The sequence below is a fragment of the Mustela erminea genome, chromosome 1 (assembly GCF_009829155.1).
Source record: "Mustela erminea isolate mMusErm1 chromosome 1, mMusErm1.Pri, whole genome shotgun sequence".
NCBI classification, from domain to species: domain Eukaryota; kingdom Metazoa; phylum Chordata; class Mammalia; order Carnivora; family Mustelidae; genus Mustela; species Mustela erminea.
In genome coordinates, this window is record NC_045614.1 from 41,525,096 (window position 1) to 42,101,811 (window position 576,716).

Below are 576,716 nucleotides of genomic sequence, written 5' to 3' on the forward strand. Positions count from 1 at the left end.
TGGAGGGGTGGGGGGGTGAGAGGGAGAGGGTGGCTGGGTGATGGACATTGGGGAGGGTATGTGCTATGGTGAGTGCTGTGAATTGTGTAAGACTGATGACTCACAGACCTTACTACTGAAACAAATAATACATTATGTTAATTTAAAAAAAAAAGAAAAAGTGAGTCAGAGAGAATACCAGTCACATAAACACTAATCCCCGGGCTAGGCTAGTTTAATGCTATTTTAAAACTCCATAATATCCTCCAAAATACAGATTCTGGATTTCTGTCACAAAAGTTCTTTTTATTATTATTATTAACATATGATTTATTATTAGCCCCAGGGGTACAGGTCTGTGAATCGCCAGATTTACACACTTCACAGCACTCACCATAGCACATACCCTCCCCAGTGTCCATAGCCCCACCACTCTCTCCCTACCCTGCCCCCCGGCAACCCTCAGTTTGTTTTGTGACATTAAGAGTCTCTTATGGTTTGTCTCTCTCCTGATCCCATCTTGTTTAATTTATTCTTTTCCTACCCCTCCAAACCCCCCATGTTGCTTCTTGACTTCCTCATATCGGGGAGATCACATGATAGTTGTCTTTCTCCGATTGACTTATTTCGCTAAACATAATACCCTCTAGTTCCATCCACGTCACCGCAAATGGCAGGATTTCATTTCTTTTGATGGCTGCATAGTATTTCATTGTGTGTGTGTGTGTGTGTGTGTGTGTGTGTATACCACATCTTCTTGATCCATTCATCTGTTGATGAACATCTAGGTTCTTTCCATAGTTTGGCTATTGTGGACATTGCTGCTATAAACATTCAGGTGCATGTGCCCCTTTGGATCACTACGTTTGTATCTTTATGGTAAATACCCAGTAGTGCAATTGCTGGGTCATAGGGTAGCTCTATTTTCAACTTTTTGAGGATCCTCCATGCTTGTCAAAGAAGTTCTTATTCTTACCTTTCAACAAAAATCAATTACTGAAACATTCATTGAATACAAAGTAATATGAACTGCTCTGTAATGTGACTGAGGTATAGCTGTGGCACTGAAGATGATTTTGAAAGATGGCAGCAGCAGGAAGTAGCCTCCAACATGGGTGACATTTATGCCACACGATATCATTATGCGCACATGGAGATGCCATGATAAGCAAGGCAGGCTGGACTGAGTTCTTTCCAATTGAGAGCAGATTTACGGGTAAGGAAGAATTTTTAAAAATCTCTTGAAGGAAGCAAAGATTTTAAGAATCATTATTGATGACATGGAAAAGCAAGGCAATGCAACAACAACTCTGCATTTGAAAGAAAAGAGGGAAAAAAATATAGAAAATATTTGGGAAAGAAACACATGTAATGGGTTTTATACAAAGGTCTGTTATATGTTTATTCCACTAAAAAATTCTGTTAATTATGCCCCCAAACTTTGTCTCTTTTCTGTCTCCTCCTCCAACCACAGGGCCAGCACCTCATGCTAAGCATCCACGACTTTGTCATTTTCTACCCAGAAATCATCATGGCCTCCTGTTGGATCCCACTCTGACCTTGTGATCCATTCTCCACATGGTGACCAGACTTCTTCCAAAATGCAAACTCTCTTTGCATTTTTTCTTTCCAGCTTCAAACCCTTCAATGGCTTCCTAACACGAATAGGAGAAAATCTCAGGTTTTTCAAACTGTGAGGCTTCCAAGACCTGACCCTGTCCAAACTCCAGTCAAATTCATCCCCACCTTGTGTCTGCTCAGCAGGCTCCCACCACACTGCATCCTTTTCCCTTCCTGCCTCAGAACTCCTGAGCATTCAGTTCCTGCCTCTAGACACTAATTTATTGAGCAAATTACCACTCATCCTGTAGGTTGCATTTTAGATGTCACTTCCTCACAAAACTCTTCCCTTCAGTCTCAGCTGGGTTTCTTTGTTAAAATGCCTCACTCTTGCCTTATCCTTTTGTAGGATGTGTCCCAGTTTGTAGCATGTGTGATCACTGTCTAATGTTTGTCTCCATCATGACTGTTAAATTCCCTGAGAGTGGAAACCATGCTGATCTTTCAAATCCCTTGTCCTCAGTGACAGACACTCAAAAGGTAGTCACTGAATAAATGTACTAATGCAGGCATGACTGAGCAAATAATCAAGGACTTTCATCAAAAATGCAGCAAACATTTTTAAAGCCTCCTGATGTTTTATCTTCACTATGTGTTAAGACCCAGTGAAACAACCACAGATGATAATAATAGATCATAAAGTGCATACTTTAAGCTCTGTCTAAACAAATTATACATTATCTAATTTATGTCCCATATAATGGTGACTCTTACTATCCTACTTGATAGGGAAAGCAAGGTACAGAGCTTTGACATGACTTCCTCTAGAGTGCCCAATCTGTAGGATTGGGTGCACAGCCCTTAGGAGTGACACATGTTCATACTGTCTCTCATTAGTTTGTCCATAAATGTAATGGATGGAATTATAAATATGTTAACTTGATAGCAGTTTCTCTGAAATTTTAGGTTTTTACTCTCTCACGTTTCCTTTACTATAGTTAAAATATGATCTAATTAATAGTAAGAAACAAAACTACAGACTTTAAATATAATGAGATAAGGCCCACAAAGTATAGTTTACATGTAAAAATGTAAATCTGTTATGTTAATTATTTGAGACCATGGAGCATTCAGTCATTTTGTTTTGCTGTTTTAAAGCCTGCTTGGTAAATTTCTATTTTTGAAAGTACTAATGTTTCTTATAAAATGATATCATTTCTTACCCTGCACAGCAGAATTTGGGGCCCAAAATTATGGCATCACTTTAGAGGGAAAAATGTCTGTTGGTAGATTAGTAATTATATCTGATGGATCTTGGTATAAAATAGAACTACTTGAAATAGTAAAGACTATTACGGTAGGACATACTGTTATCTTTAATGCAGTACCTTGGAATAGCTTTTATTCTCTAAACCATGTTTTTTTTTCCCCAATATACATGAACCTAAAATTTTATGAGGTAGAATTAGTCTCTGCTACATCTTATTCTTACATTTATTTGTAGCAATACTTCTCATGTTACTAAACAATGAAGGCAAACAAGTTTTTAGATCCAGTTTGTGTTAAAATAATCCTAATCAATACCTCCTAGGTTTCCATATGATAGTTAATTTTCAATAAATGCATCAACTTGTTTCTTCTGAATGACATAACTTATATACCATTTTAAGTGACCTAAATGCAAAAAAAAATTTTTTTAACTTTCTCTTTTAACTATTTACACTTCTTCATAGATGCTAAGAAATGTGTTCTTAAGTTTAGTCTGCACATGTAATACACATAGACATATACACCCTCCATGTGTAATACATATGTGTATATAGCCTCATAGTTAAGACCATGAGCTTTAAATAAAGATTATCTGAATGTTAGTCCTTACTCCACCGTCTATTAACTTTGTGACTCCAGGGTTGAGTAAATTCATTTATAACATGGGGATAATAAAATTATATATCTGACAGAGATTTTGCAGGATTAAATGTGATAAGACAAATTCGCTTTTAACAGAGGGCCTTGCCTAGGTACGTGGTAAATAAATGTTACCCATTGTGATATAATTATAGAATATTTGGGCCTGTTATCACAGAACTTAACAATCATTTGGATGAAAAGTAAAATATTTTCAAGCCTTTTATTCTATACTATTTGAAAAAATGTTGATGTATTCATAAAGAGAATTTCTGATTTGTGCTGAGAGGTTCATTTAAGGAACACTATTTCCCTTGTTCTACTGTATCTCTCATTTTGCTTCATTTTTACCTTGTGATATTGAAGGAAAACAGTGGTAAATAACATTTCAACACTCAGTGAATCTGCCTAACTATCTAATCTCAATCCATCACTTTCCACTCTTAGTGAGAAATCAAAAGCATTCTAACAAAACAATACTGACGATGAAGAGTGATACTTTCCCCTCTCAAGTAGGAAAGATTTAAGCAAGCAAGAATATAAATCAGTATGCAGGGCAGGGTCTGAGGTTGGGTTTTACCAATTGGCACTCTTGAGCTGAGATTTTGGCATATGGAATTTTCATTTGAGCAACAAAATGCATCTAATTGTGTAATTTGCATTCCTTAAATAATGCATATGAAAAGCAAGAGTAAATAGAGTACATTTTAATTTTTGAAGCGAAAAATATGATTGGCTCTTGTCAGGTACTTATCTTCCAAGAATCTTCTTGGCTTAACTTCTAGATACAGAGAGCAGATCGGTTGTTGCCAGGAGGAGGAGGGTTAGGGGTATAAGCACAGTGGGTGAAGGAGGTCAAGAGGTATAAACTTTCAGTTATAAAATAAACAAGTCATGGGGATGTAATGTATAGCCTGGTGAGCACAGCTGATAATACTGTACTGCATAATTGAAAGTTGCTAAGAGTAAATCTTAAAAGATGTCATTACAAGGAAAAATGATTTTGTAACTTTGTAAGGTGATGGATGATAACTAGATTTACAGTGGTGATCATTTCAGTGTCTACAAATGTCAAACCATTATGTTGTACCCCTGAAACTAATTTAATATTAAATCTCAATTATACCACAATAAAACAACAACAACAAAAGGAGAATCTTCTTGGCCAAGAGTATATTAATGAAATTGTTAGGTATAATAAGATACTGGGATGTTAGCAATAGATCATATAAGACAAGAGCTCTGAGATATTTATGCCTTCGGTGAATATTTATATATGTGTTTCATACAATAATGATGATGATTTTCAATTCTTAAATCTACTTCCCCTAAATTATCTTTTACTACCAAGTTTAATTCTTTAATATTGAGTGAATTAAAAATGGGCTAATAGAGTGATGCTAGGAGGTTTAATTTTTGCCACTCGTCTAAATCAGGCAAATGCAATATTTAACATTTGAAGAATTTATATAAAGAGTGTAAGAATCCTGTTATTTTTACTGTGGCACTTAAGGCAAATTGGAAAGTATGTCTCAAAGCAACTTTTGGATATTTTCATTTCAAAAATTTCATACAGATATATTCAGTCATTCCTTTTGTTGCATGAATATTTATTGAAATATTTACTGCATACCAAGCATTTGCACACATATATTTAAGATATTGATATCTCCTCCCTTACTTTTTATGATGCACAATAATGTAGAACAAGTTGCTAACTTCACAATAACCATTTTATCCTTCTTCCTTGACTGAAACAATGTGCCCATCTTAAAAACTTCTCTTCCTTGGTTCCATTGCACAGAGGGGTGCCCGAGCAAATAAACTCCAGCCCTTGAGATGTAAGTGGAAGTAAATAAATGAAGTTTCCAGAAAAGCTCTTTGTAAAGAAAGTTCAATAAGCAAGAATATTTGCCCTTGACCCTGTCTTCTACCTACTACCTACATTGTGTGTGTGTGTGTGTGTGTGTGTGTGTGTGTGTGTGTGTAATGAAGAGAGCTCTATCCCAAAGATACAGAACAGCAAGTATCCCAATGTTTTTGTGGAACTACTTTATCAGAATTTCACTTCTGGACTCACCACATAAGAGAAAATTTGACTTGACTATTCTTTAAGCCATTCTTATTTGTGTTTTATGTTATAAAAATCTATTTTTGAGGGGTGCCTGGGTGGCTTAATCATTAAGCATCTGCCTTTGGCTCAGGTCATGATCCCTGGGTGCAATTCCCGCGTCTTCTCCCTCTCCCACTCCCTCTGCTTCTATTCTCTCTCTTGCTGTGTCTCTCTCTGTCAAATAAATAAAATCTTTTTAAAAAATCTATTTTTTAAAAAAAATTTACAAGATTTTATTTACTTATTTGTCACATAGAGGAAAAAAAGAGAACAAACAAGGGGAGTGGCAGGCAGAGGGAGAAGCAGGATCTCTGCTGAGCAAGGAGCCAGATGCGGGACTCTGCTCCAGAACCTGAGCCAACCTGGGCCAAAGGCAAATGCTTAACTGACTGAGCCACCCAGGCATATACATCTAAAGACATTCTAGAAATAACATTTAAGAATGCACATTCTGAAGTTCATTTTAATAATGAATTATACAAGTTATTTAAGTTCTATAAATTTGGTAGGGAGTATAAGATCTTAAAAACATACTGCACATGAGAGAAAACTCATAGATAGTATCATACTCACTAGTGAAAGACTAAAAGCTTTTTTTACTAAAATTAGGAACAAGACAAGGACGCTTACTTTCATCATTTTTATCAGCAGAGTATTGAAAATTTTAGTCAGAACATTTAGCAAGAGAAAGTAATAGAAGAAATCCAAATTGAAAAGGAAGAAATAAAATTATCTCTGTTCACAGATGCCTTGATCTTACCTGTAGAAACCCTAGAGATTACACACACACATACATACACACAAACACACCCCAACTATAAGAGCTCATAAACAAAGTAGTATGTTAGAAAATCAACACAAAAACCAGCTGCAGCTTTATACACACTGGTGAAAAAAAGACAATTAAGAAAAAAATTGAATTTATAGTAGCATAAAAAAGAATAAAATAATTAAGAATAAATTTAGAAAGGCAAAAGGCTTGAATATTAGAAACTACAAAACATTACTGAAAGAAGTTAAAGACCTAAGTAAATGAAAAGGTATTAATATTCATTAAAGATGATAATACAACCCAAATAATCTATAGATTCAATACAATCTCTGTCATAATTCCAATGCTTTTTATTTTCTTTTTTGCAGAAATAGAAAAACCCATGCATCATTCCATGTGGAATCTCAAGGGGTCCCAAGTAACAAAGCAATCTTGAAAAAGAACAAATTTGGAGGACTCACACTTCCTAATCTTAAAACTTTATATAGTTACAGCAATCAGAACGGTATGGTACTAATATAGGACATAGAAACCAAGAAAATAAAAAAGATCACAGAAATATATGTTCAGGTGAATGTTTAATTGATTTGTTATATCAGTACCAAGACCACTCAATGGGGATAGACATTCTTTTTAACAAGGAAAAGTGAATATTCACATGCAAATGAATGAAGTTGAATCCTTAACTTATGCCACATACAAAAATTAATTCAAAATGGATCAAAGACCTAAACTTAGAGGTAAAACTATTGAAGTTTTTGGGAGATTATATAGGAAAAATCTTCGTAAGATTGAACTGGATAATGATTTCTTGGATTTGACACCAGAAACACAGGCATCAAAAGACAAAACTGATAATTTGGACTTTATCAAAATTTAAAATCCTTTGTGCATCAAAGGAAACTATCAAGAGAGTCAAAGTCAACCCACAGAATGGGAGAAAATATATGCAAATTGTATATCTGATAAGGGATTATTATCCAGATATATTTTTAAAAACTCTTAACAGCAACAAAAAACAAATAACCTAATTCAAAAACAGCCAAAGGACTTGAATAGACCTTTTCCAAAGAAGATACACAAATGACCCACAAACACATGAAAGATGCTAAATATCACTGGTCATTAAAGAAATGCAAATCGACTCCACAATGAGATACCACTTCACATCTATTAGGATTGCCTAATATTATTTTAAAAAGAACATAACAACATTGTTGGTGATATGGAGAAACTGGAACCCTTGTAACTCTCCGGTGGGAATGTAAAATGGTGTGGCTACTAAGGAAAACAGTTTGGTGGTTCTTCAGTTCAATGCAACTACCATATGACCAGCAATTCCACTTCTAGATATATGTCCCAAGAAATTGAAAGCAGGGATTTAAACAGATACTTGCATACCAATGTCCATAGCAGTCCTGCTCAAATAACCAAAAGGTGGAAGTAACCCAAATGTCTATCAACAAAGGAATGGATAAACAAAATGCGAAATGTATACTTGTACAAATAGTACACACAATGGAATAATATCAAGCCTTAAAAGGGAGGAAAATTCAAACACATGCTACGACATGGATGAACCTTGAAAATATGTTAAGTGAAATGAGCCAGACACAAAATGAGTGTTGCGTGATTCCACTTATAAGGTATATCTAGAATTGGGACGCCTGGGTGGCTCAGTTGGTTAAGCAGCTGCCTTGGGCTCAGGTCATGATCCCAGCGTCCTGGGATCGAGTCCCACATCAGGCTCCTTGCTCCGCAGGGAGCCTGCTTCTCCTTCTGCCTCTGCCTTCCTCTCTGTCTGCCTGTGCTCGCTCTCACTCTCTCTCTCTCTCTAACAAATAAATAAATAAAATCTTTTAAAAAAAGATATATTTAGAATAGACAAATACATAGAGAAGGGTAGAATAGAGATTAACAGGAGCTGGATGGGAGTGCGGGGCAGGTAGAGAATGTGGAGTTGATGTGGGATGCACAGGCGGAAGAAAAATCATTAAATTTCCTTACCCACTGACAAGTCCTTAAAAGAGGCAGAGTACACTCCTGTAGGGACTCAACTACCCCCACCTTAAGGCTTTGCTAAGAGCAAATTGCAATCCTAGCCTGACCAACCCCTACCCCAACCAGGATCCTGTAAGTCTACTTTAATAATTTCTTTGGAAACTTTCTCTCTAAACTCAAGCATATGGCCCACTGATATGCATCTAAAGGTTCTCAAGACAAAGGTTTCATTACCGGTAATGAATAACCTTTTTCCCAACAGTAGCTAGCCCCTCAAGGTTCTGGAAACCTTGCTTCCAAAATTCCTTTGAGATTTAGGCCATCCCTATCCCCCTCCCAACTTGCAAGCATAGAATAGACCACTCCTTACATCCCTGGGGCAGTAGTTCTTTCTGCCCATGGGTCCTGTCCCCATGCTTTAATAAACCACCATCTTACCCCAAAGACGTTATCAATAATTCTTTCTTGTCCATTAGCTCTGAACTCTACATCATTGAACCTTATCTATATTCTAAGTCTCCATCAGAGTGACTGACTGTTTAATAAATAAAGTTTTTGTTTGGTATGATGAAAACATTCTGGAAGTGGACAACACTGTGAATATACTTAAGGCCACTAAATTATACACTTAAAAACTGTTAAAATGGTAAGGTTTATCTTATGTATATTTTATCACAATTTTTTACAATGTATGGCAAGGATTCCATTTTACTTTTCATTATATAATTCATTTTAAATAAGTCTAAAATATTTTTATTTTTAAATTTACACCATTTATTAAATCGGTCTGGGAAAGCAATCTAAATTACCATAAAGAATAACTTGTTACCTAGAATTTTTTAAAAGGTCATTATGAAACAGTATCATTTAAATCATATTACCATGATATTAATCCTTGTACATTTTTATATGAAATAAAGATCCAAAGCTACAGAGATTCTATAGTTAAAACTTACTTGGGTGAACCTAATACTAGCATATGGGGAATTTCAATCTAAAATAAATCAGTTTCTTTAACACGCCTTGTCATCTATCACAGTTTTGAGTATGTAAAGTTTAAGATGAAAATCTTAGGTAAGTCCACATACCAATTACGATATCTAGCCTTAGAATTGTGATCTATTGTAAATAGATCTATTGTAAATAATTAGGAGCACCTGGGTGGCTCAGTCCTTAATCGTCTGCCTTTGACTCAGGTCATGATCCTGGGGTCCTAGGACCCAAAGTGCTTGGGCTTCCTACTCAGCAGGAAGCCTGCTTCTCCCTCTCCCACTCCCCCTGCTTGTGTTCCCTCTCTTGCTGTCTCTCTCTCTGTCAAATAAATACATAAAATCTTTAAAATAAATAAATTAAATTAAATAATTGGTTCTTCTCTAATTTTCAAAGATTTTTATGCTTTTAAGGTAAAATGAATTTTACCTTAAAAGAGAGAGAAAAAAAAAAGCAAAGTGGCTTAATGCTTAAAACACAACCTTTAGCCACATTATAAGGAATTCTAGAGAGCATTCTACTTAATTTGCTTTTTCTCATACATATAAGAAGAAAATCAGTGATAGCATTTCCAGAATCAAGGAACTAAAAAATGGAGAGTGTGACCAATTCTGGGATGTGCATTCAAAAGAATTCTTTTAAGACCAGGAATGTGGTCACTGTGCTCTGGTGACTTGGAAAGTTAAGCTTCTTTTCTTAGTGGAAATCTTGCAGTTGATCTTTGAATATCAAAGCACACCTTGCTTTGGGAGAAAATGGATAGAAAATTTTCTTCACAGTAAAAGTAGGATAGGACAGATATTCAGTCACAAAATGCAGAGAAAATAAAAATAAGAATACCCCCAAATATTACTTCCTCACTAGTCTAACTCCTTTTTATAATCTGTATCACTTCTGCCAATCGTTAACACAAAGTTTCCAAATACTAAAACCAGAGTTCCTGGAAGGCGCACACAAGCTCCTTCCCACACCGCCTCCTAATTGCAGTGCTGGGCCTCCAGCTGTTTCATAAGCAGCATCACTTTAAGCTCTCAGAAGACACGTTAAAAGTGAAAGTGAAACTTTTTACCATTTTGTGAACATGGAAACATGCCTGTTTTTTGAATGAGAGAAAAATAGGAACCATGTATTTTTTAAAGAGTGCTGGACCACTGGCTTTGGGTACAATCGATATTTATCAGGGATTGTTTAGAATGCTCCAGTAAAAACACATTTCATTCAGTGTAGCTCTTACTTTCAGAGACAAGGCAATTACAAAAAGAAAAGACTGGCAAAGAAATATTGCAACATTTTGCCAAGGCTTATCTTCTTTTAGGGAATGGATAGTCTTGGAATACACAATAGCAGATTTTAAACTTCCAAACTATGACTATATCAAGTACATGCATTAAAAAGCTGCAAATGAATTCCCAGCAATAAGCCAATTGTGTTAGTCCCATATACTTGCACTTAGATATGACAGGTCAGAACAAATTTATCAGGGAAGCAATTTGTTAGATGATAACTGAGCGTCTGATATTGAAAACTTGTCTAATTGTCTCATTCATAAACACTACCTTTAGAATCATATCACTTATATTTGAGTTGAACCATAGCCTGATGGTTTGAGTATTATCCTATTAGACACAATAAACTCCCTGCCTGGCAACAAATGTTTCAATATTTTGGCCTGAAATATTTAGCTTATTTATATGAAAAACGGTTAGCAACTGGAGATCGTGGGCTGACAATTCACTCATTTACCATTTCAACCCCCCCCCCGAGGGTTCCACTTGGGAACATTGTAGATGACTAATTACCTAGAGTTAATGAAGCCCTAATCGTTATGGCATAAGCTGGTCCACTTGACTTTCCAACTTCAGAACAATTAGACATCATTAGTATTACCCACTGACTGAACTATAAAATAAGATTTACCATTTCATTCTCAACAACCTTTAGTGGTGCAAGAAGAAAATAGGCCATGACTTGTAACAACAAGGTCTTCTAGAAAAATTAAATTAATGAATAAGTCAGTAAATAAGAATTCAGAAGACTTTTCAACTAAATAAAGCAATATTCTAAAGGTAAATTCTAAATAAATTGATATGAACATTCAATATTCAAGCATCAATTTACAAATGAAGACTTAATTTCTGTCAAAATTAAGACTTTTTTTACTAAAATTAAGTACCAGAATTAATAAGTTAAACTATGGATTAGTGACTTCTACTCAAAAGTGAGATGGGATCACGGGCAGAATACCAGAGCACCAAACCCGAACAAGTGGAATCAGTAATGTCGTAGAAGATCTGAACGGCATTTTTAACCTAATTCGAGATTCATAGAACACTGTACCCAGACTCCCTTTGGGAGTCCACAGAGAACATTTGTCAAAATAAAGTATATGACAAATCATCAAATAAAACTAAAGAAATTGCATGGAATTTAATTCATTCAAAGTATGTTTTTTGGAACATAGGCCAATTAGTTAACTAACTAGTCCAACAAAAAGATAACTAGAATATCCCTCAGCTTCTTGGAAATTAAGCAATACATTTTCAAATAAAATGTGGGTCAAGAAATAAATCACAGAAAACAACCAGGAAATCTTCAGAATGAAATGATAATAAATACCCCCCAAAATTTCTAAGATACATGTGATATGGTGTTTAGTGGCATATCTATGCTTTAAATTTCACAGATTAGGAAGAAACGAAGATTGATAACCAATGAATTAAGTTTTTACCTTAAGAAACTAGAAAAAAGAAATTGCTCCCAAGAAAGTAAAGGAAGACAACAATAAAGACCAAAAGATAAATTTGACAATTTAGATAAAAAGTACATACTTCTAAAAATCAGTGATTACCAGGACTGGCTGGGAGGCTCAGTGGGTTAAGCATCTGACTCGTGATTTTAGTTCAGGTCATGATCTCAGGGTTTCAAGAGCAAGCCCTGCCTCAGGCTCAGTGCTCAGCAGGGAGTCTGCTTGAGATTCTCTCCCTCCCTTTCCTTCTGCTCCTATCCTGCTCATGAGGGCACACACCTGCTTTTTCTCTATCTCTCAAATAAATAAATAAATAAATAAATAAATAAATCTATCTTTTAAAAATCAAGAATTACCAGACCCAATACAAGAAACCTTAGGTTCAGATGGCTTAAGTGGTGAGTCTTTCAAACATTTAAGGAAAAAAGTGTGAATTTCAGGAAAAGGACAATCCTCCCTTGTTTAATGAGACCAACATACTTTTGACAAAAATCCTGATAAGGCCATTATAAGAAAGAAAAATTACAGGCAAATATTTTGCAACAACAGAGATGTAAAATTCTCACAAAATATCGTATGAAATCCAGAATTTGCAAAAAAGATTGTATACCACAATTAAGTGAGGTTTATTCTGTGAACACAAAGTTGACTAACATTTGGGGAAAAAAATGTAATTTGACACATTAACCACAAAAAGAGGCAAATCATATGGATTCAGAAAACACGAGTAGTTTCTGCTTGAAACAAAGAATGTTCTAGTCAACATTGTATGGGAACTCCAGTGTCATGAAGAAAGGCAGTGAAAGATAAGAGTTGGAAAGGAAGAATTCATCTTTATTCACCAACAACAGGAGAGTACCTGTACAAAACCAGAAAGAATCAATAGGTGAAGTTCAAAAGTAAGTAAAACTCCTGTATGGTGAAAAAAAAGTCAGAGTAATGATTTTTCCTGTGTGATGGGAAGTAATTCCTGGAAGGAACATATGATAATAGCCAGTTTCTTGATCTCAGTGCTATCTACACTGATGTGTTTACTTTTTGAAAATTTACTGACCTATCAAGTTAGGTTTTGTGCAGTTTTTTTTATGTGTGCTAAACTACAAAAAAAAAATGTACATTGCATGCAATAGGTGAGATTTATCGAGTTTCTGAGATAATTGTGTGTCAAGAATTATGCCGTTTAATATTGAAAAAATTTCAGGAGGCAAGTCCTGTTTGTAGACTCATTTTACAAATAAATAAGTTCTTGAAAGTGGATTAATGTCAAGTATACACAACATACAGAATCCAGAAGTTTACACACATATTCCTCTAATGTTAAACTCATCTTTATCACTAAATTTAACATTTTCAATGCTTCTTACTCAATGTCTTTTCAAATTCTCTTGACAGTTCTTTCTGTTCAAGATTTTGAGCAACAAGCACCAGTTAAATTCTAATTCAAAATGATAGTGAATTCACGACAGCCATGACCTCAAATGATTACATGGCTGAAAACCCCATGCTTGAGGAGGTGATACTGAGCACACACTGCATTTTACTTATGTTCACGCAAGATTGACTCGATCTGTCAAATGTTTAAAAATCAAAGCCAGGACTTACGGCCCCAACATATATTAAATCATGCGCACAAATGATTCATAACAAAAGCCAATCCACCCCCAGTATGCTGGCAACCATGAACAAATGACAGTTATGCCTAAATCTGGAGAACTACTCTTCTCATATATTGTTAATGATGAGATTACAAAGGCAGCAAAGCACAGGAGATGAATGGGTGTCCATAAAATATAAGACATATGCTCCAGTAAGACCCAAAGTAATTGAAAGAAATTAGATCATGGTGGCCCTTCTTTCTCCTCCATCTAGTTGGTTGTTTTTTGTTTTTTTTTTTTTTTTCTTTCAATCTCCCACCAGAAGTTGATGTAAGAAGAGAAAATATTTGCTGGTCGATACAACAGGCAGTGAAATCTTCCCACTTTTGTGCAGATGGAAGCTAACTTAATCTGGTTCATATGTTCTAAGAACATCTTAAAATAAAAACTGGAGGCAGATTTGCACCTAGAAAAACTGTGCATAATGCTAAAGGAGGCAAGCAATTTAAATTTCCAATATGTCACAGCAATTTTTAAAATTTTTTTTTATTTTTCATTTTTTAAAAAAGATTTTATTTATTTATTTGACAGAGAGAGAGATCACAAGTAAGCAGAGAGGCAGGCAGAGACAGAGGGAGGAAGCAGGGTCCCCACTGAGCAGAGAGCCCGATGCGGGGCTCCATCCCAGGACCCTGAGATCATGACCTGAGCTGAGGGCAGTGGCTTAATCCACTGAGCCATCCAGGTGCACCAGAATTCATAGCAGTTGAGTTTCTAGTTATAATACATATATGATATCTGTTATTTTCTCTTGCAAGTGGAGTCTTTGGAGTACTTTGGCAAATTTGGTTATAAAAATACACAGTAACCATTTAGCGTCTTCCTACATAAGAGGACAATGCCTATCTAATTATTGCCATTATACCTTCACAGAGTTTTAAATTCATATGCTACACTTATCTATATAATTAATCCCCCACCTCCCGGGGAAGACAGAAAAGCCAAACACTAAATTTTGGTGAAGTGTTCCATTAAGGGGATGGGTCCTCTATTTACTATCCTGTAACTAATTAGCATGTTGTCCACCTTAGCAGAAAAAAAGGGGTGGAAGAAGGACATGCTAAAAATAAATTTGTCATCTATTACTTCAAACCCCTGCATCTTGAATCAAAGCTCCGCGAAAGCAGGTGCCATGTAGGTCTTATTTGCAAATTTATTCCCAGATTTTAGCCCAATGACTGTTGCATAGTAGGAGGCCAGTAAATTTCCACTTAAAGGGTCAATGAATTTGCCATACAAGATCACTTTTGAAAGCTAAGAACAAAGAAATAGAAGATGGTACTTCAGTTAAGGATCCCCAAGACCAAACCCACGTTTGGTGATTCACCGGGAGGACTCCCAGGACTCAGCACACAGAGGTTCTCAAGTCATGATTTTATGACAGTCAGAAAAGGGAAATGACTCATGGAGTGAAGATCTTGGGAAAGTGGACACAAGCTTCCAAGAGTCCTCTTTCAGTGGAGTCACATGGGTCTTGCTTAGGCAAGTCTTTCACTGAAGAAACGTTGGTGCGCAGTGCAAATCATATTGTTTGCATAAACAGCTTAGGCACAGTGAGACATGCTTATCAGTTCTAGACATGGTGGGAAGCCTTTCAAAACCTCAGTTCTCAGATGCCAGCCAAGGGCCAACACTGTCAGCAGTCCTTTCTAGGATAGTGGTCTCAGGACTGCTACTATTTTCTACAGAGGGCTCATTTCCACTCATCATGCAAATACAATGTTTGTCAACTTTTCTATTTAATTCCTAGCTTCCTTTTTAACAGAGCCCTGGGGGAAATCCCATATATATATCTGATGTCATTGATTATTAACAAACATTTTAACACTAAGTAACATATCTAATAATATACACTGAGCTTTGGTTGAAGCTGTGATGAGAATTATAGTAAATGGCACAAAACAAGTTTAAAAGTTCCTTTCCTTGTTGGTTTTCTGTACTGTTATGAATTATTTCAACAGTGTTTCCAGGAGGGGTCATTTTTCCAATTTTGATTCGTCTAAAAATGCAGAGACATTGTCTTATTAACATTTTGTCCCTTAAAGGATTTGGGCTTTCTCTAAATTATTAGTGCCACAAATATTTGTTGAGTGAATAAATTTATGAATATTTACATATGCTCTTTGAAAGATAAATTTTGCTATTGGCTGAAATTTTAAGACTAATATTTCTTTAAGAGTACTGCTTTGCTGCCTCCTAGGTAACTTGTTCTGGTTAAGGACATAGGTTTTTCTTTTCTTAATATTAATCAAGAAATAGTCTGCTTCAAATGGAAAATGTAGGTGTTTAAGAAAGAACTGTGAATTGGGAAGTTAGTATCTTCTGATCAGAAGATAGGATGATTATAGTAAACTCCTTTAATAGATCCTTCCAAGGCAAAAACAGAAAATCCAAGCACTAAATTTTTATAGGACCTGCCTTTGCCATAGAATCATGCAGGCCTTCCCAATGAAAGGATGAGTGTATTGCTTTACCCTTTGAACCTGGATTTGATCATGGGACTTCCTCTGACAAACAGGATGTCATCAGTCATGATGCAAACAGAGCTTGAAAATTATTTGCAAGATTGAGTTTATGCTCTTGTGTCTCTGTCATTGCCAAGAGAAGAATGTTCCTGGGCTGGCTCATTGCTCCCTAGGGCAGAATGAGGGAAGTGTGGAACGGAGCTGAATAACCTCTTCCAAGCCCAGTCTGGAACAGCTGACTCCCTGCCAGCTGCCAGATGTCTAAGGGAGCCAAACCAACATTACCAGATCCACCAGCTGAGCCGGACCTGGATCAGCTGAAATGCACTGACACATGAGACATAAATGTTTATTTTTGTATGCCACCTGATAGTCAATAAAAGTCATGTAAAAGTTGTAGAGGTAAATTATAGGATACGTTTTGTCAAGCCACAATGAGGAAAGTTTTTAACAACACTAACCACTTATAGCTGACTGGAGGAAAGTACCTAGAAATGGTACTTTTATTTTTAAGAGACTTATTTTGGATCAGCTAAAAGCAAAACATAAATATTTTGCAAGGGCTATTTTAAGAGAAGGCTTGAGTCATTCTGAACCAGTCATTAAAAGTTAATTTGATGTCATTTTATATTCATAGTCTACAGAAACCTTGACTCTTAGATTACGCTATTTTACTTAAATTTTTTATTACATCTTGAACCAGTTTCTCAGTGTACAGTATGCCAGCATGGCAGAGTGAGCAGAGACAGAAAGTGTAGTAGACAGTTTCATGATGGTGTGATGAAGGATTCTCAACCTGGCCTTGAGTTTCATCAACTGGACAGTGAGTGGTAGGAATGGAAACAAAAGTGAGACACCAGAGTCTGTACTTTTCATTTCACAATTCCTGAATCAAGGGAAAAATAAAGGCAAAGAATAGGAAAAAGAAAGTAAGAGCTGTTCAATTATGGCCATAAGTTCTCAAAATTCTAAAGGGCTTGATCGGCTCAGACACATCTATCAGCTAACAGCAATAAGGCAACCTACTATAATATGCATTTTCTTATAGACTCTGAAGTCACTTAGGGCAAAGTTCTATCTGATTGTCTTGAGAGAAGCACTGTTGACTACATAACAAATGAGTTCTACAATTTCATGGCTCACAACAGTAAATGTTTTGTCTACATAAGAGTCCAATATTGGAAAGCTTTTGTCCTTGTCATTCTTCAAGGACCCAGGCCTTGTCCATCTTGGGATTTCCCTGCTTCTGGGGGCCTGAGATTCCTCTACAAGCCTCCAGTGAACAGGAAAGCAGCACTGAAGGAAGGACACTTGCTTCTTTAGAGGACTAGACCATAAGTCACACCTTCTCTAATATTCCACTGGCAAGAATTACTTGCATAGACACACATAGGGGCAAAGGAGGCTGGAAACGTGTAATTTCCTGCTGAACAGCAGCCTGCTAGCAACAACGTCACAGAAGGGAAGTTAGGTGGTTAACTAACCATTCCTGCCATGCTGATACAATGTACTTTGCCAGAGGAGACCAGCACAGGCTTTCAATGTAGCAAGAGCTCAGTGCATATTAACTGAATTCATGAACTATCTAGACTCAGTCAGTCATCTTTGCCCTGTAAGGTGCATCTAGCTATTAATAGTGTGTTTATTGGCTCTCATTGAGAAATTACTTCATGCCAGCGCCTGAGCTCACTAACTAGCTCTGTGAGGAAGGTACTATCAGTAACCTCATTGTAGCAGATGAGGAAACTAAGGTTTATAAATGGTCAAGTGACTAGCCCAAGGTCACAGAGCTATTAGGTGTTAGAATTAGGACTCACGCCCAAGTCTGTCTAACTCCACAACTAAGATGAGATGTTTAAAGGCCCTTAGTGGTTCCTTTACAGCTTTAGGTCAATCCTAAAATGATTGATAATGTAACATTTTCCATGTGTGGGCATATCTTTTGCAGTTACTACAAGTGCCTGGAGGAGATAATCTAAGCCTTTAATGATTCTCCCCCACCCCGACCCTGACCCTGCCTTGGGCCAACTCCCTCCCCCACAGCTAGGATATAATTAATCTTATAATAATCTATACTGAAATGTAGAAAAGAATACTAAGTTATTTTTGTTGAATTAAAAAGTATTTATTTCAAGCAACTAAAGGTTTTTTACATTGACGGTAGTAATGGAATTTTCCCATCTTTTGCCAAAAGCTGGATAAAATGTGAAAGCCTTTAATTGTGGCTGGAGAAATTCAGAGAACTAAACATTCATAAAAATGCAATATTAACTTCTTTGTTAGATCAGGTTTGAGAAGATGGATTACTTTATTTATAACAATTTAAACCAACTATTTCCAGGTTCTTGGGCTGGCAATTTACTAACATTCAGTTTTATGATTTTATTTTTAGGATAAGAAGGTAGTTGACCTTCATACAAAAATTGAATAATATAGAATCCATGATTTATGTTCACTGTATCAGTAGTTAATTAATATTAGCTACCACATTAAACTCAAAAAAGGTAGGGGCTTCTAGATCCCTTTCTCCATGACAATATCTAATGAAGTTTGGTCGACACTCTTCCCTTGCAGCTAGGCTATCTGCAGCTTCTAAGGCTACAAGACAGGGTAAGGCCGGCAGTAGGCACATTCTCTTAGCTGCCCTGGCTCCCCACTGACACAAATCTCTCCTGGCCTTAGTCCATTGGCCAATACTCGTCATGTGACCCCAACGTACTACAAAAAAGGCTGCGACATGTAAGAAAGCAGAGGTGATGAGCACTGTTTCTGCTATATTTACAGCAAAAAAAGGCACCCAGTTTTCTTGAGAGCTGGTTTAGAATTTTTCCCATGCAAAGCCTATTTACTGAGTTCAAAAAAATTTTATCTGTGGCTTGTTGGAGCTGTGTGTATCAAAGCTATCATTTAAATAAAAAGACAATTCTGATAGAATCATGGTGGCAGATGTTATCCTCACATTCTCAATCTTGTGACTCTGAGTTTGAATTTCTTCTTGTTGACCATGGAATTTATTTTCTAAGCTTCAAGTGATTCACAGCTGAAACTTGGTGACCGCAAGCCCAGTGATTTAGTAGGAATGTATAGTAGTTGAAGTAGTCATGTTTAGTAGTAGAAGCATGTATGATTTAAGCAGGACTTTTCCTCATAAAGAATATTTTTTTCTCTTTGAGTATGGATTCTGTTTCTCCGTTTCTACAATACAACCAAAGTAGTTTGCACCAAAAGCTTATGGATGCACTGCAGATTTGTTTTTTTAAACACTTACTGAAAACTCAACATAGAATAAAACTAGTAACCTAGCCACCTGTTTTTCTTTTCTTTGATAATATGGATCATGCAGAATGCATTACAATGCCAGAGGGAATTTTTTCTGGCACTGAAAGCTTTTAAAATTAATGTCATGCAAGGTAGAATGGTATTTTCTAGTCCTGTTCCTAAGAAAATTGTGACAGCATCATAATTCATAATAATTTGGATTTGTCATTCATCATGGATATCTCAAGTGCTTTATAAACAAATTGCTATTTTTGGAAAGCAAACAGATTTCCTCAAACTTTGCTCACATTGATTAGTAAAGATGTACCTAAGGGAGTTTTGGAAATGCTTCCAAATCCTCTCATATGTTAACCACCTTATAGCCTATTATTTATAAATTACTAGTGGATAAGAGAGGTTATTTTAACCCAGTTCTCCAGCATGGGCTCTGGGGAAAATATTGTAATCATTCACCTACACCAAATTATTGCAAGCATTCCTTACAATGAAATGATTTTATCAGGAGGGTTTTATTAGAATATTACACTTGCCTTCACTAATGCTTGTTTTCCTGACTTTCAAATACTACATCACATTCTGTATAATCATATAATGACCTCAGAAATATTTCCATTTATCTATTATTTGAAGCCTGTGTTCCCTAGACACTGAGGAGAGTTTCCAGAAATTTTGATATCTTGTGTATAATTTATACCTAAAAGAGAACTCTGCCTGCCTGGTTTGAGAAAGCTAGAAAGTAAGAATCTCACAGAAGAGAAAAGGTCATTTGAAACAGTCCAGGACAGGTGGCACTCAGCATGAGAAACCCTCTCTTACTGAAGTCCTAAATATTAGCTGGTGAACTTTTAGCATGTATTGGCTACAAAAACGTACAATGGCAAAATTTTCAAGTATGCAAAATGATAAGAGAGTTACTAGTGAAGTTCAATCATATACACAGTTTTCTTTGACATATTGAAGAATTACAAGTATGGAAAAGTAAAAGAGAAACATAATTGTTAGACCTGACAATTCTTATCACTCTAATCACTTAGCAAATCATTGTGGAATGATCACGGGATTGAAGAAATGAAGAAACTCCACCCTTGGTGTCTGTTCCCAGGGGCCTCCCCTACAGTGTGCATTTTGTCGCCCTGTGATTCTCATGTTGGTTAAGAACGTACATAGGACATGTCTCCCAAACATCCACTGACACCTTCATGTTTTCCTCAACCAACAAGGAAGAACTGGAAGAAAAACTCCCCACGCTGGGCTTACTAAGAGGTAATATGCCTACACAGTGCATGGAAATTGACTGAATTTTCAAGGATAGTTTAAAATGCCAAATTTTCACTTTACTAATTTCAGAATTTGAGCATCTGACAAGTTTTAATTGATACCATGTAATTATCACACTAAGATCCATATCCACATCATTATTTTCTCTTGGTGGGCCAAAAGATTTGTGGACACTTTGCAGGGTTTCTGAGGGTTTCTCCAGAAGATAACAACCAACACCATGAGAACTGAATCCAGAGGCTAAAATGCTGAAAAAAAAAAAAAAAAAATCAACTGACTGTGCTTGTTTAAAACACAGAATGCTCAAGATTCAACCATCTTCGTAGCTAAGCTGGTCAGTAACATACTCACAGGACACATTCACCTCTATATGGACGAGGGTTCATAAATCAAAGTGAACATTATACTTTGATTCAGTCAATGTCAACAAACAGCATATGGATTGCTCACTACTATCATGCAAGCTTTGGAGGAAGAGGCATCATATGCATGCTATCTGAGAGAGGTGGTGAACTTTTTCTATAAAAGGACAAAAAACCCATAGCCTTGGCTTTGTGGGGCAGATGGTTTCTGTTGCAATACTTTTGTTGTGGCACAAAAGCAGCCATAGACAATACATAGAGGATGGCCACGGCCGTGTTCTAATAAAGTTCTCTGGAAAAATAGGCAACAGGCCAGACTTTGCCTGAGGGCTGTAGTGTACCAATCCTGGGTACAGACAGGCTCTGGGAGTCACCTTCCACATCCCTGGACCACAATACAAAACCTTAGCAGCAGCTCTTACTTCCAGGGAAAACCAATGGGATGGGTGAAGGGCAGGAGACAGAAATTCACTTTCCATCCCATACCTTTTATAATCTTGAATTCTGTATAAGACATCACATTTAAACAAAAAAATGAATTCATCTTCAGAAGTTAATATTCCCATGGGACCATCAGCTGTCTAAGACATCCATTCTATCTTCCGTGGAACAAGGGTGTAACATCTCTTCTCTTGCTTCCACTGGGCGATAATGGAAATAGCATCAAACTCTGAATGCAAATATGCATTATATCAAGCTAAAGTGCCACCTAAATATCCAGTGTACTTTCATTATTTTATAACTGTTGCTATGGGGAGACAGAGCAGTTCAGCAACTAGAAGCCCAAGTATCAGAGCCAGACTGTTAAACACCAACCAGAGCATTTTCAAACCCCTTGCTTTCTTATCACCTGCATATTCAAATAGAAGCCAGTTTCACATCAATACCAGGCACAAAGAAATTCAGACAGCATATCTAGAATCTTGAAAACTGGTACATAGAAATAAAACTTCTAACTGAAACCTATACTTTTAACAAAAATTTTATATATTTTTTTATTTTTTTATAAACATAGATTATTAGCCCCAGGGGTACAGGTCTGTGAATCACCAGGTTTACACACTTCACAACACTCACCACAGCACACACCCTCCCCAATGTCCATAACCCCACCACCCTCTCCTTACCTCCCTCCCCCCAGCAACCCTCAGTTTGTTTTGTGAGATTAAGGGTCTCTTATGGAAACCTACATTTTTAATAAGAATTCATAGTACTGTCTTCTTAAATCTATATAATTTACTAGAAAAAAAACTGAGATAAGAGACATGTTTTCATTTCATTTCATGTAATTTTTTAACTTTCCCTACTCAGCTGTAGAGCCAACAAACCTTCAACCCTGTCCCACTGACATTTACAGTTTCTGAAAATGTTGTAGAGTTGGAAATTATCAAGATCAGAATAAAGACCTTAGGCACATGGAAATCCTCAAGCACTAAGTAATATTTAGTTAAATCATGTCAAATATATTATGACAAAGGATGAAAATGAAAAGAAATATTTTAAAATCATTTTCAACAGTAAATCTTATAACTAAAAGAAATTTCAGGTTAAATGACATTAAACAATTTATTTTCACTAAATGTGGATTTACTGAGATTTATTTCAGAGGAAACTTTAAAAGATTTTTGGATTACACCCTTTCTAGCTATTGTTTATAGTCCCTGGAATAGATAAGTTAAGAGACAGAGACATTTTGAGAAAATAGAAGAAAGACAAGTGAATCAACCTAGTGGAATTAAGCACTCACTGTTTAAACAGGAGAAGAGGACTGCTCTTTGGCAGTGTGAAATGCAAACAAACGTGGATTAGTAACTGGTAAAATATATACTATATAATTGGATTTGAACCACCCAGAAAGTTGGAAAAAAATCCTCACTTTGTTAAGGATACAGAATCCACAAAGTAATGAAAACTGGTTATGAAAAGGAGTCTTGGGGTATTTTTTCCAACAATGAATCCAATATGAAAGTAGAAGATGTCTTTTATGTCACGGAGTCTTAGACCCTGAGGTAAGGCAACTATGAACAGAACTATAGGTATGCATGATTCTGAGCTTGAGAAGTAATAGACTGGAAGGAGAAATGGATTTTGAGTAGCCAATTCTTTAGGCAGCCAAAGATAAAAGACTTTCCTGTTTGCAAATACAGGCACCATAGCAAAGAACTACTTCATCAATGCAAGAGCTAATTAAATCTTTGGGAAATTGTTCCCAGGCATGGAAGATAGAGAACAAATATCAAGGGTAATGGTTTAAGAGGAATGCCCTAAGGATGAAGGAAATAAACCAAAATGAAAACTTCTTGGGGCTAATAAATAAATAAATAAATAAATAAAACAAAGGAAAACAAATAGTCATTAATGTGACTCACATTGTTGCTGAAGTAGGTGGTGGTAGAAATTGAGAATAACACTGGGCATTTCTCCTAATTAATTACCAACATAATAACTGAGCCATTTATATTCCAGAAACAAAATTCCTGAAACCGAATAGAACTTATCTCATGAGGGACAGAGTCTGCTGAAGTGGCCTCACTAGTGCCAGTTGTGGGAAATGCTATAGCTGGTGCCTGAAGGTAGAACTGCAGAGCTTAAAGCACATACACTTTGGGGTTTCTGGCTAAGGAAAAGAAAAAAAAGAAAGAAAGAAAGAAAATTAAAAAAATTGAAATGATACAAAACTAGGTACAACAGGGATTCTTACTTGGAATGAGAAAAAAAAATCACAACCAGTTAATTAGGAATGCTAAGAACATGACAAACACAGAAAATCCGGGCGGGGGGGGGGGACACCTGAAAATATTCAGTTAATATTTGACTTCAATCTGACCCTGTACTTTTTGGTGAAGATGTCTTGACATCAGAAGTAGGAGTACCTAGGAGTTTTCCTAAGCCAGAATAGCTAGCCACAATTTCATAATATAGGTGCGTGGAACTGACAGTAAGCCACACACACCCAAGCCAAGTATATATTCCCACTTCATCTCCTTTAGCAGATCCCACATTCCCACATATAATGATGGCCAATGGCACTCCACAAAAGGGGAAATGTGACAGATAGCAAATCAGGGGTAGACAACAGTGGTCTTCAACAGTTGAAGTCAAAATTTTTTTTTTTTTTTTTTTTGCTAATTCTACAAAAACACATAATAAAACACATTGTAAACAACTTACAGTTCTCCCAGAATCTTGTGAGGGCCCCATGCAAGCCAGGGGTCCTGCAGCTTCAACCCTCACAGGAGGTTTGCCCCTGTACATCTACTCGTGCTTCTCAGCTGGACATAGGCCACTACCTATAGGAGTCAAAACCAGTGTGGACCAGTGTAGTGTAAGAACCTGATGTTAAGTGTTTAATATAATTGAAATGCTTGACAGTAAGCTTTTGATTACTAAGGCATTTATTTCAAAGACACCTATTCTGAATAAATACTGCTAGGTGTGTAAGACAGCTCCTGGCAAAACAACTAGGTAAGAAACCAGGCTGGCCCACCCATGCAGTTTCCTTGTTAGAAAGCTCTGGACACCTAGATCACTAATGACTTGAGTGACCCCACTTCTCCCTTCTCATGTCCTCAATCTCTCTGTTATGTTTTAAATTCACTAAAAAAGATTAAACCTATGAAACTCTAGGTACTCCCCATCCTTGGACCCAAAAAAGGCAGAGCTGTGGTCTTGTCCCAGGTGTCTCCTTCTCTACTCATAACCGGCTGTGTGGCCCCTGGGTATGTGGTATCTCTTGAAGGACCTGTGAGTCATAAATCTCATTCCTCAAAGCTCCTGACGGTTGCTGCTGAGGTGCATCTTACCATCATAATGAGAACCATAAGGACCAGTCCAGCTGCAACACTGGTTCTGAGGAGTTGGGTCAATGTCAATGTCTGTAAGCTCTTACCAGAAGTAGTGAGGGCCCAGGTGAGTGCCTCAGGCATTCTTCGTAGGTAGCACCACGCTCATAGACAGGCAGAGGCTGACAGGAATCAGCCAGATGCTAGATTGTCATAAAATGCGGAGGCACTTGCAATGCAATTTACTTCCAATCATTCTGCTTCTTCTTTAACGTGTAAAACTTAGAAAAATGAGAGCACTAACCAATACATAAAATTATTCAAGGGACATTTTTTCTTGTTTATTTCTCTGAAGACCCCAGATTCTTCCACAGAAAGATCAATGAGACTTCATTCCAAGAGATTTAGAATTTCTAGGCCACATGGTATGATCTGAAGAATGGTGTTAGATGGTTCTCTGCTCAAGAAAAATCTACCCAGGAAAGGCATTAAACTTCTCTCAGGCATTCCTCATTTAGAATAAAAGAGAATGATTCAAGACCACTCCCCTCACTAAAATTTAAATCCCTCTCTAGCAGAGACTAAGCAAGTTGGCTACATTATTATCAATTAGAAAACCCATCAGGAATCAGTATATTAGACAAGAGAGTTACCAACCATATATCTGAGAGAATATTACCCAGAAAAGTTATGTTCTGAAGTTTTGAGGCAGAACAAGGTAATGAATATAGATGAAAGAAATCCTCTCTTCCAAAAAGGGTTTCTGCTTCTAGAGGACAAACCATAATTGGGCTTTCAGGGAAGGGTGGGCAAGTGAAGCATAGGGGCAGCTGGAATTCCTGAAGAAGGAAGACAAATGGAGAGGGAAGAGGTTGGATGATGCTGAAGTTAGTTTTTTTATTGTGTACTTTTGCCAAGCGCCTGATTGCCCTTAGCTCCTGACCATGGGCAGGTGTGCATATACGATCTCATGTGTAACTGAGGAGGTCAACAGTAAATTCTAGAGAGTGACAAAAGGCTCCTTTCATGCCAGGCACTTCAGTAAGGGGAAGTTTGATGAAAGACTTTTTCAGCTGACCATCTTAGGCCAGCAGTTCCCAAAAGGAAGTACATGTACTACTCCTGACACAGGGGATGATGGAGGGTTTTTGGTCATTTCCTTTGAACACTTCTACTTTGTGTTATATTCATCTTAACGTAGTAAAGGAAAAATTTTATCTACCCAGTAAATTTACAGAAATGATAAAGTTCTCCTTTTAAATTAATTATGCAAAAGAAAAAGTGGGTCAATTAAGGAAACAATAAATAAATAACAATATTCTGAATAGAGGATCCTGAGAGGCAACAAGAACTACTGAGGTGGACTGAGAATAATGCATCCTGGCAGAAAGTAATACATAATTCTGTCCTTTCCCAGGAACCTGGAGAAGAGGAGATTTTGCAAAGACTATATAAATAGAACAGATTTTGTATTAAAGGAGTCCCATACCTCAAGTTCATAAAATTTTTATTAAATAAAAATAGACAGTAATTCCAAAATATGGTTACATTCTTTACCTTTTAAATTTGAGCAGGGATCATACACCCCATTTTTACCTGAGGAGGTTGAAGTGTGGAATAAGTAGGTTAATTCCAAATGTGTAAAGGGCCATGTTAAGGTTTGAACATAGGTCCACTCCTTCCAAATTCCATAATAGCAATTATTCTAGCTCTAGTTCAAGATGACATCTTGGTAAAAATGGTTAAGGCAAAGAATTAGTATGGGCAGCAAAATAGTAAAATTCTCAAGCACAATGGGCATATTTACGTCTTTAGCTATTCCTGGTTAAAATTTTACCGATTCCCGGAGAAGAGTTGTTAACATCAGATTCACACAGTTGTCTTAATGTTCAACCAGAAAAAGATGGTGAGAACGTTGTACACAAAAAATGATATATGTATGTATATATTTACATATACATACATACACACACGTTCATTCTAAGCATGTGTGACATGGGACTTTGTTGATAAAAATCAGCCTTACACTAAATGTTCTAACATTTAATGAGAGCTCCAAAGCCTTATTTTCTGGATTCAAATCCCACACCATAGATATAACTTTAGGTGAGATTTTCAACTTCTGTGAACTTCAGTTTCATTAAAACAGTAGTAAGAGTATGCTACCTAAAACAATCTATACATTTAACACAATCCCTATCAAAATGCCATCAATTTTTTTCAAAGAAATGGAACAAATAATCCAAAATTTATATGGAACCAGAAAAGACCCCGAATAGCCAGAGGAATGTTGAAAAAGAACACCAAAGTTGGTGGTATCACAATCCCAGACTTCAAGCCTATTACAAAGCTGTAATCACCAAGACAGTATGGTACTGGCACAAAAACAAGCACATAGATCAGTGAAACAGAATATAGAGCCCAGAAATAGACCCTCAACTCTATGGTCAACTAATCTTTGACCAAGCAGGAAAGAATGTCTGATGGAAAAAAGACGGTCTCTGGGTGCCTGGGTGGCTATGTGGGTTAAGCCCCTGCCTTTGGCTCAGGTCATGATCTCAGGGTCCTGGGATTGAGCCCTGCATCGGGTTCTCTGATCAGCAGGGAGCCTGCTTCCCCCACCCCCTCTGCCTGCCTCTCTGCCTACTTGTGGTCTCTGTCTTTCTGTCAAATAAATAAAATCTCAAAAAATAAATAAATAAAACCTAAAAAAAAAAAAAGAATGAAAGAAAGAAAAAAGACAGTCTTTTCAATAAATGGTGTTAGGAAAATTGAACAGCCACATCCAGAAGAATGAAACTGGACCATTTTCTTACACCACACGTAAAAATAGACTCAAAATGGATGAAAGACCCTAATGTGAGACAGGAATCCATCAAAATCCTTTAGAAGAACACAGGCAGCAACCTCTTCGACCTCAGCCACAACAACTTCTTCCTAGGAACTTCCTAGGAACATCGCCAAAAGCAAGGGAAGCAAGGGCAAATGAACTACTAGGACTTCATCAAGATCAAAAGCTTTTGCACAGCAAGGCAACAGTCAACAAAACCAAAAGACAACTGACAGAATGGGTTGACAAATGACCTATCAGATAAAAGGCTGTTATCCAAAATCTATAAAGAACTTATCAAACTCGACATACAAAGAACAAAGAATCCAATCAAGAAATGGGAAGAAGACATAAACAGACATTTCTGCAAAGAAGACATCCAGATGGCCAAAAGACACATGAAAAAGTGCTCCACATCACTTGGCATCAGGGAAATACAAATCAAAACCACAGTGAGATACCACCTCACACCAGTCAGAATAGCTAAAATGAACAAGTCAGGAAATGACAGGTGTTGGCGAGGATGCAGAGAAAGGAGAACCCTCCTACACTCTTGGGAATGCAAGCTGGTGCAACCACTCTGGAAAACAATATGGAGTTTCCTCAAAAAGTTGAAAATAGAGCTACCCTATAACCCAGCAATCACACTACTGGGTATTTACCCTAAAGATACAAATGTAGTGATCTGAAGGGGCATGTGCACCCGAATGTTTATAGCAGCAATGTCCTCAATAGCCAAACTATGGAAAGAACCTAGAAGTCCATCACCAGATGAATGGATAAAGAAGAGGTAGTATATATATACAATGGAATACTACGCAGCCATCAAAAGAAATGAAATCTTGCCATTTGCAATGATGTGGATGGAGCTAGAGGGTATTATGCTGAGCAAGATAAGTCAATCAGAGAATGAAAATTATCATATGATCTCTCTGATATGAGAAATTTGAGAGGCACATTACGTTGCTTAGTAAAACATAGGGCAGGGGCTTGTGGGGGGTAGGGAAGGAAAAAGTGAAACAAGATAGGATCAGGAGGGAGACAAACCATAAGAGACTTTTTTTTTTTAAGATTTTATTTATTTATTTGACAGACAGAGATCACAAGCAGGCAGAGAGGCAGGCAGAGAGAGAGAGGAGAAAGTAGGCTCCCTGCTGACCAGAGAGCCTGATGTGGGGCTCGATCCCAGGGCCCTGGGATCATGACCTGAGCTGAAGGCAGAGGCCTTAACCCACTGAGCCACCCAGGTGCCCCAAACCATAAGAGCCTCTTAATCTCACAAAACAAACTGAGGGTTGCTGGGAGGTGATGGGGTAGGAATAAGGTAGCTGGATTATGGACATTGGGGAGGTTATGTGTTAGTGTGAGTGTTGTGAAATGTGTAAGCCTAATGATTCATAGACCTGTACCTCTGGGGTAAATAATACATTATATGTTATTTTAAAAAATAAAATATTAAATTAAATTAAATGGATGCATGCAAAAAAAAAGTAGTAAGAATAGTAACTACATTGTAGAGTCGCTGTAAGGCTGAAATAAGGTTAATATACAAAATGTGTGGAAACTGAGGCTGGGAGATTATAAATGATAAATAACTATGGTATTATTATTCTCCATTTCATGATACAATTTAAAATACACACAAATGCACAGAGGTCTTGCTCTCATTTAACACAACAGTTAATCTGTTTCGATCACAGATTTATGTATTAAGTAAAACACTAAAATCATTTTCACACCAGCAGTTGACAATTGTAAGTATAAGATGTTTGAGATAGTTTTAATAGTATGGGCACTGACTATTTAAAGGAGACCCTTGCCTGTAAATTTGCCATAGCTACCGTCGCTAAGCAAGTAAATGCTCTATTATGCCTGAGATCTTTCTGATACTTGTCCAGTAGATTCTCCAGTTTATTAACGTGGACTAGAATGTCAGTGCTCCACACAGGTGAAGAGGGGCATGGGAAACACATGGAATGGCTGGCTAACTGAGTCTTGGATGTAAGTGAGTTCAAATCCTAAAGCATGCTGAAGAATCTGCCAGCTGAAACGGCAGAGAGCGAGGCAGAGTTTGTCCTGGCCGTACCCACATGTTCAAATGCCCGGACATGAGAAAACACTGCTTACTCATGGAACTGCATGTTTTCTAGTGCTGTGTGAGCTTAAATTATAAGATGCGGGAGCTTGAAGGACTGAGCCCACTCAGGTTATAATAAGACCTGTGTGTCTTACTAAGGATTGCAGAGTTTGTTCTGAGAAAATTTGGGAGCAAATGGAGGACTTTAAACTACGGACTTACACAATCATCGCTACTAAGAGGCCCCCGGCATCTATGTGATAAGAATTCTGAAACCAGAGTCCATGAACACTGCCGGAAATTCAGTGGGTCTGTGAACTGTGATGGCCAAAGGGAAAAAAAGAACATATTTATTTTTACTAAGCAATGTAATTTGGTCATAAAAGGCACATTACAAAGTTGTTTAAAATATATGAAACCTTTAATAAAAATAATAAAAATGGTTTTCTCTTTAATCCTATGTGTTTTATTTCATGCTTTTAAAAACATTTTTATTCCAAGAAGGGGTCCATGGGCTTCATCAGATTGCCAAAATGGTCTATGGCACAGAACTCCCGTGGAAGGATTACTTATCCACATGCATACAGAGACTCTGCTAGGTCTTTATGGCACAGGCAGGGAAAGGCCAAGAGTTCAAGCACAAACCACAAATCCCAACAAGGTAATAGTTTGACTGGCTTAATTAGAAATTCCAAACACTAACAACTCTAGTACTTTCCTGTGTGTACTAGCAAGAAAGCTCAAAATATTAGGGTGTCTCAATATCAGTTTTCTGGCAAACTTATAGATACTACCCCCGCTTATGACTTCTGGTTGCTTCTGTACATACATGATGGCACAGTGGATGTTTACTGAGGATGTCTCCCCAGATCCACCCCCCTCCTTCCAGCAATAGCAACCAATTAATGGACACACTTCTCATGTTCTTTCCGTGAGTCAGATCTTGGGAGTTTTCACGCCACCAAGGTATATACCAAGGCTAAACCAATGACCATACTACATTGTCTCAACCACATGACCTAAGTTAGACCAACCCTAGTAACCCTCAAGATTTTGCAGGAACCAGCTAGGATTCTAGTTGTTTGTGTGGGACATGAACCTGAAGGGTTGTGAAAATGGAGTTTTCCATCACGGCAGAAAGGCTGGCATCAGAGTACAAAGTCAGCAACCAGGCAGACACCAGAGGCAAGAAATGGGGAGAAACAGTTCTGCTGATACCATGTGATCCCTAAAGACAGGGCTAACTCTGGACTTTTAAAATTCACAAGCCAAGTAGTTTTTCATTTTTTATTAATAAAATTAGAGTGATTTTAAGTTTTTATTACTAGATAGAAATTATCCTAACAAAATTCTATGTAGTTCAAGACTATAATGTGGATTCATTTATCAATGAAATGGTGAGTGCTTCAAGTTACAGTTGTCATAATCATGTCTTTGGTGGCCATATTGTGTTGATGGCATTCCTTAAACAGAAGTTTGTCAAGTGTCCTCCATGAACAGCGCTGCAGCACGACAGTGCAAGATACAGGCTAACAGCAGGCATCCCTGCACTCAAGATGTCATGGCTGACACCTGAAAATCTGCATTTCCCTCAGACAACTCGTGATACTCACACACAGAAAGATCTGAGAACCCTCTTCCTTTATGGTTACTAAGGCTACCGATAATAAGGAGAATTACGCTGTCAGAGTTTCTGATATGGTACTGAGCAAAATCTTCACTAGATGTTTTGTATTTTTCACTTTAGAGTTTCATATTATTGAATGAATGTTTTGCACTGTGATTTGTGGTACCCAAATGGTCGCATGTGCTATAATTTCTGAAGACTTTGGTACAAAGTTAGATTCCCAGGACTTATTCTGGATTCAGTTAAGAGTAAGTAAGAGGGAGCTCTGAAAAATCTGCCTTTTTTAAAAGAAAATTTCCCAGGTAATTCTGAAGCATTCTGAAATTTAAGCTCCATCAAACTAGAGAGATCAAGAGAAAAAAACCTGAATTCCAAGCAGAAGACAAAGAATGTTAAATTTGAAATCTGAACTCCCTTTTTACTTGATCAACCCAAAAGACATCTTCACTTTTCTCTATTTGCTATAAGGTTTTCCTTTTTTCATTATACCTCATCTTCACCTCTACAGAGGTTGAGAATTCATGGTGCTCTCTGTCTAGAACAACTCAAGCTACTTACAAGCAACAACCAGTTTTTAATTAGGAATATCCCTAAGGAAAAGACTCAGGCACTCTTATGGGAACTGCTGTGCTTGTATCTTGTCACTGCCCAGCAGGGCTTAATGTTTAATGAATTTTAGGATATTTTTAAAGTAGGAAATTGAGCATACAATTGAAAAAGTGAAAACACTGCTGTATTCATCAAGTAAACTCACTGTGAGCTCTGAATTCCATTTCTGTCCCTCAGTCAAAATTGAATTTGAGTTATGCATATATTTTCAGAATAAGAAAGCTATTATTTATTTCTTTTCAGATATGGGTTTTGGCATCTTCTTCGAACCAGCTGTAGAAAATGAGCTGAGTATAAGCGAGGAGAAATGTTGCAGTGTTTTATGAGAGTATTTTTTTTTTTTTTTACAATTGCCTTAGGTAGAAATGAGAATTTTTCTTACCTTGTCAACTCTCCACTATTCGGAAGAGGAGAGGATACTGTATTTATAAAGTGTTTTCATTCTACAAAATGGACTGAGTTGCCTTAATGTGTTAATTCACAGGATATTTCCCCTTCTGTGTATGTGCAAATGATACAGATGGAGAGCGGAGGTAGGGGAGAGAAAAATCTTCTTCAAACACCTCTCTGTATTAAGAAGCTATGAAGAACAATTCTCATTATATGGTATAACTATCTATTATGCCTTTGAATTTAATCTGAAGAAGGAAAATCATTTATATAACATTTTTATTTCCTTTCAGGGAAGTTTTAAAAAGATATCTGTATTAAAGAGAAATGTTTCTCGTGGGTAACAACAGTAAGACAAAAGGATCCAATCACTTCCTTTTTCCAAAATAAAAGCATTTTATCTGAACATGGCACAGGGCACATAGATTATCTTTTAAATGAATGTCCAAATCAACCCTTGGAAATAAAGCTGCACGGAGCACTTCATTTCCACTTAATCTAACAAACAAGCAATCTGAACACATGAAGTGCAGCGTTGCTATCTCCTATCGCTATAACACATTAGTATCTATATAAAGATTTGACTCAGCATTTGACTAAGCAAGAGCTTCGGTAGGCCCCTGTGTTCTCTTAATGGTTTATTTGTTATATAAAACCACTAGGCATTTTGTCATCAGGGACTATTACACTTGATTGTAGCCAAAAGGCTAACAAGTGATCATGATCAGGAACTATTAGCAATAGAGAATACTGTACAGTTTGTTGAGCCTAGAATGTCGATTCCTATCCCAGGCCTGATGGTCAGCAAGGGTATCAGTGAGAGTTTAATCAGAGGACGACCACTATGAGTGATTTATGAGGATAAGAACTTATGCGAATGTGGGCGCTGGGAGGCAGGTCCATGCAAGTCTCTAGTTTCTGCATCTGATCATGGGCCTCAGTTGCTATAGTTGAGACAGGCTATCATCTAGCAGGGGAATCTGATATGAAGTGGGGAACCAAGAATAAGGTGCCACATGAAAGGATGAACTATAACCCACCAAGGCAAATGAGTCTGTTAATTTCTTCAGGAATACTTGCTACATGATGTGTGTAGCAAAATACAGGTCCTCTGCTAATGGTAAACAATGCTTATCATGGTATTTTTTTTCTCCCAGTAATCAGAGACTCTGCTTCTGAACCCTTCCAAACACAGATGTACAGTTAGTCCATCTGTATGTTTCTAGTTAAGGCAACTGATCAAAAAAGAAGAAACCTATTTGCTACTTCTAGTGTCAACGTAGCTTTCAAGTAAGGGGTGCTTTCTTATGGGCCTCCCTTACTCTCTTGATCTCAATCTTCATTGATTTTATGATTTAAAGAGCCTATGTAGATAATTAATCATGATTTAAGATACTGCTTTTTGAGCAAAAAATGAATTTCAAGGTTCACTAACGGTGTTATGAATTCATGCTTGGTAGATTCCCAAGAGAAAGTATTTTATTAATAGTAGGAATAATAAAACTACTCTTTTGAAGATTATCTACATTTATTTTTATTTTCCCTAAATTTACATTCTTCAAGTCTATGTAAACTTGTCCAAAATACTATGAGGTCTTGAGAAGAGGATAAAAGTTAACAAGTGCCAAGCTGGGAGAGACCTGGACACTTCCAGGCTCTACATAAACTCTTCTGTAAGTACTGATTTCATATATTTTGCAAGTGCATGGATATTATTTTCTTTCTGCTCTTCCTATTCATATTCAGCTTAAATCTGACCCTCTCTAACTTCACTCATGTGATCTGACTTTTTTCCAATTCCTCTCCTCCGTGCAAACCTTCAGCTCTTACTATTCCTTCAAATCTTCTCTGCATCAGAGATATGAGTGTCTTTAAGAAGTCCTCTTTTACCACATAGCATTACTTTTCACACATTCACACACTGTTCCCGATTGTTCTTCTCCAGAAGCATTTTGGTTTATTCACACTTCTTCCAGAGTTGGGAGACTCATACTACATTTAGCACAGCATTGAGTGAGAGTATCATAATACTCATTCTGAAATATATGTTTCTATGAATTCTATGAGGCTTACAATTAAAAACAAATTGCTTCTCTTTCTCTCTCTTATTTTTTCCATATCATATCATTTCCTCATATTGATCTTGTGGTCAATTAGACTCTTTAAGGCTTCCCACACAAGGTGTTTGAAGTCATGGTACCATTCCTGTAACTGCAAGCTGGAATATTTAGACTCAAGAGAGAGCCCTTATAGTTTCCATTTTTATAGTTTACTAGCCTCAAAAATTTCAATGAGAAAGGGTTGAGTGCACTGTGAATTTTTTTTTATTGGATTTAAGCAATCACTACTACTTTTCCTAAGTACTTACAAGTCACCGTTACACATTATTTTGGATTTTACCTGGCCTAGTGGCAAGTTTACCTGGATACCCAGTATTGTATGTCCTTATGGTTAAGAGCTCCACAAAAGTAGGAATTTTCTAGCTGCTTTGTTTACTGATGTATGTCTAGCAGTAGGTCCACATTTGAATCTGCAGAATAAATGAATGATGTGACAGACATTTTCTATGCACTAAATTATTTAGTCTCCATAATGGCTCTACAAGGTAAGTAATATTTCTATTTCATTTTACAGATGAGGAAGTGATGCACTCACTTTCAAATTTCAAAATGGATATTGACTGGTTACTGGAAATGAACTCCAACATGTGTATGGAAAACAAGAAACTCTAACCCAAGAATGAGATAGCCAAATTACCTAAAACTGATTAGATTTGCTTTATATACAAGGTATAGCTATTCATTCACTCAGATACATTTTGAACTGTTTTTGTGTACCAAGCTAGGAGGAATTAAGCAACAAATAGTATCAAACAGCTGTTGATCATTTCAAAGAAACGGAAAATGATACTAATGAGAAAGAATATGGAAATGAAGGACTACACATATGCTTATTTAAGTGTTTGAGTGGGCATGATTCAAAATGACACAGGCAATTATTTATTTTAAAAGTCAGCAAAAGCTCAAGTGGAGGTCACAATTATGAAATCAGATTACAAAATGAAATGTGATAGGAAGCCCTCTGAACCACATAAAAATTGAGAGGATGGGTGCCATTATGAGATCCACATGAAGATTTATAAAAAAAAAATTTCATATTGATTAAAAAAATTGATGTTTATTGTCTTATAAATGAGAGTGACTGATCATATATGTGAAGATATTCCTCACTTATGAAGATGGTATTAATTAACCAAAGTCAAGTAAGGTTTTTAATTGGTCTAGCTTGACTAGTTAGAATTTATATCTATTCTTCATTGTTGATCTCAGAAAAATTCTTTTGTTGCAGGACTTCCTAGATTACAAAGAACTTTTCTGGATTTTTTTTTTCTTTAGCATCTAAGCTATTGATTTTCTTTTGCCACTCATACAGCAATGTATTCTAACAAATCATTAGTCAAAATTTGGAGGTTGACAGTTTAAAGTTTAAAATTTCAGAGTTGTACTACTTTACAAAGCCTATATCAATGCTAATACACATCTATTCCAACAGTTGGCATCCATCATTATACACTTGTAAACTATTGATTCGATTTGACTTGTTCTAGTAAGAGTAAGCCCAATATGAGAGATTAGACTTAATTTCAGTCCAAAGAGATACTGAGAAAATGATTCATGAAATTATAAAACCAGAAATAAATTATTCTTTTAGATGATTCTATTATTCAAATGGCACATTAATCCCACCCCCATCACTATTTGCAGTTTCATTCAGCAAAGTCATGGTATAAGCCAATTCTGTATTCTGAATTTCAGCCAAAGATTTGACTGTGACCTTTTTATTTCCATAGTTTCTAATGAAGGGAGAAGCAGTTTTGGCTTCCTCAGTTTCTGATGAAAACTCCACTATTAAACTTATTGAGAATCCCTTGTACTTTATGAGTCACTTCTTGTTGTTTTAGAAAAGTGTGTGTGTGTGTGTGTGTGTGTGTGTGTGTGTGTGTGTACTGTGCTTTAAGATTTTATTTTTTAGAGTAGTTTTAGGTTCACAGCAAAATTAAGACAGAGGTACAGAGATTCATCATTCACTTGTACACATGCATTGGCTCCCTCATTATCAACATAACTCACCACAGTGATATATTTGTTATCTTGATGAACCTACATTGATATATCATAATTACTCCAAGCCCATAGTTTACCTTGGCATTTATGTTTTGTGTTGTATAGTCTATGGCATCAGATGAATATTTAATGATATGTATCCATCATGATAATACCATACAGAATAGTTTCACCCCCCTAAAAATCTTCTGTGCTCTATTCATCCCTCCTCCCACCCTTCATCCCTGACAACCAGTGATCTTTTTACTATAACCATAGTTTTGTCATTTCCAGAATATCATGTAGTTGGAATAATACAGTATATAGGCATTTTAGATTCTTTTACTTAGTGCATTTAAGTTTCCTTTATGTTTTTGTTCTTGTTTAGTGGCCTGAAAGCTCATCTATTTTTAGCCCTGTATAATACCCCATTATCTAAATGTACCCCTATTCATTCACTTACTGAAAGACAATTTGGTTGCTTTCAAGTTTTTGTAATTATGAATAAGGCTTCTATAAACATCTATCTGCCAAGTCTTTCATACACTTTCTTTGCTTTTGACTTTTGGTATTTTGACTATAATGTGTCTAAGTGTGGATCTCTATGATTTTACTCTACCTGGAATTTGTGAAGCTTCCTGTATAAGTAGATTAATGTTTTTCTTTAAATTTAGGATATTTTTGGCCAGTATTTCTTTAAACATTTTTCTCTTTCTCCTCTATTTCTGGAATTCCAATTATGCTTATGTTGGACAACTTAATGGTGTCCTACAGTTCACTGAGACTGTTCAATTTTCTTCATTTCTGTTTCTTTTTTCTCAGACTAGATAACATTCACTGGTTTCTCAACAGACTTATCTTCAAGTTTGCTGAATCAGACCTGAATTTTTGTTTCAGTTGTAATTTTCAGTCCCAGATTTCCTTTTTGATTCTTTTAAAAATCATTTTAATGTCTTATCTGCTGAGACATTTACTTTTATTCTTTTAACATATTACACGTATTTTGAACAAATCACAATAGCTAATTAATATCTTTGACTAGTAGATCCAATGTCTGAGCTTCTTCTGGGATATTTTCTATTGATTGTTGTGGGTTTTTTTCTTTTTCCTATTTATGGGGTATACTTCAGTGCTTCTTTGTGTGTATTGTAATGGGTGATTTAAATAATTAAATGAGACAAATCGGGAATTATATCCAACTTTCCCCACCTCCACCACACCCCCAGCTTGTTATTATTGTTGTAGAAGTCTTTTTGCTTAGTGATTTTTTTTGCACCACTTGGGTGAGGTCTGCATTCTTTATCTTATTCCCCTGGAATCTCATGTCAATTACCTTTGTGGTCAGCTAATCACTAGACAGAGATTTTCTTAACTGTCTTAGATGAATAAGCCTCTTATCCTTTGCCAAAGGACTTTGTATGTTCTGGAGGAAACTTTCAAAGTTTGGCAATGTACAACTTCACCTTAGCAACCACTACCTCCTTGTGCACAGCTTCAGTGTTGGATATAGGTGAGAGATAAGTGCCTGTGTGGGTCTTTCCTGAGCATGTGCAGAGCCCTCCATATATACGTTACCTCCAAGGTCATCCAGAATATGTCAGAGCTTTTCAAAGCCTGCTCTGATACAGTGTTCCTCACTTTTTCTTTTTATGCTTTCTTGGCAACCTGCTTACTTTTCCTAACTGGTATCACAGCCTTAGGCAGCTTTAAAGTTAAACAATCGTTCCTGATTACATTTAACCAGCACTCTGAGCATAAATCTTTTCCCACTGAGTAAGTTCTGAGTTGGTCAAGTAAAGACAAACACTGGAAGTGGAGCTTTTCTGGGGAGCTGTCAGATCAAATACTGACAGTGATTTTGTGATTTTGTGATTTTGAGGGGAGCTTCAAACCCATTCTGCACCTCCAGTTATTGCTACACCACTACTTTCCACATATGCTTTGTTTGCAAGGCTGTTGAGTTTCAAGGCTACCAAACACCTAAGGAGAGAGAGTTATAAATACAAGTCAAAAAACTTGTTGTTCTTACCAAATTTAGCTATCTTTCTTGACTAAATATTCTCCCTATAATTCATTGCAAGTTTTGATTTCCTGAGTTTTGAAAAAGTTGGTTTTTACTATTTTTGCAAGTATTTTTTTCTTTTTAAGAGCTCAACATGCAACCTGAACTCATAACCCTAAGATCAAGACCTGAGCTGAGATCAAGAGTCAGTTGTTCAACTCCCCTAGCCACACCGGTCCCCCTATTTTTGCAAGTATTCTTATTGTTCTTATGGAAAAGCAGATTTTTTGATGCTCTTACTGTGCCATTAGAGTGTTTCTTCTGGTTTGCTTTTCCATTTCTGTAATAGATTAATTTTTTTCATTGCTCTCAGCATATGGTTTTCTTAAGTATCTTACTTAACTAATACTTTCACCATCATTTTATATAGAGGTTAATGAATGAATTCAATGTATTAAAGATTGCTATGAATATAAATATGATATGATTTTATATGATTCTGATAGAATTTATAATAAATAGATTTTTTTACAATTACAATGCTAAATATCAAAAAGAGAACTTTATAATAGAACAATGATAGATAGCAGGGTAAAGAATTTTAAAACTTGCAAAATAAAGGATTGAACATTCTGATCTACTTAAAAGAGTCATATTTCATTTTAACAGAAACATTGGCATACATAGAAAAAAATTTTAAAAAAGGTAAAATAACCACAATGATTCATCTTTTTTTCTTGGGGAAATACAGTCAAATGTCATGTTAGTCAAATACAATTAATTATGTCAAAAAGAGAGAAAAAAATAGTGCAGACAATTCTGCTCACCATACATGAGTTGAGAATGTTAATATGAGTTGGTTCAGTCGTACAGTCACTAATGAGTTAAGTGTCTCATTATGCTGCATCTGATTTTATTCTTTAAAGATACAGTGCTGGAAAACTCCATTTTGACAGGTCATTATCTTCTGGGTACATGCAAACAATCCTGTTAACATACAGAATTATGTATATGATACCAGGTGTAATAGCTTGTACAGGGTTTCCAAAAAGTCATGCCCATCAGGAACCTTAGAATGTGAACTTACTTGGGGGTACCTGTGTGGCTCAGTTGGTTAAGTGTTCGATTCTTGGTTTCAGCTCATGATCTCAGGGTCATGGGATCGAGCTCCACAATGGGTTCTGCACCAAGGGCAAAGTCTGCTTGAGATCCTCTCCCTCCACCTTTGCCCCTCCCCATGCTCAAACACATCTCCCCCACCCCCAAATAAAATAAATAAAATTTCAAAAAAGTATGAACTTATTTGGAAATAGTGTCTTTGCAGATATAATTAGTTAAGTTAAAATGAGATCATATTAGATTAGGGTAGGCCCTAAATCTAAAGACTGGCATCCTTATAAGAAGAGGAAAGGACTCACAGAGATACGCACAGAGAGGAAGGATATATGAGGGGGGAGGCAGGGTTAGGAGTGATGCAGCTACAAATTAAGAGACACCATGGATTGTTAGGAACAAATAGAAGCAAGGGAAAGGCAAGGCAAGGAAAGACTCTTCTCTAGAAACTTTAGAGGGACCACTGTCCAGCAATATCTTGAGTTTAGTCTTCAAGCATCTAAAAGTGTGAGGGAATAAATTTGTATTGTTATAAGCCAGTCAATTTGTGGTGTTTTGTAGGAGCAGCCTTAGGAAACTATTATAGCAAGGGTTCTTTTTTATTTAAAAAAAATTTTTTTTGATGGAGGCATAATACTCCATAGTGTATATGAACCACATTTTCCTTATCCATTCATCCGTTGAAGGACATCTTGGTTCTTTCCATAGTTTGGCGACCGTGGCCATTGCTGCTATAAACATTGGGGTACAGATGGCCCTTCTTTTCACGACATCTGTATCTTTGGGGTAAATACCCAGGAGTGCAATGGCAGAGTCATAGGGAAGTTCTATTTTTAATTTCTTGAGGAATCTCCACACTGCTCTCCAAAGAGGCTGCACCAACTTGCATTCCCACCAACAGTGTAAGAGGGTTCCCCTTTCTCCACATCCCCTCCAACACATGTTGTTTCCTGTCTTGTTAATTTTGGCCATTCTAACTGGTGTAAGGTGATATCTCAATGTGGTTTTAATTTGAATCTCCCTGAGGGCTAGTGATGATGAACATTTTTTCATGTGTCTGATAGCCATTTGTATGCCTTCATTGGAGAAGTGTCTGTTCATATCTTCTGCCCATTTTTTGATATGATTGTCTGTTTTCTGTGTGTTGAGTTTGAGGAGTTCATTATAGATCCTGGATATCAACGTTTTGTCTGTACTGTCATTTGCAAATATCTTCTTCCATTCCGTGGATTGCCTCTTTGTTTTCTTGACTGTTTCCTTTGCTGTGCAGAAGTTTTTGATTTTGATGAAGTCCCAAAAGTTTATTTTTGTTTTTGTTTCCTTTGCCTTTGGAGACATATCTTGAAAGAAGTTGCTGTGGCTGATATCGAAGAGATTACTGCCTATGTTCTCCTCTAGGATTCTGATGGATTCCTGTCTCACGTTGAGGTCTTTTATCTATTTTGAGTTTATCTTTGTGTATGGTGTAAGAGAATGGTCGAGTTTCATTCTTCTACATATAGCTGCCCAGTTTTCCCAGCACCATTTATTGAAGAGACTTTCATTTTTCCCCTGTATATTTTTTCCTGTTTTGTCGAAGATTATTTGACCATAGAGTTGAGGGTCCATATCTGGGCTCTCTACTCTGTTCCACTGGTCTATGTGTCTGTTTTTGTGCCAGTACCATGCTGTCTTGGTGATCACAGCTTTCTAGTAAAGCTTGAAATCAGGTAACGTGATGCCCCCAGTTTTATTTTTGCTTTTCAACATTTCCTTAGCGATTCGGGGTCTCTTCTGATTCCATACAAATTTTTGGATTATTTGCTCCAGCTCTTTGAAGAATACTGGTAGAATTTTGATTGGAATGGCATTAAAAGTATAGATTGCTCTAGGCAGTATAGACATTTTAACAATGTTTATTCTTCCGATCCAAGAGCATGGAATGGTCTTCCATCTTTTTGTGTCTTCTTCAATTTCTTTCATGAGTGTTCTGTAGTTCCTCAAGTACAGATCCTTTACCTCTTTGGTTAGGTTTATTCCCAGGTATCTTATGGTTCTTGGTGCTATAGTAAATGGAATCTATTCTCTAATTTCCCTTTCTGCATTTTCATTGTTAGTGTATAAGAAAGCCACTGATTTCTGCAAATTGACTTTGTATCCTGCCATGTTGCTAAATTGCTGTATGAGTTCTAGTAGTTTGGGGGTGGAGTCTTTTGGGTTTTCCATATAAAGAATCATGTCATGTGTGAATAGAGAGAGTTTGACTTCTTCATTGCCAATTTGGACACCTTTTATTTCTCTTTGTTGTCTGATTGCTGTTGCTAGGACTTTTAATACTATGTTGAACAAGAGTGGTGAAAGTGGGCATCCTTGTCTTGTTCCTGATCTCAACGGGAAGGCTGCAAGCTTTTTCCCATTGAGGATGATATTTGCTGTGGGTCTTTCATAGATAGATTTGATGAGGTTCAGGAATGTTTCCTCTATCCCTAGACTTTGAAGCATTTTAATCAGGAACGGATGTTGGATTTTGTCAAATGCTTTTTCTGCATCAATTGAGAGGACCATGTGGTTCTTCTCTCTTCTCATATTAATTTGTTGTATCACATTGATTGATTTGCGAATGTTGAACCATCCTTGTAGCCCAGGGATGAATTCCACCTGGTCATGGTGGATAGAGTGAAATAAGTCAAGCAGAGAGAGTCAATTATCATATGGTTTCACGTATTTGTGGAGCATAACAAATAACATGGAGGACAAGGGGTGTTAGAGAGGAGAAGAAAGTTGGGGTAAATTGGAAGGGGAGGTGAATCATGAGAGACTATGGACTCTGAAAAACAATCTGAGGGGTTTGAAGTGGCGGGGGTGGGGGTGGGAGGTTGGGGTACCAGGTGGTGGGTATTATAGAGGGCACAGATTGCATGGAGCACTGGGTGTGGTGATAAAATAATGAATACTGTTATGCTGAAAATAAATAAATTAATAAAAAAAGTTTTTAAGATTTTATTTATTTATTGGACAGACAGAGATCACAAGTAAGCAAAGAGGCAGGCAGAGAGAGAGAGAGAGAGAGGAGGAGGAGGAAGCAGGCTCCCCACTGAGCAGAGAACTTGATGTGGGGCTTGATTCCAGGACCCTAAGATCATGACCTGAGCCAAAGGCAGAGGCCTTAACCCACTGAGCCACCCAGGCACCCCAATTATAGCAGGAATTCTATAACTTTCACCATAGTAGGACTACAGTTCAAATCCTCAGACCCCTCCTCTGATAAAAAATTGCTATTCTTATTAGAAGAAGTCCCAACAAGTTTTACATAATTGTCATGAGTCTTAAGATAGTAAGATTTCGAGGCTGATATCTTTGGTTTGAATTTTGTCTCTATTTCATACAAATTTTGTGACTTTAGCAATTAACATAATCTTTCTAGAACCCAGTTTCCTTACCTGTGGAATGGATTTAATAATCAGACTCTTAACATCATAGAATGAAGAGGATTAAATGGGTTAAAACATGCATGAAGGTATATAATAAGCACATCAAGATAGTTATTGGCTATTATGGTTAAAATGAAATATTGTACTTTTGCAAATAGCTGCTATGTAATGAACTTTGTGGTTCAGTTCTGCATATGTTTGCATTATTGCTTGATGTAGCCCAGGGTTTCTCAATCTAGGCACTATTAACATTTTAGGCAGATAACTTTTGATTGTTGGGGGCTCCACTCTGTATTATAGACTGTTTAGTAGTTTCCCAGCACACTATATGCCAATAACACACATCCTTTTCCACCATGTGACAATCAAAATTTTTCTAGACACAGCCAAATACCATTGAGGGAATATCACTTCTTATTAAGAACTACTATTCTAGTCTTAAGTTCTTCAAGGCCTGGGAGTTGGTCTTATGTCACTTTGTTGACTCTCAATTATCAGACCTCATGCTCTTGTATAAACATTGAACATTGTATTTTATAATTTGTTATATTATACAATAGTTGATGGGAAGCCTATTCAGAATTAAAATATTAAAGTATATAATAAAGGGGGTTATTCCTCCACCATTACTCCCATCAGGACCAATATCTAGTAGCTAGCCTGGTGCTTGGCTTATGAGAGGTATTTTATAAATGATTCTTAAATGAATGAGAAATTGGAGGAATTGTTTCTTTATTAAAAGGGGTGAAATGCCCCCTTATGCACTGAATCTTGATCTTGTAAAGTCACTGTACTAAATGCCTTATATGTGTTATAGCAATTAACTCTGAATTACCATGTAGTGGCAGAATCCCATTTTGTAAGTAAGAAAACCTATTTTTGTTTAAAGTCATAAAACTAGTAAGAGACAGAAGCAAGGTTTTGGTGCATATCTTCCTAAATCCTCATCTATACTTTGCATTCTTCTGATACCATGGAGTTAAAATTAATAGCCCTAGAATGAATAGAATTATCTATAATAGTATCAACCTTTTTCAATTTGTTTCCTAAAATTACACAACCAGTAGAAAGTTTTAGATCCAAATAAATGCAATAAAAACTAATGAAAGCATCTGATGGCTTTGAAAGACAATTTTAAATTGTAGGATTGAGGAAAAGCAAGCAGGTTACTTCCCCAAAGCAATTATTCATCAGTCACGAGCTTAGACCAACTTATCTTATTTGACATACATCTCATCACCTCTACTCAGGCTTGTAGCTCTCATTTCAGGATGGTATGTTCACAGTGGAAAATAAATCTCAAAAAGATTTATTATGTCATTAATCAATACTCAGTGCCACAGAGCAAATAAACCACAAACACGCTGAATCCGCTAGTTCAGATGTCTTTAGTCCTGTCAAGCCAGAGTAACTGAGATCTGAGCCTGCTCATCATAGGGCTGAGTGTGTATACAAATGCACTTATATGGTGTCCTATCTAGAAAAGTTAAAGACTATTTAATAATGACTTACCACTCTCCTCAGACATCTTGGATCATACCATAACTATAAATTATAGTGAGAGCTGCTATTTTGTATAGGGCAAAAAAAAAAAAAAATCAAATGTAGATTATCAGAGGGGGTCCAAGAGATGGTGTGGTAAGATCCTAAACTCACTTCCTGCCTTGGACATACCAAACTATAGCTATATAGTTCCCTCTAAGAAAGATTTGAGAACTAGATAGACGTCTCTCCACAACAAAGGATAAAAGACCACATGGAGAAGGTAGAAGAGGCAGATACATGACCTTGTAAATTACCTAATTCCTGGCACTGCAACACACAATAGGAAGGAATCTCTAGACAAATAGGTATTTCTCCCAGAGCAGCAAGGTGGTGGTGCCAAAACTGGGTACTCCAGCTTCTAAGATTTATACCAGAAAAATGAGCCCCCCAGAATGTCTGGCATAGAAAATTAATAGAGCTAGCATCTGGGGGTGCCACTGTGCTAGAAGAAATTGGGATTTCCCTCTTTGAAGGCATGTATGTGGCCTCGCTTGCCCCAGACCCAGCAAAAAAACAACCACTTTGAAAGGCACCTCGATTATCTGTGAGAGAGACTCATTTGCTGATCTGGACGCATTGCTAGAGGGATAGGGGAAAACTGGGATATTTTCTAGAGACAGAGGTGGGGGCAGATGTCTTCAAAAAGCCCTCCACATAGCCCAACAGCACAGGAGGGTAAGATCAGATGGGGCACCCTCCTGTCACCTTGGTGGGATGGGTTGAGGGTGAGCAACTGGGCACTTGCTGAGGCTGAAGAGCATGAGCAATTGTAGCACTCACCCCCTTGCTTTCTCACTGGGGTGGGGGACTGCAAATGGTTAAGGAGTTCTGCATCCTAGCTAAATTCTGCAAGCTAGGGTAGTTGTGACACTCCCCAGGCCTCTAGTGAGTATAAGCAGTGGTGGCATTCTCCCATTCTCTGCTTAAAGTCAGCACATGTACAGGGAAAGCACTTTCCTGGTGTTGCTGAAGCCCTTGGGCACACACATTCAAGGTATTTTCCCACTGCTTTCTTGAAACTAGCAAGTGTGTCTCACTCCCAACACTCTCCAAATGAAACAAGAATTCAGCATTGCTGAAACAAGCAAGTGTGTACAGTCTGTATAGGGAACACCCCCCTGATCACCTGGCCCTGGCGGCAAAGAAGGCTGGCGTTCCCGAGTTCCGCAGACTGTAATAATCGAAAAGACACTACATTGAAATCCACCACTCCTAGGACACTGCACAGATAGCAGACCAAGATAAAAACCCAATTTTCCTGTGAAAAGGGCCTATTTACTTATCCTGGAACTTCAGCTTGAGAGATAGGTTCCAGGTGTGCCACACATCTAGAAGCTATGGAGGTACTCCCAGGAAACATGAATAGGAAGACACCATCTTTGTGCACCTCACAGGGCTTGCTACAGCTCAACAAGGCCTTCCAGAAAGAAACTTGTACAGTCAAGTCGAGTCCCAATTCTTGCAACTATCTCCCAGGGACACCTCCAGATTTCCTGGTCTGGAAGCCAGCAAGGATTATAACTGTGGCCCCACAGGGCTATGTGTATTTGTACACGTTGAAAGGTGCTGTCCAAGAGTCTGGTCTCTAAACACCAAGAAATTAAATGTTAAAATTGGGACTCCTCCTCTTGTCACTAATGGATATTGGCACACCCTCAATAATGGGGGCATATTAAGAATAAATCAGGTGGTTTAGACAATAACAAAGGTTTAAGAGTCAACCAAAAGCTAAGGCATAATTAAACAAGAACTATCACCTACACAGCTCCAATCTCTCAAGACAGAGAGGTAGCTTTTTCACCCAATATCTCAAGACACAGAGTCAAGCAAAATGAAGAAACAGAAAAATATGTTCCAAATGAAACAAAAAGATAAAACCTCACATAAAGACTTCTTTTGATATGGAACTAAGTAATCTACCAAATAAAGAATCAAAGTCACACATATGCTTAGCAAAGCTGAAAGAAGAATGGATAAACACAGTGAGACTTTCAGCAGAGAGACAGAAAACAAAAGAAATACAAAACAGTAGTCATAGAACTGACAAATACATAATTGAAATGAAAACTACAGAGGTTCAATGGCAGACTGTATAAAGGAGAAAAGAGCAGCAACCTGGAAGACAAAGCATTGAAATTCACACAGATAGAGCAGCAAAAAGAAAAAATTACAATGAAGATAGATTATGAGACCTCTGAAACAACATCAAGTGGAATAACATTTATGTTACAGAGGTCCCAAAAGGAGAAGAAAGGACCAGAACACATATTTGAAGAAATAATGGCTGAAAACTTCCCTAACTTAGGGAAGGTTGTAGATATCAGAAATCCAAGTCCAGGAAGCCCAAAAGGTTCCAAATAAGATGAACCAAAAGATAGCCACACTGATACACATTATAATTAAAATGTCAAAAGTTAAATATAACAAATCTTTAAAGCAGTAAGAAAAAAATAAGTTGTTTCATACAAGGAAAATCTCATAAGGCTATAAGCAGATTTCTTGACAAAAACTTTGCAAGCAAGAAGAAAGTGGCAGTACATATTCAAAGTGCAAAAAGGAAAAACTTCCAAACAAGAATGCTCTGCCTGGAAAGGTTATCATTCAGATTTGAGAGATAAAGAGTCTTCCAGACAAGAAGATGTTAAAGGAGTTCATTACTACTAATTTTGTCCTACAAGAAATAATAAAGACACTTCTTTAAGATGTACATAATTGGCACTAATCAATGACAAGAAATCATAGGAAAGTAAATCTGGTTGGAAAATGTAAATACATAATAAAGGCAGTAGATTAATTATTATAATGCTTATAAGAAGCTTAAAAGACAGAAGTAGTAAAATTAAAACTATAATAATTAGCTGAGGAATACATAAACTAAAAAGATGTAAAAAGTGACATCAAAACATGGGAGGGTAGTAAAATAAAATAGTAAAATAATAGTAAAATAAAATAAAAACATGGGAGGGTAGTAAAAATGTAGCGTTTGGGAATGTATTCCAGTTTAAGTTATTATCAACTTAAAATACACTGTTATATACATAAGATGAACCTCAAGGTAACCACAAAGCCAAATTTACAGGAAACACACAAAAGAAAATGAGAAATGAGTGTAAGCATTACATTAAAGTAAGTCCCCAAATCATAAGGCAGGAGAAAAAGAGAAGAAAAGAGAAGAGAAAAAAAAAAAAAACAGAAGAAATACAAAAATATCCAGAAAACAACAGAATGATAATAAATACAGACCAATCAATACTTTATATGTAAATGGACTAAATTCTCCAATCAAAAGACATAGAGTGGCTGACTGGATTAAAAAAATAATAAGATCCATCCTTTCGCTACCTACAAGAGACTCCATTCAGTAGTGACACACAGACTGAAAGTGTAAGAAGGAGGAAAGATATTTCATGCAAATGGAAGTAAAAAGAAACCTGGAAGACAAAATAACCTTAAAAACAAAGACTGTAATAAAAGACAAAGAGGGGTACTATATAATGATAAGATAAAGAGGTCAATCCAGCAAGAAGATATAAGATTTATAGATATATGTACACTCAAGATAGGAGCACCAAAATATATAAGGCAAATATTAACAGAGGTCAAGGGAGAAAATGACAGCAATACTATATACCCCACTTAAATCAGTGATCAAGATCAAGATCATCCAGACAGAAAATTAGTAAGGAAATATTGGCCTTAAATAACACATTAGACCAAATATATTTAATAGATATATATAGAACATTCCATTCAAAACCAGCAGAATATGCATTATTCTCAAATGTAAATCAAACACTCTTCAATACAAGTCACATTTTAGACCAGAAAAAAAAAGGCCCCTAAATTCAAGAAGATTGAAATCTTATCAAACATCTTTCCCAACCATGATATATGAAGCCAGAAATCAATTTCAAGAAGAAAACTAGAAAAACTACAAATAAGTGAGAATCAAACAACTTATCACTGAACAATTACTGGATCATAGAAGAAATCAAAGGAGAAATAAATACCTAGAGATAAATGAAAACAGTAATAAGACATTACAAAATACGGGATGCATCAAAGGTAGTCTTAAGAGGGAATTTTTTTTTTTTTAATAAACATATATTTTTATCCCCAGGGGTACAGGTCTGTGAATCACCAGGTTTACACACTTCAGCACTCACCAAAGCACATACCCTCCCCAATGTCCATAATCCCACCCCCGTCTCCCAAACCCCCTCCCCCCAGCAACCCTCAGTTTGTTTTGTGAGATTAAGAGTCACTTATGGTTTGTCTCCCTCCCAATCCCATCTTGTTTCATTTATTCTTCTCCTACCCACTTAAGCCCCCATGTTGCATCACCACTTCCTCATATCAGGGAGATCATATGATAGTTGTCTTTCTCTGCTTGACTTATTTCACTAAGCATGATACGCTCTAGTTCCATCCATGTTGTCGCAAATGGCAAGATTTCATTTCTTTTGATGGCTGCATAGTATTTATAACGATACATGCCTATCTCACTAAGCAGAAGAAATGTCAAATGAAATAATTAACTTCACACCTAAAGGAACTAGAAAAAGAACAAATGAAGCACAAAGTTAGTAGGAGGAAAGAAATCATAAATATCAGAGGAGAAATAAATGAAATAGAGACTAAAAAGGTAATAGAAAAGATCAATGCCATTAAGAGCTGGTACTTTGAAGAGAAAAACAAAACTGACAAACCTTTAGCTAGATTCACCAAATAAATAAACAAATAAATAAAAATAAAAAAAGAGAGAGAGAGGGTTCAAATAAAACAAGAAATAAAACTTTTTTGAAAAAAGTTACAATTGGTACCACAAAAATACAAAGAATCATAAAAGACTAATATGAATAATTATATACCAACAAACTGGACCACCTAGAAAAAAAAGTTCTTGCAAAAACACAATTTCAAAGATGGAATCAAGAAGTAGAAAAATCTATAAAGATGTAGAGTCAGTAATTTAAAACCTCCTAGCAAACAAAGTTCAGTACCAGACAGCTTCACTGGTAAATTCTATTAAACATTCAAAGAAGATTAAATACTTACAATTCTCACACTCTTACCAAAGACTGGATAGGAGGAAAAGCTTCCAAACTCCTTTTACAAGGCCAGCAATGCCCCGATATAAAAGCCAGACAAGAATAGAATAGACAAAAAATAAAATTACAAGTCAATATTTCTTTTTTGTTTGTTTGTTTGTTTGTTTTTTAAATTTTTGGGCATGTGCATTTTATTTTAATTTTTTTCTTGGTTTTTTTTAGATTTTTTATTTTTTATAAACATATATTTTTATACAAGTCAATATTTCTGATGAACATAGATACAAAGATCTTCAAAAATGTTTGAACAATCTCCTCCAGTTCCATCCATTTTGATTATAGTAAGTGAAACAAGTCAAGCAGAGAAAGTCAATTATCATATAGTTTCACTTATTTGTGGAACATAAGGAATAGCATGGGACATTAAGAGAAGGAAGGGGAGGGACGCCTGGGTGGCTCAGTTGGTTAAGCAGCTGCCTTCGGCTCAGGTCATGATCCCAGCGTTCTGGGATCGAGTCCCACATCGGGCTCCTTGCTCAGCGGGGAGCCTGCTTCTCCCTCTGCCTCTGCCTGCCATTCTGTCTGCCTGTGCTCTCTCTCTGATAAATAAATAAAATCTTTAAAAAAAAAAAAAAAAGAGAAGGAAGGGGAAAATGAAGAGGGGGAAATCAGAGGAGGAGATGAACCATGAGAGACTGTGGACTCTAGGAAACAAGCTGAGGATTTTAGATGGAGGGGGGTGAGGGGATGGGTTAGCCCACTGATGGGTATCAAGGAGGGCATGTATTGTATAGAGCACTGGGTGTTACACACAAATAATGAATCATGGAACACTGCATCAAAAACGAATGTTGTACTGTATGGTGACTAACATAACATTTTTAAAAAAGCATGAGCAAAACAAATTTATCAATACAGGAAAGGGATCACACAACACGATCAGGTGGGATTTATCCCAGGGGTACAAGGATGGCTCAACATCCACAAATCAATCAACATGATATGTCATGTTAATAAAATGAAAAATAAAAATACTATAATTATCTCAACAAAGCAGAAAAAGCACTTGGCAAAATTCAACATCCATTTATGATAGAATAGCTCAACAAAGTGGAGATAGAGAGAACATACTTCAACATAATAAAGGCTATATAAACAAACCGACACCTAATATCATATTTAATTGTGAAAAGTGAACATTTTTCCTCTAAGATCAGGAACAAGATGAGGACGTTCACTATCCACTTTTATTCAATATAGTACTGGAAGTCTTGACACATAGCAATTATGTAAGAAAAGGAAATAGAAGTCATACAAATTGAGAAGTAAGGAGTAAAACTATCACTATTTATAGGTGACATGATTCTATATATACAGGGCTCTAAATACTTGTTCCCCCGAAACCCATTAGAACTAAGAAAAGAATTCAGTAAACATGCAAGATACAAAATTAATACACAAAAATCTTGCAGTTTCATACACTAATAACAATCATAAAAAGAAACCAAGAAAACAATCCCATTTACAATCTCATAAAAAAGAATAAGATACATAGGAATAAATTAAGAATGTAAAAGACCTGTGGGATGATAACTATAAAACACTGGTGAAAAAAAGACACAAATAAATCAAAATTCTAATGATAATTTTATACAGAATTAGAATGAATCATAAAATATGTATGGAAGTAGAAATCACTACAAATAGCCAAAATAATTTTGGTACTGGCAGAAAACTGGATACACAGATCAGTGGAGGAGAGTAGAAAGCTAAAAAATAGGGATCAATTAAGAATCTGACTCCTGAATTCGGCTCAGGTCATAATCTCAGTGTTGTGAGATCCAGTCCCATATTGAGCTCGGTACTCAGTGGGGGTCTGCTTGAGTTTCTCTCTCAGGCTCTCCTTCTACCTCTCCATGCTGTGTGTACACTCTCTTCCTCTCTCTCAAATAAATAAATAAATAAATAAATAAATAAATAATTTTTTAAAGGAAAGCTCAGAAATAAATCCACTAATATCTTGTCCGTTCATTTACATCAAGCAAGAATATATAATGGAGAAACGACAGTCTCTTCAATAAATGGTGTGTTGAGAAAACTAGATAGTCACATGCAAAAGCATGGAAATAGACCATCATCATGTACAATAAACAAAAGTTAACTCAAAATGGATTAAAGATTTGCATGTAAGACCTAAAACCATGAAATCCCTAGAAGAGAATATGGGCAGCATGTACCTTTTCTTAGAAAATTTTTTTGGGGGGGTGGGATCTGATTCCAAAAGCAAGGGAAACAAAGGCAAAAGTGAACTAAAAACCAACCAAACAAGACAAAAACTTCCACTCAGTGGAGCAGTGAAGGAACTTATCAACAAATGAAACACCCAACCTACAGAATCTGAAAAGATATTTGTGAATCATATATCTGTTATGTAGTTAATATCCAAAATATTTAAAGAACTCCTACAATTCAATAATGAAACAATCTGATTTTTAAAAATTTTTAGAGGGTCTGAATCAACATTTTTTTCCAAAAAAGACATAGATGACCATCATGCACATGAAAAGGTGCTCAACTTCAGTAATTGCCAGGGAAATGCAAATTAAAACCAAAAAGGATATCATTTTATCTATAGCCAGAATGGCTATTATCAAAAAGATAAGAAATAACAAGTGTTGGCAAGGACATGAAGAGTAGGGTGCCCCATGTGCTGTTGGTGGGAATGTAATTTGGTGAAGCCACTATGGAAAACAGTATGGAGATTCCTCAAAAAATTAAAAATAGAAATACCAATACCATATGATCTAGCCATTCTGCTGCCTATCTATCCAAAGAAAACAAAAAATTCAAAATTAATCTGCACTGCTGTGTTCACTGCAGCATTATTTACAATAGTAAAGATATGGAAACAACCTAAATGCCCATTGATAAATGAATGATTAAGATGTGGACGGGACTGGAAGAGATTATGCTGAGTGAAATAAGTCAAGCAGAGAGAGTCAGTTATATGGTTTCACTTATTTGTGGAGCATAACAAATAGCATGGAGGACATAGGGAGATGGAGAGGAGAAGGTAGTTGAGGGAAATTGGAAGGGGAGGTGAACCGTGAGAGATTATGGACTCTGAAAAATAACCTGAGGGTCTTGAAGGGGTGGGGGATGGGAGGTTGGGGGAACAAGGTGGTGGGTATTAGGAAGGGCATGTATTGCATGGAGCACTGGGTGTGGTGCAAAAACAATGAATACTGTTAAGCTGAAAAGAAAAAAAATAAAGATGTTGTATGCACAATGGAACACTACTGAGCCATAAAAAGGAATGGAATCCTGCCACTTGTGACCATGTGGATAGACCTGGAGGTTATTATGTTAGGTGAAGTAAGCCAAACAGAGAAAGATAAATACAACATAACTTCACTTATATGTGGAATCTACAAGTCAGAACAAACAAAACAAAACACAGACACACAGATACAGAGAATAGATTGGAAGTTGTCCAAGGCAAGGTTGGGGTTCGGTAACATGGGTGAAGGTGATCTACAGGTATAAACTTCCAGGCATAAAAATAGAAAATCATGGAAATGTAATGTATAAGCATAGGCAAGATGGTCAATGATATTTTAATAACTTCGTATGGGAATAGATGGCAACTACAGTTGGTGGTGAAAATTCTATAATGTATACCAATATCAATCACTATGTTAAACACATGAAACTAACATAATATTGTATGTCAAGTGTTCCTCAATTAAAAAAAAAAATCAAATGTAACCTTGTCTTGTTTCAGGAATATGGAAACTGATAAACACCTCTTAGTGTGTGGTACTACCTTCAAACATGTGAGCTCTTCACTTGAAATGAAACAAATTAGGTGTCTGGTATTTCCGCTTAATGACTTCTGCTCATTACATAGGTTTTGTTATTTGGTGGCAAGAAGGGGGATTTTGTTCACTTTTGTCATAGTCAATACACTAACAATTACACACATTTAAACTTTATCAGTGATAAGTTGATCTTCAACTGTACCATGAACAGGGTACTGCCAAAGGTACAGTTACTAAAATATCAATTTTTTTTTCTTTTCTCCCCCTTTGAAAGGAAGGGGCTTCAATTTTTTCTGCATGGCTAAAACCACACTAAACAATGTATCAGTAATTTGTAACCTAAGTATTGCAATATGCTAGTAACACTCTTGCGGCCTTGTTTTACAAAGTTTATTTTACATTGATCAGTTCAGTACATTACACTGACCCTTTTAGTTATTTTCATTATATGAAATCTACCATGTCAGAGATGATTTAATCTATTTAAGTGTTGAACTGCTAGTACAACTTGTACATTTTACAGTAATTCAGAATTTGTAAGGAAAATAGTTCACCAATGTTTAGCTTATATGAAGGTGCTTAGGTAGGAATAAAGTGGTATAAAATGCAAAAACAAACAAAAACACTAATGTATTCAAATTTATTCTCCAAAGTCCATTTAAGATTTTTTTCTATCACATACAGTCAACAAGAATTTGCTCATAAATAAATTAGACCCTAGATATCCATCTTCAAGGGAGTTATTTCTTTGTTAGAACATGTTTCTGTCAAGAGGACCTCAATAAAAAAAAATCAAATGAAACCCCATCTTGTTTTAGGAATGTGGAAACTGATAAATGCCTCCTATGGCATAGTGCTACCTTCAAACATGTGAGCTCTTCAACAACAAAAAATATTTAAGATTTGCTTTCTTATTCAGAGAGAGTGTGAGCTAGGGGAGGGACAGAGGGAGAGAATTTCAACCAGACTCTGCAGTCACTGCAGAGACAATGCAGGGTTCGATTTCATGACCCTGAGATCATGACCTGAGGAAAAATCAAGAGTTGGTCACCCAGGCACCCCCATTTCTCACTTTAGTATAATATGTCATTTCTACAATCTACAGAATTCTATTTAATTCTTAATGTATTTGAAATATATAGCATTATTCCAACCCTAATCAACCACTACATATATCATTTTTGTTGAAAAAAATATATTTTTTAAAGATTTTATTTACTTATTTGACAGAGAAAGACACAGTGAGAGAGGGAACACAAGCAGGGGGAGTGGATGAGGGAGAGGCAGGCTTCCTACTGAGGAGGGAGCCCAGTGCAGGGTTCAATCCCAGGACCCTGAGATCATGACCAGAGCTGAAGGCAGATGCTTAACCACTCAGGCACCCCTTGGAAACCATATTTTAAATTATGGAAAAAGACTTCAGTTCCTTAATGGTGATGATGTAATGACATTATTAGGGTCAAGAATTCCACCACTAACAATGCAGAGAAAGATGATGCTACTAGATATTGAAAAGTTCTTTTATCTTTTAAATTCAGTTCAAACTTTTTCAGTTATTCTATTTCAACACATGGATTTTTCTCTCTGGATGTTCACAGCTTCAAACAGGAAGCAAATCCAACTATAAATAACTGCAATATAGTCAGATAAGAATAATAACAGACTGACTATATGTTAGAGACTATGTAGGGAAGAGAAGGACAAACAGGATGGTGGCTTGGGATTTAAAAGGGTCTTACTGAGGAGGGGAGAATAAGTTTAGGAGATCTGACCTAGAAAAAAAAAATGTTGTGATTTTACTCACTTGTGAAATTTTATCAACTCACCTGTAATTGTAGCATTACTCAAAGAATCTGGTAATTAGCTATCATACTATACTTATGAGTTATAATATTATAACTAAATTCCTTCCTTTGTTTGTTCTACTTTGTTTGAGTCCTGAAGTTCTGGGAAATAACATTTTGGAAGTCACATTTATAAGAAGAATAATGGCCATCACTGGAATACTTACTCCCATACAGGAATTACTCCAAGCACTTTATATGCATCGTGTCATTTAATCCTGGCAACCTGCTATCGACTTCATTTTGTAAATAAGGAAATTGGGGCACGGAGAGATCAGTAACTTTCCTGAAGTCACAGAGCCAAGATCTGAATCCAGTGACTGTAATTCTAGATCCAGATTTCACCACCATCTTCTACTGTTCCCAAATAATTAAAATAAAAACTAACAACTAGGGGTACCTGGGTGGCTCAGTGGGTTAAAGCCTCTGCCTTCAGCTCAGGTCATGATCTCAGGGTCCTGGGATAAAGCCCCGCATTGGGCTCTCTGCTCAGCGAGGAGCCTGCTTCCTCCTCTCTGCCTACTTGTCATCTCTCTCTCTCTCTCAAATAAATAAATAAAATCTTAAAAAACAAAACAAAACTAACATCTAGTTTGATGTTTTCCCCCATTGTCATTTTGTTTTGAGTTCACATATTTCAGTGGCATTAAAGGAACTTAGCCCAGAGACTTCTTTTTTTTTTTTTTTTTAATTTTTTTACTTATTTATTTGACACAGAGAGAGAGATCACAAGTAGGCAGAGAGGCAGGCAGAGAGAGAGGGGGAAGCAAGCTCCCCGCTGAGCAGAGAGCCCGATGCGGGGCCCGATCCCAGGACCCTGAGATCATGACCTGAGCTGAAGGCAGAGGCTTAACCCATTGAGCCACCCAGGCGCCCCAGCCCAGAGACTTCTGCTTAAATTACTTCTGCCTTTGTATGTACTACACAGCCCATCTACTACACAGCCCAGCAATTCCATTCTTGGTACATTTAACAAAGACATAGGCTCAAAGGTCCACAGCATCATTTGTAATATCCCTATCCTGGAAAATAGCAAAACACCTTTCAATGCTACAATGAATATATAATCTGTAGGACACACACGTAATGGAATGCTATACAGCAAGGAGAATAAATGGTCTACAGCTACAGGCAATATGGATGGCTCTCCTAAACAGTGGTTGGCAAAATAAATCAGACAAATGAGTATGGACTGTACAAATCCATTTGTCATATAGGAAAGGAGACAAACCAAACCAATCTATTCAAAGTCAGAATCATGGTTATCCTTAATGTATGGGGGGACTGGGATGCAGAATGAGTAGACTTTCAGGGACCCTGAGAACATTACTTTTTTTTTTAATGGGTGCTAGTTACATGGGTGCATTTAAGAAATCATTGTGTTCTTCATTTATAAGGTGTACACTTCTAAACGTATGTTATACAACAATAATTTTTAGTCAGATGAAATAATGCATTGACCACTCAACAGAGCAGCTAGCTATACAAACAACATACTGAATGGAACAAATACTAACAACTAAATGTTATTTTATCAAAACAGTGCTTTGGATATCTAACTTCATATGTTTAGCCCTTAAATCCTAACAGGATGAAAGCAAACTTTTTATAATCTTTAAATGAGATAATCTAAGAATTTCATTTTTCTAGTTTGGATCTGGGCAGAGGGTAGAAAGTACAGAGGAACAAAACAGTCTTAGTAAAACAGGGCAAATGCTTTTGAGATAGGAACACAGAGTTGAGCAGGAAACAGGAGTAGCAAGTGAAAGCCTCTGAGAAAATTCGATAACCCACTGACTAATTGGGTGGTGTGACCAGAGTATCCAAGGAAAAAGTGAAAGATCTTCTGGCCAGGCGTGAGTCTATAAAGGAGAAAAGGCTTTCTTTGACTATGAGTGCAGGGTTAAATTCAAGTGTGAAGGCCAGCAGTAAAAAGTGATAGTTGGTTCCAGGCACAAATCCATGGTAACCATCTTAAATTGTGTTCTGTTCCCCTGCTGGTCTTTCTAACTGCACAAACTATAATCGCCTTTAAAACTATTGTGAAATCTCCAAATATTAAAAACCATATATATGACTATGTCTTGAGCCAAGCAGTTATATGGGCATTTACTTTGTTATTCCTCCTCACTAAAGCCTCCCAGCAAAGGGAGAAAGCAAATTAGTCCTTAGAATATTAATGTAAAATATTTAGAGGGTTCAAATGTTTGCAGCCCTTAAGTACGGAAAATATGAGTACTTGTCGTGAAGCACATAAAACACCATCACAAACCAGAAAATATTAATTACTGCTTAGTTAAGTTGTGTTGCCCATGGCTCCCCTAGACGCTGAAAGTCAAGTAACTCTTTTTAAATGTACATTGGAATCGTCACTCATCAGCTGACTGGTAGAAGGTAAATAAGCCCCACACTAATCTTTGTATTAGTGCCTTCTTATCTCCTTGTTAATCTGTAATTAACTTAAGAAGCAGCACATACGATTTGGGACTGGAATCAGTTTTGTCTCCAACATTAGAATAGTAAATCCCTTCATTAACAGAAACAGTACATGGAATGGTTATTAAACTTATTCTTTTTATGTTATACTGGATATTTGTTTCAGATTGCAGTTATGCATGAATGGATATTATATGATGCTTTGATGACCTTTCGAAATTCATCTGATTAAACACTGTTGTACTTCATTATGACATTTCTCTCCTTGTACTACCAGATTTGATGTGTATGGCTTAATAATGCAAGGAGACACGCATGCTAATAACTTCACAATTCATTGCTATTTTGTAATGCACATGAAATTTAGTACAAGTTTCACTGGCTGGAGGCTTACATGAATCATATAAATTAGAGGGTAACAAAAGAACATATTAGCATTTGTTAGCCTAGATGCACGAATTTTGTACTAACCATTTTAATATGTACTACAACTTTTCCACCCTCAAGTTAAAAAGCCTTTCAATTTTTCAACCAACATCATAATTGAATTGGTTCTCTTTCTGCCTAAGGATAACAATTTTACACTGATGGAATCTTTATTAGATTCTAAGGATTATACTGATGGTTCTGGTTTGTAAAGTCAAACAACTCCACCCAGGGAAAGGGTTATTTCAACAAATCATGAGCAAAAAAACCAAAAAAGTTAAATTTATCTGATAAGAGGAAACGCTTGTTTAATTATTATTGCAAAATAAGCTGAACAGGCCTCTGATAATTGATTCTCAGGAGAAATGGCCACACACTAAGAAAGCTATATAACCTAAAATTTCATAGAACAAAATTGGCCCCAAATCATGGCTATTTTTCACTCTATGTAGTGTTTTGTTGATTTCCCAACCAATGTATTTTTAAGTTGGTGAAATAGAATTTTAGAAGTCATAAGATAGGACTTTTCTTTTTTAGAGCTGAGTAATTTTGTGTGTGACTGTAATCATTCTTTTTTAAATGGGATTTAAATCAACTTCATATCAGGTTATAAACATGTTGCACTTGGTTTTCAAAGTCTGACTAATATCCTGACATCCTGAAACAAAATCTTCAGATGTTCCAAAATTAAGAACTCTCAAATTATACAAAGGACCTTAGAGATAAGCGACATAGGCCCTTGTATTTTTGAACAATGAATCTGATATCTGGGGGGGAGGGGGGGAGCAATTATGTAGTACAACCAAGTAATTTTGACTTTTTTATATATGTTATTCAATCTTTCTGCTGCCTGTGGTTGCTGGCTGAAATCTAGAAGGCTTAAAACAAATATTGCTGACCATAAAGGAAGAACTGAGGAATGACCAGGATAGCAGGAGGGAAAGCAGATGAATGTAACTTTCTTGATTGCAAGACACAGAAAGAAACTGTAACAGATAAGCAAATGCATACACTCATGGGCATACACACATACTCATATACCCAGTCAATTGGAAGGAAATAGGACAATTCATAAAATCCAAAGAAGAGTTATTTCCTCTCTAACATGATATGAATCAGAGCAATTCTTGGTTTCCAGGTAGCTTTTCCATTCCAGCATTAATACAAATTTTTTCTGATAAGTGTACCTAGAGTTTTCTCTCAGTAACAAATTCTCTTCTCACTTAGCTCAGTAGTGGATCATGTGTCCCAGGCCTAATCCAATTAGGTAATACATTTATGTAAATTTATGGATGGAAGGATGGATGGATGGGTGGATGGATTATGTATGTATTTAAGCCCTGGCAATTGCCTAGATATGCACATGAATCCAATAAATAAAATCTTTCTGGAACTTCTCAGAAATAGTTTTATTCTACAACCCCAGATGTGAACTTCAGAGGTTGCCTTTTCAGGGCTTTTATAATAATTTATTATCACTGAAAGTTAGCAAAAATTCGGGGGGAAAGATTCACATATGGACAACAAAACCATTATGTGATAAAGTAACTAATGTAGCAAAACCAAGCCAGACACTTGCACATAAGCCTCAACACTAATATAGTTTTAATAGAGTGAATGCTCAGTAAATGATGCCTGAGACTGTTCAGAGATTAAATGCACAAAAGGTCTTCACTTAAGACCCTACTCAGCTAACCAAAGGCCCCCACTTCCATTAATGTCTTGGAGTCTCTGTAGAGAGACTTTATTCAGCCACTTAATTCTTTATCTCCATCAAAATCATTATGTTTAATTAAATGTAGGAATGATGAAGTTAAACCAGAATTCAAGTAATCAGTTGACTATCAAAGCACAGGAGTTATTAAAATTCCTGATCCCTAACTAAAGAAAATGTGTTTTAATAAGCTATCCAGGAGTACTTTCTTCTAAAAGACTTTTTCAGGTAGGCACTATTATGCCTACCTGAAAAAGTCAAGAGGCAGAGGTATAGTGTTAACTTGTTGAACATGGATCCAAATCTGAGTCTATCTGAAGTAAATCGGCATCCTTTTATATTGCTTACCCTTGTCCAATCTAGAGACTCTTTTGATTATGCCTCTATTATTACAATTTTAAAAATGAGATTTTTAATACCTGTAAACTCAAACTGAATCACCTTCACATATCTAGAATTCAAGTTATTGCTGGCTTATATATCAGGTCCCCTCTGCAACAAACCTGAAGAGTGTTGTTGGGTTATGAATCGGTACAACTTTTCCAAAGTATTTGGCAGCATGCTGAAAAGGTTTAAAAGTTCTTGTACTGGGTGCCTGGGTGGCTCAGTGGGTTAAGCCGCTGCCTTCGGCTCAGGTCATGATCTCAAGGTCCTGGGATCGAGTCCCACATCGGGCTCTCTGCTCGGCAGGGAGCCTGCTTCCTCCTCTCTCTCTCTGCCTGCCTCTCTGCCTACTTGTGATCTCTCTCTGTCAAATAAATAAATAAAATCTTCAATAAATAAATAAATAAATAAATAAATAAATACATAAATACATAAATAAATAAATAAAAGTTCTTGTACTAATTTTAGGATTGTTTGTTCCAACACTTTGAAAAATGCTAGTGGAATTTTGATTGAGATGGCCTTGACAGTACAGGTTGCTCTAGGCAGTATAGACATTTTAACAATGTTTATTCTTCCAATCCATGAGCATGGAATGCTTTTCCACCTTTCTGTATCTTCTTCCATTTCTTTCATGAGTGTTCTGTAGTTTCTTGAGTACAGATCCTTTACCTCTTTGGTTAGATTTATTCCCAGGTATCTTATGGTTCTTGGTGCTATAGTAAATGGAATCGATTTTCTCATTTCCCTTTCTATATTTTCATTGTTAGTGTATAAAAAAGTAATTAATTTCTGTACATTGATTTTGTATCCTGCCACATTACTGAATTGTATGAGTTCTAGTAGATTGGGCGTGGAGTCTTTTGAGTTTTCCATATAAACTATCATGTCATCTGTGAAGAGAGAGAGTTTGACTTCTTCTTTGCCATTTTGAATGCCTTTTATTTCTTTTTGTTGTCTGATTGCTGTAGCTAGGAGTATGGAACCAGAAGAGACCCCGAATTGCTAAGGAAATGATGAAAAAGAAAAACAAAAAACAAAACTAGGGGCATCGTGTTGCCTGATTTCAAGCTTTACTACAAAGCTGTGATCACCAAGACAACATGATACTGGCACAAAAACAGACACATAGACCAATGGAACAGAGCAGAGGGCCCAGATATGGACCCTCAACTAATCTTTGACAAAGCAGGAAGAAGTATACAGTGGAAAAAAGATAGTTTCTTCAATAAATGGTGCTGGGAAAATTGGACAGCTACATATAGAAGAATGAAACTCAATCATTCTCTTACACCATACACAAAGATAAACCTGAAATGGATAAAAGACCTCAACATGAAACAGGAATCTATCAAAATCCAAGAGGAGAACATAGGCAGTAACCTCTTCAACATTGGCCACAGCAACTTCATTCAAAACGTGTCTCCAAAGGCAAAGGAAACAAAAGTGAAAATGAACTTTTGGGACTTCATCAAGATCAAAAGCTTCTGCACAGCAAAGGAAACAGTCAAAAAAATGAAGAGGCAACCCACAAAATGGGAGAAGATATTTGCAAATGACACTACAGACAAAGGGCTGATATCCAAGATCTATAAAGAACTCCTCAAACTCAGCACACTCAAAACAGATAATCACATCAGAAAATGGGCAGAAGACATGAACAGATACTTCTCCAAAGAAGACATACAAATGACTAACAGACACATGAAAAAATGTTCATCATCATTAGCCATCAGGGAGATTCAAATCAAAACCACTTTGAGATACCACCTTGCACCAATTAGAATGGCCAAAATTAACAAGACAGTAAACAACAATTATTGGAGAGGATGTGGAGAAAGGAGAACCCTCTTCCACTGTTGGTGGGAATGCTAGTTGGTGCAGCCACTTTGGAAAACAGTGTGGAGATTCCTTAAGAAATTAAAGGGACGCCTGGTTGGCTCAGTTGGTTAAGCAGCTGCCTTCGGCTCAGGTCATGATCCCAGCGTCCTGGGATGGAGTCCCACGTTGGGCTCCTTGCTCGGTGGGGAGTCTGCTTCTCCCTCTGCCTCTGCCTGCCATTCTGTCTGCCTGTGCTGGCTCTCTCTCCCTCTCTCTCTCTGATAAATATATAAAATCTTAAAAAAAAAAAAGAAATTAAAAATAGAGCTTCCCTATGACCCTGCAATTGCACTACTGGGTATTTACCCCAAGGATACAGACATAGTGAACAGAAGGGCCATCTGTACCCCAATGTTCATAGCAGCAATGGTCACAGTCACCAAACTGTGGGAAAAAAAAAAAAAAAGACACCCTTCAACAGATGAATGGATAAAGAAGATATGGTCTGTATATACAATGGAGTATTATGTCTCCATCAGAAAGATGAATACCCAACTTTTGTATCAACAGGGATGGGACTGGAAGAGATTATGCTGAGTGAAATAAGTCAAGCAGAGAGAGTCAGTTATCATATGGTTTCACTTGTGGAGCATAAGGAATAACATGGAGGACATTGGGAGATGGAGAGGAGAAGTGAGTTGGGGAAAATCAGAGGGAGAGACAAACCATGAGAGACTGTGGACTCTGAAAAGCAAACTGAGGGTTTTGGAGGGGAGTGGGGTGGGAGGTTGGGAGGGCCTGGTGGTGGGTATTAAGGAGGGCACATATTCGATGGAGCACTAGGTGTGGTGCATAAACAATGAACCTTGGAACATTGAAAAAATAAAATAAAATTTAAAAAATAAAAAATAAAATAAAAAATGGAAGTTCTTGTACTTCCATCAGCAAAGTTAATGTTAGGAATATTTCCTAAATGGTTACATGTAATCATATTGTTACATTTCAAAGTAATTCAGGACACAAAAAAATTATAGTGCAACTAAATGTCCAAGGAGAACTGAGTAAAGCAATTATTGCTTAATTACACAATGGAATACTTTGAAGCCATTAAGAATGTTTTCATAGAATAATATACAATAACATGGAAATGTTCACAATAAGCATATAAAGTAGGTTACTTAACACAATGTATAATATGACTCTATAATCCTACTTTAACACCCACACAGAGAAATTTTTGACTATCACTAAATAAAGGAATTCTGAGAATTTCTTTGCAAAAGCTGTTGTAATTGCAAAGAATATAAACCTACTAGAACTAGCTGATGCATAAAAGTTGACTATACCATAAACTCTGAGGTATTTAAATGAAGACAAAAGAAAAAGTACAGTTGGGCCTCAGGAGAGTTGGGAACTGGGCACTGGAGAGCTGTTGAGAAACAAAGCTCTTATATTCTTGAAATTACTTTCCTCAAGGTTTTTGTTCCTTTGAACACCTGTTTTTATTCTCCTCAATAGTTTGACTTTCTTTGCTTCGCTGTCTACATGGTGTAAGTTGAACACCCGACTATATCCCAGTTCACATATTCTCATTTCAATCAATTAGGGAAGGCTGGCTAGTATCTCTAAATTCAAAAACTATGATATCTCATCAGTCTAACGTAGGCACATATGGACCCTGATTCAATAAATGATGACAAAGGGGACCAGGACACAGATTAAGTATCTGAGTTTCAGGGCCAATCTAGGAGTTGGGAGTGGGAGGTCAAGGGCCTGGGACATTACCTTATAATTTTTCTGAAAGAGGAAAAAATATTTCCTCATTTTTGCATTTTTATGCTTTTCTGAAATTTTCAATGTAAATGCATCTTTCTTTTGCACTAATGAAAAATAATTACCAAAAATTAAAAAAAAAAAAAGATGTCTACTAGGTTGGGAGAGGCCATAAACATACCAAGTAGTCTCTCACTGTAGACACCAGAGCCATGAATTAGACTTTCTAAAATTCTCATAAGAGGTAGAGAATACTGAACCTGATATAAATATTTTTTCATCTCTATTCTCTTTGAACCTACTTGTTTCATTGACGATCCTAAAGGTCCCAGTAAAATATCTAATGGAAGAGGAAAAACTCCGATGTGACTCTAAGGAGCCAAACGCATCAAAGGTTTCATCTTTGTTTGACTCCTAAGAGAAACCAGGTAAGGAGAACAGAAGCAGCATGATATGATACAACATTCACTCCACTCTAGGAGAGAGGTATGTCAGGGCTTATAGCCCACCTTTAGGAAGTTACTCTGGCTGATTTTTAATTTTATAAAAGGAATGAGCTTGAACCAAGTAATATATAGCTCTGAAAGTATATACTTCTAAATATCTGTTAAGAGTAATTCATAAAATAATGAGTTTTAGATATTAACTTGGTTTTTTATGACAGCTAAAGTATATCTTCAAGCTATTTTGGTCTGTGTACCAGAAAGGAACTTTCAATATTTGGGGTCTTAGTCATTTATTACAGAATAGACCCTGTCATTTAAGAATAATCAGGTATGCAATGCACTGCTATCTTAATGGGTTTTTAAACCCTCCTTCATGGTTCATTAACATGGATGGACATAACTTCAGAGGTCATAAAGCACAATAGCTTTCCTACACTTAGTTGATAAATAGGTCAATCAACTTACTTCATAGAGTCAACAACATTCTAGATAAGCAAAATTGAAATGCATACACAACTAATTGTATATGGAATGACCAAAATGTCAACTCAAAATTAATACTCATGCATTAAACTATTATCAGCTATATGAGATGGCCTTTCCTTTTTGGTTTACTCTGTCTCTATGCCACAATACTCTAATTAAGAGTGCTTCAATATTTTTTTTCTTTTTGAGAGACAGAGTAAGAAAACACAGTTTTGTATATATAAGTTAAATCTTCGTCCAAAAATTTATTTTTATTATGGGAGCTAATTCTCAATACTTTATACTCATTATTCTGTACTGTTTTCCTAATGTGCTTACTGCACATTACTTTAGTTTCAAATCAATCTGATTCTTTTTTTTTTTAAGATGTGCTACACACCATAAATGTACTTGAATCCCTTCCCTGATAATCAAAAGTCTGTCAAGAGATTTGCTAGCATCCAACTCTGATATTATACTGTTTGACATCATTCAATAATGTGTTATACACTGAGCAAACAAGTGTTACTCTTTAGTCTCCAACATATGTCAAAATAAATGGCTATTTCAGTTCTAGTTTTCACTGAGTGACATTTCTATGTGGTGTCATGTTTTACTTATCGACCTTAGTTTCCTGGAGTGATGAGTCTCAGGACCAAATATTACCTCTATTGTTCCCCAGCCTATTTTTAACAAGTTGTCAAATCCAAAGATCCATTCCAAACAATTTCATGAACCAGTCTATCATGCCTCATCTACTAAATTGCTTTATTATCTTTGCACAGTTGGTACCAAGACTAGATGCTGGCTACCAGTTTCTGATTTTGTGAACTTCCGTTCATATTCCTACGTAACTTTTTCACCATAGCTACAGGTTTTTGGATTGTTAATGTACAATAACAAGATTATGTATAGGGATAATCTTAAATAAGTGAGAGTATTTAAAAGTTATCTTTGTAAGTTGCTTTATAGACATCATTGCGCAGGCTTACATAGGAAGAGATTCAAAAACTTAATTAGATGGATCTATGCCAGACACTCAACTTCAATGTCAAAGTCTTAGAGTGGATAATTCAAAATTGCTTCACCAATTTAGTCTGAGTTTCTGTGTTCACTTTTTCCCTCTTCCAGTGCATTTTCTGATGGTTAATATGACAGATACTCAGTTACATCAATTGTTCCTCTTTTTCCTTAAAAATTCTATAATCTCCCTTTGAATGTGGAGTCTTGAAAATTTCAAGTGAAGTCTATGCTTTCTCCATCTTTCTTACATATTAATTTTGCAAGTGGTTCATCGTGGTATGAAGAGAAAATGTGCATATTTGAAATTTAGGAAACACTCTTGAACTAAAAAGTAATGTCAAAAGAATTCATGTTGTGAAGAAATCAAAACACTAAACATGAAACAGACGTGTCTAGCTTTACTATTCCCCACCCTGTCCCCTAATTACACAGACTCAACTACTTTCAAAATTTTTGATCTTAGATCTATTATTAGTTCAAAATCCTAAATAATTCACTTACACTGCTAGTTCTAGATTTATCAATAAAAGACGCTATTATATACCTATTTAGGTATTTATGAGGGTCTGGGTAATTTATTCTGCCTTTGCTCTCTGTACCAACATGTAATCAACAATTAATGAGCATTCCAAACTCATCTTCACCATCTGTGTCCCCCAAAATTCATTGATTTATTCACCTGATGAACAAGTATTGAATGATAAGTACATACCAAGCCTTTTCTAGGTGCTGGGAATATAGCAGCATGCATTACACAACCACGTCTGCCCTCATAGAACTTCCATTCTAAACAGAAAATAGACAATAGACAGAATTATGTCAGATGCTGATAATACATAAGAACAAACAATGAATGCAGGGTAAGGAGCTCAGCAGGACTATAGCATCATGTGAGAAGGGCTTTTTGACATGGTAACATTTAAGCAAACAGTGGAAGATAATGAAGGAATAAGCCATGCCAGTATCAGGAGGAATATGAAGGAAATTAGCGAAGCATAACTGGCCTGAAAAGGAGAAACAAGAAAAGTCAGTAGTGTAGGTGATGTACAGCATCACCTACAGCACCTCACAGTATGAGGAGAGCAGAGAAGATGAGAGAGTTGGGGCAGAAGGCAAGGAAGGGGGTGTTTTGCAAATCTTGGAGAACTTTGTCAGCCATAAGGAAATGCATGGTAAAATGAATGAAATGGGGTCCCAGCAGCTTCATGCATCAGAATGGAGATATACAATGTCTTCACCCACCATGTCTCAGACCTGGGCCTCACCATCATAGCCTTTGTACCACATAAACACCACCAGATTCTTCTAATAATATTATCTTTGGCAGTGTTATAGAAAGCCCACTGGAGTAGACAGAAAGCAATGGCAGACAATGAACTTGCATAAATCTATGCATGGTGGGAAAAAACAAACAAGCAAACGAAACCTTGAACCAAGACAGTGACACTAGGTACAGAGAACAGTGGACAGACTTGAAAGAAATTTCCTAAAAAGAAATCTGTGGCTATTTGTGGCTTTTTAAAGGAGGGGCAGGGCAAGGACAGATTCCCAGGTGTCTGTCTTAGGAAACGAAGAGATGCAGTTGAGAATTCAAGAGAAAAGACAGGTTTGCTGAGGTTTAAAATAAAAAGTTTATTACAAGATAATTTAGGTTCTAAGTACCTGTTTAGGTGTTTGTCTTCATCAGTACAATGTGAAAGTTAGCATTTCCAGGAGAGGTTTTGAAAATTCTTCCTTAGAATTTAGTGTGTACTGTTACTTGTTGGATTAATAACTCTTACCAGTTTTCTTCAATTACGATTGAGTTGCGCACTTGGAAAAGGTGATAAGCTTAAAGCCAAAGGTTACATATCAGCAAGTTGACAGAAACTGGCACAACTAATTTGGTCATTTAAAAGTCCCTAAATAAATAAATAAGTCCCTAACTACTAGATAACCAACTTTAACAGTCCATATTTTGTTGCTGCATTTGATTTCATTCAAAAAACATTTGAGGGCTTATAATTTTCCAGAAGCTACATCAGGTACTAGCATAAAAGAGAATAAGATATGGTCTCTATCTTATTCTTTTTTTTTTTTCTCTACCTTATTCTTATAGGGCAACATATTCTATTAATAAGTTATGGGAGGGTCAATCATAACTATATTGGCTGCTGAATAAGTACTGTTTAAGGAGCCTGAAGAAGGGAAATTTTATAATCATCTCATTGAGTGTACTTTTCTAAAATTTTTAAATAATCCCTCAATGGAAAACTTTAAAAAATTCTTCTTCTTTTTTTCTTAATTCTTTTTTATAAATGATCTTTATAAATTTTTGGCAAATGTGCAGTGTCTTCCCTTTCCTTCCTGTGGCAGAAATCACTAATCTGTCATAGGCTTCTTTCCAAATGAACCTTTGTATAATCTCAGAAATATTTTCTATAATAGAGCACAAGATAGCAGCAAACAATATTTTATTTGTGCATATGTGATGGAAACTGATAATCATTCCAGGCTGAAAAGGCACTTCACAAAAGAAGATAGGAAAAGAGCCTATGTACCTTTATAAAAAGGATCAACATTATTAGTCATCAGGAAAATGCAAATTAAAACAGCAATGAGAGAGTGATATCTAAAATGAAAAACACTGACCAAGTATCAGCAAGGATACAGATCAAGTGGATGTTCCACAGTAAACTATTTAGATGATAAATTGGTTCAACCTGTTTGACAATACTTAAAAGAGCTGAGTATGTACATTCCCTTCTACCCAGCAATCCATGCCCAAGGTCATACCTATGCAAAATATAGCCACATGTTTACCAAAAGATATGTATGAGAGCATTCAGAGTAGGAGTATTCAAAATAGCCAGAAAAACTGGAAACAAACAAACAAACAAACACACAAATGTCTCATCATTAAATGGTTAAATAACATATTTACAATATTATTACATATTACAGTATATAATACTAAACAGTAATGAGAACAAACTACATGACCTGCACCATGGATGAAACTCATCAACACAATAGTGTACAAAAGAAACCAGGAAGGAATATATGATATAAAATTTTGTTTAAGTAAAATTCAAAACACAAAATTAGTCCAAGATGTTGCAGGTTACCATTGGAAAGGGTATCAAGGTTGCTGGGAGCTGATAGTATTCTAGGTGCTTATGTGGGTGGGAAAATAAATTAAGCTGTAGTCGGATAATATGCCTATGCATGTTATGATAAAATAATTATATGCATATTATAGTAAATTAAAAATTTACTTTAAAAAACTAAAAACTTCTGGTAATCCTTGAAATCCTACCAATTTGGGGATTTTTCAATATTTTCAATTTGAAAATCCACTCATTCTAGAATTTGTCTCCCGCACAAACATCTATGCTTTCATGATGAGATATCACTTTAATTAATTGTAAGAAAGTTAAAAAAAATTTTCAACTTCTAAAAATAACCCAGGTTTCTGATAAAATTAATTTCCTACTTCTTCTAAATGAGCTCTGTTCATACTTCATTTGATTTTATCTTTATTTCAAAATTTGGCTGCAAAATTTTTTTCAAAATAGGCTAAATAAAACTTGTGAATAAAATACTTTTAAAAAGAATAATGTATTAAATTATTAACACAATGACTTGGAGCATTTATCAAAGCTCTTTCCTTCATCAGCTGGGAGAAGATCAAATTGAAATAAAAAAAAGAGTAAGATTCAGGTATATTTTTCTATTACATTTTTTATTATTAATTTCTTTTCAGCATAAAAGAATTCATTGTCTATGCACCACACCCAGTGCTCCATGCAATCCGTGCCCTCCATGATACACACCACCTAGCTCCTCCAACCTCCCACCCCCCAACCCCTTCAAACCCCTCAGATTGTTTTTCAGAGTCCATAGTCTCTCATGCTTCATCTCTCCTTCCAATTTCCCCCAACTCCCTTCTCCTCTCCATCTCCCTATGTCCTCCATGCTATTTGTTATGCTCCACAAATAAGTGAAACCATATGATAATTGACTCTTTCTACTTGACTTATTTCACTCAGCATAATCTCTTCCAGTCCCGTCCATGTTGCTACAAAAGTTGGGTATTCATCCTTTCTGATGGAGGTATAATACTCAATAGTGTATATGGACCACATCTTCCTTATCCATTTGTCCGTTGAAGGGCATCTTGGTTCCTTCCACAGTTTGGCGACCGTGGCCATTGCTGCTATAAACATTGGGGTACAGATGGCCTTTCTTTTCACTATATCAGTATCTTTGAGGTAAATACCCAGTAATACAATTGCAGGGTCATAGGGAGGCTCTATTTTTAATTTCTTAAAGAATCTCAACACTTTTCCCCAAAGTGGCTGCACCAACTTGCGTTCCCACAAAAGAGATAGAAGATCTGTACTAGAGGAACTACAGAACACTCATGAATGAAACTGAAGAAGACACAAAAAGATGTAAGACCATTCCATGCTCTTGGATCGGTAGAATAAACATTGTTAAAATGTCTATACTGCCGAGAGCAATCTATACTTTTAATGCCATTCCGATCAAAATTCCACTGGTATTTTTCAAAGACCTGGAGCAAATAATCCTAAAATTTGTTTGGAATCAGAAGAGACCCTGAATTGCTATGGAAATGTTGAAAAAGAAAAACAAAACTGGGGGCATCATGTTACCTGATTTCAAGCTTTACTACAAAGCTGTGATCACCAAGACAGCATGGTACTGGCATAAAAACAGACACATAGACCAGTGGAACAGAGCAGAGAGCCCAGATATGGACCCTCAACTGTATGGTCAAATAATCTTCGACAAAATATACAGTGGAAAAATGACAGTCTCTTCAATAAATGGTGCTGGGAAAATTGGACAGCTATATGAAGAAGAATGAAACTCAACCACTCTCTTACACCATACACAAAAATAAACTTGAAATGGATAACAGACCTCAACGTGAGACAGGAATCCATCAAAATCCTAGAGGAGAACATAGGCAGTAACCTCTTCGACATTGGCCACAGCAACTTCATTCAAAACGTGTCTCCAAAGGCAAAGGAAACAAAAGCGAAAATGAACTTTTGGAACTTCATCAAGATCAAAAGCTTCTGCACAGCAAAGGAGACAGTCAACAAAACAAAGAGGCAGCCCACAGAATGGGAGAAGATATTTGTAAATGACATTATAGACAAAAGGCTGATATCCAGGATCTATAAAGAACTCAAACTCAACACACACAGAACAGATAATCACGTCAAAAAATGGGCAGAAGACATGAACAGACACTTCTTCAATGAAGACATACAAATGGCTATCAGACACATGAAATAATGTTCATCATCACTAGCCAACAGGGAGATTCAAATTAAAACCACATTGAGATACCACCTTACACCAGTTAGAATGGCCAAAATTAGCAAGACAGGAGACAACGTGTGTTGGAGAAGATGTGAAGAAAGGGGAACCCTTTTTTCTGTTACTTTTTATTCTTTTTACTCACATAACTTGTTTCTTATGTTTTTCCTGTGAGTGTAAGATACTTCCTCTTTTCTGTTGATCATTATTTCTTTGGATGATAAATCTAAACTGTGCCTTGCAGAATTTATTTGGGGGAGTTCTCAAATACTTCTCCTTATATAATTTTTTGGTAAGTCAACCTTCCAATTCAACTCACTGGGGTTATAACCACAAAGTTAGAAGCTTTTAAAAAAGAGAGAATACTTAAGATGATCTGCTTAATTCAATTTTAGAAACTTATTTTTCTTTTCTAATCATTGACACAGAGGGTAGCTTGTGACCCCATTCCTGATTGAGATAACCTGAGAGGAGGGGCTGCTGGGGCTGGTAGCAAGGTGCTTTTCTGCCAAGTAAGAGACGCTGGAAAGGGTGCAGTTTTCTGCCTCTTCCATACAGTCTAGGCAGCAGTAGTAAACATGGAATCAATGAAAGCCAAACCTCACAAGCTTAATCAACCTGACTATGATAAATAAACTTGTGGCTATTCCTGTTTTTATAATTGAGTTAATCTTATTGCAGAGCAGAATTTATAGAATTGGAATCATGAGCCATCAGGAAAGAAAAGAAAGGTGGAAAGACTGGGTCCTTGATGACATTATTGAACTACCAAAATTGCCTCACTGGAGCTGACATATCACTGGACTTTGACAGGTAGGTGCGATAATAAATGTACTTATTTTAAACTAGTTTTTCATTAGAATAATGTAAGGAAAAGTAAAAACATCTTAACTATTTGAGATACACAGGTCAATTGTGTTTCAAACTTCCTCAAATTCTCAGTACAGTGTCTCAGACTTGATAGGCACCTGACAAACATTTGCTGAATTTGCAATTTGTGCTTTCCGCTCTTGGAAACTAGAGTGAGAGGCTTGTCTCCAGAGCTCTTCTCACTACCATGCCCCAACCCCCAACCTCAAGAGAAGAGTTATATTACATTAAACTTATTTAAAATTGATCACTATATTGGTTGATAACTAATTTAAACTTAAATTTCATTTCTCTCTAAGGAGAGACTGCTTTTTTGAGCACAGTATCTCCCTCCTCAGAGTAACATTATTCACAATGGACAAGACATGGAAGCAACCTAAGTGTCTACTGACAAACTAATGGTTAAAGAAAATGTGATGTGATATATATATATATATATATATATATATATATATATGCAATAGAATATGATCCAGCCATTAAAAAGAAGGAAATCCTGCCATTTGCAGTATGTAAGAATCTTGAGGGCATCATGCTAAGTGGAATAAATCAGAAAAAGAATGCTAAATACTGTATGATTCATGTAGGTATGAATCTTAAAAGGCTGACCTCATAGAAACAGAGAATAATGGAGGCTCTCAGGGGTCGGAGGGTGGAGGAAATAGAGAAATGTGGTCAAAGAGTTCAAACTTCTGGTTATAAGAAGAATAAGAAGATTTCTTGGGATCTAGGGATCTGGGGATCTAACATAGAGCATGGTGACGATAGCTAACAAGAATGTATTATAGACTTGGAAATTGCTAAGAGAGTAAACCTTAAATATTATCACCACACACACACACACAGTAACTATGTGAGATGATGGAGGTATTAACTAAGGTTACTGTGGTAATCATTTTGCAAGAATATGTAAATGTACTAAATCACCACCTTAAAATGACACAATGTTATATGTCAACTGTATCCCAACTAAGCTAGGAAAAAAGGAAATAAAAATGTGTGCTAGAGGATATTTATTACCCAGCACCATGTGTGTGACAGGTGGGGCAGGGGGAGTTCATGGGGTGAAATACCTCATTTAGTAACATATTGAGACAAAAAAGGACAATGACTATGGCTCATCCTTTTATGCAATGTTCTGCAATACACAGTAAATAGAATTACACAAATATAAATATGTACGAGTTTATTTATCATAATCAAATAAATATTATGCTTAGATTACAAGGTGTTTTAAAAAATATTTTATTCATGTGTTTGAAAGAACACACATTTGTAACATTTCTTCCTTGGATAGAGTCATATTTTCTGAAACCTGGGTAGGCACACTTTTATAAGATGCCTTGTGCAATACATCAACAACTAATGAAGAAGAAATAATGATGACGGTGCACTGTAAAATGTATTAGAACACTAATTAGACAATCACAGAAATGCTTACTGATGGCTTTTAAACACCTGCTTGGTAATTTCTAAGCCTGGGTGTTACTTCATTTAACAATACACGCTTAATTAGGAGACAGAGTTAAGATTAAATAATAAACCCAGGACCACCCAGCATGCTCTATGCCTTTAACTTTCTACCTCATCCACAAAATTTAAGGAATGATAATTTCATTTACAGGGGAAGCAATAGAATAGATTTATCTGTTCCCTCATGGCAGATTCTAATCGCTGTTATGAACCTCATTTCATAGAATGGCAAAGAAGATTTAGGAAGGGGGGGTGTGTGTACCAGGGTACTGGAAAGATGTAGGAGCCAAGAGCGGAAAGCTGATCATTTCCAGGTGCAATTTCTCCAGATACCAGGTAGCTCATTTCTCTGTGCTCAACAGAAACCAGATTCTGTTAGGATTTCCATATTTGTGTCCTGTGATATGTACCTATTGTTTTATATACTTGCCACCCGATGTGCACACACGTTTACTTTCCTCCTATTTTTGGACACACAAACACAGTGGAAGCACCCCCAATAATAAACATGACAACATCCAGCTGGCCACAGGTTGTGAGCAGTCTCTTACTGTTCAGAGTGTTGTGTGGACCAGCAGTACTTCCCTCTTCTGGGAGTTTCATTAGAAGTTCACCATTTAGAGGAGGGAGCCAAGATAGCAGAGGAGTAGAACCCTATTTCATCCGGTCCCCTGAATTGTGCTGGATATCTACCAGACCACTCTGAAATCAGCCTGAGATGTAAGAAGATATATCATGATCTATGCCAACAGAATATCTCTGGCAGCTGTTTTCTAGGTATGAAGCAGGGGGCATCGTTCTGTGGGCAGATATCAGAAGATAAATGGAAGGGGGAAGGAGCTGCCATAAGCGCTGGCACTGGAAAGGTGAAATAACACAGGAGTGCAAAAGCCTCCCATGCTGGGGAACTGGCACAGACTCACAGACCAGTAACAGCAGGGAAAGGACTTTAGGGCAGCCCCCCAGACTGAAACCTGGAGCTGTGGGGTCATGCGTTTGAACTGGGGGAAGCTTGTAGTTTAAGAAGCACAAAGGGCAGAGATGTGCCCAGACCTGGAAGTGAGGGCTGGGAGTGCTGCTGTGGGGTGCACAACCCAGGATGTTGTTGTTTTTAATAGCACAGATGGAAATGGAGTCAGTGTGACCTGGAGGGCTTTTTAGAGAATGAACTGATACCTCTCCGTTCTGAGACAGAGGATTGGATATGGTCACTTCTGCTGACTCTCAGAGAAGATGGCAGAAAGCTGCCTGGGAAAGCCACTAGAGAACAAAATCTCCCCAAAACTAGTTTTCAATGAGCTCATCCTTGCCCACTGGTGGCAGGACAACTCTCAAAGAGTGTTGTCTGAGTAATAGTGCAGCAGGAAGACCGGCTGAAAGACTAAGAGGCCAATAACCCTAAGGTCCCTATAAAACTGGTACATCTTGCTTGCATTGTGGTCAATAGTTTGGACTCTGTACATTCCCTCAACCAGCCCTCACCAGAATGACTAGGAGGATGAACTCCCAACACAGGAAAAATTCAGAGACTATGACCTCTGCCATTGAACTAATGGATATGAATATAAACAAGATGTTAGAAATAGACTTCAGGGTAACATTTATGTAAACAATAACTAGGATGGAGAAAAACATTAATGGCACATAGATTCTCTAAGAGCAGAAGTGAGAGCTGATCTGGCAGAACTTAAAAAATGCTATCAGTGAGAGCCAATCTAATCTAGATATTCTAGCAGCTAGGGTAAATATGGGAGTAGAACAAATTAGTGACCTAGAAGACAAACTGATAGAAAAGGAGCAGGAGGAGGCCTGAAACAAACAGCTTAGAATCCATGAAGACAGAATTAGAGAAATAAATAACACCATGAATAGAAAAATAAATAACACCATTCCAATGTCAGAATTATTGGGGTCTCTGAGGGGGTGGAGAGAAGAGAGAGAGGACTAGAAGATATATTTGAGGAAATCCTACATGAGTACTTCCCTAATCTAGAGAATGAAACAAATATTCATTTTCCGGGGCAGAGAGAAAACCCCCAATCTCAAGGAGAGCAGACCAACCCCCATGCATGTAATAGTGACATTTGTGAATCTTAAAATCAGGGAAAGCATCTTAAAGGAAGCTAGGGGGAAGAGATTCCTTATATATAGAGGGAGGAATATCAATATAATGTCAGACCTGTCTACAGAAACCTGGCAAGCCAGAAAGGGCTTGCAAGACATATTCAGTGTACTAAATGAGAAGAACATGCAGCCAAGAATACTTTATCCAGCAAGGCTGTCATTTAGAATGGATGGAGAGATAAAGAGCTTCCAAGACTGGCAAAAACTGAAGGAATATATTGTGACCTCTAGGCCAGCCCTGCAAGAACTATTAAGGGTGTTTCTATAAAAGGAGGAAGACCCCAAGACTGATATAGAACAGAAATAGAAAATATATAGAAACAAGGACCTCACAGGCAACATGATGACAATAAAATAATATATTTCAATAATCACTCTCAAAAATGAATGGCCTAAATGCTCCCAAAAAATGGCAAAGGGTTGCAGACTGGATAAAAAGACAGGACCCATCCATATGCTGTGCACAAGAGACTCATTTTGAACCCAAAGATACATCCAGACTGAAAGTGAAAGGATAGAGAGCCATCTTTCATGCCAACGGACCACAAAAGAAAACTGGGGTAGAAATTCTTATATCAGACAAATTAGATTTTAATCTAAAGACTATAGTCAGAGATACAAAAGGACACTATATCATTCTTAAAGGGTTTAGACAACAAGAAGATCTAACAATTTTAAATATCTATGCCCCCAACATGGAAGCAGCTAACTAAATAAGCCAACTGTTAGTCAAAATAAATAGACATACTGATAAGAATATGTTAATTATTGGGGACCGTAACACTCCACTCTCAGCAATATATAGATCATCTAAGCAGAAAATCAACAAAGAAGCAAGGTCTTTGAATGACACACTGGAGCAGATGGACCTCATAGACATATACAGAACATTCCACCCTAAAACAACAGAATACTCACTCTTCTTGAGCACACATGGAACTTTCTCCAAAAACAGGTCTCAACCAATACCAAATGATTGAGATTATTACCTGCATATTCTCAGACCACAATGCTTTGAAACTGGAACTCAATCATAAGAAAAAGTTTGAAAGAAATTCAAACACTTGGAAGCTAAAGACCATCCTGATCAAGAATGGGTCAACCAGGAAATCAAAGAACTTAAACAATTCATGGAAACACATCCGTTCAAAACCTATGGGATACAGCAAAGGTGGTCCTAAGGGGGAAATACATAGCTATCCAAACCTCACGAAAAAAAAAAAAAAATCCCGGATACATGGACTCTCTTTACACCTTAAAGAACTGGGGAATCAACAACAAATTAAGCCTAACCCATGCATGAGAAGGGAAATAAATAAGATTAGAGCAGAAATCAATGAATTAGAAACCAGAAATACAGTAGAACTCATCAATGAAACTAGAAGCTGTTTTTTTGAAAGAATTAATGAGATCAACAAACCACTGATCAGACTTATCCAAAAGAAAAGATAAAGAACCCAAATTAATAAAATTATGTATGAAAGGGGGGAGATAACAACTAACACCAAGGAAAAGAAACAATCATCAGAAAGTATTATCAACAGCTATATGCCAATAAGTTAAGCAACCTCAAAGAAATGAATGCATTCCTGGAAACCTATAAACTTCTAAGACTGAAACAGGAAGAAATTGACAACCTGAATAGACTAATAACTAGTAATGAGACTGAAGCAGTGATAAAAAACCTCCCAAAAAACAAGAGTCCAGGACCTGATGGACTCCCTGAGGAATTCTACCAAACATTCAAAGAAGAAATAATACCTATTCTTCTGAAGCTGTTTCCAAAAAATAGAAGCAGAAAGAAAACTTCCAGACTAGTTCTAAGAAGCCAGCATTAACCTTGATCCCCAAACCAGGCAAAGACCTCATCAAAAAGGAGAATCTCAGACTAATATCCCTGATGAATATGGATGCCAAGATTCTCAACAAGATGCTAGCCAATAGGATCCAATACATTAAAAAGATTATCCACCACGACCATGTGGGATTTATCCATGGGATGCAAGGGTGGTTCAATATTCACAAATCGGGGCACCTGGGTGGCTCAGTGGGTTAAATCCTCTGCCTTCGGCTCAGGTCATGATCCCAGGGCCTGGGATTGAGCCCCGCATCGGGCTCCCTGCTGAGCAGAGAGCCTGCTTCCCTTCCTCTCTCTCTGCCTGCCTCTCTGCCTACTTGTGATCTCTGTCTGTCAAATAAATAAATAAAATCTTTAAAAAAATTCACAAATCAATGTGATAGAACAAATTAATAAGAGAAGAGAGAAGAACTACATGGTCCTCTTAATTGATGCAGAAAAAGCATTTGACAAAATACAGCATCTGTTCCTGAATAAAACTCTTCAGAGTATAGGGATAAAGGGAATATTCCTCAATGTCATAAAATCCATCTATGAAAAACCCACAGTGAATATCATTCTCCATGGGGAAGCTAAGAGCCTTTCCCTTAAGATCGGGAACACAACAAAGATGCCCACTCTTGCCACTATTTTTCAACATAGTACTAGAGGTCCTAGGAACAGCAATCAGTTGACAACAACAACAAAAATAAAATAAAATGCATTCAAATTGGCAAAGAAGAAGTCAAACTCTCTCTCTTTGCAGATGACATGATACTTTTTGTGGAAAACCCAAAAGACTCCACCCCCAATCTACTAGAACTTATACAGCAATTCAGTAATGTGGCAGGATACAAAATCAATGCACAGAAATCTGTGGCTTTCTTATACACTAACAATGAAACTGTAGAAAGAGAAAGTAGAAAATCAATTCCATTTATATAGCACTAAAAGCCATAAGATATCTTGGAACAAACCTAACCAAAGAGTTAAAGATTTATACTTAGGAACGACAGAACATTCATGAAAGAAATTTAAAAAGACACATACACACAAAATGGAAAAATAGTCCATGCTCATGAATTGGAAGAATAAATGTTAAAATGTCTGTGGTGCCCAGAACAATCTATACTTTAAATGCCATCCTGATTAAAATACCATCAGCTTTTTCCAAAGTGCTGGAAAGAACAATCCCAAATTTTGTACAGAACAAGAAAAGACCCCAAATAGCCAAGGAAATGTTGAAAAAAAAAAAAAACATATCTGAGGACATCACTTTGCCTTATTTCAAGTTATATTACAAAGCTGTGATCACTAAGACAGCATGATACTGGAATAAAAACTGACACATAGACCAATAGAACAGAGCAGAGAGCCCAGATATGGACCCTCAACTCTATGGTCAAATAATCTTTGACAAAGCAGGAAAGAGTATACAGTGGAAAAAAGACAGTCTCTTCAATAAATGGTGCTGGGAAAACTGGACAGCTACATACAGAAGAATGAAACTCAACCGTTCTTATACCATGCACAAAGATAAACTCAAAATGGATGAAAGACCTCAATGTGAGACAGGAATCCACCAGAGTCCTAGAAGAGCACATAGGTAATAACCTCTTTGACATGGACCACAACATTTCTTTCAAAACACGTCTCCAAAGGCAAAGGAAACAAAAGCTAAAATGAACTTTTAGGACTTAATCAAGATCAAAAGCTTCTGCACAATGAAGGAACCAGTCAACAAAATAAAGAGGCAACCCATGGAATGGGAGAAGATATTTGCAAATGACACTACAAAGGGCTGATATCCAAGGTCTATAAAGAACTTCTCAAACTCAACACCCAAAAAATAAATAATCAAGTCAAAAAATGGGCAAAAAATATGAACAGACACTTCTCCAATGAAGACATACAAATGGCTAAAGGGCACATGAAAAAATATCATTCGCCATCAGGGAGATTCAAATCAAAACCACATTGAGATACCACCTTATGCCAGTTAGAAAGGCAAAAATTAACAAGGCAAGAAACAACAAATGTTGGAGATGGTGTGGAGAAAGGGGAATCTTCTTACACTGTTGGTGGGAATGCAAGTTGGTGCAGCCACTTTGGAAAACAGTGTGGAGATTCCTCAAAAAATTAAAAATAGAGCTACCCTATGACCCAGCAATTACACTACTGGATATTTACCCCAAAAGATACAGATGTAGTGAAAGAAGGGCCACCTGTACCCCAATGTTCATAGCGGCAATGTCCACAATAACTAAACTGTGAAAGAGCAGAGACACCCTTCAACAGACGAATGGATAAAGAAGATGTGGTCTATACACACAATGAAATATTACCCAGCCATCAGAAAGGATGAATACCCAGCTTTTGCATCAACATGGGTGGGACTAGAGGAGATTATCCTGAGTGAAAAAAGTCAGCAGAGAAAGTCAATTATCATTCGGTTTCACTTATTTGTGGAACATAAGGAATAGCATAGAGGACATTAGAAGGAAGGGAAAAATGAAAGGGGGGAAAACAGAGGGGGAAACAAACCATGGGAGTCTGTGGACTTTGAGAAACAAACTGATGGTTTTAGAGGGAAGTATGATGGGGGGATGGGTTGGCCTGGAGATGGGTATTAGGGAGGGCACGTATTGCATGGAGCACTGGGTATTATATGCAAACAATGAATCTTGGAATACTACATCAAAAATTAATGATGTACTATATGGTGAATCACATAACATAATAAAAAAATGAAAATAAAAATAAAAGATTAAAAAAGAAGTGCACCATCTCTGGCCCCACCTACTAAATAAGAATCTGAATTTTCTAGAAGTTTTACTTCTGCTTCAATTTTTTGAAACAGCTTCAGGAGAATAGGTGTTATTTCTTCTTTGAAAGTTTGGTAGAATTCCCCAGGGAATCCGTCAGGTCCTGGGCTCTTGTTTTTTGGGAGGTTTTTGATCACTGCTTCAATCTCGTTACTAGATATCGGTCTATTCAGGTTGTCGATTTCTTCCTGGTTCAATTTTGGGAATTCATAGTTTTCCAGGAATGCATCCATTTCATCTAGGTTGCTAAGCTTATTGGCATATAACTGTTGATAATAACTTCTGATGATTGTTTCTACTTCCTTGGTGTTCATTGTGATCTCCCCCTTTTCATTCATAATTTTATTAATTTGGGCTTTCTCTCTTTTCTTTTGGATTAGTGTGGCCAATGGTTTATCGATCTTATTGATTCTTTCAAAAAGCCAGCTTCTAGTTTCATTGATACGTTCTACTGTGTCTCTGGTTTCTACCTTATTGATCTCAGCTCTAATCTTGATTATTTCCCTTCTTATGTGTGGAGTTGGTCTGATTTGTTTTTGTTGTTCTTTAAGGTGTAGAGACATCTGGTGTGTTCTGGATATTTCAATTTTTTTGAGGGAGGCTTGGATGGCTATGTATTTCCCCCTTAGGAACACCTTTGCTGTATCCCATAGGTTTTGGATCGAAGTGTCTTCATTCTCATTGGTTTCCATGAATTGTTTCAGTTCTTCTTTGACCTCCTGGTTGATCCAAGCATTCTTAAGCAAGGAGGTCTTTAGCTTCCAGGTGTTTGAGTTCGTTCTGAACTTTTCCTGGTGACTGAGCTCCAGTTTCAAAGCATTGTAATCTGAGAATATGTGGAAAGAACCAAGATGCCCTTCAACGGATGAATGGATAAGGAAGATGTGGTCCATGTACACTACGGAATATTATGCCTCCATCAGAAAGGATGAATACCCAACTTTTGTAGCAACATGGACAGGACTGGAAGAGATTATGCTGAGTGAAATAAGTCAAGAAGGGAGAGTCAGTTATCATATGGCTTCACTTATCTGTGGAGCATACCAAATAGCATGGAGGACAAAGGGAGTTAGAGAGGAGAAGGGAGTTGGGGGAAATTGGAAGGGGAGGTGAACCATGAGAGAGACTATGGACTCTGAAAAACAATCTGAGGGGTTTGAAGCAATGAGGGGTGGGAGGTTGGGGGAACCAGGTGGTGGGTGTTAGAGAGGGCACGGATTGCATGGAGCACTGGGTATGGTGCATAAACAATGAATACTGTTATGCTGAAAATAAATAAATAAATGAATTTTTTTAAAAAAGAATCTGAATTTTCATAAACTCATCAGCCGACATACATGACCCTTAATTTATGATGTTCTACCCTAGAGTACTTTATTATGGATGTCCCACTCAGTCACAGCTTTGGATTCCCTGCAATACCTAGGGTCATTGTAACAAATATCCCTTTGTCCTTTAGCTAACCACAATGGGCTTCTACTACCCACTACTAGAAGACTCCAAAGAGCCCCCCTTTCCCTCTTCAATCAATTTAATTTCCTAAAACAAATGAAACTTTACATTCAATTTCCAGAACAATTTCCTTTCCCCAAGCAACCTTAAAATAAAGATGGAAGGGGATTAATATTGGGAGGACCTGAAATTAAGAGTTATTTGTTGTGGTTTAAAGGGTGATTCATGAGACTTTGAACATAGAATAACTATCCATTTTCAACAGCTGAATTTATTTGCAAGAAAGCCTGCCACCATACATAAAAAATGTTTTTTAACCATAATACTGTGCTGATAAATTGTAAGGAATAAAGAAGGATGGAATGAGAACATACAGATTAAGAGAGAGTTGAAAGATACACCAAGTTAAAATACAGGAGCAAGAATAAACTCATCTGTCTGAAGATGCATACTTGGTGAATAACAATATTAAAAATAATTACTAGAAAGTCAGGATAATGGCTACTTATGGAAGTGGGGAGATGTGATTGACAGAGAGAACGTGGAAGAGATGTTCAGGTAGGTAGCCAAGTTCTATTTCTTAACTGATGATACTTATAAAATGAGTCCTCTGAAATAATTTTTAAAACATACATTTGTATGGGATTTTTGCAAGTGTATTTTATTATAAAAATACATAAACAACAGCATAGAAAAGTATGGTAGGAGAGGTTAGGTCTGTCTAAGAGCTGAAATCCTTTTCTACATATCAGTCTCTTTGTAATTATGTCTAAGGCACTTGCTTTAGTAAAACAATATTAAAGTCACTTAAAAAAAAAAAAAAGAAATACACTTCCTAAAAAACAGAACAAAACAAAACAAAGCAAAAATAAATATTTGGTATATCTTTAGGACTTATCATTCTGGACCTGTTACTGACTCATTTTTTTTTTTAAGATTTTTATTTATTTGACAGACAGATCACAAGTAGGCAGAGAGGCAGGCAGAGAGAGAGAGAGAGAGAGGAGGAGGAGGAGAAGGCAGGCTCCCTGCCAAGCAGAGAGCCCCATGTGAGGCTTGATCCCAGGACCCTGGGATCATGACCTGAGCCAAAGGCAGAGGCTTTAACCACTGAGCCACCCAGGCACCCCTGACTCATTTTTTTTTAAAGGTTTTGTTTTGGAGCTCCTGAGTGGCTCAGTCAGTTAAATTAGCTGCCTTCAGCTCAGGTCATGATCCCAGAGTCCTGGGATGGAGCCCTGCATCAGGCTCTCTGCTCAGTGAGGGGTCTGCTTCTCCCTCTCCCTCTATCTGCTGCTCCACCTGCTTATATTTTCTCTCTCTCTCTCTCCCTCTCCCTCTCTCTCTCTGTGTCAAATAAATAAATAAAATCTTTATTTAAAAAAGGTTCTGTTTTCTTTTAGCAGAGTAGGAATTGGCTTGTGCTTCATCATAGAAGCTCTAGATCCCAGATGTTAACAGGAAATCGATGTATTGATATGGGACCCTTTACTCATCCTTATTTTGGAGAGAGGGGTCACCATAGTATCAACCTCCTGTATTTATAAGGGTGAGAGAATATGTACTAAATCACTAAGTATTATGTCCCATTTATTTATGAGGCTAAGAGCTGATAATTTCTAGTAGAAGTTGTGAAAAGAGCAGGACTTTTGGGGTCTAATGATTTGGACTAAGTCCCAAAACTCATATAAACAGGGTAGCTATTTTCTGCCTAATTTCATAAATCATTTAAGTGTTCATTTGGGAAAAGTTCATTTGTAAAGCATTTTTTTCTATTGTTCTTAACATCTGGAAAATAACTCATCATTCAAATCCTAGACTATTGTCTTAGAATAATATCTAAGAAGTTGAAGTGGAGGATCAGATCATTCGCACATTATGTCTTTTGAAATGTACCATATACTTGCATTGTATCCGAGATCAGGTCATAAAGACAAAGAAATTTTTTTCAATAACTATTGTTTTCAAATCTTGATAAATGTTGAATCTAGTTCATGGGCACATGGAGGTTCACTATATTATCCTCTTTATTTTTTATGCTTGGAAACTTTCATTAAAAACATCTTCAAACCCAAAAAGATACATACATTAAAAATGCACAGCTTTTGTATGTCAATCATAGCTCAAATAAAGGAGTTTAAAAATATACAGATTGAAGAAAAGAATAAAATCTTTTTAAAAAAAAAATAAAGCAACCCTTAAAAATCTCCTGTGGAAGGAACCATGTTGAGGATAGTCTAACATGTCCTCTTTATAGAACTCTAACACAGTTAGTATTTCCTACTGGGTTGAAATAAATCATCTTTTTCTTTGGTTAAATACCAAATTTAAAAAAAAGACTTGCCAATTTGATCGTGAAAAAATTGCATTTTCTCTTTTAATTTGTATTGCTCTGAATACTAGTGAAGTTGACCTTGTTACATTTTTTAAATTTTTTAGTCCAATAAATGTCTTCTATTCATATCTTTGGCTCATTTTACAATAGATCACTCATCCTTTTATCATTATTCTCTAAGAATTCCTTATACATTACAGATATTAATTTCATTATATAATACATATGCCAACATTTCTCTGGGTTTTTTTTCTCATTTTTTACCATATATAGAAGATGTTATACTTTATTTCCTTTATGCTTCTTTCTTTTGCCTTTCTACTTAGAAAAATTCTCCCTTTCCATTTATTTGTTACCTATTTACATATATTTTTCTTCCTATTCTTTTAGGATTCAATAAATTGTATAATATTTAATATTGTATATATTTTATGATTTAGTATTATAGTCAACTCTTGAACATGGGTTTGAGCTGCATTGGTCCACTTATAAAAAGATTTTTTTTGTTGTTCAATACCATACAGTAAGTATATGTTCACTTATAATTTTCTTAATAACGTTTTCCTTTTTTTAACTTGATTGTAAGAATATAATATCTAATACATATAACATATAAAATATGTATTAATTGACTATGTTATTAGTAAAACTTCAGGTCAAGTGTAGACTATTAGTTTTGTTTTGGGGGAGTCAAAGTTATATGTGGATTTTTGACCATGTAGTTAGGTGCCCCTAAAATCCATGTTATTCAAGGATCAAATGAATTCCCTTTGACACTTATTTAGATATGTTTTGTGACATACAGATCTAGCTTGGGTTTTTCCCTTTAAGTAGACAGTTATTATTTATTCTGAAAATAAATCTATTGGTCCTTATGTACTTGAATTTTCTTCTTCTTCATATTCTAAAAATTATGGAAACAGGATGATTTGTGTATATAGAATCTCTTTGTTACAGGTGACCATTCAAAAGTTGACAAGAGGCAGCTTTAGTCCTTATAGTTGAATAATAGTATCTATTATTCATTTTTCAGAAGCAGATGTACTTTGAGAAAATAAAGACACTTTAAGGTCCCCATTTGTCTTCACAGAAAGAGTAGAAAGAGATAGAATCTCAACTGTTTTGTAGGTAGTTCTGTTACCCTTCTCTTGTATTCAAAATATAAATTTATGACACTACTATAAAGTCAAAAATCATGGTACACGTAACCTTGAAATAATCTTGAAATTCCCATGGAAGGCACAAAACTTCATTTTTACTTTGAAGATAAGGTTTAAGAATGTAAATAGCCTTAGAAGAGTTTACATTTTGACCTCAAAGAACTTCAAATATGCTACTTATAAGAGCCAGCCCTAGGAGCGGGTATCAATGATAATGGATCTTGAGACTGATAGGGCATATTGGGGATGAAGAGAAGTTAAAAACACAGGATGAAAAATAGATACTTTCTATCACTAGTCTTGCTGTAACCTCCATTTTTAGAAAGACGATCATATCCTAAATACAATCTAGCAATCCTTCTCTGGAAGATGGAAAAATGAGTCCATCTGTAAAAAACTAGGAAATTCCCTAGGTTGCACATTTCCTTTGACCCTTGTGATGAAAATCCTAAATCATAGGTTGATGAGAAAGATGAGATAAACAAGAAGAGTTATAAACTCAAGATACTACAGTCTATTACAAATACACATAAGTTACATCTGTGCTATATGAGGAGCAACAGAAATTCCAAAGAGAGAAAAACAAATTATATTTGAAAAAATAAATTTTTTTCAATAATGAAATATATTTGAAAAAATATATTTTTTTCAATAATGAAATATATTTGAAAAAATATATTTTTTCAAATATATTTTATTATTAAAAAATATATATTTTATCTAGAATCTCAGTGGACAATGCTAATAACTTCAGGGAAGAGAGAAATAAGATTTAAATAACTTAGGTGGTTAAGTTTTCCTGACCCCAAGGGATGCAATATTTCCACAGGAAGAAAACATCATAATTTTGCTGTTTATCTAGGAGCAAGAGATAAACCTTCCCAGGGACACACTGACCTGGACTGATATAAGCTGAATTTATCACTAGTTCACCATACAACAGAGAGGTTAAAAGACCTTCAATGCAACAAATACAGTATTTTACTGAAAGAAATAATTAATGGTATATTTATTCTTAAGCGACAGGATGGTCAAGGGAAGATACTTTATTCGACAAAGAGACCAAAAAAAAAAAATTGCTTTTGTTTTCAATTCAATTTTTGGCCTCTTAAATCAATGAACTCCAAGCATTCTCCAATGCAAAATATTCTCTTTTATGAGAAAGGAAAATGCAGTCAGTTGAGAATATTACTCCTTGCCTACACCTTATTCTACCTCTCTACCTCTTCCAAATAAGACAGATGTTTTCTCATTTATATTCTCCTTCTCTGGAAATTGATTATTGTTAAGAATATAGTAATATCAAATCAAATTTTCACATAGTTGAAAGGCAAATACAGAAGCCTCTTTCTAGTCTTATCCTAAGCATAATATAGATGAAGTATTAGCGTGTATTTCTTATGAAATAACATTCTCCATTATTATTAAATAATGAATCATTTTGCTTTTTATGTGGAGGTGAAATTGGACTGTACATATGTTTCCCTGTCAGTAATTTCATCTTTTTTTTGTTTTTGTTTTCTTTGTTTTTGTTTTTGTTCATCTTTTTCTTTGTTTTTGTTTTTGTGGTAGTGGTCATTGTACTGTGTCCATTGATTTAATGACCATTATTATTTGAATGATATCCAAATCAACACTTCTGTTAATTTTAACACATACCTCTAACTGCCTGCTGGATACTTCAACTACTTCTAATGTTTACCTAAAACCTAGATACCACCTTACACCAGTTGGCCAAAATTAACAAGACAGTAAATAACATATATCAGAGAGGATGTGGAGAAAGGGGAACAAACCCTCTTACAGTGTTTATGGGAATGCGAGTTGGTACAGCCACTTTGGAAAATGGTGTGGAGATTCCTTAAGAAATTAAAAATAGAGCTTCCCTATGACCCTGCAATTGCACTACTGGCACTACTGAGTATTTACCCCAAAGATACAGAGGTAATGTAAAGAAAGGCCATCTGTACCCCAATATTCATAGCAGCAATGGACATAGTCGCCAAACTGTGGAAAGAACCAAGATGACCTTCAATGGACGAATGGATAAGGAAGATGTGGTCCATATATACTACATAGTATTATGCCTTCATCAGAAAAGATGAATACCCAACATTTATATCAACATGGATAGGATGGAAGAGATTATGCTGAGTGAAATAAGTCAAGCAGAAAGAGTCAATTGTCATATGGTTTCACTTATTTATGGAGCATAAGAAATAACATGGAAGACATGGGGAGGTGGAGAAGAGAAGGGATTTGGGAAAAATTGGAGGGGGAGATGAACCATGAGAGACTGTGGACTCTGAGGAACTAAAGGAGGGTTTTGGAGGGGTGGGGGATGGGAGGTTGGGTATTATGGAGGGCACGTATTGCATGGAACACTGGGTGTGGTGCATAAACAATGGATTCTGGTACACTGAAAAGAAATTTAATAAATAAATAAATAAACCTAGCATGCTGAATGCTGGTCTCACAATCTATACTGCAACCCACAGAGAAATTGCTACATTTGCTGATTTACTTTTTGGTCTATGATAGACAGCAATGACTAGGGGTAGAGTCAGAATCCAACATTAATAGAATCAATATCTTCTGGTGAAAGATGAGGTTTGAAACCCTCCATAATCCTTATTTCCTTTCCTATCTTTCCTTCCCTCATATCTAATTATTCACTTGTTAATTTCCATTCCACAACTTCTTCCTTCATGGATAAAAGCAAGGATAACAGACCATGAGAACTAGGACTAAACCCCTCTTCATGTTCAGGATGTAGAGGTGTTTCACCTCTACCAGAGTGTGAGGAAAGTTCACCTTCACTCCTTGGACTCCTAACTCACAGCACAGTTAATGACACATTTCTATATAGCTTGTATATACCCTCTTTTTTTTCAGGAGATCATCTATATCTAAGTCAACAATTATTTTTGGATCTTATAATACATGCCTGGTGCTGTCACAGAAAGGGTGCCTACCTCCAACAGAAGCACGGGGAAGATCCTTTGTTTCCAAAAGAAAGAGATGTTAGCACTTATGCTAGATACCGCAGCACAATAGGTTTGTGGTTATTCTTACAACACGTTAGGGCTAGAGATGAAATAAGGTAAAAAAACTAATTTAGAAGCCTCATTAAAGTCTTGTGTGTTAGAGTACAGCTTTCAGGACACAAGAAAGAGGTAAGAGAAGCTATAAGAAGACAATGGTTAGTGCAGAATTCAGCTCCCTATTAAAATTCCACGTGTGATTCTTCAGGCCTGACCACAGGCTTTGGCTACAGAGGATTTACCTAGCAGGTCTCATGGGAAAGCTGCCTTCCCCACAGCAGACCTGGGACCCTGCCAATGAATGGCAGTCTCTGACGGGGAGTGCAGTCAAGGACAGAAACCCACTGGCTGGTTATTCCATTCATATATTTACATCCCTGGCCCAGAACCTTCATTCCCAGGTCTCTATTCAAGGCTTCAGGCCGAGTTGTTCTTCTGGCACCTCTGCTGAAGCCTTTTATGCAAGTAGGGGGTGGGGTTGAATAGGGAAAACCTGGAGAAACTTTTCTCCTCTCAGACTTGGTACTTAGTATTTTTCCACACTTAGGCCTCCCTCTTCCCCTCTGCTTATCTTCAGGGTCCATTAAAACTACCAGAGCTTTTGTTCAAGGCTCTCGCTCAGAAGTGAGACAACCTCTTTCTGGCCCATCAGGTATGTGCAGTCCCATAGAAAGCAGTGGAACAGGGGGAGTCTGCAGCTTCTCTTGCTATTATCTTCCCAGAAAGGGATTAAGGGCTTAACCATTTCATTTTTGGCTTCTTCGTTTTATTAGGAGTGAGAACCTACCAAATCCTTTGTGTAAATAAGGAGGTTTTCACTATGAGGTAGATAATTGTAATGAAGCACCTTCTCTGAGCAGATGCATTCAAAATGTTCTTCTTCCTCCAGGACCATGGGGCCAAGCTTGGAATTGGATCTCAGGTCATATTTAACCCCTGTCCAACCTGCACAACCAGAAGGGTAGATCAACTCTAGATTGACAGTACTAGCAAAACACAGAGGGCAGAAGGGGTAATTTCCTACAGATAGTAAGGCTACAGGAAGACAACAGAGCCCACCTCACATGTCATAAGCAGAAAATAGCAGTGGCTGCAGGCAGAAGTGGAATGGGCCTTTAGTTATAAGCAAGACTGACAGCAAGACAGAAGGCAAGGTGTGGATGCAGGCATGGAGACAGAAATTCACCCAACCATAACACAGTGGAGGTGAATATATTTATAATTTAAAAGAAACAATCATGTAAAGAAACAAAGACTCTTTAATCAAACACTCAAGAGATCTCACACACATTGTATAATTGGAACTGATTAATATCTTTTTAAAAATATTTTTATTTATTTAGCAAAGCCAAATGAATCCTGACCCCAGACAGCAGAGAGAAGCAAGATGGCAGAGTAGTAGGAGACCAAAATATCATCAGGTCCCAGGAATTCAGCTAGATAGCTATCAAACCATTCTGAACACCTACAAACTCAACAGGAGATTGAAGAGAAGAAGAGCAACAATTCTAGGAACAGTAAATCTACCACTTCTGGAAGGTAGGATGTTCAGAGAAGTGAATCTGAAGCAATGGGAAGACAGACCACACCACGGGAGGAGGGGCCACTCCCGGCAAGTGGTGGGGCAGCAGAGCACAAAATCAGAACTTTTATAAGTCTGTTCCACTAAGGGACATCACTCCAGAGGCTAAGTGGGGATGGAGCCCTCAAGGGGACAGTGTGGTCTCAGGACCAATGGGAACACAAAAAGACCAGGGGTGTCTGAGTGTGGCAGAGATCCTAGGTATCCAAGCAAGGAAGCCTGCTGTAGAGATGGAGCTGAGAAGTAGGCTCTCAGATCAGGATTACCTTAAACTTTGATCCATGGGCACAGTCAGGTCACTGCTCTTTAACCAGTCCCTCTCCCTCCTCTGGGAGGAGCTGCATGGGAGCACGCTGCAGGAATCTGCTTGGTTTGGAGACTCCAAACAGGGCTGTGCACCAGAGATGGAGGTGCTCAGTCAAAGGCTGGGTGAGCACAAAGTGAGGCCAGAGACCAGAGAGAGAGGAATGATTGACTGCTTTTCTCTGAGGGCACACTGAGGAGTGGGATCCCAAGCTCTCAGCTCCTACAGGGCCAGAGATTGGGAGGCTGCCATCATCATTCCCATTTTCCAAAGCTGTATGGAAAGCATTCAGGGAAAAAAGCACCTGAGAGCAAAGCCCAGCAAATTGCTTTGCCTGGACCCTGGTAAGGGTGGTGCAATTCTGCCTCAGACAAAGAGAGTTGAGAATCCCAGCAACAAGCCTCTTACCCAGAAGATCAGCAAGAATATACAGTCAAGACCAAGTTTACTGATAAATGAGAACTGTGGAACTCCAGAGCTAGGGGAAAGGAACACATGGGTTTTTTTCCCATGATCCTTTAGTCTTTCAAAGTTAATTTTTTTAATTTTCTTTTTTCTTATTCTATTTTTAAAATTTTTCTCTTTCTTATTTTAACTTTTTAAACTCTTTTACCATACCAATACCTTTTAAAAAATATTTTTTTAAATTTTCATTGTTATAGTCATATTTCTCCCTTCATTGAATTTAACCTTACTTTTTATATACATATAGGTTTTCTTTTTCTTTAAAATTTTGGAATACAATTTCTTCTAAGATCAAAATATATCCTAAATCTAACACATGGCTTTGTTCTAGTCTCCAGCCTGATCACATTCTTTCCTCTTTTTTTTTTCTCTCCCCTTTTGCAACCAACTTATGATCTTATAAATTCGTTTTTAAGAATCTTTTTAAATTTTTATTTTTATAGTCATATGCCATCCCTTCATCATGTTTACTCTCATTTTGTGTGTGTGTGTGTGTGTATGTATATATATATATATATATTTTTTTTTTATATATGTGTGTGTGTATATATATATTATTTATATATATATATATATATTTTTTTCTTTTCTATAAATTTTGGGAGGTACTTTCTTCTAAGAGAACAAAATACACCCAAAATCAAGTGTGTGGTTCAGTTCTAGTCACCAGTCTAATATATATATTAGACTGGTGGTGTATATATATATATATATTTTTTTTTTTCCCCTTTTTCCCCCTTTCTTCTACCACCAGTGTTTGGTGTCTTCTGATTTGGTTAGTGTCTATTTTTCTGGGGTTGTTGCTACTCTTTTAGTATTGTGTCCTCTCATTCATCTATTCTTATCTGGATAAAATTACAAGGTGGAAAAAGTCACCAAAAAAAAAAAAAAAAGAAAAGAAAAAAAAGAAAAGAAAAAGAAAGAAAAGAAAAAGAAAAAGAGGCAGTACTGATAGCTAAGGACCTAATCAATACAGGCATTAGTAATATGTCAGAACTAGAGTTCAGAATGGCTATTATCAAGGTGCTAAATGGGCTCAAAAAAGCATGGAAGATATTGGAGAATCCCTTTCTGGAGAAATAAAATGCCTTTCTGGAGAAATAAAAGAACTAAAATCTAACCAAGTTGAAATTTAAAAAGCTATTAATGAGGTACAATAAAAAATGGAGGCTCTCACTGTTAGGATAAATGAGACAGAAGAGAGAATTAGTGATATAGAAGACCAAGTGATGGAAAATAAAGAAGCTGAGCAAAAGAGAGACAATTACTGGACCACAGGGGTGAATTTGAGAAATAAATGATGTTTTAAGATGAAACAAAATTAGAATAATTGGGATACCAGAAGAAGAAGAAGGAGGAGGAGGAGGAGGAGGAGGAGGAGGAGAAGGAGAAGGTGGAAGAGGAGGAGGAGGAGGGGAAGAAGAAGAAGAGGAAAGAGAAAAGGAGACAGAAGGAATATTGAAGTAAATTATAGCAGATAATTTCCCTAATTTGGCAAAGGAAATAAACATCAAAATCCAGGAGGCACAGAGAACCCCACTCATAATCAATAAAAATAGGTCCACACCCAGTCATCAAATAGTAAAAGTTACAAGTCTCAGTGACAAAGAGAAAATCCTGAAAGCAGCCTTGGACAAGAGATTTGTAACATACAATAGTAGAAATATTAGATTGATAGCAGACTTATCCACAGAGATCTGGCAGGCTAGAAAGGACTGGCATGATATATACAGAGCACTAAATGAGAAAAATATGCAGCCAGGAACAATATATTCAGTTAGGCTACCATTGAAAATAGAAGGAGAGATAAAAAGCTTCCAGGACAAACAAAAATTAAAAGAATTTGAAAACACCAAACCAGCCCCTACAGGAAATATCAAAAGGGGTTCTCTAAGCAAAGAGAGAGCCTAAAAGTAAGAGACCAGAAAGAAACAGAGACAATATACAGTAACAGTCACCTTACAGGCAATACAATGGCACTAACTTCATATCTTTCAGTAGTTACCCTGAATATAAATGGGCTTAAATGCCCCAATCAAAAGACACAGGGTATCAAAATGGATTAAAAAAAAAAACACCCATCAATATGCTGTCTACAAGAAACTCATTTTAGACCCAAAGAAACTGTCAGATTTAAAGTGAGGGGGTGGAAAACAATTTGCCATGCTAATGGACATTAAAAGAAGCTGGGGTGGTAATCCTTACAGCAGATAAATTAGATTTTAAGCCTAACATTATAATAAGATATGAGGAAGGACAATATATCCACACTTAAAGGGTCTGTCCAACAAGAAGATCTAACAATTTTAAATATCTATGCCCCTAACATAGGAGCAACAAATTGTATAAAGCAATTAATAACTAAATCAAAGAAACACATTGATAGTAATACAATAATAGCAGGTGATGTTAATAACCTCCTCAGTGAAATAGAGAGATCATCTAAGCAAAAGCTCAACAAGGAAATAAAGGCTTTAAATGACACACTGGATCAAAATGGACATCACAGATATATTCAGAACATTCTACCTCAAAGCAACAGAATACAAATTCTTCTCTAGTGCACGTGGAACATCTCCAGAAGACATGACATCCTAGGTCACAAATCAGGTTTCAACCAGTACCAAAAGACTGAGATCATTTCTTGCATATTTTCAGACCACAGTGCTCTGAAGCTAGAACTCAATCACAAGAAGAAATTGGAAAGAACTCAAATACATGAAGGCCAAAGAGCATTCTGCTAAAGAATGAATGGGTCCACCAGGAAATTAAGGAAGAATTGAGAAATATTCATGGAAACGAATGAAAATGAAAACAGTTCAAATCTTTGGGGCACAGCAAATGCAGTCCTGAGAGGAAAGTATATAGCAATGCAAGCCTTTCTCCAGGAACAAGAAAGTTCTAAAGTGCACAACTTAACCCCACACCTAAAGGAGATGGAGAAAGTACAGCACAAAAATTCTAAACCCAGCAGGAGAAGAGAAATCATGAAGATCAGAGTAGAAATCAATGAAATAGAAACCAAAAGAACAGTAGAACATATTGACGAAACTAGGAGCTGGTTCCATGAAAGAATTAAGAAGACTGATAAACCCCTGGCTAGACTTATCAAAAAGAAAAGAGAAAGGACCCAAATTAATAAAGTCATGAATGAAAGAGGAGAGATGACAACCAACACCAATGAAATACAAACAATTCTAAGAGAATATTGTGAGCAACTATATGCTAGCAAATTTGACAATCAGGAATGCTTCCATTTGGGGTGCATTCCTAGAGACACATAAAATATCCAAACTGAACTAGGAAGAAATAGAAAACCTGAATAGACCCATAACCAGTAAGAAGATTGAAGCAGTCATCAAAAAGCTCCCAACAAACAAGAGCCCTGGGCCAGACAGCTTCTCGGGGGAATTCTACCAAACATTTAAAGAAGAATTAATACCTATCCTCTTTAAACTGTTCCAAAAAATAGAAATGGAAGGAAAACTTCCAAACTCATTTTATGAAGCCAGCATAACCTTGATCCCCAAACCAGACAGAGGCCCCATCAAAAAGGAGAATTGCAGACCAATATCCTTGAAGAGCATGGATGTAAAAATTCTCACCAAAATACTAGCCAATTGGATCCAACAGTACATGAAAAGGATGATTCACCACGGCAAGTGGTATCTATTGCTGGGCCACAAGGTTGGTTCAACATCTGCAAATAAATCAGTGTGATGAAATACAAAATAAAAGAAAGAACAAGAACCATATGATACTCTCAACAGATGCTGAAAATGCATTTGACAAAGTATAGCATCCTTTCTTGATCAAAACTCTTCACAGTGTAGGCATAGAGGGCACATAACTCAATACCATTAAAGCCATCTATGAAAAACCCACAGATACTATCATTATCAATGGGGAAAAACTGAGAGCTTTTCCCCTACGGTCAGGAACACGGCAGGGATGTCCACTATCACCACTGCTATTCAACATAGTACTCGAAGCCCTAGCCTCAGCAATCAGACAACAAAAAAGAAATAAAATGCATCCAAATCAGTGAAGAAGATGTTAAACTCTCACTCTTTGCAGATGATATGATACTTTATGTGGAAAACCCAGAAGACTCCACTCCAAAACTGCTAGAACGCATACAGGAATTCAGTAAAGTGTCAGGATATAAAGTCAATGCACAGAAATCAGTTGCATTTCTATATAACAACAACAAGACAGAAGAAAGAGAAATTAAGGAGTCGATCCCATTTTCACTTGCTAGGAATAAATCTAACCGAAGAGGCAAAGAATCTGTACTCAGAAAACTACAAAGTACTCATGAAAGAAACTGAGGAAGACACAAAGAAATGGAAGAACATTCCATGCTCATGGATTGGAAGAACAAACATCTGAAAATGTCTATACTATAAAAAGTAATCAAAACATTTAATGCAATGCCTATCAAAATACCATCATTGTTTTTCAAAGAAATTGAACAAATAATCCCCAAATTTATACGGAAACAAAAAAGACCTTGAACAGCCAGAGGAATGTTGAAAAAGAACACCAAAGTTGGTGACATCACAATTCTAGACTTCAAGCTCTATTACAAAGCTTTAATCATCAAGACAGTATGGCACTGGCACAGAAACAGACACATAAATCAATGGAACAGAATAGAGAGTCCAGAAATGGACCCTCAACTCTATGGCCAACTCATCTTTGACAAAGCAGGAAAGAAGGTCCAATGGAAAAAAGACAGTCTCTTCAACAAATGGTGATGGAAAATTCGACAGTCACATGCAGAAGAATGAAACTGGACCATTTCCTTATACCACACACAATAGACTCAACATGGATGAAAGACCTCAATGTGAGGCAGGAATCCATCAAAAGCCTTGGGGAGAACACAGGCAGCAACCTCTTTGACCTCAGCCACAGCAACTTTAGAAACATTGCCAAAGGCAAGGGAAGCAAGGGCAAAAATGAACTATTAGGACTTCACCAAGATCAAAAGCTTTTACTTTGCAAGGAAACAGTCAACAAAAGACAATGACAGAATGGGAGAGGATATTTGCCAATGCCATATCAGATAAAGGGATAGTATCCCAAATCTATAAAGAACTTATCCAACTCAACACTCAAAGAACAAATAATCCAATCAAGAAATGGGCAGAAGACATGAACAGACATGTTTGCAAAGAAGACATCCAAATGGCCAATAGACACATGAAAAAGTGCTCAACATCACTTGGCATCAGGGAAATACAAATCAAAACCACAGTGAGATACCACCTTATACCAGTGAGAATGGCTAAAATTAACAAGTCATGAAATGACAGATGTTGGTGAGGATTTGGAGAAAGGGGAACCCTCCAGCACTGTTGGTGAGAATGCAAGCTGGTGCAGCCACTCTGGAAAATAGTATGGAGGTTCCTCAAAAAGTTGAAAATAGAGCTACCCTACGACCCAGCTCCAATCGCGCTACTGGGTATTTACCCTAAAGATAGAAATGTATCTTCAGTGATCTGAAGTGGCACATGAACCTGAATGTTCATAGCAGCAATGTCCACAATTGCCAAACTATGGAAAGAACGTAGATGTCCATCAACAGATGAATGCATAAAGAAGATGTGATACACACACACACACACTGGAATACTATGTAGCCATCAAAGGAAACAAAATCTTGCCATTTGCAATGATGTGGATTGAACTAGAGGGTATTATGGTAAGCAAAATAGGTCAGTTAGAGAAAGACAATTATCTTATGATCTCTGTGATATGAAGAATTTTAGAGGCAGGGCAGGAGGTTGTGTGGGGTGGGGAAGGAAAAAAAATGAAACAAGATAGGATCAGGAGGGAGACAAACCATAAGAGACTCTTAATCTCACAAAACAAACTGAGAGTTGCTGCAGGGTGGGAGGGTAGGGAAAGGGTGGCTGGGTTATGGACATTAGGAGGGTATGTGCTATGGTGAGTGTTGTGAAATGTGTAAGCCTGATGATTCACAGACATTATACCCCTGGGGCAAATAATATATCATATGTTAATTTTTAAAAGAATATTAAAAAAAGATTTTTATTTATTTATTTGACAGAGAGAGAGAGAGACAGTGAGAGAGGGAACACAAGCAGGGGAAGTGGGAGAGGGAGAAGCAGGCTTCCCACTGAGCAGGGAGCCCGATGTGGGGCTCAATCCCAGGACCCTAGCATCATGACCTGAGCCCAAGGCAGATGCTTAATTAACTGAGCCACCTAGAGGTCCTGGAACTGATTAATATCTTGAGAAGAAAATATTTATCCAGTACTTTGCCAATGTTTGTTATTTTGTGAACTATCAAAATGTTGGATCTCTAGGCTTGAACTATTTCTATTGCTAAACTATAGTGTCTATCCACAAACTAAAGAGCAGATGAAATACAACTAGAATATGCCATTCAAAGAGAGAAAGGAATATGTAATAAGAGCATTTCAAAACACCATTTGAGCTTGGACAGGGATCAGTGCCAAACGTTGAACATTTTTCTGCTGCATGTGGTGATGTTTGAATTGGGGGCTCCTTATTGGATAGAGAGATGATTGAAGTCTCACTGAATTCAAAAGTGACCTGGAAAACTATATTTGTCTTTCTTTCTTGGAAAAGGATTTGGAATCCAATCTTTACTCTCTAAATGTAATATTTCAAGTGAATACTTTTCGAGGACATTATAATGACCCTGATTTCTTTTTATATAGATCTGTCCTACCTAGGTAAAATAATAATCTGACTTCTTAAGTGCCTTTAAAGACAGCAATACAATTTTACCTATTTAAAAAAGTCAATATGAATGTAATCACAGATTCTATTAATTATTGCACCCTCAAAGTCTATTTTCCCCATACTAAATGTTATGGTTTAAAATGAATACAGTAGACTACTGATATTCACAGTTTTGTGTTTTAAGATTTTGACAATTAGCAATGACTATGAATGTCTATGATGTGTAGTACTTTGTAATTTTCTGGAAATCTTCATTTGAATTAGCTGCTGGGAGGCAGATGATGAAAACTAAGTCACTTGGCTAATGATTGGACACTCTCAGACAGCAGTGGCATACCTGACAAACATCTATTTTCGTGAACATAGGGCCTAAATCAAGCTGCTTCATATTGTCAGAGGTGACTCTATACTGACACATGTGAAGTGGGCCAATGATCTAACACAATGACTTTCAGACCTTAGGGGGCATCAGAATTGTCCAGAGGGCTTTACTAAAATGCCAATTGCTGGTTCCCGTCTCACCCCATTATAGTCTGAGTTGGAAACTGAAAATCTGTATTTGTAACAACTTTCAAGAGTTCCAAGGCGATCTTTGAGAGCCACTGATCTAAAAGATTTTATCCATGACATCATTAGAAAAAAAATTTTTTTTTCCTAAGCATGATTTTCTAAGCAAATACCAGCAATGGTTTCATCAATATGATTCATTTAATCACACAATTGCAAGGGATAATCTCAGTAGGAATTGATATTTTACTGATAACATTATCCATATTGATAGTCAAAATTAAAACAGAAACAAAAACAAAACCACAACACTTCAGTACAGGTTGTTCAATGGTCCCTTCACTGAGGCCAGTAAGTCCTTCCCCTCTCTACCAATGCCATTCCCTCCAGCCTATGCAGGAAATAAGCAACCAGGTGGTAAAATCTGCTATAGGAGGGGACCTTTAGAAATTTTCTTATTGGTCATTGCTTTTGATTTTAGAAAGCAAAGCATAATAAAAACCAGAACCTCTCCTTTGCTCAAGACAGGTCAGTATCCTTATGAGGAGGTAGGTAAGGAGATGGGAGCCATTAACAAGGATTCTTTTCATTTTAATCTCTCTATTTAGTTTTTGATTAATTTTTTTTTATCAATGTCCTACTGTTTTATGTGTATATATCTTTCCTTCTTGGCTAAATTCATGCTTTACTTTTTTATTTTTTAGTCATTATATAAATGGGATTATTTCTTTCTTAGATGCTTCGCTGGTGTATAGAAATGCAACCAATTTTTTTTTTTCCTTTGAGAGAGACAGACAACAGGAGTGGGGGAGAGAGGGAGAGAAAGACCATTTTTTTGTTTTGTTTTATTTCTTAGAAAGGGGCTAGGGGGAGAGAGAAGGAGAATCTTAAGCAGGCTGCATGCCCAGAACAGAGCCTGATGCAGACCCTGAGATTATGACCTGAGCTGAAATCAAGTCAGATGTTCAACTAATTGAGCCACCCTGGCGCCCCAACAACTGATTTTTGTATATCGATTTTATGTCCCAAAAGTTAACTGTGTTTATTATTTCTAACAACTTTTGGTGGAATATTTACTTCAATAAAATAAGGATTCTTTGGGGGTAAGAGGGTAAAAGAGAGGGCAGGCTTATTTATGCATGTTCCAGTAACAGAGACTTTCTACAATGGAGTAAATTCAAATTGCTATGAATTCATAAGGCTCCCAAATCAGAACTACTCAGATTTGTTCATTCAGGTCAAAAATCAAAGAGGAATCCAGAGAAACTCTACTGTTAATAACAGTTCACCTGCTCAAGCACCTTCTCTCTACCTCTAGAGCTGGCATGATGACAGCCAGATTAAGATCCAAGGATTTGGGAAACAGCCACCTCAAAGATTCAAGGAGACAAAAATGTCAATGATATTTTGAAAGTTGTCTCATACATAAACATATTACATAATAATGAATGCATAAGAATTTATCATCACCATATGTTTTTATATAATCACTGGCTTTCAAGATGTTCTAAAGCAGCACTAAAACAGATATCCAGGGGGATGTCTTAGTCAAATCTTTGACAGATTTTCCTCGTGTCCCTTGTTGGTGAAATTCTTCATGGGTAAATTACTCTAGTTCAAAGTAATCACTTTTTCCTCATTTGATCCTTAGAGAACAATTGTGTTCCTCACAAAATGCTCCCTAAATTTTAAGTTAATGATTTAAAAAAATCATCTTTTCTTTCCTTTCTCATTTATTCAAATAAGCACATACCCCTAGTACTAGGAAAGTACCATGGCTATAAGATGAATTAAGTTTGACTCTATTGTCATGATACAACCGACATCAGGGAAAATTACAGGTTTCTAGGAGAGGGCATAAGAATGGATTAAGTTTGAACTGAGGAACAGTCTTCCCAGTCTTGGGAAACTATTCTGTGTAGTGGAGAAAGAAAAACTTTGTGGTTCAAGCAGAGCAGGAAAGAGAGAAGGAAGGGCATAAAGACCATAGCATTCATGACCTTGTTGAAGATTTGGTCTTTAACTTAAGAACATTAGAAACCATTGGAAGAGTTACAAGTTAGGTGTGGTATGAGCAGATCGGATTTTTTTTTTTTTAATGGTTGCTGAGGCTGATGCAGTATGGGACTGCACTAGAGAGGACTAGTGTGGCAAGATGGTAATTACTGTAGCATTTCACACCAGACATGATGGTGGCCTAGACTAAAATAATGATAGAGAACATAAAAAAGTAGGAGCCAATTGGATATACATTCAGAAGGGAAGACAATTGAGATACTTTGGTGATGAAGTGAATAAGGCAGAGTCAAGGTAGAGGGAATTCTCAAGGCTATGAATAGTGATGTCACTTCCTCTAAGTTCAGGGATGGGAGAGATCAGGAATTTATTTTCAGTTTGAGATGCCAATGAGCTTTCTTAAGAAGGTGTCACAGGTAGGTAGGTCTCTATCTGCAAGTCTGAAGTTCAAAAGAAATTAACTTTTAACCACGTTGGTCATTAATATCTGTAGAAGGAATGTTGCATAGTGGCTACTTTGGGCTTTGGATTCAAAGGCCTAGGGGCAGGACCCAAGATGTCATGAATCCCCAGAGAAAGACTTTGAAGTAGCTTAGAAACTGCCTTTTTCTTTTCTTTTTTTTTTTTTTTAAAGATTTTATTTATTTATTTGACAGATAGAGATCACAAGTAGGCAGAGAAGCAGGCAGAGGGAGAGGAGGAAGCAGGTTCCCCGCTGAGCAGAGAACCCGATGCGGGGCTCAATCCCAGGACCCTGGGATCATGACCTGAGCCGAAGGCAGAGGCTTTAACCCACTGAGCCACCCAGGTGCCCCTGCCTTTTTCTTTTTTTTAATGGTTTTCTGGTTCTATCCCATTAGCAACCACATAGCAAACATGATTTTACGGTTCACTTAGTCTATATCTTGAAACCAGAAGAAACATGCGTAATGGATTTTCATTTGGCTCTGCCCAGATGACTAGCTGACCAGAGACTGGATAAGGAGGCTAAACTCATGGAGATCAATAAACAAAACAAACAGCAACTCTGTCCTATTCTGGAGACTTCTTTATATATTTTGGTTGTTTACTCAAATTGCTTGGTACCCCAGTTAATGACTCTCTATGAGATGAACCTTATGACAAACAGTTCTGATTCCAGTGACAGTCAGCTCTTTAAAAATACCAGGCACTAATTGGTTTGCTTAGGAGATGTCATCAGCAGAATCAGTGAGTCCTAGGTATGAAATCTACATTTAAATGCAGTTTGAAGCAATAAACAAAATTCTTGGGGTATTTATACCAAAAATACTATTTTATGCAAGGAAAAAAAATTACGTTTTTCATATTTGTATATAGACCTTGCTTTTCTCTGTACTAGCTTGGGAGATAATCTCTCCCTCAGCTGAAGCAGAGTACCATTTCATAGCAAAGTCATATTTGGAAAACAGTATCTTAATATAAATTACTTAAGTGGCCATGATTCTTTTTTTTAAAGATTTTATTTATTTATTTGACAGAGAGAGAGATCACAAGTAGAGAGACTGGCAGAGGCAGAGAGAGGAAAGCAGGCTCTCCGCTGAGCAGAGAGCCCGATGCGGGGCTTGATCCCAAGATCCTAAGATCATGACCTGAGCCGAAGGCGGAGGCTTAACGCTCTGAGCCACCCAGGCGCCCCAAGAGGCCATGATTAAAAAAAAAAAAAAAAAAAAAAAAAAAAGTTTTCTCTAACATGGAGGATAATTTCCTTCTGTTTTAAACTCTGATTAGAGAATTCATTCAGTCTTGTTACTCATGAGAGTTATACCTTTTAAAGTAATTAGTACATACTTACTACTCCTTGGAATAAATTCTGTGCCATGCATTATAACTTAGTTCTTAAGCGTTATAAGAGGCAAACACTATTTTATATATCTCACATCATATTCTTTTATATTAAAAATATATAAATCCTTGCTTAATGTTGTATTTTATCTGCTTGTTTAAAGAGTCAAATAAACTGAAGGTTAATTTGTACTGAAGTGAAATGTTCAAGGTCATATAACTGTTTAGCACTTCTAAGAATTGAACCTTATGTGTGATCCTCAGTCTGAGCTCTTGACAACTAAAAAGATACTTTCAGAAACATTTTTATCTTTGTAAGATTTCACAACATTCATGGCATTGTTTGCCTCTGTGAAATTAATAATTTGAATTAAATACTAATGTGAAAGGCCACCTTCAACAAAACGTTCATGTACCGTCTTTGGTATTTGGCACATGGGGCTTGGTCTACAAAGAGAATTATTTTCTGAGACTAAATGCAACTACTGAGAATTACAGCAACTCATTCAGAAGCAGCATCTACCTGCGATGAAATACTTGTCTTTAAAAATGATCAGTTCTCTTAGATATTCATTCCATCTCCAACTGTAAATTATTCAGAAAAGGTATCACTTCTGCAGTTCTAATAAATCCTATGAACTATTTCTCATGATATCATATTTATATGAGAATGTGAAAATCTCCATCTTTTCCATCTTTTGTGCCAAAATAAAGTATACCAAAGCTGCTGAAAACTTGTATTAAAGCACTGAAATTATGTTTCAAAAAATAATCAGGAAATATTCAGAGTCTCTTTCTGTATGAGTGAAACTGATTACGAGCCTAATATTTGTGAGCAAATGGAGATAACACGCCAATGGCATAAAAGGTTGCAAGTAGGTGTCTACTTCGTTTTAAAATGAAAACCACACTACTCACTGTGTGCCTACTGTTTTAATGCACATCTCTTCCTTAATGAGTTCTGAGTAATAAAAAAAGAATTATACTAGAAACTTCAAATGGCATTATATAATGTATGAAAAGGGTTTGCATAAGGTTTCTTGTCTATCCAGGAGATGAAGTGTATAATTCACTAAAACCCTGGATATTAATAGCTTCTATATCTGGACTGAACAGTCTTAGATATAAATGAAAATTTCATAGGAATATAGTTTAAAACCATGTTCTCAGAAGAAGGTGAGAGAGTTGGAAGATATTTTTACTTAAATTTGTGCCTTGCCATATGTGACATGTTAAGGATGGTTGGGCTTTTTCTTTTGTATAGAAAACACAAGAAATATGCCTAAGGGGCATTGCTGATTTTACCTGACACAGTGATTTCAGCCTTTTCTTGGGAGACACTCTTTGTCTTTACTCTATCATGACTTTAATGTCCCAAAGAAAACATGTTGAAATGTCTTAAAAGTCCTTCCGTACATCACTGGAAAATATTTTCCATTCAAATCCCAATCTAGGGACTTAATTTAGATAAGTCTTTATTATTCACATAATCTTTAGATCTTAGGACATTTGACAAGAGTGTTAATAGACAAACCATTTCTCAAATAAATCAGCCAGCAAATCTCAAGTATTAGTTCCTGTTAAGCGAACCCTATAATTCTATCCTGCAATTAGTTCTAATAAAACACATACATCATAAAATGGAAATTAAATTTCAAAAATCTGAGCTTCTTTGACAGTACTGGATACATATATCCGTGGATATAAACTCTGTATTTTAGTCTGTTACATATATATTCCTAAGTTCTGTCCTGTGCTAACATCCTCAGAGACAAAGAAGCCCTCACTATTTAGACAATAAATAGAAAATATAAACAATTATGAGGTCGTATATTCTAGAATTCCAAATATAAATGTACTTGCAGTTTGTCTCCAGCATCAACTGATTAGCTTCACCTTCCTCATGATTAAATTTAACATGGTAATCCCTTCTGAAATAAAACAGATCTAAAGTCATTAGATGAAGGTCAGCAAGGCAGGTGTCCAGATGGGGGCTTAGGGGGATGGGAGGCATGGAGTGATCAGAGATCAGATGATCAGATATGAGAAGGGGTCTCCAAGAACAAGTATGGGGTAGGGTAGAGGAGGTAGCATGGTGTTCTTGTCAGAGTCCAAACAGGCTATGGAGGGCTACCTGGGTTGTGGTTTTAGAGCCCAAGAGGGGTATGGAGGACATCTCTGTGGAAGATGGTCTGCCACAATTGTCTGAGCCAGAGAAGAGTGACAGTATCACCCAAAATGGAAAGCAGCCTGACTGAGGAGGACTATGGAAGGGGAAGATTTGGTGGCGGTGTTGGTGGGGGACAGTGCTCAGTTCAAAGTATATGAACATGGACAGGGGTAGGAGATGTGATGAATGTGTTGATGGGTGATGGTGTCATTTCTGCACACAGGGAGATTGACCAAATGAATAAATACCTTAAGGGGCATGGGTTTCTTACTATCAAAGAAAGGATTAACAGACAGAAATGTCAGAGAGACCAAAGAGATGTCCACTCTTTATGGGAAGGCACCAAGGAAGCCCTTCAAAGTTCTAATATTTGATTAGTGAAATTAATCAACCAGTGAAATCATACCGTAAGCTGACAGATGAGTCTCAGACAAGACTCACATTTTCCTGAGACGTGGTGCATAATTATGCATCACAAATTTAAAGGCGTGAATTAAAGGCTCAATTCACCCACCTGCAGACCAAGTATTCTTAAACTTAGGATGGGTGAATGCATGGGATAAATCAGACTAACTCATCCTGGTGGACAGGAGATCCTTCTCCATAAACAAAGAACAGTAAGCTACCGTGTCTCATGAGACTAGCACAGGAAAAGAAAAAATGCTAACATGACCCAAGAAATATTCCATACTCAACTATGACATATGCTTTAAGCGTTTTGTCTCAATTCTCAGGGCAACCCACTGTAGACATTGGTAATAGAGATATTATAAGACTATTTTTACAACGAACAATACAAAGCTTAGAATTTAAATACATTACTTGTTGGGACATTGGACAAGTATATTATAGAATTAAAGATCTTATTCTGATTTCAAGCCTATACTTTTTAGCCTTTATACTCCCTCCCTAAAGTGAAATAAAAGTAGTCTCCCAAAGGTAGTAGATGTCAGATGTTGCACTATTCCATTTGCTAGACTTCAATAACCCTCTTACAATAAATACTATACTATAACACTATACAATAAATACTATTTTCTCAGGACACATTAGGATCGTGTCTTTAGTGGAAAAAAATAGTGAGGAAATGTGGCTCTAAGATAGTATGGCTCTAAGATAATCAAGTGTTTTCTAAGGAAATGAGTTATTCCTGTTCTCACAATGATAATCTATACATTTTAACTGCAAGGTGATTTTCTTTCTCTTATTTCTGATGGCTGTCACTCATGGTGACTTGTTACCTTATGTGCTTATTGATTTTTAACTGCTTGCTGCCCACTTTGTTTATAAACTTATATAGGAAACTTCTTTGAGGCATGGGATAAAGTTGAACACCGCCGGAAAGGGTTATCCATCTGGTTCCGGCATGGGGCTTAAATGTACTTCTACTGGAAACACATCTAAATTCCTGGTTTGGATCAGCATCTTTGAACTGACCATTTGGGATGAATTTATGTTGCAAACTTAGGCAAATGTCAGTTTGTGCTTACGTATTTTCAGGAGAGATCTTTACTCCTTCATTCGGTACCAAGTTTGGAGACAGGCAATTATCATAATTTCATCTGGGAACAGAGTTATTTCTAATCCACCGTTACATGAAGGGAATAGTACTCTGGAGTTCCAACTAGAAGAAAAGAGGATTTCTTGATTTTCTCATATGGGCTCAGCCTTAAAATTGTTTTCTTTTGTACCAGCATCCACCCCAGCCTCGTGAAATACCAAAAAACGAACCTCAAAAAAATTATAATTTGCACATATAATTCAAGGTGAAATCTGACTTTAGTGTTTCAATCAATCTCAGGGTCTGGGCTTCACTCAGCTATTGCTCTAAGTTCTTTGCTTTTTTTTTTTTTTTTTGTAGACTATGCCTTTCTTTCTTTCTTTCTTTCTTTCTTTCTTTCTTTCTTTCTTTCTTTCTTTCTTTCATTCATTCATTTTGTTATTTGCAAGAGAAAGTTCAGTCCTAGTTCCTCATCTTCCACATCACCAGAAATGAAACTTAGAAGCGTTAAGTGTTTCAAGATTTATTCAGTTAAACTCTAGCGTTCAGTAATACACATTGCTGAAATTAATTTGAGGGAAAAACTATTACAGATGGTGTGGATGATCTCATAACTTTCTCTTTAAAGAAGAAATTTAACATATGTTAATCTTTCCCCTTGCTAATGTATTTCTTTTCTTTTCATTGAAAAACCAATAATTTTCTTTTAATATTTTAAGGGATAATGAGTTCTTGAGAGGCCTAGAGAGAAACTTATATTCTATGCTAGTTTCAATAGGAAAAGAAAGCTGTACCACTTGGTAAATGACAATCTCTTTGGATACACCTGAAAAAAGTTATCACCAAAGGAAAGGTTTGTTTTTCTTATAACTACTCAATCATGGACATGAACAATACATGGATGTAAAAATTCAGTCACAAGAAGGCCATTCTGGGGTGAAAATATCATTTGTTACCACAAGAAATTTGAATGTGTTGATTTTAAATCAATGCATAATTTCATGGCAGTCACTCTCTACTTGTAATTCTGGTGTGTCATTTGGTCTCAAAAGACCTGATCTAAAGTTGGTAATGCTTATTACATTAAAACTTGCCAATGCCACTTGGAAAAATTAAACTATGTTAGTTAATTAAAATATGCAGTATTTAATATGGTACTTCAAATTATTACAGATGCTTGACAGATATACAAGGGGTTCAGCGACTTATGTTTTAGAATTCAGTGATTGGATCTGCTTCTTTGAGTCTTCTGCATAAGTCTGCACTTCACAAAGTTAATATATTGGAATGTGTCATAAGTAACCCTACAGTTTACTTTTACTTACACTTATTTTGTATGAAATACAAGCTTTTAGTATTTATACTTGTTCTGTATGAAATACATGTTTTTAATAATTACATAGTCAAATCCTCTTGTTTGAGGTCTGAAAAAACAAGAAACAAATTTCCTCTTGTTTAGTTAAGTCCAAAGAAAAACTAGAAAGAGCAATGCTTGGCAAATGCACAAATTATTGCTTGTGAATTTTATATAAACATTGAACTTGGTTTGGGCAAGATATTCCATTGATTGGTTTTACAATGAAATTCACCTATTAGGTAATAATATCAAAACATGTTTTGAGAATAATAGTGTTGCCTGGTGCAGTATCTGACAATAAGAGCATTAATAGTCAATCAAATATCATCAATCACTAAATAAACTATATAACAGGTTTATACATTTAAAATAGCTCAATAAATATATAGTATTTATTATCCTTAATTTTGTTAACTTGTCAAACAGCTGGTCTAGATCAGAGCTTTTAGCCATGTGGATGTATGGGTGATCCATGGGCCCTTGGAATTACGTGTCAAATTACATGTTGGATGCCTAAATTTGTTGTTGTTTTCTTTTTCTTTTTGGGGGAAAGAATCATCACTTCTAGGAGATCCTTCCATTGTTTGAGATGCATCAATTTTAAATATCACTATCTTAAGTAAAAGTGGATTTGTCACCAGCTAAACCCCAAGACCTGGCCTCGACTGCCTGCCTGCTTGTACTCACTAACCTTTGTCTTACACTTTTCCCTAAGCTCTTCTTTTCAGTTTTCCTCTTTACTCAGACAAAAAAACTCATAAACCCCCCCAGGTGATGGCAACTGTCTTGGCAGAATCTCTCACTGGCCCAGACCACCCCCACTGCTGGAGTTAAACCCAACTTATGACTGCATAGATGGACCATTGAGTGACTGCTGGAATGGCCTACAATTACCTTTACCTCATTATAATATTAAAATCTCCACCCAAGGAGGAGCATCATCCTCACTTACATAACATACAACATATGTATAGCCATATTTCCTTAACATATTACCCTATGCCTACCTCTGCATAGGATGAAAAGACTTCCTTATCTAAGTATTCATGGTAACCCTAAACTAAAGGAACTCATTCACCCCTTTTTGGGGAGTCACATCTTGGGGAGCCATTCACTGTGAGCTTCTTTGCTGAAAAAAATTTCTCTGTGAGACAACTCAACCTGGAACAGTTTCTCACTCATGAAGGAGAAAATTCATGTTGGTTTGATTACAGATTTATTCTGTAATCTTTTTGGATCAAGGTATTTCTCCCATCGACATAGTGGTCTCTTACTAGAACAATGAGGAAAAAACTACTCTAAATATAGCCAAGTCTAGGGTTTAAAAAAAAAAAAAACCATTATGAGGCTCAATCATTGCTATTTCCTAACATAAGAAAACCTCACAAGTGTGTAAACTTCACAATGGCAGGAATTTCTTTTGCCTTTTTAACTGACTATATTTCCTAGCACCTTGAGTGGCACTTAAAATTCAAATGGACTTTTTTTTTTTTTAAAGAAGAGACTTATTGCCTATATTTCAACAATTCAGAGATCTATTATAAATGCTTAATAAACTTACAGGATGTAAAATTCAATATCCTTACAAGTCCCAAGTTATATAAATTTTAAATGTTATGTGTGAGTTACTTTGTATACTCAGATTCTGGAACAGCCTGTAATGGTTAACTCAAGAAATATCCAAAGCTAGCTCTCAGCTCAGGGTTACCTTAAACCGTGATCGAAGGCACAGTTGGACCACTGTTCTTCGAGCAGGGACCTCCAAAAGTAACAGATCCAGGGAGACCCCTTCCTTCCTCCTCTGGAAGGAGTGGCACAGGAGTGCATGGCAGGAATCTGCTGGGTTTGGAGGCTCCAGATAGGACCATGTGCCAGAGACAGAAACACTCAGTCACAGGCTGGGTGAGCACAGATCATGCCCAGAGACCAGGGAGATAGGAGGTACTGACTGCTAGAGAGTGGGAGGCCACTATCTTCATTCCTGTCCTCCAAAGCTCTACAAAAAGCACTCAGGGAACAAAAGCTCAGGAGAGCGAACCCCAGCAGATTACTTAGCCTGCCCCCTGGCAAAGGCGGTGTAATTCCGCCTCGGGCAAAGACATTTGAAAATACCTGCAACAGGCACCTCCCCCAGAAGATCAGCAAGAACATCCAGCCAAGACCAAGTTCACTGATCAACAAGAACTGTGGAACTCCAGAGCTAGGGGAAAGCAGCATATAGAATTCTTGGCATTTTCCCCATGATCCTTTAGTCTTGCAAAGTTATATTTTTTTTAAATTTTATTTTTTCAACTTTTCCTCTTTCTTCTTTTAATGTTTTTAAACTATTTTATCTTATCAATACCTTTTTTTAAAAAGATCTTTTTAAAAATTTTCATTGTTATAGTCATATTTTATCCCTTCATTGTATTTAACCTTATTTTTTGTATACATATACTTTTTTTTTCTTTAAAATTTTGGGATATAATTTCTTCTAATAGATCAAAATATACCCTAAATGTAGCTCTAGCATGATCACATTTTTCCTCTTATTTTTTTCTTTTTCCAACCAAGTTATCTTATCAGTTCATTTTTTAGAGTCTTTTCCATTTTTTAATTTTAAATTTAAGTTTAAATAAAAAATTAAATTTAATTAAAAATTTTTAAAATTTTAAATTTTTAAAATTTTAAAATTCATCTTTATAGTCATATTTTATCCCTTCATCGCGGTTACCCTTATTATTGTATATATATAAGTTTTTCTTTCTCTAAAGTTTTGGGAGGTAGTTTCTTCTAAGAGACCAGAATATACCCAAAATCAAGTGGGTGGCTCTGTTCTATTCACCAATATATGTGTGTATATATATGTGTGTGTGTGTGTGTGTGTGTGTGTGTGTATGTGTGTGTATATATATATGTATTTTATGTATTTCTTCCCCCCATCTCCCCACAGTTTTGGGTCTCTTCTGATTTGGTTAGGTTAGCATATATTTTTCTGGGGTTTTTGCCACCCTTTTAGTATTTTACTCTCTCATTCACATATTCTTATCTGGATAAAATGACAAGGTGGAAAAGTCACTGCAAAAAGAAGAAGAGGCAGTACCAACCACTAGGGACCTAATCAAAATGGACATTGGTAATATGTCAGAACTAGAGCTCAGAATGATAATTATTAAGGTGCTAGCTGGGCTCAAAAATGGCATGGAAGATATTAGAGAATCATTTCTGGAGAAATAAAAGAACTAAAATCTAAACAAGCTGAAATTTAAAAAGCTATTAATGAGGTGCAATAAAAAATGGAGACTTTTACTGCTAAGATAAAAGAGGCAAAAGAGAGGGTTAGTGATATAAAGACCAAATGACAGAGAATAAAGAAGCTGAGCAAAAGAGAGACAAACAACTACCGGACCATGAGGGGAGAATTTGAGAGATAAGTAATACCATAAGATGAAACAATATTAGAAAAATTAGGATCCCAGGAGAAGAAGAAAGAGAAAGGGGGGTGTAAGGGACTGGTTGGCCAGAGGGAGCCATTTCATCGTGGGCTTGGGTTGACCCTGTCCCTCCTGGAGGAACTTGCTTGCTAACCCCAGATATTGGGGCGGGCCAGGGCGCATGGAGATATCCAATCAATGGGGCGCTCATATATTTACTGTGGTATTTTGAAATTCAGTTGGTCACCTGTACTGCTGACCTAGCATGACTGTGCAGTTTTCCCTGTGTATTGCAATTTCATTGGTCACCTGTGTATGGGATGGGCTCAACCACCTCTATAAAGGTTAAGTTGTGAGGCAGGAAAGGAGTAGTGATAGCATCGGGGTCATTGGGAGCAGCATCATCGGGAGCATCGGGATCGTCAGGGTGGTCGTTGGGGGTGTCATGAGCATCACTGGGGAGTAGCCTCGCTGGGGAGTGGCACAGCCAAGAGCGTCGTCCATCAGGAAGCGGCCTTGCTGGGGAGCAGCACTGCCAGGATCATTGTCCTCGGTAGGGGAGAGGTCGGGTAGGGGGAATCGTTGGGCAGGGGGAATCGTTGGGTAGGGGCAATTGTTGGGTCGGGGGAATCGTCAGGTAAGGGAAATAGTTGGGATTGGTGTCCTGTTCGTTGTCGCCTCTTTATAAAAGATGGCCCCGACTCGTCAGTTTGATTTTTGATGCTTGGCGTGAAATAAAGCTTTGCTTGACTTTCTTTGTGTCAGTCTTGTTCCTTTGATCATGGACCCTAACAGGAGGCAGAAGGTATATTGGAGTAAATTATAATGGTAAAAATATTATATATTTATTATATATAGTAAATATAATGGTAAAAATATTAGATGGACAGCAGACTTATCCACAGAGATCTGACAGATAAGAAAGGACTGTCTTGATATATTCAGAGAAAAGCATGAGCCAAGCACAATATATCCAGTTAGGCTGTCACTGAAAATAGAAGGAGAGATAAAAAGATTTTAAGGCAGGGTGCCTGGGTGGCTCAGTGGGTTAAAGCCACTGCCTTCAGCTCAGATCATGATCTCAGGGTCCTGGGATTGAGTCCTGCATCTGGGCTCTCTGCTCAGCAGGGAGCCTGCTTCCCCCTCTCTCTGCCTGCTTCCCCCTCTCTCTGCCTGCCTCTCTGCCTATTTGTGATCTCTCTCTCTCTATCTGTCAAATAAATAAATAAAATATTTAAAAAAAAAAAAAAAGCTTCCAGGGGAAACAAAAATTAAAAGAATTTGAAAACACCAAACCAGCCCTACAGGAAATATTGAAAGGGGTCTTCTAAGCAAAAGAGCTTAAAAGTAAGAGACCAGAAAGAAACAGAGACAATACACAGTAACAATCACCTTATAGGCAATACAATGGCACTAAATTCATATCTTTCAGTAGTTACCCTGAATATAAATGGATTAAATGTCCCAATCAAAAGACACAGTTTATCAGAATGGATTAAAAAAAAAAGACCCGTCAATATGCTGTCTACAAGAAACTCATTTTAGACCCAAAGACACCTCCAGATTTAAAGGAGTGGGTGGAAAACAATTGACCATACTAATGGACATTAAAAGAAAGCTGGGGTGGCAATCCTTACACCAGATAGTTTAGATTTTAAGCCTAAGACTATCATAAGAGATGAGGAGGGACACTATATCCATACTTAAAGGGTCTGTCCAACAAGAAGATCTAACAATTTTAAATATCCCAACATGGGAGCAGCCAATTATATAAACCAATTAATAACAAAATCAAAGAAACACACTCAAAGTAATACAATACTAGTAGGTGACTTTAATAACCCCTTCATCGAAATGGACAGATCATCTAAGCAGAAGATTAACAAGGAAATAAGGGCTTTAAATGACACACTGGACCAGATGGACATCACAGATATACTCAGAACATTCCATCTCAAAGCAACAGAATACACATTCTTCTCTAGTTCACATGGAACATCTCCAGAATACACCACATCCTGGGTCACAAATCAGGTTTCAACCAGTACCAAAAGACTGAGGTCATTCCCTGCATATTTTCAGACCACAATTTTCTGAAGCTAGAACTCAATCACAAGAGGAAAGTTGGAACAAACTCAAATACATGGAGGCCAAAGAGCATTCTACTAAAGAATGAATGGGTCCACCAGGAAATTAAGGAAGAATTGAGAAATATTCATGAAAACAAATGAAAATGAAAACAGTTCAAAATCTTTGGGGCACAGCAAATGTGGTCCTGAGAGGAAAGTGTATAACGATACAAGCCTTTCTCCAGAAACAAAAAAGGTCTCAAGTGCACAACCTAACCTCATACCTAAAGGAGATAAAGTACAGCACAGAAAGCCTAAACCCAGCAGGAGAAGAGAAATTATAAAGATCAGAGCAGAAATCAATGAAATAGAAACCAAAAGAACAGTAGAACAAATCAATGAAACAAGGAGGTGGTTCTATGAAAGAATTAAGAAGACTGATAAACCCCTGGCTAGACTTATCAAAAAGAAAAGAGAAGGGACCCAAATTAATAAAGTCACGAATGAAAGAGGAGAGATCACAACCAACACCAATGAAATACAAACAATTCTAAGAGAATATGGTGAGCAACTATACGCCAGCAAATTTGACAATCTGAAATGCATCCATTTTGGGTGCATTCCTAGAGACATATAAACTACCCAAACCGAACCAGGAAGAAATAAAAAACCTGAATAGACCCATAACCAGTAAGAAGATTGAAGCAGTCATCAAAAAGCTCCCAACAAACAAGAGCCAGGGCCAGGGCTTCCCAGGGGAATTCTACCAAACATTTAAAGAAGAATTAATACCTATCCTCTTGAAACTGTTCCAAAAAATAGAAATGGAAGGAAAACTTCCAAACTCATTTTATGAGGCCAACATTACCTTGATCCCCAAACAAGACAGAGACCCCATCAAAAAGGAGAATTGCAGACCAATATCCTTGAGGAACGTGGATGTAAAAATTCTCACCAAAATACTAGCCAATAGGATCCAATAGTACGTGAAAAGGATGATTCACCATGGCAAGTGGGATCTATTGCTGGGCCACAAGGTTGGTTCAACATCTGCAAATAAATCAGTGTGATGAAATGCAAAATAAAAGAAAGAACAAGAACCATATGATACTCTCAACAGATGCTGAAAAAGCATTTGACAAAGTATAGCATCCTTTCTTGATCAAAACTCTTCACAGTGTAGGCATAGAGGGCACATAACTCAATACCATCAAAGCCAACTATGAAAAACCCACAGATACTATCATTATCAATGGGGAAAAACTGAGAGCTTTTCCCCTACGGTCAGGAACACGGCAGGGATGTCCACTATCACCACTGCTATTCAACATAGTACTCGAAGCCCTAGCCTCAGCAATCAGACAACAAAAAAGAAATAAAATGCATCCAAATCAGTGAAGAAGATGTTAAACTCTCACTCTTTGCAGATGATATGATACTTTATGTGGAAAACCCAGAAGACTCCACTCTAAAACTGCTAGAACTCATACAGGAATTCAGTAAAGTGTCAGGATATAAAATCAATGCACAGAAATCAATTGCATTTCTTCTGTACACCAACAGCAAGACAGAAGAAAGAGAAATTAAGGAGTCAATCTCATTTGCAATTGCACCCAAAAGCATAAGATACCTAGGAATAAACCTGACCAAAGAGGCAAATAATCTATACTCAGAAAACTACAAAGTACTCATGAAAGAAACTGAGGAAGACACAAAGAAATGGAAGAATATTCCATGCTCATGGATTGGAAGAACAAACATTTGAAAATGTCTATTCTACCTAAAGCAATCTACACATTTAATGCAATCAAAATACCATCAATTTTTTTTTCAAAGAAATGGAACAAATGATCCTAAAATTTATATGGAACCAGAAAAGACTCCAAACAGCCAGAGGAATGTCGAAAAAGAAAGCCAAAGTTGGTGGCATCACAATTCCAGACTTCAAGCTCTATTAAAAAGCTTTAACCATCAAGACAGCATGGTATTGGTACACAAACCGACATATAGATCCATAGAACAGAATAGAGAGCCCAGAAATGGACCCTCAACTCTATGGTCAACTCATCTTTGACGAAGCAGGAAAGAATATCCAATGGAAAAAAGACAGTCTCTTCAACAAATGATGTTGGAAAATTCAACAGCCACACACAGAAAAATGAAAACTGGACCATTTCCTTATACCACACACAAAAATATACTCAAAATGGATGAAAAACCTCAATGTGAGACAGAAATCCTTCAAAATCCTTGAGGAGAACACAGGTAGAAACCTCTTTGACCTCAGCCACAGCAACTTCTTCCTAGAAACATCACCAAAGGCAAGGGAAGCAAGGGAAAAAATGAGCTATTGGGACTTCATCAAGATCAAAAGCTTTTGCACAGCAAAGGAAACAGCTAACAAAACCAAAGACAACTGACAGAATGGGAGAAGATACTTGCAAATGACATATCTGATAAAGGGTTAGTATTCAAAATCTATAAAGAACTTACGAAACTCAACATCCAAAAGACAAATAATGCAATCAAGAAATAGGCAGAAGATATGAATAGACTTTTTTTTGCAAAGAAGATATCCAGATGGCCAACAAACACATGAAAACGTGCTCAACATCACTCAGCATCAGGGAAATACAAATCAAAACTACAGTGAGATACCACCTCACACCAGTCAGAATCGTTAAAATTAACAAGTCAGAAAATGACAGATGTTGACGAGGATGTGGAGAAAGGGGAACCCTCCTACATTGTTGGTGGGAATGCAAGCTGGTGCAGCCACTCTGGAAAACAGTATGGAGGTTCCTCAAAAAGCTGAAACTAGCACTACCCTATGATCCAGCAATCACACTACTCTACTGAGTATATACACACTACTGGGCAGTGATCAGAAGGAGCATGTGCACCTGAATGTTTATAGCAGCAATGTCCACAGTCCCAAACTATGGAAAGAACCCAGATTTCCATCAACAGATGAATGGATAAAGAACTGGTGGTATAGATTTATAATGGAATACTATGCAGCCATCAAAAGAAATGAAATCTTGCCATTTGCAAAGTCATGGATGGAACTAGAGGGTATTATGCTAAGCAAAATAAGTCAATCAGAGAATGAAAATTATCATATGATCTCTCTGATATGAGGAATTTGAGAGGCAGGGTGGGGGCTTGTAGGGGGTAGGGAAAGAAAAAGTTAAACAAGATGGGATCAGGAGGGAGAAAAACCATAAAAGACTCTTAATCTCACAAAACAAACTTAGGGTTGGTGGGGTGAGGAGGTGAGGATAGGGTGGTTAGGTTATGGACATTGGGAAGGTTATGTGCTATGGTGAGTGCTATAAAATGTGTAAGCCTGTAGTCACACACCTGTACCCCTGGACCAAATAATACATTATATGTTAATAAAAATAATAAAAAAGAGAAATACCCAAAGCTATTTTTTAAATAGCCTATCATAATTTTTGAAAATCTGACCTATCCCAATTTTTAAAATCTTCCGGTGTATGGTGAAATATGTAAACTTCAGCCAACCAAGTCCATAAAAGTCATACGTAGGATATTATGTTCCAGTTTAAAGTCAAAACTTGAATCACCTTCAGGTTTGCTTTATTGAATGGTTTCACATTCATCTAAAAGAGACACTGTTTTATTCATCCATCAAAAGCCTAGCATGCAGTGAGCATGACATGTTTGTGAACAAGACAGACACCAACAGAGCTTATATTCAAGCAGGGGAAACAGAAAGATCCGTTTTGATTACAGTTCTTTCTAAAGGAATGAAGTCACAAATTATTGAAATGAAAGATAGCAAAGAAAAAAAATAACAGTATTATATTATTATTTATATCCATATTTACATTTTAATGAAAACTGAAACCTTAAAAGAGCACTAAATGATGGTCTAATCTAACATTCATTTGACAGTTGGGGAAACCTAAGACCAAAGAGGTAAATAGGCTTGTGCAGCATAAAACAGATAATGCCACAAGTCTGAAGTTAGGGTAGATACTATGGTTTCTAACAGCCTTCTCAGAGTACTTCCTCGTAGAATGGGAACTCACTCACCCCCCCATTATTATTGAATGGGTGTTAGTGAAATTTATTAACTAACTCATTTTATTTCCCACATAAAGGAAAAGACACATTATAATGTGCTAACAACCTCAGAGTGATTTAGAACTAAGATGTAGGTCATGTGTACTGATGGGTTCATCTTTATCAGCTGGTAGTCTAGTGGTTCTAACTTGCTTAATAAAAGCCAAGCTATGGTCAAAAGACTATCTTGGTAGAGATGGGATGGGAATATTTGGGTACACCATTTTGGGTCATTAGTAATATCTATCAGTATTAAATATGTCTACCTTTTGATGTTACAATCCCATCTCTTGAACACAAGCTTACAAACATGCATACAAATTAGCCAGGATACTTGTGAAAGTGGCATTTATGAGAGGAAAAAAGACAAATAGGTAGCTTTACTCAATCATTAGGATTACAGAGACGTGACTAATTTTAAAGTGTCTGTGAAAATTTTAGTCCCAGCATCTACGATGGGTCCAACATATAGTAGGAGCATAATGAAATTTAGTTTGACTCTTCAAAAGCACAGAATCTGACTCAACAGCTTGTACATAGGACTTCAATAAACATCCTTGATTAATTCATTCTACCCTAAATGGACTCATTCAGCCTACTGGGAGGCACCTTGACAGTGTTAATGGTTGAGAACCAGCGTTGGCCAATAGTGTCAAATATCTTGATACTTTCCTAGGCTCTAACACATGACCATTCAAAACCTATTCTTCTTTGTTTCCTTTTTTAAAACAGGGATAACATCACCAACCTCATTGGATTGTTTTAAGCAATTATCCTAACATCAGAGACATGGCCAATTGGCCATCATCATCGTCATCATCATCATTACCTGTATATGCACACAGGAGTTTTATAATCTAAGTATTGTTGCTGTCCAGGAAGTGCTTAAAATTCTGGCTCCATTTTTTTGGGTTGAAAGGGAGGTCAAGAGAATTGTTGACTATAATAGTGCTTTCTGTCTCAGGAATTAAAGTAGCAATATTTAATAAATGTATCTTAACAAAAATCCTGAAAATTCTTCCTTGAAATTTGTCTATGATAATTATAATGCATTGTGACAGGGCTATTGAAATTGACTTTGGTAACAAATCTACTTAAAGAAAAATATACTAACATATCATGTGCCTATTAGAGAGATATTCTGAAATTATAGTTTTTAATAGTATAGCAAGTGAAAAGACAAAATTCCTTCTGTCCCCAGGTATAATCATTCATTTATGTTCAGTCTATTTTTTTTGAGGTATATACTCTGACTAATATTGAACTTTGTATTTCGAAAAGGGACAATAGGTTATGTTTTGCTTTGCAAGTTGTACCTTCCATAACTCTCAAATTATATGACAAAATTTGAACTGTCAAGTTATACAATGTCACAAGGTCAACTAGTGTATATATTTGTGACTGCATGGATTCAAAACTAAACATGCTTGATTTTATGTCGATCAGGAATCAACAATTTTTTTTTTCCTGTAAAGGGCCATGTTTTTGACTTTGTGGGCCATTATGGTTTCTGCTTCAACTATTCAACTCTGCTACTGAAACATGAGAGCAGGGGTGCCTGGGTGGCTCAGTTGTTAAACGTCTGCCGTCAGTTCAGGTCATGATCCCAGGGTCCTGGGACTGAACCCCGCATCAGGCTCCTTGCTTGGTGCGGAGCCTGCTTCTCCCTCTGCCTGTTGCTCCCCCAGCTTGTGCATGCATGCTTTCTCTCTGACAAATATAGAAATAAAATCTTTAACAAAAAAAAAAAAAAAGAAAGAAAAAGAAAAAGAAAGAAAGAAAGAAACATAAAAGCAGCCAAAGACAATACACAAACAAAAAGGAATGGATGTGTCCCAATAAAATTTTATTTACAAAAACAGTCTATGAGCCACACCTCACCTAAGGCTGTGTTCATTGAGCTTTGCTTTAGATCTCTTTTAGCATTCAGTGCTGGTGCTATAGACCCTTAAACCAGACAACATTTACATGAATTTTATAACCTTGTATAAACTCATGCAAATGGGAGATTTCATGCACAACCTTTAATTTTTTAAAGGCACAGAATTGTCAAATAGTGAGTTAACCACTGTCATAGGGCAAATGAAAGGCGTCTCTTTCGTGGATAGAATCCTGTCTGAGAGTGTGTTACTTTATAAAGAGAAAATGGCACATTAGTTACTCTTCATTACATGAAAAAACAAAAGCTACTCACGAAATATTAAAAGCAAGTGGATATTGAGTGAAAAGAGAAATAGATGAGCTATGGCAGCAAAAAGAACCATTTCAGTGCATTTTATTGATCATTAACCTTTTGCTTTAGGAGGCATTTGAAAACAACAGAGAACTGTGTTATTGGTTTGGCATGAAACCGCTAATGATGCATGAGAAAATATGCTCAAAAATGTCAAAGGTCACTGGAGAAATCACATATTGGCAGATAAAATGTTTTTGATGTTGTGTTATACAGAAGTAAAAGGGCAATAAGCTAACTTTTTTTGTAATGCTGGTTTGGGGAACTTTTGTGGTATTTAGTAAAGTTAAAACTGAATGTGGTTCAATATGGCTTTCCCCTTCCTAGATACCATGAGACAAAACTGATTGGCAAGATAGCAACATCAAGGACATATTTCTTACCAAGCATGCATTTAAAATTGTCAAGAATCAACCAAAATATTTATATTAATGGCAGTTCAGCAATTTTTCAGTGAAAATGGTCAAAGATTGGAGAAACTGCTCCATTATAGGCAGACACAATCTTTGCTACATAAAGCATTCATCCATTTTGTTCCTTCTGTGATCGTTAATGCCTAAAATACATCCATGACTGGTATCTGATCTTAACTATTATAAATATCAGGATAAGCTCAATGGAGCTTTTTCTTTCCCAGAACAAAAGGTCCACAAATAAACTTGAGAGTGATTTTAAAAATCTGAACGTTCTGTGGGATTATATACCTTTTACATATCGCCAAATAAACAGTCTACTAAAAAAATTCTACCACACTTAGAGCATTATACATTTAGGACCTCATCTGAATTTCTTTTAGCTGCTTTAATTGGAGAAGAATTCAAGACTACCTTCTAAAATAAACTCAATTTGCAAAATTAAGCTTTGCAGGTGTATTAATTTGATGAAGATAAAAATGAACTTTAGACCAAAAACATTAACTTGTTATAAGAGTAGGATGGATTTCTTGATTTTGGTTGACAACAATTTACAATCTACCTGAAGAGAAGGCAACATTTATAACATGTGATATAAATAAAAAAAAACACCAAGTATGCATGAAAGAAGAAATCTTCATGGATTATCCTGTAGGTAATGTTTGAATGCTCTAAGATGAGCTGGTCTGTGAGTTTTAACAGATCACGTAAAAACAGAACAAAAACAAAGAAGTCATACTTTATTTCTAGTTTCCCATCTCCCCCAACACCAAATTCATCAAACACTAATATTGACCCTACCTCCAAATCTCACAAGGGCTCCCAATTCTCCCCCACATGCTTCCTTGACTCCAGGCCACCCACCAAAGATCCTCATTGCAACTTTCACACTAACCTCCTAACTGGCCTCCCCACTTCAACCTATTTGACACAGAGTAGCCAGTAGAATTTAAAAAACCAAACAAAACAGGGGTGCCTGGGTAGCACAGCTGGTTAAGGGTCTGAATCTCGTTTTTGGCTCAGGCTCACCTTTCCCTCTCCCTCTGCCACCCTCGTTCATGCTTGCTCTCCCTCTCAAATAAATAAATAGATCTTCAAAACAAACAAAAAAACACAATCCCCCTAAACACCCCACAAAAAACAAAAAAACATTAAATTAGACCACTCTTGGGGCACATGGGTGGCTCAGTGGGTTAAAGCCTCTGCCTTCGGCTCAGAGTCCTGGGATGGATCCCCTCATCGGGCTCTCTGCAAGGCAGGGAACCTGATTCCCTTCCTCTCTCTCTGCCTGCCTCTCTGCCTACTTGTGATCTCTGCCTGTTAAATAAATAAATAAAAATTAAAAAAAAAAATCATACCACTCTTCTGCTTTAGCAGTAAATTGCTTCCCATATGCTGCATATAAAATCCAGCTGCCTTATCAGGACCCACAAGTCAACAATACGTCTACCTTATCTGATTCCATTTTTTCTTGTCCAGACTCTCTTCTTCCCTCAACCTCTTTGACTTAATGATTTCTCTGTTCAGAAAGCTTAGTCGTAACTCCTTTTATGATTAGAAAATGCTCCTCATTAGTTCTTTGCTGACATCTTCCACCACCCCTCACTTCTACTCTCTCGAGTTCCCCTTTCTTCCATTGCCATTATTAACCCACTCACTGCATTTCCTTTACAGTCTAATTATTTAGTCATTTTGGAACTACTTGCCTTATGCCTATTACTTCCTATTGAATGAAAGCTCCATGAGAACAGAAGCACTCTTTTCTTTGCTAACTGCTATATCCCACTGCCTAGCATGAAGACCCACCCACAACAGATAATTGGATATTAATTAAGAAATGAGACACACACAAAGGATGAAAATTCTGCAGAGTCAATAGTAAAATGACAAGTTATACACACACACACACACACACACACACACACACACACAAACACACAACTTGATGTTTTATAATTAAAGTTTCATGTCCTTATTAGGTGTTTTTTAAAAATATAATTGCACCAAGAGATGAAATATAAATAGACAAGGTAGAGAAAATACTGTAATCATGAAAAATTTAAAAGCCCTTCTGTTTATGCAGAAAAATCATCAAAAAAATTTAAGAACAGGATAACTGTTTATTTAACTGATTTCCTAACCCCCAACTCAATAGAACTTGTTGGGAAGCATTATTCAATCAAAATGTCAAGTCTCAGTTAATGACAACCATTTGTTGAGCTCTTATCTGAATCAGACTACGCTTTGTGCTTTCCATGGACTTTTTGTTAATCCCGACAACAACCTTTATTAAGTTACCAGGACTATTCTCATTTTGCAGATTAGGGAATCTAGGATCTTTTATCTCAACAGGCCACAGAAATAAAAAAAATTTCAACAAATCATCTGCTAGGCTTATGGGAAAAAAAAAACACACAGCAGATTTTACTGTTGTGCTTAATCATTTATGAATCTTAGTTTAACTTCTGTCTCTTGCTGGAAAATGGAGAGACTGTGGAGTGTTCAGTTAATTAAGAGAAAAGACACTGCCTGTCTTCCCCCATGATTCATGCAGAAATGTCAGTGAATGGAGATTGCTATAGGAAGCAAAAGGAATGGGAAGACTGTAACAACCTGAAAGACGGGAGACAATGATCCAGAACTCTCATTTGTTAATTCACTTTATTAATTCTTTTATTGATTTCCTCTCAATTACGAAGCAGAGTGCTGTATGCCAGAGATAAAAAGATAAATAAAAAATCATTCCCTGCCTGAAACACAGTTACTGTCATTTGAATAGAGAGACAAGTAAACCAATAATAAAAATATGGTGATCCCTCCTATAATGGACGGTATTTATGGAACACTTTTCAAGAGTTAAATACATACTTAACTTTTTTTTTTTTAAAGATTTTATTTACTTATTTGACAGACAGAGATCACAAGTAGGCAGAGAGAGAAGAGGAAGCAGGATCCCCTCCGAGTAGAGAGCCCGATGTGGGGCTACATCCCAGGACCCCGGCATCATGACCTGAGCAGAAGGCAGAAGCTTTAACCCATTGAGCCACCCAGGCACCCCTAAATACATACCTGACTTCTAAGTAAATGAAACGGTGTGAAACAAACCAGCATTAGATGCTTTTATGAGATAGTAGGGAAATGTCAAAAGCACAGTTCGTTAAGTAAATAAAGATTACATATCTTAGTAGATAGATACAGAACAGAAAAAAAATTCAGAAGAGAAAAATATTGAGGTATTCAATATTGTATTCAAGTATTCAATATTGAAAATATTGAAAAATGTTGAAAATCCCTATTTTTCTCTCTGAAACAAGAAAATATATTTTCTTAAAGCTTGTCTGCTTACAAACTTACACTGCTCTCCCAAATCGTATCATATTGTTATTTATTTTAGACATAAAGGTGTCAGATTAATGCCTGTTCTCATGCACAAGTTAATTCCTAAGAGCCACTGACTGACAGATGGTTTCAACTTTTACATTCTCACAATAAAGAGACAGGTTTCCTCTTTTCTGGAAAACTATCTAAATTTGATTTCCAATAACTCTTAAGGATAAAATTAGCATCTAGGTTTGATAGCTATACAACATCCAGCATATCTGTGCAATATATTTGACAGCCAGTTGTCTTACAAACCAAGTGTACAGTGACATTTTTACATCGAGAAGTCAAATTTAAGGCATCTTTTCAAGTTAACATTGCTACAGGTGCAAACATGGCACTGTAAACACAAACGCTTACAAAAGCATTTCCATTCCTGAAATATTTTTTAAATTTTTATTCATTTACAGGTTATTTCCTTAATTAGTCTTTATTCAAATGGGTTTCTCCTCCTTGAAATTTGTATAACACTGCTTATTATATACTCCCACACTTACAAACTGTATTTAAATGTTACTATAATGTCTGTTTGATTTTTAATATTTCCTTTTTCATGTGTCTTTTTTATGTTATTCCCAATTTTCAGAGATTAAAGTTTAAAAAAGTTAAATATATATATATACACACTTATACTTCCATATATAAATATTTATATGCCTTTAATCTGCCCCACAGATTGTATGCACACACATGCACACACACACACATATACAGTTTAGAGAAAATGTAAATAAAATAAAAGATGTATACTCAGATTTTGCATAACACAGCTTTCCCTCAGGTTCTATCTAGTAATATTAATTTGATTTTAGGGCCTCCTCCCAAGCAAGCATTTTAGAAATTTTTCTCACCACTTCTAATTAATTACTAAAGCCTTCCACAAGGAAGCCCTCCATTCACCCTCTTTGCTGAAACAGACAAAGTTGGGCTGTGCTTTATTACATTATTCAGATTCTGAGCCTGTTATTGTCCAATTTCATTTGGATCCAAGAAGATTTAAGATTAGAAAAGGAACACTTTCCGCTTACATCATCAGGCATTTGTCTGTGTGAATCAATGAGGAAAACCCTTTCAACATGGCGTTTTCCTGGGTCAGTTTTCACCTAGAGTAGCAAGCAAGTGTACAGATAGGATCTGAAAATGACATAAGCTATGGAATAAAAGGCACACAGCATTTCAAGTATTAAGAAGTTAGCACTAACCTCATTCTTGCAGTATTCTGGATGGGAGAAAAGTAGAAATTAGTTCTAAGCATGCAGTACTAAGGACCGCCTCCCTCAGGTAGAACGAGAGAACCACGTTCCTGGCCTTATTTCATCTAATTACCACACAACAGAAGCAGGCACTTCTTAACCTCCATCTGACGGGAATTTTAAAGGGCTTTGGAGTGATGAAGTAATGTGCTCAAAAGCACTAATCAAGGAAGTAGCAGACTCAGGACTTGTGGGCTGATTCCAAGCCCGTAATCTTAATCATTTCCCAAATCTCCTATCATCTTTTCTAAAATACAAATTAGATGTACCTACCATGACTTGACCAAGACTCAGCTCACAGCTCTGCATAATTTTCTTCCCACCAGTGTGTTGTTCAGATCTGGAAATGTCCCGTAGGCAAGTTGCCATCTGTAACAGATTACTCCCAGGTGTGTAGGGCTCTCCCCTTCCACAGTCTCCCCTGAGCAGCTGGGGCTCATCTACCGTCACAAGCCCCCGCTGCCCACTCGCTTGCCTTTTCCCCAGTGCGGTGGCTATAAACGCAATGTTCTCCACAGGACTTCACAAGTCTGTGAGCAGAAGTATGGCTATGCATTACTCTGAAGAAAACCTCTTTGAAGATAGGGAATGACTTTTCATTGAAAGGTGAATGTCCGTGAAAATAAGTGAAATGTTTTTGGTTGTTACTACCTTGAAAAATATACCCAGCACTTCTCCCTGTCATCATTTCTTTAGATTCAAATCTTGACCTACATCTCCTGTTCTCTCTCTCAAGATTATTTCATTACTTCGAAATGAATCTCTTGAGCTAAGGCATGAGGAACCTAGATTTAAAACAAACAAACAAACAAACAAAAAAAAACAAAACCAAAAAACAAAAACAACTTTCTGTATTTCTCATATAGAAGCGGGAATGGCTTTTTTTTTTTTTTTCCCCCAGAAAGGGCCTAGTCAGGAAGGACCTTGCATAGAGGCAAACGTACTTAATTTCTGAAGGGAGAAGAAAGCTTTACTTTATGTAGAAGCAGTAGCCAAAGACATCTCTTTTGGTGTTTCCAAACCCAACAGGATAGTCTGTCACTCATGTGTGGTGAGTGGTCCTTGGCAGTTGGATATAACCTGATCTAGGTAAGAAGACAAAAATAGTAATATTCTCAAAATGGCCTTTACTTGGATACTCATTACATGATTTCCTTTTATCTCATATATTCCTTTCTGCCAAAGCTTTCTAAAAATTCTTCAGCCATTCCAGACTAACTTCCAGAACTTTCTCAGCATGCTAGGTCCACCCTACCAGATCAAGTGACTCTGGTTTAAACCTAATTATATAATTCATGAGGAACATATATGAGAAGGTCACAAACAGGCCTGTTTACTTAAAGGCAATAACAATAAAGATTTTAGTCTGAGATTTAACCATCTTTCTGAAAACATCCTCTGTATATTATCAGTGGTATTGACTTGTGGCAACATTCTGAGTTATTGGCCATTTGGGTCTGCTTTGAGAGAATACAGATTGCAGTCAGCAGAGACTTACATGTGCCCAGTATTGTGCTACAAACACTATAAACATTATCTTAGTTCTCTCAATTACTTGAGCATATATTCTAAAATCTCTTTCTCATCCTCAAATTATTCTCTATCCTTTCCCTTGCTTTATTACTCACATATAAGCTCTTGAGAGGAGGAATCTCCGATCTCTTATCTCAAGATCAGTGTCTGAAACCAAGGATGAATGCATGAACCAACTTTTGAGGAAGATTGTATTTGATGGGTAATCTTTAAAGAAGGAATCAGCATTTAAAATCTAATAATAACAATAATACGATTAACCTATTAGAGTCTGTTATTGGGGACCCGAGAGGCAAACTGTGATAAAGGCTTTCTGTGATTATATCCTACCAGGACACTCCTCCAAGGCAGGTCCTTCCATTGGTGTGGTTTTGGAGAAACACTGTCTTAGAGGGGATTAATTTCTTCTCCAAGGTCACGCAATTATTTAAAACATGGCAAGGATTCCAACTCGGACCTATGATAGGGAATGAGTGCTCTAACAATGAGGTTATACTGCCTTCTTTCCAGTTTGGTCAACTTGCCGAACACAGACGATCTATTGCTTATAATTACTTCTAATAAGATTTTATAACACCTCTTCTTCTCCTAAGTATTATATCTTTTCTCTCCAGAGGCAGCACAGGAAGAAAAATTAAGCAAACAAAACAGGAGAGGGTCAGATGAGATGGTGAAAAATTCACTGACTTATTTCAACAAATATGTACCAAACAGATAAAGATGAGCCATGTACAAGGAGGGCACTCACTCTGCCAGAGTTTATGATCCCAATGAGCATTCTCATCTGTGATCTTGACATTTAGCCTTGGAAGGGCAGCCATTCTCATCTGGAGGTTTTGGAAAAACCGCTGCAACTATCACACTGAATGGACATTTCATTTCCTCATTAGCCAGTCTAGCTATACATTTTAGATTAGCTTTGGGTTTTGTGTTTGTCACATTCTACTGTCTGATGCCCAAATAAATCTGCTAAGTTGCCATTGTTATCCTTGTCCCCCGCCCCCTCCCCTGAGTTTTCCCAGGAAACATCCAATTATACAGTTTCTAATTTTTTCTCTTCCACACAGTACTAATGATCAAGGTAGACTCATCAGGCTCCAAGCTAATTTCAGTGGGTGAATAAGAGTAAAGGATAGGAATGATGACCAGCAAATAACAGAAGCACCCTTTCCTCCATATTTAATTCTGTATCAGTGCGCTTATTCCGTGTGCAAGTTCAAGAGGTAATTACGCTTACATATAAAGCAAAATATGTTAAATTAGGGCACAGTGTTCAAATAAAAACAAAAGCAGAAAAACCTAATGATTAAAAAAGCCATATTCCAATCTATTTATATCATTCTTTTCAAAAGAATGGTGTAATTTACTAATTGCTAATGTAGTAACTGCTACTGTGGGTTTTTATCTCCAATGTTTACTGAAGTATATCCAACTTATAATGAATATCAGTACATTTTTTTTTTAAAAGGGTTCAATGTTTCAGAAAAAAATAAACCCAATTAAGATTAATTTCAAATTCAAAAAAAGATGGCATTATATGAATATGAAACGGCAGGGGGGATTTTAATTGGAAAAAAAGAACTAGTAGCATCCTAATCATTTTGCATTTTCTTTATTTTATTGAGCCGTTGTGTTACGTTTTCAATGAAAATGGTAAAATTACTGAAAATCAACACAAACCACCTTCAAAAAAATTAAAGAAAATGTATGGTGACAATTAAACACAAATCCTAGGAAATATTTTTTAAAGGACAAGTATTTTTATAATTTTTACTTAAAAAATTCTGAAGCTGGGACAGTCTTATCTTGGATAGACTTCCATGTAAGAATTAGAGAATATCAAAATTTACAATTGCCAAAGGAAAGTTTCCCAGCTTTTCCATTCCCCAATTTGAATTATGATCAGTAACAGAGGCAGAGCAAAGTGCACTACAAGTTGGTACTACAAATTCTTACTCAAAATCTCTAAATCTAACTGGTCTGATTTTGAAAGGGATCTAAACATGCTATAGAGGTCCAGGTTTGCAGTTAGCCTGAGTTAGAATCCTATTTCACTTGCCCTTGTTAGAATGACCTTGTAAGTGTACTTAATCTGGTTGAGCCTTGGTTTCCTTATCTGCAAAATGGGCTTGATATTTGTACTTAACTGTGATGATTAATTTAGCAATAGTAAAATGGCTCAGAATCTGGCACAAAGACAATGAAGATGTTATCTGACATTATTAATGTTATATTCTTATAAAAAATCTGATACAGAATCACTTTACCTTCTCTTTTAGGAATTAATGGTATCATGTACCTTTCTTCTCCATAGAATGAGATCAAAGTTCTAAACGTATTAAAAGAAAGTCACCTTCAAATGTTTACTTTTGTCTTCCAATGTCATGTATTTACCAACTGATGAGAAGTCTAATGATAAGAGCCTGGCTCCAAGCACTCACACACATGGTTTCATTAACTAATTCTCAACCCTTTTTTTTTTTTTTTAAAGATTTTATTTATTTATTTGAGACAGAGAGAACAAACGGGGAGGAAGGTCAGAAGGAAAGGGAGAAGCAGACCCCTTGCTGAGTACGGAGCCTGATGTGGTGCTCGATCCCGTCCTGGGATCCCGACCGGAGCTGAAGGCAGACTCAACCCAGGTGCCCCTAACTTCCATCCTTTTAAGTGGGCACACCAACAACCTCAATTCACAAACGGTGAAATTCAGCACAGAGCGTGCTGTAGACACGGAAGATCTGACATCTCTCTAAGAGTAATACTACCATGCCGCGTTCTGCAGATAGGAAAACTGAGGCGTAGGGAAGTTACTGAATGTGAGCAGGGTCATGTGGCCCTAATTAGTGAGGGTGTAATTCAGACCAAGACAATATAACCTGATTCTGCCATGTCCAACGACCTTGGCTTCAGGAGAGAGGACCTGGGCACAGGTTTTAAGGGTATGATCTGTTTCTTTAAAAATCACTCCTCCAGAGTGGCTGCACCAGCTTGCATTCCCCTTTCTCCGCATCCTCGCCAGCATCTGTCATTTCCTGACTTGTTTATTTTAGCCATTCTGACTGGTGTGAGGTGATATCTCATTGTGGTTTTGATTTGTATTTCCCTGATGCCGAGTGATATGGAGCACTTTTTCATGTGTCTGTTGGCCATCTGGATGTCTTCTTTGCAGAAATGTCTGTTCATGTCCTCTGCCCATTTCTTGATTGGATTATTTGTTCTTTGGGTGTAGATGTCCATCAACAGATGAATGGATCAAGAAGATGTGGTATATATACACAATGGAATACTATGCAGCCATCAAAAGAAATGAAATCTTGCCATTTGCGACAACATGGATGGAACTAGAGCGTATCATGCTTAGCAAAATAAGTCAAGCAGAGAAAGACAACTATCATATGATCTCCTTGATATGAGGAAGTGGTGATGCAACATGGGGGCTTAAGTGGGTAGGAGAAGAATCAATGAAACAAGATGGGATTGGGAGGGAGACAAACCATAAGTGACTTTTAATCTCACAAAACAAACTGAGGGTTGCTGGGGGGAGGGGGTTTGGGAGAAGGGGGTGGGATTATGGACATTGGGGAGGGTATGTGCTTTGGTGAGTGCTGTGAAGTGTGTAAACCTGGTGATTCACAGACCTGTACCCCTGGGGATAGAGTATTATGCCTCCATCAGAAAGGATGAATACCCAACTTTTGTAGCAACATGGACGGGACTGGAAGAGAGTATGCTGAGTGAAATAAGTCAAGCAGAGAGAGTCAATTATCATATGGTTTCACTTATTTGTGGAGCATAACAAATAGCATGGAGGACATGGGGACTTAGAGTGGAGAAGGGAGTTGGGGGAAATTGGAAGGGGAGGTGAACCATGAGAGACTATGGACTCTGAAAAACAATCTGAGGGTTTTGAAGGGACGGGGGGTGGGAGGTTGGGGTACCAGGTGGTGGGTATTATAGAGGGCACGGATTGCATGGAGCACGGGGTGTGGTGCAAAAATAATGAATACTGTTATGCTGGAAAAAAAAAATAAAAAAAAAAATAAAAAATAAAAATAAAAAAAAAATAAAAATGAAAAAGAAATGAAAAAAAAATAAATAAATAAAATAAAAATCACTCCTCCCAGGGCGCCTGGGTGGGCTCAGTAAGTTAAAGCCTCTGCCTTCTGCTGGGGTCCTGGGATCTAGCCTCGCATGGTGCTCTCTGCTAGGTGGGGAGCCTGCTTCCTCCGCTCTCTGTCTGCCTGCTTCTCTGCCTATTTGTGATCTCTGTCTGTCAAATAAATAAATAAAATCTTAAGAAAAAAAAATCACTCCTCCCTACACACAGGTACACATACACTCACCTGTGGCACAAAACCTACATGTGCTTTCCCCATTTGATTGTCCTGCCTCTAAATGTATCTTTGAGTGAAAACAATTGAATTATTACTTTAGTTTGAATTTTCCTTACATCAACAATAATATTTAAAACTCCTTACTAATTACAAACTGACCTTTTCTAGTATTTTTTTTTTTAAATATTTAGAATACATTACACTACAAGAATGGTTTAGAAAGTCTCAAACACTGGTTCAAACACTCAAACCAGTGAGAAACTACAAAGGACTTGATAAGTTGATATTAATCTTAAGAAAATTCTTGTCAAAAATGTGGGTGTAGGAGCACCTAGGTGGCTCAGTCGTTAAGAGTCTGCCTTTGGCTCAGGTCATGATCCCAGTGTTCTGGGATCAAGCCCCACATCGGGCTCCAAGCTCCACAGGAGGCCTGCTTCTCCCTCTGCCACTCCCCTGCTTCTCCCTTTCCCACTCCCCTGCTTGTGTTCCCTCTCTTGCTGTCTCTCTCTCTCTGACAAATAAATAAATAAATAAAATCTTAAAAAAAAAAAAAAGTGTGGGTGTAGATACCACCAACCAAGTCATTAGAAACTAGATACCAAAATTATATAAAGTAAATTTTCTACTTCCCCTTCCCTCTCTCCCCATACCTGAAATACTTTTAATACAAAGGCCACTGTTTTAAACTGCTATTTTTACTAAGTCAGTAGGGTATAAAAATAACTTTAAAAAATTCTCTTAAAAGATGGAAAGATTAAAATTTGGCTGAAAAATATAAGAAATGATAGCATCAGGATAACTATTATGGTGTCCTCCCATTTCCCTCCTTAAAATATCCTTTTTGACGGCACCACAATTAATCATGCATAGACATTTGATTGTTATAAATTTTATTCGAATAATAGAAAATAATACATACAGATAACCATAGGATACACACACAGAATTTAAAGATAAATTTTATACTTTTCAATATGAAACAAAGTACATATCTCATGGAGATATATTGCTACAAACGCCAGGAAACAATAGAGTAATCATCTTGAAAATGGAAAGTATAGGAACATATTATCAGAATTACTAAATAATAAAAAGGTACAACTCCATTACATGTACATTAAAATACAGGTATTGGAGAAAGTGCTTCCCCACTTTTTGACTGGAAATAACAATGGTCATATGAAATCTACTAGCCATCCAGATTTTTTCTAGATATATACAGTATATACAGACCTTGCAGAGAAAGTTATATTTTTTCTCCTTTGTGTATAACGACTTTATCTCAAATGTAATCTTTCAGTGTAAAGTAACATTTCATGATGGTATCAGAATTTTGCTAATTTTTATGTTTTTGATATCTGAACTATTGGTTTCAAATTCTGATATATTTGCCAAGAAGAACAAGTTCCTGCAAAATGTGAAATTGGTAGGAAAGAGGTAAAAAAATTGATTTTGCAATGTCTAACACTCAATCTGTCGATTTTCATATATTCTTTACATATTGCTATGAAGTCATGTCTTCAACAATCTTTTGAAAACCACATATTGAAAGACTGAGTCATACATATCAAAGTCAGCAGCATTGCCATGGTTCTTTTACAAATTTAACTCAGGAACTAAAAAGCCTGCCAGACTCACTCTGATAGACGGTTGGATTTCATTAAAAAACCATCTCCACCATCCAAAAAAGAGAGGGTCCCTTAATGGAATCAGAAATTGGAAATAAAGAATTGTGTGAATTTTGCTTAATATTTGAGTTGAGAGTCAGGTCATTCCTTATTTTCTCCGTGTTTTAATAAAACCTGAAAGCTTGTTCCTAGGTGTGAAGGAAACAATTACTTTTTAATTTTTTTTTAATATTTGAGGAGAAATAAAATGGGATCATTTCAATTTTATAATATCATTGAAAAAAGAAAGCATTACCTATAATAGAATGCAAACTTTAAAAATAAAGTGGCTGGTCCTTATGACTTTTATATGGTTAAGAAAATTCTCATTAATATTTTGCACAGATTCAGAGTGTTAAGAATAACAAAACACTTTCACATTCCTTTCTTTTTCTCATAACAAACAATGCACAGGGTAGGGGCAGGTATGCTGGGTATTATCTCCACATTTTATAGATGAAAAATGAAAAACTAGCAAGAGCAAGGTGATTTGTAAAGAATCTCACAGCTTTGTCATACCTAAACAAAACAGCACTGTTCCTATCTCTGATGTAGCATTTTCCAACATCTTTTTGAAACACATGCACCCTCTTCAAAACAGGGTAATTTAAAAAATGTATTTTTACCCTTGAGTATATCAAACAAACATATCAGAATAACACTGCTTAAGTCTTCTGAGCAATGCTGTTATAATGGGAACATAACGTTTGGATTAAATAATGAGTTTTTCTACATGAAAAAACAAACAAATAAACATTGTGTGTATGTGTGTGTATGTTTCCACAGGAGAGCATGTGAGTCTATCCATAGGCAGTGCTTAAAATCATAGCTTACGAAGATCTTTATCAAAAATCTAATGTAGGTAATGTGTAAATTCCTTTGGTTTATCAGGTAAATATTAAGGCATTTCAGATTCCCCTAAAAGGATTTACTGGTTTTTTTTTTTTTACTATATTCATATTTTACCTATAGAAAGTTAAAAATACAGAGTTGAAAAAAAACCATGCATAATCACTGAATTTCATGAAAGCACTTATTTTTTGTAACCAATTAACTTTCTAGTAAATAATAAAAAAAAGTTAATATCACCACAAGGCATGTACAATAAAGGACAATACTACAGGTATATAACTTGACACAGCGTGGACATTAGAGATGGCTGAAGTAGAACCCCTTGCATCCATATCTGTCAAAGATGATAAATAGCTTATTAATAAGGATTGTACCAATATAAATAACCAGGGCAAAAGCAATGCCTCCCCTATCAAAATCAAATCATACCATGAACCTAACCTAAAACCACAAGGTATTATTAGCCCTCATTTTATTTATCAATGTAGCCTATGTTACTTGCCAAGAATATCTCTAAAAACTCTGACGTTCTTAAGTTTTTTTAAAAAAATGAACCAAAGCTTTGTTCATCTAATATTACTTAACTTTAATTGAAATTGCAAAAATAACTTAATCATTTTGAAAACAATTATACTCTATTACAGACAATTTTGAGATAATTCAATGGTTTAATTAAAGAAAGCTTCATTGTATAAGAGTTTGGAAAAATCTGTGTTTGTTTCTACTTTATGCATTTCTAGAAAAATTATTAGGCATAATATAAAACATTTTTTAAAAAAAAGGAAATCAATAAAAGCTCCATTTTTCTAGAGATGGCCTTGTCTACTCTAGTCCTTGCAAGCTCAGCAGCCGGCACATGTCAGATGAAAAGGCTACTCTTGACTCAGCAGCCCTAAAATGCAAAGATTGTGTCTGTTCCTGCAAAAGCATAGAGTTGACTCTTTGGAACAGTCACACCGTGGTCATACTAGAATGTGAACTCTACATCTTGCACTATTCGAGGAATAAGAGAGTCTATCTTAATTACTTTAAAACCTATATAATAATAACAAGTTTAAATTTCTCGTTTTGCTCTATTGAAGTACATGCAGTTTTTAAAATGTCTATAGTCTGAAATGGTTTATTTATAGATTTTTACGCTGTAGAACTCAGTTCTTAGATAAACGCTTTCCATTTTCTGGGTATAGTTTAGTATTTGTTTCAGTCTAAGTATGGCAGTCTTTATGGTTTCATGTAAAGATAAAATTCTTCTAAGTTTCCATATCCCTCTTTATCATTACTTCCTAATGATGTCGTTTTGTTTTCTAAGATTAAAGAGAGAGCTTTTAATCTTATGCCCAAGATTACAGACTAGGTCAAGCCCCATGAAAGGAAACAGGGAACAAGGCTATTCCTGTCACTGAGAACTACAGAATAGAATATGAAGATGGCTTCTACTCCATTTAAACTGAGGTCCCCAAACTCCAAATTTGAGATTTGAAAGAATAAATGAAATTTCTTGCACCACTGTCACTGATAAAATAAGAACATGAGGGGCGTCTGGGTGGCTTAGTTGTTAAGCCTCTGCCTTTGGCTTAGGGTCAGGAGCCCACGCTCCCTGCTCTGGGGGAAGCCTGCTTCCCTCTCTCCCACTCCCCCTACTACTGTTCCCTCTTGAGCCCTGTCTCTCTCTGTCAAATAAATAAATAAAATCTTAAAAAAATAGTCCTAAAAATAAAATAAGAACATGAATCTGTTTCCCTTAATTCTAACAGTGTAATTTCTATTATAAAATAGGTTTAATTTGGATTTTGAAAGGAAAAGTTAGTGTGAACCTCCTTCGAATTCAGAAACAAATAATTTTTTTAAGAAGTGTTTTTTGGTTTGGCCAAGTGGTTTATGACTTTAACCATGTTAAATTTTCCATTTTTTAAAGAATTAATAAGATTCATGTATAATTTTTAGGAGGCAAACAAAGATCTTAAAACTAGTTGGTGCATTTAACATTGCCCTTGAGAAATGTGCAAGAAATTCTGTTCTTTAGAGGCAATCCAAAGGCAAATTTGGGTATAGATCATAAGAAGGAAAAAAATTCAGTTTAATAAAATTCTGCTAAATATTTTCTGATGTATTTTCTATTTGTTATTATCTTTCTTTGTATTTTGTATCACTCAGGAGAAATTTCTCTGTCATCTCTCATATTCCAAAACCTTCTTTCCATTTAGATGGAGGATGTCATGGGGAGGCAAATGGACAGAAGGACATCGACCGACCCACTCTTGGGAGCTCTTAATGCTGATGCTATCAATAAAGTAAATGTTGACTTTGATCAACTTACTGGTTATTCTTGGAATCCTGATCTGTTCGCTACTGGTTCCATCCCCTCCATCCGTGGTGGCCTTAACTTCAATAATGTAGTCCTCTTTAATGGGCAACAAAAGTTCCGCTGACGTTTTATTTGTGTTCAGCACTTGTACATTATTTTGACTGCTAGTCCTATAGAACACCTAAAATGTATGAACAAATACCCTTAATTTCTTCCATTACCTATTCTTACTTTATTTCATAGAACTGATTACTCTGTTACCTCACTTATATTGTTTATCTTGTTATAGTCACAGGAATATAAGTTTCATTCATAGTTCTTTTCATAGGTCTTGGACTAAGGGTCAGCACATACTAGAATCATCAAGTCCTGAAAATCAAGGAGGGGAGAAAGAGCCAACTTCTATGGAAGGGTTCAGCTGGCTTGGGCATTTATAAGGCTGGAGAGATAGGGCAAGCCCCTACTGTACTTATCTTGAAAGCCAGACCCACGGATTAGAGCCAAAAATTTCAGTTGTTTTTTAAGTAGTATATAGGTGAACATCAGAATTAGCCAAGTATTAACATTATAAACAATTTATAACTATTTTGTCCCAAATCCCTGCGTGACCAGAATTACTTCTCTTAAATTTATATTTAAGAAATCAGACATTTGGGAGAAAAAATACCCTTTTTACAAGAAGTTTGATCTATGTTAAAATCAGATTACGGCAACCACATTACCAGAGTTAGAAAAATCATTCAATCTGAGCTTCCCTTGCCAGGAGTAGGAAAAGAAAGCATTGCAAATATCTTACTTTGTATCCCGTTACTTCTGACTCGTTCTCCATCGCTTTGACTTGTTCCCAATTAAGTAACACTTTAGTGTCTGTAGCATTCCAAACAACATTTCCTGGTGGCTGACTGGGAGCTTGAAATACAAAATGAGAAAATGAACCAGATTTGAATATGAGTGATAATTTACATAGAGCAGATAAATGATGGCTTAAAGGAAGCTTATAAAAAGACAGTAAAATCTCTTTAGTAATATGCAGCATATAGGTGGGATCAGACAAAAAAAAACTAAGTATCGCTAAGTTTCCTTGGAAACAGGTTTTTCAATTAAATCATGAGAATTCATTTCATTGTATTCATGACATCTTTGAGGACATCTCTCAATAGTGACTGTGGGGCCACTTCTGGAAACATGTTGATAGTGGAGATGAGGAAATTCCTCAATCCACCACTGGAGGGACGCTTGTTGATGTGGCAAGAAAGGAAGGCAGCCTTGACCCACTTTGACACATCCAGACAGAGGCTGAGAGAAATTGCCAACTGAGGAGATTAAAGACGCACAAAATGTAGTGCGGATGATTTTTAGGCCAGCGTTGTGTGATGAGATAGGCAAAATGGGAGGCACTCAAAGATAAGGGTTACTTATATTTATTCCCATGAAGTAACAGCGATTCCCATGAAAAACTGCGGCAGAGAGTCTATATTTCACTCTTCGTTTTCTGAGTTTTAAATCAATTTTTGAGAAAAATAAGGCGAAACCCTAAAACATTAATGAGAATTCCATTCGATAATGAATGAAATTCTCTGGGGTTTAAAGACTTGGATTCAAAGCTTAGTTCCCTCTCACCAGCACTAGACCACATACTCGTGCTGGGGAAAGGGGGCTCGGCAGCAGCACAGACAGGACATTAAAATTCAGTTTCCTGTCAAGCACAAAACAAACACAATATTATCCATTTGGCCACAACCTCACAATGGCCCAAAGCAGTGCTGAAATATGTTGTACTTGTGGATTTAGCTGCAGAATGTGATCTGGTTAACTGAATTTGTAATGGGGAAATGATATAAAATATTGGCTATGCAGGGAAATTTCTAAACATCATTGACTCATGCCACGGGGGAAAGACGGCTGAATTTACAGATGGGAAGAGCTCTCAGATACATTTATGTGACTAATGACACCGAACAAGGCTGTCTTCCCTGCAGACTCTTTTGCTTCGTGTCTGCTCTTTCACACTATTCTATGCTGCCTTTGAAACGGCACGATCTGGCATTAGCAGAGACTTGAGGTCAGCGCAGAGAGTTCAAGCTGCACTGCTTTGATAACAAAAATGTATATAAAGGCAGTTGCTTTAGGGGTGAAATACTGATGACCATGTTCTGGTGACTCAGTCCAAATGAAATGAATGCACAAGCGTTAGAACATTTTCCCAAAGTCTGTGATTTCCTGCGTCCTGACAGCAGTGTAATGGGACAGGTTCCGGGGGATGCAGCTCAGGGAGCAAAAGCAGCATGGTCTGTTCGACCGAAAGATGCGTGCTCGGGAGGTTGGATTTTATTAATACCCAGCTTGAGTCATGTTGGCTGAATCATCTCTTCCAGCACTAGTCTTGTAGAAGAGATGACTGAAAGTATAACACAGAGGCTTATCTTGTATCAGTCCAAAAACAGATGAGTTGAATGAATGCAGCCTCAATTGGATACTTATAAACAGACAGATAAAAACAGGAAAAGGGAAAGGAAGAAAAAAATTAAGGTTTGTTCTGGGTCTGATTACCCTTATTCTGAATCACATCAGTGTTTCCTGAGCTTCAGATAATCATGTACCACTTTTATAATTTTTGCTATCTTTAAATAGAAGACTCGATTCAAAAAAATAAACATCTACCTTAGCTTCCTCCCAAACACTAATACTCACACAAGCGTGGGCTTGATACGCTAGTTACGTTCTTACAGTATTCTCTACAATAAATGAAGCATTACTGAATTTTTGAAAAAAGTGTTTGTGAAGCACTCCTGAATCATCTCTCTTACAACCACTGATAAAAATAACATTTTCTGGAAAATTCTATACCAAATAAACTTTCTTTCCATGTTCAAAATCTTATTATTGATAGTAACCAAATGCTTATTAAATATTTATCATATGGGCATGGTAAAATGTGCTTTTTATATAGTATAATTTTCATATAGTATAATTCACTTAATTATCATTGCATAATAATAACATCCATTTCTGGGGCACCTGGTTAGCTCAGTGGGTTAAACCTCCGCCTTCGGCTCAGGTCATGATCTCAAGGTCCTGGGATCGAGCCTGGCATTGGGCTCTCTGCTCAGCGGGGAGCCTGCTTCCCCCCTCTCTCTGCCTACCTCTCTGCCTACTTGTGATCTCTCTCTCTCTGTCAAATAAATGAATAAAATCTTTAAAAAATAATAATAATAATGTCCATTTCTATACATGGGTAATCTGAAACCAGAGACTTAAAAACAATTGTACACTCATGTTCATAACAGCATTATTCATAGTAGCCAAAAGGAGAAGCACTCTGTCGACAGATGAATGGATAATCAAAATGTGGCATATGTAAGAGGAAGTATTATTCTGCCTTAAAGAGAAAAGAAATTTGCTGACACATGGATAAACCTTAAGGGTATTATGCAAAGTGAAATAAGCTGGTCAAGAAAAGACAAACTCTATATGATTCCACTTACATGAAGTACCTAGAGTACTCAAATTTATAAGGACACAAAGGTCTTGCCAGGGGCTGGGTGCTGGGAATGGGGATTGTTGTTTAATGGTTACAGAGTTTCAGTTTTATAAGATGAAAGACTTCTAGAATCTGTTACACAGCAACCAATCTTAGTGCTACTGAACTATACATTTAAAAATGGGCAAGATGGAAAATTCATTTTCTGTTTATTTTTACAATTAAAAAATTAAAAGCAAGAACTTGCTAAACGACACAATGGGTAAAAGATATTATGCAGATTCAAGCCAGTTTTGATTAATGCCAAAGTCTAAGCCACCCATATTAGACTGTGCTGAGTACCTGAGGCCTTATTTAACTCCTGAATGACTGATCACAGATTTGTACATGATGTGAAAATAAATACTAAACAAGAATGTCACAAAATATACTCAACTTCCTCTGTCACAGGAATGCTTTTCCCGACTTCTCAGACTAAAGTGGGGGCTCTTTTCAGACACCAGGACCTTGCTAATCCTCATTAAAGGTATATTTTACCTTTCTTTGTGATTTCATTTTTATTAATATCCAGTTTTATTAATATCCATTAACCTGTAAGATCTTTGCAAGCAGAGACAATGTCCAGTAAAGTCTCTGACACAGAGAAGTTTGATATGGTCGATTTTATTCACTAGTCCAATGCCTTGCCAAGGGGTAGACATCAATTTAGATTTTGTCAATGACTGATGTTTTGATGTAAAAAGCACAAACTCAAGGATAAAGAAAACGCTTTTACAGTGCTATCGAGAAACAAGTTTGACCCATTTCCTTTGTGTTAATGAAGAATGAACAAGATTTGGCTAGCCACACTTCTCAAAGGCTCAAAATGAACTGTCTAGCTACACAGTTGAAAGTTCTCCAAGACATCCCAACAAATACTATACATTTTATAAAGACCAAACTGGGATAGTCTTGAGATTGAGTATGTTCAGTTGTACTGAGGCTAAGATGATAAGGAACATCACACAAAGAAAGAACAGAGTAATAAAAACACCCCCCAAAACTGGTATATTGATTCAATGACTTATTCAAGAAATATCTGTATGTTAAGTGTTAAGGAAAAAAGGAATAAGGAGGTGACAACATCTGGAGTAGATTTGGAAAGGCAAATTATGTTTTTTTATATGTGGAGGCAAGAGAGGGAAAGGTATCCAGCACAGGGATAAACATATGCCAAGGCACAAAGGCAGGACATAGCAGGGTACCTCGGGGAGCTCAGAGGTGTTGACTGGTTACATGGTAGCGAGGAGGAGAAGGGATGGAGCAGATGCAGTTGAAGAAGAAAGTAAGAGCCAGATGCTGAAGGGTCCAGGAGACCAAAGGAACTAGAAAAGGAAATTTTTTGTAGGCAATTTGGAAGGCCATGCATAAGTGAAGGTAGGGAAGTGATACTACCAGTGTTGTGGTTTCACAGATCTTTATGGGAGCAGAAGGAAAAGGAGGAAGATCTTGGTGGGCATTCTGTTGGGAGAATCTGGTAGCACTTCATGGAAGAGAGAATAAAGGTCTGTTCACATGATGATGATTGCCATGGAGTTGGAGGGATGCAACAGACACGACATTTGTGTAAATTCAACAAGTCATGATGACTGACATCACACGGGTGCTGGCAATAAAAAGCAAAGCTAATGCTAGCTGATGACACAGACCCTGGGGGAACAATGTCTCCAGCTGGAATTACCTTTGACTACATATTTAATAACAACTTCTTATGTGTTAGGGATCCTTCTCAGTACATTAAGCAAAGAGACAGACATGTTCTCTGACTTCTAACCATGGGTCTTATTAGTGGTTCCCAAGGATTAATATTTCTACCGCTAGAGATGATTTTAGTGGATGACATTTTTAATTGGAAATATGTACATATTTTCATGTTAAGTTAAAAAAAAAAAGCCTGTCATATCCAATTCTTGATTCACAGATATAATTATTTTGGATGAAGCCAATATTGATACATCTGTGGTAATCTACTTCACACATTACACACAGATCATTAAAACTAGGTTCTAAATAATGATACGGAACAAAGGCTATTATGCAAACACAAATAACTCAGATGTTTCCAGCTGCACACAGATGTCTGGTAAGCATCCTAAAATACACAGTCACAATTCAAACTAACTCTGGCCTAAGGGAATATTTAACACAAATAATTCATCTTAAACCAAGTGATCAAGAAAAGAAAACTCACTTTCAGGTATGCTTTTTTTTTTTTTTTTTGAAAATCAATTAGGTTTATTTTTCTTTGCATTTCATTGTATTGTTTAACTTTTAAAACTCTTCTATTCAAATAATTGCTTTGTTTTCATTTTATTAAAAAAATCTTAGAGCCACTATCTTATGATAAAGAGTATTAGTGATTTTCTGTTTCTAGTAAAGGTACAGTTGTCTTTTATTTATTTCTTTATTTTTAAAGATTTTATTTATTTGACAGTGAGAGAGAAAGCACAAATAGGCAGAGAGAGAGGGGAGGAAACAGGCTCCCTGCGGAGCAGAGAGCCCGACTCGGGGCTCGATCCCAGGACCCTGGGATCATGACCAGAGCTGAAGGCAGAGGCCATAACTCACTGAGCCACCTGGGCGCCCCTACAGTTGTCTTTTAAAATGAATATATCTAACTATTAAATTAAATAAATTAAATATATTGGGAAAATAATACAGGTTGTTTGAGTCTGTGGCTAAAATCAAGCGACTGGGATGGCAAAAACAGTGGGCAAATTAGGAACAGGTTGAGTTTTCTCATTGCATGATCCAACTTTCCCTTTAGCATCTTTGTTCGCATTTCTGGTTTCCATCCTCACCAACATTCTGTTACCCTGTATTGAGCCTTCAGTGCTCTTCTTTTCTATCTTCCTATGGTCAAATCTCAAGCAGGAAACCTTGGGTTCCATAATCTCTATAAAAAGACTGCCTAGCCTTGTGTGCCAGGTGTTGTAACAGCACAGAAAAGATCTACCTCCTACAGGTTAGACCAAGGCCTGGAAGCACTGTGGCCATTTCCAAGGCAAATGTCCTAAGCTACTGTCTTAACAGAAGCCACTGTATCTCAACTGTAAAACCACAAGAAGACCTTGGAGAGCAGTTGTTAGATTAAAGATTAGATATGTTAGATTAAAGATTAGAGAGGTCACCTGGGTGGTTCAGTCAGTTAAGTGACTGCCTTCGCTTCAGGTCCTGATCCCGGAGTTCCAGGATCAAGTCCGGCATTGGGCTCCCAGCTCCACAGGGAGTCTGTGTCTCCCTCTGACCTTCAACCCTCTCATGCTCTCTCTTACTTGTTCTCTTTCTCAAATAAATAAATAAAATCTTAAAAAATTAAAAAAATAAAACCTACAGGAGAGTGAAATTGCTCTAGAACTGGAAAACTTCAGATCAGAAGTTGAGACCTGAGAGCACATCAACCAGCTTCCAAATTTTTTTGGGGGGGGGCGTGGAAGGGGCTAACCCAATGTACTTTAATTTTGCGTAGTTGCCAACATTTAAAACTCAGGACCTTTCATTTAAGTTCTGGGTTTCTGATTGCTGATTGCTCATGCAATATCAGATGGGAAAGAATGGGCCTACTCTGATGGACAGAGAGAATGGGCTGGCCCTAAGACAAGACACCCCAGCCATCGTCCATCCCTGCCCATTGATACCTGCCTGGCCATTGAAAGTATCTGACTGGACACTTCTCTTTTAAAATAAGTACTAGTTTGAGGTAGTTTTTATACATTTTAAGGACATTGGATTGACATATTTAGGAAAGTAATACATTTTGATGGAATAAGTCTGTAAAATGTAACTGTTTAAACTTATTTCCCTCAAGGCTTGATGTGGTGGATGCTGAGGGAAGGACGGGAGGGAAGAAGGTACAGACACTGGAAGAGATGAAGGTGTAGTTCAGGGATCTGAACAACCTGAGCTACATTCTTAGATCCTCTGAAAACGTCTTTTCGATGGTCCAGATTACTGGCTAGTAGGTTGGCTATGTTCTTGTTTAAAGTATTTTGAGGTAAATTGTATTATTATGATCTTTGCAAGTCCTCTGCCCTTTACTCCTTGTGGAGAGTATATACTTCTCTCACTGACATTCAGCTTGGCTTCTGTAGGAAGACATACTTCTGCTTCTCCCTGGCATCCTGCAGACATCAGGCTCTGTCATGTGACTCCTTTCTACCAACAGAATGTAAGCAAAAGCAAAACAGGTCACTCCCCAGTAGCAGCTTTCAAAGCCACAGAAGAATGTGCTCAACCCTTCTCTTTTCTTTCTGCCATGAGATCTACACAGCCCAGTGAGTGGCTGCTCCTTCAGTCTGGGTCCTGGTGTAAACACGACATGGATTAGATCTGAATCGTACTTGGGGTGTACGTGTCAGATAAATGAGAAACAAACATTGTAGTTTTAAGCCACTTAATTTTGGAGTTTGGATACTGGGTCTAGATTAGCCTAATCTGACTGGTACAGTTATCAGCCAATATTCTAAATAGCTTTGATGCAACACAATACATTTTTGTAAAGACAGGGAAACATGGTATACTGTACGTTAATATAGCTTATCTGTTTCACTTTCCACATCCTATCCTATGTGGAATTTCACTTTCTAGATCCTGTTGTATGTGGAAGCCCCCATCCAGAATAGGCTGACTGAGTTCTACACTTTATTAGAACTAACTTGATACATAGTTTACATTTTAAAATTTTTGGTAAATTATGTCTCAACTTTCACATCATACAGATTTTTCATCATACAGATTTTTCAGCTCAATTTCTACTGCTGATAGTATGCTAAAGTAGAAAAAAATGACAAAAACTAATTTAATTTTAGTAGAAAGGCAGCCTATCACTACATAGTACACTACTAATTGGCAGGCTGCAAAATTATTTCCGTAATTTCATATGTTGTAACCAAAACAGTGTTAACATTGAAGGTTTTTATAATTATTGTTCTTTAAGCACCCATCATGATGTCCTCTGCATATCTGATTAACAGACTCCTCAATGTCAGCTTTACAGACGTCACTGAGTCCCCAGCCTCTTGCCTACAAGCAAGTGATAAACATAAGGTTGTTGACAGAATGAAGCTAGGAATATAAGGCATGCCTATCAATAGGAAAATGGTTAAGTTGTGGTATATCATCACAACGGAATATTATATATACACTGACACATTTATGAAAAACTATTAGGGACGCTGGAAATTGCTATGATATATAGGTAACTAAACATACAGCATTCTTCCACTGTATAAGACAAACATTCTACAGAAGATTAAGTCTGAAAAGAAAGCCCAACATTAATGATAGTATTTCTGAATGATAGAATTATGGGTGGTTTTTATTTTCTTCTCTACAATTTTCTCTTTTCCCAAATTTTCAACAATGAAAATGTTTTCTTTTTTATATAAAGTAGAAGCCTCTGCCTTCAGATCAGGTCGTGATCTCAGGGTCCTGGGATCAGGACCGTCAGCCGGCATCAGGCTCTCTGCTCAGCAGGGAGTCTGCTTCCTTCCCCGACCTGCCTCTCTGCCTACTTCTGATCTCTGTCTGTCAAATAAGTAAAATCTTTAAAAATAAAATAAAAAGTAAAAACTAAGAATATTGCTGTTTAGAATTTTCAACAGTGGCATTTCCATAGTGGTGATGATGAAACTGGCATTTACTTTCAAAACATGGAATTTTAAGAACATATGCTTGCTGTGATTATTTATGCAAGACTCAAAAGATTTAATTTTTTTCTTGACTCCTTGATGATAATGAGGTGATTTAGTGGGTAGTGGTTGTTCTCACCAGTAGCTAGAAACTGTACTTTGTAGTTGGAGTTCAGTTGAGTTGAACATCAGCATGTGTCATTAAAGTGCTTAAAACACAGGACACTGTACCAGAGTCAGGTCACCAAAAGATACTTTCTCCCTAATAATGAGTCATATTTGTTTTAGAATCATTAGAATTAAACACGTAACTTACAATAGGAAACTGATTCAATGTGCAACTACACAACAAAAACATCTACTTCTTAATTCATCCGAATCTCAGAAAAGACTTTTCTCGGGGTCCAACCTGGAATGTCAGGGAGGAAGATCTTTCTTTTAAATGACTGGATATTTCCAATTTGAAGTTTCTAGAGAATTTGTAAGCAAGTTGAAGATTTCAAAAAAAAGTGCCAAAGCGCCTACAAAGTTCATAAGATTTACACACATTTGGCCAGAGGAATGACTTGATCTAATATTAGCTGAAACTCCCTGACTGAATTCTGTTCAAGTTCAATATTACATTATGATCTTGTTTCAGAACTTACAACATCAGAAATCATTTTGTTGAAGTCCACAGATAAAAGAACAAGAACAACAAAAACAACAAAAATCACTCTAAAATCTGAGGAACGTGCATTAGTGAACAGTGTGTTCTCTTGCTGTCTCTGTGATTGGTGGTATATCATATACAGACACGAGTAGTTCACAGACATATCTGGGATGGGATATATAGAGAAGCCGGCAAATAACATGAAGTCACCTAGAGAGAAATTCCCTTTGCTTTTCCTATTAACTTGAAGAGAAGGCTGGATTTGGTGATACTAGGTTTTTAATATCTCTTTGATACTAACAGCATAAATAAAGTGGGAACAGACTTAGAGGTCTGAACAGGTAAAAGCATGTTGCTTGTATTAAAAAATGGAGAGTGGCATATTTGTTTGTTGTATTTATTACTGATTTTATTACCATTTAATGTACTATTTTGTTAGCATCTTTTTATGGCAATGATATTGATTTCCATACTTGGTTAGTTTCCATTTTAAGTTTATAATAGCAAAAATTACAAGCTAATTTTTAAAAAGATTTTATTTATTTATTTGACACACACACAGAGAGAGAGAGGCAAAGCACAAGCAGGGGAAGCAGCAGACAGAGGGAGAGGGAGAAGCAGGCTCTCTGCTGAGCAGGGAGCACGAGGTGGGGCTCGATCCCAGAACCCTAAGATCATGACCTGAGCCAAAGGCAGGTGCTTAACTGACTGAGCCACCTAGGCACCCCTGTAAGTTACTTTTATAGACAAACTGTTAAGTACATATTAGAGGAGACCCAGAGGAATGGCAAAAATTGAGAAGCAAGATCACATACAAAATTTGGGAAATTTTGCATTGATATAGTTCCCAAGTCATAACTTGGAGTAGATAATGATATAATTAAATTATACATATGAAATTATATATTTGAAATAGCAATTTTTATTTTATCAAAAACTCATGAAGAAGATGTAGTCCATATACACAATGGAATATTACTCAGCAATCAGAAAGGAGGATGAATACCCAACTTCTGTATCAACATGGATGATGCTGAGTGAAATAGGTCAAGCAGAGAAAGTCAATTATCATATGGTTTCACTTACTTGTGGAACATAAGGAATAGCATAAAGAACATCAGGAGAAGGAAAAGTGAAAGGAAGAAAAGTCAGAGTGGGAAATGAACCGTGAGAGACTAGGGACTCTGGGAAACAAATGAAGAGTTTTAGAAAGGAGGGCGGTAAGGGAATGGGTGAGCCCGGTGATGGGTATTAAGGAGGGCACAGATTGCAAGGAACACTGGGTGTTACACACAAATGATGAATCATGGAACACTACATCAAAACCAATGATGTACTGTATGGTGACGAACACACACACACACACACACACACACACAAACAAAAAACTTCTGAAATATTCTGACCCCTATTCCTTTAGTGTTTGTTTTACTCACATTACCTTTACAATCCCTTAGGACACACTTGATTAGGTTTCTTAAATTCAGGCAACTGATTTTAGCTCAGCTTACATGGATAAACATTCTGCTCGCAAAAGCAAAAACTCAAGCGCAAAACATCGTACTGTTTAATATTGTTCTGATTTTTCAAGTGGACACACATGTACAGTCATCACTGAAGAAAAAACAAAACAGTATCCCCTTGTTCCAGGGTAAGGTCTAGGCATGTGATTCAGTCCAGCCCAGGGAAGGTTTTCTATCAACTGGTCATAACAGCTGGTTCTGGGATGAGCCAAGATGAGCCAAGAAGAACCATCCTTGGCTCTGAGTGGAGTTATCAGAAGGGAGCGGTCCATTTTCCCCAGGGTGTTTAGTTGACAGAAATAAGCCTTAAGTGGCAAACGGCAATACTTTCACCCTGAAAAATGGAACTTGGTAAGAATGATTCCACCATGGAACAGAGCCAAGAGAAGGAGAGTCTTGTTTGTTGAACATCTGTTATTGGGCACCAACTATGGTTACTTCAACACTGGAGACCGAGCTCTCAGGACAGAATTATTATCAGAGCTATGGTAAAATCTCTGCCCTAAAGGACTTTGTCTTCTAGTCAAAGCAGGCTAGAGAGAACAATCAAATAAATGAGAATAAGTTATAGAATCTGTGACAGCTGTTAGTGCTCTACCAAAGAACAAAGCAGGGAAGGAGACTGAGTGTCAGGAGATGAGGGATGTGCTTTTAAACATGGTGGTAGGGTGGCAACTAGTATTTGAGCAAAGATCTCAAAGAGATGAGAGAGAAAGCCACTGGATGCCTGGAGGAGCTTTCTGAGCAGAGGGAACAGCAAATGCAGAGGCCGTGAAGTGAGAGTGGAATGAGTGAAGAAGAGGAAAATAATAGGAAATAAGTCAGAGGAGGATTTGGAGGATAGATCATATAAAGCCTTATTGAGCATTATAAGGATTTAGTATTTAACTGAAATGAGATAAAATGGGGGCATCCTGAGCACCACTGTGGCTTACTGGAGACAAGGGTGGAAAGAGGCTGAATAGGAAGGGGTTGCTGCCCTGATCTATGTAAGGGATATTCCAGCTTACAACAGGGTGATAGCAATGATAACAATAAGATGTGGTAGATTCTTGCAGAAGTCAGTTGTTGAGTATGAGAGAAAGAGAAGAGTTGAGGGTGATTCTAAGATTTTTGGCCTGAGCAACTAAAATATTGGGATTTAAGTTACTGGGATGGAGAATTCTGAAAGGGACAGGTTTGAAATGGGGTGGATGGCATAGTCAAGAACTTAGTTTTAGAAATATTCAGTTTGAGGTCTTTTAAGATGAATCTTGAGGATGTTGGTTGAGTGCTAAATCCATCCATACTGAAAACCAGAATTACCACTTGACTTTTTAGTTACACAAAGCAGAATATTTGCCCTACAAATTCTTTCTTGCTATCTCTGAACATAAAATTCTCAATATGTTTCCTTTTAGAAGCCAACAAATTTCATCATTTACATGCCATCTGCAATTTTTCCTCATCAGTGCCTTTAGATACAAGATGTTCTTAAGAGTTAGCTCCCCTTGGGTTGCAAGTAACAGAGACCCATTTTAGATTACTTAAAGAGGCTAATTAGAGTTTAACTCAGAAATGCTTCCAAAAAACACAAGTATTTGGATATCAAAAATTAAGTGTTTAACGGAAGTTACAGTATTTAACTTGAGAATCCTTGTATTATTTTACATTAATCAAAAATAATCACCCAGGATCTGTACTGATATAAAGGCTTGCATACTAAATTCCATGATTACGAGTCCATGAAACTTGCACAGTTTAAGTAAGATGGTAAAAAACTACAGTAAGTGTTTTGAATTCACAATGTTCAGTCAAGAGGAAGTATATTTGATTAATAATAGTCCTTCAGGCTGGCCTGCTTTAGCTTTCATTCATCCATTTAGCTACCCAATCAGTATTTAACCAGTGGTTTGTAGCACCATGCTTGCCACTAGGGCTGGATGAACAAGACACAGGAAGATTCTTTCCCCATAAAGTTTGCAATCCAGGGGGAAAATCAGACAGCAAGCAAATAATCAAAGGCGTAATCTTAGTTCTTTATGTCTAAAGCATGATGATAGTTCTCTTTATAGAGATAATCACAAAAACGTTACCAAAATTCTTAATAGGATTTGGAGCTAAATCCAGGACAAAGGTTAGGATGACTATTGAGAGTTGCCAGTAACAGGTAAGAAGAAAGGCTTTAAAGAATCCTGTTTTACTCGCATTTTTGGTATCTTTAAGGAAAAATTAACATAAAAGTGAAAGTTTAACACATGCTTTTTATATACCTAATCTTAGAGTAATTAAGGATTTCAATGATCTCTATGAATTTCCCACCCAACGTAGGAAATTTTTCCCTAATAACACCTGCAGATCGACATGCAGACTCTGAATGATTTGCAGAAATACAAACGTATCACCTTCAGAGAGATTTTATTCAATTGTTGGAATTCCCATCAGACTACAGCTTTGTGAGCAAAGGAGTACTGTCTACCTTTGATCACCTTACCCACGTCCTAAGCATGAAGCAAAAATCCCAATAAATACTGGTGTTAAACGGGGCATGGATATTCTGATTATATGGCTGAAAGAGAGGACAGCACAATTAAGACTGTGTCTAGCAGTATCCAGCTACTTAGTCTGTAATTGGAGGGAAGTGATATAACCTCTATAAGCCTCAGCATTCTCATCTCTAAGGTGAGGCTACCAGCAGCTTCCAGGTCATGGTGTTGTTGTAAGAAGTGAGAATCAGTACGAGAAAAACATACTTAGAACAGTGACTGCAGATTGCTCTAAGTGTCAACCATTAAAATCATCATTGCTATCATTACTGTTGTAAATTTCTACTTTAGATTGGGTGCCTATATGCTACACCTAAATCAGAAATTTCTTTTTTAAATTGTATTTCATTCATTATACATTATCATAACATTCCTATTGTCTTTTCCTCATATCTTACCAATTGCTAAGTTCTTCACTGATTCCATGATGATGTCACACAGTTTTGTATAATCATAATTTTCTAGCAAGTAATCACATCAATTATTAAGTCAGAGGAAAGAGCCAGATAAACTTGTTTGCATATATTCTTGTAATCAGAATTTTTGATTGATGCTGTGCTTTGAATATATAAATAATGATGTATATTTAAATCTTACTAATTCAGAATTGTTATTGAGAATACCAAACATATTTAGCGAGAAGTTCTAAACACAGAATGTTTTCAGTTTAAGTATTTCCAAGCCCATATAATACTTGGTGTAACCCCTGCCATGTATTATGAGAAAGAGATTGGGTCAGGCTTCCCCTAATAACTAGTGAAGGATAATACTGAATTATTACATGGGTTGGTTGCTTGTAAAGGTATGTTACTGAAGATTTATAATGGATTGTTGCTAAACTTTCGGTCTGCAATCTCATTATACTAGTAAATTAGTAACCAAGTTCTCTTTTGTATAGATCATACAAAGATGAACGTGAACGTTGCTCATCAAATTAACACTGGCTAACTAAAATCTAAAGTAGTAGAATTATGTTTTATATATATGTTAACTTACCCACAAAGCTAGTCAATGATATTCCATTTTATGCTATTGGTATTCTTAGCAATTTTATCTAACAAATGTATGTTCTTATACAAACTTGGAAATTAAATATAGATATAGAAATCAGGCAAAATTGAGGTCTCATTCCCATAGGAAGCCAGTTAAGCAAACATTTTTACAGAGTTAATAAATTCTGAAAAGAAGAAAAATAATTTTCTGTAAATAAAAGTAATACGTTATTATGTTAAAAGTACTTCATCCTACATTCCCATTTTCCTTACCTATACAATGTTAATAGCTACCTGATAGCTACCTCCTGTGGTAGTTAGGAAGTTTAAATGTGGGAATGCATGTAAAGCACTTGGCAGATAGAACATTCTCAATTGCTACTAGCTGTAATGATGACAATGACAAGGACAACTGAAGTGGTTGCACTCCAAGAAGTTACTAACACAATACAATGATTAAAAATATAATTCTGCTATCAGTCTAATTGAAATATATGTGGAAGACTATGGAATTGCAAATCACTGATCTTCCTGTAATGTAATTCAAAGCCAAGTTACGTACAGCTCCTAACTGCTTGTGAATTTACCTGTGAATGCATAGCTAACAAAGACTCAGCTTTCAAGGCAACTGACATCTCCAGTTAGATTTTTTAAAATATCAGTATATTCACATGCACCAACATCTTCTGATGGTGATCTTTTAGTGCATGCTGGCATCTTTTGAATGCCAAAAAGGCATCAAAAGGAAAGAAAAAGAAGAAGAAAACCACTCTTGACTCTCTGGTGTGAAATTTAACTTATTCACGTGTACTGGAAATCCTCAAGCTTTAGGGAACTAAAAAAAAAACCATGAAAATAAACCAGGCTTATCATTTTAAAAGAAAAATGGATAGACTCAACACACCACAATAAGGTTTTTCAAAAGGTACACATTGATTTTCACATGGGGTTTCTATCTAAAGATTCAGGGATCTCAGGAAGACAAAGATATGTGTGTGTCTGAGTTTACAACAGTCTGGGATTGGATTTGTAGCATTCAGTGGGCTTACTGAGTTGGGTTGTGCAATTTTAAATGAGAAAGAAGGCTACCATAAACTACTTCCTTGCCATTCAAAAAATTGAATCTACGTACGAGTTTTCTTTGTGGTTGCATTCACTGTGGTGCTGAAGGGCCCAGCACCAGCACTGTTGTAAGCCCGCACAGCTGTGTAATAGGCCAGATTACTCTTCAAGCCACGGAGTCTGGTTGATGTCTCATTTCCTGGAACTTTCACTTTGCTTGATGATTCTTCTTCTCCATTATTCCAGTAGCGCACCTGGTCGACAGAAAAACATAAAAGATGGAAAACATTGACACAAACACTACAACACTTCCACGAAGTGGTTTTCATGAAAATGGGTACTATAATGTATTTATATTCATCATTTACACAGCAAATGTTCTTTAAGGACCTACTATGTGCTAGGGGTCCCATTAGATTCTGTGCCAGAGGAGAAAAGGGACTTTGGGAGGAGACAGAAAATAAACCAGATAAAGAATCCAGATAAAGTCAAAGACAGTGAGAGCTAAATACCCCTGGACTATAGCTTATTAAAGGAAAATGAGGGTGAAATCTGCAAATTTAATAGAGCAGGCTGTTCCTCCTTCTCGGGCCTTAACCAACCAGGTCCAAGTTCAACTCCGGAATGCTGGCAGCTCTGCTTCACCTCGCCTGGATGGTGGTGGTGCCCTCTGGGAAGAAAGAAAACTGTCAGAGAAAAGACTATCAAAAAGCCAGCTGGCCAATGGTTTGTCCTCCAGTGATGGCCAGGTGTCAACAAGGCCACCTGTGCATGCAGAGCTGCTGAAGAGAAGAGGAAAGCAGTTAACACAGTTAAATTTAAGTTATGCTAACACGTTTTCTTTGTACTTCATTATTCTGAGTTGTGCAAAACGATCTGAGATGTTATATAAAGAAAAATGTATATGGAGGATAACATATAAAAAAAGCTTAATGAGAATATTTAATAAAAAAAGAAACAAGGGTGTGAAAAATCCAATAAAAATACATGTTTCCCATCTCCAATTCATGCTATCAAGTTTTGCTGTGCTGCGCTATAGAGAACGGATTATCCAGAAAGTCAAAGCAAAACCAACACAAAAAGCAACAGCAACAAGACCACCAAATTGTTCAGGAAAAGTACAAGCATTCCTCAGGCTGAGAGTGGATATCACCATTTAATCGTGTAAAGCCGAGCCCAAACACTTAACATAAACATGTAAGGCAGACTGGGTACATATTTTTTTGCTTTCATAAAGAAATGCATATGCTCTCTCCCATATTTCTTGCAACGTGTGCCCTTTCTGACTGACTTTCATTTATCTTCTCTTGATAGCAAAATATGAAAACAGAAGACCATTTCTATAATTTGTGGAAGTCAACAGATGTTCGAGCACAATGAAAATGGCAGTTGATTCTTAGCCATCAGTCATGAAGGCAGTAGACACTTAAGGGGACTGTGGCAAAATAGACAGCCAAGTTCCATCTTAGGGAGTTACTACTTGGCTCTACCAAGGGAAGGAAGATCCAGTGGTTAGAGGTCTTTTATTTTTTTAAGATTTATTTATTTATTTGACAGAGAGAGAGAGAGAGGAAACTGCTGACTATGGAACCCAATGGAGGGCTCGATTCCCTGACCCTGAGTTCATGAATAAGCTGAAATCAAGTTGGAAAATTGACAGACTGAGCCCCTTTTGCTTGTTTGTTTTTAAGGAAAGGAGAAACCTTTATTTTAATGTGAAATGGCCCAAATTTAGAGTTGGCTCAATTTTTTTAAAGTCACTGTGTTATCCAAACAAAGCTTGTTTATGATCTACTTAGGATAACCAACTTTAGCCCTCTGGGAAAAATACACTAGAAGTTACAGTGTTTTGGGGAAAAAAAAAGGGTAACTATGAAATTCTTTAGTTAAAAAAATCAGTAGAAAAATCAGATTTTTCAATAATGATCCTAAGTTAGCACACTAATAATGTACTAGGGCAATATTTTCCTTACATATGTGTATGTATGTGTATGTATATATATGCATGTGTGTATATGTGTATATGTATGTACATGTTTGTGTTTATATTTACATTAATATTTATATTTACATACAGGACCCCTTAAATTCATGTAAAATACTGTGTCCATGTATATGTGTATGTGCATTACTCTTGGAAAAGTTATTAATTTTTATATAAACCTCAAAAGAAGGATATGAACCCAACGATCAGGACTAAATTGAATATGTAATTTCTACAACTTTAAAGCACTGAATTAACACTGAAACTTGATGATATTTTAGCAAAAAAAAAAATCTATGTATCTTAAGGAACCCAGTATAATAGAAAATTACAAAGAATTTTTTCATTAATTAAGGATAACGTACAAATTGTCTTTTATAAAGCCACAGCCAAGTAAAATTATTTTTTTAAAGATTTTATTTATTTACTTGAGAGGCAGAGGGAGAGAGGTGGCAGAAGAGAGCAGGAGCTGGGAGGAGAGGGAGAAGCAGGCTCCCCGCTGAGCAGGAAGCCCGATGTGGGGCCTGATCCCAGGACTCTGGGATCATGACCAGAGCCAAAGGCAGGTGCTAAACCTACTGAGCCACCCAGGCACCCCTAAACTGTTAATGGATACTAAAAACTGGTACACATTCCAAATTCAACAACAGTAAACACTAGGTAATATTAGGTTTAGAGGACTCCAAAATGGTAAGACACATTCCCTGCCCTTGAAAACATTATCTGCTTATTATAAACAAAGAATGACACAGAATCAGTAATTAGAATAACATGCTACAGGCAGCCTGGAACTTGCAGCCTTGGGTATAGCACAGATTGGGGAAAGAAATCACATAATTATGAGCCCTTGAAACCCTCAATTAACAGATGGGACATCAGAGGCCCTCAGGAGTTAAGTAACTCAATCAGGGTTGTCCTGTCATACACACTGGTCTCTGCTTATGGGCCATTCTTTTTCTGGTATGTCAAATTACCTCAATTTAAGTTGCCTAAGAAAGTGTTCCTCAGGTGACTGATTTAAAGGAGAAATAAAAACAATTTTTAATAGGCATAAGGAATATAACTTATAAATTTATTGATAAAAAGCACTTAAGGTTCTTGATAGCACTATGCTTTTGAGGTACTCTATATACCAGAACGAGAGATTTATTTTTGTATCTAAGTTGCTGAAATGAATTAGAAATATTTAGACCATAGAGAAAATTTGTACCAAATTGGAATGTGATATTCATTGGAATTGATTATGTAATCTCCTTATATAGCTTTACTTACAAAATTGAATAAATGTGCATACAACTCAAACATAAAGAACCAAAGCAGTACATTAATATTTCCAATTTTCTATGAGTAGTTAATAAAATATGTCCTATAAAATTTTGCTCAAAAATATTTAATAAGGGTAGATAGTTTTTTTCTAAGGAGGGAAAAGTAAAATAAATAAATAAATAAATGAAGAAAAATAAAGGAGGGAAAAGTCAAGAATGAAATAAAGACAAAGACCAAATTTTCCCCTCCCAGTTGTGTTTGGATTTAAATGGTAAAAGTCCTATACCTGAGAAAACAGACTGTAAGTCCATGCTAATTCAGATTTTATAGACACAATCACAATGCAGGGAAGAAGAAAGGAAACCATATAGACTGAAGGAAAACTTCTGCAAATATAATTGTGCAGTCTGTTAACTATACTTCAATTAAAAAAAAGATATGTCTAAAGATATATATCTATATAGAGATAGAGAAAAAATATATATATGTACATATATACATATATATTTATTTGTATAACACTTGATGGGAAAAGAGTTACTATAACAATGACAGAACATGAAAGTTGCATGTACTAAAGACGCAGAGAAAAATATTACAAAATACAAAAAGAATCTTGCTAATAAAGAAAACTAGCTGACTAGGCTCGTGGGAGTCTAGCTACAAGATACTGATCTGAAGTGGATCTCAAAATAAGTATATTTAAAATGTCCAAATTCACTAAAGAAGGGACTGAATCTATCTTGCCAAGAATAGAAGATTAAAAAAAAAAAGGCAAAGAAAACTGGATGGATTTGAAAAATATCAGAAAAATACTGTATTAACAAATAGTCAGTGACAGAATTAAGCTAAAGACTACATGATTGAAAAGAGAATTAATAGTTGGGGAAATCGGAGGGGGAGACAAACCATGAAAGACTGTGGACTCTGAGAAACAAACTGAGGGTTTGGGAGGGGAGGGGAGTGGAGGAATGGGTGAGGCCGGTGGTGGGTCTTAAAGAAGGCCAAGTAATGCATGGAGCACCGGGTGTGGTGCATAAACAATGAATGTTGGAACTCTGAAAAAAGTAAAATTAAATTAAATTTAAAAAAGAAAAGGGAATTAATAAATCCACAACATGGAGAAAAAAATAAAAATTATGAAAACAAAGAGATATGGAAGATCAAATGAGAAGTTCCAACCAGAGTTGCAGGAGAGATGGAGAAAAAGGCAACAGTTAAAGAGAACATGTCTGAGAATTTTCCAGAACTGAAGACACATCTTTTCAAGTGGTAAAATCTGAGTTGGGCAGGGGGTGGGCAGAGAATAAAAGGTAAATCCATTGCAGAGGAGCAGGTGGTCAGAATAACTGTGGCTCTCAACATTTTTCCATCACCATATACCTGAGAGTAGCTCAACCTCTGGAATATCTGTGTATCACTGTGCCTTGATTTGCTAGTATGGATTGTGCACCTGTGTAGAGAGACAGCTGTACTCCTTGGCATGGCAAACAGCAAGCAGGAAGGGCAGATGCCAAGCTCTGGTCACACACCTGAGGCAGCTGTCTGTCTTGGTAATCACCATAGCTCTACCATCCAAAGCAAAGCCTGCATATACTAAGCACTCAGTATTGTTGAGTTCTTAATGACTCAACAAATGTAATCTAAAATGCCTCCTTCCTTTCCACCGCAGAAATTCATAGATCCCCAAACACTAGACATTTCCCTTTAAATGCTAATGAGCTATCTGGTGGCTGCTGGCTCTTGGATAGCTTTAGAATGGGGGCTGGTTGCCAGGGGAACCAACCTTATAATAAGTAGAGGTTGGGAATTTCAGCCCCACCTCCTGACCAGGGACTAGAGATTGTGTCAGTTAACCAACGATCATTGAAATAATCCATCACCATTGCAGTGAAGCCTCCATAAAAAGCCCGAACTGAAGGTTCTGGACTGGTGAACTCACTAAGGTGCTGGGAGGGTAGAGCTCCTGGAGAGGGCATGAAAACTCTGTGTGTATCCTTCTACAGACCACGTCTTATGTCTCTCTTCCATTTGTCTGTTCTGAGTTGTATCCTTCATAATAAATATGTAATAGTAAGTAAGGCACTTTCCTGAGTTTTGTGAGCTGTACTAGCAAGATCTCAAACTCAAGGAGGAGGTTGTGGGAACTCCAGATTTATAGCCAATCATAAGTATAGGAGGCCTGGCATCTGAAGGGTGTTGAGGGGCAGAGGGGGGAGGTAGGGGACCGGCAGTCTTGTGGACTAGCCCTTAATCTGTGGTATCTGAAGCTAACTCTAGGTTTATGGTGTCATAATTGAACTCAATTTTAGGATGCCCAATAGGTGTAGGAGAACTGGTCAGTGTAGAGAAAAAAAATCCACATTATTTGGTATAAGTGTTGGGTGGATATAGTAGAGAGGAAGAATTTTTTTCCTTTGATTCACTAAGCTAAGTACTCAAGTCCTAATATTCTATGCATTTATGAAACATTAGAACTCTGAATTTCTTGATGACATAATATAATTATTTTCCTTCAGAACCATAAAATCATATCACAGGCCCATGTGTTTCTATCTGGATAAGTACAGAGAAACAAACTTGAGGAATGTCAGGATTTAAAATGCTATCTCTGTTTCTGCAAGTAATTTGGTTGTTCCAAAAACTAATGTCCCTGCTCTAAGGAGTCCTTAATATTATTGCACATGAGATGTCACTTAATTAAAACTTAACACAGAATGCAATTTATAAAAGGAATGTATTGAAAAATGGCACTTTCTTTAGCCATTAAAGTACAGGTATTAAGTCAGAAATACTACTTTAGTAGACTAAAATAATTTTGTTTATACTTAAAGATTTTTCAGAGAGGCAAATATTTCAACTTAGCTTCAAATGTATTTAGATAAAGAGAAGGCAGGAAAAATGCATTCAATAGTGTTTTGGAAGACAAATGTGGATCTATCTTCTGTTCTTTCTTACATGGTTCTCAGTCATTGAAGGGCTGACCTATGTGCTGCATGACCTTGGCCCTCTGGCTTCTCACTGGATTTGGCCAATAGAAGACAGGAGATGGGAGTGTAGGAAGAGAGAGGCTATGATATTTATTCCCCTGCATCCCTATGCGGGGACACAGTTTGCTAGGGGCCACCTTTGCCCTAACAAAGAACACACACACACACACACACACACACACAGAACACAAACTTTCAGTTATAAAATAAAAGTCATGGGGATCTCATGCATAACAATGGTAATTGTGAAGGGAGATCCTAAAAGTTCTCATCACACACACACACACACACACACACACACACACAAATTTGTAACTATGTGTGCTGATGGATGTTAACTAGACTTACTGTGATGATCATTTTACAATTTATACAAATATCAACTCATTATGTTGTATACCTGAAACTAATATAATGTTGTATGTCAAACATACCCCCCCCACCCCCTGCCACACACACACACGCACCACTACCACCACACATACAGAACTCCCTTTGAGCAACTCTGGCTCACACACAGTGACCGCTCTCTCTAGCATAACCAATCCTTCCTCTGAGCCTAAAGTCTGCATTTCATTCACTTGAATTCATTTTTGCCTGTTTCCTATTTGTTTAAATGTGTCTCAATAGTTTCTATCCAATTTTCCCAAGTTACATTTGACTAATTCTAGAATGAATTAATTCTAGAAGTAGTTAATTCTTTGCTTGATAGTATGGAATTAGACTTAATGTACATTTCCTTTTTTTTCCAGTAGAATTTTCACACTCTCAAAAAATAACTTAAATATTTGACATCTTTTCCCTTTGTAATTAAAATGTTTCAACCAACCACATTCTCTACAGCTAGTTAGAACAGGAGTCTGGACAAAGGTATTGATGAGGGAACAGAAGGCAAGCTGAAGACAAAGCAGAGGCCCACACGCCAACAGCCACAACTCTCCCCAAACCCGCCCCGCCCATGGCATATAGGTGACAGTCCTCAGGCACTCCTGGCTGCCCTAAAGGAAAAACAAAATAGTTAACTTGTAGAGATCATAATCCTGCAAGACCGGAGTCTCCCTCAATTTACAGATGTCCTAGTGATTTACAAGGAAGCAGCTTTCTTATCAACAGCCTAGCGATCCAAAGATCGCTAACTCCATTCCTGAAGCCCTAACATCATCTTCCCCTCCATAAAATTGAGGGAGGCTGAGGCAGAGGGAAATGTAAATAAAGTTAAATTTCTTCTAAACCTAAAGTTCACTGATAAGGATGTATGATAGCAGGAATGTGGCATTCCTCCAGCAATCTCCCAACTATACCTTACTGTTAATGCCTTACTAAATAAAAGGAAAAACAACCTTAACTTGAAATGGCACGACCTTAGGTATCCTGTGGGTCCTCTTTAGCATGTGAAAGTTCTTTCAAACTCTCCCTTTTCCTTACCTTTGCCAACCCCATAGTATATTATAAGCCACCCCTCACACCCCCGGGGGAAGCAGCTCTTTCTGCCAATGGGTCCTGTCCCCCTGCTTTAATAAACTACCATTTTTGCACCAAAGATGTCTCAAGAATTCCTTCTTGGTCATTAGCTCCAGATCTCACCCCACGGAACCTCACTTATATTCTAAAACTTAACCGGTATCAGTGAGGTTAATAGCCATGCATGTTGCACACATTTTTTTTTTTTTTTTGGTTTTGTTCCCCTCCCACGCATTTAAAAAAATCACTAAGTATCCCCCAAAAGTGCTAATCTGTATTATCTCACAATTGTAGACATTTGTTTCAATCACTTATCAAGGTTATTCTCTCCAGTTTTATTTTTCAAGACACATAATGGCTTTCAGAAACTGATGGGAGAAATCACGCTATAACTTGGGAGCTTTTGTTCCTCCGGCACCTGCTACCCGTGAACTTCAACCCTTTGCATCTTCTTTATCATGTCTGCATCTCGGGTTCCTATCCAAAGGGCACAAGAAAAGATCTGAGCCTGAGTGTTCCGGCTTAGCAGATGAAATAAATTGGAGCCCAGGGAAATGAGCTCCTCAACTACTACTTGGTCAAATCAGAAAGAAAATTAGTCTGGATGCTAATGATGATGTGGGCTCAGCATGCCACGTGGCACATGATCAACCCTCGCTGAGATGAGAGGAAAGCAGGAGCTTTTAACAATTTTAAAGCCATATTGGGGAAACTGCAACCCAGAAAGTTAGCCACACGACTGGTAATTAACCACTCCGCTAAGACATTTGTTTTTCCCTGTTAGTGTTTAAATCATGATTGAACCTAAGAAAATACATATTTTTATCTTCGTGTAATTACATAAAATATTTCTTAAGATTCTCCAAATTAGCCTATCTTTCTCTTCCTATTTAACAAGCACTTGGAAAAGAAAAAAATTTTTTAATTTATTTTTTATTATGTTATGTTCGTCACCATACAGAACAGCATTAGTTTGTGATGTAGTGTTCCATGATTCATGGAAAGAAATTTTCACTAGTTGTTTCCCTTCAACACCTTATTCATGCTGCATTTGGATGTTAGGTCTGCGGCTCTTTTATACAGACAGGCAAGCTGACATGCACCCCAACCCACAGAAAATGTCAAAGTAAGTCCCATTTTCTCTTTGCCTCTCTCATCTTTTCGCCTCCTAACCCGAGGGCAACACACCAGCACCAACAGAAACAACAGCATTGAATGATGCATTTGGATTATACTAGGTCTTTCTATGTTTCTTCACTGCTTTTTCCAATTTTTCCTTCCAAAGAGATATTATCCCAGTGACCAATGCTCAAAACAGAGAAAAGCCCAAGTCTCTTCCAGCCGTTTTGACAGTAGCTGCTTTATCTCATTTTATTCTCTAATGATGCAGTGTGTTATTTACTATTATCATCTTTATTTTAACTGAGCTTTGGAGAGCTTTAATAACTTGCTCAAGGCCACAGCAGCAAGAGAGTGGAGTCAAAATTGCATTTATTCAATCAACACATATTTTTTTGCACGCCTCCTGTGTGCATAGGACTCCTGGCACTTGGCGTCCATCACGGAATAAACAAGCAGATTTCCCGGTCCCTGGTGGAGCCCATCCTCTATCCTAGTGGAGTTGGCTGCAAGTCTGTCTAATTCTAAGACGGTGTGGACTTAATAAGATTCTACACTGGCTCTCTTTGGATTCTTTGGTTTTCTCTTTCATTCAATCACTTTTTCGTGACATAAACAAAAGAGGTATAACTCAGCTTTCTTGTAGAATATTCTTATCAGCTTCCATTTATGTATAGCAAAATTAACATCTATCTGTCCCCATGCTGCCAAAAAATTGCCAGCCACTGCTACCTTGGCTGTGGTGCTTTGAAAACCACAAAGCCCATTTATGTATATTCTCTTGTTTCTCTTAAGTATTTCACAAACTACAACTGGCTCTCGAATTATGATCCTGTCTTGTGGTTTGTAAAGGGTAAGGTTATTAACGGCGATGTGCATCTCCGTCCATTGTCTTAGGCATGCAAAATGTGTTTGTTTATTTTCCTTAAGTTAATTTGATTTACCACCGAGTTTCATATCCTGCTCAGCTAATGGGAAATTCAACCTCAGTCACTGCTGGGGCGCCCATTCCCAAAACCTTGCCCAGAAAACTTAATATTACATTGATTTGATCCCTTTAGTTCCCGGACCATGCTTGGAGAATGGGAAATCATTGATCATTGCTGAAAGTGCAAAATAGATCTGTTCCCTCCTGTGGTCTTACCACCAACATGGAGACTGCCAGGTAGAAAGGTATGGGTCCCCCCAAGATTTTGTTAAGCATCAGATCTTTGTTTCCACCAAGGTCACCTGAAATTTCACTTCTATTTTTTTCTCAGTGGCATCTGCTTTCTTCTTACCTTCCAGGACACATGGAACTAACTTTTTAAGGGCTTGAGTTTTGCAAACAAACCTAGGGAGAAAGGGCTCTTGCAGGCAACCCCTCTTGACAACTATCATAAACTCTCTTGAGGCAAAGAAGCTTAGAGTGGAAGAACTGCTTGAGGATATTTACTGGGGAGAATTCTATAAATTAATATTTCAGCAATTCTTTTGAGATAGGGCTTGCACTTAGGGACTGTTTACTATTATGAGCCAGAGACTGTAAGAAGCACGTTAAGTGTCCAATACCATTCAGTACTCCCCAAATCCTAATAAGATTAGGTCAATTACTGCCCAATTCTGGGAAAAATTCTGGAAAACGAGGCTCACAAAGTTGATGTGACTTTTCCAGCACAACCAGTGGCATGTGGCAGTCAAGATGCCATGCAGCTTTGAGCTCAGAACTGCTTCCCTTTCCATCTCCCTCCATCCCACTCACCTTTCCCCCACAATTCCCTTTCTCTAATCACTGGGGAGAAAGTAGGGATTGCTTCTTAGATTCACGGTCATGGAATTAAAGGAACTTTCCAACTATATGGTCTTGGCTTCCTTTCAGAAGCTGACCAAGGCAGTTTGCGGCGTTTGCGTGGTATTTTACTTCTTTAGGTCGAGGCAGTTCTGTCTCTGGTCAAGTTTCTGTGTTTCCTGTATTGAAGGTGTGGGAAGACATTTCCCTATGGATACCTACTAAAAATCTACATTGACAAGACCCACTTCTAGATATTGGGGTTCAGTGAGTCCAGGGAGGGCTCTGGGGGTTCATCTTTAGCAACAATTAAGGTAACTCTGGTGAAGGCCGTCCACCATGCCATCGCGGAGCACTGCTGCTGTAGCCTATCTTTTCTCTGCTTTATCACTGATATTTATTCAAGTCAATGTCTGGTCACCGGGAACAAAAACTCTCTCAATTCAATTATAAAGGGAGTTTACTGAAAAGGAGAGCAAGGTGACATTATGAAAAAAGAATACGGAGAGTCTACTTGAGAACTGGACAACTATCGAAGAGCTATTCTGTTTTGCTTGCTGTCCCTACAGCTCCATGGGTCCTTGTCTCCTCCATTCACTGGAGTTGTAGCAGAGTCTGTCTGCTCCATCTCACCTGCGACAAGCTTTGTCCCACTTGCCCATGGCCTTAACTTGGGAAGCCTGAACCGAGTCCTAAATTCCACATATCACTGCATTTTACAATCTCTTTTTTTTTTGTAATCTCAATTACAATCTCTATATTGCTTAGTTCAACATATCAAACAAGAATCTGACTAGCTCCGCCTGACTGTCCATGGATCAGGTGGCCACCCCGGTGTCATAGTTGGAGGTTATGTGGGCAAGTGGAGGGGTATATGGTCCTGTGTGAGCCTGCCCCTGAATCAGGAGTGACAAGCATGAGGGAGGGTCCTTAAAAAGATGGCTGTGGGTAGGGATGAAATCAGAACTATGATTCTTACAATATCACTGTCAGAGGTCTTCATAAGACTTTACTTCTGGGTTGCCTGGGTGGTTCAGTGCGTTAAAAGTCAGAATCTTGATTTGGGCTTGGGTGATGATCTCAGGGTCCTATGGGGCTCTGTGTTCAGCAAGAGCTGCTAGAGATTCTCTCTTCCTCTCCCTCTGCACCTTCCCCTGCTTGCATCCTCTCTCTCTATAGGGAATACATACATAAATCTTAAAAAAAAAAAAAAAAGGACTTAGTTTTTATCTTGCCAGTTCTCAGTTCAATTCCTTCCAGCTCTAATGGTTCCCTACTAAACATGGGGCCAAGTCAGAACAGTTCTTCTCAATATTCAAAGCCATATGTGACCTGGCTCTCCTGTATCTATCTGCAGTCATCCCTCCTATAGGAACCTTCTTCAGTAGGTGGGTCACCACTCCCTCTAGTCCTCCAACATGCCATGCTTAATCTGGAATTTTCTATCTTCTCTCTTTGCTTATTTTCCTTTAAATTCCATTAAACCTATGACAGCTTTTAAGACTACTCATTACTCTTGACCATCCAAACACTTCCTCTGTTACCTATTCTGATGGTCATTACATTTGGTCTTGTGCCATGCTGTTTCAGATCTCTCATCTTACTTCTCCAAACAGAGTTCGTTAAAGGCAAGAATTAGGTCACAGACTGAAGGCAAGAATTAAGTTATAGACAGTTATCTTCTGGAGGGCCTAACAGAGAATCGTACAATGTAACAAGGCCACCAAGAAGGTAAGACAAAGAAAGAGCTGGACGAAAATGATTTCCTATTGGCATAAATATCTTTTGAACTTAAATATTACAGTTCAATATCACTCTTATTTTTTAGTCAATCCATCTAAAAGATTTGGCTCATCTGATATATGATTTCTTTCCATATTCTTTTTTAAAATTAAAGATTTATTATTTTTGAGAGAGAGAGAGAGATTGAAAGAGAGAAAGCGGAGGGGCAGATGAAGAGGGAAAAAGAGAATCTCAAGCAGACTCCAGGCTAAAAATGGATCCCGACTTGTGGCTTGATCCCACCACCCTAAGAACATGACCCAAGCCGAAAGCAAGAGTCCGACGTACAACTAATTGTGCCACCCAACCGCTCCACTGTTTTTTCTTTCTATACCAAGTTATTTTCATTCAACTTATTAAGTTAAACTCAATAACCACTAATAATTACATGGGACAATGTGCTAGTAGAATTTCAACAGAAGTCAGACTTTAAATGTCGTTGTTAAAAAGAATTTTAAATGGAAGGAGACAAGGTACCATGGCAACATACATATACAATCTACTAGTTTTATTTATTTTTTTATTTTTAATTTAATTTTATTTTTTTCAGTGTTCCAAAATTCATTGTTTATGCATCACACCCAGTGCTCCATGCAATACGTGCCCTCCATAATACCCACCACCAGGCTCATGCAACCTCCCATCCCAAACAAACCTCAGTTTGTTTCTCAGAGTCCACAGTCTCTAATGGTTTGTGTTGGAGAGGATGTGGAGAAAGGGGAACCCTCTCACACTGTTGGTGGGAATGCGAGTTGGTACAGTCACTTTGGAAAACAGTGTGGAAATTCCTTAAGAAATTAAAAATAGAGCTACTCTATGACCTTGCAATTGCACTACTGGGCATTTACCCCAAAAATACAGAGGTAGTGAAAAGAAGGGCCATCTGTACCCCAATGTTCATAGCAGCAATGGCCACAGTCTCCAAACTGTGGAAAGAGCTAAGATGCCCTTCAGATGTGGCCCATATAGACAATGGAGTATTATGTCTCCATCAGAAAGGATGAATACCCAACATTTTCATCAACATGGACGGGACTGGAGGAGATTATGCTGAGTGAAATAAGTCAAACAGAGAGAGTCAATTATCACATGGTTTCACTTACTTGTGGAGCACAAAGAAATACATGGAGGACATGGGGAGATGGAGAGGAGAAGGGAGAGGGTGGAAATCGAAGGGGCAGTCTATTAGTTTTAAAAGAAATTACCTCATAGCCAAGCAAATGTCCATTGCTTAACTTCCAAGGAATGGTATTCCATGAGACTTCAATTTCTGAGGAAGATAGGCTATTTGCAGATACTTGAGACGGAGCTATTGTAGGCTCTGTTTGGCAACAGAAAGTGAAATACAATGATTATTTTGGTAGTTAATTTAAAAATCTATTGAAGGTCATATTTTTAAAAAGGCACTTTAACATATTCAAAAATCCAATAAAACACTTTATCAAAACATTTGAAAACATAAACCGTGTCTTAATCTATTTCCCTGCTTTGGGAGTAGATAGACTTTTCCTTGCTAAACCCCAGCAGAAAACTCTTTTTTCCTCTGTTGCACTTTTTTCTTGGTATCTTTTCTTCCCTTCTTTCCTTATGTTCTATGTTCTCTCCACCAGCTCCTTATTTCTTTCCCCTCCATCCCACAGCTCTTGCTTGGGCATTCCAATGCACACAAATGCTGCCTGTTTGTTTAATTTTGTCTTGCCAAACAAAGTCATGCTCTACAGAGTTCATTTATTCAATAAACATTTAGTTAGTGCCTTCTGTATCCAAGGCCCACAGGAGGGGCACACTAAATGAGATACAGCAATTTCCAGACGTTTACTGTTTTGAAGGAGTAGACAGACATGCACAGAACTTTTTACACAACAAATATCCCTCTGTAATAAACAACTCTTAGCTTGAGGGGCTCATAGTCATTCTCCTGTCTCACAGCACAGATCTGAGCAGGGACTTCCCCTCTCCCAATATCCATTTCTGTGTTAAATCATCCTTCTTCTGGGCTGTACTGATTGATAGTGAGGCAGAATCTTGGTCCAAGGAAAGGCCTATTAGATTTTCTGTCCTAATAATTCGAAACTTGGTTTGGACAGATGAGGAGTACTTGAGGCTAGTCAATCCAGTCCTGGCACCCTAGAGAGCTAGAGGGTTTCTGAGGCTCCACAGCTTTTCTTATTAATGATCTTTACGAGGTATGCTGTTTAAATCTTCTTTTGATTCAGTAAGTCATAGTATCCAACACATCCTTCACTTTTTCATAGAAAAGTCAAATCTCTATCTGATGTTTGGAACAGAAAGACCTTTATTCAACTCATTAGTGGTGGCAAGAATAATAACAGGAGGAGGAAAGTGCGGGGGGGGGGAAGGGAGAGGGTAACAGGCTCTGATTGTCCCTCCTTCCAACCTTCAGCCCTCCCCGTCCAGAATGCACAGGGTAGGCAGTGCTTGAAAACTCCCTGGTTAACTTTCATCTTTCCTCAGACTGCTGCCCTTACAAGGAAAATCCTTGGCTAGTCTTGGAAATGGGGTCTGGCTATGACTATAAAGGCTCTTATTTTTTGCAAAGTTTTTTAATACTACTTGTTTGTTTTTCTCTCAGAACTCCATAAAAAAGAGAGGATAAGAATATGTGGTATTAAAAAACGGAGTCTTCTTATTATTTTAGACATAACAACTGTGGACCGCCTTCTGCAATTTACTGCAGGGTCTTGGGGTAGAGAAGACACTGCAAAGTCACCTTTCATGAGTTCAGAATGGTTGAGAGCAAAGGCTCTTGATTAAAATACTTGTTTGGTAAGTCTGTATGGAGTATGGCTAGTTTATTCATTTCCTTCATTAAAATTCCATTTTCTTATGTATACATGGGCTATAATGATAGTACCCACATGTAATTCCTCCTTAGAAAATCCAAATTAGGTAAAGTCTGGCAATGGTAAGCATCAATATATGAGAGCTCCTATCATTCTTATTAAGTAGAACCCCATGTGATAGCCAATATTCAGCTGTTTTTTTTCCTAATAAAATGGCAATTTCATATGATTCTCCTAATAATCATATTTTCTAAGGAGATACCATAGTTGGGGAAAGTTTAAGGAAAGACAGAGAGACAGCATGAGTCCAGAGTGGAGTATGTATGAATCTACACTAGCTGGAATCAGTGTTTCACATCTTTAAGCCTGAACATTGCACACCTCGCCATGTCATACTTTAGGCCTCCTTCTCCATTCTGCTAACGTCCCATTCTCATCATAGGAAACACCATAAGAATTGAGACTGGAGCACTTTGAAGAGAGTATCCTAATCTTATCCCCCAAAGAAGAAGGCTGTGGAAAGCTGCATTGTGCCCTGTTTCACAAGCTGGAGCTCAAAATGTACTCATCTTCCACAGATTTTAACCAAGAGTTACATCCTCTGACTAGCTATTGAGCCTCGTACTTCAAGTCGGCTTGGTTGATGTTTATTACCTGGACTGTGAATCTAACTGTGGCTTCACTCATTATTCTTTGGAAGAAATTTATCTGAAGTCACAAAGCATTTGCTAGGTTTACTGAAAACACAAACCACACAGTCTCCGTACCTTCTTCGGCAGAGAACACGGTTGTCACCGGGCTAAATGGTCCTTCACCTTTGTTATTATAAACACCCACTTTAACCTCATACAGTGAAAATGGCATGATGCTTTCATTCCTAAAGACATATCTTGGGGTATCAGGAGATGTGACCACTGTCTGGATCCAGTTAGTAACTCCAAGAGGGCGGAAGGCAACAACATAACCAAAACCTTCACCATTCTGTAGTTCTTCAGGGACTGGCTACAAAGGAAAGACATATTAAATTCACCCTTACACATGAGGGCCAGGCAAAAATAAATGCATTCTAATCCTTAGTCTTTTGCAAAACCCATCAAATAATAATTGACATTGTATTAAGAGGTTCTGTAAAAAAAGGAGAAAAAGGTCAGTGGCACAGTCAGGTGCTTTAAAGAGACATATGCCACTTTTTCATAGCCATCCAGATAACCATTTGGAATTTAGTTCTAAAGTTATTCAGATTTTTTTAAGCACCCTGTAGCTTCAATCTGAGTTCTGTATCATAAGATATACTTTCAGTTGAATATACCTCATCACTTGAGTCAAATAAAAATCATCTAATCCAGAACGTTGACTTTATGGAAAAAAAATTACCTATTGATATGATGATTAAGTACAAAGGACTAAACTGTATTAAAAAAAGAAAGTAAAAGTAATGTATTAAGGTCAAAGCTGTATTTAGATCATGTCAACAATTCCTACTGACACTCCTTCATGATCTTTTAACTTTCTATTTTTCCATCAACATCTTCAAATAACACAGCCGATTCTCATGCTTTCTGACTTTAAATGTGCTAATTACATTTTTTCCTAATTACAACATAAAGCAAGAGCTGAGAGCATGGCCAGGAAGCAAGCACCTGCTGGAATCAGTGGGTGAACATCATCAGCGGGGTTACAGCTGCGTGGAAAGCCGTGAGGACAGCTTGAGAGCAAACAGCCAGGACTTGACTCTCAACCCCATGTTTACCAGCCAAATGACCTTGGGCAAATTATTTAATATTCTCTATGCCTTAGTGTTTTCATCTATAAAATGTTGCAAGAGTGAAATGAAAAAAAAAAAACAAAAAAACCCAACAAAAACCAAATCTGTTCTAGAAAAAGTGATTAGCATAGGGTGAGCTACTAGTACTAAGGCCCACTACCAGCACCACCAGGGGCTGTGATGGGAAGAGCAAACCCCTGACGGGGAGGCTGCTGTCCAGACACTTACATCCCAAGTTATCACCAGCTCAGACCGGCTTCCACCTCCTCCACTGACTTCTGAAGGAGGCACTTCCGGAACTGTGTAGGTCAGAGAGACAGAGATAAAACCCTATTTGCATTTGATTCAATGTTGCTTATTTCTAATATTTGAAGTAATTGGATCACTGGCACATTATACATATGTATGTGTGTGTGTGTATCTGGATCATGGGAGACATACACATAATATCCATATATGCATATTTATCTTTGAGGAGATCATCAAGTAATTTATATTTACATGAAATTTTCATAGATCCACAACACCTCAAACAAGAAGAAAAAAATGACTCAGGATAGAGGTCAATACAACAAAGGAAAGTGATTCCATGAGGATGATGGGAAATGAACCTGGCATGAACATTTCATTTGTGACTCTTCCATATTACAGATATAACTGCTGTATCAACATTGACTTTACTTAAAAAAAAAAGGACCTAGACTCAAATCCTCAAATCTTGTTAGGAGGTATTGTTTATACACCTCACATGGGTATCAGATTCCCTGTTTACACGGAGAACTTTATGCTTAGTAATTTCTATGACACAACTAGAACAGAAGTTCCTGAAGGTATGTCTTTGTTCAGAGCTGTAGCCACCATATCTAGAAAGTGCTGATCACACAGTAGATACTCCATAAGTATGTGTTGTATGAATAAACAAATGGACTACAAAGATTGGCATGGTTCTCCTATTCCTCATAATTCCTGCCATAAATATCACATGCATTGTCCTGAGTGAAAAAGCATCATTAAAATTACTGAAACATATTCCATGACTTCTATTTTGGCTCAGTTCCTAAAGTGACATACTAGCTATACTTCAAACATCATTTTAATCAACATTAATTAACATTACAGATTCTGAAAAGGAAAGTCTATAGATCCTCTCAGAGGCCTCAGGAATCTGATACTACGGACACTGCCTAAGTTTCAATTTCAATGTTAGGGTATTTTTAGAGTTATAAAAATAGTCTTAATGTTAATATTAATAGTCACCCAAAACATAACATTTTAACAATGATTCTCTCTTAATCTAATAGTTGAGGGGTCAAAATATTCCTGATCCTCAGTCGCTTGAGCTCATTCATGGAGCGTGGTGGTAAAATGAGATTTCCTAGCAGCAGAACTCCCAAATGTCATTATCCTACCAATTTGTCAGTGCTTGTTATAAACGAAAACAGCATTTCCCCTGTTAACAGGGTGACTATGTCAGATAGTAATTATAACCTTAAGTGACAAAAATATATTCACTCAACATGCACTAATGAACGCTGATGATGGACTGAACTTTTGGAAATGTCACATTACATCAGAATCACTTACAAGAGTGTCTTTTGACAAATGCCATATGGCCAGTTCTGCTATTAGGTAGGTCAGATAATTGCAACAATGGATTATTGAGGTTAATCCCCTGCTGGCCTGGAGGCCAAGTCCGAGAGAAGTGGAAATACACACCCAGGGAAACCTAGTAACCTATTTTACTCAGAAAACAAAAACACTAACCTGCCTCTTCAGTTCTTACTTTTTCTGAGGGCAAACTGGGTTCTCCACCTCCGATTTTGTTACTGGCTACAACCCGAAATTCGTATTCCACCCATGGATTTAACTCGACGACTGTAGCAGTGTGTGTTTTCCCATCAATAACCTCAGGCACTGAAAAGGAATATGTCAGAGAAGTGACATTCTGCAGGTCTTAGCACTGGTTTAAAACCCATTTATAGGTACCAATGGCATTTGACTCTTTTCCTTTACCTGTTGTGGCAGTTTGCCAACCCACGGAGAAAGGTGTCCTCGCCTGAACAGAATAGGATATAACTGGGCTATGGTTATCTGTACCTTCTTTCCAAGAGAGTTGGGCTGTGGTATCTGTAATTTCATCTACCTTCACGTTTTCTGGTGGCCCAGGTGAACCTAAGAAAGGCAAAAATGCAAAAGTGGGCAGCAATTCCATAATATCATCTTCTACCCAAGTGAAGAATGTCACATGATCAATGTAATACCGACAACGGATCCTAATTTCAAGAGTACTTAGCGAAAAAGGGTATTTTCCTGGCAATACAACTACCGCATTTTCCTTTGGACATTTCTGCTGTTAGATATTCAATCTGAACAGGAGTCAGTAATATCAAAATCATAGTATTCTAGGGTTGCAAATGATGCCCACTTTTTGAGGATTTCTGCACCCTTCCAAATACAACATCATTTACTTTTGGCATGATGTCTTTTCCTTTAATCTACCAGTGTACCTCTGTAGTTTCCAGTTTGCTTTCCAGAGCTGTTTCAGTTTATCACACACTCTGTTCATTTTCAGCCCAGTAGCAAATCAGTACCTTGGACAATGCCTCAGATTGGCAAATTCTCTCAGGCATTCTGGATGATCTCAGGTTTTTGGAAGTTGTCATATACACATTATCACTATTCTCTTTCATATTAAACACTACTGCTGCATTAATGACATGCTCAAAAACACATCAGCTTGGCAGCACCTGTGAAATGCTGATTACAGTGAGAGCTATTCGCAGGGCAGAGTTGAGATATTTATTTCGTTGAATTAGCACCCATCCTTATCATCATAGTCTCTGGTCTATTTGGGGGGAGGGAATCAAATCAATAATACAACTCACATGTTCATATGCGGTCTCATGGTTTTTCCTCCAGTAAGGAATGATCAGTTAAGATATGAGATTAAAAAAGAAAATTAAACGAAACAAAACAAAACAACAACAACAAAAATCACTGAGGCATTAATGTCTACCTCTTACTATGAGGTCGGCGGCAGATGAAACACTGTCCACCCCCGTCTGCACCATACACACATATTTTCCACTGTGTTTCAGCTGAATGTTTCTGATCATTAAATCACCAGATGAACTCTGTTGGAAAAAAACAGGTAGTGAACACAATGTCATTTTGAAAATGGGAAGAATTCCTGAAGGCTGTAGCCAACAACACCATTGGGATAAAACCCATATTTAGAGAGAAGACCAAGGAGGTTCAAGACTGTAGACTGCTGTAATGGAATGTATGGAAATAAAAACAAGTTAAAAACCATACGTGGCTGCACACATAAATTCCTATAGCTAAATAAATGACAAGATTTCCCCTGGGCATTTATGGCTTCAAAAGTAAATAAGGGCAGAGATTATGGTCTCAGAGTCTATTTACTTCCACTAGGGTGACACTTCTTTTTATATCCACTGCTCAGCACCAGCTCAACTCTTTTCTTTGGTTCCAACCTCTATGCAATTATCTGCCTGAGAAGAGGAGGGAAGCGTTTAGGTATCTGGTGAGAGATAAATACAGCAGGACAAGAGGATTACCATGGTTGAAACATTTTTCTGATCACATTGGTGCTTAAAAAGCCTAACGCTATTTAATTTGTTCAATAGAGAATTTAGGAACAGTCAGTATGAACCCCTCAATAAGAAGAAATTACAACACTTTAAACCCTAAAAATAACAGCTGTCCATAAAGACATTTGCTGGCATCCTCTAGCACCAATTAATGCAGCAAATGTATTTCTAAAAGCTCAACTTCAAATGGTCTGCATTTTAAAAGAATATAAAATCATGTTCATAAAATTACTTACTGCAGACCAGTTCCACGCATTAGTAAAAATATGAATGAAAATAAAATGATTTGGAAAGCAAAGCTCTTTGAAAATGATCACCAACTGAAACATCTCTAAACTGGTACACAGGAGAAGCAATGGTGTTTATCTTGTTAATTAAAAGGATAGGTTTACTCTTGGGTTTTCCCAGTATTTTTTTTTTGAAAGATGGATTCCATTCTCCAGGTTTCAGGCAATTTCCTAAGATCTCCTACAGGGCAATTCTTTAAATATTATTTCCTAGGCTTTGGATTTTGAATGGGCTATGCATTCTCTGTTGGTCAGGTTGTGTGGCTTTTGCCTGAATGTCTTGGGTACTGGGAGAAAGTAGACGTGAGGTGATTGATGGCTGTAATTAAATGATAATCCAAAAACTGTTAAGTTTGCACATTTTACTTTCATCAAGTTGAACTTTTTTCTTTCCCTCCCTTTCTTTTCTCCTCAGGGTTATTTAGAAATTTATCCCCAGGACAAAACTTTCAATGCTTGCTGACCTTTAGAAACTCTTCCGGTTTTATGAGCTCCATATACTCACAGGAGGTTGATTATCATTTCTATAGAAATCTCTTCTTTTCAGGGAGGTAAGAACTGTTACTATTAAATTCCACCAAGCCATTGGGAGAGTTATTATTCTTCCCTAGGTTTATTTGCTTATTTTGAAAGCAGTTCGGTAAAAGAAAATTGGAACTGGACTTTCTTTATGTCCTTAGACACATAAATACATCTAAAAGGCACATTGGCTGGTTATATTTGTTGAAACTATAAGGAAGAGACAGATATTGGATGTGTCATTTCTTTTCACTTATGGTATGGGTGGGTCAATAGAGAAAAAACTTAGCTGATGTCAAAACCAAACCACCTTCCTGAAGAAATGTAGTTAGGCTCACCATCAGGGGAAATATAATTTTTAATTATCTATTTACAATGTAGAGTGGAGAGAGGAAGCAATTAAATAAGACACGTGAACAGTAGGAACCACTGATTTTTTTTCAGCACTAACATGAAGATGAATGGATGAAAACATAAGTGGAAAGTAAAATTTATCAAAATTTAGAAAGGATGCCTCTTTAATTTCTGTCTCATTCAACAGAACATATTTGTATTGTTCTTCAACTGCTTCTTTCTTACTGTATCTATTCTTTTAATGGATCAATATACAGCCTTAAGATCCACCTTAACAAAAGTTCATCGAGTGCTTGCCATGTAAGTCCACTCCAGGACAATGAAGTACCTAATACATGGTCTCTGCCCTCTAGAATGTAAACCCAAGTCAGGGTAACAGATGTATACATGTGAAGCATGTTATTTTTATAAGTTTAGAAAGTTTATTCATGAAGGTTAAATAAATTTGCATGGCACAGACCATTTATAGATAACTTCAGAAGAAATGAGACAATTTCAAGTCCTACTGAGGATGTGGGACAACTGGAAATCATTATGCTAACAGGACTATAGATTAGTAGGACTATTCTGGGCAACTATTTAGAAGTATCCACTAAGGCAGGACATATGCATAATTTATGACCCAACAATTCCACTCCTAAGTATAACCCTACAGAGATGTATGCATATGTTCAACAAAGACATTTATAAGAATGTAGCAGTGCTACTCAAAATAAAAACAACCTAATCAGAATCACAATGAAGTAGATGAAGGACTACATCACAATGAAGTAGATGAAGATGAATAGCAGGACACTCATTTAAGCAAATATTATTAGACCATGAGAATGAATGAACAACAACTCTGGATTAACGTGGCTGCCTCAACTTCAAAGATGAAAACTGGATAGCAAAGAGCACATTACAGTAATCTATTGTATCACAAGTGTGGATTATGGTTGCCTTTCAAAGGATGACTTCTGAGATAAAGGTCATATTGTTTCCTGATTTTGGTGCTGGATACTTGAGTGTGTTCATTTCGTAAATATTCATGGAGTCATACACTTCTGATCTGTGCATTTTGGGAGTAGAATATAATAGTTCTTAAAATGCAGTTATTATGACATACAGCTATATGTTTAAATGTTTCACATTAAATAGGACCACAGGCTGAAGTGGCCAAATAACATGATTATAATTCTAAAGTCCAAATTCTTTCACAAGAATGAGACATTTACTGCTAATAATTTAAGCACCTATACTATTAATTAGAATATCCTATAATTTCTTACCGAGATGCAACTGAAAATTCTCAACATTAAAGATAAAAAAGGAAAAGACAATTCCCAAGGAAAGTTTCACTTATATCAAACCAGTTCCTGTCCCCATCAATTTTTCATTGTTAATGGTTACAGTATAACTAATTGCTGATTAACTGCGATAAAGGTAAGAGAAGTGGATCCAGAAAAGCACAAGTAAAATTAGTAAACTATAACTCAATAAAACTGAAAGAAATTGTCAAAATGTGGTAAATCAGTACTCAATAGATTATTTCTCAACATGTTTACCAATAAAATTGCATCCCTTATTTAGATATATTTAGATTCAAATAAAACATTTTTAGGAACACTATTAATTCCTTGGATAACAAATAGCTTCTAGTTTGTTGTCTATTAATTGGTTTGTTAGTATTTCTTTGTGTTGTTTTCCTAAACTCTCCTTTCCCCACACCCCTTTCCTCAAATACAGAGGATAGATAAGAACTGGACAGAGGCAGAGTCAAATCTTTTTTTTTTTTTTTTTTTGGACATTACCCATCCTTCTTTCCCTTAAAATCTCCCTCTCAAAGCACAACAGTACAATTTCCACCCTTTCCCTCTTCAATGCTGCTAATCAGAGATTTACTGAGAAATGGAGATATTAGTAAGGAAACAGGCATATTCTGATGGCATACACAGGTATTTAAGAAGCAGGAGACATTTCCCTAAGTTATAAGAATTCCCTAAGTTCCAGAGTAGAGAGTCCAGACATGGACTTGCAACTCTATGGTCAAATAATCTTTGACAAAGCAGGAAAAAACATATAGTGGAAAAAAGACAGTTTCTTCAATAAATGGTGCTGGGAAAATTGGACAGCTATGTGTAGAAGAATGAAACTGGACCTCTCTCACACATACACAAAGATAAACTTGAAATGGATAACAGACCTCAATGTGAGGCAGGAATCTATCAAAATCCTAGAGGAGAACATAGGCAGTAACCTCTTCGACATTGGCCACAGCAACTTCTTTCAAGGTGTGTCTCCAAAGGCAAAGGAAACAAAAGCGAAAATGAACTTTTGGGACTTCATCAAGATTAAAAGCTTCTGCACATCAAAGAAAACAGTCAACTCAACAAAGAGGCAACCCATGAAATGGAAGAAGATATTCTCAAATGACACTACAGAAAAAGGGCTGATATCCAAGATCTATAAAGAACTCCTCAAACTCAACACACACAGAACAGATAATCATGTCAAAAAATGGGCAGAAGACATGAACAGACACTTCTCCAAAGAAGACATATAAACGGCTAACCGACACATGAAAAAATGTTCACCATCATTAGCCATCAGGCAGATTCAAATAAAAAACCACATTGAGATACCACCTTACACCAGTTAGAATAGCCAAAATTAACAAGACAGTAAACAACAAGTATTGGAGAGGATGTGGAGTAAGGGGAACCCCCTTACAGTGTTGGTGGGAATGCAAGTTGGTACAACCACTTTGGAAAACAGTGTGGAAATTCCTTAAGAAATTAAAAATAGAGCTACCCTATGACCCTGCACTACTGGGTATTTATCCAAAGATACAGAGGTAGTGAAAAGAAGGGCCATCTATACCCTAATGTTCATAGCAGCAATGGCCACAGTCTCCAAACTGTGGAAAGAGCCAAGATGCCCTTCAACAGATGAATGGCTAAAGAAAATATGGTCCATATATATAATGGAGTATTATGCCTCCATCAGAAGGGATGAATACCCAACTTTTGTATCACCATGGATGGGACTGGAGGAGATTATGCTGAGTGAAATAAGTCAAGCAGAGAAAGTCAATTATCATATGGTTTCACTTACTTGTAGGATATAAGGAATAACACGGAGGACATTGTGAGATGGAGAGGAGAAGTGAGCTGGGGGAAATTGGAGAGGGAGATAAACCATGAGATACTGTGGACTCTGAGAAACAAACTGAGGGTTTTGGAGGGGAGAGGGTGGGGGTTGGGTGAACCTGGTGGTGGGTATTATGGAGGGCACGTATTATATGGAGCATGGGGTGTGGTGCATAAACTGGATTTTGGAACACTGAAAAAAACCTAAAATTAAATTAAGAAAAAAAAAAAAGAATTCCCTAAGGCCCTTTTGAAATGTTCTCTTTTAATTTTTTAAATGAAAAGTTTTTATTTATTTATTTGATAGACAGAGATCACAAGTAGGCTCAGAGGGAGATAGAGAAAGAGAGGCGGAAGCAGGCTCCCTGCTGAACAGAGAACCCAGTGCGGGGCTCGATACCAGGACCCTGGGATCATGACCTGAACTAAAGGCAGAGGCTTTAACCCACTGAGCCACCCAGGCACCCCAAGAAATGCCCTATCTTTTAAAAATAAGATAATTCACCTAAAACTATCTATGCTTATCCACCTGTACTTTTGATGCTGAGGGTACAATGGTGAAAAAAACAACAGTCCATATGTTCATGGGGTTTATAGTTGAAAGACAGTCATTCATCATATGAGTATAATAAATCAATGTAAGATTATAATATAATAATGCTAGCTCAAAGCACATAGAAGAATCTATGTTTTTCTGGAGTTTTGGTGAATTAATAATTGAGCTGAGATTTGCAACATGAGTACAAGCTATCTAAAAAAAGAGGGTTCTAAAAAATGGTTTATACTAGGGCACTTAAACATATACAAAGACTCTAAGGCAGGTGAGAACATAGTCTATTCGGGAGTATGAGGGGAGAGAGAGGGTATCAGGGGTATGGTTAATCCACAAATTGTTCATTTGTCCCCAGAAAACATAAAGTTCACTGTAGATAGTTTCAAGTTCATATTTATACTTTGATGACAATAACATTTTGAGTTTCTTCTATTTAAAAAAAAAAAATTTTGGCTCCGTAGCTCAGGGGTTAGAGCACTGGTCTCGTAAAAAAAAATTTTTTTAAGTTTCACTAGATTTACTTGATTATCCAATTATTTGCTCATCTAATGATATAGGTGTCTCCCAGGGAAAAATTCCATTTCCAGAACACGTTACAGGTATAAACAGTAAATGGATGTATAAGCCAAATCATCTTTGAAATAAACGCTAAGGAAAATTCAGTGTGCATGAAATGAAAGAGAAGAGGAGTTTATTAACTTTTTCCCTATATTTTCTTAGATGATGATGCTAATGGAATTTTTTATATAATTTAAAACCTACTCTGCCCTAGGTAGGGGGGTAAATGCTAAATAGTACATGATATGATAAGCCATGCCAGGTGAAAATAAATAAGTAGATCATTAATAATTATGGGTAGGCTGAAAGTACACTGTGATATCTAACATATGCTAAAAATCAAGGAATAAAATAAACCTTAGAAGTCAGGAAACCTCTTGAATGGAGCAAATGTAGCATAAACTTGCAGTATAAAAAATTATCAGCAAAAAACTAACTCCCTAGTAAGCACTCTCAATGTAAATGCTGTTGCTCGACTGCCAAGAAGCATAATTTTTCAGTTTAAGGGGGGAAAAAAAGCCTTTGATGACTATTTGGAAGGCAAGGTTGAATAGGTGGTCCTCCTCCTTTTTGTCACTTTCCACAGCCTGTTATTGCATAGATTCCAATATAAATCATTCAACCCATCACAGGGTTGCCTTCCAAATCCTGACACAGCATGCAAATCATATGCAGGTGCCTTGAAAACAGTCAAACCTGCTGGTGCCTTCTGGAGCCTGGGTGGTGTTTTCCTCTGTGAATGTCTCTGAAGGAACTGCTGGTAGACCTGTATCTCTGATCAACCAAATCAACACTTGCCCCCCACCAACCCAAAACAGCTGCAGCAAGGTCAATTCCACTGCAAATGTATGCTGTTCATCCAAGGAAAAGAAATAATTAGAAGCCACTGAAACATGAAAAAAAGGTCCTAATGCTAAACAGTCTTAGTTTTGTTGACTAAGAACTTCATCTGAAACTGTCCAATGCTTGCTTATCCAAACAGGTGAGACTGAAAGGCAGGTAATAGGAGTCTGCTAATATCAAAATTTGCAGTATATTCTTTGATACCAATAAATTGGAGTAATTGCTCCTTTACTGGATTGAGAGTCCCAGCCTGTTCCATCGTAACTATTTTTGGAAGAGTGACACACAAAAAAATGATAAAAACTCAGTCAAAGGCACTTTATGCATATTTTACGTTGTGTCCAATACCAGTTTGCTATAAAGGGATCAGCTTTTCTATCACAACCTCAAGTTCTTATTAACAGCATGGGACATTTCTTTTCTGGATGGTGTTATGCAGACGGAGTATCTACCTAAGAATCTGTGGCATCAGGATGCCTCATCTTTGTTCTCACAGCAATTTTAACCCGTGTTTCAATAAAGTTGTATCTCCACAATTGTATGTTGCCATATCCCAGTACAAAGATTCTTATTTTTTTTCTCAAAATTATAAACTTTTTTAGATTTACATTTATATGGAAAATATATGTCTTCATCTTAAACAGGAAACTGTTAACCAAAATAATAGTTACCCGCCAAAATGAATACAAATGGAAAACAGTGCAAAGAACACTGTCCAAAATAATGTAAATGGACATTAGCTGGACACATTCAAAGTCTCTGAGACTGAGACCTTTGCTCTCTCAGTTAAAAGGGGAGATTAGCTTCTATTAGAGAACCATTAGTGACAAACCGAATGCCATATTGAAACATTCTCCTTGATTTAACCTATATGATTGAAACGAAAATAAAAATAGAATAGATCTCTCATTCTACCTTATTTAATACTGCCTATTGGTATGTGGTCTGTGCTTTGCAAAACATGGGGCTATACAGTTCACTACACCCAGCAGTTCTCCATGCTGGCTAGACAATAAATTTACCTGAAACGTCTTTAAAAAAAAAAAAATATATATATATATATATATATAGATATAGATATATATAGATATAGATATATATAGATAGATATAGATATAGATATATAGATATATAGATATATATATAGATATCAATATCAGAAATGCCTAGTTCACATCCCAGAACAATTAAATCAGAATGGACTAGGAAATGTAGACCCTCTACCTGATTCTAATGAGCAGTCGGGGTCAACACTCATGATACCTCCTGAGATGTTCCATTCATCATCTTCACTTCTTTTATAAATAATCACATTATTTAGGCTCTAAATAATCACTCACATCTATTCCTAACTCTAAAATTCTGCAACTAGTAAGTGCATGAGAAAATCGTTAAGTTAGGCTGTTTACTGATGGGCTCATAAGCTAAGAACAGCAATCCTATAAATATTTTAATCATAGAGTACGGGTGAGAAAGCCAGTATTTGAAACAGGTACCGTAGGTCAATCACAAGACACATTTGCTTACAATTAGACTGTCTTGGTATGTTTACCATAATTAAAAAAAAAATAGACACAAATAATTCAACATGCTGATACATTTCTCTAGATTCATACAGAAACTTAATGTTATTCAACATGAATTACTCTAGGATTTCTCTGGATTTAGGAATAATTCTGACACCGAATGAAAGCATTTTAAGTCATGTGACTACCCTGAGTAGCAATTTAACTCATAGATCAGATCTTTCTCTCTTTTTAAATCCTTATATTATAAGCTTAAAATTTAGTAAGAGACATTTGTCCCTTGTAGAATGAAAAGCTAGTATATAAGAATAAGACTTTTTCATACACAGGAATAAAAAGTCATTTCATGGAAACTTGACTAAGCTGTGCCAATGTCTTATGTTTGCTTGTAGTTTTAGTTACTATTGCTATGTAATAAATTATCTAAAAGTTAGTGGCTTAAAATAACAATGATCATTTATTCTACTCTGGATTGTGTGATTTAAGCAGAGATCAGTGGGGGAAGTTCATCTCTGCTCTAAGTCTCATCAGCCAGGGTGGCTCGCAGGGGACTAGAAAGCCCATTTACATGACTGGTAAGTTGAGGTGGGCTGCTGGCTGGGAATTCAGCCATACCTGTGGGCTGGGGACTTTAGTTCCTCTTGAGGTAGACCTCTCCACAGTGTGCTTGGGCTTCCTCATATTATGGTGGCTGGATTCCAAGAGAAATTGTGCTGATGGAACAAGATAGAAATGCATGCATTTTTACGAGCTAGCCTTAGCAATCACATAGCATCACTCCTGCTCTTTTTTACTGCTCAAGGAGTCATAAAGGACTAGGTTTCAAAGTAGGAGACATAGATTTCATCACTCAATGGGGAGGAGTGTCAAAGTCATTCTAAAGAAGAGCAAGTTGATAAGGGATATTGTTACAGCTATCTTGGAAACGTGGTTGGCTATACTCCTCCAGAAATCTCTGTATGTACAATACTACCTCTTTTTTTGGTAGCTAACCTATATGTACTAAATATAAAATGGTTCCTTCATTCTCTGCCGTTTCCTTGGGTTCCACCCATCAGGAAATCTGAGGGAGAGGGAACAGTGAGTTTGGGGTATTTACTCACCAAAATTTATCCTTGTGAGGTTGTTTTGAGCGGCTATACCCAGGACCCAAAATAGGTTAAAAACAACAACGGCAACTACAACTACAACAACCCTTGCTTGGACACCCTTCCTTTCATGTCGTTAGCCTCTGCGAGTCAGAAAAAGGGACTCCTAAGCAGTCAGAGAGAATAAAATTATGCCATCTCCCAAGAGAAGTGTTCAAAAAGAAATCTCACTATGTTTATTACAACAGCAGACCAATGTATTCCAACAGTTATCCCAATACTTCAGAAGTGCAGGTTTTCATCTCAAAGTCTTACTGAAGAAGATTAAGAAAAAAGACAAGGTTTAATGTCAAATATTACTATCACTAGCTATTTTTTCTGCTAAGATTATGATCTAAAACTTTAGAGTCAGTATAAGAAATACTAAAAAATAAGAGTGTTTACTGTAATAAAAAAAACTCCTAAAATTTCCAATTTTTGTCTAAAAATTTAAACTGTCCCAAAGGAACCATTTATTCTTTACTTTCTTATTTAGGTTCAGATCAATTAAATAGTATAATTAAATATTACATCTTGCAAAGTAAAATGATTTTCTTTCTGAAATTGGGACATAAAATCTAAGCCAGCATGAACAATTACAATCCAATAAAAAAAAGGCAAATAACCCAATTAAAAAATGTACCAGCTACCCTGACTTCTGGTTTTCAGGCCGTGTATAAGGAGCTTAACATCAGTTCGTTTTAAAAGCAAGTAAAAAGTTGAATGAACTGGAAAACCAACACCTCATGTTAGATCTGGTATAGAAATGAAGTCATAGAGAGAATCACTGTCTCCCAAACTGGGAAAAAAAACAAAAACAAAAATTAAAAAAACAGGTAAATACAGAGAATACTAATTTATGAGCAGAAACTTGCTCAAGAGCCAGTCGTGGGGGTAGAGAAACCTGAACTGTAACTGATAAATTGCTGGAGGGTCACTGTGGACAAGCCTGAGAGCTACGGGGAACTCCAGAAGCAACTGTAGTGGGTTCCCCACACTTCTGTGAGCTGTTACTCCATGAGTTCTTCAAGGTCACCACACTGACTACTGGAGGAAAATCCCCCTGTGTTTCTGGCAGGGGAAGGGAACAAGAATCATTCATTAGGTTGAAATAAGCCAAAGCACTTTGTTCTTAACAAAGCTTGCTTTCAGGAAAAACTATTTTACCAGGGCCTACCTGGCTGGGGTTTTTATCAGAGACAAATACCTCTTCTGGGGGAGGACCCAAATCCAGCTCCCTCTCACCTTCAACATGGGGAACAGAAATGGACAACTTCAAGCCCTGCGGACATCCCATCAAGTGGGGGAGAGGAAGAAGAAGCACAGGTGAAATTCACAGTCCAGGAGAACAACCTCACCAAAAGAATGAGACTTCATCAGGATTATGGAACGCTTTCCCTTCCCCCACACCTTATACTGCATTAGTAGCGACCAATTTCCTGCCCTTCTTTCCTCCTAGTGCACCATCTGCCTTTCAGCAAAAAATGACAAGGCACATCAAAAGGCAAAAAAGAGCAGAATAGGCACCAAGTATGGCAGGAATGTTGGAATTATCAGACCAAGAATTTAAAGGAACAATTAATATGCTAAAGGATTTAATGGAAAAGCAGGCAATATGCACAATAGATGGACAATGAAAACAGAGAAAGAGAAATTCTAAGAAACAATAAAAAAGAAATGCTAGAGATCAAAAGCACTGACAGAAATTTAAAAAATTAATGGGATCATTAATAGACTAGACATGGCTGAGAACACAATCAATGAGCTTGAAAATATGACAATCAAATCTAGCAATACTGAAAATAAAAGAGAAAAAGGCTGAGAAAAAATATTCCAGAACTATAGGATAATATAAAAAGTTGTGATATACACTTAATGGGGATATCAGAAGGAGAAAAAAAGAGAGAGAAGAAGTAATATTTGAAGCATAAATGACTTAGAATTTCCCCAAATTAATGTCAGATACCAAACTACAGATCCAATAAGCTCATAGAAAATCAAGCAGGATAAATGCCATAAAAACTACACACAGGCATATCATATTCAAACCTCAAAAGAAATCAAAGAGAATTTTGAAAGAAGCCCAAGGAAAAAACACTTTATGTACAGAGGAAAGAAAATAAGACTTATATCCAATGTCTCCTCAGAAATGAAGCAAGCAAGAAAACATATCAAATGAAATATTTATTGTTGAGAGAAAAAACTCATCACTCTAGAATTCAGTACTCTGAAAAGTGAAAGGAGAAGTATATACTTTTCTCAAGTAATAAAAAATATTAAGGAAATTTGTTCCAGTAACCTGCCTTGCAAGATGACAGAGGTCAGGAACTTAGATTTTCATAAAGAAAGAAAGAGCATCAGAGAATAAATAAGTAAATGTAAAGTAAAAACTTTTATTCTGCTTTTTCTTGATAGATCCAACAGTCAACAGTTTGTTCAAAACACTGTTATCAAAGTGAATTTGATTTTATATATAAATATAGATATAATGTCTATATGAAATGAAAGAAATGATAGAAAGGATTAGAGGAAAGAATTAGTAATATTTTTTTATTAAAAGGTACCTTCACTACAAGTGAAGCTGTACACAGTTATTTGAAAGTAGAATGCAATTGGTTGTAAATATATATTGCATAGTCTAGGATAGTTACTTAAAAAATAGTATAATTGGGGGCACCTGGGTGGCTCAGTGGGTTAAGGCCTCTGCCTTTGGCTCAGGTCGTGATCCCAGGGTCCTGGGATCGAGTCCCACCTCGGGCTCTTGGCTCAGCGGGGAGCCTGCTTCCCCCTCTCTCTCTGCCTGCCTCTCTGCCTACTTGTGATTTCTGTCTGTCAAATAAATAAATAAGTGGAATCTTTAAAAAAAAAAAGACCCTATTAAAAAAAATAGTATAATTGGATATACTAAGAAGGGAGAGAGAGACTGGAATCATATAAAATGCTCAATTAAAACAACAAAAGGCAGGGAAAATATGGAAGGTTAAAAACAGAAACAAAGAACAAGGGCAACAAGAAGAAAACAGAAGAAACATGATAGATATTAATCCAACTTTATCAATAATCTCCTTAAATGTCAATGTTCTAAATATACCAAGTAAAAAATGGAGATAGAGTGAATTAAAAACAAGAATCAACATAATATTGTCTATAAGAAACTCACTTAAATATAATAACACAGGTTGCCAGAGGGTGGGAGGGTAGGGATATGGTGGCTGGGTTACGGACATTGGGGAGGGTATGGGCTATGGTGAATGCTCTGAAACGTGTAAGCTTGATGATTTAGAGACCTGTACCCCTTGGGCAAATAATATACTATATGTTAATAAAAATAATTAAAATATATATAATGACACATATAGATTAAAATATGTAGGTGGAAAAAATATGCTATGCTAACACTAATAATAAAATGCCTGGAGCTACCCTCTGACCCTGCAATTGCACCACTGGGTGCTTACTCCAAAGATACAGATGTAGTGAAAAGAAGGGTCATAAGCACCCCATTGTTCATAACAGCAATGACCACAATCACCAAACTGTGGAAAGAGCCAAGATGCCCTTCTTGGATAAAGAAGATATGGTCCATATATACAACAGAATATTATGCAGTCATCAGAAAGGATAAATACCCAACTTTTGTATCAACATGGATGGAACTGGAGGAGATTATGCTGAGTGAAATAAGTCAACAGAGAAAGTCAATTATCACATGGTTTCACTTACATGTAGAACATAAGGAATAACATGGAGGACATTAGGAGAAGGAAAGGAAAAGTGAATTGGTGTAAATCGAAGAAATAGGTGAAGAGAGCTGGAAAATCCCTAAATACTTGATATTAAACAGCATACTTCTGAATATCATGTAGGTCAAAGAAAACATCTCGAGAAAAATTTAGAAATATTTTGAACTAAATACAAATGAAAATATAATTTATCAAAGTTTATGGGATATAGAGACAGCAAAAACTTTGAGGGAAATCTCCAGCATTAAATGCATATATTAGAAAAGAAAAAAGATATAAAATCAATAATCTAAATTTCAATCTTAAGAAACTAAAAAAGAGATAATTCAAAAGTAAGTAGATGATACAAGATAATAAGATTAGAAAGCAATGAAATTTGAAACATCAAATCAATAAAGAAAAATCAATGAAACCAGAAACTGATTCTTTGAAAAGATCAATAAAATTAATCAACTTCTGGTCACACTAATTAAGAAAAGAAAAATAAAACACAAATTACCAAACGAAAGAAGAGGTACCACTATGGATTCTATAACATTAAAGTGCTAGCAAAGGGATACTATGAATTATTCTGTGTCCACCAATATGATTACCTAGATGAAATGGCCAAATCTATGAAAGTTACATTCTACCAAAATACATATAAGAACTAAGTTATTAAAGAAATTTAATTAATAATTAATAATGAATAATGTTCCCAAACAGAAAGCAAAAGACCCAGATGGTTTCACTGGAAAATTCTACCAAACGTTTAAGGAAGAAATTATACCAAGTCTCTACAATCTCTTACAAGAGATAAAAGCTAAGAGAGCTTGTCCCAACTCATTTCCTGAGGTCAGCATTACCCTAATTAATACTGAAATCAGATGAAGACATTGCAATAAAAGAAAACTACAGGCCAATATCTCTCATGAACATATACATAAAAATCTACAACAAAGTATTAGCAAATCAATTCCAGTAATGTATAAAAATTTAGAAAATACAACCAAGTGGGGTTATTCCACTTATGTAGGGTTGGTTCAATATTTGAAAATCATTTAATGTAATCCATTATGTCAAGATTCTGATTAAGAAAAATCTTTCAAAAAATGTCTATTTCTTTCTTCTGCCCATTTTTAATTGGATTATTCACTTTTTGGGTGTGGAGTTTTATAAGATTTTATATATTTTGGAATCTAAGCATTTATCGCATATATCTTTTGCAGATATCTTCTCCCATCCCGTAAGTTGCCTTTTAATTTTGCCGACTTTTTTTCCTTCACTGTGCAGAAGCTTTTTATATAGAGAACAAATGATGGTTACCAGAAGGGAGTATGATGGGGGGGGGGGGGGTTGGTTTACATTTCAAGGAGGGTACCTGTGATGAGAAATGGATGATGCATGGAAGTGCTGAATTATTGTATTGTACACCTGAAACTAATATTATACTGTATGTTAACTAACTGGAATTTAAATAAAAACTTAAAAAAAAAAAAAGGACCATAACATCAATTTTGCCATACTCAACTGGTGACACAAACCAGCTTTGGTACAGTGGGGGGTGGGGTGGGGGAAGGAAAAATCACATGATCATATCAACAGATGCAGAAAAAGCATTTGATGAACAAGAAAGAGAGAGAGAAAGAAAGAATGAAAGAAAGAAAAAGAAAGAGAGAGAGAGAAAGGAAGGAAAGAAAGAAAAAGAAAGAAAGGAAGGAAGGAAGAAAATAGAGTTGGGTAGAAACACTGGGAAGAAAGAAAAGGAAAGAGGAAAAAAGGAAGGGAAAAAGGAAAAAAGAAATGAAGAAAATCCTATTCATGATGAGAACTCTCAGCAAACAAAGAATGGGGTAAATTCCTCATCTTGATAGAGAACATCTACAAAATAACTATAATTCACATAATTAGTGGTGAGAACCTTAAAGCTTTCCTGCGAACATCAAGAGCAAGACAAGGATGTTCCCCTTCATCACTACTCTTTAACACTACTAGAAATCCTAGTAATTCAATAACAAAAAATAAGTAAATAAATAAATAAATGGTATACAGATTGGAAAGAAATAAAACCATCTTTTTTCTCAGATGATACGATTATCTATGTAGAAAATCTGAGAATCAATAAAACACAATGCTTGGAAATAAGCAATTATAGCCATGTTGCAGGATACGAGGTTAATATACAAAAGTCAACTTCTCTCTTATTTAACAGTAATGAACAAGTGAATTTGAAATTGAAACACATTACCATTTGTACAGCATTCAAAAAATGAAATATTTAAGTATAAATCTAACAAAATAGATATAAGAACTATATGAGGAAAACTATAAAATTCTGATGAAAGATATCAAAAAAACTAAATAAATGTATAGATATTCTATGTTCATGGATAGGAACATTCAGTATTGTGAATGTCAGTTTTTCCCCCGATTGATGTATAGAACACAATTTCAGTGAAAAAATCCCAGCAAATTAGTGCATGAATACTGATAAAGTGAATCTAAAGTTTACATGAAAAGATAGAAGACCCAGAATAACCTATTCAAAACTGAAGGAGAAGCACTAAACTGGAGGACTGACACTACTGAACTCAAGACTTACTAACAGGAGGGGTGGATTCAAGAGTGGAATCCCATTATGCACTAAGACAACAACTGATGCCCTTTTCCCAGGAGAAAAAGTCATCTCCCAAGTGGAGTGATGCAATTTTATTTAAAATTGTGGGTGTACAAGATGAAATTCACAGCAAAATCTTTCCAAAGTTTTCTTTAAATATCTGCATTTCCTCCAAAGTTTTATTCCCCATGACACATCCCCATTTTTTTTTTCTAACATACTATCCAAAGAACAGTCATTCCAAAGTCTTCTCCATATCTCTCCTCAAATTCTCAGATGTGGGAAATCCAGGAAAAGTTTATGAAAACTCATAGGAAAAGAATATTGGTTTTTGGACTACGTGAAACTGAAAACTTTTACGAATGATAAATAGCAGAAAAGTGACATACTGAAAGAAGATATTCTCAGTGCATAAACTAAGATATAATCAATAGCTTGAATACATAAGGACCTACTGCAAATCTGTTAGACAAAGTTCTGAATTCCAACAAGAGAAATGAATAAAGGATACAGAATTGCTATTTATGAAATAAGCCTATATCATATCCTAAAATAGGAAATGTCAGTACATACTGTGAGTTTATATCTATGGGAACAATTTTCTGCTGTGACCTCAGGAAAACCCTGTTTAATGGACACATGACATAGATGAGATGAAAATCTGATATACACAAATGTCAATTTTACTGCTTTGTCTCTGACAAAAATAAAATACATCTTTTTGGCTTAATGGTTGTCTTTGAGCTGCCTGTGTTTTGTTTTTTTAACTTCTGAAAATCATTCCCTATCGTCAGATAAAAAGAAAAATATTTTGGGGGGCACCTGTGTGGCTGGAAGTTTGCTTCTCTCTCTGCCCCTCTCCCTGCTCATGCTTGCTCTCTCTCTTTCTGAAATCAATAAATAAAATCTTTTAAAAATGTTTTTGAATATTCTTCTACATAATAATCCAAGTAGGTGGATTTTATCAATTTTCTATCTAGAAATGAAAAGGTAATTTTTTCTCTCTTTTCCCTGCAGAGGTAATCTTCCATACCACAAGAGTAAGTAATAAACTCCCAAATGCTTGATTTGGGGGAGTCAGTTATAATTCTAAATATTTCTGTGATATCTAAAATGTTAATAAATGAACAGAGAGTTTCTCAAGCTCACTATTGATCTGAGAAATGAAAAGTTGGTGATAATGAGATATCACTTTTCAACCATATTTGGCAAAAAACTTTTATAAACATGAAGAGAAATAGGTATGGGAAAGGATTTGGGGTAACAAGCACCCTCATGTTCTGCTGATAGGAACATAAATTGCTGCACCTTTCCTGGAGGACAATTTAGAGACTAAGCTATCATTACTGCTCGCAGTAGTAATGGTAATAACAAGAACTAACCTGTTGCTCTAAGTGCTTTATACAGATAGACAGGTAGCTATAAAAAGGATACATATAGATATATAAAAGATATATATAGATATATAGATATACATATTTATCTAAATAAGATACTGTTATCATCTCAGTTTTACAGATGAGAAACTCAGGAAAAGAGTTCAACAGTTCATAAGAGAATGAAATAGGTTTTAAAAGTTGGAATTCTGAATTCATATTTTTTAATGATGAACATAGATAATTCTTATCAAATCCAGCAATTCCTTGCCTAAGCAAGGAATCCCCAGAAAACTCTGAAATTATAGAATAAGGTTTCACTATTCTTCTTTCAAAATACTATTAACTATTCTTTTTCTAACCTATTTCTTACTCTTATACTGTCAGACTTATTTAAACTGGAATCAGATTGTTGGTTATTTTAAAACCATGGAAAAATCTAAGAAAAATTAAAAGCCTCAAAATACACAGCTGCTTTATTTCAGCCAGGAGCACCAAAATTTTGTGATTCTTTTTCTTTCTTCTCATCCAGCCAGCCATCCATCCACCCACCTACTCATTCATATTAACAAAGTATTTAAAGCTTTATTTAGGTCTTGCATCCTAATACAAATTAACATATATTTTATCTTTTCAGGTAGTTTTTTTGTTGTACTATACTTTCTTTTCTATTACTGTTGGTACATAAAAAAGCTATCTTTTTTTTTTTGGAAATTTATCTTGTATCTAAGCAGTTAACTGAACTCTCACTATTTAAAAACTTAAGAGTTGATACTATTGGATCTTGAGTAGCTCAAATATCATTCTGGCCTCAAATTATGGTAACTATGCTTCCTTATTTTCAGAGTTAAGTCATTTATTCCTGTTTATACCCCACTGTTTGTCCAAACATTTCCAAATGTTTTTAAAGTAATGGTATTTGTATGTTTCCTTTCTTATTGCTGATTTAAATAAAAGTATTCCTGGCACTTCCCTTTAAAGACATTTTTGGGATGTAGAGGAAGCATTTTCTGTTTCTACAATAGGTCATTAATTTTATTCAATGTCTTTTAAATACCTATTGAGAATACTGTGGTCTATTTTATTAGATCTATTGATATGATGCAGGCACATTGGCCAGAACATCCCCATGTAGTTTTCAAAGGGTCATTATCATTATTTTAATATAATGCTCAATCTCATTTGACAAAATGTCATTTAGGCTTTCACACTATATTCATGAGATGAATTTATATCTACCAATTATTTGCTATCTTGCTAGATTTTGTTCTTAAGAGTATGTTAGCTCCAAAAAAATAAATTGAAAAGATTTTTGAACTTTTTACGTTGTCAAATAGTTTATATAACAAAATATTTATCTGGTTCCTGAAAACTTGAAAAAAAAACAGTAAAATTATCTGTCCCTAATATCCTTTTTTGGTGGGGGAGGGTGAAGTTGGTGGCTATTGATTTACATGTTTGCAAACTTAGTGGATCTACTTAGGTTTCCTAGATCTTACTAGTTTTGATTATTTCTATTTTACCAGAAATGTTCCATTTAACTGAATTCCATTAAATATATATGATTTCAACATGGAATGCCATTTCAAAATATTTCTTTATTATCTGCTATTCTCTTTCTCATTTCTAATTTTAGTTTTATCATTATTCTTCACTGATACATTCTAGAGATTATCCATTGCTTTTCGACATTATCCAGTTTGTACTTCCCTCTCCTTTATATATAACAGTTCTGCTATTTTTCTTTTCTAAGTTTTATGAGGGTGTGAAAAGAATGAAAAGGAATGCATTATTTTCTTTTTGTATGGAAAATTTTTATATGTGTTTGTTTCTCCCATTATAATAGAGCATCAAAATTGTTTTTTTCTAATTTTGGCAAATTGATCTGTTGGCACTTAAAAGAAGAGCTCTTGGAACTATATACCAATTTTGTTTCTCATTTTTCTCTTTGCTTTTGACTTGATATATTTTAATGGTATATTATTTTGAGCATTATAGTTTACGATTATTATATCTTCATGACAGAGCAAACTTTTTCAAAAAGTACTTACCCTTTTTACTCTTAAGATTTGCCTTGAATTATTATGATCTTTTTACAAAGTAACACTTGTTATTCTCTCTTTTTTGTTGCATTTGACTGATAAATATTTGCATATCTTTTCACGTGCATCCTGTTATTCATAGCCTTGGTTTTTGTTTTAACTCTGATATCTTTATGGGCTTTTAGTTCAAGGTACATGTTACTTGGTTTGACTTCTGCCCGTCTTCCTATAAATTTAAACCTTACCAAGTCTCCACTAGGGGTAGATTTGGACCATTCATCTCAATAAACACTTCACTTCATGAATAAGCCCTGGGGTGCCAATCACACTTTAAGAAGAAACAGAGACTCTGTATGCCTGGTTGAGCAAATGATGAGTTAGGGAAATAAACTCAACTTCAACTGTTTTGTGCACTTCCCTTTTTCCATAAGTATTGTAGAATACTTGTTTTCTCAACCTTAAACAGCTTTTTGGAAAGAGCTGGACTTCAGGGAAGTGTTCAAAATGAACAATAGTAATTTCTCTGGTTTAATCACCACTTTTATAGACTTCTTCCTGAATATATCCTCTTCGTGATCATTCCAAGTCAGGTAATGTTTTGAAGTTGGGCAACATATAAAATTTATAAGACTCTCCAAGTAGGAGATGTTTAAAAACTCAGAGTATAGCCCCAACTAGTGTTTGGAACGAGTGCTTTGTCTCAGATCTGTATATAAAATGCATATATAGGGCACCTGGGTGGCTAAGCTGGTCAAAGATCTGACTGTTGATTTTGGTTCAAGTCATGATCTCTGGATTGTGGGATCAAGTCCTGAATTGGGATCTGGACTGGGTGAGGAGCTGGTTGAGATTCTCTCTCTGCCCCTCCCACCCCTCTAAAATAAATGAATGAGTGAATAAATAAATAAAATGCATACATAACCTTTTTATACTATTTTTTTTGTATTATAAAAGAACTGTTATTTTCAAACTTTTAGTCCTCATACCCTGATAATTCTGTGAAACAAATCAAGTTAAAGTGACCACAACTGTGTTATTACACACAAAGGATTATTTGTAAAGATATTCTTTCCTACCACCGCAAGCTGGGAAGTGCATCAAGTCCTGAGGCTCATGAGTAGCTGCCGTAACAAGAGTGAGCCTGGGCTGTGGGAGATAAATCATCCTGAAGCCAGCCACTCAAATGAATGGCAGTCAGCTCTGAACCAGTCACTGCTAAACCTCTTATTGCTTCCAGTGACTGTTATCCACACACATTCTAATTCATCATAGATCCAATTCCACAAAATGTTTGTAAAGCTGTACAGCTTGGCTCTATACATTTTTCATTTCTAAACACCTGCACCACATCAAGTTTATCAAAGCATATCCATTTAAACATCCATTAGAATTATACAGCGACCTCTTCCTAAGTTTCAGTTCGAACGTTTCTATTTATAGTGATCCCCCACCAATATAATATGTCTGAGTCCAAAAGGTAGCTTGTTAGGCCAGTCAAAATTGTCCTTGAATGTTCTAAAAATTATATTTAAACTGCTAGACCCCAGCCACATAGGTCCCAGCTAGTGATGTTCTTTTGTTTCTCTTGAACTGTGGGCTATTATCTCTCTTATCCTGTTATTGGAAGCTAAGGTATACTTAAAAGGAAAGAAAGATGTTTTACTGGGTGACTGACATACAACAATTCCTTTTTTCTCTCTCCATTCTCTCTCTCTCTCTTATTTTTTTATATTTTCACTGGGTCCATGCAGTGGAATTCTGTTGGTTAAATATAGGAGTATAAGAGAATGTAACTGTATATATATTGATGAGCTAATGTCTCTTCTACTTCTTCTTCTTCTTCTTTTTTTTTTTTCCTTCAGTGGGGGAGAGAGGCAGAGGGATCAGGAGAGAGGGAATCTCAAGCAGACTCCATGCCCAGCACAGAGCCTGACATGGGGCTTGACCTCACAACCCTGCGATCAGGACCTGAGCCAAAATCAAGAGCTGACGCTTCACTGACTGAGCCACTCAGGCACCCATCTCCAGAAGAGATCAATGTGTGCAGATTCTCAAGGTCGGAGGGAACATGCCGAATACTAAAAACTGATGTGAAAAGAGACCAAAAAATGAGGGAAGCAAAGTTAAATGACTCACCCATGGCACCGTCCACTAGCATCAGAATCTAGAAGTCCTATATATCTGAACACAATCCCTGTTTTTCCAGTTACCCTACAACATGCCTGAAACTGAGATTTGTGTGGCAAACAGTGGCAAACTGGAGTTCTTTCACTGCTGGTTTCTTTGTACAACTTTGATTTGTCCCATGAGCCCATGCTGAAGCTTGACTCTGGACCCATACCTCCCCTGTCATAGGACAATTTGTTTCAGTCACTTGGTTTGACAAGCTTTTCTCAATGTATAACTGTGCAGAAACCTGTGACAAGCATATGTTCAAACACACACAGTGGATCTGATCTAAACTGTTAGAGTTTTTTGAGTTTGTAGATTTTCCCCAAAAGTTGGTTTTTTGTTTTTGTTTTTTTACAATAAATGAATAAGTATTGAATACTCAATGTATGGTCCAATAATACCCTCTTATATAGTCCCAGTGACAATTGGTTGAATCACTTAAATCTCTAAGCCAGATTTCCCAATTCTAAATTACTCCGCCCCCTTTAAAAATAGGGTTCTTGGGGCGCCTGGGTGGCTTAGCCATTAAGCGTCTGCCTTCAGCTCAGGTCATGATCCTGGGGTCCTGGGATCGAGTCCCACATCGGACTCCTTGCTTGGCGGGCAGCCTGCTTCTCCCTTTCCCACTCCCCCTGCTTGTGCTCCCACTCCCTCTCTTACTGTCTCTCTCTCGGTCAAATAAATAAATAAAATCTTAAAAAAAAATAAAATTAGGGTTCTTATTACCCACATGTATTGGCAACTTTCTGACTCACATTTTGCTGCTTTTGAAACTAGGGATATATCTAGAAACATACATATCCAGAAGCAGGCTTTTCCAGGTATTAATGTGAATGCTGCAATGAATATAGAATCAGAGAACGAGACTTGTTGTGTGATTCCCTTCCCATGCAGTGGAAAACTAATTTACTTAATTGCCCGTGCTTAAGGGAAATGTCATCAAGTATGGCTTCCTGTTTTATACTGATGAGAGAATATTAAGTTACTAATGGCACAAGTCAGAAAAAAAAATTCACAGGCCATGAACTAGCATGCTAGAGAAAGAACAGGTGATGGAATTAATTTATGAAATGTCATGTTTTAGATGCCTGACTCTGGTGAAAAGATGACTTTCTACTTTATATAGGACCTACAGGTAAGGCAGGAGCAGGTAAATTACACGAAAAGCTCAAATATTCCTTATTCCAAGCTCCTCTTACAGAAAGCGGTAATCTAACTCAGGCTAAAAGTGAGCCCTTCTTTAAGTCTCTCATTACATACTTCTTCTAGCATTAGTTAAGATGGAGGACACTGTATTGGATAAAACACCATCAACAATTTAAGATCCGGCAGTTAAATCACAAACACAATTATCTACATTAGATAGCAAAGGTAACTAATGTTTCTTTTTTTTTTTTTTTTTAAGATCACAAGTAGGCAGAGAGGCAGGCAGAGAGAGGAGGAAGCAGGCTCCCCACTGAGCAGAGAGCCTGAAGTGGGGATCCATCCCAAGACCTTGGGATCATGGCCTGAGCAGAAGGCAGAGGCTTAACCCACTGAGCCACCCAGGTGCCCTGTAACTAATGTTTTAAATAAGATTCTTTATCTAAGAATTAAGGTTATGACAAGAGCTGGGGTAGAAGAGAATCCTTTTTCAGACTTGGTAAGGGGACTTTATGAAGGTATCATTCTAGTCTTTTGTCTTTTCCTTTACCTTCCCCCAAGAAAGGCAAATGACAAATCCTGGGTATGGAGTAGAGTTGGCTAAGAATACTGGCATATGCCTCTTCCTAGTGCAACAGAAGAAATCTGTGACTTTTTTTTAAAAAGGGCATTTAAAATAATCGTGAAAGAAATATTAATAGGTTGTAGCAATTGGTGAAGTTCTCGAAAGCCTTGAATCAGAATAATTAGGGAAACTAGAACTTCTAAAATGAAGTAAGCCAGATGATAGAAAAAAGAAATGACAATGAAATTGTACTTTACTGTGCTAGGTATGGAAACATCTCTGCCTTTTTTTTTTTTTTTCCTTTTAAGAGAGCATCTGTTTTAGTTACTAGGTCTGCTGTACCAAAGTAACACAAACTGAGTAGCTTTAAGCAACAGAATTTCATCCCCTGGTGGTTCTAGAGGCTAGAAGTCTGAAGTCAAGCTCCTGTCCAAAATCTCTAGGAGAAGATCCTTCCTTGCCTATTGAGACTTCTGGAAGCTGCAGACATTTCCTGGCCTATAAAAGCATAGCTTTGATTTCTGCCTGTGTCTTCACATTTCCACCTTCCCTGCGTGTCGTGTCTTTTCATAGTGTTCTCTTTGTATGTTTTTGCCAAAATTTCCCTCTTTGAAGTGTTTGTTATTGAGGGATAGTTCATAAACAGTATTCTATCAGTTTCAGGTGTACTGCCTAGTGAACCTCCAATTACATACATTACAAAATGCTCACTGTGGTAAGTGTAGTTCGCTTTGGTCACCATAGCAAGTTATTACAATATTTCTCCATATTTCTCAAGCTGTATTTTTTATCCTAAGACTCATTTTACAATTCCAAGCTTATATCCCTTTATCCCCATCATCAAATCTCTCTCTCTCTTATAAGGAGATCAGTCTTATTGGATCAGGCCTCATTCTGTCACTGTAACTTAAGTGTATCTTCAATAACCCTAATTTCAAATAAGGTCACCCTGTGAGCTAGTGGTGTAACTAAAAAAAAATTCCTGTCAGCTACCATACTTACACTCAGAACACACTACAAGACTTCTGATACGAGAGGTATATATATCCACACCAAGGAACCCTCTGACACAAGTTGAATGTCCTATAATTCAGTTCTGAAACTATCTGCCTGAACTCAGATGCCACGAGTGAAGAAGAGCTTAGTCCCAGAGGATCCTCTCCCCTACTTTAGATACCAATTACAAGGCTCAGACTGCTACCTGCACCTTTGACCAACTGGCTGTAAACCGGGGATCCCATGACCCACTGCTTAGGTTCAGTCATTTGCTAGCACAGCTCACAGAATTCAGGGCATGCACCAGTGAACTAGAAAGGATATAATAAAGGAGGAAGATTAACACCCAGATGAAGAGGTACTAGGAAGGGGTGTGCCACCCTCCCAGCATGTGGATGTGCTCGCCAACTTACGAAACCCCACACTTTTGGGATTTTAACAGACACTTCATCACACAGGTCCAATCAATTATGAATTCAGTCTCTAGCTCTTCTCCTCTTCTCAGAGAATGAGTGATAGAGCTAAAACTTCCAAGCTTCTAATCATGGTTCTTCTGCTGAAGAACCAGCCTTCATCCTCAAGCTGTTTCAAAGCCCACAGAGAGACACGTTATTAGAAGAAAAGCATTCCTATCACCCAGGAAATTCCAAGGGTTTTAGGAGCTCTGTGGCAGGACCCAGGAGCAGAAATCAACATATTCTATTATTTTACAATTAGGCTTTAGGACTTGACCAAATCTTTTTTCTGGCGGGGCACACAATTGAAGTCATAACATTATCCTTTTAAGTTGCCCATGATCCTAGTAGGTTGATATACCTGTGTGTACATACATTTAACATGAAATCTTTGTCAAATGAATACAACCGAGGTGTCCATCAGGCCATCTTTTTTTGTTTTTATTTTTTTCATTCAAAGGACACACCTTGATCTCTACTCTACACCCCTGACATCTTAGCTTACACAGAATGAAGCTATTCCGAAGTCAGTGAAAACAGGTTTTCAAGGGCAACTGGCCTTGTGGATTCACAGTTATGCGACCAGCTTGGGGGGGGGGGGGGTCTCCTGTCAGTCTGTGTGGCTCACCAACACTGAGTCATTTCTTAATGGTTCTCCTCAAAGTGAAGGTTCCTGCTTGAACTCTGTAATTCTTCCTCATACCGAACCATCACAAATGAGGAGGCTGAATGGGGCATAAGAAAACATTTGTATTTTGAGCACATAAAGATTTAGGCTTGAATCTAGTGTCCACATTAACCAGCTCAGGGACCCTGAGCAAGTCAATACAGTTTTCAAATCCATAGTCTGTGCATCTGTAAAATGAAAACTCTCACTGACAATGCCCAGAGCGATGCTGAGGATTAACGTGGATAAAGCTCTTGGCTTGACACAAAGGAGTACTTAGCAAATGTGACTTGTTTCAACCTCATGATAAATATGTCATGTTGAAAACTGACACCTGTATATGAAACCTTTGCCTTCCATGGAGTAGTAACGACAAAATTATCATGATCATATGTATCATTATGTATTTGACAGAAATAAAACAAACATCAATTTTAATTAAAATGATAATTTATAGGCTGAAGTAACTGTGTTCACTTTTTGGGAATGCCACTAATAAAATTAGATCACAACAGAATTGAGAATGCAGAGTTACTCATAGAACAAACATTTCTCGAGCATCATATATGGGCCAGATATTTTTTTTAGGGACAATGTGTCAGAGCCACCAGTGATATAAATAGCAGGAGGAAAGTGGCACGACTTACCCCACCGACTTTTTCAAAGTGAGATCCATCTTTCTTGAAATCAGTGAGGGCCCCATTGAAATACCAGGTGAACATGATGTCTAACAGGGGGTCATGCTGCACTTGGCAGGGCAAAATGACACTTTCGCCAACGGAGACATCCATGTTGGATGGTGCCAAAGTGATTCTCGTTGGTTCTATTAAAGAAAGAAGAAAGGTTTAAGTAAAGCATTAGCATTTTTATTTTGATGACATTATTTTCACAAGCTGATCATTTAGGGTACATGAATAAAAGTTTCCAAGATTACTAGAGAAATTTTTATGCAGATCTGTAATACATGTCATCGGATCTACAAATTCTTGTTAAAAAGAATTAGGATATTTGAATTGATAGAATTTATCAGTTAAAAAATAAATTCACCTGTAAACAAGAGTTGGAATATTACTACAAAATCAATATTAATGTAGTTTTATTGCTTTGTGAAATATGAGGTTAGAAATAGAAACCACTGAATTCTCATGGACTTTTAATGATTCAAAAATGCAAAAAAAATTTAAATAGACTCAAACGTTTGAAAGACCATATAAAAGACATATAGAACAGGTACTATGAGAGGGATGCTAAGTTAAAATGTTAATTAATGTGTTGCCCCCCTCCCGAGGGTGCCCATGTACATTTCCTTTTCCCCATCCTCATAACAGTCCTCCCATCTACTGCGAATTAAAATTTCTGTGGCCCCATTTTTCCATGGTTGCTCCTCATTTGTCGACTCCATGTTGCAGCAAGAGTCTTTGAGAGAATCATTTATGCATGTTGTCTACAATTCCTCTAGTAAATTCCCTCTTTAATCCACTCCAGTTAGCCTCTGGCTCCTCGCAAGCCATTGGTTTTCGTCAAGGTTCCCAGTAATCACCCCGCTGCAAACCAATGGCACATTTTCCAATCTCATCTTACTTAATTGACCACTCAGCAGCATTTACTACCCTTGATCATTGTCTTCCTGTCAGTTCACTTTCTTTGCTTGATTTCTGGGACACCAAACTCTCTTTGTTTTCTAGAACCATCCGTGCCAGTCATTCCTTATCTGGTACCACTTCTCTTTCTAAATCTCATAATGTTAGACTGCCTCAAGCTCAGTCCTTGGTTTTTCCTCATTCTTTATCTTCACTCACTCCCTCAGTGATTTTAGTCATTCTTTGTTTTTCAAGTATATACCTATATGCTAACAACTCCCAAATGTGTATCTCCATTCTTCCTCTCTCTCTCCCCAAACCCAGATTCATATAACCAAATTCCTCTTTGGGAAACATACTTGGTTGGGTGTTATAATACACATTAATGTTCACTGCAATTTCCTTAAACACATACAGTAGGATTAAATTATCAACACTTTTGAATTCAGGCATAACCAAATGCTAATGCTTGGCCGAGGAAATATAAGATGGAGTTATGGGTGGCACTGACAGGCAGAAGCCTGGAAGAACTAAGAGACCATCTGATGTGTTTCTCTTCTTCCACTGCGATGGACAATGTGTCTGATGGTGGAGGCACTGGGACCCTTTATATCTGAATGAAGACAAGATAGCTGACCCACCATGGACTTGCTATATAAGCAAAAAGGTCTGCTATTTTAACCCACTGAAAGGTTGGATTTATTGCTAATGCCAGAACACTGTGGTCTGCTTTACACAAATAGAGCCTAATGAACATGTCATACCTAACTCATCCAAACTGAACTTCTGGTCTATCTTTTCCCAAATTTGTACAACCTTCCCATCTCAGTTGTTTTGACTGTCATTCTTTCTGTTATTCGCCAGATGCCCTGCAACCATCCTTTTCTCCTTTTTCTTGGGCTTCACATTCAATTCATCATCAACTCTTATTGACTCTATAAGCAGAGCATTTACAGAATCTGATCCTTTCCCATCAATTCCTCTGCTGCTACTTTCCCTTGGGTCATTACCATCTCCAGCTTGGTTTGCAGCCATGGTATTCTGAGATCTCTTCCATTTCTACTCTTGATTCCCCCTTTGTCATCAGAGCAGCTAGACTAAATCTTCACATCATGCCACTTCTCTGTTGATTTGCACCAGCCTCCACTTCTCACTTAACTGAAAGCTAAAGTCCTAACAAAGTCTACAAAACTCCTCCATGACTGTCCCCAAGGAATCTATAAGTTAATTCCTCCATGTCCACACTTTGTCGAAACCTCTCTTTCTCACCGGGTCCATGCCAGTTATGGTGTTTCTGTCCCAGCTTACCTCTACCATACACTCTTCCTTATTTTCTCAATTGTTTGCAATTTTTTCCTTCTAATAATTTCTTGTCTTTTATTCCTACTACATGTTTTCTTTCTACCTCTGGTAGAAGGTAAGGTTCATAAGGGCAGCATCTTTGCCATTTTTTGCCAACATAGGCTTAGCACCTGACACAGAGTAGGTATTCATTTTTTTTTTCTTGAATGAATAAATAAACAACATATATCTGCAACTCTCTGTGACTCTCACTGATGGCAAAGATCATTCCATGGCCTTAAATGTCTCCAGAAAATATCAATGATATTATGAAAGACCACATTCAAAAGATCTGACATAATAGAATACCATAAAATTTCATCATCAGCATATGCTATTTGTAATTCTTCTGCCCATCATACCAGCATATAACTAAAGTGTTCCCTGGTGCACACTGTGGTATGTGAAGAAATATTAAGAGTTGTTCTCTTGACTTCCACCTGTTAAAAATAACAGTGGAAACAGGTTCTATACCTTCAAAGTGCACTGCATATTGTAAAAAATCTGTTCCCTTCCCTTGATCTTTATAACATACCGCAATGTTCATCTCTACATAAGGTAATCTTTAAGAAATGTACCTACCCGTAACAACCAAGTGCGTTGTGCCATTTGCTTTTCCAAATTGGTTTTCTGCTATGCAGGTGTAAGTTCCAACATCAGCTTTAGTCACATTGGCTATTTTAAGTCCTCCGTCTTTTAAAAAAGAAATTCTAAAGAAAAAACCAAATTAGACAAATAAATATATAATAGTCATTTTTCCTAAATAACAATTTTCAAATAGAACTATCACCTTAAACTAGGATTTCTATGGCTAGATAAACCAGTCGTTAGCCTCTTTGGGAATAAACACTACTAAAATAAAATTTACATACACATACACTCACACACACAACTCTAAGAGAAGATGCTCTACCAATTTGAACTTTTCTTGACATTTTAATGCAGCATTACTTAATCCCATTATTTAACATTATACCTACTTTCAGGGATGTCTTTATCAAATAAGTGTGAAATGCCTTCTAAAAATATATGGTGTGGTAGATTGTTCATGATGGGCTAACCTTATCAGCTTGGTGAAAAAAGAAAATAGACATGAATTCCCTTAACTTTGAAACAGTATATGAGAATTGAGAAACTCTCTTTCCTTTCATAACGAACTTGAAAGAATCACATTTGACCCAATATAAATTCAAATTTTATAAAATAACACCTTCATGGCCACTTGTGAGCTATTGCAAAGAATCAGCAGTACAAATGAACCTTACATTCGAGTTGCTGAGCATATGCTTAAAGTACTTAAAGCTTTTGTACCTAACTAATTAATTAAGGAGATACAAATGAGTGTCTCACATGTGCGAGGCATTATGGGACTCTCTGGGATTATAGTGTGAACAAGATAGAAAATCTCCACCTTCATGGAATTAACAGTCTACTGAGCAACATAGACAATAAATAACCAAGTTCAGATATTTGAGAAGTACTCTGAAGGAAACAAACAGGGTGATATAATAAAGAGTAATAACTATAAGGAGTGTTTCCATGATAGGGTGCCTTAGAAATTCCTCTTAGAAGAGGTATCATTTGAAATGAGAAAGAATGAGAAAGAGTTTACCTATCATTAGTCAGATCCACAAATCTTAATGGCCCATCTTGTCTACCTGTAATTATTTCCCCTTTCCTTGAATTCCTAAAATCTTTAACTACTCATACCATACATTTAACACTTAGGATGCCTTTTATCTTGTATGATTCATATCTTTGGTATGTGAGTGTCAAATCTATCCAAAGACAAGGTCAACTTCTTTAAAAAGATTTCCAACCCCAGCATCAGCATGACATATGGAAGCCATGATTAATAAGTGTTTCCAACTTTAAGGCTCTACAACAGACAGGGAGGACACTAAGGGCATCAGACCATAGTGGATGATCTCAACTCAATTTCTAAGTATTATCCTGCTTGATGTAAGATTTGCAGGTGAGTATCAAAAGTGTGATTTGTCTGAGTTTATATATCAAAAATATACAAGATACTTATTTTATATTACACATCTGTATTTTTAATGTATTTTATATTACCTATACATATATAGTCCTTTGATGACCTGTAATTCACTTTCACTCAAATCCTACTTCCATTTTCTGGAGTGAGAAAGTGGTATAATTAGAGCCAGCACACAGAGACCTGCTCATCATCCCAGGTAGATTATCCATGAAAGTCTGTTCGTCATGTGATTTTTTTTTTTTTTTCGGTCTTAATCAAAAGGTGCTTTTATTTTATTTATTTATTTATTTTTTATGTTCCAAGATTCATTGTTTATGCACCACATCCAGTGCTCCATGCAATATGTGACAAACAAAAGGGTTTGAGAACAATGGCCTAGAAAGCTAATCAGGGAACACAGAACATTTTGTTTTAATTTGAGGGGCAAAGTACAAGGGTTACAAATTCCAAGAACTTTCCTAGGTAGCTCTGAAAAAGGTGTAATATCTGATTCCCCTCATGGAACCTTGACCACTTCGATGGGTATGAAATACCCGCTGGTTGATCTCTTTTCTCAAAGAGGTCATCAAAGAAAAATCTCTATACCTTAGCTTCTCAGAGAACAAAGATTTCCTTAGATAGTGTGCAGTAACAGCAGAAAGAGGAGACCCTGCAGAGGGACACATGCAAACCAAACACTCCACATACAGAGACTATTTTGAGAAACACGGGGAGCAACCTGAAAGAAATGGAAGTCTGATCATGTAATTCCGCAATTACCCCAATCCCAGCTTAGACGGCTTCTCTGGCATCACACCACCTACAGAAGAATGACTACAGCCTAAGGCTGAGATGTATTTTCTCATCAGGACCCCACCTCTCTCTAATGTCCTGAAGCCACGTGATTCTACCCCTTGTTCGTTTTTCCCCACTCACACATACTTTCTTTCAAATGCTTTTATGCTTCTTCTTGCCCTGGTGCCTTTGTGAACACTGTTCCCTACATCTGGTTAATGTGCACTCAACCTTCAGATTTTGGCCACTTCCCAGAACCACGGGTCAGAGGAGGTGTTCCTGTAAATGATGATACAACTTCTGTGCCTGCTTTATAACATTTGACAGCTGGCCCATTACACATTTGTGTGCTTATTTGACTAATTTTCTCCTCTAGTAAGCTCAGAGACTGTAAGCTCTCTGGCGGTAGGGAGGGTGTCTTGAGAGTGTCTGATTTACACATCACTAGATTTCTAGAGCCTTGAACCATTCCTGACAGAGTAAATGTTCAAAATTGATGCTTGCTGAATGAACAAAAGATTGTATGTCTCTAGAGAGTCACTACAGAAGAACAGGGATTAGCACTCAAGACAGGTTGCACGGCACTGAGGATTTTTTAAAATTTTTTATTTTTTTATTTATTTGACAGAGATCACAAGTAGGCAGAGAGGGAGGCAGGGAGAGAGGGAGAGGAAGAAGCAGGCTCCCCGCTGAGCAGAGAGTCCGATGTGGGGCTTGATCCCAGGACCCTGGGATCATGACCTAAGCCGAAGGCAGAGGCTTTAACCCACTGAGCCACCCAAGCACCCCCGGCACTGAGGATTTTAGAAATTATAAGAAAATAAATTCAGAATGTGTGCAGACTATTATGCCCATATATGTGTATCTACATATACACATATATATGCCTATTTATGTGCCATATATAAATCTATCTATACATTTGCACATGTTTCTGCATAAGGTTGACCCGTGAAATAAGGGTTTGAACTACATGATTTTTTAAATACAGTATTACAAATGTATTTTCTCTTTCTTATGATTTTCTTAACAAAATTTTCTTTTATCTAATATACTTTATTATAATAATTTGTCTATAATACATACAACATACAAAATATGTATTAATTGACCAAGCTATTGGTAAGGCTTCCAGTAAACAGTAGGCTCTTAGTTAAGTTTTTAGAGAATCAAAAGTTACACGGGATTTTCCATTTTGCATGGGGTTGGCACACTTAACCTCCATGTTGTTCAAGGATCAACTCTGCAAATACATAACGTGGAAAAAAAGGAAGCTGAGGCAATAGAAGTCAGGATGAAGAGAATTTAGAAATTCCTAGGATAAGAGGACTACAAATGTACTTTCACTATGAAGAAAGAAGTTAAGAAACGGGGAGAGTGTAAAGATAAAGGCAGGGAGACAGGGAAGGAGGAAGAGAGAGAGAGAGAGAGTGAGAGAAAAGTTACTGAGAAAAGTCTCTGAGTACAAACAAGGGCAATGCTCCTGACCCATTTTGCTTGCTAATCCTATCTGTAAAAATCTGGGGTCATGATCTTCAAAGAGGATAGGACTTGACCCATAGAATTGCTCAATCAATTTTACTTACCTTTATTAGTAAAAAAAATAAAAAATAAAAAAAAATATTGCAGGTTTACTGGAGTTTTAAATATGTAAAGAAAGCAAGCTAGGAGACGGTTATCAGAAGGTCTTAAAGATACTTAAATAGTGAGGCAACCTCATCTGGTCTGAGATAGAGGCTGAAGGTGGGAACTGACCGCTTCCAAGATTAGCAAGCATGAAATCAAAGTAAAAATGTCTCTGGTTGACGGAACAAATATTCACCCAAAGCTCAGATCTTCTGATTTGGATATCACAGAACAGAGACAGGCAACTGCGGATACCTTCACATCCTATGAATTGGCCTAACAGCCAACCTTCCACAACAAATACAGAACTATTAGGGGTATCGGAAGAACGACAAAACCTTTAGGGCGTGAGGTTTAATAGCTCTAAATGAGCAAACCTATCTTTATGATGATGCCAAGAGGAGGAATAGCTTCAAAAACAAGGCTAACAACTTAGGAATCACATGGACCTCAAAACAAACATATTGACTCTCAAAGAATGCCAACTCTGTACATTGTGAAATTTTGAGCTAATTGGGTATTTTCTTCCTAAATTGGTTCTTCCAGTAAGATCTAAGAGGCCCACAGGGCATTTCACACAACATAAAAATAAACAATATTCAGTAAATGGATGGAGTAATTGTTTCTCAAAAGAAAACCTTCAATAACCCATGCTTCCCTACAGAGATCCAAAGTGAAAATTTTATACTACTTCAGTATAAATGAAATTGCTTTCTAAGCTTTCTGGGAACACGTTTTGCTGCAAACGGATAGAGCTGAAAATGTAGATAACAATGAGTGTCTCTAAGTCTTGGCATAAAAAGTTAAACAAAGATTTATGAGATTAACATTCAGAAATGTGGGACTCTAGTTTCCTTTGAAAAATGTAGAATTTAAATCACTGTGGCATTTTTGACTCCTTGATCGGTTTTTACAATATGCCTTTATATATCTCCTTTTATCAGACTTTCCTTTCATAGTAAAAGAGGTTAATTATTTTACTTAACTGTGCAGTCTATGGTTAGTTTGGGATAAGTAAACTTAATTGCTCTAGGCTGCTCGAATGGTCCATTCTGTAATGCAGTGATGGCACTGAATTTATGGCTGTTAAGAAAAGCTGTTTGTTCAAAAAGTTGACTGTCATCTAGGCAACACTGACCTGTACCTTATGATGACACGTAACCATTCATAATAACACAATATGTTTTAGAATGGGAACACTGCGGTCTATTGTGCATGCAAGGCAGGATTTCTGAATATATTGTTTTACCCTTGCCTATGTTCTGAATATTACGGTAATTTATTCAACTTGAATTTTAACAAACACGCCGCAACTCTACATTTTCTCAGGAAGCACATCTCAGTGGAGATGAAATCACATGAGATCGTAATGATTAAACTGCTGTATAGAAAATAACAAGGCTATTTTGGACTTCACTTTCTGAGTACATATTCGAAGAGACGGATGCTTACAATTAGCCGTAAGAGAAAAGTACTCACAATGCATATATTACAAGATAAATAATGACAGTTAAGAAAAGCAAATATAAATTGATGAAAATGCATGAGAAAAATAAGTGTCAGTGAAAAAGAGCACGGAGTGCTTGTTTTCGTTTGCAGCTCCTGCTCAGCCTCCAACGCTTGGTGAAAAGAACTTCTGCCCCCTGAGTTCAACGATAATGTACACACACTCTTTAGGAAAATTATATTCGAATTTTCATTCTTTTAGCTATACCATTTTGGGCTTTTGTCTTATCAATTCAGCAGTGTTAGGTTAGTGATTTATTGGTTGGCAAATCTCCAAGGAAAAGAGAGGCAGAGCAGAGAAGATTCAGCAGTTAATTATCCTATTTTTGAGTAAGCACTAGGATAATACTATGAGGCATTGTTACTTGGTTGGGACACATAGATTACATGGAACAGGCATCTAAGGTCCTAGAGAGATGTACTTTTTCCATATCAATTAACATTTCTTCATACTCATAAGAAAAGAATCAACAACAGTAAAGGACATAAGCATTACTTTTATAAAAAAAAAACCTTTCCAAAAGCATGTTTATCATGACAAATAAATCTGGAGTTCAGTTTCTTTTACAACAGGGATGTGATTGTTTTTTCTTCTAAAATGGACTCAAGCCAATAGAACAAAAGGCCCCTAAGAGGGGATTTCCAATTTGAATTATTATATAAAACTACTCATCTAAGTAATTCATGGGGCTGAGGTAATCCATTTGAAACATTTAAATCCTTATATAATAAAGTATCTGCAAAAATGATAAATATTCCTGAATGAGGGAGTAAACCAAACAAGACAAACAACTCTCTAACGCCTCACGTATTTAAAAGAAAACCTCAAAGGGAATAGTTATTAAGCTTCAAAGCGGGGCCATATTTGACACTATTCTTTCCTGCTTGAGAGAGAGAGAGAGACTCGTAAGTGAAATCAATGAGCATCACAATGTCAGTTCTACTGCTTATACTATACATAAAGCTGATTTAAAACTGCTTAAGTAAGTAGTATGTTTTTTTAATATTTCACCCCTGAATTAGACAGACTTAAGTACACTGGCTCAAGTGTACAACCAGGCCCTTCCTGTAAGGGCGAGGTCTCTTACTGCATGGTAAAGAGAACATCGAAATACATTCATTCTCTACAGGAAGGCAGACACTAAAGAGAAAGAGAAGAATCCTGATGCGGAGCTCCATCTCAGGACTCTGAGATCCCGACCTGAGCCAAAATCAGAGACCAATGCTTAACCAACTGAGCCACCAAGGAACCCGTGGGAACCACACTTTGAGTAATGGTATTCTATACTCTGCCTATTGGATTCTCCCTCTTTCAACTTTCATTTGTGAAACAAGAACAAAAATGATGCTTCGTTCATTCATTCTAGTACTTGCTCTGAGAATATGGTCCAGTCCCTTCTGCCAGGACTTCTGGAGCCACTTAGCTTTCTGTCCATCCCTGAGTCAGTTTCTGCAACTTACCTAATAAATCTGAGTAATACCCTTGAATAAGTCCTTAGCTACAGTTACCAAATCCCTAAAAGATATGAGCAACCACAAATTGGTGGCATGTGCATAGTCTTTTTTTCAATACACATTTGTTATCTTAACAAATATGAAGGGTTCAGAAGCAATCTTCCATATAAGGAGGACAAGGTTTTATCACAAACCAAGAGTGGCCCAAAAAACATCTGTCCGGATACTGTGTTCTTGCATGGCAGAATGAATGTGGCTCCATTATCCCAATTCCAACATTATTTTCTATTTTAGATATTCATCCATGTATAAGTGGCCATTTATTTTCTGCAGCATACAGAGGGATACAGAGTTCTTTGAGTATTTCAGAAGTGTGAGAACTCTGTGCAGAGCAAATACACAGACAGACAAAACAATAGTAACAAATGTGATACAAGTCAAGTGGAATAATCTAAGGTTTTGTGGACTTCAGATTGGTAACTCCCACTAGCAATTCAACTCATCCAATGATAACGAAACTCTGTTCGAAAACTTTTTGTTTTGGATATTCCAGTGTTTGCCTTTTTAGATGTACATTATTAAGATTTTCCATCATGATGACTGTGTACATTTGGTGACTAGCTCCTTAAAAATTGTCTTGTGCAAAAATAGAGTGGTAATGTAAATAGTGAAAACAAACTGGTGGTTGCCAGAGGGGAGGGGTACAGAGGGCAGGGCAAAATGGCAGAAGGGAAGTGGGAGGTTCAGGCTTCCAATTATGGAAGGTGTAAGTCACAGGGGTAAAAGGCATGGCATAAAGAATATAGTAAATGGTATTGTTACAGCATTGTCTGGTGAATGATGGTAGCTACACTTGTGGCCAGAATAGGGTAACATACAGAATTGTGGAATTACGATGTTGAACTCCTGAAACTAATGTAACATTGTGTGTCAACTATTACCTCACTTAAAAAAAGAAAGAGTAGTCATGTCGCACCCCTCAAGAATGTAGAGTCATGGGCCACGTGTTCATTCATAACCTTGGGTGGGTCCCAAAATGTTTTCTGAGAAAAATCTCAGGCCTAACAATCTGCACTTTTCTTGTCCTCCCCCCATGCGGAGGCGTGATTATTGTCTATTCACACAGGTTCTGGTGAGCCACCACACCTTTAATCAGATGATATATTTATTATTCATAATATTATAAATAAATATTATAATTCAATATTACCTATAATAATATAATTAAATTGATTTAAATTGACCTAATTAATAATTCATTATTATGTTAGATATCATTATTTATTTATAATGTTTATCAGATGATAAACATTTGTTAACTGACTCTTTATAAGCACTGACCCTTTATTTTCACAGCAGCCTCTTCTGTGGACCCTACATTCCTGACACCAGACATAACCTTGAGACAATTTCTATTTCAAGCTCACTAAAAACATACATGTGAGAAATAATACGCATGGAAAATTAACTAGAAGAATGCGATCTACCTCTTTCTCAAGAGCCTTAAGTCTTAATATCCGAAGTTATGCTTGGATTGCAAAGAATAAGGGAAAAAAAAACCTTTAATACTCACTGAGAAGTCATTTTATTTTTTTAAAAAACATTTTAGATTAATCATTGTAGAGAGAATGAGCATGAATGGTGGGGAGGGTCACAGGGAGTGGGAAAAGCAGACTGCCCGCTGAGCAGGGTGCCGAACTCAGGACTCCATTCCAGGACCCTGAGATCATGACCTGAGCCAAAGGCAGATGCTTAACTGACTGAGCCACCCAAGTGCTCCAAGAAGTCACTGTCTATATTGTAAGAATGTGGACTGTTAGAATTACATTACTCAATGTTCTCTTCATGACAATCTATTGGATTTGGATATACATATTTGAACTTTTATGCCTAGGGAGAGCTGTATATCTCCTTACCAAAATGGTTTCATTTCACCTTAGGGGCATCAAGGACTGTGTAAGTGGCAGTATTTTTGTCTGCATATTTTTAGCAGAAAGCTCTGAGCCAAAATTGTGCATCTCAAATACATGAATGGATCCACTGGGTTATGTTTTGCAAATCTCCCTCAGATACTCATCCAGCAGGGATTTATTGAACATGTACTATAGATCATGCTCTAAGAGGCATTAGGGATTCCCTGGTAAGAATTGAAGCTGTCCTAATTAATACGACTTATATTCTAGGCAAATGGAATGCTGGCATCTTTAACTTCTCCAAAATATTTTTCTCCCCAGTGTGTAAATCATGTATACTTTGATAAACTGTCTCAAGTTCTTTCAGGAATGAAACATGACATGTGTAAATGAAATAAACTAGGACAAATCAAGTTATTAAAATGAGGCTAGAGTAATAAAGAAATAATAAATAATAAATACAGTGGTGTATCAATATATATATATTTTTAAATTTATTTAACACACAGAGATCACAAGTAGGCGGAGAGGCAGGCAGAGGGGGTGGGGGAAGCAGGCTCCCTGCTCAGCTGAGCAGGGAGCCCGATGCGGGGCTCCATCCCAGGACCCTGGGACCATGACCTGAGCTGAAGGCAGAGGCTCAACCCACTGAGCCACCCAGGCGCCCCTGTATCAATATTTTTAAGTACCTAGAAAAACATGTAATTTATATCAAGTTTTAAAATACTACCATTTTCTTAATTAAGTAAATACTGGAAAATAAAGAGCCTAATAAAATCTTAAGGTAAAGTTAAACATGCCTATTTCTTTAGTATTTGAATGTAAAAGGTCAGGAAATAATTTTTTTCCCAAACAAGATAGATTTTTACATATTCAATCTCAATTATAGATTTCAGGACTTCATACTCACAAAGGGTCAATCATTCACATCTTTTTTTAGAAACTGCTCTAGCAATGAAATCTTCATTAAGATAGAATTTTAAAATATCACAAATAAATCAGGAAGTGGAAAACAGATCAAAGTGCAAAATAATTATTTTTAAGTTTGTTAGGCAGTAAGAAATTTAACTCAGTGTACCAACTCATTAGAACTTACATAACAGATCATAAATTATGAATAACACCTTCCAGCATCAGAATGTGGGAGGCAGCAACCATCGCTACTGAAACACATGTTTTTTTCCTTTTTTATGGAAGTGCAATGGCACCTCACCTAATCATCCACTCACCCATCCATCCATTTACCTATCTCTCTACCTCTATTTCTGTTAAAGGTTCAGGGAGGCCAAGAATTAAGGAACTTTTAAAATTTTTAATAAAAAGCCTCAAGTAGAAATTTATTAGAAAGCCAATTTTTGGTATATTTTTAAGAAACTTGTGCTGCGGGGTGTCTGGGTCACTCAGTGGATTAAACCTCTGCCTTTGGCTCAGGTTATGGTCTCAGAGTCCTGGGATCGAGCCCAGCATCAGGCTCTCTGCTCAGTGGGGGCCTGCTTCCTCCTCTCTCTCTGCCTGCCTCTTTGCCTACTTGTGATTTCTCTCTCTGTCAAATAAATAAATAAAATATTAAAAAATATATTAAAAAAAAATTATAGAGGTGCCTGGGTGGCTCAATCGGTTAAGCACCTGACTGTTGATCTCAGCTCAGGTCTTAATCTCAGAGTTGTGAGTTCAGCCCCACACAGGGCTCCATGCTAGGTATGGAGCCTACTTAAAAAAAAAAAAAAAAAAAGAATAAAGAAAGAAAAAAAATTTAAAAAATTATAGGTATTTTTAAGAAATGGAAACTGCTCAGAAAAGAATGAACTTCACTTCAGTAGGTATTTTTTGAGGACTTAAATTGCACTATGTATTTTGGAAAATAAGAGTAAGAACTAGCCCCTTGCCTTTGAAGACATAATCTAATGGCTGAGGGGCATACCTATAGTTCATGTACAATGAACCATAAAATGTGATCATTTGGTAGGAATTTTTTTTTATAAGTAAGGTACAAATTTATCCAACCCTATCTTCAAAATACATGGTATCTTTTCTTCTCCATTTCACCCACTGTTGGCCTAAACCAAGCCTCCAGTCAATCTTGTCCTGCCATCTACAAATTGCTTCCTAACCAGATTTCCACTCTCTTCCTTTTTTTCTTCAACCCACTCTCCGTACTTCAGCCAGAGTTCTCTTTTAACCAGGTCATGTCACACATTTGCATTAAGGCCTCCAATGAGTCTTACTCTATCTAAAATAAAATCCAACATTTTTATCATGGTCTTTAAGGATCCCATCTCTGAGACTTCCTATTTAATTCACTGGTTGGTTTGTTTATTTTTTTTCCCCTAAGGTTTTATATTTTGTTCCTCTCCTGATCTATACACATGACACCTCAGTGCCACTGGTTTCCTCCTCATTCTCAAACCAACCTCATCCCCATCTCTGGCCTTTGTTCTCGTTGGGGCGTCTTCCTGGAAGGCGCGTCTCCCAATTCCTGGCACAAGGCATTGCTTCTTGCCATTTAGTTTTCTGCCCCAAAGTTACTTCCTTAATGAGGCCTTTAAAAAAAATTTAAATTGTATATAATTATATATATATATTTTTCTTTATGGCTAAAGAAATTATCTTTTTAAAATGATGTACTCTGCCTCTCCCATCTGCAATTTCTACGAGGTCTTTTTCAACTTATCTGTGTTCTCTATTTCCCTTCTGCAACTCCCTTGAAGAAGGGACTGTGGCTGTTCTATTTGTGTGATTTCCTCAAAGCCCAGGGCAATGCATGGCATGTAGGAGGTATGCCAGACTGCACTTCCCAAAGGTGGCTGCAGTTAGATTTCCCATCATACCTGCTCCCCTAGAATCTTGCTACTCTCTCATCAAGAGGTAGAGTCTAATTTCCTTCCCTGTGAATCTTCCCTGTGAATCTTCCCTATGAACCTGGGGTTCCTTAATAACCAGTGGAATGCTAGAAAAGTGGGCTGTTGGGTCTTCCGAGCCTAGACGACTCATGTTCCATCTTGCTACCTTGAATATTCATTCATTCACGAACCGCATTAGCTGCCTTATAAACATTTCAAATCCCTAGAGACAGTGTGCTGTGAGGAAGCATAAATTAGCCCACATGGAGAAAACACATGGAAAGGGGTTGGGGCTGCCAAAGAGAACACACAGGGAACAGCCAGCTCCCAGCTGCTCTCGCTCTAGCCACTGCCCCACTACAGTCATGGGAGACAAGCTAAGCTAATACCTAGTACCAACTCATTAGAACTTATGTAACAGATCATAGATTATGATCTCATGGCTGAGCCTTTTCCCAATTTCTGACCCACAAAACAGTGAAATCTAACAAAGTGACTGTTTTTACACCACTGGCTTTCACAGTGATTTGCTATGCAACAATAGTTAATGGGAAATGTAGATGTTAAATATTTGAGGAATAAATGAATGTTGAAATGAACAAACAAGTATGGAGCAGAGCCTGAGGCGGCCAGGATAGATAAGCAAAAGGCTCTCAGAGAACCCAGCGAAGACGGCCTTCTGCACAAACAGTTATAATGCACTGTGTTAGGTGATACAATTGGATAAAGAAACCACAAGGGTAAAGCAGAAGAAAGGGCAATTAATCTTGCTCCACTGGGTTTGGGGGAAGTTCCCACCATGAGTAACAATAAGCCAGACCTTGAGGGACAAGTTTGGGTTTTCTAGGTTGAGGAGAAAAGATATTCCAGCCAGAAGAAATTATAAGAGCAAAAAACCCAGGATAAAATAAGAATTCTGTCCATTTCTCCTTTCTCTTAAAATTTATTCAAAAGGCAATGGTACATACCCCTGTCCTCTAAGTTGATAGTGTTAAAAGAGTCAATATCCTTATTTTGAGAGAAAGCATGTGATTTTTCCTATCTTAAACACATTATCAGGAAAAAGAGCAAGGTAGTATGTGATGATAATATAAGTTTTTACAATACCATTAATATATTTTTTTCTTTCAATTTTCAGTAAAAAAACAGAACATTGGCTGGGCTGTAGGTAAGCATGTATAGAATCTTGCAGCTTGAGTAGAAATGCTTTATGACCAAACAGATGTGGTATGGGTAAACACAACTAGGAAGTAAAACACATACTCTGAATATAGGTATGAATTAATTACCCAGTTCTAATAAGGAATGGGCTTCAAGTCAATTCCAACGTCCAGCACATTGAAATTTATTAACCAGCTATCCCCTTACCAAAATCATGATACTGACAAAATATTTTTTAAAGTGGCCTTAACTTTAATAATTCATAAAAATCAAACTTGAAATATGAGTTTAAGAACCGCATGGTCATTTGCAAAATTTAGCTGATATGATTTTTGAAAGCATCAATTCTGGGATGCCTGGGTGGCTTGAGTCCTGCACCTGGCTCCTTGTTCAGCAGAGAGCCTACTTCTCCCTCTGCCTCCTGCTTCCCCTGCTTGTGCTCCCTCCCTCTCTCTCTCTGACAAATAAATAAATCAAATCTTAAAAAAGAAGAAGAAGAAAGCAGCAACTTCTTGGGGTGCCTAGGTGGCTCAGTCAGTTAAGCATTTGACTTTGGCTCAGATCATGATCTCAGGGTCCTGGGATTGGCTGCACTGGGCTCCACGCTCAGCAGGGAGCCTGCTTGTCCCTTTCCTTGCTCTGCCCCTCCCCCACTCGTGTTTTCTCTTTCTCTCTCAGATAAAATCTTTCAAAAAAAAGAAAGCAGCAATTTCTTTAATAACATTTAGGTAAAATTTATTTATTTCAGGAGGCTGAAGTAATGAAAACTCAGCTGAGAGTTGTAAAAACAAAAGTCTTTACTCACTTTTAAACCCAGTCTTTTTACTCCTAAAGTATCTGAGCAACATGATGAAAACAGTTAATACTAAAAGCAACATGAGCAGCAATATCCAAATCCAGAAGCCACTATAAGAAATGCTTCACACACACACTATCCTATTTTTATCTCCGCAGCTCGAGTCCCCTGAGATAAAGAAATGTGAGAGAAACGGAGCAGGGACAGAGCTGGACATCATTTTTCCAAAGGAAACTTTGTCCTTCCTTTGCTTGTCAGGGAAGGTTAGTATTTTTGTCCAACCTTTGCTAAGAGTATGTGCCAAGAAAATACCACCTAACAGACTGGCTAACTTTGCAGTAAGACCCCATTTCACAAACAAGAAAATGAGACTCAGAGGTTAAATAATGGGCCTCGCTCTACCTCCATGGTAATCGAAGTGTCAAGATCTAACCCACACCTTTCTGATTCTGATGCTTTGCTAAAATTAAGTCAAGAAGGAAATCAAACCTACGTTTGGCTTCATCTGACACAGCAAACCATGTCCACAGTACTTAGTATGCTGCATGCCAATAGGCATAAATAATTCACGTAAATAATGACACAAATACCTACACAGAAACTTAGATGTCTGTGGTTAATGGGAGAAGCTCCCTAAGCATGTTCTGGTGGTTGAAGCGTGGGGGATGGCAAAGAGGAAGGGGTTAGGATGGCTTCCCAGGAGCCCTATGCCAACCCAAAAGTCTGGATTGCATTGAGTTTTCTCTTGATTATCTTCATTGTTAAATACTAGCTTAATCTTCTCAGAGGCTATGGGATGTAAGGAGCAAATGCACCCTTTCCTCTTTTCTTTATAGCTGGAAGCATGAGAGAAATGGAGGTGTGGGTTAGGGAACCCAGACAGGGAAGTGGGCTGTTCTCTACTCTCTGAGACTGTTGCATACTTACTGAGGTTTCTCAATCTCCCCTCTAATAAAAATGGTCACCCGATGTTCTCATCCTCTGAGAGAGGGAGATGGTGCTCTCTCTGGAAAAGAACTCAGGTCAGGCCTCCTTATTTTCCTGATCATATAGGGACTTTAGTAAAGACACAGTTAGAATAAATAACCCAATTCATCTCTGTCTATGCCATCCACCATTTTGTTCAGACGGTGTTTTACCTACTCCTTTCCCCTGTTAGATTTTATAGATCCTTCAGAACACAGCTCCAGGATTGCATCCTATAAGATGCCTCTCCTTCTGTGGAGCTGCTTTTTTAGCTCCCACGGCTGGGACAGCATCTCTTCTCTGTGCTTCTTACTCACTTCTATACACCCCCATTTTATACAAGGGGGCAGTGTCCAGTTTCCTCAGACCAGCACAGTTTATATGTATTGTCTTGAAGGTTAAATCCTAGCAGTGCCCCCTTTCCCCTCAAAATATCTCAGTTTACAGAATAAATTATATGATCACCATGATCATATAGTCTATCCCATGGCTAACTTTTCCAAACTATGAATATACCATGACTGGGCTCCTTAAGTGCTCTTGCTGTTTTGTATTCATCTGTGTATTCCCAGTGCTGGGCACAGCTCCCACTGCTGAATAAAGCTGAAATAAGTGGACAGGATGAGTACCTCCTCTGTAGAGAGAGCAAGGATGTCAATCTCTATTCAACTAATATCCAAGTTCTGAAAGAGGCAATACGACATACATTAAATAAAATTCTCCTTTGATCTTCTAAGTTCATCATTTCAGGATTAATTTGGACCTAAAAGTACAGGGGTAAAGAATTACCCAAGATCTTAGCTGTTTGCCCAAGGGTAGATTAACTGAAACGCACTGAGCTTCTATCCGTGTCGGGTAGCTGTGAGGTAACAGCTGTTTTGATGGCAGACGGAGGATGACAGAGAAGATAACAGAATCCAGTTCTTTGGGTGAAAGGGGGCAACAGAAGGCAGACAGAGAAGGGAGCAGCATTTTGAACACTATGAAACAACAACAACAACAACAAAGCCAGGCTCCACTGTATTTAGACAGAGAGGAGTGAAGAAATGTGGGGGAAATGGGGAAAGAATAAAGACAGAAACTTTGGCAAAGGAATCCCTGCTCTTCATCTAAGAGCTTGAGACAAGAGGAAGTGCCATCTAACAGATTTGCTGATAGTCACATAGCTCCTAGACACATCTTTACAGAGCAAGACTGTAGTGACTCGTGGTAGCAGTGGTGCAAATGCCAAGTGGCTCTTGCTCTGACAGAATTCTTCTGGTTACTGGCAAAAATTTCAATGCTGCTTCTCAGTGCTGTCGTGGAATTAGCTGATGTTTCACAGAAGGCAAAAGGGACCTGTTGGGAGCATTTCTTGAGCCTTTCAATTTCTCTATGAAGCTACTCATGAATTCAGGATGAAGCTAATATAAGATTGAATGTAAATTTTTGCTTAAAGAATAAAATATAATTTATTTATGGTGTGATTCACCCTTTTTGGTATGCAGTTCTGTTAGTTTTAATAAGTTAGTGTGGTCATGGTTATGACCATGTTAAGGTCAAGATCTAGAACAAATCCCTCACGCCTAAAAGTTCCCCATGTCCTGGGCGCCTGGGTGGCTCAGTGGGTTAAGCCGCTGCCTTCGGCTCAGGTCATGATCTCAGGATCCTGGGATCGAGTCCGGCATCGGGCTCTCTGCTCGGCGGGGAGCCTGCTTCCTCCTCTCTCTCTCTCTCTCTCTCTCTGTGCCTGCCTCTCTGCCTACTTGTGATCTCTGTCTGTCAAATAAAATGAATAAAATCTTTAAAAAAAAAAAAAAAAGGTGCATCTTAAAAAAAAAAAAAAAGAGTTCCCCATGTCCTTAAATAGTCAACCCCTCCACTCTGGCAACAGTGACCACTATTTTCTGTCCCAAAGGCTGTGCCTTTTTCAGCAGCTATATAAATGGATTGATACAGAATATAATTCTTACCGCATTTTCAAAGCCAGTTTTTTAACTATATGTAAAAAGCATGTTAAGAATTGGTTAATACGTTTTAAAAGTATTGTGTGGATTATGGGTATTAATATTTGGAAAAAATCTTTACTATTTCTTTCCATAAAAAGCATTTAAATTTCTATAATATTAAATGCTGCCGAGAACATGTGAAACAATTTTAATGTGTTTAATTAGAAGTAATGGGCCATTCTTTGAGTCTCTTTCAAATTGAGGCTATTGCAATAAAATATTTACTATTATAAGTAATAGCATTCAACTGAAAGCCCCATTTTTAAAAATAATTGGCTAATGCATTGTAAGTACCACTAAGTGAAAGAGAAAAGTTAAACATTCTTTAAAATATGCCAACTGGCTATTTCCTCTTGAATACCATGCCTGCTTGCATTCTCTAGAGTCTTTTCCAATTTTACTTTGCTTAAAGGAGAAAAAACATCCTCTTTCAATTCCAGCCTTTTTTGAAAATATGTGGATTATAAGCAAATGAATGAATGAATTAAAAAAAAAACACTAGGGCGCCTGGGTGGCTCAGTGGGTTAAGCCGCTGCCTTCGGCTCAGGTCATGATCTCAGGGTCCTGGGATCGAGTTCCGCATCGGGTTCTCTGCTCAGCAGGGAGCTTGCTTCCTCCTCTCTCTCTGCCTGCCTCTCTGCCTACTTGTGATCTCTCTCTGTCAAATAAATAAATAAAATCTTTAAAAAAAAAAAAAACACTAAAATACTGACAGCTGGAGTACTACCACTGAACACTCAATGGGGCAGGGCATTTCTGTTTATTCAGAAAACCTGTTTCTTGCAAGGGAGGAAAAAAGCACACCAACTTTTCTCAGTAGTGGATGATACAAATACAAAACAAAAAGAAAAAGCAAACAATAGTAGCAACTTTGCTCCACACTGATGCTAGTAATTTCGAAGATTAGAATATTTGCACACTAGGTGACTTAATATTGACCTTTACTTAGTAAATTGATTGCTTACAAATTAGGACTGTATGCCATTTATCTGAGACTATAAAAACAGACTTCTATACCCCATAACTTTAGTTTCCAACAGCTTCAGAGATAAGGTGTTGACTCTCTACCATTTAGTGCTACATACCTTCCAAGACAATTTTATTCAGTGCCACGGTTTCAGCTAAGATGTCATGCTCAGAACACCTAAATGTCTATCTGTTGCTCAAGCCTTTCTCCCAAGTTCCAAAGTCAGTTGGTCAAACCCTGTACGCTCATATATTCAGCTGGGTTTTCAATAAACATTTCAAATACCAACAATCCCAAATAGCACTTATATTTGTGCTTACTCTGTTCTTTCTGTAATGTTGTTTGTCTCACTGAATAGGTCTACCATGCTCCCTGATGTCTAAGCTGGAAATTTAGGATTTAGCCTTGACTCTGTTTCTTCAGATCATTAATCTAATCAACTCCTAGGTCCAGTGAACTTAACCCCTTCTCTAATTCCTCAGTACTTCTCTCCCTTTTCATTGCCTTTTCTTTACTTCAGCCTATCATACTCTCTTGTTCGGATAGGTGAATTTTTACTGATTGAGATTCTTGCCTCAAGTCTTTCTGCCACTCCAATCCATGTTCCCCACTGCCACCATTATGATTTTCTTCTAAAGAACATATCAAAATTAAATTTGATCTTCTAATTCTGCTACTTTGATTTTACTCTGTTGCTCCTCAGTGCCTGTGGAAAAAAGCCCAGGCTTCTTGATTTGGATTCCATGTCCTTCCCAGTAATATCCCGGCTCACATCTGCAGCCCTGCTGTCTGCATCCACCCTCACAAAGCACTTTACACTTGAAGTAACCTGAAGCTACTCAAGTTCATAAGCCCCTTTGCCCCGTGCCCTTCCACATCCTTTTCCTCTGCCTGAAGCATTCTTCTTCAGTAAACTCTAGTCACCTTTCAACTCTTTCTGTACAGATTACATTCCCCAGAAAGCCTGCCCAGATCCCTAATTTGTAGATGGGGACTTCTCTGGTAATCACTGAACATACTGTAGTTTCCCATTGAGTGTTACTGTAACTGCTCTGTGTTGCTTATCTTTATACCCAGGGACTTGTCTGATAAAAAATTAAATATCTGATGCCTAGCACAGAGTGAGTACTCAAAATATTTTCCAATGAATGAATGAGCACTTGCTTTTGAGACCTCAGGAATCATTACTGGCATTGTAAGATCTTATCTATTCAGAGCAGCTTTTCTAAGACCTCTGCTGGGAAGTAATTCCCCTATTACTTTAGCCTGAAATGCTCTCTGGACTTCAAGCAGGAACACTGATTTCTTCAAAACTATTCTGTAATTTAGGTGACTCACTGACTTAGATCCCCACTACTATCGCTAATGCATTAATTACAAAGCTGGTACAGTGCTGATATAAAAACTTACAAACCAGGTTGATTATAATTGTTCAAATGTATTGTGTGATTTCAATAGTAGACCTATTTATCAGCTTATACATTTTTAGGACATCTTAAATCCTTAGACTTTTTCCCCCCAATTTAACATTACTTTTTTCATGATTTAGGCTTTACATAATAAAGTACATGTATGTGTTGGCTTAATCAAGTTTATTTGCCACCAGCATTCCCTACACTAGGGTGGAGAAAGCTTTCCTCCTTACAAGTTTCTCATTCATGGACAAACCCAAGTTCATATAAAAAACAAAAACAAACCTAAAAAGCTAACATATTTAAAATCTTGCCATAAATACCCTCCCAACCTCCCAAAATTTTGTCTTCTCTTACAGTTTCAAATGTGCCAATAAATTCATCTGTTCCCCAAATCTGATGTGAATCGACATGTTTCAAGTTGCAACAGCCAATGATTGAACCATCACAATAAATCTATCATTTAAAGTGCTTCCCCAGTTTGGCATAAGACTGCAGACCAAGTCAAGAGGGACAGACATGGGGCTTTCGCTGCCAAGTGATGGCCGAGGCCCACTCTGATTTCACATGAACTTGGAGAAGATTCAAAAGTACAACTTGTTCAATAATTGCCTCTAACAGCCTTCTCCCTAAGCTTCAAGCCTCTGGCTCATCAGTGCTTTTGCTGTCCAAAGAGATAAAAGCAAAATCCAAAGCACCAGACTTTGTGCTATGTACTGATGTTTGGGTCTCCTCAAAATTCATAAGTAAAACTATAATCCCCAGTGTGATGCTATTAGGAAGTTGGGTCTTTGGGAGGTGATTAGATCCTGAGCAGAGGGGGGAGGGGGGGTTGGTGCCTCATGAATGGGATTAGTGCCTTTTTTGAGACCTGAGAGCTCTCTTGCTCTCTATCTGCCATGTGAGCATATAAGAAGATTGCCACCGAAACCCAGAAGAAGTCCCTTCTCAGAGCTTGACCAAGCTGGAATCCTGATCTCAGACTACCATGCCCAGAACTGAGCAAAATAAATTTCTGTTGTTCATAAACCATCTGGTATATGGTACTGCACTAAAAAAGCCCAGACTAAGATACTTGGAAGGGACTGAAACACTATGACCCTCTTCTTAAACATGTTTCCTCTTCTTAACCCTATTTTGTAACTAAACGTTTCCTCATTCATAGAGATGTTGGAAATATTTAAAATGAAATGGAGGTCAGTAGTCCTCAAATGAACAGAAGTAACATTTATAACAGGATACATTGTAAGAGTAAACCATCTTCCTCTTTCCACTTAAAACGTATTCCCAATTAAAAAAAAAAAATCCCAATTTCTCACTGGATACCTATGTGCCCATGAAAACAAAAACAAAACAAAAACAAAAAAACACCCCATATTCCTCAGCCTCCCTTGCATTTAAGTTTGGCCTGGGAACTAATTTCTGTCCAGTAGGGCATAAAAGAAATTATTGTATGGAACTTCTGGGAAGTTCCTAAAAAGGGAAAGAAGTATATCCTGATTTCTATCTTCCTCCTTCCTGTTACTGGGAGAGGACACTGAGAAGCTAAAGCCGAGGGAGCCCTCTTGATTCAGGGTATGAAGATAGTGGAACAGCATGATAGGAGTCTGTGTCCCTGAAAATTGTGGATTCCAGGCAGTCCTAACAACCGACCTTTACAGACATGAATCAGTTAATGAGCCACCCAACTAAAAAGCAAAAAACTTCTATCTTTCTCAGCCACTGTTATTTTCAACATTTTATTAGTAATATATCTTTATACTTACTCATCAGTGTATCTGCAAATATCAGACATTAGGCTAAACGCTCACTTTAGAGCAACTATGTAAGGTAGGAATTATGATGTCTTTCATGAGTGAGGAAAATAAGACTCAAACGTGTTACATAAGGGATCTAATGGCACCAAGGTAGAAGGTGGCTAAGTCAGAAACCCCAGATGAGATTCCAGAATTTATATTTCTTTTTCCTGCTTTACCCTATTACTCTATAATGTGGGAGTAAATCCCTCCTTGTGTGCCTGTAGCTAAAACTCTTAATCTTCTTATCCACTTTTGAAATTAAGATTAAAAACCTCTGCCTCCTATAGGCACTACTGTGAGGACAAGTGGGTTTATTATTGTGGAAAGCACTGAAGTCCTTGGGATTTAACCACTATTTAATTTATGTAAACAGTTAAAACTATTTAAAACTTTTTTGAACACAAAAAGTCAGCAGTTATACAAGAAGATTTCACTTCCAATAGAGCCACAATTAACTAATTTGTGCCACAAGCCTACATTTGTTTCAGCTGGTTTACAAAATTAAACTCCAAATCATTAATTAACTTCCTGTTCCAGAAATCCATTCTGTGAGGCCCAACATTTAGCTGGATTGTGTTCAACCACTCAGCTCACAACTTTGCCTTGTCATCCTGCTGTGGCTGTCTTTAATGGAAGTGTCTCCCATTAAATACAGGAGGAACAGCAAGTGGTGCTGTCATACCAACTCACAAAAATACCTTGGTAGAGGCTCAACCCATTGAGCTACCCAGGTGCCCCAGGTTGTGTTCTCGGGGTCCTGGGATCAGTCCCCGCGTCGAGCTCTCTGCTCGGCGGGGAGCCTGCTTTCCCCACTCCCTCTCTCTGCCTGCCTCTCTGCCTACTTGTGATCTCTGTCAAATAAATAAATAAAATCTTAAAAAAAAAATACCTTGGTGAAGACTGAGGGTTGCTGGGGGGGGGGGTTGGGAGACGGGGGATGGGGTTATGGACATTGGGGAGGGTATGTGCTATGGTGAGTGCTGTGAAGTGTGTAAACCTGGCGATTCACAGACCTGTACCCCTGGGGATAAAAATATATTATATGTTTATAAAAAATAAAAAAATAATCGGACGCCAGGGTGGCTCAGTGGGTTAAAGCCTCTGCTTTCGGCTCAGGTCATGATCCCAGGATCCTGGGATAGAGCCCCACCTCGGGCTCTCTGCTCAGCAGGGAGCCTGCTTCCTCCTCTCTCTCTGCCTGCCTCTCTGCCTCCTTGTGATTTCTGTCTGTCAAATAAATAAATAAATCTTCAAAAAAAATAAATAAATAAAATAAAAAATAAAAATAAATAAATAAATAAAGATTAAAAAAAAAGAAAAAAAATACCTTGGTGTCTTGGTAACATACAAGCAGTTCAACTTGGTTGTCTGCGTTAAGACACTATAATTTTTAAAAAGGAAATCCACGTTTCTTGGCCTAGGGTTTTATTGTTTGTGTTCCCTCATCTCCAGAAAGAGTAATTTGGATTCCATGACTGCAAAGGCTAAGACCACCTCAAAAATTCTGGACTCCCTATATAAAAATGTGACAGGGAAAATGCTTAGCTGTTATGTCTAGAGTCAGACTCGGATTAAAAGCCTGGCTATGTGACTTGAGGCAAATTATATAATCAAAGTTTTGTTTTTCTCATTAGTAAAATGAAAAGGGTTATATGATCTACAACACATCACAGAGTTCCAGGGATGCTTAAAAGAGATAATGACAATGTAGATAATGTAGACTTCTGCATCAGTTTCCTCCTGCTTCTGTAATAAATTACTGTAAGTTTAGTAAATTGGCCTAAAATAACACAAATTTATTATTATATAGTTATGGAAATCAGATGTCCGGTACAGGTATCACTGGACCAAAATCAAGGTACCCCCTGGGCTATGTTCCTTGGGAAGGTTCAGAATTAGTAAATGTTCCTTGAGGTTGTTGATAGAATTCAGTTCACTGTGGCTATGGGGCTAAGATCCTGCTTTCCTTGCTGGCTGTCAACTGAGGGCTGTTCCCACCTTAAAAGCCATCCAAAATCCTTCGCTCATGGCTCCCTTCCACCATCTGCAAAGCCAGAGATAGCAAATGAAGTCCCTCTGAAGTTTGAAATGTCTCCTGCCTCATCCTTAATTGTTACACAGCTCTGACAAATGCTTCTGCCATCCTCTTTCCCTTAAGAGTATTCAGATGGTTACTGTGAACCTCGCCGCATAATCCAGGATAACCTCCCTATCTTGAAGCCATCTGCTTAGTAACTTTAATTTCATCTTCACCTTGAATTGTTTCCTTTTGTCATGTATGTAACACAATCATAGGTTTACGGGATAAGGACATGGATGCCTTGGGGTCAAGACCCTATTTGTCACAAGCTCTGAGCATAATACCTGGCACGTCGTTAAGTGCTCAACAAATAATAATAGCTAGTATTTATGTTTACGCATCACCAGATAGTGACTTAAGGGCTGTAGGGATATTTATATAGTTCATCTGGCTAACAGTCCCCTTAACACACTCATATCTTCATACACATCAAAAATGAGAAAATGACAGGGCTCCTGGGTGGCACGGTCAGTTAAGGGGTCTGCTCTTGATTTCTGCTCAGGTGGTGATCTCAGGGTCCTGGGATGCAGCCCCGAGTCGGGCTCCATGGTCAGTGGGGAGTCTGCTTGAGGATTCTCTCTCCCTATCTCCTGCCGCCCCTCCCCCCCCACTTGTGCTCTTTCTCCCTAGAACAAATAAATAAATTTAAAAAAAATAAGAAAAGGAGTCAAGGAAATAAAAGTTTTCATTGTGTAAGAAAAAGGCAGAATGAATTGAACCCAGGCAGTCTCGGTCTATAGGCGGTACCTGTAAGCCTCATTCTTCCTCCTCATTTTAAATGTTATTATAACAATCAGGAAACCACGAAAGCCTTTGCTTAAACTAATACCAGGAATGCTAAATTATTTCAGTATAAAGCTACAGCAACATTGGCATTTATTTGGCATATGCTCTCATTATATCTTCTCTTCTTTGTCCTAGGATACGGGCTCACCTGGATCCAGGACTGACATTTCATCATTCTATTTTGAGTCTGACCAGGTGGCTGAGAAGGGAAATTCTTGCTAAACGAAGGTATTCTGTATGAGAAGAAGACAGATGATATATCTACCTCTTTTTAGATTTCAAAAATTGGGGTGCCCTGGTGGCAGAAGTCCGTTAAGCACCTGCCTTCAGCTCGGGTCACCATCTCAGGGTCCTGGGATGGAGCCCCACGTTGGGCTCCCTGCTCAGCGGGGAGCCTGCTTCTCCCTCTCCTTCTGCCCCCCTCTTCACTCAGGCTCTTTCACTATCTTGCTGTCTCTCTCAAATAAATAAATAAAATCTTTAAAAATATAGGTTTCAAAAATTGCTTACTATCTTCATGAGAGTATTACAGAACCAAAAATACTACCATCTTCATTTTTCAACAACTTGTATCGTACTTGTTTCATATTGAAAACCTACTTTGACACACCAGGGAAAGAAAGAAGCAAGCAAATCACCATTACTTTGGACAACAAAATACCTTTCATTCTCCTGCACAATCACGTCTCCTTTCTTCCATGAACAGAGTGGTTTGGGGGAGGCTCTAGGTTTACAGTCTAAGCTGACCACGCTGCCCACTTGTACCTGAATCAGCTTCTTCATTGGAGTCTTTGAAAAATCTGGAGCAGAAGCTGAAAGGCAAGAAAGATGAGAGAACGATAATTTATTATTTATTAAATAAATTAGAATTTAATATTTTAAAATTCCTGGAAGTTCCAAGGCTGACTTTATAACCACTTTGAAAGTTTCCCAACACACAGATGTCAGTACTTGATTTACTTAATTGACTGGGAACCGCTCACAAGATTTGGGGGCTTAAAAATTAATTCCTACTACTGTGTTTTCTAGAAGTTCTAACTCTTGGGATGATTACCTTACATAGGAATTTTTGAAGCTTATTGTGAAGTTTTTTTTTTTTTTAATTTTTTTTTTTTTTTTTTTTAAATTCATGAGAGACAGAGTGAGAGAGAAAGAGAGAGGCAGAGAGAGAAGCAGACTCCCCATAGAGCAGGGAGCTCGACATGGGACTCGATCCCAGGACCCTGGGGTCATGACCTGAGCTAAAAGCAGATATTTAACTGACTGAGCCACCCAAGCCCCCAGTTGACTGTGAAGTTTTAAAATAGCTCAATCGGAAGCTATTAGAATGAAAGACATTTATCACAAAAATTTCTTGAAAGTTAGTTCTATCAGGCAACAATAGAGTCAGTCTCTCCCATGATTTCTGAGACTCAGCACGTGGCACAGCATCTGGCACTCAGTAGGTGCTCAGTAAATGTCTGTAGAATGAAGGCTGAATACTGAATTATTATTCTCTTGCATAAAAATTATCAAGATCTATTATAAAATTTTTACATGGTTAGGTTTAACTTCTTTGTTGGAGGACTATATAATAGGAATTACTACATTAACATTACAGTAACATTACAGTAACGTTACAGTAACATTAAACATAATAATATGTAGAGAACCTTATATATGGTAATAATGCACACAGTGCTGATCCTGAAACAACACCTGAACATTCAAGATACATAATAATGTATTGTTTGAATGAAATGATACTTTTCCCAGAAAATCAGCCTTCCTTTTATTGCAAATGTGAAAAAAGTGCATTTCTCCTAATGTCTAATGTTCTGTTTGAAGGAAAATTCCAGTGAATACAATGTATTTTTTTTTTGGGGGGGGGTAAGTGGAGATCACATAGCAAATTATATTATGTAGTTATATATTAGATTATGGATAAAGAAGATATGTTACCCAGAGGTCACTGGCCTTAAAACTTAGGATCTTAAAAATAGTACTTTCAACTAAAAAGAGCCCTTTTTATTGAATGAATTACAATACATTTTTAAAACTTTTTTAAAAGATTTTATGCATTTACTTGAGAGAGAGAGAACAAGCAGGGGGAAATTCAGAGCAAAGCCGTCCTTCTTCCATTAGACTGATTATAGTCATGAAAACTGAATGTGTTGGGGAGCACCATGAAGACCCTGATGATGTGATGATGCTTGAGCCCAGGATCATGTTCTGCTCCGATCCAAATCTGTACTTTCATTACATGGAACAATAAATTTCACTTCTTCTTTCTCTCTTATGTGTTTCATGCTATGCTATTCTCTCATTATTCTGGTTGATTTCAGGCATTTACCTCTTACAAGTATTTTTCTGGATAATCGCCCTAAACATGATATAATATTTTCTATACTTTCATATACTTAAAGTGCAAGAAGAAGAAAATAATTCAGAACTTCAAATATTGGAGCCTTGTTAATTAAAACTTCAGTACGCCCAATGCTGGATGCTTTGAGCAGGGTCTCTAAAAACAAAAGCAACTCTTTGTGGATCAATAAAATATTGTTTTGAATTCTGTTTACTTTTCTCGCCTGGCAACAGAAAACACCAAGTTCACTTATTCTCTTAAAAGGCATTGGTTAGTTTATAATATCAGAGTTGGATAAGATGTTTGAGGTCAACACTGTTTCATTACCATTGCACTATTTCAACCTTTGAGCTTATTCAGGCCACAATTGCTGCTTTTCCTTAGAAATCATAAAAAAAATTCCCTGATTAAAAATCTTGAATGATACTATTGCTAGACTGTAGATGCTATAGGAATATAATAGGAGAAGTAAATATTTCTGGTTTTAGCAAAAATGAAGATTTAAGAAAAAAAAAATATGAGAAGAGAAGCTTAGTCTTACCTACAACCTTAAGTTCAGCACTGGAATAGACGAGACCATGTTTGTTTTCTGCGATGCACTGGAACATGCCAGAATCAGTCACATTTAGGTTCGATATTGTAAGGGCACCATTTTCTATCTGTATTCTCTCCTAGATGATAACAAAAATCTCTTGCATATAAATGTATATATCATTTTAAAGGAAAAATGAAAACCACTATTCTTTCAATCATACACAAACCTCCCTCATTTCCTTCAGAATATTAGGCAATCTGGCCTGAAATGGTAACATTTCCTTATTTGAAAATCTTAGACTGATTTAACATAATAGCCACACATTAGAAATATTAATAAACACCCTTCAGTCCAAATGTCTATCAGTAAAATAAATAACAAAGTGAGAGGTAAAATACTGTGGGCATTTAGTTTTCCCTATAGTTAAAGTTGCAGACTTTAAAAAATGTATCAATGCTTCTATCCTGTCAACTGGAAAGGTTTTCACCATTTTTGTAATCATGCAAATTAAAGACATTATAAATTCTGTACATTAGAAAAGGTTCCAGAAAATATATTTATTAAGGGTGTGTAGGTACTATGACAGGTTATATATAGAAATTTGAAGGAACCTAACTGACTTAGTACACGATTTTTTAAAAGAACAGAAATTACATGGCTTAAGAAAGAAATTGATTGAGAAAATAAGTACTCATGTAAGAAGGTAACCACGTAACAACACATTTTGTCTCCAGAGGCCATATCAAGTTGTCATACATGGAAAAAGAAATTATACTCCACATTTGATTAAAGTCAGGTCTTCTCTAGTTTCAAAAGCAAAAAAAAAAAAAAAAAAAAAAAAAGTAATCAGTTTTAGACAAAAATCATAAAATCAACTTTTCCCGATGAAATTCATTTGTTGAAAACATTTCCTTCTTGGCAGACTGGGTACTTGATTTTATAGATTTCCCCCCTTTACTCCTTTTTAGGTGCAAATGAATGTGTGCAAACTCAAGAATTGACTTTGGCAGTAGGTATGAGGAAGGCATTTATTCAAAACAAAATGAAGGGAAGAAAGATTAACTAGCCTCACTACCTTACCTCGAGCACAAGGGCTTCTCCATTTTTCAACCATCGGTAGGAGGGTTTGGGCTTACCACTTGCCCGGCATTCCCAAAAAAGACTGTCTTCCACTGCTATTTCTACATCTTTTATGAGCTGAACCCAATGAGGCTTTGCTGCAAGGAGAAAAAAAAAAAAAAAATCAAACCACCCAGCAAATAAAAAGTAAATACTTTCTACAAATGGATATAAACACTGTGAACAATGGATTAATATGAGCATAGTGGCTAAAATTATATTTAATACCCTATTTACTAAGTGGATATGGGAAACATTTCTAGATTTGAGAATGAATGTTGCAATCTGTCACTTCCTAAGCCAAACTCATTATGCCTTCTCTGTTTTCAAAATTCTGGGCACTGTCTTATGTTCTTTTCATTCTTTCTTTCTTTCTTTTTTTTTTTTTTTTTTTTTTTTTTTTAAGAGGGAGAGAGCACAGGGGTGGGGGTGGGGGGCAGGAGAGGGAGAGAGAGAGAGAATCTCAGAATCTTAACCAGGCTCCATACCCAGCACAGAGCCTGAGGTTGGGTTTGATCTCATGACCTTGAGATATGACCTGAGCCAAAAATCAAGAGTCAGAGGATTAATGGGCTGAGCCACCCAGGTGCCCCAGCACTGTATTATATAATTCAGATGTGTATTAGTAGCTGGTAATGCAGGTACACAAAACAGACTCCTTTCCAAGCACATTTGTGAATCATAAGGTCACAACTGATGACAACTTAATACATGAATGACAGCAGATACTAGTCTTAATTATGCACTAAAAATTAACATCCGTAGAAGGGAAACTTTGAGAGCTGAGGAAAAAAACCTTTCCCTCAAGTTAGAAATAACTTTTAATTAAATACAAGCCAATGAGCATCTTATGAACCTCTGTGTGAATTAAAATGAAGGCAGAGAAAGATGGATAAATTGGTTCAATTTGAATCATACGATTTTTTTATGAAAAAGAAGTTGCTCATGCAACCTTAAATTATGTATGCAAATCAGCAGCGTCAAGTGGATTTATCATTTTCTCTTACATTTTAGAAGATATTTGGAAAATTCGTTTTACAGATGAAAGCAACATACCGCTTACAACTGAAGCCACTCAATAGACACAGTATATTCAGCCAAGTCTCAGCTTGCATTTTAAATCCAAAACTGGGAGGTGAGATGTCTTACTGGTTTCACATTGCATTATGCATGTGATGTCTACTGTGGGATTCACATTTGCATCCTCCATATGGAGAAACAGTTTATCTATTTCTATTTAATTGCAACCATGGGAAGATTTGTCTTTCCATTCCTATCTTGTAAAATTGCTTTTTTATTTTTTCTTTATAAAGGAAATTGAAATGAAAATGTAGCTATTTAGCTTTTAGAGAAAATGTACTGGTCTAAATTTTACATTATTATTTTTTATATAAATGACGTGCCCAGTCTGAAGTGTAGTTCTGTTCAAAATCACTTCACTCTACTTACATTAAAACACATTTTCTTCTTTTGGGAAATATCAGCCTTCATGGAGTAAGACTGCGAAGAGACTCACACATGAGTCCTTGACCTAAGACTCAAGTTTCTAGCAAAAAATTCCACTGGCTTCATATTACCACCGTTCTCCTCCTCCAAACGGGAGGATAATTTGCCGGACTGAAGCTAATCCTGAGATCACGACTGCTATGTTAATTGTGATTTCCCGTCTTATTCTATCACATGAGATCCAAATATCCTATCAGACCATTTCTTACATGAAATAATAGAATGGATAACCAGAGAAATGCCATGCACTGGTAGAATATACTAGGCAAGCCAGAAATGTAGAGTAACTTTCATGAAACACCCTATCTCATTAATTTCTGATTTCTTGGGTATATAGCATATCACCTACCTAATGGAATAAAGCAGTAGTCTATCTTATCTAGTCAGTATACCGGATGACGTTAGTTATTCCTTGTGTATCTAGTTTCTCCTTTCTTTATTTGTAAAATAATCCCCATTTCTCTTTGAACTATCCTTTCTTCCATCACCTCACACTGCACATAAAATTTAGGGGAACCTGACCACATTCCCTGTTCCAAACAGAGGCTCTGAAGTTGTTTAAGACAATTCTCCTTGCTAGTGATTGTTTTAGGACTAAACTGTGGGATTTGAGAAAGGAATTTCAAGATGTTTTGGAGACAGGAAGAATGAGCAAAAATTGATATTCTAGTCACTATGCCTGGCAGCCATTTTGTGACACTACCAGAGACTATCATGCAGAGGAAGGGAAAAGAGAGATAAGGGTAGAATCAAAATGACCGAGAAACTGAGCAGAGCCCTTATTCTAAGGTACTTGAACACAGCTTAGCTTTGAATTTCTTGTCCTAGGAGGCATGTAATTGTTTATTATTTGCTGTTCCACAGAGCTAAAACACTCCTGCTGAAACATTCAGGCACTTGGAATATCTTCTGTTTCCTTATAATGCTCACTTCTTACCCTGGGTCAAGTAATGGTTTCTCGGAAAGGCTTCTTTGGAGTTTTCTCCTATGAGAAAAAGGCACTTGTTCTGGATGGTTTTGGAGCTGAACATTCACATGGCTTATGTGCTCACCAACCCAGCTCTTCATCATCCCATCAGCATGTAGACTTTGACCCCAGGTAACCTCACCTTGCTGCTATGTATTCTAACGCAATAATGTAACAAGAGGGTTAAAAAACACAGAATGACTCATGATACTATACCAGGCCTCCATTTTGTCTCTGACAGATCTTTAAATCTTACAATAGTTGAACAGGTGTCAATCTCATCATAACTATTGTAGATTTTTTGAGGGAGGTCGTAAAATGCCCTATAATTTTAATATTTGTCTTTACAAATGTTTTCCTCCCTGAAACATTTATGTATGCAAACTGTTTCTATCTCCACTTTCTAAGATAAACAGAATGCAGTACAATTTGCCTTTCACAAAAGTGGTCAATTCCCACTAGTTTTACAATGTTTCTAATGGTTACACTGAAAGTATATATTTATTGAGCATATTCTTTATGTATATTATATTTTAAAAAACTGACTTGAAAAAATTTTTTGAAAAAAAAAGGTTATTTAATTTTCCTATACCAAAAGACTATAAATAAAGGTACCATTATTATCCTTTCTTTATCCAAACAGAACAGTACATCAAATAAATGTGATTATAAATTAAAGGAAGCAAACACAGCAGAGTTACATTATTGGAAGGGAGAGAATTAACACTGAAGAACTCAAAAGTCTAAGTTGATGTGGTTTGTCTAATGCAGTAATTAACGAGTTCTCTAGTCAACAGTCTCTTTCTGCCTTAGTAAAGATCACAAAGGAAGATACAAAGTCACATTTTCCAGGGGAGAGGACAGATGCAAAGGAGATCTCTCCCTGATACGATCAAGTGTGTAAGACATTACTTGAAGGAAAAAAGTGAAATATTCATTTTCATATGAATCATTTTAAAATGCAAATAGAATATGTCATGCCTCCGACCTCACTGCAAAATGTTACTGTTTTTTAATTCCCCCTAAATATTCATCATTTTAAAAATGGGAACAGAACAAGTTGCACATTGGCATTCTGCCATAAATTCCCACCACCCAACATTTTATTGAGAGAGCACAATCTAAAAATCCAATTTGCCCAAAATAGAAGCTCACCATAGTAAGTGAGACGCCCCCTGGCGACATTTCTTCCTCGTGAATTCTCAGCAATGCATTCATAAGAACCTGTATCTTCCTGTTGGAAGTTTGGAATTTCAAGCACACCATTGAACTTCCTCAGTTTAATCTTACTGGGAAAGGGGAGTCCATCACTTCTCCTCCAATTAATCTGAGGTACAGGACTAAGAAGAAGATTTTCAGGTTATTGCTATTTTAAACAAAATCCTGGATGCATTTTAGGCTTGACAAATTAAACCTTTTGGAGCAAAAAGGCACCAGGTTTCAAATGCAGAACATTTCCAGTTGTCACTTACATAAAATTGATACAAGGATTTACCTCCACTGATATATCAAGAAAATAAGTTGTGCATTTTCCTGAGTTAATTAATGATTTAGAGAAAAAAGTTGAGCACATAGCCACTGTATTTTATAATATGACAAACAAACAAGCAAAAGAAAAATAACACCAATCTAGCTCATGACATTAGGCCGTTACAGTCGTTTGCTGCAAACTGTCTTATATTTTATTTTTCCTTTGGTTCCTAAATGAAAGAAGATTTTAGAAAATAAGGATGAGTCAGTCAAAAACTATCTTGATCTTTTACAGCAAACTATTTCAGCACATTGGAGTAAATGTTATAAAACTTACTTTCCAAGAGCAAAACATTCCAATTTCACAGTTGCACCTTTAGCTGCTGGAAGAGTTTCTGGAAACTGCACTTCTATTTTTGGTTCATATTCACCCATCACACCTGTAAACCCACAATTCAAGGTTAATAGTTTCAATATTTCCTTTAGAATTGTCCCCCCCTTTTTTTTACATAAAACTTCCTTTTGCTCCATTTTGAACTAGTTGCTCTAATGATTTAAATTACTCACTAGCCATCTGTTGGGCACCTTTCAAAGCAGAGATGACTGGGCCAAACATGCAACATTACTAAACATCAGGGACCTTGAATTCCATGATTCCTAAATTACCGTCTGTAGAGCAGTTCCCAGAAAACCATTATACCTTTTACATTGTATAAAATGGGAGGCTTTTTCATTCTGCATTTAATCTGGACATTTCTAGTCAAAGTGAAATATACAATGTATTATGACTTCCTGAAATATCCTAAAGAACAAAAATTATGGGAGGGAATTTACTTAATGGTGCCCTGGTAGCAGAGAAACCAATCTTAAACTTATTAAATGGCACCCCGGAGACAAGAAACAGTAACTTAATAAATGAGAAAGGTCAAATTCAATTATAACTGACTGGAAAGAAATGCTTAGATAATATGTGGTCATGGCATTGTGCTGTATCAGATATGGTTTTGTGTAAGTAGGGCAGTTATATAGGCTTACAAATCTACTTCCTCTGAAGTTCATGTGCTTCCTTGAAATAGGCATGAAGGGGTTGAGGAAACACATTCTTTTTTCTTTTTAGCTTTATTGAGGTATGATTAACAAATAAAGATTACATATATTTAGACTGTAAAATCTGTTGTTTTTTTTTTACTGTGTACAACATGATTTAATATATGTATATGCTGTTAAATGATTATGTCAATCCAATTAACACATCTAGCACCTCACATAGATACCATCTTAATTTCTAAATATTCTGTGGTAAGAACATTCAGGTTGACTCTCAGCAAATTTCAAGTACATAATACAGGATTATTAACTATGATCACGATGCTGCTGAAAGTGGGGGAAATGGTGAGGGGGTGGTCAAAGAGTACAAACGTTAAGTTATAAAATGAATAAGCTTTGGGAATCTAGTGTATATATATATTTTTTAATTTTTTAAAATTTAAATTTAATTAATTAACATACAATGTATTACTGGTTTCTGAGGTAGAGGTCAGTGAATCATCAGTCTTACATAATACCCAGAGCTCATTAAACTCATGGCCTCCTTAATGTCTATCACCCAGTTATCCCATCCCCCACCTCCCTCCCTCTAGTGTACATTTAAAAAATTTTTAAGAGATGCTTTATATCCTGTAACAAGATAACCAGAGTTTTAAGAACCTCAAGGTGCCTGAAATCAGGACAGGTGACTTCATGACAATGTAATTTGAGCCTCAGACTCAGAAGAACCTCAACCTTGGTTCAGTGATCTCCTACCACCATCTTGAAATTCTTAATAATTTCTGAACAATGGAGCCACCATTTTTATTTTGTACTCATCCTGAAAACCATATAAAGCTGGTCCTGGGTAAGGATTAGGTACAGGGACCTGTGGTTAATGAAATAATCTTCATCACTGTACTCATAAATATTTTTTGATCCCCCCAAAATGAAATAATTCTTCCTGATACACTTTTCACTTCCCCCCTTTGTTTTTGCTAGTATCTGCAACATTTACATTTAGAGTTGCACCTTGAAAAATTTCCTACCATCAGAACGTAGCACCAGAGGAGTTGGGGAGCCCAGCACTCTGGCATTCATCACCGTACTGGTCACCACACATGTGTAATTACCCACATCGGATGGCTCGACCTTGGCTATGTAGAGATGGCCTGTCTCTTGAGAGACAAATCTCCGACTATCTTCTTCAACAAATGATGGATATTCATTGAAGATCCAAGCATATGATAGTTCTAGTAAAATTTGGGGGGAAAAGAAACTCCATTAAAGAAAGCTTTCCATATTATACTAAAAAATACACAAAACTGTCTTTACCACAAAGTACTGCTGAAAGCTTTTATTGCAGGTCATGAGAGAAAGAGTTCTGTGAACCGATTCTGCGGTCATTCTGCATTACGGTGGAGGACAGTGCTGATTAGCATTCTTGTGGGAGCAATATTGTTACCATCATCATTATCACCAATCCAGACCTCTCCTGACAAGTCTCTCTGGGTTCAGTCTTTCTCCCTTTTAATTTGTATCTCTATACCACACATTCTGTGATCTTTCAAATGTACCAATCTTATCATGTCCATTTCTGATAGAACAGCTTTCTGCAGTTCCTTGGTGCTCTTGGGAATAATGCAAAATTTCTTAACCTGAATAGGAGGCTCTGCAGGGTTGAGCCCCTGCTGAAAGCCTTCGCACCTGGGTGTTTCTGCACATGCTGCTTAGAAGCCTAGAGTGTCCTTCTTCTCTGTCCACTCTTCTGCTTCCCTCACCCCGTTTCGACACGAAACCCCATTCTGTCGCAGTTAACTTTCAGATGGTTTTCTTTTTTTTTTTTTAAAGATTTTATTTATTTATTTGACAGAGAGAAATCACAAGTAGATGGAGAGGCAGGCAGAGAGAGAGGGAAGCAGGCTCCCTGCTGAGCAGAGAGCCCGATGCGGGCCTTGATCCCAGGACCCTGAGATCATGACCTGAGCCGAAGGCAGCGGCTTAACCCACTGAGCCACCCAGGCGCCCTCAGATGGTTTTCAAAGCATGGTTCCAACTATAAGGAACCACCTCTTCGGAGAAGTCTTCCTTCATCCTTGTCCTCAGGGCAGATTCTCCTATCGAGAACAACTCTAAGCTCACATCATTCAAGCACTTACTGCTTTGTATGTAATGGTCTGTTTAGTTATCTGTCCTCCCACCACTTGGTAAACACGGATGTCAACTTTGATCCTGACTGCCCTCCTTCGCCCAATTAGCAAAAGGAAATATCCAAAGGCACTTAATAGTCCTCAATAAACATTTATTGAGTTAATTAGGGATACAATTATGCTACCATCTCCTATGTAAAGTCCAATAGGAGATTTCTTGACTTTCAGGATCAAGGCAAACCAACTTTCTCCAAAGGAACTAATGTTCTTCTGCTCTGTGATAATGAGGGTAAACAATACCAACCTGCATTGCTCTAGATGCCCAATTTTTTAGAGGCAAGATGTTATTTAAGCACAGTTACCATGGTTGGCTCATTTGAGTCCTTCTTTCTATGGCCCTAGTGTCTTTTACAATTTTATCAGCCTTACGCTATTGGTTTATGACGGTAATGCTTTTTCAATAGAATTTTCAGAAGATGTATGTAATGAAAATAAATTCAGTGAGTAACAAATTCAAAATACATTGAAGGCCTAATTCCAGGAGTGATGGGTCTTTGCATTTGGTAAAGTGGGACAGTAAGTCAGTATACAAAGAATAATGAGACAATGTAAAAGGGCTGCGGGACAGTTACTCTGGATTTCAGAGGAAGGAGAGGTGACATTCTCTCATGGTCAAAGAACAGAAGAACATTCTGAGAAGCAAGGATCAAAGCACTCCAGATGAAGTGAGGGGCATGTGTAAAGCAAGCAGGGGAGAGAACGTGGTAAGGACCTAGTGGCAAGCAGACAGCATTGACTCCCTTCTGCCTTTAATGCAAATGTGAATGTCTGATGATTCCAAAGGTTAGTAAGTCAATGTCAAACTGTGCGCACGTTGAGACGTGGATTTTTAACCTTGAACTGCTCTCCACATCATTCTATCCTATCGGCAGAGTGTTTCATGACATCCAGTCAGTCACCTGATAGGTTGTGAAATCTAAAGTTGTTTATTGGACTGTATGAAAAAAAAAAAAAGTGTCTCAAACGTTCGCTCCATAGTTGTCCTCATGCCAATCTGATGGTGCTTTTCTCTTACAATCATACTAAATAAATCAGAGTTAGAGAATGCTGGTCAGGGAGGCTAAGTTAGCTCTACATTTATTGAAATTGACAGCGGTGGAAATCATAGCTCCTTAGGCTCTTCCTGTTGCACTAAGAATCCAGTCCCCATGCCAACATTCCCTAACCCCTGTCACCTTACCTTGCTTTGAAGAAGGCAAAGCCATCTCATTCTGCTTCTCAAATTGTTCTACCCGTGAAGCTAATACAATTTCCCCTCTCCTTTTCATTTTTTATTTAAAAATGCTTCTTTTGGGGTGCCGGGTGGCTCAGTGGGTTAAGCCTCTGCCTTCGGCTCAGGTCATGATCTCAGGGTCCTGGGATCGAGCCCCGCTTCGGGCTCTCTGCTCAGCGGGGAGCCTACTATCCCCACCCCTGCCTGCCTCTCTGCCTACTTGTGATCTCTCTCTCTGTCAAATAAATAAATAAAATCTTTTTTTAAAACAAATGTCCCTTTTGTCCAGTGAGTGTTAAACTTCTACTGCCTCCCAACATGTATGTTACAGACCTCAGCTGGGTGTTAAGAACAAGAAGTAAACCTTATTAAACCAGTTTATACTAAAATGAGAATGGCTGGTAGAAAGAACTCCAATTCAGAAAAACCTAAAATCGAATAAATTACATGTAAAAAGTACTATATAACAAGGAGAATGCACGATCAGTAAGTACATGAAACACTTCGGAACAAATATTACATATGTAAATTTGACTGAAATTTGATAAGGCTCCACCTGTAGTTTTTTTTAATCCCGAATTAATATTGTTAAGATTTAAATACTGTACAATCATAATATTGTCGTACAGATATTGTGCTGGCTTTGCCTACATGACTCTAGTAATGATGGATTGTCAGGAGAGAAGAAGGCCAAAATTATAATCATTTTCAAGCTGCTCCCAAAATGAGCATGGAGAAGTGAACACGGATGAATTGTGGCGTGGGTTATGGTCGACATGGAAGTGTCCCACTGAGGTCTCATTAAGGAGAACTTCCCGCCCAAAACACAGTTAGCTGGGGGCCTCCACCTGCTAGCCCATGAGTGCCGCGGCTGCACTTTTCCTGGGGCTGCTTCTACTTAATGGATGGAGCCCACTGGGGTGTTCATGCTGGCCCATTCCCCCTGGGGCAGGATCTCCCCCATGGGCAACCCTGGTTGGAGACATCCTATCAGATAATGCCTACTCTCAGAACTTCCTGGTGGTCTGGCATTCTTCCTATCCAAGTTTTCCTCTCCTCTCTTTGGTCATAGATTTCAGACTTGAATCTCAGACTGAGGTTCCCTCTACCACTTTCTGTTCCCTCCCCGTTTATCTTTCATAGGCCTTTTCTCCAGGATTTTGTTTTTTTTTTTTAAATAACAAGTCTGATCCTCTTATCCTATCTTGAGGTCTGCTTCTCAGAAGGCTTGAACTGACAGAGTGTGGCTGAAACTGAGTAACAGACTCTCCTCTGTATTGGAAATGGCCCCTTCCCTTACACCTGGAGGAAAGAGCCTCTTTTACGGACCTCTTTTTCAGGATCTGTGTAATCCCTTCACCTCACCCTCAGGCTCTTCAAATTTACAAACTCGTTCCTAATTGATTCTTAGTACCTAACCCTCCAGACAAGCCCAGAGGAAACACCGCAAGCCCATCAAGAGACCCTCCACCAAAGAAGAAACAAGAAAACCTTCATCCCCCCGGGCTATATTACCTAGCAGAAGCAGAAACCCTAAAACCATCACTCATAAATTGACAATCCAGTGGAGAAAAGCTACAGTTTTGTAGGAATTAGTATTCCCACATTCTTCTTTGAGAATCTATATAATCAGGCAGATTTGGAGGTCTATCATGGAACGGCATACAGGTATCCCTTGAATTACAAAGGGCTTATACTTGTCAGCCAACCCCTAAAGCATACTGCAGATGTGATCATCACACAACCAGGAGGACTGTATACTCCTTGTGCATTATATGGTGTAGAAAGATGTTTTAAATAGTTTTCAACAACGCTCCCTCTCTCTTTATATCCTAATTGCATGGTGGGTATACTTTTGAACTAAAAGTGCAATAACATGGCCTAACATTGAAATACAGAGTAACCAGAATAACATAATAGTCTTCCTCCACTATGTCTCTCACATAGTATAACCCCACAAACATAGGGAAAAAAAAAAAAGATCTTTGATGGACAGCACAAAAATCAAACTCTCAGGTTTTAAGCTGGGATAAACAGGAAAAACAGGAAAGAGAGAGGGAAAGCCACTTTAGGGAAGGAAGAGGTCGTATTATAAATTGATTCTGAGACTCAGGTTGGTGACCTAAAAGGAAATGCCCAATGGGCAGGTGAGACTTTAAAATACAAGCCTAGGAGAGAGGCTGGGCCTAATAATGGTATGGCAGGGAGAATCATGAGCCCCAAGATATGCCAACACCCTGATCCCTGAAATCTTGAACGTGTTACCTGATACGGCAAGAGAGGGTTCACAGATGTGATTAAATTAAGGATATGGAGATGGGAGGATTATCTTGCATTATCAGGGCTGGGGGGAATGTCATCATTAGAGTCCTTGTAAGAGGGAAGCAGGGGCTCGGAGAAGCAGGGGTGTCTTTGAAATTGCTATGCTTTTGGTCTGAAGATGGAAGAAAGGGTATTGGACTTCCGGCTCACAGAATTGTAAAACAATAAATCCATGGTGTTTTAAGCCACTAAGCTTATGGTAATTTGTCATATCAGCAAGGGGAAACCAACAGAAACAATGATAACGTGTAACAATCAGGTGCTGTTATTAAGTTCAAGTGCAGTACTAAGTGATAGAGATAAAATTTCCAGAGAAAAACAAATGACCAGAAACAAAAAAATGGAGAAAGCCTGCACTTAGAAGGCTTACAAAAGACTCGTATTTTATACAAAATGACTCTAAGATCAATACAGTGTCAGGATGGAGTATTCCACAAGAGATGGCAAATCACAGCAACCCCAAAGCAAATGAATTCGTGTTCTACTGTTTTATACAAAGATTCAGATCTTTGAAATGCATGGGTAGCTGTGTCTGTGAAGCTTCCAACTCTTGGTTTCAGCTCAGGGCATGATCTCAGGGTCGTGAGATCGAGCCCCATCTCGGGCTCCCCTTGGCCCATGGAGTCTTCTTGAGATTCTCTCTCTCCCTTTCCCCACCCCCCACTAAAAAACAGAACAAAACAGAAACCACACAAAGATTCAGACCCTTAACAACTTACGAAAAGAAATCAAATCTGTATTTAATATAGTATATACAGTCATGACAGTTAAAACAGAAATTTGTAGCACCTACCTACCCCTTCTTTACAGACTTTTTTATTGAGATGGAAAGAGACATAACGTTTTTATGTCTTAGAGAGGAGATCTGCACTATTTCATTTATTGCCTGTATGACCGTGTTAAAATATATGGCATCACTCTGATTGAAAACATTAGAGAATTAAGTGATTTACTGCATTCTGAATAAAGTAAAAAAAAATCTGCTGTAATACTATCAGAGTTTACTTATCATAAAAATCTGCATTTGCAATAAACATTAATTATGCACTGCAAAGTAAAATATATATCAAATCAGCATTCTTTGGAGATTTTTCAACATCATTTTATGTATGATGATAAATACAAAGCTATAATAAAAATGATAATTTTATATACTCAAATGAGCTAGACTTTACAAAACCTTTCATAACCTGTGGTGTAAATCACAAACACATTACACCAAAACTACTTGGCCACTGGGCTTTCTATTAACAACTCTACGTTAATATTAGGTATGTGAAATATTTTTTATTAGAGAGCAAAGAGGCTTTAGCAATCAGAGTCATAAATTAAGATAATGAAGTGCTGAAACTGCTTTCTTAAAAAGTAGTATGTGATGAATGACATCGCTCCTCCAGACACATTCTTTCTCAGGTCACTTAAGTATGAGGCCAGTCAATTTCACAGGAAATATGTCACTCTAGTATTTACCTGGAGATACATTAATACACAGACTACTGACATTTAAGGGTTTATTCCTAGTTTCATTATAAAATTCTACTTTGAGGGAGATTTAATCCTTTAAAAAGGCATTTTCCAGAAGAAGCTGTCAAACAAAACTGGTTGAACAAAAGTGTAGAAGTAACTTTGGCCATTTTCTCCAGTGCTGCCTGGGCAGTTTGACCTATCTTAAAAAAAGGCATAGTCTAAGATTGTGGGAACTTGCTGGATGGCACTCATGATTTGTACTGGTGACTTAGACAACTGGGAAGGACATTTGGCCATGGGGCTTGGAGGGTCTTCGACAGTTCGTATTCCAAACTCTAGAGTCATGCAGAAAACTGAAGATAATTTAAGGTTCAGAGAACCAAAGATCAATGGCTAGGACTGAAAAATCTGTACCCTCAAAGTAGAAGGCCTCTATGAACCTTTCCAACATTTCAGTGCGCTATCTTTCAAAAGCTGTTTTGTAAGATGTTGCGTTGAGGGCTGCATTACATTATGTTGCAGGGTTCCTTGTTTAGCCTATAAATGTCCGCCTAATCTATTTTTACTTAGAGTACTCACAAGTGTGACTTTTGAGGGGAGGGGGAAAAAAATACCTATCTTAAAAATGACATTCCTTCATCCTTTCATAGTTCCCTGACTTCCCCGCTGATTCTAGGTCAGGAGCTGGCAAAGTATAGCCAGGGGGTCAAGTTACAAAGCAGCTCGCTTTGTAAACTAAATATTTTGGAACACCCTCACACCTCTCCCTTTGTTATTGTCCATCGCTGCTTTTATGCTACAGAAGCAGAGCCCAGGAGCCGCCACAGAGACTATATGGCCCCATAAAAGCTAAAATATTTTATCTGACTAAACTTGTAAGAAGAAAGTTCGATGACTCGTGTTCTAGGTTAGTATTAGCCCTGGACCAAGTTATGAGTTTTGCGTTCTTTACTGGCCTTACTTTACTTCAATAGCTCTCTTCCTCACAAGGCTGTCATAGTGTCCTAACTACCATGTGAAGCTTCACAGAGCTTAGGCTAGTCCCCTAAATCTTCTGTATTCCCCTCTCTTGCTCTAGTCCTGCCACCATTCTGGAACACATAGGAGCCATTTCCATTGCATAACAGATGCTTCCAAGAGAGAATGCAGTTTCCTAATGTGCTCTGTGACCACCATTTTTGGTTCTATCATTTTCTTTCAGAAACAGGCCTATTTCCAGTAGAGTACCTGCATCTTGCAGGTGGATACAATAAATTAGTCCTCAGGAAGCTGGAGACATTAATGTTTCTCTCTTTCTCTCTCTCACACACACACACACACATAAACAACATACCCTCCACAAGGCTCTGTCCTCATTTTTAAAGAAAGATTTATTTATTTACTTATTTGAGAGAGAGAGAGAGAGAGAAAGAGGAGACCATGAGCACGGGGAGGGGCAGAGGGAGAGAGAGACTCTCGAACAAACTTTCCACTGAACATGGAGCCCAACGGAGGACTTGATCTCAGGACCCTGAGATCATGACCTGAGCCAAAACCAAGAGTTGGAAGCTTAAGTGACTGGGCCACCCAGGCACCCTTGTCTTCATTTTTAATGCCAGTAAAGCTCTTCTAACAAACACCTTCATTTCTTTCCTGGTACCATGGCTGCTAAAACGGAAGTGGGTGCCAAAGTGAAGTTCTTTCCTCCTTATTTGTTGATGCAGAAAAGTGATCACTCTCACCATTCTTCATTTTTGCTTGGATACATACATCCCCTTTTCTCACAAAGAACTTTTTAATTTCCCCCCCAAAACCCAACCATCTCCCATCCTTAATTCACCTTGTTTCAGTGAACTGACCCCACCCTTGTCTTCTTGTTCCAAGGAGATTTCAAGATGAGGACGTCCACGTGGAGGCTAACTTCGATGACACTCAAACTCTGCTGTTCAGCAACAACTTAGGGTAACCGAGAAGGGGAAGGAGCAAAAACATTCAAGACATTTACTGACTTACTTCCTTTGGCCACAGTATTAAGGAAGCATGATATTCTTAAAGAAAGCAGTTTAAATTTTCCGAAGAGAAAAAGAGACCTAATCAGGATGGGCCAGTTACCACGATGTTTCATGAAGACAGGACCCCTGTCTTGTCACAGACCCAACGTGCAGTTACTACGAACCCCTTGGTTGTAGGTGGACCTCCTGTTACAGTGATGAAACTCAGGTAGAAACCCCCAAAATGACAAGAGTCAGATCTTAAGGTAAGAGAGACTTGGGGAATATAATGCATTTGTTTTCTGCTTCCTCATTTTCATGATAAAAATATGGCTTTCAAAGGAGTTCGAGGCTCTGAAAATGTTAGAAAGCAATTTTAAGATTAGCTCAAAACCCAAATGCTGCGGATGACTACAAGTTTCATTGCCAAGACCTGCTTGTGCAGCTAAAAGAAAGTGCTTTGTAATAGCACATTTCGCACAATGCCATGCTTGATGCAATGTATATGCCGGTGCACAGATCTTAAATGTACGCCAAATACCTCTTGCCAGGTTTGCACTTTCCTCACCACTTATACTGAATAATGGATATTTTTTATGACTTCAGTGACAGTAAATAACATGTCGTTTTAAGTGCAGTCCAGGAGAAGTTAAAGAATCCTATAGCTCATGGGAGTGCTAATTGGAGCCAATTATAATTTGATTGACCTGCCTTGCTATTAAAATGATATGCAAAATTTACACTGTCCTTGCAAAATGGAAATTTTCTAGTACAAGCTAACTATAGAAAGCCCACCCTTTTAATGAATCCAAGGGTAGTGCTTTGGGGCTACAATTTCCACACCAACTATCGGAAGCTAATTCCAGACAGGGGCTTCGCTGGGTTGCAAATGATACAAAAAAACTATAGATGGGGAAAATGTGAAGTAAAAATAACTGAAATAAGGTGCGCCTGGGTGGCTCAGTGGGTTAAGCCTCTGCCTTCGGCTGGGGTCATGATCTCAGAGTCCTGGGATTGAGCCCCGCATCAGGGTCTCTGCTCAGCAGGGAGCCTGCTTCCCTCTCTCTCTCTGCCTGCCTCTCTGCCTGCTTGTGATCTCTGTCTGTCAAATAAATAAATAAAATCTTTAAAAAAAAAACCCCTGAAATAATTAAGGCCTAGTAGATGAAGGAGCGGTATCACATTAACTGTCCATCCTTCGTTAGGTTTCCTTTTCTTGTATTCTTTCCTTAAGGAATGTCATGGGGAGTGGCCATGTGGGAGGGTTTTTGTTTTTTTTTTTTTTTTTAAAGCAGAATAAAATATCCACTATCATTGGTAAATAGAATGTGTTTATTAGCAGAAAATGAAGTCATCCTACCAAATCACAGGGGTCTTCTTACTTGGTACAATAAATTAGCCCCAAGGAAGCGGGAGAAATTAATGTTTCTCTCTCTCTCACAAACACACCCACACAAAGTATTACTATTTGCCACTAGTAGCACATCAAACTATTCCTCAAAATAGTTTAATATTATTTATTTTTTAAATGACTTTTTTTTTTAATTTGACAGAGAGATAGAGAGAGAGAGCACAAGAGTGGCACACAGAGGGAGAGGAGGAAGCACGCTCTCCGCTGAGCAGGGAGCCCGATGTGGGGCTCAATCCCAGGATGCTGGGATCATGACCTGAGCTGAAGGCAGATACTTAACTGACTGAGCCAAGTTTAATACTACTTAAAAACTTATTTTTAAATGTATCTTTACACTCTGTGGTCTGTAACTCCTCTGAATAGTAGATTTTAAATAGTAGCAGTTTCATTATAAATTACACTTTTGAAATCATGCAAAGTCACCTGAGTTTTTAAAAATGACTATATAAATATCTTAATAAATAACATCATTTTGTTTATATCTTATAATAGTATATAGATGTAACAGATAAATAAAATTTACTATCAAAAATTTTTAAAAAGACTATGTAAATGTTGGATTATGGTAGGATATGCAATTATGCCTGAATATCCCAAATAAACGTGGTAACAAAAAACAATGCCCTCCAAAATCTATCGTTAAAAGCAATTTCCGTCCTTCACATCCAGAGGGCTTTATAAATGCCAACCTCTTTAGGCACTAAAGGATGTGCTCAGGAGATTTCACAGAAGTCACAGGTTCAAGTCAAATGTAGATAATAGTTTGTAGGCCTTGAAAAAAATTTGAAAAATAGTATTTGCATTATATCATGTTCCCTTGCTTTTTATGGGAATAAAAAAGGCTATGAAGATAAGTTCAAGAAAAAATCTATCACTATCACTCTATAGAAACGTCTTTCAAAGCCTGAAAAAATTGACATACTTTTTCTGTGATTTTAGTAATCTACCTAAATAAAACCCTGTTGATGCTAGAGAGACATATACATAAAGAAATAAAAGCCTATTGCCCAAATGCAGGTTTTATTTAAAATTCTCAGTGCTTAGTGTTTGAGTTTTTTAGATATCATCTTTCTGATCTTTGTTTTGAAAGATTTACTGTGTTGACCAACTGGCTTATTTATCAGACTTCAATATTGTTGTTACTTTGTATTTGATCCCTCTCTATTACTTGCTTTCTCTTTATAGCACACCCCAGTCAGTGCAAGAATGATTTTTGGTCAATGAAAGATCAATGCTTAAAGAAATATCTGAATGGGGGTGCCTGGGTGGCTCAGTGGGTTAATGCCTCTGCCTTGGGCTCAGGTCATGATCTCAGGGTCCTGGAATCAAGCCCCACCTCGGGCTCTCTGCTGGGCAGGGAGCCTGCTTCCCCCTGCCTCTCTGCCTACTTGTGATCTCTTTCTCTCTGTTAAATAAATAAATAAAATCCTAAAAAAAAAAAAAAAAAAAAAAGTATCTGAATGCCCCTCATTGAGGGACTCTTTCAGAATTTATACTATCCAGGATAGAAGGAAGAGTAAGAGGTAAAAGTTAGGAAGAAAAGAATATATTGTTCTTATTCTGTCTATTCCCTGCCATTATGAGCACCTCAAAATGATGGCAATTTATGTCAAGTGAGATTCTCTATATTTTACAAAGAACTTTTGATCTAATATTAATTTCTAGTGGTAAACATAACCATTGCTTCTTTAGCAGGTTTTCCTTATCCCCATTTTTTTTTTCAACATCCCAGCTACCTATTTACAAACATTATATTTAACCAATAGATGTACATTATATCAGTCAATTAAGTGCAGAGGGATAAGAGTAAGTGAATATCAAGTGATGGAGAGTATGTCAAAGGCAGCATTTCAATTATGAATAACACCATATTCCAGTGCTATGCAGTGCTTACTTTTCTATGTCTGGCTAATGGACCAATGACCCTTCTAGTCATTCTTAACAGCACCACTAGGATTCTAATCTGAATCTTGTTCTAGTATAAAAATATCGAACAGATATTGGTTTCACTGTGATTTTCAAAACTGTAGAACAGGAGTTCATTGAGCCAGATAGAGTTTTAAAAATGCATCCTAATTATACTTCAAGTTGGTAACTGAGCTCATTTGTGGCCCCATAGGAAAGGATGCAAAGCTCATGCCATAATCTTCAGATGGTAAAAAAGGACAATGACCTTTCAAGCCAGCTCAAGTATTTAGTAAAATCTAAGTATGTTGTTCTGTTTACAGTTGTCCCTAAAATGCAGTCAAGTTTATGTTTACTTACAACTTCAGTTAATTTCTTCCCTTTTACATTTTTTCAAACAAGAAACAAATTATATTAGGGGCGCCTGGGTGGCTCAGTGGATTAAGCCGCTGCCTTCGGCTCAGGTCATGATCTCAGTGTCCTGGGATCGAGCCCCGCATCGGGCTCTTTGCTCAGCGGGAGCCTGCTTCTCTCTCTCTCTCTGCCTAACTCTCAGCCTACTTGTGATTTCTCTCTCTGTCAAATAAATAAATAAAATCTTTAAAAAAAAAAAAAAAAGAAACAAATTATATTAGAAGTTGTAAGAGCACCGGCTCTTTCTTTTTTTTTTCTTCTTTCTTTTCTTTTTTTGGGGTGAGGAGCGGGAGGTCCAAATGTATTTACCTACAACAATACAAAGGAATGCAAAGCAACCACCTGCTCCCTCTTTCAAACATTTTTGCTGCAAAGCACTGCTGTTCAAGCATACAGGTTTCCTTGTGAAAAGAAAAAAAAAAAAACAATCATGTGAGTATTCTTCAGCCAGTATGATGAAAAGAAAAAAGAAGTAAATATGCAGACCTACAGTGTATGAACATTAGATTCTGCCTTGATCAGAATCATGAATAAACTTACAAAGGAATGTTAATCTCTTTGACATAAATGTTCATTGGTCCTTTTTTTTTTTTAAGAGTTTATTTATTTATTTGATAGACACAGATCACAAGTAGGCAGAGAGGCAGACAGAGAGAGGGGGAAGCAGGCTCCCCACTGAGCAGAGAGCCGGATGTGGGGCTTGATCCCAGGACCTTGAGATCATGACCTGAGTCGAAGGCAGAGGCTTAAGCCACTGAGGGACTCAGGCACCCAGGCACCCCTCACTGGTCCTCTTTAAACTGTAAGTATCCTCAACTTCATTCTTTCCTAATCCCGTATTACCTCTTCTATTTATTCTCCCAAACAATACTACATTTTTATTTTCTAATTAAATTACTGTTGAACAAGTTGTCTTCCCAATTTACCCTGCTTATTTTGATTCATTTCCCTTAATATTACCTGAGGTGATATAAATATCTTTCTGTCAGTTATGTTTTAGCCGTTGATATTCTAGGCGAAAGCAGTGCATTTGTTTTAGTTATCCCCATGGAACTCTATTCCTCTGCTTCTAGATGCTTTTTCTCTCTTTTCTTTTTTTTTGAGACCATATGTGGTAGAAGGCTCTGGGAATTACTGAAAGCGCTCATGAAAGTTTAATACCACATTTTATTTCAACAACATACCTTCTGGAAAATTTATGAGCATGTTCATTTCTTTGATCTATTTTATTAATTCAATTAGTTGACCCTCCACTGGCATGACATGAAGGGATTCCCCATCTTCCAATCTGAATGCCTTACATCAAAGAGTATTTAGCATACCATGTTTTAGATCAAGCAACCTTGTAGCTATCTTTTATTTCTGTTACTCATAGATACTTATCACACTTAGGCTCTGGTAAAAATAATCAATTGTACCACTTCTCTTTAGAGAAAGATTTTCAAATTCCAGTTAGAGAATCCGTTTTTGTGCCATTTGTTCACCAGAGAGAATATACAAAGGTAATGAGAACAGTCTTTGTAATAAGGATTTGATTATCAACCTTGTAGTGTGCCTGATGACTTGTAATGGGGGCAGGTAGACAGAACATGGGAACTGTCCTATTGTAGCTCCAAATTTCCTTTCAGCCTCTGATAAATAAAGATATAAAGGAACACTTCTCTGTTGCTTAACAAGTAGAAACAGCAAAGATAACATAACAAACTCAGAAAGAATAAAATACTGTTTAAGGACACAACGGTGCTCAACCCAGCTATCTTTCTGATTATAAAATCAACCTGAAATAAGATTTTTGGGACATCTTTGGAAGTGTGGATTTCCGTGTTGGAGTCATGAGATTTGAGGTTTTGACATTACTTTGTCCCATTCTAGGCATGTGCCTTTGATAAATTATCTTAAACTCTCTGTTCTCAGATTCTCTTTCCTGAAAAAGGAGAGGGTTGCATGAGATTGCTTTGGTTGCCAAGTATGGATTCTCTGGGAACCGTGGAATTGCTGTAAGGTTAGAGAATCCACAGGCATGTTGTACTTGATGGAGAGACTGAACAAATTATGTGTTTTATAGCATATAGACAGGTCCTGTTACTTAAAATGTGTAGGCTATACTGTGACTGACAAGAATGTATATCAGTTAAAAAGTGCTATTGAATTCATTAGGGCTTTTGGGTATCCTGTATTTTCCCTCCCCAAAACACAAAAAGCAATATAAAAATAGCTAAGTTAAATACTTAGACACTGACGCTGATTTTAGCACCAGATACTGAGAACACCTTTACATACTGGCTTATTTAATCCTTGCAAAATCTATGAGGTGAACACTGTTACCATCCTGTTCTACACTGATGAGGCAACTAAGACAATTAGGGAACTCCTAAGTAATAAATAAAGTTAGAAGGATTTGAACACCCAGGCAATGTGGAACAGATCCCAAACCACTACACAGCACTGTCTTCTCATTGCATCTTTTCAATCACATGAGCGGTATTAAGATTTTGACTGTTAAGGGGCACCTGGGTGGCTCAGTGGGTTAAAGCCTCTGCCTTCAGCTCAGGTCGTGATCCCAGGGTCCTGGGATGGAGCCCCACATGGGCCTCTCTGCTCAGCAGGGAGCCTGCTCCCCTGCCCCCTGCCTGCCTGTCTGCCTACTTGTGATCTCTCTCTGTAAAATAAATAAATAAAATCTTAAAAAAAAAAAAAAAAAGAAGAAGATTTTGACTGTTAAAACAACCCATGAATTCAATAGGACTGGGGAACACTAGTGTTTATGACCCCTCTATCCCTTCAAATACTGAATCTCCTTCGCAAATTTCACTTCTACAAAAGATGGCTAGGGTACTTGTTAAAAACAGGAGTGAATGGCAAAGAAACCCAAACCAAACAACAACTACAAAACAAACAAAGAAACAAAAACTCCCAAAACAAAAAAGCCCCCAAAACCATGGCTAGGATCCATCCCTGCTTCTGGTACTTCCAGCTATGTAGCCTAGGGAAAATTTCCTTTTCTCCGTATCCCTCAGTTCCTTCCCCCCCCCGCCCCCCCAAAATAAAGATAAAAATAGCACCTACTTCATAGGTTTGGTGTGGTGATTAAATAAGAGAATACAAAGCACTTACAAGCATATGACAAACAGTAAGTGATCAATAAATATCTGTGGTGGTTGTCATTGCTTTTGGTGTTGTTTTGGTCTTGTTGGATTGTCTTCTGTGGGGACCCTACAAAAAAGTCAACTATGCAAAATGCAGGCAGTGTGAAGAAAACAGAGACAGGGTTGAATAACTTGGGATCTGAAGTGAACCAGCCCACCTAGATTCAAGGAGTGAAGATTGCATTTTCCCTGGCAGAACTAGGGAGCAGACCAAACCACCCCAGAAGAGCTTAAGATGCTGGTCAGGAAGGCAAGGCAAACAAGTGTCAAACAAGTTCTCTATGCTTTGTTGATGGTGAGAAGCTCTCAAATCCTGATGTGCATAGAGATTTGACTCCTTTAACTAGCTAGGTTGAGTGATGGGAATTGCTTTTTTAAGTGTTTTAATGTACTTTTAGGAGATCCTGATGTACACACTACGAGATATATAGAAACCATTATACATAAAAAGAGAAGAGAACACGGCAAGAATAAACTTTCATCAAAACAACTGGCAGAATAAGACAAGAGAAGAATCAAATAATTCAACAGAATAATTAGGATTAAAATTTTGTTCTCAAGAGAAAATGTAAGCCAGTGTAAGCATTCTGAAAAAGTTATCTGGTCTCATTTGAATAGAAAGCTAACAGGACCAAACTTGGAATCTGAAAATATTCAAAATGCAAGGATGACAAAACCCTGCATCTTTCCTGCTAAATTCATTAGATGAATTAAGTTTGCAGTAAAAGCCAGGTTCTCAGTACAGGTGGTGCTTAGTGAGCTCAGGAGTCAGTTAGTTGCTCTACATGGCACTGGAAGCAATCAATGGTTTGAAGTTCTATTTCTAACTTGCTTCTGGAAATATTTCCAAATGGGAACAATCATTTCTAAATGTCAGTTCACTGTCCCTAATCTTAAGTAATGGAAATATCTCATCACATCCCTATGAGGATATTGAGAGCTTGTTCTGCCTTTAAAATCAGAAGAGCTGTTAATTAAATGCTCATCTCCATGCCACTGTTTTGGATGATATGCAGATATTAAATGAATATGAGAAAAGGTCCCCATTCTACTTCATTCTTGAACCCTAATGAAAACATAATGGTGCAGGTAGGAAAAGAACAATGTTTTAATGCCAAACATAGAAAATGGAATCTCGGTAATTAAAAATGTTCTCTCCCAGGGGTGCCTGGGTGGCTCAGTGGATGAAGCCTCTGCCTTTTGTGTGGGTCATGACCTCAAGGTCCTAGGACCGAGCCCCGCATCAGGTTTTCTGCTCAGCAGGGAGCCTTCCTCCCCCTCCCCCTCTGCCCATCTCTCTGCCTACTTGTGATCTCTCTCTCTCTCTCTGTGTCAAATAAATAATAAATGAAATCTTTTTTAAAATGTTCTCTCCTTTTCTTTACTGGATGACTTCTCATTCTCGGGCGAAAGAGAGAAAGTTCAAAGGTGGATGATGAGCTCCTCGCAGCTCTCATGACCAGAGGCAGTGTCAGCATGGCCTCCCTTCAGGCTCTCTGAGCAGCCCGAGATTCGCCTGTCTCCGCGCCATGACGATTTCTGATAAAAACTAATTCACTGACTTAAAATTACCACAGCATATCTCAAAAGGTAGGTAAGAGATAGTAAAACCAAATAATCTAATACTGACAAATTTAAAAGGGACACAAATTTAAGTAACAGTTTACACTGTAAATATTTATTGAGAGCCTGATATATGAGAAGCTTATTGGGTAGACGAACATCTTTTGAACAATATTAATTACATAATTCTTATAGGAAGAATACACTTTGACTGAGTGGCTATCACATCACTGACAAGTATTTATTTTTAAGATTTTTATTTATTTATTTGACAGAGAGAAATCACAAGTAGGCAGAGAGAGGGGGAGGAAGCAGGCTCCCCACCGAGCAAAGAGCCTAATGCAGGACTCAATCCCAGGACCCTGAGATTATGACCTGAGCCGAAGGCAGTGGCTCAACCCACTGAGCCACCCAGGTGCACCAGAATTTCAAATATTTTAAACATGACTGAAAAAGTCACTGCAAGAGAAATCATAGCTTAAAGGTTTTCATACCTGTTTAAAAAAAGAAAGGATACAAAGATACATAGAAAACAGATTTTAAAATCCACTAATATATTTATTTTTATTAAAAATGTACCAAAAAAAGGTATAAAATCAATGCTAAGAATTGTATTTATTGTAACAAGTATTTCCCGATAAGTTCTGTTCTAAGGGGCAACTGAAACAGTCTTTGGACACAAAATACATTCTATCCATTTGTCTTCACAGGACATTTCACAAAATTACCTCCAGGCACACAGGCAAGAGAAATTCGTTTGACCGGCCTTTACAACCTCAACAAAGAAAGCACTCTTGTTGTCCACATGGCAGGAAGTCCTGGACAGAATCAGGGAAATGAGATTCTTGAAGGACTCGGCTATCACTGAAACGTATTTAGAAAAGGATAGCTACTCCACCAGATTTTCTCTTCTTCAGCTCTTACGCTAGTTACCAAGTTTTAATAACATTATTGACGCTAATTCCCACTGCTTTCCATAGTAGAGATCAGTATGTATGCTCTTGGCATTTATCCCATATTACAGATTAATTTTCCAGTTTGTATTCATATTGTCAGCATGCAGCTTCCACCGACTTCCCAAACAAGTCAGGAACAGAAGAAATGAAAGTATTAAAAATATAATTTTAATTACTAAAATTGTTGACCTTTACCTCTCAAATACTGTATCCTAGATATTGATAGGCAAACTTTGTGGAATTACACGGGCTTTTATATTTGAAGAAGACTAAATGAAATTAAACTCACTGTACTAGTGTCACTGAATTAACGAGTTTGGATTAATTTTGTAAATTATTTTGCCATACTGCTCAGTGAAATATGAGCGTTTCTACTTAGATGAGAGGAAGTGGAAAGGGAAGACTATGCCTGACTCATAAAGTCTACCTCAAGAAACGGTTTCCGTCAACAAATGTGGTACCTAAAAATGACTCACAGAATGGTCACAGTCCATTTTTCATGCTTTAGGCTATGCTTTCAAAAATGTGACACAGGGGCACCTGGGTGGCTCAGTGGGTTAAGCCTCTGTGTTCAGCTCAGGTCATGATCTCAGGGTCCTGGGATCGAGCCCCACATCGGGCTCTCTGCTCAGCGGGGAGCCTGCTTCCCCTCTTCCCTCTGTCTGCCGCTCTGCCTACTTGTGATCTCTTTATCTCTGTCAAATAAATATATAAAATCTTAAAAAAAAAAAAAGTGTGACACATATTGAGTAGTATTCTAGAATATAACAGCCCAAACAGCCACTGAAGTAAAAACAACAGTTATTACTTAATGAGAAACGACTTTGTGCCAGGCATTTTGTCACTTCATACCCATAGCTCCTTTAATGTTCATACCACCCCGTGAGGTAGGAGTTATTATTCCCATTCTACAGAGGAGAATATCAAGGCCCATTACAGTTACATGAGATCTCAGAGAGGGTAAGCCAGGGAAGCAAGGTTGGATGGAATCCAGCCTATTCCCAAGCTCCAGCTCGTGAAATGTAAGTCGTCGTGTACCCACTAACTTAGACTTGCCATCAATCTTTCCTCTCTCTTTAATCCAAGCCCTATTCCATGTGCCAAGATAAAAGAGAGAAATTGAAGGCCTAAAATTTAGATCCCAAGCCTAACGACTTGGAAGAAAGCCTTATTATTCTCTCTGCAATAAATAATGAGCTCTGAAAGATGTAATTAAAATTCTCGGGACCCAGCATGATAATAACTTGAAGGAATCAACACTACACCTTTGCCTTTTTTCCCCCTTTCTTCTTTCAAAATCATTCCCTAGTCACCTATCAACTTTACCCCTCACTGCAGTTAAACAGTACAGGGAACTGTAGGCAACAAACTTCAAAACAGGATTCTGTGAACTCTTAAGAACAAAAATGTCATTTGTTAGCCAAGCGATCTCATGAAGGGACATTACCCAACAGTTGAGTCAGAGCTCTAATAGAGCCGGATTCCAAATCCTGCAGTATTTGACCTGGGTGGGACCCAGGCCCCAAATACTGGCTTTTGTTAAAGGGTATGACAAAATAGAAGGAAAATGTGAAACAGACCTAACGGCCTGCCGTTTTAGACTTTATCTGGCTGCTGAGAGTCTGCCCTTTTTGAAGAAGAGTCTATTTCGTGGCAGCATAATTGGTTCTGATTCCACAGTTCTCCGTGTCAATGTTCTTCACTTCCATGAAGCCCTAGAAAGCTTTGAGCTGCAGAAGGAATATACAAAGCCAAAAGCAGACTCAATGCCTGTGGAAGCTCCCAACACTGTCCCAAAGTCAGGTGTTGTAAGCAAAGCAGGAATGGCTGCAGGGAAGGAGAGCTCCATGGGGACCTGCACGGGGTCCACGGGGAATAGCATGCCAGCCACAGCCCGCTAGGCAAGCTGGGTCAGCCCCAGACCTTGCCCAGTCACCAATGCCCTCCCACCCACATGTCCCACATCTGGAAGGCTTAGCAGGTGCCTGCCCAGTGCAAAGCATGCCAATATAAACATGGTAATGGGGTCGCCATCAAAGTCAGATTTAGCAGTGTTCATGCAAATGGGTAACTGTAAGTGATGATACAAAGGTAAATTTAGGGGGGAAAGATAGAATTATAAAGGCACTAGGCACTCTGAAAGTATTTTCTTTTGCCTTTATTAGCTTCCCTGCCAGTGCTCTATTTATCGAAGTATAATAAGAACCCATTCCTGGTCATGAATTACTGCGGATGTGTCTTACTGGAGGAATTAAACACATAACCGCCTCTAATATGAATGGAGGTGTTTTAATAACGTTGAGTTTGGCAGCCCGATAAAACATTATGATCATCCGGAGATTTACGCTGAAGTGAGCAGCCCTGCTTCACAGAAACAGGCCCCACCTGGACAATCTATGCTTTGCTTCACCACAGGCTTCCTCCTTACACAGTGCTGTCTCCAATGACAGAGAGGATGACTTGCCAAGACACCGGACGTTCTGTAAATATGTGTTTCCTGGGTAAGGAGACAGGAGGGCTTAAAAGCATAAACTGATCTGACTTTACTGCCCATCAACCATGTGGTTCTGTGAGCTTCAGTGTTCTCTTCGGCTACATGGGGGAAATAATCTGACTTTTACAGACTTGTGAAAATTACATAGTGAAATATATGTCAGTGGCATAGACTGAGTGCTCAGTAAATGTTAGCTATTATTATATTTATTTATTTTAAAGATTTATTTATATATTTGTTTGAAAGAGAGAGAGAGCAGGGAGAGGGACAGGAAGAGGGAGAGTGAAACTGAAGCAGACTCCCCACTGAGCACAGAGCCCCGCGGGATCTCGGGATCAGGAGATCATGCCCTGAGCTGAAACCCAGAGTCAGAGGCTTAACCTACTCAGGCACCCAGGTGCCCCAGCTCTTATCATATTTACTATGCTTGTTTTACTATTATTGTACTTCGATTCTCAACACACTGCCTTTTAATTTCGATGAGCATTGTCATGTGACTTTCCTCATGTAAGAAGTAGAGACGGGGGTGGGGGGCGCCTGGGTGGCTCAGTGGGTTAAAGCCTCTGCCTTCGGCTCAAGTCATGATCTCAGGGTCCTGGGATCGAGCCCCACATCGGGCTCTCTGCTGGGCAGGGAGCCTGCTTCCTCCCTCTCTCTGCCTGCCTCTCGGCCTACTTGTGATCTCTATCAAATAAATAAATAAAATCTTAAAAAAAAAAAAAGTAGAGACAGGCCCTGGAATGGCAAAGAAGGTACGAGACGGAATGGGAAAAGAGAGGAAGAAGGAATAAGAGAGAAGGTGGGGAAAGACAGACAGAGAATCTAAACCAGGGGCTGGTAATGTTGAGTATTTAATTGAGGGCAGGGGACATCAAGAGGCATGACTGCAACAAACAGAGGCCATGGGTAGGCAATTGAGGGTTACGGATGTGGTAAAAGGGAGGTGACAAGGCAGGGGAGAACGCCCTTAGCTCCCGCTTGCTCCGCTCATCCTTCCTTCTCCCTCCACCCTTCTTCCTTCCTTTTCCTGCCTCCCTTGCCCGCTTCATCAGCAATGACTAAACCCCCAGAACAGCACAAAAGCACAGTCTGTAAAAACCCCCAAAAGCCCAGAGATTAGATGTTCGGTAGAGAGGACACTGCATACCAGAACGAGACAGACACAATCCAGGGCCCTTACATGTGTGGGTTACGTCAAAACAGACAAGTTCGAGGAATTCTCTGTTCTCGGGGAGCTCACTTTCTAGGAGAGAGAGAGAGAGTGCTGTCTGCAACAAACATAAATAGGCCCTGGGAAAGTATCAAATGATGATAGTGGCTTTGTAAACAATGTGAGAAGGTTCATGCAATAAAAATCAACTGGGGAGAATTACTTTGAGCAGGTAGGCAAGAACAGGGTTCACGTTTCTGAGTCACAGTTTAACATTCATATGTAGAGTACACTATTTTAAGTGTACAGCTTGGTGGGCTTTTATATATGCGTATATCTGTGCAATTATCACCCAGATCAAAGTCCAGAACATTCTCAGAAATTTGGTTTATGCTTTTCATAAATGATACTGTATTATATACCTAATTCTAATTTTTTTTTTTTTTTAAGCAGGCACTATTCTAAGGTCTCTCCGTATTATGCCTTTCACTTGTGGCTTATAACCTCCGTGCCTACTTCCTGATGTGCATCGACCTCATTTTTACTATATTTACTTATCTTCTAATCCATTAATGGACTCCAAGTTTGCTCCCAACATTCCAGTGGTTTTAAATAATATTGAAAGGAACATCCTCAAACATGAACCCTCACTGAGCTAGGTGAGAATTTTTTTAAATACGTGAGAAAGAGCAGAATGTGGGTGTCTGAGTCTTTGAGAACAGCATCCGACTTACGAATGCTGGGCTGCCTTTCAGAACATGCACTAGGCTGCTCTCCCACCAGCCGTGTGCCTTTGATCATTGTTGCTGGTGTCTGCACGGTCTGATGTCTCATCCTTTTGAAGATCTTTTAACGCCATACTAAAACTTCTGATTTTTCTTCTCTTTAATTCACTGTTCCTTCCCTTGGCACATTCTCAAAGTGTGTGGCCATCCCTTTCTGGGTGATTTGCAAGACGAATGTTATTAAGGACATACCACTCTAGCTGAGGTGTGATTCACAGGGAGGAGTGGACCTCGAAAAGATCAGTGAGTTCCAGGCAGAAGGAACACCCAGAACAATGGTACTCAGGCAGGACTGGAGGCAAGAAGCAAGAGCTCCAGTGTGGCTGGGACACAGTGGGAAAGGGGAGAAGGAGTACGGATGAGGGCAGACAGGGAGAAGGACCACAAACAGCCCTACGATTCAAAATCCGTCAGATGGTGCCGAGTTTTTCCTGTTCCATTTGCAGAATTTTTAATGTTGAACCTGACCTTTTACCAGCCATCAATGAATGGAGAATGACAAGCACAATTGTAGCTGATGTACTCTGAGAGTTTAATAGTAATAAAAGTAGATCAACAATTGTGAGTCAAAGCACTCAGAGCACCATAAAAGTACATTCTACAAAAATCTCAATAACAAAAAGCTGAAAGATTACATATTAGGTAGAGGGGATATTGTGTAGCAGAATAAGACATATCACTGAGAGAACCCAGAAAATTGCTTTCTCCTCATGGGAAAAGCCAAAAAGAATAATAATAATACACTTATTTCATTAGACCAGTCTGTGGAGATGTTCATCTCAAATTAATATAGAAATGAGTCTACATAAGGTAGGGGAGTTTGAGATTTAAATGTAAGGACAAACTGTTTTTCTCATTTATTAAGTCAAAAACTCACAGGGTAGTAAGTTAATAGCTAGAACATAGGGAAGGAGGAAAAAAAAAAAAAGCCTGAATCTGATTAGGAGCAACATGATTGAGTCTCAATAAGATATATACTCTCCAGATGTTAATTAAGCATTTAGCATTAGAAAAATAGTGTGATTTTGAAGCAATGTATGATGAAGTTCTTCGAGAACAGAAACTGAAGAATTATTTATTTTTTAAACCGGTGTAGAGCAAAATGGCAAAGGAGCTATCATTTGAATGACTTCGAGAGTGCACATTTTATCGGGACACACGACATCCAATCTGAGCTTATTCAGCCCATGGTAAAAGCCATTATGAAGACGACGGTGCTCACGGTTCTCTGAACTGTCCACGGTAAGAAAGGACACAAGGAACAACAAACACCGAGGAAACTGTACTAACGTCTATCCAGAGATCAATGAAGATTCTGAAATGTTAAAAGGCAAGTTAATCTTTTTTTTTAGTCATTTGATTTGAAAAGATGGTGAGGAACTTGCAAAGCTAGACGGAAGCAAGTTTTTTTAAGCATGTGTGATAACTGTTAAAATAACCATCACAAACGAGAAAACCTCTGCTTTCTTCCCATTCTTGATCAGTGGCTTCTGATTTCAAATAAAGATATGATTTTTAATCACTTTGTGTTACTGTGCTGTGATGATAAGTAATTTGATGTGCATGAAAGTGCTTTGAACTCACAGAAGAGCCTGTAAATATAGGACTCTCATTATTTCAAATAAATAAATACATGAAAAATGTTTACTGTGCAATGAAAAGGAACTATATGCTAATAGAGTAATAAGATAAAATATAAGTAATATAAATTGATACAATGATCAAAAAAAAAATGAAATTAACTGAGTAGCCCGAGAAGTCTAGATTAGAAACTTGTTTGCACATGCCTCTAGTATTCATTCTGTTTCCCTACAAACTGTTCATGTCTTTTTCTGTTTCTCCTACTAGTCTCTAAACATCTCAGGGCCAGAATGTCACCCTCATCTCTATGGCACCAGAGTATGGGATGGTGTCACAGGTTAAATAATGTGAGAATTCACATAACTATACCCAATCAGCAGATGAGCACAACACAGAGGTTTTGGAGAACAAAATCAAGTTTTGTCTGTTTCAACAAATTTGTCATCACTATGCTAAGACTTCATCATTGCCTGCCATATGCTTCTATACACATACACACATAAGCACAAACACACAAACTTGGTTTCAGCCTACCTGAGGACATCTTCTCATCCCAATCTCCCCACCTGTCAATTCTCATTGCTGGCCTCATGTGCCTCCCAGAACTCCAAAGGGCCAGCACTCAGGGCCCTTGCAAGGGCTCTCCCTCTGCCTCCAATGTTCACCCCATTCCCAGTCTTACTCTGGCTGATTTCTTCCGCCACTGCGGGGGCTCTGCTGAGTTGGCCTCTTTCCTCAGCCTTGCATCTACGGCAGCCTCCCCTGCCTGTCATGGTGCTGTCACCTAGGTTTAGGCTGTCACCATTTCCTCCCATTTTATTGCTTTTCATCAAGAGCAATAAATTCATTTTAAAAATTGTTGATTTTTAAAATTGTTGCCCCTTTGCCAATATAATTAGAGTCTACTTCCAGGTGAGTGAGGATTTGCTTAATTTTTTAGCCCTAAGATTGGAACAATACAGACTTGAATCTGACTTCCTATGAGTATCTATTTATATAGCATTTATTCATTTATTTATTTAGTTACTTATTTGTTTGTTTATAAAAGATCTTACTTATTTATCTGCCAGAGAGAGAGAGAGAGAACCTGCACACATGTTCACTTCTGGTAAAATAAACTGCAGTGATGAGAAGGTATTACATGATAGGAAAGATATTAAGGATTGTTAGCTAAGGGTGAAACATGCATAGTTTAACCTGAGGTCTCACTTGTTTCCCCCCGTGTAATTTGTATGAGCCTCAAATTCTTAGAAGCTTCTTATGAGCTTCTAAGTGTTTCTATCATATGTCTCTCTACCCCTAGACTACTAGCAGCATGCAGGCAGTAGTGGTGTTTATTTATTTATTTATTTATTTTTTCTTTAAGCCCAGCAACAGAGTGAGTCTAAAATCTATGGTTCATGAATTAAGTGAACTAGTTATATAGTGGAGGAATCTCAAATAATTGTGTCTCATCTGGGTATGGCTGGTTGTACCATATAAATAAAAATGTTAGGCTGTTTTGGATAGAGATTTACAACTGGGTCTTAAAATAGTTAAAAATAAATTTCTGACTGATGGCTCTAATTAAAATTTGTCAGTGCATTTTATACAAAGAAATGATTCTCCAAATTAACATAAGGCTCTTCTTTTCTCCTTCAAAGATCCCATTACTTTTCCTTTTAACTTTCCCATTTGTTTATCTTCAAACAGAAGGTGTTCCTAATAATCTCCATTTAACAGATGGGAACACTGAAGTTCAGAGCTGCTGTTAAATTGTTTTCTCAAGCAAGAGCACCATCCCAGTTGGGGTCATGATAGAAGTCTTATATCTTCCATTACTCTTTCAATTAGAATCTGCTTCCTAGTAATTAACACATTCTCTTTAGCCTGCAAAATAATCATCCTTTGAGAGCTCCGGTGTAGAAAATTCCTATTTGAGAAAGACTTATTTTGGAAAGTTTTATAAGGAATTGCAATTGCAGGCCATTGTGAAAATCACTGGGCCATTTTAGGTTTTAAAAGTGTAATTGTGATCAACAATTTGCTGCAACCATGGCAACACAACGTGCCCCTTTCTGCTTGCTTACTTTTAAGGAATTAGAGCACTATTTAAGGATTAAGATTACCATGCATGCTATACCAGCTGACCTTTACAAAGGATAAAATAAAAGCTCTGAGGACTCAACCTTATAAATCAGTGTTGGTGATTACCTTGGGTTACATAGGTATATATGAACATTTCAGGTCTTAGGATCTATTTATAAAAATCCAGCAGAACTATTATATTTTAAGGACTGATTTGCACACCAAAGGATACTTTAATATAGCATTTATGCTTGTATAAGTTTTGGGATCAGTGTTTAATATCAGCTATGAGATCAAAGCAAAGAAGAATTCCCTTTATCTTGGATTTCCAAATAAGAACACATTCATAATTTTTCCTACTTCTATTAAAGATACATTAATATTTGTATGAGAAGAGCGGGGAAGAAAAACTCAGGAGGAATAAACTTGTGACCTTGTTGAATAAAAATGCTTCGTAACTGACAGGTTATATGTGGCTGGAGACTATGAGACCGGCTCCGTTATTAATGAAAAAAAAAAAAAAAAAAAGTAATGCATTCTAGTTCCGCTCCTTAGTAAGATCCAATTTAATTTACTCTTGAAGCTCAATCACTACACAAGATGAGTTTTTCTTTAATGACAATTTTTTAACTGTTGATACTAAAAAAGAGATTCAAACTATACTTATTATAACCAAATTAGTTTTTGTAAAAGCATGTACTCAAGATAAAAAAGAGACCAGGAAAACAGTATTTACAGAAACATTTTTCACCAGCTCAGCTCTCAGACGGTCTTTAATCCCGCCTTTTGAATGTGAACACACTGTTCATACTCTCATTCATTCTCTCTCTCACACAGTCATCTGAAACAAGCTGATTCAGGGGCCTAATTAAACATTAAAGAACAGTATTTGTTAGAACCATTCTATTTTTGCTTTAAAGAATAATTTATTTGAGAGAGAGAGAGAGAGGAAGAGCATGAGCAGGGGTGGGGGAGGGCAAAGGAAAAGGAGAGGGACAGAGAGAATCTCAAGCAAACTCCCCGCCTAGCACCAGGCCTAATAGAGGCTCAATCCCAGGACGCTGACATTATGATCTGGTCGACATCAAGAGTCCGGGGGCGCCTGGGTGGCTCAGTGGGTTAAGCCGCTGCCTTCGGCTCAGGTCATGATCTCGGGGTCCTGGGATCGAGCCCCGGATCAGGCTCTCTGCTCAGCAGGGAGCCTGCTTCCCTCTCTCTCTCTCTGCCTGCCTCTCCATCTACTTGTGATCTCTCTCTGTCAAATAAATAAATTTAAAAAAATCTTAAAAAAAAAAAAATCAAGAGTCCGATGCTCAAGTGACTGAGCCACCTAGGGATCCCAGGACGATTCTAAAATGTATGCCACCCCTCTTTCTCTTAGCAAATTGTGCCTGAGGAACATAGTCCAACAGCATAAAAGCCTTAGGCAACATAATGTCATGTGTTGTAATAAAGTGAGGCTCAGAGATGCTCACAGACGTCCCCAGACTTGGGGAGCTGAAAAGGCTACAGTGTCTGTTCCCTTTTCCTCTCGTTTCCCTCACTTTCAGCTACTCGGTGAGTCATTTTTCCAGAATAGCTCATTCTTCTAACTACTCTTCAATATGCAAGATTTTCCAGCAACAAGCATTTTAGGTCTAGTTTTCAGCACAGGCTTGGCTGGGAAGCACTTATGAATGAAGCCCATCTTCATCTAAGAATAAACTTTGCCAAAGATACAAGGTCTTTTATGTTTCTTAGGCTGGAGGGTAAGCTGCCCAGGAGCAGAAACCAAGATGCTGGGGATATGTGGGGCCCTGGGGTTCCCATGGCACATCTTCTGGGAGCATCAATTTTACCACGTGGATATATTATTGGGTAGAAGGCAAAAACCACATGATTCTTCAAAGTGAGGTATGAGACTTCAAAGGAGTCTTGGATTTATGGTTTCTCTCCCACCGTTATGTCCCAGAACCCCTAAGGTCTGTGTTTTTCCTCCCCTCTTCATAAGTTAAAAAAAAAAAAGCACAGAAACACTGCTTAAGGCATGGGTATGAAATTATGGCACATGTACATGAGGTTTCTAATCATCTAGCAAAGGTCTTTAATGGTGGGTCTTTTTTTTTTTTTTTTTTTTTTTTAAAAAATAAGAGCCCACCAAAGGAAGCCTTATCTAAGCTCATAAAACTTTAAACCTTTGGAACTCACCACTTTCTACCTTGTCTTACTTGGAGCCATGCCTTTTTCTTCTTCCATAACATAAATGTCTTCTCCTTCTACATAGCAAACACAGAAACTTCCTGTAGCACATTACCTTAAGTAAGTGGGTAGTGAATAACATTTTAAGTGTGCCAGCAGGTACCTGTCACCTGTTTATTGAGTGCATGTTATATATTGAGCATTATCCTTGGCTCTAAGGGTACAGAGCTAAAAAATTAAGCAAAGTCTTAACTCACCCAGAAGTAGACTAATTGCAATGGCAAAGGGGCAACAGTTTTTAAAATAAATGAGATCGATAAGTAATAAAACAGGAGAAAATGGGAAAAGCTATGAAGGAAATAAACGTGACAGCATGGTGACAGGGAGGGGAGGCTGCTTTAGATACAAGGCTCAGAAAAGAGGCTGACTCAGCAAAGCCCCCAATGGCAGGGAAAGCCTGGGGATAGGGTGAGCACTGGCGGCAGAGGGAAAGCCAGTGCAAGGGCCCTAAGTGCTGGTCTGCAGGAGTGCTGGGAGAAGCCTGAGAAGAGGTGTCTTGGGCCTTGCGAGCAGGATAAAGAATTTGAACTTGACTTCATCTGTGATAAGTAGTTGCTGAAGTGCTTTAAGGGAGTGATAGGATTAGACTCACATTTTTTAAATTTATTTTTTATTAAAAAATATTTTAATAATATTTTATTTGTTTCAGGGGTACAAGTCTCTAAGTCATCAGTCTTATACAATTCACAGCACTTACCATAGCATATACTTCCCCAGTGTCCATCATCCAGCTACCCTATCCCTCTCCCTGCCAAACAACCTGCATTTAGTTTCCTGAGATTAAGAGTCTCTTACATGGTTTGTCTCCCTCCCCCATTCCATCTTGTTTCATTTCTTTCCTTACCTTCCCCCACAACCCTCTACTCTGCCTCATAAAATCTATCTATGAAAACCCACAGCAAATATCATTCTCAATGTGGAAAAACTGAGAGATTTTCCCCTAAGGTCAGGAACACAGAACGGATGTCCAATATCACCACTGCTATTCAACATAGTACCAGAATTCCTAGCCTCAGCAATCAGACAACAAAAAGAAATAAAGGCATCCAAATCAGCAAAGAAGAAGTCAAACTCTCTTTGCCCATGATAAGATACTTGATGTGGAAACACAAAGGACTCCACTCCAAAACTGCTAAAACTCATACAAGAATTCAGTACAGTGTCAAGATATAAAATCAATGCATAGAAATCAGTTGCATTTCTACACACCAGCAACAAAACAGAAGAAGGAGAAATTAAGGAGTTGATCTCCTTACAATTGCACCCCAAACCCTAAGGTACCTAGGAATAAATCTAACCAAAAAGGCAAAGAATCTGTACTCAGAAAACTATAACGTACTCATGAAAGAAATTGAGGAAGACACAAAGAAGTGGAAAAACATTCCATGCTCATGGATTGGAAAAACAAATATTGTGAAAATATCTATGCTACCTAGAGCAATCTACACATTTAACACAGTCCCTATAAAAAAAAAACATCAATTTTTTTTAAAGAAATGGAAGACAAATCCTAAAATTTATATGGAACCAGAAAGACCTCAAATAGCCAGACAAATGTTGAAAAAGAAGAGCAAAGTTGGCAGCATCACAATTCCAGACTTCAAGCTCTATTACAAAGCTGTCATCATCAAGACAGAATGGACACTGGCACAAAAACAGACACACAGATCAACAGGACAGAACAGAGAGCCAAGAAATAGACCCTCAACTCTATGGTCAACTCATCTTTGACAAAGCAGGAAAGAATGTCTGATGGGAAAAAAACAAAAACAAAAACAGAACAGTCTCTTCAATTAATGGTTTTGGGAAAACTGGACAGTCACATGCAGAAGAATGAATTCACATTTTAAAGTGGTAACTGGCTATTGTGTGCACAGTGAGAAGACAGAGTAGGAACAAGTTATTAGGACACTCCTACAGTGACCGAGGTTGCCACTTTCAACCAGACTTGGTGAACTGCAAACATGTGCATGATCTCATTGAGCAGAATTGCTGAAACTATGAAGTGTAAAGGAAAGAGAAGCACATGGCATGCATCACAGGGGTTCTCTCAGGGACTCTCCTAACAAATTCTGAAATTAGAAGGACAATTACTGTCCCTTGTGCAATGTCACAAGGTGCTGGGGGAGTGAGTCAGGACTGAAATCAGAGTTTAGGACTCCACCCACTTTATGACAGAAACTGATCTGTCCAAAAATTCCAGTTCTTCAGCAAGACAGTGACAACAGGCAGAAAGAGGCTGAAGGTCTAATCCACTCATGGCCTGACCTGGTGTTTGACTTTCCTCTACAACACCCCATACTGCAAAGCAGTTTTCGCTCCATATTTAAATTTTTTTTTTTTTCTTTTTAAAAGTATAGACCCATAAAATTGTTACAGGACACAGAAGACTGTCTGAGGTGAAAAGGCAACCAAACAGAACTTCCTGGGCTCAGAGAAATATTCTGAACTCCTTATTCTTCTTGTTTGTCATTAAACTCATTAATGAAGGGAGCTGATTTGCTTCTAGTTCATTTTTCTCTCTTCTCTCTTGCCTTTAGGTTTATTGATATTCCATGCTTTGCTTCCTCAAGGCTCACTTAACCAGGAAACTTCTCTTTATCATGAAAAACAATCTTTTACAAGCCACCTCCACCTTGATAATCTTCCCTCTTCCAAGCTCCTAACAATTTCATCCATTTGGCTTTTATGGAATTTGCCATTTCCTGTATTTCCTCCCTCTTACGTATCACAAACTTTCTGAGAGTACACTGTGAGAACAGCAGGCACAAAATAAACATATACAAAACAAACCATTACCTAAATTACTAGACTAAATTCTACCTCTATAATGAGTCCATTCCATTTTAGGGAAGATGCCAAGGGGCCATGAATTTCTTTCTTAATTCAGTTTGGGTAGAAGTGAATGGATAAAATTTGCTATTTCACCAAGTACTTGTTGAAACTTGTTTACAAGCCTGCCAACATGCTAGGGATGTTGTACACCTTGGACATGTAAAAGGAAGTTGGCTAAGTCTTCTCAATGGCTATTACTCTGGTTTACCTTACTAACTGGGGGAACTTGAACATAATTAAGTCCTTTCCATGGCTATCTCTCTTTGATTACAACTCTGCCTTTTCCTTCCAATGAATCTTAAGTGCGTTTCCTCTTGAGAAAAGCTTAAAAAAGAATCTTCTTAAAAAACTCAACATGGTCTTAAAATAACCCAGGACATTGCTGGCTATCATGAAAAGGATTAGTCATTAGGAAACCTGAGTTTTCAGATGGCCCAGCCAATATACCATGTAATGTTGCTCAAATCAGTTGACCTACAATGGTCTTAGTTTCCCATTCTGTAAAATACATAAATCCGATTCTTCTGCAGTATGTTTAATGGCTAGCACACTAACAGAAAATACTGACATGGTCATAAAACAATGCAGTTTGGTCTAGAGTTTTTGTTTTGTTGTCTTTTCTTTATTGTTTGTAGGGACATTTTTAGAGTAAGAAAACAACTGAAAATAAAGATGGACTAGATAAGAATGGTTCATATTCTAAGCACATAAATTATATTAGCAGTCCTCTCTGCTCATGCTTTTGAAGAATTCAAACACAGAAAACTTTCACAATAACCCAAACTGCAGAGTGAACTTGAAAACCAAAAATACTGATAATAGCATTAAAATAACAAAAGTCCAGACAATCTTAACAACTATCAGATAATGAGAAATGAAGGGTCAGTTCCTTAATATGGTAGAGAATCTACCAGAACAGAACCCTCAGGGATACACAATCAGTGGGATTCTCTTCAGATATATTTAAAAAATGACTTCTGTCATGGTATCTTCTGGGAACACATGAGCATCACCTAAGAATCCTAATATAGTGTCCAGAAATTTGGACATATTAAATATTAAAAAACAAGGTAGTCTTCTTGTATATTAGCCACAATCTTTTTTTTTTAAGATTTTATTAATTTATTTGACAGACAGAGATCACAAGTAGGCAGAGAGAGAGAGGAGGAAGCAGGCTCCCTGCTGAGCAGAGAGCCTGATGCGGGGCTCGATCCCAGGACCCTGGGATCATGACCTGAGCCAAATGCAGAGGCTTTAACCCACTGAGCTACCCAGGCACTCCAGCCACAATCTTTTTAAAAGTTTATGCAGAAGGAGACTGATTTACTGAAAAAATATTGTGATTTTAATGCTGAAGATATATGCCATATTCATGAATGTAAAATCTTAATAGTATAGATACCGATTTTCCCAAAAAAATACACAAGTATCAGATAACGCCAATCAAAATCTTAAAAAGTTCTTTGAATGTGAGGATTCTGATGTGAATTTAGGAGAATGAATATATTTGAAAGACAGTATTTTTTTTTAATTTTATTTATTTGACAGCGAGATCACAAGTAGTCAGAGAGGCAGGCAGAGAGAGAGAGAGGAGCAGGCTCCCTGCTGAGCAGAGAGCCCGATGCGGGGCTCGATCCCAGGACCCTGGGATCATGACCTGAGCCGAAGGCAGAGGCTTTAACCCACTGAGCCACCCAGGCGCCCCTGAAAGACAGTATTTTTTTTTTTTTTTCAAGGACACGAGAGAGCCATATTTATTTCACATGGACAAGCATGATTCCTTCGCATGCTGAACATGAAAGCTCGCTTGAGTAAAGTACCCGTAACAGCAGAATTAATGTGCTTTTGTCCATAAGGAGCAGGGAGGGTCACAAAGTGGTTTTCAAAGACCGTTAACCTTCAAGCAGAGTTGAGACCACAGGCTTTGAAATCTCTGGTTTATTTCCTCATCGGAGGGTCTGTCTGCGAGGAGTGACTGGGGGGTGCTTCCAACCCTGCAATGTCTCGATGAGCTGCTAAGGTCAGGAGGAAGCGGATGGTCTCCTGTCCCACCACCCGGGGCGGCTGGGGAGAGTGAAGCTCAGAGGGGAGGTACATGCCACTAGGAATTAGCAAGTCCGCTCTGGGGCGGACACAGGGACAGACTGCTGTGTTCACAGCAACAGAACCATCACCACTTATAATATCTAGCATAATCAGAAGATCCGTTCTTCTTAAAGCCGTTTCCCAAGGCCTCGGAGGAGCTGAAGGGAAATGATTCGGAACTGACTGGACAGGCCAGAAGCGGGTCAGCTCTGCCTCGACAGACTGGGGAGAGCTAGTGGCAAGGACCCCCTGGTCTCGTGGCCTTAGCTGGTCCTCCCAGATCCAGGACGATGGAACCCGAGATGGGAACGGGGGCTGGAGCCTGGCTTGGGTTTGCTGGGGGAAGAGGATCACAGGCTCGGGGGGCCAGCCTCACGGAAGAGACAAGCAGAAGAACCCTTACATCTTGGTGGCTCACTCCCACCTGAAGTCCTGTCCAACTGTTTCATAAAATTTAATATTATAAGGTCTATAAAATTCCCGGAGCTGGTCTATCACTTCTGGATCGATCTGTACAAGACAGTATTTTTTATTTGGCAAAATAAGTTGTATAACAGGGGAACGTGCCTATAAATTATTAAAACATTACGAAATATAGCAGGTGTAGCATTTAAAATATTGTAGTGGTGCTGTAGGAAGTGAACAATAACAGAGTAAAGAATTTAAAAATTGATCCATGTATGTATATACATACGTATGTATGTATGCAGCTATCTATATGATATTTTTAAGTGACTGGAACGGCATTTCAAAGAAGTTGTTGAAACAGTGGGTTATCCACTGAAGAGCACTGGGATAACTGAGTATCCATTTCGCAAAAATGACACTGAGTCCTGATCTCAGAAATTATACCAAGTTCCAGGTGGAATGAAATGAAAATTTTAAAACATACAAAGATACTAAAAGAAAAAATGAACATATACATAATGTGGGGACTTTATCAAGAATGATATCTGATGCTGAAAATCATATACAAATCAAAGAGATTTAACTATAAAAAGTTTTAATACAGTAATAAAGCAAAATAAGCAGGTAAATATGAAGTCCAAGAAGAGGTGACAAAGTAAGTAAGAAGAGGTGACAAACTAGAAGAAAATTTGCCAAATATGAGAAACAAAATACTCATTATCTTAAAATATTAAGATTAAAGGCATTATTTTTATAGTTATAGTTATTTCTTTTTATAAAAAAGATTATTTCTAATGTGTTTACACTAACATAGCAAAGTATTTAAGCTATAACATTAATAGAAAAAAGTACAAATTTGTTTGTATAGTAGTTCTCAATTATGGAAAAAATATGTTTAAGAAAAAAATAGGACTGAGTAAATAGAACAAAATGATGGCTATTTTGGCATTGAGATAATATGGGTAATTTTACTTTTGTGATTTAAAACTACTAAATTTTCTAAAAGTTCTATAATAAGCACCATTGCTTTTATCATCTGAAAAAACAGTATGAATTATTTTTTTAAAAGTATCTTCAAGGGAAAGACTTGAGTTCATTTTCAAATCTTACTTTTTACATGTTCCTTAATTTAACTATATGCAGTATATATCAATAAATACCTCCTTTCTCCATGTGTACAATTTTCCTTCATCCAGTTTTCTTTCTTAGCGAATCTATAATTTGGCCAAAAGGAAAGAAATCGTGTGGGTACCCATGTGTATGAATAAAGGAAATAAATAGCTAAAATAAAGTGGCTCCATTATGTCTCTTTGCTAGTAATTATTTTGTTTCTGCCAGAGGAAGAGAACAATAAGGAAAAGATATATAGGAGAATTTTAGCAGTGAACATGTACTTATTAATTTTTTTCAGGGCTAAAATGACAACTCCACTTTGTTACAGTGTATCTTGAAAACTATCCAAAGACATGAAAGAAAAATAAAGGTTCTTGTGCTAAGCAGTATGTTCTCAGACCTAAAGGTTTCTAGAACGATGTGGCAGAACATAAAGGGTCCTTCATTTCCCCCTTGCAAACGAACACTGACCTCTGCTTTAAGTTATAATATTACACTGGAATTTGTTATATTTTTCCATGTACTGTTCAAGATAAAGCAACGTGAAACTTTAGAGAAACAATGAACCAAAGAAGGCATCTACTCTGTGGGTAGTAGAAGAATCTTGACTGAGAAAACAGAAAGGTGTGGGTAAAATAGAAGCATGCAAAATGTTCTAAGTAGAGGACCTAGAACTTTCTGCACCTACAAAAGCTTCTTAAATAACAAGTCCAGAATATACTGGTATGTCGAGGGCCATAATAGAAAAGTGCTGAGCCAGGCTATAACAAGCAATTGAGGAACGGAGTGTGATTGGTCAGAGGCTTGAGTGAGAGATGCGTGATCACTGCATGGGAGCAATGTTACCATATATAGTTAGATAGGCGCTCACGAGGAAGCTGCATGCACAGTGCGGTGATTGGCTAGGCGGGCTAAGCTGCCGGTGTATATATGCTTGAATGTACTTGTAGAAAAGGAAGAAGATAAAAAGAAGCCATTAAAGAAGCTTGCCTCCACGCGTGTCTCCGTGTCGTTCTTGCTGGCGAGAGCGACACTGGTAAAATAAATACTTGATGGCAAAATAAAACACTGTGTCTATTTGAAGGTATTTCAATTTGATAGTCTATCTCACTGATATTTAAAGCAGTCATAGTGCCATTCCTATTAGACTAGGAAATGTGTGACAGAGGCCATCTACATACACAGTAGGTTCTCCAGAGGTGGTAGCTGTGAGCAACACAAGGAGTCTCCAGTTAACCTTTCTTTGACCTGATGTTTTCCAATTTAGCCAGAATGGCCCAGGCAATCACTGGCTTCCTGCAGTTGGCTTATAACTTGGAGGAGGAACAACAATGATGTTTGAACAATTTCTGCTCCACTGTGGGAGGCAGGAAACTTCAGGCTAATGTGCTTCAAAGGAAATTAATTTCCCACTGGTCTTGCAACTCTGTGTTCTATAAATCCCTGGATTTAAGACTAGGAATATTTCTGATGTGCTTTTGAAAATCTGATCTAACTAGTGTTAAAGAAAAGGAAAACAAAATGCTCCAGAACATAATGTTGTCGGCCTTTAATAAAAGGTTTGCACTCAGCAAATCTTATCCCTGGATTATCTCCCTAGTATAGTCACTGTGGTTGGTTTTTAAAAGGTATCACAAAAATAAGAAAGAAAAAAAAAAAAAAAGGGTACACTCAGGAGGCAGTGCATGTTTTAATACTTTAGCTGCACTTGGATTTGGAAGTTGTTCCTGTCCTTTGAAGGGACATGACTGAGGTATGAAACCAGCTTGCCATTTAAATCTCTCTCAATGCATTTCCAAACTGTGCCAGATTGCTGGAGCATTCTTAAACATACATACCCATCCTGCATTTCCTGGTAGACAGCATGCTGAACCTTTGTAAATCTACTTGGAATTGTTTGAAAAATATCTTCTATTAAAAAAAAAAAAAAGGTTTATTTATTTATTTTGAGAAAGAGAGAGAGGAGAGAGAGAGAGAGAGAGAGAGAGAGACCAAGCAGGAGTAGAAGAGGGAGAGGGAAAGAGAGAATCTCAAAGCAGACTCCATGCTGAGCTTGGAGCCCAAAGTGGGGCTCTATCTCATGACCTTGAGATCATAATCTGATTCAAAATCAAGAGTCAGACGATTGACCAACTGAGCCACCCAGATGCCCTGTCCTCCATTTTTCCATGTGGAAACTTGTATACAGCTTTGCTAAATGGTTCGTTTCCTTTCTTCAGTGCACTTACCCTGCAATGGGGGCTCCTGTATCCTGATTCCAACAATTTTCATATAATTCAGCTCTCCTTTTGTCATTTGGTAAAGCCCCCTCCTTGTTACACAGAGACCATTTGAAGGTTGTTTCTGTAAGTTTTACTAGGATTGTACTAGTAAATAGTAAATAAGAAGCAGTTCTCCATGTCACAAATTGCTCAAGAACTTTGCAGATAGATGAGGGTGTTACATTATGTCCCCTACCAGGATGTCTTATCACAATACTAATAACCTAACTGCTAGTTATGACAATTCCTATTAAAATTGACTCAAGGCATCTATCCCTAATCATGTACCTAAGACACTGGAGATCATAAAATATACATAGGTACTCTTCTGGGGGGAGAACATTCCTATATTTTGGTTCTAAATTTTCTCTACATAATGCTTTCTAACTGAAATTCCAGGCTATCTGTTCAATGCATGCTTCCTATGACTAGGAAGTAAATTATTGGCTTGTTTTAAAGTTCTTCCAACTTGGAGATAAACCCGGAGATCCACTGAGTTCCGGATTTCATCTAAATCCTTTTGCTTTCTGATGAATTCCTTCACTGCATTATGATGTTTTGACCATAATGACTTGGTTTTAGCAAACCAGCATTTCTTCCAATTCAATTGAAGATTCTTATCGAAGCCTTGTAGCTTGGAATAGATACCTGTGATATACTTTACTAAGAATCACAAAGAAGTTGTACATGCTGTAATACCCCCACTGCTTATAAGAGATAGGGAATTTTGCTTTGGGTCTAGTTTATTAATAGAAATATTAATAATGTCTTTAATAATAACACTCTTTGGGGGTTGCAATTGTGGTAATATGTCTGGGTTTTGCTCTAACACTCTTTTACTCCCCTTTTTCTTTACTGTAGAGAACAAAATCCTGTCGTTGTAGGGCCAAGGACTGCTGAATCTTTAACTTCTGCCTAACCAATGGTGATGAATTCGAGATAGAACCACAGCTTTGGAAAACTAGAATATAAATAACTTCTACCGCTTTCTACCACTGTATTAAGAAAACTCATAGAGATTTCTTATGTTTTAAATAAGCTTTCCATGGCTTATGTTATAGCCATGGGAAAAACAAAATCCATCATATGAGTGTCTGTAAGTGGTTGTCAATATTAAGTATGTGTCAAGAATTAACATTTCATGCTTATTCCAGATGTGAGGTATACTGCTTGTCTCTCGGAGCTGTCAAAAAGCATAACACAGAGAGAAAAGGTCAAAGAATCCTGAGGGATGCTAGTGGTGCTTAAAGGTTATAATGATTGAAAAAGATTGCTTTAAGCCCACGTATATCACCACTTCAGATGTCATTTTATATCTCAAGTGGAGACAGAATAGGCCTTCTTAAGAGATTTGTGGAATACAGTATGTTTCGGCAGTAACGTTGAAAACACACTTTGGTTACTGTAAGCCAGTCAGAATGGGTCCCCTTATCTGAAGATCAATGATTATGGATGATTGATGGACTAGTTTCTCCACCAGAAAACATGGGCCTGTTGTTATTACTGTAACAGATGTAATGTGATCCACACATAATTAATTGAATTTACAGAACACCAGAAGTACGTTAACTACTCAAAGCATCCCTTAATTTTCTCCCCCAATTTTCATAATGATATAATGAACAAACCACCCCCTAACATGTCAAGAATTCTACAGCCAAAATAAAAATGAGTAAATTCAGGCGACTGACTCTACTCGTTCACTGATAAAAGACATAATCTCTCTCTATCCCTCTCTCCCTCCCCATTATCGCCTCCCCAGCCTACTCTCTTACTCTTTTCCTTCCTTTTCTTTATAATTTGTCGATTCAGAATCCTGCCTTTGAAGAATACTCATATGGAACTACAAATTTAAAATAAGTAAAAACAGAAATGCTCTATATGAAGAGGAAATGAGGGGTATGTACACTAAGCCGTCCCCTTACGGACTTTCACAGACCCTCAGAGGCTCGGCAGAGGACATTTTGAAAATTACTGGAGTGTGCAATCTTCAAGCTGGGTGAGCGTCTCCTGAAGTGTGCTCCTCAGAACATCTGGTCCTACAAGATGCTGCATACACGCAGGGCTCTCCTGTCAGGTAAATTTGGGAAAACCTACGTGCGAGAGTCTTCCTCTTGGATATGTAAACTCAATACTGTACTCATAAAAGCCCTGAGAAAGAAAAGAATGATGTTTTCTTTTGCTTTTCCCAGTACTTTTGAAAAACTGTTTTTTTTTAACTGCCTTACATTTGTACATGGTACGTATTACTTACTGTTCCACAAGAACAGAGTGTAAAAAATGCGGCTCAATGTCATACAAATGGTCTTTGAGTATAACATACGCTGATAAAATATAAAACCTCTAGAGAAGGGGCACCTGGGTGGCTCAATCAGTGAAGCACCTGCCTTCGGCTCAGGTCATGATCCCGGTGGCCTGGGATCGACCCCCACATCGGGCTCCCTGCTCCACAGAAGTACGCTTCTCCGTCTTCCACTTCCCCTGTTTGTGTTCCCTCTCTTGCTGTCTCTCTCTCTCTCTGTCAAATAAATAAATAAAATCTTAAAAAAAAAAAAACCCACTAGAGAAAATAAGAAGTCTCTTGTGGGAACACAGAATTTACGGTTATTTAATTGATTGAATGTATCAACCCATTAATCAGATGGTCATGTCAGGGAGGCAGTGAAAAATCAAGTTTCTTATCTGTGGAAGGTGATCACTACAAGGCAATACAGGTAATATATGACATGCTGTATAAAAATCAAATGGGAGGGTCGCCTGGGTGGCTCAGTGAGTTAAAGCCTCTGCCTTCAGCTCGGGTCATGACCTCGGGGTCCTGGGATCAAGCCCCGCATCGGGCTCTCTGCTCAGCAGGGAACATGCTTCCCTCTCTCTCTCTCTGCCTACTTGTGATCTCTCTCTCTCTCTCTCTCTGTCAAATAAATAAATAAAATCTTTAAAAAATCAAATGGGAAATTAAAAGAAGTAACAGGAGTGAGCTGTAAAATGCATAGTACTTCCAAATATAATAATATTACAGACAACGTGTTAGAAAAAAACTGGAAAATTTTTAAGTTTCTAGATTTATGTAAAATTTTACATTAGGAACAACAAACAATTTACTTGTAGCTACAACGGAAGAAGTAATGATGTTTTTGCTGAGTGTATTTATTCTTGGGAACATGATGCTTCTTCATGGGAACTTGTCTTTGCTGACATCACTGATCTTCCAAAACCACCTTTTTCCAGATAAAATCAGTTTCAGACTCAAGAATTACAGAGTTTATACTTATAATAATAAGTACTTGAACATCACATATTAGATCCCTAGCAGTCTATTGTGTTTCACTGACTGGGTTAGCCCCACTTTGGGAGCATAAAACATTTGCTAAGTAAAGTAATGATGTAAAATAGAAGGGGAGAACACTTAACTACTTCAGTAGAAGTATGTAAACATAATTTGGAAAGCTATTTCCAGAAGGAGTGAGATGTGACTTCTAAACACCACAGGTCTCCAGGAACCCATAATTAGCTGTTTTAATTAGCCTTGTTTGGAACTATTTTATGTACTCCTGAATCCCATAAAAGTGAATTTTTAAAGGCTATATGCCATAACTTTAACTGTCTCTCAGACTCATATTCTCTCAGTTTGTTGAGTCAATGAGGTCTATTTCTTTTTAATTAGCATTAATGCTATGTCCCTGAGGAAGAGACCTTCATCTGTGGTCTAAAGGATGAAAGCAGCTTTGAACCATGTATTATTTAACCCACACTATTAAAACATTTTTGGGAAATTTTGCCAACATATAGTTTCTAGCTTTTTTTTTTTTTTTTTTTAAGATTTTTATTTATTTGACAGACAGAGATCACAAGTAGGCAGACAGGCAGGCAGAGAGAAAGAGAGGAGGAAGCAGGCTCCCGGCAGAGCAGAGCCCGATATGGGACTCGATCCCAGGATCCTGAGATCATGACCTGAGCCGAAGGCAGCGGCTTAACCCACTGAGCCACCCAGGTGCCCCTAGTTTCTAGCTTTATGTGAAAAATGCAAAGAGGTACTTTCTCCATGGCAATAACCAGCTGGAGTTGAGTAGCATCTGAAACCTTTGGGTGGTCTGAACCTTTTGGGTCCCATTTTTCATCAAGATATATTATTCTCATGTTTTCTTATTGGTACAGTTAGGATAACATCAATATTATATCCAGATCCAATAAAATGTAGGGAAATTGAAAGGACAACTCCAAAAGCCAAATAGCTAAAAATATAAATAAATAAGAGTACATATGATTGATTATGTTTTTATTAAAATTATTTGTGCTTATCTCTGTAACAGGATCTTCCAGCCCATTTGATCAGCACTGGTCATAATACTTGATTTGCAAAAGAGAGTGAGTGTGGAAATGATTGAACTTATAGACAGACTGAATGGTTCTGATAATTTTCTTTTCTTCCCATCATGAAAATGGCTTATCCCAGATAGGGACTCCTTTTTCTTAAAGTGAAAAAGTGACATTCAACATAGCTGCAGCCAACCCGCCTGTAAAAGCCTATGAAAGAGCAAATGAACCTTCATTACTGTAAACCTAATCACTCCAAAGTCAAACAAATGACCTTAGAGTCATTTGTTACTGCAACAAAATATAATAAAAGCTGACCAATACAAAGCAAACTTTGTACATTAATAGTGAAAATGCTTTCTATGTGTTTCATAAGCAAAATGTGCCTGAGTCTAAAGAATTTAAGAAGACATAAGAAAAAACACCATAGTGACAACTATAATCAGCAAATGGAAAATACGTGTGACCAAAACTAAATGAACTAAAAAAAAAAAAGAAAGAAAAAAAACCCTCCCTATTTTCTAGTTAAAAAATGCAAATAAAATAAATGTTGTTAAAAGATTTAACTTGTGGGCGCCTGGATGGCTCAGTGGGTTAAGCCACTGCCTTCGGCTCAGGTCATGATCTCAGGGTCCTGGGATCGAGCCCCACATCGGGCTCTTCTGCTTGGCAGGGAGCCTGCTTCCTCCTCTCTCTCTCTCTGCCTGCCTCTCTGCCTACTTGTGATCTCTCTCTGTCAAATAAATAAATAAAATCTTTAAAAAAAAAAAAAAAAAAAAAGATTTAACTTGTAATTGGAAAAAAATTACCCAAGCCTCAAAATTTGTCCATGCATATCCACTTGCATCACTTGGCCAGTCCCTGCAGAATATGGAAAGGTGAGTACTGTGGCATTTCTGTGAATCTAAGAGCTGATTCTTGTCATCTTACTGAAAATTTTGCACATGGCTCATTTCACAATTTCTTAGAGTTAAATTCTGGTATCATTTTAAAGTTCAACATACTATATTTAATAGGGAAAAATAATTTCTAAGTGAGAGTGAGGCCAAAAAGACAAAGTGATCAATTTAAAAATTCCCTCCCTACAAAATCAATCTGGGTTTTACACTAGACAGATATACCCCCTTGAGATGAAACAGACACACACACACACACACACACACACACACACACACACACAGATACACACAATGAACTGATTCAAACTATTCAGTGGTGAGATGCCAAGCAGTGCCTATGAGGACCGAAGGCTAAGTAATCTTTACCACTACCAGTAGTGGTGCTTAGCTCATGTGATCAAGAAGCACAGGTGACTACGGGTGCCTCCCAATAGCTCCACACTTGGGAAGGTGGGTGAAAGCCAGAGAATATTCAGTTACACATGGCATACCAACAACCATACTCTCTAAGGCAGCTAACATTATGAAGAAAACACTCAGCTGAGATAGTTACTGCCTAGCTTATAAATAAATGAACATCAATGTTTTATATAAGCCAAGAATTCCATTTCCCTTTCAGAGTCTAAATTGTCCTTATTAATAAAATCAACCACTGAAATAGTCAAGGCTTGCACTTTCTTCATCATAAATGGCATTCCTCCATTCCTTGAAATATTTCTTTACAACATTTAAATTTTTATGACTTGATGATAGCGTGCCTTAAAGTGTTACTCAAAGACCATCTGAATCAAAAATCCCCCTGAGTCATTTATCAAGAGTGCAGATTCCCAAGAAAGACCCCACAGTATTGAGTCAAAATCTCAAAGAGAGATCATGGAATGGACATTTTAAACAAGTTCTCCAAATAAAACTTCTCACATAGCTACTAGAGTTCACGAATAAGCCCTTAAGACACGTGACTGTATCTCATGTCTCAGGTCCTCCTGTGCTCATTTTTAAAGGCACAGATCTAATGAAGCAAGGCAGAGACAGGCTAGCCATACTTCCAACCTGTTCTCACTTCTCCCTTGGCACAGACTGGACCACATATTCCTAGCTCCTATGCTCTCAGTGGGACCATGTGATTGGAGACCAGTCAACAGAAAGTGCACATAGGTGCGGCGTCTGGGTGGCTCAGTCAGTTGAGCATCCAACTCTTGATTTTGGCTCAGGTCATGATCTTGGGTCGTGGGATTGAGGCCCACGTCATGCTCCCTCTGTGCTTAGCGTAGAGTCTGTTTCCGATTTCTCTCTCCTTCTCCCTCTGCCCTTCCCCCCATGAGCACTCTCTAAATAACTAAATATATAAATAATAAAATCTTAAGCAAACGAAAAAGAATGGGCACATAGGTAACGTATGACATCTACACCTATTTCATAAAAACCGCCCACGTGGCTTCTTTCACCCTTTTCTTTCTGCCAGCTTGAGGGAGACAGAGGCAATGACCATGGATTTTAGATGCAATGAAGGGGCATAAATGGTTGGAGCCAGAGAGCTTGACTTGGACCTTAACTGAACAAGAAACACAGCTGGGTTTGAGCTAATCTATTTTCAAGTTTGTTACCGCAGCTCTGATAATCTTATTTAAAACACGAGGTCCATATAAGTACATTTTCGTGGCAAAGCATCCAATGTGTCGCCCTCGCTCTTACCAGTGCACAGATTCCTTCTTAGCTCTTGGCCTAGAACTACTGTGGTGTTTGTATTGTTTTGTTTGTTTTTAATGACAAAAAGCACCGACTAATGATCATTCTCAGTTTCTGCTTAGAATGTTAGGAAACAAAGCCTTTACCAGCCGTGATTTGCACTAAATTAACAACCTTATTTTTACTTAAAGCAGAAACCATCCCTCAGAGCTCTGCAATTTTTAAATAAGTTCTTGTTGAAGCACTTATCACTGTAACAGTGGATTTAAATTTCCAGCTTACACATGTAATTTTCTTGATGGGCTTAAGTCTCCTTCTGACTTTTGTCTGTGGGTGGATAGAATCAGAGCGAGGAAAACTCTGCAGTCGTTAGAGTGGGAGAAAATGATTTTCTCATTGTACTACGGAAGGCCACTTAGGGAATCTGAGAATGAAGTAGAAGGGGAAGGCAGGAAGCCTGCTGCTGGGTATAGATGGGATGGGCCACCTGGGTGACTCAGTTGGTTGAGTGTCTGGCTCTTGATTTCAGCTGAGGTCATGACCTCAGTGTCCTGGGATTGCCAGCCTCATGCGACTCCGTGCTCACTGGGGAGTCTGCTTCAGAGTCTCTCTCCTTCTCTCTCTGCCCCTTGCCCAACTTGACCACACTCATGCTAAGCCATCCTTAGTCTTTACTCTCTGTCCCTGGTTTCTCTCTCTCTCTCTTTTTTTTTTTCCTTTATTAAGGTTTTTATTTATTTAAGAGAGATCGAGTGAGAGAGAGAGAGCACAGAGGGAGAATGATAGTGAGAAGCAGACTCCCAGCTGAGCAGAGATCCTCATGCAGGGTTCTATTCCAAGACCCTGAGATCATGACTTGAGCTGAAGGGAGACATTTAACCAACTGAGCCATCCAGATGCCATACCCCCCAATCCCACTTGGGCTTTCTTAATCCCTGGCAGGGCTTCATCTCTGCTCCAGGTGCATCAGCTTTCTTAGCTGTCTAGTCTACATAATAGAAATAAGTTTGCCTCAAACTCCAAAATTCAGAATTTGGGTCAAATACCAAATTTCCAGAAGAAAGCATCTGATTGGCCTAGCCTGTTTCAGGTGTCCTTCTCTGGGCCAATCAGCCAAGGCCAGCTAGAACTACTCCACAGTAGGGGCAACCTCTCGGCTGGGACGTCCCTGGAGAGAGGCAGTCACTGATTCTTGTACAGGATAAGCATCTCAAAGGCATCCCCATTCCCCTATTTCTAAATGTCACTGTGTTGTTAAACAAAAAAATCAAGTCTTCCATCCCCAACCACAGATTAACCAATAAGGAAGGAGGAAATCCCAATATTTTCTAGAACCATGTTTTCCAAAGTGGGGCACAAATATTTCAGGCAAATAAATCCTCTGGAGTAAAAGAAAAAAATACAATATATTTTTAAAATATTTATATATAAATATATATTTGTTTTTAATAAATATATCATATTTATTAAATATATATAAATTAAATACAAAATAAATATAAAATTAAACATATATAAAAATATATATATTAAATAAATAATTATTTAAATATTTTATTTTTAAATATTTTATTTATTTATCTGAGAGAGAATGTGAGCAAGTAGGAGGAGCAGCAGAGGGAGAGGGAAAAGCATCTCTCCCCTGAAAAGGTAGCTCACTGCGGGCCTTGATCCCAGGACCCTGGGATCATGACCTGAGCTGAAGGCAGACGTTCAACTGACTGAGCCACCCAGGTGCCCCATTTAGATATTTTTCCATATAGTAAAAATACTAGGACTATAGCATATTTTTTGTCTAATAAATAAATCAGACATTTCAAACAAATCACATGTATTACCTTTGTAAACCCTCACAACCATTCTGTAAGGATAAGTTCTATGATTATTCCCTGTTTACAGATATGAAACAGATTCAGAGGTTAAGCAATTTGTCCAAAGTTTGTAGTAATGTCAGAGTTAGAACTGGAACTCAAGCCAGCTAACTCTTAGAAGCCTGGCTTGCACCCACTATGCCTCGTAAGTATGTCTGGGAAAGAGAGAGCTAGGGAGAGAGAGACAGAGAGAGTAGGACAGGGTAGAGGTGCTTATAAACATTTTAATTATGTATTTGCATGTATCAAAAGGTTCGGTAAAACACCACGCTAGTAGGCAGATAATATATAAATCAAAAAACTGAAGCCTGTAATTTTTGTGAACATAGAAAAATTTTCCTTCAAAAAGCAACAGATCTAGGTTTGAAGCCCAAATCTTCTATTGTACAGCTTTCAACAAATCACCTAACTGCTCTGAGGTTTAGCTTGTCAATGCAGAATAAGAATAATACACCTTTTCCTTGATGTTATGAACAATAAACCCTGTGTCTGATTGAATAATGATATTATTACTGCTATTTCAGGGCTAACCAGTCATTAGCAAATCCGCCTTTTCACTTCTTGTGGGGCCAGAAGCCCCCGAAGACAAGAGGATTCTTATTTATCTTCCTATTTCGTACATACTTTCAGGATTTTTCACTTGGGGAGAGGTTTGGGGTGAGCTTCAACAAATACTCAGGTGAATACCTTCCTATGTATTTATCGACAATGCCTGCGGTTTTTTCTCTACTTAATACTAAGATGATTTAAGTCAAGGGTTATATTTATTATAGTAAAATAGTATTATAAAACATAAAGCATCTACACATCAACATATGTTTGATGGATGCATGAGTAAATCAATGAATGAATAAAATGGTTGGATGGATGGATGGATGGACGGATGGAAAAAAAGGAAGGAAAGGAAAAAAGAATAGAAGCAAAGACAACAGGCAGACTCCATGAATATTTCTCATTCACGGATTCCACATTTAAGTACTTCAGAGAAACAGGATTTCTCATCTCCACTTCCAACCACAAAATGGATGGTCAGCAATTAAGACGAGTCACTACAACAGATATTTCCTCTAGAGATCAAAATATTTTGCTTTATCCATACAATAGCAGCTGAGGTTTGTGCGTCAATTGACTCAGAACATACTTGTCTGAATGCTACTATGAATTTGTTAATATTTTGGACTCCTGTAAATGTCAACAGTCACATCAGAATTGAAATGGATTCAAAAATAGTTTTACAGTAGCCATACACTATTCATTCCGTCTACAGACGGCTTCTCTAACATTTGGCATGACATGTTAACCTGACCTTGTCCACTCCCCTTTCCCCAGTTAGGAGCGATACATTCAGAGCGATTTGCTCTCCTGGCACAGATGCTCATTTCTCAGGAATCCACCAGTCATCTGATTTATCTTGATCTCACAACTTGTGAGGACATAAATGCCTGTTAAGATACGGCTCTTTCAGCTCTAGGGAAGGAGAAACCACTGGGTTCCTGAATGTTTTTTCAGAGAAACATTTCACACGGTGACTGGTGCAAATGTGATGGAAGCCGAAAAGCCCGGGAACATCCTACATATTCTTTATTTCAGAGAAACTATTGTCTTAAGTTTGATGAGATTACAAGCATGAATGGTAGAGAAGGGGAGTTTAAGGAAAAAAGAGCATCTAAGACAAAATGTTGTTAAGTTCACATTTTTTATTTGTGGAAGTTGTTGTTCTGAGTTAATCCCATCAAAAAGCCCATCAAAAAGCCCATCAAGGTGTCTTGTCATGTTAATGACAGGTCTAGCAACTGGACACAACCAGAGAATTCCTACTTGGCACCTTTTCCTCAGGCTTGTTTTGACTTTCCCTTTACAGTCTTGAAGAAGGAAAGAAAGAGAAAAAAAACAAAAACAAACCCCACCAAAGATGTTGATACAGCTGATACAGTGGGTGTAAATCCCATGCCATCTGGTTATCTTGCTAACGGTTCTCACCTCTGTCATACCAGGATTTACAAAGCAATTTTTAGCATAAAGGCACTTCAGCCTTCACTACCTGCTGTTTGGCATCTCACAGGGTCCTTTGAACATCCCAAAGGCCATGTTGTTGTGAGTGGATGGCAGTGTCCAGGGCTGTCATGTCAGGAAGAAGATACACACAGCACAGACAGGAAGCTGGATCGGAGACCAAACATGGTGAGAGCCTACCGCCTCTTCCTTACTCGGAATTAATATCATCAGCCATCTTTGAACACAAATCAACTCTTCCTTAACATGTGTGTATGCAATAAACCTGACCAGCCTATGAATTCCTGTCTAATTAATGTTTATCACGAAGCATCCATGAACTAATCTTCTAACCTTATTTATAATAGGGTAATTTCTCCAGCGCATTTGAATTTCTAATGATTTTATAGTGATACCAGCAACTGCATGGTAATTACATTAATTCCCAGCTTTTCGCACTGTTGGTAACTAGATTAATAATTAAAGCTACAGATAATCCATGTCCAGTATCTTATTTCTAACTCGTCAATTCCTAGTTTTCCAACAACTTTCTAAGAGGATTTTAATTCCTCTTGCCTCAGAGAAATAGTGAGTTGTTCTGTAGAGAAGCCAACAGACAGGAAATGGCAGAAAAATGTCACAGAATGCGTGGACGATAAGTCCCCTCTCAAATGACGGTGACCTGTGTTGCTTAGGAGTTGTAGGGATTCCTAAGAGAAATTCCTAATTGTCACCTACCGTGAAACAATTTTTCCTTCTTATTGGCATGAAATAAATGGTGACTGCTCTTAAGCAAAGCAGCCCCAGGTTGCTGCCACTTTCTTATAAATTATCTGCATAAGTGAATTACAGGAGTATAAATAATATATGCAGTTTCCATACTTCAGTACCCTCATTTAGGCTTTGAACATGTAGAATTCCCTAGTCCATTCTGGGAGAGTATTTCTGATTTTTATCCCAAATGAACAATAGAAAGTAAACAATTTATTTACAAGAAAAGAGATTTTAATGCAATTTTACTATGGGCCAATAATTTAAAAAGTCACACACACACAAAAAAAGCCTTACATTGGGAAAGGTATGTTCTATGGCAAGTGCTATGAAGTGTGTAAATCTGGCAATTCACAGACCTGTACCCCTAGGGCTAATAATACATTATATGTTAATAAGAAAATTTAAAAATATTTTTTTTAAACCTTGAAATTAAAAAAAAAAAAAAAAAAGGTAAAATCAGCTCTTGTGACCTTCAATAAATAGCTGTGAAGTAGCTCTTAACAGATCACGTTGCTGGCTACAGAAGAAACATGACCCAAAGCCAAACAGAACACGTTTGGTGTGAGTCCCAACTCCATGACCTCCCCATCACCAAAGGAGGAATGTCTTTCTAGCCCAGGACTTTTTAGAGACTCCTGAAGTTTCCCCTCCACAAGAAGACGGCAGAAAGCAGTGTGAGAAAGATAAAACTGGGGGCACACTGTATCTCTTGATGACTAAAAAAAATGCATGGCATATTATAACTGCTGTGTCTTTGTACCTTGATATCTTCTTTTTATTGTGATTTAAAAGATAAAAGCATCATCTCACTCAGAAATCTGAGACGTTCTCAAAGGGGTTTTGCAGAAACTAATATACGCAACTAATGGTTTCCATCAGCACCTAATTCATGTCATATAATCTAATTTCAAAATCTGAAGAGTCTGTTTTTGGTGAGTTTCTTTATGAATTCCTAGATCTAAACTAATGTCAAGTTCAAGGTTACATTTGCCTTTCATGTCATGCCGGGGAGGTTAGAAGTCATGAGATAAAACCATGATTGCTGCTATGCTTGGGACTCTAGTCCCTTTATTTCAAGGGCAACACTGAAAGGGCAACTCTCTTACATCCAGGACTTAGAAAAAAAAGGAAAGATAAGAGTTTTAGGAGACATTAAGTATATATAAATCTGTTCAAGACCAGGAAGGCCACCAAACAAGGGCATCAATCTGAGCGAAGATCATCTTGAGAAAGACTCTTTAGTCGTGAATGGAGGAAAAATAAAGTGATGTCCTCAGTGGAGACGTAATATTTTGGTTCTCAAACTACAAAACATATTCTAATGTTTAGGACAAGAAACTGGCTAGGGAGAAAGGAAGAGTGAGGGCAGAAATAGGTAACAGGGAAATCATTAGGGACTCCACATAATGGAAGAGAGAGGCTAGGATTTTGCTTTTCAGAGTATGGTCCATGGGCCAGTAGCATCAGCTTCCTGAGAGAGATTATTGAAAATGCAGAATCTCAGGCTCCAGCCGAGACCCACTGATTCAGAATCTGCATTTTAGCAGGTCCCCAGTTGATTCATTTGCCATCAAACTCTCAGAAGCCCTGGACTAGCACATACCTGACTTGGGCATTTGGTTGAACTCTGGGGGGATTTCTGCTCACAAGGACTTTAGGCATTGCTGCTCTGTTGTCTGTTGTGTTTCCATAAACAATGGCCTTGGATATTAAAACTAAACCACAGGGCACCTGGGTGGCTCAGAGGGTTAAGCCTCTGCCTTCGGCTCAGGTCATGGTCCCGGGGTCCTGGGATCGAACCCCACATCGGGCTCTCTGCTCAGCTGGGGAGTCTGCTTCCCCCTCTCTCACTGCCTGCCTCTCTGCTTACTTGTGATTTCTCTGTCAAATAAATAAATGAAACCTTAAAAGAAAAAAAAAAAAAAAACACACAAAAAACCCAAAAACCTAAACCACTAACTCTGCTGCATCTGATCTGAAATGTCAGAAGCCCTTGGCTTAGGACAGTGACATTTTCACTAAGGACTCTGTTTCTTTGTACTACAACCATTTAGAGAGCGGCACCTGGGGGCTGGTTTAGGCTGTACCATAATAGAAGGAGCCATGGCCCAGGACTCAGGCGTTGAGGATCTAATTCTATTTCTTCAGAGTTCTATGATTTTAAGAAGACTACTTTCTCTCCAAGCCACACTTTGTGAACTCCCAAACTATAGCGCTGAGTAACAGCTGGGTGGCTCAGGGCTGAAGTTTCTTTTCCAGCTTCCTGCTTCACCCATCATTTATAAGCAAGGAGTGTGGACTCAAGGCATTCAGGTATTGGCTGGGTGAGAGCTGAGTCCCTTGGCATCTCCAGAATGGAAGCTTCCTGACCCTTATATTGTCACTCAACCAGTTCCTCTCCATACTTTTAACCAAAAGAAACTTCTAGCAGATGATTTCTAAGAAGAGCCATCACACTGTTTAGCATCTAAGGAGAACTCCATAAATATAGGCTCTTAGAACTAGGAATATTATTTTTACTATTACTATGATTATGATTAGTTTGCCATTATGTGCCTCCTCTGGTAGGGTATGGCTCTGATAAGGAATATGGTGGACGAACAGACTATGAAGGTATCTTCAGTAATCAGAAAATAACAACATAATTAAACATTTCCAGTCCCTGAGAAGAGACCAAGAAGAAATGGGAAGAAGTGAATGAAGATAATGCAGAATGGTGAAGACAGAGAAAAGCAAGTGCATGTCTCCTAGGGTCACAGGGTGGGCCATGGGCACCACATACCATGTGACCGATAAGCCCTCGTGTCACAGCTTCAGCTGTTTTGTGACCTGCTTCACACCGTTCATTGAATTACAACTCCCTAAGTCAGTAAGGGCTGGGAAGCAGGGCTGATACCGGCTGCTGTGGTTGGAGTTTGCTCTCATTTGTCAGTGCCTGCACCTGTCTGGTTCGCACCCAGGGCATACTGGTTTTTAGATGCTTAGACCTCTAGAAATAAAGTGTCTAGTGATTTCTCAAAAAGCCTTTATAAGTGACCAACTCTAAGAAAAAGGATTCCTTTAGTCATCTCATGAATGTGTGCATTTATTCAGCTAATATTTACTGACTACGTGTTACACCAACCAGCCTTGTGCTGCTCGTTAAATGCTTATTAATTTATTTTCATATGTGTGGACATTCACTTTCCCTTGGGCACTCGGGTGCAGAGCCAACAGTGACTTGGGCTCTGTCTTCAAGGAGTTCACAGGCCAATGTGTCAGGGCAGTGGATGTAAACTGTGAATATCTTAGCATTAGGTAAACTTGAATCAATGAGAATCCTGTTTTCAGCATCTAAATCTGACGCATGAGCCCTGACCATTTTCCTGCACGATCTAGCACTGAAGAAGGCATGCTTTTGTTCACTTCTTTATAACCGTGTGCATGGTACGGCTTCTTCAGTGCTAACATGTCATATCCGGGGCAGTTTCTTTCCGTTTTCATCTACAGTCCTACTTGACTTCCACAGTCGCCCCAACCTATGTGCTCTAAAAAATTAGAAGAGAAATACAAGAAGTCACCGACAGTTCTCCAGTTGCACGATATTAGAAAAGATTCATCTTTTGAAACATGTTTCATCCAACAGCTTAGTCAATGGAGAGGTCCTGCCTTTGTTATTAGCAAATCTGTCTAAGTGTAAAAACACTTAGAGATCACTCAGTCAGGATCTTAAATCAGGCCAACATTTCTAAAGCTCATCATAAACTAAGATGTTCCAGCTGTTATTTTACATTTGTTTTAAAAATAAATTTATATTTATACTTCCTTACTATGTGTAGTTCTAACCATTGATTCTTTCTGATACACTGCCTCCTTTTTTTTCTCATAGCAAAACCCTCTTTTCTTGTAGAAAATATGTTTCTCATCTTAGTGCTTATCAGTAGACAGTTGACCCCGACCTCCTACTGCAGGAACCATCCCCTAAATGAGGGTGATTCAGTTAAAACCAAGAGCCATTAAGCAACAGGTTATCTGGTTCATTAGCATCTCTAGCATTAGGGACTACAAGAGCTTGGAGTTATTGAAGGCCACCTTTGACACCACAAGGATTCTACATTACATGGGATCAACACTGAGGGAATTAGAGCCAAGAGATACAAGGAAAAGACAACTGTTCATAAAATTAATTGAACCTGGGGCTCCAGCAGAATGCCAGACTGGGTTCTCAGGGAAAAGACAATGAGATAGAGTTTGGGATCAAGTATTTTTATCAATGATCAAACCTTATAAAAGGAAAGAAGAAGGAGGAGGACTGGGAAGCAAAATAAGTCCAACTGTGATATGATCCAACAATGCCCTGGATATTCTGGTGGGAAGCTCTAGAAGGACTGCCCACCTGAACTCTCTAGTGTTGAGCAGAAAGGGCTGACCTTTTATTCCTACCCTGATGAGTCACCAGATGTGGGCTGCTGCAGACAGGGTGAGACTATGTGCAACTGACTTTCTATAGTTGAGGAGACTGGAAGGGAGCTAAGACCTGGAGGCTCACCCATACGCTCAGTGAGGCCACAAGTCTTTCTGGGTGGTGCATCTCCCTGACAACTATACAGCTCAACCAGAGGCCAACTAATCATCCCAGTGATGTGGGGCCAGTAAACTCCCTATTTTCTTCAAGCCAGTTTGAGCTCAGTTATTTAACCTGCATTCACGAGACTCTGTTTCCCTTCAAAGTTAAAATTTCTTTGGGAAGTCAGGATTCCAGAAAATATACACTACTGAAGTAGATTGAGGAGCCTGAAATAAACCTATACCTCCAATACCATGGCAATCATGTCTGCTAGTCAAGCCCCGCACTTGTAATATTTTCTTGGCTCATATACCTCAAGTGCCCAGATAGCCAAGATGGGATATGTTTGTTTTATTGGACTGAGAGTTTTGTGATTAAAACTGACTGGGGAGAAAGGACCTGTATGTCACAAAACAAATAAATCCATCATATTTTCATTTGAATAAACTTCACTGTGATGGGAAGACTTCTCAGTTTTGCCTCTGGTCAGAAAAATCCTCTCTAACACATTTATCTCTCAGTAATTCCCATCCTTTCAAAAAAAGAATAGTTTGTTTCTCCAAGAACAGTGATTTATATATTAATAATGCCCTCTTTGTTCCCGCAAATGACCAAGTTTGCAGGAGTAAGCATGAGAGCAAAATCAAACCCACACTCCAGGCTCTTCCTGGGGAGCAGTGCTTATTAAATTATTTTCATACATGCTGAAGTTCATTTTCACTCGGGTAGTGTGAAGCTTCTGAACTTAAAGCAGTATTTCAACTTATACCAATGTAGCATAAAATTTGTAATTCCAACACCCTGATGACAATGATGTGAATACACATGCACACATCATTTTCACATGTGTATCATACAAAAAGAGATCAAATAGCATAGATTAATCATCATGTTTAAGTGTGTATATGAGAGATACAGAGAGGGAAAGGGAGAGAGTCAGAGAAAGAAGGAAACCACAAAGATTCCACAAAGATTCTAATGTATGTCATGGTCTAAAATTAAGTAACAAATGATATGGCATAAGAAGCACTGTTCAGCACCATTAGGTAATTGAAACAAACTTGATCTCACTTGCCTTTACAACACTTCTTGCTGTAATAAATTATGTTTATAAACTTCTCTGGATGGACTCTTTTGTAGAGTTTCTTACATTCCAACTCAGCTGACAGAATCCAATACTTGGGTTATCAATTTTCTAAGGGTAATTTAAGGGAGCAATAACAGTACATATGCTGTAGGTCTTGCAATGAAACTTACTCAATAAGTATAAAAAACACAAACAGACCACTTCTCACCTCCGGAGTGTGGCGGCGGGCCACAGAGCAGGACGACTCCCTGACCTTCACGCACAGACACCGTACTCCTCATTTTGGTTTTAAAATTTTCAAGATCTGATTTGAAAACAAAACAAAATGGAATTTCAGAAAGGACAACACAAATTCAAATCTTCACACAAAGACAATCCATTCTTTTGCAGGATAATTTTTATAACCCTTTCTCAGGAATCTCAAGAGGAGAACATTTGCTTGGAGAAGGAAAATTAGGATTTTGATTTCATTATTAAAGCTTCTTAGTAATTCAGCAATATGATAAAACTATATACCCATTAATCCTGTGGTGCTGGAATAGTGTCAGAAATGGCCTGGGCTATCCCAAAGGATAAAGCATAGTGGAAAGAAATAACCACACAGTAAGACTCAAAGAAGGACATGAAATATCTTGAACCAAAAATATACATAAACCAATATCCACATTTGCCACAATGATTCATCACCTCTTGGAGATGTGTATACGTTTTAACGAAAGCCAGCCATTCATGAATTTCTCTCCCAAAATTTTTTTTATCATAAGTAGCCTAAATAAATTTTATTATACCTATAAATATTGTTGTTATTCACAAAAAGAAGCAAAAACATTCAGATTCTGGTTACAAGTCTTATTTGTCCTATGTCTGGAAGGGTTCCATAGAGGATGTGTATCACTGAAAATTACCACCCCGGTAGACTTCAAAGGATCACAGTAAATTAGATCCTCCTATTCCTTTACGTATATAGCTGTGAAAAAATGAAAATCATTTTTACAATGTCCAAAGACTTTTGTCCCCCATGTTTTTAATAAAGCAATTAAAGCAAATGCTATTTTGATCAGCAGTGATTATTTTTTCAAATTGTTAAATTTCTTCCAGCCACAGTCCAGGACAACAAATTCTGATTCTCATTCTCCAGCATAAATTACAGAAGGGAGAAAATTATATTGGCTCATTCTGAACAAAGCTTTTGGGGAAAGAGGAAGAAAAAAAATCTGTTTCTTTGAACCCAAACCTTGTGAATTCCGCCGTTAATATACTCAGTGGTGTCACTTTCTGTATCAGAACAATTGCACTGTCAATTCGTGAAAAAATACACTCATTTCATAGCTCTTAAGGGTTCATATAAATTGCCTGTGTGGTAAGGCAGTATGTCTACTTCAGAACACAACTAGGAAAATTTCAACCCTGCCTTGAAAATGTAAAAAGCCAAATAATTATCTTCAAACTGATAAAACTACAGACTGTAGACAGCTATGAATATTCTAAACACCTTAAATCAGCCTATCAGTGGGAAATAAGAAGGTCTACTTGTTTCACTTTAATGTTACTGAAAAGCAGCATTAAATTACTAGGGTATAAGCACGGAATGAAGCTATTCAGCAAAACTCACTATAAGTGCCCATAAAAGAAGAAAAAAAAATATGTTTCTGCACTTATTTAACAAAAAGTTTCCCTACAAAAACGATAGGGTAACACGGTATTATATTATCTTAAATGTGTAACTAAAATGCAACATAATGAAAATATTAAGGTTCCTGATACCTGACTGAGCTGGAACTGCAAAACTAGACCATCCAAATGTTTTCCAATATCTAAATGGGGAAGTGCATCATATCAGAACATAGCCTGTACATGGAAAAATAATATCAGATGACAATTTTTGGCAACCAAGTATGAGTCATCATTGCTGATTTCTTACCCAATTCTTGTTTTATTCTGTTACATAAATTCACACCATGGAAGTGATTCATCACTGATTTTAGCTCGAATATGCAAAAAAAGGATAAAAGAGTTCTATGGAAACTAATAATGTCTCTTCTCCCCTAGAGGTAAAAAAAATCCTTTTGTTTAAAGTCCTAATGGGGCCTAGAACAGACCTGCTAGATACTTGCATTGATACTGTCTCTAATGCTATACATGGGCAAAGAATTTTATTTTTTGGTTACCTGTAGCCAGTTTGTAGAGCAAACGTGTGGGAAAGCAAAGCAAAATACCTATACCGGCTTCAACATGTTTTCCAGGGCTTTCTTGCTAGCAAATCGCTGTGACTACAATGAATTTTTGTTTTTTTTTTAATACCCACCCCCCTGAATTCTTAGTTCATGTTACTCCAAGCACTGTATAGGACCAACTGTGCCATTATTACCTAGATTCCTATTACGAAGGCAGATACTTGGTAAATCACTTAAAACTAGTAAGTTAGAATGGGATCTGCATTTTTAAGAAGCTCACTGGCTAAAGTCTAAGCACATAAAATAGAACTTTCTGGCTTCCTACTAAGATATATCAAGTTCAACCCAGATTAAGTATCTTAAAACATTTCATTGTGGAACGTATGAAAATGCCCATGAGGTAAAGAATCTTTGGAACATCCATTTAGCAGCAAGGATGAGAAGTGAAGCAGTCACTTACTGAACAACTATCCACTGAAGACTTCAGCGCGCTGCATGCATGTTCTGAAATATAAATCACTGGAGCGTCCTTTCAAGGAGAGCCCTGTCTGGTTAGAAATAGACTTGATACCAACAGTGAGAACCTGCTCTTTGCAGAGGTAAGTACACAGAGGAACAAACACTCAACCTAGAGATGGACGAGATGTGTTGAAAGAGCAGCAGTTGGCCAGTCAGAAGGGGGGGAGAGGAGATGAAGAGGTAGAGTGTGTTCAGACACAGGGATCAACCAAGGAAAAACACTGATGCATAAGAACATCTACTTCAAAACATAGCAAGATTTCCTCCCTTTTGGAGGAAAACTGGAGACTATGGAGATAAAGGTAGCCTGAGTGTGTAAAAAGTTTTAGGTGACTGAATGACCTACTTGAAGGTTACATGTGTCACCCAAACTCAAGTGAAGACTGTGTAGAATCCATGCTTGGCAAGAACTGTAGTAGAACAACCTCTCCTTATGAGTCAAAATAAGTAAAAACTAAATCCATGAATTACTAGATAGAAACTTCTCAGAAATCTACTTTTGTCTCCTTTTCAATTCTTGCAAACTCTGAAATTATTCGGAACTTCTACTTAGCTTGACTTGAAACGCAAACCAACATGATAAAAAAGCATGTATAAAGAAGTACAGTTACAGGGGTGCCTGGGTGGCTCAGTGGGTTAAGCCACTGCCTTCGGCTCAGGTCATGATCCCAGGACCCTGGGATCGAGCCCCACATCGGGCTCTGTGCTCATGGGGGAGCCTGCTTCCTCCTCTCTCTCTGCCTGTCTCTTTGCCTACTTGTGAGCACTGTCTGTCAAATAAATAAATAAAATCTTAAAACAACAACAACAACAAAAAAAGAAGTACAGCTACCATCATATCTGATGGTATAGGACTGAAGGCTTTTCCCTAATGTCAGGAATATGACAAGGATATCCATTCTTACCTAACAGTCTTAATATTGTACTAAAATGTACTGCAATAATGAAAGAACAAGAAATAAAAAGGATACAGTTCGGAGAGGAAGAAACAAACTACCCCTATCTGCAGATGACATGTCTAAATGGAAAAGGAGAAGGAAACTATCAAAAACAAAGAAAAATGAAACAACAACTTCTCAGTATAAGTAAGTGAGTTAAATAACATACAAGACACGATTTCTAGACACTAACACTGAACATGTAGAAACCCAAATTAGAAATGCAGAAATGCTTACAATCATTCAAAAAAAAATGAAATATTTAGGTATACAGAGAATAAAACATATGCCAAGAGTGACAAGATACTGACAGAAAACAATCAAATGTAAGCAAATGGAGAGCCATACTGTGTTTGTGGACTGGAAGACTCAACATAGTAAGAACTCTCTGCAGAATGATATATAAGTTTAATGCAACTACTAACCAAAATTCTAGCACATTTAAAAAATTTGTTCTACATTTATTTTTTGTATGTAAAATCACAGACCTTTAGAATAGCTAAGACCATCTTTACTAAGAAGACTAAAGTGGAAATAATCACTCTACCTAATACTAAAGCTTATTTTATAGATACAATGATCAAGCCAGTGTGGTATTGGTGAAGGGCTAGATACATAGATTCACGGAACAAAATAGCCTAGAATTAGACTCATGTAAATATGCTCAACTTAAATTTTTAAATTTAATTAAATTTTTTTAAATTCAATTAACATACAATGTATTATTAGTTGCAGAGGTGGAGTTTAGTGATTCATCATATAAGACCCAGAGCTCATTATATCATGTGTCCTCCTTAATGCCCATCACCCAGTTACCCCATGCCCCCGACCTCCCCTCCAGCAAAGAAAAGAGAGAAAAGGACCTAAACCTCACTCATATATAGACATGAACTCAAAATGAATCAGAAACTTAAATATATATAAAAAATTAAAAAAAAGAAAACTATAGAACTTTCAGAGAAATAAAAGGAGAGCATCTTTGGGATCTAGGGCGAAGCAAAGAGTTTTTGATAACAAAAGATTTGACAACAAGTACCTGAATTATTAAGAGAAGACTAATAAACTGGACTTATCAGAATTAAAAACTTTTGCCTTATGAAAGCCCATGTGAAGAGAATGAAAAGACCAGCTTCACACTGGGAAAAAAAATGTCTGCAAACCACTTACTGAGTAAATGAACAGTATCTAGAATACGTTGAGTCCCCTCAAAACTCAATAATAAAAAATAAAACTATTCAGTTAGAAAATGGGCAAGAAACCTGAACAGACACTTCCCTGGAGAGGATATACAGATGGCAATAACAATGTGAAATGTTCAGCATCATTAGCCATCAGAGAAATACAAAGTAAATCCCTAATGAGACAGCACAGCATGCATATTTGAATGGCTAAAAATAATAGATGGTGACAACACTAGACCTTGCAAGGATGTGGGGAAACTGGATCATTCCTACTTTGCTGATAGGAATGCCAAAGTGTACAGCCCTCTGGAAAACAGTTATGTGACGACCATTTATCCCAGAAAAAATGAAAACATACCTTCACATAAAATTCTGTACATGAAAGTTCACACAGCTTTATTTGCAATAACCCTGGAATGGAAATAACCCAGATGTCCTGCAATAGGTCAACGGTTAAGCTGACAGTGGGATGTAGGCATTATGGACTACTATGCAGCAATAAAAAGCAATGAACTACTGATATACCTCTCAACTTGGATGGATCTTCAGAGAATTACACTGCATGAAAAAAAAATCCTGAATGGTTACATGCTGCATGATTCCCTTTATATAATATTTTTTAAATTAAAAATAATTAGAAATAGAGAACACGTTGCCAGTGTTTAGAGAGGTGGAAGCAGAGGTATGGGTGTGGTTATAAAAGGGCACTGTCGGGGATATTGATGGTAGTGGTGGATACACAAACTACATATGTGATAAAACTATAGAATACACCCACGCGTACGCGCACACACCTGAGTACAAGTAAAACTGGGGAAATGGAGTGAAAAACAAAGAAAAACCCCAGATCTCCAGATCTCCTTTTCTTTTGTTTACTCTTCCTCCATTCCATCCATAGTCTAGAATACTGTACTATGATATCCCAAAGCTCCAAGCTACACCATAGGGCCAGTATCTCCAAGGCTGGCATCAAAGGGAAGTGTGTAGATCCAGGAAAGAAGTACTCTCCTCATTCAGACTGCTTTCCTTGGGAAAATGCACATGGATCATCCCTAGCATATAAAATAGTCTGCCTTAATGCCTGTCTGTTGGTTTTCTGGATTGAGCAGGATTTCCATGGACTTCTCAAGGATGTTCCTTTTAGGCTCATCTCCCCAGGCTGTGGAGAGGTAGCCAAGACCATAAGAAATTAGTGATGGATACTAAGAAAGGACTGGGGTGACTCTGGTTTCCTGATACTCGTGTGCCTAATTTGGAATCTGATTCGACTAGCTACTGATTGCTGGTGCTGGTTTCTCCATGTAGATTAATTTAGGTAATCACCTAGCAAGCAGAATATGTGAAATGTTACTGAGCATAACTGAGGGCTAGAATAAAAGTCCACCTCTGCAGGACTTAAAATTAGCCAAAGAAGGGCTATCATTTCCCACCAATATCAGTTTGGGACACTCTGTAAAGCCAAATTAAATGAGTTTTCTTTATACACGGTAAGTCAGAGACCTTAACATAAAGTAGGCACTGATGAGGTTTCATAATTTGGATGGGTATTACAAGTATCTGAATATATCTGACCAAAGAATTCTGTGTAGAACATTTTATGGGAAATGCTGGCAAAGGCCATATGTTGAATTAGGTACATATATGTTCAATTGGGTAGGTCATAAATACAAAAAATTATGACAATAAAAGACTGCAAAATAAAACAAACCATTTTTTCCCTAAGAGGATTAAAATGAAGCATAGAAGTGGCAATATGTTGGAAATTTTAACCAGCTGACTGAATGGTCCTAAAGCTTAAAAATTTAGAGCTCTGCCTCCAAATTCCTTGTTATCATTTGCAATTAGAGCATGAGGAACCATTAAAATCATTATCGCTGAAAATTGCATGTGAACTTTACTACTTGTGTAACACAATTCTACATGATGCTATGAGGTAAAGTGTTACCTTCTCAATTAAAATGCAGAATATTACCTGGTAGTGATAGTTAAATAAACTGTCAAAGGAACACAGATATAAGCAGTGTGACAGCCTTCCATGCGTCATGCTTTAAATGTCTTTAATGTTTAATGTTGAAATAAATAGTGGTTTGTGGTTACCAAATTCAATCATCACCCAAACAGTGTAAATGACAAGACTGTCTTTGATAGCTTTTAGGGAAAGAAAGCTGTGCACTCCTATAAAAAAGCTAAGAAAAAACTCAATGAGGGGCGCCTGGGTGGCTCAGTGGGTTAAAGCCTCTGCCTTCAGCTCAGGTCATGATCCCGGGGTCCTGGGATCAAGCCCCGCATCGGGCTCTCTGCTCACCGGGGAGCCTGCTTCCCTCTCTCTCTCTGCCTGCCTCTCTGCCTACTTGTGATCTCTGTCTGTCAAATAAATAAATAAAATATTAAAAAAAAAAAGAAAAAACTCAATGAACACATCTAGAAAGGCAATAAAAATCAAGATCGCAGTTCCGTTACAGTTTTCATCCTCATCTCCACGGTACCAGGTGTTATAAATAAAAGAATCCCACGCAATGATTCAGCTTCTACTACAAGTGGTAGAGCTTCAATTAGCTGAAAAATCTCATTACAGCATGCACCACTATAAAAAGAAAACAAACCAACAAACTGTGTTACCATGCATGACCATGAGTTTTCTTCCATTTTCCTGACACACACAGAAGCTTCTGGAAGATCTCCCAAATCTGAATATAAAGACATCACTAATTGACTCTCCTTCATCTTCAGTACCAGCAAGTCCAAAACACGACCATTATTTTCTGCTCTGTATCCCAACCTCCAAATTCAGTGTCTCCTCTTATTCTATTCCCTTTCTTATTTAATATATCAGCCCAGTTCTCAAAACATTTAATCAACTCTGAAGTCCCTAAGGGAAAATTCTACTGTGGCAACAGGTGTGTCTTTGGGGGGAAAAATATGTTGCCTTATGTAAAAACAATGGCTTGTTCAACAAAGTTCAATAGTGTTTTAGTTTTGTTTAGAGCCTCAGGTGATCGTGTGTGGGAGATGGTCTCAGGAGGTAGGAGGGAAGGAGTGAGGACAGTAAGAAGCTGCTACTGGAGTCCAGGAGGGCTTGACTGTACAGAAACTTCCAACATGCTTACAAATGCTGTGCAGAACTGTCATTTTCCAAGATGGGAGTCTGGGGCATTTATACACAGGCTTCTAGCCGCAACAGTGGAGGGTTTTCGCTGAGGGCAGTAATTCCTCCCGACTCATCAGACCTTTCACTGTGAACTTGCAAGAAACTGTCTACCCTCCTGCAAATAAATTAAGGTGGGCAAAGGGGATGTCACACTGGGTCCCCAAAATGTCTATTGCAAATAGATTTCTTATTATAAACTTGGCCTTTAAAGAGGTTTTAAAACAGGTGTACTCTGAGCAGACTTCTGTATTCCATATTTTTTCTTTTTTTAAGATTTATTTATTTATCTGAGAGAGAGAGTGAGCATGAGCGGGAGGGGCAGAGGAAGAATCAGACTCCCTGCTCAGCAGGGAGCCCAATGCCAGGCTCCATCTGGCACTCCAGGATCATGACCTGAGCTCAAGGCAGATGTTTAACCACTGAGTCACCCAGGCACCCCAAGTATTCAGTATTTTCTAAGCCTACTTAGCATATAGGGAAGCAGCTAATAAGATCTTAACATCTTCAGGAAAGGCTTCGTGTTGTTGTTTTTTTTAAGATTCTATTTATTTATTTATTTGACAGACAAAAATCACAAGCAGGCAGAGAGAGAGAGAGAGGAGGAAGCAGGCTCCCTGCTGAGTAGAGAACTGCATGCGAGGCTCGATCCCAGGACCCTGGGATCATGATCTGAGCTAAAGGCAGAGGCTTTAACCCACTGAGCCACCCAGGCGCTTTGTTTTTTAATAGAATTTGGGAATTCTGGCATAAAGGGTGACTGCCCAGCCCATAAACATAGTCTATAAGACACTTCCACACAGGTATCCCACAGTTCAGCTTCCCTGTCTCCCATCATTGCACCGCTCTAGTGCCCCCAACTGTCAGCCACATACCCGGTAAGAGTAACAGACTATCTGGATTTCCCTGAGCGCAAAATGCTGGTGTAGACATGCAAAATGTGTTCCTGTTTCTTCATGGGTATAGCATACTTTTATTCATCTTCAAAACCAGCTTCAGGCACATAATCCTTTCTTGAAACCCCTGAAATTGCCTCCAGCCTTTCACCCCTGAAGCTCCCATACTTTTGTGTTTGTTCATTTTGTTCTCCTGTTTTGGTGGCTGCACTAAGATTAGAGCAATATCATTTTCACCTTTAATACCTCTAGATAATAGCGTATTTCATGGCATTGTGTGGGTCCTTGATAGAAGTTTAAACTGAGTTAGACCATCTTTTAATCATGGCATTTTCTGGAATTTCCATGGCGATTCTCCCTACCCAGTCAAACCCTCTGTGCGTGCCTGTGTTGCAGATTTCTGAACTTTCTATCATGGTGGCCTAGGAAAAGAACAGAGGAGTAAGAACACCAGAAATCTCGCCTTTGCTTTATCACAATCAACACCACAGGACTAAAGGAGTATCACTTGATAGCTCTGTGTCTCTTAGCTTTCCACCTGAAAACTGGGGACAACACCCGCCCTTTGAAGTTCACAGGGTTTTTTAAGAAAGGGATTTCTAGCATCACACATGTGCAAGTCCTGTGAAAAATGAAAAAAATGGGGCACGTGGGTAGCTCAGTTGGTTAAGCATCTGCCTCTGGCTTAGGTCATGATCCCATGGATTGATCCCATGATCCCATGATCCCATGGATGACCCTTAGGTCATCATCCCAGGACTGAACCCTGCATCGGGCTCCCTGCTTACCAGGGAGTCTGCTTCTCCCTCTCCCTCTGCCGCTCCCCCTGCTTGTGCACTCTGTGTCAAATAAATAAAATCTTTAAAAAGTGCAAAAAATCATAAAAGTGCACACAAGTTGTTGTTCCTTCTGAGTGTTTGCCTTTCACCTGTCCCTACTTAAGTCTCTCTCATCTGTCCTCTATGTTTTCAAACATGCACAGATTACCCCACAAAAATATCCTCCAATGACCCTCATACTTGACTCCTGTAAACATCTCCCCACCCTCCATCCTAACCATCTCTCTGTTTCCTCCAAGTTTTACTTGGGTGGAACTCAGGTCTTTGTCCTCTGGAATTAGACAAACCCAGGTACAAATCCCTCCTCTGAGACTCTGGTTGGGGCACATTACTTCACTTGCTGATTCACACTTTCATCATCTGTACATTGAGGATAATAACAGCAATTATTTCTACTATATTTGTGAGCAAGAAATAAGAGCACTCATGCCAATTTCTTAACACACTGTCTAATTTTAGACGTGTTCAATAAATAAAAGCAGCTATCATTTTTTTACTTTTTTTTTTTTTTTTTTTCAGGAAACTCTACCCTTCTGTCTGTACCGGTGACGTGTCTACCAAAATTTTGATTCAAAATGGGCATTTTCTGCTTGCCTTCCAGACATTTTTTGGCTGTCCAATTGCCACCTCATATTTGACATTTCATTTTCAGATGCTCATAATGGCCCTTACAAAAGCCAGTTCCTCTTCCAACTTCCATCTTCCTATCATTGTTCTCTATGACTTCCATATGCAATCTGTCACTTCTCTTTCCTATGTCTTTTCAATTCATTCTATTCAATCATGCTCATTGTTCTGTAAAGGCTACCCTCTCTCTTGCCGTTTCTATTTTTTCACTGGCACCATTTGAATTTTGCTGGAATTATGAATGTTCAATTATCTGTAGTAGTAAGCATATGACTCCAGTATGCTTGTCTGTGTTTTATACCTCAGCAATCCCCAATACTATTAGAATACAATTTATCAACATTGACTAAATGGATATAGGAAGAAATTAAGGGATGAAGAGATTTGCTAGGCTCTTTGATAAAAATTTTCTGAAATTTATCTCACTTAATTTTCAAAAGAGCTCTATTATAAAGACATTACTTTTCCATTTCCCAAAACGCTGTGGCTCAAATCTGTTACGGACTTTGACAAAGGTATTGTCATAATTGATGAGGAAAGTTCCATTGACTTTGGTCCGGTTCTTTTTAACTTCATGTGTACAGTAAGCCCAGCCAACTTTTGGGCGTTTCTTCTCAGCTGTAGTGTCTTCCCTCCCATCCAAACTATCTGTCCTGTACCCACATCACTGAGTTCAGGTTTTCTTCATAAAACACACCCCCAATTTTCAATACCTGCTCAAAAATCTGCATTCATTCCTTATTGTCTAGATGATAAAGTCCACATTCCTTATCCTAATATTCAGTTATTGATTCAAAAGACATGCATGCATATGGATGTAAAGTATGTATCTATGTCTCAGGTACTGGGATAATCGAGCACAGTCTGTCACTTCGGCCATTTCTGCTTCTCAAACTTGAGCCCCATCCTCTACTTTGAACTTATGTTTATGTATCTCAAGGTCTAGTTAGAAATGTTCAATCCTATGTGAAGGAAGCATAGTCTAAGAATTCTGAACTATTATGGTAATTGTGTTGTAGATCTGTCTGTCCAAGAGGCCTAGGGCAGAGGGCTGGGACCTCCTCCATCTCCTCTTGTGGCTTTCCACAGGCCTCATATGCACCTATCCAGGACAAATGGCTTCAACTTAGGCAACATGATCCCTCTATAAAAGGTACTCTCAGCTGTCTGGAGCAAATGGAATGCTTATGCCCAGTACCTATTCTCCACCATGTCCTTCTGCTTCCTTTTATTGCATTTCTTAACAAAACCAATTAATTGCTTGGCTTAGACATTTTGTTGCTGCTGAAATTAAGTTAATAGAGAAATACTAAAGAAAGTTGATGAAATAGGTATATGGAAAAAAGAAAGGAGCTAATGTTTATATACAAATAAAATTTAAAGACTTTTGTAAGACTCGATGAAGAAAATTTACCCTTTTCTAAGAAACTGACACCAAAATAGATGGACTAGATGGGGTGAGAAAATTATAAAATCTTGAAAATAAAAATCTTTAGGCTATTTCTGTATCCAGGATGCTTCAGAAATACATTTTTCAGAAATATTTTTTAAAATTATTACTCAAATTAAAAAAAAAACTGTAACTGGAAGTCTCAAAAGATTCATATGGGGGTGATTTATCAATAATAAGTGAACTACTAACATACAACCTTTAATCAAGGGAGAGTTTTTGACACTGCTTTAAAAATTAGAAAACAAAAACAGAAAGCAAAAAAACTATATAGTATCACATAGTCAAACAAAAATAAAATTTTCATGATCTAAACATACCCTTTTTAAAATAATTACCTGTTTTATAAAAAATAAAAAATTTTTTAAAAAAATAATAATTACCTGTTTTAAATGAATTTTTCAAACAACCCTGTAACTATTTATCCTGACTCTATCAGTGAGAAAGCCCCTTATGTATTTAGAAAAAGTAAATGGTGGGTTGTTAAATCAAACAAGAAAATTAAGAATATTTAAATATGCTATTGACAGTTTTGTTCTTGTAGTATATTAGATCTAGAAAAAAAACAAACAAAAAACCCACAACTCTCTCTACTTGATTATGGATGCTAATTTCTCTTACAATACTCAAATTTAACACATGAACAGTTAATGTAAACTGAAAAATAAAGTAAATCTTTACTTCTTAAAAGCATTTTTCTTCTAACTCTTCATGAATTAAAAAAATGCTCAGCTTTACCATCAAAATCATAATTTTAAAAACCTGCCTGGCAATACTATAAATCATTTTACTTTTCTTTGAAACAAAGATCTTCAGGTATATCAGAGATTTAAGAGAATTCAGAAAATCTGTATAAACACCATATTTTAAAAGTTAATTTGATTTAACTAGGACCCTAGAAAAAGCCAGTGCTTTTACACAAAACATTACAACGTGAAGAAAGCTGAGTTTTTAAGAATATTACAATGTTATAATTCAAAATTAACCATCATGTTGGAAGTGCCATCAAGGAATTTTAATAATTAGTAATATGAATATATACTGGGTCCCCTCATTTAGGAACATATACTTGCCCATTTGAAGGTTTAAAAAAAAATCACATAAGCTGACAATATTCTGAATATGGGACCCATGTAATACCTCAATGTAGTTATCTTAATTATGTTCTCAAACATTTTTAAAAACTTTTAACAGTCTAAATTAAAATGTGTCCGTGGCTTCTTCAACAAAGAATTTGAACTTATATTTCAGTAGGAGTATCTGCTACTAAAACTAGCTCTATGATTTCATACAAATTCTCAACCTCTTTGAAGCACCGATTCTTCTGAAAAATTAAGATTATCTGAAAAGTGCAGGTATGAGAAAATATGTATGAGAAAATAAATGCAAAATTCTTGGAATATATGAGGTGCTCAGCAAGTTTTAGCACCCTGCTTTCTGTCCCCAGGCAAGGACACACTCTACATATCTTCTCCTCATCTTTCCAAACATACATCATTCAAGCCCCGCCAACATTTTTCCTTCTCTTTTGAAGCCTTCAACTATTACTCCGTTTTGTCTATACTTAGCCTTTGCTTTTTATAGGTCTCTCTCCCCAGGAACATCATAATTTCTATTGTTTTCCCCTCACAACTAATGAAGTAGTTGCTAAGTAATATTTGTTAAATTCAACACATGAAATGAGTTTCAAAAGCTCCTGATCTTTGGCACCTGTAGCTGGCTGAGTACATCAGTCACTGAGACTGTTTATAAATGTCACAGAACAGTTGCCTTTAACATACATATGATTTTAGCAATGAATATATGGTGTTACATTATATATTATATTATTGGCAATATATTGTATCATCATAGGAATACTAAAAATAAAAACAAACGAGCATAATGCAGTAACTCTCTGAACACTAACAGGAAAAAATGTCAAATATGGAATCCTTATACTTATTTACAAATAGTTAATTTTTTAATGATTCACTCAGCAGCACATTTCCACACTAACAGCAAGGCTCATAGGTGAGAGAACTCCCAGAGTCTGGCATTCAAAGATCACCCTTGCTACATAGAAAGAAGCTAATTAGGTTTATTTTTTCTTTAATTATATGATCACTTCATACTGAAAATTCCCATTAAACTAAGAGTAAGAGACATCAAAGATTACTTATGGATTGCCTGAAAAAAATATTTACCCAGTTCAGTTTAAAGGACTGAAATGACTTTAGAAGTACATGAGCCTCTAGAGACTCACGTATTTTATCTTACATGATTCTCAAAAAGAAAAAAAAAAATCTGTGAGATAGGCAATATATACCATTATTCCCAATTATAATATGAGCAAATCAAGACAGTGAGAGGTTAGATTTTGCCCAAAGTCACACTGCTAATTAAGTGTCAGAGGTAGGCTGATGGCGCACCCTCTGATTTCTAATACAAGAAGGAAAAAAAAGGGAGGGGGAGGAACATCACATCCAAATTAAAGTTTAAGCTTCTAACTCTTTTTCTGTGAAACCCTACCTTAGGAAATTGGCATGAATAATATTTGTGCAATCTGAAAGTCACATTTAAGGTACATTCATTCTTTCAAATGTTCACTCAATTATTCCACAAATTTATTAAGTGCCTACAAGACTGTGGATGAAAAGATGTGGTCCCCCTCCAGAAACTTGCCAGCTGGCTCCTTGACCACATGGTGGCTTGGTTTCCTCTTTCTCAGAGAAGAGATACCCACCTGCCCAGGAATCCCTTGGGGGTCTGATCTAGTGATCAAAGGCATGATCACTGAAACAGCGTTTTTAAAAATGTAAGCAACAACACTGTATTTAGATGTAAATTCTCCCCCCTCAGGCATTACTCTCTATAATCTTATGTAACTTCATGTTTTTTCAATCATTATACACTGTTGTATGTAAGGTGTATTCACTGTTTACTTTAGGACAGACCTCCTTCCCCCATCCTGTCTAGAAAGCTTCATAGGACTACACTTTTTTTCCTGCTTTACTTTTATATCTCTGGCACACATAAGCTGTTTTGCATATATTATGTATTAAGTATATAAATGGATGTTATCCTAGGATTTCAGTAAGAGATCTCACTCTCATATACCTGCACATTAGCCTAAACAAAACAGCAACAGGAGACTGGTATTATCTTAGAGCACTAGCTTGCATAGCTGATTTCTCCTATTCAGCAGCAGATCTCTTAAATTATTAACTTAAAGCTTACAAAGCAAATAGCTAGGAAAAAAAAAATCTCCCACAAAACATAATTGTGAAATTTGAAGAAATGTATACTTTTCCCTAACTTTTAACATTGCGTCTGACTTACTGTGTTGTGTAAAGCAATTTTAAAACTTCTATAAACAACAAAAAAATGTAGTAATTGACAATAATAAGGAATAATAAAAAGTTACATTTTTAATAATGACTTCTTACTAATTTTATGAGGTCTTCGAAATTTTTAACCCAGAAAAAAACAAGCTATTATAAAGTTATTTAAGAAAATAAGGCCTGTATTATTTTGTCATTTTAACACCATATTCTAAAATAAACTAAAGCGTAATAGATGGATCTAAATATTATGATAGCCTGCTTTGTTGCCATGGAAACATCACTATCAGTATATCTCTGAATATGCATTTCCCTGTGTCTCTGGCTAAGCAAACAAACACGGATTCATACTACTTGTTTTCTTTATAAGTTATATTGAGATCCAGAATAAACAAAAAAACAAGAATGCAATTTTGTGCTTCAGAAATGCATTACACATGACACTAGGTGACACATGGATCCATTAGTCTAGTAGACCCCCCACCCTTTAGTACTTAAAGAGCCCCTGAAAAAGGTTTCTTGGTTTAAATTTTTAAAACACAAAATGCACACAAATTAGAAAGCAATTAGGGCAAATGTCCTGATGTGGAGGGTAAAACAAAGTGAAAATGGGACAAATGTAAATATAGTATTGTTAGAATAAATGTGCCAACTTATTAAACAAGTGATATATTGACCTTTGGACCCGTTTGTTTATTAATAATGCCAGAAATCATGATGCTCGCAGGAGAAATGCACTCATCGATGCTATGTATGTTTCTCTCCATAAATACTCTTCTGCATTTAGCTGATGTGATCAATTAGGCTACCATTGTCATAGAAAATATTGCCCTACAAGTATATATTCCATAAGTCTGATTTTGTAAACACTGATGTCTCCATATTCCTGTTCTCTCTCTCTCTCTCTGCTTAATTAGTAAAATTAGATGGGAAATGGATCTGAATCCTGATTGTGGAAATAGGACTACTTCTAAGATATAAAATTATGTGATTGATAATGTGTGGCAATTCTGATGAGGAAGAAAAGAAAGCACTAAAGGAAACTCCCAAGTTCCTTTAGATGGCTGATGTGGTCCCGTAGGATGTGAACCCTGCTCTCCTGCAGGATCCCACCATTGCCCATGGCTCTCCTCCACCTCAGTCAGATGGAACTCCTTTCTCTAGGCTGCCTACAGCATGGCTATGTCCTATTTCCAGGCCTACCTTCTCCGGCTCCTTCCACTTGGCTAACTGCCATTAACCCCTCCAATCCAGCTTAGGGACTATTTCTCACCAGAGGTCTTATTGTTAGGTTCCTTGTCACAATAGAGTGGTTTTACCTACTATGTGAGCTTCATGAGGGCAGGGAATTCTTGAGTAAGACTTGGCACTTAGTAGATCCTGTATTAGTTTCCTAGGGCTGCTGGGTGGCTTAAAACAACAGACATTTACTGTCTCACCATTCTGGAGGCTAAGTCTAAAATCAAAATGTTGGCAGCACTCCCTGTGATACAGATCAGGGAATCCTTCTTTCCTCGCTCTAGCTCTAGTGGATCTCAGGTGATCTTTGGCCTTCCTTGGCTTGTAGAGGCCATCACCCCAATCTCTGCCTCCACAGTCACAAGCACCCTCCTCACATGTCTCTCTTTTCATGGGTGTCTTCTCTGAACAACACCAGTCACATGAGATTAGGGGCTCACTCCCTCCAGAATGACTCATCTTCCCACTGACATCTACAATGACCCTATTTCCAAATAAGGGCATACTATGATCCTGGGTTAGGACTTTAACATCTCTGTTTTGGAGGTGGGGGAAGGAGACACAATTTAACCCAGAATGGGTGGTGAGCAATATTATGACTAAAGTACAAATGTCACATGAGGGCAGAAGGGGAGTTCAGGAACAGACGTGAGCACTTCCCACACTACCCAGGCATGTTTCAGAATGCTGAGCAGCAGATCTCACTGAAATCCAGCCTTCCTGTGTCCAGAACTTTTCACTTACCAGACACTGGACCCTGTTTAATGACAAGCTTTGAGATCACGACATATTTCTTTAGACTCTTTGGATGTCCAATAATGCTACCTTTCTAGTTTTCAGCAAATATTCTTTTTTCTTGGTGCCCCAACTGGAACTTTAAAACTAAACATGGCATGGCTTCCATAAAAAAAATTTTTTCTTAAATTACCACTTTACCTAAATTTTGATATACTTCTAAGAAAACCATTTTAATTGAGACACTTACAGCAAAAATTTAAATTTTCTCAATTATAAATCTGTCAGGAACTAGCTGAATATGGCCTGCTCTTTTACTGCTCAATGAAAGGACATTATCAACCATAAAAAAAAATTCATTAAAAGCTACAAATGGCTAAAATTAGGCAATGTTGAGCATAAATGATTCTGAGTATTTTTATATACCACCAAAATATCTTACTCACGATGACACACAGGCTAATATGGAAAGACAATTTTAAAAAACACAACTGCACACTGGAAGGGATTAAATACAGCAATCTTTCCTGAAGTCAGCAAACAGAACAGCTTCAATAAAGCATGCAGTGCAGTGTCTAGATGGCTATTTCATTATTACTCTCTGATGAATACTGCCTTTTGGTATGCTTGATGCTACTAACGGCATTCATAATATTTAATGCACTAATGATATATTTTAGTTAGAAGGTTAACTGATGTTTGTGGTGCAACACTTTCCAGAACATCACAGTCCTCTGACAATAACATATGGGAACATTAAAAACTACTCTTGTTTTATGAATGCCTTCTACTAGAATCAATGAAATTAAAGAGAAATGCTGTAATAAGATATGTATTTAACTATGACAGGAAGCAAAAGGAGTACTGCTAGTGCATAAATGTGAAAAGCAATATATTTCATGTAGTTTCTTAATGTGTATTGCCAAAGCAAGGATAACCACAGCGAGGAATGCTGGCGTAATGCTCGTGGAGAAAGATGTGCTCCATCTCTATGGATGGCTCACAGGAAAAGGCAGAACTTATGCAGTGGCATCAACAAATAGTCTCCATTTGTGTTTAAAAAAAACAGATGGGATAATTTAGTAATTTTCTTAGACTTAGAAGTTTGGGGCACAAATGGGCCTAAAGCCAGGGTGACCCCTTTCAGCTGCACAGGTGCACACTGTGTAACTCAAGTTGCAGAACTCCTTCACAGGGACTATGATGTGAACGGTGCCCTGAGGACACAAACAGGGTCAATGTCACAACCACACAAAAGATCTGCTTCAATTCCAAGTCTTCATGATCCTGATTTTTATCCCAAAACCACATGAGCTCACAATGTTGCTCCTCAGAGCAAAGGAGGCGGGGGGAGCCAGATCTGAATTTATTTTACTTTTCTGCTACCAGTCAAACTGCTACTAGTCCAACCTACCTACCCCTGGTTCAACCCATAGGCCTCATACATCTGACTTCCAGGGTACTGGTCTTAGAGTTAGAAGAACTGTCAGTCAGAACTTAATAGCTCTGTACCACTGGGCTAGCTACTTCTTCCCTCTGTGACTCAGTTTCCTCATCCATAAAATGAGAGCAATCGTTACCTGGACAAATTTTACTAAGATTTTGAAGATAGGCCTTTAGGGTTTATTTAGATAGGCAGGGGAATAGCTTACTGTTGTAGAAGGCATCTGTAAGCATTCCTGCTTGCATATATATATATGTGTGTGTGTATATATATATATATATATATATACACACACACATATATATATATGTAAAGATAAATTTAAAATATTAATATTTAGATGTAAATGTAAATGCATTATATTTGTAATAAAATATAAATGTATATACATATGTATGTATGTGTGTATATATATATAGAGAGAGAGAGAGAGAAGACAGAAACAGAGATAGAGTGAGAGACAAAGACAGACTCTATACTAAATGGCATCATGAGCCCTAGAGCTGCACTCTTGAATTCAGTACCACTATTCACATGGGGCTACTAAGTACTTGGATTGAAATGTGCTATAATTGGATATCAAAGTCTTGGTATAAAAATGTAAAGTGTCTCCTTCAAACTTTTTATACTGAAATAATGTACATGTTGAAATAAAATTTAGGATATGTTAAACAAAATGTATTTCTTAAATTAACTTACCTTATTTATTTTTGCTTTTTTTTTTAAATGTGACTACCAGAAAATTTTAAATCACATATGTGACTCGCATTTTTTTCATTAGACAGGGATACCTCAGAGTATTTTGCTTCAGAAAGCAAAAATCCCCCCATACATATATTTCCAGAGATCAGGGTCAGATGGTAGGGCTTTGACTTTCAGACAGACAGACGTCCATTGGAGGGCATGTTAACAAATTTCACTCTAGTTTCTTCTACACAAATGTTCCACACTAGGTGTTACTATACATGACTGTAATACCAAGTTGCTTGAAAATTCCAAAGACATTTTCCTTTATTTGTCCCATTTACAGTTATTTCATTAGATGCACATTCATCAGACTTTTAGCAGTGGACAGATGGCGTACGTCAGTAGGGTAAATGGAGGACAATGTGAGGAAGAGCAGGGTATGAAGAAGCCTACAGTAACACTCTTACTACTGTCCTATTTTCAAGTCCAAGATTTACCATAAGCTTTCTCTCCTAGGATGAATGATCTAGGGTGCACATGTTATCCTTCCTTAGCTGGAGAATTCAGAAGGAGTTTCACAACTCTAAGATACTAACAGCAGGAACAGGAATCTTCTGGACCCCAAATTAAATTGCTCTATTTGAAAAACACAAACCATTTTATAATGAAGAGATAAAAACAATCTCAAAAGTTCATTTTTTTTTAGCTACTTGAGTAATAACTCATTCTGGCACACCCATCAGGATGCAGCCCAGCTTAAAATTAGATGATCCATGTAGCCCATTGCCTGATGTCATTTTATGGATGGGACACTCAGCTGTGAACATCTGTTTTAGGATTTTCCAGGTTAGAGCTTTGTCTTCTATGCTACATGGGGCAGAACTCTAGAGTTTTTGACCAATCACTGATGCACATACTCAATATGATTCATGGATCTTCTCTGGGCAGAGAACTTACTCATTCCACCTTCAAGAATTCCAGGATACACAATGACACTTAAGTGGGTAAGCCCTGTATCTAGGTGAGAACATAAGGGCAACTTCCTCTTTCTTCTTCATTGTTTATACCCATTCTGAACACATATTTCATGCTGCATACATTGCCATATAAGCCATAAGCAGGCAGGCTTCTTCTAATCAACAACACAAAATAACAACAGTACCACTAGAGAGTAGTTTCATTTCACAGCATTAGTAGAGGATTAAGACATTTGACTTGGCCTAGAAAATGAGAGGGCCTGTGATATTGTAAATACTCACGCCCTATTCCTCCTTATTCTCTCATATGTCGATTTACTGCCTTAGCGTATGGCATCAGAAAGCAAACGCTTGGGTGAATCTGACATGTATGTAAAGTGTGGAGCATAATAACAGGTTCTGAAGTCAGGATGCCATTTGCTAACCTGAGCAACTCCACTTACTTAGCCTCCCTACCAACAATGAAGTTCCTCTAGCTGTAAAGCAAGAACAGTATAATATACATACCAGGAGCTGCTGAGACGATTAAATGAGATATCACATATGCAGGCAATGTGAACGCTTAAATATCAGGCATTCTTACAGTGTATCAGCCCAAAGAGAGATGTCTACCATGGCTATCTTTACAAAAAGTCCCTTGTGGTCTACTAGAAGGGTGCATTCCACTATTTTCCTGTTTTGCAAAATATTCCTTGATTTCGGTGTTATACAACAGCCACTGTCCATCCTACATTCACCTCTGCTTGGTTCTAGGAAAAAGTTAGCCTCTTCTGAGCATAAATGCTTTCTATAGCCAAGATTAAAAATTTATAAACCAGCATGTTTCATTTTGGTTGCTGCTATCAGGATACTTCCCAGCTGTTAGAATTAACATCTCCCAGGTGCCTCTAATCCTTTTAAATGGTCTCTATTTTTATCTGGGCTTGTCCCGTCTTATATTAATTTCTTTCTATAAGCTTACCAAGTCTTTCAGAAGCCTTTGAGTATAAATCATAAAGAAATATCCATGTATTATATAATAAAAAATAATGTAGATTTTTTTGTGTGTGGCTTCTTATTGTGTCTGCTCTGGGGCCATATCATTGCCAACCAACATCCGGCCACAAGAAAGACAAAGTAAAAGAAAAAGACCAAAATTAAATTAATCATTTTTAGATGAGGTTATGAATCTTAATGTAACTCACACTGTTGTAGTAAGTTGTTTTAATCTGAATTATTTATATACTCTTTTAGAACACTAATCTCTTTTGTCATCTTTGCTCAATTAAAAGAAAACCAGCCATTATTCCTAATAGAGAGAAGAATAAATTCCAGTTTGGCTTATAATAATCAGCAGGGGAGCATGTTTAAAGTGAATATTCCCAGGGTCTGCCCCTAAAGAGTCAGACTATGCATGTGGTGGAGGGACTTTGGATCTGTTAAAAATGCATAATAATATAAATATAAAATTGGTAATTCCAAGTAGTGAGCTGAGGGTGAAATATTTTGCAATTCTGCATAAATGGATAGTCTACTTGATAGGCAGAAAACCCTCTGACATACTGTATCCTTCATGAAACAGTAGGCCTGGGTGGACCGAAGCCATTTCAGTTCTGACATTTACCAAAAGCCATTTAGTATTAATTGGTCTTCTTCCAAATATTCAGGAGAATAGCTGAATACTCTATTACAGAGTAAGCCAAAAATATTTACCCAGAACCCTAACATTCAGAGAGATATTCTTAGAACATTATCATTGAGCAGGAGAATTGTTTGAAAATTCTGGACAATAAGGCAATGTAATTACATATTTCTCAAAAGAGCATGTTAAAGTACATCTCTTATTTTTATAATAATTTGTTATGATCATATGTAGTTACACAATCATTTAATAGCAAGAGAATGAATCATGCAGAGTCTTTCCTTCTCACCTCTTATCTAAAAAACTAAAAACAGTCCTTTGCTTGAAGGCTTATGAAAATTAAGTGAACACATAGTAGGCTTTCAGTGAATGGTAGTTATAAGTGTCTATTATTGTGGTAGGGTAGATTTTATATTCTGCTTTTAGCTTTCTGAAATATAAACATATACCATTTTTTGAGATACAATAAAAAAAAAGTCCTCTAATATTCCAGCTATAAGACTATAGAAGAGAGGAGAAAAGAGTTGAGGGAAATTGGAAGGGGAGGTGAACCATGAGAGACTATGGACTCTGAAAAACAATCTGAGGGTTTTGAAGGGGTGGCAGGGTAGGAGGTCAGGGGAGCCAGGTGGTGGGTATTACAGAGGGCACGTACTGCATGGAGCACTGGGTGTGATGCATAAACAATGAATTCTGTTACACTGAAAAGAAAAAAAACGACTATAGAAGAAAATCTCAAGAAAGATCACTTCCTAATTGACGTAGTAGATTCGGGATATAAGTGAGGTCCGGTGGGGTGGGGTACAGAGTTGATGACCAAGAGAGAACTCTTGAGATGTCTTTGGAGCAAAATTGTGGCTTTATTAAAGCACAGGGACAGGACCTATGGGCAGAAAGAGCTGCTGCATCAGGGTTGTAAGGGGTCGCTGATTTTATATTTGGGAACTGGGGATAGGAAAAAAGAGAGGTTTTAAAAAAAAAAAAAAAAACCCTTTATATGCTAAAGAGGACCTATAAAATACTGGAGGCCTTGTCTTGTCATTGTCAAGTTAAGGTTGTTTTTCCCTCTAGTAAGTCTTTAACTTTAAGACAGTTGGGAGCTTCCTGGAGGAATGTCACACTAATTCCATCCAGGAGTTGGGGGGTTCCGAGGGGAGGTGTACATTATCCTCAGCTAGTCTTCTACTCCCTCATTACCTCACTCCCTTCTACTCCCTCAATACTCCCAGTATTTCTAAGAAATACTAAGAAAAATCTCATACATTATTAGTGGAAATGTAAATTGGTATAACTTTGGAAAGGCATTTGACAAATTTCTACCAATCTCCACCAAAGGTCTATACTCATATTCATTGTAGCACTATTCACCAAAGAAAACGTCTAGAAAAAAATCTAAATGGTTTTTAATAGAAACCAGTATAAAGAACATGGTTCATCTTAAGCCCTAGTTCTCAAGCTTTACTGGGCATCAGAATCATATGGGGTCTTGTTAAAACTACAATGGATCCTAGGTCCTACCCAAATACTGTATGATGCACTGAATCGGATGTGGGATCCCAGAATCTGCATTTAAAATAAGTTCCCAGCTGAAACTGATACTATTGATCTGGGGAACCACACTTTGAATCTACTGGTCTATGTCATGGATTATTACACAGCTGTGGGAGGAAAAAATCAGAACCATATGTTCTGATATGGAACACTCTCCAAAATATGTTGAATGGGAATTGTAAGCTGCTGAACAGTCTGTTGGCTTTAATATTTAAAGGTTATATGTCTATATATGCTTGCACAGGCACTGAACCATGGCCTGGCAACCACAGATATACAGGTGGGAAGAGGGCACACCCCTCATTCCAGGATTTTATCATTTCACATGACCATATGTTATTTTTTAAATGAAGACCTATCCACAGCAAAATAACAGTAATAATAATAATAATAATAAAGTAATTCTAGAATATTCAACTTTGATTAGATTTCTGCTGATTTACAAACCCTCTTTCTTGCCCATGAACATCTTATTTCAAAGGTTAGCCTTGAAATCTGGAGAATCCTAAAGCCAGCTCCATCTATAGTTTCTTGGCAATGTATTAGGATTATATTGCATTAATGGGCTCAAAATGAGGGGGGATAAATATGAAAAATGACATGTTTCTTTTAGAACAGTAAAGTACAATACTAAAATAGTAACCTAATGTCAGTACATAAGAACAGAGGAAAACACAGAAGAGATAATCTGCTCATTTACCATTAGGTGGTATGTTCTAGCAAAAACACCTGATATTCATACAGGTTTCAGGGGCAGAAAGTAAATTGTCTAAAACAGTTGAGTTGTTGAGTGTTCCTTTAAATAGGAAGCCAAGGACTGGTAGGAAGTTTCATGGTAACTAATTCACATTTTCAATAAAAATCACAAAACGTTCTCAATTTTCTTTGTTATGACTTAGGTTAAACTTTTTTTGGCAGAAGAACATGTGGTGTTCTTCTCATCCAGCTGAGAATTTGAAATATTCCTTTTATGTTGAAATAGCAAAAGATTGAGTACACTAAAAAAAAATTTTTTTACTTACCAAGAAGTTTTTTTTTTTCTATATACTCTATATGCCATAAAAATAAAGCAAATAAAATAATTCTAAAGACCAATAATTAGGTTATAAAACATCTTTCACAAACATGCTATAATATGTTAATGGTAGATTTTATTTTTAACATTAAAATACTACATTTTATAAAGTTCTATGATAAAATCAATGTTCCAGAATTTAGTGGCCTTTTAAAATATTATTAAAATCTGGGGCACCTGGGTGGCTCAGTGGGTTAAAGCCTCTGCCTTAGGCTCAAGTCATGATCCCGGGGTCCTGGGATGGAGCTCCCCAAAGGGCTCTCTGCTCAGCAGGGAGCCTGTTTCTCTCCCCGCATCCCCCCCCCCGCCTACTTGTGATCTCTGACTGTCAAATAAATAAATAAAATCTTTTAAAAAATAATAAAATATTATTAAAATCTGATATTTTATGGAATCTTATGACAAGATTACTGGCTTCAGAGGAAAAAGTCACCATTTAGTGTGGAGTAAAAAAAATTTAGAAGTGTTTTGATTGTTTGCAGAAGTTTAATGTACTCCGCATGGGTAATGGTTTTCAGAAAATAACTTTCCATTAAAATATGATTTTAGAAGTCTGATATGTATAGGTGTGAAGAGCCTCTGACTTATAGTTAAGTGGCCAAGATTTGCATTTATACTTTGTCATCAACAATGTGCCTAAAGCAAATTATTTTCTGAAACTCAGTGTTCTCATAAGTAAAATAGGAATATAGAATAGTAAAATTCACCTCAACAGCTTAATAAACAGGCTCCCTTCCCCCTTTACACTTCTTACCAAAAGAAAAAAAAATGCTATTTAAATTCAAAATATTTTTGTAAGATCAGAGAAAAGAGATGTTATGGAAATATTCTGTCTGCTCTTCTAAAATCATCCGATAAAAAAATGCTTACTTTGACTTTTTACGTGTGTGCCATATACTCACTCAGTATAAAAATAAGAAATTTTTCACAGTTAACATTTATCAAGTAGAAGATAAAATTACCTACTAGATCAAAATATCTAGTAGAAGACAAAATTCATTAAATTTTAATGCCTTGCTTTGTTAAAGAAAAAAAATTGCATGGCCCAGAAGGATAGTTCAATCAATACGTGCAACAAATTAGAAGAATCTAAGAAATTAAAAAAGTAAAAGCAAGGAAAAAAACACACAAAATAGAGTCAGAAACTGTTATAAAGTCCTATCTACTTACATTCAAGTCATAAACTCCATTCTGAGCTTTCTAACAATTACAAAGAAAACATTTAGTTGGTTAAATAATTCACCATGTCCAGAAAGTTTTTCTTGTTTAGTTCAGTAAGTAAAACATAACCCCTGATACCAACTAGAAGAAAAAAGTCCTATAGGTTCTCATAAAGAGGATCTACTTGCTGGTATCCAGGGCAGCCTCCTCACCTACAACTTTGGGGTACACAATGGTGAGTCTTGTACAGATGCCCCTCACACAATCTTCTATTTGGGCTGATGAACTTACTCTGGGTTGACCATATAAAATCATCTACACCAAGACAATTTTGAATAAAAACAGAGGCATTAACTAGGCATCAGATAGGGAAAACATGCAAACTGAAAATGTCCCAGGCAAATGGGAACTAATGGTCAACCCCGCTGAATCTACGAGGAAAAACACTTCTGTAGAGACTGAAGGAGGATGTGGTTGGTAATTGGATGAGGTCCACACAAACAGCTCTCTGCTGGAGTAAGATGTATATGTTCTCCGCTTCTGATTAGCAATGGGAATTTGTAAAAGAAAAAAAAAATAATAAAAACAGCTTATATTTACAGGACTTATTAAGTCCTGGTACTAAGAGTATTAGGAGTTGGTGAACTATGGCCTGAGGGCCAAATCCCACCACCACCTGTTTTTGTTCAGCCTGGGAGCAAAAAATTATTTTTATATATAGTTGAAAATAATCAAGACTAATACTGTTTTCATGACATGGGAAAATTATATGAAATGAAAATTTTGGTGCTCACAAGTAAAGCTTTATTGGGACACAACCACATGAATTTCTATGGCCGCTCATTTCCTACAAGGGGAGCAGTGAATAGGTGTCAGAGACCATATGACCTGCACAGAAGCCAGACTCAAAAGGTTCTGCACGACACGATCCCATGTATATGGCCTTCTAGGAAAGGTGCAAGGTATGGTCACAGAGAAAAGATGGGTGGTTTTCAAAAGTAATCAGTAAGGGAAATGTTGACTATAAAGGGGTAGCTGGGGATCTTGATTGTGTCAACTGATGTAACTGCCAACACCTTTAGATCTATACACCAAATAGTATGAATTTAACTGTATACAATGAAGAAAAGAAAGCTGGTCTATTTGGGTCCAAGCCCCATTTCCATAAAGAGTCACTAGACCAAAGTTTTCTCTCTTTCCCGTTCTGTTCTCTTCCAGCTGGACACCAACTATAAATCCACACTCTCAGTTCAGGCATCTTTAAATACAAGAGCTATATTTGATTCAATTAAAGACCACTAAACTCACCAGCTTCATGTGAAGCCCAGCCAAAATCTTTCTCAACTTGACGGAGTGCTCCACAACCACCCTGCTCGGACTGGACTCTTCAGGGCCCTTTGACTCTTCATCTCTCTGCCATGTCTTAGGGTGTTTGTGCAGTGACCTCCATGGACACTGCTCTCTTTTCGCCACGTTACCTCTTCCAGACATCAGCATCCCAGTTCCGGAGGGCTCTCACTACCATTTTCCACTCCTTCTTTCTAACACCCAGTGTTTCTCCAACTTCTGTTATTGCTTTCTCTGAATGCCTCCTGATCTTTTCCTCTAAATTTCCAGAGCTAAGATCCTTATCCGGGCTACCATCATCAACACATTCTATCAACACAGTCCCGCCCATTGTCCCCACGTGGATCCTGCTCTCTACTATGGCACTGCTTACACCACCCTGATGGCTTCCCACTCAACTGACTTAACAAAACTTGCAAGAACTCTGTCTGCCTCTTCCCTCAACCTCAACTCTCACCATCCATCTTTATAAATTCTAGGGTGAACCCTCAAACTCCTCTCAGGCCCTGGCATGTCCTATGCTTGCTGCTTTTCCCATCACTCATCTTTAACACATGCTATCTCCTCTGCTGAAACTCTCTCCATCCACCTTTTTACTTTCCTCTTCCACTCCCTCCCCATCCATTAGTTCTCAGTTAAAAGTCTTTAACTTTCAAAGACTTTAACCTTGAAGGTAGACTGCCTAAATGCTCCTCCAAAAGACTATACCCTTCTTTTATTATCTTCTTCTATTATCTCTTTAAGTTAGGTTTTCTAAATTCTAGCTTTCTGTTTTTCCTGGAATAATTCAAGGCAAATCTAACAAGCTCATTATTTTATTTTAAACACTGCACTATTTCCAACAGCTGTCTTCTTTTTCTTTCACTTAACCTAAGTTTTACCATTAGCACACATAGTGCTTACAGTATCTCCTCCCAGTCCATAGTGTATCTTTTCATTCTCTTTCCATGGTCTGTTTTTTGTTTGTTCTGTTTTGTTGTTGTTGTTGTTGTTGTTGGTTTTTTGTTTTTGATATTAAGGGTCCAATTTATAAATTTTTTCTTTTAATGGATCATGCTCTTGGTGTCAAGTGTAAGAACTCGTATGCTAGCTCTACATTGCAAAGATTTTTTCACCGTTTTTCTTGAGTTTTTATAGTTTCACACTTTATACTTAAGTTCATGATTCATTTTGAGTCAGTTTTTGTTTAAAATGTGAGGTTTAACTCCAGATTCATTGTTTTGTCTCTGCATATCCAATTGCTTTAACACCATTTGTTGAAAAAGCTATCTTCCCTTCACTGAACTGCCTCTGCATTTCTGTCAAAAATCAGCTCAGAGTTTATGTGTGAGCCTATTGCTGGATTCTTCATTCTATTCCTTGATCTATGTGTCTACCCATCCCCCAATACAACCCAGTTTTCATTATTATAGCTAAATACTAATCCTTAATATTGGGTACAATGATTCCTTATACTTTATTCTCCTACATCAAGATTCCTTTAACTATTCAGGATCTGTACCTTCCCACTAAATTTTAAAATAAGCTTTTCTCTATATAAAAATAAAACAAAACAAAATAAACCTTACTGGGATTTTGTTAGAAATGATGGATGTTAAACCTATAAATTCAACAGGGGAGAACTGACATCTTTATTATGTTGAGTTTTCCAATTTAGGAACATGGTGTGTCCCTCATATATTTAGGTATACTCAGATTTCTTTCAAGAGCATTATGCAACTTGAACATAAAGATACTGAATAAGTTCTGCAAAGTGCATACCTAAGCTTTTCATCTTCTGTGGGGTAACTGTGTCTGTGATTTTGGTTTCAATCAGTGCATTTGTTATCATATAAAAATGTGTCTGTTTTTGGTGTGTTGAACTTGTTTTCTCTGACCCTGCTGACCTTCCTTCAAAAAGAATTTCGTAGGTTTCTTGAGATTTTAGACATACGATCTGCAAATTGAATTTTTTTTTTTTTTACCTTTTCAATATGTATACCTTTTAGTTGTTTTCCTTACCTTACTGAAATGGCTAGAATTTCTAGTACTATGTTGAAGAAGGGAAGAAAGAATAGGCATCCTTGTCTTATTGGTGATCTAATGGGAAAACCATTTGGTCTTTCATCATTGCACCTGTTAGTTGTGGGCTGAAGATGCACTTCATCAAATGGAGGCCATTGCCTTGGATTCCTAATTTGGCGAGAGATTTTTACGACATATGGATGCTGTTAAATATTCTTTTCTATGTCTACTGACATACTGACATATTAGATGATTCTCCTTCTGTACCTGGTGAAATGATTCACTGATTTTTACCCCTTCCATCATATGTGGGTATGATGGCAAGTCAGTGACCCAGAAGAGGGCCCTCCGCTGACCATGCAGGTGCTCTGCTCTCAAGACTTCCATCCTTAAGAACTGTGAGACATATGTTTCTGTCGTTTTAAATTATCTAGTCTGTGGTATTTTCTATAGCAGACCAAATGGGATGAAGACAACAAGCCTTTTGTTTCACTGATTTTTTTCTCCCTCCTTCTCCTCTTCTTCCTCTTCCTTCCCTCTTTGTTCATGTCATTTATTTGTTGCAGAAAATCAGACATTTTTGCAACCGACTGGATCACAATATGGGTTAGGTTAATTGCATCGGTGTGCTTTGTTCTAACTTGAACTTCTCTCCCCAGAACTGCTAGTTTGAGCTACAGGCTTAATTAGAGTCAAGCTACTATCCATTTTATTTACTAATAAATAAATAATTTATTTAGTTATTTAGTTAGTTAGTTTTTAGAGTGGGGAGGGACAGAGGGAGAGGGAGAAAATTTCAAAAAGACTCCCTGTGAATGCAGAGCTCAGTGGGGGACCTCAATGCCAGGACCACGGATCAAGATCTGAGCCAAAACCAAGAGTCCGACCCCTAATCACCTGAGCCACCCAGGTGCTCTGCTTTATTTATTTAATTTTTAGGTAACTATCATTCATTGGTGGCACTGTGTATTTTCTATGGCTTCAAATCAAGAGGCACCTAACCCTAAATGTCCCCTTTTCGGTGATGTTAAATTGGTCAACAGGTTCAGATATTATCTATTTCCCAACGTGGATGCATTAATCTCCACTGATTTGGAATTTCAGTAAAATTGCAATCTCACTTTTTAAACTGTTTGCCTCTAATTTGCAATATATTGTTGGATATCACTGAGAAGGTTTGTAAAAAAAAAAAAAAAAGTCGAGGAGTAAGTACAGTTGGTGTTAGGAATATTACTAGGGAGGGCTATTAAAATGTGAAGCAATTTTATAAGCAAATTCATTAATGAATTGTTTCTTGTTCAAATCACTTTTGCTACTCGATTATACTTCATAACTATAAGGAATCAGATAATGGTTACAAGAAGGCATCCTATCACTCAATGACCTATCTCCAATGCCCTTCCATTATGATTTATTCTTCTAAGTTAGACCAACCTGCAGTGGGGGAGAGCAACACCACCAATGTGGCTTTCCCTTATAATAAGTGCAAACTTTGAAGTCTTTCCACTGAGTACCTATAACAACCGAAATACTGGCTGTTGAATAATTTAATAAATTTCTAAAAGAACAAAACCCTATTTTACCTATTCTTCTCCAATTATCAGAGCACACTTTAATCTTCCTTTTACATTCACTCAAAATCTAAGAATCAACTTAGAGTCATCTTGCTTCTTTGTTCCTTCACCCAAGTCCAGTCAAGTCTGTCTTGGATGTATTTATCACAAAAATCAACTTAACCTCTTTTCCTTCTGCCTCTCTCTGTTTTCTCGTAATTAGCCCTTTTTTCTAAACACCTTACCCCCAAACCATCATATTATCCTGCCAGATTAAATGTCTTGGAGCACAAATCTGGTCATCCTGCTAATTCTGATATTTAATGGCCCTTCATTTCCAAAATATTAAGTTTCAAATCCCATATAACGGCATACAAGACCTCTCTCACTTAATTTTACTTAACGTTCTCCTTCTTATATAATTTATTTTAAAAAATTCCCTTGTATTCATATGTCTATACTTTAAAAACCTACTGCCTAGAATATTATCCAAAATTTATAGCCATGTCAATATCCAAAGTATCCAATGACTTATGTGACATGGGTACCAACCAATTACATTGACTGTCAGCCAACTTCAAGGTCCAGAGATCTCTGATTCATCTTTGATGCTCTTCCTATCCCGAGTGATAAAGCCTATCTTTTATTTGTTTAATACAAACCTACAAGTTTCTGAAGTCCAAAAACAAATGGCATCTCCCAAGTGCAAACTTTCATACTCTTCCAGGCCTTGTCAATCTCTCCTCACTAAGTGCTTCAATAATTTCTTTCAACTGTTACCTTTAGAGCAGTCTGCCTTTCCTGTTAAGCTGTAGGTCAGTTAAGGGCATGGGAGCCTGTCTTTGTAGCCCCCATATTTAGCACTGTGACTGGTACACAGAACTTGCTCAATAAAAGGCTAGTTAAATGAATGATCAAATGAACTCAGTAATGATTTGTTTGGTGAAAGGCTCTAACAACTCTGACCCGTTAATGGTTTGATTGCTATAATGTGTAGACAGCTAATTTGCATTTTGTGTATGTTTCTCTTCTGCAATAAGACTGAAACCTCATGTGTCTGTGCCATGTCCCTTTTGTCTCTCACATCATATTTAATATCTCTGAATATGTGCAAATAGTGTTAGATAACATCAATACCAACAGACATGAATTTTGGTGAGTAAGTAAAAGTGTAGGATTCAAAGCTAACTATGTAGGATTCCTGGCAGCTGGGAGAGGAAGTGAGGCATACCTACCCCTAGTCTCCTGCTGTTAGAATCCATGGTTCTCTCTCTCTCATTATAAAGCCGACTCCTTTTGTGAATGCCACTATGAGCAACTAATTGGTTTTCTGGATTCCAGATTTCCTACACAAGATGTCAAATGAGTTTGCACCTCATGCAGACATATCTCACAGCAGGGACAAGACTATCTTAAAAATGTTACATGTTTCCAGTTTAACACTGTTTTGGCTGGTTTCCTGGTCAGTTACTTAAGGAAACCTGAAAAACATGTCCTACTTTGTTGTTGTTTTGTTCTCAGGTCAACATCTCCCGGAGAGCCAGCATGTCTTACTCACACCCTTCACTTTCTCTCTAATGAAATGATGCTGTGGTCTAAATAATCTTCTGTCTCATCTACCAGTATTTTAAAATCAATCCATATTACAAATCTGTTGAATGTGAGAGAAGCCCAGAGGGACAAGAAATTGTGGCACCTAGCCAAAGATACATGTACCTGGTTTTAGGGGTTTTATTATACTTGATCGAGTTAAAATTTGTAAGCAGGCATTCTATAAGAATCACTTCACAATGTCAGTTTCCTAGTAAACTGACCTGGAACTTCAATGCTTTGCATGGCTCTTTTTTTTTTTTTTCTTTCTTTCTTTTTTCTTTTCTTTTCTTTTTCTTTTTCTTTTTTCTTTTTCTTTTTTTTTTTTTTTTTTAAGTAGGCTCCACACCCAACATGGGGCTTGAACTCATGACCTCGAAATCAAGAGACATATGCTCTACCCACTGAGCCAGCCAGGTACCCCAATGCTTTGAATATTTCTTTTTATCCAGAGTCAAAATTTGTGTAGTAGTTAAAGCATAGATTTTGGACGAAAAATGTTAGGCTTCAGAATCTGTCTCTCCTCTTGACAGCTGTGTGAACCTCACACAGTTGTTATGAAGATTAAATGCTATGACTATGTAAATGATTTTATTAGCAATGTGCATCATCTATAATAAATGCTCAACAGATATTATTTACCATTACTCTATCTAAATACACATATGCCAAAAAAATTGGTGCTTTTATTAAGCAGCACTTAAAATTCTCAACCGAATAGGTTGTTGTTCCCCAAATGAACTTCGTTATGGGACCCAACCTACTACATTCTGATTTCTTATTTGCTGAGATACTTGATGGTATATATAGTTATAAGGGCAAGAGTATAGAAAAATACTGCTAAGGCATGATAAGAAGACAGAAGTTTACATGAAAGAGTGGTAGTAGAACATGCTGACAGCTTAAAATCCAGCTGCCAAAGCCACAGTACTTAAACCCCAGCAGGCCAATCAAAAATATTTACTGAACAGCTACTAGACCCAGAGGACAGTCTGTGTGAAGAACCTATTTAGGGGGGAAAAAATCCATTTTATATAGTAAGTTCATATTGCACAACTGTTGAATTTAAAAACAAAAATCCACAGGGACAAGAAATGGTACTTTCTATCCAAAAGTATATGTACCACATTTTACTATTTCTGTTACATGTGATCTTGTTGAAATTTGTAAACAGACATTCCCTAAGGACCCTGTGATAATCTCAGTTTCCTATTAAACCCAGCTGGGTCTTAAATGTTTCCCATAGCACTTAGGAAAGTAGTAGGTACATAGTAGGCCCTCAGTAATTATCAGCCAGCTTGCAAAATTATATATATATATATATATATATATATATATATATATATATATATATATATATATATATATAAAATGATCCCACATACAGTACTAAGTATTGTGTAGATACACAAGAGAAAACAAAAAATAAGTAAAGGTCCTTTAACATTGCTATTACATGCACAAGTCAGTTAAGGAATATAGGGATTTGTACATTGTTTAAGGAAAAAGAACACTAGATGATAAAGTTTATAACAGAAAAAAAGCAAACAGTGGGACGAGAGCCTCAATTAACCCACCATATCAGAAATAGATTTTCCACGCTATTCCTCCAAAAGGAAGAATCCAGAAAGCCCAGTAAAGTGGTGATTGTTTCCAAGGTAATTAAATACTATCTTATTCTTGACCAGGAGTCATCTTGGCATCCAAAAAAAAAAAATATATGTATTCCTCCATCTGAGAGAAAGTTATAGTGGAAACCTCACTTTTCTTTTGCATCATCCAACTCTCTTTTTGGTGAAGAACCTTTGGTGAAGAACCTTTCTCTGATTTCTTTTCAGGGCACTTTCCCTACCATCCATGTCAGTGTCTAAGGATGAAATGAGGCTCAGTCAGTTGGTGGATCCTAGCCACATGGTCAGAGAACAGATCCAGGAGGAACAGGTCTCCTGTTCCAGGTGGATAAGGCCTACTCCTGGGATTCAGGGATTCAGGTGTGGACGCTGAAAGAGAAGCAAGTCTTTGTCCTGGGATACTGGGCAGTGATCGTGATGGAAAGCAGGTGGACATAAGCCACTCTAGAGTGGGGCCAGCAGAAGGGAGGCCAACAGAGAGGAAAGTAGCAAGTAGAGGGACTGAGGCCTCAGGGCATTATCTGAACTTCTAAATCCAACCTTGGTTAACAGCTAATTTACCCAGGACTTTTCAGCTGCAGGAGCCAAAAAGTCCCTTTGGAGTTCTAGCCAATTCTGATTTGAGTTTCTATCACTGTCTCTGAAAGCATCCAAAAGAAAACAAGTAAAGACTGAAAAGACACCGAAAAGTAGTGTCAGAAGAGAAAGATGGAGAGAACCAGGGAGCTTGGTGGGCGTGCAAGTGACTTTGGCAGGAACAGAGGATAGTCAGGAGGCAGTAAGGGACAAAGGAAGAAGGTAAATGTGGTAAGTGGCATAATATTAGTTATTCTGGACACTGAATTCCTTACAAAGGAACCAACCCAGGGCCTCATCAGGAAAAAAATGTTTTGAATTGGAGACACCATTGAGACATGGTATTTGAAAAGGCATAATTAAAATATTAATAACAACATTTGTAGTCAAAAAAAGAAAGAAAAAGAGAATCATGAAATTGAGATCAATTCCTAAAATATTATGTGAAACTATTATTGTACGTTAGGAAACATACAATTCTGACAGTGGGAAAAAACTAGGACATACATAATTATATGTCATAGTATTAATACCTGTTCTAAATGGGAGCTTGAAAGTGAGATGAGTTGTCATGGAAGAAAATGTATCTAACGACTATGTGTTGAGTGAGACCTTTCATCATCAAGCTGTCTACTAGAAAAACTAAAATATAGATCTTTAGGAAAAATTTTCAGCATATGCATTAAAATAAATTTAATATTTTAAGAAGGCAGTTATAAAAATGCAAACTTGAAAATCAAGAAGTCACAATAAACATATTAGGAATGTAAAATAAAAAAATAGATTTATTCACCTTATATCATTATATATTAATGTTTTTGAGTGGAAAGGAATAAAACATTAGTGGGAAAGTGATAGACAGCATTGTTAATCATAGCTGGCACGTATAAAGAAGAAGAATTGATTAGTGTTCACTGTAGGAAATTTTCATCAATAACTTTACCAAATCAAATAACTGCAGTGATGAAATATTCTATTTTATAAAAGAGACTGTTGTTTGAAATGTTGAAATTGAAGTTTTGAAGTATCATTTATAGCCAACGGAATTTTTTTGAAAAGACAGACTGTACTCTTGAGTAGCATAAGCTTTACTTTAAGACAGAAGATTTAGGGCAGACAATTCACAAAATAAAAAAGGGTCATTAGTATATCTTTGGCAAGTCAAATCATTCTAAAACTAATAAACAAGAGAAGCCTTATCAAGTATGGAATTATGAGAAGATACATAGTGAAATATATATATTATAAGAGGTATTTTGATTTTTAAAGCTATAACTTTAGAATGAAGAAAAATAAGAAAAAGAGGGAAGAGGGAAAGGAGGAAAAAAAGCACCACAAGAGCTCATTTGTTTGAAAATTACAGTATTCCAGGTATGATCTTAAAGACACTTTCCAACATTTGCAAAATAGAATCATAGCAGTATAATGGAAGAACATTAAACCAGGACTCAATTAAATAGATGCTCCTGTAGAAGAAAAAAATTACAAAATATTTTTAGCATGGTACAGCAGGATAGCACAACAGCCTCAAAATTATGGTACACAATGCACTACAAAACACCACACACCTATAATAGTGCTTTATGTGAAATTAAAGGGTTGAATTCAATCTAGCCTTTTCATAAGCCATTTGGTTTAGCTTTAAATATACCACCCAAGCAGCTGCTACCTTTACCAGGCAACACACTCTCTCTCACCGACAAGCCATAACAGTTCTGCTATAGACAAGAGATTGCTTTTAGAGTTAAGACAAAGCAATTAAAAACAAAACAAAACACACCCCAAAACCAACACAACAGCAGTGAAAGAATATTCCAACAGTGACCGAAGAGGCAAAGTAAAACAAAGCAACAGGAAGATGATTTCTAAGCAAGAACTTTTCTGAGGTTCAAGGAAATAAAACTGATCTACCCAGAGAAGCATTCAATCTACTTCTTCTGTAATGGCATTATATTGGAACAGAAGAAAACCTATATGGAAGAATGCCAGTTAATCAAAGAGCCAAATGGCCTGGTGATTTTGCCAGCCTTGAGAAATTTCCAAGTCTCTGGGATACTGGACTCTGATAAGACAGGATTTCACAGGACTTATTTTTTATACAATTGCACTCAATTTGAAAGGAATCAGAATCAGAGTCATATAAAGTGAGGCAGCATTTTTTCTCTGATCCGCACAATGATACATAAAACATGCTTTGTATTCCCAAATATGTATAAGGAGTTAAAATAAAATATTATTGCTATCTCAAGGAAAACCTTGAGTCTAGAATTTTTTCATGATTGGTAACTGACAAAAAAGGGAAGAGAGCTGAAAGCCTGCTAAGGCTTAACATCAAAGAAGATTTATTATTATTTTTTTTAATGAAATGGAGTAAAATCTAAAATGTCCATGTAATTCAGGGATCAGAAATTTTTCACATTCTCAGACTTGAGATATACTGTCATCATTAACAAAGACTCTAAAGTAACGAATTTCACAGAATGGCCAGTGACTGGCCTTGATGGAGATGACTGTATTCTAATACCACTACCCCTGTAGGAAATGCCCTATTTGACTTCTTAGAATTAACTGATCACATTTTTAATGATGGAATTAGCTAGAAACAATTGAATAAGATAAAACCACAGCTGGGGGAAAAGCAAAAAACTATATACTAAACAATTAACTTAATTTCCATGAATGCTAACATATTTCAACATGCAACAGGGAAGTTCCAAGATTCTCCACAGTAACAACCCTGTGGTTATAGCAAACAAGGGCCACGTCCAATAATCAACATCCACAGGCACAAAACAGAGAAATCACTTTCAGATAACAAATTCTGGAGTTTAAGCATTACTTTTCAAACTGCGAAATTACATCATCCTTCAGAAACAGAGTTTATAGGCTTGTTATTTAGTTGTTAGTGTCAACAAGCACTCCCTGGAAGGGAAAAAGGCATAAGGATTCTAAAGGCTGTTATTATACCCTGACATTTGGGTATTCTCGATAAAAAAGAAGGAAAAAAAAGTCCATGTAAAACTCTCAGATGTATCAAAATCAAGAAGTTAGTATTTTTGCCTTGAAAATAACACTAGCTTAATTCTGTTCAGCTTAACTTCTAACCTTAGAATCATACAAGGTAGAACAAGAGACTATTTTAGGAGCCCAATTCTTCCTTACAAATAATTAAAAAAAAAAAGGCGGGGCACCTGGGTGGCTCAGTGGGTTAAAGCCTCTGCCTCCCGCTCAGGTCATGATCCTAAGGTTCTGGGATCGAGCCCCGCATTGGGCTCTCTGCTCGGCGGGGAGCCTGCTTCCCTTCCTCTCTCTCTGCCTACTTGTGATCTCTGTCTGTCAAATAAATAAATAAAATCTTAAAAAAAAAAAAAAAAAGGCAAAACAAACTCAGGCCCAGAGAAGCTAAGTGATTCCCATTCAATAACTGAGCCAAGACTAGAACAAGGTCTTCAACTTCTAACCTTGAATTCCATGCTAGCACATTGGTGTGATTAGCATAGTATTTATAGTATATCACTTTAACTTTATTGAATCACTCCCAGATTGAAGGTACCCCCTTTTCAGCCAAGTAATCACAGAAGATTTCTACAAATGACCCTGGAGTTTTAAAAAGGTGACTCAAAAACTCATCTGACACAAAGACAGTAGGAAACATTTACATATATCTGAGAAAGGACTAGTATATAGAATGTATAAAGAAATCTTACAACTCAATAATAAAAAGCAACTCAATTAAAAGACGGGCAAAATCTATGAATAAACACTATCCAAAGCAGATACACAAATGGCCAATAAATCCATGAAAACATGCTCCACAACATCAGCCACAAAAGAGAAGCAAATCAAAACCACAGGAAGATCACACTTCATACCCATGGGGATGGTTACAATAAAAACATATAAAAACAAATGTTACCTGAGATGGGAGAAATCAGAACCCTCATACATTGCTGGTGCAATGACTCTGTAAAATGGTATGACACTTCCTCAAAAAAATTCAACACAAAATTATCATATACATCAGCAATTCCAGTCTTCAGTATAAACTCGAGAAATAAAAACCTATATCTAAAAAACAAAAACCTATGTCTATATACATGCTTACCCTTACATATTTATTAGCAGCATTATTCCTAACAGTTGAAAAGAGAAAACAACAATAATAACCATCACTTAATGAACAGATAACACAGCACGTGCAATGGAAGATCATTCAGTAATAAAAAGGGACGGAGGACTAATATATGTACAATATAGGCGAATCTCCAAAACATCATGCTAAGTGGAAGAAACTAATAAAAAAAAAATCACATGTTGTATACCATTTACATGAAATGTCAAAAACAGGACAATCCATAAAGACAGAAAGTAGATGAGGGAGCTGAGGTGGGGAGGCCCTTGGGGGGAAATGGAAACTGACTGTGAATGGGCACAGAGCTTTTTGGGGGAATGATGAAAATATTCTAAAATCGACTGTGGCGACGGTGAACTTGGAACGTTGTACACAAAATACAAGTGACGTTGTGTCTTCACAGCTCTGTGAATCCCCTAGAAACCACTGAATCACACACTTTAAAAGGGGGAATTATAGGATATATGAATTGTCTCTCAACAAAGCTGCTTTTTAAAAATATCTGAACCTGTCCCCTGTTCCAACTCACCAAGTCCGCAGCTATTGACAGGACCAAGTCAGCACACACAGTGCCTGGGTAAGAATTATAAAAAGCTGCCTTCTCCAGGCCAGGCAGAAAGCCACCCCTTCTTCCGTGCTGACCCGGCCAGACCTGGAGCAGGCTGCACTGCTGGAAAAGGAAGCCTTGGGGGAATTTCATCCAGGAACCCTTGGGCAGGGCATGGCCTGCATAAATATGTGTAACACAGTGGTGACATATTGTTCATAGATCACTCCATTATTACCGAAACAGATGGAAAAGATTATCTTTCAGGTGTCATAGACGTGCTATCAAATTTTCTGCTTAAAATTACAAACACATGACTTTCCCACCACCTCCTCCTGCCATCCAACCCATGAAATATCCTACTCCTCTAATGTTGCTTATCCTGGGGAAGTGCACCACCATCGAATCAAGCCTATGAGAAAAATATTCCATTGCCCTCACACCCAATCCCTTATTAAATGATACCATTTTTGCCACAGGCTCCCCCTCAACAATCATCAGCTGTGTAAACACCAGTAATAATTTCCTATTGGTCTCCTTGTTGGCATTTTTAATGCCCTTCAATCTAATTGCTACAGAGAAATCAGCCATTTGATCTTTATAAATCAAAACATGTCACCTTGCTTATTGGCTGCTTGGAATAAGATAGCTTATGTAAACGTGAATGATTTATCCCTGTGAATACTTCTGTCAACTCACCTCATGCCATTCTTCCTTCACCGGCTACAGTGTGCTGACCTTCATTCCTATCTAGGTCATAACGAGCTCTTTTTCACTTCGTTTCCTTTAAGGCTTAAAAGAGTAAAGACGGAACTGTGGAATTTGAAGCACCAAAGATCATGGTGAAAAGAAAAGGCAACTGGTTTTCTTTACAATACTGTCAGAGTTAGTATATAATTTTGTACTAACTTGATGAAATTCTCTTCTCCACTAGACCCTCAGTTCCATGAAAATAAGATCCTTCCAGAATGCCCAGCCTCCCGTACAATGTCTAACAATTGCAAATACTCAATGAATGCTCATTGAATTAAAGAATGCACTTTGGTCATGGAGTTCCAGCAACCTCTTTTGATGGCCCACCCTTAGCATTATAAAATCTACAATGAGAATGCTTCCTTTACATTTAGAAGCTTTCTATCATGATTGGGCCAGTTGATTAAATCATGGACCTATTCCAGCCTCATGTTTTCAAGATCTCAATGATAAAGATTCCAACTCTGGCTCAGACTCAATAGTTCAGATCAAGATATAATATCCAATATTTCAACATAAAAGTATGTCCTAGAAAGATTCATATCAATATGCTTTTAGAAGAAAATTAATTGGACAATAGTCTGATTAATTCAGACATGTTGGTCACACGAGCTTCAACCATGGCATCCCTGTCATTCATAGATAAGCATCTCAAGGACATGTGAATTAGTGGGTAGACAGCAAACTTGGTAGAAAGTTAGATGAAGATACCTGTCTATGGAATCTTCTCAACCAAGATATAGGACCCCCAAAACATAGGACCTGAAAAAATACTGTTATATAATAAATACCCTTACATATGCACAGTTATTTTATAATCTAAAACTTCTTTATGATTCAAAAGGCAAAGAAGAAATATATTCCAATTATATGGAAAAGCATAAAAGACTGAGAAGTTACCGAAAAATTATTGACTTCTATAGAATCTTGTTTTTAAAACTTTAACTTTCCTATGTGACTGAGTTGAAGAATATTGTGCTTGACTAATAAGTTTTGCTTTGCTTTTTAAATTCATAAAGCGTGAATGGTATACTGATAAAGTTACACCCTTTTGTTTTAAATTTAACTTGTTTTTAGACCATCAGAGCAAAGCAGCTTTGAACTTCATCAAAGTCATTATGTTCAAAGATGAAATTTATGTTTCTAGCTGCACTATTTAGTTATGAGAAATAGCACTGCCTGTAACTCACAGCAAACTAAGCTCCTACTAATTATAGCACAACAGTTTAAGCTAATTAGTCTTTAGTGATTTTTCTTTGCAGATACAGCCAGCAACTCTGAGTTTCATCCTTAAAATTTTCTACATTTGTTTAATCTTTCTTTAAATTTATTTTCCCAAGCCTCAGTGTGCTTTTAAATATTATAATCTTAAGAAAAGTGAAAAATGTGCTACCTCTTCTGCTGATAGAGGAAGGAGTAATCCTTTGTAGGGCCAATATGGCCAATTTCCCATTTTATAGAAAAATTGGATGACAGCAGTTTAAGAAGAAAAAGTAAAGGAAAAAAGGAATGCTGGGCTCAGGAGACATTCTCTCTTGTTTCTTTTTAAGAGACTGAGGTAGGAACATTTACAATCCAGTGCAATCCTTTGAATTTGCCCTGAGCATCTAGGTTAGACATCACTAACTGGTGACACCAGAGCTATATCTGGCCTTTAGAGTTGTTTTGCTTGATGCAGACAGAATCGGTCCATGCAGTGTTTTCATTAAAAAATTGAGTTTAGTCTCTCACATTTAAAAAGTCAGGATATTTCATGTAAAGAATAATAGATTCTAGTTTATCTTGAAAAGTGATTAGCTTTGTTAACAGTGTTCTCGCATTTTCTCATCTGTTTTTTCACTCATTAAACAAATTCTGGGTGAGTATCTAGTAAATTCCGGGCACTCTGTCAGGCTCTAGATAGAACAGAGAAAAACATAGTCTTTCAATATAGTATGGGAGATAAAAATAAAAAGATGTTTAATGTCATATAAGGATCAAGGAGATGGTGAACATACAGAGGACTGAAAAGATCTGCTTCTCCCTTGACTTTCTAGGAATTCACATTAAAATAGTGACCTGGATGAAGCGAGCAAGTGAGCAAGCTGTACAGATCTGACAGAAGCCCTGAGGTGAATAGTAGGGAAGGACAAGGTTAGTGGGGCTGGATTCAAGAACACAATAAGAAGTGGTAGGGAATTACATATGGGAAGCAGGATCGGGCTTTGGGAGCCAAGGTAATTGGTGAGATTTATTCTAATGGAACCCTTCTGGAGGTTTCAGCAGAAGAGAGTGATTTGACAAGTGTGGAATCACTGTTTCTTGAGTGGAAAAAAGAACATTGTGGGCAGTGGGAGGGGGTTGAGGTAGGGGTGGGTGGGTGGCAGGAGGAAGAGATAGGAAGTAGAAGGCTACGTGATAAGGCTAATGCAGTATGCAAGGTGGGAGGCAGACAAGACTCACATTGGAATGTAGCTGTGCAGGGAAGGAGGAGTGGTCAACTTCTGGGTATACTTTGAAGGAAAACTATTAGAATGGATTGACCAACAGATGTGGAATGTGAGAAGTATAAAAAGAGCTCAAGGATGACTCAGCTTTTGGGCCTGAACAATGCAACAAACATGTCTTTTGCGGGACAGGGGCATCAAATGAATTACTATTTTTTTAAAATTCAAGCATAATTAACATACAGTCATATTAGTTTCAGGTAAACAATATAGCGATTCAACAATTCTAAACATTATTCAATGCTTACCACAATGGCGGGGAAGGAAAACCCTAAACTCACCTTGTCTCACCAATACACTTAGCTAACAGCCACATCAGTGCAATGAGAAAATAAATGTGTTTTTTATCAAAATGGTGAACACTGGGGGAGGAGGAAGGTTACCAGGAAAATCAAGATTATGGTTTGGAAATGTAACTGTGAGATGTCTACTGATATCCAGAGTAGTGATATCCAGTACTGATATCCAGAGAACTGGCAGGTGGTTATTTGAGCCACAAGTTTGGAGGAGAGGTCAAAGCTGGAAGTATGACTTCAGGAGTAAATAAACGACAAAAGCTGGGGAACTGAGCAGGTAGTACCCCCTTTTGAAAAAGCATGCCATCATCTCTGGTCCATTCTAGACCTTACCAACCCTTGTTGCTTACACCAAGCTTGTTCACTCATTTACGTTACCTTCCTAAGTAACCAAACTAAATAGAAATATTAAAAAGCATAAGAAATGGAAGAGACATCTAGTTCTACCAATTACCTAGCAGTGTTGGTGAAAATACAGCCCAAATTAAATCAAATGCAGAGCAGGGCAAAAAAGGAAGCTGAAAGCAGAGTAATTCATTCTGGAACTTATGCTGGGGTTGCCAGGACACTGGAATGAAGACGTGGGCAATGATAGCATTAGGCTTGGCAATCTGGGAGCTAAGGTTGAACTGCCCAGGTGGAAAGAGGAAATAAGGTTTGGGGCCTAGGAAGTGGCCATTTGGAAATAAGCCCTTTTGCTTACAGCTGCACATCTGCTGGGCTGCACTCACGGATAAACCCTTGGTGGGTACAGGGAAAGGACTAGATAGTTCTCTTGTCCTTCTCTCTCTCTGTGGGTAAGGCCATGGCAGGAGTGAGGGGTTTGAAGGGCACAGACACTTCAACAAAGAATTCAGAACATGGGACCTACACCTCACACAATGTGGGATTTCTAATACGAGGTTAACATATATTCGGCCCTCATCATCTGTCAATTTCATATTTGTAAATTGATCGACTCCTTAAGATTTATTTGTAAACCCCAATTCAGTGTTTGTGGCGCTTTTGCCACCATTCGAAGACATGCTTGAAGTGGTGAAAAATTTGAGTCACACGGTGCGCACATTCCCAGCTGAGGTTGAATAAGCAATGTTCTGCCTCCTTGTTTCAGCTTTCCTACTGAAAACAAGCATCCTTTTTTTTTGTATATTTAGTGCCACGGTTTTTGCATTCGTGTGCTTTTTGTTGACCTCCCTGCTTCAAATGGACCCCAAGCATAGTGCTGAAATCTATCTCATGTTCTCATGCATAAGGAAACTGTGGTTGCCTTATGGAAAAAACTGGTTAGAAAAGCTTTATTCAAGCATGAGTAATAGAGTTCTTGACCATGAGCTTAATGTTAATAAATCAACAATGTACATTACATAAGATTCCTTTAAACAGAAACATACATAAAACAAGGTTATGTATTGACTGGTTGATGATAATGTTATGACCAGGAACCTAACCCTGTATTTCCCTGAGGAGCTGTGGTTCAATATACGTTAATTCAGTGTTAACAGTGACTTTATAGAACAGAACTACCATAAATACTGAAAATTGACTGTTTGTGTTGGGCTACACAGAACCAATATATTAAAATAAAATTGTTCCCAGGTTGGTTATATCCCTGAGGTTCCTGACAAAAGCAATAAAAGCTCCTTAAACCAAGGCTAAGGAGAGTTTCAGGCTGGCCTGGGTAAGTAGAAATTCTGCTAAGGACCATATTCACATCGTGAAACATCTAGGTGACTCAGTGGGTCAAGGAGGTGCCTCCAGCTCAGGTCATGATCTCAAGGTCCTGGGCTGGAGTCCTGTGTGGGACTCCCTGCTCGGAGGGAAGCTTGCTTCTCTCTCTCCTGCTGCAATTCCCCCACCCACCTGGTGGTGCTCTCTTTCTCTCTCAAATAAATAAATAAATAAAATCTTTTTTTTTTTTTAAAGACCATATTCACATCAAAAAAATAGATGAGAGAATATTTCTTATATTCTCAACAGACCAACAAATCACAGGTTAACACTGGCAATATCCTGAGCTAATAAACATTATAAAAGAATACCTAAATACTTAAGACTTTAAAGAAGTATGATAACAAAGAAAAAATGGGGTGGCTTATCAAACCATCAGGAAAAACAAGATGCTCTGAATAAAGAACAGGAACACAGAAAAAAGAACCAGATAGAATGTCCATACAGGGAAAATACAATCACTAGAATTAAAAACCCAAAGGATAATTTAATAGAACATTAGGCAGAGATTAATTAGGGGATGTGTAGGCTAGAACTAAGTAACTCTGAGCACCACAAAGAGGTGAGGAGAGATAAAACATGACAGGCAAGTCAACAGGTATGCAGGAGAGAATGAGAAATTTCAAAATATATTTGAAAGGAAACCAGGAGTAGAGTTGCCATGGGGATAAACAAATCTGGAAGATACCTGCTGAAAAACGTGCAGTTGCCATTAAGACATGCCTCCCAAGATTCAGGAATCATACCCTAGAACTGTATAAAAATGACAACAGCTGATCCCCGTATAGTACGCATTTCCTGCTGGGCACTGCTCCAGATGCTTGACATACTGGAGCTCATATAAACCTCACACCTGATGAAGTAAGTTACACTACTCATCTCTGCTCTACAGTTGAAGAACCAGAAACACAAATGAGTTCAGGATTTGTCCAATGTCACATAGCTGGTAAGTGGTGGAGGTGGGATTCGAACCCCCAGAGTTTGGCTCCAGTCTCTGTAGCAGTACATTTTGCAGTGAAATTATTTTTTAAAGAGCAAAGGGCAAATAGACACACTTTCAGGCCAATGGGAAAAGAGAAGACAAAAGAGTTCTGACCACCAAGAGAAACATACTAAATAGATTTCTAAAAGATACAGATCTCAAAGAAGAAAAATGAGCCAAGATACAAGAAAGAGGGTGCATAGGGACAACCTGGGTGTCTCAGTTGGTTAAGCGACTGCTTTTAGCTCAGGTCATGATCCTGGAGTCCCAGGATCAAGGCCCACATCGGGCTCCCTGCTCAGCGAGGAGTCTGCTTCTCCCTTTGATCCTCTCCCCTCTTGTGCTTGCATGCTCTCTAAGTAAATAAATAAAATCTTTATTTAAAAAGAAAGAAAGAAAGAAAGAACACAAAGGATGTAGTGAACATGTGCGTACATCTGCAAAAACACTTGATTGTGTGAAATAACAATAAGGCTTCTAAAGAAAACACATACATATCTCTTTTTCCTCTTCCTCTAAGATACTCCCCAAACCAGGACTTAGACGGTATAGAGGTATTTCCAGGAAGGCCCAAACTCACAAAGACAGGAAAACAGAATAGCTACATGCAACATAACCACAGAAGCCAGAAAACAGAAGTGATGTTTAACCAGTTTCGCATAATGGATAAAGAGGACGTTTGGGCGCATGGTGGAGAAGAGTCTAGAAACGAGTCAATTTGTGGGCAGAATCCTCCGAATGCTTCGGAATGGAGGTAGCGGGCTCATCTGGAAACAGAAATGAAGTGGAGGAGGAGGTGGTAAAATAAGAATTTTAAGCAGGAGATACCCAGATCACCTGTCTGCCTCCCTACAATCAACGGAATGCCATTCCACACCAGGGAAGGAGAGGCTTATTGTCTAAAGGGGTAAAACAGGATATCTTGACTAGACTACTCGGGAGAATCTTGACATACATTGTGAGGAAACAGCTGGATTAAATAAATATATGCACCCTGGACACTGCAGTCCCTTAGGCCTCTTCTCCCACCAGGCTCCCAGAATACCATCCAGGGGGAAGGCTGGATCCTTCTTCCCTCTGGGGCACCTGACTTACCCAAAGGGGAAGAACTAGAAACCCTGATAGTAAGGGATTCCTAAGGCAATGAGCCATTGTATCGTTAACCTCAGAATAATAAGGTCCACCATGAAAATGGAGATTTCAAATAGGGTTGAGTTCCTTATACTTTAAGTCTGTGCAAACAACCAAAAATTACCAGATGTATGCAAAAAAAAAAAAAAAAATTCCTATTTGAAAGACAGAAACCAACCAGCATAAAATAGAAACGAAGCTATTTGGGAAAAATACTTTATACAGGGGAAGAAAATATAAAGGAAGAAAACCATCGCTCCAAACTTTGTATGTATATGAAAAAGTATAATAGCCATTAAACTAGAAAAAGATACAAAGAGGAAATTTAGAGTACAAAAAGTCTCTTAATTTGCAAACTTTAGACAGTGTATTAAAAACTCAGTAGAAGTATTCAAGGAAAAGACCTCCAGAAAGATTTCAAGAAGATAAAAACTAAGAGAATATTTGATGCATCTCAATATCTGAGCGGACGCTGAGCAAACTAGCCAGAATTTTGGATGACCTAGTATAAAACCACAGAAAATGAAGAAATTTTAAAAATTACTAATTTGTGGGACAAGAAAAATTATGCACAAAAGAAAAGATAATTAGTATTACACTTTGCTACAAAACTCAGCTCTGAATTATCACTTATAAGCTCGTCACCACAGAAATGCTGAATACTGACCTATTTTAAATTTTGATCCCATAAAATCCTCTGAAAACGTACCCTAAGTTAATGCATATTCAAATATTAATCAATTGGTGATTAGCTTCTTCCCAGCACCCCAGTTTCAAACAAAGGCAGTGAAATGTTTATTTGTCGTGGAGATCTGGATGAGGGGTAGCTCTAAAACTGACTGGCCTGTGCCCATCTAAACTCAATCTAGTCAGAGTACAGTAAGTAGAATAAAGTGTGGATTTTCCTATTTTTAATTCTGTGCTTTTGTAAGACTTTTTAAATGTTGTGTTTCATAAACCTCATAAAAAGACCACCTCACATCACGGTGGTGGCAAGGTGGTGGCGTGAGATTCTTGTTAGAGTATCAGTTATCAGATTTGATGGTCAAGTGATGCTTAAATTGAAAAAAAAAATCAAGAAGTAGCAATATAAGCAAGTGACTTATTTAAAAAATGAGATAAATATCACAAGAGCCAAAGAGTTGAAAGTCGTCTTCCTTAGGAAAGGAGAAATAAACAGGATATGGACAGAAACCCGAAGTTTTCCTTAAACAAACAAGCAAAAACAAATATAAAAAAGCAAACAAAAAATGTGTAGAAGTTTGTACATGCTACATTATTTATTTCTGATATAAAAGTAAAACTAGAAAATAAAAGGAATAGGATCAGTCATGTCTAATTCAGGAAATTAAAAATTTCAACAAAAATATTTGATAACAAAAGAACAGTATTCTGGAGAAAAGCTATAATAGTTTTAAATACTGCAAAGTCCTCTATTGTTGGAAATATTGCTTAACTATAGACTTTGTTAAGCATGCATACTGAAATCTCTAGGGCAATTACTAGAAGAAAATAAATAAGGGGTATAACTTTCAATGTTACTGAGGGGGGAAGAAATTTGTAATCAGTCCAAACAAAGAGAAGAAAACAAAACAAAACAAAAATCAGAATATATTAATGGAGCAATATCAATACATTAACACCTAAATTCTTTTTTTTTTTAAAGATTTTATTTATTTAACAGAGAGAGATGACAAGTAGGCACAGAGAGAGAGAGAGAGAGAGAGGAGAGAGAGAGAGAGTGGGGAGGGGGGGAAGCAGGCTCCCTGCCGAGCAGAGAGCCCGATGCGGGACTTGATTCCAGAACTCTGAGATCATGACCTGAGCCGAAGGCAGAGGCTTAACCCACTGAGCCACCCAGGCACCCAACACCTAAATTCTAAGGCAAACAATTTATTAGGGATAGTTGGTTACCTCATGTTGACCAACAATATTCCTATTATAAATTTTTATACATCAATAACTCACTAAATACATAAGGCAAAAATACAAAAATACTGGGGCGCCCGGGTGGCTCAGTGGGTTAAAGCCTCTGCCTTCAGCTCAGGTCATGATCCCAGGGTCCTGGGATCAAGCCAGGCATTATCTGAGCTCTGCTCAGCAGGGAGCCTGCTTCCCTTCCCCTCTTTCTGCCTGCTTCTCTGCCTACTTGTGATCTCTGTCTGTCAAATAAATAAATAAAATCTTTAAAAAAATACAAAAATACTAGGATAAACAGAAATTATAATTGTATGAAACTGACTGACTAGATAAAGCATCAGTAATGAGATACACAGTTTCAGCAACACAACTAACAAGTTTAACCCAATTAACAGAGAGAACACTGCTCTGATAGATGGGGCACTAAGTTTAGAAGTCAGTGACAAGGAATGTCTGGGTGGCTCAGTTGGTTAAGCCTCTGCCTTAGACTCAGGTCATGATCCCAGGGTCCTGGAATCCAATCCCATGTTGGGCTGCCAGCTCACTGGGGAGCCTGTTTCTCCCTCTGCACATCCCTCCTTCCACCCCCACTTATGCCTCTCTGGTGCGCATGTGCTCTGTCTCTCAAATAAATAAGATCTTTAAAAAAAATGGAAATCAGTAACAAAATATGACTGGGAAAACTCTATTATGTTTGGAAATTCAAAAATACATCTGATAACTCATGGATCCAAGAGGAAAATCAAAACGAAATTATTTTATTTGTAGAACCTAACCACAATAAATGTGCTAAATAGCAAAGCCCTGGTTGACAGCTAAAACAATGATTTCAGGACAATTTAAAGCCACACATATTTGTAGTAGAACATTAGAATCGTAGGAAAGTAACCATATAATGATTACTTGCATACTTACATATAGTGATTAAAAAAAATATATAAGAAGTGGGAACAAGCAAATGAAATGCAAAGATTGAAAAGTGAAAAATAATGCCAAATTGACAAGTTTGATTAAAAAGCGTACCGAAATAATACTTCAAAAGAATGAAACAGGGAAGTACATATAGATAAAGCAGAGATAAGAATGATAATAAAAGGAAATGTTTTGATACCACTTCTTGCCAATACATTTAGAAAACATAAAAAAGGATGAAATTCCTAGAAAAACCACAACTTTGTATAAAGAAAAAGATGATACGACTACTCCTATAACTATTCAAAAGACTCACTCAATAGTTAAAATATTTCTTCAGTGAAAACTCGAAGCCCAGATGGTTTTATTTGTAAGTTCTACTTCTTCGTCAAGCAACAGAGAATTCCAATATTTCTCAAATTTTTCTCCAGGTCATTTTTAGAGGTGAAATAATTTTGATACTAAAGCCAAAAAAAGGACAGTATAAGAGAATATAGAAAGAAAATCTCATATATGAATATATATGCAAAAATGCAAAAAAAAATATTGTCAAACACATACCACCCATTTATTTTTAAAAACTTACAAAAAAGCCAAGAGGAAACTAACCCAAGAATAAAAGATTGGTTAATATTAAAAACTGTTTACTACATTAACAGTTTAAAGAAGAAAAAACAGCATGAATTTTCCAGTAGAAGTAGGAAAAGCACTTAAAAAAATAAAACATTCATGATAAAACCTAACCTGGAGAAGATCTGCCTTAACTTGATAAACAGCACTTACAAAATCTAAAGGACACATCATATGAAATGGTGAAATGTTACCCTTAATTCATTTTCTTTAAAATCAGAAACAAAATAGGAATATCTACCATCAATGTATTTAACACTATCTTAGGCTACAGAAAATGCAGTCATTTAAAAAGACCAAAAAGATGCAAGGGCTGATAAGGAAACAAAGACTCTCATTATTTGCAGCTAATTCTCCAAAAACATCCAAAGAAATCAAAGACAAGGATCATACATTGCATTCTGGGTGGTTAAGAATGGACTCTTCAATCAATTGGGCTGCTAAGTTGACTTCTCATATTAGAAAAAAATAAATGAGTACTTCTGTCTCACAGGATATACAAAATCAATTCCAGATAATTAAAGACTTAAATATAAAGAGCAAAACATTAAACTTTTATAAATACATTTAAGGAAAATGTCTTTAGCACTTTGTGATAAAAGAGAAAAATTTTCAAACAGCTCATAAGAGAACATAAGCTATAAAGAAAAAGATTGATACTTTAATTCAAAATTAAGAACATTTGTTCATCATTTGACAGCATCAACAGAAAAAAAGAAAAACAAATCTAGCCACTAAAAAGATGATTAATTGAAAGTGTACAAAGAATTCCTGCCAAAAAGAAAGAAAGAAAGAAAATCTAGATCACAGAAACATAAATGGTCACAAACACAGAAAAGGAACTTAACATCATTGTAATCATAGAAATGCAAATTAAACCACAGTGAAATATAATTTTATATTCATTAGACTTGCACAAATTAAAAAAATGAACAATAACCGGCATTAGCAAGGATGTAGACCAACAGACACAACCATAATGTTGAGGGGACAAAAATGTAGATGCATGTATACTGTATGATGCCATTGTGTAGAAGCTCAAAAAATTAAAAAGGTAAAATAATTTAACATCTATTTAGAAAAGCACATGTTTATTCAAGGAATAATAAAAAAAAATCCTATTTAATTCAGAATAGTGAATACCTATTGGGAGGGGAAACAAGTGAAGAAAATGTCAGGAGGATGAGTTAGCAGGTAGATTTAACTGGACTTCAAATGGTTTAAATCTAGGGCACCTAGGTAGCTCAGTTGGTTAAGCAATTGTCTTTGGCTCAGGTCATGATCCCAGAGTCCCAGAATCAAGCTCTGCATCCGGTTCCCTGCTCAGCAGGGAGTCTGCTTCTCCCTCTGACACTCTCCCCTCTTGTGCTCTCTCTCTATCTCAAATAAGTGAATAAAATCTTTAAAAAAAAATGCTTTAAATCTTAGGTGGTGGCTACACAGACATTCATTTCTCCATGCTCCTCGTCCATGTAATGCAATTCATTATTAAAAATATACTGTAGCACAAAATGGCCAAAATAAAAACATATTAATAAAGAATTAAAAGAAATTCAGGAATAAGACCAATAAAACTAATTATCAATAAAGCAAAGATATCTGGGAATTTGGAGGTACTATCCTAATCTGCAGTGATTAGAATTAGGAATTTGGAAAAACATTTCAAATATATTAAGCAAGTATCAAAAATTATACAATGTAGCATAATAGCAAATAATTGAGAAAGCCTGTAACTCAAACACTGAATCACTTTACATATTTCTCCCTTCAACAGATTTCCTAACTGTTCCACAAATAATCTACTAGAAGAGGTTGAGAATGACTACAAAAAGCAGACTTCTTAAATTATAAATGGCCTTTTCACTTTGATTTTATTACAAACACTATTTTCAAGCAACTTGAAAATTAAGATAAAATTTCCTTCCTTTTTCACCAGATTTACAAGTGGCACATTGACTATACTTTCAATTACTCATTTACCCATGAAGCACAATTTAAATATTTTCTCCATGAAGAGCAGAAACAAAAAAAAAATTACTAAGCATGCAAATGCAATCAAGAGGGGGACATACAGTAAACAAGCAGGACGTTTTTCAGTGTCAACATGTTACCATCCATTTGCCTGCAGCAAAGACAGTCAGAATTCCCCTGAAGTCATGAGCATCTTACCAATACAAGAGTTGATCCTAATTCTTTCTTTGGTTAATATATCCCATACCTTCAAGGCTGCCAAGTTAAAGCAGTGCTCTCTTATAACTGGTTTTTTGACATCTCTGATATATTAAATATCCCCCACCTCTTTTCCCACTATCTTTGGCTTCTTTACCAGAAACCTGTATCTCAACTATATGAATTTAAAAATACATTTTTTTACCTTTCCAATCTAACGTGGCAGTAGGCTTAGGATACAAAAAATTTGTTCTTGTAACTTCCCCAAAACACTTATGAACTTCCCCCACCCCTGCCAACTGCAAAAGCAAAGCTAGTGAAAGAATCTCCACCAAGACAGCTAAGCAATCTCATGCCCAAGCATCAGAACAAGTAAAGCTTGTGAGGCAGATGAAAAAAGACTGTAAGGAAACCCAAAGAATAGCACCAAGAAAACAATGGAGAACTGTTTTTGAAGTTTTTAGTGGGTGTGCAAAGACTGAAAGGTCCAGTCACTCCTATGCAGACCCATTTCTTTTTTTTTTTTTTTTAAGATTTTATTTATTCATTTGACACAGAGAGATCACAAGTAGGCAGAGAGGCAGGCAGAGAGAGAGAGAGGAGGAAGCAGGCTCCCCGCGGAGCAGAGAACCCGATGCGGGACTCGATCCCAGGACCCTGAGATCATGACCTAAGCCGAAGGCAGCGGCTTAACCCACTGAGCCACCCAGGCGCCCTGCAGACCCATTTCTAAGGGATATGTCTGCAGAGAGCTAAAGGACAAAGTAATGTCTGCAGAGAGGGATAAGGTAGTATCTTCCTTTAGCTAAGATGAAGAGCAGCTTGCTCACTGCTTGCTATAAAAGGTACGATCTCAGCCCCGTGTTCCTCAGCTATGGGTATGGTATCTATCCCAGCCATATCTTACCACCTCTGTTGGACTTGAGGGCAAGGGCAACTGACGCGTACTCCCTCCTTCACCAGTGAGTAATAAAGCTCTTTGTCACTGACCCAGGAATATCGTGTCTTCTGCTAGCATCCGTGAAACAGCAGCAGGCCAGCTTATTAGCTTGTAAGTAGGGAAAATAAAATTCCAGACTTAACAACTTTATCCTACTTTGTCTGTAAAGTACTGGCTAGGAAGTAGGAAAAGACTAGAAGAGGCACGGTATAATTTTAGAAGTATTTCCAAATAAGCCATACTCTACTATGAAGGATAGACTAAGGTGGGGGGGGGGGGAATATTCTTTAAGTTAATTATACTTCTTCAGATATTATAAAGTATCAAGAATCTATAATAGAAAAATACCACTGTATAAAAGGAATAATATATTTGGTGAAAGACTCCTAAAATAGGGAATCAGACTGGGAATTGTACTTTCTCCTACAGATCTGAGAAGATAATCTGACCTCTTCATGCAGAGAAGCAAGCAGGGCCAGGGTAATCCCCTGACATCACCTGTTTATAAAGGTGAGCTTTGGATAAAATTTGCCTTAGAGTGCACTAAAATATTAAGCATAAAAATGAAAAAAAAATGATAGTAGAAAAAAAGACTGCCTGTGGGTCCAGTAGAGCATTTCAGAAAACTGACTATATCTTCAAAAGAAAACAAACAAACAGATGTGGCCTCTGTGAATCAGGAACAGAAATTCAATGGAAGGAACAGCATGAGATAAAGAGTATTTCAAGAAATAAGACAAAAAAGCCAAGATACAGGGTATCAGTGTTTTTTTTTTTAAATATAAATAAATCACAAATAAAATTAAAAAGTTATAAAAGATGAAATATTTCCAGAATCATGTACAAAATAATATTCAAGTATGATAAACTAATTTTTCACATTCTATGCAAAGTAAATTAAAAGAGAGCTAAACCTAGTTGTATGCTGGAAAAATGCATGTTTTTAACTAAAGGGATAAAGAAAAAAATGATCTCAGATACAACCAACATGTGAGACAAAAAACAAACAAAAAGGAGTTGGTGGTGAGCTCCTAAGAAATAGAAGTGATTCTGACCCCAGACTTGTGCTCAGCAACACTAATTCCAGAAGGCAACAGAACACCACATTGAAATTCTTCAGCAGTTTGGGATGCAACCTTTGTACCCAAAGGTGTCTTCATACTTAAGTCAATATAATGACATTCCTTAAAATGCAAGAGGATGAAACATAGTTATATTTTTATTTTTATTTATTTTCTAAAGATTTTTATTTATTTATTTGACAGACAGAGATCACAAGTAGGCAGAGGGATAGGCAGAGAGCGAGGAAGGGAAGCAGGCTCCCCACTGAGCAGAGAGCCCGATGAGGGGCTCTATTCCAGGACCCCGGGATCATGACCTGAGTAGAAGGCAGAGGCTTTAATTCACTGAGCCACCCAGGCGCCCTATATTTTTAAATGTAACTTATTAACTGTTAAATAATTAAAGACTGAGAAATTAAAAAAAATTAGAATGCAAGAATGGGAAGAGGTCTAGTGGCTAGCACTGCAACTAGGTAAAACATTGCTATCTCACTGATTCTAGCAAAATTCTGGTTAAAAATAATATGCACATATAAAATTATTCATGAGAAAAACAGTATATATACACTTACTATATACATACACACGTGTATATATGCATAATACCTAATACATATGTATGCCTTGTGTGTGTGTGTGTGCGCGTGTGTCTATGTGTGTGTGTGTGTATGTATCAAAATGGTCTATGGGGGCGCCTGTGTGGCTCAGTTGGTTGAGCAACTGCCTTCGGCTCAGGTCATGATCCGGGACTTCCAGGATCGAGTCCCACATCGGGCTCCCAGCTCCTTGGGGAGTCTGCTTCTCCCTCTGACCTTCTCCTCTCTCATGCTCTCTCTCACTCATTCTCCCTTAAATAAATAAATAAAATCTTTAAAAAAAAAAAAGGCCTATGTATGAAAATGGCATAATAAGAATCTAAATCAAAGACCATAGAAATCATTAAGACAGCAAAGTATATAGTAAGGGAAAAAAAGGAACAGAACTTGTTTAAAATGGAGGGACTCTGAAATAATAATTTAGATTTAAAATTACGGCTACTAGAGACGTATATACAGAACACCTTGGTAAACATACAAGCCAGCTGAAATTTGCATAATATAAATCTAACATCTGGCCCTCAAAATACCTGGGAAAGATACAGTTTCAAATCAGAGAACCAGAAACACTGTTCACAGAGGAAGACAAAGTGAAAACATTGGAAAGAGCAAATAAGTAAGAAAAACAGAGCCTGCAGAATAGAACATCAAAATAAAGCCAAAAAAAAAAAAAAAAAAAAAAAACAGCCATTGTCATTACAACACAGAAAGTTACAGGATAAGCCATGCATTAAATGACACATAATCAATTTATTAATGGCTTGTGGCTATGGAGGGAGACTACTACCCCATTATAAGAACACATGCATTCCAATTTCAGAGTTACTGAGGTATAAAGAACTAACAGAAACCTCATAACCAAGATAATCCTGATAATGCATTATTTAAAAAATACATAGTTAAAACAAATGAAGAGAGTCTAGTAAGAAGAAACAAAAAGTAGAAAGTAGTCAAAAAATATTTCAGGAAGATAAAAAGTTCAATGAGGTCTCTGGTCCCTATTTTAAATTCCCTGGACAAAGAAGGTGATTTTCTCAGGTTGGGCCATGAGTTCACCCAGGTCCAATTAACACTGGTACAAAGGTGGCTTCCAGAGCCAGGTTGGAGTGAAGCTTACCCCTAAGGTCACTGTGAGCTGGGCCAAACTGCCTGGGAGGTCAACAAGATGTCACATTCTTTTCTTTTTCATTGTCTTTGTGCCTTAAATATCTTCAGATTTGTCAGATATAATTCTCTAATTTCAAAATTCTCAAAGAGCAAGGACCATGTCTGACACTGTCTTTTCAGTTCAAATTCAATATGAGATACAGGGTAGCTACTCCGTGAACATATTCTTACCTGGATTCTTTTTCCTGTCCTAAACAGAATCCTTCCAAAAATAGTAAAATAGAAAATATACCCACACACATTTTAAGCTCTGATTCATACAGTAAGTACATAGAGATCCAAAAGATCATATTGAACTTTTCCTCAAATGATTTATTCAATTAATAAAATACACATACTGTTTCTAAAATCCAAAATGACCACGCAAAGTCAGTTAACTTTTTAAAATGTTAACTTGCTGGACATGGTGAACATAAACTTACAGGCAAACTGGAGTTTAGCTTCTCTGCTGACAATCGTTCCAAGCGAATTTGTTGCGAAACACTGGTAACTTCCTGTATCCCAATTTCTGTTGGGGTTAATAACCACAAGATTTCCTCCATTCAACTTATAACGGTATTCCATACTCAGATTAATATCACTTCCATTCAGCTGCCATCTGTAAAACAAATGTCAAGGTTTTTCCCCTCTTAGTATATTTAAATTAAAAAAAAAAACCTCTACAATATAAAGTCGACTTTAAACATCACCTCCCTTACAAATAAAAGGCAATAAATATATTATTCCATTGTGACATGTCTGAAGCTCAAACATGGCCACGTATCAGAAACAAAAGATTCAAACATGGTGAAAACACAACAGAATAACAGCTAAAATTTAAGGATTTTTCATGATTTTCTGAAGGGGGAGAATAATTTGTTCACTAGGGGAAAAATGAGGCTAGGTCTGTATAGGCAGAGATGAAGTAGAAAGTGGAGGTAATTACCTCATGTACTTCAGGCCAATCTCATGCCGCCGATGAAGGGGGGAAAGAGCACACTTCTTTGATTTATTCAGACTGACTGAGCACATTTAATAAATTAATTGGATAAGTGCTCAACTATCCATTTCAATTTGTCTGGGTAAATACCCATCCCTGAGGCACTCTCCACTCTTCTCAGCCATCACAATGCTATTTACTAAATGGTACACCACCATAAAAAACCCTAAATGCCACCTAGGGGGTCTCACATAGTAAAGGCATTAACCCCAGAGCCATATTTATCAATGGGAAGCCTGAAGAAAAAAGGAAAAAGAAAAGATTCTGGTTTTTGAACAAGAGTTTTTAAAGAGAAAAACTAGGGTTCTTTTAAAAAAGATTTATTTATTTGAGAGAGAAGGAGAGAGAAAGAGTAGGGGGAGGGGCAGAGCAAGAGGGAGAGAGAGAATCTCAAGCGGACTACCTGCTGAGTGTGGAACCTGACATGGGGCTCGATCTCATGACCCTGAGATCATGACTGGAACCAAAGCTGGGGACTTAACTGATTGAGTCACCAAAGTATCTCCAGAACTTTTTTTTTTTTTAAGATTTTATTTATTTATCAGAGAGAGAGGGAGAGAGCGAGCACAGGCAGAATGGCAGGCAGAGGCAGAGGCAGAGGGAGAAGCAGGATCCCCGCCGAGCAAGGAGCCCAATGTGGGATTTGATCCCAGGACGCTAGGATCATGACCTGAGCCAAAGGCAGCTGCTTAACCAACTGAGCCACCCAGGCATTCTGAAAAAACAGTTTTTAAACAGTGAGCACACTTGACACATCAAAATAGACTTCACCTTTAAAAACTCAGAAATAGGGATGCCTGGGTGGCTCAGTTTTTAAGCATCTGCCTTCAGCTTGGGTCATGGTCCTGGTATCAAATCCCTGCATCAGGCTCCCTGCTTGGCGGAAAGCCTACTTCTCCCTCTCCCAAGTCCCCTGCTTGTATTCCCTCTCTCACTGACTGTGTCTCTTTCTGTCAAATAAATAAATAAATTCTTTTAAAAATAATTAAAATAATTAAAAAAAAATTCAGAAATATCCCATAGTCTTAACACACCACTATATAAATTAGAGCCATTTACCTCCTAGAAGACTTAATGTTTATAGTAAAAAGAAACCACTATCAGTTCTATAAAATTTTGTGTATTAAAACAACAATCACTGGGGTGCCTGGGTGGCTGACCCCCAGGTCCTGGGATTGAGCCCCACATCGGACTCTCTGCTCAGCAGGGAGTTTGATTCCCCCTCTATCTGCCTGCCTCTCTGCCTACCTGTGATCTCTCTCTCTCTGTTAAATAAATAAATAAAACCTTTAAAAAATCAAAACAAAACAAAAACAACAATCATGTCAGTTGCTCTTTGTAACTTTGATAAGTTGGGTAATCTAATACTCCTTTTATAGATGAAGATTTCAATGAAAAGGTGAGTAAGATGTCAATTGTTCCCACAGAAATCATTGTTGGATCAGAAGTAGTTCTCATCTGAATTCTAGTCCAGAGTCCTTTCATCATGTCATGTGCAATCTAAAAATTATTGTATTAATATATAAAATATTTAACCTGAACATATTACATATTCTAAAAGCAAATAAAGATATGAAATGTTAACATTATCACAAATGAAATTATGCAAAGGTAAATGAAATATTACCTGTCAAAAGTAATGGATTTAGTATGGAAAATCTCAAGTAATCATGAAACACTTAATAAAATATAATCTAATACCATTTATATGAAGTTGTAAAATATGTAAAAATTATAAACCTCCACTTCAAGGTATTCTGAAGATCTCATGGAGAAAGTGGGGTATGTTCAGGGGGAAAATACTAGGAAATTTAGATTTTTTATTTTCTTTCTTGAAGAGTGGTTATATGGATATTCATACTGGACTAGATTATATGTTTATCTCTTTTCTGTATCTGAATAATACATAATAAAATTGTAATGATAGAAACCATAGGAAGTGAACAAATGTGTAAGTTTAGCCCCATGTTGCAATGAATTTTCAGGCAGGTACACATGCAGACAAACAACATGGGGAAGACATAGTCCTACACATGCTGGGCTTGACTTTCAGAGAATCAATAGGACAATAAATCACAAGTGGGGGGGGGTTGAATTTTTAAGCTGTAAATGGCTTGTCAGTTTCTAAGCAACTTCATGCTTGCAGTGGGAAAAACTTCTCTAGAAATGTACATAATTCCACATACTTTTGAAAGGAAGACTCCCATGACGAAGGGTACTTGGTGTTTTTGTTCCCTATAAAATAGAGTTTGTATGGGAAAAAAGGATTTTAGCTTTAGAGTTAGAATGTTTATGGTCTAACTAAGCATGCTTGATGGCTTCATTTGAAAATTGTGCTTTTGTGTTTAGCTGATGAATAAAAAAAGGTACAGTGGCTATGTGGAAAATTGTAAAGATAAATAAAAACACGGAGAAGCTCTTCTTCTTACCTGTTTAATAGCTGGAAAGATTTAAGAGATCATAAAGTATGTGAGATAATACTTTATTTCAGTAAGTGTCTTAGATCTAAAAGCTATCATCCCAAAGCTTTGACTAAACAACCAAAATGGAAAAGATTTTTGTATGCTTAAATGTTTCTTACTTCCTTTAGCATTTCTTCCTTTCTTCATCATACAGACTGAATCCCTAGATTATTTCATTAGGTGAAAAGGTAAAATCTACTCTCTTTTAAATGTTTCTGCTATAACAAAAGTAAGAGCGCTTTCACTTTAACAAACTCTTCAGAGCTAAGATTTACATGAAATACCCCAAAGAATGCTAATTCTCTCTTAACAAGGTGATATAATTATTTCTCTCCTTCTTAACACTATTCATCATTAACTAGACCTCATCCCCGGGTGATGTAAAATTTCTCAATACCTTATTAAACATTAATTGTTTTTCCTCTTGTTGAAAGTATGTGAATTAGAAAGGGCTGTATTTATTTAAACTCTGAATGTGTAAGGAATCTCTGGGCCTGAAATTCCAAAAATAATCATATCCTGAGAATATAATGTACTTGTGTTCCCAAAGCAAAATATTCCTATTTGGGCCTGATTTCTAAATATTTCTGAGATTATCTTCTGTACAAGAAAAATTCAGGAAAACTGAAGACAGACACACATACTCCTTTTACAAAGTATGTGTCCAATAAATCTATAAATTACAAAAACCTTCTTTGTAGTAAATTGTAGTCAACTGTGCAGAGTTCATGAACACAACATGTGGTAACCAAGTGTGACAGGTGAATGTCACAGGCTATGAATTTGGGAAGCTTTTAGAGGTAGATACTATCTTTTAGATTTGCACAGTCACGATTCTTTGTAATAAATGCAGATGTCCACTTTTATGAATCAAATGTGAAGTTCATGAGAAACTCTAAAGTTCAAGAATGAAATCTTTTTGAAATGACAGAATTGTGTAAAAATTCATGAAAGTAACATTTGCATACCCAAATTCCATTCCAAAAGGCTTAATGCAGTGATCTGGAGCAAAAGAAGACAGCACCATGGCTCTTGAGACTGCATACACACCAGCATTTCAATCCTATAACATTTACATTGTGCTCTAGGAACAGACTAACCTTGTAGCTTTAGTTCAGTGGTAAATGTCACAAGATTAAGCACCTTTGTATAATCATCATGTTGTAACACTCTTGAATGATCTTATGAGTTCACTGCCAGCCTTCAGTGTTCAAATGCTCATTCTACACAAATTAGGATTTGCTTTTAGAATCCACAAGTGAGAAATGGTTTAATATTCATATTTCACAAATGTACTGATTTTCAGGCGATGAGCTCTCATCCCTTTGCATATCTTGGTGTGAAGGTTATATGTGAAATTGCTTCTGGGCCAATACATAGGAGTTGAGAGCTGGAATGAGAAGTCTGGGCTTCACACTCTGCTAGCCTTCCTGAGATAACATGAATCTTATCAATCCACCTTTAAAATCTCTCTGTATCCTATACACAGCAAGGTGCTGGTATCTCCTCACGCTGGGGAGGTAGAGTAAGGAGACTGGGCCAAGCCTGTTCAATGGAATGGTAGAAGTCTATGGCCAATCTCCTTCTAAACATTTTTTTAAATAGAATTTCTTTAAAACATCATGCATGCCCTTGAGCTAACAGGTTTTGAATTTTGAATATAACAGCATAAGGTAGCCGACATAGAAGCTATTACAACTGGCAGTTACTACTTTCTCATGATGAAAACTATGCTTGTTAATTCTGGGAAATACACTAAAACGTCAGTGACTGAGTGTAGAAGAACCACTGACTTCCAATACAAAGAACAAACTATGTGTCTGTGTGTGTGTGTGTGTGTGTGTGTGTGTGCGCGCGCACGTGCACAAACATGAATTTACATGATGTAAGTTCAACCAGTATGAAAAGCCTAAACTTTCAGAGTTGAAAAATGCTTTTTGAAAGCATGACCTGCCATGAACGATGACTGTTTGAATCAGTCATCAGCAGTCATGACTACTGAATTCCCACCATCAGCCATAACAGGGGATACACAGTAGGTGCTTATAGAAGTTTCATGAGTGGAGTCACCTAGCCATAACCATGACATATAGTCATCCATCACTGTGGTCATCCATATTAACAATAAACATCTCAAAGATGAGGAATGAATGCATATTTATTCTCATTTACCTTATTAGTTATTATTTATTACAATACTAGTTATTACAGGAGATGGTAAATCTTACACAAAACTTCGCTAGTGTGAACAACAATCATGAATATAAGCATAGATCTATCTCGTTGGTATAATTTAAGGCACCAAGTCCTAAAGAGCATTTTTCACTAGAACATGACAAGGTTAGAGACTGTTACCCTTTGAAAAATGAAACTAACAAAACCGAGTGACTTCAAGTGATTTTCAAAATAATCCCCAGATATAATTTATCTCACCGTTGATTATATAAGGGCAATGTCCTTCAGGATATCTATCCTATCCCACCAAATCTGGTCAGGAAAATGGAAATACGAACAATATGCTGGTGAAAAAACTGATGTCACATGGTAGACTTCAACATAAAACAAAGTGAGAAGAACAAAATAATTTATTGAAATCTTTAGGGAAGTGGGGCTAGGTTTGGGAAATAAAGCCCACACTAAACACTTGTTAAATCAACAGGCAATACTTTATTTGGGGTTTGACAGGAAAATTAGGAATTTAATCACAGAAGCAATTTGCGGTTTTAGATGCGGCTTTCAAGTTAATAAGCAAATGCATTTGTGTTCAAATGCAATGTTTGTTAATATGTTTACTGAAGTGATGAGAATAATTGCAGCCCTTGAAAGAATGAATGTTCGAATTTGCATATTCAATACTTTATCCAAAAATAACTAGTTAGACTTCAGCAATAATTGCCAAAGATAAAAATGAGTTAAATTGCAATGTTGTGTTTTTAAAAATTACGTCTTTAAAATGTGTTTTATGACATAGATTCCCATTTCTCACTCACTGATAAGTTTTAAGCATATATATTTAAGAAAAAAAAAAAAACCCACTGGGATTAAAAGCAACTCTTCAGTTTACAGAGTTACAGCCTGGTTCCAATTGATCAGTGATTGCCTTAATATTATTCCTACAAGAATTACAGATAAGGTTTGCTATTCATGTCTTCTTTGCCTTACTCCCTTTGAAGAGCCCGCTCCTTACGTGACCTGGCCTGGCCACTCAGAACAATCCAATCTCGGCCTCAGTGATTAGTTAAGAATACAAATGTGACCCAACTGATTTAACTTGATTTTGACCAATACATTTTCCTTCCTCCTCACTGCACTTCAAAAACACAAGAAAGAAGAACAATAAATGGTGTGAATTAATTTTGACACTCCCATCTGTGATATCTAAAAGCTAACTTCTCTATTTTTCTTGGATTATAGACTGCTCACACTATAAGCCATGTTTTTATTTCTGACCGCATTCAGAACTTTTGATGACACTAACAGGAAGGACGTCCTCTTTTTCCACCTGCTATGGGAAGGATGTAAGTAGGCCTCGTGTTCTTTTGTCACTTCATGGGCGATCTGTCTTAAAATGGAGCCAAAAAAGGGAATCAGTCCAAACTTAGAATATGCTATCAAATGTACTACGGACCACTTCTCACCCTCTGATCTTTCATGACATTCTTGACTTCTAACATGATCTAATACCAAATTTGCTTTGTTTTTTTTCTCATTTTGCATTCCTTTTTTTTTTTTTTTTCATGCTCCACAGTAGCAGGCACTGTTTGCTAGGTATTTGGGAGGTAAGGAGGAAGAACATACAGTCTTCATCTTTAAGGGAGTTATATCCTACTGAGACAATTGCAGATTCTGGTAAGTTTCACCATACAGGTAGGCACAGGATACAATTGGCATCATCACAGCAGGAGACCCAACACAGAAGATACTGAGAAGGCTTCAAGAGAGACACGGTAATGTAGACAAGTTTAAAATGCCTGGTAAGAGATGCTGTCTCCCTCGGCTTCCCTCGGGCACTATAGATATTCTTTACTTTTTAATGGTTAGCAATTATTCCAACCATGTGCAGATTTCATTGATTTTAGCGCCTGGCTATGGGTATGGGGATGAGAACTCATCAGCTGGAGAAATCAGGATGCTAAAAGTTGTTGAGCATGAACATAAACGCAGAGAATCGGGCCCAGTAACCCAGCAGAAAGGATTGTATCTCTTTAAGAGCCAAGAGAATTAGAGGAACAAAAACCTCTTATTTGCCTTGAAGCAAGCAGTATAAAAGTGAAATAATAGTGACTTTAGATCTTACATGGCAACAATATATATGTAAGAGACAAACTGCATATAATAAAAATTATACTTAAAATATATATCAGATATTATTACACAGAATATAGAGTATATTATACACAGTCCATATGCTGTATTTTATATTGTACATGTAGAAAATATAGCATATACAAATGCAGTACATATATAGAGCCCCATATGTTAACTATATGTGATACCATGTACAGTGGTACATTATGTGTGTGTGTACATATGCGTGTGTGACTCTGTATGTATAGACAATAAATCACCTCAGACTTCACTTCCTTACATTTTACTCTTTCAATAAACATGAGCAGAAATTAGTTTTTTTTATTTTTTTATCTTATACTGAATGCATTTAGTAGACTTTTGGCAAATTCCATTATAGGGAATCATACCTAAAAGGGAGAAACTGGCAGGGGACATGATATTTTGCAATGATATTTAGTCCTTATAACTTGTATATCGATATTTTTTACACTGTACCTTATTAACACAGTTTACTCATCACATAGAGCTGGAAGAAAATAATGTTGGGACTATTTCCTTTTGAGGAGAAAAAAAACAGAAGAGCTATGGTTTTGAGGGTTAGTCTAGAGCAGTGCCATCCAAAAGAACTTTCTAGAAGCATAAGTGATCATTGGTTCCTTCTCGTACAGTAGCTATTGCCACATGTGCCTACTCAGCACTTGAAATAAGGCTGTGCAGAGGTTCCTGGGTGGCTCAGTTTGTTAAATGTCTGCCTTTGGCTCAGGTCATGGTCTTTGGGTCCTGGGATCAGAGCCCATGTCAGGGTCCTGGCTCATAAGGGAGTCAGCTTCTTCTTCTGCTCTTCCCCCAACTCGTGCTCCCTCTCTCAAATGAATAAATAAAATCTTAAAAAGGAAAAAAAAAGAAAAAGAAAAAAAAATAAAGAAAGAAGGCTGTCTTGACTTAAAAATGTATTTTTAATCTAACTGATCTAAATCTATAGGGTCAACTTCTGGCTACTAGCAACCATATTGGACAACATAGCTTTTCAATCTCAAGCTAGACTAAATGTGGAAAACATAAAGCCCACATAGGACGTAGTTCACTTGAAGCCTTATTTTCTTTGGCCTATATCATGATTAAAAAGAAAGGTGGAGTTAACGCTTGAAGGAGAGTTTCCGAAGAAAAAATACCTGAATTTTAAGATGTTATTTATCTATTTGACAGAGAGAGAGAGATCACAAGTAGGCAGAGAGGCAGACAGAGAGAGAGGGGGAAGCAGGCTCCCTGCCAAGCAGAGAGCCTGATGCAGGGCTGGATCCCACGACCTTGGGATCATGACCCCAGCCGAAGGCAGAGGCTTTAACCCACTGAGCCACCAAGGTGCCCCCAAAATACCTGAATTTTAAAAGATCTCTTGAAAAGCTTTTGTTACACTGGCCTGGGATTCCTGGATGGTAATAGTGGCCAGTGCTGAGAAGCAGTCATGATGAGTCAATAGGCTTCTAAGTGTTGGACAGTTTCCAGTTATTATTCAAAGTGTCTATACGTTCTTAAGGCACACCCACCTCTTTTAGCTCTGTTACTTGCCTGGTCCCCAGAGGCATTTGCATATGTGGTTCCTTTAAAGGCTGACTGACATCAGTACAAGCGATCATGGATGTTCCTATTTGGGGGTCTTTCATCTGAGCAAATGGTAAGCATTTATAACCCCATGAAAAGCCAGAGAAAGCCCCTCCCATTTAAAAATGTTATTAATACTCCCTCAGGGTAATCTCTTTCAGCGTCATCGGCAATTACAATGAGAATGAATACTAATTAACCTTTAAATATAGACTTTGGGGCTTAGGTGGGGAGATGCAAAGGAAAAAATAAAATTCTCAATTAAACCCTAACACAAGTAATTTCTCTGGAGAATTTCTGAACTTTTGGATTTCTAACATGGCCAATTAAGAGTTCTTTTTACCCAGTGGGATAACCAAGAAAAGATCTCTTATCAGACAAATCTGTCTCAGTCTACAAGACAGGCTGTGGGCTTACGAAGGATAGTCTTTTCTAAGACTATTAAACTTTTTTCTGAATCAAAGGAAACATGTTTGGATTGTCTTTCACTTATCATTTCACACGAACCACTGATTTTCTTCCATGGTATCTATTTATTTATCTAACTGCTTCTATTTAAAAATACTTATAAAAAACATCACATTTCTCTGATTTTCCGTAAAAAAGAAAATCCCCATTTTTATGTCTTCAGTGTTATTCCACACTTAAAACCATTTATCTGTAGTTTTTAAAGGATAGTAAAAAAATAAGAATAAGCAAGCATATTTTCTTCTGAAATACTTAAAGAATATTATAGAATGTAACAAGACTGACTATGAACATCAAAAGCTAGGAGAAAAAAACAGGCTATAATGGAAGGTATTGTCCAAATAGATAAGGTCATAATTACAACCTCCATTGTTCTATACTCTCATTTGCTCTATCAGTATAACCTCTTATACAGATAACATGAATAATGGAGTTATTATAGGAAAGCCTAATATTTTCACAACGTAAAACCACAATGTGGTTTTTCAAGGTCTTGACTTCTAGTGACTAAAAACCCTTAGTTGAACTGGAATTTTATATTGGTTACAAGTCTTAACTTTAGAAAATCTTTAGAGCTATAATGAAAGTGTCTGCTCTATTTGGCTACAAACCAAAGTACTTTAAAACAATACTTAGCATGTTAAATTTCTGCAATTATGAGGCATAAAAGGGATGATCAATTTAAGTCATATATCTCCTAGTCTCCGAATCAGATTTTGTTTAAACTGCAACATACAACATCTCAGGGCACATTATAAAACATACGAAGCTCTATGTAAATGGCAGGACCTCTTCACCCACATTTTATACATGTTGTCAGTATGCTTAAAAACACACTCTCTGGCATTACAATAAATACGCAATATATAAAGGAGTGATTGCAACAAAAGACTATTTCTGGATTTCTGAGCTCGAGATTTCTCGCTATTTGGTAAAATTTTACAAACATAATTAGACTCTTCCTTTAGAAATACACTCCTGCCTGACAAAATCTTATATCTAATGACGACGTTTCAGCTGAACACATTTATCATCAAAGTATTCATAAGATAAATGCTAGGAATACAACTTTACTGACAACAGAGAAACAGCCCACAGATGAGTCATTCATATGGACTCTATCATATTACAGTCATATCTAAAAGGAGAATCTGCTGTTTCAGGGAGAAACAAATGCATAAATTTGGAAAATGGTAGAATGTCCTATGAAATTGCTGGGGGGAAATGTTTCCAGGATAACATCTTATTACAGTTGATCTGTTCATCTTTCCCCCAAAGAGGAAAGTATTTTCAGATGTTGCTTCTGCTTATATCGGATTAATTGAACTATCTCATTATTACAGATTCTTGTTTTTTTTAAAATCCCCTGCTATACTTTTCTTATTTCTATAGGGTGAGGAGGAGGCGGAGAGAAAACTTTTTATCACCTCTGCCATTTCTGACCAGTAACCTGGAATCGTTGTTTGTTTTGGTGCAAGTATCCAGCAGGTGCTCAATAAGCACATCTTGAATATTGTTTAAAGAGACTGACCTTGGTTACTTCTAGATGCAAAAATACAAAGGTCTACCTTCTAACCCAAGGTTGACCCAATTTAACAAGGAATGTCGACTTCTATTACTTACATGGATTAAGAAAACAAAAGAAGTTCAATAAGATCTATATGACTACTCTAAACACTTAGAATTTTATTAATACAGACTGAAGTGTGCTTGTTCTGCAGGTTATAGAAAAGGTTTTGCCAAGAAACTAATACTGTAAACAGAGTTTTCAAGACAAACGCTCACAGTATTCAAAAGAGCATTTTATTTTCAAGGTGCCTCAAGCACTTTTTCGTAGCCACTTATATGAAAGCAGCATATGCTCTTTATAAATAATTCATTTCTTCATTAAATTGGGTCACCTAAGCACACCTAACAGTAAAAATTGTTAATCTTGTGTTCTTTAAAAAAGTAAATACGATCCCATCCAAATAAGCTATCACCGTCCCCCAAACGTTAATACTTTTATCTTAAGGTGATGGGAATTCAGATTTTTTTTTCTTCTCTCTTCCTTACACCTTTCTGTGATGTTTGAAGGTTTTCAGTGAACAAATATTCATATAATCTGAAAAACACATACTTTTACATAAAAAACCCTACTAAATCAAATATAATTTCTCTCCAGGAATAATTAAAATTACTTTAGTAAGAATGTTATTTTATTCTTCTATACTTAATGAATCTTCAAACACATAGTCAGTAAAATGGTAGAGGAAGAAGTCTAAACGCTAAAAAGTATTTTTTTTTTCAACTATGATTTCTAAATACCTTTGGAACATCTGGTTTTATCCCCACAATGGATATATATGATTCCAATGACTACATATAAACACGTTTATACATTAAATTGCACTATAAATGAGTAAATAGAACATTGTTTATTTAAGAGATTCTACCGTGTCTCCTTTAAATCAAGAACTCTTGTAAAATGAATAATCAATCAAATATAGACAGTAGGGATCCAAATGTTTACGTATGACATCTGCTGATCATGACATACAACTACAGTTTCATGTATTCTTTCTTAGTGATGCCATGAATATACTGAAACCAGAAAAAAAAAAAGTTACAACTGCCACATTGTTGTTTCATAATTTGGATTTGCAAACTTGTCACTGTACCTGTAATGAGGTGAGGGGTTGCCTCTTGCTTCACAATTTAAAGTTATTTTTTTATCCTCTGAACCCACAGGAAAAATGCTGTTGCTGGGCTCTCTGATAAACACTGGACCTTGCAAGAGCAGCTCACCTGTATGGGTGGGAGACATCCAAAATAAACAATCATAGTAAGTAAAAGGTACCGCAAAATCTGTATTCTAGAATCAATGAAGAAAAACAAGTAAAAAGTATCTGCTCTTTCAAAAAAAAAAAGAAAAAAGAAAAAGCAGATATTGCCTCCCTTGTCCACAGAACACACTCTGCAGGCAGTGGTTTGCTAATGAGCATCAGTGAAACTGCTGACAGCCTAGTAACATGTATGCAACAATGAAAACTAGTATTGAAAAACATTGCCACATTAATAAATTTCCTTTAAAGTATAAATAAGGCGATAGTAATTACTTTTTATAATATAAATTCTATCTAAATTTTCACTGGTGAATATTCTTTTACAGAAGGTCTTTCTGTCCTAAGGGTCTTCACCAAGACTAGCTGAATACCTCAGCATGATCTTTTTCATAAAATCTGCCATGCATGCGAATCTGAAGGTTGACAATATTCTTTTTCTGTTTTGACCTCAAAACACTCAGCACTTGGTGGTATTTCCACTTTATTACTAACCAAGTGAAGAGAAGGAGATAACCCTAAGGAAGTATCTTTGAAAGTATCTTTTAAAGAAAAAACTCAAATATTTTCTGAGAATTTCCACATATACACAAAAATAAAAATCTGTCTTTGTGCTATGAATTTAAAAAGGAATGAGGTAATGCAATCAACAAATGCTTATGCCACTTTAGTTGTACAATCATTGCCAGAGCATTTCTGAAAACAAACAAACTCACAGGGGAAAAAAAAAAGAAAAAAGAAAAGAAAATTCTTTACTCTCCTATCTTGGGAGCATTCAGTAAAATAGGAGGAACTCCTACTGAAGCAAAGAATGAATAAACAGACTAAGAAACAAAGAGAGCTCACAAGTAGTCAGACAAAAAAAAGAAGTTAGAAAAGCAACGAAAAAAGTCCAGAAACTATGAACTTATATTTTGGCAACTACAAGTAGTATTAACATTCCCAAGAAATGTTTACCATAATAACAAGAATAATAAAATAACATGATACTGAAACTAATCACTGACATGATGAAAACAGCAGTAGCTGGTGCCAGTGCATGAAACCTATGTGGCCATATCTGTTCTTTAATCTTCAGAGAGATCATTATTCCTAATGAATAGAAGAGAAGCATGGGGTCTAAAAGTAGCTAGGTGACAGGGGCAAGTTCACACAGCATTGCAGAAGGTACACACCCTAGAACATCTGAGTCCAGAACCCAGGCAGTGAACCCTCCTGTTATGTTCCAAAAAGCCTTGCCCTTCATCTAGTCTTTGCCCTCACCTTCTGGCAGGTAACCTATGCCATTTGTGATGGGAATGCCTTTGTTTGGGGTGGGGTCTGGCCACCTTGGATCTGAGGGTGGGACCAGCTACACCTCACAGTGTGGGATGGGGCCTGGCCATACCAGAAAGACCAATTTGTGATTGATGGTGGGAGATTTTTGTCATGAGGTGTGAGATGACTTGGGCAACTGAGCTCAACTACATAAGCCATCACGAGTCACTAATTATGTAATGAAGCCCTAGTAAAAACCCTGGACACTGAAGCTTGGTGAGTTTCCCTGGTTGGCCAGAGTCTTTCCTTACTAAGGCACATCAATGACAGGAGGTTTATTCATCCTGAGGATAACAAAAGCTTAGCTTTGGGGAACTGTCCAGATGCTATCCTATGGGTTTCTTTCTTTGGCTGATTTTAGCATGTATCCTTTCCCTATAATAAGCCATAATCATGATTACATTAGCTTTCAGTGACTCCTGTCTGACCCTCTAGCAAATTATCAAAGCCAGAACTTGCAGTTGGTATTAGAAATACCTTAGGGTAACTTAGATGACCTAGGGTAGTCTAGAGACTGTGCCCTCAAACTTCAAAGTCTAGCTGAATATGAATACCCTTTTCACTGCAACATCACCACAAATTTAATCCTTACTAATACCAGCCATACCTTAAGAAATCAGGCTGCTATCCTCCCTAGCCCCCAGTTTTTATTTACCTCTGAGGGGGAAACACCACTAGGAAAAAGTTCTCACCTTTTTTCATAAAAAGGGAGAACTTTCAGAAGAAATAGATTTTGAAATAGCTATTAATACCCATAATCAAAAAAATCCAATGTTGTCATTTTTCTGATTCTCCCACCCCTAAGTAAGTTTAATGCATTAAAAATTAACAAATAAATACAAAAATGGCAATTGATTTCATTAATTAAATTTACTGTCTTAGAAAGTTGAAAATAATTTTAATGCCTATTTGTAAATATTTACAAATATAGTGGATTTTCCATAGCATTTTTTTTTTTTCTGGTGTAATAGCTCTTGATTTACTTAGAGTGGTTAATCTATTTTGTTCACTTATGAGATGGTATAGCATCCTTGTTCCAACAAACTTATATACGGGGAGCTGAAAAACAATATTAGAGTAATATCATGGCACAGATTTGAAAATCCCAGGTAAGCTGGGGAGAGAAACTGACAGAAGGAAAATCAGGTCAAGATAAGAAGGGGGTGATTTCAATGAAAAAGAGAAAAAAAAGGTGTATTTTTTTAAAAATTTCCTACAAGTGACTACAATGAAAATTCAAATGTCCATTCCATCATCTTCTAACGCAAGTCATATCCCAAATGATACTCTAATTCTTCTCTAGAGACCATTATTAATTTTAAATGAAGGTGTTAGATAACCATAAACCTTTTTATTCTGACACCCTTTTGAGAGAATGACAATCACAGGTAATTTGCTAACATTTATGTGCCAGGCACTGAACTGAGGAAATTACAAACTTTGCTTTCCTTATTCCCAGGCTATGTTTGACCCCACCCTCTACCTTATGAGGCCCAGCGCCTTTCTTGTCTATGCCTCGCAGGCCATGCTGACTGTTGCCACACATGGGCTCAGCCTCCACCACCCTTCTTATTCTTGTGCTCGGATTTCCTTTTGTCATTCAGAAGTCAGCATAAATGTCATCCGCTCAGCTTACATGTCCCTCCACCCACCCCTCATTTCCACCTTGCACAGAGGTCCCAAAGCACATCTCGCTGTATCTCACTCTATGTAGACATTATACATGTTCACATATGCTCTTGTTATTTGCATCTAATTCATTGTTGTATCCCCAACTCCTAGAATATGGCAGGTATTCTGTATTTATGTATTGAATGAATAAGATGAATGAAGGAATTCTCACAATAACTCTATATAAAGTTGATATGTTTTTACAGCTAGTGATTGATAAAACTAAGAGTTTAATTCAGAGCTTGTGTTTTCATCTTATAGTTATTTGGCCTCCCCAGCAGAAACTGAGGCACAGAGCAGTTAAATAACCCAACCTGGCAACACAGGTTTGGTTTTTTGTTTTTGTTTTTGGTGGGAGACCTGGTAGCAGACCCTAATACCCCTATTCTTGGTGTGTTTCCCTTTCCAGTAAACCACACAGTTCTAAATATGGTCAAAGGCAAAATTAACCATCAGCTTGCTATTTCAACTTCAGTATTTCCGGATAACACTGGAGTTCCCAGCCTGTGAGGCACATACACACCATTTCTGAAATTTAAAGCTCCTAAAGGCTTTTTAAACCATCAGCAGCCATTCAAAAGCCTCCTAAAATGGAAGTACAAATTAATAATCATATCTGACAGGTCAGTCCATGCTTCATACTCTGAAAAGAGACAGACTACTCACTCTTGCTTCACCAGAGGGAAATAGAGATGCTGGGGTATAAGGCTGTCATCTCTTGCTAGCAACATAAACTTGAAAGGAAGAGATTCTGAAGTTTCATTTTCTTCAAAATGAATTTTGATCCTCAAAAGGACAGAACCTTAAAGATTCACATGGATATTCATAACCAGCGAAAAGCTGCTTGGCTGAGAACAGAAGGGGGCCTCCTGGCTAACGAAATGGATTCAGTGTAACATTTAGATTGATGCTAAACTTTACTTTCTGTGACAGGGGCATTTTTTTGATATGCTAGCCTGGCTCCAAAGCTCCATTTTACGTTTACAGCCTAAAATAAAGGGCATATAACATTTCCGAACAGGACTAATACGTCCAAAAGTCCAATCCTGAGGTGTTATTTTTTCCCCCAAACGCCCATGGGCTACTCAGAATAACTACCTTTGAATGTAAGTACAAGCTTTATGAGCTCCTAAGGTAATGTCACCTAAAAGATCAAACTGTGGCCAATCAATTCTAATAGTCATACTCCATACGATTTTTATGAAGGCTGACAAGGAGAAACAGACAAAGCATTCCAGGAATTTGGATTACTTTTACTAAAAGAAATAAAATTCCTAAAAGACCATGATGGTATCTCTGACATTGCTATGGAAAAAGGAGAGCATATCCTATTTTCCTTCACTTATTTACATCACATCTACAGGATGCAAAACTGAAGGATATTTTGAAATGAAGAGGGTAAATCCAAAAAGGGAGCTAGGGTGAGATAGTCAATGTATTTATAAGGCATCCAAACCAAACAGAAGGGAGCACAAGACTGGGTCAGAGAAAATAAAAGTAGTATGTCACCAATGAGATGAGATCTGTATTCTAGGCCCTACAATTCTACAGATAAACAAACAAACAAACAAATATGGAAACATTTTCTAGCAGCGGGGCATCTTTTTTTTTTTCAACAGTAGCTTAAAGCTACAAAATCCCAAACAAATAGAAGTGACAAAAATAAAATTCCATTTATATTCTCCCGAAGTCAAGGGAGGATAAAGAATTCAATCTTAATTCATTTCTTTAACAAATATTTGAAGGCCAAACACAGTATATGAAAAACTAGTTGTAGCAGGCATTGGTGGTTCATAACTCAACCTCTCTTTACTACTCTTTTTCATTGTCTTCAAAATTTCCCTCTCATTAAAGATACAGAAAGCAAAAGATAAACTACCTTCCTAGAACACTCTGTAGTTCTTGACTGTGAAGCAAGGTGGACAAGGAGGATTGGATTAGGAGACCAGTAGCAACAAAAGAGGGGTGGATTAGTTTGTGAGGTCCACCATGACACACCACCACAAACTGAGTTGTTTGTGGAATTTACTGTCTCACAGTTCTGCAAACTTGGAGTCTCAAATCAAGGTGTGGACAGGACTGGTTTTTTCAGGGGGTGATAAGGGAAGAATCTACTCCAAGCCTGTCAACTGGGCTTGTAGATATACGACTTCTCCCTGTGTCTCATCAGGTCATCTTCCCTCTGTGCATGTCTCTGGGTCCAAATTTTCCTTTTACAAGGATACCAGTCATAATAGATTAGGGCCCACGGTAATGACTTCATCTTAACTAATCCCATCTGGCATGACCCTATGTCCACAAAAAGTCATGTTCTGTGGACCTGGAGATTAAGACTTCAACACCCAAGTTTTGAGGGGGACTTAATTTCACCTATCCCAAGAGGTAAGAGAAAACCTGCTAAAAGATTTTAGGAAAGAGTCTCTATATTGATTTTGAAGAAAAAATCAAAACAAAACAAAAAAACATGAAGGAAATGCTGAATTTGCTTCATTTCCTTTCTGATATGGAAATTATCGTGTGAGGAAGGAGGTCATGCTGGGAACCCCTATGGCCATGAAGACACCATGAGGGAGAATAAATATATATATCACAGAAAAGCAAACCCTGAGCCCTCACATCTTTGAGTTCCTAAACCAACATGAACCAAATAAGCCCAAACATCACATTAGAAAAATAAACCTCTAATGGGTTTCTGTCATGTGCAGCTGAATGTACTATAACTAACATGCTAGAAAAAAAGGGAAAAGGCAATACAGTATACTTAAGATGAACAAGAAAAAGAAAATGCTTACCAGGAATAACTAATTTATCCATTTCCCACATCTGGAAATGTTATCAAGCAATTATGTTATAAGAAAAAGTGCTGGAGAATGGCAGACACCTGGAGTATGAGAGCATAATAGAGACCAATAGAAAGCAATAAAAATTATTTAATTTGCTAAATTAATGGTTTTACTACCTGATTTGCTCAATCTGTGTTTCACGTTTTGTCCATAAACAGAAATAAAGAAACTGCATGGGAAGCAATGTGCAATAATTAGACAATTAAAAACTGAAAAGGACTATTTAAGCTTTACAGGTGCTGGAAATGAATGTTCAATAAAAAAAAAATCCTCCTGTGACTGGAAGAACCTTTCCAAGTCATGACAAATTTTTAGCAAAAAAATTGCATTTTTCTTTCATTGCAGCCTGTCTTTAAAACACACACACACACACACACAGATGACCACACCCATAAACATATACGCACATTATAGTTGTGTTCAGAGTTAAAATATCTGGATTTTAGCACTTCCCTTTAGTGAACTAATCATATATTTTGATGAAAGTTATCTATTTCACTGGATTAATATTCACTTTGTACAATATTTGAGTAAAAGAGAACGTGGGAGAATTTTGAGGGTGCTCAATATTTAATTTTGATACTTTTAGCCAATGGCTGCATTTCTGATTTGTAAACTGTCCTTTACAAATGAATGAAACAGTTAACCACTTCATTGTTATACTGCAGAAAATAATGTATGTGGGGGAAAAAGGCTTAGCAGAAGGGTTGAAGTCTTTGCAGATGAAAATGTTTTCATAATGCTTTCTGGCTTTCTTTATTCAAATTCATGTTTTGTCTCCATGAATGTGAGTTCTAGTGCTTTTGAACTTCCTTGACATCCTTCCATAATCCCCAGCCCAGAGTTATACCTTCCTTGCTAGATAGTTTAATAGCAAGTCCACATGACCCCCCAAAAAAAAAAAAAGTTACAATGCTACGGTTAGATGCAGTGCGTCATGTGTGCACAATATAGCCAGGAGTGTACAATCTGTGGCTCATGTGCCTAAAAAAAATCCACTTACATCCCCACTTTCTATTATACCACCTTTCACTGAACATCTCTGATATATGCAAATTCACAAGGTTCTCACCAATCATACTGAATTGAAGACTTCATTAATTAACTCTTTTAAAAACATTTCTTAGACATCCTCCCCTCAAAGGTTTTAATAGATTATTATGTATGTGGTTTCTATTGTTTGCCAAAGAGATTGGGTCAAAGCTCTTTGGGGCCCAGGCATGATTCCCTTCATGTATTTTAGAAAGGATGTTTCATAATGAACTCCACTTCAAGGCTATTGTTTCTATGAAAAAATAACTATACAATAGAGAATTTCTATTATAAATCAGTTGTAATGGAGAAGCTATTAAGAAGTAATACCAGCTGGTGATTGCATTCTGTAGTATTTTTGCAGTGTAATCTCATAAAGTAGAAAACAGCATAATTGTTTCTTGCCTACACCTCAGTAAGCAGAAGCCAGCACAGTGTTTGTAAATGTCTGTGTATATAAAATACCATCTAGCTCCCTCTTCCCAGCAAGGATCCTGCTTTCTTCTTTCTAAACAACTAAGGGTATGAAGCTGGGCTGTGCGGGAGGTGCAGAGACCCACAGAAGCAGGACAGAGGACAGCCATTGCCAAAACCGGTGTCTGGAACTATGGGATGGGGGTTGGAGGGTCTCAGAACTGCCTGAACTTGAATTACTAAATAATTTCTCAAATTTGCTCTCATCATTTTTCATTTAACCACAACTAAAATTTATTTTTCATCATGATTTATTGTAGACACAGCAGGTGTGTGTAAACACACATACAAGTGACAAAAAAGAGTCTCTTGAAATAATACTTATGTTTGTTGCATTCTGGGTCATAGCATCTTTTCTATTCTATTCCACCCAATCTCCTTTAACCTATTCTTTTTTTTTTTTTAATGCCAGACATAAGTACACATTAGTATTATTACCCGCCAATGAGTTTCCATCCTCAATTTGATAAACCCTGGTCTAGAACCATGCCTGTCCTGCCCTCAGTGTCCTAGATTATTATTTTTTATTGTATTTGTGATGACTGTAAGGTATTTCTTTAACTTCCTTCATTTAGGAATTAAACCAACTTAGGCAGTGAAGGTAAAGAACTGTCTGCTTTGGAAATGGAAAGAGTATTTATGGTCCTAACATGTAGAAATGACAAGAGTGTCTTCCCCAAACCTGCTAAATGGCTACGTTCTCTGTAGGCTCGGAGAGGGGAGCAAATGCTATGGTGCATTGCTGGTAACCTTGGCAAATAAAAACACAGATTTTATTCCCCACCCCCCAAAAAAATTGTTTCTTAGTTCTATATATGGGACAAAATCCCTCATAATACTTATTAAACAAATGCAAAGTCCCAAACATCAACATATGAAGATAAAACAGACACTTATGCTTACCAGGCCCTGTACTAGACATTTTGCATCCACTAAGCCACCTAATTCTAAGTGAATATTAAACACTCTGAATAAAAGATGATACTCATGTTAATGTTATTGCTTTCCTCAATATTGACACAACAGAAGTAAAGATCCTCAGGGTTGCAGAAGATGAGTTAAACTGAATACTCTATACACATTTTTGGTGCCGCTACTCTTGAGAATCATTTAGTGATAAGTATGAGAAGGTCCCCACATGTAGGAAGTCTAAGGAAAATCAGCTCTCAATTCTTTCATTCATTTTTACTCAGTATCACCACTTAGCAATCTTCCTCCATTCAGAATTCTTAGAACAATTCTTGTGTACTCTGCTCACATATCCCTATCATACTATATAGTGGCTTTACTTGTTTTTCACTTATATTTTTGTTATTTCTAGTCGTTGAACTTTGGAAAATAGTGAATATATTAAACACACACTTCTACCTCCTAATCAGGCCAATCATAATGTATATATTAGAAAACTTGGTACATTAATGTTAGAATCAAAATATGTGTTTGTGCTTCTTTGCAAATGGTTTTAGTTTACAGAATGTTAATGCTGATCAAAAAAAAAAAAGAGGGGCACCTGGGTGGCTCAGTGGGTTAAAGCCTTTGCCTTCAGCTCTGGGACTGAGCCCCACATGGCTTTCTGCTCAGCAGGGAGCATGCCTTCCTCCCTGCATACCTGTGATCTCTCTCTGTCAAATGAATAAAATATTTTTTAAAAATATAAAGAAAAAAAAAAAGAATTTGGCCATTCTCAAGATAACCCTAGGCAAATACCCCATCTCCAACTGGAATATCCATGTCCAACTGCAAAATAATTCATCATAGAAAAATATGGACTTATAGAAGCTAAAATAAGTGACTGCATCAATGAATCTCAAAAAAAAAAAAAAAAAAAAAACGCCCACTGTGTTCTCACAGGTGTCTACCATCATTAGGTAGCTATTTTTGTTTAAGAAATTTACAGGATGTTGGTCACCTATAATTCTTCCACTCTCTCCTGAATACTGAAAATACAAGTACACAGGTGCAACTTCACTAAAGCCTTAGATAAACAGCACTTTTAAAAGCAACAGCACTCTACCAGTCATTTCTTGTGTAAGTTCTGAATGCTGAAACAAAGCCCCATTTCTGGATTTTAATGACTCATTTGAATATAACAGTTGCTTTCGCCACTAAAATTTAAAAAAAAAAAAAAGTTGAGCTATTGGTGGGCTGTTTTATTACTCAGATTTCTAAAGAAGTTGCTTCAAGTTACTTTTAAGAGGGGTCAGCATTTGCACAGATTTAACTGTTCCCTGAAATGGATCTCTTTGCAAAATATCCCCAAATCCATGATAAATTGTTAATGTGAACCATGAATTTAGTTAACACATAACCAACATGCAATTCTTATTTTAGTCTAAATCTTCTAAGGTCAGGATGTAATAATAGCTGCCAGCACACTCTATATTTCTGTATCTTCATCTCAGAACTGGAGCTTTCCTTAGGGAAACATGCTTGCTTTTCAGAGAGGGTCTGAGTTAACTTGTCTCTCCAGGAATTTTTACATGCGAGATTCTTTAATTTTATGAAATGTATATGAGGCAACTCATTACATATACTTCAGAATTCTTGTTTGCAGAACTGTATGCCAGTGGCTACTGGGCCAAATCTATCCTGCAGAATGATTAAACTTGGGTCATAAAATGTTCAGGGGGGGGGGGACCTTCCTTTAAATTAAATGGTCCCATTTAAAAATCCAAAAGTATTAGGTATAAAGTCAAATTTAACCTTCAGTTTTGAAAAAAATCAATGATCTAATAATACCAGGCCTCCTTTCTCCCATGGCAATCCTAAACTCAGCACTGCCATACAGACTGAGCTACACACTCAGTCTTCCCAGAAGGCAGCCCCAGAGGGAGTGAGACTTCTTGGGTTTTTAGCAAGACATTCATCCACATTTACGTGAAAATAACTTTGTTTACCAACCGAATTATCTTGAATTGATTTACACCATCCTTCTTCCTGGAATGCTTTCCCTCCTATTATTCAAGGCACAAAATCTTTTGGTAGACCAGCCAAAAATTAATCCCACTTTATCAGAAATGCAATTTAGTGCAATGGATTATAACTCTCCCAATGCATCTGTATTTTAGTCATTTGTGTGGAGGTTGTCTTTTTTTTTTTTCCTGAAGCTATGTCCTTTTTATTCCCTAACATCACATTGCAAAATACCTTGCACATGATAAGCTAAGTGCTTGCCAAAAAATGATCTTAAGAAAACATATATTTATGCTTTAGGACAGAGGTCGATACACTACACCCATAGGCCAAATTTGACTGCCATCTGTTTTTGTACGACCCATGAATCAAAAAAATAATGTTTGACGACACATGAAAATCATATGAAATTCAAGTTTCAGTGTCCATCTATAAAGTTTTATTGGAAGACAAGATATGTTCACTTGTTTATGTATTGTCCATGGCTGCTTTCACATTTTAACAGCACAGAAGTTACGACAGAGACCATATGGCACACAAAGCCCAAAATACTTAGTATCTAAATACTGCATGAAAAAGTTTGCCAACACCTGCTTTAGGAAGGAATATGTCTAAGGGAGGAATAATGACTTTCCATCAAGATAGACATGCTTTTTTTCCCCCTTAATACTACCATCTACCTTTTCAGGCAAGTCATTTAAGTTCTCTGAGCTACTGAGTTATGGAATGATATCAGCATTAAAGGGGTTTTGATTAAAAGATAAGTAATATTGGCCGCCTGGGTGGCTCAGTGGTTTAAGCCTCTGCCTTCGGCTCAGGTCATGATCTCAGGGTCCTGGGATTGAGCCCCATATCAGGCTCTCTGCTCAGTGGGGAGTCTGCTTCCTCCTCTCTGTCTCTGCCTGCCTCTCTGCATTCTTGTGATCTCTGTCTGTCAAATAAATAAATAAAATCTTAAAAAAAAAAAAAAGATAGGCTACTTGTGACCTCTGTCAAATAAATAAATAAAATCTTTAAAAAAAAAAAAAAGATAGTCAATATTTTAATGCAGTGCAGTACAATAAATGAGACTTGATACTATGGCCTCTTTTTGCTCAGTGCCTGCATCAAACTTTTGATTACATCTAATGGAGGAATGGTAATTTATGAGAAGGTAGTCTAATAAATGGCTTCGCTCATTAGAGCGCCCTATCTACAAGGCATTGTCCTTATCTTCACACTAGTTGTGAACACTGCCACCTTGTTCAGTTATCTCGTTTGAGCAAATAATTTTAAGTATTATGTCTAAGACAAAAGGTCCTTATTAATCTATGGAGGGTGATAACTTCAAAAAAACATGGGGCGGGGGGAGGAATCTTTATAATACCTACTGAATCAGTTCTCACTGGGAGACAATTCTGCAACAGGTATTACTCTCCTTTCTGTCTTCAAATAATTACTCACCAAAACAGTATCAATGGGAAACTCAACCAAAAAAGCAGGAAAGAGCTTTCAAAAACCCCATGAGGCAGGAAAAAAACATTAGATTCTTTTATATCAGTGTTAGTCTAATGTTTATTTTCTCTCTTCTCCCATAATAGGAATAATGGACACAGCACTGAGTATTCTAAATTTGCTTTGCTGCATAAGCAAGCAAAAAGGGAAAAAAAGGCATGTGTGGCATCGTATATGCTGCAGAATCATTTCTTAAGTAAAGATAGATGGCTACTCAGAAACCCATGCAGTACATTGTTCAACAGCCTTTCTTCCTAATTATCCATATAAATAAGCTCTGTATATGCCCCCTTCATGTGTTTTTTATAGATATGTCTGAGCTTAAATATCATTCACATGTATCCACACACTCACAGGATGGGAATGAAAAGCTCTCATTTCCTATTCAAAAAAGTCAGGGAACGTATTTTAAAATCTGACAAAAGAACAACTTGGAAATGAAAAACTGATCTGGAGACTAAAAACCCAGGAGTTCTACTTCAAAAACTTAAGGCTGATAAAAACACACATACAGATTGCCATCTGCCTTTACAAATCTCCCAGAGGCACATCCAGACGGCACTTGATATTGCAGAGGTTCTAAGAACAAGAGGACCATGGGACACTGCCATGAAAAGTGAACAGGGAAATACCATCCCCAGTATGCATATGTTCTTTGAATAATACTTAGTAGTGCTTCATGTCAACAGGCAACACCAAGCAATGTCACAATGGCAGCAAATGATCCCAGAGTGGCCTGCATTCCTTAAGTCCACCAAGAGCAACGTTCATCAGCCTTCCTCATTCATAGGATGGAAACAGCAAATAACGTTCACATGCTTGGAATAAACCATGACTAAGTCACCAGAGCAATGAAAAAAGGAGCCTACACATGTCCCTCTCACATATCAGCAGACCCTATAAAGTAATCCAGGTAAAAAACTGAAGTCACAGGTTCAGAGAATATGGATTCACGAGTCACCACGCCATTGCGTGCCACCATGCCCCGTTGCACACTTCCGCGGTCCTTGAGTTTTCTTTCTTGACCACCTTCCACAGACAAATCATGGGCCTCTGACCACTACACATGAAGTCTAAGAAAAGAACAGTTTTTTCTGTGTAAGAGTCTCCCAAGGTCACTCATCACAAGCAGGGGTTCGGATCTACCTGAACGAAGAGACAGTGCTCTCCTTTTTTTTTTTTTTTTTTTTTAAACTGTCCTTTTAGTTAAAAGGAACAAATTGCTTCCTGTTTAAGTGACAGGTGGGAATATTACTTTTGTCTCCAGCGGTCCCATAAATAAGAAGAGTAAACCCAGGAAATATAAAAAGAAAAGTAGTAAGTCAAATACCAAGATAAAAGCTTAATTCCTTAGCTGCCAGGCAGAAGCTGGAAGAGGAAGCATTTGGGAAATCTAATGGGCTGCTAGAGGAATAGGAGGTTTTCTGCCTTCCTTTCCCCTGCCCCTCCCCCCATCCTGCCAATAAGACTTTTATTGTTCTTCTCTTCTTTGTAAGCAGTAAATATCCACAATGCAGCATGACCAAGAAGCTCACTGTTTTACACTCAGTACATGCTCTTCAGATACAGACTGTTGTGCAAACATTTCATTATCACCAGTATTTTCATCTCAACCATGTATCATGAATTTTATGAATAGTAGAACTGGAATGACACGAAATTTCACAAACATGCAGTGCAATGGTAGAGTTATTTTAGTTTCATTTCTTGCATCAATGATTTGATTAATGAAAAAAAGTTAATAAATAATAAGGTTACAGAATCATTTTCATGTATATGCTTATTTAGTGATGAACAGATGAATTCTAACATTTCATCCATGTCTGTAAGTCATTTGCCTTCTTGTTTTCATTAACACTGTTCAGAGAAATTAATGCGGTATTCCTTGTGGACATTGGGAGCTGCCAGAATACTGGCAATCAGTGGGCAGCTACCAAAACTGGCTCAGCCTCTCCTTGCCACAGTTGAAAAATAAAAACTCTAGAACCTATTTAGTAATGTGATATTGCTTGAAAATGATGAAAGTTTTATCACAAAACATAAAACAACTATCTCTTCCCATAGTTTCTTCAAATTACAGACATAGATATGTACATATGTTAAGATGTGTACATAATTTGATTCTTCCCTACCACTTACTGTCCTCATAAAGTAATTTGAAATTTAAAAATATCTCTATCAAAAATAGCATCCCATGATGCATATCTAATCACAGAATTCTTTCACTTGACATTGTCTCAAACTTAAAGTGTCGGCTGATGTTCAAAGAAAACAACATGCAGAAGTAAACCTAAATTGTATCTGCATATCTCATTCATGAGGGGGAAAAGAAAAGGCACATGAGAAGTTAGGGCTCACTGACAACACAAGAACAAAGAGCCTGGCTAGTTTTCAAATTAAAATATTCTGCAGGTTTTGAGTTGGGGTTTGGATCTGAAAGTAATGCAGAGGCAGAACTGGTTCCTCTGAATGGGCAGTTTTTTATGTCTAAGATTTTAATTTACACATGTCAACGGCCAGGGTTGGGGTGTGGGTGAGGCTCTCAACGGATGGGTGGTCAATGACAGGTCGCTTTAGGAAGTCAGGGAAAGGATCCCCAAGGAATACCCTTGCAGGCTTTTTCACTGCTAGAGTGCTTGAATGGTACATTAAGCAAAAAGAAAAGTTTTAAGACTTCAAGGAAACAGAAAATAGAAAATATGTGGAAAATGGATACTACAGAGTTGACGTGAAATTAGAGAAAAACACATAAACTCCTTGCATTGTACTTGCCAGTGAGGACAACCAAGGAGTGGTCATTACTTTTATGCAAGCTTAAAGACATGGACTGAAACTGGAACAGTGAAGAAATAAATGGTCTAGTTCCACACATGAGTATTTTATATAATCAAACGCATAGAATGATTAGCAAGATGGTACAGATAGAGAATGAAGGAAATGCACACTATATTTAAGAGCCCAATCTCCCAAACACTCAGCAATATGTAAGATAAATCACCAAGAGTTACTTGAAGCAATAACATTAGTACATGCTCACAATCCATTCCAGAAAAGCCATGTAGGATTTTTTAAAGGGAAAGACAAAATAGACACAGAAGCCAGGACTAGGACTTATTAATGATCAATCCCATTGAAAAACAAATGGGATTCTGATCTCCTAAGTCATTTGGCACACCAAGGCAAGTTCTGGTTACATATTACTAATGAAGTGTCAAGTATTTTGACTTAGAGTAGCTCAGTATTGAAAGAACCACTTTCAATAGCCCAACCACCCTGGGACGCTTCAGTTTCTATCCATTCTCTTAAGGCTCTTCACCTTAAGGGTAGCTGGAAGAAGTAGCAAATATACAGAAGTGGTTTTAATTGACAAATCCTTCCAATGTACACCTAGGCTGTCATGCACATATACACCATGCATATATACATCTTCTGAACGCTGGTCAAAAACAATACTCTCCGGAAGGAAACATTGGTTCTTTCTGTAAAAGGACCAATGTTCAACACACCCTACCCCAAAAAGGCTTAGTGCAGTTCAAAGCTTCATAGGGGGGAAATTTAGGCAATCTAGGTCAAGAAGCCACTGAGCCATGAATTGGTCATGTGACTGGAGGGAAAAGGGCCCCAATAAGCCACACTGTTCTCATTTATAAGATGGGCATGGCCTGGAATACACAAGTGTATATACAAAACTATACGCATGTGTATGGATATAAATAGAACCCTGTTTTATCAAAGATTACTGTTATCAATGTATTTTCTTTCTTCCTTACCAAGTATTTCTTCCTTAAAAGATATGCACTCTGGTAACTCAGCCCCCCCCCCTTTATTTAAGGGTTTATTTATTTACATGAGAAAGAAAGAGAGGGAGAACGTGAGTGGGGGGAGTGCATGGGGAGGAGCAAGGGAGTGGGAGGGGCAGAGGCAGAGAGAATCTCAAGCAGAATTGGCACGAAGTGTAGAGCCCAATGGGGACTCGCTCTCACAACCCTGAGATTTTGACCAATGTTAAAACTAAGAACCACATGCTCAATCAACTGGGCCACGCAGATGCTCCAATGGCTTATTGTTCACAAGTCTCAGTAGCTTTTTCTAACTCCATCTTCTTCCAACTCTCTTTTTTCCTGAAGTAATTCCTCAACTTCCACTTTATCTTGCTAACCTGGAGGAGCTCTTCCGTATCTTTGCTCTGTCTTTCCTTTCCTGTCATATCTGCCCCTGGGTTTGGTCTACCTCCTGTAACTCTCCATCCATTAGGCTTAAACAGGCTCCCCAGTCGCTATCACAATGAAAACCCCTCCCTGTCTCAATCTCCTGCTGGGATACCAAGTGCTCCCCCCACAACCCTCCCCCACAACACTGGAATCTACTCTTGATTTTTACAGACTTGCAGCTCAAACCACCCACTCCTTGAGCATTTCAAAACTCAGTATGCTCAAAACACATCCAAATTCTTGCCTCCTGTGTTTATTATTTCTTTTAATTGACTCATTACCTCCCCGCTCAATTTGGAAACCTCAGAAGTCTTCTTCGATAATCTCTTCTCCCTCACCAGGTACAACCATCCAGTTGTTTGTCATACTTTTTCAGTTTTAACTCTGTAATTTCTCCCATCTCCCACCTTACCTTATGATTCCAACTGCCCTACTTTGGGCATAAGTTATCCCTCACTTCATATACCAATAACCCCAAAGTGGGCATTTTCTTTAAGTTTTTCTTCCTTCCTTTCTATCCTACAAATATCCTTTGGGGACAATGGTCTTATAGCAAATTCAAGACTCTATCTGCTTAACAATTTCTAGCCCTAGTTTCCAATGGAAATATGACTCTATTTGATACCATATCATATAATTGAAATTTGCTGAGTAGAACCTAAATGTTCTCATAAAAAAAATATGACATATATAAAATTTGCATTGTTTGGTAATAAAAAGGAAAATAAAACAGGTGAAATTAACTTTAATCACCCAATCACCCAATATATTAATATTTTTCAATATTCAGTCAATATAAATATTGCTATTGGGATGTAATCCATTCATTTTTCAAAATATGTCTGTGAAATTCAGTATTTTACACTTAAAACAAATCTCAGTTTGGATTAGACATACTTCAAGTGCCCAATAGTCACATATGGCTACCATATTGGACAGTGTAGATCTACAGAAATAACAGCTTGGGTTTGAAATGTGGTTACACTTAATAATGGCATGTAACTTTAGGCAAGGTAGTAATCTCTCTGTACCTCAGTTTCCTTCTATTCTATAAAGTAATAATATTTATAATAATACCTATCTCAAAGGGTCTTTGCAATAATTAAATAGATTAACAGAAATAGATTGCTTAAGTTGGGACTGACATGCAAGAAAGCCTCAATATACATTAGTTGTCATTATAATCAAAGCTATTCCATACTTGCCATGGATAACCAGCAACCAATTCTATGTCATACTTTTCTCCACACTTAAATAATCCTTCTTGCCTTTTATGGGCTGAATGTCTGTGTCCTCCCCCAAATCATATGTTGAAGCCCTATCCCCCAATTTAACAGTATTAGGAGGTGGGGACATTGGGAGGTAATGAGGTTTATATGAAGCCATGAGGATGGGGCCCTCATGAAAAGATTAGTGTCCCAACCAGAAGAGACCAAAGAGCTTAATCTCCCTGCCATGTAAGGACCTAGAAAGAAGACAGGTGTCAGCAAGCTAGAAATAGTGACCTCACCAGGAAGTGAATCAACTGGCACCTTGACCTTAGATGTCTCAGCATCCAGAATTATGAGAAATAAATTTCTGTTTTTAAAGCCACCAAGCCTATGCAGCTTAAATAGACTAACACATTGTTCCATTCTCTTAGGTTATGTCCAATTTTAACATAACGGTTATATCCATGGGCTGTGGAGTGAAGCAGTCTTCTAGACTGGTTTGTAAATTCTGGCTCAAACTTTTGTTAGCTATTTGAATTTTAGAAAGTTCCTTAACTTGTCAGAGCTATCAGTCCCTCATTTATAAAACAGGAATAATAACAGTATAAAGCTCAGAAGGTTGCCAAAGGAATTAAATGATATAATCCACACAAGGCCCTTAGCTCAATGCTTGGTACCAAGTAAAGCACTCAATACATGTTCACTCTATTTTTATTTTAAGAACCAGGTCAAATGCTGTCTTACCCATGAATATTTTTCCTTCTTCATTTTTTAAAAAGACTTTATTTATTTATTTGACAGAGAGAGATCACAAGTAGGCAGAAAGGCAGGCAGAGAGAGGTGGGGAAGGAGGCTCCCCACTGAGCAGAGAGTCTGATGCGGGCCTCGATCCTAGGATCCTGAGATCATGATCTGAGCTGAAGGCAGAGGCTTAACCTCCTGAGCCACCCAGACACCCCATCCTTCTTCATTTTTTTTTTTTTAAGATTTAACTATTTATTTGACAGACAGAGATCACAAATAGGCAGAGAGGCAAGCAGAGAGAGGAGGAAGCAGGCTCCCTGCAGAGCAGAGACCCCGATGTGGGACTCAATCCCAGGACTCTGGGACCATGACCTGAGCTGAAGGCAGAAGCTTTAACCCACTGAGCCACCCAGATGCCTCCCTTCTTCATTTTTTTTAAAAGATTTTTTTTATTTATTTGAGAGAGAGAGAAGCACAGCAGGAAGGGATGGAGAGAAAGAGAGAGAGAGAGAGTCTTAAGCAGACTCCATGCAGACTGTGGAGCCCAATGTGGGACTCAGTCTCACAACCCTGAGACCATGATCTGAGCCAAAACCAAGAGTTGGATGTTTAACCTATTATACCATCCAGGTGTCCCAACGTTCATTTCTGTAACTTCTCCCTTCCGAGAACTTCCATTCCATTCTAGTCTCTTTCATCAGCATTTTTTTTTTAAGATTTTATTTATTATTTATTTGACAGAGAGAGAGATCACAAGTAGATGGAGAGGCAGGCAGAGAGAGAGAGAGAGAGGGAAGCAGGCTCCCTGCTGAGCAGAGAGCCCGATGCGGGACTCGATCCCAGGACCCTGAGATCATGACCTGAGCCGAAGGCAGCGGCTTAACCCACTGAGCCACCCAGGCGCCCATCATCAGCATTTTTTTAAATAGGATTTTAAATCTTAGCATTTTTCTTCTCTCACTGTTTACATGTGTCTCCTTTCCCTCCTAGACAGACAGCAACCCAATCCATCTAAGCCTCCTCAATACCACTTATCACAATGCCTTACACAAGATCGACACTTGGGAAATGTCTGCTGAATGGCTGTTCCAAAAGAGAACCAGGGTTGCAGTGTGTGGGATAAACTGCAGAAGGGAAGAGAAAGAAGGCAAAGAGATGAAGGGCAAGGTTAGGGCAATAGTTCAAGTGAAAGATGATAAAGACTGGAGCGGACTACGGAAAACTGAGCTGCAAGTGGAGAAAACAGAGAACGACAAGGAAGTGTCATTTAGGGACACCCTCCGTCACAGCATAAACACTGCCTTCTCGCTACTCATCAGTATGTTCATAAGATGAATGCTACTGACCAAAATCAGGATTCCTTTGGTAGTGCCTTGTGTAAATGCATACACATGGGTTTGCTTATGCGTGTGTTCATGAATTTGCCATTATTCATGAGTTAATAAAAACTGCATCTGTACACAGCAGAAACCCAATCCTTTTAGCTCTGCTAAAAGCTCACAGAAAGACAAAATATACCCAGAGATACTTAAAAACACTTTTATGTGATGAGTACTTTAAGACAGCTTATCACTTAGGCAATAGTCAATTAAGTTAGTTTGAATGAGCACTGCATTTCCAGGAGTCAGTTAATTAATCAACTGATACATTTGCGACAATAGCTACTTTAAGAGCTAAATAAAATTGTGGGTTTTATTTAATCTTATGCGTTTCCTGAACTCTAACAGCATTTCCAATGCACATTATTTTGTAAGTCCCTGAAATGTTTTCCTAGTCACCCTCAAGCTTACAAAAATCCAATATGTGGGGTTATCAATGATCAAGGTTATAAGAACAAACTATGCCAACAATGCCTGCCTTGTTTTTCTCCAGATTTTCACATTCATACCCTGATAAACTGTCAAGATTTAAATGGGATAAATGAAAAGCATTTCAAGATTTAGGGCGCTGCAAGTGAGGAGGATGATTTGAAATAAGTTTATCGGTGAAAACAAGGAGGATGTCAAGATTTATAAGCATAGATCAGCGTCATCTCCATTTCACTAGTATCAGTGCCATCAAATCATATTACACTGCACGCAAATACCACAGAAGAAATGACAGTCATTGGAGTTTATGGCGACAGTTTACTTGAAGTGCTACATGCAACACCACACACTCATTTTCTCAGTGATTACAAGGGTGGCATCATTAAAGCAATTGAAAAATACCCCTCAATTACTTCAGGGAGGACTTAAAAAGTTTATTCTGCTTTGAAAGCTTTCCTTGGCCAAGACGGGATGAAAGATTAGCACAGAAGGTGATTCACATTAAGGTGACAAAGACCAGGATGGATCATGGGATTCGGGCACTCAAAGATGTCGTGTCCTGTGCCACAAACTATTGCCTTTAAAACAAGCAGAGACTATGATTTTCAAATGCAGCCCAAACACGTGAATTTTGTTTGTATTGTTCGCGGATGTTGTCCATTACTAAATCCATACTATTAAAGGAAGCCAAGGCTCATGTTTGGTGATGATATATTTTATCTTTAATTACGTAACAACAGTTCTTAAAAAATTATTTAATCGGGACACCTGGGTGGCTCAGTGGGTTAAAGCCTCTGCCTTGGGCTCAGGTCATGATTCCAGGGTCCTGGGATCGAGCCCCACATCGGGCTCTCTGCTCAGCAGGGGGCCCGCTTTCCCCTCTCTCTCTCTGCCTGCCTCTCTGCCTACTTGTGATCTCTCTCTGTCAAATAAATAAATAAAAGCTCTAAAAAAAAATTATTTAATCAATATGATCTGAATCATCTCCTAAGGCGTAATCTATGGTCTCATCTATGACACATTTAGGGACATGATGAGGGGCATAGGCTGCCTTCATAATTCTTGAAAGAGGCAAATAAAGTTTATGGGTTAATAAGGCTCTGCAGAATAGAGACTAGGCTAGGTTACGGGGGTTGGTGTGGTTGGGGGGGTGGTGTTTATTGCTTCTTACACTATTTAAGCCAGGACTGTAGCTACGTAGGTATAACATCACTGAAGAGCTGGTTTCTTCTGCTATCTCTGATCCATAGGCACAGAATCAGCATTTCCCTCAGGCTGGTTTTTCTGATTACAGGATGGCCACCTGCAGCAATTAGGATTTTAGGATTCATCACTTAGACACAGTAGAAGACAGGGTACTTTCCACAAAGTTTGAACAAAATGTTATGGCCAAAAATTTGCCACAAGCTTAGCAATTGAGGCCAGTCACTGGAGCAAATGAGATAGGTCCATCTTTGGAGCTTTGCATGGTACCAGTCTTACCCAAGCTCCATGGCTGTTTCATACTGCAGAACAGAGTAGGTGTTGGAACCACCACCACAAGATCTACTGTCAGGACAACTGAAGATCATCCTCCCTTCTCAGATTAATGGCTACTTATTTTCACAAGTAGTTTTTAGGTATTATAAAGTGCCAGAAGAGAAGAATTTGATGAAATAAGAACCCCTTGGAACTTTTACAGAAATATATTTTCCATATGGTGTTTTAACTAGGCATCAACAATGATTTCAGTTATCCAAGGAAATATCTCTTTCCAAAAGACTTATATTTACTCAACTAGTCCTACTAGAGGATTAAAATGAAAAACACAATAGAATATAGTCTGTAAAGTCTAGAATTTCCACATGCATTAAGGGCTTGTCTATAGTCACCAAGCAATGTCACGTGAAATCTGAACTCATCCTACAAATAACTTAGTATATGAAGGCAATCCATTCTCAGGACGTACTCCCATATGAAATCAAAAAGTCCCATTATCTTAATTCTTTTGGTTTCCTGTTGGGGTAGTACATGGCAAAAAACATTTGTAAAATGGCCAGGTTTTTTATTTCATAAATGTCTAGATTTATGGTGTCCAAAATAAATAAAAGGCAAGCTACACACATACTTTAAAGTTTCCAGGATCCACATTTAAAAAGTTAAAAGAAACAAGTAAAATTAATTTTAATAATACCTTTACTTAACCAAATATATCTAAAATATTATCTTCTCAACATCTAATGAATATAAAATTACTGAGACATTTTAAATCTTAATATTTTTGGTACCAAGTCTTTGAAAAACTGTGTGCAGTTTATACTTACAGTACACTCATTTTGGACTAGCCACACATGGCTAGTGGCTTCCATATTGGGCAGTAAACATCTACAGTTTCTAATATGGTTAAGCAATTAACTAACAGGTAATTAAGTAATGAAACAACAATCTCCTTGAGTTCTTGATGATTCTTACTTCATGGCTTATACGCTGGCTTTATTCCAAAAAATAAATTATTGAAGTAGTAGGTACTACCGATTATAGTAGGGTACTATACTTTGATTTCAAAGACAAGTAGACATCTTGATATAACCACAAAGATTAGGAACATCACTTAAAATCTTAGAGACTGTTCTCCTTGTCTCTAAGATAGAAGTAATACTATTCTATCTCACTATTTTTGTGAATTAGAGGAGCTAAGTAAAGGGCTTCCACAGAATGAGGTCCATCCATTAATATCATTAGTATTATTAACTTTGTTGTCATTACTATTGTTCCTTCCTTTCCTGGCTTCTTCTCAAAATGCAGGAGGGTTCTCTTTCTTCTTAGGTCTCCGGCTCTTAAACTTTTTTGACAGCAACTGAGTGAGAAATACATGAACTATCAGGACTCAACACACATATTAAAAGGAAGGCTTTAGAAGGATTAGGATATTGTTGGATTTTTTTTTTTCACTGCTATATTCCAAAGGCCTACAAGTGCTCAGCAGAATATACTTACCAAGTGACCAGTGCATGCTGATAGATCCTACTCCAACCCTTTTTAATTCTAATTTACCCATTTTAATAAGAAACACTGGTCATGATCCACTCGGTTGACTTTTTTACCCACTACTTAGTGGATAAAAAATTAAAATTTAAATTTAAAAAAAAATTTTTAAATTAAAAATTAAAATTAATTAATTTTAGTGGAAAACTGTAACCCATGCTTTGTTCTGGGTCTTCATTCCACTCACGAGGCACACGTCTTGAGGTAAACCGAGGTAACTTGCTCTAAACACAAGGCGATGTAGAACCTTCAAGTTATCCTCAACTCACCCTTTTCTCTCACACCCCACAACTATCCTACCAGCAAAGAGTCATGATTCTACCTTCAAAATAAACCCAAAATTTGACCACCAACCCTACCACCACCCTGAAGTCAGCTGCCGTCACCCTTGACTGATGGCTGCACTCTTAACTAGTGCCTCTGCTTGCTCACTTGGCCTTCTACAGTTAATCCACAACACGAGGTCCAGCAAGGCTCTTTTAAAAAATAAGTGAGATCAAATCACTTCTCTATTCCAACCATGCTATGGCTCCTGGGGCCATTTAGAATAAAAGTTCTAAATTTCTCAGTCATTTACTTATTTTCTGCTATATCCATCCCCACATTACCTCTTGGCTCTCACCTGTCGCTTCCCTCCTGGTCCAACCAGGCTAGCTTTTCAGCTTGACATATGTTAGAACATTTGCATGGACTGTTGACTTTGCCTGGAGCTCTCTTCTCTAAATATCCACAAGGTCAACTTGCTCACCTCTAAGTCTTTGTTCAAATGTTAACTTCTTGATGAGGACTGATCTTATTTAAAATGGCAATCCACATCCCAATCTCCCACACTCTCACCATATTTTGCTTCTCTTCCCCATTGCACTATCATCTTCTAACTTAATGCCACATTCCACCTCACCATGACAAAACATAAATCCCACAAGGACAAAGAGCTCTGTCAATTTTCTTCACTGAAGACAATGTATGTTGCATAAACAGATGCCAAAAAAAGTATGTTTGAAGCCTAATGGTTTTTTGTTTTTTTTTTTTTAAGAAAATCAGTCAAATGCATCCTAAGAAAAAGTCCTGGCCAGAAATTACTTTTGCCTTTTTGCCTCTTTGTTGCAGGAGGAAGCATGCAGAGACAAAACAGAAAGAAATGGAAAAAAATGTATAACATAATGGAAATTGAAAAGATTAAATATGAGAAGATAGAAAATGCAAATTGTCAAACATTTGCTGTGTTTATCTGGTTTATATCATTGGCTGAACACCACTCTAAGTAAGCAAATTCCCACAAAGTGTTTTTGCTTGCCATTTGTTGTAAGACAGTCCCTATATCATGAACAGAGTTTCAATTTTAATACATAAAAAATGACCCATATTGATTAGCAAAATATCACACTCACAAACCTCTTAACCTAAATTTTATAGATCCTAGAGGAGTACCAAAGTATGTAAAGAACTCTATACAATCAATGTTCTTTAGAAAATTGGTAAAAGTCCAATTCTTCTCTATAATTATAAAAATTACCACTTTTCTAAATAACTCTACCTAAAATTTATCATATATTAATCCAATTCTTTCCTACAAATCCTTATAGATTTTTTATCAACATATCCAGAGGATCAAGTTGACCTTTAATTGTTTTATGATGTCTTAACATTCTAGCAAAATGGACACCACTTGTTCTTATAAATTTGCTCAAAAAATATGTAAAACATTTCCCCAAAATGCTGAAACAATCAATGCAAACTGGACATGGTTAAAATTACAATGGAAAATTTTAAGCCATTGATAAAGTGATCTTGTTTTCTGTGGCTACACTTCCACTTCCTGCGTTTATCTTCTTTTCAGTTAGTTGGGAAATTTCAAGGTTGCCCTATGAAACTTGATGTGGTGAGTAATAATATTGCGGTAGTACAATCCCTTTCATTTTGGTCCCCTCTACAACAATAAAACTCAAATCTGAAATTATGTAAATGAAAAAAAGAATCCAAGAAATGGGCATTTTAGTCTTGATATCTGTGTTATCTTTCTCCAATGATCACTTGGAAAGGCAAACATCTATAAATACTTGACCCTTCTTCCCTAGATGCAGATTAGTGGCAGTCAAAGATAATTTAGAAGCAAGACTGAGACATCACAGGGGAAAACCGATTTAAAAGAAACAAAAACTTCAAAAGTTGGAGGTTTTATTTTATAATCTCTTACTGATTATGAATTTTTGCCATATATTTTCATTTAAATACGTGAAAAATGTTTTAAGTTTGACATAAGAGCTTAAAAATCTACACCAATAAATGCACTTCTTCAAGTAACATGCTTAATCTGACAATCCATTTGTCCTCATTCCACATCAATTTTGCATTCTTAGAAAAGAAAAGTGACAGACTACTTTTGTAATTAGTTTCCTTAGGTATCCTAAAGGAATTGTGCTTAGGTAGAAAACTGGTTGTCTCCTCAAGAGATGGACACTGAATTTTTTACAGGGTGATGATCTCTGGAACTTATTTTCAGAGGGATGGGTCAAACAGGCAAATAAAAGGAAACACACACAGACACATGGACAGAACAGATACAATAAAATGGTATAATATTCAAATAAAAGCAAACATAAATGGAATGTATATACGTATTTACTATTTTTTCAGTTTTTTTTTAATGTGCTCTTTAATATTTCTAGTACAAAGAAGGAAAACAGTAAGGAAACCAAAAAAATTACATATACCACTTTATTTTTAAAAATTTTTCTTTTACTTTGCTACTCTTCTAGAAAACAAAACAAAAAGGAAATATATCAAATAATTTATGATAGATGCTTTCATATAACTGCTATGTGACTCATTCCTTTTTCTATTTTGCTCTAGATTTAAAATTTTCAAAAACTAAAAAAGAAAAAAGAATGTTTTTGATTCCTAAACTAAGTTGTTTGCAAGAGTAAAAATCATATTCTTTTTTAAGATTGTATATGAAAATACTGGCTTTTTTTAAAAAGCTTATATTCTCAATTGTATTCTAGAGATTACAACTTTTAGCTCCTTCTGGGAAAAAAGTCATAAATTAACATTCTCAAATTCTGATTAACTGTTACAGTTATCATACTACAGTAGGTTTGTATTATTAGGCATCTTTGCTATGGAGATAGAAAGGCTTGTGAAAATCAGGGAATTGGGAAGAGAACTGATTTTCAGAAGAGGAAATTAAAAATTTCTTTATGGGAAAAACATTTGCTTCTCTTTGCTACTGATGGAGTATAATTTCAACATTTAAAAATTATTTAACATATGGCTCATGTATAGTTCTAACCTCCATTTAGAAAATACAGCTTATTGTTACCTCCTAGGCAGCCAATGAATGAAAGCAGGATCAACTGTTTCCATGACAACATCATCTTTAATTGCCAAAAGCAAGAGTAACTCTTGTCCAGTCTCTGATGAATAGAATGCTTTGTCTTCAGGTAAATCCTTTAATCTGTAAAATATATGTACAAAGAAGTTAGACTTTAAAAAAAAAAAAGCTGCTTTAAAAAAATACATTTTCTTCTTTTCATAAAACTGTATCATTCACAGCCACTCAAAATCCTAAAATGGAAAAAAAAAATCCTAAAATGAAACAAATCTTTTGCGATACAAAAGAGAAGATTTATGAAATGTAGTTACTTTAAAAACAGTTTATGTGCAGCACCTGAGTGCCTTAGTCAGTTGAGGGTCCGACTCTTGATTTCAGCTTAGGTCATGATCTCAGGGTTATGAGATCAAGCCCATCTCTGGGGTTCAGAACTAAGCATTGAGCCCACTTGGCATTCTCTCTCTCTCCCTCTCCCCCTCCCTCATTTGTGCTCTCTCTCTCTCTCAAAAAAAAAAATTAATTAAAAAAATAAAAACATTTCATGTAATTGACATGCAGTTGGAAGCAGGTTCACAGAATTATAAATGTTCAACAACACTAAAGCATTAAATATTAACATATCAAATATTAAAACTTTTGCTAGGTAATAATTAGAACAAATAATATATTACCCTAAAATTCTAACCTTTCTCATTTGCTCTAATGATAACATTTTGGTAAAACTAAGAGTCAAATATGAAGATATCTTGAATATGAAGATATCACTGTCTCTGAATCCCTAATAAGACATATAAATTATAGATAGCATTATCAATGTTCATATTAAGCCTATTTTTTTCAGAGACAATTATAAAAATCCCCCAATTACATATACTGCATAAAACAGATCAAAAAACGAGAATGGTGGAGACTGTTCAGTCTGAGAATCTTGAAAATGAAATAATTTTTTTTCCTTTCTTGAATTTTCATGAACTTGAATGTGCTGATTAAAGAGAAAATAATTATATGGATACCTTGAATCATTTTCCACGGCCATTTGAAACTAGTTCAAGTTACGATCAATGATCAAGTAGGCTAGATCTACACACCTAAAATTGAATAATCTTTTCTGGACTGCTGAAACACAGCTGGTTTCATACAGGCGAACTGATGCTTTGACTATCATCCACGTTAGCAGAAAAGGTATAAAACTCTGATTCAGCAGTTGCTATGGATTGGGCTGTATTAGTTGTTGCTGAACCAGAGATAGAAATCTCAGCTTTCTCAAGACAGTGGTAGTTTACCAAGGGATCCCGATTTGTGATGTGATGTATTTGACTGGAATCAAGTGTGTCCAGATAACAATTTTGATAGTGAAAACATGACAACTTGCAATTAATTGTGCTTGTACATAATATCTTAAATCAGTCATTCCTCTAGTAATGTTGTCCCTGTGCACTTGTAATCTAATATATGTTCTTGCATGGGAAGTAAGATGGAGGTTGTAACAAAAATTCCAGAATTTGGGTATGATTTAATCCACAGGAATCTGAAACTGTAGAAATACAATTGGGAACTACTGTTCTAAGAACAGCAAGTTAGTAACTTTTACCATCATGGGATCTGTGACCATCTCTCACTAGCCCCATTACTACAAACTGCATATATCTTGGGTTCCGCTAACACAAACACTGCTAAATGAATTCAGATGCAAGCAGCTTACTTGGATGGTAAAGGACAAAGAGTCAGGGTATGAAGAAAGGAGACAAGGGGAAGAAGGAAGCCAATAAAGGATAAGAAATAAAGCCACCAATCCCTATGTTTGACAGGACCTTATTCTCACTGGGGAAACTCTGAAGGTCCAGACCCAGTAGAGTGTATGCCTCAGAGTCCTCCAAGACTTATTTGGAGGTGCCCAGAGTTATCCTTGCCAATGGACAAGGAAGCTGGAATATTTATACAATAACTCTCATTAGTTACGATTTGAAGGCTATTTCCAGGGAGTTTTACCCAGCACTTCTGGGTAATGGCTCCAGAGGCCAAAAACATGGCTTCAGGTAAAGAAATGTATATGGTGACAACTGAAAGCAGTGTGTGCACTGACATGATGAAAAACTAGAGGGTATATGTGGGGGAGATGTAGTGTCTATTACAGTGGGCCCGTGAACCTGAGAGTTTTTGAAGCTATTTTCCATACCATCAGATCCCAAAAGACTGAGGATCAAAATTACTTAACGATTTAAGCACACAAGTGAGGGCACACTTTCTGTCATTATCAACTGTCACACTGCTCAACCTTTTCCAGTGGCTGAGTTTCCCCACTTGCATCAGAGGCTTTCAGATACCAAGCCTTCCTTCTTTTATTTCTTCTCAGTCAGTGACACATTTTATGTCCATATTGTTTTTTACTAACTTGAACGATAACTGAAATCATTCGAGATTACATTTAACGTATAACTGACATCCATAAATGCTATAATCTCCTTGTAATCACTGAGCATGTAAGGAAAGTAGTCCAGAAACCATGAGAAGGGTAGCACAACTATACAAACTCACACACACACATACACATGCGTGTGTGTGCACAAAGTAGAAAGGCAAGAAATAAAAAAGAAAAAAAACTTTCAAATACAATGGCAGTCATAAAAGGCACGGAAACATGAAATGCAATGATATATGTGATGCGTCAGATTCATAAAAAAATTGAGAGTGATTGCAAGATCTATTAAAGACTGAAGGCAATGGATAAGTCTTGAACAGAGGAAAAGCTTGAGGAGTATAACAGTGACTGGACTGGTATCTCTTCCTCTGAGGACTTAAAGCTATCCAGGTTATACATGAAATTGAACTTGGAAAGGATGGGGTAATAACAAACATAAAAAGAACAAGTAGTTCGAATTGTCAAGAAAAAGAAAAGACAAACTTTAACAAAGCACCCTGTAGTACCGTCATCATAATCATTATTAAAAAACATCCAAGGGTACCTGACTGGCTCAGTTGGTAGAGCATTCGACTCTTGATCTCATGGTCATGAATTCATACCCCATGATGGGCATAGAGCTTACTTTAAAAATAATAAATAAATACATAAATGTATTACCTATTTAAAAAAAAGCATATTCATGTAACTATTAGAAGCTCTGTTCTATGTCATATAGAAAACAAAATGTAGGGGTGCCTAGGCGGCTCAGTCAGTTAAGCATCTGCCTTCGGCTCAAGTCATGATCTTGGGGTCCTAGGACTGAGCCCCATGTCAGGCTCCCTGCTCGGTGGCGAGTCTGCTTCTCCCTCTCCCACTTTCCCTGCTTGTGTTCACTCTCTCGCTGTCTCTCTCTGTCAAACAAATAAATAAATAAATAAGTTCTTAAAGAAGAAAAAAGAAAACAAAATATGGTCTCTGTTCTGATACTGCAGTGAAGAAAGAAAATGTTACCAACACTTACAAATAGGATAAGGAGAAAATTACTAGACTGATACTCTCTGAAGGTAGGACACAGCTCATCCATCACTAGTAGTTCCAATGTTCCAAACATCCTGTATATACAGTAGTGGGCTTTCAAGTTTCAAATTTTAATGTTTCTTGCTGAGCTTTAAGAACAATGAATAATTCAACTCAGGAGATTAAATCTTTGTACTGGACTTCATGTGAGTGAAAGTGTTTCTGTTAGAACAAGAAGATAAGTCACAGCTTGGGATCTAGCCATCATTTGAAAATCACTTCAGAAAAATGTGTATAAAGGCATTAAAAAGATGGTAACTTAAAAAAATGTTTTTGGGGGGCACCTGGGTGGCTCAGTCAGTTAGGCATCTACCTCAGTTCAGTCGTGATCCCAGGGTCCTAGGATTGAGCCCCGATCAGGCTCCTTGCTCAGCCAGGAGTCTGCTTTTCTCCCTGTCTTAACCCCTGCCATTCATGCGCGCTCACTGTCTCTCTCTCTCTCTCTCCAATAAATAAATAAATAAATAAAATTTTTTAAAAATATGTATCTTCCAGGGTGCCTTGGTGTCTCAGTCGGTTGAATGTGTCTGACTGGTGATTTCAACTCAGGTCATGATCACATGGGTCATGGGATTGATAGAGCCTGGCACCAGGCTCCACACTCAGCAGGGAGTCTGTATGTCCCTTTCCCTCTGCTCCTCTCCCCACGTGCCCTCTCTCTCTTTCTAAAATAATAACTAAACAAATCTTTTTTAAAAATGTTATCTTCCCAACAATGCATCCCCAAAGTAACATGCATATCACTTAAATTTTAAAAGTATAAATGTGTCCAAAGAAATTCTAAAATCTTTTAGAAAACTCATTCATTCAATAAATACTTATTGAGCACCTAGTAAGGGCTGAGCACCTAGTAAGGGCTGGAATTTCAAGACTCAGGGAAGGTTGAGGGGGGATCGGGTTGTCAGGTCACCGATGATTCCTGTCTTCAGGAATTCCTGCCTACAAGCAGGGAAACATGATAAAATTCAATACAAAGTATTTATAAACTAGCCACTGTGAAATGTAAAATGTAGGGATAGAAGTTTCTACGAGGCTCAATGAGAATGGCCCTCATCAGGAAGAGCAGGGAAGCTCCTCTAAGGAAATAAAGTATAATGGAAGAAAAGAAGAGATTATATATAATCAGAGGTGTGTATATGTTAAATGGTAAAGTAAAGAAGAAATTTCCCAGGTATACACAAATACTTGTTATGGCCTTGAGATGGTAAAGAGGCTAGTGACTCATCACTGTCTGGACCCTCTCCCATCAACTACCACCTCATCTCCCAAGAACTGCCCTAGCACTCCACTCCAACACCCTGCATTGATCACATAAAAGGTTAATCCCTGGCTAAGCAAGGGGCTTCCAGAACCTGCTCTAGTCCATGGCCCTTCTGATTGGTCAGTGGCCATGCCCTATTGCTGGTTAAATATTTTGGCAGTCCACTGTGGAAATAAGGAATAGAATATGCAAAGGCCTTGGGGCTTAAGGGTTCCTGGCTTGTTGTTAGAACAGAAAGAAAGTTACTGAAATGAAATGCGGGGGCCCAGGTTGAGTGTGGTATGAAATGAGACTGCAGATGTATAATGCCTAGTTGTATATCTCATATGCCTGGCTAAGAATACTAGTATCAAGATAAAACCCTTTGAAAAGTCACTGTAGTGTTAACTAGTAATTGCCACAATCAATGAACATTCAAATCAGACATATTATAATTTGTATCAGACATAAAAGGATGAAAAGAAAACATTTTGCAACACACCAGTTTCATTCTTACCTTCAAATTCATAGAAATCAGAGGCTAGACAATATTAGGCAAACCCCCTGGTTTAAAAGAAAAATATATATTCCAATCTTCTTATATATGCACACACACATTCCCAAACACACACACAGAAACACAATGAATAAAGTTTGAACATAAAATAAAACCTCATTTAGGAACATTATTTCTAAAAATTATGTTGCTCACTTTTAATCAGTGCTGAAGTAGGGCACTGACTTTATAAATAATGAAAGTAATTAATACAATCACAACCTGACTTCTCAGCATTGCTAAGTATTGTCACGGAGAGAAGGGACATATAAAACTTGTCCCACTTCTGAAATCACCAAGCTAAAATAAATACAAAGGAAGCTACTGAAGCAAGACAAATACAAATCAAAATGTCATCTTGCCGCATTAAAATATTCTACTAGTCATAGGAATGTTTTAAATCAAAGAAAAAATAGACTTTTTAGAATTTTCTCTGCTAATAGACATTTGCATCTGAGGGCTACAGCTTAATATATTCACAACGCGATTCTCATGGCAATCTTTAAATAGCCCCCAAATTTAGTACATATTGACAACTGTACTATCTATTCTTAATGTCAGCTGAGCTAAAAAAAAAAAAAAAAATGCTAGACCTTGGACTCAAAACCAAAAATGCTCTAAATAGTTGTTCCTGGTTGCTCTAAAAGAAGAGGCCATTTGTGGCTTTTGTCACATACTTTACAAAAATTGCTAAGATTGTGTATCATGAAATATTGATATATACTTATAATATTAAAAGTATATGGACAACTTTGAATGTAGTCTTGGCAAATGCTCAGAGTTAAGCTTCTTTAGGTGGTGGAAAATTTAGGCGTGAGAATGATCTGGCTTCATTTATATCAGAGTAATAGACACTTAATGAGAGCTCTCTTTTTCAGTGAGACAAACCCTACAGAAATTTTGTCTAGAAGGACTGCTTAACACATCTCTCACATCCACAGAAAGACAACTCTCACTCTGACATGTGAGAAAGAAATTCCATTCTTTGAATATGTGCGTTTCCCAACCTCCACCAAGACCCTCCCCCAAAACAACAGATTAGAGACCTATACTACAGTAGAACACTCAATTATTAATGGATAGATAAAAGTTTGCTGGGTTTTGTATTATGAGTGTTTTAGAACTTCTATTAACTCACTGTCATGGAATACAACCATAATACCATCGCAGTCAACAAATAAATAAGTTTTAGGGTTTGATGCGATCTCACATCCTGCCGGATCAGATATCAGGCATCATCTACCTCCTCCCTTGTTTTCATTCACAATCATGTGAAATGTAGGTGATCTAGTCTGCATACTAGACCTCTTTCCTGCTGGAACTGAATGGGTAGGGAATGAAATTTACATGAGCATTGGACTCCTAAGTCCAAGATTCCTGACAACACACATATTCTCCATACAGTTCATAAATGTTCAGCAGGAAGGAGAGGGTAACTAATAACATGCCCAAGACTGGTGGTATCTTCCCAGTTCTGTGTTTACAGTGGTACAATCAGCAAGCACAGTAAATGCCAGCCAAAAGTCATCTCGTGCTCCCAAGGACCCCTACAGCACCTGATTTTCTTTTATTCATTCTCAACATTTTCAACACCTTCCATTACAGATATTTTGACTATGGCTTCCTTCTCCAACTAAACTAAGATCTGCTAAAACAAAAATTAAAAACAAAACAAAAACAAAAATAAAAACAAACAAACCAGCAATTTATAACCTGCTGTAGGTTAAGACCCCCTCCAAGACTTAGCCAAAGCTATGGATTCACCTACCTCCCTACCTGAATACAGACGGATACAACTTTTGTACACAATTGCTTTACTACAGTGAAAAATAATTTCTTTCATATAGATATGATATATATATGCAGATGTTCAAATATGCATGTGAATGTATACTATTTAGAGATTAATTTGTTTCTTTGTTCATGCAGAAATGAATAGAGACTATCAAAATAGAATTAAATATAAATTATACACAGAGAAAAAAATCTGTTAGAAAATATTTGGATAAGGCTTGACAAAGAAGTTGAAAGTATGAAGTTGCTTTTGGTACAGTGAGGCATGGCATCTGTAACATCCAGTTAATTTTTCCTTTTGGTCTTTCAGCAATCAGTGTACACAGGCAGAAACAGAACCAGAGTCACGTTGCGCATACATCGAGTCGATGAGTCAGCGCTGTAAAAACGCTGCCGGAACACTCTGAGCTGCCTTGTTTGATTTCAGAACCTCTTTACTTTGTCCTCAACTCAAAGACATCTTCTCTAGCAACTCAAAGAGATCTCCCTGTCCTCAATTCAAAGAGATTTGCACTGATGATATGTCAGGAAAAATTACATATCCTTTTTTCAATTGGTTCCACTGCCTTCAGCCAAACATGTGCTGAAGGGAAAAGACACAGCCACCAAAACATGCCAACCCATTTCCTCCTTCAAAAGATTAGACAAAAATGTCAACCCTTCTTAAATATACTCCAAAGAGGGCTTAACTTCAATATTCTTGCTTTATGTTAACCTCAAATGAGCATAGCCATTTCCAGGGCATGCTATTTTACAAGTATCTCTCCACCAATGAATGGGTGACTACTTGGCATGCAATGCTGCCCCTTGCTCAATGTTCAGGACAATACTTTTGTTTTGGAGCAAGTCTGAATTTCAAAAAAAAAGGCGGGATTTTCTAATGCAATCTTCACCCTGAAAAAGACACTATGGAGTATTATGCCTCCATCAGAAAGGATGAATACCCAACTTTTGTAGCAACATGGACAGGACTGGAAGAGATTATGCTGAGTGAAATAAGTCAAGCAGAGAGAGTCAATTATTATATGGTTTCACTTATTTGTAGAGCATAACAAATAGCATGGAGGACAAGGGGAGTTAGAGAGGAGAAGGGAGTCGAGGGAAATTGGAAGGGGAGGTGAACCATGAGAGACTATGGACTCTGAAAAACAATCTGAGGGGTTTGAAGTGGTGGGGTGGGTGGGAGGTTGGGGGAACCAGGTGGTGGGTATTAGAGAGGACACGGATTACATGGAGCACTGGGTGTGGTGCAAAAATAATGAATACAAAAAAAAAAATAAATACTGTTGCTGAAAATAAATAAAAAATAAATTAATTAATTTTAAAAAAACTGCTCAAAGACACACAATGTAGATAATACCATCCTTATTTTGCAAATAACAAAATAGAGGTTCTGAGAGGTCACGAGATTTATCCTCAAAAAGAAAAAAGAGATTGTCTCATGTTTTTCTAATATAATCAGACCTAAATTGCTCTTTGGGGATTTTTTTTTTTTAAATACATCTGTTGAAAGGAACCTTGCCAGGGTACCTGGGTGGCTCAGTCTGTTGAGCATCTTCTCTTGGTTTGGGCTCAGGTCATGATCTTGGGGTGGTGGGGTCAAGCCCCATGTCAGGCTGGATGCTCAGTGTAGCATCTGCTTGGCATTTTCTCCTTCCTTCTGCTCTGCCCCCACCCCTGCTCACACACATGCTCTCTCTCTCTCTCTAAATTAAAAAAGAAGAAGAAGAAGAAGGGGTGCCTGGTTGGTTCAATTGGTTAAGCATCTGCCTTTGGCTCAGGTCCAAGGATCGAGTCCCTCATCAGGCTTCCTGCTCAGTGGGGAGTCTGCTTCTCCCTCTCCCTGCCCCACGCTGGTGCTCTCTCTCGGTCTTTCTGGAATAAATAAACAAAATCCTTTAAAAAGGGAAGGGAAAGAAAAGGAAAAGAGAAAGGAGAAAAGAAAGAAAAGATCCATGCCCTAATTAAGGGACTTAGACTTTGGGGTCTCACCACATTTAGTGATAATGGGAAAACTAAACAATAAGCAAATTCAATGACATATTTTTATCCTTGACATTTTCCAAATTAAACAGGAACAAAATGAACAAAGACAAATTTCCATAATTATAAATGCTGCATGAGTCTTCTCCTTCTTATTAAATGGGAAATTATTGTAGACCTCATGACACGGTGATGAGAAACAACGTACCTTTCCTAAGTCTGCATAACAACATTCCTTGCCATCATATGTTTTTTAGAATTTTAAAATAGCTTAATAACAATATGATGGAAATGCTTTTCTACAAAGACAATTTTCAAACTTTCAGAAAGGAAAATGAATAGAATATAATAACCACTGCCTTTTATTGAGGGTTATTTCTCAAGTACAGTCCATACACTAACCCATTTCATCCTCAGAATAATCCATAAACATTCTATTATCACCCCCATTCTTCGGATAAAGAGACACACAGATCGGTCAAAATATTTACCTTCCTAAAAAAGGATGACAGGTGCTGTGTATTTTCTATACATCTTTTTTCACATAATAGGTGTGAAATGGAATGCTTAGGCGACAGGACCATTAGGGAACCATAAAGTATGAGCTGATATTGTATATATTTTTAAAACTCTGTATTAATATAATAGGCAATTGGAGTCAGTTCGTTAAGTTGTAGCACATTAAATTTCATTAAATTTTTAAGAAATTAAATTTCTTCTGTCAAGGGAAAGGACAGGGCTATTTAAATAAACAGTTCTTCTGCTTGATTTCAAGCTCATACACTGTGATAAAACACCATCCCTGTTGCAGGCATGAATTAAGAAGAATTTAGCAACGCTATTTAGGATTAAATCAAGATATCTCCAAGACACACTAAGTCACAATCATTAGGTATAAAACAGTGTGTGCGAAGTAGGATACTTTTTGTATGGGGACAAAAATCATATATCTATATACGTTTGTAAGCATGGAGAATAGCTTGAAAGGATATGTGAGAACTGAAGAGAGCAGCTGTTTCTGGGGAGGAACTGTGCAGTTGGGAACAGGGACTAGAGGAATAAAATATTTTTACATTATTATATATTATTATATATTTTAAATTTTCTTCAGTATACATATACAGGTTGCCTAATACAAAATATATAAATATAAAACATTAATAAACAATTTTAAAAGAAAAAAATATTACTTCATTTCTAGCATGGTCAAAAACATGTAAATAATTTTACTGCCAGAGTCAAGTAGAAAAAGGAAAAAGGGAGTTGAAAAGTACTAGAAAGAACCTTTCAGCATTCCCAGCAAGGCCATTCTATTTCTTCCCTCATAATTTTGGATGAATGAGAACATTCACTGAGTGCCTACAGCGTGTCAGGGACAGACACAGAGAAGATATTTTAAAGTAAAATATCATCTTTGCCCTCAAGAAGCATGCTGGTCCATAAAAAGATTCTGGAGTGGAGAAAAGAAGTCTGCAACAGGATGTTAACATGAAGTTCCTTCGGTCACCCAGACACAGTAGGGATCACATCCCATGTGAAAGAGAGGTTCCAGAACAGAATGGGGAACAACTTTTCAAAGGAGATACCGCAAAACCATTTGTCTGACTCTGAGACCCCTGTTCCCATGAGAGGTTTCAGGAGACTAAGTGAAGGCTTTGAAAAATGTTTCTTTGAAGAGAATTCTGGTAAGTCCCACCCCCTTGGGGGCAGGAAGAAGGGTACTTCTTTGCAGCTCTGCTTTAAGGACTCCAGAGAGAACTGCACTCAGGGAATGCCGGGGTCTAGGACCACACTGGAGAGTAAGAGCAGGCTGAAGCGGAACAGAAGACGCAATGTGGGAAGGAAATGGATCTTAAAAGAGGACAGGAGCAGAGCGGCTGGCATTTCCCGGGGGGCCAGATACACACTGGGGAGGACACGGGGCAAGGCAGGAGGAGGAGACCTGCCAGAGGGAAGCTAGCGTACCTCTGGACTTCTGGCAGCTGAGGAAGTAGGAAATGACAAGGTCGTGTGGGCGTGTATCACCACAGAGACCTGAAGGCGGGACATATCCAAAGTTGGGGGATCTCTAAAGAACCCATGAAAGAACCAATGAAAGAAAACAGCAGTTCTACATTACTGGCGAGTGTCAAGTGCCATGATCTTAAATCACTCTAATGAAATCCATCAAGTACCAGGGGCCGGCCTTTTGCTTCTCTTCCCTTGTAAAACACTAAGCCAAACTGGAATCAGCAAATTAAGGGGAGGGGATAAGGCTATGCCAGGTAAGAAGGAAAGCCAAAGAATTCTTTCTCTAACTCCTGACTTCCCCTCTCCAGTAGCTGAGCGATGGAGGGAGATGTTTTGTCTCCAAATTAAGTTCTAAGTTTTACTATTACACAGGACTGGGCACTTTAATTTTTTGATCAAAATTACATCTGATATCTAAGCATCATCAAAAGCACAGTGTAGGGGTGCCTGGGTGGCTCAGTGGGTTAAAGCCTCTGCCTTCAGCTCCGGTCATGATCTCAGAGTTCTGAGATCAAGCCCCATGTCGCGCTCTCTGCTCAGCAGGGAACCTACTTCCCTTCCTCTCCCTCTCTGCCTACTTGTGATCTCTGTCAAATAAATAAAATCTTAAAAAAAAAAAAAAAAAAAGTACAGTGTATAGGGCTACTTGGGTTTTTCATGCAGGGGCAGAAGCGGATTCTACAGAAAGAATCTAAGGGGAAAATGAGAGACAACAAAGCTGCTTCTGGTCCCAGCTCATGAGCTGTACCTTTTCAATGTACAGTTATAGACAAGAAGTATGACCAAGACTTAGACAAGAAGTATATAGAGACATATATATATATATAGTTAGACAAGAAGTATCTACAAGACCAATATAGACAAGAAGTATGACCAAATGAGGACACTTCACACGACATACTAGAACAGGTGGCATCCAAGGTAATTCTTAAATTAAAAAGAGCTTACCTAGGAGACATGGAAGAAGGGAGGTATGGGAGGACATCATAACACCAGCAAAACCCAGCATAGTAAGTGATTCATCGTAGCAAATAAAATGATACAGGGAACGTCCAGAAAGCACTGGGCTGAGAGACGGAGAAGGCCAACCTTTACGATGTGAGCAGAGAAAGAACAACTCCTCGAGGAGAGCAAAGGACCGTTAAGAGGCACAGGGCAGCCCATAGATAGACGGCATTATAAAAGCAGAGTGCATGCAGAGTGCATGGATTTGCAAGGGAGTGATGGAGAACATCTCAAACACTGATTGCCTAGGGCTGGGAGTGTGAATCCACGGTAACTGTAAATGGGAGAAAGGGTTCTTTCCACGGTGATGGAAGTATTCTAAAGTTGGATCATGGCAATGGTCACGCAACTCTGTAAACTTACTAAAATTCACTGAATTGTACCCATAACATGAGTGAATTTTATGGTATGTAAATTCGACCTCACTAAAGCTAATTTTAAAATATACACAAATAGGGAGAGAAAGAAGGAGAACAAGAAAGAATGAGAGAGAGAGAGACTGTGAACCAAGACCTTCAACATGCCTTTGGCAATGTTACCGTGTCAGGCTCAGCGCAGTCCTGGTGAAGCTTCAGCCACATTGTGGAGGGCAGAACTGTAAACTAGAGGGCAAGGAAGTGGCCACAGCAAGAATCAGCTACTCTTTCAATAATTTAGAATGAGAGAGAAGAAATAGTGGTTGGAGATGGGCAGAGGGTCGATGGAGAGTCAATGAAAGCTATTTTTAAGTTGGAAAATTCTTGAGCATATTTATAAACTGAGGGAAAGAACTGAAAATATAGGAAGGAAAAGGTGTGTTTTTCTAGAGGAGACACTCTTCTTGGAGTTTACTTGCACAGTATTGATTCTGCCTCAGCCAAAATCACATGAGCAAGATTGAAGGTATATGGTGACAGGGAAAGAGAAAAGATTCACCACTATTCAGTAGCTAAAAGAGAAAAGAGGGACTCTGGGATGGAGAGGTCTTGTTGTGTACTATCCCAGCCTGGGCTCTGAATCAGTGTCTTCAAACCATCAAAGATACACTGAAGCCTTTCCAGGGACCAAGTGCTCACCATCTCCCTATGCTTGTACTGTCACTTTCATAGTTAAATTAATACAGAAACTATGGTTTGATCTTGAAGGGTCACTCCATTTAAGGTGTCTCTCCATTTGGAGTTCTAAAAACCAACTGCACCACACCACACTTCCTTCTTTTACATCACAAACTACTCAGGCAGAAGTTTGAGTATGCATTCTACATAAACATTCTCAAAGCACCCAAACACTTACGAAGATTAGCAATTAGCTATGATACTAGCATGGCACTTTGGAGAATCCCTTGATCTACAAGAGTCGCAAACCATCATGTTGGCACAATGGGTTCTAGGGAGATATGAATGGCAAATCCTCACTACTTAATGTGTGCCAGGCAAGGTTCTAAGAGCTTTATAAATGTCAATACCGCAGGACACCTGGGTGGCTCAGTGGGTTAAGCCTCTGCCTTTGGCTCAGGTCATGATCTCAGAGTCCTGGGATCAAGCCCTGAGTAGGGTTCTCTGCTCAACGGGGAGCCTGCTTCCTCCTCTCTCTCTGCCTGGCTCTCTGCCTGCTTGTGATCTCTCTCTCTCTGTCAAGTGAATAAATAAAATCTTTAAAAGAAAAAAAAAAGTCAACACTTGTTCTGTGACCATCCCCATTTTACAGATGAGGTTACTAAGATAGATAAAGGTTAATTAACATGTCCAATTTCAGATAAATGACCCTGCCTACGTCTGCATTTCTAAACTAATCCCTAGTTGTTATGTTGCCTAATCTGTAATTGGTTTACCCTAAAACATGAGTAGAATGTGGTTCTTGGAAGCTTTAGCAATCTGACCTAAAGTTAGCTAGGCACAAATACCAGGTGATGTGTTTAGGATCTAAGACAGAGGCCCTCAACTGGAGTGATTATGCCCCTCAATGGACATTTGCTGAGGTCTGAGGAGGTTTTTGGTTTTCGTAACTGGGGATGGAAAGTCTGTGGATACACTATTGGCATCTAGAGGGTCAGGGGCCCAGGAGAGGAGTCACTAAACAGTCTATAATATACAAAACAGTCCCCCATAACCAAGAATTATCCACCCACAAATATGAAGTGTGTCAACATGTGAAAACCAACTCAAGAGCAGTTTGGTATCAGAAGACCCCCCCAAAACCAGCTTCTGTCAGCCTAGCTACTCACTGTTCACATCTTTACAGAAGAAAGTCCACACGTCAACCTTTGTGTGTCCTGCTCTCAGACAACCAGGAGCCTCAGCTGAAAACACAGCAGAGACTACGGTGGCCTACTTATTTCAAAAATAACTTTTTGAAAAATTCTAATCACATACAAAGTAAGCAGAATAGGGTAATGAATTCCCATATACTCATGATTCAACTTCAACAAATACCAGTACTCTGACCTTCTTGTTCTGTCTGTAGCTCCACTCACCCCGCCCCCATTTAATTATTATTGTTTAGTTACTTTAGGTATAATTGGCATACAAAAGAACAGCTGCAGTTTTAATACAGAATTTTAAATAATTATTTTTATTGTAAAGTAAAGCAAAGATCTTTCCATTGTAAGGTAAAATATGAATCCAAAGAAAAATGTATGGCTCCATGAACCATTATTAGGAAATGATGATTTTGTACCTTTTGTACCGTGGCCCCATTTTAACAAGTGTCTCATCTCACTGGCTCTATCAGGAATGGCTTTCCTGATACCTAGCTTCTAAGTCAGTGCTTCCCAAACTTCAGGTTATGGTTCACTTGGGAGAGTATACATTGATTTTTTTTTGTTTGTGTGTGTGTGTGTGTTTGAAGACTAATGAAAGAAGAGAAAATAATGATCACATGTACTGAATTTAGTAAGGGTTAGTACTGTTTTGCACAAGGATACTATGGAAATACAATGTTTTAAGTAGTGAGGCCTGAAATAACCATTATTTCTTACTATGAATGGAGGTTCAGAATAGCTTAAAATCATGAAAGGCCGAAGGAACTGTGGTTCAGTAGGGACGATATGTGTATATTCTATGTGTGCACGTGTATATAAATATGTGGCATAAACATATATGTATGTGTGTACACATACACACACATACCAGGTTCTATAACCATAGGCAAGTAACTTGTTATTTAAACCTCTTTTGCTCTCAAATTCTGCATCTGTAAAATTGTGGCAGTAAAGATGTACATAATCGGTTGATTATACGGATTAAGTAAGTTTGTGATTATATGCTGAGCCAACTCCTTGGTATTCAAGACGTAACAGTTGCTGCTATTATTTCAAAGAAATTAAACATAATTGACAACTTGACCAGAGAGAAATCAAAGACTTGAAGTACTAACTCAAACATAGGTCTCTAACTCATTTTAAGGGATATTAATTGCTTACATCTTTTTAAAACGTATTTGTTCTGTTTAACTGTGTTTTTTAAAGTTGCTTTATCACAATGAAAGGAGTGATTCTGACACCTTTTAGAAATGCTAATCGTGGCTATGAATAGTTATCTGCTTAGAATTCACACCTATTAGGGGCTGCATCTAGGTGTATAAAACATCCACACTATCAACATAGAAGTGTAAATCTAAATTGAGGCAAACTGTGATAGCAGCTTGGATTTATACCCACAGCAATTTCAGCTGAGGACATGGGGAGGAAAAGTACCCTTGGGTCCCTCCCCCACCACAACAAGCCTCTATTTTTTTCACACAAATAAATAATGGTTCTGATGAAGCCCATACTCCACAAGAGTGATAGGGGGTGAAAGGATCCTCCAACTAACTGCCCATATGGAATAATCTGGAACGTACATAAGGACGGGTGGAGATGAGCACAGGAGCGTGTGTGCCCATCTACCTCAGCCTTGAGGGCAGTCCACATGGTGCGATGTGAGCCCAGGGCTGCCAGACACTCTGATTTTTTTGGAAGATGCTGGACCTACAGAGTTTTATAGATGTTCCATTTCAAACTAATAAAAATACAACTTCAAAACAATGGTGTTGACCAAACAAAATATGTCTGCCATTCAGATGCAATCTCAAAATCTCTGACCAAAATGCACTTTTCTGCTTAAAAATTTTGAAAAGCATAATTGATCACTTTCTTGCTCCTGAGGAAATATAACACACTGCATATTAGGAACACTTCAGTATTTTTTCTAATCATAAATACAATTCCCCGGGCTCCTGGGTGGCTCAGTGGGTTAAGCCTCTGCCTTCAGCTCAGGTCAGGTCATGGTCTCATGGTCCTGGGATCGAGCCCCATATCGGGCTCTCTGCTCAGCGGGAAGCCTGCTTCCCCCCCCTTCTCTGCCTGCCTCTCTGCCTACTGGCGCTCTCTCTCTCCCTCTCTCTCTGTCAAATAAATAAATAAATAAAATCTTTCTTAAAAAATAAAAATACAATTTCTTTATTGTACACTCGAAACTAATATAACATTGTATATGAACTAATTGGAATTAAAATAAACACTTAATAAAACATAAATTTCTTTTGAAAAAGATTTGTTTTGGGGCACCTGGGTGGCTCAGTCAACAGCTCAGGTCATGATCTCAGGGTCAAGAGATCGAGTCCCATGTCGGGCTCCACAATGAGCATGAAACCTGCTTGAGATTCTCTCTCTCCCTCTGCCCCACCCCCTCACTGCTTACATGCTGGCTCGCTCGCTCTCTCTCTCTCTAAAATAAATACATAAATAATTGATTGACTGAACGATTATTTATTTTATTTTTTCAACTGGGCGAAGTGTGACCATGAAAGAGGATGCATCCTCCCCATGTGTCAAAGGAGAAAATATCTATTATGCAGAAAGTATTCCACTGTATTCAATGAAATGGTTCTCATCCACCCAAATGAGCTGATGTCCAAGAACCAAAATTTTGCAACCAAGGATCAGAGGGCAGCAGAGACGGTGCCCACACGGGAGATACCTCAATTCTATGTACACAGGCTGCCTCATGCCGCAAGGGGTCTCTCCTCTCACCCCCAGCGTGCCACACGGGTATCAGCATTTTCTGTGCTTCCCCCGTGTGAAATATTAGGAAAGCATTTGTTAACTGTTGGCAGGAAAAATTTGAAGACCTGGATGTAGACCATGAGGTGCAACTAAAAGTCAACACGTTTCAGTTCACACGACAGTAATCTATGTGCTTTCATTTCCCCGCACAGACAGACTTAGGGAGTGGAACTGAATTTACCAAAAAAGCTACAGACAGATTTACAGGTAAAGGCCCAACACTGAATACCAGCGCTGCTTCTTCTGCAGCCAGAATCCTGCCTGAAAACATTTATGACAAATATGCTAATAATGGATGCTGTGGTTTCTGGTTGGCTTTAAGCACAGATTCTGCTTCCTTCCGGCTTCTCCAGACCCTCCAGATAAAGGACCACTATGTGGATATTTGAGCTTCTATTTCATTTTGTAGGACCAAAGAAAGTTCCTTCACCAGGGCTTCACATTCCAGAATAACAAGTGATACTTCCCACAAATACATACTTGAATTTTCCTCGTATACTCAAAATACGAGGACATTAAAGAACCAGGCAGACAGGAGAAGTTAGCGGAGAGTGCCTGGTGGGAAGGGCGTGGAGCTGCCCACAGCCCATCCAGTGAAAAGGGTCAGCTGGTTCTCCCTTCCAGACAGTAGCCATTAACCTTTTTGTTCTCAGGTTGGCAACTCCTTTTCTTTTTAAACACAGAATGGCCCTAACTAAACTTGCCTTAGACAAGATGTGGCCTGCAGGCTGGCAGTTTGAGGTTTCTGAATGCAGTTACAGGTGAGGAACAACAGAACAACAACAATAATCAAAAAACCCCTTTTTCAAATAAAGATAAGCTCTCCCGTGCTCACTTTCTGCTGGGCCGTTTCCGTGCGCATCCCCACTGTCTGCCCAAGAGCCTGTCACGGGGCTTGGCTCACAGCAGACGCTCTCAACGATATTTGCTGAATTAATGAACAGCACACTTAGGGAAGTAGTTGCCACACTTGGCTCCGTATCAGACCATCTGGGGGAGCTTTGCAAAAACGCTGATCCCCCGGTCCCACTGCATCATAATTTCCAGGCACCAGGCCCAGAACTGTTGTTGTTGTCTTGTTGTTGTTGTTTTAAACTTTCCTGAGTAATTCTGCTGCAGGGTCACTGATGCGTTCCCAAGCACTGGCTAGGACACAGTGAGCTTCCAAGTTCCAGCTCTAGGTGTCAGTAACAAGTCCGCAAGATGTCGTCACCTCTGGGGATGTTATAAAATTTTTAATGTGGGTTTAGTTTCCCTGCATCTCCTCCTTCTGTGATTCCTTATTCACAGGGAAAGAGGAGGCAGAATGGAAAGTTCCAAGTTGTTCCCCCAATGCATGGGATGTTTCCCTAAAACCACTGAGAAGATTCATTAAAAGCTTCAGCTAGAAACACATTTAGAGAGAAAGAAGAATTTCCTTCAAGACAAAAAAAAACATGTTTCCCAGCTAGGGAGACATGGGTGTCTGGAAGTCCACAGAGAAGCAGCACAGCTGAAGAGAAGAGCCGTTCCTCAGCGTTTCCCAGAAAGGTGGACTCGGGAAAGATTCCAAGATGGAAGCAGGGACAAGAGCCTGACAGGAAGGGACACATGGAGACAACCTGGAAGAAGGTGCCTTCTACGCAGCCCATCCTGCCAAGTATTCTCATTATCACCCACTTCACACTACACTGGCTCCATGAAGACTGGGAAATGTAACACAACACCTGGGGAGGAGGAATGGGTATCTGCCACTTCAAACAAACAAACAAACTAAAACTGAATTACAAAACTATAGGAGGCAAGTTTTCTTGTACCCTAAGAGCTGGTGGGTTACAATTCTAACCTCTAACACCCCACTACAGCAAGGCTTTTTATACAAACTTGGGGTGATCCTGAGTTGCAAGGATTTTGTGCAGATTAATTAGTAACTGTTTGCGAAACGCTTTGGTGGGTGCAATAAGGATTCGCTTTATTTTGGTTACATAATCCACTCATTTTACAGTTTGAAAGCAGAGTGATTAAAGTTTGATCACAAGCTAAGAAAGCCAAGAACGCTGAACTTCACTTAAAATTCTCTCCCCGTGTATTCCTCCTGAGCCCAATTACTTCCAGGGTCAGACATCTATCATTTTATGTAGCAAAACTGGTGCTTGGAAACATGAGAGATACATTCTGATTTATCATAATAAAAATATTCCTGTTTAATGTTCATTTTGGAGACAATCTAGGTTATTGGAGCATGCATATTTGAATAATGTTTATTATCATGTGGGCATTCTGAAGACTGAAGTGTTTTTATAATATAAAAGAGGTGTGGACATTCATGTCCTTGGTAGGTGGTATGTATTTTTTGTGAAATGCTCTTCCCTGAGGCAGCAATGGAGGAAAGAAATCAAAAACAAAGCTGCTGGCTCTATGGGGACTAGTAACTAAAAGTCTGGAAATTGCTGAAGATTTGCAGCCACAACCCAAGCCCTCTCCTCACCAGAGTCTATGCTGATACTGAGTTCAGGTACACACTGCCTAGCTATGACCATTATGCACAGCTCTGCCCATTCTGATCGGGCAGTATCATGCCCCTTCCTAAATATTCTGAATATCACCTTTGCTACCTTTCAAAAAATGGTTTAGTGGGCTTTTCATATTGTACAGGACTGTATAAATGGTCTTTCTCCAATATTTTAAAAAGAAAGCCCCACTATGATATTTTCCTCTCGGCACACGGTGTCCCATGGACACAGACCTGACATAAGTGAGTACATACCTCACCCAGGATGGAAGATGAGAATGAGATTCAGCTATTTCAAGTGCCTTTTTGGGGCAGGAGTGTCACTTTGAAATTTCAGGATTCGATTTATTGTAGTTAGTGCCAAATACTGGTGCTAAAAATGTTTCTCTTAAAGTACTAAAAGGCAAATGCTGATAGTAATTCCTGTCTTTTATTGACTATCATGTGCTTGGCACGGAGTTCATTTAATCCTCCCAAGGGCCCTATGAGGGGAGTGCTAAGACTCTGGCCACCTAGAGAGAAGCAAAGGAAGGCTTAGAGAAGGGAAGTAAGCTGCCCACTTTCACCCAGCTTACGAAGAGTGGTCTAGAGTCTACACCAATGCAATCCTGGGACTCAGGCTGCTTTATTTCCACCGCCCATAACATCCATGGGCTCCCTTCACCAGTTTAAAACATCCAGTCCTTCTGAGATGGAACAAAAAAATAACAATTTAATACAGTATCATCTAGGCAGTCCCTACACAGATATTTCTAGTGTGGAGCTCTGATGCTGCTTTTTTGTTAGGTACCGGTTATCGTTTCTTCTTATTTGTACAATTGAGTTCATGGACACGTTTGTACCATCCTTGTTCTTTTGAGCCTCTGAGGAGGAGACAGAGTGGACAGGTGAAGAACTAAGACTGCAAGCAAGTAGGATTAAAAATAATACGTTGGTACAACGAAAAGGTCTTTCCTATCGTCTAAACATAAAGGCCTTATTTCCCATGTCCACACTGTATCTGTTCAGAAAATAGGCTCCATTGGCTAAGAAGAGGGGACAGCACGACCTGGCAGAGAGCCTTCCAGATCAGCACACACAAAATCCAGACCTGCATGACCTGTCAAGCAGCATGTTCTATTAGGGAAGCTGGGCTTCTTCAAGGTTACCTCTCCAGGGGACAATGCTTCTAAGAACTCGGAAAGTGCAGAGTTAGCAAAACACTTCCCTCTTCCAGGCCTGGCAGCCATCCACGTTCGCAGAAGCATACACTTGAAATAAAAAGCCAGCCGCTCCACAGACGCCGGGATTCCTCTATGGCTTCTACTTCTGTTTATACATTTTCCCGAGATTTTCAAAGATTTTTCTCATCTGTCTTTCAGCAGAAAGGAGTGGGGGAACGTGGAAACGTGTGAACAGACAAAGAGTAAGAAACAGCTTCAGATTCTCAAGTTTGGGGGCTTTCCTCATGTCCTGCTTAACAGTTAATAGTTCTCTTTCCACCATAGGAGTTTCTGTGAACACTGACTCGGTTATAAATGATGCATTGGTCTGACTTTGGCTCTCAGCATGTTTCCTGTAGTGCTCTTTTCCTTATGTGTGCCCTGTTTCTCCAAGCAGATGGTCAATGAAGTCTGATGAACATTTATTATATGCCGCTCTCCATACAAAGTGCTTTATGTGGATTCCATCTACTCATCTTCACGTGGACAGATAAGGTAAGCGCCGACTCTTACGTCGGGGAATCTGACTTTGAGTTTTGACGAATCTGAGTTTGGGAGATGAAGCCATTGGCACATGGCTCTCATGTGCCACAGCCGGCAAAGAGCTCAACGGCTCCACCTCCCCCTCCTTATACACCACTTCCTGTTAAAGACTTTCTGCTGCTTCCCTCTACCCAAACAACATCATTAGTCCCACGTTAACCAGTATGCAAAGGGTAAACCATACGGCCAAGTAGTATCCCTGAATCAAACAATATTCATCAAGTGATCATCTATTTTATGTGCGTACATATACATACACACTCACATATATACGCACATACATGTCTATATACATGCACCTATGAAGGTGGTATGTTCTATTTATATGTTTGTAATCATACTATACAGATTATTCTTTATTTTTCCACTTAGAATATTTCAAACTTTTGGTTTTAATAACACAAATCCATTGTGTAAAATAGAACAAGCCCAGAAAAAGAATAATTAAACACTACCAAAAATGTCACAATATAGATAAAATCATGGGCAGAAATTGAGAAGTTAGCCTATCAAGTGTTGCTGAGTCGGTGAAACAAAAAGAACTTTTATATACTTTGTTGAAATATAGGTTCAGATTAACTGCTTTGGACAAAAATGTGTATCATTTGGTAAATGAAGGCACTGACCTTTGTCTCTTAGGTACCCACAGAGGAAAACCTCCTGCACCTGTACACCATTCAACATGTCCAACAATAAACCTAGTAGCATGACAGGTAACAGCAAAACAGAAAACAAACTGGGAGCCTGGGTGGCTCAGTGGGTTAAGCCTCTGTCTTTGGCTTACGTTATAATCTCAGAGTCCTGGGATGAGCCCCGCATAGGGCTCTCTGTTCAGCAGGGGCCCTGCTTCCTGCCCCCACCCCGGGCACCCCTGCCTGCCTCTCTGCCTGTCTCTGTCTGTCAAATAAACAAAATCTTAAAAAAACAAAAACAGAAAACAAACCAATGTCCTTCAACAAGTGTGCATTCAGTCAATGGAATACTACAAAACAGAAAGGACTGACAGAAGTACAGTTTTACATATACACATAACTGAATCTCAAAATACATCAAATGAAAAAACAAACTGCGGAAGAAGAGAATATAATACCATTTACATGAAATCCAAAAAAAAAAAAATAAATAAGTAAATAAATAAAACTTAAGAGTTGTACAGAGTTACTTGAACACTTATCAACACACACACACACACAAAAAGCAGGAAAATGATAAATGTACAATTCAAATGGTACCAACCCCTACAATAAGGACTAGGATAGGAATAGAGAAAAAACATAAAATAGCCTTCAAAGACACTGATAATATTCTATTTCACAAGCTGTGTAGGGGGCTCATGAACATTCATTCTACTGTCCTTTATAAATTATGGATAGCAATGTGGATTCTTTGTATGCATGAAATGTTCCACTATAAAAGCAAATATTAGATTTTTTAAAATCTTATTTATTTATTTATTTATTTATTTATCAGAAAGAGAGAGAGAGAGATTGAGCACACAAGCAGGGGGAGCAGGAGAAGGAGGAGCAGGATCGTTGCTGAGCACAGACCCCAACAGGGAGCTCAAGACCAAGACCCTGGGATCCTGTCCTCAACTGAAAGCCGACGCCCAACAGAATGACTACCCAGGCACCTCGAGACTGTTTTTCTTTTCCTAAACTCTATAAAGCTGGAGACTAGAACAAAGAGTTCACGTAAAATATGATGTCATGTTGGTTTCGCTACATGTCAACTCTCATCACTTGGTTGTAGCTTTCCATACAACTATATGAAAAAGGATGCTCAGATCAAATTTGAGTTCTGCAGAGAGCAGTCCCATGCCTGCCTGCCAGTGTCCGCTGTGGGTGCAAGAAGACAGTGCTTCAGGGCCATGGGTTTCATCATTGTTGGTGCGGGACGCATGCTGGTGCATTCGGCTAGAACTGTGGTATCTTCCAGTCTCCTTTGAGACAAGGAAGGACTTAGACACTAAAACATGAATTTCATCCTATAAAATGAGAAACAGCCAAAGCTTTGGAAAAGAGATGTATTTAAACAATTCGTGATTTAGAAAAATTAAGCTAATGGCCACTGGAAAAATTGAAAGAAGGTAAATCAAGCGATTAAAATAGTGGATGGTGGGGCCCCTGGGTGACTCAGTTGTTTAAACATCTGCTTTCAGCTCGAGTCATGATCCCAGTCCTGGAATTGAGTCCTACACTGGCCTCCTTGCTCACTGGGGAGCCTGCTTCTTCCTCTGCCCCTCCAGCAACTTGTGTGGTCTCCCCCACTTTCCCCTCAATACATAAATAAAATTAAAAAATAAAATAAAATAAAGTAGTAGATTACTACTGGGGAGATTTTTCAAAACCCATACGTTTTTGCTCTGTCCAAGCAAAATTTGAGGCTTGGCAATGTATGTATTTGAAAAAGTTCAAATACATACATTGTATGTATGTATTTTATGAATGTATGTATGAAAAAAGTTCATTGGAAAAAGGCAGAGAGGGAGGCAGAGAGAGCAGGGGAAGCAGGCTTCCCACTGAGCAAAGAGCCTGATGCGGGGCTCAATCCCAGGACCCTGAGATCATGACCCGAGCCAAAGGCAGATACTTAACCCACTGAGCCACCCAGGCGCCCCTGAGAAAGTTCTTAATGCAATTCTGTTCCACATAACTATTTGAGAATCACTAAGTGAGTTATTAACTACTCAGCTAAAATGTACTAAGTAGTATAACACGATGAGTCAGAAACAATGAATATCATCAGACATGACTCAGCAATGATCACAGGGTCTTGAATATAGCTAATGGCATAAATTATCAGACAAACTGCTTCAATATTGTTTAAAAGATTCACTAATTTTTTTTTTTAATGATTTTTATTTATTTGCTAGAGAGAGAGAGAGAGATACAGAGCGCAAGCACAGGCAGACAGAGTGGCAGGCTAGAGGCAGAGGGAGAAGCAGGCTCCCTGCCGAGCAAGGAGCCCGATGTGGGACTTGATCCCAGGACGCTGGGATCATGACCTGAGCCGAAGGCAGCCGCTTAACCAACTGAGCCACCCAGGCGTCCCAAGATTCACTAATTTTGATCCTATTTATTCTTTTCTACTTTAACAACTGAAAAGGCTCTGTTATGACTTCATATTTTCTTCATAATATAAACAGAACTGATTAATAAATTTTCAGGTTTTTTTCTTTAAAAAAATTAAGAATGGCTGATTCCCAAATTTACCTAACAGTTAAAAAAAACTGTGTTAAATTTCAAAATATTCAACAGGCAGAAAGTAAATGAAATGTGTGAAACACTGAGACATGAGTAATCAAGATAAAAGAGAATGCAAAAATATGCAGGCATTTAAGACAACAATATGACCAGAAAAAAATAAGGCTAAAAACTAGCATATACTTTATTACTTAGGAATGATAATCTCTGGTGGTATCAGATCTTCTGTTACCACTTCACAAATGATGTCGCCAAGCTAAGGCTGTTGGATTTAATGCTCCAGGTAACGCGCTGCTTATGACACTTATCACAGGTTTTCTACAAAAAAAAAGGGTTAAAGTGAAAATACCCTGAGATTCAATATGGAGAAAGATAAATATATGCATTCATAAGAAGCATGAATATAAGCTAAAATATTTTCCAAGTAAAATGATACAAACTAATTAAGTAGAATATTATAGGAAGTACCATAATTATACCTTCAATACTGTTTTCAAAATTTACCTAGAAGATATTTATATTTTATATACAGATATTAATTTATGTCCCTCCCCCAAGAAAAACCTAAGGTGCACTTTGATCACAGGAACTGCACAAACACAAGCATTACATAATCAAACCTGTAAGTAAGTTCCCCATGATTAACTTCATGATGACCTCACAGCCCCCCATTTCATACTAAGGTCACAGAAATGCCAAAGCTGGGTAGAAAAACAGAGACAGTATAGGAAGAGCAAAGGAAAACTGGACAGATCAGTGATTTTGTAACCATCTAACTAAGTCGTTAAATTCACAGTTTTTCCAGTGGAGGGGTGTCTGGGTGGCTCAGTGAGTTAAGCAACTGATTTTAGCTCAGGTCATGATCTCAGGGTCCTGGGACTAGCCCTGCATCTCGCATCTTGGGGTTCCTGCTCAGCAGGGCATCTGCTTGTCCCTCTGTCCCTCTCCCTGCTTGTTCTGTCTCTCTCTGATAGGTGAATAAAATCTTAAAAAAAAAAAAAAAAAAAAGTTTTTCCAGTGGAAATGAAGGTCAAGTACAAAGACTGCTAAAAGAACACAGAAAAAAAATTACTACTTCTTTGCAAGTGATTTTTAATCATATTTGACTGACAAGTTCAGGTTAAACTTTCAATTTGCAATGGTGGAATTTGTAGAGTCATTGAGGATAAATTAATCAGAAACTCCAGGAATGCAAGAGTCAGAAAGAACACAGACTGATTTTTCTATATTGATCAGAGACCACAGGCAGAAAATAAATTGGGAAAAGTGACATGAGAGGTCAAGCTGGCACTGAAAGGGGAAAGGCATTATTAGAATTTCTTCTCAATAAATTATGATATGAATTCACAACCTTATGATATAATAATATATATTGAATAGCTCAAGAATATTACATATCTGACTTTGAGAAACTTTAAAGTTTAAAGGAGCCTTTATTCATTCTCAGATTGTATTGTCAAACTCTTCACTGAACATACATAAAAATGTTCTGCTTTTAAGTAGTATTTACAATACAGTTTTATGAGCACTCAAAATTATTTAATGATGCAAAGATATCTTCTTTTTATCCAAGCATTGTTATTTACCAGTACATAAACTTTCTAAGTTTTACAATACTGAATACAGACCATCTCCTTCCCTAAAATAAAGACCGTAAGAATGCTTCCAGAAAGACATTAACTCTCTCCTTCAGAATCCTTTGAGCTCCTTATTTAAAAAGCCAATTATAGAGCCCCTTCCTCCCTGGGATTAATTGAATGAGAATATCAGTGTGAGATCAAGGAATCTACGTTTTTAAGAGATTGCCTAGATGATTCTCTGGTACAGTGAAGTTGAGAAGTAACGGAAAAATCTTTTTAAAAACAATTCTGAGGCAGAGAACAAAAAAACCTTCAAAAAACTGACATCAGTATTCCAAAACAACATGTACAATATAACAAAAGTTCCAGCAGGCAGGTGTAGGGATGTGTGTCCTGCAGGGCTACTGTTTCAATACCCACTAGTTAATTCACAACAATGAGCCACTATTATCCCCACCTGAAATTAGAATGTCTACAATTTGCTTTAAATTTTTCAAAATAGAAAACTATCCTTATAATTTCTCTAATCTCTGATGGGATGACTATTTACGATCTTCAATCCTGTTAAAATAATTTTCTGAATGAAGATATGTATGCTGAGTGACCGCTCCCATACTCAACCTTTAGGGCTTTGTGAAAATTATCCTTTTGGAATCCCCACTACTCTCCTTAGTATTTTAATAACTCTAAATCTATTTGGTATCAGTTTTACCAGGTTCAAATTCCACCATGTCTGAAGTGTTCATAAAATCCATCTGTCTATTCACAAGCATTAATGTAAGCATTTTAGTTATACATTTTCAGATCTAGTAGCTACCTTAATTTAGACTCTAAGTTCATTAAGATCAAAGGTCCTCAGGTCAAGGCCTGTAAGTTCATTAAGCTCAAGGCAATTAAAGTCACAGCCTTTTATTTAAATTGTATTACAAGAACAAGTGCTTGATCTTTTTTCCCAATAAAATACAGGGTTTTTTTAAAGATTTTATTTATTTATTTGGCACAATGTGGGGAAAGCAGAAGCAGGGGGAGTAGCAGGCAGAGGAAGAAGCAGACTCCCCACTAAGCAAAGAGCACCATGTAGGACTCGATCCCTGCACCCTGGGATCATGACCTGAGCTGAAGGCAGACAATTAACCAATTAAGCAACCCAGGCATCCCAGAACATACAGAATCTTTAAATACGAAACTCACTTTCTTAGGGATACTCTGGTATTCTGTGATAAGAAGCAAATGATATTAATTCGTTGAGCTGTTACTAAAAAATACTTTGATAATATTTTTTAAATGTGACCATTTAGATCACATCGATACAGCTGTCTTGATTATAGCAGCCTTTATGTTGTGTACCGTCCTCAGGCGATAAAAGGCAGAGTTGAGAACTGGGTCTAATCTCTAGTATCAATCACTCAACTACATCATCTCTTAATAACTCTTTATTTATTTTCATTTTTCTAAAGTAGGCTCCACACCTGGCACGAAGCCCGGGACAATCCTTGCATTCACGACCCTGAGATCAAGACCTGAGCTAAGATCAAGAGATGCTTAGCCAAGGAGAGCTACCCAGGTGCTCCTCCTAGTAACTTTTTAAAGTTCTTGATCTGGGGCGCCCGGGTTGCTCAGTGGGCTAAGCCTCTGCCTTTGGCTCAGGTCATGATCTCAGGGTACTGGATTCGAGCCCCACATCTGGATTTCTCCTCAGCAGGGCGCCTGCTTCCCACCCACGTCCCCACCTGCCTCTCTGCCTGCTTGTGATCTCTCTCTCTCTCTTTCTGCCAAATAAATAAATAATATCTTTAAAAATAATCATAAAAAAAATAAAGTTCTCGATGTGGGGTAATGCATAGATGGCTCAGTCAGTTAAGCATCTGACTCCTGATTCCCACTCAGGTCATGATCTCAGGGTTGGGATATCCAGCCCTGTGTTGGGCTCTGCACTGGGCATGGAGCCTAAGATTTTCTCTCTCCCTCTCCCTCTGCCTCCCTGCCCCCACCAATAGAAAAATAGAAGTTCTTGATTTGGTTTCATTTCTTGAAACTTAGAACAATCAATGTATATCCACAATCTCAGGCACCCAAAATAATTTTTTAATCCCATTTACTTTGTTTTCTTTTATTTAAATTTTACTGATTTAGTATAATTAATTTTTTACTACCTCTTTTTCTGCACTTCACTCCTTTCCCTATATATACACATCACTCCATCATTCCCACCCCACTTATTACAGGTTGACAAGCCAATAGAACAGGTATCCTTCCATAGTCTCCCCCTTTTTTATTAATTTAACTGTATTTAAATATACATACATTCACACAAACATATTAATACACAAATATATACATACTTAAAGTGTTTGTTACTGATTTGCAAAATTTACAGACACTGTTTTCTTTCTGCAATTTGCTATTCTTATTCAGAAATACCCAATAAAAATTTCTCCAAGCCAACTGTCATGGCTCTAACACATCATTCTTTTTTTTGAGAAAGAGAGAGAGCATGTGAAGAGGGGTGTTGGGGCAGAGGAGAGAGAGAGAGAGAATCTTTTAAGCAGGCTCCACACCCAGCATGGGGCTTGATGCAGGGCTTGATCTCAGGACCGAGCTCATGAACTGAGTCAAAATTAAGAGTTGGACACTTGAGAGACTGAGCCACCCAGGTTCCCATCAAATATCATTCTTAACAGTCACACAGTTGACCCTTCAACACCATGGGTTTGAACTATGCAGGATGACTTACAGGCAATTTGTTGGATAAATACAGTTTAGTACTATACATGTATTTTCTCTTATAATTTTCTTAATATTTTTTCTCTAGCTTCCTTTACTGTAAGAATATAGTACATGATACATATAACATACACAATATGTGTTAATCGACTATTTACATTATCATTAAGGATTCTGGTCAACAGTAGCCTATTAGTAAGTAGTAAAGTTTGGGGGGGTCAAAACTTATATCCAGATTTTTGACTATGTGGGAAGGTTCGGTGCTCTTAATCCCTACATTGTTCATGGTGAACTATATAATATACTATAAGTAGATGCACTGAAGTGTTTCCAACCCTGTCCAAACCCTTTAACACGGACACACACACACACAATATTTCACTTCTATGGAATAGATTCTCAGGAATAAAAATATATGTAATGTATAATTTTTAAAACAGGAGTACCAGATTGCTTTATAAAAAAGGATGAAACAATTTATATTTCTACTTTACAAACAAATGCCCTTTTTCACTTTTGCCATGACTTCATGAACTTTGAGCATCCCTTTATATATTTGCTAGCTCCCTGGTTTCACTTTTCTTGAATTACCTGCTTGTTTCTTTATTCCTTTTTCTTTGAGCTATTTATACAGAAATAAAATTAACAAATGTTAAGAGTAAGAAATTTTTGTGTATTATGGATATTAACTCTGCCTGTCATCTGCTTGCAAATTTTCTTCACCATATTTTCTACTGATTCTCTCTGTGGTAGTACTTTCTATGTAATAATTTTTGAGTTTTCCATAGATAATAGGTCTATAATTTCTTTATATTTTTTGGTTGTTATCTTGAGCATGTTTTCCCCACTATTAAGCACATAGCTTCTTAAATGTCCTCCTAAGATAGTTTGCATATTTAAATCCTTCACCCATACAGAATTTATTTTAACAACCACACTGTAAGGTAAGGGCCCAGTCTCAACTTTACTCCAGATGGACAGCCATTCGTGCCAGCACCACTTCTTAAATGAATCATCTATTTACCTCTAAACTGAAATGCCATCTTTGGTATACATTAAATTCTCACATATACTAGGATCTATTTCTAGATTCTATATTCTAGAATGCCAATCTGTCTCTTCTTATGCCAAATCATGCAGATTTGGTTATAGTACGCTTACAGAAATAATGGTGATCAAAGGCACCCTTGCACATTTTTTAAAATTTTAATCTTAGTGGTTGGCCGTTTAAACTCATACATGTTGGTTTTAATTGTCTTTTGTATAGACGCTTAGTCCTATCTAAACACTTTGTATTTCTATTTTACCTACATATTGAGCAAGGAATAACAGCTGATACTTAGTAGAGAGTTTTTCAGTATATATTTATTATGGTCATATGGTTTTTCCAAACTGATTTGTTGACCCTTGTGACACAGTGAAATAGTCTTATGTTCCTGGAATAAACCTTCTTTGGTCAGAGTTATCCTCTTAATACACTGCTGAATTCCAATTGTTAATATTTTAGTTAGAATTTTACATTTTAGTTAGAATTATCTTTCCTAAAATCATATGTATATAGGTCATTTCCTTCTTATATGCCATATCATTCTGGCATTAAAATTATGTAGACTTCATAGTATAAACTGCTGAACTTTCAATGTTTTTCTAGGGTACTCACTAAGGACAGCCAATCGCACACATTTATGGTCTTGCTCCAAGAATATGATAACCCTTCCACCCATGGACATAACATAGTCTCAAGGGACCTAAACAAGGTGGACATTCTGAACAACACGGTTATACTAATAACAGTATGTTAATCAGACCAAATGAGCAACATATGGCAAGGATATTAGAGGTCTTGATATAAAACATGTGCTCCAGAAAGTGGGAAGAAAACTCTACCTACATCCAGTGGTTGGCCTTATAAGTGAACTTTTTTTATTTCTCTAGGTGCAGTGATATGAAGTGTATGAGGACATTTCCACCAAAGTAAAGGACAGATTAGTGCATTATCAACCCTCCCCAAACTCCACCCCACCCCCTGCCAACACACACACACACATACAATCACCAGTTAGGTCTGTTTCTCTTCTGAACAAGTCTCTGATGTATTACCCGGATGATACAAAGATTTCCAGTTTTCAGTGGGCCCAGAGCTAGAAAAGACTATAGCAGACAAGGGCACAAGTGAAAGCTGCCCTTCACCGAGGGCCATATGAGCTGGCAGATGCTGAGGTCTGAGCAGTATCAGTGGTGGGTAAATGCACTGTAAAGTTTCTGGCAAGTTCCAACAAGAGAATCACAACGCAACCCCTCAGGGTCCTGGAGCAAGGACATGCCTTCTGCAGTGGAAAATTATACACCATTTGAAAAACAGCTCCTGCAGAGCTCCTATGCCCTAGAAAACAGAGATGCCTAATCATGGGACATTATATAACCATTCTGACAGAACTGTCCATCATAACCTGGTTTAGTCAGACCCTCCAAGTCACAGGGTCAGGCTGGCACAGCAGAAATCCAACAGAAAATGGAGGTGGTATTTCTGGAATGAAGCATAAAGCAGAGCCTGACTGGCCAGCAGTTCATGTGTGTGTATATCAAAAATAAACCTGTGTTCAACCAGAGGAGATCTCTGAGAGACAGCCATGAAGGCAAATATTCGCAATGGACAGAGCATCCATTTTCTGTTAAAATGGAAGTATCTCGAGGTCAGAATATACCTGGAGTGAAAGGCATGGGTTCATAGGTTGGCTAGTTGGTCAGGAGCCTAAAATAGGAAAGAAGAATAGATCAGGGACACAGAGACCTGTGAAACAAAAATGTGAAAAGAAATACAGGAGTGGGCACAAAAGGTGAAGACCTTAGTATTCCAAGGACTACACCCCCAGAGAGGTGGCCAATAGCCCAGTAAGGCAGAAGGGTTCACCAGTTATCAGTGAGCTTTTGTCATCAACTCCCACAGCACTGGCACAAGGGGTGTAAGATGGGGCAGCAGCACAGGTGGGGGCATGCATGGGGCCCAAAAGCAGAGTCTCTCCGCTCACCAAAGCTGTGCCTATTACTATCAAGAGACCAACACTGAGCCCCAAATACAGCTGTGTCCATAAAGAAACCACAAGCAACTTGATAATAATTTGCTTACAGCAAACTTCCTCCATCCTGGAAAGTACAGGAATTCACCTTGACAGAAACTGATCTATATTCCAGGCATAGGTTTGCCTCATTTGCCCATGGGTCTTAACTAACGCCATTACATTAAGGCTTCTGGATCATCTAACATGAGATCACAGATAACAGCACATCTGATCAAACACCTGACTTGACAGCTATGGAGACGCAAAGTGGGCAGACCTGGAACATATGCCACTCGTCCTAACACACTTCATACTACAAAGAAGCCATTGGCCCGAGAAAGTGCTATGATGATCGGTTGCCTTAACAGACTTAATTTTTTGAGAAGTTTCAGGCTCAAAGCCACAATGAGAAGAAAATATAGAGACATCCTATAGACTCCCTGCCTTAAGACCCACACAGCCACCCTCACGTTCAACATCTTCCACAAGAGGGTACAGGGGTCACAACAAACAAACCTACACTGACACACTATTATCACTCAAAGTCCATCGTTTACCTTGGGGTTCACTCTCGGTGTACATTCAATGAGTTTGCGCAAATATTTAATGACATGTATGCACCATCACAATACCACACACAATAGTTCTGCTGCCCTAAAAATTTTCTGTGCTAAATCTATTCATCTCTCCCATCCGTTAATCTCCTTAAAAATCGACTTATTGTCTCCACAGTTTTGTCTTTTCTGGAATGTCATGTAGCCTTTCCAGACGAGCTTCTTTCACTTTGTAGTATGCATTGCAAGTTCCTCCATGTCTTTTCATGACATGAAATAACTTGTTTCTTTTGAGACCTGAATAAAATTTCACTGACTATACACACTACAATTTATTCATCCATTCACCTACGGAAGGATACCTCAGCTGTGTCACTATTTTGGCGACTACGAATAAGCTGCCATGAACATCTGTGTGTAAGTTTTTGTATAAGTTACCTTGGGGTAACTACCAAGGAGTACAACTGCTGGATCGTATGGTAGAGTATGTTTACTCTAGTAATAAACTGACAAACCCTCTACCAAGGTGACCGTACCATTTGCTATTCATACCAGCAATGAATGAGAGTTAATGGAGTTACACATCCTTGCCAGTACTTGGTGTTATCAGTGTCCTGGATGTTGGCCACTAATACATGTACAGTGGGATCCCACAGCTATTGTCATTTGTATCTCCCTGAAGACATATAATGTTGAACATCATTTTATACACTTTTGTGCTATCTGTAGATCTCCCTTGAGTGTCTATTAAGATCTTCGGCTCATTTTTTAATCAGGTTGTTCAGGTTCTTATTGTTGAATTTTAAGTGTTTGTATATTTTGGATAACAGGTTTTGGTAAATATTCGCTCCCGGTTGGTGCTTGTCATCTAATTGTCTTGAGTATGTTGTCAGGTCTTTATCAGCCATTTTTATGTCCTCTTTAGAGAAATCTCTCCTCAGATTCTTTGCCAATTTTTTAGTAGGGTTACTTGTTTCTTTATTATTTCATTGTTAGAGTTCTTACATTCTCCAGAAACTTTTATCTGGTAAACAATTTACAAATATTTTATCACATTTTTTGGGTTGTCTTTTCACTTTCTTTATGGTATCCTTTAAAATACAAAGGCTTTTAATTCTGATGAAGTACAAGTTATGTCTCTTTTCTTGGATGCTATAGCTAAGAAGCCATTGGCTAATCTAAAGCCATGAAGATTTGCACGTAAGTTTTCTTCTACATGTTTCATAGTCTTAGCTTTTATGCTAGGTCTATGATCTATTTTAAAATAATGTGTTGGATAGTGTGAGGTGGTAGTCTAACTTCTTTTGCATGAGCATCCTCTGTGTTCCCACCATTATAACGGCATTCTGAAAGTACAAGAGGCATCAGATTGTAGAAGATTCCCTGAAAGAATGAGACATCATGCTCCAGGACACACCCTAAGTTAATGATCATTATATATGGAGATGTGTCCTTAATTGGTTGAATACATCTGTTTAGAAGTAGAAGTGGCTTCACCTATGACTGCATTGCCTCCTACAGAAAATCTCCTTTTTTTTTCATTTGCTAAAACTCAGAATTTAAGAATCTTTGTTTCTAGGGAGGAAAGATTTCTACCTGACACAGCCAGAGAGTCCCACTGAGCTTTAAAGTATCCATCTTTTCACTTCAGATCCCTCATGCCAGAAGATCAACAAAGAAAGAAGGAAGAGAAATACCTGCCGAAGAGAATCTAGAATGGGTACAAAAAGAGAGAGGTAAGACTTACCTACATACATATACAGTATTTTTATAAATTATTTATTTAATAAAATACAGATTTTGTACCTGAAAACAAGATGCAGAGGTGAAGAATGTATTTTGTTCCATTAATTGTTCCCTGGTAAGTTTCTCCAAGAGACCAAGAAGAATCTTGGAGAAAATGTTTCCAAAACCTATTACACAAAACAAGTATTTGTGTTCCACACAAGGGGTGGACTGTAGTTGTTCTCTTCAGAACGAGGCATTCATTACTCCAGAGGCTGGAAATACAGGTGCCTGAGACCCTCTAAAGGAATTGCCTTCAGCTAAAGAGAATCTCCTTTCGCAAAGTTGTTTCCTCCCTTCCTAGGGACAACCTGCAGGAATCACTGCTGTTTGTATGGTATATAAAGGTCTAGTCCCCTGCCTCAAGGAAGGCAACCCCTAAGGTCCATCCCAGCCCAGATCTCGCCAGAAGATGGACTGAGGTTTTCGATATGCCTGCATCACAGGTGATCTCATCCCCTGGCTCAATTATATTTCCTTTGTTCTCTCACAGGACTTGATCCTGAAAGCACACCCCAAGAGACTGCCTATATGCAGAACTGTGTCTCAGAAGTCACTCTACCAAGGACGACATTCTAAGACACCTTCCAGTTTCAGGAGTACATTTTTGCAACATACCTCAACAACTGTTAGTGGCATATCCATGTATCCCTGTGCTCTATATTTAAAATGATGACCCATGGCGTGCAAAGCCTTCCTGTAAATATTTTTCAGTCAGATGAGTATCATTTTTAAAATTAAAAAAAAAAAACAGCAAATAGATGATTTATATAGTCTTTCATATACTGCACTTGGATTTGAGTCTTTGATCTGTTATTTACTGAATCTTTGACCTTAAGTATATTAACTTAACATCTTATCTTATATCTTATTTTCTTTATCTGTAGCATGAGGTTGGTAACACTAACTTAATTCAGGGGGCTGCCTTAAGAACTAAATACCCTAAGGCATAAAAATGTATGAAGCACAGAGACTCCGTGAACATTAGCCATTCTTTTCATAATTAAAATAATTCCTAGGGAAAAAATATACAAAAATGTATTTAAATATCAAGTTTCCTGGTCTATACTGGATCTCAGGTTCTTTAACAGCAAAATGAAACAGTAGATGATGTTGTTAAGCTGTCTTCCTGTTGGAAAAAAACGTGATTCTTGTGATGCAGGGAACCAAATGATTTGCATTAGTGGGTTTTTGGTATTAACGATCCCTAAGATGTTGATGATTCCTCCACAGCAAAGGGGAAGCACTGGCCACCCCTGCTCCTTTGGGGCCTCATTAGAGCCTTGCTCCTCAGCAGCTTGGAAGATTCCTCGTCATCAGGGAGCTCTGGCATGTAGCAGTGGCTACATACCTTGTGCCTGACGCAGCCCACTTCTCCCAGCAGAGAGCTTTGTGGCGGCAGTCAGTCCCGACAGAACTGAAGGGTAAACATAGAGGATTAAAATAAACCAAGACACCCACAACCAACCTAAATAAAAAAAAAAAAAAAAAAATAGCAACTCTGAGCAATATTTTAGTGCTTGTGCTTTGCTCAAAGGAGAAAAAGAGATAAGAAAAAAAAAGGAAAAAAAATACTGCCTCCTTAAAAGAAATGAAGCACCATCCTCCTACTTGATTTAATGTTGTTTCTTCTCTTTAGATGGCTTCTTAATCACACTAGGCAACTGCTTAATATAAGACACAGATTCAGTGGCTTCCCAAAGGGTATTTCAGCGACCTGTAGTCAGGACCAGGGGGTCAACGGTCTCAGTTACGACGAAATCTAATGTCTGGGACACTGGGGCGCTGGTAACAGCCCCAGGTCCATAATATGCATCTCGAAGGCAAGTAAAACTGTGTATCATTCATTCGGAGGGTGGTAACTCAACAGGTCTTTTATGTTTACAATCACCCCTATGGACTGGATGACCATTAACGATGTCAATATGCAAAGTCAGCAGCACTCAGGCTCCAAAGCCAGACAACCCTGGGTGCAGACATCAGCGGTGAATTCATTGGCTCGATGCCACCAGGTACATCAGTGTACTCTTTCGAGCATTAGTCCCTCCTCTAAAACAGGAGTTGAACAACACCACCTAGCTCTTGAGGACCAGATGAGCTAATACCTACAGAGCCCTGAATGCAGGTTCACTGACTGTTCAGGGTTACTTCTCATTCTGAATGCTGCTATTTGGGATGGTAAACTCAACAGAAGGCAGATTTAATTATATTTTCCTTAGATGCTGACCTACAAATATCTTAATTCACATAAAAAATATACAGATGTATTTTGTGTATACACAGGCACACATGTGTGTCTATGTACACATGCATGCACACATTTATAACAAACTTAGAAATGATCTAGCCATGCCGCTCCATGTCCAGGCTGTCACCCTAGTGCAAACTACTCTAATCTCTTAACAGGATTATTGAAACTGACGTTCACTAGCTTCTGTGCTTCTCCTCTTGCTCTCCCCTCCGTTGCACTCCCCTCCCAGCAGCCGATCTCGAAACCCTAGATGACCTCCTGTTATTCCCTACTTGACACTCCATTGTTCTTGGAATAAAATCCAGCTCCTTGCCATGGGTTACAGAGTCCTATAGGTTCCGGCCCCCATCTCTCCCTCAGACTCCCTCTTCTCTCACTCAGGCTTCAATACTACATTCCAGCCATCGGCTTTCAGGATCTTCTTCAGGTAAGTCAACTCTATTCCCTCTTCAGGGCATTTGTGCTTGCTAGTATCAGTCTGTAAAGCTTTCTTCTACCCCAATCTCATGTGGGTTGCTTCTGCCATGGTTCTGGTCTCTGCTCAGGACAGGCCTCCCTTACACAGTGTCCTGCTTCCCTCACTGTCCTCATTAGAAAATCTTGTCATATGGTCCTTATATCCATTATCACTCCCTGGATTTATTACATTCATTTGTTTTTATATTTAGCACTTATCTCCTGTTGTCTGAGAAGAGAGTTCCATGAGACGGGTATAAGGTCCTGCTATCATCCTCAGTGCCCTCTGCAATTCTTTACGGATAGGTGGATAAAACTCACTAGCTTCTCTTTGTAAACGAGTGAATTCTTTTTCTTTCACTGGGGGAAGAGGGAGAGGGAAGGAATCTTAAACAAGCTCCATACCCACCATGGAGCCTGACACAGGGCTTGATCTCACCACCCAGAGATCGTGATCTGAGCCAACATCAAGAACTGGATGCTTGGGGCGCCTGGATGGCTCAGTGGGTTAAGCCGCTGCCTTCGGCTCGGGTCATGATCTCAGGGTCCTGGGATCAAGTCCCACATCGGGCTCTCTGCTCAGCAGGGAGCCTGCTTCCTCCTCTCTCTCTGCCTGCCTCTCTGCCTACTTATGATCTCTCTCTGTCAAATAAATAAATAAAATATTAAAAAAAAAAAAAAAGAATTGGATGCTTAACTGATTGAGCCACCCAGGCACCTCATAAAGGCATGAATTCTTGAAATAATTTTTTTAAAAAGGAAATAGCTCCTCGTACACCAAAACAACATATGATCATCTTTACATAAAGAGATGTGTGTGTTTATTTATATCTACTGACCACATACTATACAAATAAGAAAGGTTGAAATGGATTTAGCATTCAAAATTGCAGGCCCCCAAGAGCTTTAGAAAACAATTCAAGGAGCTATGAAGTGAGCTCACAAACCTGACTCATCCAGAATAGTAATTCACCTAAACCCTTGGCACTGAGATCCTATACGACTCGTGGCATTTTCTCCGTATTTCCATGAGTCACATCATTTTTTACTCTCATTCCCAATAGAAATTATTGACACAACAAAGCAAAATGAAACAAAGTTGTTCACATGTGTGTAGGTAATGGGTTCTAGCATATATGACCAGCTGTGAAAATAAACCCAGTGCGTTTTTACGCAGTCAGACTGAAATAAAAGTAAACTAAGATCTGCTTTTGTCGCATCAGGTATTATTCTCATAACTTCCCTAAATACAATGCTTTCCTCCCTTTTCAAATTATTCATTTTGTATTGTCCTCTTCCTTTTTAAATCTTTCTGTTGGTATCTGCTTCACAAACTTAAAAGAGAAAAAGTGCACACATCAATGTTATTTTTTTTTCTTTGTTTGCCAAAGAATTAGATGCTATGGCAACAGCATCCAGAAAATGATTATTGAAAATAATTAGGGCTCAGGCGTGAACACACTTTATATCCAGGTAATAAATTCAAAAGGGAAAACGAGGGACTGAAGATGGGCCCATGAAGGTAAATCCTTTTGCTCCAAAATGAATTGATGGTAAGTGATGAAGGTTTTTATACCCTTGGACACACTGGCCACACATGGCTTTTCCTCCTCGGCTTCTCCCTCTGCTACCACAGGCAGCACTGAACTCTGACTGGATGCTTTCTGCTAACATGATTCCAGAGTGCTTTCACTCAAGTCATCGGGAGCCCCTCTCCCTCTGGGACACGTCAACTTTTCCAACCCTTACCTTCAAAGCAGTTCAGACCACAGAAAGGAAAAAAAAAAAAAATACTGTATTTGACCTTAAAGCTATCACTTGAATTTTCATGCAATTAAAATCAGTCGAAATGTAAACCCCACAGTGAGCTTCTATTAGAAAGGCTAAGAGACACGGCGGCATCCCTGGCATGCAAAGCAATAATGCCCATTTGAGAATAACGATAAAGCAGCTGCAGATGTTCAGTCAATTAGACGGCCTGATTAGCTGAACATTCCACCGCGTCACGCAACTCAATCACGGCTCGTCCCACTGTTCGTTTTCTGGGGGAATGGCTTCAAACAGCATACCCGCTATAGCTAGCTGCTGGGTACCATCTACTGGTTTCCCCACATTCCACTATTCAATCTACCTCTCCTTAGTGCTTTGCGTGGTTGCCAAGTCGCAGATGTTTTTGCTTTCTCATTTTCCCTCTCCAGAATACCTTTTTCATTTGAAACCCAATAAGCCTGATGGGGGAAAAAATTTCCACATTAGCTCTTCAGTTGTGGGAGCTAAAAACAGATACATCACCGCCTACTGGAAAGGTTACGCCTCCAAGTGCCACATTTCACCATGCTATTGCTAAGTAATAACAGAATCCAATTTGGAATCCTAACATTCCTAGGATAGGTGAAGTGGACTTGTGCCATTCCATCTGGGCAGTCAGCATCCTTGTTGCTTACGTGTGAAAACTGCCTCGAGGTCTGAGGCAGAATCCCCCAGAACAGAATTCCAGCTGCCAGAAACCTATCTTCCCAGGCTCCCTTGCAGCTAGGATGCAGTGCATAACCTAGGTTCTAACAAGTAAATAGGCTCAGCCCAGACTCTGAATGGGGAGTGGAAAGCACATGAGCAATCATCTTAACAGAGAGTGGTGACAGCAGTGGTAGTTCCTTCATTTTGCAGAGAACACACAGTAGCCATTTCAGCGCCCAGGTCTTACAATGGTAGTGGTACTCATGATACACACTCTGAGGTCCATGGTGTTCTTGATGTTCTTGGCTGTGTGAATCATTGGCTTGGCTCTCTGGCCCTTTCAATATTTTCTTCCTAACTGATCCAGCATCCTTTAAGTAAATTCCTTTTCTGCTTAAACAGCCAGAGCTAGTTTCTATTGCTTGCAAATTAAGAATCCTGACAAATAGAGCCAGAGTAGAATGATGATATGTGATGGTTAGAGCAGAGGCCGCTCTAAACAAGTCTACAAACTTTGTAGTTTAAAACAGCGTAAGTGGATCTTTGGGGTAAAAATCAAGGCATCAGTAGAGCTGTGTTTCTTCAGAGGCTCCAGGACAGAATGTGTTCCCTCATCTTTTCTACTTTTTAGGGGCTTCCTATGGTCCTCAGCTTGTGGCCCCCTCCTCCATCTTCAAAGCCATCACTCTAACCTCTGCTCCCCCTTCTTCCCACCTCCCTTGAATAGGGAAAGGCTCTTGTGATTACACCGGGTCCACCTGGATAACCAGCAGAGCATCTAGAGAAAGCCCCTTCTTCCAGGCAAGGTAACAAATGTATTCATGGGTCTCAGTGATCAGGACATGGACAAATCTGGGGAACTATTTTTTTTTAAACATTTTATTTATGTATTTGACAGAGATCACAGTAGGCAGAGAGGCGGGGGGACAGGGGGAGCAGGCTCCACGCTGAGCAGAGAGCCCAATGCAGGGCTCGATCCCAAGAACCTGAGGTTAGGACCTGAGCCGAAGGCAGAGGCTTTAACCCACTGAGCCACCCAGGTGCCCTGGGAACTATTATTCAGCTAACCACAAGATGGAATCCAGAAGTGGAACCTATCATTTTCAGTCATGTCCCACCAATCTGAAATGGGCCATTATAGCCACGTGTAGCTGCAAAGGAGCCTGAAATGTCATTCAACCTGTGAGCATGTGCCCTGCCCAAACTCAGTGATCAGAGCAAAGGGTGAGGTTTCTGCAGTGGAAAGAAAGACGAGATGCATGGAGATGGGCTGTGTCCATCAGGGTCGTGCTGGTCGTAATGAGGTGGCACCGTCCGATGGTATAATTTGGGAGAGTTCAAAAAAAGGACTATTCATGAATGAATGAACAAGTAAAGGGAATCATCAGAACAGAGTACCCTAAGTACTCTAAAATTAGCAGCAGCTGAGGGCTCTAACCACTTTTGGATCTAAAGGGGAAAAGGCAGGTATATTAGTTTCCTAGGGCTGCCATAAAAACCTTCCACAAACTAGATGACTTTATAAAAACAGAAACTTATTCTGTCAATGTGCTGGAAGAGAGAAGCCCCAAATGATGGTATTGGCAGGACCAGGCTGCCTCCAAAGGTTTCAGCAAAGAGCCCACTCTTGCTTCTCCTCCCTTCTGGGGGTTGCTGACAAGCCATGGCCTTCTTTGCCTTGTGGCAGTACTGATTTCAATCCTCATGTTTATCTTTACTTGGTCCTCTTCCCTGTGTCTCCTCTAGTCTTCAAATCTCTCTGTCCTTATAAAGACACCAAACACCAGCCACTGGATTTAAGGTTCACCCTGACCCAGTATGACCTCATCTTAACTTGATTCCATCTGCAGAGATCCTATTTCCACATAGAGGCACATTCATGAGTACAGAGGGTAGGACATTAACGGATCTTTCTAGGGAACACAATTCAACCCACAGGAGGAAATTACCAGGCACTGGGTGGGGGTGTGGGGGGAGTAAGGGGGTGGAATTCTAGCTTAAGAGAGGGCTGGTTAAAAGAAGCTGTGACCTCAGAAGAGGAACACAGCCCAGTTACTGCAACACAACATGGAAGCAGTTGATGTAATAACTACTGATTGTACTCTCCTCTAACCCTCTGAACTTCTGCCATCCACTGGCTGAACTGAACTAAAATGGAAGCTGGGGGAGCAGGAAGAAAAGTCCAAAACAGCAATCCACAGAGGTCAGCATTTTGAGGTCCAGAGGGGGAGTGGACAGGTTTGTAGAGTGGACATGGAAATGCAGAGTTTACATTAGAGAGCCCTCAATGTCTCTGCCACAGGCATCTTCAAGAATATGACACCTAAAGTTGCTTCTGAGCCACTGATAGATGATTATCAAACAGTTGAAATCAATTCAACATGTTTGAGTTTCCACTGTGGGACACTTACCACCTTAAGTACCACAGTGACTACAAATATGGGACCTTCCCAGTGACTGAGCTACTGACCAGCAGGGGGCACCTGCCTATCCTCCAAGAAAGGGGCCTTTTCAAATTGGGAGAAGATAAAGTGTGGAACCTTTTTTCAGATGATCATTTCCTCTACTGACAACCTGATGATGCTTCTGGGTACCTTTTTCTAAGATGTTCAGAGATAAACAAAGGAGATACACAGCTAAACAAAAACAATTTGATGGTAATTTTAAGAGTATGCACAAGAGCTAAGAGAATACAAATGAGGGAGCCATTAGCTGGGCTCAGTACGTTGCTGGTAATAATTCACTGAAATCCCTCTCCTTGAAAAACCGGTAATCTATGAAAAATAAATATGGGGGAAAAAAATCCGTGTTAGCAAGATTGGAACAGTTCTCAGTCTCTCCGTAAACTGGGAGCTCCTAATTTAGGTCCACTTGGTGATTGTTCTCACAAACATTTCTAATGACAGTCCCTCAACTTTCTAAGCCAAAAGAGAAATTCCTAAGCATTTTAGAAGTCATCAATATCAATTTTCTACTTTTGAAAGGCTGAGAATATTATACCCGTGCTGTCCAATACAGAAACTCATTCACTTAATAACTTTTTAAAAAATTTATGTGACATTTGAGTAGAGATTCCTAAATGATTTAATGAAGGCAAATGGAAATTTTCTCATATGTATTTAAAGAAAGCTTAATACAGACTCTAAATTATCTATGCACTTCATGTCTACGTGTATGCCCATGGATGTGAGCACATGTGTCTGTGTTTAGGGAAAACAATTCCTTCACTCCTTCCATGTGGACAAGATCTCATTAACTTAATATGGCACCTTCTTCTTACTCCTCTGCTCCAGGGAATATGGAATGACTTAATTGCCTAGTTCAAGTGGAAACAAACTGAACACAATTAGGTCACTCCGTGCTTCCTTCCTTTGGTTTCAAGGTCACTCTGCTGTTCTTCTAGAACAGATTTTTTTTTTTAATAATTTTTTTAAAGATTTTATTTTTTTATTTGACAGAGAGAGAGAGATCACAAGCAGGCAGAGAGCCAGGGAAAGAAAGAGAGGAGGAGGCAGGCTCCCGCTGAGCAGAGAATCCAACTCCAGGCTTGATCCCACGACCTTGAGATCATGACCTGAGCCGAAGGCAGAGGCTTAACCCACTGAGCCACCCAGGTGCCCCTGGAACAGATTCTGTGAGGTGAAGCCTACCCCAGTCCATCTCTGCCTATTAGAGGCAAATACAACTGCTCATTGAAAGGTATGTCTTAACAAGTCCACTCAGCCAACAAAACCAAAGCTCAGCCCTCCAGCTTGGCCTCCACCGCTAACAAAGGTGATCATTTGTCCTCTACAGCCTCTTCTCTGCTTTGTTTTCATTGTTTTTCAGAATGTGAGTGGGCACTGGGGCTCTATTTATTATTAGGGGCCTTCTCAAAGGCTTCAGCTTCTGGTGAGCTACTTTGGAATATGATGAAATAAACTTCAAAGCGTCAAAGTTGGTGAAGCAAAGGGTGCTTTTATGACACTAAGACCTGCGGCCTTGAGTCTTGGACTTCAGAGTGTGGGCAAAGGAAATGAATGCTGATGGCCATGTCTTGGACTTCAGAGTGTGGGCAAAGGAAATGAATGCTGATGGCCATGTCTTGGACTTTAGTTTGTGGGCAAAGGAAACAAATACTGATGATTAGATAAAGCTTGGAGAAGGCTAGGAGCATTAAACAGCCATGCTCTGGGAAAGAGGCTCCATGTCTGGAACAAGACAGTATCTTGAATTTGGAGGGTTTAGTGGGTACAGTTGGTATTCTGACAAAATTCATTTGGATCCACTCAACAGGTTATGTATGTTGTGCTCCCAGTTTCTGTATGCTCTGCATCTAAAGAATCATACCTGTTACCTATGACTCCTTGAAGGCCTGCCTTCTTATTACTGGAGCTGTATCACCTTCACAAGTATAGTACAGGAAATGCCTGGGAATTACATCCCTTGGCAGGGGGCCAGGGTGCACCCAAAGCCAATGCCTGGGGGCGCCTGGGTGGCTCAGTGGGTTAAGCCGCTGCCTTCGGCTCAGGTCATGATCTCAGGGTCCTGGGATCGAGTCCCGCATCGGGTTCTCTGCTCCGCGGGGAGCCTGCTTCCTCCTCTCTCTCTCTCTGCCTGCCTCTCTGCCTACTTGTGATCTCTCTGTATCAAATGAATAAATAAAATCTTTAAAAAAAAAAAAAAAAAAAAAAAAGCCAATGCCTGAATGGCATGGGAAGACAGAGACCCAGCTCACTTACCTTAAAACAGGACGGGATTCGGGCTAATTTATACACCAGAACTTCTTCAAGGATCAGGCTTGGCCAGGACTTTGCCTGATCTGCCCACTGCTTAGCTTCTTTTCTTTCCTTTTCCTATCCTTCTCTCCTGCTTCCCTAAGAGTCTCCCCTGGAGGCATTTCCTCAAAAAAAAAAAAAAAATACTAGCCCAAACATCTTCAGCTCCGGGTCAGCCATGGCGGAATCCCGCCTAAGAGTATGGGACCAGAGTATCGCCTGACCTAAGCAGCTCCTTCCACAGAGGCGAGAACTAAGCATAACCTCTGGGCTTTGAGCAAAAGTCCAAGAGCCTCTTGGGAGGCAAGACAGCCCCCAGCCAGGTGGTGGCACAGTGGAGGCTCTCAAATATGTCTCCAACAAGGTTAGGTGGGCAGCTTTGAGCTTCAAGGGCCAGGTGGCTATTGATTAAGGCAACCCTGCCACTCCTGGGCAGGCTAGACTGAGGCCAAGATTATACTGCAGGAAAAGAACACTGATCGGCCTTTTAGGCTTGGGTAGACGTAACAAACTTTGCTGTTTTTAACAGTAATTCTCTATTTGCCACACAGAACTATATACAGTACCGAGCCTTAGCAAGCAGCACTAAGTCAAGAAAAATCATTCTATATTCTGAGCCAAAGGCAGAAACTTATGGTAAGACGTACACTGAATTCATTTTCCTTGTCCACAGGCTCAACAAGGGAGAGCTCACAAATGACGACGCGGTGACTTTAAAGTAGGATCTTACAGATGAGGACATCAGTAATGTCTGGGCCCTGAGGGAACTTGCCAGAGAAATAAACAGAATTCAAAGGAGTCTTAAGCAGAAGTCCTGGTCTTCAAAAATTCCTGGGGCAGAAGTTTTCGACAGCACTGCAGAGCCACAAGGTCAGGGACCAGCTAAGCATGAGTCTGCAGCTGAAACAAGGGGCAGGATGGGGGAGAAACGTTCCCGGGTAGACACCAAGTCAGTGGGACAGCTCCAGAGGAATGGAACAGAAAATGCCCTGCACCAAAAGAGATGCTACATCAGGAGGTAAAGCCTGCACTCAACTCAGTGCTGCACTGAGCGAAAGGAAGAGATAGCTACTGGAGAAGAAAGGAAACACATACACACACACACACACACACACACACACACACTCATATATATTTTTTTCAGACTTACTGATTAGGATAGCCATCAGTGCAAATTTTTTTTAATGTTGTGCATTAATATTCTCCTGCTGCTCAACAAGTGACTACATGCTTAGTGGTTTAAAAGAACACAGGTTTATGCTCTCACAGTTTCCATGGGTCAGGAGCCTGGGCAGCAGCTGTGTCCTCTGCTCTGGGTCTCACCAGGCTGACATCAAGATATCAGCTAGGGATGGAACCTCACCTAAGACTTGGGGTCCTCTTCCGAGTTGACTCAGGCAGCTGGCAGAATCCAGTTCCTAGAAGGAGGAGGACACAGAGGCCAAGGACCACTCTTAGCTCCTGGAACTTGCAACAACTTGCCACATTGGGAACCGATGCAGGTTACAACGTGGATGTCTGCTTCCTTCTGAGTCAAAGGAAGCTCAACGCTCTGCCTTCCCCCTCTGCAACCAGCCAGAGAAATATTCTGCTTGAGAACTCACCTTGCCTGCTTAGAACAGACCCACCTAAATACTCTCCCTGTTGCCATAAAAAGTACGAATATCACCAGAATGACATCTCATTATTATTCAGAGTGCCACCAATATCCAAGTAGATGAGGTAAGACATAAGCACTAGGCTAGGGTGGGAATCTTGCTGTCCCCTTGAAGGGAATCCTGCTCACCATACTACAAAGTCACAATAATGTCTAGAAGGCAATCCTCTGAGTTGGGAAACAGTATGCAAAGGTGGATGTTTCCACTAGGTACAGCAAATGGAGAGTGTCCAATTTAACTTCTTACTGGAGACAGAATTTCCATCCATACAGAAGACTGGGCAATGAAGCTGAAATCAAGATACTGTCCATCAGCCCTTCTTGATTTTTGAGCACTGGCCCTTTGGAGATATTAAATGCTGGTTTCTCTAAACATAACACTGTCTAAGTAGTCTACTGCCCTGTAGGTTGGCTACTAGATTTTTTTTGCAACTCAGACTGTGTTGTAGAGGAGCCAATGCTGAGTGATCATCTTGTGTGTCCTATTAATTCTTTGTCTCTTCAAAAACAAAGTACACCACAGTTTTGGCCTCAATTTCTGAGGTATTCCTTCCTCAGACTGCAAGGGTCAAGATCACCAATTGTCTAATGCTTTGTTTAGACTAAATACAAGAGGATGGATACAGGGTTCTCCTCTTACTGAAAATTCTGAAATTATAACTTTAAAACAAGGAATATGACTATAGACTTTAATTCATGTGAATGTGTTTGGTATTTAACTTCTAAGTGGACTTAACCTTTATATTTCACTTTTTCCTTGGGAATAATATAATGGAGCGATGATTACTACTTGAATTTAAGACATCTTTAAAATAATAAAGAATCGACTACAAAAGCAGAGAAACATGGTGGGTCACATTTGCATGAGTAAGTTCTTTTACACGAGGTATAATTTCTGAGTTACATATATTTGTGCACTTGTGCTTGGTTATTATATAAAACAGATTTCTGACTGCAGGCTGTAGTTAAGAGTAGGTTGAAGGCCATTTAAAACATATAAAGTGTTTAATACGTGCACATAAGAAGCATCGATGTGTTTTAGATAGTGTTCCTATCTTCCATATCTGTATCAGCAGCTCTCAACCTGGGCGGGACAGTGAATCATCTGGGGAGGTTTAAACTACCTAGGAATGTTTGTTTCTTCACCCTCCACACCCCCAGATTCTAATGTGACTGGCATGGGATATGGGTTTTCATGAAAATGGTGATCAGCTCAGTGGTAAAGACCTACAACGTGGCTTTTGCTGCCTCTGTAACCCTGGACAAGCCACTTAGCTTCTCAGAACATCAGCTCCTTCACCGGCAATATGGGTATTATGCTATTGTCTGCTTCTGTAGGGTTATTACGAGGATTGTATGGTATACTGCATGAGAAAAACACTTGGCCAAGTGCCTGTTGTGTATGTTCACAAAGTGGTAGCTGTTATTCAGACATATTAAAAAACCTACAACAGAAAATGTGCAACTCATATTTACTGATGCTTTTCATCAAAATAAGTTTGTCATTTATCTAGACAATATGCATCAGAAGTCATCTCATCCTTGGGGACAAGGAAACAAAACTTACAGACCTCAGTTCGTTCTCTCCCTGATGCCAATTATGAACCCCACATTACCATATTTGGTCACTTTCTTCTTGTTCAACTACTAATGACCAAGTTCATCTTGTGGTCATCCACAGCTACTTCCAATTATCACACCAATTAGGGGATAATAATAAATATCCCAGTGGTGACTTTGGGTCATATGCTCAGTTCTTTCTTAACTATCCCACAGTGTGCCCTTCACCTGCCATGGGCTCCAAGTCCTTGCATTTCTCATCCATTTCTTTAATGTTTCTAACTTACTTTCAAATAAAATACATGAGCCTGCCTTGTTGTTCTACTTTTTTCACTAAGATCTGCCACAAAGTTCACCAATTTGTGTACATAACACATTTCAGTTCCCTGTGACAGATAAGTTAAAAGAAAATACCATTTTTTATCCATCAGATGAGCAAGTATTTTAATATCTGATAATATCAAACACTGGAAGAGAGTAGGCAAATGAGAACTCTCTGGTAGTGCCAAAGGGAGTAAAATTAGTGCTACTACTTTAGAAGGCAGTTACAAATCATCAAAGTTTAAAATGTACTTACTCCTGCACAATAAATGTACGGATATGGCCCTTGTGAATATCTCATGTAGAAGAAATCTTACCACATTTGAAAACGGAGGCATGGCCCATGATATTCACAGCAAACTTGCCTGTAATAACAAAAATCTAAAGTAATTGCTTATCAGAAGGGAAATGACTAACTGAACTATGGAATACTATGCAAATATTAAAAGGGAAAAGCTTATGCTACTTACAACAAAACACAATGTTAAATGGTGAAAGCATGATATAAAATGACACATCATGATACTATTTAGGTAAAACAATATGTGGACAATACCTTATATTTTCTATATTTGTGTATGCAATGGGTGAGGGGGGTACCATACAAAGTACCCACAATACACAAATGAAACTCTTAAATTCATCTCTGAAAAGGTAGGGACTCCTACATATACTGTTTGGGTTTTATTAAAGGGTATATTTAGTAATCACTTGTGTAAATGGAATTATAAAATTCTACTTTCTTAAAGAATAATAATATACCTCCATTTTGCTCCTTTCCTTGCAGCAGACAACGTGGCAATGGGTGAGAACCTGTGTGGGAAGCCAGGTGAACTGCTTGCATGTGTGGGAGGATACCTGCCATCCAGCAAATTAGGAAGGTCTAAGATTTTATGTGCCTTTCATGTAGGTCTACTTGACTGGCTGAAGAGACTGTAGGAACCGTCCTTAAACCACCTTCTTGGGATACAGTTAGTGCTTAGACCAGGTTGGAGAAGTGGAGGTTCCTTACTTTATCTCCATACTTAGTACCTTTAAGACAAGTAGAGATGTCAGTTTCCCCATGGGGCTCATGACTCTCTGCCTCAATGCCTGCAGTGCAGAGCTGCAAGCTCTGTACCCAAACCAATGGAGGGGACCAAGAGGACTCCAGTGAGTTGTGAAGGACCTACTCAACCTAAATGTAAGTGCATTCTCCAGGCCCCGACATTCAGGGACACCCTGAGCCTCAGGGAAAAGGATGGAAGGGACCGGCACAACAGATGTTTATCTGAGGATGGCTCGAGATCGGGGGGGGGGGGGGGGGGGGGGGGGGAAGCAGGCTAAAGAAAGGAAGAAAGGAAAAGCTGTTCAACTGTGCAAACCATCATGAGCCTTGGCTCCCACACACTGGGCTGTCACAGAGTAAGCACAATGCATTTTCACTGTACTGATATTTCAGAATCTATCATAGGTCACGTCATCATTCTGGTCATGAAAGATAAATGCAGGAATTGGAGTTTAAGGCAATCAATGGCTCATAAGCCAAACCATATGGAAGTCCAGAATTCACTGTCTTACCTATATGTAAAAATGTTTTCCAAGTTCTAGAACACATTAAAATTATACCTAACCCAAGTACTCAATAGGAAAGGACTGATTAATAAATTCCAGTATACCCACTTGTGGAATAGTATGCTCCTATTAAAGGTATGGTATAGAAATATATTAGTCAACATGGAAAACTGCTCAAAAGAGGCAAGGAAGAGTAAAGTTCAACAGAGATACCCTTGAAGAAAGTCTGGTATTGAGAGTCATTTTTCATCTTTTATCAAGACTCCTACACCAAGACTCTTAGCTAAGACTTTAGTAAGATTCTTAAGGTGTGTCTCAATATAATAAAACATCTGAATTACAGAATTGTTGTAAGGCTTGAATTAATACATACATAAAGACCTCAGGGCAGTGCCTGGCACTTAGTAAATGCTCAATAAATACCAGCTATCATTAATATTATCAATATGCAAAAATTGCTGTTAAATGGAAAAGGATCATAAATCAATGGGATATTTTGCCATTTTGAAAAAGTATACAGATATATTTATATATAATCTATATTGACATAACAATAACTCACACACACAGACATATATGCATGTTTCAAAATTCAGTGACCTAGAAACAATTTAAAAGATATGAATAATGATTGTTAGAGTACTCTAGGAAATATTTTGTTTCTTCTCTTTACTAATTTGAATAGCTGTTATGTTAATGTTGAATACTTGCTAGGGCTCTAAACTTTGAAGCCAGATAGCTGGTGTTCAATCTCTGGCTTGCCCACTTGTTAGCTGTGTGACTTTGGGAAAGACACTTAACCTCTCTGTGTATCTGTTTCCCTTATCTGTCAAATGGTAATAATGTTTCTAGCTATATTAAATTACAATGAGATATATCTCTTATTTTAAAAATCATGCTATTTACCATCACAAATGGATTAAAGATCAAATGTTTTAAATATATGTGACAGGTATGAAAAGATCATTCAATTATTAATTTTCTATCCTGAATTTACAAAAACGGCAGTACTAGATTAAGGATACACACATAGATAAATGTAAATAATACTGATATTCCAGGAATGAACTCATATATCCAGTGAGAACTGATTCCTGATAAGGGTTTTGAAACAATTCAATGGGGGGAAAGAAAAGTCTTTTCAACAAATAGTGCCAGGACAACTGGCTATCCACATGCAAAAGAATACATGTAGACCCCACCTCACAACATATACACAAATTAACTCAAAACAGATAAAAAACCTGTATGTAAAAGCAACAGTTATAAAACTCTTTTAAGAAAACATACGTGTAAGTAAATCTTTGTGACCTTGAGTTAGACAATATTTTTTTAGATATGATACCTATAGCATAAGCAACAAAAGAAAAAAAATACATAAACTGGACTCCACCAAAATAAAATGAAATCTCTTGTGTGTCAAAAAACACTACCGGGACACCTGGGTTGTTCAGTGTTAGGCGAACGTGATAACCACTACACTACGGAAACATGGGTTGTTCAGTGTTAACACACTGTTTGCATCTGGGGTGCCTGGGTGACTCAGTGGGTTAAAGCCTCTGCCTTCAGCTAGGTCAAGATCTCAGGGTCCTAGGATCAAGCCCCATATTGGGCTCTCTGCTCAGCAGGGAGCCTGCTTCTCTCTCTCTCTCTGCCTGCCTTTCTGCCTACTTATGATCTCTCTGTCAAATAAATAAATAAAATCTTAAAAAAAAAAAAAAAACAGTATCAAGAAAACAGAGAAACAATTCAGAGAATGGGAGAAAACACTTAAAAATTATGTGTGTATTTAGGATATAGTATCCAGAATACCTAAAGAATATTTATAAGTCAATAAAAAGATAAATAACTCAAATAAAACTAGGCAAAGTGGGACACCTGGGTGGCTCAGTGGGTTAAAGCCTCTGCCTTCGGCTCAAGTCATGATCCCAGGGTCCTGGGATCGAGCCCCACATCGGGTTCTCCACTCAGCAGGGGGCCTGCTTCTCCCTCTCTCTGCCTGCTTCTCTGCCTACTTATGATCTCTGTCTGTTAAATAAAATGTCTGTTAAATAAATAAATAAAATCTATTTAAAAAAAAAAAAAAAAGGCAAAGTATTTGAACATACATGTCTCCAAAGAAGTTACACAATGTCAATAAGCTTATGAAACCATACTCCACTGGTCACAGTAAAAATGAAAATCAAAACCACAATGAAATAAGCGCTTTGCATGGGCAAGGATGGATATACTTAACAAAAAAGAAGAAAGGAAGAAGGAAAGAAAGAAAAAAGGAAAGCAACAAGTGTTGGTGAGAAAATGGAGAAACTGGAACTCTCCAGCACTGCTGACGTTTTAAAAAACAATGCAGACTCTATGGAAAGCAATCTGGCAGCTTCCTAAAAAGTTAACCTCAGAGTTGCCATGTGACCCATCAATTCCATTCCCACTTCTATATCCAAGAAAATCCAAATCCCATGTTCACCTAAAAACCTGTACACTGATATTCAGAGCAGTATTCTTGATAACAGCCATAAAGTAGGAAAAAAACATAACATCCATCAACTGGATGTTGATGTTGATGAATGGATAAATATAATGAGGTGTCTGTGTGGGGGGGGGGGATGTAAATACACACACACACGTGCAGCACAATGAAATATCATTCAGAAGTAAAAAGTTATAAAGTATCAATTTATGCCAAAAGGAGGAACTCTGAAAACATTCTAAGTAGAAGAAGGCCAGACACAAGAAGGCCACTTACTGTATGTTGCCATTAATATGGAATTTCCAGAATAGGGAAATCCATAAAGACAGAAAGAAGATTACCATGGGTAGGGGATGGAGGGTGGGGGGAACAGAGAGTGAATGCTAATGGTTACAGGGCTCTTTTAGGGTGATTAATATGTTCCAGAATTAGGCAGTAGTGATGCTGCACAACTTTGTGAAAATACTAAACGCCGATGGAACGCATACCTTAAAATGTTGAACTTTATGGTGTGTAAGTTATATTTCAAGAAATTACAACGGCTTAGAACATTTTTGAAAACTGTAATCTCACTTCTAAAATTCCTGCTTCACGTTACCTGGTAACTAAACCAAAGCCAGTGAAGTTTGCGATCAAGTTAAAGATCTGTCAATGGAATTTATGTTTTCTCCCCCTAACAAACTTTTTACTTTCCCGGTGTCACACCTATATGTTCAGCCACTAAAATGCACCAGTTGCCTTTGGAATCAGATGTTAACTGGGTTAACTTCAACTTTCATTCTGGAAGATACTTGGGAAGATCTAAGGTTTAGGTTCTACCAGGCATTTCCTGAGGAATCTGCATTACTTTCAGATAGTGTTGTTTGTCACTGAATATCTTAAGACTGTGGTGAGAAAGTACAGTATGTGAAATTAGAGAGCAAACTGCTCATTGTAATGGAAAATACATGCTTTCCCAGAAGCATTCTCTATTCATTTAAAATAAAGTGATTAGATAATGTTTGGAAATTCAAGTGTGATTCCTTGTCCCTTGAGTCTCTCCCCAGCACACACATACATACACATACACACATATACACAAAATGTTTCAAATACAGAGTTAGATCTTTTGTGGTCCCTTCATTTACAGAAGTTATCCAGAGAAAGCCCTCAATTCCTGGCTTTCTTCTTCCTCTAACGTCTTTATTTTTGGTGTCCCTGTCTTAGATCAAATTAAATCTTTCTGGGAGGCTTCTGAGTTCACTGAGTTACTAAGGAGATACTCACTGTCCCAGCCTACAGGGTTTTTGGGAATCCACCACCTCTACTTTTTCAGAGGCAAGCCTGAGTGTGTAAACATTTCCTAGGTTGGCCATCCTGGTACCTACTGCCCAATCCCCTAAGGTCCATCACACATAGTCCCACCTGTTCACCCTGGAAGATTCACCTGTGGAGTATTGGTCAAAGGCATCTGCTCCTTTTAGTACCCAAGACCTCTGCCTCCTTGTAATGCCAAGATCCTTTCTCCTTCTTCCTATCATCTCATTCCCTTCCTTCCACATCCTTCTCCCCTTCTTTTTTCTTCCCTTAAACCCAGAGGCTCAATTTTTATCTGGAAGAGAGAGCAAAGGAATATAATACAGACTTATTATACTTCAGAAATTATCCTGCCATGCATTTATGTGAAAACAAACAGTCCTCTACTCTTGAGTATATCAAATAAACTTACATGGCTGTCATTAATAAAGTGAAAGAAGTTGGGCAGCTAATATCAGTAGCTTCTTCACATTGAAAAAAGAAAAAAATCCAGTATCATATATGTCTAATTAAAATGAATAAGGGAAATCCATTCCCAAAACAAGACCAGACTACATACAATTTCTTAAGAAAAATAAAATAATTCTTAATCTGGCCACAAGCAAGTAGGAAACAATTTCATAAATCAATAAGAATTGAAATTACATTAATCATTTATATGTAAACCAGAAAAGATCTTTTAATGGCTGAGATAGGAATCAGAGTGATTATACATTGTTCTATCAAAAATGTTCTGAAACTATATCTATTCTTTGGAAAAGCTTCTGTTTCTCACACTCTAATTTTTTATTTATGCTAAGTAAAAAAGAAACAAAATGCCTACCCTGATACTTAATGTTTTTTTTTCCTATTTAGAAAAAAGAAAACTATTTTTACATACTTTTTACATAGTCCATGTTTAAAAAAAAAAATCAAATAAAGCCTTAAATCCCACTTCCCTACTGGAAACTAAGTGTTTATTTGCTGGGCTAAAATCCCCACTTCTCAGATTATTTTACTTATTTCTTTATTAACCACTGATCCTTGCAGAATCTGACAATCCCTGGGCTTCTAAAGAGCCGCAGCTATGAATCTGGAAGAGGTCTTCTCACTGCTACTGAGAGTGATGTAAACAAGCCCTGCCCCTGAGTTTACTGTGTCCAAGCTTCTTTCAGGAAGGAAAACAAAACACACCCCTCTCTCCCAGGAGAAAGATCCGGTTACTACGCCCAGAAGACAAAGTCGAGTCATCACAGCCTAAAGTTAGGGAAAATGCCATTCAGGGAATTATGCCAAAGATGTTTTAGATGAATGGATAAACTAATATCAAATGAGTATCAAATGTGGCCACGCACTATAAAGATGAAGAGATACTTCACTAAAACAGATCGTTAATCCAAGTTGTATCAGCAGTTTCCCCCCTGGAAGTTGTGATTTCTGACTGTTCAAACTTCCCAAGTGATGGCATTAAAATGCATCTGGCTTCATTCTTCAACTGGCTTCACAGCATTACTTATTCTATTATACATTTTCAAGAGTAGGGGGGGAAGAAGAATTATAGTACGTGTATGTTACTGAAATGACCTCAAACCCAAATAGCATAGTTCTCTCTCATTTAACCAATGCATATTTCATTTTTACTATCACACAAGATCTCCCATTATCCTAAATTATTCATGATCACTCCTTCCCAGTAACTTCCATATGTTCTTACTCACCCAAAAAAGAAAAGCCATTTCCATTCTTGATTAGTACTATTTGCAACCCATCACCTTTCTTTAAAATGAAAGAAGGTTGACTATTTAAAAAAAAAAAAAAAAAAGAATCATAATATTGGCAAATGCTAAAAGCCTGGGTCACACACAACCATTAATTTTAGCCAAAAGTTTTATCGTGAACCAATGATGACTATTACTGACAGAAATCTATGATTAGATATTTTAATATTAATTATGTTGCTGACATATACACAGTTCCCAGAAATCTGGAAGTGTGCCTGGCAAAAGGCAGGCATTCTATCCGTATTTGTGGAATGAAAAAAATGAATGTCTAACTGATGGAAGTTTAATTTTAAACTTTTTAAAAAGATGTATTTATTTTAAATGTAAGGATTTTTTTTTAAGATTTTATTTATTTATTTGACAGACAGAGATCACAAATAGGCACAGAGGCAGGCAGAGAGAGAGGAGGAAGCAGGCTCCCCACTAAGCAGAGAGCCCAAAGCGGGGCTTGATCCCAGGACCCGGAAATCATTACCTGAGCCAAAGGCAGAGGCTTAACCCACTGAGCCACCCAGGTGCCTCTAAATGTAAGGATTTTGAGAAATCCTTATCAATTTGCAGAAAAAAACAAAATTTGCAGATGAAACTGAAAATATCAACTTCCTTATAAGGTAAAGTTATTTACTGATTGTGTAATAAAGAAACTAATGTAAAAAAAAATTACAAGTAACACACAACTTAAGAAGATTCTCCTGCAATGTATCACTTCTATTAATCAGTTAATGCGAAATGAGGTTCTGTGAAATACTATCAGGTCATCCAAGTTAAATGAAAGGACAACTCTTGCATATAAATATCTGTTCTCTACAAGCCCATTCTGCAAGTTCATTTACAAGCATATTCATTAACCCTCAGACTATGAAATCATGAAATCAGAAATCATTAGAATTTAGAGTTGGCTAAAGTGGCATGTTTCAAAAAAGACTGAAGTTACATTAATGGTCTCATGACTTACTACATTTTCCATATGATTTGGGAGGATTGGGGAAGGTGACAAAAATTACAGGGTTTTATTCACTAATTGCAAAAGACTTAAAAGCTTAAAAACTCTTGTGTTTGCCAATTACACTGCAATAAAGCTGAAAAAGAAAAAAAGCTGTGAATGTGTCCCCTGTCTCGATACGAGTAAAGAATGAACCATGTACACTAATATGTGACAGACCTAAACCTATCAACATCACATTAAATTAAATGAAAACAAGCACTTGCTGCAACTAAGAAGCAAAGACTATGAAACTAATTTATTTAAAAAGGCAACTATATGCTCCTTACAAAAAGTACACTTTAAATTAAGGAAATAGGTTGAAAGTAAACAGAAAAGAATTTCCCATGCAAACTGTAAGCATAAGAAAGCTAGTGTTATATACCAATATAAGACAAAGTAGACTTTAAGAAAAAGACCATTATTGGGAATTAAAAGGGCATTCCATAATAACAAAAGGATCACATAACTAGGTAGCGATAACAATAATCTTAAATGTGTACACATCTAACAAAAAAGTCTTCATCAAAATATAGGAAGCATGATTTGACAAATCAAAGAGAGAAACAGAAAAATACACAATAACAGTTGAAGATTTTAAAAGCATTTTCTCAGTTATGGATAGAAATAGTTATGCCTCCTATCACCCAACAGGGGGGAAAAAATCAGTAGAGACACAGAAAACCTGAAACAAGGTATCAGTCGATTAGCTCTAACTGGCATTAACAGAATGCTAACCTAACATCAGAACACATTTTTTTTTTTTTAAATTCACTGGGACATTCACAGGACAGACTTATTCTCTAAAGAACATTTCAAAATCATCAAAGAATTAAAATAATAAATAGTATCTCCTCTGACAAAAAAGTATTAATTTAGAAACTAACAAAAGCCAAATAGATAAATCAAAAAATATTAGGGAAAATGTACTTCTAAATAACCCAGGGATTAAGGAAGAAATTAAATAGAAGATATGCTAAAATCAGTAATTATGAAAATATAACATAACAAAATTGTGCAGTACAGAGAAAGCAAGTCTTGGAAGTGTACAGTTTTAACTATTAAAAGAGAGGAAGTAAAGTTTAAAATTAATGATCTGAGATTCTACTTTAAAAAGCAAAATACTCAAGCAAATGAAGCTCAAAATAAATCCAACCAAGAAAATGTTAAAAAAGCACAAATGAAAATTTTAAAGGACCAGTAGGGAAAATCAACAAAGTAAAATATTGTTACTTTGAATATATTAATAAAATTGATAAATCACTAGCAATACTGCACAGGAAAAAACAAAAAAAGAAAGAGAGAGAGAACAGAAAATCCAACACCAGGAATGAAAAGAGCAACATCACAACGGATTCTCCAAACATTAAAGTGACAATAAGGGATAACAATGGAAGAAACAGTAAACAACACTAGGCCAATAAATTCCTCATACTGGATACAAAGGACAAATTTTTTCAAAAACACAAGTTATAATCCCTGATGCAAGGTAAAGTGAAAATCAATGTAACTCCTTATCTGTTAAATAAACTTGCAATCAAAACCTTTCCCATAAAGCAAGCTTCAGGCCAGATGCCTTCAGGGGTGAATTCTAACATTTAGAAAATCAAAACAATCTTATACACACTGTTTCAGAATACAGAGAAAGAAGGAATACTCCCTAAAACATTTCATATGATTCGCATTATCATGATCTCAGAAAATTTGACAAATATTATAACAAAATTACAGACCACTATTTTCCATGAAAAAGAAATTTTAAATCCCTTAAAACACTAAAAATGCAGAAGTCCATAAAAATATTAATAAGTCAGGGACACCTGGGTGGCTCAGTAGGTTAAACATCTGCCTTCATCTCAGGGTCCTGGGATCGAGTCCCATTGGGCTCCTTGCTCAGTGGGGAGTCTGCTTCTCCCTCTGACTGCCACCCACCCTGCTTGTATGCTCTCTCTCTCTCCCTCTGACAAATAAATAAATAAAAATCTTAAAAAATACATTAAAAATCAAACACAGCAATGTCTAGAACGAGTAATAATAAATCATGAAAGAATGGGATTTATCCCAGGATATGATTGGCTTAACCTTCAAAATACCAATCAGTTGTATTTGCCACATTAACAATGAAAAAAAAATAGGATCATTCTCTACAAATGAAGAAAATGCATGTGACAAATGTCATCACCTTTATGACAAAATTGTCAGCAAAGTTGGGATAGAAAGGAGCTGCTTTAATGGGATGAAGAAGCAACACCTATAGCTAACATCATTCTTAAATTTTTTTTTTTTAAGATTTTATTTATTTATTTGACAGAGAGAAATCACAAGTAGGCAGAGAGGCAGGCAGAGAGAGAGGAAGGGAAGCAGGCTCCCTGCTGAGCAGAGAGCCCGATGCGGGACTCGATCCCAGGACCCTGAGATCATGACCTGAGCCGAAGGCAGCGGCTTAACCCACTGAGCCACCCAGGCGCCCGCTAACATCATTCTTAATGGTAAAATTAAATCTCCCACTTCCACAGGGAAGGCCAGATGTCCTCTCTCACCACATGTATTCCCTACTACACTGGAGATCCTACACAACGTAATAAGTCAAGCAAAAGAAATAAAGGGCATTCACATGGAAAAAAATGTAAAGCTCATTATTCATAAATAAAATGATTGTGACAATACTAGGAGATCTACTGAAAAATTAGCAATGCTGCAGAATAAAAGTTCAATACACTAAAATCAACTGTATTTCTAAATATAACAATGAAAAATTAGAAAATGAAAGTTCAAAAATCGTACTTCCAATAGCTTCCAATAAAAACATCAAATACCCGTAAATAAATCTAACAAGTATGTCAGATACTCCTACACTGATTAAGACAGCCTAAATCAAAGGAGAGGTAAGCAATGCTCATTGATTACAAGATTCAATATTGTTAAGAAGTTCCTTCTCCCTGAACTGCCTTACAGATTCAAAGCGATTCCTTTTACGATTCCAATAGGTCCTTTTAAAGAAACAGGTAATTCTAAAATTTACATGGAACTGCAAAAGATAGAGAAGAACAAAAACAAAGAACAGATTTCAAAGGCTTACACTGATTTCAACCTACAATAAAGATGGTGTTGAATTTGCATTCAACCTACAAAAATTTAGACAGTGTTGAATTTACGTTTGAGACAAACAGATCAATGGAAGAGATCAGAGTTCAGAACCAGATCCTAAATACCAGACTGACTTTTTTTTTTTTTTATTTTTAAACCAAGGTACCAAAGCAGTTAATGTGGATGGGTGTATGGGGCTGTTTTTAATAAATGTTACTGCAGAAATAAGTATCTATATTTTTAAAAAATCCTCAATTCCTACATCATTCTATTTACACTTATTTGACACAGATCTAAATGTTAAAGAGTAAACCATAAAGTGTCCATAAAAAACACACAGAAGAACAGTTTTGTGACCATGAGCAGCTCACACAAAATATTAACAAATTCATAAAGTGATAAGCTAGAGTTCTTCAAAAATAAAAATCTGTCATAAATAGTATCATAAAGAAGATCAACAGACAAGACAGTGTAGGAAAAATATTAGAAGTACACTTTTATGCTGAATACATAAGAAGTACACTTTTATGCTGAATATAAAAAAATGATGAAAAGATTTTTTTAAATCCTATAAAAATGGGCAACAGACTTGAACAAACACTTCCCAGAAGATATAGAAATGATAAATTAGCATATGAAAAGATGCTTCACAGCATTCATCATGCAAATTAAAACCACAAAATAATACACTTTTTCAATTACTAGAATGTTTAAAATAAAGATGAACAAATGCTGGCTAAGAAGGTAGTAAAAGAAATCTCCAACCATTGCTGGTGGTAAAGTAAAATGGTACAACCACTATTAAGAGTGTGTGTGTGTGTGTGGTCCTGTAACAGAGAAATTTTACTCATAGGCATTTACCCCCAGAGATGTAAAAACATATCCACAAAATAAATGGTACACAAATGTTTATATAATCTATATTTACAACTGTCTCATTTGTACTGGTGGGAATTTAATTTATGGAGGTGATTAAGTGACAACACAGAGAGGTTAATGCTGTTGCAAGATTAAAAAAATAAAAAAAGACTTATTACTTACATTTCAGAAGAGAAGGGGCCATGCACACCACGCAGGGCCATATAGGGAGGCACCACTTTTGGAAAGGGAGCAGATCGTGGAGGACTCTGGGACATAGGAGCTCTACGTAGCTGCCCAGTACCTGTCTGGCTTGATGTAAAGCAGGGGAAATTCTGGTTTTGTGCATGGCACAGAGATGAAAGAGACGGTTCAGAGCATGGGCTCTGATCACAGGAGAGATATAAATGACTTTGGCCAGTAGTTTGGCCCTGTAATTAATGAATGCCAAATAGACAAATAAAGAATCTAAGAAAACACAGAATAATAATAGCCTAAGACTGCAAAGCAAACCAAACATCCATCGGCCAAATGAATAAACAACTTGTGGGATGTCCCTATAATAGTGTGCTTCATAACAGCTGGGAAAACATTGTTAAATGTGATACTACCTAAATAAATCTGAAAAAAGTATAACCTTGAACAAAATAGCCATACTTTAAAGAATATATAGATTATATGTCCAGTTATATGAAGTCCAAGAACAGTATGAATTAAAAGGAGCTATCCTGGGAACTGATTGCGGGGGGAGGGTTGGGATTGTCTGAAAAGGGCCATGAGGGAAATTTCTGAGGAAATACATCTGATCAACATCTTGTTGTGCCTTTTTGTGGCCACCTGGGTTTATTAAATTGCCAAAACGCAACAAACTGAGCACATATGCACACAGATCTGTGCATTTAGTCAACTATCACATATACTTCAATTTTTTTAATTAAAAAAAAATCTGTTAGAGGTTATACATCTGAAGCACAGAATTGCTTTGTCTATTTTTACTGACTTTTCACATTCATCCTTTATTTAGAGTCCAGTAAGAAACAATTAGTTGCAGCTGTTCCAAGCACAAGGTTTGCAAAAAAACAGTCCTAGTTTCTAGTCCTGGCTCTTGTCCCTGGTTCTTACCCCAAAATCTGTGTGAATTTCTTTCTTTTTTAACCGAGGTCCCTATCTTTTCTAAGCCTCATCTAAAAAAAAAAGAAAAAGAAAGAAAAGAAAAGAAAAAAGAAAAAAGCCTCATTTTTTCACCTGAAAAAAATGCAGAAACAGTACTTACTTCTTACTTACATAAACAATCTGGCAACAACACAGTATAGTGAGCCACATACTGATAATAGTCATCACTACCTCAAACATGTCTCTGGTTGAACAACTGTATGTAATTGTAATATGCATTTTCTGCGTTTGCATTTTCTAGATCATGATAAATTTTGTCTCTTATTTCTTATGATCAGTGTGACATCTTATACAGTTGTTGACATTCAAATTGGATAAAACATAAGAAACTGTCATGTCTGTTACAATACTGCTTCTCAGAAGGTATGAACTGTGGCATTGTACCTTCAGTGAGCTCTACAAGTATTATGACATGATCCTTGTCGCATGCCTATGAAATGGACTTTATTACTCCCATAGGACAGCTGAGGAAACCAACCAGCTTAGAGATACACCATGCTCAAATATGACAAATGGACAAACAGCAGAGCCAAGACTTCAACCATATCATTCAGAACTCTGGTTCTTTCCCTCTTTCCATTCCTGACAGTCTCACCAAATCAGCTAATCCCCTCAGGACTACAAACTGTCTTTGATCAGGTGTCTTTCAGTATATGAAGTCCTGAAGGAGGGAACTTCTTTGTCCCTTTCTAATCCAACCAGCTGAGTAACAAATACAAGGATTGCTTCTTCCTTTTCATAATTCCTTTGAAAGGAAAAGAAAGTAGCAAGGGGCACAGCTCGGTTAATAAAACAGTATAGGTATGATTTTCTTATGTGTGGAAAGTCATTAGATTTAAGGATTCTGATGGGTTTGTATTCTCAAGTTATATGCAAGGTCTGTGTAAATGAAGCCAAGTTACAATGACTTGGAGAATCACAAATTAAGCAGTAAATTCCATAGTGGCTTTATGTATGATCGAAATAGAAGTTGGGAGTATCTAATTCCTACTACCTTAATGTTAAGGAATAACTGTTCATAAATCCAAAGTCTATGGATTTTCTGTAAAATGACTCTGAATTAAATCCTGCAAACTACAGAATTAATCATTTACTGACATTTGTGGGTTTAAATTGCATTAGATCTTCTATTTTGAAACCAGGTTTAGACATGTAAAACACTACAAAAAACTGACCATCTTTCATACTATAATATACTGAATGAAATTCTATATTTGCATTTGACCCAAAATCTCTTATAGCATAATAGTGGCCCTTTTAAGTCATACTAAAAAAAAAAAAAAAAAAGGCATGCTAACTTGATCATTAAATATTAAGTATATGTACATTTTAAGGCATACTATAAAATTAAAACATACTTAACTTTGCAAAATCATTATTTCTACCATCTTGAACTACTAAGTTACTGTCTTAATGAAATCTAATAATTTTACTATTTCAAATAAACACAACCAAAAATGCAACTTTAATGTCAGATAAATGCGGATTAAATAGGGATCTATTCATGCCATTTAAGAGTTTCTTAGCTGTCAAAATGAGCTACAGAAGAACAAATGGGAATTGCATTCTATTTTATTTCACCTTTCTGCAGAGGCACAGTATGAAATTCTTTTCTTGTAACTTCCTTGTTAAAATTACAATGTATCAAGTAGAATACCAACCCACTGGGATAATGGTAAAATTACTGTCTTGGCATTCAGACTTCATTTCCTCAAAGATTTTGGAAGTTGTGACAAGCTGCTAGATGTCTTCAAACTACAAAGAAAAGCAAAATATCCTTATTTTGGCTGGCACAGGACAAGACAGCAAACAAAGCAGGGTGTGTAGCCTCGGGCAATGATTTCTCTGCAGAGATTCCAGATCTAAGAAAACCACTTATCAAAATATTTGTTCCTCTGTAACGACAGAGGAGGTTTCCAATCAAACAGGTAATGGACATTTCATCAAGAAAACACATAAAACTCATTAATAAAGTGAGAGACAGAAGGGAAAATGCTAAAATATATACATATATACATACTCCATTAACTCCCTTATCTGGATTGACTGCCAGAAACACTCCCCTGGATCTTGTGGAATTAATACCTCTACTCTGTCTTTTAACCTGCATTAACAATGAAGAATATAATGTACAGTTTGAGGCAAAAGGTATTAAGAAAATTCATCAAGTGACTGTTTGATAAATATAGTGATGGATCACAGAATCAGACTGTGGGTTTCAGATACCTAGCAGAGAATTGGGTAGCCCTGAGAAACTGGTTGGATTACTTCCCCTTTTCAAACTCATCTTCCCCAGCTGATCAAGGGGATTAATTGGGGCACCTGGGTGGCTCAGTGGTTTAAAGCCCCTGCCTTCAGCTCAGTTCACTATCTCAGGGTCCTCGGATCAAGCCCCACATCAGGCTCTCTGCTCAGAGGGGAGCCTGCTTCCTCCTCTCTCTGCCTGCCTTTCTTGTAATCTCTGTCAAATAAATAATCTTCTCTCTGCCTGCCTTTCTGCCTACTTGTAATCTCTGTCAAATAAATAAATAAAATCTTTTAAAAAAAAGGATTAATAATAGTACCTACTTCATGGTGTGTTTGTGGGATTCCATTAATTCATATATGTAAGGCACATAGAAAGAACACAGCATAATAAAATATATGGGTTAACTAATAGTAAAATATTATAGATGAATGAATGAATGAAGTAACAACTCAAGCAAGACACTATACTATCCAGGATGTACAAAAAAAAAAAAAAAAAAAGCCTTTTTCTCTGAACTAATGTTTAATCTAATTAGGGAGTTTAGGAATATCTGCGGTGTTGTCTTGCCTTTCCATAGCATCTGTTCTGCCTTGATTTTACTCTGATGAGCTGTGCTTCCCAGTCAGTCTCCCCCAGGATAATTCAGGTGGGTCCTATCCCACTTTTCCTTGTTCTTTCAAAGATCCAAGGATAGGCACATGGCCCATACCTGGCCAGAAGGAATCAATTTCAGAACTTGGTATCTATTGGTAGGAAAATGATTCCTTCTGTCAAGCAGGAGCTAAAAAGCATTAAAAGATAAAGCTGTGGCTGGAGACTGGAGACAGTGCAGAAGGGTAAGAATGACACAGAGGAAATCCAGGTGAGTTCAACATCAGCACCTATCTGTTCATAAATATGGTGGTTTTCCTTTCCACCCAGGCACAAAGGAGACTCCAGCCTCCACTGAATATGGGCATGGCCACTTGACTGCTTTGGGTCGCTGAGACAGGAATAGAAGGGACTTGTATCTCTTCTGGGAAGCTTGAAGGCAACTGCCCAATTTGTCAGGTTCCCTTTTCCATATCATTGCAGGAGAGAGGCACTTGTCAGAATTGTGCTTCTGTCAGTCTGGGCCCCTGAGTAACTTCAATAAGCAGATTCCACCTACCACTTATGCTGGATATGTAGCATGAGCAAGAAATAAGCTTTAATTGTATTAAGCCATAGTGAGTTTGAAAACTTCATCTGCCTGACAGATACATGAGCCAAAAGAAAAGGAAAGAGGAAAAGCGGTCAGAGCTAGCCAACAACCATTGTTACACTCTTGGATCTTACTCTACCCAATGACATCTGTCCTGGATGTTTCAATGAAAGGCACCAATGCACTTTGAGGGAGCTGAGGATCAAGGTTTGAGCAAGTTTGAGTTGGGAATCTGACATTTGCAACCAACACTGTGCCTTCGTATGCAGAAAATAAACATATACAACTATAATACAGATGCTAGATTATCACAAGATGCTTTAAAGCAGAAGAAGGATCACAGTGTAACCTGTAGGCATAGATTTGATTCTGAGAAGCAGACAGATGAGTGCAGACTTTCCCTAGGAGTACAAGAGCACACACTACTATGTGGTCACTTTGGAAAACATCTGGGGGCATCTGAATTGGCTCACTGGGGAAAACAAGGGTCTTTAGAGGGCAGAGGCCATGGAGGTTAGATGTCCCATAATACAATCCTCACATGGCTTTCAAATGGAAAGGTGAGAGAAAAACCTATTTATCATTACACAAGCCTATAAAGAATTATTTGCAAAGTCTTAATATGAAAGAATGCAACTCCTGTGCAAATTAAAAGACTGAATTTGTAATGTTCAGATGTCACCCAAAGTTGTTCACCGTGTCAGGAAATCACACTACGAGTGGCATTGCCCCCAATGGGAATCTGGTCAACAGCTTGACTCACTGGTAATTAGTCGGCCTTGTATCTACCACATTCATATGGATCCTATGAATATACTCACATATACATACTTAGCTATCTTTTTCAAATGTGAAATGAAAAATAAAATGACTCTACGTTTAGTTGACTATTGTCTTATTTCTTTTCAGTAGAAGGCTAATTATTAGAAGTATACATACGAATGCAGGTAATCTCATCTTCCCTTCTAAGGTGATCACAACCAAGCATTTGTTTATAGATGAAAACACGAGGTTATGCCATGACCTACTATATTTCTCCTTTTATTACACATGGGGCCTTATGTTGGCTCTTCTGAAATCGTGTAATTCTGCTGTACTACCTATGAATTTCATGCCAGTATACAAAGAGGATGTTGCACAATATTAGTAATGCACAAGTCTATGAGAACCACTGATTCTGATGGGAACAACTAAAAGAATCATACTGTTGTCACAATGTAGGAAGCCTTGAACACCAGGTTAAGAGTTTCTTTTGTTTTGTTTTTACATTTTTCCGCAAGTAGCAAGAAGGTATTACAGATGGGCAGTGATCGTGTGGTGTGGAGATGGCGGTGTTCTGAGGATAATTAACATGTTATCATGCAGGGTGATGGGGGGAGGGGAGAAAACAGGGAGGTGGCAGCTGTGGTCCTGGTGGAAAGGCTGGGGGAATGGCTGGAGGCATGCATCTGAAGGACAATGCAAAGAAGACTCCAGCATGACCAGTGATGGGGTTTGGGAGGTTGAGGACAGAATCAGTGGTTTTGATGGGCTTTGGTTTCCCTGACAGGGAAGACAGATGGTCCTGAGACAGAAACGGGGAAGTCTCAGAGGAAAAGCCACAGAAAGAGGATTTCAAGGTCTGACATATTCAGGTTTAAATCAACAGCAAGACATTTGGATGGAAATGGTATACAGTGACTGGCTATCGGGGACCCAGCACTGATAATACATAATCAGGGCACAGGAGTAAAGAGTTACAGAGAGGATGGACTCTCTAATGAAAGAAAGAGGGTGGGGGGTTAGGGAGGGAGGGAAGAAGAGTCAGTGAAGAGCTGAAGCTAGAAAACCTCTAGAATCGAGCAAGAGAAGAAGGATAAAAATGAGTCAGACAGAGGAACCTGGGTGGCTCAGTCCTTAAGTGTCTGCCTTTGGCTCAGGTCATGGTCCCAGGGTCCTGGGATCGAGCCCTACATCGGGCTCCCCACTCAGCAGGAAGCCTGCTTTTCCCTCTTCCACTCCTCCTACTTCTATTCCCTCTCTTGCTATGTCTCTGTCAAATAAATTTTAAAAATCTTAAAAAAAAAAAAAAATCAGGCACAGCAGCAGTTGGAGACCCAAAAGTTCAGTGGTAGGAAAGTCAAAAGGGGTAAACTGAGGGCAAGAAGCAGCAGCAAACTGCACTGGAACCTAAAACAATAAGATCAGAGACACCACCACTGGCCTTGCCAAAAAGAAGGTGCTTGTGATCTCAGGAATGGCACTTCTAGGCGGTGAACGCAGAAGGCAATCAAAACCAGATGGGCAGGTGCAGGCCACCCGTTTCCAGAAGCTCACTGGGGGTAAGGAAGAGCAACTGGAAAAAAACCTCAGGTCACCGATTCCTGATTTCCATAGATTACCAAAAGATAGTCTGATGGACAAAGACAGGGATTTTACTCCAGACTTGAGAATCAGGGAAAAACACGTCTACTCCAAATATTACTGGGCAAAAAGGAAAACAAAATGAAATGTATATCTTTTATCTCTACCTATCTACCTATCTATCTACCTATCTATTTATCTATTGACTGTATCTAGTGATCCTTACTTTAAAAACTTAAAGTGCTTCAGGATGTGGCCATCCTATGTGCCTTGGCTATGAGGCTTCTGGGTCTTGCTTTCCTGAAGGAAAATGAGGGTAAAGAGTGGGTTGTTACTAGGACTTTCCTTCACAACAAATGACTGGTGGTCACATCCGACTGAAGACTGATCTCTAGTATTCTTAATAAACTTGTTCTTTAAGGAGCTTAAAGCAAAACTCTAGATTTTTACGTCTCATTGATCATAAATTCTCTCTAGAAAATCTCTCTTTTTGAAGGTTGCAAAAAATGTGTGTGGTTTACTAAAGCAACAATTGGTACCTTTAATTACTTCATAAAACTAGCACAATTGAGTGGTTAGTAAGCTTTAGGTACAAATAGAGCTTTAAAATCATTTTAGCTTACTAAAATGTAAACAAATCAGGAAATTGGCTCAATATTTTAACATATATTATTAGGTGTTGAGTTTGGGGTATTGGCTTCTGGCTTTTCTTTAGAAGATGTCACAAATTCTGACTAGCAAATTAACTGAGAGTTTTATAGTTTGGCAAAATTGTTTTCACTTTAGAACAATTCATGACAAGAAGTCTAAAATGCATTGTGGCTAATTAATGGCTTTCTGGGTGCTGATAAACATAATACATGGGCTTTTTGATGGTTTTACCTCAGATCTTACTAAATCATCTCTCTCTAAAATTTCAACACATGTAAGTGGTTGAAAGAGTAGAAATTCCATTTTCTCTTCTCTTTCATAACAACTTATGGTGCAAAGGTGATTTGCTAGTGAACATCAAAGAACAAGGGATAGACATGGAAGATTGAAGGAACATTATCACATGTGACTTTAAGATGTCCAAAAACATACTAGTCTAGAATTCCTAATGATGTTATAGAGTCTAAGTGCTCACAGGAAGGGAAAATGTTTTCACTGATGCTAAGAAAACACCAGTATTTCTATTTGAGAAGAATAATTACAACTACCAAAAATTGAGTGTCTCTGTGTCAGCAATTGTGTTATTTTTAATTCTGACAAATGACTTTACAGATGAGGAAAATGAAGCTCAGTCAGTTTAACTTTCCAAGACGCACTGTGTGTTCTCGCACTCTCTCTCTCTCTACAAACACACACACACACACACACACACACACACACACACACGCACATTATATATATACATTAGTGAGCAGGTGGAAGCTATCTAAGAACCTCACCTTTGCCCCGTTCCCTGCTGGAACTGTTCTAAAAATAGGGTCAATATTAGTTTCTATTATTATTATTCTATTATTTCTATTGTTATTTTAGCATCTATTAAGAGGAAGCACACCATGCCACTCCCTTAAAACTTTACAGAAAAGAATTATCAAATATGAATTTCTTCACTCTCCCAACACCAAGCCACAATGGTGCAACATGGAACAGAGTGACTGACAACTCACTCTCTAGAGGTGTGGCAGAGATGGCACTGAATAGTGGACATAGACGGGATAAAAGACCTAGAGAACGGAGGAGGGAAGAAATTCAACTCCAAAGGGAATGTTTTATTCTCCGAGGTACAAGCTCAGTGAAAGATGAAGATGAGGAGTACAGGCGGATTCTCAATGGGCTGTAAGCACCTGATGGGACAGTTTGCTGGTGGACAATTCCATCAGTCCTTGCACTTACATTACACACACTGTCCCACAGGTACATATTCCAAACAGTATTTCCTATCTGATAAAAGCATCAAGTAATGTATACAAAGGCAAAATAAACAAAAACACAATGTACTACTAACATTGAAATCGAAGGATCCCATTCCCTGAGCAAGTCCGTCAGTATAAAATAAGAGTGTACCTGACTTGGGTACCTAGGGTCCTTCCAGTTGAAAGTGATATAATTCTGCCATTGGAGAATATTACTGCGCAAAAAGCTAAGTTTCAATGTCTTCAACATGGCGTCAATATGTGCCAGCATATTGATAAGAACGACAAATGACCTGGGGTTAATCCTTTTCCTTTCAAGGGAATTATAACCAAGTATCCCCTGGAATTCAGGTCCCCACCCCCAATTCTCCCAAACACACTAAGAGAAGTCAGGCAATCTAAAACACTCCATCCATTCATTTACCCAGAACTCTAGGGCAGCAAAGTAATGGGAGGAGGAAGGGCTCCATTCATTCAGACAGTTCAGAGGTCTGATATAAGGAATCTGATGAGGTACACTGACTATACACAAGATTCTACACAAGATTCACTAAATCAGACTTATCCTAGTTTTGGTCCTGAACCAGAAAACCCCCCTTTACAACCATTTCAGAAGAGCTTATCATTATCCTTGCAATAATGATTTCATTAGATATATAAACCTCTCCACATGATTTAATGCTGCATGTGAAAATTCTCTATACTCTAAGCAAAAATCCTTCCTCAGCAAACACCTTTCTAGAATGATATTGCATCAAGCAGATTATTATATTTTTTAATGAATAAGGAGTAACCCAGACTTTGTTCCTCCCAGCTACTGAGCTGTGGCTTTGTGAAATGGAATTTACAATCACTAAAGAGAAAACAGCCCCAAATCCCACAACTCCTTTCACTTAATTATTCATGACATTGATCAGCACATTTATTTTTAAAAACAGATAAAGTTAGAGCAGCACTCATAGAGGAAGAAAACTTCTTGCTATCTGGCACTACCGTGGACTGCAGAGTTTCTTTTTCAGGGATTTGCACTTTGCATGTGCAAATTTTAAAAACCAGCCAAATATCACCGCTACATACTTAAAACAAGCTTATAACATTAAAAGCCATTTCCCAAAGGTGACACTTTTCATCCTAATTCACTCATACAGATCAGTTTCTGTTTATTGTTCATAACCACAAAAATTAGAGAACTCCAGCAATACTAAAAATAATAAAATATTAAAAACTGGATTTTCTTCTTCCCATACCAATTAAGGGTAACTTAGAAACTTCCAGAAGAAAATTTAGAACCTACAATGGTATCTTCCCTGGAGTGGGATATGTCTGGGAAGATGGCAGCCAAGTCTGTCCACCATGATGCTTCTCCCCATCAATAAGTAAAACCTGCTTCCCCTTCCTCATTCCTGGAGTGGCCCTGTGACATGCTTTGCCTGACAGAAAGCAGCAGAGGTGATGCTCAGCCTGTCTTACCTGCCTTAGACCTTATGAGACCATACAGCTTCCATTTCTACTGTTTGGAAATATAAGAGAAAGAAGAGCTAGCAGGCCCAGACTACTGAATTGATGACCACATGCAAGAGAGGGCAATCCATCCAGGTCCTAGTATTTCCAGTAACCCCAGTGAGGCGGCAGACTTATGAGCGAAAGCACCTTGCATCCTCCAGGCCCAGACAAGCCACCCACCCCGATACCACATGGATCAAAGTGGTGTTGTCCCTGACGTGCCCTACTTGAATTCCCAACCCACTCACACACAACTATAAACAATGACTGTTTTACACCATTAAATGTTGGGGCGGTATCACCCAGCAATAAATAACCAATAAATACATTTGTAATTGAATTCAATGCAATGATTCCCATAGTTACACGACTTCTTTAATATAGTAAGCAACTCATATTAATTCTATAGAAGAATCAATGAACAAATACTTCCTGAGGCATTTACTAAGTGTAAGGCACAGACATAAAATTAATAATAGTAATACCAGCTGTTTAATGGGAGCTTAAGTATGATTATTTATTCATTAAATTTGTATGGAATGCTTACAAAGATGCAGGTGATGTGCCAGGCACAGGTGACCAGCGCTCAGAGAAACGGTACAACTTAGAGGGGTATATAGCATACCAGAGACAATTATAATATACTATAATAACTGCTATCATACAAAGAGTTAAAACCTAGGTGTGGAGATTTTTAAAAATCTAGAAATAATGATATTGAGGCAATACGATACACATCCTAAGAAAAGTGGCTGCATTGCTCATTTGTTGTAAGCATTAAATGGAGTGGTTAGCAAGGCACTTAGCACATAATTAATCCACATTAGATGGTGCTGAAAAATCTAAACTATACAAAAAGTTACGAGAATTCAAACACGGAAAGATCATGAGTGGTTTGCAGGCTAGTTGTGGTCTTTATCTAACTGGTTCAATATTTTTGACAGCCTACTCTCTGCCAGGCACTGGGGTTCAGGGAAAGCCAAGAAAGACAAGTTTCCTGCCCTCAAACGACTCAATCTGGAAAACAGACAGTAAATAAGGATGATGACAGGTATAGAAAAGAACAGTAAAAATTGTCATCTGTTCAGGAAGTGTCACTTAATGGACAACTTGTAAGATAAGCCAATGGCTATTGGGTGAGTGCGACTATATGAATGTTGTATGTGCGTGGTGGGGTGGAAGCAATGGGGGTTTGGGGGACATGTACTCAGCAAGTGGTCACACCACATGCAAAGACTCGTCCATCACTGCTGGAATCAGAGAACCCATGTAAGAGCGCCCTACAATCAGGCCAGAAGGGCAGTCGGGGTAAAATCATGAAGGCTCTAAGTGCCCTGTCAAATAATGTGGACTTTACCCTAACACCAACTGAAATTCTTTAAGGTCTGATAGAGGGTTTCATATTACATTTCATTTTACACACTGGCTGCAGTATGGAAACAGGATCAAAATGATCAAGAATGGATAGCAGAGACAGGAAACCAGACTGGATGCTTTGGTCATAATTAAGAACAATGCCGCTGGGGGTCTAGATGAAGTGACTGGAACTGAAGGCGGAGAGAATTGAGCAGTTTCAATGCATATTTCAGATGCAGGAAAGACAGGACTTGCATACTCTTCCATACGGGCTTCAAAAAGAAGAGGTCAAAAAGAAATCCCAATTTATGCTTTGAGCAATTGCTTTGATGCTGATGTTGTTGTCAGTGGTGGGAGAAGGTGGAGAACACGGGTACCAGTGAACTCTTGGCAAGGATGTTCATGAGGTCAGCTCTGCATGCGGCTGCAAGGCTTTGAGAGATCCAAGTAGAAGTGCTATCATTGATCAGCACAGATCAGGTTCTGCTTCCATAACCAACAACATGCACATCCCCATGGCCGGTGACAATGAAAGTCTGAAGTTTAATGCACATCAACAGACAGTTCTGCTCATGGTAGTCACGTAGGTCCCAGGCTCCAGGAAACTCCATCTTAACACAGAATTCCATGGCCTCAGAGGCAGAGAAGAACAGAAGGAGCCACATACTGGCTCCCAATGCCTCTGCAGCAAGTGGCTACATGTGAAACGTTCACATTTCATTGGCCCAAAGCAAGTCACCCGATCATGACTGTCATCATCGACAGCAAGCGAAGGAATCGCCCCTCCCCAGGAAGTGTGAATGATTCTCAATAGTTTGTGAACAGCAATAAAGCAGACAATCAGATAAATAGGTTTAGATCTCTGGATAAAGCTAACTAGAGTTAAATAGAGACAAAAGAGAAATATTACATTGAACTTTAAAAAAGATCCGTATGATTTCAGCAAAAGTAAAGAAAATCATTAGGAGGATTCCAGGTATTAGAGTGGGACGATGGTAAGGAAAACACCTACAGTAGATAGTTTCTGGTAGTATCTGTGTTCCTTTCTTCGTAGTAACGAGCAAAAGAGAGAAGAAAATGAATGATGCATATGAGGGAGAAGGAAAACAAGTCAACCAAAGACTCCACGACCTCCAGAGCCAAGGAGGGCCAGCATTGGAAATAGGGGAAGAGAGAGGGTTAAGCTGACGGGGGAGCTGAAAGAGGTCCTGAGAAGTGAACTCAATTTCAGTCCTAGAGATGAGATCCCACATAGAGAGAGAAAAGTGAGTCCACCTGGGGTCTGAGACGAGTAAAAGAGTTCACTCACAGTCATTATGAAGGATAAGGCAACAGTTTCCATTTCCAGTTATATAAATTTTTCTTATAAAGACTGTTCCAGAGTGAAAAATGCACTACTTGCAGACATGGGAAATATGGATTCCATTTCTAGTTAGGTCATTAACCTGTATTTGACCTGAGGCATTCCATGAATCTTCTTAGCCTCATTGGCAAAATGTATTCTAACATGCTATGCTTTTTAAGAATTTTGGGGCAAAACATAAAAGCTCTTTATAGAGATTTTTACCTAAACCCATCTTCTTCCCGGTCTCCTATTCCTTGAGATTCACAACACGGCATGGCATCAGATCTGTCTCTATGCCTTAATCATATCCAACACTCTGTCCGAATCAGTCTTCCCTATCCCAACTTACCGCTCACCAAGTATCCTCTTAACCACACTGTCAGTGATAAGCATGGAAATGACTCACTGGTCCAAAATCCTGCCAGTCCACCTCTTACCAGGCATACAGACTGAGCTCAGACTTCTGGCCCTTCATACCTTGACGAGTCAGCTCAGCCTAGATGCATATGAAGCATTCTCTATTCATTCTTCTTGACAGTTCAACCAGTTTCCTTTCCTCCTTCCCCACTCTGTTGTCCTTTGGCATATACTACACTTCTATTATTCTATAAATATATATAAAATATATATAGTGAATAATACGGACACCAACAGTAAAACCACTAGGCACAATAGGTAGAAAAACTATTTTGGGTTTTTTTTGTTTTTTTTTTTTAAGGGCCTGAGCTTAGTTTACGTATTTATTACAACAAATCCATACAGGACCAATATTCCAACTTTACAGATGAAGAAATTGAGGGTTAGAAGAACCAATTAATGTGCTCAACATCACAAACTATTACATGGCAGACAATTTGTCTGGATTAAGAAGCAAAAGAATACACATTACCACTAGGCAAAACTTCCTGATATTTCCAAATACAAAGGAGTTCTTCCAGTTGGACTGAGCGTTCTCGGAGAGCTTTCATTATATTTTCCAACTCTGTGTATTACTGAGCTTCACACAGGACTCCTTCACTTAGGCAGCAATTAGAGAGTTATAATTCATTCATAGGCAATAAAGTGACATTTTACATTTCCTGTGTTTAATTTGAAATGCAACTACAATCTAGAGGACATTTACAATGCTTACTGAATATGAGGTTTGGTGGTATGGTAGATTGCATTATTGGCCCAAATTCTTCACCCTTCCTGTATCTATGCCCTTGGCCATGTGACTTTGCAATTCCTGCCATTAAGGGGTAGAGGATAGCTCCCGACCCTTGGCTTTGAGTTTGGCCATGTTCTCATTACAGCCAACACAATACAGCATTAAATGACAGTATTCTAATGGTAGCCAAGATCTTTTACGGTTCCGATTGTCCTTGTACCTATGTAACTGGCATGAGAATCATTTCTACCAAGGAATTTATCCTTCAACTTATACGTCAAATTAGATGTGCGAACATCTCAGCCAGTCAGACCTGAACGTTGAGCAAAGACACCCAGCTGGGCCCAGCCAACAGCTGCCAACTCCCAAATGACCCATAAAAATACAAGCAAGCCCTCAGCACATCAACATATGATAGGACCTAGCAGAGGCTCTAATGTGTCCGTAATAGTTTGGGTCAATTTTTTGTACTTCTGCTGTAAGATGCAGAGACTATAATAAAATCATGGGCTTTCAGCCTTATTTCATAATTAGATAAGATTTAGGGGTATAATTCCTGTGGACAGGTGGAGTATAAAACACATGTGACTAAAACATGTATTTTATGTGTAGGAGACCAAGAGAGGTAGATTATGATAGATTGTATTACTATTTGTAAACACCCACATTTCCTCTCTCTTCTTTATTGGCCCTGCTGTGACTTCTGGCCAATGAAATGTGAAAACAATCTGATACACGACCAGTCCTAGTCAACGGTATAAATACTACTTTATAGTTCAAGTAGGCCTCTTGAGTTTCTGCCCTGGGGTGTGAAAATGTGTCCCAGATAAGGGACTTTCTTAACCTGTGTTTCCTAGAAACAAAATCTAAGAAAGGTTTACTGAAGAATGCTCTCGAAAGAAAATGCCGTAGGGAAGTATAAAAAGGCATAGATACGGGGCACCTGGGTGGTTCAGTCAGCAGAGCATCTGACTCTTCATTTCGGTTCAGGTCATGGTCTCAGGGTTTTGAGACTGAGCCCCATGTCAGGCTCTGCACTGAGCATGCAAACCTGCTTGAGATTCTCTCTTTGTCTCTCTCCCTCTACCTCTCTCTCTCGGAAAAAGGAAAAACAGGGGCGCCGGGGTGGTTCAGTGGGTTAAGGCCTCTGCCTTCCGCTCAGGTTATGATCCCAGGGTCCTGGGATGGAGCCCCGCATCAGGCTCTCTGCTCAGTGGGGACCCTGCTTCCTCCTCTCTCTCTGCCTGTCTCTCTGCCTGCTTGTGAACTCTCTGTCAAATAAATAAATAACATCTTTAAAAAAGAAAAGATAAAGAAAAAGGAAAAACAAACAAACACAAACCAGCACGAGGAGGTGCCTGAAAACTTAAAAGTATTGCAACGGGGACCTCAGTTGGTCCTGGGGCTTTCTGGGGCAGGTATGGCCTTCAGAGTTGTCCTAAATGAAGGCAAAGGGACCAGGTTTTTGTGCTCAGGCATCAGCCCATCATTGGCACCGGTACCAGCCAAGAGGAGGCATGGTCTTGTCTGGGAGGGTTCCCTCTGCAAAGGGCAGCTCCCCAGTGAGGGATGAACCTGTGAGCCATCAGCAGCTGATATACCAAGGGACAGGGGTAGGTAAGTAAAACCCTAAATTGGTAGACCTGTACGGAGCTCCACAGTGCGTATACTACAATAGCGGGACCTTCACACTAGAGCCCAGAACGAAAAGCCACATGGTCGGAGCAGGCACCCAGTTAACCAAGAGCATGGAAAAGACACAGGGTGGCACACCTTGTACCCACAGCTTTCAGGGAACACAGGTGAGTAGTATCTGTCTTCAGACAAATAGGGACAAATTTTCAAATGTCAATGGCTTCTTACCAAAGTAAAACTGATACATTTATAAAACAACAAAAAGAGTTGATGTTACAGAACCTGGACTGGATCTTGGGGTCTGAGCCCGGAGCACAAACAAAGGGGCTAGTTAATACACTTTTACTTCCGTATCTGGGCCACTCTGGCGCCTCCCGCAGGCAGGGCAGGAGGGAAAATCTGAAAGGGCTCTGGGGCGGGGGTTGGGATCCCCTGCCCCTGCCCAATTGGTGTGTCATCTTAGAACTCTGATTTCCCTTATCGTTAAGACTTTACGTTTTTAAAACATTTGCTTACATTTTTAAATTGGGTTTTTTTTTTTAAGATTTATTTATTTATTTTAAAGAGAAAGAGAGAGCATGAGTGGGAAGGGCAGAGGAATAGAAAGACATGGGACGCCTGGGTGGCTCAGTTGGTTGGACGACTGCCTTCGGCTCAGGTCATGATCCTGGAGTCCCGGGATCGAGTCCCGCATCGGGCTCCCAGCTCCATGGGGAGTCTGCTTCTCTCTCTGACCTCTCCTCGTTCATGCTCTCTCTCACTGTCTCTCTCTCAAGTAAATAAATAAAATCTTAAAAAAAAAAAAAAAAGAAAGAAAGAAAGACAGAGACTCTCAAGCTGAGCCCACACTGAGCACAGAGCCTGATGTGGGGCTTGAGATCCCACTATCCTGAGGTCATCACCTGAGCTGAAATAAAGAGTCAGACCCTTAACCAAATGTGCCACTCAGGTGTCCCAATTATGTCTGTTTTTTTTTTTTTTAATTATAAAACATGCATGTGTTGCTGCTGCATAAACCACCCTAAAACTTAATTATTTAAACACAAATTATTTGCTGATGATTCTAAATTTGACCAGAGTTCAGCTTGGCGGTTTGTTTGCTAGTTTTGCCTGACGTCACTCATGTCAGTTAGTCATCCAATGGCTTTACTGGGACTGCTGGCCTTCCATGACTGACTACCAGTTCTGGCCATTAGCTCATACGGGTTGTAGGTTCTGACTTTTCTTTACGTGGCCTCTCAATCTCTAAAAGGCGGGCCTGAACTTGTTTACATGGACGTTTCAGGGCAGAAAGAAAATAAAAACATAAGCTCCACGGCCTTAAGGCTTAGGCTCAAAATTCACAGTAACACCACAATAGTTACTTGTTATTGCTTAAATTCAAAAGGCCAGCCCAGATACAATGGGGCGGAAAAGAGATTCCTTGCTTAAAGAGGACAGGAAGTCATCATGCAAAGTGCCAGGAAAGGTACTGTGGCTTTGCAAACAGTCTCCCACAGGGCTGATGTGTGCTCTATCTTTTTCTAAAGGTGTTTTTCTCCGAAAATCAAATTTGATCAATTTTATAGTCACCTTCTCTGCTCCTGTTAAAACAAAACAAAACACAACACAACAAAACACCCTGCACACAAATCTATGTGATCTTTTCAATTAGAGACAATTGAAAACATTTACCCACTAGGGGTCAGTACAGAAGAGTCCAATCCAAAATATGACCCGAAAACAAGGAAGAAAACTAAGAAAAGGAAAAGAAGGGAAAGGAGGACGAGGTGGAAGAGGCAGGATTGAACTAACTTTAAATCACGTGGCATTTTCACCCAATGCACAATCCAAAATGCCTCCCCTTCGTTGGGTTTTATTCTCTTCTGCTCTTCTGCTTGAATGCCTGCGAAACATTTCTCACCTTATGAATTTTATGATTTGGTATTAATTCTATTCCTTACTGCAGTCTCTGTCGCGGGTGGCATAGGTGTCTTTGTGTGTCTGGCCAAAATGTGGTGGGACGAAGAAGAACAAGGACGTAATCAGAATATTAAAGATCAAATGGAAGAAAAAAATGAAGATTCAGGAGGAATATCCCGTAATTTCTAGAAAAAGGACAATAGATATTTCCAGGCAAGTCATCATGCAAAACCATTTACAGCAGCAGACAATTATGGCGCTATTAGATTAAAAAGAGAAATGTCTAGATGCTACAATTTCCCATTATATGGAAATAAGCCCTCCACTTACAAGCATCTTCACAGAATTTGTGGTTTGTGTCAAATAAAACAAAACCCATGTATTGAGACCTGCTCTTTTTAAAAATGAATATTACCACATAGTGCCACAGAATCAATTCCACAGGGGTAATGTTTGTTTAATAGTGGTGAAATAATCCAATAAAGTAGTACTAAAGGTAAACATGTGTATCTTTCCATGGCACGTGAGAAAAATGTTTTTCAATGGCAGGAGAAAGTGAGGAAGAAAAAATTTTGACCTACAAGCTTCAAATTTCAAAATTATACTGCTGATGCTGCACATAGCTCTCCGTTGTTTTTTTCTTAGCAAAACAGAAGAACTCCCAGCAAAGCTTCACTAAAAATAATCGAGAAATACGACAAACTGCCTAACATATAGAAATGTAAACTTTTTTTTTTGGCAAAAGGAATGGAAAGGGGTAAGAGCGATGCTGTCTGCTGTCGCACACATCCGAATTTGGTACACACAGGCCTTATCTGTATTCCAGAGCCTTCAGAATATTCACTGGAATTGGTAAGGACTGGTAATCAGCAACTTTTCCCCTGCTTTATATTCACAGAGGAGGCCAGCCCAAGTGAGTAGCAGCCATCAGATTAGATCACTAGCTATATTGTTCCGGTTGATTTTAATTGCCTAGAAAGGGTCATTACCATCTCCTGCAGTGTTATTTTAAAGAGTGACTATTTCTATGAAAGAACAAAAATGGACCATGAGTCTGTTAGTGTTAGAAAGTAGAAGGAACTATTCAGTAAGATCGTGGCCCTGGTGGCATTAAAATCCTGTCCAAGTCTGATTACACTGACAAACAAACACACTTACCTGCAGAACTTTTTAAAAACTAATATGGAAAGTCAACACAGATTCCCAAACCGATGACCACAGAGAACCACCCAAATGTCACATCGTGCTTTATGAAATGCCAAGACTTCTGTTTCCATAGCAACTTTTACATATAGGCAACTCCAAGGTGAATGAGTTCATGATATTTAAGAGCAACAAGACAAACATTTGCATGGGAAAAGGTCTATGGAAGTTGAGTATTTGAAACCTGGAGGACTATTGCAAAATAATTACATCAGTGTATGTTTAACATGGAGAGTGCAGCTATCAGGATATTGGTTCTCTAAATTAAAATCCTAGATACATGATTCTATAGATGAGCTGAAATTGCGTACAGCTATACACACACTCGTGTACTCAGGCTTAAAAATATAGTGGCAATTAGAAATAAGGTCTGTCGTCTTGTTAACAGTGATGCACCAATGTCGATTTCCTGGCTCTGATATCACACTACAGCAAATACGCAGTATCACCATAAGAGGAAGCTGGGTGAAGGATATACACACCTCTTTGTGCCATGTTTACAACTTTCTATGAGTGTAATTACTTTAAAATAAAAAGGGTAGGGGCAACTGGGAAGTTCAGTAGCTTAAGCATCTGCTTTCAGCTCGGGTCATGATCTTGGGGTCCTGGGATGGAGCCCGGCACTGTTGGACTCCCTGCTTAGCCAGGAGTCTGCTTCTCCCTCTTCCTCTTATTCATGTGTGTGCACACTCCCTCTCTCAAATAAATAAATAAATAAATAATCTTAAAAAAAAAAAGAAACAGGGTACCTGGGTGGCTCAGTCAGTCAAGGGTCTGCCTTCAGTTCAGGTCAGGATCCCCGGGTCTTGGGATGTGGCCCCACATCAAGCCCCCCATAGAGCCAGCAGGGAACCTGTTACTCCCTCTCCCGCTCTCTTTCTAGCTCTGCTCCCCCTCTCTCTCTCAAATAAATAAAATCTTTAAAAAAAAAAATCTTTAAAAAAATAAATAACTGGGTGCCTGGGTGGCTCAGTGGATTAAGCCGCTGCCTTCGGCTCAGGTCATGATCTCAGAGTCCTGGGATCGGGTCCCGCATCGGGCTCTCTGCTCAGCGGAGAGCCTGCTTCCCTCTCTCTCTCTCTCTGGCTGCCTCTCCGTCTACTTGTGATTTCTCTCTGTCAAATTAATAAATAAAATCTTTAAAAAAAAATAAAAAAAAAATAAAAATAAAAAAATAAATAACTAAAATAAAATGTTTAAGAATAAAGTTACCAGGTCTTTTCCCCACAAAGAACTCAGAAAGTCCTGTAAGGACCAAGGAATTTCTGTTATTTCAAGCATAACAGTCAATGTTTCTAGAAAGTTCATAAATTGGGAAGCGGAGAAAAGGAAATGAAATATTGTCAGAGGTATAAAAGGGCTTTCTATTGAAGGACAATTGGTGAGACCATTTAATGCACATAAGGCAGCCCTTCCCCTCGTTTATAACTATGTAGCTATTTATAGTTTAGGAAGATGTGCTTTCGATTTGTGAAGCATTTAGTTGTTTCTTTCATAATGTTTTACTCTAATAAATAATGGATTTTGTGAATTCCAAATTATCCCCATTGCACTAAAATAAGCCACTTACATCAAAGACCAGCCATCAGTACTGACTATAAGCTTATACCCCTTTTAAGACATACGTTTGTCACAAAATCTTCTTTTTTTTTTTTTTTTTTTTGGTCAGAGAGAGTGAGCACAGGCAGACAGAATGGCAGTCAGAGGCAGAGGGAGAAGCAGGCTTCCTGCTAAGCAAGGAGCCCGATGTGGGACTCGATCCCAGGATACTGGGATCATGACCTGAGCCGAAGGCAGCCATTTAACCAACTGAGCCACCCAGGCGTCCCATGTCACAAAATCTTCTAAATTCAGAGCATATCAAGATACCCACCAATGGCAAATTAATGACTTGTCACCCAGAGACTGTGCAAAATACAATAAAATCTTCACATTATACACTCAAAAATTTTAAGTTCAATAAAAAGAAACTCTAATGCAACTACCGTAGAACTGCAGGTGAATGAAACTGATCAGATCGTCCTCCTTTCATTCCACAAATACTCACCAAAATCCTAATGGCTGTGCCATTGCACCCACAGACTATCAGTAAAGACAGATATTAAACAACTGTACAATATCAATTAAATTCCTATCCATTCTCCCTCTAAAGAAAAAATTTTAAAATACCGTTGAGAGCAGAAAGCATGGGGCTCAAACCTAGTCTGGAGGACACTAAAGGCTTCCTAGGGAACTGATCTGTGGATATCACCCAGACAAATGGTAGGATTAGAATTAAAGAGCTTTCCTGGCACAAATAACAGGGAATTGAGGGTGGATAGGAGTTGAGATATGAATGAGGGGTTTGGAGTGGAAGCCATGGGTGTAGGAACCTTGAAGCCAAAAGGGTCATTGTGAGTATTCAAGAAAGTTTTTAAAAGCTCCTATAAATTAGAACTTCAAGTATGGGCAAGAAATAAAGGGAAGAAGTCTCACACAGGCCGCATCAGTGGCATTTTTTTTCTCTAGGCAATGGGTGTCCAATGACACAAGGTTTCTGGCTCACGGATGAATGCAGCAGCATGTGTCAGAAAGTCTGGAGTAAGAAAGGCAGTGGGGCCGAAGGTGGTTTCTTAATCTGCTGCATTTAGGTAAGAAGTATAAAGGGTGTAAAATGCTTGAAACCTAGGCTGGTGCATAATCACTCGAATGAATGTCCTTGTATTTTTAATCAGTTGATCGGATTCAGGGACAAAAGAAGAGAATGGTACCAAAGACCACGGGTGCTATATACCTTGAGGACCACAATGAGAATAAATCAAAGAAGAGGTCATCTCATCTGAAACCAGCTGGGAGGAAAAACGGTGAATCCCATTTTGACACAATGGGTTTGAAGTAGAAGATACCTGTGAGATCTAAGAGATCACGGGCAAGGTGACAGGACACTCTGTGAGGGGCACCTGGGTGGCTCAGTGGGTTAGGGCCTCTGCCTTCGGCTCAGGTCGTGACATCATGGTCTCGGGGTCCCGGGATCGAGCCCCGCATCGGGATCTCTGCTCAGCAGGGAGCCTGCTTCCCCCTCTCTCTATCTCTGCCTGCCTCTCTGCCTACTTGTGGTCTCTGTCAAATAAATAAATAAATCTTTAAAAAAAAAAGAACATTCTGTGACAAAGTCAGCTGCAGACCTCTGCTGAAATATGAGCATAACTAACTGGATCTTTGGTCATGGGGGTGCTCCAGCCAACATGTTGTGAAACTCGGCACCCTCCAAAGAAACTCCACTGTAAGCCAGATACTCTGAGGGAGCTGCTTTGCAATAGCGAGTAAAACAGATGTGGTAACTGATTGTGAGATGCTTACAGAATAGTAAACAAGAAAGCAGATAAGGAATAGTTCCAAATTAATATAAGCGCTTTGGGGGATATGAACAAAAAGTAACTAGCAGAGGGACCCTAATTAAAAGGAGGGAAATTAGAGAGCCCTCTTGTAGTAAATGATATTGAAATTGTGACAGAAGGGAATAGCAGTAGTCAAAAAAAACTGTACCTCTGTGTGTGTGTGTGTGTGTGTGTGTGTGTGTGTGTGTGTAATGGGGGGGTGGGGCGTAAAGGCTAGAACTGGCTACCAGGCAAAGGGACAAAATAGACCCTAAGGTAGAAAGAGGTCAACAAAACTGCAGACAATGAATAAATCCCATGAAGTTCCTGTTCCCAAAAGCATGGCATGAGATGATGCTGGAGGGACAGGTAATGTTTAAATCCTACATGACTTTGTAGATGATATTTAATTGTTAATGCAACAGAAAATCATTGAAGTGCTTTGAGGAGACGTATATTAATTTAACTTCCATTTAAGAAAAAGAGCTGCTCTGCCTGCAGTGCAGAGAGCAACTTGGGGGAGGAAGCAAGGAAGGAGGTAGAGAAACCAGTGTAGTTATCCTTGGGGAGAAGACAGGAACTTGGAACAGAGACGATGTATGTGGAGATGGAGAGAAGTGGGCAAATTTGAGAAATATGAGAATCAAAAGGACACACAAGATCTGAGCTGTACTAGTTCCCTAGAATCAGAGTATGTGAGGTACTGAAATGGTCCCAAGAATTCTTTGTCCCAAAGACAATATAGAAACAGGCACAGTATCAGCAATACAATCAAAGTGGTTTTTGAATTACAGATTTCATCCCTTAACATCTGAGAGGCAATCAAAGTCAAGCAACTTAGAAAAACAAATGGGAAAAATTTGTTCTCCTGTTTCAGAACACAGAAAATTTACAATCCGAGTTATAAAGGCACCTAAAAGAGAGCTATGGAATTGTTGTAACATCTATAATCTATTACACAGAATGCCAATATGTCTGCAATAAGCAATCTGCATACTTTCTGAATTATCTTGTCCTACTTAATAAAATAGTCATTTTCCCCCACTTTTTGCAAGGCAGCTTCTTGCACAGTAAAGATTCTACAAATATTTACATTCCAAGTAGCAGAGCTGTTTGAGATGCTATAAAGTTCTGCCAGCACTTCTATTACAAACCCTTATTTCTTGTTTATAACATGTACATAAAAGGAGAGAAATAAAAATGTACTATGAATTGAAACTTGGCATACAAAGTTTCAACTACAGAGCGAATTTCCCCTGCAGCAAATTCTCAAAACCAATATCCCACTATATTTAGTAGATATTGGGGGGAGGGGAAGCAGTATAAATCGGAAAAAACACTTAGTTGATTTGTTCCCGAGATTTTTACACAAATTAGATCTGACACTGATATCTGTTATCCCTTAATTTCAAAGAAATATTCTATCTTCAACTCTTCTGTGGCCAGCCCAACACTCAATTATTGCCAAGCATCTTTGCAAAAAGAAGAGTAAGGCAGTAGTATCAAGCATAAGAAAGGAAATGGTCTACTAGCTTTAAGTGACTAATAAACACATCTTAAAACCACCGGTTCACCTCTGAAATGCTCATTTTCTAAAAGGCAAACTCCCTAAAATAAAAAAGGCTTAAAAATGAACCGGTGATGGTGACTGAATCAGAGCTAGCAAGAAAACATGCACAGCCTCCATTAACCCTCCTGCCATCGGATGACCTCCCAGTGTATAAAGTTAACATTATTATTCTAAAATACCTTATTAACTGATTGGAAAACACAGAACACTGAACCAGCACCATGCACAGCCTAGTGATCTATAGATCTCACAGTTTTAAAGGGGCAATTACATCTATATAACATTCCAGCACAAAACATCAAGAGTTAATGAGAACTTCAAGTTGCACATTTAAATTACACAGTAAAAACAAAGCTAGAAAATGTGTACTGAATGTGTGAGGAGTTAAGAACTTATAAAAGAGAAAGACACATATTTTGCTAGCAGAGCGAAGAGCCTATTAGTTTGTAATAACTAGGCATATATGAAATGTGACAGTGATAAAATTGAACATACATCAACAATGGAAAGGCTACTGCTTGCTGTCTGTAGCTAATCTTTGCTCCAGCTGAAATTGCTCAGCACTTTGGTGCTATTAAATGTTTTGCTGCCATTTTAGGAAACAGTTGGGCTATCTGGTTGGGTTGTGAAGGATACTTAAAACTTAGAGTTCTGGAGAAGGGACTTAATGGCTTCATGTCTTCAGGCTAACATTACTGATGTCCAGACTGTGCGTAGAACATGGGGCTGAATGTTATTGTCTGAGGCAGCCACTGCCTGAATCGATTACCCTGCAAATCAATTAGCCACTCTAGGTCGGTTATCCCACCTTCACACAGGAGGGCCACACATATGCATTCAGCTTCACCAGTTACCTAAAATAAAAATGTGTAGCAATCTGCTCTATTTCCTTGATGGACACTGTCCCTTTTGAGGGCTCTCAAACTACATGTTGACTCTCAACTGACTTCAAGCAAGTAAGAATTCAAAGACCATTAATGCCTAAACCCACTATTTTTATAATTTGCAAGCACATATATTTCCATTAGCAAGGCTGCACCCTGTCAGATGTCTTCTGTGAACCACACTTACAAGAACCTGTCCCATTGCAACCTGGCACATATTAGGCATTTTTGTAAATGCTGCTCAAACGGGTATGAATAGTAACCTACAGACAATTTCCTCCCTCATACCACACCCCACAAAGGGTTAAAAGCACAACCTGAGATGCCAGGTTACTGCAGCCAAAGTCATGATACTGTTAGTAAACACAACTAGCAAAGCAAAAGTAACACATTTGACTTTGGTATTGAGACATAATAGCTCTTTCAAAGGCAATTACTCCTTTCAATCACTGAAGGGCTCTGACTCATTGTTCTGATTAATTTCTGTTTTTAATCTATTTACAGATCAGGATTCTTTTTCAGCTAGTGTGATATTCATCTCTGTGGGGGTAAACAGAAGCCACAGCTTGTAGAGTCCTCCTACTTTAAAAAATAAATATTCTTGCTTAATCATTTTTAAATTATTTCTGGATTTACCTACTCACCATATGAGCTGGGGTTTCTGACCTGGCTCCTGAACACTACACATATCCCCTCTCCGTGTTACTCTCTCTATCTAGCTCTGTTTCCCCACATCATGGTTTGAGGTGAACAAACTGACCAACCCTTTTCCAGAGCTGACCGTCCTCCTCCCCTTGGCTCAAACCAGAGATTGACTCTCTTTACCATAGCGGGTACCGTTTGTTATTAAATCATTCCTCTGGGCACATCTCCTTGTTGTAAATCATTAGGCAGATGCAATACAGAGGACACACGGATTGGCGAGTCGCGCGGGGCTTTGCACTAGCACAGCCCAAAAGCTGTTCGTTCATTTCAATCAGCCAAAAAAATTTCTAATGGTGCTGTGACTTTGGGGTATCCTGTTGGCACTTCCTGGTTTTCCGTCCCTAATATTCTGTCACCTGCTTGGCTAGCTTCGCAGGGCTCCTTAGAAAAGGGAAAAGCAGCGAAGACCAGGTCCGAGCTCAAGAAACCTGGATTCCAGCCCATTCCAGAAAAAACCTGACAAATAAACGCAGCAGATCCTGTCCAAGGCTGCAGATTTGAAAGTGGAAAGAGAAGAGAATGCAGCTGGGAAAACTTGATCCCTAATCGAAGAATCCTCTGCCCTGGTTTTCTCAGAGCAGGGGACCAGGGAGGAGTTTCTGGCAAAAGGCTACCCCAATCCCCCCCGCCCCCCGTCTCCTGCACCATGAAGCTAGGATTCATCTTCAGCACTGCTGCGGTTCACAACTTTCTTTTTTTCCAACTTCACTAGCCAAATCCGCTGCGCGAAGGGTTGGCCGGAGGGACCCACCTCGCATTTCCCCACGCTGGAGATGGGGATGCAAAGTCTTCCGAGTCTGAAAACCAATCCTCGCCCAAGAAGGAAAAAATATCTCCCCAGAGCAAATCTGCTGCGAGACGCATTTTTTATTCTAGACCCGTCGGGCGCACATCCCCGCAAACAAACTTTAGGGCACGGAGCCTTGAAGCCAGTGCGTAAAGTTTGCCCGGGCAGGTGGCTCGTCGCAGTGCCCCGAGCCCGCGCAAGGAGCCGGGCATCCCTGACTTACCTGGTTCCTGCAGCTCACAAGACGCCCGCTCTGCCTGCCCGCTCGCCCGCCCGCCGGCCGCGGTTCTCCCGCGCCTGGGGGGCCGCCGTGCGCGCCCGCGAAAGCCGCCGCCGCAGCGCTCCGGTCCGCGCCGTTCCTAGCCGAGTCCGCGGCGCCCGCCCGCCGCCGCCGCCGCTACCACTACCGCCGCGCGCCAGGCTGCTGTGGCTGCCGCCGGCGCCGAGCGAGCGCTGCCTGCGCCTCCGCCGCCCAGGCTCCGGCTCCAGCGCGGGCACTGGAGGGAGGGGAGTGGGGGCGGGAGGGAGGGGCGGGGAGCGCGGCGGAGCAGCCAACGGGGTCCCGCGCCTCGCGCCGGCGGCGCCCCCCCGCGTCTCCGCGCCTGCCGGGAGCCCGCGCAGCCCTGCGCTCTGCCGCGTGCGCCCACGTGTGTCCGGCCTCCGCAGGGCCCTGGGCGGCGGCGCGGGATGGGGCGGCGGTCAGCGTGTCACCGCTTGGTGGCCTCGTGTGCGCACAGCTGGGGCCCGGGGAGCACGGGGTTAAAGGTAGGAATTCCACTTCTAGGAAAGCCTCCTGCAGCTGCGCTCCCACAAGTGTGCAGAGATTGCCAATTTAATATTAAAGCGGATAATTATTAAAGGTTTGCTATGTACCAGGTAGTGGACTGCGCAATTTAAGGGAATTAGTTCATGGCGTCCCCAGAGCAACCCTGAATCTATTATTATTCCCTGACTTAATGATGAGGAAATTAATTTGCCTAAGGCCTCAATGAGTCAGTTATAAGAATAATCACAATTGTATTCTGACAAGGACCCTGTGAGGTGCGTCTTATTTTATTTGACTGTGTCCGTGCAGGCAATGGTTGGTTGGAGAACCTGGACTTTGAGTGAAAGCCTGTTGAAGTCCTAAGTCGTTTTGAATAGCTAGGCGGGACTTACTTCCAGTACTGGCCAAAGGTTGTTCAGTGAGCTTTACACGTAATTGAAAAACAGTTGAAAACAACCTAACTGTCCATCGTTAAGAGAGTTTAATTAAAATATAGTGGAATGCATTGCAATATAATGCAGCACTTTTAGAGAGGAAGGTACATTTATTACCAGTGGCATGGAATGACCTTCAGGAAGTATATTGTTAGGAGAAAAGTTGGTTCAGGAAAGGTATTTGCAGTTTTTGTGCTTGTATGCATGTCTATGTATGCATATTTATGCATTCACAGTTTCTAGAAGGATGTCCTAGGAGTCTGTTAACAATACTCCTTGTGAGTAAGACTGTAATTGGGGCCAAATCTTGTAATTCTTTAACATTGTTTTAAAAAGTTACCACAAGTTTACTTTCCCTTTATGGTAGAAACAAAATCTGTCATGTTTGTTTAATTGGGCTTAATAAATTCATGGCTCCGTCTCCTCTTCTCTCCCTGTGATTGATTCCTTCTGTCAGGGACAAAATTCATCATCAAGGGCAGCACCCTGGGGAATGGGGAGCTGAGAGGAGGTTTAAGAGAAACAGCTGTTTGGGCTGCTCTTTCTCATTCCTGCTCATTCCCCCCCCCCCCCCAAATAAGTATCCTTCCTAAGGCCACTGCAATTCAGAAAAGAATTTGAATGGTTGAGAAAACTCTCAGTAAGGAAGTTTAAAAGATGAGAGGCAGAACCTAGGTCCTGAAGGTGCAGGGAAGTGTTCCCTACAATAAACCCAGCAAGCAGGGCACCTGTCCTTCTCACTGGTAGGCAGAAACTGTGTCAAAGGCTTGAGGAAAGCAGAACTACTTGAACAGTGATGCTGTCTCTCCCCATGAGTATACAGCAGGACCTGGGATGCACTGGGTAACTTCCTCTGATGTTGGTCACTTTTATCCCATCTCTCACTTTATCAGGAAACATTTCTTCCCTGTAAGAATAATAGCTGAATTACCACCACCAACAAAAGCTGGCTTTTTATGTTTGAAAAGGGGGGAGGCAAGGATAGATAGAACATGCTACTATAAATAAAATAATGTGCTTTTCCCATCAGAATTAAATTGCAGTAAATTTGGGCTCCTTAAAGTCTCTCTACTTAGGAAAAGAAGGAAAAAAAAATAGAACAGGTATGGAAAGGTTGTTTATGGTCTTTTCAGTTGTTATTGGTTACTGTAAATAATCTTTTTGCTTGCAATCTGGGAACATGTTGGCAAACCCCCTGAGTGTGACAAAATGTTTTATTGAGTAGAACTGGTGTATTCTGGAAGGAACTGAGAAAATTTTACATGCAAATTATGCTCATGCCTGGCACCTAGCAGGTGCAATTACTGCCATGCCCACATCCATCAAAAGGAGTGCTTCTTCTCTTAATATTTTCAAGTTGATGTCTCATAATGCATTTTCCTTCTAATACATACATATATAGCCTGTCTAGTGGGAAAAGAAAGCGCATTTTCATCAGGGAGGGAGAGGTAGCCCCAGGCAGCAAAATGACAGGGGGAAAGACAAGAAAGAAGCTTCCTATGTTCGAGAAAAATCTAAACCTGAACCCCTCACCACCCTCTCCAAATAATTAGTCATTTCCAAACTCAGATTATATTGCCTGTGCTGGTGAAACTGATTAGTACTGAAGAGGGATTTAATGGACTTTCTAATCTATGGTTGCAGCAGAAGCGGGGGGAGGGGCGTCTTAAATTTGTAGGAGTCATGATGAACATTTAGTGTGAGCCAGTTTCATAGGCAGAACAGGTAAGAGGTGTATAAATATATGTATTTAGAGAGATATGCATCATTTTATTTCCTCTCTCTGCTCAAAATGTAAAGCATAATGTGAGTCAACTGAAAACCTGATATTTACCAAAAGTTGATACACAAGAGCAGGTTTAAATAAAATTCCCATCCAATTTCTGGGCCGGAAGCCCAGGAAATTAAAAAAAAAAAAAATTAAAGGCACATGTGGGTCTTCTCAGTGTGAATGCCGGATGGAGTTTTTATTGAATTTGGCCTCAACTGATTGTAGCATTATAAGCAATTCTGCAGTTACGTTTCAGCAGCCATTTAGATGGCAAATCCTTTTTTTAGGGTATTATAACTAAGAATAATAACTTCCTTTTTATATGGCACCTTTTATATCAAAGCACTTTAAAGTGTGAGATCATCTTCCCATTATTAAGATACCCCATCTGTGTTGGAATATAGAAGCTATTTCATGCCACTGACACCGCAGAACAGTTATTTGTTTGCCTGTTTATTGTGTAGCAAAAGGAAATGAAGGAGAGTATCTGCTAAACCCACTGCCTGATATTCTTAGGTGAAAGTATAAATTGGAACGTAGCCAAGTTACTAAACATACCTAGGTGGAGTCTTTTAGTTTCTATAGGTGGAAAGAGAGGTCCGATGGACACTGCCATGTTACGGTTTCAAAGTTCTAGTTCATATCTAGATGTAAAGATCATATTGCTAAGTATACAGAACTTTCATCTCTAGTGCTGGGGAGAGGAGTTTCTGGGGGTTCTTTGGGTCAAACTACAAAGCAATAATCCACTGTCAGAATCCAAACTGGAGGGTGCCTGGGTGCCTCAGTGAGTTAAAACTTCTGCTTTCAGCTTGGGTCATGATCTCAGGGTCCTGGGATTGAGCCCCGCATCGAGCTCTCTGCTCAGTGGGGAGCCTGCTTCCCCCTCACTCTCTCTGCCTGCCTCTCTGCCTACTTGTGATCTCTGTCTGTCAAATAAATAAATAAAATCTTTTTTAAAAAATTCAAACTGGAGTAAAAATAAGACGGCTGCAATAACTGGATAATATAGACATAAATCTTTTCATGAATCGTTCACCTTAAACATCTGATTACCTAGTGAATATCCTTATTCAAGCAAGTTCTCCACTTTGCTGGTGAGAGGGTCAAACTGGAGGATTCTGGAAACTTGAATGCATATAAAATGCTTAGCACTGTGCCTGGGATTTAGCTCTGAATACTAATCAAATATAACGAATTCAGGTGCCTACTCATTTGTTTTCTCCTCTGAAGAAGTTTGCCGAACTTCCCGTCTACAGTGGCTCTGCTGTCATTCTCTCTACTTCACAGAACATATCCCTGTGTGACTTTTTTTTTTTTTTAAACATCTGTTTTGTATTGCCGGAATCCCTCACTAGAATGAAAGCTTCACGAAAGTAGGGGCTTTGTTTTGTTTACTGCTGCATTCACAGCCCCCAGCACGTACCTGACATACACATGATAGGTGTGCCATAAATGTTTAATGATTAAAAGAGTTTCCAATGTGCCCCACACTGTATTAACTGCTTATACACAGTACTTTGCAAACCTCACAACAACCCCATGAGGTACCTACTGTTTTACCACCTTTTTACAGAGGAAGGCACTGGAACAGAAAAGCGAAGTCATGTTTCTGGAAGCTCTCCCTTCAAAGGTTACACCAGGTGTAAGTAGCAGGGCTCGGCTCTGAATCCAGGAATTCAACACCAGACTGTTCTCTCTACATCCGTGTAAGCTGAAGTGGATTTTGTTGTGCATCTTGCCCAGCACTTCTAAAATGTAAATAATGCCTTTTACTGGAGATCTGATTAAACTGCAGATTCTCACTGAGCAGGTCTAGGGTAAGCCCCAAAACTACGCATTTCTCCCAAGCTTTTGGGAAGATACCCATGCTGCTGGTCCATAGTCCAGACTTTCAAGAACTAGGAAATGGTCCATATCTTTCATGCTAACATATAAGCCAGCTGGCACATTCCAAATTTTAGGGATATAAATTAATGGAAGTTAAAACCAGTAACGGAATTATTTAGTTATGAAATCATAGAATTCAACTTAGATATATCTCTTCTAGGTTTATAGTGACTAGTCCAGAGGACAAGCTCAATAAATATTAATTTCTTAGAAGAAACTGGGGTACATAAAGATGATGGAACTTTCCCCAGTTCATAGATGGTATTGCTGAGACCATCTGACAGCTGCCCTCTTCTCTTTTTGATCAGAAAGCTCTAGCTCCTCTCAATCTATTTTTTATAGGTAGATTTTATGGAAATTTGAAGTGGCAACAGACTTGACAAGGTTAAGAGTTCTTAAAGAAGGTGGGTACAAATGTAGCTAGCAGTTTCTCTTTGGTAGGGGATGAGGTTATTGCAAAATGAAGAAATGAGGCCGTCTGAAGTTCACGGCTCTTAAATTGAAAACCTATCACATAGTACCCTAAAAATTACTACATATACAGACCCTTCCCCCAATGTATGTGACCATACACAAGAAGTTTAGGTTTCTAATTTAATAACTTTATATGTGTTCTTCTTTTTGCCCAAATATAAATGAGAACTACGCTGTCTTCTCCATTTAAATATAATATAATTATATTATAATAAATATAATATAATTTTAAAGAAGAAATTATTAAAAATATGAAGTTTGTACAAAGTGGTTTGTCTTTCATTATTTCATTATTTTTTTTTAACTACAGGTTTCAATCATTATTTTATCAGTCTATCTAAAATGATTTCCCCAAGAGTGCTAACATTTCTTGGAATAAAGATAAAGTTTTTTTTCCATATGCTAAAATATAGAAAATAATCTGTATATACTTATATTTTAATTCTGTTCCTATTATTATGATACTAACTTTTTTTTTTTTAAAGATTTTATTTATTTATTTGAAAGAGAGAAATCACAAGTAGGCAGAGAGGCAGGCAGAGAGAGAGGAAGGGAAGCAGGCTCCCCGCTGAGCAGAGAGCCTGATGTGGGACTCGATCCCAGGACCCTGAGATCATGACCTGAGCCGAAGGCAGCGGCTTAACCCACTGAGCCACCCAGGCGTCCCAATGATACTAACTTTTTGACAGTAGTAAAATTATTGACAGTAAAAGTGGCCTTTTAACATATCTTCACTGATATGTTGTGATAAAGGCATTTTCTAGACTTGAGGCAAAAAAAACGTTCTTCACAAGGGAGTTTGAGAATGAAAAACAGAAAATGCATCTTTATGAATAAAGGATGGCTAGTATTTTTAAGTGTATTTATATGAAGTGTAAGAATGAAATTAGGATTCTTTTAGTTACATGGAGCTGCTGTAACAAATTACCATGGACTACGTGGCTTAAACAACAAACATTTATTCTTCACACTTCTGGAGACTTGGAGTCTGAGGTCAGTGCACCAGCATCTTGGGCTGTAGTGAAGGTCCTCTTCATGGCTTACTGATGTCCTCTTGTATCTTGACAGGGGAGAAAGACAGAGAGAACACAAGAGAGCAACCAGGCTCTCTGGTCTCTTCATATAAGGGCAGTAATCCCTAGGTTCCATAGGGCTTCACCCAACTTAAGCACCAATCAAAGGCTCCACCCCTCTATACCATCTCACTGAGGGTCAGAAGTTCAACATATGATGTCTGTGGGAGGGCACTAACATTTAGTCCATAACAATAATACAAAGTAAGTTGAGATAAATACTATGTTAGATAGAAAACCTTGTACAGCCAACCAAGAGACAAGCAAGAAGTTTATGCTGATTTAGTTGCTATCATCAGATCCTTATAAGCCTACAGAGTTGTATGAAATAGTATTGACAACATTTCTAGGCATCTATATCAAGTGGGTTTTTCAGGATGTGAAAAAGGAAACAAAAAAAGTTTTCAGCCAGTTTACCCCCATTGCAATGCCTTTTCTTTAAAAAAAAATAACTTGGTGTGGCATTAATTTAACCTGAAATTAATGAGTAACCATAGGTATAAAATAACACAGAGTGAACAATTCTGTCATCATTGTAGATATCTCACCATGGCTACTTGATCTATAAAAGTAAGCCCTTGTTCCATTATTTGCTAGTCGCTGAGAGTGTATAATGAGGGAAGAGTAATTTCCATACCTAGTCACAGCTAGTCAAACACAGTAAACCCTTTTCTTCTCCCAGAAGTCAGTGGAAGAACAGCTGATTTCTACGGTTTTAATGACTACTTTGGGACCACTCACATGACCCAACACACTGCATACGTGAAAATGTTCATGGAAAGAACACCCATCAAGTGGTAAGTTTCTAAAATTCTTTTTGATTATTTGCCACTCATTTTGATCACCTACTTTTAATATTTTTTTCATTTTTTGTCAAAATGATTAAAGGAAAAGAGATTTTTCTCATTGAAACATATACTTCATTATGCTAAAATATCCTTCCAAGAAACTAAAACCAGAATCCTTTAGCCTGTTGGTTCTGAAACTTTTGCTGCACATTTGAATTAGTTGGGGCGGTCGGGGCAGTGGAGGGTGGGGGCTTTAAAAATCTAGATGCCCTGGTTGTACCTCATTCTCATTAGTTTGGAATCTCTGGTGTGTAATACCCAGATGTCAGGTTTTTTGTTTTTGTTTTTGTTTTTGTTTTTGTTTTTTTTCACCGCCCTTATGATTCAGCCAGGCTGCAAAGTTTGAGAAGCATTGTGGGTAAAGTTTTGCCTCCCAAAAAAGTTATGTTGAAGTTGTTCCCCACCCCCCCAACCTGTGAACATGACCTTATTTGGACATAGGGTCTTTGCGCATGTAATTAAATTAAGATGGGGTCTTACTGAATTCGAGTCAACCCTAATCCAGTGACTGGTACGTTTTTATAGGGAGGGGAATTTGGATACAGACACATAGAGAGAGGGGTATGCCACGTGAACACATAGAGACAGACAGACACAGAGGGAAGGTGACGATGTGCAGATGGAAACATCATGGCAGGGCCGGGGGCAGGATGGCAAGCCAGAAAGCACCGAGGATTTCCAGATACCACCACAAGTTAGAAGAGTGTCATGAATCAAACTTTGCTTCTGAGCCACCAAGAAAGAACTGACCCTGCTGATACTTTGATTTTGGACATCTGGCTTCCTGAACTGTGGGCAAATGTTTCTGTTATTTAAGCTACAGAGTTTGTAGTGACGTCTTACAGCAGCCCTAGCAGACAAATATAGCACTTAGTCAATCCAAGGACAAGGCTGGCTTGCAGTATTTGATTCCTCCTTTTATCTCCTTTAGTCATCAAGTTGAATTGGTGGGTGGGTTCTAAATTAATGGTCATCTTCACGGACTGTGCCAGAGTAAATATGCTTCCTCCTTTTTCCTGCTTCATGCCCCACCACTGCCATTAAGCCAGGTAGAAAAATTCAAAGCATTTATTTTGCTGAAACATTTCTTTGGGTCATTATAGTTTTAGGTATTAGATTTTGCCATTTGCTATTCCAAGCATTTGCTTGCTTACACACTTTCTATCATGGTCCATAAAATACTGTGTGACTCACATTATTCTAATATTTTTTCCTGCTAACCAACTCAAGTTGCTGCAGGATGTAGTCAATATAAACATAATCATAACATAATTTTTAAGGTTGAAAACACTGAAAAAGAGGTAGCTCTCTTATTCTTGAATCTTTGAGCCGTATAATAAGTTCCCCAAAATATTGTCCCATAAAACCATCTCTTCTGTTGTTTCTTCACTTCTTATGAAATGATCCTACAAAGCATCCTATTTAAAAATGAGACTGAAGGAGGGGCACCTGGGTGGCTCAGTGGGTTAAAGATGAGACTGAAGGAGACTTTAAATGACTCTTAATCATTTTCAAACTCTTATCACAATTTTCCGCAGTCATTGGAAAGATGGGTGTAGGCCTATGATTTGGCCATGGATGCCAACAACCTAGTTATCAAAAGCATGTCTCTTCCTGATCAACCATTGTAGGTAACTGAGTCATCATGACCTGAGATGATATTCTTACTGAGATGCCAGTCTAGAAAGTTCATAAACTAGAAGCCCCAGTAGGACTCCTACATATCTGACACACTAGCCAACAGAGACTATAGCTACATATGCAGGTATAACACCATCGGGAGAGTTATCAGGCGAGATGTTATTTGACAGTTAAGAACACAAGGTGATAATATTACATTTTATGTTAATAAAAATTAAAAAATTATTTTAAAAAAAAACAGGTAAAAATAACTTACATTGTAAGTCCCGTGTATGAAACATCATTGGTGGAAAGAGAGCTTCTAACTTCTCTTATCAAAGATTGCTAGTTCCTGGGGCACCTGGGTGGCTCAGTGGGTTAAAGCCTCTGCCTTCAGCTCAGGTCATGATCTCAGGGTCCTGGGATCGGGCCCCGCGTGGGGCTCTCTGCTCAGCAGGGAGCCTGCTTCCTCCTCTCTCTGCCTGCCTCTCTGCCTATTTGTGATCTCTGCCTGTCAAATAAATAAATAAAATCTTTTTAAAAAAATGATTGCTAGTTCCTTGAAATAAGCATTACTAGTATTTTGGTTAATTCTGTTTTGACCATCAGGCACATAAATACCACTGGGCCTATTTCTGGCTTTTATGTTCTTAGGATCCTCAGCAGGGAAAACACACATAAGAAAAGCAAGTACAGGGTCAGAATAATATTACTCAGGTGATTGCAGAAGGAAGAAAGATGTCTTGCTCTTTGAGAGCCAGAGTATTTTATTCGTAACTAATGGCTGACTATGTGGTTTGTGGCTCCAAGTATAAAATGAAAATGTGAGACCATTTGTTCAAAACAAAGGGAAAAGGTGTGTGTGTATATAAATAAAGCTTTTTCCTTAATTTGTCTCCCTTGAGTTGTCATGATGCTTTTTATTTGCTATTTAATGTCATTCGAAGGAAAATTTAAAATGTTAATTTTTAGCATGAAGTTTACTATGCATCTTTATGCTATACAGTGCCAACTTTAAATGCAAATACAAGAACATTTAGCTTATAGGTGGAATCACCAAAATTACAGTTTGTGTTTTGTAGCTTCTACATGTGTAGGTATTTTGTGCTTTTCAGAACGATGGAAATGCTGGACAAAATGAATTCAGCTGTTGTTATTTAATCTGATATGCGTGCATTTGCCAATACTTTCTGTTCTTGGCTTATTGATGAATAAGGAAGGATCGAAGGGGAAATGAAGTGTGGGTTGCCCTGTCTTTCACTCTACTCTGATGTCGTAATTTTGACGTTTGTAGTTGGCTAGTAATTGGAATTGTAGTAATTGCTAGTAACTGTGGCTGGAAGTAGTAACATAGAAGAAAAGACTGAGTAAGGTTCTTTGGTCATTAGTATTTCTGAGAATGCCATTGTTCTCTTTCTGCATTTGGGGCAAAATTCTAATTACAATGGAAGATTCGACCTCTCAGGGCTGTCAGCACCTTGCATACTCAGTTGTAGATGTAATCAGCTTCCTTTTTACTCAGTTTGGGTCTTACTGAATTCCTCTGCAGAGCAGGTGTGCGGAAGTCTGTGTGGACGGTGCTTTGAGAACTCTTGGTGAATGGTGCATGTCCAACACGCAGACTGCACTTCTAGCCTCTGCTCGAACACATGCCCTTTTGTCCAGTGGATTTCACTTACAGAACTCAAGTTCAAAGATAAAATTACTGAGGATTTCTAGACGGCCACAGCATAGCATTAGACAAAAAAGAGGACAGCTGCGTAGGTAATGCCAGCATGAGGCCGCCCTGGGCAAAGCCAACATAAGCCTATAATTACAATTTTCAACTTTAACTCTGACTTTTTATTACCATATGATATCCTGGATTTATATGCAGGTTTTGAGGTCATAGCTAAGGACTTTCAATTTAGGAAGTTACTTGAGTTATAATATAACTGAGTTATAATATAACTCAGGTAGGGTTCTTTTGGTTTTTTTATTTGTTTTGTTTTGTTTTTTGCTATTCTATCCTAATTTTGATTCAGTAAAAATTGACTCTTTTTCTTACCTGAAATAGTAAACATGGTGTCCATGAGTTGGTGTTCGTATTTTTTCTCTGTCAGTGTCCTTTTCTTTTTCCTGAATCATGTTGTACATTTGGTATTAGGAAGGACTCACAATCTATATTCTGCATCCCCAAAGTTATCTAACAAGCCACAGGCAATTAATATTTACTGGAGAGCAATATAATTTTACATGCCGTCACACCCTTCCTCTTCTGCACACATTTATATGCACTTAGTTATTTTTTTTCAGCTAGCGTAGTCATTTATTGTGATATCTTTCTTAGGGAACACTGGTTTTTTTGTTTGTTTGTTTGTTTTACTGTTACACAAGTTTATTTAACAAAAAAGTCCAACATGAAAATGCACGTGACCTGATTTTTATATTGTAGTAGAAAAGGTACTCTCAAGAGGGGACATGTGGAAGCAGTTGATTTCTTCTGATGAACACACCCATTGTTTATACTCATTCCAAGTCTTCTAACATGATGACATTATTTCCTCGTGTTACCACCATTCCAATATTGTTCTGTTGCCCACTAGTTGCCATCTCCACACATTCATCTATCTCAATATTCATAAACGGATCAAACCCCCACAATAGTCCTTGGACATGTCAGCCACCATTTAATTTCAAGGATAATTTCTGGTCCATAAATTTTTCCAACTCTGGAGGGTGAGCTTTGCTCATGGTATCTAGTTGGTGAGCGCAAAGTTGCCTCCAGACAACAACTTTTATACCACAGGTTTAAAAAGTGACCTTAAGGGATGCCTGGGTGGCTCAGTTGGTTGGACGACTGCCTTCGGCTCAGGTCATGATCCTGGAGTCCCGGGATCGAGTCCCGCATCGGACTCCCAGCAACACGGGGAGTCTGCTTCTCTCTCTGACCTTCTCCTCATTCATGCTCTCTCTCACTGTCTCTCTCTCAAGTAAATAAATAAAATCTTTAAAAAAAAATAAATTAAAAAAATAAAAATAAATTAAAAAATAAAAAGTGACTTTAAGGTGCGTAGCCGCTTGACTTTGTGATTCATTCATAGGTCCTTTCAGGTTAAATCTGCCTGTTGTCCATTGTTCCCCTACTTTTCCCATCACTCCCTTTTAGGGCTTTCTTGCATTTGAAATTTAGATCATTAACTTTAAGGAAGAAATGGCAGAATCTCAAAACTGGCATACATTACGAGAAAGCAGCCTGGGGGTTACACATACTCTTCCAAATTTTAATACTCCCAGGTGCTTTTTTTATTGAAAACACTGCAACTCTACCCAGTATTTGGTATGCTGCCCTGCTTACCAAGAGTGCAAATCTAGTGTAAGCCTTATTCTTAATAAGGCTACCAGAATCAGAGCCAATCAAAAAAGGAACAGCCTTCATAAATATTCACACCTCACCAGAGACTTAGCTGTAACAAGTAATGAATAGTCATAGGGAATCTCATCATTGACTGAGATCCATCAACGCAAAAACAAAACCCCATTTCCAAAAGCAAAATAAAAGAAGCGTGTCTATAAAAGGCTAAGAGTAGTGTTATGAGAACATTATTTCAGTTTAGAGATGTTTCTGTTATATTCCATGTATCATTTATTTTCTCCCCCACTGAGATTAAATATAGATTTTTAAATATAAATATCTGTGTTAAAGACCCATTTTTCCCAATATTCCATTTCCCCCCTTCTATTTAGATAACTGTGTTCACATGCCACAGACGGCAATAAGATACATGCATTTTCTCTGTGTAGCACATCTGTTTGCTTACAGGACTCATGGGAAGGTGGTAGGTGATTTTTAAAATGGTTTCTGGCTTGTGGTAGAACGTTTCATCCTGAAAAACTGGAAAACCACTTGGTTCAACTACCCTCAATTTGAGAATAAAATATTTGTGCTTAAAACATAAAGTGGGTAGAGGCATATGGGCTACAATGAGTCAGGAAGTATTCTGGACGTTAAATCTGGAAGAGCAGAGGAAAATGTGTCTCTTCTTCCTTATTTCTCCCTTTACTGCTTGCTAAATAGAATTGTCAAAGCCTCCAACCTCCTGCATCTGTTGCAATGTTTTGTAGATTAGATATTTGGAAAGCACTGTTGTCTTTCTGAATCCGTCTTAAATGTGATCAGCTCTCTGTTCCGAAACCCATGCAGTTAAAAATGATTTTGGAGGAGGTCCTGTGAACAGGACTTCTCTGGTTGTATGATATGCTACCCATCTTCACACACTCCACTCCTCTCTGTGATGAAACTGTAAGAGACACTTAGACTTCTAAGCATTTTAATGTATACAAAGAGTCAATCCATAGGGAATTCCCTCATTTATCCACTTAACACTCTTATTCTCCACCCATCTCTCTCTCTCTCTGTCTTGTCTTTACTTTTCTGTCTTTTATCTAAATTGTAGTTGACTTACAGCAAATCCATTTCACAGCCTGTTGCCCCTTCCCCACCCCACCTCTCACTTCAATTCAAGAAATGCAGCCACCTACTAAATTAAATACAAATTCTGCTTCTTCTCATTAGGACTCTCTGGGAGTCAGGACGCTTTGGGGACAAAACAATAGATGCCCATACAAAAAGAAAAAAATGTGTTGTTCAAAGAACTGAAAAAAAAAAATGCAGAGCTAGCATTAGCTTTAGACACAGCTAGATCCAGAGCCTCACAACATCTCAACAGCACTCAGTCTCTCTCTGTCCTCTTGCCTCCACTTCCCTTTGTGTTGTAGTCAGTATCAAACACATTCTTTGCTTTTGGTGACCCCTGGAAGCACCAGGCTTACTTACATCTTCCCAGCGTCACATCTTTCTGAGTGAGGCTGCTCTTAATCCTGGCAGTTGCAACAGAAGTTCCAGAATGAAGGCTTATTGTACTCACCAGCCTAGTTTGCGTAACCTGCTTTTCCTTGAGCCCGTCTCCGGAACAAGAGGAAATGTGCTGTGATTTACAGACTTGAGTCATAATCCCACGTTTGGAACAAGGCGTGAAGTCAGCTCCCCAGAACCACATGGACTGTGACACTTGTAGGGAAGGTCAAATCAAGTCAAAATAAAAACTGAGAGTGGGGGCTGGGCAGGACGTTACAACATGAGCCCGTTAGAAGCCACGGTCTATGTTTCTTATCTTACTCTATTCCCCTAGAAAAGCCTGTAGTCAGGACTTCCTGGTTTTATTAGTCAGCACACAGAGGGATGGCAGTGGGATTCTGTGCCTCATTGCAGGTTATGAGTTTCAGCCATGGTTTCGGGAGCTATAGACCTTTTCCCAAGAGACGGCACTCAGCCACATTGATAGGAGATTTCTCTCCCAGTTGTTAGTTCAAAACCTAGTCTCATACCAACAACAGTCGTCTCTGGGGATCCTAGAACTCTGTTATGGTAAAGCTTTAAATTTGGCCCCAAAGTTTTAGTAGCTGAAGCCTCTCTGGGGTGTTTAATTAGGTATTCAACATAGGCTCAATCATATATTGAACATTGGAAAGTGCAGATGGTAGTAAGATAATTGTTCCTATACCAGGAACCTCCCATTTGAATTGAGCCCCCTCAGACTTTTGCTGCAGTATACTGGTCAAACAGACATCTCAATGCAGCCCTGTGCTTGTCTCCCATTGACCTATGCAGAAGCTATTTCTTAAAAGGTATGATTCTGCTCAACAGTGAATCCCACAATAGAAAATAGGATGCAAAAACAAGTTCTTGACTTAGAAGGATCCTTGAAGTCCACCCTGTGCCTGTTTCCAATCATCATGACCTCCAGGAAAGTCTGAACAATCAGTTTAACCATGACGTAATATCTTAAAGAACCTCACTCCTCAAACTCTGGTGTGAGGTCCAGTAGCATTAGTGCTTCTTAGAAATACCAAACCTTAAGTTCCATCTGAGAGCCTTTCTAGCACCTGAGATTTACAGTTTTGCAGGAGTGCAATGCAGTGAAGAGTAAAACTCTAGAGCAAGACCACCAATCCTTAATTTTTCTGTGCCTTGGTTTCCTTAGCTTTATAATGGGAATAGTCATGGTACCCACTCCTATCATTGTTATGAGGGCTCCATGAATTAATGCATGTAAGTATTTAGAATGGTGTCTGGGACATAGTGATTTCTCAATCAATACAAGTGTTTTTTTTTAATAATGTATAATGTATAATATATTATTATCATCCTGTTCTTGACGTCAGAGATAAGAACAGTCCATGGTCAACTCTTCACCCAAAACATGTGCAAAGATGGAGAAATACTTCCATACTGTGAGATTAATTTCTGTATCTTCTTTTGCCCTGGCATCTTTGATTCATCTTTCATGAGTCTGTTTTGTTCATCTAGCAGGGTTCATTTTCTTCATTCAGCAATGATTTGGTGTTTTGTTCCACTTTTCATGGAATATCCCTGACACCAAGGCTTGTACCTTTACTGCCCTTGTTCATCTTGGTACATTGGGTTACTTTTGTTGTCTGTCTTCTGCACTCCCTCTCAGCACACAGCAATCTAAGTCTCCTTAAGCAACAATGGTGCCCTCCTTCTGATGCATATGTCATTTTCATTCTTATTATTTCAGGAGCAGCATTGATCAGCAATGCACATACTGACATCAAGGTGGACCTTAGGTTGGGGCTTCTGAAAAATCATTTTATATAATTTCACAATCCAAACTCCAGCCCAAATGTGTTCTGTTCCCAGAGCTTCCTTACCCTGTCTGCCCTACTGCCGGTCAGCTTTCAGATGGGGACCTCACCCAGCCAGGATTCACTGGGCCATTTAGTTCTAATCTCACAATGATGAAACACCTCAAATTGGCCTTTTAGTATGATTGTCAAGTAAGTTTGTAAAGTTTTACATGTCATCTTTGCTTTTGTGAGTTAAGTTAATTGTCATTAGTTTGGTAAAAATGAAACCTTAACAGTACACCACAACTTTTATAGCCTACTTTTGGAATTAAAATTTTTTTTAATATCCTGGAAGCCCCAGAAAAAAGGGCAGCAGCCTCCGGCCCTCTCTTCTAAACACCTTTAAAATGATCTCTCTTTATTGAAACTTTCCAGATGCCACCTCCCTCTAAATCCTCATAGCAAGTTGTGAACTTCTCACTGAGTCTGCATTATTTTCTGCCTTGAATTAGAGTCATCATGTGTAAGGCTTAGATAATAACATTTTGAGTTCAAGGACTCCTTATACCTTGCCTATGGGATATTTGTATTTTTTATGATGTACTTGCTTAAGCCTTAATGGTGTCACAGTCACCTGGACAGAACCTATGTATTATTCACTCATTATAATTATTATTCATTCAGAACCTATGTATCTAGTAAGACGCTAGCAAAGAATCCTTTGCACAAAGTAGGTACATAATTCATTGTTGTTGAAATGGCACGAATCTTGTATTTGTATTAGAAATCTCTGCGTCTTGTGTGTGTCTTCATGGTCTAGATGGTAGTTGGTAACGAAACCTACACTTTGCCTTTGCTCTTGTGAATTAATAAAGGGTTTTCCTTTTGAGAAGTAGTCCTCACCAGTATCCTTCTTACTCTTCATCAGAGAACGAACCACATTACCTTTGGCTCATTTCATGTATCATTCATTCCATTATAAATATGCTTTGATCGCTTGGCACGTATTAGTTTATGTGCCTGCCACATTTTCTCATTCTGTGAGCCCTTCGAGAAACAAGAATGACATCTTTTTCATTATTATATCCTTAGTGTCTAGATCATATTTTGGTCCATAATTATTTTTCATATTTACTAAGTAGAAGGAACAACACATTGATGTAAGACAATTCTTCTAAAGTAAGGATGGATTCTGGTATAAGGCTTAACTATCACCATGGTCATACTTCATAACAAACTGCCCTGAGACGTGGTGGCTTAAAATAACAACCATTTATTCATGTTCATGTAGCTAATTTAACAGTGCTTGGCTGGATAGCTATGCTTCCAAGCGTGGGTCTGGCAGGGCTTGGCTCCTCACATGGGGCTCAGTCTTTAGCACCTGTGTCAACACAAGGGCATGCAAATTACCCAGGGAAGCTCTTTACATATGATGGCAGCAGTAGAAGGGAGCAAGCTCTACTACATAAACACATTTTATGCCTTTGGGTCTATCATGATAGTAGCATCAGGTTGGTCTTAAAAAAAAAAAAAAAAAAAAAAAAAAAAAAGCCGAATTGCTAAATCTAAAGTCAGTGGATAGGTAAGTATGCTTTGAGTCTGCGTAAGGACTAAAACAATCTTGGGGCAGAGGGCAAAGATACAGACAGGGGTGGAGAATTGTGGCCAACATTTCAATCCACCATATCAGGTTATAAAGAAGATTCACGAAAGAAATAGTGATCCTAGTATTGGACAATTTAATTTAGATATTGGTGTTCTACAATTTACTTGTGTTCAGCATCCAAGATATCCAAGGATGATTCTACTTTAAATCATATTTGAGGATCTCTTGAGTTGGTGCTTATAGAGCTGTCTTCTTACTGCCTTTTATAAATGGTATACATTTATGGATATCCAAATGTTGCTGGGCTGTGCTTACTAAATTTAAGGTTAGTCTCTTTCATGACTAGATTGCCTTTATGACCCTGGTTTTGTGAATCCCCCTAGTGAAGTTACCTCCTTAATAATTACTAACAATCATTATTGTTCAGAGAAGCAATGTTATTTAAAAACCTTCTTCCTTATAATCAAGTCAGACTCTATAAACAGTTAAGGTTTTTTTTGATATTTGTAAGTGAGCATGATTTTAATACACGCTTATGCAATAGTTCCAAGGTTTAATATTTTGCACCCTCTGCTGGGGGAAAAACAAAGAGAATTATGGCAGATGTGGAGAAGTAAGCTATTTATGAAGTGAAAACCTCAAATTGGAAGAGCGCTTGGCTCATAAAAGTCATTTCACAATTAATTTGAGAGTATGTTTTTGTAACTCTCCTTGCATAAACAATATATCACAGAACTTAAATTCCCGAACAATAACCTAAAAATATCTGAGCCTATAATTTATGGGTTGTTGAGATCTGAAAGATCTCTCTCAAGCCTTCCCTGTGGATGAATTTTGGAATATATTTAGGGTAAATCCTGTTAATAAGAACCCAAAATATCAAGAAAAGGAAATATTACATATCTGAAGAACTGAGATTTAAGTGGTATGTTCTACTAAGAAAGCCACAGGCTGGTAATTTTCTGTTCTATATTCCATAAAAGAGGTTGTCAGCTTATGCAGTGCTTGAATTATAAGGAAACAAATATCTTTTTGTTTAAAAAGTAAATTTAAATGCTGTAACCTCTTACTGTGAATTACTAAGTATGCTAATGGCAATATCCACTGGCACACACTTTCATTTAAAGGCCTCCCCATAATAGCAGCAACAGCTAAAAATTACTTCAAGTTAGATTCAAGCATAACATGCATCTGAATTTCATAATGCTTTTCATAAGGTGGAAGAAAGTAGCAATCTCAGGAACTTTCTCCAGCTCTTATTCATAACAGGTGAAAAGTTTCACCAGAGCGGAATGATCGCTTAGAATGACGACTGTGCTAAGTGCATGAATATTAGAATCAAACAGGTCTTCTTTCTGAAGCCTTCTACCTGTACCTGTAGAAACATCTGTGTGACCCTTCTAGTTAATGTGGAGTGTCATAATATATTGCTGAAAGTGGTCAGACATCCATTCCCCACGCTTTTATAATCCACTGTTGGGGGAAAAAAAAAAAAAAAACCAAACATATTTCGGTAGACATGGCTGTCTCAGTAGCCCCTGGAGCAACACAAACCTGATATTTTCTAATCCAGGGTTATTTTTCAGGTCATCAATTCTATTTCCAAACATCGGACAGACCCTGGTGTTCTTAATTAGAATGGTGGCACATCTATCGATCATTATCTTTATGACTTCAATTTTCTCCTCAACTTGTAACAGATTCAGAAGCAGGCTTTCACAGACCTTGTCTGTTGCTCTCTGAATCACATCTACTAGAACTTGCTAAGCCAGGCTGACATCATTTAATAAGTTAAACACGTATCCTTAGATGTTAAATCAAAAATAGGATGGTTTACCTCCAAGGAAGGGACCTTGAGGGCAAAATGGTAAATTGCGATTTTGCTGTTTCTCTCTCTGGATCTCTCTTTCCCTCTCTGTCTTCACCGGAAGCCACACACTTAACAAAATATAAAATATGAACATGAATAAAATTACATTTCAGGATCTCTGTAGCTAATCTCTAAATGATATAGGGAACACAAGTATGTGACTTTTGTAAGTACAGCCCTTCTAAACAGTGCTGTAGATGGGAATCCAAGAAAAAGAACTACAAAGTTCATGTAGGTATATTTTCAGCTGATTTGGTGCTCTGAGAAGACTTCATATAACCTGGCCTTTCCTTTTCTCCTATGATTCACAACATATGCTGTCTTAGTAGAACCTATGCATTTAAGGCTCTTCAAAATGTCATTCTTGTCCATTTCCTCATGGGTTATAACCTTTCTAGAGTATCTTTTTTTATTTTTACTCCTTTATATCAGATTATATTCAGCTTGCATAATTAACTATAGAACTTATTTTTTTTAATGTCACCATAAGGCAATATTTTTTTCTAAGGCTAGTACTAATCTAATTAATTATTTAATTAATTTAGTTAATTAGTTAATTAATTGTGTTATGTATTTGCCCTCTCGACACAAATTTGGATGGAGTTGATTAACCTTTATCTTCTCTGACCCAGATCCCTGAAGCAGTTTTCTCCTGAGCAAGAAAAACCCCAATTTTTCCATCCCAAAACACCCACTGTATTCACTCTCTCAACCCATTTTCTTGCCCACACAGAGAAAGATCTCAGAGTTTGTTTCATCTTTATACAAGCGCTTGTCATGCTTTTCCATGAATGTTTCCACCCCTGTGTCAGGATTCTTTCAGTTACAGGTAAGGGAAAACACAAACTACCTCAAGGTTAAAAAAAAGAAATTTATTTATTTACAATGTAGAATAAAAATGAGACAAGGTAACTCACAGAATGAAAAGAAGAAATTGAAGTTCTTAGGAATGGAAAAGGAAGACTCTGTGCTTCCCAGGAACTGTCTATATGTATCTGTCTTCCAGATCAGCATCTGTCTCTATGGACATCTGTCTCTATGGGCCTCTTCCTCCAGCTCCGCCAAGCTTTTCCCATCCAAGGAGCATCATAGCTGCTAGAAGGACCAACTTAGAAACCAGCAAAGGGTCAGCCTCATTTATGGTCATCTGGGGGAGGCATCAGATTGGCTCTGCCCTGACTCACATATTCATTTCTCAGACCAGTCAGTTTCCTGAGGTCAAAAAACTATCAGACTGAACCCTATGCAATTCTTGCTTTTATGGATTTAAAATGGTCAAATGTAGGCAGGTTTATTTCTCCTCTACGGAAAGGGCATCAGGTCTAAGTCACACTTACCCTAGTGCTTTTTGGGCCAAGTGCTTTTGCTATGACCTGAAGAATGAGGTGAGAGACCTGTCAGACAGCCAACAAATTAATTATTACATAGTTCCAATAAAATAAAAATATTTTATATACTTCATAACCTCAGGCCAATAATATAATCTTTGTTACATGAGGGCAGAAACCATGAAAATATGCTTGGTACAATACAAAGCTGACTTTTACTAATCTGAAGTTATTTTGTAGGTTGTAAGTTCTATTTCCAAGCATCTGAAAGGCTCTGGTGCTCCTTAGTTGGAATGGTAGAGGCAGTTCTATATATACTTTCCTTTTTACTAAAATGGATTTTAATTATCACGTTTCATATGCTAAATTTCATATCATATATATCTTTTCTCATCCAGTTCTCAAGTAATTGAGAACAATATTCTGAAATCTTTCCTATCTTCTCATACAAAGCCATTACACTGTATTAAAAGAGCAGTGCTTATTTATTTAGGGTCATATAACAGGAGATATGTAGGTATGAGACGGATATTGTCCCTCTGGGTTTTGTAAGTTTAAAGAGTACAGGTCAATAGCAGCTTTATTCCATTTGAGCACAATTATTTATGGTTAAACCTTGCAAAATGCCAATATCTAACCATTTTTGACTGACCGAACTGGCAGTTTCATATGGTTTTAACTATTAATCCATGAGAGAAATTTATTCCAAATCTCCAAACTGACTTCATGCAGTGTGCAACTCAGTGTCAGTCTTGATGTAGGTCTGAAGTGGTGTAGGAAAATCTCCTGAGATGTGGTTTAACTCACTTGTTCCCTCTGTTAAGAACAGCTGCTTGTTGCAGTGGTACTGTGTACCCAGGGACAGTTCTAAGGGGACAAAGGACAGTTTTCCATCTCAGTCTCTGTAGGGGTATGGGGTCATAGTAGGACTCCCAGATCTCCCTAAAGGAGCTCAGGCCGTGCCAGTTTTGTTTGTAATTTTGTACTCAACACTGAATACTGAACCTCCAGCAAAATAGGCAGTTAGTACAGTAATACTAAGTGAACAAAAATAAATATATGTGTTTGATGCACTTTGAAGTAATTATTTTGATGCAAAAGAAATACCCAAAGTATATGGAAAATTTGTTTAGTTAATAACATGCTACTTCACTGATGGCTTTGATGAACAAATTGTCAGGCAGCACACCATGCTGACATGCTAAATGTGAAAGAAAAAAGTTTAAAAAAAATCACTAAAACAAGGACTGGAGATATCTACTTCATTTTTAAAAGATGAAAGTGAAAATTAAAATGGTTAACTAACTTGCCTAAGATCACACAACTAGCGAGTTAGGAAGAGATGTATAAGGCACAGGACTCAGGAATCCCATTCTGATAGTCTTACCAGAGTTTAATTAAAAGAGAAAAAGCAATCTGTACTGAACTTCATTCATTGTCAAATTTAGTAGTAACCCCTTAAGTGGATTTAACTGAATTACATACACTATACCAAGTCAGTATGTATCTCAGCATATTTTTCTTTGAAAAGGCTATATAATGTTTCTGAACATTTGTTTTAGGAAGAACCTCAGACATTTCATTACTTCTCTACATTGAAGAAGGCATAGTAGGTTTTTTACCCTGATTACTTTCTGTAACTTTAACTTATTCAATTTAATAATGCTTTCCAGTTTGAAACCGACATGCTAGTGAAGGCAACACACACACACACACACACACACACACACACACACACACACGGACCAGTAAGCTTACTGATCGCCTATTCTAAAAATTAACAAAATTAAGAGGTTGCGGGGCACCTGGGTGGCTCTGTGGGTTAAAGCCTCTGCCTTTGGCTCAGGTCATGATCTCAGGGTCCTGGGATTGGGCCTCGCATCGGGCTCTCTGCTCAGTGGGGAGCCTGCTTCCCCCCCCTACACACACACCTCTCTGCCTGCTTCTCTGCCTACTTGTGATTTATATGGCAGACAGACTGCCATACAAATAAATAAAATCTTAAAAAAAAAAAGAAAGAAAAGAAAATTAAGAGGTTGCTAAGGTAGGGAATTATGATGAGTATGGAGGAACGCAATATAGATAGATCAGGAATGTATCCTCTGATAGGTTACATGTCACTATGAGAAGACATTCAGAGTTTGTAGAGATGAGCATCTGCACAGGGGGGAAAACGAGAGTATGTGCAAAGGCCCTGAGATGGGAAAGAAGTTGAAAAATAAACAAAACATGAGATAATGTAGGGACACCAGAGGGCTGGATTCCAGGGAGTAAGGCAGGTGGGGGAGAACAACATCCTTGTATAGGTTAGGATGTGGATTGATTTCTACCAGGAAGATCTCTAATTCTGTTCCTTGGTGCTTCTTTATTATCTGACCTGTGTTTTTAAAAGAGCACTACATCAGGAACTAATGAAGTACTGTATGGTAACTAACATAACATAATAAACAAAAAAAAAAAAAAAAAAAAGACAGAGACAGTCCTCCCTGGGTCTCCTGCTCCCTTACATGTCTTGCTGGCTATGCTAAGGTTACTAGCTTTTACAGCGTGCCTCAAGTATTTCTCAGGGTTATTTATTCCACCAATAACCTTGAGAGATGAGGTTACATCTTGACACGGAGCAGGCTTGCTCACCATTTGCTATAAAAATGATGAATTTCCCCAAGCCAAGCGTTCTTAGCTATGACACAAACCCACTGTGTGTGAGCACCCAGCACATGGCCTCCCCTAGGACTTGGTGGCAAAGGTAACTGGCACAAATATGCTGATGCTCATGCCTCTTGTTGTGCTTTGTGTAATAAAGTCATTTGTCTCTGACTCAGGAGTCCTGTGCATTAGCCGGCATTCAAGAACAGTAAAGGGTCACATTAGCTTATAGGCAATGTGAAAAGCAAGTCCCTGACCTGACAATATGTTTTTTAACCCCCAACAATTTGGGGGAAATAATAGAAAGATGGTACTTGCCTTTTGAAGAGTGTAAACTAGAGATTTGACTGAATATAGTCACATTAACTTTTAGTGTGATTTTTAATGAGGAAGAACATATGCGAATATTATTAGTGTTTGGTTACCATCTGTGAAGAGGTGCGAAATATCATTTGATTAATTTCATAGGGATGGTAATACAATATTTTTAGGAAAAGGAATTTCCATGTTATGGGAGTAGATTTTTCTTTTGAATTTATGATGTCAAAATAGAAATAAATAGTTTAGTTTTGTTTTATACCCACTAGAGACTCTTCCTCTATTTTGCTTAAGTATCTGTACATAAATGCATTCTTTCCTAAGATATTGTCATCTCTATAGTTTTCATCTTTTTTGTAATAATGTCTCAAAATACATAAATATCTAAGAAGTTTAGTTCATTTATGTGATAGATTGGAGATTATGATATTATATTTCTTTTAAAGTTGTCATGTTTAATGACTTGTGTTGAACTCTCAAAAGTTCTCTGAAGGGCACCTGGGTGGCTCAGTGGGTTAGGCATCTGCCTTCAACTCAGGTCATGATCATGGGGTCCTCGATCAAGCCACCCCACGTTGGGCTCCCTGCTCATCTTGAAGTCTGCTTCTCCTTCTCCCTCTGCTGCTCCCCCTGCTTGTGTGCACACACACTTTCTCTTCTCTCTGTGTGTGTCAAGTAAATAAATAAAATCTTAAAAAAGAAGAAAGAGAAGAAGAAGAAGATGAAGAAGAAGAAGAAGAAGAAGAAAGTTCTCTGAAACTCCCAACTGCAAATGAATGGGTATTTTACTCAGGTCATTGTCACAGGAAGCACTCTCAAAAGGAGTGTCTTCTCCTCAAACCCAGAAGATAAGAGGTCTTTTTCAGGGAAAGGACAAGAAAGTAGTCCATCACATCTTTCCTGGGCTTTGGTGAGACAGGTGCCTCATATGCACAGAAAGACGAGGAGTTTTTGCATTCTGGTCTGCGTCAGCCCTTTACATCCATTTCTTGCAGAGGTTGACTTGAAGGAATTTAGAAAGAGGCAGTTTGTCTGTGAACATAAAATCGTGCAGTTGAGCTAATTTTTTCCAATACGTTCACTTCTGTTTAAGATTCTTTTGAAGGTTGATGAAAGGGCTAACATCATATTTCTTAAATGTATCCCTTAATATTACAGGTCTCGTAACCAGATTGCCAATAAAGTTATTTTAAAAATAAACTAAGTATTAAAAAGTTGTTAAATATTTTACAAGATGTATTTTGAAGCTCACTTTGTGAAATCTTACATGAATGAGCATTTCACTGATTAACTGTGGAAAGGTGATTTATTCTACCGCAAACTTCGAGTCTAAATATAATCATTTCATTACTGGTAACAAATCACCTTAAGAGCATTTACAGCTAGAATATTTCCTCACAATCTGGCATTAAATGTTGAATGCAACTTTCAATTCTATCTCCCTTTATCATGTTGTAATGAACCTGAAGGTTAATTTCCTTCCCATCTGCCTTTATGTCTTCTTCTGTTGATCTTGTGCTTTTTTTTTTTTCCTTTTTTTTCCATGGGAATTTATTTTTTCTATTCCAAAACCCTTTCTTTTTTCCACTTGCAGAACTGGGCAGCAGATTTTCATTAAGACTCCCCACTAAAGGATCACACTTTCATTAACATAATGTAAACTCTCTTTCTTCCCATTAATCAGCTGATTTTATAATTTGAATTTTTGTTTGAAGCAACTTTCTTTTTCTCCTGTAGGGAAACAGCACTTTGAAAGTTGTAGAAAACAAATACTGGAGAACCTATATGAATTAGTCTTTCTAGATGATATTCAGAGAACCTAGGCATTTTTTTTTTATCATGAAGCCATATGATGACTTTTCCCTCCATTGAGACTTTGTTAATACTAACTACAAGTGACATAATAGTATGTGCACCTAAATCTATTCAAGGAGATAGGCAGTTTAGTAACAACATTTTCCTGGTGGTGGGTATTGTGGAGGGCACGTATTAGATGGAGCATTGGGTGTGGTGCATAAACAATGAATTTTGGAACACTGAAAAGAAATTTTAAAAATAAATAAAAAAATAAAATAAGATTTCAGTTGGAGTTATGATCAACTTGAAGAAAAACTTGGGTGGTCTCATGAGATGTGTGCTGGGTTTATATGACAGTTCAGTTGTCCTCTGTCAAATTGTAAGCAATATGCATAATAGTTAAGAGTATAGGTTTGTGGACAGTCTCACCTGTTGCCTCTAATTTTAACTCTTTAATCCCTGATCTTTGAGCGTTAAAAAATACCTATGCCTCATTTTCTCACCTTTAGAATAAGGACAGTAATGCCCAGATCAGAGGGTTGTTGTAATGATACACAATAATTGCTTAAAAACTCTACGGCTGTATTGTTACGATTACTATAACTGATGCAGAGCCAATGTAAAGTAACAATTCATTGGCCAAACTCATGCCTCTGTTGAAACAGTAGCATAGTAAGTGCCTACGTGTTACACATATAATGCCTTATTTACCCTATTTAAAACATAATAAATGCCTCTAAAGATATGTTATCTTGATTTCAGTTTACAGCATATGGATTATTGGCCTTTGACATTTTTAATTCAGTCATTTTAGTGCATCAAATACTTTCAGACTTTCTGAAAGAAATTTGTGCTGCGTAGATCTGATGTTTTTGTACTTTGCTTCACACCTAACATTAGTACCTGACAAAATATGTAAGTTTTTGGTATTTTGTTTTCACATATGTGAGAGAAAAAGTATATATTCCTGCTTTTTTTTTTTTAGAGATTTTATTTATTTTATTTGGCAGATAGAGATCACAAAGAGGCAGAGAGGCAGGCAGAGAGAGAGGAGGAAGCAGGCTCCCTGCCGAGCAGAGAGCTTGATGCAGAGCTCAATCCCAGGATCCTGGGATCATGACCTGAACTGAAGGCAGAGGTTTTAACCCACTGAGCCACCCAGGTGCCCCTATTCCTGCTTTTTTAAACTATTGATGTTTCTTCTGCCTACTTTCAAATATGGGATTGCTATTTTTTAAAAAAGATTTTAATTTTTTATTTGAGAGAGAGCACACAAGCAAGAGAGCACAAACAGGAGAGCAGCAGAGGGAGAGGGAGAGGCAGACTCCCCGCTGAGCAGGGAACACAATGTGGGGCTCCATCACAGGGCCCTGAGATCATGACCTGAGCCAAAGGTGGCTGCTGCACTGACTGAGCTACCCAGGTGCCCCCAAATACTGCATTGTTATAAAATGTTTTCTCTACGTTTTAAAGCCAGAGTACATAGGGATGATGGCAACATGGAGTCATGGAAAAAGACTCTAAGTTGCAGTTGGGACCTAGAGTAACACTTTAGCTTCTCTGCTCATTGGTTATGAAGTCTGAGATTAGGTATTTATACTTGAGGAATGTCAGTTTCCTTACTTACAACCAGAGGATAGTAATATTTATAGTGTTTATAGTGAAGATCGATGGAAGAAAAAACAGTATTGCAACAAAGAGAACATATATATAAATGTCAATTATTGCTGTGAAAGTGACTTCAATCCCAATAATTTAAAGCAACTTGCTGGCAAACGTGTCATAATCTTGGGGTTTTGTTTGTTTCCAAAGTAAGTAATTTGTGTCTTGATGTTGGCTATTAATTATATTTCTTAATCCTTAGGTGGGCCACCTTACATTAATATTAATTTCTAAAGTGCAAAATTGGTATCTCACACACATTAGGATGATTGCTTTAAAAAAAAAACAGAATATAACAGGTATTGGTGAAGTATGGAAACAGGAGCACTGTTGTGTACTTTTAATGAGAATATAAAATGGTACAGCTGCTATGGAAAACAGCTCAAAAAATTGGTGGTTCCTCAAAAAATTAAAAATAGAATTACCATATGATCCAACAAGTTCATTTCTGAGTATACACTCAGAGTAATTGAAAGCCAGGTCTCTAAAAGCTCTCTGTACATTAGTGTGAATAGCAGCATTATTCACAATAGCCAAAAGGGGAAAGCACCCAAGTGACCACTGTCAAATTCACAGATAAACAAAATACTATATATGTGTGTATATATATATATATAGAGAGAGAGAGAGACATGTATATTTGTATGTATACATGGGCTATTATTCAGCCTCAGAAAGGTTAGAAATTCTGACACAAGCTACAATCATAGATGAACTGTGGGACCATTATGCCAAGTGAAATCACCCAGTCAGAAAGGATATATACTCTTTGATTCTTTTCATGCAAGATACCTAAAGCAGTCAAATTTGTAGAGACAGGAAGTAGAAGAGAGGTTGCTAGTGACTTGGAAGAAGGGGAAATGGGGAAGTGTTCTTTACTGTGTATAGAGGTGGTTTTTCAAGATGAAAAGAGTCCTAGAGCTTGGTTTGAGTGTAAATGTACTTCACACCATTGAATGGTTAAGGTGGTACATTTTATGTTATGCATATTGCATGTGCATTTTCCCACAGTTTTCTTTTAAAAAACCAAATTGGTGGTTGTTTGACGGTCTGAAAGCTATATAAAGTCAAACAGCAAAGCCTGGTATTTAAAGGGGCTGATGGCGGGATGGGCGGTAGCATCAGAGAAACCTGACTCCATTATGTACCTGGGGAGTTACTAACTCTGGAGTAGGTTAACTCTAAATTTGAGTATCCGCATCTTTAAACAGGGTCAAATTAATGCGTCTGCTTCAGTCATGCTGTTTCAAGATTTAAAAGAGAGACTGTTCTAGAAAACAGCAGCATATCTGTATTTGTTTGCTAGGGCGGCTACAGCAAAATACCATAGACTGGATGACTTAAAAAACAGAGATTTGTTTTCCCAGAGTTCTAGAGTCTAAAAGCCCAAGATCAAGGTGTTGACAAATTTGGTTTCTTTAGAAACTTTGTCATTGTCTTATAGATAGCTGCCGTCTCCCTGTGTGCTCATGTGGTCTTTCTTCTGTATACATGTGGGTATGTGTCTAAACATAATCTTTCTTAAAAAGACACCACTCCTATTGAATTAGTGCCCCACCCCGTAACTCATTTTAACTAAATTAACTCTTCAAAGACTTTGTCTTCAAATGTGTTTGCATTCTTAGGTACTGGGAGTTAGGGCTTCAACATAAGAACTTTGGGGGCCATAGTTTAGACCATAATAGTATCTGATCCAACTTAAGTGTAGAATAAACTTAAACTGAATTAGTTATTTTCATAGATAGGTGCTTTTATTGTGTATGTAAAACATTTTATTTCTCTCGTAATTCATGGGATTTGAAAATGAAATGTGATGCAGATAAGGTCATTCATTCAGCAAAATGTGACTCATCAGTGAATTGAATAGATGAGAGCCCACTTGGGTAAAGTAAGGGAATTAAACTATGGTCCCTATGTTCTGGAAACTAAAAATGAATGTCATTACCCTAATCACGATATTTACTCTTTATTTTATACCGTTCTTTTATAAACTGTTCTATTTAATGTTCTTAAGAACCTTGTTAGGAAGATGTGGGACTATGTTTTATATGTTTTAAGGTTATATATTTATTTCAGTTGCATCTGGTACTGTGGCAATTTTAAAAATGTACCCAGTGTATCATTTTAAAATAGAAGTAAGTGAGGCAGTCTTGGCAATAGTCCAGGGGCGAAAACATACACAAAATACTGAGAATTCTGGATTCAGAGGACAAAATGAGCATGTCTCTAACATCCCCTTCTGTTCCAGTCCCCTTGAAATTAGAAAGAGAAAATATATTATATTTGTATTATAGTATTATATTATATTTAATGTATATTAACATACACATTATATACAATATGCATATACATTGTATATATACAATATATACATATACACACATGTGTATATTTCCAAATCTTTGTAAGTAAGTGAAACATAGGAGGACAGATACGAATTGACAGAGACACAGGAACAGAGGGGAAAAGGTGCAAAATTTGAAATTTGTCATAAGGATGGGTCCTGACTAAGGCCTTAATAAGGACTGTTACTTGGGAGTGCTTCAGGCTTAAAGTAAGTGGAATAGGAAGGAAAATTGAGGGTTTGAGAGGTTAATTGGGCAACTAGCATTAAAATTTTTGGGTTAGGGCCCCTGAGCCTGCCTCAGTCTCTGTGGGTGCTTCAGAGCTGGAAGCAGGCGCCTGGATCAGACAGCTCGTAATTCCCAGGAGGAACAGGTGTTATCTGCGCTGCAGACAAGCGACTGGGACAACACATCAAGAAGCCTAGTCTGCTCGTTGCCTCAAATTGCTGAGGGCAGGCTCTTGTAATCATAATCAGCCTCTCAGATTGCAATGTGAAGGAACAGTCAGCAGATAATTTTTACGTATTTTGGGAGAACTCACACCACCCAAGAAAAGCACTAGAATGGGGAGGTGTTGGGAATGGAGATGGGGGGGGGGTGGTTAACAGAGTAATCCGAAGATGATTAAATTAAGTGGTCTCTGAGTGAGGGAGGAGGATTAGCATCCTTATCTCAACAGCAGACAGAAAAAATAACATATTCAAACTTTAAAATTTAAAAAATCCTGTAAATAATAATAATAGTTTGATGGATATAGAATGGATACATCTACAGAGGAAATTGAAGAACGGGAAAAAGAAGCCCAGGGATTTTCTGAAAATGTACTGCCACAGATGAGAGATGGAAAGCAAGCATGGAGAGGTAATTGATAAGCGGACACATCTAGAAGATTCAGTGAGATGAGGAAAGGGCAATGGAAATGATGATGAAAAAATTCCATGATGGGCAGCCAGCAGGATGGATGAAATAAACAGTAGCCATTTTTTAACCACTCTGGTGCAAGTCCAGAGTATAAAGATTAAAAACAAAAAAGTTGAAAGTCAAGCAGTGAGGAACAAAAAAAGAACAAAGCAAAAGAAATTACCTACAAAGAAATGGACATCCAAATGGCATCACTGTTGTTTTCAGTAACAACGAATATTAGAAGATAAAGAAGAAAAGAATGGAAAATCCAGATTTTCCTCTACCAAAATAAGATTCAAGTGTATGATTTAAAATTTTTTTTATCATATAAGGTCCCTGAATTTTATCACACACAAAAAAGTTACTCAAGGGGATCCCTGGGTGGCTCAGTTGGTTAAGCCGCTGCCTTCAGCTTGGATCATGACGCCAGGGTCCTGGGATCGAGTCTCACATCGGGCTCCTTGCTCCCCGGGGAGCCTGCTTCTCTCTCTGCCTATGCCTGCCACCCTGCCTGCTTGTGTTCTCCCTCTCTTTCTAACAAATAAATAAATAAAATTTAAAAAAAAAGTTACTCAAGGGTGTGCATCAGCAAAAACAAAAACAAAACAGAGAGAGTTTAGAAGAAGGTTGGTTACAAGAAATTTTGGTAGGTAAGAACCCAGTAAAACTTCCTTATGGTTAACTCTAAAATGTACTGCTGCAGAGGAAAAAGATGTATGCGCATGTGAAGACAAATATCAAGTCTGAGCTAGAAAAAGTAGAAAAGACAGTCATAAACAATAATAAGGAGAGAAGAGGGAGCATAAACTGATATGGAAGAGATTTAAAAATAAGTAAATGCTGTTTTACCAAAACTCCTGAGTTTCCAGACAATATAGGTATATGGAGTTTATCTTGTTTCTTTAAAGATTTATGTGTGGGAAGAAATGTAGGCATGACCATGAATTAGAAGGCAGTGGACCAGTTCTTGATATCACAAGTTCTCTTTTATATGAACAGGTTCAGGACACCGTACCCCCAAATATGACACTTGGGTATATGAAATTTTTAAGCTGAAGGAGTTTGTTATAATGGCAGAAGTAGGAAGGTCATTCTGACCTTTCTTCTACCTGTTCACCTTAAAACAAGTTAGAAGACTGTGAAGTGAGAGTGGTCTCTCTATGACTAGAGGAAAGGAACATCTTTATCTCCAAAGACAAAGGGATGCCGAGAAAAACCCTAAGAGACTTTGCTAAATTTCCCCCAGTTGACTTCCTACCTCATAATCTTTAAGCTATTATATTCTTCCATGACTGTCTGCTCCTCATCAAACCTAGACAAAAATACTCAAGTCTATCTGTTTTCCTGTGTCACATAAAACTTAAATAAATTTTTATGCTTTTCCCCTTTTCCTCTTAATCTGTGTTTGTCAGTTGAATTTTGAGACCCAGCCAGGGCCCCCAAGTGGGTCAAGGAAAACTTTTTCCTCCCTACATATGGATGACTTTAACCCACAGAACCCCATGTTCAAAAATCTTCTCCAAATCGCTTTTGAGATTATAGTGGAGGAGGGACATTTACTCATGAAATGAACATATTTTTAAAAGACTGTTCAGAGGGAAAGCACTGATAAAACACACCTGAAAAGAAGTCGAATCCATTTGAAAGCTTAAGGAATCAGAGAATTTATTCAGAAGTCAGAGGGGAGTTTTTCATTAAAAATCTGTAAAGGAGTCCTGATGTTTTTCAAGGGAGTAAATCATTGAGACCTGTTTTTGTTCCTTAAGTTTTTAACTCCTAGGACATGGAGTTCTCTTATGTGTGAAGTTCTTGTAATTATAAAGAGGAAAAGTCTCATTGAAATATGCTTCTTAATTGACTCAGATAGTAGCAAGCCTGTAAGAATGACTATCTGAAGAATAAATGGAAAAATCATTCACAAATTTGCTCCTAAACCATGCATAGGCTAAAGTAAGTCAAATACTTTAAATGATTTTTTTTAAAAAGATGTTTTTACATTCAATAAATGATTCCAGAGCATAGAAACTACAAAATGTCCAGTTGTGGATGATTGGCTAAATTTCAATGCACCTACATCATAAAATAATATGGACACATTTTACGATAAGATAGACCTGTATACTAACATAGAAGAATTCCCAAGACATGAAATTTAAATAAAAAGCCCAGGAAAACATTTGGAGCATTTTCAACTTATATTTTAAATCAACTACGTACATACAGTTAAATATATGCATAAATGTAAATCAATACATTTATAATATTGCATCAGAGAAGAAGAAATGGGGTGTGTGTACGTGTATGTGTGTGTGTGTTTGTGTGTGCATGTGTGTATGTGTATGCATGTGTGTGCATTTTTGTGTCTTGTGTGTATGTTTATGCATGTATATGTGTATTGTGTATGCCTATGTATGTGTGTGTGTTCTGTGTATGTGTGTATGGGCGTGTGCATGTGTCTTTGTGTAGAAAATTGGAGAGGATTGATAGATTCTCATTGAAATCAATATATTTCCATATTTTGTTAATATAGTAAAATGAGAATGGTTTTATTTCTTACTTTGTAGTGAAAACATACTTAAAAAGATAACATACAAATCATGCCAAAGTATTTCATTTTCACAGAAAGATAAAGTCACTGAGTCTCAGACTTATCAATCTCTTCAGAGTCAGAAAACTGGAGTATCACCTGAACTCAAACCTAGGTTTTTGGAACCCACTATCTCCCCAGTTTAAAGTGATAAACAATTTATTTCTAAATATTATAAATTACATTTGGGGATATTCTGATTTTAAAGCTACCATGCACACCTACTTCATGCATAAATCATAAAACTAAACACATAACACATAGAAAGCACAAATGAAGATCACTCACTATTAAATCACTTAAAGATCGCTAATGTGACAATTATTAGGTATATGCTAATATATATATTATTAAGTATATGCTTCTAGTCTTTTGTTTGTGCTCAATATATACTATAAAACATTTTTAAATTAAGGTTAAATATTTGTGCTTATACCTACTATATACATTTTTTAAATTAACATTTATATATTTCTAGTTTTTAAATGCACCCATGTGTATGTATGTATTATACACACATATGCACACATTACACTTTTACAAAATAAAAGTCCATTATGGCTTTTTAAGCATAGTATATAAAATATTTTCCCATGCCATTGAGTAGTTTTATAAATGCTGTTTAAATATCTGTGTATTACTTTATCCTTTGTAAGGATGCAGCAGGACTTAGTTAACTAATTCATTATTGCCGGAATTTTTGCAGTGTGTTATCTCTGAATATTTCCTTACAGCAATTCCATAGCAATGTAATTTCTTAGTCAGAACTCATACTTGTAAGTCTTTTGATAGATCTCGCGCAACTACTCTCCAGAAAGTTTTTTACCATGTCCGGTTTATAAGCAGGCTCCTTTCTCTTTCCCCAGACAACACTAGGTAATCAAAATAAATTTGATTAGTGTTAAAAGTTCCCAATACAATAAGTGCAAGACATTAGTTTTCTGCCTTTCAGACTCCACCATTTAGCACCAGCTGAAATGCCTGACAGAATGCATAATACTCTGGGCAAGTCTTTACTGTCAGAGCAAGTAGGTTTTCAAACTTTCTAAGTATCCACTTAGAAGTAGGTCATTCGGGAAGAACTCCTAAGTGCCAGTTATATTCCAGGATAACCCAGATAACAACTGAAGTCACTCACTCTGTCCTTTGAGATGCAAATAAAATTAGTTCAAACCTGTCTTGCTATCCCTAGGAAGTACAATATTCCCTCTAAGAAGTCTGAATCCCAAAGAGCAAAGGCTTTCATGTAACCTTGCACTCTGATTCCTTGCTCCATCCGCATCTCCCCGGCTCACACTGTACCTGCCGAGTTGTACTGTCCTCCCTGCATTATTGATGAACCAGGGACCACATTACTAACAAGGCTCATGCCGTTCGGTGGCAGGCATAACCTTCTGGGTGGGAATTAGAGAGTTGACACCCCAGTTCTACCCAGCAAATGATATTTATAAATTATGAATCTATGAAGTGAATAGAAATTAAATATTAGTTATCTCCATTCTTAAAAGCCATTCTGTTAGCGTGGGAGGCGTGTCTCATTGTCCTTCCTCCTGAGGGCAGCACCAGCCAACGTGCATCCCAGACCTTCCATCCTCTTCTCTGTCCTGCAGTCTCTTAGTGTCTCAGTTCTCCTTGCTCAGCCCTCCCCCCACCAAACCCAGTTCATTTCCCTTGTGGAATTGTTTAATGATGGCTTTTCTCTCTCCACGCTACCCACTTGGAATCTAGGAGACTTCGTCTTCATAAGTAATGTGCCCGTTTAAGGATGTTCCTGGACAAAGGCGACTTTCTCCCTGATAGGAATATTATCATGAGTATTTAAAAGGACACCTTGCTGCTTCAAAGATACAATACCCAGAGGCTTGGATATATGAAGGGGAACAAAATCAGATTCGATTGTGTTCAGGCTCTCCAAATGTAGCATCTTTTTTCTAGGCTTGTTCAGGACCCAGATATTCTTGCATGACCTTTGACCACCTGCTGAGTTTAATCACCATGTGTGAGTCTGACCTCCCCATATCTCAGAGGAAATTTAAAAGACGGACACCGGGGAGTATACACTTCACTCCAGAACCAGAGCTTAAATCTGGCACACAGGGTCATTCTTGCTAGCTCTGTGAACTCCTACATTTTGCTGTCTCATAGGCAATGTCCCAGCTCGTACTATGTCCTGTTGCCATTCTTGACCTAGTAATGATGCTAGAAAACATTGAGTTCACCCAACTTGAGTTCTGTCTTTATCCTACTTGGCATTCAAAGTGAGTATATGTTATGTGGGGCATTTTCTTTCTTTTTTTTTTTTTTAAAGATTTTATTTATTTATTTGACAGAGAGAAATCACAAGTAGATGGAGAGGCAGGCAGAGAGAGAGAGAGGGAAGCAGGCTCTCCGCTGAGCAGAGAGCCCGATGCGGGACTCGATCCCAGGACTCTGAGATCATGACCTGAGCCGAAGGCAGCGGCTTAACCCACTGAGCCACCCAGGCGCCCTGTGGGGCATTTTCTTAGAGACAGATATCCAACTAGATTAACTTCAGTGGGAAAAAAAGGACGGAGGGAGAGAGAAGGAATTTATTGACTAATGTCTAGGGAAGCCTAGAACTGATTTCAGGGAATCGAGAGATTAAAACACTACTGCCCCTTCCTTTCTACCTACCTACCTTCTTTCCTTTCTTCCTTCCTTCCTTCCTTTCCCTACCCACACTGTCTCTCTCTCCCTCACCAGCCCCCATCAAAGATGGAGTACTATAGAAGGGCTCACTGGCTATAAGAGATACCACTATACAGACTCAGTCAGTATGAAATCATAGATAGAATCCAGATTTGGCAATTAAAACACTAGGTTCTAATTCTAGTTTTGGCTCAAGCTAGCTATAAGTCCTCAAGAAACTTCCTTAATTTCTATGTATTTCCAGGACTTAGATTCCTCGTCTCTCCAATAGTATGCAATATAGCTTTTTAGGATGATCCAAGGAGTTTATGAAAAGCAGGTGCTTGAGCTGTACAGCAAATCCATTGACTCATAATCTCCGAGGAAATCATTCCAGACTCTGTGAACACCATGGATAGTAATATGCTACCAGATTTGGGAAACACAGAAATTGCCCATACGTTTTGAAAGTTTCCTCTGAGATAGAATGTATGACACTAGGAAGTTGTAGGAGGACTAGACTCAGCTACATACTACGTGGTATCCTGTGAGTTCATCATAAAAAACACAATATCATTATAAATAGTTACAAAAGAATCATATGTTTCAATTAGACTTGACATTTTTCAGAGATGAAATAAAATGGAAGTCCTAGAAAGATCACAAGAAAACCTTTTCAAACATGCAGAGAACGTGGCATGCATGCACTCTTCATAGATCACCAACAAAAAGATGAATCAGAAACTTGTAGGAAAATAAAAGGTAGCGATGATAGATTAATTAAACATAGATCTAAGGATATGCCACCATGGGAATTTTGGTGACAAAACACAGACAAATACAGAATAATAATATGATTTACTAGGTAAGTAGAAATTAGGTAGGTCTCATTACTCAGGATAGTGGTCATGGTACTTCTCAGTTGGGCAAGATTCTTACTACCTTTTACATCCAGCTTAATAACCATAATTTGAAGATAACCACATGGTGACCACTGTTGGATGTTTCTCAGTTCTATATGACTCCATTAATGGAAACTTCTCTTCCTACATTGATTTAAGGGAACTTTGGAATAATTTTATACCCAGGCTGTCTGTTTAGGATTCTCTCCTACAACACCTTTTGTCATTAATTAATTAATCCATTTTATGAGGGAAACAAACCAATACCTTATTCTATGTGAACATTTACACTTTGTATTAGTCAAGACTCTTTCAGGGACAGGTAAAAATGTGCAACTCAAATGAGCTTATGAAGAAATAAAAAAGAAAAAGGGAAAGGAAGGGGTTATCTTATTAGTTCATGTAATTGCAAGTCTAGAGGTGTACTTTCAGTCAGCTGGGTCCAGAGTTCAGATGCTGTCATTAAGACTTTGTTTGCCTATCTTGGCTTTTTTTTTGGTCTCATGTTGACTTCATTGTCAGTATAAGCTTTCTCTATTGGGGAGAGCCAGATGATAGTTGACAACTCAAATAATTATAATTATCAAAATAATAATACTGAGAATAGTTTATCAAGTATCTACTGTGTTCTCAGTACTCTACATGAAGTAACACCTTTATCATTGCAGTAGCTCTGGGAGATGAGTCCTGTTATTGTCCTATTTTAGAGATGTAAAGACTGTCACATAGAAGTAATTTACCCAAATTAGTGAATGTTGGAACTGGGATTCTAATTCAGGCTGTCTGACACCAGAGCCCAGAAGCACTTGCACTTGGTTGAGGAGGAGAAGATTAGGTCCACTCTAATGTTACAACCAAACATGATTATTGTAAAATAGGGAGTGGTTTCCCCTAAGCAAGTGACTAAGACTAAGACTAAGACTTTTTGTATTTTATTTTATTTTATTTGGTACTTGAACACTAGATGTAATTAAAAAATGCATTCGGTTCTCAACATCTTGATTTCCTCCTTTGTAAACCATGAATAATCCCAGAGTTGTCATAATCAATATGTGTATTTTGCCAACAGTAATCCAGCATAAGGTATTATTTAAACAAAGGTAGCTTCCATTACTAATAACAGAGTCTGTCTCAACATAAAAAAAGAAGAAAATTGCATTTGGTTAAAGGACCAAAGAACTAGAATTAATCTAGAAGTTGGGGAGGTCTGCAAGACCAACTTACTTTGGAGAGGAAGAAATGTAGTAGTCAGTGAGATCGTTAGAATAAAGGAAGCTACAGTACTGGGAAAGTAAATGAATCCACCTCATGAAGGTCATTTGGTTTTCCTACCTCCTAGCAGTTCAGATACATTTTTGGAAGACACTTTTGATTTAAAAGCATGGATTTAAGCATGGATTTAAAAATACACAGGTGTTTAGGTCTTCAGGAAGATGAGAGAGCTGCAAGATAAAAGCATGTGAGAAATAATTTGAATATCTTACTTTGGAACATCTTAAATTTACTTGCTTTGTTGCTTAACCACACACAGGCAGAGTCAGTTTATGCACATACACACACACACACAGACACACAGACACACACACACACTTTTTTTGGTGGAAGCATCATAAGTGACTATTTCTTTATATCAGATTCAAGGTTGAAGGCATCTTTTGGGTGATGAAATCCTTTTCTTCCAGGAAAGCCAATCTCTGTGTCTTGTCTGTGCATTTCTCTTTTAATCTATTTAAAAAAGGGATTCCAAGTCACAACAAAACACTGCTGAAAACAATGAGAGGATAAAAAGCAAAGCAAAACAAAATAAACAAGATGGGAGTCAAGCTATACAATTCAACATCAGAGAAGGAGTAGAAGTGGACACCTCTCCCCAGTATTTGTGTTTTCTCTCAGTTAGCTGGTTCCATAGCAAAGGCCAACCTGTGTTTGATACGGTGGTAAAGTCTTTTATGAGGGACATATATGACAAGAGCAATCATTTTTGCTTTCACTGCGAAGCAATATTTTAGAATAAGATTTGAAGGATGGCCATAAAGAAAAATATAAACCCTTCTTTCTTCAGCAACATATTGCAACTTATTGGTGCAGTACACTAGCTGGAGGATTTTTATGTTTTGGTTATAATTTCATATATTTTTCTATTTCTTTTTTGGGATGGTCTCCTTCTGAGTACTTTGGATGCAATTTAATGGGAGACTGCAGTGGTAATGAATAGGGTGGTTTAGAGCAAGAATTTTTTTTCTTAGCATCTTTGAGAAGTGTTCTTAGGAATCCCTCATCCTTTAGAGCTGTATTACGTCCATATAGATGTGGGTTTAAAAAAAAAAAATTCCTTAATCTAAAAAGCATATTGTATTTGATATGTATTCCATGGGGAGACACATCAATGTGAGTAGTCCCACCAATACTGATATTTTTCTAAATGTTATCTAAATGAAATTGATCACACTTTAAACAGACTTCTAGTCCACTGAGGAGTTTTTACCCCTCTCTAGGGGTCTTTCCTCATCTTTGCATTACTTCTGTGATAAGAGATGGGATTAGGCTGATTCTTGTTAAAGCAAAATAAAATCTGATTAGAGAAATGTACAAGCAATGGATTGAAGTGTTTTTAAAACTAGATATAAATATACGCTTTCAAGTGAATTGATGGAATGAAAGTACATGGAACGTTATGTGCTTATAATAGATATTGAGATATTTTGAATAGTAAAAAAATATGTTATCATGCAATATCCTTTATGGTTTTAGAAGAAAGTATTTTTCTTGACTTTTTTCATTTAATAATACTGAATTCTTATAATGTTCTTTGAAAAACTTTTCAAATATAAACATGTTTACGTATGTACCTACAGACATGTAGTCATCAGGGTGACATGGAAATTAATTTTATTTTTCCATTTACTTACTAAAAGTGTAATCTTCTTCAGACCAGGTATATTTATTGGTTTTAAATTCGTCTTTGAGAATATGGCCTCGTGTACTATTAGTGACACTGTACTTTATTGAAATTTATAAATATTTCTTTCAAGTGACATTTTCATATTTGACTTACCAGATAGAATATTCTTCATTTTGTCTAATTGGTAATATTTTCCAAGTTTTGATTAGCTGTCAGTAATATGGGCAGATTACTTTCTTCCGTATTATAACTTTTCCACATTGTAATCTTTCAAACTGATTGTGTATTTATTATTTTCTAAGGGGTGATTTTTTATAGTAAGTCTTCAGAGGGATTGTTAATTATTTTCACAAATGTTTAATACAACACTGTACTGATATCTATTAAAGGCAACAGAGGTTGACACAATTTATCATCCTTGAGGTGAAATTCATGCACCTTTCTCTGTGTGTCACGTTCTATTGTACTTACCCCTAGAACTTATTTTTAGCTATTTAAAGTTAATTTTCTGAGCTGGAACTGATAACGTAGAAAAAGCTGAATGCCACAGGTTTTGAGTGCTTTAAACTGATAAACAAACAAAAAACAAGCATATGCTTTAGAGACACTAGCAGTTGATTATTACCCATTCTGCCCAAAACTTTTCACTGTGAGCATAGTCACTAAAGTAATTTGGTTTTCACATATTGATTCTAGATCAATTCCAGGCTTCATTAAAAAAAAAAAAAAGAGGACTGATTACAGTAAAATTTGTGTTTACCAAATTTAAAAACACATCAATATGTTGAAGTACATAAACTACACAATCAGCATGGAACAATGGGAAAATTTTATTTCAAAAAGTTTAAAACATCCCATACTGTGGAAGCTGGAGGTCTATGTGGTGTCATTACTCTTTGATCATTAAGGATTTTTTGTTGTAGTTGTTTTGTTTTGTTTAAGTAGAGATTAGAAACAGGCATCAAAGTCAGATATAATTAAGCTTGGGTTCTGCTTGTACCTCCTACTAGCCTTGTATCAAGTTTCTGATTTACAGAATGGAGACAAAAATTCCTACTCGATAGGGTTGTTGTAAGGATTAATGACAAATATACACAAGCCTTCAGACTACAACCTGGATGAAAGTGGAGGAACCATTAATGATACTGTTACCATTCTGTAGTTGTTATTGTTGTTATTGTCTCTGGGGATAAATGATGTGTTAATTAGGCAATCACACCAGTCTGATCTCTCCAGATATAAATAATTAGTTATTTATAATTGCCTGGGGTAAGCTAGTAAGGGTAAGGTATATTAGGATATTTTCTTTTTTATAACCAGATGCTTAAATCCCAAACTTCAGCTGAACTTGCTGGAATTTTCTTAAGCACAGAAAATCCATCTAGACTGTAATATAGTCACCTTAAATAAAGTCATCACTGGGGGCTCCATACACAGACCTTGGAAATGAAAGACATTTGGTTCTACTGGAATATTCACACCTATTTGTATCCTATCTATGTCCTATAGACAGGACCGAATATGTTTAGTTTTCCACCAGATACCGAGTATCTAGCATAAAGTCCAGAATTTAAGAAATCCTAAATATATATTTGTTGAGTAAATTTATCAAAGAGGACAGTAAATCATATACCATTTAGAAGTTTCTACTCCCCTCTTCTTTCTTAGTATTTTGAAAAACAGTAGCAAATCTATTTTCTGGTCAAGTTTTCAAGTGATTGTCTTCCTCCTTGCAGGCATATAAATCTATATTCCTTGGTGTTAGGTAGTATTCGAGGGGTAACAGAAGCATAGTCTATTAGAAAGTTACTGGCTTGCTCACTGAACGCAAAGAAGGAATTGATGACGAAGGGCAAGAAAAAAAGGAAATTCAAGAGCTCTCCCACAACAGTTTCAGTGTCCTGGTGGTGATTTTGTCCTTCTCAATGATGTGGACGATGACGCCCATGCCCGACACTGCGTCCCGGTCCACGGCATTCAGCATGGCTTGCGAGATGGTTTCAAACAGGTGTTCCGGATCCATGTTGGGCTCCCAGAGGGACTCGCACATGCCGTACATTTGTTCGGAGCAGGTGCCGCTGACCACAAAGTCATCAGTCACCATGGGGCAGCCGATGAGGTCTAGAGAGCAAATGAAGGGCTTAAAGGTCTTCGGGTCCAACCCAGCGATGACAGGCTCCGTGTAGTAGGGGCCAAACCGCTTCTCATACAGGAGGTTGGCCACCATGCTCATGAGCGTGTAGGGCTTGATCTGCCGGCCTTCCTTCAGCTCACACAGGTTCAGCCGGAACTTGAGGCGCTGGGCCCCAGTCTGCACATCGGTGGCGAGCCCAGCCAGGCCTATGTACAGCCGATCGCCCATGGGAAAGATCTTCTGGAAGTCCGTGGTCACCATCTGGGCCTGGATCCCGAAGCGCCTGTCGGCAGCGATGGCCACACAGTTCTTCCCCTTCATGGCCATGACGGCCCCTCCGTTATAGGACATAATAGACATGACTGCGGTGTTGTGAGACCTCCGACCACCACAACCCCACTCAACCGGTTACAGCCCGCACCGCGCAGCCACTGTAGCTTCCAGTCTGTCTTTAAATTTTCAAAAAAGAGAATCTAATTAGCCCAGCTTGGGTGAGTTGTCTACCTTTGGACCAATCATCCATATTTAGGGGTAGTATCACTTATTAGTGACACATTTGTTAAGAGTTTACCCTTGGGGTGTCTGGGTGGCTCAGTGGGTTGAGCCTCTGCCTTTGGCTCGGGTCATGATCTCGGGGTCCTGGGATCGAGCCCCGTGTCGGTCTCTCTGCTTGGTGGGGAGCCTGCTTTCCCTCTCTCTCTCTGCCTATCTCTCTGCCTATTGTGCTCTCTCTCTCTGTCAAATAAATAAATAAATAAATAAATAAAATCTTAAAAAAAAAAAAAGCCTACCCTAGGGGTAGGACAGCTAGTTTACAGCAATTAAAAGAGCTGAAAGACAACCCATGTCTATCAGAAAGAGCTAAACTATCCTGCAGTAACAAATCACCCCAAAGTCGCAGTGACTGAATTCAACAAGTTTTCTGTCTTACTTTCAGCATATTTCCATTGCTAAGTACCTGAAGGCTCTGCTTTGTATCATCCTCCCTCTAGAACCCAGGATGAGAACAGTCTGTACCTAGACATATGCTGTCCAATATAGTAGCCTCTAGCCATATGCGGCCGTTTAAATTTAACTTTAAAATAGTTACACTAAAATAAAAATATAGCACCTCAGTCATACTAGCCACGTGTCAAGTTCTCAGTGGTCTCATGTGCTGTGGCTAACGGCTAATATATTGGACAATGCAGAGAACATTTCCATCTTCACAGAAAATGGATGGTACTGATCTGTTACGCATCACTGTGGTAGAATAAAAGAGAGCTCTGGGGGTCGTGGGCTGGCAATTAAACCCTTTAGCTGAGAAGCAACATGCATCACTTCTGCTCACAGTAATGGCCCCACCAAATTTCGTGACTCCACCCAGTATCAAGAGGTTTGGGAAATATAATCTTACTATGATAGTTAATTTTATGTGGCAACCTGACTGGTCCACAGGATACCCAGATAACTGGTTAAACATTATGTCTAGGTGCGTCTTTGAAGGTTTCCAGAAGAGATTAGTATTTGAGCTGGTGGACTGAATAACCCATACTGCTCCCCCAGAGTGGGAGGTCATCATCCTATCCATTGAGGTTCTGAATAAAACAGGAGGGCAAAAGGAAGGTTACATTTGCTCTCTGCCTGGATGCTTAGCTGGGAGTTTGATCTTTTGCCTTTGGAGCTCCTAATTTTCAGGCCTTCAGTCTTGGACTCTGTAATCTACACTTCTGATCAGCTCTCTCTGACCCCCAGAGCTACACAGGCTCTCCTGGGTCTCCAGCTTACAGATGGTACACTGTGGGGTTTCTCAGTGTCCTTAATCATGTGAGCTAGTACCTTATAATAAATCTTTTTCTATGTATCTATCTCTCTATATCATATGGGTTCTGTTTGCCTGCAAAACCCTGAATAAAACACCTACAATGTGACTAGAAGCAGAAACCAAGACATATTTGGTGAACTAGTACTAATAACAGTCACACAAACCAGCAGGCCTTTACTGCAACAGCAAAATTAGGAAACATGTGATACTTAAAAAAAATATTTCTTCAGCAAAATACCTGTGGATTCTCCTTTCCTTAGAAGAACAGTGTTGAACATAAAATCATTTTGACCTGGAATGGTCGCACCATCCAAAAAGCTACCAAAATTTCTGTGTGTGTGTGTGTGTGTGTGTGTGTGTGTGTGTGTGTGTGTGTGTGTTCGAGAGAGAGAGAGAGAGAATAAGAGAGAGAGAGAGAGACAAAGAGGGCAGGAATAGCAAGAAAGAAATGGGGTGGCTGGTAAGAATATGGTTGGTGTCATTGCTTTTGTTTAATTCTCCTTAAGGACAGTATCCAAATGATTTTCTTCTGCTCTCAGAACACTGGTTTTATATGAGAGCATTAGTTTGATAAGCTAAAAGAAAAAAGTATCCAATCTTAAGAAAGTGAGAAGAGTTTTGCGCCACTTTACCCTCTAAACCTCTAAGGTAGCCCTTGTAACAATAGGTGAGAACATTCACTGCATGCCACATATTATGCTAAATCTGTTCCATGATTAAATTATTTAATCCTCAACACCTCAGAATTTTACAAATAAGGGATTGTTAAAGAGCCAGCTTAAGATGGTAAGGCTGAAAGGTTGAAAGATCATGGTACTGAATTCATGTCTGTCGGAACATTCTGGATTCCTGTGCGTGTACTTGGTGACTACAGAATACCGTTCATCACGCTGTTACATTTCCCTTATGAGAAACAAGATAATAATTAAAGAACAAATTGTAGAAACTCGGATTTCCTGAAGACCTTTAATCTCTTTGTGAATAACTTAGCTTACAGATGAAACAAGAGGGCTACGTGGGGCTCAGGCTGTTGATTAAGGTCACAGAGGTAGCTACTTGCAGAGGCAGGATGGAGACCTGCCTTCGGAGGGAGGGCTGTAGCTATCTACACTGACAGGGCAGAAGAAAGGATGATGATTCCACAGCCGTCCAATCTAGTTTCAGTCATTTATCTTCCCATTGTTTCATTCAGCAGATATTAGAGAATATTCTACATTCCTAGCCCTCGGAGAGGTCATAAGGACAGAGCTCTAATCAGACATGGTCTCTGTACTTGTGGAGAGTGTCATTAATTGTGGCATAAATTTAGTTACTCATTTGAAACTTCAGGATGTTTTCTATCTTTCAAGACTTTGAGACTTTAAAATAAATGCTAGTTGGTGTTACCACCTTTATACTCTAAAATCAATTTTATTTTTCATGCTCAAAAGAGCACAAATGCTTCTTTAGAATGGATAATGTCATTCCAGCTTTGTTAGGCTGTTTAACATTTTACTCTCGGCAAGACTTCTGAGACCCTCTGCCCGTCTCTGTGTTGTAGAGTTTTCTGGATTTGAACCAGTAACCCAGAAGTGATAGAATTTATATTCTGTGTGTGACCCAGTTACAATCTCTGACACCTCCTGTTTTCTCCAAAGGGTTGATTTATTATTGCACAACAGATCTTTATACATTTCTTCGGTTACAAGGTATTCACTGGTGGCTGCTCATGCACTTGTTGTTTGAAGACCTTGCTTTCTGAATTCTTTTAATGCTAAGCCATCTATCTTGAATGCTCGGTTTAAGCAAACTTGACTCCCTTTTGCTATCAGATACCCCATTTATAAGGGTAATTTCATGCCATTTACACAGGAAAAGCATGGCATTTGCTTTTCACATCAAGAATTATGTTTTGTTCTTAGAGCCCTAGAGATTGTAAAAATGTACCTGGTTGCTTTGGAGGATTTTTCCCTTGGAAAAAAATTAAACCTTAATCTACTTTATAAAATTCTGTCTTATTATTTTTACCATATCCACTCAAAAATAGATTTCTGTCCATGTTGCAAGGGGAAAAACAAACCATCCTCCAAACTAGAACCTGTATTTCATGAGAAAACAGACAAAGGAAGGCTATTATTAATGTATAGTATATCCTGCGTAGCTCTCTGTGAGTTTTGAAACTGCATCAGCTGCATGAAAGCATGCACATGGTGGCTTGTACATGGACCGTTATTTACTCTCCATAAAGAGTTGGTCATTTGGATTGAGAGGTAAGGCACACAACATATTGGATGCTGTTGTTTCCCACCTACCTCTTGCTTTTCCAGCCCACTATATGCATTCATCAGGGACTGAGTGATGACAGCCAATGGCTCAGTATTCCAAAGAGTTGACCTCCACTGATAAGGGCCATGTCATCATGGAGGTCACACGGTGACTCACTGCTCTGCAGGTCTTAAAAGTCACCATCTCACTTAGTGTGATTTATCTCTGTGATGCAATTTACATTTCAGGGTCTGCATGGATTAGGCAAAGCTAGACTTAATGGAGAGCCCATACTTGCTTTTCTCCTTTCCGTTCCCTATTCTTCCTTCCCTTCTTATTTTGACATCTTACCCGTACCAGGGATAGAAGGCTTTTATGAAGTTTCCTTTTTTTTTTTTAAGATTTCTTTGAGAGAGAGAGTACAAGCAGGAGGGGGAGAGGGAGAGGGAGAGAGTGTCTCAAGCAGACTCTGTACTGAGTGTGGAGTCCAGCACTGGGTCGATCCCACAACCCTGAGATCATGACCTGAGCCAAGAGCAAAATCTGACTCTTTAACCATCTGCGCTACACAGGCACCCCTAAGAGGTTTCCTTTATGAGTGATCTTAGAAGGCAGTGAATAATGTGGCTGAGGGTAAGATGAGGGTCAGAAAGCTATAGGGAGACAGCCCACTTGGTGGATTAATAATGGAAAAAAGTCACCGTAGTAGTAAGGCCACATTCTAAACTGACCGTAGCAATGGATCAAATTTATATAATTCATGACCGGTAATGATTGCCTGTTTTATTTATTTTTAAAATTTCTTTCACTCTCTTTTCAGATATAAACATGGCATTCTGGGGCGCCTGGATGGCTCAGTGGGTTAAGCCTCTGCCTTAGGCTCAGGTCATGATCTCAAGGTCCTGGGATCGAGTCCCGCATCGGGCTCTCTGCTTGGCAGGGAGCCTGCTTCCTCCTCTCTCTCTCTCTGCCTACCTTTCTGCCTGTTTGGTCTCTCTCTGTCAGATAAATAAATAAAATCTTTTTTAAAAAAATAAAAAAATAAATAAATAAACATGGCATTCTTTTAAAAAAGACAAATCTTCCTTGAAAAAGAATACCAAATAACGAATTGTAGATCCTCTCTCCCTTCCGTGAAGGGGTAATTGATTCTCCTGCCCATGAATATGGACTAGATTTCATATGCCACTTCCAAACAATAGGGTATAAAAAGGGGAAAAAAAGAATAACTTTAGGGTTGAGAAACTTGACAAATGCTTCATTAACCAAGTGATCACAGATAGCATCCTCTATGATAACTCATGTGAATATCATATACCCTCTGATACAGTGCCATGAGGAGGGCATTTCACATCTCTGGTATTTTTCACCCAAATCCATAACCCTTGTCTCATCCTGAGAAAACATCAGATAAACCAAACTGGGGACATTTTACAAAATACTTGATACGTATTTTTTAAAAATTTCAAGGCAGTGGAAACAAAACAAAAAAGATTAACAGACTGTCACAGATCAGAGAGGAGTAAATCCAAGGCAATATCTAGATTAGATCCTAGTGTGTAAAGGGGGCAATAATGAAAAAAAAAATCACGAAATCCAAATGACATATGTAATTAAGTTAATAGATTTGAACCAATATTGATTTCTTATTTTTGCCAAGTGTACTACAGTTACATAAGAAAACATTAAGAAAAATAGGGTAAAGGTATACAGGAAGTATCTGTACTGTTTTTGCAATTTTTCTATAAATCTAAAATTATCCCAACATGAAAAAATGTCTAACTACAGAGAGAGAGCACCGTTGCCTCAATGCAGATACTTTTATATCTGAAAATCAATGGTTGGCTGAATGTGACAAAGCTACCGGGAGTAATTCTAGATATAATTAGCTACATTTAATCTAGAAGCTCCCACATTAGGAATTCCAGATTAATTTGAGGAAAAAATTAATCTTTTAAATCATTTAAAATCTCTTAGTCATCCCAAATAAATTTTGAGATCTACTGTGTTTCAGGCACTGGCAATAAGAAGTCTTGTGCCTCTGTTGTATCATATGTGCTTTAGAGACTGGTGTCTGAGCCCAGATCTTCAGTTGCCTTTGAATAATGTAACTATTTCTGGCCTTAGTTTATTTAACTGTAAAATGGGGTGATAAGAATAGTAGTTACTTTATTGAGTAGGAAGATTAATGGGATAATGCATATACAAGGGTGGTACAGAGTCATGAAGTATATGTTAGGCATTGTATTATTATTGTAAGGATCATCTAACATATGCATAACTTGGTATTATTGGCACTATCATATATCAACCACTCTTGCAGTAATTCTACCAACTGTAAATGTTAATATATATGCATAGATATTTAACTTGAGTCTCACAACCTTCATATTTCAAAGTAAATATATTTCAACTTGTTTTTTGGAGAGGTGAATAAATATTTGGACATCTGAGGGAAAAATGTTGCATGGTTCTGCCAATATACAAATCAATTAATAGCACGAACATCATTTACTAGAATTTAAATCATCAAGAGAGTAATATATTTTTGGTCTCTAATTGGTACGATTTAAAGTTCCATGGTAGTCATTTATAATACTAGTTTATTATGACCATTTAAATAAGAAATTGAGGTCCTGTGTGAAAGCTACATTTAAATACATTAAAATAGATGGATAAATTGAGTTACGAGATTATGTACACAGATAACATTCCTGCTAAGGTGCAGAAACCACAGTGATACCCTGTAGAAGTCAGTTCTTTCTTGCTGGCAGCAATACAGGAAAAACTGTTTTCCCAATCTAGCATTTCACCCTTTACAGCCAGAACCAGATAAAACTACTTTGGGCCATTTGTTTACTGACATTAAAGTGGATTTACTGAGACTGAAAGCCTTTCTATTGTCCCTCCTGGGCTGAATCAACTTTATTTAAATGGTAATTCACTCACATATTTCTAATCTCCTTCAAATGCTTTCTTTGTTTATAACAACCAAAGATACTGAGGATTTGGAAAAACAGTTTGCAAATATTATTGAACATATTGGATAATAGAGCCTCCTGCTGTTACTTAGTAAATTAGACATTCCTAAAGAAAATGGAATATTTCCATATTCAAAGTAAAGATTTAATATGTTTGACAAAGGATTTAAAGATAATCCTATATGTATAATTAATCACTAATTCTGGTAGATAGTTAATAACTACTCTTAGAAAATAGAGTCTGTTATCAAAACTCCCCAAAAGTCATTTCTATTGTGCTAACTCCAACCATTACCTTTTCCTCTTAGTTAAAAATATTTTCCACTGGCAATAACTTAATTTCTTTTCTCTTCATTTGGGTCTATTGCCTCTTGCTTCATTAAAAATTTATCTTCCATTTTAAAAGATTAGTAGTGAAACAAAATCCTTGGAGTTTGGTTTGAAAGTGTATTTGTTTGGCTTACAAACTTTGCAGTTTTACAAATGCTTTCTAATTCTTCTCTTAAAAAAAAAACATTTTGAAGTTTTTGAAGATTTTATATTCCTGTACTGCATAGTGAAGCCTTGACACCATAATGCAAAAATTAACACCTGTTACTGCTGTCTTTTTAACCACCTGACTGGCAGGAATACTAATTTGATATGTCAATGCAGTCAGAAAAGGTGGAGAATACATAGGAAACTAGGTGTGGTTTTTTAATACATTTGCCAAAATAGGGACCACAAAAGACCCTAAGTAGTCAGTGATCTTAAAAGCAAAGCTGGATCCTGAATAGTCAAAGCAATCTTGATAAAGAAAAGAAAAGCTCCAGACTTCAAGCTCTATTACAAAGCTGTAGTTACCATGACAGTATGGTACTGGCACAAAAACAAACACACAGATCAGTGGCACAGAGTAGAAAACCCAGAAATGGACCCTCAACTCCATGGTCAATTAATCTTCAACAAAACAGGAAAGAATATCCAATGGAAGAAAGACAGTCTCTTCAACAAATGGTGCTGGGAAAAATTGAACAGCCACATGCAAAAGAATGAAACTGGACCATTTTCTTACACCACACACAAAAATAAACTCAAAACGGATGAAAGACCTAAATATGAGACAGGAATCCATCAAAAATTTTCAAGGAGAACACAGGCAGCAACCTCTTTGACTCAACCATAGCAACTTCTTGCTAGACAGATCTCTAAAAGCAAGAAAAACCAAAGCAAAAATGAACTATTATGACTTCATCAAGATAAAAAGCTTTTGCACAGCAAGAACAACCACAACCACAACAACAAACCGGTCAGTAAAACTAAAAGACAACCTACAGAATAGAAGACATTTGCAAATGTCTTATCAGATAAAGGACTAGTATCCCAAAATCTATAAAGAACTTACAAACTCCACACCCAAAAAACAATCCAATTAAGAAATGGGCAGAAGACATGAATAGATATACTTTTCCAAAGAAGACATCCAGATGGCTAACAGGCATATGAAAAGATGCTCAACATCACTTATCATCAGGGAAATACAAATCAAACCTATGTTGAGCTACTACCTCACACCTGTCAGAATGGCTAAACTTACCAGCACAATAAATAACAAATATTGGTGAGGATGTGGAGAAAGAGAAACCCTCTTACGCTGTTGGTGGGAGTGCAAATTGGTGCAGCCACTCTGGAAAACAGTAAGGAGGGTCCTCAAAAAGTTAAAAATAGAGCTACCCTATGATCCAACAATTTCACTGCTAGGTATTTACCCCATGGATACAAAAATATACAAAAAAAAAAAAAAATACAAATACTGATGTGAAGGGACACGTGCACCCCAATGTTTATAACAGCATTGTCAACAGTAGCCAAACTATAAAAAGAGTCCAAAGGTCCATGACTGATGAATGGATAGAGAAGAGGTGGGGATATATATATATGTAATGTATATATATATATATATGTATGTACATATATATATATATATGTGCATGTATGTATATGAGTATGCATGTGTATACTTGTGTGTGAACAATGGAAGATTACTCAGCCATCAAAAAGACTGGAATCTTGCCATTTGTAACAACATGGACAGAGCTGCAGGTATTATACTAGGCAAAACAAGTCAATCAGAGAGAGATAAATACCATATGACTCCATTCATATGTGGAATTTAAGAAATGAAACAGATGAACAGGGTGGTGGGCAGAGAGAGAGGCAAACCACAAGAGACTCTGAACTATAGAAAATAAATAGGATGACTGGAGGGGTGGTGGGTGGGGGAAGGTTCATGGGAATTACAGAGGGCACTCGTGATGAGCACTGGATGTTGTATGTAAATGATGAATCACTAAATTCTACTCCCGAAACCAATGTTACACTACACATTAACTAACTGGAATTTAAATAAAAACTTGAAACAAACAAAGAAAATCAGAGATTGTCTACCATGTTTATCTAATGTATTGCATTCAGTATGAAGAAGGGGGAGAAGTGTGAGAGGTAGGAGTGAAGTTTTTGGTCTGAATAACTTTTAAAAATGATAATGCCATTACTGGATTAGGAAATGCTGAGAGAGGAACAGTTGGAAGGACAAATTGAGAGGACATATACCAAAGTATATGATCATGGTCATGGCTAACAATCACATACATGCTTGGTAGCTCTAAGCCAGGCCTTCTAACTGATTTACCTTTAAGTTCACTCATTCCATTATCACAGTAACTTTGACATTTAGTGTTATTGCATTTGGGAATATGGTTTACTTTCATATTTATCTAAATATGCTAATTCTATTTGCTATGAACATGTATACCTTATGTAATAAAGGAAAGCTGAATGTGAAAGAAAATCTGTCAGAGATTCTCTAACTGAATGAAAAAGCAAAATTCAGCTATGTGCTGCTTAAAGAAACAGACTTTAAATGTAATGAAGCAGAAGATTTGAACAGTACTATCTACCAATATCCTCAAAGCATTGCATTGAGGATAAGAAGCCAGACTCCCCAAGTTATATGTAAGTTATTCCAATTATAAGAAGCTAAGAACAGGCCATTTAGAAATTTATAAGTTAATTAAAAAATAAAAACCTAGTGTACTACCTGCATCAGAATTGTCTGAAGTCCTGTTAGTTCCCCAGGCTACTTCAGGTCTTTTGAATACTAGAATATTTTGAAAGTAGGGCCTATAAGACATTAAGCGTGAAGGAGCACCAGGTAGTAGATAGGCAAATAGCGGTGCGGCAGGCTAAATGACTTATCCATGGTCACCCAGTAGTATATGAGTAGTAGTAGTACATGAGTTACAGTAGTATGTCTCCTGACTCCCAGTCAGTCCCATTCCCATTATATAGCGACTGAGTCTTAGTTCAGATGTGGGATCAGTTAAGGGGATCTGAGAATACATTGTGATGCTTATATCAGAACTGACCTTGGTATGCATGTCTATTTCCACTTTGAAACCCAGAAATAATCTCACCGTTATGCACTTCCAGGCTTGTATAACACATCACATTCAGTAGTATCACATGGAGAAGTTGATAATGGGACTTCTCAGAGGGAGTGCTTACCAGAGGGAAGCAGGCTGCTGTTTGAAAGGAAGAGAGAAAGATGGTGGGTACAAGAAACAGAGAAAGAAAATTAGACCTGAGTCTCTAGTTTATGGCAAAAATAAGAAACAATCACTTTTAAAATTTTAAGATCATTAAAGATAGTTATTTTTTACTTTAGAAATAATATTTAATTTCTGGTTAAACAGATCTATATCAGGTAATAATTAATGGGCATAAATCTATTGATACATTTACTAAATTAAAATATAAATGTAGTACCAACAAGAAAGGTAGACTTACAGTGAATCTCTTTTGCAAAAATTCCAAAGGGTCTTATTATTATTAAGACTGGTGATATACTCAGAAGAACATCAACACCACATTCCTTTCAGTCTTGTAGGAAAGAAATATTGTTTTTTAACTGAAGCACATTAAAGATAAGGCTGCAAAGTTGTGAGGTGATCATAAAACTTTGATCTTTGATTCTGATAGAAAAGTCATCTTATAATAACACTTGTTTGTGTGAATCTAGTTACTCAACATTAATTCATCTACATTTAGCTCTTTTTTTTTTGCTAATTGCCATAAGGAATATTCGTATACACATTAAAAGGCTAATTTTCATTGTCTCTTTTATTAACATATATACCTGTAATTTAGACACAAATTAAAAACAAACCTCAGGTTATTTCTCAGAAGCAAGCCAAAGTCTGTGAAGAAGAACAAGGTATAATTTCATTGAAATTAATCAATTCAATTCATTGAATCCACTGAATTCATTAAAAAACATGAACTGCTTTTCATCAATGCCTTTGAAATCACTATTGCTCAAATCCACAATTCAGATATAACCCTTGGAATTCCTAAAAAGACATGTTTGTTGAAATAAGTGACTGAGGGATACCTAGTCTGCGCCGTCCATTTTTTTGTTCCTTTTAGAAACAAAGGTAAAAAAAAAAGTTTTAAGAATTTATTTATTTATTTGACAGACAGATCACAAGTAGGCAGAGAGAGAGAGAGAGGAGGAAAAAAGGTAAAATTTTGTAGCACATGCATGAGCAGAGGTGCAGATGTGAATATTACTCACATTTTAATATCAGTAACTGAATTAACTCCCTAGGTTCTGAAAATAGATAACTGGATGCTGTGTAGTTTACAAAATACATTCCCAGCCACTATGTCAAAATATCTTAATAAAAACTGAGGTATGAGGGTGAGGTTTGATAAATGCAGGTCATACTGAAGTTTTTGAGGCTCGGGGAGTATTGGGGGGTTAGCAATGTAGGGCATTCAGGTACTTAGAGGGTTATTAATTACTGTCCTCGTTGAATAGCTGAGGAAATAAAGAGGTAAGAAAGAGATTGGATTGGAACCCAGGTATTGCTCTCTTCTCAAGGTCACCTTCCATGGAACTGCATTGAGTTTGGTTAACTTCTCACATGAAGAGGGCTAATGTCTGATCATTTCACTTTGTGCCTTATAAGTACAGCCTCTAGGTTTTTATTAAAGAATTAAACCTCTAGGTTTCTTTCTTTTTTTTTTTTTTTTTTGTTCTCATTTCGCCCAGTGTCGTTCCATCTTCACGCCTTTTCTCCTTTGAGTGGCTTCTTTCTTTGTTGTTTTTTTGGTTTTTTGTTTTTAATTTATTTATTTTAGGGAAAGAGAGTGTAGGAGAGGAGCAGAGAAGAGGGAGAATCCTCAAGCAGGCTCCCTGCTGAGCATGGAGCCCAATGCAGGGCTCCACGCCAGGACCCTGAGATCATGACCTGAGTCGAAATCAAGAGTTTGACACTTAACCGACTGAGCCACCCAGGTGCCCCTCTTTGTCTTTGATTAATGTGTCACAGAGAGGTGACTGAGATCATAAGGTTGCTGATAGTAGCATAGATCCGAATGGCAGCCTAACCTCAAAGAAGTATATGAAAATTGGATTTAGGACACATGGGCATTTCTGTCATTTCTGCCACTGATCACCTACAGGGACGGGAAAAATTCTCTAAAGGGAGGAACTCTTGTAATACTTGTATTATTTGCTTCACACAGTAAGAATATAAGGAAACCATATGTTATTAGAGTTTAGAAAAATAAAATGCCCTACACATGCAGTCTGTTTCTGTAAAACTCCATTTCTATTAGACTAGGAATAAACTAAGATCCAGATAACCTTTCTTAGGTGCATGCTGGTATATAAGTATATTCTCCATTAGCATCACACACACACACACACACACACACACACACACACACACACACACACACACACAAAACAGGAACAGGCTTGGAAGGATCCTGAAATTATTTTAGTCCAACCACCCCACTGTTGCTTAGATACATTCAGCATGTATGGAAATTATATAACTAATGAAGATATTAGATCTCATATCCAGACATAGCTCTCTAAGGCGTTGTCTATTTAATTTTTATGCATTGTAGTGATGTATTAAGATGGAAGTTTTGGAATCATGGAAAATATGAATATATGTCCAGTGGAGCCATTAGTTTACTTGAGGATGAAGTGAGCAAGTCAGCATTAAATTGCTCATAATGACTTGGACCAGGGCTGTTAAGGTTTCGGAGTCATAAACTAGCTTGTTTTGTTTCTCCGCAATGATGTTGTGCGTTATTGGAGGCTAAGATTTACCTTGGGGGAGGAGGTTGAAAGGGTGGGTGCAGCTGGAAAATAAAGGAATGGTTCCCTCTTTTTGCTGGCTTCTTCAGGTTTTATGTGCTTATGGTATATGTGTGTATTCTGGTACTCAATTGGACCTCAATTTACTTCTTTTTTTTTTTTTAAGATTTTATTTATTTATCAGAGAGAGAGGTGGGGAGAGAGCGAGCACAGGCAGACAGAGTGGCAGCAGAGGCAGAGAGAGAAGCAGGCTCCCTGCTGAACAAGGAGCCCGGTGTGGGACTCGATCCCAGGACGCTGGGATCATGACTTGAGCCGAAGGCCGCTGCTTAAACCAACTGAGCCACCCAGGCGTCCCCTCAATTTACTTCTGATGTTGTTCAAAACACTACCTCTAACCCTGCAGTCTGTTGTTCACAGTCACAGTAAGTGTTTGTGTCTGTGTTCACACACCCTCCATGCATCTCTGTGTTCTCTTGTATCACAATCAGTTTTGTACAGTTTTAGCAACTTCATCTTAGTATGGCCTGACTGAACGTTTTAACACTGGGAACTTGGTCATGAAATTCTTCCGAATGAGGACCAGCTCCGTCTCCTTCTTCCCTGTCGACATTCACCTTCAATTCTCACACTGTGGAAGCGGTCATCTCACAGATGGTGCATATATGAAGTGGCAATGTCCGGAGGGCTGAACAGTGCTTTGGGGTTTGTAGGAGGATCAAACGTTCTGAGCTGGGGTTTCATGTTTTAGTCACGTTTTCTAACTCATTTCCTATTTACCTGCTCCAAAATCCAGACTTAGACTTTGGTAGACAAACGTAATTGGTATCTTGGATACATCTTCAGAAATTTTGAAGAGAGAATTCCCAGACAAGAAGTCAAAATCTCAACATAGATATATTCATAGACATGTATCAGTATCCATGTACGTGCACCCTATATCCATGTACATGCACCTGTAGGGAAAGCTCACTGTTGCCCCTTTACCCTCAAACTCTTGACACTTCTGACCTCAACATACATAGGTTTTCCTCAGTTGAAAATTCGGACACTGCCTATATTTAAGGCATACCCCATAGGTGAGGGCTCAGTACCACAAGACTGCCCCCCTACTTTGGATGCCAGTTGTAAGGGGTGGTTCCCCAAGATCACCCACTTATGTCTGACGTGGCTACAAGTAGGAGGTTCCCGTGGCCCCCTCCTCAGATTTGATAATTTGCTGCACCAATTCACGGAATCCTGGGAAATGGTCACTTCTATTGCTGATTATTAAAATACAAAGGGTATTTTAAAGGACACACAAAGGAACAGCCAGATGAAAAGGTATATAGGGAGACATTGAGAAGGATCCCAGACACAGGAGCCTCTATCCTCATGCAGTTGGAGTACATCACCCCACCCCCAGAATATGGGAATATTCTGGACCCCCAGTTCAGGGATTTCTTGAAGGCTTCATCACATAAGCCTGATTGATGATTACCTATAACCTCCAGACCCACTACCTCCTGTGAGGATGAGGGCTAAAGCTGAAAGTCTCGGTCTTTGAATCATGGCTTGGGCTTTCTTGTGACCAGTCTCATGTAGAAGCTCTTGGGGAGTTACCAAGAGTTGCCTCATTAAACAACAGATGCTCTGATCACCAAGGAGATTCCAAGGGATTTAGGAGCTCTGTGTCAGATGGGGTGGAAGATCAAATATTTTAACAAAAGATGTTCTTAGCACCTTTATCACTTAGGAAATTACAGAGATTTTAGGAACTCTGGCCAGGACCTAAGAATGAACACCAAAATATGTATTTCTTTCTGTATCATAGTATCATAATGCATATATAAAAATATTTTTTTATCTATCATGAATATTTTTATGCTTTTACCTCCCTAAATGAACATTCATTAGCTCACACACTCTGTTCTTCACTGAATTTTGTGCTACTCTTGTTAGTTATCAAGATGCCCCTGGAGTCTTAGTGTCTGGGCTTTATATCCCAAATCTGTTATTCCCTAGCCATGTGACTTAGGACAGATTACTAACCTTTCTGAAACCTCAGTCTCCACATTTTATAGATTATACAGATTTTCTAGGATTGTTGGGAAATGTTGAAGTCCTCGTACAGCAATCATATAAATGATCATTAAATATTAGCTCTTGGGGCGCCTGAGTGGCTCAGTGGGTTAAGCCTCTGCTGAGCTCAGGTCATGATCTCAGGGTCCTGGGAGCCCTGCTCAGCAGGGAGCCTACTTCCCCCTCTCTCTCTGCCTGCCTCTCTGCCTACTTATGATCTCTCTCTCTGTGTTAAATAAATAAATAAAATCTTAAAAAAAATATTAAATAAAATAAATATTAGCTCTTAAAGAAAGCGTAACATGTATATAATGTATAATGAATATATATAACTTTACATAATTAGTAAAAAATATAAGAATGATATATAATATATAATATAGTTCAATATAGTATAGAAAAATAAAATATATATTACATGAATGTATGTATATTATATAAAATAAGCATTCATATTATATTTAGTTACCTTATAAATAAGAAAAAATATGTACTATATAATGTATAGTTTATTTAGCATAATATATATTGCAACACGTAACCATATAATTATATAATATATAATTTTATATATAATGGAATATTATTCAGCCATAAAAAAAGAAACCCTGCCATTTGCAACATCATCATTACACCTTGAGTATATTTTGCTGAGTAAAATAATTAAAACAGAGAAAGGCAAATACTGCAAGATACAACTTTTATGTGGAATCTAAAAACATTGAACTCATAGAAATAGTAAAATGGTGGTTGCCAGGGGCTGAGGGGTAAGGGAAGAGGAGATGCTGGCCTAGGAATACAAATTTGCTGTTTTAAGATGCATATGTTCCAGGGATCTCATGTACAGCATGGTCACTCTAGGTAATAATATAATGTGCATACTTGAAAGTTGTCATCAGTGTGGAGCTTTAACATTCTCACCATAACAACAAAGTGGTAATTAAGTGAAGGATAGGATGTGTTAACCAACATTATTGTGGTAAACATTTTGATATAAAATAAGTGTATAAAATCATCACAATTTTACACCTTAAACATACACAATGTGTGTCATTTGTATCTCAGTAAAGCTGGAAGAAAATAGCTCATATTACTCTCCTTTTAACCTTTGTTTTTTTATTTTATCATTTACATATAATTTTCTCATCTCAGGGCACTTGGGTGGCTCAGTCCATTAAGCATCTGCCTTTGGCTCAGGGGGTCCTGGGATTGAGCCCCATGTCATTCTCCCTGTTCGTTGGAGAGCCTGCTTCTCCCTCTGCTGCTCCCTCTGCTTGTGCTCTCTCTCTCAGTCTCTGTCAAATAAATAAATAAAAATTTAAAAAAAAATTTCCTTACCCTGGAGCATCTGGATGGCTCAGTGGGTTAAAGCCTCTGCCTTCAGCTCAGGTCATGATCCCAGGGTCCTGGGTTTGAGCCCCTCTGCTCAGCAGGGAGCCTCTCTCTCTGCTGGCTTCTCTGCCTACTTGTGATTTCTCTCTCTATCAGATAAATAAATAAAATCTTTAAAAAAAATTTCCTCATCTAAATTGTAAGCTTCTAAAGAGCAAGGATTTTATCTTCCCTAACTTTATTTTCTAATGCTTATTATCTTATATAATGAGAAAATGTGTAGCTCTCTCTGTATTAAGTGTGGACTCTGCGGTCAGAAAGACATAGGTTCATTCAAATCTGGGTTGTAATACATAAGGGCAAGCCTCATTTTTTCATATACAAATTTAGAACAATAAAAGTACCAAAGCCAAGGTTATTACTGAGTTTTTATAACATAAACTATACAAAGAACTGAGTACTTGCCACACAGTACAACATCTGTTAGTGTGGTAACAGTATCTCTTACTGTCATCAACTGAGGAGAAAGAAAAAGAGCTCATGTTAGTTTTGAAAATGATCAAAACTATTAGAGAGGAAATGTACAAAAATGTGAACTGATTACATATAATCTGCTAAAATTCTTTCTCATGCATATGGTGAAATTAGTCACACTTTTTTAAATGGGCAGAATTATATTCTAGAACTATAACGTCTTAGAGACAGCACATTTTCCTCTCACTCAAGCAGATCAGAAAAATGGAGATCCAGGAAACAAAATTGGTTTGTTAAAGAGGCCACCTATCTTTAATGATGCTTCTTTTATGACCTCTTTTAATCTCTGACCTTCATTTCCTCCAATGGTAATCTCTAGCCAACAAAAAAGTAGCCATTTGGAAAAGATTTCTAACTTACCTTATCTGCTCTCCTATACTTGTTTTTCTATTTCTTTCCCTCATATCTGGGACAGGAGATCTAGCTCATCATTTAATTTGAGCTTCAAAATATCCTTGTGCACTATATAGGGCAGGTATAATTATAGGCAATTTTAAAATGAGAAACCCAGATAGGTTAAGTTAGTTATCCATAGTCATACAGCTGTAGTCACTGGTAGGCAGGATACGAACTTCATTTTTGAACTCCAGATTCAGTGCTCTTCCTATCACATCAGTCTGGTTTTAACTTTCAAGACTGCTTAGGCCAGGCCATTATGCAGTGGGTAGTCTAACTTTGGAGGAAAAGTGTGCCTCATGCCATCAAGTCTCCAATCAGTCAATAAGTGTCAACTTCATCATAAGTATCATAGTTTTATAACCCAAGGAGAGGAGAACAGCTCAACAAAGTGTAGCAAGAGAAGAAAAAGGTTTATATGTAGGAAACATATTAGCAAAAGAACGTGCTTTGTGGATGCTGGTAAAATAAGTGTCTAAGGTAAGTATCATGTCTATTTGGTTGCTTCTTGGAATTCCATTCCTAATCCAGTGCTATTTGCTTGGGAAAAACACGTTTCCAACGATAAACCCAATTTAAAAAGTGCAGATCTTTTCCATTATACACCAGTCTATAAAGACACTATTCACTCGTGTGAAATACAGGAGTTTTTGATGTTCAATTATCTTGAAGCTAATTCCTAGGAAAATAAACTCTGAGTTTTTGTTTTTATTTTTTTTTTACCTCTCCCCAAAATGCTGAGTATAAGTTCTCATACCCAAAAAACACTGAGAAAATATGATTCATCGACTTCCTGAAGGTAAACCTTATGGAGCAAAAACACTGTCTGTTTCTTGGAGGGGCTGGAGTCAATAATTCGTCTCCTTGTAAGTACAAGTGAAAAGCAACTCTCAGCAGAGCTGCCTGCTCCTGCCCTGTGTGGTGATTGATAGGGTAGGAAGGAGGTAGTGAGTGCTTCTAAGGATTTCTTGCAGTGTTCGAAACCTAGACTTTATATAGTCTGCAAACCACTGCTGATAGTATGCAAATATTCTGACATATCTTTATATATACACCTTAAAAGAAACATATATAAATTCAGTCCTTCATTAATACTTTGGTGTAAACCACCAATGTGGCTAACTCAAGGAATTAGCACAAGTCAGAAGAGAGTCGTGTAGCCTACTACTTTTATAGAATCAGTAGGAATCGGTGAAATGTTGAGGCATTACTGTTGTAACTTCACTTCCCCAGTCTTTGTGGACCACAGGTAGGATAGAGTATTGAGATAATGTTCTTTAGCTGTAAATTTCAAGTGGAGGGTGTAAAAATTGAGGCGATTATATTGCCTCCTTCTGGTAGGTATCCAAAAATATCCTGATAGATTCTCCATTAGCGATATGCTTGAAAACTGTGGATTGAACAGCTATATAAGGAATGGTAAAGTGCTGGAAGGGCTGGAAAGTTTAGGATAAAACAAACCAGATACGTCAGGAGCAGCATCTATCTCCAGAGAAGGGAATGGATGGCTGATTGTATTACAGGCATTAAGGTAGTCATTTATTAAATGTTAGGCTTCTTAATGTTCCAGAAATTTCCTTTACTTCCCAAAAGTTGAGTCTTTTGTATTGTACTTTTTAATAGACTTGAAATTTAATGTCTACCTCCATCACACTTCCTTCTCTGCTTTTCTTACCTCTGGGTCCCCTTTTCATTTTCTTCAGCTCTCTTTATTGCAAGTGCCACAAAACATTTGTCTATTCCTATATATCTTATAGGTATATGTATATACATATGCATGCAATTCTTCTATATACAAACATCTGTGTTGAAAAGGTGATAAGAGAAAGTATTAACTTCTGTGGTGAATGTCACTAGATATCTCTTTTCTGCAGATGTTTCAAGCCCACCAAGCCCTTTTTATTTTTTCATTATCTCTATTAAATGCTAGTGATTTATAGTGAAATTTGCAGAGGTAAATCAGTATCACAGAATAGAGTCTACTCTAAATGCCACGGTTTTGTGATTAAAAAAAAAATCTAAGTGACATTGCCTTTTTTGACAAAAATTCTTCATTTCTATTGTGGGAAGATAATAGTTGTCAGTTACTTGGAATACCTTTTTTTTTTTTGTTAGTGGATTTTATCTATGATTTATATTGAATTTCTTAAAAGTAAAACATGGATTTCATTTGGTTAAGACCAAGAGTATAGGGAAATTACAGAAATGCCAACTCTAGATAATTGCCAGTGCTTAGAGGTCAACTCTATTGATTATGTTTTTCTAGATTTGATACCATATTTTCCTAAGGATGGCATTTTATGGGCCTCGGGGCTTATCATTCAAAAAAAGTTCAGCACTTTATTGTAGATGCTAAAAAGAAAAGAATTATCCCTGTTATTAAACTGAGAACAGTCTGTAAAGCTACCATATTAATTTATGCATGCACTTCCCAATGCTGTAATTAGAGGTGAGAATCACATTCTTAGCAATCAATCTGTTCAACCTGTAATTACCAGTGTCCTGGAAGGATAATATTTATTGCAATTTTTTAAATGGTCATAATATGTGATCAGAGTTACAAATTTTCTGAACTTGTCATGGTTTGGAGTTTCTTGCTTGAGAGTTAAACATTATGTTAGAGACCAAAGCAAAGTTCAAGCTTAGTTAATATATGAACATTTTTCTCTTTGGTTTAAAAATATGTAAGCAGATGATATAGATAGAACAAAATACCTTGTTCATACAACAGAGAACCTCAGCTGTTACAGATAATCAGACAAGTTTTGTGGTTTGATGTTAACTTGATGTCTCTTTCTAAATTCCTAACAAAGGAATTTAATAAAGGTTCCAAATATTCGACTTCAAACTTCTGATTATTCAAAGCATCAGTTATAGTCAAGCCTATTGATGCTTTTCAAATAACAGAATCCTTACTTCCAATCTGGAGGGTTATAAAATTTTTTTAATCACGTAAGTAGATTTCTTCCTAAGCCTGGTGAAGATAACTAACAATTACTGAACTCCCAAATTATACTAACCTGGGTAAGCTTAGCTCTTTATAAAGTATGTTGACATTTTTGGTAAGAATCAAATAGCTGACTGGGGTCATTTCTGCCCTGGAAAATAAAAAGTTTTAGTTTGAATCATGTAGGTTCAGTGTGTTGTGGTTTTTAAATGCTCTTTTGCCCGAATGCGGCCAGATGCCATTTCATCCTGATGTCCCCATAATTTCTAGTACAGTGTGACCACTTAGTCATACTGTGAGAGATGCAAATGTGTTTTTACAGTTGCTTCTTTCATATTATTTTCCCAGTAGATCTGATTTCCACATTGAAACCATCCACAAAACTTACCAAATTTTATTTTATTTTTTTTAAGATTTTATTTATTTATTTGACAGATAGAGACCAAAAGCAGGCAGAGAGGCAGACAGGGAGAGAGGAGGAAGCAGGCTCCCTGCCGAGCAGAGAGCCCGATGCGGGGCTCGATCCCAGGACCCTGAGATCATGACCTGAGCTGAAGGCAGAGGCTTTAACCCACTGAGCCACCCAGGTGCCCCAAAACTTACCAAATTTTAGACCATAGTGTGTTTTGCATCTGGTTTGTTCAACTACTGTGTAGGCTTCTCACCATACCCCATCCGTCTCCCTTCCTTCTTCCCTGATTTTCTTCCTTTCTTCTCAGCGGAAATGAGAGGAAGACATCTGATTTTTTGTTTGTTTGTTTGCTTGTTTCTATGATTATTTGTAATGTTAGGGCCTTCAGATCCAACTTCTGGTGACATTTTCTCAAATAAAAACCTCAAAAGACATTGATTTACTCTCAGAGCCTTCTCAGACGGGTGGCAGTCTTTCAGAACAAGGTGTGGGGATCAAAATGGGATGATTGTTGTAGGCAAGGTCTTCCCCCCGCCCCCCAGACAGGGGCAGAACATAATGTGATTCATTATTTTTTAATGATGCTGTCTTACCCTATTTTATTTTGTTAAATAAGCTTAAAAATAATTTAGGGTGATCTAAATACTCAATTTTAATAGTTGCTTACAGAAGATTGATGGAGAGATTTTTTAAAGCTGAGGTTTTGTTGGCCATCTGGATGTCTTCTTTGCAGAAATGTCTGTTCATGTCCTCTGCCCATTTCTTGATTGGATTATTTGTTCTTTGGGTATTGAGCTTGCTAAGTTCTTTATAGATTTTGGACACTAGCCCTTTATCTGATATGTCGTTTGCAAATATCTTCTCCCATTCTGTCAGTTGTCTTTTGGTTTTGTTAACTGTTGCCTTTGCTGTGCAAAAGCTTTTGATCTTGATAAAATCCCAAAAGTTCATTTTTGCCCTTGCTTCTCTTGCTTTTGGCGATGTTCCTAGGAAGATGTTGCTGCGGCTGAGGTCGAAGAGGTTGCTGCCTGTGTTCTCCTCAAGGATTTTGATGGATTCCTTTCTCACATTGAGGTCCTTCATCCATTTTGAGTCTATTTTCGTGTGTGGTGTAAGGAAATGGTCCAGTTTCACTACTGGGTATTTACCCTAAAAATACAAACGTAGTGATCTGAAGGGGCACATGCACCCGAATGTTTATAACAGCAATGTCCACAATAGCCAAACTATGGAAAGAACTTAGATGTCCATCAACAGATGAATGGATAAAGAAGATGTGGTATATATACACTATGGAATACTATGCAGCCATCAAAAGAAATGAAATTTTGCCATTTGCGATGATGTGGATGGAACTAGAGGGTATCATGCTTAGCGAAATAAGTCAAGCAGAGAAAGACAACTATCATATGATCTCCCTGATATGAGGAAGTGGAGGAGATACAACATGGGGGTTAAGGGGGTAGGAGAAGAATAAATGAAACAAGATGGGATTGGGAGGGAGACAAACCATAAGTGACTCTTAATCTTACAAAACAAACTGAGGGTTGCTGGGGAGAGGGGGGTTGGGAGAAGGGGGGTGGGGTTATGGACATTGGGGAGGGTGTGTGCTATGGTGAATGCTGTGAAGTGTGTAAACCTGGCGATTCACATACCTGAACCCCGGGGGTTAAAAATATATTATATGTTTATAAAAAATAAAAAATTTAAAAAAAAAACAAAAAAACAAAAAAAAAGCTGAGATTTTGAAAGTCATGTAGTCTCTTGAAATGAGGGGCGTTTACAACTTCAGCACAGCATTCAGGCCCCCTCCTCAGCACTTAAACCCCCTACAGGACCTGCGGTTTCTCCCCCTTGCTTGTCCTTAAATAATATGCCTTCTCTTTCCTTCCTCAACCATTCCTCAGCTCTTTCTCCACCGTGTCTCTGCCTGGAAAGCTCTTCCCCAGAGTCTAACAAGGCTAACTTCCCATACCACCCTCAAGTCTGTCCTCAAAGATCCATCCTGATCATCTATTTAATCCTGGAACATTTGCTCCCACCTCACCACAAACTCCTGGTCTTCTCATTCTCATTTTTATTTTTTATTTATAGTACTCATTATCCTATACCTTAGATAACTTACTTATATATTATATTTATCATGGGTTTCTTTTAACTCCCATGTGAAATGGTCACCCTCATAAGGATGGTGGTACTTGTTTGAACTCTTCACCAGTGTATTTTAATCACCTAGGACAGTGTTTGAGACACTGCAGGAGCTCAGTAAATATATGTTGAATGAATCGGTCATTTTATATGACCTTCTTAATATGGTAGATTTGTCTCCATTGCAAAGCAGTGCCATAAATGATACCCAACATTTTCTTAATTATTTTTTTAAAGATTTTATTTATTTATTTGACAGACAGAGATCACAAGTAAGCAGAAAGGTAGGCAGAGAGAGAGAGAGAGTAGGGGAGAAGCAGGCTCCCTGCTGAGGATGCAGGGCTCCATCCAGGACCCTGGGATCATGACCTAAGCCGAAGGCAGAGGCTTAACCCACTGAGCCACCCAGGTGCACCAATTTTTCTTAATTATTGTTAAAAGTTAGTGTGAAGGCATAGATTTTGACAAAGAGGAAAATATAATTACTGAGGACCAAAGAGTAGTTATCACGAATGTGATGTGATAGTTCAGCTTGTATTGTCAGCTCCAAATCACAAGAACATTCAGACACCTGCTTTGTTTTTTGGAAAGAATGCTATTAGAGAAATGTGTTTATTGCAGTAAAAAAAAAAAATTTTAACATTTTAACACCAGCAAAATTGTAGGTCACCAAAATAGTGTCTGCGCAGAAACAGGTGTGTTGTGAAAGTTTTGTAATGATGCACATCTGAAATAAATGACAGATTTTGATGCCTTAAAGAATAGTTGAAATGTTTCAACCAGAGTAGCAAGTAACTTGTGTTTTCCCTATTGGAGTATCTTTTTTTTCCAAATTGCAGATGCTGCTGAAAATGAATTTATCATTTTTTTAAAACTTACAGCTGTGAAACTAATTTTATCTCTTTTAAACTACACTCTAGTTTATATTCAAATGAAGTCTAAATAAATATAAACTTTTAACCTGAAAATAAATTAAGTTTATAGAATGATATCTTTTGAGACCCAGTCATTTTCACTGTAAACACACAATTAATAGGCATTCTCCCAATAAATGCAACTTTATCTGGAATTATATTTGCTGAATGAGACAAGAATATTAAAGAGCTATTGATGGGGGAGAAATGTTCAATAGCAATCTCAAGTTTACCTTATGGAGGGGGGAAAATGGTTTTCTTTGAAGAGTGGGAGAGATTTAATTAAACATAAAATAAGGAAAAGGTTACTTTCTATTAAAATTTAGAAGGTTAAGACAGTAAGTACAAAGCAGTCCATGACTCCATTTTTTTCAAATTCTCACTTCATTTGCATCATACAAAGCAGGAAAGTCATGCACCCTCCACACCCCAAAGTGGATGACAAAGGTATGTGTATAACATAAAAGAACATCTGTTAGTAGGTCTCTCATGAAGAAATGGGAAGGGCAGAAGCTTCCTTCTTTCAGAATTAATTTGATAATGAGAGTTCTTTCTGAAATCTCAGATGACTCAACACAGAATAGCACAGAATGTCAAAGCGTAGAGGGAATTTCCAATGTAAATTAATAGGCTGATAGTAATAAGTAGATGCAGCGTTAATTCCTCCTTTTCTAATTGCTAATATAATCATAATACAGTAAGACAATAAGGGAACACATGAAAGTAAAAAAAAAAAAAAAAGAAAAAGGACAGGTCTGCTTGTTTCAGTATGAGATGCAGCAGTGAATTTGAGGCAGAGGGAAAACTCAGTTGTTGAGTTTTATTTTTTTTTTATTATTATTATTTTTAATCATCTTTCCACTAAGGGAATTGCTCTATTTCCAAAAATGAGTTCTTAAAAAAAGAAAACTACAGTCTGTATTTTGAAATCAGGTGCAATTATCCTATTAGCAATTGAAACCTTTCCAAAATTAGGAGAGGCTTAATTTTAACTTCTTAGGTCTAAAGTAGTGGGATTGACTACTCAGCAGTAACTACAATGCATTTACTGGGACGGTTTAGTTCCACAGTCCTGTGGGTGTAATCTCTAATTCAGAATCATCAGGGAAGATCTATGGAAAATTTCTGGCTTACAATGACTTTTTGTGCTTAATTTCAATAAGACCCAAAGGGAATCAAAAATTTGCTATGAGTTCCCCAAGCGGTGATGGGAAGTAAGGTTCTCCCATTGATAGAAATATCCTTTCGCAAAGATTTTTTTTGTTGTCATATATAATTATCTCAAATAAAATAGTTGATTGATGTTATTTGAGGAGATGGGGAGTTTATTAGAAGGAAAGGAAACATGTTTTTGTATATTGAGTTATTATTCATAAATTGCTCAGTGCCCCACTTCTTAACTAATTATAAAAAAGAAAGAACTAGGGGCACCTGGGTGGCTCAGTGGGTTAAAGCCTCTGCCTTCAGCTCAGGTCATGATCCCAGAGTCCTGGGATCGAGCCCCGCATCGGGCTCTCCACTCAGCGGGGAGCCTGCTTCCTCCTCTCTCTCTCTGCCTGCCTCTCTGCCTAGTTGTGATTTCTCTCTGTCTAATAAATAAAAAAATAAAAAAGAATAATTTTAAAAAAGAAAGAACTATAAACTAAGTCATATTAAGATATCAATGACTAATATTGTATTAAAATTTTTGTATTACTGTTTCCAAGATTGTTTGCATCTTCAAACAAAAGAGGTAGAAATATTTTAACTTATCTAACGAGTCTCTAGATAGTGATACAAGTGGCAGCCACATTCAAATGGACACTTCAAACCAAATACCATAGTACAATTTCTGTTATGCTCAAGTGTCTTTCTAAGGTATTAAAATGAAACTTCTCATTAGTTTCTGGTTGTAGATAATGTAAAGTGAGGACCCTCTACCCTATCTCTCTCACAATATAAACTATAAACCCTGAACAGTATGCATGAATCAATTATTTAAAGATTCATCTAAGTAAATATATTCATAATAGCCAAAAGATAGAAAGTTGGATGGACAAGTAAAGACGATATGTTATACGTATACAATGGAGTATTGCTCAGCTGTAAGAAGAGTGAAATTTGTCATTAGGGACAACATGGCTGAACCTTGAGAATATTATTCTAAGTGAAATAAGTCAGACAAAAACATTTGTCACGCGATTTCCTTCATGTGTGTAATCTAAACAAAGAAACAAAACAAAACCCAGACTCACGGGCCCAGAGAACATTTTGAGGGTTGCCAGAAGAATGGGGGGCAAAACGGATGAATGGGGTTAAGAAGTACAAACTTCCAGTTATAAAATAAATCATCCATGGGGGAGTAATGTCCAGCGTGGGAAGTATAGTCAATGACATTGTATTAACGTTGATGAACGTTGTAGGGTGACATATAGTAACTAGACTTACTGTGATTATCATTTGTAATGTATACAGATGTCAAATCACTGTGGTGTACACCTAAAACTAATATAATATCGTATGTCAGTTAAACTTCAGTAAGTTTTGTAAAATGGTATAAGAAAGTAAATCTTGAGGGGCGCCTGGATGGCTCTGTCAGTTGAGCGTCCCACTCTTGATCTCAGCTCAGGTCTTGACCTCGGGATTGTTAGTTCAAACCCCAAGCTGGGTTCCAGGCTTGTTGTGGGGGCTGCTTAAAAAAAAAAAAAAAAAAAAAGCAGGGAAGAAAATTAAGGCTTGAATATACAAGTGCTGACAAATCATGCAAGTGGAAACATTACTGTAAACAAATGTGACAAGAGAATGAAGCCTGCGATAATCACAGAGATACAGATTCAAAAGAAAAAGCCACAAATAATTTAAGGATTTAAAATTAAAGTTAGAAATTCACTACAGACAAAATATTTGCTGTGAAGAATAAGGCAGAAATATGCTTATGTTGAGCAAAATTGTCCATCTGTCTCTCTGTTGCATTCAGAAACCAACCAAAGACTTCTTGCTTCCTAATGAATATGGAAGACTGAGCTGGCATTAGTGAGAGCAGACAGCAGTGCTGAATGCAGTTCAGTGATTCGTGTCATATGTTGTGTAATTTGACCTTACTGTCCACATATTTCTTTTAATTTGCATTGCTTTACTTGATGCTGTTAGGTGAAATTCAGCACTTCTAAAATACTCTAGGTTATTCATGATTCTCTTAATAAAAGATCATAATTCTGGATATGAGCCTGGTATGTGAAGTTAGAATTGACATTTGTTGGTTTTTCCCCCTCAGTCCATTCCTCCTTATTCTCTTAAGAATTTTCCATTTGGGATCCTGTTTGTTCTGGGGAAGCTGAATCTATCTCTGGGACCTGGGACCAAGTCCGAGCCAGTTACCACATTCCATTCCCCTGGCCACAGAATTGGAGGAGCAGAAGGTATATAATTCTGAGCTGATCCAGTCCAAGTGAACCTTTGAATATGTGCTCAGGTTGCTGAGACAAAAATACCCTCTCTACTGCTGATATGATATGAAGGAATGATTTTGCATCCATGAAACCTGTTAACTTACCATTATGATGGTGAGTGACTTAACGTGACATCAATGCTGAAAACAGCTGAGTAGAGACATTGACAGACATCAGTCACTCGAAGATATCAAGCCTATCCTAAATCCAGCTCCCTCTTCTGCACTTTTCAGTTACATAAACCATTTAAGTTCCTTAAGTGCTAAGCCAATATGAGTTGATGTTCTATAATAAATAACAGTATCATACCTGTTCCAGAAGGAAAACTAATGCTTTTTTGTGATAGGCAGTAGGATGGCCAACGAAAGGTGTCCACCCTCTAATCCTTGGAACCTGTAAATAAGTTGCTTTATGACAAATGAGGAATTGAGATTGTAAGTGGAACTGAGGTTGTAATCATCTGACCTTTAAATGCAGAAATTGTCCTGGGTTATCAAGATCGGCTCAAAGTAATCACAAGCATCCTTAAAATTACAAGGAGGCAAAAGATGAGTTTTTTAGAGTCAGAGTATGCTAAACCCCCTGCACTTAGGCTTAAGCAACTGCTATTCTACTTTCTGATTTTATAAATTTGCTTACTCAACAAGGAATATTTATATATTCCTTATATTTCATATAAGTAGAATCATACAATATGTGATTTTTGTGACTGGCTTATTTCACTTAGCATACGTTTTTCAATCTTCCCCATGCTGTATCGTGTGCCAATATTCATTTATTTACATAGCTGAATACTATTCCATTGAATAACACATTTGTTTCCTCTTCCTGATATAACAAGCTACCAGAAATCTAGTGGCTCGAAGCAATATAAATTTATTATCCAACAGTTCTGTTGATTAGAAACTCAATACAAGTCTCCCCTTGTTAAAATCAAAATGTTGGCAGGGCTGCACTCCTTTCTGGATGCTGGGGAGAATCCACATCCTTGTCTTTTCCATCTTTTAGAGACCTTCTCCAGTGCTTGGTTTATGGATTTGCTCCAATTTTCAAAGCCAACAAAAGCGGGTGGCATTCTCACCTAGAGTTTCTGTGACTGCCTCTTCTCTCTCCTCCTTCCAAATAAAAGTAGCCTTGTGATTACATTGGGCGTCTTGATCTTTCAGGGTTAACCTCCCCATCTCAAAGCCCATAACTTATTCACATTTGGAAAGTTACTTCTGCCATGTAAGATTACATATTCACAGGTTCCACGGATTAAGGTATGGTCATATTTAGGGGTCTTTCTTCTGCCTATCCCATTTGGATATGCCACATTGATTTATCCATTCATCAACTGCTGGGCATTTGGGCTCTTTCCACTTTTTGATTATTATAAATAATGCACTTATGCATTTCATGTGCATATGTTTCCATTTCTCTTTGGCATATACTTAGGACTGAAATTGCTGGGTCATGTGGTGACTCTGTATTTAACTTTATAAGAAGCTGTTAAACCGATTTGCAAAGAAGCTGCATCATTTTACATTCCAGCAATGTATGAAGATTCCGGTTTCTCCACATCCCCACAAACAATTTTTATTTCCTGTGTTATTTGTTGTAGCCATCCTCACATTGTCCTTTCTAATTAGTGTCTGGATGGTAAATTTATTTCCATTGGTTCACCTTCAACCTATGTATTTATATGAAAGTGGTTTTCTTGTGAACAGCATTAAAATGCAGCTTGTATCACATTATGTTTGTACCTATACCATAGCCCTTGGTAATATTAATTTCATTTTAATATTTATTCTATATTAATATTAATTTAATATTTTAATATTAGTTTCTATAACAAATTTTTGAGAGTGAAGTTTTTGAAAATATGCAAGCCTTCACAAATTTGCCTGTCATCCCTGCTCAGGGACGCTACAACTCTTTTCTCTACCACTTCCATTTTAGTGTATGTACTGCTAAAGTGAGCATTCTTATAATAATGTTCTTACTTGCTTAGAGCCTTACTAAATTACAGGCCTTGTGAGGGCAGAGATAATATCTATTTATAATTGTTTTTCCTAGCTTTGTACATTAAGTATTTATTGAATGAATACATGAAACTTTATAGATTTTCACTGTTCACATATTGTTCAGAAGGCTTATCCCATGGTTGTCGATTGGCTCTCAATTATTTTGTATTGAAGGGACAGCTAAGGGTATTGGTTATACACTTGAAAGGGGGCTGGATTGAACTCAATTTTTTTCCCAGAAAGTGCTTAGTTAACCTTTCAATTTTATCAGTTTCCAACTGTTTACTAATCCAATAATGATTCTTTCTCCTGAGTCAAGTTCTTTTTAGTCTAGTATTTATGTGATCTATTTCTGGACTGGCTTGACATCATGCTCATTTAATATTGTACTATTCTATTCTACATGATGCCTTTTGACCAACTAAACATTCCATCTAACAGATGTGTCAGTAAAAAGATAGCTCGTCAGTTGCAGTAGACATAAATTTGGCACAAGATTGACACTGTTCACACACAGAGGAAGAGGTATCAAGTGATTGTGTCATGGCATCATAATGCAAAACAGCAAAGTATTTATTAAAAGAATATATTAAAAATTTTAGAGATGGCAATATCTGGAGTTCTAAAGAACATTTCATAGGTGTTAAATCAAGATCTTTGTTGCTTTGGTGTTTCAGTCTGCTTGAGGATTCATCAAAAATAATTTACAGTTAGAGGATCTGTTTTCCTATAACCGTGGAAGGAAATATAATTAAGTTTTAAAAATTAAAATTACGGACAAAACCTAAATTCTTAATCCTGACTCATTAGAAAAGACTTAAATGCAAACAGCCAATGGTTTTTAATTATAGGAAAATAGATATTGCAAGCTTTGCTATTACCTAAATATAAAATCTGTCTTTAATACCCTTGATTAAGTGGAATAGTTGATTTAAAAAAAAAATAGGTGGGCACCTGGGTGGCTCAGTCGTTAAGCAGCTGCCTTCAGCTCAGGTCATGATCCTGGGGTCCTGGGATCGAGTCCCACAACTGGGCTGCCTGCTTGGCAGGTGGTCTGCTTCTCCCTCTGACCCTTTCCCAGCTTGTGTTCACTCTCTCACTGTGTCTCTCTATGTCAAATAAATAAATAAATAAATAAATAAAATGTTTTAAAAAACAGATAGATAAATAAATAAATAAATAATAATTTTAAAAAACAGGTATGGACTGTGTTTTACTGAAGAGAAATTACTTTGAATTGTTTTCTAGGTCTTTTCTGTTTCTCTCCCTTTTCACCCAGCTCCAGTTAAAATTCCGTGAAGGTAGGAATCTTGTCTTTTGGTTGTTTGGTACTTTCACAGCAGTGAAAATCATAACATGCATACGTAGTAAGTGTTGATAAATGTTATCTGAAAGCATGCTGCTTCTCTGACAACTTCTGTTCTGTCCTTGCCCAGACGCCTCTTCCAACACTCCTCTTCCTATGGCTCTATTTCTTGTTCAGTCTTTGCTCAGATGCCATCTTGTCATGTGCGGCTTTCTTTACCATGTTACATGAAATCTCAGTTGCTTTCTCCCTTGTCCATGGCCCTACCTGACTTTCCTCCACTTAAGAAATAAAACTCGGATTTTTCTGTAGGCAGAATAAGAAAATGTGTAAGAAATTCTGACATATTTTTAAGCATAATTTTAATTTATATTATGATGGTAACATAAGCTTTTGTGAAAAATTAGTTGTAGAGATAAAAGAAAAAGTAGATTTTTATCCTGCAGTGACATAAACATGCTTAACATTTAGGTCTAACACTCCCCGGGGATTTCTTTGTAAATATTAACTTGTTTTATTTTCTACTTTCATTTCTGAAGTTTAGAACGCAAAACATCTATTTAAATTTTGAGTTTAAATGACAATAGAATATATCATTACTTTTAGCTAGTCGAAGATTTAAAAAATTAAAAAGGTATATAATGTGTGAAGACAATCAAAATGATATATTGACTGTTATCAGTATGCTTTCTGTAAAAAAGTAAAAATAGCATCAAATTTTCCTAAAGTGCATTAGGAGAAAGATTTTAACACTTATTTAATTGATACTGATGCTTGGATGGATATTTTTAAATTTTATTTTCAATTGACTAAGTAATGATAAAAAATTTATACAAAATGAAGCTTTGCCATATTTTTGCTTCCGTCTTCTATAAAGTATGGATTACATAATTCCAATCTTAAAAATCCATAGAATAGGGGCGCCTGGGTGGCTCAGTGGGTTAATGCCTCTGCCTTTGGCTCAGGTCATGATCCCAGGGTCCTTGGATCCAGCCCCACATCGGGCTCTCTGCTCAGCAGGGAGCCTGCTTCCTCCTCTCTCTCTGCCTGCCTCTCTGCCTACTTGTGATCTCTGTCTGTCAAATAAATAAATAAATAAAATCTTTGAAAAAAAATCCATAGAATAAAATTAACCTGTACAATTTGATATCCTTAAGGTCAACAGATACAGAGACCAAAGATTCTGTGGCATGTTTAATTACTAAAACTGACATAGTAACTTTCTGATTAAAATATCATTTCTATCTTAACTGGTTTTAGGAGATAGAGTTCAGGCCAGTATGGAAGTGGGAATGAGAATGGTTATGATGATGTTTTGGCTATATGGTGCCAGTGAGAACTTTAAGATTTCCTTTTCTTGTCTAATTCAAGTCTGAGTATCTTCTATGGATGCCAACACCTACTTTGCAGAATTGTTATGAAGACTAGAAATACATACCAGTCAGGAATTAAGCACAAGGCACATAGTAGACAACTCAGCACACGGGGACTTATTATCTGATGCATTCATTTGCAGTTTTACTGTTTGCTCATACACTGCTCTAAATGTGACTCCCTTCCTTCCTTCTTTCCTTTCTTCTTTTCTTCCTTTCTTCCTAAAAATGCTTCACCAACACAAGGTCTCAGCAATTATTTATCCTTTAAAGGAAAGTGGAATACTGCCTATAACATCTAGCCTTTCTAACTGAATATGTGGCAGAGATTGTTCTTCACCTATCTTCCTCCTGTGACACAGAGATAATCTAATCTGCTTTACCTATAGCAATGTAGGTAGGTGGTAAAGACAGAAGATAATACTTGCAAATAGCTTTCAAAAATCTAAAATATTTAAAACTGCCTTTTTGTTTTACACATTTTATCAGAGGTTACAAATTGGTAACCCTAAGACTCTTCATTTGACATGTATATGCAGTCTCTTTCAGAAGGAGCCTGTGTTCTCCAGTTTATCATACTCTTTACTGTGCTCTTCGGTCATTTTATTAATTTTTATTAATTTACATTTCCACTTGAATTATTACCAAGGTGAAAAATGAAAACTGATTTTGTGGAAACATCAAGTCATTACTTTGTGAAAACAGGTTTGGGGTTAGCACATCCCCAAGGTCCTTTTAGCACTATCAGCCAGTGTCACATTGTTACTTTCAAGAGGAATTTGGAAGGTTTGTGAATTTGATTAGTAAAATATACAGAATTACTTCTTTCTTTCCAGCATGCTCTTTAATTATGAATGTAGGTAATAAACCATAGTAGTATTGGTAGTACCTACACGCCATCACTACTAGAAGTATTTTTGCATCGTAATACACATTTCACAGATATCTTGAATACTGCTCATCTTTACTTTGAAATTAGAGTTGTTGTGAAACCCACTGCCAGATTGTGTTATCTAATGTGGTTATTCCAGAACATCCATTGCTATATCACAAATATGTCCTAATGCTATTCTGATAATTTTATTTCAGAATAATTTGTTTACTTCGTATCTTTTGTAATCCAGTGTGTTTTAGTTCTTGCACTTAACAGCATTCTCCTGAGAAGTACCTTGGCAAGAGAGAAACAAGAGAGGCAACAAAACAAAACAAAAACTAAGAGTCTGAAACCGTGTTTCTTTATCTAAACAAAGTTTTTATTAGTGTAAAACAATATATGTATCAATTTGGTACTGTCATGTATCTTTTATTTTCAGTGAAAGAAAACATATTGGAAATTATTATCTCCCAATTGCAAAATTATTTCCTTAGTAAATGTTTCTTTACTTAACAGCACCTCTCTCACAAACACACTTTTTGTTTTTTAACACACTTAGCTAAAAGAAACGCAAAATGCTTTAAAATTATGCATTAAGAATTTATTACGCCCATCACTATATTTGCATAGACTTGAAAACAACAAAATAGCATTGCAGAAATCACTTACAATGTGGCCTTGGAAAATATTCAAAAAAGTACAAAATATTCAACTGTAAAATTTTAAAATAGTAGGCCTGGATTTTGATGAGTTTGCTACTTCAAAAATACAAGAGTTGTTCTCTGCTGCAACAGCCCAGTTTATGTTTTCTACATGTTTGTGTACCAAGCAGCGTTTTAACCTTCATGTCAGCTGCAAGCTTGTACAAAAAAGCAGTCACTCCAGACATACCAGGAGCTTCTCTGTGTCATTGGTACTATCCGTGTGATGATATTCTGTTCTGTGGCTTTTGTCTGATCAGAGGAGGAGCATGGATTATTCCTCTGCTGAACAAATGAAGTTTTTTCTCACACGCTTCTCTGAGAACCGATTATCAGAACTCTTTGAAAAGAGCATTATGACATTAAAAAATAAGCCATTCAAAGATGGTTGAATTACTAAAGGATTTTATTTAAACTATTGTAATATTACCCTCCCCCCTCCCCCACAAGGGAAAAAAAAAGGAAAATCAATAACTATGGAGAAAGTATTCAGAAATTATAATTTTATATCCCCAGCCTGAGTTTCTCCTTTTAACAACATATCCTGTATAGTGTCTAAGAGAATAGTAATATTTTATACATTAATAATATTTTACCTATTAACAGTAATGCCCACCATTCATGTTAGATTATAAACTCCAAAATGTGGTGATCTTTCTTTTAGCCCATCATTCCAGTACAACATTGGAATGGTTCATTGGTGAATGGATCTAGAGAGTATCATAGGGCCAGGAGGATCTGAGACAGGGAAGGAAAGGAAGCCAATAAATGGGCTACACAGTGGCTCAATACCCCTGGAAAATGCTGGAAGAGAGTGTGGGAAGCCTGTCAGAAGCTGGGATAGTTGTTTCCCTGATTTCATCCATCATGGGCTTAGAGCTACTCTGGAGGCATTAATGCTACTGTGCTTGTCACTTTTTATGGGTCTCATGCACAGATCAACAGAAGAGGAAGCCCTCAGGGGTAGACTTTGAAATTACAGGATAAGGCCTTCTATACCTGCAGGACTGATGAGCACGAAGAGGTATTGTGCCTCCTACAACTGCCATACTAGGACATGATGAAGATAATTTTTATGTGAGTCATGAAAAAGAAGTTACATGAGATTAGGAGAGAAAATCTCATAGCAATTCGGAGAAAAACGGACTAAAAATTAAGAAAAGTTACCTTCCAGTGCTTCTTTAATTTTTGCGGTTATCATAATCATTAAAGTTGTTCACATATTATTTAAAACAAAAAACTCTTGGGAGAAGTTAGTTGGACGTTACAGGACAAATACATGCAAGAAGGAAAGAAAAAAGACAAAATTGCAATAGTGAAAGAAAGCAGAATGTGCTCAGTCTCCCACAGTATTTCAGCACAGAAGGCGTGAAACAAAAACCAAGGGCAGATATCTCATCCTTCACTCCCACCATGCGGAACGTACGCTGTGAAAATTAACAGCCTTTTGCTTCATCAGAATGACAATCATACAGACATACACATACACTTGCACTTTGGAAATAGCCATATACATATATATATATATATATATATATATATGAAATTTCAGAAAGAAATTATTCATTCTACAGCCTCCATTGGAAAAATGCCTGAGAATTACAGAAAACTTTTCACTGTGAGTTAATAGTTTGTTTTGATTCTTTTCCTCTGATAAGAACATAAACTCTGAAATCAGGAACTTACATGTGTGGCTTTTTTTTTTTTTTTACTAATACAGTGCTTGCTAGATAATATTTATTCTGTATGGGATAGTTGAATGAGTGGATGTAATTGAATGTGTTAAATGAAGTCGTTTCTGTAATCTAGTGGCTCTTAAAGGGGGATAATGGGAGATGATCCTCCCCTTACCCCACCATTTGTCAGTGTCTAGCGAGATTTTTGGTTGCCACTGCTGGATGGAGGTTGTTACTGGTACCTAGTGAGTAGAAGCTAGGGATGCTGCTGAACGTCCTACGAAGTGCAGGACAGTCTCCATGACAAAGCACTGTCCATCTCAGAATGTCAATAGGAGTAGGCTCCTGAAACACTCCTGTAATAACCTGTCAGTGTTTGGTCTTTCACATATTCTAGTCACACATTATAAAATGTCCTATTAGTCTAGAACGAGGACATTGCTCTTTTGCCCAATAATTTTCTCAACTAATCACATATAAAGTCAGCTGATTCATTTTAGGGTTAATATGTGTGCCCAGAGTTTGGGTTTCTCCAGAAGCTAACCCAGAGACAAGGAGTCCCACACAAGTGATTTTTGAGAGGTGATCATTGGAGATACCAGTAGTAAGTAGGAAATCGAAGAAGGGGAAAAAGATAAGCCCGTTAATAGTGTGACATTATCAAGATATTTACCGCTGTGGGCGACATGAGCTGGGTCCTACTGAAGACCCTGGGAGACAAGAGTCTAGCTCAAAGGTATCCCAACTGGAGGTGAGGATGTAGGGTGTATATTCACCAACTCTCTTTCATCATTGGCTGGTGGCTTCTTTTAGGAGCTTAAACTCTGAAGCACTTCTGGCTTGCCCTCCCACCAGGATAAGTGTACTCCATGGACAGACAGATAAAGACGTTAGGTAGAGAATCGCAGATGTTCCTATTAAGCGGCCTTTGGTGTGACAAGGTAGGGCCAAGAGGATATGACAGGCAGGAACAGCCACTACTTCATCATGAAAGGGCAAGTTTATGAGCAAATATGAGTTCATGTAGATAATTAAATAATTAAGATGGTTTACAGTGAGTTTTTACTAAATTTTTCTCTTTGGAGACCAAGTACTCCTTGATCCATATTACTGTCCTTTTGATAGAATCATAGAATCTTAGAATCATAGAATCACAAAGCCTTTCAGTGTGTCTAACCCGACTGCCTCCCTAACTTGGACAAACAGATATTTAGCTTCATTTTAAGCATTTTTACCCCCACTGCTTTCTAACCACTTAATTAATTTAATTGATCCCAAATCAGAAATAGTCAGTTTTCTTCTGTATTTTTACCTTTTCTTATGGATTAATGAATGTCAAACTGTCCTTGATATGTAGATCTTGATATGTAGAAATACCTTGATGTTAATTCTTGATTTATTTTTGGAAAAATGCAGTAAATCCAAAAGAATGAGCAAAATTTTATTCAGAAAATGGTGTTTGAAAGTTTCCATATTTTGTGTACATTTGTAGTTTAAATATTAATGAAAGCTTTCCATTAAATACACATTCGAAATAGGTGTGTGATTCTAATTATAAGGAAATACAAAATTAGTTTTATAGAAACTTCTAAAACTAGTATAAATCAGCCCTCAATACAATATTCATCTCTGTCCACACATTATATTAAAGTGTGCTAAAATGTATAAATTTAACCCTGATACATAAGAACTGAAGGCTCTTTTACATGATTTATGGGATCACTGAAGGATTTATTTCTCCTCCCCAGTCGTTTTTCTACCATCGTCTCAAGATTTATATTATCCAATCAGGTAAAGACCACTTTCAACCCCATTTGAATAACTGCTGATCGATCATAACTTTTCTAGAAAGGTATATCAGATACTCTAGTGATGTTCTTTGATTTGACAAATCCTGAACAGGAAAAGTTCGGCTGCTGAGATCGTCAACATCAATCCATTCTTCCTGTTCTTACAAGTCTTTTTTAAGTCTCAAAACACAGAAAGGAACTCTATATATCAACTTCTCAAAAACTATTACCAAAACCAAAAACAAGTTACCAAGAAAACTTCAATTTATTTTAAATATAATTTCAGGAAGGAAAATTAATATAGACAATTTTACAATAGTTGCAACTGTTTATGCTATCATGCCACAAGTGAATTGTCATTCATTTTAAGTTTATTTTTTCCTTCAAAGCTTAATTAGATGCAATATAATTTTTTTAAGATTTTTAATTTGACAGAGAGAGAGCACAAGTAGGCAGAGAGGCAGGCAGAGAGAGAGGAGGAAGCAGGCTCCCTGCTGAGCAGAAAGCCCGATGCGGGGCTCGACCCCTGGACCCTGAGATCAGGACCTGAACCAAAGGCAAAGGCTTAACCCACTGAGCCACCCAGGCGCCCCAGATGCAATGTAATTTTTGTGCACAGTTGCATTTATCTCACATTTTATTCACTGTTAATATTTATGTCACTCTGTAGAGAGTTAAGAGAAGGCCAGAACAGGAGACAAGGACCTTTTACACACTTTACATGTTATCTTATAAATATTTTATATAAGGTTGATTTAAGATGGAAAATTTGGTACTATTAAAACCATCAAAAATATTACTTAAGACAGTTACTTAGATCGTGCATTGGAACTGCTTTTCAAATACTTCATGCCAATTATGTTACTGAAGAGATTCTAACACTATGAAAGACACTAGTGTTAATGATGTTTTACAGAAATATATTTCTTGAAGAATTAATTTATATATTTAGACAGTGAATCTGGCGTGAGTATGCCCTAGTTCCATTTGTGAAACATGGATTCCGTTTGGTATCTTTGACAAAGTGTTATAGCAATCAACCTGGTTTTTATTTAGCACTTGAAAGGACAATCAGCCAAATTCTAATCTCAGATGTGTGAACTTATCACATATTTCACGAAATATGCCGCTTTGCAGTATCAAAAATGGATTCGAGGCATTTATGGCAAAGCAGAGTACGAGAGAGGCACTTGAGGGTGGATGAATTCATTTTCAGGGAATGAACTTGGAACTTGACTCGTGCCTTCAAGAACCGAGAACACATGACGTTTATTTCTCTCTTCGTGTTCCAGTCAGTTCAGGGAATCTTATCAGTGGGCAGAAGCGGTAGGCTAACCACTGTGCGTGGGAAGGACAGAGAGCTACAAAACTGGGAAGCCGCAGATTACCTGAGAACACTCGGTGCACAGATGGGGTTGTTTTCCTTCAGCGATCCCTGGTTGAACCAGACATTGGTCATTCGCCTTCTCCCACATGGCTCTTCATGGAATTCAGTTATGCTTCTTTTTACCGTGAGTTTGTATACTGCCAAATACGACCACTATTTCTTACACAGGCTTCCTTAATTTGATTCTTTCCTCTCACTTTCCGCACCTCATGCTGAATAACACTATACATTAGGAGTTGGCAGAGAACCTTTAATATTTATACAGTTCAGTCAACCTTCTAAGTCTCTGGTCTTCCATGAAAGGCAACCCAAAATATTTCACCCTTGGTGGCCTCTCCATGGAATCTGAGTGAAACTTAGCTGTATCATTAAGAGAAATATTTACTGCAGGAACTCATATCTTGTACATTTTCAATTTTACATTTTGTAACCTGATCATCTGTTCTATACATCATATTTCCACTCTATTGTATATAATCATGTTTAGTTAAATGCAGATTTTTGACAAGTTCTAATGAAATACCCACCTGTCAATTTTTTACCTTTTTTTTTTTTTAACTGGAGCTATGGCTCTTAAACATTATTATTTAACATGAGTAATAATATCTTTTTTGGTTGTAAGCTACATTCTCATAGACACTTAACTATTCTGAGGGAGGTTGCTTTATTTCTGAACAGGCAATTCAGTTGACACTGACAATATGCAGTTCAAAAATATGTATATTTTGTCCCCTTTCACTTTGAAGAATTACAGTCTTTAAATGCATTTCTTTCCGTTATGAAGAACAACTACACCTGAAGATCACATCCTATAGGCATACCAAATGCCAGCCTTTACCATACACTACCTATATTGAGTGGATAACTTAAAACGTACACACTCAAATGTATTCTTTTTCTTCCCTACCAGATACTGTTCAAATATCTCGCCTGCAAGAGTCTCAAACATACATATTTGATGTATTTTATTGCAACTAGCCCTTGTCACTCTGCAGTAAGATCCTAGGCATCATGTAGTAAAGACTGCAAATCAAGGACAAATTTGAATGAGAGGGGTCAACGTTAGCTTCTAAGTGCATCCAAAGAAGATCGAGATCCTTTACTAATCTTAGCCCTGACTTTTCCATTGACTTATTGTGTGATAGGGAGAAGAGTGCAGTTGTTTCTTCTGACATTTTACATAGGGGTCCTACATCTTTGAGGAATATTTAAAGTTACCATGTAATAATGTCTACATTTCCATGAGTAATGTTGCTATAAACATTAAACATTAAAAAAAATTAAGGTTCGGACTAGACCAAATTCATGAAACTGTTGTTAATTTTGTTTTAAAGATTTTATTTATTTATTTGACAGAAATCACAAGTAGGCAGAGAGAGAGGAAGGGAAGCAGGCTCCCTGCTGAACAGAGAGCCCGATGCCAGGCCCGATTCCAGGACCCTGGGATCATGACTTGAGCCGAAGGCAGAGGCTTTAACCCACTGAGCCACCCAGGTGCCCCTGTTGTTAATGTTTTTATTGTTATTTTATTATTGTTATTCAGGTTTAATACATAGAAACCATGGACCCTTTTAAAGTGCATTTGCATTCCTCTCATTTAACATCACCAGAATGAATTTCTGAATATGAGACATAGTTACTTAATGGTTTATAATATAAAATCCAATGTGTACAAAATTAGTCAGCAGTGGCAGTTGGATGATCCTGTGGCTGATAAAGACTCATAGAATATTTAAAAATCTACTAAAGATACTGAAGTTTTTGCTAAAATTACATATTTAATATCTTGCTTTCATTGATGGAACATACCTTCTCTAATCCATTATTTGGGCCAAGTTCCTTTTGATTTTTATTTAGCATAACATGTCATTAAACTGTGAACATTTGCTAAATGATTAGAATTCTACAAATACTTATTGAGCCCCTACTGTATGCCCAATACCACAGAAGGCACCGAGTAAGTACCTAACTCACAAAGATATGCATAGGAAGCCATTTCTGACCTCAGGATCTCATGGTTTATTCAAACACTCACATTCTATGATATGACAAGAACCACGATTAAGGAATAAAAAAGGGGAGGGGTGTTACCCATGGCACAACTGTGAAGCCCAAAGAATAAATCATCAAAATTCTTGGTGATCCATTTTCTCAGCCAATATATATTGAGTACTATATGTACCAGGTCTTATTCAAAATACTGGAAAAGTGTCAGTGAACAAAACAGACAAAATCCCTGTTCTGGTAAGGCTAACATAGTAGTACAGGGAGATGGAAAATAAATTGTAAATATACTTATAAATAAGTATCATAAATAAGTAAATTATTTAGTATGTAAAATTTGACTACTTCCCCCCCTTGAAGGCAAATAAACATTTATCCTGGTAAAGGGACATATTTGGGGACATTAAAAAAAAAACTTTATGTCACATTATTCCTGTTGAATATTCAAGTATTTTTGAAAAACATGAAGTAAGTTCTAGGTTGACTTCCCCAAATCTCATGCTTTATTGTTACTAAGATGCCTATATCTTCACATATTTAGTGGGTCTGAAAACAGAGTGTATCAATTAATCAATAGGTTGTAGCATCCATTGTCAACTGGACAGCAGGTGCAATGAAAGTTGGCACCGGCTAAGCATGCACAAACTTGGATTTCATTCATGGTGGCGTGATTTCATTCATGGTTCAACCATTACCTTACCATGGGCCTTTCAGCTAACACAGCATTAATGAACCCATTAAAGAAAAAAATATGAATCCTGGTTGTGATTTAAAATCTTTCATTAATTGCTGGATTTTCCATTTTATCATGAAAATAATTATTTTCAAAGGAGGGAAAATTTTTCTGATATTTAAAAGCCATCACAGAAGAGATCATCTGTTTGGATTTTACACATGAACATTCCATGATCAGCAGGTGAAAAAGAGGCCATCTGCTACAATTAAAGTAGGAAAGTTTTCATTCAAATAACTAAATAATTCCTATAAGCTATCAGCAGGAGAATCAAAAGTCAATGCATTAGCCCTTTTTGTTATTTGGAGTAGTGCAGTGAGGTTTCTGAAGACCAGGGTGTCTTTTTATAAAGATGCATTCTTTTTTTTTTTTTTTCAAGATTTTATTTATTTATTTGTCACAGAGAGAGCGAGCGAGAGCGAGCACAGGCAGATAGAGTGGAAAGCAGAGTCAGAGGGAGAAGCAGGCTCCCTGCGGAGCAAGGAGTCCGATGTGGGACTCGATCCCAGGACGCTGGGATCATGACCTGAGCCGAAGGCAGCCGCCCAACCAACTGAGCCACCCAGGCGTCCCTATAAAGATGCATTCTTGCACAATTTGGAGTTGTTTCTTCTCCACTACCCTGTTTTTTTTTTTTTTTAAAGTGTATTCAATTTATAACAATGATGTAGTTTTCGCTGTAATTCCATTATGTTTGCATAGCTGCTACTCTGCTATGCATACCATATAGACTTTAAATTTTCCACCCGTGTTAGGAGGATTGTGAAATGCCATTGTCTAACAACATGGCTGGAGAGAAACAGAAGGGGTGGTGAAGAATTGAACACACGCCTCAACCCCCGCTTGGTACCTGTCACATTTCAGTCTCTATTCACCCTTCAGGTCTCTCTTTCAACCCTCTGCCCCGTGCCAAAGCACACACAGAGTGAGCAATATTTTTATCTTAAGAACACAAAGGGAGGGAAGAGAATGATTTTTGCTATACATTTTTGGTGTGTTGGGAAAAGGAAAGAATTCTTACTGGTGTTTCTCAAATAATGCCCAGTGGTAATTGTCCTTGGAGTTTTGGACCAATTCTTACGGAGAAAGGAGTATAGCTATTGATGGATGATAACTTGTTTTAAAAATCAGATCAAAGCTGGACTTTCAGTTACTTTTTTGATTCAAAGATGTGATGCTTTTTTATTTTTATGAGCAAATGTCATTTACAAAAATATATGAAACTATTATTGATGTACTTTACAATGTTAAAAATACTCTTAATAAGATAAATGGTCTAAATACTATATGGTAAAAATAACATTAATATTTCTAGTGGAATTTCTTAAACTATCTCTTAAATTTATTGGTAGATCTCTCATTTTATGTTACACAACTGCCTCTTGTAGTTAAGAATGTTGGTGAAAATCTAAGTGATAGAAAGACCCATATCTCAGCAACAGAGTCACAGACTGTGATGTATTACCTCTATGGCATGCCACGTATTGGAGAATGCCAGGAATTGGAGAACAGTGAGATTTTTAGGTAGATAAGCATTTTCTCTGTAATTAGCGTAGCTTTATTCTTTCATTTGCATTTTTAATTGGCATAATTTAAAATTTTATCCACTTAGATGAACATTTTTTCTTTCATTGTATTTTATTCTGTTGTGGCTTAAGAAAGAGGATACACTCAACTTTATTTGAAAGGACCCTAATATCAGGGTCATCTTTATAAACATTGATTCCTTGATGGCAATTGTATTAAAAAAACAAACAGTTTTGTAGGGGGGAACTTTTATGCGGCAGTTAATTGTCATGTGAAAATACTATCCCGACTGGTATTTTCTGCTTTAGGCTGTCCCTTTCTCCTACTTCTTGTTCAAGTAATTTTTCTCAGTCTTTCTACACCATCACTGACCATGACTATCAGCTCTCATTTTTACACCCACTGTTTTCTTTGCACTTTTGTCCAGTGTTTTTCTTCCCTCCATTTTTTTCTTTTATGTTCTCACTTATTTTTTAGACTCTCTGGTTTTCATACTTTTCAGATTTGGCTGTTAGTTATTATTAGAGAATAAAAGCAAGTCTTTGCTTGGATTAACATTCCATCTTTAAAATTCTTCTTGGCTGGATTTATTGGTAGAATTTTCTATTCATTCTCTTGTTGGGATTATATCAGAGCATTGGCCATGTCTGCTTTCCAAGGGCTAACTATACAAAGTGTTACTGTAATAAAAATGAGAGCCTTTGAATACCAATTTTATTAGCTTACCAAAATGCAGATTCTCTATGCCAATTTTATGTAACATAGCATTTGGATACATCACAGTGTTTTATGAAGGATGCTATGTGTTGTTGCCAGTTTGTATCTAATCTAATGTCTATGACTGCTGTGCCAGCGATATGGCTAATGAGTAGATTTTTAAAAATCCAAATCTGACCATTACCTGAAAAGAAAGTGTTTAGTCATTATAGATCGTAATTTACATGAGTTCTTGAGATAAAAGTTGTCATTAGAGGCTCTTTCCTAAAAACTTAACATTTCTGTGTAATTGACACATCTCTGCACCATCTTAGTTGATTTGGGTGAGGTCACCAAAGTCATCACAAAGCCTATAGCTTAGAGTTTTTATCATTAGCCTCTGATATAATAAGGACCTAAGTTTCATGACGACATATGATGTGACCAAATAATGTAACCAGGCCTGTGAATCTTTTATTTAAACTTTCTCTATTGTGTCATGACTAATGTATGGCTTTGTTCCTAATTACATACATTTCTCAGTTAAATTTTGGAATTTCAGCTTGATTTCTATATTTGAAAGTATGTAAAGAATTTTTTTTGAATTAAATCCGTAATATCTCTCTTCTTCTATGACTTTACGATTTCTACTCAGTTCTGAAGCAGTTATATTTATAAAACGAGATAATGTGATGAGATACATGGGCTCTTTCAAATGAGTAGTTTAGTGTAAAGTCTAAGAGGTTGGCTCTGGAGTTACACTTAGTTCAAGCCTTAGTGTCATTACTTTAATTGTAAGATATTGGGCAAATGAAACTCTTAATTCCTGAGCTTCATTTCCCTCATCTGTAAAGTGAGAAGGATTGAGGGACACTAAGGATACTTCTGTTACAGGACTGCAGAAAGGATTGTGGGAAAAAGTACTTAAATATGCCTGGTCTATGACAAGCACTTGAAAATGCTAGACCTTATAAATGTATTTTCAGAGTAACTATGTTACATTTACAGATGGCATGTAGGAATGGACACGAATTTGCAGATGCATTTGCTGGAGAAGTCGTGATTACGTACAGAACTCACAAGTAAAAGGAGAGCATGAGCTGTGCTTATACAGGTTTACCCCAGTATCCAAAAGCAGGGTATTCCTATAAAATCTCCTATAAGCTGAAATGGCATAAAGCAAAGAAGTAAATTACCATTGATTTATATGGGGAAAAAAATTGGGGAGTATTCCCAAACCCCAGAAAATAACCTTTCTCAGGCTTTTCTGGTACCTTAGGACACATCTTGCTAACAGATAAACAAAATAAATCAAAAGTAAACAGTGTTCAGAGCTGTGTGGTCTGATGCTGAGATGCTGAGTGTAGTTCCCAGGGAAGGAGTTTAAACGGGGCCTCTTGCTGTGCAGGGTGAGTGCTGCCCCTCTAATAGGCTCCCTGCAAAACAAATGCCAAATGCAGTTTGTGTTTTCCTTCTTCTTTGGTAAAAGCAAAACTCCTCTTTGGATTTCTGTCAGTTAACAAAAACAGGTACTGATGTATGTCTTTCATAAAAGTGTAACACAAACTTTGGAAAACCAGGGATACTTGTTGTCTATTTCATTGAGTAATCCGTCTTCCACAGTGTGCAATCTCACTCACATAGTCCCACGTGGAAAAACCTTCAGAATGTGGCCAGGTGGCTCAGGTTTTGCTTCTTTGAATATTGCCACCGTGCGGGAGAGCAAACAGGAACTGATAGAGAGTGGGTTTGATTTTTTTACTATCTGGAAGCTCACTATCTAAAATGAGGTTGTAGAAACACAAGTTGATCTTCTAGAGCACATGATACCCAGAACATAATTCCGTTAGCCATGTGGTAGTGTCCATTACATAGGATGACTACAAGTTACTTACTTTAATTTTAACATGATATTTTACAAATCTGTTACTGGTCTTATGTGATGCCTAATATGGAAGGTATCTTGAAAATATTGGAGATATGTTGAACACTTAAATGTAATAAAAATTGTAATGTCTGCTGTTACTTCTGTGCACAAAAATAAAAAGCAATACAGGCTTTGAGACTTAATTTTCCAGAAATGTCTGTATTATGAATAATTCAGTTGTCAAATATAGAATATAGCAGGTGCTTTTGACATGCTTCAACCTTTTCTCTGTCCTTTTAAAAGTGAGTAGAAGTGTTTTGTTAGTTTGCATTGCATGGCATTTAATAATAATTCATTTTGTAGTAATGCATTATTCTGTTACAATAGGATAATGAGCCATTTAATCAATGGGAGACTTAAACATATGTACATATTCATGTCTCAATTTATCAGTCATTCAAAAATTTATTGAAGGATTTAGAAATCGCAGGGAATATTGTAAAGGGTATTAAATATTTTCAAGAGTTTTCACAGTCCAAATGGGAGGACTGTGGTAATGCACATATCATAAGTAAAAGAATAATTAAATATACCTCATAGAGTACAAAAACTATTTCTCAAAAACTCTAAAATAATAGATAAATCTGCAGTGTTGTCAACATTTCATGCAAGTTATGCTACCTTATAATACAGTACAACATCACCAGGAGAGTTATAGAGCCTGTGTTAATATTTGAAGTTTTTTCAATATGTCACCCAGGTCTTGCCAATGTTAATTGCAGCTCATGATTATTGTCCCTTCATGGGTAGAGGTTGGTTTAACAATGAGTACCCCAAAATCATATTTTGGAAGGCTTCATGGAATAATACCGTACTTCTCTTGTCCTTTACAATTTCTGCACAATGTTGTAATTTTGCTAAAGAGGAAAGCATACTAACATAACGTATAGTGCATAGTAACCCCTATAAAATGAAATGGATACTCACAGTCATTAGTGGATCATTTTCTATTGCAGAATGCTGAGGAGATGCACAGGACCACCGTATGAGATTGTGTAAGTTGTGCACTGCACAACTGTAAGTGTCATCATCTACATTATCATCTGCACAGAATGTTGTACACAGGAAAATTTCCACTACTAGAGGTCATAGCCCTGTGTCAGTAGTGATTATTTGCTTACTCACCAGGGAACTTTTTTTTTTCATTAAAAATGTTTAATAAACAGAGAGAGATTCCCCAGACCAAAGTGAGGATTCAGTATAAAATAAATGGGTGGCCTTTTCAAAACAGGAATAGCTAAGTCAGTACAAGTGATGGTGATGGTGTATGCATATTGTCAGTTGCTTACATATCCTTTAAGGATCATACCGGCAAAATTGTGACACTTTTTGAAGAGGTAAGAAAATATTTTATTTTCAATTTGACTTGTTTATCTAGGTTCTGTATGAGCTGCTTTTGAGAACTGACTTGGTGAATAGAACCTTAGGTTTTTATGTGTCTGGGTTGGTGAAGGATCTTTAGTGAACCTATAAGCAAATCCCTTTGCCCAGAGTGTAACAATTAAATTTTAGCTTAACTTTTCTATCACCTCCTGGGTTTTTACCAACTACCTCCAAAAAAATTCAACAAGAATTAAGAGTATTTCTAATCATTGGCGACAAAACATATTTTATTTGTACATTCTGGAAAAATGCATGTAAGTTTATGGTGTGTGGTATATTTACGTACAACTTCATAGGCTGAAGAACTGTGAACAGAGAAAGGAGTGTTCAGGTTTGCTAACACACGCTGAGTTCAGATTCAGCTGCTCTTGTTTTCCTTTGTCACATTTCTGCATTGAGGAGGGTAAACATAGTTGGGACTATGGAAAGATGAAGCAGAAGGAAATCTTTTCTGGATTATACACTTCTTATTTCTTATCAGTTGAATTATTTATTTTTTAAAAATATTTTGTTTATTTATTTGACAGAAAGAGATCACAAGTAGGCAGAGAGGCAGACAGAGAGAGAGGAGGAAGCAGACTCCCTGCTGAGCAGAGAGCCGGATACGGGGCTCAATTCTAGAACTTGGGGATCATGACCTGAGCTGAAGGCAGAGGCTTTAACCTACTGAGCCACCCAGGCCCCCCCAATTGAATAATTTAAATGGATTAAAAGGGAGAAGGTTTTATGGCTGTTGCATACTCAGCTCCCTGATCTATAGTGACAAAAATGGTTGAATAAGACTGGCTATTGGGTATTGGATGGTAAGGGGTAGAAAGGACGTTCTGAGGCAATGGCCATACCATATTTTGAATGTTATGGAAGTTACATCGGTGTATCTTTTTGCCAAAACTCCTTAACTGTATACATGTGAGGGGTGCATGATATGAAATTTATAGTTAAAATAAAAGTGATTTTTAAATACTGGATACCTGTATCCAAAAGGAAAATTCAGGTAGATAACATTTTTCTCTTATGTTCAGAAAGGAGGGTGTCACATTCAATATATTTAAAAACAAAAAGAGAAAAGTCTGTTGAGTTTTAATTCCCAAAAAAAGTGAAAATATAACTAAAATTAAGAGTGACAACATCATTTCAAATTTTTCCAGGTCATTACGTCTGTGGGTGTGGGATTATGTGTGTGCCTGAAGAAATGAGTGTCCTATTGCTAAGTAATCTAAAAACATGTAATTTATTTGCTATAAACACTGGAAAGTTCTCTTTCTTAAAAACCATGATTTTTTGCAAATTAAAGTATTTGAAGGGTTTGAACTATATGAAATACTCCTCTCTTATCCTTCCTTAGGTCCTAGTACCCACTTTTCAACTGGGGCTTCACAATCAGGAGTTCACACTGGTACTTTGGTGTGTATCATTTCAGATTTTAGTCACTCACTCAACAAAGATTTTGTTTAAAGATTTTTATTTATTTATTTGACAGAGAGAAATCACAAGTAGGCAGAGAGGCAGGCAGAGAGAGAGAGAGGGAAGCAGGCTCCCTGCTGAGCAGAGAGCCCGATGCGGGGCTCGATCCCAGGACCCTGAGATCATGACCTGAGCTGAAGGCAGCGGCTTAACCCACTGAGCCACCCAGGCGCCCCAACAAAGATTTTGGTATGAATAGAGAGGTTTACAAAATAGATGCGTGTACACACACACACACACACACACACACACACACTCTGCAACTTGGCCTACACTTCAGTATTTTCAGAGTATTTCAAATTCTGCTTGGGATTCTTACCCTTCTCCTCTCCCTCCCTCTCTACCCCCCACCCTGCACCTTGTGCATGTCCTTATGTTCTCTCTCCCTCTCTCAAATAAATAAAACCTTTTTAAAATATTTATAAATTACAAATGTATGAATTTCAAAAGATAGATCTTACGTTCACCAGGTCTTGACAAATGCATACACCTGTCTTCCACAATACATCTAGAAGTAGAACTTTTCCATCTTCCTTCCTTCCTTCTCATGATCTTTCTCAGTCAATACATGTCACACTTCACCCCACACAGGCATCAGCTGTTCTTGTTTCTTTCACCATTAATTAGTTTTGTCTGTTATAGGACTTCATATAAATAGACTCCAACTGTTTACACTCTTACACTCTGAATCTAGTCTCCCTAGCTTACCAACATGTTTTTGAGCTTCAAACATATATCGGTAATCTATTTTTTTTTTTTTTACTGTTAAATAGTGTTCATTTGCAGGGCTATATTAAAATTTGTTTATCCATTTTGCTATTGATGGGTATTCGGGCTAATTTTAATTGGGGCTATTATGAATAAGTGCTTATGATCATTTTGTACAAGTCATTTTTATGCGTGTATGCTTTATTTCTTTGGGGTAAATATTTAGAAATTTGGGGGGATTAGAGTTAGTGTATGGTTAACTTTTTGAGAATCTGCTGGACTCACTCCTAAAGTGGTGTATTATTTTATACTCCTACCAGCAAAGCATGTGAATCTGGTTAATAGCCAATATTTTAAAGCTATTAACTTCAAAAAGATTTTGGTACCTAGTATTTTATAAGAACCATGGGTTTAAATGGACAATTTGACCACTGCCATCAGGGAGCTACTTTTAGCTCTGAGGGGTCATTTTGTAGGGCAAGAGTTAAATGTCAGAAACCAAAGAACAGTTTAAACTTCGCTAATTGTCAGGTGTATTAAGTTAAAGTCCTTGACTTTACAGCTGTCCTTGGCAGATTATGTAATCACCCCACAGGTTTCAGTATAAGATATATTTTGAAATATTGTATAAACTTATAGTTGTTTAAAACAGAACATAATTTTCTGTGTTTTTTCTTCTCAAAAGCCTGCACAAGCTACTATTTCTCACTGACTTAACTGTGAAACCCATGACCCACCACAGAAATAAACACATGCCCTCAATTTTGTCCCAAATTTTTGAATTTTCACCAACTCTGACATTTCTTTACCTCTCTTAAGTCTCCCAGTGAGGACCTTGAGGTCATATAGGCATCAAATTCTCTACCCTTTCCTCACTTTAGAATGCGGGTGAATTAGTTAACACCGAAGGGGACAAGTGCTGGCTACAAAATCGACTTGAAGTGAGGCGAATAAAACATTTAATTAATAGATGATGGCAGGGCTGGGTTGCGTTCCTCTGAACCTTCAGTGAAATTGTGTATCCAAGATGACACACTCTCCTGGCTGGCAGTAGATGCTGGCTCTTATCTGGGGACACACATGGCCTCTCCAGCATGGTGGATTCAGAATAATGAGACTTCTTAAGGGCAACAGACTTCCCCTAGAGTGAGTGTTCCTGAAACATGAACTGGGCATTTTTCTGAACTAGCGATGGAAGTTGCATAGTATCACTTCTGCCATGCCCTGTTGCTGGGAGCAGTCACTAGCCAGCCTGCATCCAGGGAGAATGAACATATTCCTGTCTCATAGGAAAGTCATACATTTTGCATAAATGTTTTAGCCACCATGGCAACAGATTTGAAGCCTGCAGGAATTAGATAATGCCCTAGCAAAATGTGAATGACCATACATGACCCACAGAGATGCAGAAAGCTTGAGTTGATCAAATGACATGAAGTGACAGGAAAAGTGATTGAAGATCAGCCATTAAATAAATGCATCAGGTTGTTCCCTGGCTAAGTTTTATATGATTTTTAAGGAAGAGACGTGCCATGTTATTTAACTCAGGAGCTCTTACATTTTAGTGAACGTTAGAATCACCTTGCCAGCTAATAACCATGCAGATTCCTGAACCCCATCCACAGAGATTCAGATTCATGAAGTCTACAGTATAGAAAGAGAATGTGCATTTCTAAAAATCATACAGGTAGGGGCATCTGGGTGGCTTAGTAGGTTAAAGCCTCTGCCTTCGGCTCAGGTCATGATCTCAGGTCCTGGGATCGAGCCCCGCGTCCGGCTCTCTTCTCAGCGGGGAGCCTGTTCCCCCTGCCCCCGCCTCTCTGCCTACTTGTGATCCCTCTGTCAAATAAATAAATAAAATCTTTAAATTTAAAAAATAATAATAATAAAAATTATACAGGTGATGTTGATACCACTTGTCAACAGAATACACTTTGAATAGCAGTAACTTAGACCAGAAATTAGCAAACCATGGCTTGGTCAAATCTGGCCTCTGATCTGTTTTTATGAATAAAGTTTTATTGAAATGCAGCCATGCTCATTTATTTGCATTTATTGTCAAGGTCTGCTTTCACAGTATACTGTGACCCCGAAAGACTAAAATACCTACAAAAATGTTTACCAACCCTTGCCTTAACCACTACATTAATCTAACTCTTTGTATTTCCCCTTTTCCAAAGTTCGGCGGACTTTTGGTTCTTCTGTTGATTCTAATGGTTAAGATGAAAACTAATAAGCCAAATTGATTTAATCTCACATGCTATATGCACTCAGTTAGCAAGGACCTGGATCACTGTGTTGAAGAGGATATGAGACTGTCCATGCTCAGGGAGATGGAATGTTCCAAACAATTAGTGATGAATGCCATGGGCACTGAGACAGATAACTCACAGCATGCCTGATGTCTATTTCTTAAGCCTGACTATAAAATATACAATGTTAAAGAACTTAAAAAAAAAAAAAAAAGCTCTTGGATAACTGCAACAAAGTGTGGATGTAATGCACACATTTTTTTTTAAGATTTTATTTATTTGACCAGAGAGACAGCAAGAGAGGGAATACAAGCAGAGGGAGTGGGAAAGGGAGAAGCAGACTTCACAATGAGCAGGGAGCCTGATGCAAGGCTCAATCCCAGAACCTTAGGATCATGACCTGAGCTGAAGAAGATGCTTAACCGACTGAGTCACCCACGCACCTCAATGCACACATTTTTAACTACACTGTTAAATATGTATCCGATTCTGTTCCAGCTGTTGTGGAAGTTATTGTAATAATATGCAAATATTTCACATTCATAAAAAGTAAAGAAAATAAGATCATTTTGTGGTTAAGAAAAAAAAAATGGGGCCCTGGGTGGCTCAGTGGTTAAGTGTCTGTCTTCAGCTCAGGTCATGATTTCAGGATTCTGGGATCGAGCCCTGCATCAGGCTCCCTGCTTGGCGGGACGCCTGCTTCTCCCTCTCCCACTCCCCCTGCTTCTTCTCCCTCTCCCTCTCTCTTTGTTTCTCTCTGTCAAATAAATAAATAAAATCTTTTAAAAAATAAAAAAATAAAGACGACAGGAATGGGTAGCTATCAATTATGATAGCAGTAGGAACTCCTTGTCTGAAAGCCATGTCATAGACACAGTGCAGTGTTGTTTCATGTTTTCTAAATGTATCTTGTTTTCGCTCTCTAATGCCTTTCTCCATACTGTCTTTACCTTCTGAGCAGATTTGTCTTCCCGTTTTTAGGAATCTAAATCCAGGTGGCCGTGCTCAGCTCAAAGTCTAACACTGTGGCCTTTTCGGAATCTCTCCAATCTTCCTTCCCAGGAAACAAAGGAACACACAAACTTTCACATGAAGTCCTTTAAAAACGAATGAAAAGATTCTGTTTTCATTGTAACTTGTTACCACGGTTTTTTATACTAATAAAAAATGAATTATAGTGAAAATAAAAGTCGTTTTATTGTATTTAAATATCTTAGCATTTGGAAACTAAAAACAGCACCACACCCCATCACACTGGCCATCTTTGACATCACCATGAGACTCAACATTTATGAAGTGTTTTCCATGTGCCAGACACATGCTATGCAATGGCATTATTCAGTCACTCAATCAGATGCACATTAGGAATTTTTAAAAATCCTTCCCACCTTCCGTTCCTTCCTCCCAGCTTCCTTTTGAATATGTTAATTTTCTCTAATAGATTATAGACACTCAGGATGGACATGGCATGAAAAATCAGTACAGAAATTGCTCCACTGACATAGAGTTGTGACAGATATTAAAACTCAGTATACAGTGTCTAATTTCCACTTCTTTTTAAAGTGTTCTTTCTCCTTCCTTCACTCCTTTCTTCTCTTTTAATCCTAGCTAATATATTAGTTTTAACATAAACATTTGTAAAGCAGACTGATGAGGATGAATCACTAAAATATTACATGATATCTTTAAGTATGTGTCTGCAGTACAGGATTGGATGTATCTATCTATTGGAACGTGCATCTGTCTTTTTTTTTTTTTAATTTTATTTATTTTTTTGACCGAGATCACAAGCAGGCAGAGAGGCAGGCAGAGAGAGAGGGGAATGCAGGCTCCCTCCTGAGCAGAGAGCCTAATGTGGGGCTCCATTTCAGGATCCTGGGATCATGACCTGAGCCTAAGACAGAGGCTTAACCCACTGAGCCACCCAGATGCCCTAGCATCTGCCTTTAGTGCTGAACTTCATTGATTCATTTGAGAATACAAGGCAGTTTTTCAGGCATCAAAGTGATAAACCCATACTAAAGGTTTCTTCCAAGTCCTTGAAGCTTTCTTTGATTTAATCAAAAGATCTGTTGTTTGTATAATAAGGATTTGTGATTGAAATGCAGTTTGTTTCTTTTCTTTTTTTTTTTTTTTTAGATTTTTATTTATTTATTTGACAGAGAGAAATCACAAGTAGACGGAGAGGCAGGCAGAGAGAGAGAGGGAAGCAGGCTCCCCGCTGAGCAGAGAGCCCGATGCGGGACTCCATCCGAGGACCCCGAGATCACGACTCGAGCCGAAGGCAGCGGCCCAACCCACTGAGCCACCCAGGCACCCCGTAATGTAGTTTGTTTCTTAACGTCATGGTAATTTTGAACATTGAATGATATTTTAAAACCAATTTATTGTACTGGCTTTGTATCTGCAAATTTGCTGAACTTTTTTTATTATGTTAGCTCTGAAGTTATTTTCTGAGTTCTTTAGGATTGTTTATATTTGAGTACACGTCATTGAGAAACGGAGAGCTTTACTTCTTTTCCAATATGGATTTGTTTCTTATATTATCTCATTTTCCTGGTTGCAATTTCTATTACAATGTGTAGAAGTAAGGAAATTGATAGCTTTGTGTGATTCCTGGTCTTGGGAGGAAAGCTTTTTAGTCTTTAACCCAAGTATAATGTTTGCTGTGGGTTTTTCATGGTGGCCATTTATCAGATTGAGGAAGTTCTATTTATAGTTTGTTGAGTGTTTTTATCATAAAAAGATTTTGGATTCTGTCAAATCTTTTTTCTCTATGTATTGAGATTATCATGTGTTTTTTCTTCCACTCTGTTAATGTAGTGTATTGCATTTATGTTTATCATCTGTGGTTTTTAAAATCTCCACTCTGATCTTTATTATTTCATCATTCTGCTGTCTTTGTATTTCAGTTTGTTCTTTCAGTTTGTTTGTAACCCTAAGGTGTTAAGTGTGGTTTTGATTTTAGACCTTGCTTCTTTTTTTATTAATTATTTTTATTAACATATAGTTTATTATTTGCCCCAGGGGTACAGGTCTGTGAATCATCAAGCTTACATACCTCACAGCACTCACCATAGCACATTGCCTCCCCAATGTCTGTAGCCCAACCACCTTCTCCATACCCCACCTCCCCACAGCAACCCTCAGTTTGTTTTGTGAGATTAAGAGTCTCTTATGGTTTGTCTCCCTCCCAATCCCATCTTGTTTCATTTTTCCCTTTCCTACCCTCTAAACCCCCCCACATTGCCTCTCAAATTCCTCATATCAGGGAGATCATATGATAATTGTCTTTCTCTGATTGACTTTTTTTACTCAGCGTAATACTCTCTAGTTCCATCCACGTGGTTGCAAATGGCAAAATTTCATTTCTTTTGATGGCTGCATAGTATTCTATTGTATATATATACTACCTCTTCCTTATCCATTCATCCATGGATGGACATCTATGTTCTTTCCATAGTTTGGTTATTGTGGACATTGCTACTGTAAACATTCGGGTGCACATGCCCCTTCAGATCACTACATTTGTATCTTTAGGGTAAATACCCAGTAGTGTGATTGCTGGGTCGTACGGTAGCTCTATTTTCAGCTTTTTGAGGAACCTCCATACTGTTTTCCAGAGCAGCTGCACCAGCTTGCATTCCCACCAACAGTGTCGGACCGTTCTCCTTTCTCTGCATCCTTACCAACATCTGTCATTTCCTGACTTGTTAATTTTAGCCATTCTGACTGGTGTGAGGTGGTATCTCATTGTGGCTTTGATTTATATTTCCCTGATGCAGAGTAATGCTGAGCACTTTTTCATGTGTCTGTTGGCTATCTGGATGTCTTCTTTGCAGAAATGTCTTTTCGTGTCTTCTGCCCATTTCTTGATTGGATTATTTGTTCTTTGGGTGTTGAATTGGGTAAGTTCTTTCTAGATTTTGGATACTAGTCTTTATCTGATATATCATTTGTGAATATTTTCTCCCATTCTGTCAATTGTCTTTTTGGTTTTGTTAGCTGTTTCCTTTGCTGTGCAAAAGCTTTTGATCTTGATGAAGTCCCAATAGTTCATTTGTGCCCTTGTTTCCCTTGCCTTTGACAATGTTTCTAGGAAGAAGTTGCTGTGGCTGAGATCAAAGAGGTGCTGCTTGTGTTCTTCTCAAGGATTTTGATGGATTCCTGTCTCACATTGAGGTCTTTCATCCATCTTGAGTCTGTTTTTGTGTGTGGTGTAAGGAAACGGTCCCGTTTCATTTTTCTGCATGTGGCTGTCCAATTTTCCCAACACCATTTGTTGAAGAGATTGTCTTTTTTCCATTGGCCATTCTTTCCTGCTTTGTCGAAGATTAGTTGACCATAGAGTTGAAGGTCCATTTCTGGGCTCTCTATTCTGTTCCATTGATCTATGTGTCTATTTTTGTGCAAGTACAATAGTTTCTTGATGATTAAAGCTTTATAATATAGCTTGAAGTCTGGTATTGTGATGCCACCAACTTTGGCTTTCTTTTTTATTTTTTTTAAAGATTTTATTTATTTATTTGACAGACAGAGATCACAAGCAGGCAGAGAGGCAGGCTGAAAGAGAGAGAGGAAGAAGCAGGCTCCCCGCCGAGCAGAGAGCCCAACGCGGGACTCGATCCCAGGACCCTGGGATCATGACCCGAGCCGAAGGCAGTGGCTTAACCCACTGAGCCACCCAGGCGCCCCAACTTTGGCTTTCTTTTTCAACATTCCTCTGGCTATTCTGGGTCTTTTCTGGTTCCATATAAATTTTAGTATTATTTGTTCCATTTCTTTGGAAAAAAAAAAAAGATGGTATTTTGATAGGGATTGCATTAAATGTGTAGATTGGTTTAGGTGGCGTAGACATTTTCACAATATTTGTCCTTTCAATTCATGAGCATGGAATGTTTTTCCATTTCTTTGTATCTTTCTCAATTTCTTTCATGAGTACTTTATAGTTTTCTGAATACAGACTCTTTGCCTCTTTGATAAGGCTTATTCCTAGGTATCTTATGGTTTTAGGTACAATTGTAAATGGGATTGACTCCTTAATTTCTCTTTCTTCTGTCATGTTGGTGTTTAGAAATGCAACTGATTTCTGTACATTGATTTTATATCCTGACACTTTTTTTTTTTTTTAAAGATTTTATTCATCCACTTGACAGACAGGGATCACAAGTAGGCAGAGACACAGGCAGAGAGGAGGAGGCAGAGACACAGGCAGAGAGGAGGAAGCAGGCCCCCTGCCGAGCAGAGAGCCCGATGTGGGGCTCGATCCCAGGACCCTGAGATCATGACCTGAGCCGAAGGCAGAGGATTAACCCACTGAGCCACCCAGGCGCCCTATATCCTGACACTTTACTGAATTCCTGTACAAGTTCTAGTGGAGTGGAGCCTTTTGGGTTTTCCACATAAAGTATCAATCATATCATCTACAAAGAGTGAGAGTTTGACTTCTTCTTTGCTGATTAGGATGCTTTTAATTTCTTTTTGTTGTTTGATTGCTGAAACTAGGACTTCTAGTACTATGTTGAGTAGCAGTGGTGATAGTAGACAGACTTGCCATGTTCCTGATCTTGACGGAAAAGCTCTCAGTTTTTCCCCATTGAGAATGATATTCACTGAGGGTTTTTCATAGATGACTTTGATGATATTGAGGAATGTACCCTCTATCCTTACACTTTGAAGAGTTTTGATCAAGAAAGAATGCTATACTTTGTCAAATGCTTTTTGACATAGCGTCTATTGAGATGAGGTGCTTGTTCTTTCTTTTATTAATGTATTATGTCACATTGATTGGTTTGCGGATATTGAACCAACCTTATAGCCCAGGCATAAATCCCACTTGGTCGTGGTGAATAATCCTTTGAGCCCTTGCTACTTTTTTAATGCAGGAATGTACAACTATTTATTTCTTTCTGAGCATGACTTTTGCTGAATCCCTAAGTTCTGGAACATTGTATTTTCTTTATTATTCATCTCAAAGTATTTTGTAATTTGTTTCCTAATTTCTTCTTTGACTCATTGCTTATTTAAGAATGTATTTGTTTTTAGGTATTTGTGAATTTCCCCCAATTTATTCTGTCATTGTTTTTTTATTTCATTAAGTTATTCTTAAAGAAGAAACTCTATGACTGCAATCTTTTTAAATTTATTGAAAGTCACTTTGTAGCCCAACATGTAGTCTATTATGGAAACCATTCCATACCCAGCTGAGAAAAAATGCATATTCTGTTCTTGTTGGGAGAATGTAATATAGATGTCTTCTGTCTAACTGGTTTGTGATGTCCTTCAAGTCCTCTTTTTCCTTATTAATCATCTTTCTAGGCATCCTATCCTTTATTTGAAATGGGTTATTGAAATCCCTAACTCTTGTTGAACTTTCTACTTCTCACTTCAGTTATGTTAGCTTTGTTGTGTGTATTTTCAGACTTCATTTCTAAGTGTATATATGTTAATGAGTATTTTATTTTCTTCATGGATTAACCTTTTTATCATTATATAATGACATTCTTTGTTTCATGATAATTTGTCTTAAAGTCTATCCTGTTTGTGCTAGTATAGTGACTCTGATATTCTTTTGGTTATTATTTGCAAGGAATATCTCTTTCCATCTATTTATTTCCAACGTATTTGTGTTTTGAATTTAAAATGAGTCACTTGTAGGTAGCATATAGTTAGATCATTATTTTATATCCATTCTTTTAATTTCTGCCTTTTAGTCAGTAAGTTTAATCCGTGAACATTTAATTTAATTATTGAAAAGGAAGAGCTTCTGATATCTTTTTGTTTTCTGTATGCCACATATTTTTGTTTCTCAATTCTTTTACTACTGCCTCTTTTGGTGTTGAATAGTTATTTAGTAGTGTTCCATTTTAATGCATCATTTCTTGTACCATATATTTTTGAGATAATTTCTTAATGGTTGCTAAGGACAATAATTAACATCTTCATTTGAAACAACCTAGTTCACATAAATACCAATTTAATTTTAATAGTGTACAAAAATTACATCTATAGGCTTTGTTACCCATTTTTATATGTGTTGCAAGTTTTATCTTTATACATTGTGTGCTAATCAACATATATTTATATTTATTTATATATGTGATTGTTTTTAAATCAAGTAGGAAAAAAGAGACCCTACAAATGCATTAATATAAAATGCTTTTTATATATACTTATATAGTTATATATATGGTCTCCATGATTTCTGATGAGATATGAGTTGTTAATCATATTGAGTTGTTCTGTTTTATTTTGTTTGTTCACAGATGAATTAGTTCTCTCTTGCTGTCTTTGAGATTCTTTCTTTGTCTTTGATTTTTGATAGTTCAGTTATAATGTGTTTCAGTGTAGATCACTTTGAGTTAATCCTACTTGGGGTTTGTTAGCCCTCTTGATGAATAGATTGATATTTTCATCATGTTTGAGAATTTGGGGCCATTATTTCTTCAACTTTAAGTCTTCCTTCTTTCCCCTTCTCTTTCCTGATACTATAATTATATATATGTATGTTGGTAAACATGATTGTGTTCTACTGGTGTCTTTGGAGCTGTTCATTTATCTTTGATTTTTTTTTCTTTTCTTTCTCAAACTGGATAATTTCAAACAACCTATGATCACTCTTGCTCATTCTTTCTTTACTTTGCTCAAATCTATTGTTGAGCCCTTCTGATAAATTTTCATTTTATTTTTGTACTAGCCAAGAACTGTGATTTGTTTCTTTTTATGGCTTAAATGTTTTGTTGATATTTTCTATACTAAATAGAACAGAAAGCATTTCACTAAGAAATAGAATTTTCTTGCTTTCTGTTCTTTAACATGATTTCCTTAGTTCTTTGAACATATTTAAAGAAGCTGATTTAACTTCTTTTTCTCATAATTACAGTGTCAGGATTTTCTCAGGGACATTATCTCTTGAGTACTCTTTTTTTTCCTTTTGGACCATACACTTTAGTTCCTTTCAAGCCTTATAAGGTTTTGATGAAAACTGAACATTTTGAGTATTATAATGTTGTAACTCTGGAAATTAGATTCCTCCCCCTCTGCAGAATTTGTTAGCACTGTTTCTTTGTGTTATATGTTTTAGTGACTTTTCTGAACTATTTTTTTTTTAATTTTTTAAAAAATAAACATATAATGTATTTTTATCCCCAGGAGTACAGGTCTGTGAATTGCCAGGTTTACACATTTCACAGCACTCATCATAGCACATACCCTCCCCAATGTCCATATCCCCACCATCCTCTCTCGTCCCCCCTCCTCCCAGGAACCCTCAGTCCGTTTTTTGAGATTGAGCCTTTTATGGCTTGTCTCCCTCCCAATCCCATCTTCTTTCATTTTTTCTTTTCCTACCCCCCAACCTCCCCATATTGCATCTCCACTTCCTCATATCAGGGAGATCATATGATAGTTGTCTTTCTCTGATTGGCTTATTTTGCTAAGCATAATACCCTCTAGTTCCATCCACGTCATCGCAAATGATAAGATTTCGTTTCTTTTGATGGCTGCATAGTATTCCATTGTGTATATATACCACATCTTCTTTATCCATTCATCTGTTGATGAACATCTAGGTTCTTTCCATACTTTGGCTATTGTGGACATTGCTGCTATAAACATTCGGGTGCATGTGCCCCTTCAGAGCACCACGTTTGTATCTTTAGGATATATACCCAGTAGTGCAATTGCTGGGTCATAGGGTAGCTCTATTTTCAGTTTTTTGAGGAACCTCCACACTGTTTTCCAGAGTGGTTGCACCAGCGTGCATTCCCACCAACAGTGCAGGAGGGTTCCCCTCTCTCCGCATCCTCGCCAGCATCTGTCATTTCTTGACTTGTTAATTTTAGCCATTCTGACTGTGTGAGGTGGTATCTCATTGTGGTTTTGACTTGTATTTCCCTAATGCTGAGTGATGTGGAGCATTTTTTCATGTGTCTGTTGGCCATCTGGATGTCTTCTTTGCAGAAATGTCTGTTCATGTCCTCTGCCCGTTTCTTGATTAGATTATTTGTTCTTTGAATATTGAGTTTGATAAGCTCTTTATAGATTTTGGATACTAGCCCTTTATCTGATATGTTGTTTGCAAATATCTTCTCCCATTCTGTCAGTTGTCTTTTGGTTTTGTTCACTGTTTCCTTTGCTGTGCAAAAACTCTTAATCTTGATGAAATCCCAATAGTTCATTTTTGCCCTTGCTTTTGTTTGAACTATTTTTTAAAGTCTGTATTCTGTGTTGACTATCGCTTATGATTCAGGTAATGATTAGATAGAAATTTCTTTAAATTCCTAGGACAAAGAATCTTCTAGTCTTTGCAGATTTACTCCATGTGTGTAGAGGTACATCTCAAACACTCAGCGAGGCATTCACCAACTCTGCCTTAGCCTTCACTTCTGGCTTATGCAGATCCTTAAAGTTAACCTCTCAGTTCTTCTCTGAGCATGCACCTAATCCTGAATATGCATTTGGTCTCTATATTCCCAGGAATGTCTCAGAATTTTTCAATGCTCTTCTCCAAAGCATCTTATTTCCCAGCCTTTCCTCTCATGGTGTTTAGGTAGTCTATTGTTTGTCTTTCCTGCTCTTATCTTTTGCTTCTGGCAGGGCAGGCTAGGACATTTGCCTGAAAATATTTTCCATAAATGTCTCCCAGCTGGCTTTAGCATTAGAGTTAGGCAAAATAAAACAGACCCTTTGAGCCAGTCTTCTATGAAGTCCCCAGGAAGATAAACCAAGGACAGATCATTGTAAATAGAATCAGTCATATTCCCTTGGACACTGGTAGAATGCAAGGTATTATCTTCCATGCTACTGTTGAACTGTAGCACAGCAACTGGGTAGTTGATGGTGGTGGTGGGTGAGCATTGGATAAGTTAAACTATCATGGAGTTTGCTGTCTTTACTGAGATTCAGTGAATTCAATAAGTACTCCTTGAATTGCTGTAGGCTTTGTGTTCATTTTCAGAATCCCGAAAGGGTTGATTTTTCCACTTTCTTAGTAATTTTTATGTAGGGGCAAATTTATGAAGTTTCTTACATCTCCATTTTTGCTGATATTCCCCCCACAATCTTGTGTGTTCTTGCATGCTGTTCACTTTTTTCTGTTAAAGCCCTTGTCGTATTGATTACAGTCATTTTCAATTTATCTTCTTAGAGTTTCAGTATCTGTGTCATCTCTGAATCTGGTCCTATTGTTTGCTTTGTCTCTCAGATGGTATTTGTCTTGCCTTTTAGTATACCTGAAAAATTTCACTGAAACCTGGCTATGTTCTATTAGTAATTAGTACTGAGGTAAGCAGAGTGTTCATATATATATATATTTTTTTTTTATTATTTTACTTTAACACAGAACACCATTTTTTACTTTAACACAGAACACCATTTTTTTTGTTTTATGGAGGTATAATTAAAATACAATAACATATAAGTTTAGGATATCCAGAAAGATGACTTGATTTACATATATTGTGAAATGATTACCACAAGAAGTTGGTAATTGATGACTTTTCAATTTCTTTGGCTTTTTCTTGTTATAATGGCAAGAGTGATGAATTCCAAGCTCTTCACATGTCAAAACTAAAAACAGAAGTCTGTGCCTTTGTTTTTAATCTCTTATATTTCCTGTGCTTCTCTTTGGATAATTTCCATAATTTTAACTTCAGGTCCACTGATCTTTTCTTCCTCAATATCTTATATGATGTTAAGCTATCCTGTGAATTTCAATTTTCAATTTTTTTTAACTAGGCTCCATGGGCTTTAACTAGGGCTTGAACTCATGACCCCGGGAACTAGAGTCATGTGCTCTGCCAATTGAATCAGCCAGATGCCCCATACTGTGAATTTTAAATATTCAATATTGTGTTCTCCATGTTCAGAATATCCATTTGGCTCTTTTTTATATCTTCCATTTTTCTAATCATTTTATTAATGTTTTTATTTAAATTCTAGAGCATAGTTAGATATTTATGACTGCTATTTCAAATTCCTTCTGTGCTGTTTCCATTATCTATGCCATTTCTTGGCTTATTTTTATTGACTGATTTTTCCTTGTGAGTTATAATGTATGCTACTCTCTTGTACCTCTGATCTAGAGTTTCTCTAGTCATGCAGTTCAGGTATTCGCTGATGAGATTTTTTTTCTTTGATTTCTTAGAAGCCTTTTTTAAAGCTTTGTTAGAGCATATTTATGATAGTAATCTTTAAATTAAGGCTAGTTTTGCCTTAATACTACAGTGTTACTCTGTGTCTCTGCTGATTGCTTCAGTGTTCAATAGGGTCTCTGTATTCTGAGTGAGTTCTGGAAGGTTCTGCATATAAACTTCAAGCTTTTTTTGTTTTGTTTTACTTCAGCCAATAAAATATTTCCCTTTGACAGTGACGACATGTATTTATCTAAGATTCAAAAAACACTGTATGAAAACTAGTGCTACACTCCTTTTTCTCTAAGGCTCCTTCCTATCCAGTACTTTGTCCCACAGATTACATCCAATTTAGCTTCTCCAAACTCTCTTCAGTGTCTCTTCAGTTTATCAAGATCTTCCTTCTCTCCTGTGGGCGGGCCCTCCTATGCCATTGTCTTGCAGTAGTCTCCAGGTTGAAAGCTGTGTCATTTTCAAGACGTATCATTTCTTTCTCTTCTCTGAAGGACCACAGTCCTGCAGTGCTTCTTGTTCAAATGTATCAAAATAATTGTTTCTTATAGTCAGTCAAGTTTTCTAATTATTTAGGGCAGGGGGGCAAATTTCATACCAGTTACTCCCTCAGAGTCAGAAGCAAAGACCTAAGTTATACTGCCATGTCATTGGATTTCCATAATGTAAACTGCCATAAATTTTTAGGGCACTTTGGAATCGCACACTAGCTTAACTTTATAGAGATTTATTAGATGAGTTCTAAGGAACTTGTTAGTTTCCTTATTCTCGGCCAATTTTATTCCTAAAAGTAATTTCTTAATTTTGCGGGTTTTGGAATTCTGTGCAACTTCAAATAATGATACTGTTTTTAATTTTTTCATTACTTGGCAATGGATAGATTTCAGTCCCCAAATTCTCTTAGTCTACATTCAAAATTAACAAAAATAAATTGAAGCTAACAGGAATAAAAGTAACTACATTAATGAATATTTATGGAACCTCAATTCTGTGCCAGACAATGAGCTTTATTCTTTACATAGTTTATTTCACTGAAACTCTATGCTGTCTTTAATTGCCATTGTTGTTATTGTACCTGATATTACAGATGAGAAAACAGTTAAGGTATGTATTATTATTACACCCACTTTGCACATAAGGAAATAATGCTTAAAAAGATTATATGTTCTCTAGGATATAAACTTAGGTTTATCCCAGGAAAGTATGAATAAATGCTAATTCTTAAAAAAAAAGAAAACAATGTGAATTTAATATGTATGATTTAGGATATTCCTGAAGGAATAACCTTAAAAGCTAAAACTAGAGGTATTTTCAGGAGCATGAAAATTATTTTTCAGTTAAAATTACTTTCGGTATCCATTTGAGATTTCAAAGGCTCATCTTAGAAACATGTAGCTTATCTCACTGCGTTTTATTTATTTTCATTTTTATGGTTATTGACATCATTATTTTGTGGGGACAAATATTTCCCCATTTTTAAATCCTTTTTATATAAATATTTATTTATAATCAAGCTCTCCACCATTTGTATTTCTCCAAAGATCTCCCTACCATTACAATCTGTTCTGTTTTACTCTAGACATGGATTTATTTATATTCCAGCACCTCCCAATTCACTTTGCACATACTGTAGTGGTATTCATTATGCATTTGTTGAATAAATGAGTAAATGCAATAAATAAGTAATGAAAGCTTCAAGTCCCATGTCTGCTCTCCAAGTTCGCTATGCCAATTACTTACTCTTTTTGCTCACCACAGAATTCCACATCTCTAAATCACTTATAGTGTGAACGAGTTATTGTACTTCCACAGAGAATCCAAATTCTTACATTTATTCATTTTTCCTCCCCTCTTCTCTTTACTCTTACTTCTCTAATTTATAGATGTGCACACACATACAACACACAGACACACATAAACCATAGATCCACTCGCACAGGTTCCTTGGAACTGTGAGTTATAAGTGTTTGTTCACTCTTTCATAATGGAAAACTCCTTGCGGACAGGAAACATAATTTTTCTCCTTCCAGCACTTCACTCCTCATTTGCAGTGAATGAAATTAATAGGTTCATCAAGGATTGTCCACTCTCAAAGAAAATGCTATCTAATATGATTTCTTGATTATTTAGCAGAGTACTCTCTACCACCAAAATTTTTAATTTTTAAGGATTTTTTTCTGCTACTCTTACTGCTGAGATATGTGTGTGTGTGCATATCACATATGTATATGTATACTTACATGTCACCAAACACTATCTACACAAAACATTTTACTTTATACTGATTCTGCTTTACAATACAAATAAGTAAACATAATCCCAATTTCTAGAAATGTAAATTATAATACGAAGAGAATTTCAGCTTAACTCAGGCATAATGATATATTATCAAGAAAAAAATCCAAAATAATATTCATATGGTTCAGAGTAGAGTGACCCAAATGAACTAATGTTGGTAAAATATTATAAATTATTATGTTAACTACATATATATGTACATATATATTTATATATTTTGGAAGTATAATAGTGGAAATGTGGAAGAGGTTATAAAATAAAATTAAGAACATGGATATGGATATCCATTATAGGATTAAATGTTAGCTCTGGACATGTAAGCTGTCGGGTCTTGAGGAAGTTACAGAAACCCTCTGGTCCTCAGAGACAACACCTTTTTCATGGCATTGTTTAGATGATTGAGTGGTAAGAAGCGATTTCCCCCAAATAACACTTTCCCCAGTTGTTCACATATTTGTATGTTCACATATTTACATATGACCTGTTTGCTTACTTAATATTTCTATGAAAGTACTCACATTTGGGTTTTGTATTTTCAAAGAAAACAATAAAGAGAAGCAGTATTTTCTTAATACATGTAGAAACAAATACATACATACTAACATAAGAAATTTTGTTTATCTTTGATATTACACATACAACTGTACTTGGGTTAACCCTAAGATAATACTAAATTGAAATGACTTAGAAGCAAACATGGTATATTAAACGATGGCTCAGTAAATTGTGATTGTAATTATTGTTCATAATTAAATTAGTATTATCTTTCATTAGAGATATTTTTAGAGAGAAGATGAAGTTTCTTCTCTTTGGTCGTTAAGTAGAGAAATTTGGTAAATAGGTGCCGGAGATTCAGGAAGCATTCTGATTTCATTTAATCAAAAGCTGATATGATATTGTGTCCCAGTTTTTGCTTTAAAATATATCAGAAGGAAAATAGTTTTGGTGCACAAGGTCCAAGGAGGTGAGCAGATTGCATTTCTGTTAAGTTTCTAGGTACTGATGTTGCCGGTTCTTCACACTTTGAAAACTACTGCTCTAAATCATTGAGTCCACCTTTGTTCATTTGCACATTTACTTCTGTCCTACATGTGGGAATAAAATTATGCCTAGAAGGAATAAATCCACTTAAAGTAATAGGAGACTGTTTTACAGTGAGGGACTTCCCTAAATAGTCTACATTTGGTTAGTCCTATTTCTTAACTTTGACAGTCTATAGACTGTCAAGTTTCCCCACCCTAGTTCCCAGTCCTAATGATCCTGACTCTTAAGGCAAATCTCCTGCAAGATCTATGTCTACTTATAGGTGTTGTAAGATAACACGTCCCTTATCATTTGGAAAGACCAAAGAACATCAAATTTACGAATGTATGAAAATGTCTGTCCTCCAGATGTTTCAGGCTTTGACAAGTTTCTGTCACTAAATAACTTGTCCACTGACATATTGAGGTCTTCATCATGCCCTCCCTCCCACCACCCCTCTCTCCCCTGCCCTCATTGCTACTCATCATGAAGCCATATCTATGCTCTTAAATGTATTTTTAGGGGCACCTGGGTGGCACAGTCGGTTAAGCATCTGTTTTCAGCTCAGGTCCTGGTTCCGGGGTCCTAGGGTGAAGCTTCACCTCAGACTCCCTGCTAAGTGGGGAGCCTGCTTCTCCCTCTCCATCTGCCCCTCGACCCCGCTGGTGTGCTCTCACTCTCTCTCTCTCAAATAAAATCTTTGAAAAATAAATAAATAAATGTATTTTTAATTGTTCAAGGGCCTTAAGAAGATTGAAGAGCACGCTGGGAAGGATGAGTTTGACTTTGGCCTGAACCCTACACTCAAGCCTACCCTCTGCCTCACTACTGGTCCTACAAAGAAAGATGCTATTTGAAACCCATACTTATTGCCGATTCCTCAGTTTCTGACAATGCCTTGCAACTTATTTTTATTTTTTAAATATTTTTAAGATTTATTTTTTTAAAAGGTTTTCTTTATTTATTTTTTATTTATTTGACAGGGAGAGCAAGAGAGAGAGAGCACAAATAGGGGAAGCAGAAGAGGGAGAGGGAGAAGCAGGCTCTCTACTGAGCAGGGAGCCTAATGTGGGGTTCCATCCCAGGACCCTGGGATCATGACTTGAGCTTAAAACAGACTGTTACCCAACTGAGCCACCCACGTGCCCAGATTTATTTTTTACAAAAAGAGCAAGTGTGCTCACAATTTGGGGGAGGGGCTGAGGGAGAGAATCTTCAAGCAGACTCCCCAGTGAGCTTGGAGCTGCTGTAGTGTCAATCTCAAGACCCATGAGATCATGACCTGAGCTGAAACCAAGAGTCAGAATCAAGAGTCAGAGAGTCAACTGAGTTAGCCACCCAGGTGCCCCACAATGTATTTTTAAGTCCATTTTTTTCTAACTCTTCTCTGGATTTCTGGCCCTTGGGATGTTAAGTTCCATACAAATCCTATTAACTGGATTTCCAGCCTTTCTTTACCTGTTCTTTTTCTAATGTTTTTATGTCTTATAATATAATATCACATGTCACTTCTTTAGCTATCTATCATTTTTCTAAAAAATCTATCTAGTTTTACATTATCTAGTAGCAATTTAGAGTCAACTTTTCCTATTGATTCTCTTATCTTTCATTATCATATTTGATTATTGACTTATATAATGTTTGATAGATTTGTAACTTTTTCGCATGATTTCTAAAATTCCAACTAGTGATTTCTCTTGTTTTCATTCATTTTTCATATTTTTCTAGTAATAATATGATTTGAATTTAATTGGTCATTTGAATTGACTTATTTAGCTTTTAACTTTTATATATGTGATCATCTGAATATCCTCTTTTTTTTATTTTCACTTATGTTGATTATGCAATTTTAATTTTTTAAAAAAATATTTTAGTGAATACTGTTATCCTATATGCTTAAACAACTAGGTCTTCAGTCAGTTTTGCCAAAAGGGACAAACAACTATGTGATGGTCAACAGCTAAAGGTGTTACTAATTTATGGGTCTTGAGCAGTCTTTTGTGTAACCATTGTCAGTTTAACAGTAAAAAGAGTAGTTTTATTATGCATTGAGAACTTTTACTATGGAAAACTGCTCTCGGGGAAACTGCTGCTCCTAGCTTGAGTCTCTTGTCCTCTCTTTCCTTAACTCACAGCACCTTCAGAAAACCCTCTGCAGTCAAGTGAGCACCAAAACCTGCTTTCTCATGGTGTTGTACCACTTTTAGGACTTTCTCCTCAAATCCATTGATGCTTCCATCAAAATCTACCAGACATTTGTCTTTTCTCTTGACTCTGCCAGTTTACCAGACAAATTATCTGGTAATTTTTTAAAAGATCTTATTAATTTATTTGACAGAGAGAGAACACAGTAGGGGGGGTAGCAGGAAAGAGGGAGAGAGAGAAACAGGCTCACAGAGGAGGGAGCTGGATATGGGGCTCGATCCCAGGACCCTGGGATCATGACCTGAGTCGAAGGCAGATGCTTAACAACTGAGCCACCCAGGTGCCCCTATTTGATAATTTTTATAAGCAAAAGTGGGTACTTCATCACTTGGATATAAGGATGCCATCTATGGAACACAAGGGCAAGAAGTGTGACGGGACTTCTCAAAGACTGGTTAGAGTCAGGAACTGGAAAACTATTGGTTATTCACTGATTCTGTTCAGTTCAGAAAGCATGGTCTAATTTTGTTCATTCATCTCTGGAAAACCTCCTGTTCATCCATGCGTATATTCATGCCAGATCTCTCAATTTCATGTTTGTATTGGTGAACCAGATGATCAGGCTCTTTGTTACACAACAGTGGGTTGCAGAAGTGTCCCACATTGGAATCCATTGGCTAGCCCTTTATCAATAAGCCACTTCCAGGAGGAAAGGCCGTGTACTGCAGTTTACCTGTTGAGACTGACTCCTGAAGGTAAAGACAACTCACATGACTGTGGATTTCTCAGTCATGGAAAAACTTGACATGCAGATTCTGTTTTTAAATGCATATCTGAAGTTTAATATTATAAAAATAAAATGTGCATTTGATAAAACACATTCTGGGAGATCATTATGATACCAAATGAAAATAAAATATATCATTCCTGAAGTAACCACTTTTAATTTTTTAAATTTATTTTCTTTTTAAAATATTGTATAAACTTGGCATTGAGAAAAAATGCTTAATATGCAGCTTAACTATTTTCACAGTATAAACAGACCCATGTTGTCAGTATTCAGATGAGGGATTAGAATATTAGCAGCACCAAAAAAGTCCTCCCTATAGTTTTTCTCTCTCATTACAAAATGCAACTACTACCTTGTCTTCCAATATACAAAATGAGTTTTGCTTGTTTGTAAATTTTTTCATAGATGAAACTATGCATGTTTGGTTGTTTGGTTTGATTCTTTTGCTTAACATTATGTTGGAGGGTTTTATCTGTATTATTATGTCATTGTAGTTTATTTTCAATGCTTTCAAAGTATCTAATTTTTATAATACTCTATCTGGTCTAAT

The 576,716-nt window shown here is 37.6% G+C and overlaps 2 protein-coding genes and 1 pseudogene across 2 annotated transcripts; all 3 read right to left on the reverse strand.

Moving 5' to 3' along the window:
* Positions 1 to 130,301: 130,301 nt before the first annotated feature.
* On the reverse strand, positions 130,302 to 466,784 carry CNTN3 (contactin 3). The gene is made up of 23 exons (XM_032325229.1): positions 466,670 to 466,784; positions 380,498 to 380,632; positions 354,272 to 354,398; positions 342,233 to 342,408; positions 286,286 to 286,381; positions 232,364 to 232,567; positions 230,626 to 230,728; positions 229,974 to 230,158; positions 226,307 to 226,443; positions 225,233 to 225,362; positions 223,009 to 223,159; positions 198,859 to 198,986; positions 196,003 to 196,178; positions 170,105 to 170,222; positions 169,102 to 169,260; positions 168,853 to 169,002; positions 167,317 to 167,387; positions 166,091 to 166,325; positions 163,725 to 163,840; positions 150,220 to 150,403; positions 135,042 to 135,154; positions 134,258 to 134,426; positions 130,302 to 132,274 (listed from the first exon to the last, which is right to left on the reverse strand). The coding sequence occupies exons 2-23, from the start codon at positions 380,550 to 380,552 to the stop codon at positions 132,174 to 132,176; spliced, it is 3,084 nt and encodes a 1,027-aa protein (XP_032181120.1). The 5' UTR covers positions 380,553 to 380,632; positions 466,670 to 466,784; the 3' UTR covers positions 130,302 to 132,173.
* An 11,046-nt stretch (positions 466,785 to 477,830) lies between these two features.
* Positions 477,831 to 478,055, reverse strand: LOC116579672 (annotated as a pseudogene).
* Positions 478,056 to 507,337: 29,282 nt separating this feature from the next.
* Positions 507,338 to 508,039, reverse strand: LOC116588960 (proteasome subunit beta type-3-like). Its single transcript, XM_032340736.1, has one exon. It carries the CDS (start codon positions 507,959 to 507,961, stop codon positions 507,338 to 507,340), a length of 624 nt encoding a protein of 207 aa, XP_032196627.1. The 5' UTR covers positions 507,962 to 508,039.
* Between the last annotated feature and the right edge of the window lie 68,677 nt (positions 508,040 to 576,716).

Excerpts from the sequence above, each read along its gene's own strand:
- CNTN3 (XM_032325229.1), bottom strand. The coding sequence starts at position 380,552 with ATGATGTTGTCATGGAAACAGTTGATCCTGCTTTCATTCATTGGCTGC. Across the intron at positions 198,987-223,008 it reads ATTGTGCAGGAGAATGAAAG|AATTTCTTTTTTAAAAGACG; the intron begins GTATTTTGTTGT and ends TTTTTTCTTTAG. Across the intron at positions 135,155-150,219 it reads TGCAACCACAAAGAAAACTC|CTCCCAGTCAGCCACCAGGA; the intron begins GTACGTAGATTC and ends TTGTATTTCAAG.
- LOC116588960 (XM_032340736.1), bottom strand. The coding sequence starts at position 507,961 with ATGTCTATTATGTCCTATAACGGAGGGGCCGTCATGGCCATGAAGGGG.